Source organism: Adiantum capillus-veneris, chromosome 23, assembly GCF_014529385.1.
Source record: "Adiantum capillus-veneris isolate H3 chromosome 23, ASM1452938v2, whole genome shotgun sequence".
Taxonomy (NCBI): Eukaryota; Viridiplantae; Streptophyta; class Polypodiopsida; order Polypodiales; family Pteridaceae; genus Adiantum; species Adiantum capillus-veneris.
Genome location: NC_140953.1, coordinates 109,408,842 through 109,919,586, shown reverse-complemented (window position 1 = coordinate 109,919,586; position 510,745 = coordinate 109,408,842). Strand labels below are relative to the sequence as shown.

General features: G+C 43.9%; 4 protein-coding genes, 1 non-coding gene and 3 pseudogenes across 10 annotated transcripts in view; 5 read left to right on the top strand and 3 right to left on the bottom strand.

Annotated features, from left to right (window-relative positions):
* Window positions 1-46,094: 46,094 nt before the first annotated feature.
* On the top strand, window positions 46,095-281,725 carry LOC147428350 (cilia- and flagella-associated protein 251-like). Of its 5 annotated transcripts, XM_086496909.1 has the most exons (25): window positions 46,133-46,292; window positions 46,379-46,516; window positions 46,742-46,867; window positions 109,902-109,995; window positions 162,965-163,059; window positions 163,229-163,312; window positions 163,456-163,631; window positions 163,791-164,029; window positions 198,764-198,918; window positions 199,067-199,168; window positions 204,005-204,061; window positions 210,538-210,606; window positions 210,689-210,754; window positions 210,870-210,953; window positions 224,034-224,153; window positions 224,301-224,435; window positions 242,458-242,627; window positions 245,362-245,515; window positions 261,682-261,818; window positions 261,926-262,028; window positions 262,230-262,315; window positions 274,823-274,908; window positions 275,040-275,154; window positions 281,092-281,226; window positions 281,295-281,725. In XM_086496909.1, exons 1-25 carry the CDS (start codon window positions 46,272-46,274, stop codon window positions 281,386-281,388), a joined length of 2,841 nt encoding a protein of 946 aa, XP_086353035.1. In that variant the 5' UTR covers window positions 46,133-46,271; the 3' UTR covers window positions 281,389-281,725. The 5 variants fall into 5 exon arrangements, with proteins under 5 accessions (XP_086353033.1, XP_086353032.1, XP_086353031.1 ...); XM_086496905.1 differs by lacking the exons at window positions 274,823-274,908; window positions 275,040-275,154; window positions 281,092-281,226; window positions 281,295-281,725 and adding exons at window positions 242,089-242,232; window positions 262,861-263,772 and having other exon boundaries at window positions 46,096-46,292; XM_086496907.1 differs by lacking the exons at window positions 46,742-46,867; window positions 274,823-274,908; window positions 275,040-275,154; window positions 281,092-281,226; window positions 281,295-281,725 and adding exons at window positions 242,089-242,232; window positions 262,861-263,774 and having other exon boundaries at window positions 46,095-46,292.
* Window positions 173,809-174,238, bottom strand: LOC147428352 (eukaryotic translation initiation factor 3 subunit K pseudogene; annotated as a pseudogene).
* Window positions 175,144-176,490, top strand: LOC147428351 (large ribosomal subunit protein eL18-like; annotated as a pseudogene).
* Window positions 281,726-310,822: 29,097 nt separating the features above from the next.
* On the top strand, window positions 310,823-312,161 carry LOC147428349 (uncharacterized; annotated as a pseudogene).
* A 39,845-nt stretch (window positions 312,162-352,006) lies between these two features.
* UTR7 (UDP-N-acetylglucosamine (UAA) transporter family) lies at window positions 352,007-388,362 on the top strand. 2 transcript variants are annotated; one of them, XM_086496391.1, is made up of 8 exons: window positions 352,015-352,168; window positions 352,258-352,580; window positions 352,991-353,096; window positions 353,194-353,439; window positions 355,815-355,925; window positions 355,997-356,155; window positions 387,404-387,547; window positions 388,013-388,362. In XM_086496391.1, the coding sequence occupies exons 2-8, from the start codon at window positions 352,471-352,473 to the stop codon at window positions 388,187-388,189; spliced, it is 1,053 nt and encodes a 350-aa protein (XP_086352517.1). In that variant the 5' UTR covers window positions 352,015-352,168; window positions 352,258-352,470; the 3' UTR covers window positions 388,190-388,362. The 2 variants fall into 2 exon arrangements, with proteins under 2 accessions (XP_086352516.1, XP_086352517.1); XM_086496390.1 differs by having other exon boundaries at window positions 352,007-352,580.
* A 2,345-nt stretch (window positions 388,363-390,707) lies between these two features.
* On the top strand, window positions 390,708-390,780 carry TRNAA-AGC (transfer RNA alanine (anticodon AGC)). The gene has a single exon. It is a non-coding gene; the product is annotated as a tRNA-Ala (tRNA).
* Window positions 390,781-431,767: 40,987 nt separating this feature from the next.
* On the bottom strand, window positions 431,768-474,861 carry LOC147428346 (protein PHOTOSYSTEM I ASSEMBLY 2, chloroplastic-like). The gene is made up of 4 exons (XM_086496715.1): window positions 474,681-474,861; window positions 433,270-433,408; window positions 432,111-432,203; window positions 431,768-432,017 (listed from the first exon to the last, which is right to left on the bottom strand). Exons 1-4 carry the CDS (start codon window positions 474,789-474,791, stop codon window positions 431,887-431,889), a joined length of 474 nt encoding a protein of 157 aa, XP_086352841.1. The 5' UTR covers window positions 474,792-474,861; the 3' UTR covers window positions 431,768-431,886.
* Window positions 474,862-508,214: 33,353 nt separating this feature from the next.
* Window positions 508,215-510,745, bottom strand: part of LOC147428345 (uncharacterized) — a 3,234-nt gene continuing 703 nt past the window's right edge. The window contains exons 1-2 of the mRNA XM_086497349.1: window positions 510,722-510,745; window positions 508,215-508,511 (exon numbers count right to left, since the gene is read on the bottom strand). The exon at window positions 510,722-510,745 is cut by the window's right edge and continues 703 nt beyond it. Coding sequence (XP_086353475.1) covers window positions 508,215-508,511; window positions 510,722-510,745 — 321 coding nt within the window. The remainder of the gene's footprint in view (window positions 508,512-510,721) is intronic.

Below are 510,745 nucleotides of genomic sequence, written 5' to 3'. Positions count from 1 at the left end.
AGTGTAATATGTTGCACAAAAAAGAGAATTCAATTAGCCACTTATGCAAGTGTTAAAGAAAATTAGAAGAATCATAATCCATAATTATTACCATGTAGTGTGTGAAGTGCTCCAAGCATTTTTCATAGCTTTCTTGAATCCTTTTAGCACTTTTTGAAGTTAAAGAGGTCATTCCTTCCCCAATGACTTTTATCATAGTAAGAGAAGACTCCATCCAAGGCTTTCCACACTTTTGTCTTCTGGTTTCTTGCTCTGTCATCAACTCCATGGTCATTTCAACATTTTGTAGAGACTTCCATTGGTTTTACTAGACTCGAGATGTACCCCTACCCAGTTTTCCATGGAATCCTAAGGAGGTCCTGGCCTTCACCCGACTATAGAATTTCTCCTGGAAACATTATTTCCACCAGATGACCTCTTCTATTAGTAGGGTGAAGCTTTCACCCCACTAATAGAATCCATCCTAGGAACATTATTTCCACTAGTAACCTCTTGGGGTCTAACTCAATTAGCACATTCCCCCCATGAAGTTCAATACCTTTTATGGCAGTTTCTTTGGCTAATAAGGTTGTAGTTTCCATGCAAACCCTATGTAAAGGTGCACAATCTTCTCAATGATTCTACACAATGCATGCAATGTGCACATAGTGAAATTTGAAAGGAAAACATCTAAAATAGCTCAAAAGCCTTGGGTCTTTAGAGTTTCTATATTCTTTAGAGTTTTGATTAGCCGGATTCATCTCCCTTGTTGCACCCATGTAATAGATAACAGGGATTTAGGCGTTGGCATTCTTTGACACATTATACATACACTTTAGTGTATTTAGGTCTTCCCCATGTGTTATTCCACCTTGTACATGTGAAGACCCTCAACATCTAACTCCTCCTTGGCTTGTTGGGCTTTCATTATTGCAAGGATACTAATGTGATAGAATGCCCAATTTAACACATTAAAATTCTCACTATCAACCTCAAAGGCACTCAGCCACCAAATTTTCTTCTCTGAATGCACACTAAAATTTTTAGGGTTGTTTTGACCCGATGTGGTGTCAAGAGCTCTATTCTTGAGGGTTATTTATACCCTTCAAGTTTTCTATCCTTCACAATTTCACTTTCATCTAAGTTAATCACAAGAATGGCTTGCCCATTCACCTCAATATGTTAAAGATCATATATTCTTATCATTGCCTAGTGCAAAGTTCTCAAGTCAAAGAAACGATTGTTGAAAGAGTTAAACTTGAGATCTTTCTTTCTACCAAGATATATTTCATCGATGGAGAAAGGCTCTCCAGGGTTTCTTTATGAACAATTTGGCTAAACTAAGGACCTAAGGTAAACACAAAATTAGTATGGCTAAACTAAGAACCTAAGGTAAACACAAACTTACAAAGACTATAGCACCCAAAGATACTCACTTACAATTTGAAATATAAATCATTTTTAAACCATTGCTTTGATTGTTCTATTGTAGCATCCACCTCCTTGTTTAAGACTCTCAATATTATTCAACTTTCTTTGTCTTTGTCTAATACCAAGTATTCCGCAATGACTCTTGGGTAGTGCACTATTCAATACCCCCATATATAATGTGTATTTGTTGGGTAATTAAACCCCCCCTTTTTAACATGTTTGAATGAAATAATTTTTTCAAAAATGAATATAAAAGCCCCTTATTTTAATGTATCTCTATTAAATTGCCTAAAATTTTTGCATTTTAAAACCCTCCTACTTGTGGATTGTACAATTGTTTGATTTGCTCACTTGGTGGATTTGGAATTCAAATGTTAAGAAATATATGTTCAAGACAAGACACGATTAAAAATGAGTAGGATAAAAGGGCAGGATAATTCAAATTTTAACTTAATGATCAAGTAGTGGATCTTGGATGCACCCACCTTTAAGGGCGTTTTAGAATGGCTACGTGGTGGATCTAGGATGCATCATCCAATACATTTTGTTTAGATTGGCCAACTAGTGGATTTGTGATGCTTTTGTCTTTCTTTAACTTGCTTGTATAGTCCAAATGGTGGATGTAGATTGCACAGCTCTTAAGAAACTTATTTAGAATGGCCACCAAGTGGTGGATCTTAGATTCATTAGATTCATCCACACTCACAAGATGCTTAAACTGGCAAAATGGGTCATCAAGGATGCACCCATCTTCAAAAAAATGCTTTAAATGGCAAATGATAGCTTGAATCACCATCAACCCAGAACTTGCTAAGATTCGCTAAGTGGTGGATTTGGGATACACCAGTCCATACAAAGCTTGGATAAGTGGTGATTTTGGGATGCACCAATCCATACAAAACTAGTTTAGATTTTCCAAATGGTGAATCTTGAATGTAACTGCCATTCAATAACCTTTTTAGAATGGCCAAGTGGTGGATCTACAAACTACGATGCACCTATTCATCAAACCTTATTTTGTATGGCCATGCGGTAGACCTAGGATGCACCCATCCTTCTTCTACTTATATAGAGGGCCAGTCTAAAATGACTCCACTATTCCAAAACTTATGTAACATTTAATGCATCAGTAACTTGTGTCTAGCTGAAAATGATAACATAGTGAGCATTTCATTAAGAACAAGTTCCAAATGAGCTTACATAGAGTACTTGATTGGAGAAAGAAACATAGCAATTACACCTAGCTAGTTTGTCATAGAAAATACTTGAAAAGAGAGAGTAATATGACAATTGACAATAGTTGAGGACCGGATTTACATGGAGCCGGTCCCCCCTCCAAAAAGGCTTTGTATTATAGCTTCTCCCATCAAAGGAGACTTTTGTACAATACAATCTCTATGTTGACAAAACTCGTTGGGGCCATAAAGATGGAAGCTTCATGCACCAAATTATCCTTGAAAAGCATACCTATTAGGCTTAGTCTCAATCCCAAGATCTCACACACCTTCAAAGATGGTGAGAGCTAGCAGGGAATGAGGAAAGATTGAGAGGAAGAAGATGTATCTTACGAGGTATAAGTATTCTTCTCGCATAATCTCTAATAGCATAGCTTAGCTTAATAATTAGCATGGTGGAGGAGATGAGCATGCCATTGAAGCTTGGCTCTTGGTTGGATTTGCATTCCATAGCCAAGAGTTGTTGGTGTAGGCCTCTACTTCTCAATGCTTGGAGAAGGAGATGGAGTTCTTGCTCAACACATGAGTTGTCTGTGTGTAGCAAAGTTGGTTAGTCTAAATGCCAACCTCTCTCTCTTCTTGGTCGACCCCTCTCCCCAAATTCTCTTCCTGGCTTCCCATTGGTTCCTACAAATCTTAGCCCCAATAGCAATTAAGAAGCATAGTTGGTAGCCTTGTGACAAGTGTCCCCCTTTCCCCTTTTGTGAGAGCTTTAGGTACTTAAAATAATTTTATTTAAACACTCATTGGACCTTTTAGTCTTCTGGCCAATAGGAAGCAAGCAATCCATTGGGCTACTAAATGCTCATTGGACCCCCTGGTAGACTGTCCAATAGTCCACTAGGGAGCTTAAATTCTATTGGTTCTTTTATCAAGCATTTGTAGATTGATTAGACTAATTTTACTCTAGCCTAATTCTCATTGGTCCACCTCTATGGCCATCCAATAGGATTTAAGGGGAGATTGGGGGCATCTGTGCTAGGAGCCTGCCATGTGTCCATTATTCCCTTTGTGTAAAGGGGGAGCTTGGGAGTGTGTGTGTGTGTGTGTGTGTGTGTGTGTGTGTGTGTGTGTGTGTGTGTGTGTTTCTCTCTCTTCCCCTACCATTAGGCTCGCCCCCTCCTTCCTAGGGATGTGGGAAGACTTTTTAGTCTTCCCATAACCATCCAATTTTCCTCACTTTTGGTCATTGGACTTTTTAATTAAATTTAGGAACTTTAGCCTATGGACGTCTTAATGGAGTTGAACCTTAGGTCTTTTAAGCTCCATTGATGCACATTGCTCTTTTGCGTAGTGTCCCCCTTTGGATCCCTATTTTCCCTCCATTGGATCCTTGTTGAGACTAATTTGGCAGCCTTACCAATATTCTAGCTTTTACTCCCCTGGTACCTCCCCATATTAAATGATTAGTTCAACATGAGAAAATCATTTGGGAGAATTAGATATTAGTTTTTATGATAACTTATCTACCAAAACTTGCCCAAAATGGCCTAGTGGTGGATCTAGAACACATATTGACCTTCCATTCTACTCAGCTCGTTAGAATATCCATGTCATGGATCTAGGATTCATCCATCCTCCACAACTTGTTCAAAATGGTAGTATTGGATCTGGGATGCATCCGCCATTGACAACTTGTTTAGTCCAGGTGGGTCTAGAATGCCCATGCCATTTCAAAATTTGTCTAGAGATGGTCATGGTAGATTTAGATTGCAACATTTGTTGCTAAAATCTCCTAGAACGGCCAAGTGATGACTAAACGGACTCAGATCGTCACAAAACTTTAAGGGAGGCTTTATTAAGATTAAGGGGACACGTCTACCAAGTCTCATTGCATTCTAACAAGGTACATGAATCGCAATCCATCATGATCCAAGTCATAGAAACTACAACATAACAGCCCAAACAGGTCTTCCTAAGGTCTAATAACAATCTCCTATGGTCAAAACATCAAAAATAGTGTTTTAAGCACTCAAAGCTGCAGATTAGGCTTGTAGACACGAACCACAATGGAATTTTCAATGCTTACACTTGATTGAAAGATAAAGGAAAGAGGAACACAATGCAAGTTTCAAAATCAAATTGGATTACCCAATCACAAGATATATTGATTACAAGTTGAAGTAGCGGAGCCACTTGATCATACGTACCGCTGCATTCTTTCTTCTTAGAAAGATAAGCCCCCTTTCACATTAAAGTTATTGACTTTATACCTAGGGATTTCTAAATGGCCGTGGCCGGCTCACATGGGCCTTTACACATATTATGACAGATTCACAATTTAGGGAATTGACCTGCTACTCTGGGACCAGATTTACACACTATGTAGCTACACTAGCTCAAAAAAATAATAGAGTACAACTCATCAAAAATTTGGTGTCCGACTAGGTGGACACCCATGTACTGAATCCAACTATCACCATACCTTTTTTGTATGGTCATCAATGAATCTCACATAGTATCTGCATCCACCAGTATAGATGCAGTCTTTATTGGACCCCATACATTTGTACGCACTAAATCCAATGCACTTATGCTTACATGCTTGTCAAGAGGAAACGATGCTTCTGCCTGCTTTCCAAATTAGCACGCCTCACAATTTTTTTGCATTTCAACAACTTTAAAGGTTGAAAAACCTATAACTATCTCTTTAGTTTTCATCGATTTTAGCCTTTGCATGTCTACATGACCAATGCGTTTATGCCAGATCTCAATATCTGCAACAACTCATGCACCTTGCACAAACATGGAAACGTTCACCTTGGGCACATCTACATTCAAAGTAAACATCTACCCACTTCCTTTCCTTTTGCAATTAACTTTCCATTCTCTTTATTCTCTTCAACAAAGACCATCAAAGTTTAACCTAGCCTAGAAACCATACTCAATCATCTGTCCAACCAAATTCTTTGTGATATTAGGTACATGCAGTACATCAGTCACGTATTTTACTTTACCATCTATCGTAGACAATGATACATTCACTGTATAATGGGATGTGTAGTATCATCCCCAGGCATACATAGCCAGAACTTTGCAAAGTCTGCATTTCCCTGAACCATTCACCCATGACTAGTCATGTGATTCGACGCACCCAAATCCACATACCAAACATTATCACCAAATTTTTCCACATTTGCAGGGATAGTATTTAACATGTGCTACACCACAAATAGCCTCTTAGGATCATTTACATTCCTACTAGTAGTTGTATAATTATTCGATGGCCCCAACATACATACAACATTCCCATGTTGGCTTGTATTGTTATGCTACACATTATCATGACCTATTGGACTCTTCATAACTCACAAATTTCCTCGACCTCCTGTGTTCTATCTCTGGATATTATTTTGCTGGTGTTTCTAGTGGTTGCCTCTTCCTTGACCACATCCATGATGTGTACCTCATGCTCTCTCTCTTGGTCTATTGTTAAAGAGGACCTCTTTAGAATTATTTATGCCCTGCATAGAGAAGTCTTTCTCAAGTTCCTTTTCTTCTACATTTAGTCAGGCCACCAAATCTGTTAAAGAAAACCTATTCATAATTATTAATTCCCTACGTAGAGGAGTCTTCCTCAAGTTCCTTTTCTTCCACAATTAGTAGGGACACCAAATCTATTAGAGAGGACCTGTTCAAAATCAATTCTTCCCCACATACAGAAGTCTTCCTCAAGTTCCTTTTCTTCCACAATTAGGAAGGACGCCAAATCTATAAACATAGAAATGTTTTCTTGAAGTTGGATACCAGTCTTAGCTATTTGTATTCTTGACCCAATCCTCGCAAACACACTTCCACCTTATCATCATCATCATCAACAATAACACCAACTAATGCAAGGGACACACATATGTTCTTTATTTTCAATGAGTAATCATTGATAAGACAGTTTTATTTGATGCACTATATTCAGCTTAGTCTTCAACTATAGCTTCCTTGCTTTTGTGTTAGTCACATCCACAACAACAGCAAAGTGTCCCAAGCCTCCTTAGGGGTGTGAGCATCTTGTATGTGCCCAAGCATGGTGTTTGCACTCTCATCAAAAGCCAATACATGACCTTCCAAGCTCTTTGGATCCAATCTTTAAACACCTTCATCGTGAAACAATTTCACCTTCCTCTGGTAACATTGGTGCTATCTCATGCTCTCCATTAATGTATTTCCAATAACATTTACCCATGAGCAAAGTGGTCATTCTAAACTTCCAAGCATGGAAGTTGTCTTATCCACCTTCTTGCTAACAATTTGGTTAATCCCATCATTGTAGGACAACATCTTTCCAACACTTCACCAAGTCTCTGAGCAGCTTGCTAAAAATAGCCACCAATTATCGCCTGTAACCATAGTATTCGTAAATATACCTATTTCACAGTACTAAATAGTATATGTGAACAATGTAGGCACCACCCACATGTAGATATGCAAAAACATGAACCTTAACATTTATCCATGCGAACGCACTTTAACTCCAAAACGGGGACCGAAATGCACCCAGAATGGAAATTAGGCTGCATAGTCATAGTCCAAGGGACTGAAACACAACCCCAAGATGCACAATCTCCAAAAGAAAGCACCTCAATCATAGATCATTTGACAACAACATGGCTTCTTTTGATGCACCTGCTTGTTGCTCCAAGCTCCTCAGACACAACCAGGCTTTGATGCCATGTTAAGAGATAGAGAAAGAGAGAGCTTGTGCTCTTGTAAGCGCACGCGCATGTGCATGCACACACAGATGGAGGCAAACCTTATACTTCTTCTTGTTCTCACTAACTCAATTTAAGAGGTCTACAAAGCTTAAAAGGGAAAGATACAACATAAGGGAAACTAGTACAATGGCTCTACAACGGTCTAATGTGAACAGCTGGTGAGTGAGTTATATGGATAAGTGTGCCATTACTCTAGTAGGAAAACCAAGTTGATGTAGTCATGTTGTAGTATAAATGGCGAAGATATGTGTATCTACCAAATTGCACCAATGATGATGAATGTCGGTGATAGTCATCAAAGAGTAGTACATGTTGAGTTTGACATCTCAACATGCAATTATCATTGTGTTCATCCTTTTTATAACTGGCTTCACTAGAAATAGTTAGGTATCATTGTAATAGATTTTGAATGCATGGATTTTAGTCTAGCGTGAGGGGAGTTCTTTATTAATGGAGAGCACCTTAGTTTAAGGGGACTCCTTTTTTTTGTATTTCTACTTTGGAGTATGATAAATATTAAATGTTACTTTGTATAAATGGGACTCAACAAAGAAATTTTTTTTTCCTTCAAGACACAAATATTAATTGCACATGACTATTGTCATCTTGGAATGGGGATTCATATGCATACATGCACATATAAAGTTGTTACTCAAAAATGTTGAACAAGTACTCTTTTTCTATTATAAAATTTAGAGCTCATTCTAGTGGATCTTGACAAGGAGTGCACCCTATTTTAAGGGGATTTTTTTTATGAATGGAGTGTATCCTGCTCTAAGGAGACTTCTTTTGCTGGGTATTTTAGTTATTGGGTGGTAGGCATTGTATTTTACTTTGTATAAGCGGTATCAATAAAAAAGTCTCCTTTCTATTCTCAAGAAAAAAGTTTCATTGAAGAACATTGTCGTCGCATTGGCACGGGGAGTCATATGCGCGTATGCACACATACAAACAAACAAACAAATATATATATATATATATATATATATATATATATATATATATATATATATATATATATATATTGTTTTAGACAGATAGTTTTTTAAGATGTGTGATGTGTCAAAATCACACGAGTGCTACATTTAAAATTGTTTATAACATGACAACTCTTTATCATAACATCCATTATTGACATGAGTTGAAGTCCTCTAACTTAAGCTTCGTACTCTCCAAAACATGTTTAGTGATAAGCACAATGTCAAAATCACAAGAGCGTTGTGTTTATTATAGTTGCAAATAGGATGATTTTGATTAAAAAATTGCTTTTTCCTCATTTATACATGCATAATAACAAAGACTGTAGCTAATTGGAAGTCTACATTGACACAAGTTACCTGAAATTGGTCAAAGAGTTTAGAATGGCCAAGTGGTGGATTTGAAAATCCCTTTGTTATTGAAATGTATTAAACTATATGACCTAAAACACGCACAATTGAATACCTAAAAAGTAGTATCCTCACAAATATGCTCATAAAATACATCTATATACACAAGGTGTTGTTTCACATGGTGTTCTAAAATGCAAAATATGAAATTTTTTTTTTTGTTTCAATCGCACAACGTCGTGTGAATCAAAGCAGTGTGAATCAAAGCAAACAATTCGTGAGCGCTACTACTAGTTTCTAGGATAGCTAAGTGAAGGATCTTTGTTATAATTAAAAGTCAAATTTTCTTTGTCATTAATGTTTATGATGGCCATACATATAAAAATTAAAAGTGATCAATGAAGCTGGGGAATGTGGTTTCCCACTTTCTCTATTATAGCGTTCACTCTTTGGCATTGTTAGGGTTAGCACTGAACCCACTAAATGGTTGAAGGGACTTCCAAAGATTCCAAGTTTTACTAAACGCTTTACTAAGCATCATAAATTAATATGCTTATGCATAAGGTGCAAGAGCTAATCACATTAATGTTGTGTCATTCATGCTCTTATAGGTGACAATAATAATTGAAGTTTCTTAGCTAAGTGAATGGAGTGTACTAAAGTCCTACACTCGTGCACTATGTGCATTGAAATGAGAACGGAAAAGCTCAACAAGGAAAGTCTTGTAGAGGCTAGCCATACACTATAATTGTGCCCCCCCCCCACCCACCAAAACCCCAAAATACAAAAACAAGCACACCACCAAAAACCCCTTCCCCATTTATTTTTGAAGAGCCCATCAACTATCTCGTTTTCACAACATTTTGTGTTACATGCTTGTATGTATGTAACTAGGATGTCTCACCATCATAAATGTACATATTCAAGACCATGGGCAACCTAGGGGGTCACAAACCTAAGCCAAGGGCCAGGAAGGCTTGGATGTGGACTTGGGATCCAATTAGGTTAGGCCTTAGAGCCACAATGTCTATATATGGGGTGTTAGGGAGGTGGATCTCCTAAGCTAGTCCCCTAGGTTCTTACAATGGTATCAATAGCAGGTTATATTATGGGGGAAAGGGCGTGGCCACTCTGTCAATTTTTTGCATGCTCATGCAATTGAGGGAGAAGACGAAGCAATCGAAGGAAATTCGTGTGCAACGGTTCTTAGCAAGCGGGTAGGCTCTCTGCAATGTGCAAGAACCCTTAGGCGAGGTGGGAGCCAAGGCTCGACCTCCACCAACTCACGAGTAGGCCAGCTCGTTGGGAGCGCAAGGCAGTGGGGGTGAGAACCCGTTGAAGATGCATGCTAGGCATAGAAACACACTACTCTCTCTCTCTCTCTCTCTCTCTCTCTCTCTCTCTCTCTCTCTCTCTCTCTCTCTCACACACACACACACACACACACACACACACACAATCTCTATCTTCCTTCGACCACGCTGCAACAGAGCTCTCCATTGCTTAGGGCACCCAATTTCCTCATTTGGCCACCCACCAAGGACAAATTTTTGGGGCCAATTATTCTATGGAGGGTGTCCCCCCCTCCCATCTTCTTCTGCTAATCATCTTGGCCAAGAGAAGCCGGGCACAAGAAGTGCAAGAAACCAAGGCCATTCATTGAGGGCGAACAATATTTCAAAAAATTCTCAAAAATTACAGTGACCTCAAATCAATTGCAAAACACACCAAGAAGTCCTAATTATCAATTTTCAACATAATCGACAAGTGGGGGGATTTACTCTGATGTGTTTAATCGGACAGTAACACGTGGACTACAAGCACTAAAGTGGTGCAATTTGCGGTTTGGTGAGCGGATTGGGCATGCCACTGTCTTCTTCAACCAGGGTAGCAAATTGGTATGGCATCAAGGTGCTTTGATGAAGGCTCCGACTTTTTGTTCGACCTCGATATCATCTACTGGTGGTTACTACTTGGCACTCCCTGTGAAGAATGGGGACCGAACCATGCAACTCTCCACCCAACCGTACCCTATATAGGCCCTGCTTGCTAATTATAGGGATCCCCTTGACCGCATGTCCGTCCTGGCCCCTGGCCCAACCCTTGGCCTGACATTACTCCCCCCTTGGAGAAGTGTTTTTGTCCTCGAAAACACAAGTGGTAGTATCTTCGTAAGAAGACAGGTATTTTCCTTTCTGGCATCCCATACGCGGGCCAATTGTCCATATGAACGATACCTAGTGCAGTGAGGAGGTTCAATGAAACCAAGAGCAACATCTTGATTTTCAACATTGTTGTCCTTTTGCAACCACTTGAATCTAAATGGTAACTCATGATAACTCATGTGAGTATCTTGAAAAGCTCATAGCTACTGAAGGATAGAATAGGGAGTGTCCTCATGTCAGACTTTTGAACATTTTGGAACACACAGAACAACATGTTCACCCCTAATGAAGGTTACATGCCAACATACTTTGTCAGCACACCTACTAAGTCCTTGACTTATGAAACTATTGAATCGGTATCCAATCCCACCACAAAAGGTGTTCAAAGTTGAAAACCTAACCTAAGCAAATTTTAGAATAGAGAGAGAATCGCACATTCAGAATGCATTGTATTAACCTATGCTCTTAGCAGATCCTTTAGCAAAAATACTTGTAAGCTGCCCATCCAACGCGGGATGAATAACAGCAGTAAGAGTGAGGTACTTTCCCCCAACCACTAGTCTTGCACAACTGACGATAAACTATGACTCGACTATTGAGGATCCAGCCATATACTCAATATGGAATGGAGACAACCAACTAGGTTGAAAGCGGGCTAGAGTGGAGTAAGCTCATAGAGTTAAGACCATCCAACCCTAGGCATAAAAATAGCTCATAGCCATATCTTCCTATTCTAGAATTTGTTTTGTTTAGGTTTTCAACTTTGAACACCTGTTGTGGTGGGGTTGATACCATTTCAATAGTTTCATAAGTCAAGGACTTAGTAGGGGTGAACATGTAGCCTACATTAGGGGTGAACATGTAGTTCCGTGTGTTCCAAAATGTTCAGAAGTCTGACATGAGGACTCTCCCTATTCTATCCCGTAGTACCTATGAGCTTTTAAAGATACTCACACAAGTTGGAAATCTAGCTCACAACTTCATGGAAAGTTGCACCAAGGTTACCTTCAGAAAGTCTGCAAACTCGTTATGTCTCTTTGTTGTGGTTACTCCTTTACAGTACTCACGTGAGTTATACATAGATTTACCATTAAGATACACGTGGTTGCAAACAGACAACAATGTTAAAAATCAAGATGTTGCTCTTGGTTTCATTGAACCTCCTCACTGCACAATGTATCAGTCATATGGACAATTGGCTCAAGGTCTAGTCACCCAAGATCTTACACTGGTATGGGGAGCCAAGTACTTTCTTGGGAAGACAGGCGTGGTGCTTCTTTTCTACACCTCTTGCATGTTGCATGCTATGGAGCTTCTTGCTTGACAGGCAGGGAAGACGTCGTGGAGCTCCTCTCTTGATAGGTGGGTAAGAAGCCAAGGGGAATAACCGGGTGTGCACGGCCTCTTGAGGCAAAGGGAGGAGAGGGGACAACCTGCTCAAAACCTAGAGCTATGGAGCTTGACGGAAGCGGGAGGCCCAGCCACACGAATCCCGTCACGAAAGCGGGCCCATTCGAGCAGCACATGCACCGCGTGCTCCTGTTCTCTCTCCCGGTCCGGCGGCTCTGTGCAACAGCATGGCCAGGCAACACTTCAAAGTTACTTTTTATTTTTCCTTTTTTTGGAATCCAGGGTTGGGCGCCCTATTTCGGGCACCCACTCTTGCTAAGGGCTACAGCCCATGCTATGCATGCGCAGCTACATCCCATGGATTAGCGGAACCTGTGCTCCAGCATGTTGCATGTCATCATGCGCCAAAGGCCACCATCATGGGATGGGCAAGGCATCCAAGGTGGAGGGTTTTGCCATGGTGGGCCCGAACACACGCGCCTTGCAGCGCTGGTTCCCTTTGGTTTCTGGCGCGGTGGCCTTCGAGCATATTAGGAGCCGCCATGAGCACAGTCTTCCTAGTCGGTCTACTATGAAAATTGTACACGTCTTTACCACTTGATCAAACACAACGGGACTCTCAAATTTCAACGAATGATGTCGGGACCAAGGCGGATAAAAGTCATGCTACCATTCGCAATTGGGAAGCCAATGGCAAGGCCATGTCTTCCAGCATGTAGCAATCCCAACAAAGAGCTCACAATAAGGATGATGTTACTGATTGATTCAAGACGCATTGATTGAGGCAAATTAAGAGTGTTGTTCTCAAAATTTCATGTGAGCAAGGCTTCTTACAGATATACAACACCAAGCAACGCTGTAATCGGCAAGGATACAACCTACGGCAGGTCGAGGCATGTGATTAATCAAGTGTGCATAGTTTTTTTTTTCTGTTTGTTTGGAGAAATGCTATAAACCATGCTGTATATTTCTATCAAGCAACAAATGTGAGTGCAATTTTGTTGGAATTAGGGTTGCAGAGAAACGCACACAGCTTGGAGAAGACGAAGGAAGCTCAAGGCACACAATAGAGAGTGTGTTACTTAGTGTGCAATGGAAAGATAGATAACCCTAGAGTGATGGGCATATATACAATGCACGGGGGAAAAAACCTCCTAAAGAGGGAAAAAATGCCCCGGCGGTCCTAGTGTGTTCACACACATCACTACCACATGTATACGGTAACAAATCCCTGTGGAGTGATGCGGTGAACAAGAGCTGGCACATGAGTAAAGGGAAGTGCCATGCCCTGAGGACAGGATCGGTCCACAAAGGGGAGTAAGCCCAAAGCTTTGCAGAAAGCTTCAAGCTTCTCACTAGACAATGCCTTTGTGAAAAGATCTGCAAGGTTGTCCTGTGTTGGCACATAATCCAAGCTGATCTCTCCTGCTGAGAGCCTCTCCCTGACATAGTGGTAATGCACCTCAATGTGCTTTGTGCGAGCATGAAAAACTGGGTTCCTCACAACTGCCAATGCGCTCTGACTGTCAGTGTAGATAGTGTTGGTAGTGTCCTGTCCAACACCCAAATCAGCCATAAGGCGTCTGAGCCATACACACTCAACCGTAGCTGTGAAGACTGCCCTGTACTCAGCCTCACAACTCGAAGTGGCCACAGTCGGTTGCTTCTTGCTCAACCATGATATACATGAACTGTCAAGCATGAAACAAAAACCACTTGTGGACACTCGCGTGTCAAAACAACCAGCCCAATCTGAGTCCGAAAAAGCATGTAAGTCTGGCGACAATGATCCCCACTTGGGATAAAACAAGCCAAGATGTAAAGTGCCACTAAGGTAGCGGAAAATCCTCTTGACAGCCTGCCAATGCTTAGACCCTGGGCTATGCATAAATCAGCTGACCTGTGAGACTGCAAGCTGAATATCCGGCCTCGTGTTGCATACATAAATGAGGCAGCCAACAGCAGTTTGGTAAAGAGTGACATCAGCAGGATCACTAGCATCATGTAGACTCAACTTCAAACCTGTTTCCATGGGAGTGGCAATAGGTTTGCAATCCTCAAGTCCAAACTTACATAGCAATGTCTCTATGTAACTTTTCTGACACAAGGCAATACCACCATCACACTGCTTAAACTGTATACCCAAATAATGATGCAACAGCCCCAAATCTTTCATCTTGAAAGTAGCATTCAGATCAGCCTTAAATTCAGCAATATGTCTCTCATTTGGTCCAGTGATCAGCAAATCATCAACATAAAGAACCACGATGAGAAATACATCACCCTCACGCTTTACATACAATGTGCTTTCTGTTGGACTGTTACGAAAGCCTTGTTTGACCAAATGAGTGTCAGCTTTCTCATACCAAGCACGAGGAGATTGCTTCAACCCATACAAAGCCTTGTTACATTTGCACACTTTGTCCTCTTGTCCTTTTATGACAAAACCCCGAGGCTGCGTTACATAAACTTCCTCAAATATGTCACCATTCAAGAAAGCAATAACAATGTCTGATTGATGTACATCCCAACCAAAATGAGCTGCCAATGCACATAGAAAACACACAGTAGTCATACGACAAGTGGGAGCAAAAGTCTCTTCATAATCTATGCCTTTTTGCTGTGCATAACCCTTTGCAACAAGTCGAGCCTTATGGCGATCGATCTCACCATCCGGCTTGCGTTTCAACTTGTAAACCCACTTCATACCAATGGCCTTTTTGCCAAGAGGCAAATCACATAAAGTCCATGTGTCATTTTCTATAAGTGCATCATATTCTGATTGCATGGCATTCATCCAATTTTCTGAATTTTGTGCTTCATCAAAAGTCAGAGGCTCCTCAACATCATGTAAGCTAGACACAGCCAAAGCATAATAATCTAATGCATAAGATGCATGGCGAGAACCTGAACGAGTACGACTAGACAAAGGTGCATCCAATTTACTGTCACGCAAAGTGTGCACTAGCCATTTTGGCATACCTCTAGCCTGCTCATTTTCAGCCCTTTCCTCATCAAGTACATCATGTACATCTGCATCAGTAATAGGCTGATCTAAAACATTTTCAAAAACCCCCATAGGCTATACATTTGCCTCATTGGAACTTACATTCGTATTTCCACCACTAAAAAGAGGCAACAAAGTGTCATAAATGTCCTGTGAGCTTACATTACTGTCTCTAGTACATGACAGCAAGGGCTGAACAGAATCTTCCACAAACAGTACATCCCGAGAAACCAGATACGTTTTGTTTGCGGATGATACAACCTGTAACCTTTGCTTTCAGCACTATAACCAAAAAAAATACATTTGACAGCCTTATCATCCAATTTTTTGCGCTGCACTTGTGGCACCAAAGCATATGCCAAACAGCCAAAAACACGCATGTGCTCAATAGAAGGCTTTCTATCATGCCATGCTTCATATGGAGTAATAGACTGCAAAGCTTTCGTAGGACACCTGTTAAGTACATAAGTTGCACACATGATGGCCTCAAGCCAAAAAGAATGCGGTAAAGCTTGACTTTTGACCATACATCGTGCCATTTCCGTCAGTGACCTGTTTTTCCTCTCAGCAACACCATTTTGCTGAGGTGTATAAGGCACTGTACATTGGTGTTTTATCCCACGACTAGCCAGAAATGCATTAAATTCATGAGACATATACTCCCCCCCTCGATATGAACGGAGGGTGCCCATAGTACATTTCGAGACATTTTCAACCATAGCCAGAAATTGTTTGAAGCACATAAAAACTTCGGACTTCGCTTTTAGCGGAAATACCCATGCATGCCTGGAGTAATCATCAATGAAAGTCACTAAGTACAGGTAATTGCCCAAGGACGGAGTTTGCATGGGCCCACAAACATCACTATGCACAAGATGCAACCAGCATGTGGCTCGAACTGAACCATCCTTTGGAAATTTAGAATGCTGCATCTTACCCAAAATACAGCCTTCACAAAAATGTTTGACAGGTGCTTCAAGAGGCGGCAAAGAAGCAACCATATCAGATTTCTGCAAACGCAACAAACTGGCAAAATTCAGATGACCAAAACGTGCATGCCAAAGTTTTGCATCTGAAATAGCCCTTGAATCTGCAACATCATTTGCAAAGTTTTGTCCACACTTGTCATACAAAGTGAGCTTATATAGCCCACGGCACAAAAGGCCATATGCAACAATTTCATCACCAAAACTGAGATCATGAACTGTACATCTGTCATCCACAAATTTGACTACAAGTCCAAGTCTAGCAAGTGCAGATACAGACAAGAGATTCTTCTTGATCCCAGGTACATAAAGTGCATCAACAAGTGTGAAAGAACTGCCATTAGCAGCAGTAAGCACAATCTTTCCAACTCCCTGAACTGGATAAGAGGCGTTGTTGGCACAAGTGACTGAATTCCCATGAGGGACAGACTCGAGAGAGGTAAACAATTCACGATGTGAGGTAATGTGCTTTGTAGCACCACTGTCGAAATACCACACATGTGAATCTGCAGCAACTGACAAGCATGCATCATGGACAGCAGGATTGTAAGTGCACTCTGTACTAAAGGCCCATTCTGCATCAACATCAGCAACACAGTCTCCTTTCACAGAAGACTCAACAATGGCTGCATTTGTAGTGGAACCAGCATTTGCAGTGGAACCACCCTCTTTCTTCTTAGCCTCTTTGGCCTTCAACTTAGGACACGACTTGATCAAGTGATCATTGGCTTTACAATAATGGCAACGCATCTTCTTTTTTCCCTAATCACCAGAATTTCCAGAAGAATTGCTGCCAGCAGAAGCATTAGGAACATAATTTTTGCTACTCGCAGTAGAACCATAAGAAGTGGCTGCATTACTGTTACCACCCTTTCTTTGAGAAGCAATAAAAGCCTGTTCAACTCCACGCTGCCTAGTCCTGTTTTTTCTAGAAAGTGACTCTTTCAACAGCAATGTGCATAATGCATCAAACTTGACAACTTCACGATTTCCTTGGGTCATCTGTCTCCAAGTACTAGCAAAAGTCTGGTAGGAGTCTGGTAAGGCATCAAGAACAGTCTGCACAAGGGAACTGTCTGAAATGACTTCACCTGCAGAAATAAGCTGCTCATTGATATCCTTGACACTAGCAAAGAAAGTGTCCATATCATCTTCCTCATGCATAATCTTCGACTCCAGCTCTTTACGCAGCAAAGCAATTTTAGCCTCATTGCGGCTTGCATAAAGACCTACTAGAATATCCCAAGCCTGTTTTGCAGATTTTGCTGAACGGATGTGAGGAACAATGGTACGCTTCATAGACAACGCAATCAATGCATGAGCCTGCGCATCCTTAACATCCCAACGAGCTTGTTCTGTCGTAGGCAAAACAACTCTAACAGCTGCAATCCTTGCAGCAAGACCTGCAACATCCTCAACATCGCCTACATCCTCAGAACCAAGACGTACATCAATGCCCTGCACAATGTTCCAGACACCCTTTGACACAAGAACATGTTGCATCATATAAGCCCACATAGGGTAGTTGTCCCCATCCAACCTATCCTCAGCAGTAAACATCTTGAACACATCTGTGTTGTTGTTGTCAGCCATGGTAAATGCTGCACCTGATGTGAAAACTGCCCGAAAATAGGAGTAATGGAGCGGGAACAACCTGTGCTATATAGCACAGCTATATAGCACAAACCGAGAAGACTATAAGGCACCTGTTATGCAGAAAATGGCACTGACTGAAATTCTGCACAAAATGACGAAATAGCCTGTGCAGTACTGCCTGTAGTGGAAACGGAGGCCGAAATGAGCCCAAATCAAAATTCTGAGCAGACCGAACTCTTCGAGCTTGCCCAAAATTTTTGTCGACCTGCGAACGCTCGCCAAAGCTCATTGAAATTGGAGAAAGTGAGCAGGCGTGTGCTGGAGCAGCTGGTGACTAAGCCTGGGAGGACGTGACCTGCTCTGATACCAATTGTTGGAATTAGGGTTGCAGAGAAACGCACACAGCTTGGAGAAGACGAAGGAAACTCAAGGCACACAATAGAGAGTGTGTTACTTAGTGTGCAATGGAAAGATAGATAACCCTAGAGTGATGGGCGTATATACAATGCACGGGGGAAAAAACCTCCTAAAGAGGGAAAAAATGCCCCGGCGGTCCTAGTGTGTTCACACACATCACTACCACATGTATATGGTAACAAATTTAAGCACTCCGAGCACAAGCATGGCTTGTGAGAGTTCTCATAAGCACTCAAATTTTGTTGCATACTTTGATGGCAAGGGCCAATTCTTTAGTATCTCAAGGAGACAGGCATGGCCTATTACTGGATTTGTTGAAGGCAGCAAGTTGCTCGGCCTAGCCGACTCCTTGTCACTGTTTCTACACGCTGACAAAGGATGCTTACCACACAGTACTGATTCATTTCAATTGAAATTGCTCGACACGATCAATTTTTTTTGTCATGATATCTGCCGCCGCATCCGTTGGCTCTCAGCACAAACATATTCATGTGAAGCACAGCTTCAATTTATGAATCTTGCATTGAGATTTTTCTTGTTTGGGGTATGCTATGAGCACATGCCTTTGGGGAATTTCTCCATATGCCTGCAGGATATTTCAAGCCAACTTTCTCTCGCGCAACAGAGATGGTTATGATCTACATTTGAGCAAGATTTTCCTTTGACATCTCAAGACAACTGGCTACAACAAGATGACCAGGTTAGACCATGTTCAATTTTGTTTAATTTTCCATTGGAACCTACTGCTTTTGTGCAAAGCAAAGTGCTTTGACAATTTTATAGGAAGCAAGGCTTCTCCCTTGTGCCAAGGTACTGCCCAATGACTTGGCATCATGGGCATTGGCCCACACATTCGGGAAACTGACAAAATAGAGAATCTCAGCTCACAGAATCCCTCCAGTCTAAACTGTGCAAGGAGGATTTTTGTTTTGGCTCTCATGTTTGAGGCCATCACTTTTGCCAAGGGCTTAAGATTTTGTATGCATAACATGCCAATTAGGTGGATTCAATTCTATTGCCTCTTGAAACACGCTTCCGCTATAACACCAAACACTTTGTCAAGGGCAAGATAAGTTTTAGATTATTTCACATAATTTTGGTTGCTGTCAAAGCACAACCACACTAAAAAGAACCTAAATCAAGGACTTTCTGATTTGGCAAAGTGCTATCATTAAGTCACACTGGTCTCGTCACAACCACATACACAGTAGAGGTGGGTCAGTCTATGACTTGTTTGTGTTTTTTTGTTACCTCTTTCAATGAGAGAGTCATAGCAGAAGACCGTTGCATGTTTATAAGATAAGCTACACACTAGGCATCATATGCACACGAGCAAGGGCACATACTATACACGTAATAAATGCTTAAGGAAATTTCCTCAGCCCTGAATGCTCTCTTTCTCTCTCTTTCAAAGAATTATGAAAACTTTCTAAGAAGCTTTTGAACATGTTTGTTTGGGAGTCAGCCTGACCCAAGGTGCTGTAAAATCTCAGCTACAAATAGGGCAAAATGCCGTCTACATTATTCCTCATCGGTTTGTTGATTTAACACTAATTTCCATAAGGGCTATGAGCCACACACGCTAGCTAAAGGTCATTTTCAGATCTCGGTTAAGACCCAACTGTTGGCATTCCTTGGGTGATTGTTCTTAAGATTGAATAGATCTACCCAATGGAGTACACATCAAACACATCGACGTTAATGGACAAGCAAGACTCTTGTCACTAAGGATGTTTAGGGTGTCATTGTTGCACTACATGTTTTTAGTGCGACGCCCAAGTTGTGTTTTTGATCATCTTAAACTCACATCAGTTGATCTATACCACGGCATCTAGAGGCACCAAAGAGTTGAGACACCATGGTTGTTCTTACGAGCTAGGAATCTCACTTGTGTGGATTTCTTGCTCAAGTGAGATTTCTTGCTCTCTCTCTAACATTATGAGTGTCTATGGAATCACAGTTTTGGGGTACGACCGAGCAAGTGTTTACTAAATCACCCCATAGGCATTGAGGATCACAGTTTGATCTATCCCAGTTGTACTTTCAAGGAAAGAAGTCCGCAATCTACCACGGGATAGTGGACAAATTCAACTTCTCAAGTTGATTCCAATCATTTTTATACACGGTCGACTATGTTGGTTACCGTTACCTGCTAGTTGGGTAGATTCTATAAAGGGTCTTACCAAGGGGTTTGACAATGTAGATTATAACCAACGGGTTTGGATTGCGAAGGCAACAACCACGGTTTCCAGAGCAATGTTGCTTGGTTTTTTCACAGGTGGGCGACGTGCTCCTTTGCATTTGAATACGGGTAAGTGAACATTAAGTTCGACTCTCCAAGTACACATCTATTGATTTGATGTTATAGCATTTTTTAGTATGTTTTGCTTGGGTTTTTTAAGTCGTATAAATACGCTTGAATGTTTCACAGACATGCCAAGGGCATGTCAAAACAAAGCATTTTGGGCCGTCATGTCCCATATATTTTTTTGCATTATGCTGTTATGAATCCACGTGTAGGGTTTGATTTGGTGCATGTTGTCACATGGGCTACAACATGGTCTAGGAACTCAAGGAGTTCACTTTAGCCAGTGTGGAGCAATGATAATGAGGGTCCCTCTCACTCGCATCGCAGAGTGTTTGCAGTTACCTCCACACACAAGTACATCTTGTACTTGATGAATGTCACTTTTGCTGACATCATTTTCTGAGACATATTCCACATGTGGAGAATATGAGTCTCTGGGACCGACACTAGTGCCTATTTCCTAATGATGTGTTGCAACGAAGTCCCTACTTGCTGGTCGCATCCGTTTATTAAACCATTTGGAGCACACCGTATCATGAACAATTTTAGTGGCCAGAAATTGTCGGGTACTCAGTACAAACTTGTTGCGATGACAAGTGTTGTGAAACCACCTTAATGAAGGGTCGTTTCTACATATAGCCAAGTATGCTAAGTTACTGAGAATGTCTCATGGTTGGTACGTAGGTGTGACTGAGCTTTCACATCCTGTTATGGTCCAACTCTTGTTGAAAGGCTTTCACGTACGTACTGTGGAAAGTCTTGTCATGGAATTGCGGTTTGGATAATTTTGTGTTAAATGCATGCACACGAGGTGTTATGGCCCTAGTGTTTAACACTGATTTATTTGAGTGGCATGCAAATTCATGGACTTCATTCATTCTGCACCTTTTTTTGGCACTACAAGTGCAGTCTCTACTGCAGATTTATTATGAGTTTACACCCTGCCATACAAGGTACTGGCTTAGGATGGGTGTATGTGGTTGGAAGGTTTAAAATATATGAGCTTACTCCAATCCAACCCACTTTCAACCTAGTTGGCTATATCCACTCCATATTAATATATAGCTGGATACTCAATGGTTGCGTCATAGTTTATCGTCAGTCATGAAAGATTGTCTGTAAGTGGTTTTGGGGGAAAGCACCTCACTCTTACTGTGCTATTCATCCCGTGTTGGATGGGTAGTTTACAAGTATTTTTTGCTAAAGGATCTGCTAAGACATATGTTAACACAATGCATTCTGAATAAGCGATTCTCTCCCGATTCTTGAATTTTCTTAGGTGAGGTTTTCAACTTTGAACACCTATTGTGGTGGGATTGGATACCGACTCAATAGCTTCATAAGTCAAGGACTTAGTAGGTGTGCTGACAAAGTATGTTGGCATGTAACCTTCATTAGGGGTGAACATGTAGTTCTGTGTGTTCCAAAATGTTCGAAAGTCTGACACGAGAACACTCCCTATTCTATCCCTTAGTAGCTATGAGCTTTTCAAGATACTCACATGAGTTATCATGAGTTACTATTTAGATATGCGTGGTTGCAAAAGGACAACAATGTTGAAAATCAAGATGTTGCTCTTTGTTTCATTGAACCTCCTCACTGCATCAAGTATCATATGAACAATTGGCTCGCATATGGGATGCCAATAATGAAAACATCAGTGTTCTTATGAAGATACTACCACTTGTGTTTTCGAGGACGAAAACACTTTTCCAAGGGGGGGGTAATGTCAGGACAAGGGCAAGGCTAGCGAGTCACAGATTGGGCCAGGGGCAAGGCTAGACAGTGGGGACAAGGGGATCCATCTAGGGTAAGAGCCTAGGAGCCTGCCTATATATTTGGAGGTTGGACAGAGGATCCTAGGTCTAGTCACCCAAGATCTTACACTGGTGCTGGGAAGTGCCATGTCCGAATCTCCGCCCAACCTCCCTTTTATAGCCTCCTGGCCCTAGGATCCCTTCTCCACTGGGCAGTTGGCCCTTGGCCAGGTCCTTGACCTTCAAGGTGGCCCTTGGCCTGACATTACTCCCCCCTTGGAGAAGCGTTTTCATCCTCGAAAACACAAGTGGTAGTATCTTCGTAAGAACACTGATGTTTTCCTTATTGGCATCCCATACGTGAGCCAATTTTCCATATGATACTTGGTGCAATGAGGAGGTTCAATGAAACCAAGAGCAACATCTTGATTTTCAACATAGTTGTCCTTTTGCAACCACTTGTATCTAAATGGTAACACAATTTATAACTCATTTGAGTACTTTAAAGGAGTAACCACAAGTAAGAGTTGTCTAAAGACATAACTAATTTTCATACATTTTGAAGTACAAGAAACGCTTGGTGCAACTTTCCATGAAGTTGTGAGCCAGATTTCCAACTCGTGTGAGTATCTAGAAAAACTCATAGCTATTGAGGGACAGAATAGGGAGTGTCCTCATGTTAGACTTCTGAACATTTTGGAACACACATAACTACCTACTCACCCTTAATGAAGGTTACATGCCAACATGCTTTGTCAGCACACCTACTAAGTCCTTTACATATGAAACTATTGAATCGGTATCCAACCCCACCACAACAGATGTTCAAAGTTGAAAACCTAAGCAAATTCTAGAATAGGGAGAGAATCGCCCATTCAGAATGCTTTGTGCTAACCTATGCTCTTAGCAGATCCTTTACCACTAGAAAAATACTTGTAAGCTGCCCATCTAACACAAAATGAATAGCAGCAATAAGAGTGAGGTACTTTCCCCCAACCACTTATAGACAGTCTTTCATGACTAACGATAAACTATGACTCAACCATTGAGTATCCAGCCATATATTCGATATGGAATGGAGACAACCAACTAGGTTGGAAGCTCATAGAGTTTAGACCATCCAACCACAAACACCCATCCTAAGCCAGTACCTTGTATGGCAGGGTGTAAACTCATAATAAATCTGCAGTAGAGATTGCACTTGCAGTGCAAAAAGGTGCAAAAAGAATAAAGTCTATGAATTTGCATGCCGCTCCAAATAAATCAGTGTTAAACACTAGGGCCCATAACACCTAGTGTGCATGCATTTAACACAAACTTATCCAAACCGCAATTCCATGACGAGACTTTCTACGGTACATACGAGAAAGCCTGGCAACAAAAGTTGGACCATAACAGAAAGTGACAACCCAGTCGCACCTAGGTACCAACCATGAGACATTCTCGTAGCATACTTGGCTATATGTAGAAACAACCCTCCTCTTAAGGTTGTTTCACAATACTTGTAATTGGAACAAGTCTGTACTTAGTACCCGACAATTTCTGGCCACTGAAATTATTCCTGATACGGTGTGCTCCAAATGGTCTCATAAACGGATGTGATCAGTACGTAGGGACATCGTCGCGACACATCATTAGGAATTAGGCGCCAGTGCCAGTCCCAGAGACTCGTATTCTCCACATGTGGAATATGTCTCAAATAAGGATGGCCAAAAAAGTGAGATCCATCAAGTACAAGATGTACTTGTGTGTGGAGGTAACTGCAAAACACTCTGGGACAAGAGTGAGAGGGACCCTCATTATCACTGCTCCACATTGGCTAAACCGAACTCCTTGAGTTCCTAGACCATGTTGTATCCCATGTGACAACATGTGCCAAATCGAACCCGACAAGTGGGTTCATAATAGCATATTGTATATTGGACACTACGGCCCAAAATACTTTGTTCCGACATGTCCCCGGCATGGCTCAAAAATATTCAAGCATATTTATATGACCTGAGCAAGCAAAGCATACTAAAAAATGGAATAAAACCAAATCAATAGATGCGTACCTGGAGATTGAACTGAATGTTCACTTACCCGTATTCAAATAGACAGGAGCACCTCGCCCACCTATGAACAAAAAAAGCAACGTTGCACTAAAAACCTTTGGTGTTGCCTTCGCAATCCAAACCCTTTGGTTAGAATCTACGTAGGCAAACCCCTTGGTAAGACTCTTTGTAGGAACTGCTCAATTAGCAGGTAACGATAACCAACATAGTCAACCGTATACATAATGATTGGAATCAACTTGAAAAGTTGAATGTGTCCACTACTGCGTGGTAGATTGCGGACGTCTTTCGTTGAAAGTATAACGGGAATAGATCAAACTGTGATCCTCAATGCTAGGTCTTATCCCAAAACTGTGTTGCCATAGACACTCGTAGTGCTATAGAGAAAACGGGAGGTCCATGCAGAGGGGAACCCCTAGCTCTTAGGGACAACCATGCTATTTGAAATGTTTGCTGCATCTATACGTCGTGCTATAGATCAGCTTATGCGAGTGTAAGTTTAAAAAACTCAGCTCAATCATTGCACCAAAACATGTAGTGCTTACAAAATACCCATATGTAATGGCAAGACTCTTGCTTGACCATTAACACCGATGGCAAGTCCAATGGGTGGAGTTGTTCAACAATCATCCAAGGATTTCCAACGGGTGGGTCTTCCCTGAGTTCTAACAATGACTCTTAGCCAACGTGTGTGGCTCATAGCCCTTATGGCAATTAGTGGTCAATCGACAAACCGATGAAGACTCTTGCCACTTCTAGCGGAGAGTTAGCAGGCTGACTCACGAGAAAAACATGTATCAAAAGATTCTTAAAAAGTTTTCTTTATTCTTCAAGAGAAATAAGAGAGAGAGAGAGAGAGAGAGAGAGAGAGAGAGAGAGAGAGAGAGAGAGAGAGAGAGAAAGAGAGTATGCTGGGTTGAGGAACTTTCCTTAAGTTACTAGAGTGTGTACCCAATCTGTGTGCTTGTACGCATCTTATGCCTTACTTGCAGCTTATCCTATAAGCATTCCACAGTTTGCTAGTATGACTTGCTCATCGAGAGAGGGAACAGAAAAATATAAAACACATGCCGACCCACCAATCGTGTGGGGGCGGTGATTGTATGAAAATGACGTACAACAACCAAAAGGAGAATGATGGAAAACCATTCATAACTAATAGTGTCCTTGACTGAGTGACTTTGTGAGAGCAAAAGTACGCTCTAGGTAGCATGCCTGGCCTACAAAAGTGGAAGCCCTTGGCTACCATGACAACCGTGAAAGTCAAGACCATAAGTGCCTTGCACCGACTAGACTGGTAGGGATTCGGTGAGAGGATACCCCAATTAATGTAGGTGCACCAAACGTGGTTGCCACTACTCTTGATGCCAAGTCAATCGTAGCATGAATTAGAAGGCTTGCATCACGTGAAAGTGGCCAACATTTGGCGTTGCACAACAAACAATATTGTCCAAAATAAATGCAAAACGTAAAATTGTGGGACACGTGTATCATATACACCCTAATGGAGTGATCTTGTACGCACTGCATAATGTGTTCGACTGATTGTATAAGCCGAGATGATGTGACTGGTCTTACCAAAAATAACTATACCATAAAAGAAATTGGGACATAACACTAGCCAATTCAAAAAACGTACAATACGCTGAAAATCCATATTCAAGTATGAGAAAATGGCTAAGCATAACACGTTCAAAAGACATATAACTACTGTGTCGTGCACCAAACCTGGAGTTTATGTCGAATCACAAACTCATGCATCATGCTTAAGTTGTCATACATGTGGACACTGCTTTTTTTTATGCGTTCCTAAGCAATAAAAGCATAATTTTTGACGCTTTTCCCGTTGAAAGTTGGATTGTGATAGTCGCTTCCTGACCACGTTGTTCATGACCAGATTTGTATCAAAAACCGATTTCTCTTGTACCTGCTGGACCTCTTTGGTCATAATTGTTGGGCAGACAACCCCTTGGGTTGGCGGCAAGTGAGAAGCTGATTCTGGTAACATATGTAAATTAATTGTGAGAGATTTTCCACTTGTGTAGCCAATATTTGGACCCGTACGGCTAGCTTTCGAAAGAGGGCATCAAAAGTTTGCAATTCATGTCGAGTGACAAACTCCCTGGCATCTGGAAAATTACTATCATCCTCCAAAATATCAAACAATCTTTGAGGAGGAGGTGTAGATTTTTTGCAAAGAGAGAGATAGATCGCCTGGGTTTGCATCATCCATCCCTAGTGCCACGTGGGTACCCTCAGTGAGAGTATCCGACCACGCGGCATCCACAAGTGGAGCAGGCTCCAAGTATTCAAAGTCAAACATGTGTTGTTCATCAAGTTCCGTATTCATGGCAAAAACGTGTTGTGCGAACAAAAGAGAAAACAATACCTTGGAGTGCAGAAAGGCATGTAGCCATACCGAACTCAAAAACTTGTAGCAGAGACCGGTGATTAGCCGTGCTAATTCCGCCTTTGGTTGGTAATTCAAATATTCTTTGTCAATCCTTCTTGAAAACAAGATTGATGTATAGTTTGAAAAAGTACCGTCAAAAATCCAGCAACATGTTGGTGTGGTGGAATCTTGCAAATCTTCCACTCGCCTCACTTATGGTGACAAAGACAAATTATGATGATGGCCTTGTGTATGATCCCGTATATTTTCCAATAGCCACTTTTTCCAATCTAAAAAAATGTGAAAGTTGTTACTGCACCATCTTCCTCGGGACCCGCTACAACACCACCGAGTAATTGGAGCAAAGGGGATGTGTGGAGGAAAAAACCATGGGCACTTGCAGTAAAAATTCCGTAAGGCCAAAGGCCTTGGGTGCGTCGCATGTGAACAAAAGCATGCATCAATGGCGTCTGTCTCCAAAACGATGCCGCAAGAGAGAAGGAGGAGTGTAAGTCAACCGTGGGGTGCTTGCCGGCCTAGGCGCTTGTGGCGGGAATTTCTCAGTGGTCCTCTGTGACCATATCAAGCCCAACTCCCCGCAGGTTCACCAAGATCGACTGCACCCTGGTGCTTCTTTTCTACACCTCTTGCATGTTGCATGTTGTGGATCTCCTCTCTTGACAGGCGGGGAAAAAGCCACGGGGAATAACCGGGTGTGCACGGCCTCTTGAGGCAAAGGGAGAAGAGGGGACGACCTGCTAAGAACCCGGAGCTATGGAGCTCGACGAGAGTGCGAGGCCCAACCACACGAATCCCGTCACGTAAGAGGGTGCGTTCGAGCAGCACACGTGCTGCATGTTTTTGTTCTCTCTCCCCGTTGACGGCTCTATGCAACGCCATGGCCAGGCAACACTTCAAAGTTACTTTTTATTTTTCCTTCTTTTGGAATCCAGGGTTGCACGCCCTATTTCGGGCACCCACTCTTGCTAAGGGTTGCAGCCCACGCTATGCATGTGCGGCTACATGCCATGGATGAGCGGCAACAACTGTGCTCTAGCATGTTGCATGTCATCATGCGCCAAAGGCCACCATCATTGGCTGGGCAAGGCATCCAAGGTGCAGGGTTTTTCCATGGTGGGCCCGAACACACGCGCCTTGCGGCGCTGGTTCCCTTTGGTTTCTGGCGCGGTAGTCTTCTAGCATATCTGGGGCCGCCATGAACACCGTCTTCCTAGTCGGTCTACAGTGAAATTCTACACGTCTTTACCACTCGATCAAAGACAACGGGACTCTTGGATTTCAATGAATGATGTCGGGACCAAGGCGGATATAAGTCACGCTAGCATTCGCAATTGGAAAGCCAATGGCAAGGCCATGTCTTCTAGTATGGAGCAATCCCAACAAAGAGCTCACGACAAGGATGATGTTACTGATTGATTCTAGATGCGTTGATTGAGGTAAATTAAGAGTGTTGTTATCAAAATTTTGTGTGAGCAAGTCTTATTACAGATATACAACACCAAGCAAGGCTGCAATCAGCAAGGATACAACCTACAGCAGGTCGAGGCATGTGATTAATCAGGTGTGCATAGTTTTTTTTTCAGTTTGTTTGGCAAAATGTTACAAACCATGCTGTGTATTTCTATCAAGAAACAAAGGTGAGTGCACTTTAAGCACGCCAAGCACAAGCACGGTTTGTGAATGTTCTCATAAGCACTCAAATTTTGTTGCATACTTTGATGGCAAGGGCCAATTATTTAGTATCTCAAGGAGACAGGCATGGCCTATTACTGGACTTGTTGAAGGCAGCAAGTTGCTCGGCCCAGCCGACTCCTTGTGACTGTTTCTACACGTTGACAGAGGATGCTTACCACACAGTACTGGTCCAATTCAATTGAAATTGCTCGACACGGTCGATTCTTTCTGTCATGATATGTGCAGTCGCATCCGTTGGCTCTAAGCACAAACATATTTATGTGAAGCACGGCTTCAATTTATGAATCTTGCATTGAGATTTTTCTCGTTTGGGGTATGCTATGAGCACACGCCTTTGGGGAATTTCTCCATATGCTTGCAGGATATTTCCAGCCAACTTTCTCTCGCGCAACAGAGATGGTTATGATCTACATTTGAGCAAGCTTTTCCTTCAACGTCTCAAGACAACTGGTTACAACAAGATGACCAGGTTATACCATGTTCAATATTGTTTATTTTTCCGTTGGAACCTTACTGCTTTTGTGCAAAGCAAATTGCTTTGACAATTTTACAGGAAGCAAGGCTTCTCCCTTGTGCCAAGGTACTGCCCAATGACTTGGCATCACGTGCATTGGCCCACAGGTTTGGGAAACTGACAAAATAGAGAATCTGAGCTCACAGAATCCCTCCAAGTCTAAACTGTGCAAGGCACTTATGGTTTTGGCTCTCACGTTTGAGGCCATCACTTTTGCCAAGGGCTTAAGATTCTGTATGCATGGCATGCCAGCTAGGTGGATTCAATTCTACCACCTGTTGAAACACGCTTTCGCTATAACACCAGACATTTTGTCAAGGGCAAGATAAGTTCTGGATTGTTTCACATAATTTTGGTTGCTGTCAACGTACAACCACACTAAAAAGAACCTAAATCAAGGACTCTTTGGCAAAGTGCTATCATTAAGTCACACTCGTGTTGTCACAACCACATACACAGTAGGTGGGTCAGTCTATGACTTGTTTGTGTTTTTATGTTACCTCTCTCGATGAGAGAGTCATAGAAAAAGACTGTTGCATGTTTATAGGATAAGCTGCACTCTAGGCATTATCTGCACACGAGCAGGGGCACATACTATACACGTCATAAAAAATCAAGGAAAGTTCATCAGCCCCGCATGCTCTACTTCTCTCTCTTTCTTATTTCTTTCAAAGAATTATGAAAACTTTCTAGGAAGCTTTTGAACATGTTTGTTTGGGAGTCAACCTGAGCCTAGGTGTTGTAACTCCCAGCTAGAAATAGGGCAAGACGCCGTCTACATTAGTCTTCATCGGTTTGTTGATTGAACACTAATTGCCATAAGAGCTATGAGCCACACACAATGGCTAAAGGTCAGGGCTATGAGCCACACACACTTGCTAAAGGTCATTTTTAGATATTGGTTAAGACCCAACTATTGGCATTCCTTGCGTGATTGTTTTAAGATCGAATAGATCTGCCCAGTGGAGTACACATCGAATACATCGATGTTAATGGACAAGCAAGAGTCTTGTCATTACGGATGTTTAGGTTGTCATTTTTGCACTACATGTTTTTAGTGCGATGCCCAAGTTGCGTTTTTGATAATCTTAAAGTCACATCAGCTGATCTATACCATGGCATCTAGAGGCAGCAAACAGTTGAGACAGCATGGTTGTTCATACGAGCTAGGCATCTCACTTGTGTGGATTTCTTGCTCAAGTGAGATTTCTTGCTCTCTCTCTAACACTATGAGTGTCTATAGAATCACAGTTTTGGGGTACGACCGAGCAAGTGTTTACCAAATCACCCCATAGGCATTGAGGATCACAGTTTGATCTATCCCAGTTGTACTTTCAAGGAAAGAAGTCCGCAATCTACCGAGAGGTAGTGGACAAATTCAACTTTTCAAGCTGATTCCAGTCATTTTTATACACGGTCGACTATGTTGGTTACTGTTACCTGCTAGTTGGGCAGATTCTATAAAGGGTCTTACCAAGGGGTTTGACAACGTAGATTATAACCAATGGGTTTGGATTGCGAAGGCAACAACCACGGTTTCCAGTGCAATGTTGCTTGGTTTTTTCACAGGTGGGCGATGTGCTCCTCTGCATTTGAATATGGGTAAGTGAACATTAAGTTCAACTCTCTAGGTACGCATCTATTGATTTGGTGTTATTCCATTTTTTAGTATGTTTTGCTTGGGTTTTTTAAGTTGTGTAAATATGCTTGAATGTTTCAGAGACATGCCAAGGGCATGCATGTCGAAACAAAGTATTTTGGACCGTCGTGTCCCATATGTTTTTTTGCATTATGTTGTTATGAATCCACGTGTAGGGTTCGATTTGGCGCATGTATTCACATGGGATACAACATGGTCTAGGAACTCAAGGAGTTCACTTTAGCCAGTGTGGAGCAATGATAATGAGGGTCCCTCTCACTCGCATCGCAAAGTGTTTGCAATTACCTCCACACACAAGTACATCTTGTACTTGATGGATGTCACTTTTGCTGCCATCATTTTTTGAGACATATTCCACATGTGGAGAATATGAGTCTCTAGGACTGACATTGTCACCTATTTCCTAATGATGTGTTGTGATAAAGTCCCTACATGCTGGTCGCATCCATTTATTAGACCATTTGGAGCACACTCTATCAGGAACAATTTCAGTGGCCAGAAATTGTCGGGTACTCAGTACAGACTTGTTGCAATGACAAGTGTTGTGAAACCACCTTAATGAAGGGTCGTTTCTACATATAGCCAAGTATGCTAAGTTACTGAGAATGTCTCATGGTTGGTACTTAGGTGTGACTGAGCTTTCACATTCTATTATGGTCCAACTCTTGTTGAAAGGCTTTCACGTACGTACTGTGGAAATTCTCGTCATGGAATTGCGGTTTGGATAATTTTGTGTTAAATGTATGCACATTAGGTGTTATGGGCCCTAGTGTTTAACACTGATTTATTTTGAGTGGCATGCAAATTCATGGACTTTATTCATTGTGCACCTTTTTTTGGCACTACAAGTGCAGTCTCTACTGTAGCTTTATTATGAGTTTACACCCTGCCATACAAGGTATTGGGGTTTAGAATCTATGAGCTTACTCCAGTCCAACCCACTTTCAACCTAGTTGGCTATATCCACTCCATATTAAATATATGGCTGGATACTCAATGGTTGCGTCATAGTTTATCGTCAATCGTGGAAGACTGTCTGTAAAGTTGTTGGCGGAAAGCACCTCACTCTTAGTGTTTCTATTCATCTCGTGTTGGATAAGTAGTTTACAAGTATTTTTTGCTAAAGAATCTGCTAAAACATACATTAGCACAAAGCATTTTGAATGGGCGATTCTCTCCCTATTCTTGATATTTCTTAGGTTAGGTTTTCAACTTTGAACACCTGTTGTGGTGGGGTTGGATACCGACTCAATAGTTTCATAAGTCAAGGACTTAGTAGGAATATTCCTAAAAAGATTCTGTCTTCCTCCTTGTCGACTCTTTCGCCTTTTTCATATCTCTATCTGTGTGTGTGTGTGTGTGTGTGTGTGTGTGTGTGTGTGTGTGTGTGAGAGAGAGAGAGAGAGAGAGAGAGAGAGAGAGAGAGAGAGAGAGGTATTAGGAAGGTTGAGACATAGACAAAGATTTAGGGTTTAGGGTACTGAAAACAATAACATCCATTAATAATAGAAAGTTACATTTTATTGCACTTGCATTACATAGGCAAGAAGCGTTCATCTTCTGGAAGGACCGGTTTAGGAGTAGATGTGCTACCTTCGAGTGGAAAAAGAAGATCACCATGTTCCCTAGCTGCTGCGTCATTTCCTCCTCATCTTCCTCTGTGATGAGCCCAATTTTCTTCCAGCAAGAGAAAGCGAATTGTCCCTTCTCGAACAAGCTGAGTAAGCTCCACATATTGAGTTCCTTGCAGTGATAGAGGCGATACACATTGATTGTTGCCTTTAGAGCCTCCCTAAACCAGTCGGCTCCATACAACGCCTCTCCATTGGGAATGGCTTCCATGGCATCCCACGCAAACTTGATTTTATTCTCAAGATAGTCGGTCATCGTGAAAAGTAATAGAGGTGTGCAACGGAAGCTACTGGAAGCTTTCACAAAAATAGATTCAAGCAATGGTAATTTATAGCCATTGTGCAAATATTATATTACTTTATTCACGATTTGACAAATAAACAACCATTTTCCAAATTTGAAAAAAACTGCAAATCAATGTACCAAAATGTGGCCATCATAAGATAAAATTAGAAACTAGTACAGTTGTCCATTTTGTGAAGCATACTAACAAAAAGTGAGAATTGACAAATGCTATGCACCCTTGCCTGGATAGGTCCCGCCTTCGGCTCAGTGCCCTGAAGATATCAGCATCTCCAAAATTGGTTGATGGATAAACATGTTCTCATTTTGGCTTAACCCTAGCACACACAGATAAATAAGATACAAATGTTTACATGCAAGATATGGTTTTTGCTTTGACACCCGTTCCATGAAGTCTGGACATGTGCACAATGTCTTGTTGCAAATACAAACTTTGTACATCTCGACATGACCATCTTCACTTTTGGTCTCTACTTTGAAGACCTCATTAACACCATCTGCTGCACATATCTCTTCTACGACCTTCACTCTCAAGGCTAGTGCTAAACTGATCTTGCGAGCAGCATCCTTGGAAATGGAAGTCCGATACCCTAACGCACACCATCTCGCACTGTGGCTCTTGCACTGCCTTCAGGAGTGGATGTATCTTTTGACTTGAAAGGAGAGTTGGTCATATTTTGTGCATGAGCAACCATCATTACATTAGATATTCCTTCTTTGCTGAGCTCCACTTGATACCCCCCTTCATGCAATATTTGCACCTCATCCTCCGATAGGTTGGTGCCCACATGCAAGGGCCAAGTGTGTGGTGGATGCTGAGGCTATGGCTCAATGTTCTGGTCTACTATATGGCAATGCAAGACATGATCCGGACAAAACCAAAACCATTGACGCACCACACCATTCGGATGCTTTCGATATCCTTCAAAAGATACGGCTCAATGTTTTGGTCTACTATATGGCAATGCAAGACATGATCCGGACAAAACCAAAACCATTGACGCACCACACCATTTAGATGCTTTCGATATCCTTCAAAAGATGGGGCCGATATACCAAGGCTAGAACCTGCAATACTGTATCCACACCTTTGTCCTCCTCTTGGCGTGCCCCTACATGTGACCCTACTACCTTGTGGAGTTCGGCGTATGGCCCACATTGCCTCATTGACCTTGCGCTCAACTACATACTGCCCACCAGAACCTATACTTTGTTTTGGGGTTTGTGATATCCCTTCTTCTGCAAAGTTGATCTTACATGGTCTTCCACACTTCTTGCGATCTTTGGTGACCGAGTTGTACTCAGGCCTATGCGATGCATCATCTTCCACGTTGATAACCTCATTTGGCTTGCGTTTTTGCCTTGATGTCTCCTTATCTCCTGTCAATGGATTTGGTTGTTTCTACATTGGAGTGCCCTGAGTAGCCACATTCGCTGCTCTTATCAGTTGTCATTATTCTTTGAGAGAAGTAAGAAAGAGATAGAAGGAGAGCATGTTGGGTTGAGGAAGTTTCCTTAAGTTTCTAGAGTGTGTATTCAATCTGTGTGCTCTTACGCATCTGATGCCTGAATTGCAGCTTATCCTATAAGCATGCCACAGATTGCTGGTATGACTCTCTCATCAAGAGAGATAATAGAAAAACACAAAACACATCCTGCCCCTCCGACCTTGCAGGGATCGTGATTTGTACGAAAAGCGATGAAATATGGCACTTTGCCGGTGAATTAAATCCGAAATTTAGTTGCCTTTGAGTGTTGATATGCGATGATAGCAACCAAAAAGAAAATTATGGAAACAATGCATAATGAATAATGTCCTTGACAGAGTGACTGTGTGAGAGTAGAAGCGTACTTTATACCATTTGGGTAGCATGCCTTGCATACAAAAGTGCCTTGCACTGGCTGGACTCGTAGGGATTTGCTGAGATGATATTGTGAATAATATAGGTGCTCCAAACTTGATTGCCATTGCTCGTGACGCTAAATCAATCGGAGTACGAATTAGAAGCCGCACGCCACGTGAAATTGACCAAGCATTTAGCGTGGCACGACAAACAATACTGTACAAAGTAAATGAGGAATGTAAAATTGTGTGACGTGTATCGTATACACCCTAATTCGGTGATCATGTATGCACCTCATAATGTGTTCGGATGATCGTATTAGTCGAGAGTATGTAACTGGTCTTACCAAAAATTACTATACCAGAAAATAAATTGGGCATAACACTACTCAATTCAAAAAACGTACAATACTCTGAAAAGCCACATTCAAGTATGAGACAGTGTCTGAACATAACATGTTCAAAAGACATATAACTATTGTGCCTTGCACCAAAACTTGAGTTTATGTTGGATCACGAACTCATGCATCATACTTATGTTGGCGTACATGTGGACACTGCTTTTTTTTTATGCGTTCCTAAGCAATAAAAGCATAATTTTTGACGCTTTGCCCGTTGAAAGTTGGATTGTGATAGTTGCTTCCTGAGCACGTTGGTCAGGACCGGATTTGTATCGGCAATTGATTTCTCTTGTACTACCTGCTGGACCTCTTTGGTCATAACTGTTGGGCAGACAACCCCTTGGGTTGCTGGCAAGTGAGAAGTTGATTCTGGTAGCATATTGTAAATTAATCGTGTGAGACTTTCCACTTGCGTAGCCAATATTTGGACCCGTACAGCTAGCTTGCAAAATCGGGCATCAAGAGTTTGCCAGTCTTGTCGAGTGACAAACTCCCTGGCATCCAACAAGTTACTATCATCTTCCAGAATATCAAACACACTCTGAGGAGGAGGTGTAGATTCTTGTGGGGAGAGAGATAGACTATCGGGATTTGCATCATCTGTCCATGTTGCCACGTGGGTACCCTCCGTGAGAGTATCCAGCCACGTGACATCCACTGGTGAAGCAGACTCCAGGTATTCGAAGTCAAACATATGTTGATCATCAATTTATGTACTCATGGCTGGTGTTGTGTGAACAAAAGAGAAAACATTACCTTGGAGTACAGAAAAACTTGTAGCCGTATCAAACACCGAAACTCGTAGCTGAGGCCAGTGATTAGCCGTGCTAATTCTGCCTGCGATCATAAAGAAGGTGAATGCAAAACCGCGTCAGAATTTGGGAAGAATTGAAACCACCGGGTAACTTCAAATTGTCGATGACATCAAAGCACTGATGAATTCGACTCCACCAGAGAACGTACCATGCATCGTATGCAATCCTTGAAGGTGCTAGTCACCGATTATATACTTTGACGAACCGACGGTCATTCAAACTATTGCCGCCAATTCTCCGATCGAGAATTTTTTGTTTTCAGAAATGGCAGAGCTTCTAAAAAATACCCAAAACTGTAGGGTTGCGCGTCTTTCCCCGTTGGAGTGAGGGTACGAGAAGATGAAGCCCTGGCTTGGCAATACTACGGGACCAACACCCTATGTGGTCCAAAGGGGGTGGCCTAGTGTGTATGGCCAATCTCTTAGGGAACTGTTTTAAAAAAAAAAACTAATTTCTCTGCTACAGACTTCGGACGCCTACGCGAGCAAGGAAGAAGAATTAGCGCGTGATGAGGTCCGCCCTTAGGGGTGCTGCAGAGACGTAAAATGCTTGGCTTGCTGGCGCACTCCCTTCAAGCTCCACCTTGCATGGTTTAGCCGTTGTCAAAAACTTGCCCCTTCCCGACTTTGGGTTGCTACCCACGGTGCCTGGCCCCTGGCCCGGTCCTTAGCTTGACATTACTCCCTCCTTGGAGAAGTGTTTTTGTCCTCAAAAACACAAGTGGTAGTATCTTCGTAAGAAGAGTGGTATTTTCCTTTTTGGCATCCCATATGCGGACCAATTGTCCATATGACTGATACCTGGTGCAGTGAGGAGGTTCAATGAAACCAAGAGCAACATCTTGATTTTCAACATTGTTGTCCTTTTGCAACCACTTGTATCTGAACAGTAACTCATGATAACTCATGTGAGTATCTTGAAAAGCTCATAGCTACTGAAGGATAGAATAGGGAGTGTCCTCATGTCAGACTTTTGAACATTTTGGAACACACAGAACTACATGTTCACCCCTAATGAAGGTTACATGCCAACGTACTTTGTCAGCACACCTACTAAGTCCTTGAATTATGAAACTATTGAATCGGTATCCAATCCCACCACAAAAGGTGTTCAAAGTTGAAAACCTAACCTAAGCAAATTCTAGAATAGGGAGAGAATCGCCCATTCAGAATGCGTTGTGATAACGTATGCTCTTAGTAGATCTTTTAGCAAAAAATACTTGTAAACTGTCCATCCAACGCGGGATGAATAGCAGCAGTAAGAGTGAGGTACTTTCCCCCAACCACTTACAGACAGTCTTCCACGACTGAGGATAAACTATGACTCAACCATTCAAAATCCAGCCATATACTCAATATGGAATGGAGACAACCAACTAGGTTGAGAGCGGGTTGGAGTGGAGTAAGCTCATAGAGTTTAGACCATCCAACCCCAGGCACCCATAGTGAGCCATTTCCTTGTATGGAAGGGGGTAAACTCATACTAAATCTGCAAGAGAGATGGCACGGGCAGTGAAAAAGGGCAAAGAAGAATAAAGTCCATGAATTTTCACGTCGCTCCGAATAAATTTGTGTTAAACACTAGGGCCCATAACACCTAGTGTGCATGCAATTAACACAAACATATCCGTACCGCAATTCCATGACGAGAATTTCCACGATACGTACGTGAAAGTCTTGCAGGAAAGTTGGACCATAACAGAATGTGACAACCCAGTCACACCTAGGTACCAACCATGAGACATTCTCATGAATGTAGCATTCTTTGCTATATGTAGAAACGACCCTCCGTTTAGGTGGGTTCATAGCACTTGTTATCGTAACAAGTATGTACTTAGTACCCGACAATTTCTGGCCACTAAAATTGTGCCTGATACTGTGTGCTTCAAATGGTCAAATGAACGGATATGAGCAGTACCTAGGGACTTTGTCGCGATAGATCATTAGGAATCGGGCGCCAGTGTCAGTCCCAGAGACTCATATCTGCACATGTGGAATATGTCTCAAAGAAGGATGTCAGGAAAAGTGACATCGATCAAGTACGAGATGTACTTGTGTGTAGAGATAACTACAACACTTCGCGACAAGAGTGAGAGGGACCCTCATTATCATGCTCCACACTGGCTAAATTGAACTCCTTGAGTTCCTAGACCATGTTGTATCCCATGTGACAATGTGTGCCAAATCGAACCCTACAAGTCATAACACCATAATGTATAGTGGACATTATGGCCCAAAATACTTTATTCCGACATGCCCTTGGTATGGTTCTAAAACCTTCAAGCGTATTTATATGACTTGAAAAAAAAAACCAAGCAAAGCATACTAAAAAATGGAATAACACCAAATCAATAGATGTGTACCTGGAGATTTGAACTGAATGTTCACTAACCCGTATTCAAATGCACAGGAGCGCCCACTTGTGGAAAAACAAGCAACATTGCATTGGAAACCGTGGGTGTTGCCTTCGCAATCCAAACTTGTTGGTTAGAATCTAAGTAGTCAAACCCTTGGGTAAGACCTTTTGTAGGAACTGCTCAACTAGCAGGTAACGGTAACCAACATAGTCAACGGTGTACAAAATGATTGGAATCAACTTAAAAAGTTGAATTTTTCCGCTACCCCATGGTAGATTATGGGCTTCTTTCCTTGAAAGTAGAACTGGGATAGATCAAACTATGATCCTCAATGCCTATGGGGAGAGTTAGCAATCACCCGCCGGGTCTTACCCGTAGTGCTATAGAGGGAGCCAAAGATCCACACAAGTGAAATGCCTAGCTCTTATGGACAGCCATGATGTCTCAACTGATTGTTGCATCTATACTCCATGGTAGAGATCAGATGATGGGAGTTTAAAGCTATCAAAAACTCAACTCGAGCGTCACACTGAAAACATTTAGTGCAAAATGACACTCTAAACATCCAGAATGACAATCCTCTTGCTTGTCCATTAACGTCGATGTGCACTCCACTGGGTAGAGTTGTTCGATCTTGAGAACAATCACCCAAGGAATACTAACAAATGGGTCTTACCCTATATTTAACAATGGCTCTTAGCCAGCATGTGTGGCTCATAGCCCTCATGGCAATTAGTGTTCAATCGGTTGAATCGATGAAGACTAATTTGGATGGCATCTTGCCCAATTTCTAGCTGAGAGTTAGAGCACCTTGGATCAGGCTTGCTCACCAGTGAAACATATATCAAAAGCTGCTTAGAAAGTTTTCATTATTCTTCAAGAGAGAGTACAAGAAAAACACAAACACATCTTGACCTACCTACCTTGCAGGGGTCGTGATTGTATGATAATGAGTTAGCATTGGCACTTTGCTTGTAAATGAAGTCCAAATTTTAGGTTCCTTTTGGTGATTTTGTGTGTTGACAGCAACCAACAAGCATGTTAAACAATCCAGAACTTATCTTGTCCTTGACAAAGTGTCTGGTGTTATAGCGGAAGCGTGTTTCATGAGGCGGTAGAATGGAATCCACCTAGCTAGCATGCTGTGCATACAAAATTTTAAGCCCTTGACAAAAGTGATGGTGAGAACCAAAACCATCAGTGCCTTGCACAATCTAATCTGGTAGGCATTCTATGAGGTGATATTCCCTATTTTGCCAGTTTTTTCAAACTTGTGTGCCACTCTCCTTGATGCCAAGTCATTGGGTGGTACCTTGGCACAAGAGAGAAGCTTTGCTTCGTGTAAAATTGTCAAAGAACTTTGCTTTGCACAAAAGCAATAGTTTCCAATCAAAGATGTAAACATGGAAAAATAAGAAGAACGTAATATTGGCTAACCTGGTCGTTGCTGTGACCAGTTGGTCCGAGAATCCGTGGAAGAAAACTCGCTTAAAAATGGCTCATAGCCATATCTGTTGCACAAGTGAGAACTGTCGTGCGTACATATACGTCCCTTGTATCATATACGCCCGTCTGTCACGTAATGAAATAACCTGCAAAAGCATATTGCCAAGTCCATTTGTATGCTCATAGCATAGGCGGAACATGGGGAGTGTTAATGCAAGATGCATGAATAGAAGCCTTGCTTCACATAAGTTCATCAAATAGATGAGACAAGAATGTAACCTGAGTGCTCATAGCTAACAGATGCTCTTGGTGACACACATATGTCTGAGCAGAAAAAGATTGACCTTGTCACAATTTCATAGGGAAACGGCCTTGCCAAATTTTGCTACTGATTGAGAATCATAACATTTCCCGATAGTGAGAAAGATATCATCTACCACTGAGCTATCAAGTGTTAGCGATTGTCCAAGGTTGCTTGTTCAAATCAACGTTTGCTTGACAAGTTGGCATTGTGAAAATTCATGTGGTGGTCAACATTGCATTCAGTTCCTAGCTGTGGATGTCAATGTTTTTTCAACGATGCTTCATGTACCTATATTGCCTCCTCCCTAGCAAGCTGCAATGGCTTGGAAATGAGTATGCATCCAATGCATGGAGCCGTGCTCCCAAAAATCTTGCTTTCCTCCACCTCGAGATAGCACAACAAGGAGAGATCAAAAATTAACAACCGATGTAAGACACAAATCGGTTTATTGGAGTGTCGCTATAGGGAGCCTTGCTCCTGAAATGTTTCTGATGGTAAACAGTTACTTAAAATTATACTTACCGGTCGACCTTGCCGAATATCGTAATCGAATATGTCACATGCCCTGCCTCAGTTGCCTTTGTATCAACCTTCAACCTCTGATGAACGTGTGTTGTTAAAGTATTGTGTACTCAAGCCGTGCTTGATGTTGATCCCTCAACCAAACAGTGGTTATTTGCAAACAAACCAGTCAACAAAAGTAGAATGCATACGGAACTGTCACAAGTCGTGCTTGTGCCTGCATGCAAGAGCTACATAGCATGTGAAAGCGTGATCAAACCAAAACAAAAGCTACTGCATACCTGGTTAATCATGCGATTCGACCTGTCAATCAATGTCTCCATGATCCTCAAATCACGAGTAACATTATCTTGGCGATGATCTCTGTTGACTCTCGAGTCGTGTTGGAGGAGGTAAGATTTGGTTGTAACCGTAATCATGGTCCTTACCATGGTAGGGTATATCCTTGCGGATTGCAGCCTTGCTTAGTTTTGAATCAGCAACAACGTCATCCTTGTCGTGGCTTCCCAATTGCAATTGCTAGCATGACCTTGCACGCTCGTGGCTTAGTCACTTTTTCCCAACCGAAAATTCAAATACTGCAAAACGAGACTGTGCTATCCCCCCGGGTGGAACATGTGCCTTGGAAAGTGACGGCCGAAGTCAAGGCGAGTACCTTGGCTTCCCCATGCTGGGAGGGGCCACTAACCTATTGCCTTTGGGCAAGGACGACCAAAAACGGGAAAAAAAAACATAAATAAATTTTAAAAATGAACCAGAGAGCGATGGCGGCTCTGTTGTGCCGAGCAACAGGGAGATGTCCTGGCTGCTGCATGCCGAATTCGGCATGGCTGGTGTGACGTAATCTCCTTAAGGGCCTAGGGCGCATCCAACAAGCCCCATCTTGGCGGGTTTCAAGCAGGTCGACCTGCGTCCTTTTGCATGCTAGCGGCCGATCCCGCGGCGGCTTGTCGCATCCTATTGGCCTCAAGCAAGCCCGCCATGGCTACAGCTTGAAGGGATCGAGATTGGGAGAAACATGCATCCGCCATGCAAAGCATGCAAAACGGCCTGATCCATCTTGGCCGCAGGCCCTTCCAAACTCGCCATGAGAGAGAGTTTCATGCTTCACGAGAGAGAGAGAGAGAGAGAGAGAGAGAGAGAGAGAGAGAGAGAGAGAGAGAGAGAGAGAGAGAGAGAGAGAGAGAGAGAGAGAGAGAACGGGAGAGAAGGCCATGCTTCTTCCCCTCCTCCATGGCTGCTCCCTCCCCTGAGCTCTGATACCAATGTGAAGACTGGGGACCGGACCATGCAACTCTCCACCCAACCGTACCCTATATAGGCCTTGCCTACTAATTATAGGGATCCCCTTGACCACATGTCGGTCTTGGCCCCTGGCTCGGCCCTTGGCCTGACACAGCCAACCAAGATAGTTTTGCATTGTTCTCATTCAACCACGTTGGAGATAAGGTAGATTCTATTATCTTGCTAGCACAACCTACACCGCCATGGATGTGGACATTAACATGACTCATGCATTTGATTTTGAGAACTCTATGACAAATCCACCTAATGTTGCTCCACAGTCGGATACTCTCATGGAGGGTACCTGCCCAACACCATGGCAAGATGATAGCTATGAGCTACTTGATATACAAGAGTTTCATGCACTACAAACACGTATGTCTATGATAGAGAAAAATTTTGCATGTTTGAATGAAAATGTTACTAAATTATGATATGCAACAGTAGACCAAGGGTTCTGCTGGCACACATATGTAGGAGCAAGGCTCCAATCAGGGGGGATTCACAATTTGCGATGCACTCCAAATGCAATGAAGGCACTGTAAACAAGTCTGACATTAGAGGGCAAGGCCTACAAATGGTGGATGTGTCTCAAGGAAAAGGGAATCATACGATAGACTTGGGCAGTCTTTGAGTCTTTATTTAGAAAGGAATTTCTGCCCACAAATGAAGCGGATAGCAATTAATCTGTTGAGGGTAAGTGTTCCATGCAGCATGATAAAACACTATTGGAATATATCTCACACTACCATGATGTCATTCTCAAGTTGGAGGGGTTACATACCTTTCAGCAGGTGTGTGGATTTATTTGCCGTCTGACACTAGAGGTTAAGAAGCATGTCAAGACTCTGGATTCCAAGACGCTTGAGGAGGCAATAGAGCAAGCTCATATATCACGACGATCCTAATGAGAGACCACTGTATAAAATCACGTGCCTGTCACTACACATGAAAATGTACGCACACAACATGGGCACAATAAAAGAAAGTTTATAGCAGCTGCATCGGAGGCCTCTAAAAAACCCAAGGGGTCTAGGGTCCTCTCTCCATTGAAGAGTTTGCAAAGGCTAAAAAAGAAAAACTCTGTTTCACATGTTTAGAGTGTGGGCACGGAAAAAATGATTGTCCCAAAGAGAAATCTATGGCCCAAGGAAAAGAGAGAGCAATGCACATGATGCAAATGTTGCCTCTTGAGTCCTCCTCTTGTTTCTCCAATGTGGAGGTAACACACATCGAGGTGGTGCATGAATGCTGTATCATGGCTTCCATGTGGCCGTCAACCTTCGGTCCACATGAGCTGGTGCGTATACATGGGTCCATCTAAGGGCACAAGATGTAGATCTTGGTGGATGATGGTGCTTCACACAATTTCGTCAACTATAAGTTACTGAAACGGCTCAAGTTACTCAGACTCCGAGTTCCCACCGTTACAAGGTAGAGATGATGAACGGCCATGATGCCGAGGTGTGTGACACTCAAGTGAAAGATGTGCCACTGGAAATTCAAGGGTATCATACGACCTTGAATGTTTAGGTTATGAATATGGAGCAGCAGATGTGGTACTAGGTAGAGAGTGGTTACATAGTCTAGGATCATAACTTAAGCGTAGCTATGAGCACAACATCTTAATGTTTGAATCCAATGGTGTGCATGTGCTATTGTTGGGAGAGAAGGATGTGCCTTCTTCACCACTCATTTGTACAACAGAGGTTATGAAGCTCACTTCTAAATAGAAGAATAATTTCTGTGTTACTCCATGTGTCCTTTTCTTTCAAATGTTGATCATGTTTTACTTGACAATTCCTCAATGCCGCATGCTTCTCTCTCTTCTGTATCATTTATGGCTACTTTTCTCTCTCTCTTGAACAAGCAAATGTTGCTAATAGTTTAAAGAAACTATTAATGGAATACAAGGATGTATTTCCAGATGATCAACCACCAGGATTACCGCCGACATGGGCTATGCAACATGGCATATGTGTGGTTGCAGGTAGTAAAGTAGTAAGTAAACCACCCTACAGAATGAGCCATTCTGAGGCTGATAAGGTGTCAGCTTGCTGACTATCTCAGTAGAGGTTTTATACAACCTAGTTCCTCACCATGGGCTTCTCCCATCTTATTGAGCATGCGCATGTGCCTAAACTATTGGGGATTGAATGCGGTTATTGTTAAGAACAAGTACCCTTTACCAAGAGTGGATTAGCTATTTGATAAGCTCACCCACGCTCATATCTTTACAAGATAGACCTACGGTCAGGGTATCATCCAATACGCATAAGGCTTGCGGATATACCCAAGATTGCATTTTAAACACGGTCTGGACATTATGAATTTTTGGTTATGCCCTTCGGGTTGACCAATGTGCCAGCTACTTTCATGACGCTTATGGACAACGTCTTGAGATCATGTCTGGGCAAGTTTGTTATTTTTTTTTCTCAACGACATTCTCGTATATAGTGCTTTGGAAGAAGAGCATCTACAACATCTAAAGCAGATGTTTGACTTGCTACGGGAGCATAAGCTACATGCCACAGAATCAAAGTGTGATTTTCTCAAGGAGGAGATTCACTATTTAGGGCATGTTATTTTGCTGACGGGTTACCCATGGATGGATCCAAAGTGGATGCCATTCGGAGGTGGCCCTCTCCCATAAATCTAGAAGAGCTTCATATTTTCTTGAGATTTGCAGGTTTTTATCGAAGGTTTATTAAAAACTATGCTCACATTGATATTCCGATGATAAAAGGCCAACTGAAGGCCAAGGGCAAAACTTTTCAGTGGGGTCCATCTCAACAACAAAGTTGTGATGCTTTGAAGGACGTACTAGCTACATCTCCTATTTTACCTATTGTGGATCCTTTGAAGCCATTCGTTTTAGAAACAAATGCCAATAACCATGCTATTGGAGCAACCCTGCAACAAGAGGGAAGGCCAATTGCATTTGAAAGAAAAAAGCTTGATTCAACCTAGCAAAATTATTCTGCTTATGATAGAGAACTCTATGCTATAGTGTCATCTTTGAACTTAGCGGCATTATCTCTATGGGGCACGGTTTGAGATTGTGTTTGACCATGAAAGCATAAAATGGCTAGGTCACTAGTTACGGTGGGGTTGGCAGCTGAAAAGTTCCAACAGGTCAAGGATTTCCTCCAAGACCATATGGAAATGCTGAGACTGGCTTGTCAAAATGTTTGACAAACAGAAGATCGGTATAAGAAGTATGCTGATGAGAAACGTTGGCAAGTTACCTTCACAAAAGGAAAGAGGTATTTTTGTGTGTGCCAGGGCATTCATAAAGTTTGAAGATTGGGACAACACCTAAATTATCTATGAGATATTGTGGGCCTTTCAAGATTCTTAAGCGAGCTGGTTATCGAGCCTACAAACTCTCATTACCTGTGCACTCTCGTATTCATCCGGTGTTTCATGTAAGTCGTTTACACAAACACTTGCATGGGGACGACAATGCCCAACAAATTTTGGTTGATTTCATTGAACCTCTAGTCCAACTGCATGAACGTGAATGCATCTTAGACTATCATGATTTACGTACTTGTTGTCATGTACGTCGACAAGTTTAGTCAAGGAAAGCCCGACTTGAAGAAGGTGCCACTTGGAAAAACATTACTGTTCTCAAGGAGAAGTTTTCCACTTTTGTTTTCGAGGACGAAAACACTTCTCCAAGGGGGAGTAATGTAAGGCCAAGAGCAACCTAGGGTAAGGGCCTAGACAGCTTAGATGTAAAATGGGGATCCAATTAAGCTAGGGCTAAGAGCCGCAATGTCTATATATAGGGTGGTAAGGAGGTGGATCTCCTAAGCTAGTCCATTGGGTTCTTACACATATGATACCCTTTTTTGCTTCTACTTGTGCACCTATTATTGACTACCAACCAACATCTTATGTGCCACTCTTGATACAATCGAGTCTTCTATCACATATTGTTCCATGATTTCACAAGAAATAATGTAATTATTGTATATTTCATATGCTTCTATTCTACACACCATCATCGAGTGTCATCAAGATTTATCACTTTGATTAGCTAGGTATGTAATACTATAGCATAGCTTTACTTCCTTACTGCTACCTTAATCTAGTGCGTACTCAACAATAGTAGATATTGAGCACAATACTAGCCACAACACCACAACAATGGCATGCTTTTCATCAAAGTAGCTCAACAAATTAGACCCTCTAAAAGTTCTACAATCACAAGAGCCACTAAGATCTCAAGCTCACGACGTCAAAGACAAAGCATAGCCTCTCAACATTGCTCTAGTCTTCCATGAACACTTTTCAACAGCGCTTTGCCAAACTTACTTGGAAGGCCAGTTTGTTGGGCCTTCCTTAAGTTCACTAGTATAGCCGGTGGCTTCGCTCTCTCTCTCTCTCTCTCTCTCTCTCTCTCTCTCTCTCTCTCTCTCTCTGCGTCACTGTGATTCCCAGACGCTGCAAGCGACATTGCCGGATTAATATGCTGTCGACGCCTGTGGGGGGTGGGGGGGGGGGATTTCCTCCCCCTTTATCTATTAGTATAGATTTCCAACTTCCAAGTCTGGATTGATGTGACAACCCCTTTTCCAAGTTTCTCTGCAAGAAATAATAATTATCACCTCTCTTTTTGCCCGCAAAGTGTCCCGGCAGCAGGACATGCCAACTGCAATGGCGAACATTTGAATTGGAGGCGCACAAACGCCTCACGCGCGTGCCAACCCTACCGCTGGCAAGGTGCCCTCTCTTGTGAGCGAGCAACAGAGGATGGATTCTCCTCTGCCTCTGGCAAGTGGCCCTCTCTTGTTACACTCTCGCTCTACGATAACCTCAGCAGCATTGTAATTACCCATTGTATTTCTCTCCCGCTGCAGGAACTTCAATGGGTGTTTGGAATCTCAAGCGATGTACGGGGCGGTGTTGTAGATCTTCGTACTGGCACAAACAAGAGTACCATTGCCTATGCAGCTGGTCATACTCTAGTCACTTACAACCGCTCTCAGCATCGGCAGGTTGGCGTCTATGGACTCTTTGCTAGAGATGGCTTGCTTACTAGGAAAGCTAACTATGCTTGCATACACATATTGAAATGGCTCGTCACTTGTTAAACAGAACAGTTTAGACATGCATGCACTTTCATGTGAATGGAACGTAATGAGAGTGAATCTTCTTACGCACAACAATCAACATGATCTCTCTGATGCCATCTGTGGGTAGTTTTTTTTTCTTGGGTGCAGAGTTTTCTGCAAGGGCACATTCACCGCATAAATTGCCTCTCTGCTTGTCCAAAGAAGAAATATATTGTCTCTGCTGACTGTGGCCCTGATGCTATCCTCATCATCTGGAATTGCGAAACTGAACAGGTTCTTATGCCACAATAAAAACAAAGAATCAATTCAGTCTTTCCAGCACTTCAAAATATGTTCATTACTCAGTATGACTGTAGTTTCCAGGGAACATCTTAATGTGGACCACATCACGTCGAAAGATGGGAGACCTTGGAAGTGTCCTCATTTTAGAAAGGCCTTGCACTTAGAAAACATGAGCTTCTATATGGACCACAGAGTTGTTGGATTTACTAGATCTAGAGGCTCTTTCTTTGAATGGGAATGCTCTTTCTTTTGAATGCTCTTTTCATCCTCACAAAATAACCGTTCACCTACCACAGAGTTGTTGGAGTTACTAGATCTAGGGGCTGTTAGGAGGGTGAATTTTAGTGGGCTTATCTATGAGCTATACGAAAAGAGCATTAGTGGGTACTGGAGCTTGTGCGAATGCTACGAACTATTGCTAAACTAAAGGCAAAAACTGTTCCCACTTAGACTGTTGAATGATGAAAATGCCAATTGATTGAATTTCAGTTTGCTCATCAGAGAGTGGATGAAATGATCATGAGGAATTCATATATGTGCCAAAATTTTCAAAAGATGCACACCAAAAGTGTGATGTGAACTTAGTATTATGATCAGAAGTTGCTGACTTGGGTAGACCACATATATCCTATGCAGTCACATTGGCCGTGCAAAGGATAACATGCAAAGTTTATGAAAGTGATCACCTAGAGACAAACATTGTGTGTTCTGTGCAGAAGAAAAAGGTGGAAAATTAGTCACAAAATCCGTAGTTATGTCCTCAAAAGGTCTCTCAAGATAGGCAAAGACATAATAAGACCGGATACGCAAAGACATAAGAAGGTCTTATTGCTTACCATGGGGACTTTAACTTTTTGACATACAATACATTTTGTTACGTAACTATACACATCCTTATGCATCTTTGGCCAATAAAAGAATCGCTCAATCTTTTCTAATGTAGCATTTATACACCTACGGCCACCTGTTAATGCATTATGTGCGTCATGGAAAATTGGTGCTTTGTGAGAAGTTAAGACACATAAATGGTTCTTAAAGAAAATCCACCTGTCCCTAATCACATAATTGCACGAACCTTGTATGTTTAGTGCTTACAACCAATGCTTTTCAAATTACGAACCCATGTGGTTATTTTTCAGATCATCAAAATCAACGCTTTTAATAGAGAGAAAAGGATGACGCTCAAGAGAGAGAATCTAGCCTTTCCTACTCAGTGCATCTACAAATAGGTTAGCTTTGCTAGTCACATACTCTTATCAAAGCGCCAAATTGTTCAAAAATTGAGACCAATGTGCTTGCCTAGCACTCCAATGCACACTAGGCATAGACTGAAGCTATTTAAGTGCTTGGTGATCTGTGCAAACCACAACTCATACCCATAAATGAAGTGCTTCGAACGCTCAATGCATAAAGTATAGAGAGAAGTTTCTTATGATAGACATAATAAGGATCTCATTTTCCAGACTCAAGGCATGGCATCACTGTAACTCTTTTCCCGACTCTACTCCTAGATTCCTCTTCTCGCAGATGATCTTAGCATCAACTTTGCGTTCCTGGCCGCGAATCCTTCCTTGGGAATCTCAGCTCCTTGATTTCATCTCGAGAGTTTACTGCTCTCAGATCCATGGATCTACTTCCAAACTTAGGATATGAAAGCCTTGGGCTGATCTGGCTCTCGTTCCTCAAAGAGCTTTTCTCCTGTAGAGGCTCATGCCTTCCTGTGCTCCTACTCCCTCGTGAAGAGAACGTGCAAGTGCAAACACACTTAGAGACCGAACCATGAAACCATTACCTGTGAAGTCTCGAAACTCGAAACGCAACTCGGTTCTCAAAAAGCAACTTCCTGAAAGAGATCTCTTCGCAGAGAACCCCCTCTTCTAATCCTACACATATAAGAGGTGTGTTCTCGGGTTCCTTCTCGTAAATCAGCCCCGTCTACGACATCTGTAGGCTGAAAACAGAGAAAAACAGCAACTTTTCACAATGGAAACAATCTCCTTAGGCAATTCTTAGCGCTGGAACTCGCCTTCTTGGTCTTGGTGACATCCGGTGTACTTGGGGTAACCATGGGAGTCACTGGAGGCATCATCTTGGCGGCCGAAATCTGCAGCAGCATCTCCTTGCCTTGAGCGCTAGCTTTTTTTGGTCTCAATACGTGAGAGGGCACTTAGAGAGTGTAACAAACTTGGACACCCCAAGTCAAGATTCTACCGTGACACAGCAGAGATTCACTTCAAAACAGTTCACAAAGACGACACGGCCCGGCGTAGTTCCGTGCCAAGAGGTATTGGCCCCATAGACTGGCGCCCCTTTCGGTATTTCTTTTTGTATTAATCTGTGTGCAAAGTACAAGAGAGTCCGCGGGAACTCACACTAAGATTCTACGTCCAGATGCCTTTAGTAATGAGGCCCTTGGACTTATTTATTCTTACAAGGAATGCCCAAAAGCAGAGCCCCAAAAGTTTAAACTCAAAAGCTTCTTAAACTCAAAAGCAAATGTAACCCAAAAGTTGTCAAATTCAGCCAGCGTAATTTCTGGAAATCCATACGCACTGCCACATCAGCAAGTCATTGGAGAATCTGCCACGTCAGCAATCGGTGAAATTTGCGACGTTCGTACAGTTTGCCACGTTAGCCTGTCGGCGCATTTTACGGCGCGTTTTTCGGGGCCTGCTACCACGTCATCAGTGTGTGTGTGTGTTTGTTCGGCAAACACACACACACTTTTTTTTTGTAAATCTGCTTTGATTAATTTACAAGTGGGAAACCTCAAAGCGAGGAAAACCCACGAAAAGAAAGGGATACAAAAGACGGAGCACTATAAGGCTCCGAAGGCTAGAAACAGTCAAAGTAAATCCTATAGGCATCAAGAGTGACGTCTCCAGCTTCATAGGCAAAATGCAGCGCTTGACCAAGAGATAATTTGAAATAGGGAAAGGGGTCAACAAAAGTGCCCTGGAACATTAAGGAGTTTCTATGATGCCAGATGGCCACATACTCCAAAATCTGACCTAGGTGAAGAAGACCGCAATCTGAGATTGTGATGACCGAAGCACCCCAAAAAGCCAAAATCGTCTATGAAAAGAGCCGGAAGGAAAACGTAGTCGAAGAGCAGCTGACACTTGCCGAATGAAGGCTCTGGAGTGACGACAACACCACAGCAAGTGTGGCACGGTCTCCTCAGCTTCAAGGCATCTGGGGCAGCGGGAAGGCGCAATATGCCGAGCATGCAACACACTGCCAACAGGTAAAGCTCCCACCAAGCACCGCCACAAGAAAACACGTTCCTTCAAAGGCAGACGACTTTGCCAAATGCGAGACAATGCGTGTTGCCACCACAAGGATGACTTGGAAAGCGACCACAGCTGATTACCCCGATGCACAATCCATACATCAGACTGAAGAATGGCATAGACACTGGCAGCTGAGATGCAGTCCAATCTAGTAGTAGCCAGATTCCAATTAGAGAAGCGAGAGTCTTCATCCAACGGAGGAATGGGCGAATGAGCAGCAAGCATGTTTTGAATCTCCCGCCAGAGAGGAGAATAGTGAAGACCCAACCGAAAGCGGGAGACGGCATCAGCAAAAGAAAGAACATAACCCGAGTCATCAACCACCTGATGCACCTGACAGATTCCTTTTCGGGAAAGAAAATACGCTTGGTGAGGAGACCGTTGAACCAAAGTCGAAGCAAAAACACTGCTCCAGTGCAGACTCTCCAAGCGAAGAGAGTTACCCCCAGAGGATTGTCGACCATCCCAAGCCAAATGTGAAGTGACAACCTTCCAATCAACAATTAGAGAAGAAGTGAATGGACATCCAGGAATGTGTCCTTCAAGCTTCCTAAAAACAACATCCCAATAAGTCAGTTGCCAATGACCAAAAGAAGGGGTGACAATGTGCGCACATAAATGTGTGACCATGAGAGCCCAGGGTTGCTGCTGCTCCACCAAAACTGGCAACAACATAGCTTTTGGAGCCAGAAGATGACGTCTCAAGTCCAAAATATTCAACCCTCCAAGCCGCTTGGGAGAACATAGCTTGTCCATAGATAAAAGCCGGATGCCCCTCTTGGTAGACGAGGTCCGCCAAAAATGTTCTAAAATATTGGACATGAGAGACTGCAAGCGCAACCGAGGCTAGGATAACAAAGGTAAGTAAAACTGCACATAAGCCACAAGGATGCATTGGACAATCTTGAGACGCACATGAAGTGGCCACGTGGACAGTTTCCAATAATTCAACTTGGAATGTAGACGTTGGAGCACCCAATCCGTTTTCTTCATAGTCGATACATTCCAACCCAGCAGATAACCCAAATGGCGAACCAGAACATGGGGAGGAACAATCTCCCCAGGCCACAATATCCTATGCCAGTCACACTCTTTCAAAGGCAATAGCTTGGATTTGCAAAAGTTAAGTTTGAGACCTGCTGCCAATCCAAACAAGTGAAGAGTATGCATAATGTGTTGTAGATCATCATAGTTATTACGAGGCATGAACAAAGAGTCATCCGCATAAGCCTGACCAACAAACTGTCGTCCAGAAGGTAAAGTAAGGCCATGTAGCCTACCAGTGGAGGTCAAGGAATCCAAGTACATAAACAAGGGATGAGTAGCGATCGCATAAAGCAAAGCACTCAGAGGGCAGCCCTGTCGGTACAGCCCTGCCGTACCGACTGTCCCAAAGGCCAAGATTCTGTGAGAGAACCATCCAGCATGTAACAGACTTGGACACTCCAAGTCAAGAATCAACCGCGACAGCACCAAATAACCACTTCAAAACAATTCAAAGATCACAATAGATTTGCACTGGCCCGGCAGAGTTCCGTGCGTAGAGATATTGGCCCCAAAGACTGGCGCCCCTTTCGGTATTTCTTTTTATATTAATCAATCATCAAAGTACAAGAGAGCGGTTAGGGTTTCACTCTCAGACTCTGCGTCCAGATGCCCTGAGAAGTGAGGCCCTCACCACTAATTTAAAGGTTACAAGGGATGCCCAAAAGCAGAGCCCCAAAAGCTTTTAAAATCAAAAGCATCAGTTCTCTCTCTCTCTTAGAGAGTCTTTTCTCTTTTTTTCATTAAAAAAAAGCAAAAGCAAAATTCGCGTCGCTCATCATTTTCCATTGTTTTTTTAATAATAATCCGCCTCTGCGATTTCCAAAATTTAGGGTTTTTGGCAAAAATTAGGGTTTGCAGGAATTTTAGGGTTTCTGGCAGAAATTAGGGTTTCTGCTGTCCGCCACGTCATCACTTTGTGACATACCCCCCTCTTGAAAGCATTGTAATTGACCGCGATTACGCCTGCAAAACCGACAAAAGCCATAAACCGTCTTAGCAGACACTGACTGTTAGTACCTACGTACTAGGAACGCACATCTAGCACATGTACAAAATCGACAGTCACATCACACGACATCACAGGACATCACCAGACATCACAGGACATCACATGACATTCAACATTCATTCGGATCTTAGACCATGATTTATCGGCAACGTAGGTAGCAATCACATCTAGGTCCAATCGGGACCTCAACGATGTCCGATTGACTAACCCCTATTGCAACCATGTCTATACGAGATCAATCAGACCAAAATGCTGCAGTCATTTCGGCTATCAGTTCCGTCACTCACAAGAAGTCAAGAAGAAATCAGTATCATAATTAGGAATTCCATTTCATAAAGTCATCCAGCAGAATACTGTCAGCTCTCAGTATCCCTAAAGCTCAAAGAGACATCAGTGACTTTAGTATCAAAATCGAGGCATCTGTTGACAAGGGAGCGGAGTGACTCCCCTCTTGTGCATCCCATTGCACCAGATCTCCGGCCAAGCTGAATTCTGGGTTCCGTTTGGAGTAGACTATGCTAAACCAAAACATCGAGGTAAAGTTTCACAATCCGAGGAGTATCTGCTAGGTCCTCCTCCTCCATCCACTTCGCATCAAATGCAGGAAAGTTCTTGAACTTAACCAAGAACCGCCTTCGGACTTTACCTTTCTTCGTATCATTATGTGCCAAAATCTGTTCAGGAACAAGGATCTCCTCGTTTTCTTCCACTTTGGGTTGCTCATCAGGCTCCCCATCATCAGGCACATCACCCTTAACAGGTTTCAAGAGACTCACATGCAATGCATTGTGAATCCTCCAAGTATCTGGCAGTTTCAATCGGAAGGAGACATCATTTATCTTGTTAGTAATCTGGAAAGGTCCGTAGTATCACATACTAAGCTTTGGAAAAAGCCTTTCCTTTCCCTTTTTCTTTCTTAGCGTGCCTTCTCAAAAGTAAGAGCACCCAATCATCCTCCTTCAGTTTCCAGTCGCGACGATGGCGATCCGCTGCCTTTTTCTGTCGTTCTTGAGACTTCTGCAAAGTCTCGCGAACCTTGGCAAAAGCCGTATCCAAATCTCGCAAATATTCATCCGCTTCAAATTTCTAATCTTTCGTGCTCAGGAAGGATGGAACCTTTGCAGCACTTTCAACAATCTCACATGGCGTCTTCCCCGTCGAAGAGTGTATCGTGTTATTGTAGGCAAATTCCACCAAAGGTAAGTTCTTTTCCCATTGAGTCTTCTGATGCGAGATACAAGACTTCAATAAATCTAAAATCACTGAATTGGCAATCTCAGATTGCCCGTCAGTCTGCAAGTGGAATGATGACGAGAACTGCAACCGCGTGCCAATGTTCTCCCAAATTTCCTTCCAAAACAAACTCATAAATCTGGGGTCTCTGTCGGAGACAATCGTCTCAGGCGTGCCATGTAATCGGAAAATCATCGTGATCATTCTGTATTCTCGGGAGATAAAAAAAACTGAAATCCATTTCAATATTTTCCTAGGGGCGGGTGGGTATGGGTAAAGGCTGTAACAATCCCTGTGCCTTATGCCTGTCAAACTTGACCTTCTGGCATACCAAGCAACTGCGCACAAACTCTTCCACATCCTTCTTCAGTCTCTGCCAAAAGAAATCTCTCTCTACCCCTTTCATGGTGGTAGCAATGCCGCGGTGACCCGTAAAAGGTGGACAGTGGCAATCAGTTATAACCTTTTCCCTCAACGGCTGTGTAACGCACAACATAGTCTTTGTCATCAAGTAGCCTTCCCGAAGGGAGTATCTAGCTACTGTCTCCCCATCCCGTATCCGTGTGAAAATATCTGCAAAATCTATATCTGTGGCACACTGATCGACCATATCCTCGAAGCTCCTATGATGTATCGCGGAAATAGCCAAAACCAACGGTTTTCGGGACAAAGCATCTGCCACCACATTCTTCTGTCCGTGCACATGGACGATCTGGAAGTGGAACTATGACAAGATGTTCGTCCACCGCATCTGCTTTTCCGAAAGCTGCTTCTATGACAAGAAGTAGTAGCGCCAACGCTGATGGTCTGTAAAGACAGTGAAGTCCGCTCCGAGTAGGTAATGCCGCCACTGAGCAAGAGCGTGGATAACAGCCAAAAGCTCTTTCCCATAGATCTGTGCTGTCATCTCCGGCCTAGAGAACAAACGGCTCTCGTAAGCTATGACATGGCCTTCTTGCATCAAGACCGCACCCAGACTGCGACCACAAGCATCACAATATACTTCAAATGACTTCTGCAAGTCCGGCAAAGTCAAAATAGGTCCCGTAGTCAATTTCTCTTTCAATGTCCGAAAGGCAGTCACCTCTGTGGGTCCCCACGAAAAAGGTACTCCTTTCTGTGTCAAGGTATGCAAAGGGGAAGCAACCTCTGCAAACTTTCGTATGAACCGCCTGTAGTACGAACACAGTCCCAAGAAGCTTCCAACTTTATGGACATTCCTCAAATCGGGCCAATCACGGATAGTCTCTATCTTGGCCGGGTCCATTTGCACTCCTGCTGCTGACACAATGTGTCCCAAAAAGTGTATCTCTGGTAGGAAAAAATTCACTTTTTTTTTTGCATTAATCACTAGCGTGTGATCTCGTAATGCCTGAAAGACTTGAAGCAGATGATCTCTGTGTTCTGCCTCATTCTTCGAGAAAACAATGATGTCGTCAAAGAAAGTGCCAACAAATAGCCTGTACTCTCGAAAAATCCTATCCATCATCCGGTTAAATGTCGCAGGAGCATTGGTTAAGCCAAAAGGCATCACCAAAAACTCAAATAACCCAAAAGTCGTCCGAAAAGCTGTCTTGTAGACATCTCCTGGCGCTATCCTGATCTGATGATATCCACTCTTCAAGTCAATCCTGCTAAAGCACGAGGATCCCTGTAACCTGTCGAGTATATCATCGATCCTAGGAATCGGAAATCTGTTCTTGATGGTGATTTCGTTGAGAGTGCTATAATCGATGCACATTCTCCAAGATCCGTCTTTCTTCAAAACCAACACTGGAGAGCAATACGGTGAAGTACTAGGCTGGGCAAGACCCTTTTCCAAGAGGTCTTTCACTGGGTTCATAATCTTTTCATTCTGTACTCGGCTCACACAATAAGGTGGCCGATTCGGTGGCGTGATTCCAGATATCAGATCAATGGTATGATCTTCAGGCCCTCTCAAAAGCAATCGGCATGAGCGTGGAGAAAAAAATCTTGGCGTTCTTTTCTTCAGGTCAAAACATATTCAACCTTTATCCATCGTTCAGTTCTCCCAAAAGAATGAGTAAGAAAACTGAAGTTCATCAAGTACAATCTCTAAGCCCTTCATTTATCAAAGTCGCTTTCTCGGCCCGGTAGTCAACCACGGCGTAGTTCTTGTGGTACCAAGGGATCCCGAGTAGAACGTCACTCGCGTGCCTTGAACACCCCTGTCATTGCAAACGAAGTTTGCCAATGCTCGGTGTAATGGCAACATCCCATCCGGGTGCCGGTTGAACTACTTCCGCCTGTGGCGTCAGTCTGTCGGGCGTAGTTCCAAATCGAGCCGCCAATTCCAAGTGAAAAGAAGTTGGCCTTGGCTCCTTCAAAAGAGTTTCCTGATCCTTCACTTTGCCCCGAAAGCGGCAAAGTTTGTACTTTCATTCATTAGATTCGGTGCAGGTCCCACGCCATGTGGTACCAGTTCTGCTTTTCTATCTGCCTTTTCTGCCACATTCCTCAGCTGCTCTCGAACTCTCAGACCTGTCGTCGTCTTTATCATTCTGTTCTTTCTGTGCCTTATCAGGGCACTTCGCGGAAATATGTCCATGTTCCCCGCATCCAAAGCACTTCCCCTCTCTGATGAAGCGAGCTCTCTCCTCAGGAGTAAGCTTGGGTCGTGCATCCTTTTTTTTCTCTGGGTTGCTCTTTTTCATTCTACTTTCATTCCCAGAAGTCTGTTCGGCTCGTTGTGTCATGGCCTCATTTGTGGGGTAGGTCAGACTGCCAGAGTGAATGGCAAAGCCCCGCTTCGCACGACTCATCAACTCCTGAACACAAGTTGACTTCTGTTCCAAGCAGTGATTTCGGATCTCTGTAGGTAAACCCAAGGTAAACCGCTCAATCTGTTCTCTGAACGAGATCTTCTTGAATGAAGAGGCGGGGTAGAAAAGAGCTCCAGAATCTTTCACAATAAGAATTAACTGTATCGCTCTTGGTCATCATCTCGCTCAAGCTCTTGAGTCAACCAAGAAGAAATAAAAAGCCTCTTGAATTTCAGCCATGTAATTGGCACAGTCTTGCTTAATAGAAGCATGGACCACCAAGTACGAGCATTCCCCTTAGAGTAAGAGGCAGCTCTCCGAATCTTGGAGTGCTCTGAATAGCGTCCTCCCGCGAAAGCGATGTCAAACTGCTGTATAAAAGACAAAGCCTTCGAAGCATCTGAGTATCCTGAAAAGTATCAAACTTGATCGAGTGGCCACCTTCCTTAAACTCTCAGACTTTCTTGCTTTTATCTTCGAGAAAGTCATACTGGTTGGCCTTGTAAAAAATTCTTCTTGTTCGCATAAAACTTTCCGTCATCGGAATCTGAGCTGTCTGTAGACGAGTCCTCAGTAGAACTGTCAGTCTATGGGCGAGATGTAGCCTTCTTTGCCTTTTTCTTGTCCTTTCCGAAGCTTTGTATCTTGCTTCGCTTTTTGCTTTTTTTGTCTTCTTCGCTCTAATCCGAGGAGCTAGAAGAACTGTCAGAAGAAGAAGAAGAAGAACTGGGTACTCCTTCAAATCGAACACGCTTCTTCCGTTTCTTTGCCTTGTCAAATGTCAACCGACGACCCAAATATCCCGGGAAGTCAGTGCCTTTCTGCTGCTTTTTGCCGTGCTTTTTGTCTTTCTTTTGCACGTCGAAAAGCTGAGCAATCCGTGCATCAACCACGTTCTCCAGTTCCTGCTCCGTATATTTTCTTGGAGGCAGAAGGTTTCTTGAGAGCGGGTTTCGGGAGTGGTGTTGTGGTTCTCTGCCACTCCATCTGTACCTCTTTCAAAGAGGTCTGGTTCATATATTTTGCCATCTTCGGGTCCTTGGCAAAATTGAGCATCATCTTTGTTGCATCGCCAATCAATTGACGACGCTCCATCTCTCTTTGCTCCGCCTGAGTAGGCCGAGGCGGGCCATCTCTCTGTCTGAATCTTCGTTGTGATCCCAGCCCGCATCTCCAGATGCAGAGGGAGTCGACTGATCATTGCCTGAAGCCATAGGTGCCGCAGAAAAAAAATTCGGGGATCGGATTTCCCGTAGAAGAGAAATCGGCCGTGCTCTGATACCACTGTAACAGACTTGGACACTCCAAGTCAAGAATCAACCGCGACAGCACCAAATAACCACTTCAAAACAATTCACAGATCACAATAGATTTGCACTGGCCCGGCGGAGTTCCGTGCCTAGAGATATTGGCCCCAAAGACTAGCGCCCCTTTCGGTATTTCTTTTTATATTAATCAATCATCAAAGTACAAGAGAGCGGTTAGGGTTTCACTCTCAGACTCTGCGTCCAGATGCCCTGAGAAGTGAGGCCCTCACCACTAATTTAAAGGTTACAAGGGATTCCCAAAAGCAAAGCCCCAAAAGCTTTTAAAATCAAAAGCATCAGTTCTCTCTCTCTCTTAGAGAGTCTTTTCTCTTTTTTTTTTAAAAAAAAAAGCAAAAGCAAAATTCGCGTCGCTCATCATTTTCCTTTTTTTTATTTTTTTATTTTATAATAATCCGCCTACGATTTCCAGAATTTAGGGTTTCTGGCAAAAATTAGGGTTTGCAGGAATTTTAGGGTTTTTGGCAGAAATTAGGGTTTCTGCTGTCCGCCACGTCATCACTTTGTGACACAGCAAGCCTCCAGAAGTACTGTTTTGCATACAAGAAAAGCACGACATGGGATAGCCTAGGCCCAAAGCCCAAATGTCGCATGGTATTCGCAATGTAATCCCAAAGAACAGTATTGAATGCCTTTTCAATGTCAACCTGCATGACTAATACATCCTGTGCATTATATTTTGCATATTCCATACCAACAATGACATTTGCGAGGTTATCAGTAATTTGACGTCTCGGAATGAAGCCGTATTGAGATTGATGCAAGCCTTCATGCAGAAAGCATTTGAGTCGGTTAGCAAGCATTTTTGCCATTAATTTATATACCACAGGTATAAGTGTAATAGGCCGCCAATGTGAAAATTCTTCACACAATGCATGGTTAGGGATCAGCTTGAGCAAACCTTCTTTCCAAGAGGAGGGTAATTCGTGTTGTTCCCAAGCTGTATTTATCATGAATAATAGAGGCAACTTAAAATAATCCCAAAAAGACAAGAAGAATTCCACAGAGAGACCATCCCAACCAGGAGCTCTCCATCGACCTAAATCAAGCAAGCTGGCATACAATTCCGACTCAGTGAAAACAGCTTCCAAGTCTTGAGCCTGCCGCAACGAGAGAATGGAAGGAACATGCGATAGAAACATGTGACGCGCTTGGCGAGCTTCTCTTGTGGGAGAAGAAGGGGCCTCAAAAATCTTGCCATAATGAGAGCGTAGGGCTAGTGCTAGCTCTCGAAGAGTGGAGGTCCACTTCCCTGACGGTAATTTAACTCTCTGTATAGCTTGAGACTGCCTCGAGTGATGCAAATGCTTAAAGAATTGTTTAGAAGCACATCCTTTATTTGCAAAAGCCTGTTGACGAGCTCGAGTCTGCCATTTGGCCAATTTCCTCTCATCATTGTGCCTTAAGATTGCACGAGCAGAGAACAACTCAGTCATTTGAGCATCAGCAAGAGAAGAATGATTAGCCAAGTGCTTTAAGCGGCTACAAGCATCCTTTGCCTTGTTAACCTGTTCCCTTAATTGTGACAAATAATCCCTGCCATAATCCTGTATAACTGATTGAACACGCATAACAAAACGAAACCATGCTATGTCCAAGTCAACAAACATTTGGGATAGCAAAGGCGGGATGATATTCACAATCATAGTGCGAAAAGGCTCATGCTTGAGATGAGCATTATTGACATGTAGAAGTCTTTTCTTGGGTAGGCGATCATTGACATCAAAAGAGCCAAAACGAAGTTTCAAGCGTACAGGAAAATGATCTGAGAGACACATAGCATAATCAATCGTCATCTCGCATACAAAGTCATCATATTGTTGCATGTGAAAAAGATACCAGCGATCCAGTCGAGCGCGATACATGGATTGAACATTGTGCTGAAAAGTAAAGCCTGGATCAGGCGCATGCAAAAAGGGCCACAAATCAAGCCCATTACAGGTCGACATGAATTGGTCCCAAGATTGCCGCTCCATATGAAGCATGTGAGAATGGCTAGTAGTATTATCCGCAAGGTTTGGTGCATTATTAAAATCCCCGCAGAGAAAGGCATTGGAACGCCAACAATAAGAAGAGATAGCACTCCACAACCGTGCTCTATCTACAAAAGCTGTGTATGCATATAATCCTCCAAATTCGAAAACTTCTCCATTAACAATACATTGGATGACCATCCATCGCCCAGCTGGGTCATTAAAGACCAAGGTCGGGAAGAGTTCATGTCGAACAAGCATAAGCACTCTAGAATGGCCAGCTGATCCTGCATAAGCTATCCAGTAGCCCGCAAAGTAAGAAGTCTGTCCTGCAAATTGATGCTGATTATGCTCTTGAAGAACCACAATGTCTGCTTTACATGTATGTACATAGTGCCAGGTAAGCCGACACTTGTCGTGATTGCATAACCCACGCACATTATAGGAGATGCAATTCAAAGAACTATGCATTCTATATGGTATATACAATGGACGAGAAAACATGGAAAGAAAGGGGAGAATAAAACTCAAGTACTAGTGCCCATCGACACATCCTCCCCAACTGAAGGTGCCTGAGAAGGTGGGTCAATACCTGGACCTGGATAATTGAAAGGAAATGCACCTTGCGATGAAGAAGCTTCTCCAGTAACAACCTCCTCGTAAGAACGAACAACCTTGTCCCAAGCTTCAGCCAAAGAAGTGTTGTCATTACAAGGGAGTTTTTTCTGAGCAACATTCTTCAAGGGAGGCACATAATTACGAGAAGATGCCGGAACACAAGGTGTAGCAGCTTTGATTGGTTTCTTGGGCACTATCCAAGTTTGAGAGGTCGAAACCTGTTCTTTTCCCTTGTCTTTAATATTTGGAGAAGCAATAAGTGCAGACAATTGTACTTGTTTCCCCTTTCCTTTAATGGCCCCAGTTGAGGGGGAGGAGGTTGAAACTCCTTTAGTTTGAATCTCAGTAGAAGGTTCCGAAGGCGAGCGAGGTTGAGGAGCAGGGACGGCTGAAGGAGGTGGTTGTAGATTTGGTTCCGGACATTCGGACTGCATATGACCAAATTTGCCACATCGGAAGCAAGAATTGGCAAACTTGCCCCATTTAAGCTTAAAAGGGGGCTTTCCAACCATTGTATCCCTAGAATCGATCGAAATACTCACTGGTGTGGGGATATCCGTGTCCCGCAAAATACAAAAACGGTTTGTGTTTGCCTCCAGCTTAGGAGGGCAAATGACTTTGCCAAACTGAGCAGCCAACAAAGGAAGAAAATGACGCCAAGTGCGAGGAAAGTCGACCACCTTAACCCAGACGGGACACTTGTGACGAATGAGACTCTGATAGTCCTTGTGTAAGAGCCCAGGGCAGCACATGAGTCATCTGCGTATTGAAGAAAAGAGGAGACATTTCAAGCAGAGCATCCCGAGCATCCATGTCAGCCAGCAAGACTTCGTAGAACCCTCGTGCACCAAAGTAAACCCCTCGGATTGCTTGCCGTTTGAGCAGGAAATCAACCCATTGGCCTACATCTTGAGCAATAGGCATTCGACCGGGGAAAAAAAGAATCACAGCGTTAAGTGCATATTGAGCAGCAGGATCCATGAGCTCCTGTATAGGGATGCGCACTTCTATAACAGGAGCAGATCCTTCCCAGGCTTGACGTGCATCCTCGAAGTCCTCATGCAAACATTCTTTGATAAGACTCAAAGCATCCATCTCCGAAGTTTCCATGGCTTTCCGACGCTTATATATACACTGATCAGTGGAATCCATGCACTGATCAGTGGAATCCATGCGAAGCTCTCACACACACACTCTCTTCTTTTTTTGGGAGTTTTTGATATATGACTGCTATATACACAAGCAGACACACACACCAGCTAGCTGTACAAAAACACACCCCTCTCTCGCACACAAGACGACGGAAGGACCGCGTGCACGCGAAATCAAACTTCCACCCCCGACGCGCTTCGAAGGGTCTGCACAGGGTAGATGTTGTGCAGAACAGAGTCGCGCGACAGACGAGGCCGAAGGATTCACCACACACCCAAATCCCCCACAAGCGTACACACACACGCACTCGACATAGACACACACACACATGCAAGGCGGCTGTGATGCCACACACCACACACACTGCACGCGCGTGCACACACACACACACTCCTGACGTGGTAGCAGGCCCTTCATTCCGCGACGTCAAATTACTGATAATCCGAATGTCATCATTGGTATGGAGTATGCAAAATATACTCGACAGGATTTTTTAATCATGTAGGTCGACATTGAAAAGGCATTTGATACTGTTCTTTGGGATTACATTGCGGATACCATGAGACGGTTGGGCTTTGGGCCTAGGCTATCCCGTGTCGTGTTTTTCTTGTATGCATACAGTACTTCTGCAGGCTTGCAGGATGGTTTTCTCACAGAATCTTGGATTTTGGGACGGTCGGTAAGGTAGGGCTGCCCTCTGAGTGCTTTGGTTTATGCGATCGCTTCTCATCCCTTGTTTATGTATTTGGATTCCTTGACCTCCACTAGTGGGCTACATGGCCTCACTTTACTTTCTGGTCGACAGTTTGCTAGTCAGGCTTATGCGGATGACCCTTTGTTCATGCCTCGTAATAACTATGATGATGTGCAACAGATTATGCATACTCTTCACTTATTTGGATTGGCAGCAGGTCTCAAAAGTTAACTTTTGCAAATCCAAGCTATTGCCTTTGAAAGAGTGTGACTGGCATAAGATATTGTGGCGTGAGGAGATTGTTCCTCCACATGTTCTGGTTCGCCATTTGGGTTATCCACTGGGTTGGAATGTATCGGCTATGTAGAAACTGGATTGGGTGATCCAACGTCTGCATTTCAAGTTGAATTATTGGAAATTGTCCACGTGGCCACTTCATGTGCGTCTCAGGATTGTCCAATACATCCTTGTGGCTTATGTGCAGTTTTACTTGCCTTTGTTATCCTGGCCTCGGTTGCGCTTGCAATCCCTCATGTCCAATATTTTAGAGCATTTTTGGCGGATTTCGTCTAGCAAGAGGGGCCTTTGGCTTCTATCTATGGACAAGCTGTGTTCTCCCAAGCGACTAGGAGGGTTGAATATTTTGGACTTGAGACGTCATCTTCTGGCTCGGAAAGCTATGTTGTTGCCAGTTTTGGTGGAGCAGCAGCAACCCTGGGCTCTCATGGTCACACATTTGTGTGTGCACATTGTCACCCCTTCTTTTGGTCGTTGGAAACCGACTTATTGGGATGTTGTTTTTGGGAAGCTTGAAGGACACATTCCTGGATGTCCATTACTTCTCCTCTAATTGTTGATTGGAAGGTTGTCACTTCGCATTTGGCTTGGGATGGTCGACAATCCTCTGGGGGTAACTCTCTTCGCCTGGAGAGTCTGCATTGGAGTAGGTTTTGCTTCGACTTTGGTTCAACGGTCTCCTCGCCAAGCGTATTTTCTTTCCCAAAAAGGAATCTTCCGGGTGCATCAGGTGGTTGATGAGTCGGGTTATATTCTTTCTTTTGCTGATGCCGTCTCCCGCTTTCGGTTGGGCCTTCACTATTCTTCTCTGGCGGGAGATTCAAAGGATGCTTGCTGCTCATTCACCTATTCCTCCTCTGGATGTGGACTCTCGCTTCTCTGATTGGAATCTGGCTACTACCAGATTGGACTGCATCTCAGCTGCCAGTGTCTATGCCATCCTTCAGTCTGATGTATGGATTGTGCATCGGGGTAATCAGCTGTAATCGCTTTCCGAGTCATCCTTGTGGTGGCAACACGCATTGTCTCGCATTTGGCAGAGTCATCTGCCTTTGAAGGAACGTGTTTTCTTGTGGCGGTGCTTGGTGGGAGCTCTACCTGTTGGCAATGTGTTGCATGCTCGGTATATTGCGCCTTCCCGCTGCCCCAGATGCCTTGAAGCTGAGGAGACCGTGCCACACTTGCTGTGGTGTTGTCGTCACTCCAGAGCCTTCATTCGGCAAGTGTTGACTGCTCTTCGACTAGGTTTTCCTTCCGGCTCTTTTCACAGACGATTTTGGCTTTTTGGGGTGCTTTGGTCACCACAATCTCAGTTTGCGGTCTTCTTCACCTGGGTCAGATTTTGGACTATGTGGGCCATCTGGCATCATAGGAACTCCTTAATGTTCCAGGGCACTTTTGTTGATCCCTTTCCCTATTTCAAATTATCTCTTGGTCAAGCGCTGCATTTTGCCTATGAAGCTGGAGACATCACTCTTGATGCCTACAAGATTTACTTTGACTGTTTCTAGCCTTCGGAGCCTCATAGTGCTCCGTCTTTTGTATCCCTTTCTTTTCATGGGTTTTCCTCGCTTTGAGGTTTCCCACTTGTAAATTAATCAAAGCAGATTTACAAAAAAGAAAAAAGTGTGTGTGTGTTCGGGGGCGTGCAACGTCACCAGTTTGTGACATATCCCCCTCTTGAAAGAATTGTAATCACCCTCGATTACTCCTGCAAAACAGACAGAGGCCATAAACAGTCTTAGTAGACAATGACTGTTAGTATCGACGCACTAGACACGACACATCTAGCACTTGTACAAGACAACAGTCACATTACCGGACATCACATGACATTACTTGACATCACATGACAAATCACATACAAATCCATTCCAAATCTCAGACCATGATCAATCGGCAACGTATTTAGTAATCGTCTAGATCCATTCCGGACCTCACGTATGCCCGATTAACTAATCCTTATTGCAATCATTTCTATAGAGATTTATGAGACCGAAATGCTGCAGTCATTTCGTCTTTTAGTTCCTGCACTCAAACAAGTCTAAGTAAAAATCAATCATTTTCCTTTTTGGAAATTCCAGTTATAAAGTCATACAGCAGAATACTACTCAACCCATTAGTATTCTTGAAACCCAAAGGGGACATCAGCGACTCTATTCAAAATCGGGGTAATCCATTGACAAAGGAGCGGAGTGACTCCCCTCTTGTGCAGACCCGCTGCACTAGATGCACCCTTGCTGAAGTCGGAGTTCTATTGGAGTAGACTATGCTAAACCAAAAGCTTCAAGGTAAAGTTTCAAAATCTGAGGAGGATCTGCTAGGTCCTCCTCCTCCATCCACTTTGCATCCACTATAGGATAGTTCTTGAACTTAACTAAGAACCGCCTAATCACTTTACCTTTTATCTTTCTGTCTTGTGTGCCAATATCTATTCTGGAACGAATATCTCCTCGCTTTCCTCCGCTTCGGGTTGCTAACTGGCTCCCCATCATCGGGCACATTGCCTTTAAAAGGCTTCAATAGACTCACATGAAATGCATTGTGAATCTTCCAAGTAACGGGCAGCTTCAGTCTAAAGGAGACATCATTTATCTTTTCTTTTATCTGGAAAGGGCCATAGTACCTCATGCTAAGCTTTGGAAAAAGCCGCTCCTTTCCTTTTTCTTTCTTAGGTGTGCATTCTCAAAACGTAAGAGCACCCAATCGTCTTCTTTTGATTTCAAATCACGATGGTGTGCTGGCTTCTTGTGTCGTTCCTGAGATTTTGCTAAGGCCTCCCGGACCTTGGCAAATACAGTGTCCAAGTCCCTGTTGTATTGGTCGGCTTCAAAAATTTTATCTTTCGTGCTAAGGAAGGGTGGAACCTTCGGAGCACCTTCAAATGGCGCATTCCCCGCCGAAGAGTGGATCGTGTTGTTGTAGGCAAATTCTATTAAGGGAAATTTTTTTTCCCATTGAGTCTTTTGATCAGAAATGTAAGACTTCAATAAATTTAATACGACTGAATTTGCAATCTCAGATTGCCCATGTGTCTGCGGGTGGAAAGATGATAAGAACTGCAACCGTGTGCCAATGTTCTCCCAAATAGCCCTTCAAAACAAACTTGTGAATCGGGGATCTCTGTTGGAGACTATTGTCTCAGGCATGCCATGTAGTTTGAAAATGTGTGCAATGAACAGTCTCGCTAAATGATCTGGCTTGTCTGTTTTCTTCACTAGAATGAAGTAAGCTTGCTTGCTAAATCTGTCGATGACAGTCCAAATGCCACCATGCCCACTTTGTGTCTTCGGGAGATCAAAAATGAAATCCATAGCAATACTTTCCCAGGGGCGGGTGAGAATGGGTAAAGGCTGTAACAATCCCTGTGCCTTACGCCTGTCAAACTTGACCTTCTGGCATACTAAACAACTGCGTACAAAGTCGTCCACATCCTTCTTGAGTTGGCCAACAAAAGTAACGCTCCACACCTTTCAAGGTGGTGTCGATTCCGCAGGGACCCCTAAAAGGTGGACAATGGCACTCAATCAGAACCTTTTCCCTCAACGGTTGTGTAACGCACAACATCGTTTTCTTCATCAAGTAGCCATCCCGAATAGAATATCCCGCTACTACCTCTCCATTTTGTATTTGAGTGAATACATCAAAAAAATCCGGATTTGTGGTGTACTGATCAACCATGTCCTCGAAGCTTCTATGATGAATCGTGGAAATAGCCGAGACTAGCGGCTTCCGAGACAAAGCATCTGCCACCAAGTTCTTCTGTCCCTGAACATGGACAATCTGGAAGTGAAACTGTGACAAGATGTTAGTCCACCGTATCTGCTTTTCCGAAAGCTGCTTCTGTGACAAGAAGTAGTGTAAACTCTGATGATCAATGAAGACTGTGAAGTCGACTCCAAGTATGTAATGTCGCCACTGAGTAAGAGCATGGATAACTGGCAAAATCTCTTTCTCATAAATCTGTGCAGTCAATTCTAGCCTTGAAAACAATCGGCTTTCATAGGCAATCACATGGCCTTCTTGCATTAAGACCGCTCCCAGACTACGACCACAAGCATCACAATATACTTCAAATGACTTTTGCAAATCCGACAAAGTCAATACTGTCAATTTCTCTTTGTGTGTGAAAGGCAGTCACCTTTGTGGGTCCCCACGAGAAAGGGACTCGTTTTTGTGTCAGAATGTGCAAAGGGGAAGCTACATCTGCAAACTTTCGAATGAACCGCCGGTAGTAAGAACACAAGCCCAAGAAGCTTCTAACTTCATGAACATTCTTCAAATCGGGCCAATCACTTATAGTCTCAATCTTGGCGGGGTCCATCTGTACTCCTGCTGCTGAGACGATGTGTCCCAAAAAGTGTATCTTTGGCAAGAAAAATCACTCTTTTTGGCATTGATAACTAACTTGTGATCTCGCAATGCCTCAAAGACCTGTAGCAGATGGTGTCTATGTTCTGCTTATCCTTGGAGAAGACTATAATGTCATCAAAGAAAGTGCCGACAAATGATCTATACTCTGTGAAAATCCTATCCATCATCGGTTGAAAGTCGTTGGAGCATTGGCCAAAAAGGCATCACCAAAAATTCATACAAACCGAAGCTCGTGTGAAAGGCTGTCTTGTAGACATCTCCCGACGCGATTCGGATCTGATGATATCCATTTTTCAAATCAACCCTGTTGAAACAAGGGGATCCCTGAAGTCGGTCAAGAATATCATCGATCCTTGGAATCGGAAATGTGTTCTTGATGGTGATTTTATTGAGAGCTCTGTAATCAATGCACATTCTCCAAGATCCGTCTTTCTTTAAAACCAACAACAGCGGAGAGCAGTAGGGTGAAGTATTCGGCTGGATAAGACCCTTTTCCAGAAGGTCTTTCACTTAATTCATAATCTCTTCATTCTGGGCTCGGCTAACACGGTAAGGTGGCCGGTTTGGCGGTGTGCTTCCAGGAATCAGATCAATGGTGTGATCCTCAGGTCGAGATGGGGGAAAGTCGCCTGGCAGGCCCTCAGAGAAACAATCGATATGAGTGTGGAGAAAATCTTGGCGTTCTCTATAAAGTTCTAACATGTTCGTTCTGTGTTCATTATTTAACTCTTTCAAATAGATCGAGTAAACAAAGAGACTGGATTTCATTACTTTGAAAATGGCCAAAGCCGATACAATAGGGATGGACTTGCCCTTCAGTTTTACATCAAGTTCAATTTTTCGGCCCTTTTCATTCGTCAAAGTTGCTTTCTTTGTCTGATTATCGACCACGGCGTTGTTCTTATGGTACCAAGGGACTCCTAGGAGGACGTCACAACCTTCCAAGGGCATTATGTAAAAGTCCTTGTGCCCTAAATACACCTGACAATGCAACTGAAGTTTTCCAATGATAGGTGTAATGGCTATGTCCCGTACGGCTGCTGCTAGAACTACCTCTGCTGGTGGTCCCATTTTGTCGGGTGTAATCTCGAGCCGCACCGCCAATTTAGGTGAAATGAAGTTGGCCTTGGCTCCTCCATTGAAGAAAAATCAGGGCTTCTTGATCTTTCACTTTGCCCCAAGCTCGACAAAGTTCCGTACTTTCATCAATCAGGCTTGGGTCAGTACCCATGCAATCTGATACCAGTCTTGCTTTCATCTTGCCTTTTCTGCCACGTTCCTCTGCTGCTCTCAAACTCTCTGGCCTGTCTTCACTTTGTTCTTGCGATGCCTTTTTGGGCACTTTGCGGAGATATGCCCATGTTCCCCGCAACCAAAACACTTCCCTTCTTTGATGTAATTGGCTCTTTCTCGAAGAGTCAGTCGTGGTCGTGTATCCTTATCCTTCTTGTCTTGGGAACTCTTTCGCTTTCTACTTTCATTGTTGGAGGTCTGTCGGGTTCTCCGTGTCAAGATCTCATCGGTGGGGTAAGTCAAATTTCCCGAATGTATCGAGAAACCCTGTTTTGTATCACCCATTAATTCTTGAATAGAATTTGACTTTTGTTCAAGGCAGTAAACTCGGATCTCTGTAGGGAGTCCTCATCAAAACCGCTCGATCTGTTCCTTAAAAAGACCTTAAATGAAGAGGTTGGTAGAAAAGAGTCCCAAAATCTCTCGCAATAAGTGTCCAAAGAATCTTCCTTGGTCATCCGAAGATGGTTCCAAGCGGTTCGTATATCCCGCTCGTACTCCCGAGTCAGCCAAGAAGATATAAAGAGCCTTTTGAATTTCAACCACTTGATTGGAGCTTCCTTCCTCAGAAGAAGAGCGGACCACCATGTTCGAGCATTGCCTTTAAGAAAAGATGCAACCCTCCTTATCTTGGAGTGCTTTGAGTAGTGCCCTCCAGAGAAGGCTATGTCAAAGTGCTGAATGAAGGCCAAAGCCCTCGGAGCATCTCGGAACCCAGAAAAGGATTCAAATTTAATCGATTGTCCATCTTCTTTGAATTCTTTTTCTTTCTTGCTTTTTCTTCGAGGAAGTCATATTGGTTGGCTCTATAAAAATGCTTCTTCTTTGCATAAAACATATGGTCATCGGAGTCCGAACTGTCAGAGGATAACTTCTCTTTAGAATTGTTAGAAACTCGGCAAAATCTAGGTTTCTTTTCCCTTTTCTCGCCCTTTCCAAAGCTTTTCTTTTTGCTTATCTTTTTGCCTTTTCTGTCCTTCTCGCTCGAGTCAGAACTTAGAAGAGCTAGAAGAATTGTCAGAAGAAGAGGAAGAAGAAGAACTGGGTAGTCCTTCAAAACGTACTCGCTTCTTCTGCTTTCTTGCAGATGCAAAAGAAGATTGACGACCCAAATAACCAGGGGTAATCAGTCCCCTTCTTGCGCTTTTTCACTTGCTTTTTGGATTGATTGTTCGCGTCCAAAAGCCGACTGATCTGTGTCCGAATCACTTGTTGTAATTCTTGTTCTGTAAACATCCTCGGAGAAGGAGGTTTCTTGATTGCCGGTTTGATGGGTGGTTCTGTGGCTTTCTGCCACCACTGAGGATCCTTCGCAAATTCAATCAGCTGCTTTGTGCACTCGTCAACCTGCTGTCAATGTTCCATCTCTTGAAGTTCGTACTGAGTAGGCTGAGGTGATCCGTACTCTTCCTCTATTGATTCGATCGAATCTTCTTCGTGATCTCCTCCCGCATCAGCAAATGCAGAAGAAGTCGACTAATTCTTCTTGGAATGCATAAATGTCGCGAGAAAAGGATTGGATTTCCCGGTAGAAGAGAAATCAGCCGCCCTCTAATACCACTATAATGAATTTGGATACCCCAAGTCAAGATTCTACCGCGACACAACAGAGATTCACTTCAAAACAGTTCACAAAAGACGACACGGCCCGATGTAGTTCCGTGCCAAGAGGTATTGGCCCCAAAGACCGGCACCCCTTTCGATATGTCTTTTTATATTAATCTGTGTGCAAAGTACAACAGAGTCTGCGGGAACTCACACTTAGACTCTGCGTCTAGATGCCCTGAGTAATGAGGTCCTTGGACTTATTTATTCTTACGAGGGATGCCCAAAAGCTGAGCCCCAAAAGCTTCTTAAACTCAAAAGCAATTGTAACCCAAAAGCTGCCAAATTCAGCCAACATAATTTCTGGAACTCAGTACGCACTGCCACGTCAGCAAGTCAGCACGTTTTGCGGAGAATCTGCCACGTTAGCAATCAGTGGAATTTTCCACGTCAGCCAGTCGGTGCATTTTACGGAGTGTTTTTCGGGGCCTGCTGCCACGTTAGCAGGGTGTGTGTGTGTGTTTTCGGGGGCTTGCCACATCACTAGTTTGTGACAAAGAGAGAAGAAGAAGAGAGATAGATAGATAGTTCTATTATCGTCCTCAAAGGTCAAATATCACTAGTTTGTGACAAAGAGAGAAGAAGAAGAGAGATAGATAGATAGTTCTATTATCGTCCTCGGAGGTCAAATATGACCTATGGGACCAAATGAACATGTCACGTGGTGTGAGTGGAGGTCATAAGTGACTCTCGATGCTCAAAAATGGCTGAAATGAGCGTCGCAATAGAGAGTCCACATCGTGGTTGGGAGAGGAAGGTATGTAGGGAGAGCTCATGGCTAAATATATGGGGAAAAGAGGACCTAATGTGGTCAAAAGCTGAGCACTCAAGTAGTGTGTGGTACTCACTTTCTCGCACTTGACGAGGGCATAAGGTGCAAAGTCTCCTCGCAAGTGCCCCAATGTCCTGTCTCGCAGCGTAGAGAATGGGAGCTAAGACGAATGGAGGCAATGGTGCGGATCGCACTCAACGGGATGGGCTCAAGGATGTAGGGATGGGTTCGGTTACCTCGTTCGGAGAAGAAGAGAGATTTGTAGTTTGGGGCAACATGTGTGGTGTAATGGTTGAAGCGAGAACCTCCGGATTTCTCCCAAGCCGTGATACATTGGCGTTGTAAGAAGGCCTCATTAACTTGGGAGTCGATCGACGCATCCTTGACCAAGTGACATGCATCCCATCTTCCAAACCATTTCTTGATGTCAAGCATCCACCCCGAACTTAGTATTTTGCTCTTGCAGGTTGAACCTTTTGACTTGCTTCATATGCGATTCTAGGAAGTCGATGCAAAGGGCTACGTTGTGTCTTACGCATGTACTCCACAACCCTTTGCATGCCCAAGACCTCAATGGGAAGCGATCCGGACTCAAGAAGTAAGAGCATGTAGGGTGTTTGTGTGTTGACTTGGAGAAAGTTGGTGAGAAAACGCTTTTGGACATTCTCAAACTCTTTCCAAGTAGACTTCCCGATGCTTCCACCCCACACCTCCACTCCATAAAGAAGCACCGGTGTCACCAATGTGTCAAAGAGGTACTTTTTGAGAGCCTGATCTCTCCAGCATTGCACATGTTCTCAAATGCATAATAAGCATAGTCACATGGGGACGAGGACGGGTCTCGGGGACGTGGCGGGTCCCGAGGACAGGGACGTGGCAAAACAGGGGACGGGGGACGCGGCAGGGGACGTGCTTTAAAAAACACTATTCTTTGCAAATTTAATACTGAGACAATAGTGAACACTTAGAGCACAAGATTGCAAAAAAAAAGTGGTTTGTGCATTCATATTACATAACACCAAAATATAACAAAGGGCGTGCGGCGTGCGCGACACAGTACACCATTGGTGTGGTGATCAAGCATCAATTATCCTCGCCAAGGGGCAAAACATAATGATGTACAAGTGAAGAGTAGAAGTCGGCGGAGGAAGGGGGTTGAGAAGAGGCGGCGGGGCCGGAGGAAGGAGAAGGAGGAGGGCTTAGAGAAGCTTGGGATCCATCTTGAGATACCATTGATGATAGATATTAGAGAAGGGTTGAAGAGAAGGAGAAAGCTTGATGAGAGAGAGAGAGAGAGAGAGAGAGAGAGAGAGAGAGAGAGAGAGAGAGAGAGAGAGAGAGAGAGAGACTTCAATGGGAACTTCAAGTCTTCAAGGAAGTGGCCTTGAGCCTTGAGGCTTGGGTATGATAGTAGATACTATGAGGCTATGAGCCTTGAGGCTTGGAAGTGGGTACTCTTAAGTAGAAAGAGCTCCCCCCAAAATGGGGGTTTGAACCATAGTAACAGGGAATGGCCGTTTTCAGGTCTCCGTTCCCTGTTCCCATTTCAAGTTCCCGTTCCGAATCCCCGTTCCGTGTTTCAAACATGAGTACTCATAACAGGGAATGGCATTTTGTTTCGCGTTCCCGTTCCGCGTTCCCGTTCCGGTTTCCCGTTCCTTGACAATGGAAACATCTTTCAAACCCTTTTTGGTCATACATGCTACGCCTCCTTGGCCTCTTCGTTGCTTTGCATTTTTGGCCCACATCAAAGAATGCACATCGTATTTGTTAAATCCAAGAATTCGTTGCGCATCATGCTCCCATGTTTCGACAAGAAGTATCACATCGGAGTCATTGTAAGCTCATCAATGCCAATTCGTGCATTCCATGGATACCCATTACAATTCCAAAAGCTTATTCGCAAGCGTGAGTTGGTCTCATAGATCATGTGTCCCTATTTGTTGGGTGGACTTGCATCCTCCTCAAGTGGCTTTTCTTCTTGAGATGATTAACCTTCTTGCTTCTTTCCTCATATGCTTTGCGACGTACATTTTGTTGCATAAGAGTGCGATCCTCATATACATTACAACCCGTTCCTTTGAGGTAGATCCAACCATCGTCAAGGATGATCTTTCTCTTTACCTCATCAGCCATGGTACATACAATAGGTCTTTCTCCCGAGCGAGGGACTCCTTGTTTTCCAACTCGATGTGCATCATAAGCCATGATTCCTGACATGCCAAAGTGTGTAGCAAAAAACTCTTCAATAGCAACCGCAAGAGATTGGGGTGTTTCCATGCTTTCCTCCTTGATTCCACGAATGACGATGTTCTTTGAGCGTTTTTGTCGTTCTTGCAATTCTTGAGTGTCCACATTCTCTACATTCTTTGCTTGGACAACGGCTTGTGTGATAGGAGATGTAGAAACCACATTATCCTTACATATATCAGCCCATGATTTGGATGTATTTCTCATCTCACATACATCATGTCGTATTGTATCTATCGTTTCCTCTTTCAATACATGATCACTCTCAACTTTGCTCGACCGCTCTTTCAATACAATCATGTCAACAAGAGAGCGTTTACATTCTTGAACTTCATTCTCAAGATGCATCAAGCGTGTTGTTTGCATTTCAAGAACCTTCTTGAGGTACTCATTCTCCACAACGAGAACTCTTAAAGTGCCATTCTCCATTGCAAGTGCGCGCAACTCTTCACCTTGCTTGTTGACGGTTTCTTGTAACGAGATCAAGTAAGCCATGGTCATTGCTTCCGTTGTTGTAGACGATGTGGTTGGATTAGCATCCAAATTCCTTGGAGATTTTGCATCATTCTCCATGGCGAGTGTGGCTTTTCCACCCTTGCGAGTTTTGTCTGACATTGCCTTCAAGTCGGCAAACAAAAACGAAAAGTTTTGACACTTTTTTCAGTTCTGAGATGCTGTTACAGCAAAGTCTTCCATTACAGAGAAAAATTCTGTCTTTACATCAATGCATAGAGGGCTTCGTACTCTTCGATTGAGAGAGAGAGAGAGAGAGAGAGAGAGAGAGAGAGAGAGAGAGAGAGAGAGAGAGAGAGAGAGAGAGAGAGAGAGAGAGAGAGAGAGAGAGAGAGCTGTCCACACCAGAAAGAGAAATGAAATGAAATGTAATATTAACGTCTTCAATCCTCTGAACTCATCTTCATTCAAGTGCTTGCTCAATTCAATTCTTGTGCTCAATTCTAACTCAGTTCAGAATTTGCTCTTGACTATGGAATAGTCCCTTTTCGATGCTTTATCACCCACCTTGTGATGCATTAGGAATACCCCTTTCTCACCGAACTTAGGTACAATCTCTTTCGTGATGCTCTATGTTACCCATCCCATGACGCATCAGAGATGTCCATTTTGGATGGTTGAATACTTCTTTTTGATAATACTTCTTCCCGAATCTCCTTGTCACCCATCCGATGTGACGCATCAGAAGTACCCGTTCTTGGTGGCCCTACATATATTCCGGTTCATAGTGCTCTTGTTATTACTCAGAATGACGCACTAGAAATGTCTGTATTCGGATGTCTCAAGTAAGAAAAACCCTCTCACTTATAATTCCAATAATTCATTTAGAATTAATTTTCTTGGCGTCTCAAGTGAGAAAACCCTCTCATTTATAAATCCAATAATTCATTTAGAATTATTTTTCCTTCATATTAAGCTACTTTAGCAACATTTCTCTCACTTATAAACAATTGTCCTCAACCTAGTGGTCCAACTGAACTTCATGGGGAGAAATTGGGAAAATTTCAAATCTTGCTCAATGGTGAGTTGAGCTGATCCTTTCTCAAGAGAGAACTTTAAAAATTCCATTAAACAAAAATTCAATAATCTAATTCTTATCTTATCGGCGGTTCGAAAGTGTATGGGTACTCACCCTCCATTATGAGAAATTCATGTCTTTCCTTAAATTTCTTGAGAATATCATTCATTGGATTGTATGAAAGTCCCATGAAACTCACTAGTTTTAGAGTCACATGGGCAACTCGTCCTTCATGTATTTCCAACAGATCGAAGGTTCCTTATCTGAAAATCTACTAACTCAATTCCGCCTTCTCAACCTCCAAAAGGATAATTTTCCTAGAAATCAATCTAGTTATCTGTGCTTACGGGCAATCTGGCGCTGATAGTCTTGAGGATATTAAACCTTTGATGTAGCGCAAATTGCAGGTGTCCGTACAGCTGCCATGTCGCAAGAGATTGAGTGTGAGTGCGTGTGGTCCTGCTTTATTTTAATGCCTTTAGGTCCCTTGGGCCTCATCGAACGGGGTCCCATAAGTTGGTGGGAACTCTTCTTTAAAATAGGCCACTCGGCGAGACTTTGCAAATTGGTAAAAACTCCTTCTACTGTTGCTTCTTCTTCTTCTGTTGGTGCTTCCTAGAGTTTAGGCTCCTTGGTCGAGATCTACAAGTTGGCTCCGTTCTTCAGTGGCTTGACACGTCAGCAGGTTGTGTCACTCGTCCAAAAGCACTTGCAACGTAAAACAATTTCCCTCAAAAGCCCACGTGAAAACTGGTCAAAATTTGCTAGCGCTTTTTGCGGATCCGTACAGCCTGCCATATCAGCATGTCAGCGCGAATCATGGAATTTCGCCACGTCAGCATGTCAGCGCGATTTACTGGGTTTGTAGCCAAACGTCTAACTTTTGGTATTCGGGTTTTAGGTCCCTCGACCGGTGCTCCATAAGTTGGGTAGGGTTAGGTTTATATAGAAACCCTAGCCCCCTTCATTTTAGGCCCCTCGGCCATACTTTCTGGGTTCAGTTCTTCAGGTTCCAGTTCCTCTTGTCCACTTGGCTATTCCTCTTCTGGTTGGGCACGCCACGTCATCACTTTGTGACATTCCCCCTCTTGAAAGAATTGTAATTGCTCTTGATTACGCCTGCAAAACAACCAAAGGACAGAAACTTTCTTCAATAGACATTGACTCTATGTACCCATGCACCAGACTCCACCAATCCAACACTTCTACAAAGACATCAGTGTTAGACTTACACCAACCTGCTGCTTCACTCAGGTCTAGGGCATACATGTACGGCTAGTGCCTCGGGCTGTCCACCCATAGCATAGGTTGTACCTTGTCCCGACTGCCCGAGTTTGGGGCTGGCCGCCCACCTTGGGCACTCATATATATGGGGCCAAGGGGGTACACATTTCATATAGTTTGACATACGATTGTATTGGATCTTTTTCTCTGGAGCTACAGAGATACAGACGACCGCGACTGAGGAGAGGAGCTACACAGCATCGACGGAGACTACAACAGAAGATTCGAGCCATACTCTCTCGACATCCAGAGTGCAGATGAGGATGGATCCTCACCATTTCTTCCATCTTTGTTTCACACACTGTTACATCCAGTTTACCGGGTACCTATTGTATCGGCTGCTACACCCACGTAGTTTTAGATTGTAGTAGTAGTAGTAGTATTTTGTTCCACTTCTAGTTCTTTTCTAGTTCTTTTGTACCCAGACATGGTATTAGATTCACTATTTTGTAACTGATTGGTCTCATAGGTCATTTTGGCCTTTTGAAGACGTTAATATAACATTTCATTTCATTTCATTTCTCTCTCTCTCTCTCTCTCTCTCTCTCTCTCTCTCTCTCTCACCTCCGCACTCGCGCACTCTCACATGGTATCAGAGCTTCAGGTTCTTCATGCCCAAGGCGTATCTCCGCATCAGGTTTTTCTCCCAAGATCAGATCTGCCAGCGTTTTTTGCATCAGCCAGGCAAGCGACAGGATATTGAGTATTCTGTCGCGGAGGACCCCTCTCCACCTGCGTTTTTTGCAGATCCACATAGCGATCACCTTCTGGCTGCAAGCGCTAGCCTTCTCAGGCTGTTTCCTCGCTAGAACACCCCTCCCTCTACCTGCGTTTTCAGCCAGCAGATCTGCATTTTTTTGGACAGCAGCACCTGTGTTTTTGGGGCTGAATTGCCATCTTTTTCTGGACAGCAGGTCAGCGTTTTCTGGGCAGCGCTGGGCCTTGCCCATTGGATCTTGCTATTCCTACACGACTCGGCATCCGGTGCCTTGCCAGCGAGATTCCTCTTCATCTGCTACAGATCTCAGCCATACATAACCTGCTGTTTTCTCTGTTTTCAGCCCACCTGGAGTTGTGACATCGATTCCCCACCCTCCCCACCCGGGTGTACGATCCTTGGGAGATCCATTCATTCCAACCATCATTCAGTGGTTGCGCGCTGTAACAGACTTGGACACTCCAAGTCGAGAATCTACCGCGACAACACAAATAACCACTTCAAAACAGTTCACAGTTCACAATTGATTCGACACTGGCCCGGCGGAGTTCCGTGCCTAGAGATATTGGCCCCAAAGACTGGTGCCCCTTTCGGTATTTCTTTTTATATTAATCTAGGTTCAAAGTACAAGAGTGCGGGCAGGCGCTCACGCTCAGACTCTACGTCCAGATGCTCTGAGTTGTGAGTGGCCTACCCACATGTATAAAGAGTACAATGGATGCCAAAAGCAGAGCCCCAAAAGCCGAAATCAAAAGCTTGGTAAAATTAAAGCAGGTTCAATATTTTATCTCTCAAGCCATTCTTGGTAAATAAGCGAAAGCTTTTTAAATAGAAGCTTTCTCTCTCTCTAATTCCTTGCGTAGGAAATAAAGCAAGAGTCTCTCTCTCTCTCTCTCTCTCTCTCTCATGCTGTTTTGCGTAGCAAAAAGCAAGGCCCAAAACTGCCGCTGAACAGCCCACAAAACGCACTATAAATCGTGGACGTCCGTACTGCTGCCACGTGGCATCCCTGCCGTACACAGCCAGCCACGTCAGCTACTCCAGCAGCCCGGTCATCATTTTAGCCCTGCCAGAGAGAGAGTGTGTGTTAGGATTTGCCACGTCACCAGTTTGTGACATACCTCCCTCTTGAAAGCATTGTAATCGCCCTCGATTACACCTGCAAAAGAGACAGAAGCCATAAACTGCCTTAGCAGACACTGACTGTTAGTACCTACATACTAGGAACACACATCTAGCACACGTACCAATCGACAATCACATCACACGACATCACAGGACATCACTAGACATCAGAGGACATCACATGACAAATCACAATCATTCGGATCTTAGACCATGATTTATCAGCAATGTAGCTAGCAATCGCATCTAGATCCACTCAGGACCTCACTGATGCCCGATTGACTAACCCCTATTGCGACCATGTCCATTCGAGATCATTTAGACCAAAATGATGCAGTCATTTCGTCTTTTAGTTCTTGCACTTAAAAACAAGTCAAGAACAAATCAGTTTCATATTCCGGAATTTCATTTCATAAAGTCATACAGTAGAATACTGTCAGCTCTCAGTATCCATGAAGCTCAAGGAGACATCAATGACTCTAGTATTCAAAAATCAAGGCATATGTTGACAAAGGAGTGGAGTAACTCCCCTCTTGTGCATCTCACTGCACCAGATCTGCGACCAAGCTGAATTCTGGGTTCCATTTGGAATAGACTATGCTAAACCAAAAGCTTCAAGGTAAAGGTTCACAATCTGAGGAGTATCTGCTAGGTCCTCCTCTCCATCCACTTCACATCCAATGCAGGTTAGTTCTTGAATTTAACCAAGAACCGCCTTCTTACTTTACCCTTATTCTTTGTGTCCTTATGTGCCAAAATCTGTTCAGGAACAAGGATCTCCTCGTTTTCCTCCACTTCGGGTTGCTCATCGGGCTCCCCATCTTCGGGCACATCACCTTTAAAAGGTTTCAAGAGACTCACATGAAATGCATTGTGAATCCTCCAAGTGTCAGGCAGTTTCAGTCGGAAGGAGACATCATTGATCTTTTTGGAGATATGGAAAGGTCCATAGTATCTCATACTAAGCTTTGGAAAAAGCATCTCCTTTCCCTTTTTCTTTCTCAGGCGTGTCTTCTCAAAACGTAAGAGCACCCAATCATCCTCCTTCAATTTCAAATCGCGACAATGGCGATCCGCTGCCTTTTTCTGTCGTTCTTGAGATTTTTGCAAAGCCTCGCGGACCTTGGCAAAAGCCGTGTCTAAGTCGCGCGTGTACTCATGAGCTTCAAAAATCTTATCTTTCGTGCTTAGGAAGGGTGGAACCTTCACATCACCTTCAACAATCTCAAATGGCGCCTTCCCCGTCAAAGAGTGTATCGTGTTATTGTAGGCAAATTCCACCAAAGGCCCATTGAGTCTTCTGATCCGAGATATAAGACTTCAATAAATCTAGAACCATTGAATTGGCAATCTCAGATTGCCCGTCAGTCTGCGGGTGGAAAGATGACGAGAATTGCAACTGCGTGCCAATGTTCTCCCAAATTGCCTTCCAAAACAAACTCGTAAATCTGGGTCCCTGTCGGAGACGATCGTCTCAGGCATGCCATGTAATCTGAAAATTTGGGCCACAATCTCAGATTGCCCGTCAGTCTGCGGGTGGAAAGATGACGAGAATTGCAACTGCGTGCCAATGTTCTCCCAAATTGCCTTCCAAAACAAACTCGTAAATCTGGGTCCCTGTCGGAGACGATCGTCTCAGGCATGCCATGTAATCTGAAAATTTGGGCCACAAACAGTCTCGCTAAGTGATCCGGCTTGACTGTTTTCTTCACTGGAATGAAATGAGCGTGTTTGCTAAATCTGTCAATCATAGTCCAGATACCATTGTGGCCACTCCGTGTTCTTGGGAGATCAAAAATGAAATCCATTGCAATACTTTCCCAGGGGGGGTGGGTATGGGCAAAGGCTGTAACAATCCCTGTGCTTTATGCCTGTCAAACTTGACCTTCTGCCATACCAAGCAACTGCGCACAAACTCTTCCACATCCTTCTCGAGTCTCGGCCAAAAGAAGTATCTCTCTATCCCTTTCATGGTGGTAGCAATGTCGCAGTGACCCGTAAAAGGTGGACAGTGGCATTCAATCATAACCTTTTCCCTCGGTGAGAATGGCGATGGAGAGAGAGAGAAAGTGCCAACGCTGGGATAGAGAGAGAGTCGGTAACGGGTTCCCAATGGAACCTCTCTACTATCGTAAGTGTACAAAGATGATAAATACACGTTGGGGGGCCTAGCATATATACTAGGCCCCAAGGCCCCCACGACCTCATGAGATAAAGGGCCCCACGACCCTCATGGGAAAAATACCCTAAGGTATAAAACCATCCAATGTGGGTGTGGTGAATGGAAAAAAGGAATGACCATGTGCAATGTGCACATGTGACCCTAGGCTAAGTGCATGACATGGGTGGCCAACCCGGACCATACTAGCCGTACAACATGAAGTGTGAAGCAGCCGGAGATGTAACTCTAACACCCCCTCTTAGCACCGGATGCTGAGCAAACAAAAAGAATGCGGTGAATAGAAGCCAAAGTCTGCTGGGAAACAGCCTTGGTGAAGATGTCTGCAGCATTGTCCGCCGTACGGACGTACTCCAATCGCAAATCTCCAGCCAGAATCCTCTCGCCTACATAGTGATACTGCACCTCAATGTGCTTGGTCCTCGCATGGAAGACCGGATTCTTGGCGATGGCGATGCAACTCTGGTTGTCGTAGGAAAGAAGTGTCACTGCAGTCTGTGGGAACCCCAGCTCCCCCAGAAGTCTCCGTAGCCAAACGCCCTCGCACGCAGTGTAGCAAGCTGCGCGGTACTCCGCCTCTGTAGATGAGAGCGCAACGGTAGGTTGCCTCTTGCTGCTCCATGAGATAGATCCTGAGCCAAGTGTGAAAACGACTCCTGTAGTCGAGCGCCGAGTGTCGGGATTGCCAGCCCAATCCGAATCGCACCATCCACGAAGTGTGGAACCGCCTGAGCGACGATAGAAGATCCCCATATCAACCGTGCCAGAAATGTACCTCATCGTACGAAGAGCACACTTCCAGTGTTGGTCAAGTATATCTGTAGCATACATCCGCTGAGAAGAAGATGCCGTGAGGTGTCTGGTAAATCTCAAAACCCAGGAAGAAGTGTAGCAAGCCCAGATCCGTCATCTCAAATGTCTTTTCCAAAGACTGCATGATGGAGCGGATCCTGACTGTCCAAGAACCTGAAAAGATTAAGTCATCAACATATACAATAACAATAGCAACCAAACTGCCCTCGGATGCTACATAGCAGTTCGTGTCACCATGTGTACGCTTCAGCCCGAGACTAATGAAAAACTCATCAATCCTCTGATACCAGGCCCTGGAAGCCTGCTTCAGGCCGTATAGCGCTTTGTACAGTCGACAAACGTAGTCCTCGAAGCCAGGCTTTGCAAAACCCGGCGGCTGCTCAACATAAATCTCCCCTGTAAGAGTACCGTTGAGGAAGGCACTCTTGACGTCCATCTGATAGATAGGCCAGCCGTAGTGGGCTGCTAAGGAGAGTAACATCCGTATAGTAGTCATCCGAGCGGTCGGAGCGAAAGTCTCGTCGAAGTCAATGCCAGGGCGCTGTGCATAGCCCTTGGCCACAAGTCTCGCCTTGTGCTTCTCGATGGAACCGTCGGCTTTGAACTTCGTCTTGAAGAACCAGCGCGTCCCAACAATCTTCCGCTTCTTAGGTCGAGGAACAAGCTTCCAAGTACCATTCCGCTCAATAGCGTCGAGCTCCATAAGCATCGCACGCTTCCAAGAGTTAGACTCAAGGGCCTCTTTCGCTGAAGAGGGCTCTGGGGCCGCAGAAGAAATCCGCGTCATGAGAGCAAAGTTCACGAACTCATTGCCCTCGTATACCTGCCTTCACTGCTGAAGGCGTGCTGAGCGTCTAGGTTGCCCAGGCTCCTGCGGCTGTGGTAACTCCGTCAATCCAGAAGAAGAAACTGTCGAATAAAGCCAACCAGGTACAAGTCGCTCCAGAGGTGCTGCGGCTGCGTCCTCTGGAGGGTCCTCAGCATCATCTGCAGACTGGAAAGAGTCGGTGTCAGAATCAGCATGATCCAAGGTAGGTACTGGTTGCTGTGGTAGAGGTCTAGGTAGTGGTGGAGGTGGAGGTGGAGGTGGAGGCCTGACTGGTGCGGGAAGGGGGAGAGGTGTCGATGTAGAAGGCTCCGAAGTAGACGCCCCCTCTGAAGGGCCGATGAACTGCTCATCAAAGACAACATCATGACTCACTGTAGTGGCCCTGGTGACTGGATCATGAAGGCAAAATCCACTGGACTCCTGACTGTATCCAACGAAGATCATCTTCTTGGACTTAGGATCCAGCTTCGTCCGCTTCTCCTTCGGCACATGCACGAAGGCCGGACACCCAAACACGCGTAGGTGTGCCACAGAGGGCTTGCGTCCATAGTAAGCCTGATAAGGAGTCATAGATGCTACTGCTGATGTAGGCGACCTGTTTTGAAGGTAGACCGCCGTGGAACAAGCTTCTGCCCAGAAAACCCGAGCCAGAGAAGCATGCTCGAGCATCGTCCGAGCCATCTCAACAATAGTTCGATTCTTCCGCTCGACCACTCCATTCTGAGATGGAGTGTAAGGAGTAGTCAGCTGGCGCTGTATGCCCTCCGACTTGCAGAACTGCACGAACTCCTTGGAAGTGAACTCACCTCCGTTGTCTGAGCGAAGAGAGACAATCTTTAAGTCCTTCTCCTTCTCCACCATAGTCTTCCAATCCTTGAAGTAGGATAGGCACTCCGACTTTAGTTTCAAGAAGTAAACCCAAGTGTACCTCGTAAAATCATCCACTAGCACCAACATGTAGAGGGCTCTGCTGAAGGAAGGAGTGGCTTGAGGGCCACAAATGTCGGTGTGGATCAAGGCTAGTGGTCTCGAAGCTCTGGTTTCAGCCTGCTTCGGAAAGGCGTCACGATGTTGCTTGCCCATCTGGCAAGCTGTGCAAACACCCGTAGGAGATCGAATGCTAGGAAGCCCATCAACCAAGGACTCCCTGGATGCCTGCTGCATGTAGGAATAGTTCAAGTGGCCATATCTGGCATGCCACAATGAAGAAGATACTGAGCCATGTGATAGCAGTGCTGTGAGCTTGAAGAGGGCGCCATCTCGCTCACCATGGGCTAGCACTGTGCCAGTAGCAGAGTCGGAGATAACAACCTTACCTCCTCCAAATAGTACTTGTGCCCCCTGTGAATCAAGTGAAGCCTATGAAGGCGCTGAAATGAGAGAAAAACAGCAAGGAAACTGGTCCAGAAACTGCACCGGAAGAGGGGTAAAAACACCCGAAGTAGAGGGTACCGGGGAACCAACAAGATCGCCGAACCTCACCTCGTGTGTGCGAAAAAACGCATTAAACCTGTAAAAAATAGCAAGCTGAAAATCGCTGTCCGCTGAGGTTAATGCCCGGCCGATGAGGGGCAATGAGGGGTAAAGATAGGGAATGAAGGGGAACTCTGAAGCCAACTGCAACAGACAAGGGACCCTTCAACTGTGTTGATGAGATAACACAAGCGCAATGAGGGAAAAGTCAGACCAATAGAGAAAAAAAACGCTGGAGTTTATCTCTCTGCCACAAAGCGATGATGAGGAAAAAACACAAAAGTTAATCCCAAGATAAAATGCAAGGGGTAGGTGCTGAAAACGCAGCAAGTAGAAAACGCAGCTGCCTTTGGGAAAAAACGCAAGCACTCCTGTTACTGATCCTTGGCGATGAAACACAAGGGGGGGATGAGTGCTCGCTACTGATGCCTCAAACGCTAATGTAGAGATGCTCCCAGCCTAGGCGATGATACCATGTGAGAATGGCGATGGAGAGAGAGAGAAAGTGCCAACGCTAGGATAGAGAGAGAGTGGGTAAACGGGTTCCCAATGGAACCTCTCTACTATCGTAAGTGTACAAAGATGATAAATACATGTGGGGTGGGCCTAGCATATATACTAGGCCCCAAGGCCCCCACGACCTCATGAGATAAAAGGCCCCACGACCCTCATGGGAAAAATACCCTAAGGTATAAAACCATCCAATGTGGGTGTGGTGAATGGAAAGAAGGAATGACCATGTGCAATGTGCACATGTGACCCTAGGCTAAGTGCATGACATGGGTGGCCAACCCGGACCATACTAGCCGTACAACATGAAGTGTGAAGCAGCCGGAGATGTAACTCTAACACCCTCAACGGCATGGTTTTCCTCATCAAGTAGCCATTGCGAATGGAATATCCCGCTACTGTCTCCCCATCCCATCCGTGTGAAAACGTCTGCAAAATTTGTATCGGTGGCATACTGGTCGATCATATCCTCGAAGCTCCTATGATGTATCGCGGGAATAGCGAGAACCAACGACTTCCGAGACAAAGCATCTGCCACCACATTCTTCTGGAATCTGTCCCCAAACATAGACAATCTGGAAGTGAAACTGTGACAAGATGTTCGCCCACCGCATTTTCTTTTCCGATAGCTGCTTCTGTGACAAGATGTAGCGTAAACTCTGATGGTCTGTAAAGACGGTAAAATCCGCTCCGAGTAGGTAATGCCGCCACTGAGTAAGAGCATGGATAACCGCCAAAAGCTCTTTCTCATAAATTTGTGCTGTCATTCCGGCCTTGAGAACAATCGGCTCTCGTAAGCAATGACATGGCCTTCTTGCATTAAGACCGCACCTAGACTACGACCACAAGCATCACAATATACTTCAAACGACTTCTGCAAGTCCGGCAAAGTCAAAACTGGTCCCACAGTCAATTTCTCTTTCAATGTCTGAAAGGCAGTCACCTCTGTGGGTCCCCACAAGAAAGGGACTCCTTTCTGTGTCAAGATATGCAAAGGGGAAGCAACCTCTGCAAACTTTCGAATCAACTGCCTGTAGTACGAACACAGTCCCAAGAAGCTTCTAACTTCGTGGACATTCTTCAAATCGGGCCAATCTCGGATAGTCTATATCTTGGATGGATCCATTTGCACTCCTGTTGCTGCTGAGACAATGTATCCCAAAAAGTCTCTGGTAGAAAAAATTCACTTTTCTTTGCATTAATCACTAACTTGTGATCTCGTAATGCCTGAAAGACCTGAAGCAGATGATCTCTATGTTCTGCCTCGTTCTTGGAGAAAATAATGATATCGTCGAAGAAAGTGTCAACAAATAGCCTGTACTCTCGAAAAATCCTGTCCATCATCCGGTTAAATGTTGTAGGAGCATTGGTAAAGCCAAAAGGCATCACCAAAAACTCAAATAACCCAAAAGTCGTCCGAAAAGCTGTCTTGTAGATGTCTCCCGGCGCGATTTTGATCTGATGATATTTACTCTTCAAATCAATCCTGCTAAAACACGAGGATCCTTGTAATTTGTCGAGTATATCATCAATCCTAGGAATCGGAAATCTGTTCTTGATGGTGATTTTGTTGAGAGCTCTATAATCGATGCACATTCTCCAAGATTCGTCTTTCTTCAAAACCAACAACACTGGAGAGCAATACGGTGAAGTACTAGGCTGGACAAAACCCTTTTCCAAGTGATCTTTCACTTGGTTCATAATCTCTTCGTTCTGTGCTCGGCTCACTCGGTAAGGTGGCCGGTTCGGTGGTGTGCTTCCAGGAATCAGATCAATGGTATGATCTTCAGTAGAGCGAGTGGTAACTCGTTTGGTAGGCCCTCTGAGAAGCAATCGGCATGAGAGTGGCGTTCTTTATCAAGTTTAGACATATTTGTCCTATCCTCATCACTCAACTCTTTCAAAAAGATCGAGTAAACAAACAGGCTGGATTTCATTAACTTTGAAATGGTCGAAGCGGATACAATAGGGACAGACTTGCCCTTAAGTTTAATGTCAAGTACAATGGTTCTGCCCTTCTCTGTGGTCAATGTCGCTTTCCTCGCCCGATAGTCGACCACGGCGTTGTTCTTGTGGTACAAGGGAATTCCCAAGAGGACATCACAACCTTACAAAGGCATTATGTAAAAGTCCTCATGCCCCAAATACCCCTGACAATGCAACCGAAGTTTGCCAATGACAGGTGTAATGGCTACGTCCCTGCCGGGTGCCGCTAGAACTACCTCCGCAAGTGGTCCCATCCAATCGGGAGTGATCTCGAGCCGCGCCGCCAATTCCGGTGAAATGAAGTTGGCCTTGGCTCCTCCATCAAAGAAGATCAAGGCTTCTTGGTCTTTCACTTTGCCCCAAGCTCGGCAAAGTTCTGTACTCTCGTCCATCGTGCTGGGGGTACCCACGCAATCTGGAACCAGTCCTGTTTTCATCTTGCCTTTCTTCCACGTTCCTCAGCTGCTCTCGAACTCTCAGGCCTTTCGTCGTCCTTGTCGTTCTGTTCATTCTATGCCTTTTTTGGGCACTTCGTGGAGATATGTCCAGTTTCTCCGCATCCAAAGCACTTCCCTTCCCTGATGAAGCAAGCCCGCTCTTGAAGAGTAAGCTTGGGTCGTGCATCTTTCTTTTCTGGATTGCTCTTCCTCTTTCTACTTTCATTTGTGGAAGTCTGTTAAGCTCTTTGTGTCATGATCTCATTGGTGGGGTAGGTCAAACTGCCAGAGTGAATGGCAAAACCCCGTTTCGCGTGACTCATCAACTCCTGAATAGAAGCTGACTTCTGTTCCAAGCAGTGAGCCAAGGTAAACCGCTCAATCTGTTCCTTGAATGAGATCTTCTTAAATGAAGAGGCGGGTAGAAAAGAGCTCGAGAATCTCTTGCAATAAGCGTCCACTGTATCCTTCTTGGTCATCCGAAGATGGTTCCAAGCAGTTCGTATATTGCGTTCATACCCTCGAGTCAGCCACAAAGAAATAAAAAGCCTCTTGAATTTCAGCCATTTATTGGCGCAGTCTTGCTTAATAGAAGCGTGGACCACCAAGTTCGAGCATTCCCCTTAGAGTAAGAGGTAGCTCTCTGAATCTTAGAGTGCTCTGAGTAACGCCCTCCTGTGAAAGCGATGTCAAACTGCTGTACAAAAGACAAAGCCTTTGAAGCATCTCTATAACCAGAAAACGTGTCAAATTTAATTGACTGTCCACCTTCCTTAAACTCTCGGACTTTCTTGCTTTTGTCTTCCAAAAAGTCATACTGGTTGGCTTTATAAAAATTCTTCTTCTTTGCATAAAAGTTGTTGTCATCAGAGTCTGAACTGTCTGTAGACGAGTCCTTTGTAGAACTGTCAATCACGGGGCGAGATTTAGGTTGCTTTGCCTTTTTCTTGCCCTTTCCGAAGCGTTGCTTTTTGCCTTTTTGGTCTTCTTTGCTCGAGTCAGATGAGCTACAAGGACTGTCAAAAGAAGAAGAAGAAGAAGAAGAATTGGGTATTCCTTCAAATCGAACACGTTTCTTCTGTTTCTTTGCCTTTTCAAATGTCGCATGACGACCCAAATAGCCTCGGAAGTCAATGCCTTTCTTCTGCTTTTTGCTGTGCTTTTTAGCTTTGTTCTGCGCGGCAAAAAGCTGAGCAATTCGTGCATCAACCACCTCTTCTAATTCATTCTTTGTATATTTCTTGTGAGCAGAAGGTTTCTTGAGAGTGGGTTTTGAGGGTGGTGGTTTGGTTTTCTGCCACTGTGCATGCACTTCTTGGAAAGAAGTCTCGCTCATATATTTTGCAAACTTTGGGTCCTTTGCAAAATTGAGCATCATCTTGGTTGGAGCGGGTTTTGGGGGTGGTGTTGTGGTTTTCTGCCACTGCGCATGCACTTCCTGGAAAGAAGTCTTGCTCATATATTTTGCAAACTTTGGGTCCTTCGCAAAATTGAGCATCATCTTTGTTGCATCGCCGATCAATTGACGACGCTCCATCTCTTGACGCTCCGCCTGAGTAGGCCGAGGCGGGGCATATTCCTTGCCGGAATCTTCGTTGTGATCCCTTCCTGCATCTCCGGATGCAGAGGGAGTCGACTGATCCTTGCTTGAAGCCATAGGTGCCGCGGAAAAATTTTTGGGTCGGATTTCCCGTAGCAGAGAAATCGGCCGTGCTCTGATACCACTGTAACAGACTTGGACACTCCAAGTCGAGAATCTACCGCGACAGCACAAATAACCACTTTAAAACAGTTCGCAGTTCACAATTGATTCGACACTGGCCCGACGGAGTTCCGTGCCTAGAGATATTGGCCCCAAAGATTGGCGCCCCTTTTGGTATTTCTTTTTGTATTAATCTGGGTTCAAAGTACAAGAGTGCGGGCAGGCGCTCACACTCAGACTCTGCGTCTAGATGCTCTGAGTTGTGAGTGGCCTACCCACATATTTAAAGAGTACAAGGGATGCCAAAAGCAGAGCCCCAAAAGCTTGGTAAAAATAAAGCAGGTTCAATATTTTATCTCTCGAGCCATTCTTGGTAAATAAGCAAAAGCTTTTTAAATAAAAGCTTTCTCTCTCTCTCTAATTCCTTGCGTAGGAAATAAAGCAAGAGTCTCTCTCTCTCTCTCTCTCTCTCTCTCTCTCTCTCTCTCTCTCTCTCTCTCTCTCTCTCTCTCTCATGCTGTTTTGCGTAGCAAAAAGCAAGGCCCAAAACTGCCGTTGAACAGCCCACAAAACGCGCCGTAAATCGCGGACGTCCGTACTGCTGCCACGTGGCATCCCTGTCGTACACAGCCAGCCACGTCAGCTACTCCAGCAGCCCGGTCATCATTTCAGCCCTGCCAGAGAGTATGTGTGTGTGTGTTATGGTTTGCCACGTCACCAGTTTGTGACACGCGCTCCAGAGGGGGTGGTCATCAGAGGAGTTCACACGAGATATGGCCATGCTCATGGCATATGGGATCCCGACATTCCCAGAGAAGACAGCACCATCTTGGGTGGACAGACACTTACGACTTGACCTCGACACGTCAGATCACTTGCTTACATAGGAGCATTTACATGGACTTAGGGAGAGGATCTTGCATCTCTTCTTGGACAGGTTCATTGCTTGGATCCACAAATTGGAGTGGGACTTCAGTTCTTTGGACTCTCTTGGAGAGTTTACGCGCGAGATGCGGGAGATCAAGCATCATTCCGCAACTACATCCGGAGTGACCCGGAGCTTGGCTTGGATGGTAGTGCAGTTTCTCTTCTACACTCCTGATCATTTGGATTGCTACCTTCAGAGTTGCTTACACTCACCCTCGATAACCTTACAACAGACTTATCCCCTGACCTAGGCACTGACCTGGGCAGTAGGACACTCCCAGCTCATCCACATTGAGAGCCACACCAAGATGAGGTTTGGTGGCGTTGTTGGTGCGGATTGTGTTTTGGTTGACACCGAAGGACTGGAGGCAGGAGACACAGGCAAGATGGCGTAGACAGATTGGTCTGGCCTTTCCTCTTCTCAGAGGTTCTTCACAGCGTAGACTGCTTAGTTTGGCTTCCCTACTTCTACAGGATGATTACGGTGCAGACAGCTTGGTTTGACCACACCTGTTCTTAGAGGCCCTTCACAACGCAGACTGTTTAGTTTGGCTTTTCTCTCATCTTGGATTACCCTACCTATTGGCAAGACACCATCCGGTGGTGGTTCGTGTCACAAACGGGAGCGCATAACAATATAAAATACATTCGGATAAATAGGATTTATCACTTATTACTGAAGCCAGAGGATATAGAGAGAAATAAATAGAGAGAGAGAGATAGAGAGTGAGAAGGTCGACATAGTAATGGGGACCAGAAGATGGGCTGGTCCCCCCCCGTAATAGTATCTTTATTACTGAGGAGAAGTCTATACAAGCACTTGAACCGAACGTATTACCACGTTCGTTCTAGAATAAGACTTGATGGTTCCTGGAAGCCTCAGCTTCCGATTCCTAGGGCAAAACCCTATTCCAAGGAACTTCCGTTCCTTATTCCAATTCCTCGAGAATCAAGGTTCTCGCCTCTGGATCTCACCTTCCAGACTCAGGGCATGGCATCCGTGCAACTCTTTTCCAACTCTCTTTCCAAAGTCCTCTTCCCGCAGAACAACTCTGCTTTCCCGGACACGAAGTCCTTACTTGGGAATCCCAACTTCCGGATCACAACTTGAGAGACTACCTCTCTCTGATCCGTGGATCTACTTCCCAAACTCGGGTACGAAACCCTTGGGCTGATCTGGCTCTAGTTCCTCAGAGCGCTTTTCTCCTGCAGAGGCTCATGCCTTCCTCTGCTCCTACTCCCTCACGAAGAGGAAGTACACGTGCAATCAAATACTCAAAGATCAGAACATGAAAATCGTTACCTTCAAAGTCTCGACGCTCGAAACGCAACTTGATTCTCGAAAAGCAATTCCTCGGAAGAGATCTCTCCATAGAAAATCCTCTCTTCCAATCCTACACACAAAAGAGGTGTGCGCTCGGGTTCCTTCTCGTAAATCAGCCCCGTCTATGACGTTTATGGGCTGAAAACAGAGAAAAACAGCAACTTGTCGCGATGGAAACACGCTTCGTAGGCACTTCTTCGCGAGGGAACTCGCGCACTCGGTCTTGGCGACATCTGGTACACTTGGGGCAGCCATGGGCATCACTGGCAACGTCTTCTTTACGGCTGAAATCTGCAGTAGCATCTCCTCCTTGCAAAGATTGGTCCTCCTCTCTGAGTGAGGGCATGTGATGCTTTTATAGCTCCTAGCCACGGGCACGAATAGCTGCTCGCGTAGAGATCGCGGCCTTCTTAAAAAAATAAAATAAAAATTTTTATAATTTTTTTTTCATTTTTTTTCATTTTTCTTCATTTTTTTTTCCCGTTCTGCCAGAAAAAGAGAGAGAAAAAGTTGGCTGATCTGTTGCCTTATTTATCATATGGCTGCCCACTTATTAAGTGGGCGGCCGGCGTATTTTAAAAATAGTATGAACCTGCCCAAAAACTCAATAAAACCTTATAAGTTAAAAACAATGCTTTCACAGCACTTCCCAGGCGTTCCTGGATGCAATCACATGCACAGTTGCAATGGAGACATAGACTTCCTCGCGGGAAAGCATCTGCTTTCCCGAAAAGCAATCCCGCTTTCTCAGAAAGCATCTGTTTTTCCTCAAAGTTTCCTCTGAACCCATCTTCATTCAAGTGCTTGCTTTTCCTTGTGCACAATTCTAACACAGTTCGGAATTTCCTCCCGACTATGGATATTCCCTTTCCGATGCACCCGTCACCCACCTTGTGGCGCATCAGGAATACCCATCACCGAGTCCTTTCCTACCGAACTTACGGTACAATCTCCTTCACGATGCTCTATGTCACCCATCCTATGACGCATCAGAGATGTCCGTTCCCGGATGGTCGGATACTTCTTTCCGATGCTCCCTGTCACCCATCCGATGTGACGCATCAGAAGTACCTGTTCTTGGTGGCCTTACAGATATTCCCGTTCTCAGATATTCCCGTTCTCAGTGTTCCCGTCATTACTTTAAATGACGCACTAGGAATACTCTGTACTCGGATGTCTCCAGTGAGAAAAACCTTCTCACTTAAAATTCCAATAATTCATTTAGAATTATTTTTGCCTTGGTGTTCCAAGCGAGAAAACCCTCTCACTTATAAATCCAATAATTCATTTAAAATTATTTTTCTGTAAGATAAAGCCAATTTAGCAACATCCCTCTCACTTATAAACAGTTGTCCTCAACTGTAGAGGTCCAACTGAACTGCCGGGGAGAAACCGGAAAGATTCCAAATCTTGCTCAATGGTGAGTTGAGCTGGTCCTTTCTCATTAGAGAACTTAAAAGTAAATTAAAGAAAAAAAAATCATAATTCAATACTTACCTTACCGGTTCATGTCCTTCCTCTAGTACCTCGAGGATATCCTTCACCAATCATCAAACTTACGAGCCGTGGAAGAACTCGTCATTCGCGTCTTTCCAACAGATCGAACGTTTCCTCATTCGAGAGTGTTAACTCAATTCCACCTTCTCAATCCGAGAAGAATAATCCTCCTAGAATCAATCTAGGTATCTGTCCTTGCGTAGAATCCTGCGCTGTTAGTCCAGAGGGTATTAAACCTCTTGTGTCCTCTCACATAGGGAATGCTCAAGTCGTAGAGCATTAAGCTCGATGTCTTTCTTTCACAAACAAAGTTTGCGATCACCTTAAAGAAGGTTCTTGTTTCGGGCCGTCGCTCAACGTAGGCGGACGGTTCCAATCCGAAGATTCCTTGTGCACGGCGGCACCTCCTTCCAATCTTATTCTCCTGCGAGTTATTACCACTACCAGTGTTTTCCCGACGCCCATTAGCGTCTCTTTCTTACAAAATCATAAAAAATGATTCACTTTGCAAGCATCAATGACAACTTGCAAATCTCAGACAGATAGGATTCTAGCCATAACATTTTCTGAACGTACGTTCAAACCCGGTTCACAATAGAGCGAACCTTCTTTGATTCTCAGGGATGTTCTCCCATATGTAATTCTTACCATTTTGAAACGGTTGGCGAGCTATATTCTTACGAACATAATAGTTCGAATTTATTCCAGCAGCGTGTAAATGCTACTTGACCTTCTCATGGAGAAACATATACCGCAACCAAAAGTTGCTACTGTAATGGTAAAGGCACATAGCGTACTCAATGATCAACGACCATCGGAAAACCTCTTCTCCGTAGAGAAACTCAAATTCCTTCTACCAAACACATCTCAAATAGAGATTCTCGTGTCGGAATATTCGTGCGCGCAAAAAGGCGCTCAAGAGAGTATAACAAACTCTCGTCTAGCTCCTTGGCATAGGTCTGCATCTTCGTGTGTTATCCATGTACTCAAAAGTGTACATAATTCTTAAGCTGTGTTAGAGTTTCGGTGAACCTGGGAAATTACCTTTCCTTCGTAAAATCCTTAGAGCGAAGACGCTCAACTTGACGATCACTTGGCTCGATCTTAGAGCAAAACCCGCTCATCAAATAATCTAGGATTTTAATCCTTGGATTCCTCAAGCACAGGCCGTAGTCGTCGCTTGTTCCTTCCCTCGTAAAGAGAGTGTTCATTCACTTGTGCAAAAAGCACTACCATATCTTCCCTTACCGGGTAGGGGGTGTGGGCTTAAAGAGTACTCAAGCTTCATGAAAGCTTTTCTTTGCTTGAAAACTCAGAATGGTTCCTTCATAATTTCCTACCCGCAATAGCAGGTAATTTGTTGGAGAACTACCGGATACCAGATCAATCATGGACCTTCCGGATGGTTAAGCAAAGCAGTTCATCGTATAAACAATGTTCTGACTCAACCTTACTCTCATAAACACTCGAGAGTGATTGTCCTGGTTAGACACAACCATACCTCGTGCAAAAGAGCAAACAAGCATAATGCACTTTATGATTTCCTCAAAGATGTAACTTTGATTAAAAACCTGCCCTCTCACTTAAAGTTCAAGGGTCTGCTATTCAAGAACTCAGGAGTTAGATTTGATTCCCTTACTCCAAACTTTCTGTGTTCAATGTTTCCCGTCCCACCACGGGGATTGGATTCTATGTACACTAATGTGTACACTTTCAGCTTTGTATTGCTGACTCCACCATCTGCTGCAAAGTATCTTGCAGATGGGTTTACAAATTCGGGCAAAAGTCCTTCGTTAAATTTGTTCATCTTTCCTTCCTCAGAGAGGATCAAGAATGGAGCTACCTTGGCAAGAGTGAACCACTACTTTCTTTGACTCACTCGTGTTCCTATTGGGCAAACCGATCCCAATCTTCTTGGATGCCTTCTTCAAAGCATAGAGGAAAAAAATTTGTCAAAAAATTCAGCCTTGAATTGAATCCAAGTCTTGTTGTAAGTTCCTTGTAGAGCTTTGGTATACCACCAAGTACTTGCAATCCCCTTGAGGTGTTTAATCACATGCCTCATCTTCGACGCTTTTTCAGAAATTGCCGTTTGCAAAGGCAACTTCAAACTTGTCGAATCAATGCGGTAGCTTTCGGGGCATCTTCCCTTCCGTCAAAAGTATCAAACTTGACTGAAAGTGTTCCTAGGTCTAGAGACCTTCTTCATATCCTTCCCGGAATGACGAGATTTCATGGCTATAGTTCTGGATTGACGTTCATGGATATTTTCTGGATTCTGAAGAATCTCGAGCATTCCGCTCCTTGGATTCTCTAGGTTCTTGAGCATCATGCTCTTGTCGCCTTCTCAGAGAATCCCAAGCCTTGTGTCGACTTCTTGCAGAGAGAAAAAAAATTCCAACTCTGCGAGCTTTTCCTTACAGGACTTAGGGTTCCGCCTGCTTACTTCTCTCTTGGCTTGTCATGGCTTCTTCCCGTATCTTCCTAGAGTCGTCCTCCTTTACAGAGAAAGAGAGGAGACCATGCTCTGATACCACTGTCACAAACGGGAGCGCATAACAATATAAAATACATTCGGATAAATAGGATTTATCACTTATTACTGAAGCCAGAGGATATAGAGAGAAATAAATAGAGAGTGAGAAGATCGACAATAGTACTCGGGACCAGAAGATGGGTTGGTCCCCCCTCGTAATAGTATCTTTATTACTGAGTAGAAGTCTATACAAGCACTTGAACCGAACGTATTACCACGTTCGTTCTAGAATAAGACTTGATGGTTCCTGGAAGCCTCAGCTTCTGATTCCCAGGGCAAAACCCTATTCCAAGGAACTTCCGTTCCTTATTCCAATTCCTCGAGAATCAAGGTTCTCGCCTCTGGATCTCACCTTCCAGACTCAGGGCATGGCATCCGTGCAACTCTTTTCCAACTCTCTTTCCAGAGTCCTCTTCCTGCAGAACAACTCTGCTTTTCCAGACACGAAGTCCTTACTTGGGAATCCCAACTTCCGGATCACAACTTGAGAGACTACCTCTCTCCGATCCGTGGATCTACTTCCCAAACTCGGGTACGAAACCCTTAGGCTGATCTGGCTCTAGTTCTTCAGAGCGCTTTTCTCCTACAGAGGCTCATGCCTTCCTTTGCACCTACTCCCTCACGAAGAGGAAATACACATGCAATCAAATACTCAAAGATCAGAACATGAAAATCGTTACCTTCAAAGTCTCGACGCTCGAAACGCAACTCGATTCTCGAAAAGCAATTCCTCGGAAGAGATCTCTCCATAGAAAATCCTCTCTTCCAATCCTACACACAAAAGAGGTGTGTGCTCGGGTTCCTTCTCGTAAATCAGCCCCGTCTACGACGTTTATGGGCTGAAAACAGAGAAAAACAGCAACTTGTCGCGATGGAAACACGCTTCGTAGGCACTTCTTCGCGAGGGAACTCGCGCACTGGGTCTTGGCGACATCTGGTTCACTTGGGGCAGCCATGGGCATCACTGGCAACGTCTTCTTTACGGCTGAAATCTGCAGTAGCATCTCCTCCTTGCAAAGATTGGTCCTCCTCTCTGAGTGAGGGCATGTGATGCTTTTATAGCTCCTAGCCACGGGCACGAATAGCTGCTCGCGTAGAGATCGCGGCCGTTTTTTTTCTTTTTTCCGTTCTGCCAGAAAAAGAGAGAGAGAAAACGCTGGCTGATCTGTTGGCTTATTTATCATATGGCTGCCCACTTATTAAGTGGGCGGCCGGCGTATTTTAAAAATAGTCTGAACCTGCCCAAAAACTCAATAAAACCTTATAAGTTAAAAACAATGCTTTCACAGCACTTCCCAGGCGTCCCTGGATGCAATCACATGCACAGTTGCAATGCAGACATGGACTTCCTCGCGGGAAAGCATCTGCTTTCCCGAAAAGCAATCCTGCTTTCTCAGAAAGCATCTGTTTTTCCTCAAAGTTTCCTCTGAACCCATCTTCATTCAAGTGCTTGCTTTTCCTTGTGCACAATTCTAACACAGTTCGGAATTTCCTCCCGACTATGGATATTCCCTTTCCGATGCACCCGTCACCGACCTTGTGACGCATCAGGAATACCCATCACCTAGTCCTTTCCTACCGAACTTACGGTACAATCTCCTTCACGATGCTCTATGTCACCCATCCTATGACGCATCAGAGATGTCCGCTCCCGGATGGTCGGATACTTCTTTCCGATGCTTCCTGTCACCCATCCGATGTGACGCATCAGAAGTACCTGTTCCTGGTGGCCTTACAGATATTCCCGTTCTCAGTGTTCCCGTCATTACTTTAAATGACGCACTAGGAATACTCTGTACTCGGATGTCTCCAGTGAGAAAAACCCTCTCACTTAAAATTCCAATAATTCATTTAGAATTGTTTTTTCCTTGGTGTTCCAAGCGAGAAAACTCTCTCACTTATAAATCCAATAATTCATTTAAAATTATTTTTCTGTAAGATAAAGCCAATTTAGCAACAGTTCGTGCGGTCTCTCCGTGACTACTGCAGCTTACGGTAGCTTCTACATTGTAGAGTGTTTAGTCTGGCTTTCCTTGTTTCAGAGGACGTTTACGATGCAAATTGCTACATCTGGCCTTCCTGGAGTTTTTCACAGCTTAGCCACCTGGCCACGCTGGGATGCAGGTTCATGCATTGACAGGCTTCCGGTCGTTCTCTTGACGGTTCCTGGGCTTCCCCATTTTCTCCAGATGGTTTGCTACAGACACCACAGATCCTATTGGGTAGGACACTTGCAGGTCTATTGGCACTTCTTTTATGACAAGGAGTTGTTTTTTACACTTAGTTCGGGACGTTCACGGAGTATCTTCACCCTGTATCGGCGGAGTACAACAGTTTGCTACATTGCTTGTGACAACACTTTACCATGGAGATCTCTCGGAGGTTGGGACACTCAGAGTGTTGCTACACTCATGGAGTATCCTTCAGTGGACATTGCAGTAGATATCTTCGTCATTTGCCTCACATCTTTGGCTTCAAGCAGTTTGTTCAATATGAGGTGCTGACAGGGGTGTTAGACTTACACCACTCTGCTCCTTCATTCAATCTAGGGCATACATGTATGGCTAGTGTCTTCGGGCTGGCCACCCATAGCATAGGTTTTACCTTGTTCGGCCGCCCGAGTTTGGAGCTGGCCACGCACTTGAGTTGTGCGCCCACCTTGGGTACTCATATATATGGGGCCAGGGGGGTACATATTTCATATAGTCTGACATACGATTGTATTGGGTCTCTTGCTTTGGTAGTCAGTGGGTGGCTGATCTCCTCCTCTTCCACATCTAGCGTTTGTTGTGTTCTCTCTCTCTCTCTCTCTCTCTCTCTCTCTCTCTCTCTCTCTCTCTCTCTCTCTCTCTCTCTCTCTCTCTCTCTCTGACGCTCCCACACACGTGCACTCTCACTGAGCAATCACATGAGATACAAATCATGGCCATTGTAACCTATTGAGTTCTACCAAACACCGAGCAAGATTTCTTGAGCAAAGAAAAAGTCGAGCATATCTTACCAAAAAAAAAAAAGAGATTGCATTGCGAGGTAACCTTCTCACAAATTGAGGCACTGGGGTAAAAACATGTCATTAGCTGACTAATATGGGCAATGTTGGATCTACGAATAGGCACATCCTCCAAAACAGAGGCCGCCGCAATGGAGCCGCTTCCTGAGCCTCGCCGCACATAGGTTGTAGGAGTAGTAGCCTCCATCTCACGCCCACGGCCACGGCCACGAGCATGGGAAGCTCTTGCACCTCTACCTCTTGTAGCCGAAGGGACTCCACGCACAATGACCCTCTTGCGTGATCGTGTGCGAGAAACTCGTCGGTCAATCTCCTCTAGCTCCAAGTAGAGCTCGCGGAAAATTTGCTCCTCCGTCATATCACGCTCTTTGTTGACACTTTTGAGAGTATCAATTGAGAGCTTGCAATCATCAACATTGACCTATTTGACAAGTTATACAAAAGTTCAAAAGAGTCAAGACTCAAGATAAAGTTAGGCTAGTTAGCACATGTGAATTGGAATGCAAAGCCATAGCCCATATGAGAGAGAGAAGCAAGTGTGTAGAAAGAGGGTTTACTTGTCTAGCCATAGGCATCTCATGCATGGAGCGCAGCAATGGGAGATTGGAGCGACAATAGATGATAGAACACTTGAAAGTTGAGAGATTTAGAGCTTGAAAGTTGAATGCCAATGGAGAGCTATGAGGGAGGAATGGAGAGCTCGAGAGCTATGGAGGAATGCTTCATGGAGGAATGGAGAGCTTGAGGGAGGAATGGAGAGGTTAGAGCTTGGCAGGAATGGAGAGCTTGAGAGCTATGGTAATGGAGGAATGCTTCATGGAGAGCTATGAGGGAGGAATGGAGAGCTATGGAGGAATGCTTCATGGAGGAATGGAGAGCTTGAGAGCTTGAGAATGACTCATGAGCTTGAGCCTTGAGTTGGAACATAATGGAGAAGAAGAGAAAGAGGGCATCCTTATATAGATTTAGAGTGTACACACTTGCCCTTGAGGCTTGAACACAAGAGAGAGTTAGAGAGAGAGAGAGAGAGAGAGAGAGAGAGAGAGAGAGAGAGAGAGAGAGCCTAGGCCCTAATGAAATCCAAGGTAAAGGACCAAAGCAATGAGAGAGAGGGAGAGGGAGAGAGAGGAGCTAATGGAATCCAAAGCAATGTGAGAGGGAGAGGGAGAGAGAGGAGCTAATGGAATCCAAAGCAATGCTCAAGGCATGGGGGAGGTGAGAGGGGGGATCCTAGGAGGGATCCTATGCCAAAAGTCACGTAAATTCCTTGGAGTCAAAAGCGCAGTCAACGTTTTTTAAGCCGGTCAAACGGACTAAAAAAAAAAAAAAGGCCGGACGGAACGGACGGGACGACACCGGACGAGACGGGACGGGACGAGCTGTACGACGGACGAGAACAACCCTGAATATGGGTATACCACTAGCATTGATAGGTGATCGAATTGGTTGTAGCAAAGTCGGTGTGTCTGTTTGTTAGTTAATGCAACCTTTGTGCTAGGGAGAACAAGACATCCATTTAAGCTCACAACATCAAAGGTGTTTTGGCACATTATCTTGCATTTCTACAACTAGCAAGCAAGTCAACTTTTGTTAGTATAGGACTTTTACCCTAGACATTGCAAGTCAGCAAATGATTAACATAGTGTGGTAAAATTTACCATGACATAAGTAGGACCACACAATTTCCACCACTAAGGGCCATAGTGACAAAATAATGTTGATAATATTGAGGTCCATGAGATGCAAGAATGATCATCTCAACAATATTGTGTCCGCATATGAGGTCATAAGGACTCTGATATAAAACCTCGCAACAATGCGCACCAAGGTGAAGAATGATATATAATTATTTATTTATTTATCTATATTGAGAACATCTACAAGACAGTTATAGCTATTTTGAGAATAGCTTTGTTTTGTTTTTGTAAAGGAGGAAAACAATCCCTAGAATTAGATGCATGAGATTTGATGCCAAGATAGCTGCTTATGCAAGACATGAAATGAGTGCTATTGTGATTATTGTACTAAGCTTGCTGGCTCTACTTTTTAAAAAAAAACTTTCGATTTGCGAGAAGATTTCCTTTGAGGGCAGTCTCTCTTGCTCTTAAAAAAAAAAAAAGGAAAAGCACACCAATTAGAATACGCCACCATAGTTGATGTTTCAGTACATATGATGAAGGATATGCCCTCGACATGTTCAGTACATAGAATGAAGGATAAGGGCCAAAGCACGCAGGGAGACATGCACAAATTGCAGAGTACTGGGAGGGAGGGCAAAGGAAATTGCTGGCTGCCACCTAGTCCGGTCATGAGAGAACAATGCACGAAAAGGCGCGAGAAGGAGGTGGCCAACTAGGTAGAGCACATGTAGTTGCAGGCGATGTTGCAGATATAATAGGTGTTGAAGCGATCGTCACAGAAGTAGGCAGTGCAGGGGCAAAGGAAATTGTTGCCACCAAAACAGTGAACGGAAGGCGCGAGGAGGTTGTGGCCGTCATCCCTGCGCTAGGCTTCACATAGGTCTTACTGAGAGCACCTGAGTAGATGTGGTAATGCTGCTCGACGTAGAGGCTTTTGTGCTCAGTACTCGCCTCATGGTCCACATGGAGGATCAGACCACGGAAGCTATCACCTTGCCACTGGAAAGACCTAAAAATCTCCAAAATCAGTCCGCGTCGCCGCGGGCTAATTTGAGGGGTATGGCAGACCCAGAGAGAGAGAGAGAGAGAGAGAGAGAGAGAGAGAGAGAGAGAGGAAAAATTTATTATTGCTGTATTTGAGGTTACGTATCTGCTCACTAGATGCTTTCACTCGGCGCTTATTAGCTGGTCCCTTGTTTCTCGAAAAGTGGCCCCCACCTTACACATGCTCCCTTGGCCTTAACAATCGGTGCCACATTGCCTTGCTAAGTATAGGAAACCAAAAGTGCCAAGTGTTGTGCAACATCCTCGAGCTTTCACAAAGAGAGTGATTTTTCACAAAGAGAGCGAGTTGATGCTTTCTTTCTTACAGACTTATGCCCCATTATCTTGTTGGACGATGGCAACTTGCACAATGGTGGTGTAAATAACATGGTCATTGATATTAATGATCCAAATGAGACTTTGTAAATTGGCACTGCTCTACAATGCCCAGTTTGATCATGAGCGCTAAGTTGGACAAGTGCTGCTTTGAAGGTCTGGTTGTTCCCCTAATGAAATTTCTAGCATTGTGCTTGTGGAGAAAGACAAATCATATACAGAATTAGAAGTTGTGTTGCGGATAGCATACTATCTGTAAATACCTTTTCCTTTGATAGCAGGGATGTTGAACCCCTCAATTCTGTTGCTCTTCAGGGATATACTGTATGATACAGTGTCAAACAATTGCTACAACATTTTTGGGCAAACAAGAAAATGTTGTCAAACAAATACTCGACATACACATAGATTTACTGAGCAATGGACTCTATATATTGTAAATTATGTAATATAGAAAAAATAGGTTTTGTCAGAGAGAGAGAGAGAGAGAGAGAGAGAGAGAGAGAGAGAGAGAGAGAGAGAGAGAGAGAGAGAGAGAGAGGAGGAGGAGGAGGAGGAGGAAGAAGAAGAGAATTTTAATATCGTAGGATACTGTCCCAAGAGAGACCTTGAAGATCTACCCGTCGAGGAGAGGAACTCAAGACCTGTTTTTCAAGAGGGGAATGGTATAACCAATCTACCACACTTGGGTGATAGAAAGGTTATACCATGAGAGAGAGAGAGAGAGAGAGAGAGAGAGAGAGAGAGAGAGAGAGAGAGAGAGAGAGAGAGAGAGAGATTCCTCCTTAGAGGTCAACTATGACATATGGGACCAAAAGAAACATATCAAGGGTGTGTGGAGCTGATCATTACTGATACTCGATTCTTTTATCAGTGTGTGTGTGTGTGTGTGTGAGAGAGAGAGAGAGAGAGAGAGAGAGAGAGAGAGAGAGAGAGAGAGAGAGAGAGAGAGAGAGAGAGAAATGAAATGTTATATTAACGTCTTCAAAAGGCCAAAATGACCTATGAGACCAATCAGTTACAAAATAGTGAATCTAATACCATGTCTGGGTACAAAAGAACTAGAAAAGAACTAGAAGTGGAACAAAATACTACTACTACTACTACAATCTAAAACTACGTGGGTGTAGCAGCTGATACAATAGGTACCTGGTAAACTGGATGTAACAGTGTGTGAAACAAAGATGGAAGAAATGGTGAGGATCCATCCTCATCTGCACTCTGGATGTCGAGAGAGTATGGCTCGAATCTTCTGTTGTAGTCTCCGTCGATGCTGTGTAGCTCCTCTCCTCAGTCGCGGTCGTCTGTATCTCTGTAGCTCCAATGCTCGGTCGATGAGAGTGCCAGTAGTGGTCGAATGAGTGTGGGACGAGCTCTGCAGTGGTGGCTGCTCCTCTGGCTGTCCCATATCTAGTGAAAAGAAATCTGTAATGTGTCTCTGGGACTGCCTCTCTCTAGCTCTCCCCAGTAAAGTGTCTCTATACCTGTGTAACTCAAGTAGATATAGTCCAAGACATCTCTGATCCTCATAACTCATGACCCTAGATAGAGGACCAAAACCCTCTCTGAATAAGCAGTGGAAACGCCCCCGTATCTCATAGAACACTGTGCAATGACATATGTAGTGCAACTTTGTCTCTGGCTCTCTCTGGCATAATCGGCATATCCTGCTGTCTGCTGGTATCCCTCTGAATCTACCAGTCTGAATCTCGAGCTGATGTGAGGATGTGCGTATCTGACCAATGGCACAACGCAAACCATGAGACATATGTGTGTCCATGTAGCTGGGTCGAATCACAAACCCATCTCCTGTGAGGTGGAGAAGATGCTCTCTATAGAAAGCCATCTTCGTGCTCAACTCCTGAGGCGGCTCTATCCATGTCCTCCTGGTGTCGAGAGAGAGAGAGAGAGAGAGAGAGAGAGAGAGAGAGAGAGAGAGAGAGAGAGAGAGAGAGAAATGAAATGTTATATTAACGTCTTCAAAAGGCCAAAGTGACCTATGAGACTAGGAAGTTACAATGCGGTGTATCTCATACAAAGTAAGATTAACAAAATAAATTAAACTAGGATAACAAGATATAAATACTGCGGAATCCTAAACTAAGCTGATAGGTGTGAAAGGTGAAAGGCGTGAAATGTGTGAACTGAGCTATACAATGTGTAGATAATATGGGAGGGAAGTAGAGATCTATCTTCATAGAGATCCATCTTCATCTTCATAGAGATCCATCTCCATCTATTTTTGAAAATGCTTTGTATCTTGTCCTCTTTGTTTGATTGGTTTTGCTCGTTTTCTTCGGTTCACTCCACAAATCTTGCTTGGTCTTTGGAATTCCTCAACCTATTTAGCAACGCATCCAGACCATGTTGATCTTTTCACAAATGTCTTGATCTACTAAATCTTGTTGCTAATAGATTCATATCCTTTCTTTTCACCCACAAGACAATACATCCACATAGCATGCAGTTCACAAAATCACACACTTAATTCACACTGAACACTTTTGTTTCAATCCTTTTATCTAGCGATCTCATTCTGTCTAGAACTCGCGATGCACTTAAATCACTATGCAACCATCTCATCCTTCCGGAACTCTTGATGCGCTCACAACAGTATCCAATCATCTCATCCAGATACTAGAATCTCATTCAATTCACATTCTTTAGCCATCACATCTAGATCTCGTTGATCTCTAACAGATGTCTAGATGCACTAAGCTCAAATCATTCACCAAACAAAATGCTGCAGACATTTCATCTTTCTCTACATGTCTCTAACAATACACACAGGAAAGAGTACATGTCTTTAGTTCAATCAAGGAAATTTCCAATTCAATGTACATATATTCATAAAGTCATTCGACAAAATATTGTCAGTCCGTCAGTATCCCTAAAATCTCAAAGAGAAATTAGTGACTTTATTCAATCTAGGCAGTCTGTGACGAAGGAGTGGAGTGGTTCCCCTCTTGTGCAATCCGCACTGCACTAGATTCAACTTGCTAATTCATCGGTAACTTTTGGCATAGACATTGCTAATAATCCAAAAGCTTCAATGTACAACTCTCTCTGAATAGAATTTGCAATGTTTTCCATCCACTTTTTATCGAGGGCCAAAAGTATCCTTGACCAAATTATCCGATGGACGTAGGTTACCAGTTTGTTCTTTTCTTGGGCCTTGTGACTTGTTGGTAGCCCCGCCGGCGCCCCCTGTCCATTGGCACCTTAATCTGAATGGTTGGAAATCTTTGATGAACCATCAATTGATTCCCTTGCTTTATCGGAACCCTCAGATGAAATATCATCTGATTTCCTTTCTTCTTTGGAATCCTTTGATGAACTTGCATTTGGTTCCCTTGGTTCGTCGGAACCCTCGGATGCACTTCATTTGATTCCCTTACTTCTTTAATATCCTCTGATGAACTATCATCGGGTTCCCCTTGTTCTTTTTCTTCACTGGAAGACTCTTGCCCTGTCGAGGTGGACACTGGCTTGTCCGTGGGATAAGTCAATGAGCCGGCATGCATTTTAAAACCTTGCTTGGCATGTCCCATAAGTCTTTGAATAGAGTCAGACTTCTGTTGTAGACAATACCATCGAATCTGTTTTGACCCTCAAAGTGACCCTCCGAAACGAGGACATTGGCAAATAGGTATCCCAAACCTCTTGCAATAGTCATCCAACATGTCTTTCTTAGTCATTCTCAGATGATGCCAAGCCGTAATTACATCTTCATCTTATTCTTCTGTTATCTAGGCAGAAGTGAAAATTTTCTTGAATTCTACCCGCTTCTTAGGTGCTTCTCTGTGTAACAACAGAGTAGACCACCATGTCTGTGCATTTCCTTTCAAGTAAGATTCCACCCTTCGCACCTTGGAGCGTTCTAAGAACCGATCTCCTGAGAAGGCGACGTCAAACTGCTTTAGGAACTCAAGGGCTTGATGAGTGTCCTTGTAGCCTTAAAACGCGTCAAACTTGAATGCTTGAACCCCATCCTTGAACTCCTTGGTCTTCTTGTCCATTTGTTCATGGTCAGCAGAGGATGAGCTCTCCTCCTCTAAATTCCTAGATGGCCTCTCATGCCTTCTAGGCTTTTTCAAATTTTTTGCTTTTCTGGCCGCGTGTGTGCATAAGTGTTAATTCCCGTTCCCTTTGCAAAGTGCTCTGTGTGTGTGTCTAAAGTAAAGAATTACGTGTGAAAGCCAAAGCCTACCGACCCATGGGCCGGTTTCATGGATGGTGGTCCTTCTTGGACTAGGAGCCAGTTACAATTAGCTCTAGCATACTTCAAAGTGGGGAGAAGCTCTTCTTGATTCTCTCAAATTTGGTGCCGGGTTCCACAGGTATATTTTCTTTTGGATTCACCTACCTTTGGTGATCCATTTACAAAGGTAGAGACTATTGTAGAGTTGTGGGGCAGTTATCCATGGTGAAGGTGTTCTCCCTTCAAAGGGGGATGTGGAGTCAGCTTGGGGAGTCCGTCTCCTTGGACTACTTCCTTCCAGTTCAGTGATTTCATGTGGAACGGATATGATTGCCTGTCTATTTGGTGTTCTTCTCTTGCAGAGCTTGGGTGTGGGGTCCCTTGATCTTGCCGTATTAGACGTAGTCTGAATATTGATGTGTGTTCCTTCCTGTTGGATGTATGCTCCTGATTCACTCTGAGAGTGGGGTGATACTCTCTCGGTATGTGTTCCAGACAAATGAAGGTCAATAGCAGTTTTCACTCTTAGTTTCGATTGATGTAGTTCCTTTAGATACAGTTTGCAATTCATCTTTCTATATGGTGGTTGGTGTAGTTCCTTGGTTCTTCATCATCGGGCAGTTGATTTCTCAGTAGCTTCGGTTGTCCGCATTCTTTGGACATCCCATAGCAGCTTGGAGATTGTGGCATGTGGCATGTGAATGGAGGTGCAAATTTTTGACCCTTTTCTTGAAAGTGGAGCACTTGAGAGTTGGGAAATGATTCGGATACCCGTAGTTTATGCCTTTATCCTTCGTTTTGATGCATTCTCTTGGAGCGGTCAGCAATAGTACCTTTTGTAGATGCTGGTTGTGCGACTTATGAGTAGGGCAAGTTGAGGAGATTCTTGTTAGAGTTGGATTTACTCTCAGCAGACAACATTTTACATTTTGGACGTCTCTTGGGTGTAGCAGTTGGATCGTATACCACAGGATACTTTTATACCATGGAAATTTGTTGGGATATTATCGTCCATGAAATCCTTTCTTTCCAGTTGCAGATTGCTCACTCCAACTTGCTAGGCCGTCTTCCTTTCAAGGAGTTGAGAGGGGGTGTTAAGAGTTATGTCATCTCTTTGGATTCATTAAGTCTGTCCCAGTTTCTCACAGGGACATGTGTTTGGGAGTGGGGGCTGTTTTGTGGCTGTGCCCGGCCAGAGTGAGGTTGTTTTATCATATCAGGATGTGTCTAACCATGTCTGGCTCAAGGTTTTGGCTTGTTTTCCATGGCCAGTAGTCTCCTGCAGGCTGAGAGTATTTTTCCTGGCCTTCCCTGGTTTTTCCCTATAGTCCTCTGGGCTTTTGGTGCTGTTTTTCCCATTTATGAGGTTGTGGGAGCAGCCTCAGATCCGGCCGACCAGCAACGCATGAGTTTCACAACGCATTAATTAATCCACATTCAATTTGGATCAAAACTCGAAACACTTGAAACGTTTCTAAACAAACACGAAACAAGGTGATGAAACGACTATTGAAGGTTGGACACAAAATTCGAGGTCTAGTTTTAGAATGTCATGGTTGGCCATGTTTCCAGGAAAAAGCAAGCATTTCTTCTCCATTCACATGTGAGATCTACAAGACAAAGGTATCGAGCCTCTCTCTCTCTCTCTCTCTCTCTCTCTCTCTCTCTCTCTCTCCACTCTTGATCATATTCTGACACTTAGAGCCATCATTGAGGAGGGCAGGTCACATGGGAGACGGATTTATTGTAGCTTTGTGGATTTCCGCAAAGCATTTGACATGGTACCGAGAGCTCGATTGATGCGCAGACTGCAGGAGATGGGGGTGCCCATAGTGTTGATTTGGGGGATTATGGCTCTATACAGATCAGTGATGGGACATGTACGGACTCCGGAGGGGATATCTGATTTAGTTCACTCCACCATTGGGGTGAAACAAGGTTGCCCATTGTCTCCTACTCTATTTGGTATGTATGTTGATGAGGTGTCTGATTACATTGACAGAGGGTGATAGAGGTGCCCAGCTGGCAGGGACGTGGATCCCATTGTTGTTATATGCTGATGATATTGTGTTGATCCCTGACTCACCAGAGGGTATGCAGCGACAGTTGGATGCATTACACAAATTTGCAGAGGATAGTGGATTGTTTGTAAACCTTGGTAAAATCAAGGTTACGGTGTTTAACACTACACCACAGTGGATCAGGAGATCAGCACCGACTTTCACATATGGTCAAGAGATTGTAGAGTATATAGATGCAAACACTTACCTTGGGATTGTCTTCACTGGGTCGAGGTTTTCTTTGAGGAGAGCAGCAGAGACTAGACTGACTAGAGATTTTGCGGCCTTGGGAGGCTTGGAGAGGATGTGTTTGCAGGTTCAGTTCCAGGAACCTTGGACAAAGTTATGGCTCTTTGATACCTTAGTATCGTGAGCTATGTTGTATGGGGTGCAGACATGGGGACCTTCTGTAGGCCAGGATGGTTGGAGACGTATGGAGAGGCCCTTGGTATCTATGATCTCTTGACTGATCAAAGCCAAGGCCTCCGTACCCCGCGGTATCATTCGAGCAGAGCTAGCTGCCCCTCCTATGGAGATTGAGGCGCTTACCAGATTAGTCTCCTTTGTGCACAGCTTGTGGGATACTACTAGAGACAGATATGCTAGACTGGCCCTTGAGTCTTCCAGACAGTTAGCTCTTCAGGGGGATCCTTCATGCTGGTATGCACAGATGACATCATGGTTTTAGACGCATGGTTTCACCATGGACAGGCTGCCCCCTTTCCAGTACTCTCTTCAGGCACCCTCGATGTCTCTTACACGGGTGGAGATTACTAGACTCATTCGTCAGGACCTGATCCAGCTGGGTACCAGGAGGACATGGATAGAGCCGCCACAGGAGTTGGGCACGAAGATGGCTTTTTCTAGAGAGCATCTTCCCCACCTCACAGGAGATGGGTTTGTGATCCGACCCAGCTACATGGACACACATGTCTCATGGTTTGCGGTGTGCCATTGGTCAGATACGCACATCCTCACATCAGCTGGAGATTGAGACTAGTAGATTTGGAGGGATACCAGCAGAATCAGGATATGCCTCTTATGCCAGTTAGAGCCAGAGATAGAGCTACATTACATATGTCATTGCACAGTGTACTATGAGATACGGGGCCGTTTTCATTGCTTATTGAGAGAGGGTTTCGGTCCTTTCTCTAGGATCATGAGTTATGAGGATCAGAGATGTCTTGGGCTATATCTACTTGAGTTACAAAGATATAGAGACACTTTACTGGGGAGAGATAGAGAGAGACAATCCCAGAGATAGATTACAGATTTCTTTTCACTAGATATGGGACAGCCAAAGGAGCAGTCATCATTGCAGAGCTCGGCCCACACTCATTCGGCCACTATCAGCACTCTCATCGACCGAGCACTGGAGCTACGGAGATCCAGGCGGCCACGATTGAGGAGAGGGGCTGCACAGTATCGGCGGAGACTACAGCAGAGGATTTGAACCATACTCTCTCTATATTCAGAGTGCATATGAGGATGGATTCTAGTAGTAGTATCTAGTTCTTTTGTACCCAGACATGGTATTAGATTCTCCATTTTGTAACAGATTGGTCTCATAGGTCATTTTGGCCTTTTGAAGACGTTAATATAACATTTCATTTCATTTTCTCATAGGTCTCATAGGTCATTTTGGTCTTTTGAAGACATTAATATTACATTTCATTTCATTTCATTTCTCTCTCTCTCTCTCTCTCTCTCTCTCTCTCTCACAGGTCAGAGCATGGTTTGAGGGACACGGTCTTGACATGGAGAGCCTACCACCATTCCAGTACGACCCCCACTCACCATCTGTTCACCTCTCTCGCAGTGAGAGAAACTTGGTATTGAGACAGGATCTGTGGCAGCTATACACTAGGAGAGTCTGGGAGTCACCTGGCTTGGGGACGAGGATGTCAGATTACAGAGACCAGTTTCTCACCATATTGTCTGGGGGGTTCATACAGAGACCACGCTATATGGACACATATATGCCACATAGCTCACGGGTGGCGATTGGTCAGCTGAGAGTGGCTTCACACAGGTTAGAGATTGAGATCGGGAGACATACTGGTGTTCCCAGGGAGGAGCGAGTCTGCAGAGCCTGCACAGAGGAGGTGGAGAGTGAGGAGCACTTTGTATGTAGATGCAGAGCATACACTGAGATCAGAGGCAGATATGAGGCCTTATTCAGAGGACAGCCCACTCTCCGAGAGATCATGGACTCTCGAGATCAGAGACAGCTCGGACGTTTCTTACTAGAGATACAGAGCCATCGGGACACACTACTACAGCCACGCACAGCTACACAGACAGAGGGGAGACAGTCGCAGCTCACAGACTTCTTTCAGAGGATTGCCACCCCTACCTCACCAGATACTCAGAGAGGAGTGACACTCCCACAGGCGGAGGTGAACCGAGCTAGACGACGACCACGAGTCACAGGCTACAGGGGCGTGAGCTCCCACCACCGACAGATCGAGGAGATCCGAGCCCGGGAGCGCCGTGCCACTGAGGAGCGAGTAGCTCAGATGAGGGCCGACCCGACAGCTTTCATCCGGGTAGCCTTGGCACCAGCCCCGCCCATGTACCACATCTTACATCCCCCCATTTGTACAGGATGGAGCTAGAGAGCTTGATGCATTCTCATGATTGTACTACCTTGAGCATATAGACATGCATATACCCCTAGAGATAGAACCCCATCCCTCCTCAGATACTCCATTACCTACATTCAGTTCAGTTTTGTATCAGTTTTGTTTCATTTGTCTTTCCGATAGACGGATGACATACACGCCATGTACATTTGATTTGTCTCATAGGCCGATTTCGGCCTGACATAGACGTTAAAAATCTTTCTTTCTTTCTTTCTTTCTTTCTCTCTCTCTCTCTCTAAATTTTCACACATGCATACACATTTAAAGCTAACAAGGACCTGTGACATGTTCTCACAACTACATGTTACCCAAGGCTTGCTATTGGCCTTCATGGTAGAATTTTGAGAATTTCATAATGCAAATGTATACGGAGCTACTACCGAAAGTGCTCAACTCTAGGTATTCTACAGCCCCACGAAACCAACTTGTTTCTTCTTGGAATCTTTGAAAGAAAACGAAACGAAACACGTCGAAACACGAAACACACACGAAACGTTTAGTCACTATGCCCCAAACACACACATCCCAACGGCCACCACCACCATTGGGGTACTCATAGGCTTCCCACCTATCCAGATGCCCCCCTGACCCAGAAAATGGGATTATGAAGAGTCATAATGCCTAAAATAGGTCATCCATTAGAATTGGCCTACCATACCGGACAAAATGTGGAAAACTCCCGTGAATCCTGGACGCTAGTAGAGCCTCACAAGGCCGGGCACATCCACACAGAAGCCCTCACTTGCTAGATCTAGACATGAAACCCAATGGGTGACCTCCAAAAGTCTAAGAACATCTATTGCTAAGACTAAAAGCACAGCTTCCTTTCTCTGCCAGAAAGAGGCTCCACATCATGACTTGCCAATCACCCCTCTTATCAATATGAGGCCTAGACAATATATAGGCGACATATACCTGCCACATGTGAGGAAAAGGTCTAGATGTTACCATTGGCCAAGGCTTCTTTGGATGAGAACCAATAAGAACGTAATACTAGGAGGGCTTGGTTTTATATTTTTTTTGGTGTGGTTGTTCATAGCGGACCACACATAGAAGTTTTTGGTGCAATTTTTATTGCTAATTAGCAACATGATGGTGCATGAAAGCATGCCTAAGACAAACCTAAGACTTTGGAAAACCTCTCGAGATTATCAAAATACATTACTGTCTGGGCTGATAAAGGTAATCAACAAGGCTCACTTTCCAAGGGACAACCTTGTTTTTTCTTTCTTGTAGATAATTGGTTGTCTCAAATGAGTTTTTCCTTTTTCAAAGGAGTATTTAATGCCCCACAGGCGAGCAAACACTTTTTCAATAACTTGCTCATAATGGTAAAACCCGCTGTTTCTGGGAGCAACGGCTACAGAGCTGATGTTTTCTATGTAGAGACTTCATTTTGTAATCAGATTTTTGTAAATGATTAAATCTGAACATGAAAATTAAAATGAGAATTTTACAGTAAAAGACGAGTCTAATGTCAAGTTTCTCTTTCTTCGCTAGGTGCATAGCTCAATTCCGCAAAAGGAAACAGGAGGGGTAGTAGCTATTGATTTTTTAAAGAAGGGTGATGGCTTTGCAACACTGAGCAATACTGGTGAGTTGTCTTGCTCTCACATTTCCAAACCATCTAAAAGCAAGGACAGCCATGTATTTATAGTAGACTTTTACACTCCATGTCAAATAGAGGTCAAGGAAGTGCACAACCTGCTAACATGTAGCTTATGCTGACTATTCTTGGTATCTGTGGCATGCAAAATTTAGCTGAAAAGATAAACAAATAAGATGCAAACTTCAATTTTGAGGAAGTTCATTTGCCACTAGATCAATTGTTAGTGAGAATTGTGTTATGTTGCCCATCGACTTGCATAAACAAAGTATTTATATAACCCCCTTTCTAGTGAAAATTGTGTTACATTGCCCATCAACACGCATATAGATAAAGAGTTTATTAGAGGAGTAGCTGTTATTAGGAACGGCCACATCACGAATGGATTTTCCATTTCTGTGATTTAAACATGGGCACTCAATTAACACAAGTATGAGCCTCACTAAGTTGGCGTTCTTTGATCACGTCGTAGTACTTGCATTTGACTGAGCAGCAAGAATACTTGTATCTTTATTCTGATGTGCTTTCCTCATCATGGCCATAATTATAGCATTCATAATTATAGCATTCATTTCGATGCACATGATAGAACTTGCATTTGACTCAGAGCTGCAGGAAGGCTTCTATTTCCATTCTCTTGTGCTTTCCTCATCCTGGCCATAATTGTAACATTCACTTCATTGCACTGTATAAAACATGCCCATGCATAATCTATACCATCAGAACTTTGTATAGTAAAAGGAACAATAATACCATACATTGTGGTTTGATCATATAATGCTTAAATAGTGTTGTTCATATGCAGAAATGTAATGGCATTGGTGGGAAATGATTAGATATTGATACCGCTTACTCAGTCGATAGAAATGAAAAAATTTATTGCATCAAGCACTTACTTTTCTTGCGCCAAGCTCCATGACTATAGGTGAAGCCAAGGGTTGATTTTCAAAGATCATTGCATTCAACAATTGTCATAAAAGAAGCCAATGAGTCACGTTGTAGAAATGAAATTAAATGTAATGTTTATTTACGTCTGCAAAAGGCCTAAAAGACCTTTGAGACCAGAAATTACATCATCATCATATGTCTAAATGTCCAGTATAGAGAATACAAAAGGCTAAGGTAACAAAAGCTGAAATGTGAACAAATGAGTGAACCAATAGATCCAGCTGGGGCCCTCTCCGCCATAGCCTAATCTCCTGAGTGGGCTGCTCCTGTATGAACCCTCCCATGAACTCTCTCATGGGCCACTGCATGATGGCATCAATCTCTTCCTTTGTAAAGAGCTTCTCTATGCCTCTCAGTAATGGCTTGGATGGCTGATGGTAGATCGATGACATGATCTTAGTGGGCTGCTCCTCTATGAACCCTCCCATGAACACTCTCATGGGCCACTGCATGATGGCATCAATCTCTTCCTTTGTAAAGAGCTTTGTAGGAGCTTCTCTATTCCTCTCAGTAATGGCTTGGATGGCTGATGGTAGATCGATGACATGATATGCGAGAGAGGTTCGAGAGCGTCGTGACATGTTAATCTTTGTAGCTCTATCTAGGAAAGTCCCATGACCTGAAAATTGATGTGTACTGGGGACCACCTGCTAAGAGCTGCTAGTCCAAAAGAAATTTGTTGCCTCTCTAAATAGGTCCTTTGCTCGGGGGGGTCACTTAATAATTATTACACATATAGAAGGGTACCATAAAACAAAATTGGGAAAAAAATATGCAGATGAATAGAAAAAGGGTGTAATTTAGCTGTCCAAAATTCATAGATAAGGGGTTTTAGAATTAGTCCTTGAAAGCACGTGATGTACAAAATTTATACATAGTGACCCCTCGGAGGTCCTTTGCTTGGACATGTAGAGCTGTGTAATAAAAGCATGTTTGCAATGAAATCGTCTCCGTATTTCATAATATACTAGGTACCGACACATGTAATGCTCCTTTGTCTCCGACTCTAAGTTGCATAGCTGGCATATCTGCTGCTTTTGGGGTACAAAAGTATATCTACACGTTTCTATCTGCAGTTGACGGGAGAATGTTTGAAGTTGTCCTGTGAGATCATAGTTACCCAAAACTCTATTTTTTTATCGTTTGCTCATTTCTGTTTGTATTCGCTGTCCCCGTTTCCACACCCTCACTCCCTATAATTATTTCAAACTATCCGAAACTCAACTTTTGCCATTTTTGTCTAAGTTTCCATTCTTGTTCCCGTTTGCCGGTTTCCCATAACTATGTATGAGACAACGAGGCCCATGTGATGGGTGTGAATCAATGTATCCTCAAAAATGAGAAAAAATCCTTTTTGGAGAATCCATTTTCTTCCCCATCTTAGTCATCCCTGTCCTTTCTCTGTATCAATCTACATGAGATCCTGTTTGATAATCTTGTTGAAGGTGAGTGATGGTGCATCAAGAAGTACTGAAAGGGTGGCAATCCGTCCATAGTAAAGTCATGCAACTGAAACGAGGCTAACACTTTTGCATACCAACATCTAGAGTCTCCACCATAATTGGTGTAGCTTCCAATGCTGCTTTGAGGACCTCATGTGGCACTTTGGCCTTAAATCGGACCATCATAGTGACCAGTTGACTCTCCATATCTCTCTAACCACCAACCAGACCGACTACGGTGGTCTTGACTAGGTCCCCAAAATCTGTACCCCTTACAATAATGTGGATGTCACCATTGTATCAAATAGCCATAGCTTACTGGAGAGCTCTTGAAATTGCACTAGTGAGCACATTCATTCCGATTGTACAAGGGCTTCACATCCTCGTGTCAGTCTCGAAGGCACTGCCTCTCTCATAGAGAAAGAGGGTTTTGTAAACACGACTCGCATTTTTCCCCCCCGAAGAAAAGATCCTTCCATTAGTTAAGAAAACTGCCCAATGGGCTACAACCTGCCCTTGCTAGAGAGGGCTACATCAAAATGTGGGGAGACTCTCCCAATGAAAAGGTAAGATATGTAGAATGGTGGCTAACTCAGGATATGGGAGGAGGAAACAACCACACTGATAGACGGTACTGCCATCTAGGCGTGCCCTGAACCATGGTGAAGAAGGGTCTTGGCTGCCAAAGTCGCAAGAAGGCCTCGCGGCGCCCCGGCATGCGGTCGGAGCTGCCTTGAAGTCTCTCAAACTGGCCCCTGAGTGTATGGACCAGCTTCAACCAAATGTCATGTATAGTCTCTGCCGGTGGGACGGGTGGTTGAGCCTCAAAGATAATGGGCTCTCTAGACGAACCACATTGTTAGGCTGCAGAGGAGCTCCCAACAACACTCTATCTCTGCTCCACTCCCGAGGAACAAGCTTTGTGGAGGGCTGGAGTGTAGGTTGGCCCTACTGTATCACAATCATCCTGCTGACTAAAGCCATCTCAAAGCGAAGTGTCGTGCTCGTGAGTGTGGACCAAGCTGTAGCGCCCCAAGTGTACTGGCTAGCTGTAGAAAGTGCAGGTATCAATCGAAGAATCCAAAGCCAAACTTGCTGTGACATGGGGCAGTCCCACAGACAATGATGCTCGGTCTCAAGTGGATGGTCATAGGCACGACTCACAATTATGTGTAGGAGTCTATATATTCCACCATTTCTTGACTATAAGTAAACATTGGTGTTGATACAATGGCAAAACGAACTATATGTATACAATCAGGGTTGATTGAACAATTCGAAGCCTCACATGCAAAGGACAAGTAGAAAGCTTCCAATAATGGATCTTTAGTTGTATTTGCAACAAAACCCAATCTGTCTGCTTGCAAGAGGAAACAAAGCATGCAATTGGAAATCCTAGATGTCTGACTATATCATTGGGAGGAATCACTTCACCACGCCAAAGAATAGTTGCCAATCTTTCTTGTTAAGAGGAAATAAGCTACATTTGCAAAATTTTTCTCTCAATCCGACTACTAATGCATACAATTCTAATGCATCCATAATTACTTTGACGTCAAAAAGGTCATGTTTAGGCATAACTGCTGAGCCATTAGCATATGCTTAACTCACATGATGTCTCTTAAAGGAAGAATCTGTCACAAAGTGATGATGTGGCATGACCAACTAGAAGAGAAATGGTCGAGTGGACAAGAGAAACTGAGCCGACCAACGTAAAGAACTTATCGAACACCGGGAAGGGTCCAAACCCTAAAAATCCCAAAGCTTGAAGTCTGAGGCTGATTTTCGTAAAACATGCTGACATGTTGATGTGGCAATTTGTTCGGACGATGATGTGGCACACCCATATGGATTTTTCGTAAAATGCGCTAATGCTGCCATGTGGAAGGCTGTATGGATTTTCGCAAATTAGGTTGACTGCTTTTGGCCGATTTTAGTGCTAGCTTCTGATAGCATACGCTTTTGGGGATTAGTGCTTTTGGAGAAGTGCTTTTGGGGCTCTGCTTCTAGGCAACCCTTGTACTGTTTATAAGGAGCCCTTGGGGCCTCACTTTGGAGAGCATTTGGACGCAGAGTCTGAGAGCACAGGACCCTCGGGAGTTGTACTTTGCCGTGAGCAATAACCAGTGGATCTGGGCGCGGAACTTTGCCGTGCCGTGTCGACTCTCTCTCTCTCTCTCTCTCTCTCTCTCTCTCTTAAATTTCAATGATTTCGCAGTTTCTGTTCGTGTGTTGCCATTGATTTCTCACTTGGATACCACTGTACACGCTTGGAGTGTCCAAGCGTGTAACAGTGGTATCAAAGCTCATAAAGATTCTTCTTGTATAGAGGATCCAATCCCTTCTGTAGCACACATAGGTTCTCGAGGAGAATCTGACGGAGAAGTCAAGATTTTGTTTATCAAGCAATCTTCGTGTCCCTGCCCTGAACTTGTTAGCCACTCCCACCCTTAATTCATCGCGCACGGGCGAGCTCCCGTCTTCATTGCTCTGTCTTGAGGGCCATTAAGCCATGCAAGAACCACAGAGTGGGGGCCACCCTAAAATGCCAGCCGCCGTGAACAAATTTCCAGTGGGGGAGTTTGATTGAGTGGAGTGCAAACGTCAGTTGCAGGTTGACATGTGTGTGAAAAGATTAATAAAGTACTTCTAGAACCCGAAATATGTGAAGCCTATGAAGACTTACCCGATGGATGAGATTCATGCGAGCTGGGGACAGGACATTGATTCTCCTCTCAGGTGAGGAAGAAAGCTGAAAGGACTAACGAGTGCAAAAAGCCGAAACTGTACTCGCAAAAAGAGCTGGACAGAGCTCTTGGCAAGAAGATGAACCAAATAATGAAAGGCTTGAAGCGGTCTCGGAAAAAGAGGAAATCAGCGGCGGACAGAAGTCGACTTTCGAGGTGGCAAGCAAATCCAAGAAGCGTGCTTGTTTCGAGGATGACTCTTATTTTTCTTTGTCTTCAGAGAGTTCTGACAGTGCGTCGTCCTCTAGTTCTACTGAGGATGAGAAAAAGCGGAAGAAGCGAAGAAAAAGCAAGAAAAGCAGATTTCTGAAAAAGTCTAGAAGGCATGACATGCCATCTAGCAGTTCAGAGGATGAGAAGCCATCTAGCAGTTCAGAGGAGTTAAAGAAGGGGTTCAGGCCGTTAGGTTTGAGATGTTTTCAAGCTACCAGGACACCCATCGAGCCCTTGAGTTTATACAGTAGTTTGACGTCGCCTTCTTTGGAGGTTGGTTCTCGGAACACTTCGAGGTGCGAAGGGTGGCATCTTACTTGAAAGGAACTGCACATACATGGTGGTCTACTTTGTTGTTACGCAGAGAAGCACTTGCGACGTGGGTAAAATTCAAGAAAATTTTCACGTCAACTTGGATATCAAACAATTATGAAAGAGGTGTCATCACAGCTTGGCATCATTTGAGAATGACTAAGAAAGATACATTGGATGACTATTGCTAGAGGTTTTGGGATACTTATTTGCCAATGTCTCTGTTTCGGAAGATTACTTTGAGGGACCAGATTGAGCGGTTTTTTTGTGGTTTGCCAAAAGAGATTCAAGAGTATTGCCTGGAACAAAAGTTTGACTCTATTCAAGCACTTATGGGACATGCTAAGCAAGGATTTGGAATGCATGCCGGCTCATTGACTTATCCTAAGGATAGGATAGTATCCACCTTATCAAGGCAAGAGTCTTCCACCAGTGAAGAGAATGAATCAGGGAAACTGGTACAACTCATCATAGGATTCCGGAGCAAGAAGAGAATCATATGGTAGCACATCTGAGGGTTCCGACAAACTAAGGGAACCAGATGCAAGTTCATCAAAGGATTCCGGAGAAGAATGAAGATCAAATTATAGTGTCTCAGGGTTCCGACGATTGAGAGTGATACGCGCCAGAGGATAGGGGAGGCTAGCGAGGCTACCACAGGTCCCAGAGCACAAGGAAAGAAAGGAAAAGGAATCAGCTGGTAGATTAGAGAATTCCACAGATTGAGATTGAGGTGTCAAGGACAAGGAGGCCAGTAGGGCTACCAACAGGTCACATGGCACGAGAAAGGAACAGAAAGGTAAGCTAGGCCCACCGCATAATTTGGTCAAGGATACTTTTTGGCCCTCAATGCAAAGTGGATGGAGGAGGACAACCTTGCGAATTCTATTTAGAGAGAGATGTACCATGAAGCTTTTGGGCCCTTAGCAATGTTTATGCCAAAAGTTACCAATGAATGAGCAATTTGAATATGGTGCAGTGCAAACTGCACGAGAGGGGAGCCACTCCACTCCTTTGTTATAGATTGCGTAGATTGAATACAGTCACTAATTTCTCGTTGAGACTTTAGGGTACTGACAGTATTTTGTGGAATGACTTTATGAACAGATGTACACTGAAATTGGAAATTTCCTTATTTAAACTGAAAACACGTGCTCTTTCATGTGCGTATTGTTAGAGACATGTAGAGAAAGATGAAATGTCTGCAGCAATTTGTCTGATGAATGATTTGAACTTAGTGCATCTAGACATCTGTTAGAGATTTGCGAGATCTAGATGTGATGGCTTAAGTGAATGAAATTTGAATGTGAATTGAATGAAATTCTAGTGCATCAAGATGTTTGTCTGGATGAGATGATGTTATATTGTTGTGAGTGCATCAAGAGTTCTGGAAGGATGAGATGGGTGCACAGTGATCTAGGTGCATCAAGAGTTCTGGATGGGATGAGATGGCTAGATTGAATGATTGAAAACACGGTGTTCAATGTGAACTACGTGTCTGATTTTGTGAACTACATGCTATGTGGATATACTGTCTTGTGGGGATGGTCATGGGTATGTTTGCTTGATTGAAATGTGAAAAGTAAAGATATGAATATAATAGTAACAAGATTTAGTAGATCAAGACATCCGTGAAAAGATCAACGCGGTCTGAATGTGATTGCTAAATGGTTACAATGATCACGATTTGTATCTGAGACCCTCGACAGAAATGTGATTGATCAACGATTGATCTCTATGTAGAAGTGCTAGATTGGTGGAGTGTGGTGCATGAGTACATAGAGTCAGTGTCTACTGAAGAAAGTTTCTGTCCTTTGGCTGTTTTGCAGGCATAATCGAGGGCGATTACAATTCTTTCAAGAAAAGGGATCCAATTTGCGATGGCACTCTCGGCAACTCGTAGAGATCCCTCCATAGGTGCGTATGTGGCGGAGTGACGATGGTGTGTAGCGGTTAACTGCTCTGTTCCTAGCTCTATGGTGGCGATAGAATTTCTGGAGTCTTGTAATATCTTCTCAAAAAGCTCAAGCAGAGAAGTAGAGTCGGATACCCTTGAAGATCCAACAGATTTATGTGGTGTTGGACACGCAAGTGGCACAATTGGTGAGCTAGGAGTAGGTACAACAGGTGTAGTGGGTACATTTGAGATGGTTGTTGCAGGTGGAGTGGGAGATATATTCCCTGCAGCATGGGTGAATATGGGAGAAGAAGGGAGAGGATCCTGTGAGGGAGAAGCCGCCGACTTGTCACGAGGAGTGGAAGTAGACACTGGCACAATAAAACAATGGGTGGAAGTAGACAGAGAGCGTCGCGGAAGATGTGTCACCCTAGTGTGCTGGCTCTCTGACATTGGCAATGAGAGTAGAGACTCTACTGTGTCCTTTGCCACCTTTGATTTGATCTTCTTTTTCTTCGTTACTTTAGGATAAGCTTGAATGCTTATAGGTTTTCTTTTCCCGTGCGAATGCAATGGTTGCGAATTCCCATCCACATCTGTCATCGTCAGGGGTAACATGTATATTTATGATCCACGCCAAGAGAGGTGCTGCAAAACATTTGAAGCTCAATTGCACAGATCGCACTTGGGCTCGAAATCGTTTGGCCCTAGACTGTAATGATGTAAAGAGAATCTGGTGGAATCCACAGGGTAAGGTGTGGAACAAACAGTAAAGGCCGTCCCAGTGGGAGAATATACTGGGCAGGTCACATTTTCCCTTATCTTCTTTGGCATCTCTGGCCAGAAAGTAGTACCTAAAGATTGCCAGGAGCTGTTTGTTCCTTTTGTAATTTGGGTGATCCGTACTAAGCATCTTTTGACATGCCTGAATTATTGCATCCTTGGACAACTGAGAAGAGGTTCCTGTAGTTGGCTTCACAGATGGAAAGATGGTCATACCCATGGCGTGGCCAAGCCGTGTAGCAGTGAGTTTGTGGCCCCTTACCAGGAGAAAATTCTGTAAAAGCTTATGTACCATCTCAACAGGAACAGTGGTTGGTAGATCGCCATCAGCCACTGCTGTGAGACCCAGAGTCTGTAGCTGAGCACTGGAAAGGACCTCACTTAGAGATTGTCGAGGCGGCTGTAATTTTTCTCTAGATCTTTGGAAGCGTCCGATTTAGAGTTCGCTTCAGATTCCAACTCTGAGTTTGCTGGTGAGGCTTTGTAACTTTCGTCGCTGGGGTGACTGGAAGTGATGTCGTCCAGGCCATGGCGACTGTTGTCTGAGTCATCCTCCTCAGCCGAACTGAGTGACTTCTCAAGTGGTTGCTTTGGCTTCTTTGTTAACACTCCCTTTTTTGAATGTTTGCTGCTACCCGCCATGTAAAATTGTAAAACCTATGTTACCTGCTACTGATATTTCTGTGAAACCTTGCACACTGAGTTTGTTCACTCAGAGCAATCCACAGAGAAACTTACATACACTCAAAATTTCTTAGAAGAAGATAGTTCTTCAACTGCATACATGTCAATAAAAGACAATTCTGCAATTGCATACATGGTGCTTAGATTTTCTTAGTAAAAGACAATTCAACAATTTCTCTCTGTACGTAGGTAGCTGTGTGATTCTGCGAAGCCGAAGATTCGGATTAATAGGGAGGATGCGAGGTCGTCTGTGTCAAGGGTATAGTACGGTGTAGCCACGATATATGGGAGGGGGATCGAGAGGGTAGGCGAGAGAAGAAGTGGTGGCGACTAGCGAGGGTAGGGGCGAGGGAGCTGATTCAAGACAAGAGAGGGAGGGTAGGTGCTAGGAAAATAGGGGAGGGGCGATTCTGAGAGAGTAGGGGCAAGGCAGGCGGGTAGGGACGAACTGAGGTGTAAGGGCGAATTGGGGAAGAGAGGCCGATGGGCTGGTTAGGGGCGAATTGGGGAGGAGAGGAGCGAGGGGGATTGGGTGGGGGCGAATTGGGGAGGAGAGTGCGAGGGGGTTGGGTAGGGGCGAATCGGGGAGGAGAGGGGCGAGGGGGATTGGGTAGGGGCGAGGGGAATTGGAGAGGGGAAGGGGGTGGATAGGGTTGAAGTAGGGAGGTTCGGGGCGAATTAGATAGGGTAGCCTGTAGGGGCGACTAGGATTGGAGGGGGGCGAGGGGATCGGGAAGGGACGAGTTCAGCAGGGTGGGCAGGAAAAAAGTGCTAGCTTGTAAATTAGTTTGAAAAAGCAAAATCCAGCCCTATCCCAGATCTACCCTGTAACCAGCTAAACACACTTGATGCTGATTAATTCACATCACGCACAACAGGAAGAAGTAGAACAGAGAGGAGTAGAGTATTGTCAGATATTCTATAGCAGAGGGGCATGGAGGAATACCTTGGGGAAAGGTGCGCATGGGGGATGTTGGGTGAGGAACAGATAAGAAGGTGGTGGACATATACTAAATAGAACATTAAGTCCCAAGGGAGTGATGAAATCTCAAGAGGTACATGAGGATTATTTAAAAGATGGAACCAATTGTCGTTAATACACACCGTAAGAAAACCATAATTCAAAATAGCCAAATACAAGAGTTTGTGAAGATAGACACTTAACAGCTGACCTTGGGCAGAGAGGGATTCAATTGAAGGAATTGAAAAAGTTTGAAACACTAGGTGCACTAAATTTGACAGGCGTATACTGGTGAATTTTCTACAAGATTGAAGCAAGGGAGAACTCTGGGGAAGCACGCGGACACACACGAAAGGAATAGGTTGACAGGGCGAAAAGTGGGTTGGAGGGTTGATCAGCTTGAAAGCGCACTTGAAAAGAAAACACTTGCATCTAGTTTACTCAGAGAGACGATAACATTTGATCCTGGAGCCATTGACGAGGGGTAAGGAAAAGCCGTCCAGAGTTGCCAGTTGAACCGCCCCTTGTGGCAAAATCACTTGCACCTAGTATGGTCCCTGCGAGGCTGGGGTCAATTTCTTTGCTTTTCTCTGGTACCTTGCCTGGTAGAGTAGCACTAAGGAGCCCTGCACTATACGAGGCTTACGGAGGGGGCGATCATGCCAGGCTTTGCGACGCAGCTGCTCTGCTTGTAGTGCTAAGGAAGCTAATCTGCGGCTCTCTTTCCAACAAGGAGAGACGAGATAGGTTTGTCGAGGCAGTCCTAGCTGTGACCCGAAGGCTGCCCACCCTAGAGGATCTAGATTTGAATTCAAAAGGAGCAATAGCTTCCAAACCAAAAGCCAGTTGGAAAGGAGTGTAGTACGTTGTTCTTTGCAGGAAGTGCGATATGCCTAGACAGTTCCAAGGATTGCCTGAGCCCACGAAGCGGGATGCAGATGACAAGATTTACAAAGTAGAGCAATGAGAACTTTGTTGGTGCTCTCTGCCTGGTCATTTGCTTTGGGATATTAAGAGCATGACTTGGGATGGAAGATTTTGTAGGTGCCGAGCAATGTGGTGATCAAGTCATTTACAAGATGACTTCCTCTTTTACTGGTGATCTCCAAGGGGCACCCAACCCTGCAAAGTATATTCTCAGACAAGAACTTTGCTACTGTAGAGGTAGTGCAATCTGTTGTTGCGAGTAATTCTGCCCACTTTGTTGCATAATCCGTAGCCACTAGGAGATACTTTCAACTACCTGGTTGAGCCGGCGGAGAAATTGGGCCCACAAAGTCCACACCCCATCCTTCAAATGGCAACCATGCCATGGAGACTTGGAGGGGACGGTTGGATTGCTTACTCGGTTTAGGGGCACATAGCTGACATACATCACACACCTTTACATGAGCAATGGTATCCCGAGACACATAGGGACACCATAAGCCACTCTATAGAATTTTCTGAGCCGTGATGTGACCAGGATAATGGCCACCACTGGGACCACTGTGGGCATCTTCTAAAATATGCTCCACTTCATGGGGAGAGAGACACCTTCTCAGAACACCATTTGGTCGATCCTTATAGAGCTGACTGCCAATCAAAGTGAATGGTCGAGCTTTGGATAGTAACCTTCTCTTCTATATTAGAGAAGCATTCTCTTGGAACATGCGAGTGGATAACAAATACAAAACATCGCCGTACCACTCTGGAGTTGTATTAATCTTAAAGAGACCGCTTCTGGAAAGTCGTCCTCAATACCTGTAGCTTCCTCACCTGTGTGAATGTGAGAGAGATGGTCGGCCATGACGTGACGTTTTCCAGGACGAAGTACCACTTCGGAATCGAACTCTTGGAACAGAAGGAGCCACAGCCAAACCCGGCCTGCAACTTGTGGCTTATTTAGCAGATAACGGAAAGCATGATGATCAATAACAACTATGAAGTGAAACCTTAATAAATAGTGCCGAAATTTTTGAAGAGCATAAACAATGGCCAAACCTTCCCTCTCGGTAGTGTTGTAATTGCGCTCAGCTTTAGTGAGCGGTTCCTGCTTGCATAATGAATGGAACGATCCAGATTGAACTCTTTGCTAGGTTGAGTGAGGACAACACCCACAGATGTTTGACTAGCATCAATATGTACATGGAAAGTTAAAGATCAAACTGGGGCTACCAAAATAGGAGCTTCAGTCAGGTGCTTTTTCAGGTAAGCAATGGCTTGGGCTTCAGCTGTGGACCACTGAAATGGTACAGCAGCACTGATCAAGCAGGTCAGGGGTTTGGGCAACATCGGCATACATCCTAACGAATTGGCGATGATAACCTGTATGGCCTACAAAGCTTTGACCACCTCAAGATGGCGACTATCTTCTCTGGGTCCTGTGCTAAACCTTTAGCAGACACCACATGGCCCAATAGTGTACTTTCAGTGACCAAAAAATGACATTTGTTCTGATTGAGCTTCAAACTTGCTTCCTTGCATTTGAGGAAGATGACAGAGAGTTGAGCAAGGTGCTCCTCTAGATTCTTAATTGGGGTCGAACATTGAGCAGCCGAGAAAGTTGAAAAATCGTCCATGAATATGCGAAGATATCCGTGAGCAAGGGAAAAAAGATGAGATATACTGTGCGAGGGAAAAAAGGCGGAGCATTTTTTAGTCCAAAAGACATCCTGGTGTGAATGAAAATACCCCACGGAGTCACAAAAGCCGTTTTAATCTGATCACTCGGATGGATGCCCAACTGATTATAATCACTAAAGCCATCCATGAAAATGTACAGTACTTGCCTTGCCACACCTTGAAGCACACGCTCGGTGAAGGGTGTGGGAAAACCATATGGGATAAATACCTTGTTCAAAGCACGGTCCCCACAAGCGGATTTTATTGGATTGCTTCTTAGGTGCTATAACCATGGGTGATATCCACTCAGAGTGCTCCACTAGTACAATGATCCCTACCTCTTGCACCTTTTCGAGCTCTTTCTTGACATCTTCTGCATACTTAGGGTTGAGCTTATAAGCTCGGCCTCTGATTGGCTTAGCCCCTTCAACCAGAGGGATAGTATGGACACCCAAATTCTGGTGGGATTCCTTCCAAATCCTTGTAAGACCAAGCAGAAACATCTTTAAAGGAGTGCATAAATGAGACTACTTGATCGAGTAGCGTTGGATGATCCCATAACCAAGTGGCTAAAAGGATGTGCTGAGGGTCGTCAAGGCCACCCCGGTTGACTTCTTTGACTGGGTCAGGAGGTGTAGCTGGTGAGGGTGCATCAGAAGATGAAGATTGAGCCGCCTCTTGGAGCTTAGAGACATCATCTTTTGCATCGTCGGGGAATCCAACGTAGAGGAAGCTAAGGGCAGCGGTGAGACACTGGTAAACTCATGCAAAGAAGATTTCTTTCCCCTTCTATGATGTGTTATAGGTTCACCAAAGCTTCCATCAAGGGGGCAACAGAAGTATGGTTCTCAGTGACTGTTACACTTGCTTCTGAATGATGTGGCTCACTGGTTTCAGCTGGACGAGCAGGAGAAGCGGGTGGAACCTGAGGCAAGGGTGGAATAGAGAATGCATAGCAAGGCATAGACGTGGTAGCCTCCAAGCACTTCAATAGGTTGTCTTCGGACCCGTCAGGTGGCGTAGGTTGCTCCAGCTCGGGGTTGGACTCCACTGACAAAGAGCTTTGGACTCTACTGACAAAGAACTTGTAGCTGGGCTACAGTGTCACTTTCGCACGACACACAGTTAGTACATTGGTTTGGTCTGGTTCACAATGGACGGACTCTCTGGGTTGGACAGTGACACGTGGCAGAGATACGGACGGTGGTCTAGAGGACATCGTGGCTGTTCACCTACCACTCAGTTTGGGGATAGACTTAGATGGTTGACATTTATGAGTCGTTGGTGGCTCTTTATGGTTGTACATATGAATAGGAGCGGTTGGGCCATTTTATTATCTTCTAGATATATGGTCCAACGTCGTCGTTTAGAAATAGAGTCTATACACACAGCACGTCTTCACCATCCGTGCACATCTGAGCCTTGACACCCCATTGTACCTGTGAGTCCTGGGCTAGAGCTAAGTGTGCTGCCACGCCAGAGTCTGTATCAGTTCTTTGAGATAGTCGAGTCATATGTTGTGGTCTGCTGCTGTTGTGTCTCTGTGAGCTCAGTTGTTGTCTATTGTTCCTTTGTTTCCAGTCTATTTTGAGTGAGATTGTTACGCACATTGCACCGAGGAGCATCCACTGTAGACTATAGAGAGCACGACACACTATCCGCGCTACAGGTGCTCTCATTTTGGCGATCACGGTGGACCTCAACTAAAGTCTCACTCTCTGTTGAGGTACAAATCTTGAAGCTAGTTGATTTTTATCTAGCTTCGCCTACTTTGCCTTGCCCTGTGTAGCCTGTTGGTCCAACTGGTTTGGTCCTCTCTAGCCCTGGTCCAATCAGCTCTCGTCCAGGTCTAGTTCTTTCTCGTCCCTGGTCTAGTCCCTCCTCGTCCCTGGTCCAACTGGGTCTAGTAGAGTCTGGACTGTCTTCAGCCAGTTAAAGCTCTTCTTGCCCAAGCTTTGGTTGGATTGGTAATCGCTGCATGACACATACAAGGCGGTCATTCGAGCGTCAAAGCGCACTACTGAGTCCTCTGAAGTACTACAACAGAAGATGACCCTTGGTACCTAGTAGAAGTCCATCAACATCATCACCCATACCTCCACATATGGCATCATCCATTCCTCCATCCGGTTTCGCATCTTCCAGGTCACCTACCCCAGTAAAGCTCTCGTATTTTGTTACAGCAGGCTATTGAGCAAGACTCCTAAGCAAGAGGTCATGGAGGCGTTGGCCAGTGTTTTGGCCAAGGTAAACATCAAGTTTCCTACCTTCAAGGGACTCTCTTCAGAAGATGCAAACGACCATGCAAGAGGGTTTGTATCTCTCTATAGGGGTCGTGGTCTTAATAGAGAAGATGCTTATTTGGTACTCTTCCATCTACCTTGGATGGCTTAACAGACAAATGGTACAGTCAGTTTGCAGAGAACCATTTTGCAACTTGGGCAGCTTTAAGACAACAGTTTTGTGTAGCATTCATGCTAGGTGACTACCAAAAGAAGGTTTTGGATGAGTTGGCCAACATGGTGCTCCAGCCAGAGGAGACTTTTGCAGAGCTTATGACTGAAACCAATTCTCTAGCTTCCCCAACAACCCGGTGAATTTATGGTTAAGAAGTGGGTGGAGAAGGCTCTTCCCAAAACTTCTCAGCAAAAACTCCGAGAGATTCTGCGACCCGACGCCACTCTGGAGGAGTTTGTCGCAGCTGCTACTAGGATAGAGGGGGCTAGGAAGCTGTTCACCAACTCCCCTCACATAGAGACTCCCTCTGTGTTTTCAGAAAGCCCAACTGATCCATTGACTTCTTTGCGTAGAGAACTTGAAGCCCTAAAACTACAATGCGCTCTCCAAGAAGAGAAATCAATCTCTTTTGAGACTTTGGATCAAATCAAGAGAGAGCTAGAAGAGCTTCGCTCTCAGCAGGAGACTAAAGCTATGGTATGGTGCAGCTCGTGTCTCTCTCTAGGACATCCTCCACAGGACTGTCCCCTTCGGGCTTATTGCCACTTCTGCGAAAAGTCTGGGCATGAAGACAAGGATTGCTACTATATCAAGGGATTGCGGCAAATACAACAAAGTCTAGGTCCTTCTCTCCAACAAGGGCTAGCACCTGCATCCAACATGGTCTCACCCTATTGCCACCTCTGCTAACAACACCTCCTATGCAAGGTATGCACAATAACTTAGCATCCCCCAGCTTTTATCAGGCTAGTACTCCTTCAGTTCCCAAAGCTTCTACACGTTAGCATATGGTCCCATGCAGCAAGGGCAGAGACCACCTCGCCCCTCCAATAGGCCAATTTTGTGCTACAGGTGCAGAGAGTATGGACATTATCAGAGCAAACGTCCGTTGCCAGAAGGGTCCCCTCCTTGCCAACACTGCCCTGAAGCTAAGGATCACTATAATAAGGACTGCCCAAAACAACATGCATCCACATCTGCAAGCACAAGCTAGAACCAACAGGAGTTTACATTCCCAAAGGTTAACCTCATCACAATAAGCACCATTCCACAGGCCCCGCCTTCCACTCTTGTAGTTGCCTCTCGAGATGGGTTTGAAGCAGGTGGAAGAGCCGGCTAGTGTGCTCACACGGGCACAGAGAGACGCTCTTGGTCTCAGCCTCCCTGGCGGTCCAATTTTTTCGTCTCCAGTCCCACAAATAAGTCAAACTCCCTTAGTAGCTGACAAACCAGCAGGTAGTGCCAAGTGCCAACCTACCTCTCTTCTATCAGGTATTGATGGTGCTTTCATAGAAGCAGTAGAGGACTTGCAGAAGCTTAAGATACCGGAGCAATATCTGATCAAAAGAGAGAAGCCTACAACAGAGTCTATCTTGAAAAACACCTTTCAGCAAGTGTCACTGTACGACATGCTTCGACTTGATTCAAATTTTCGAAGTGACACCCTTTCCATCATCCAGTCTCTGTATCCTGGTGCAGGGCCTAGTGGCGGGTACCTACTTGTGCAGCCCTTGGAGTCCTACATGATTTTATATCCAGCTGCTCCCTTCATCGACTACAAAAGTCCTCATCTCACTATGTCTATTCTTGGGCATCATTTCTAAGGCGTCATAGTGGATGGTGGATCTGGGATCAATCTGATGCCAGAACTTACTATGTTGGCCTTAGGTCTGCAGCCTACCCGCCCTGCTCCATTCATTGTTACATTGGCGGACCAGAGGACAGTCTACCTTGTGGGCATAGTAGAGAGGGTGCCTCTGAAGGTACAAGACTTCACATTTAACTTGGATTTTGTGGTGGTCAGTCTTCCTCAGGTGGAGGGAGGATTTCCTTTGCTTATTGGTAGACCATGGTTGCGGCATACTAAGGTACTTCATGATTGGGGAAACGACGCCATGTGGATACATACTCCTGGCTCCCCCATGCAACCAATTCGGCTCGAAGGAGGTATGGATCCAGTGGTTCATCACAGCTCATTGTCAGTACAGTGCAACCCCGACCGTGAGCATCCCACCTGACGGGTCTGACGAAGACCTGCTGCAGTGGTTGGAAGCTACCACCTCGATGCCATGCTATGTGGTCTCTATTCAAACCTCACCTGTGCCGGTAACACTCTCTCTCCAAGCTCCTCAGGCAGACACCAGTGTCCCAAGCCCTACAAGAAAAAGTGTGACAGTCGAAGAAGTAAGTGTGGTAGTCCCTGATTCCAATGATTCAAGTGTTCCTCTGATGGAAGCCGTCGGCCTTGGTGAACCTATAACACATCACCGAAGGGGGAAGAAATCTCCTTTGCATGAACTCGCCAATGATTCCCCCCTTCCTCTAACATCTGCCATGTCGGACGTCCCGACCCCTCAAAAGCACTCTGCTATGTCGGTGTCTAAAGATTTACCCTTCGAGGAGCTTCCACCAGGATGGTTACAAGGAGAGTATGCAGAGTTTCCAATCGATCAAACACCAGCCCATGATGTCTCGAAGCTCCAAGAGGCAGCTCACTTATCAACTTTCGAAGTACCTTACACAGTTACACCTCCTGATCCGGTCAAAAAAGTCAACCTAGGCGACCCTGACAACCCTCAGCACGTCCTATTAGCAGCTTGGTTATGGGAGCATCCCGCATTACTTGATCAGGTAGTTTCTTTCATACACTCATTTAAAGATGTTTTTGCTTGGTCCTACAAGGATTTGGAAGGGATCCCACCAGAATTGGATGTCCACACTATTCCTCTGGTTGAAGGGGCTAAGCCTGTCAGGGGCCGAGCTTACAAGCTCAACCAAAAGTATGGAGAGGTTGTTAAGTCAGAGCTCGAAAAAATGCAAGAGGCAGGAATCATTGTACGTGTGGAGCACTCTGAGTGGTTATCACCCATGGTGATAGCGCCTAAGAAGCAGTCCAATAAAATCCGTGTGTGCGTAGATTAGCGTGCTCTGAACAAGGTAACTATCCCATATGGTTTTCCCACACCTTTCACTGAGCGTGTGCTCGAAAATGTAGCAGGGCATGTATTGTACAGTTTCATGGATGGGTTCAGTGGATACAATTAGTTGGGCATCCATCTAGGTGATCAGCTTAAAACGGTCTTTGTGACTCCCTGGGGCATATTTATCTACACTAGGATGTCGTTTGGGTTGAAAAATGCTCCACCTTCCTTCAATCGAGGAGTATATCTTATATTCTGTCCTTTACTTACGGATCAACTTCGCATCTTCATGGACGATTTTTCGACCTTCTCAGGTGCCCAATGTTCAAGCCCAGTGGAAAATCTAGAGGAGCATCTCGCTCAGATGTTCAACCCCAGTGGAAAATCTGGAGGAGCATCTCGGTCAGCTCTCTGTTGTCTTCCTGAGGTGCAGAGAGGCATGCCTAAAGCTCAATCCTAACAAATGTCATTTTTTGGTTATTGAGGGCACACTTCTAGGCCAGTGGTGTATGCCAAAGGTTTAGCGCCTGACCCGGAGAAGATCGTGGCCATCTTGAAGCTACCACCTCCCATCAACCCGAAAGGTGTTCAGAGCTTTGTAGGCCACGAATGTATGCGCAGGTTTATACAACTGTATGCGCAAGTGACTCAACCATTGACCCAACTCACTAGTGCTAATGTACCCTTCAAATGGTCAAAAACTGAGGCGAAAGCATTTGCATACCTCAAAAAACGCCTCACTTAAGCACCTATTTTAGTAGCCCCAGATTGGTCTCTCCCTTTTCATGTGCATACTGATGCCAGTCGACTGGCTGTGGGTGTTGTGTTGACTCAGCCTAGTAAGGAGTACAACTTGGATCGCCCTGTTCACTATGCAAGTCGCCTGCTTACCAAAGCAGAGCGCAACTACAACACCACAGAAAGGGAAGGTTTGGCTATGGTGTATTCTTTACAAAAGTTTCGTCATTACTTGTTAGGGGTTCACTTCACTATCATCATGGATCATCATGCGCTACGCTATCTTCTGAATAAACCCCAAGTTGCAGGAAGAGTCTGGAGGTGGCTAGTGATATTCCAGGATTTCGACTTCGAAGTAGTTCTTAGTCCAAGCAAGCGGCACGTCATGGCCGACCATCTCTCTGGCATACATATAGGTGAGCCCGATACTCAGGTTGATGATGACTTCCCAGATAGTCATCTCTTTAAGGTCGACACTACCCCAGAATGGTATGGAGATGTGTTACATCTTCTCTCTACTGGCCTATATCCCGAGAATGCTTCTCCCTTGCAAAAAAGAAGACTTGCCGAAGTCTAGACCCTTCTCTTTGCTTGGGGGACAACTCTACAAATCTGGGCCAAATGGTGTGCTGCGCAGGTGTCTCCTCATGAAGTAGACCACATTCTGGAAGATGCACACAGTGGTCCTACAGGTGGCCATTACCTTGGTCACATCACGACGCAAAAAATCTTACAAACAAGCTTATGGTGGCCCTAATTATTCAGAGATGCTATTGCTCATGTCAAAAGTTGTGATGTTTGTCAGCGATGTGCGCCCAAGCCTAGCAAGCAATCAATCGCCCTCTGCAAGTATCTATGGTGTGGTTGCCCTTTGAGCGATGGGGCTTGGACTTTGTTGGTCCAATCACTCCACCTGCTCAACCCGGCAATCGTAAGTATCTCTTGGTAGCAACGGATTATGCAACAAAGTGGTCCTACAGGTGGCCATTACCTTGGTCACATCACGGCGCAAAAAATCTTACAAACAAGCTTATGGTGGCCCTAATTATTCAGAGATGCTATTGCTCATGTCAAAAGTTGTGATGTTTGTCAGCGATGTGCGCCCAAGCCTAGCAAGCAATCAATCGCCCTCTGCAAGTATCTATGGTGTGGCTGCCCTTTGAGCGATGGGGCTTGGACTTTGTTGGTCCAATCACTCCACCTGCTCAACCCGGCAATCGTAAGTATCTCTTGGTAGCAACGGATTATGCAACAAAGTGGTCCTACAGGTGGCCATTACCTTGGTCACATCACGGCGCAAAAAATCTTACAAACAAGCTTATGGTGGCCCTAATTATTCAGAGATGCTATTGCTCATGTCAAAAGTTGTGATGTTTGTCAGCGATGTGCGCCCAAGCCTAGCAAGCAATCAATCGCCCTCTGCAAGTATCTATGGTGTGGCTGCCCTTTGAGCGATGGGGCTTGGAATTTGTTGGTCCAATCACTCCACCTGCTCAACCCGGCAATCGTAAGTATCTCTTGGTAGCAACGGATTATGCAACAAAGTGGTCCTACAGGTGGCCTAACAAGCAATCAATCGCCCTTTGCAAGTATCTATGGTGTGGCTGCCCTTTGAGCGATGGGGCTTGGACTTTGTTGGTCCAATCACTCCACCTGCTCAACCCGGCAATCGTAAGTATCTCTTGGTAGCAACGGATTATGCAACAAAGTGGGCCGAGGCGGTGGCTACCATGGACTGTACAGCCGCCACTGTCGCAAAATTTTTGTATGAAAATATTTTTTGCAGGTTTGGGTGCCCTCTGGAAATCACCAATGATCGAAGTAGTCATTTCGTCAACGACCTAATCTCCATACTCCTCACGAACTACAAGATTTTTCATTGCAAATCTTGCTCTTACTATCCTAGAGCAAATAGGCAAGTTGAGAGCACTAACAAAGTGCTAATCGCGCTTCTTAAGAAAGCTTGTCACCTGCATCCAGCTTCTTGGGCTCAGGCTATCCTTGGCATAGTATGGGCTTATCGCACCTCCTCCAAGGCAACCACTACTACTCCCCATTCCAGCTAGCTTTTGGTCTTGAAGCAATTGCACCATATGAGTTCAACTGAGGTTCAGCAAGAGTGGAAAGTGTTCGCGTCACAACGGGGATTGCTTCCGCAAACCTCTCTCGTCTCTCACAGCTAGCAGAAAGCAGGATGTTAGCTTCACATGCTCTCCAAGCCGAGCAACTTCGTCGCAAAGCGTGGCATGATCGCCATCTCAGGAAGCCGAAAATAACGCAGGAAACGGGAACACTGGTGCTACTCTATCAAGCTTAATATCTGAAAAAAGCTAAAAAGTTGGTCCCAACTTGGCAAGGGCCATTCAGGGTACAGGAAATTTTGCCACAAGGAGCAATCCAGTTTTAGTAACTTTGGATGGTGTTCCATTGCCGCTGGTAAATGGCTCTAGAATCAAGTGCTATTACTCCTTTGAGTAAACAGTTTGCAACTATTTCTCCATCTGTAATTGTTATAACTTATGGCTAATAGGTTCTAATCTCCCATCTCTCACCTCCCCACTACCTTCCCACCAGAACGGGTGCTCTGCAATACTTTCAGTTTCTGCAATACTCTCAGTCTCTGCTATGCCTGTAGAAGTTTCCACCTTTCCTCCTAAGGTATCCTTTCTCCACTTAGTAAACTCAATAATTGGGTATTGTCTCGAACTTCTTACAATCCAATCACTCTTTCCTCTAACTGTTTCTATCATCAGTGTTATTTGACGTTATTACCAAGGTCTTTCAAGTTAAACTCCTAGTCTGTTTTGTGATAGTTTCTTTAAGTTCACACGCTTCTCTCTGTAGCACGGAGTTGTCTATCTCTATTGTACGCCCTTGCCATCTCTACTCTCTAAAGCCCCAATCGGGTGCCTTGGCCTCGGTGTTTTCAAAGCACATCCTCGGCTGTCTTTAAGACAAACTTCACCTCTACTTACTTCAAGGCGCTATAGTTGCCGTCTCATCCCAACCGACTAACATGCTTCTATCCTCCAGAAGAACAACCACAACTGCAAGTGTATCACCCAGTCTACCTCTACTCTCATACGTACAACAACATATCCATTGTCATGCCCATCAACATGTTGCTTTTAGCTCTCACAATGATGGCCAAGCTCTCACAATTATGGCCATCGCAAATTCGTGGTTACAACTAGTATTTTGAGCAAGAAGATGCTACCTTGCACTCTTGCACTAGGGAGAGACGCAGATTTATGTTTCAACTTGAGGACTTCGTGATGATGATGTGATGTTATTTACTTTGTCGAAGGTCACTGGTCATGCATGAAGCCTACTCTGTTTATTCAAGGTTGCTTAAGCAGGTTACATCGTTGGTCATTATAACATCACACGAGACCCAATTGAAAGCAACACAACTGTTAAGAACTATCAACAAGGCCTATTCTAATCAGCTTAGTGCCAAAGAGAAAGTTCCATTGGGTCTTCCTCCTACTTATTATGCAAGCAAAGGTTTGAGCTTTCATTATATGCCACTCTAGGCCACCAATGGAAGAGGCTGAACCAAACAATAGAAACATCACAATGGCTTGGCTTGCCGCTGTTGGAGCGAGTTACTGAAATTTTTTCAAAAGAAGTGACAGGTACTTCACCAAGTATCTGATCGGCCTCTACACTCTTCATATAAGTTTTAATCCCAATCCCTCTCTATCTCCCAATTCGCCCCCGCCCACCTCCAAACTCGTCATTTCCCCAATTCGCCCCCCCCCCCCCCCCCCCCCCCCCCCCCCCCCCCCCCCCCCCAAAAATAAAAATAAAAATAAAAATCCAGATTTGGTTTTTTTTAACCCTTTTCCCCAATTCGCCCTTCCTCCCAATTCGTCCTCCTCTTCCCTCTCCAAATTCGCCCTACTCCCCCCCTCTCCCAATTCGGCCCTTCCTCCCAATTCATCCCCTCTTCCCTCTCGTAATTCGTCCTACTCCCCCCTCTCCCAATTCGGCTGTTCCTCCAAATCCGCCCTACTCCCCCCTCTCCCTATTCGGCCCTTCCTCCCAATTCGTCCCCGTCGTCCCTCTCCAAATTCGGCCCTTCCTCCCAATTCATCCCCTCTTCCCTCTCCAAATTCGCCCTACTCCCCCCTCTCCCAATTCGGCCCTTCCTCCAAATTCGCCGTACTCCCCCCTCTCCCTATTGGGCCCTTCCTCTCTTCCCCAATTCGTCCCCTCTCCCCAACTCGTTTTTTACTCTGCCCAATTCGTCCCCTCCCCCTATTCCCTAATTCGTCTACTTCTTTTTCTCCCAATTCGCCTCTCTAGCCTCTTCCAATTCGTCGCCCTCCCGCTCTTCCCTAATTCGTCCACCCTTTACCCCAATTCGCCTCCCTCTCCCTCTCTCCCAATTCACCCTATCCAAATTGGTTCACCTCCCAATCCAGCTAGCCCTTTTCCCCCTGCCGAACTGTCCCCCTCACCAATTCGCCCCACCCCTTCCCTTGATAAAATAGACCGTCCGGGTTGTCAAACGCTACTCGACCTCTATTATTTAAGCGGCTTTATTAGTGAGCCTTCCCTTCAGAGTAACCCTAATCCCGCACATCTCTCGCCGTTCTTCCCAATTCGACCGCTTGCCTCTTCGACTTCTTTCAGCAGTTCGGCATTTTCGCCTCCATTGCTTCAAAAGCAGTATACAGTAATTGAAAAGTTATCACATGTATGCAAGTGTGGATATGTATGCAATTGTGGATCAGTTTCTGAGTCTGTTCCGGGTTTGACGTTCTTCTGGCTCTGCATTGGAACAACTTCAGTCACTCCCAAGTGTGCAGATCAGTTAGTGTCAGAATGTTTGCATTTATCATGGCAGGTAGCGGCAAACCCTCCAAAAAAGTAGTCAAGAAGCCACCACCTATGCAACTGAGTTCTGCTGAAGAGGAGGAAGACTCAGAAACTAGTGGCCAGGATCTGGATGACTTCACTTCCAGTGATGCCAGTGATGAAAGTTACAAAGCATCCCCAACTTCGGAGGCGGATTCAGAAGCTGCCTCTGAATCGGATGCGTCAAAAGAAACAAACGTGAAAACAGCAAGTAAAAATAAACGCAATCAGGAAATCATCCATCAGGAGATCAGTAGGCCGGCTACATCTAAAAGTCGCACACTATTCTCCTTGGATGTTAATCTACAGCCGCCTCGGCCGTCTCTCAGCCAAATCCTCTGCAAGGACCAGCTACAGACTATGGGTCTCAGCACTGGCCGAAGATCTCCGAACCACTGTTTCTATAGAGATGATTCATGATCTTCTGAAGAACTTTCCCAAGGCTAGGGGTCATAAACTCACCGCTACAAGGTTAGGCCATGCTTTCCATCTGTGAAGCCTGCTACCCGAACCTTCTCTCAGCTTTCTAAGGAGGCCACCATTCAGTCATGTGAAGAAATGCTCAGTACGGATCACCTGATTTATGAAAGAAACAAACAACTCTTGGCAATCTTTAGATACTACTTTCTAGCTAGAGATGCCAAAGAAGATAAAGGGAAATGTGAACTGCCCACTACATTATCTCATTGGGACGGCCTTTACTATTTGCTCCATGCCCAACTTGTGGATTTCACCAGATCCTTTTTTCATCTTTACAGTCTCGGGCCAAAAGATTTCGGACCCAAGTGAGATCTATGCAGCTCAGTTTCAAATGTTTCGCAGCCCCTCTCTTGACGTGGGTCATAAATATACATGTTACACCAAACGAAAGTAGATGATGATACACAAAGTGTGCAAGGGAAAAGGAATTTTTTAAACAGTCATGCTGATCCTAAAATTAACAAGAAAAAGAAGATCAAAGCAAAGGTGGCGAAAGATATAGCAGAGTCTCTACTCTCTTTGCCAATATCGGAGAGCCAACAGACTAAAGTAACACATCTTCCGCGGCGCTCTCTATCTTCCAACCCCCCTCTCTGTACTGGGCCAGTGTCGACTCCCGAATTTCATGACAAATCGGCGGCTTCTCCCTCAGAGATTCCCCAATATTCACCCATACAGAGCTGACACCACTTGCAACTACCGTCTCAGCTCCTATATCAGCTCCTACTCCACCAGTAGTACCTACTCCTAGTGAGCCACCTATGCCACTTGAGAGTCCTCCAGTATCATCTTCACGGGTGGCCGACTCTACTTCTCTGTTACACCTTTCGGAGAAAGTATTACAAGACTCTAGGAATGCTATCGCCAGCATAGAGCTTGGAGCGGAACAGGCACCAGCGCCACTCTGCCATATACGCAGCTATGGAGGGATCTCTGAAGGTGGCCGAAAGTGCCATCTCGGATCGGGATGCTACGATTTTTGCGCTACAACAAGCTTTGAAAATAAAGTCAGACATCATTGAAGACCTTAAAGCACAAGTACAAATGTTTCAGGAAATGCTTCTACATGGAGATAGGTCTTGGCTTAGGCTCAGGCTCAGGCTCAGGCTCAGGCTCAGGTTGGCGTGGGGTTTGGATGGACTGATCCGGGCCACCGTTGCATACTGCAGGTCCTTCTCAACGCTTTATGGGACTCTACACACAGCCTTAGTCTCCAATTCAGTACTACAGTCCACAGTACCCTCAGGGGTTTCAATCATTGCCATCGTCCCACATGCATAGCGTTCCTTGCTGTGACGGTGTTGCTAGTGCACACCGCCATGGCTGTGTCACTCGTCGTCCTCAGTACACTTCCGCACAGGTGTTACCCTTTGCCCTATAGCAGTTGGCGGCTCCTTTCACAGGCGGCCAGGTTATGGACAACAGAGCCTAGCAGCCTCTACAACGAAGCTCCACCATTGATTTGATGGCTCCACCTCCGGAGACTGATCCTTCGAGTGCAGTTATAGCGACTACTCTTTCTCTGGGATGATGATTGACAGTCTTTTCACCATGCCAGTACAGTAGTCATTTATTATTGCAGTTCAATCTTTTAGCAGTTTCAGTGGTTCTCTCACTGAGACGGTGAGTGGTTTCGTGGCGGGCAACGTGTAGCTGGGGCTACAGTGTCACTTTCACAGGACACATAGCTAGTACAATTAGTCTGGTCTGGTTCACACTGGACGGACACTCTGGGCTGGACAGTGACACGTGGTAGAGATACGGACGGTGGTCTAGAGGACATCGTGGCTGTTCACCTACCACTCAGTTTGGGGATAGACTTAGATGGCTGACATTTATGAGCTGTTGGTGGCTCTTTATGGTTGTACATCTGAGTAGGAGCGGTTGGGTCATTTTATTATCTTCTAGATATATGGTCCAGCGTCGTCGTTTAGAGATAGAGTCTATACACACAACACGTCTTCACCATCCCTCCACATCTGAGCCTCGACACCCCATTGTACCTGTGAGTCCTGGGCTGGAGTTGAGTGTGCTGCCACGCCAGATTCTGTATCAGTTCTTTGAGATAATCGAGTCATATGTTGTGGTCTGCTGCTGTTGTGTCTCTGTGAGCTCCGCTGTTGTCTATTGTTCCTTTGTTTCCGGCCTCTTTTGAGTGAGATTGTCATGCACATTGCATTGAGGAGCACCCACTGTACAGAGCACGACACACTATCCGCGCTACAGAACTATGATGAACTACTGGATCCATACCACCTTCAAGGCGAATGGGTTTCATTGGGGCACTTGGAGTATTTATCCACATAGCATCATTTCCCTAGTCATGAAGTGCTTTAGTATGGCGTAGCCTACCGATGAGCAAAGGAAATCTGCCCTCAACCTAGGGAAGATGAACCACAACAAAGTCCAAGTCAAAGGTGAAGTCTTGTACCTGCAGAGGCACCTTGTCCACTATGCCCATTGTGTAGATTGTCCTCTGGTCGGCCAATGTAAGTGTGAAGGGAGCTGGCCGGGTCGGCTACATGCCTAAATCCATCATAGTGAATTCAGGCATAAGATTGATGCCAGATCCCCCATCAACTATAACACCTGAAAATTTTTGCCCCCGAATAGACACAATCAGATGAGAACTCTTGTAATCAGTGAGAGGGGCGGAGGGATATAAAATCATATAAGACTCAGAAGATTGCACTGGTAGATGCTCGCCAGAGGACCCTACACCGGGGTACAGAGATTGACTGACTGTGAGAGTGTCACTTTGAAGATTTGCGTCTAGCTTGAGCATGTCGTACAGGGAGACTTGTTCAAAGGTGTTCTTCAATATAGTTTCTGTTGTATGCTTCTCACGTTTGGGCATTATTTTTATCTTGAATCGACGGATCCATTCCCGAGCTGCTGTTGCTCCCAATTGCTTTCATATGCAAATTCCTTGCCATGTCATCCTCGATTTTATCTACAAAACAACCAAAATTTCAAGCAAATGGTTCACCTCGTTGCATAAGAGTCAATGTCTGGCTCTATGTTTCCAAATGCTTTCATATGCATGTTCCTCGCTTCTACTAGTTATTTGCACATAGATAACAAGAGCTTTCAAAAACATTCATTTCACACATACTAAAATTTTCTACAAAAACCCTAATTTTCCAAAGTTGTTGGATATAAGATCTGTTCGTGTCAATGCGTAGAGCTTGTTGAGAGGATCAACTTTGCCTTCTGTCGCATATCCAATTCTCTACCGTTGAAGAGTTTTTAAAAGGTCTTCCAGCAAACTTCCCTCCTGGAAATGTGTCGTATTCTTCATTCTTTTCTTCAGTTTCTGTGCCGGATTTCAACTTTTCTTTGCCTTCCCATTGAGAGATGTTATCTCTCTCAGATTCTCCAGGAGAACCCATGTGTAATTTGGGATTCTTTATGGCTTATGCCTTGTAAGATAGAGCAATGAAGACGGTGCACGCCCGATGTGTGATGAAGTAAGGGTGAGAGTGCCTAATAAGTTTGGAGTCGGGGCACGAAGATTCTTTAATAACAATTTCCAAAGTGCCCAATTGCTTTCTGCTCTTTGGTAGGACCGGTATGCTTTGAGAAAAGCACACGCTTGAAGCTTTGATGCCATTGTTACAGGCTTGGGCATCCCAAGTCAGGAATCTGATACAATACATGAGAGAATCACTTAAAAATACTTCACAACTTTATCACAATTCACTTGAGTCGGCACGGCCCGGCGTAGTTCTGTGCCCAGAGGTATTGGCCCCAAAACTTGGCGCCCCTTTTGGTATTTATTTTATATCAATGCTTGAACAAAGTACAACACCCGCATGACCTCTACTCTCAGAGTCTGCGTCGAGATGCTCTGCAGAGTGAGGCCCCAAGGGTCTATTTATTCTTACAAGGGATGCCCCAAAAGTAGAGCTCCAAAATCTCTTAGTTCAAAAGCAATTAAATCCCAAAAGCATCTGGTCCAAAAACTACCAAAAAAACAGCCAACACAATTGGCGGAAATCCATACAGTTGTCCACGTGGCATGTCAGCGCAAAATGCGGAGATCCGTACTGTTGCCACGTTAGCTTCCACATTAGCATGTCAGTGCAATGCACGGGATTCCGTACAATTTTGCCACGTCATATGGTCCGGGCAGTCTTGCCACGTCATCATTTTGTGACACAAACCCTAAAAATCCCAAAGCGAGAAGCCTGAGGCTGGTTTCCTTAAAACGCGGACATGTTGACGTGGCAGTCCGTACGAACGATGACATGGCAAAACTGTATGGATTTTCTGCGAAATGTGTTGGTGCTGCCATGTGGTAGGCTGTATAGATTTTTGCAAATTACGATGGCTGCTTTTGGCTGATTTTAGCGCCACCTTTTGAGAGCAGATGCTTTTGGGGCTCTGCTTCTAGGCAACCCTTGTTGTGTATAAGGAGCCCCTGGGGCCTCACTCTGGAGAGCATCTGGACGCAGAGTCTAAGAGCAGAGGACCCTCGGAAGTTGTACTTTGTCGACAGCAATAATAAAGAAATACTGAAAGGGGAGCTAATCTTTGGGGCCAGTGCATCTAGGCACGGAACTCTGCTATGCCGTGGCGACTCTCTCTCTCTCTCTCTCTCAAAGTTGAGTGATTTTGCAGTTTCTGTATGTGTGTTGCTATTGATTTCTCGCTTGGAGTGTCCAAGCCTGTAATAAAATCAATCCATGTAATTAGTCTGCTTCAGTTAAGTGATCCATGTACTTCAAGAGAGCGTGTGTTCCAATTGCACACAATAATGCACTCAACGGACAACCTTAGCAAACTGATCGACTTAGAGTTCACACATTTGTAAGTTCACCATCAATAATACTTGAGGACTGACTTTGGTCATTAACCAGTAAACAACATTCCTCATTTTATTGCCATAGCCCAAGTGGGCCATAGGCATAGCAATGAAATCCCAATGTATCGTATTAAATGATGTTTCAATATCCACTTGAGTAAGTAAGACATCTTGCTCCACACAAATTAAGTTGAACAGACCTATCGACGAACCTGCTGGCTCCCTGCTGCTGCCGCATCCCCCCCTCTCGCCATCTCTGCCCTCCCCCCCCCCGCGGCCTCCTTTGTTTTGTTTTTTCGCCCGCCTTCCTTCCCGAAGATTTCCTTCAGCTGGCATTGGCAGTACTCCTTCTGGGACAGTGCTCGTCAAGGTTGTTGACAACGTTATCTCTCTTTTCTCCTTTCCGACACAGTAGTAGACACAGATGGAGGCTCCAGCTCCGCCACAGAGGGACTCGCCCGAAGCCCCCTCGCCCGACCCCGCTGAGCCCACCATTCGACTTGCTCTTTCACCGGAAGAGCAAGCGAGCCTAGCCGCAGAGGTGGAGCGCTTGCAGGCGATGTCGGTCATCTGCAAGATTCTCGGCACCCGACCTAGCAGAGGAGAGCTGCGAGACCTTCTCCAAGCCCGCCTTCTTGCAGAGGTGGGCAAGATCTTGGATGTCCAGATTCTCGGACGGGGTTACTATCAGATCGAGTTTGAGACCTCCGAGATGGCGGCCAAGGTCATAGCTATGAGTCCATTGGCCATCCGAGCATCACGTGCCCACTTTCGACAGTGGCGACATGGTTTTGACCCGACTTCGGATGTTCTAGTAGAGGAGGCAGACATCCCCATCTCAGTTTGCTTTCCGGGTTTACGGAGGGAGTACCTACCACTTCTTTCGAGGATCGGCTCCGCCATCGGGACTGTCCTGGAGACACCTCGTACGGCAGCATCAGTAGCTGCCAAGGCGGCTGGCATCCCCTCAGTTCGAGTTTTGGTCAGAGATACCCACACGCTCCCGAAGGTCATCGTTTTGCCTCGGGTGAGTGGGGGTTGGTTTAGACAGAGTGTTGAGTACTCAGGCCTCCCGAACCAGTGCTTCATTTGCCGACAGATGGGCCACCTAGCGAAGGCCTGTCCACCGAGGAGGCCGCGACCTGCACCACAACCTCAGCCCCAGCCTGCCAGGGCTGGGCCGCAGCCACAGTCAGCGCCACAGCGCACAGATTCAGAGCCACCCTCCGAGCTTGGGGCTCCAGGGGAGGAGGGGTGGCAGCAGACCTGTGGCCGTCGACGCCAGGGGCCGCAGCGAGAGAGCCTGGCAGTCACAGTGGCCCCCAGGTGCCTACTCAACAACAGTGGGTTCCCACGGGGAACCGCTTTGGTCCTCTTGAGCAGGAGTCCTCCCCTACGCCAGCCTCCACCTCCGCTTCACCCTCGACAGCCGCTTCCCCCTCAGAGTTTCCTTCCTCCTCCTCATCTTCCCCCCCCCCCCCCCCCGCCTGCTCCCGTCGCCTCTCCACCTTGCCCCTCTTCCTCTGTTGCCCCATCCCGCCCCTCTTCTTCTCCGCTCCCCCCCCCAGCTCCTTCTCCCCCCCCTCTTGCTCCAATTCCACAGTCGACTCAGGAGACTGGTCCCTCTCCGGCGGCTAGGAGATCTCTTGGCAGTGCTTTTGCCTTGAGTCGCCTAGCGAGAGAGGGTCAGCCCTTCTTGCGGCCCCCTCTGCAGATTCAGACATCTTCCCTTGCAGCTATCCCTCGTGGTCTGACGAGCATTGACCTCCGACGCCGCTGGGACTTCTTCGACTACGGGTTCACTCGCTTTCTCGGCGATTTCGCAGAAGACCACGAGGCAGCCTGCTTCAGGGTCCATGCTTTGTTCCTCGCCGCTAGGGGGACAGAGGCCTTGGACTCAGCAGTTGGTTTCTCCTTCCCCCTCTGTGGTAGGGCCGAGACAAAGTGGTCCCTCGACTCAGTCTTGGGATGGTTGCATACACAGGTTCTCGAGTTCTCTCATCACATGTAAGAACTTGGAGTTACAGATTTGCTGTAGACTTTGTGGCCATTGGCCAAGTTTGCGGTGACACCCCCAGACACAGCAGGATGTAGGCACATTGTGGTGTACTTCTTTGCGGATACACAGTGTTTGCCTTGCTATGTATACATTCACGAGGACTCCTGGACAGAGGAGGTTGCTTTACGCACGGCTCGCTCTGCTTGGGCTTGGGCTAGGCACTCACTGCAGTCTCGTCTATCTAGAGGACGCTCGGATGCGGATTACTCCCCATCCAAGCCAGCCTCGAAGATAGCACGTCTTGTTGCTGCGGCAGCATCTGTTCTCTCTCGCTCACCATGAGGATCATCTCATGGAACGTGCAGGGACTAGGTGGCATAGTTACCCGGAACGCGGAACGGGAACGGCGACGGGATCCCCCGCGGAACGGGGGAACGGTGAGGGGTCCGGAACGGGAACGGCGCGGAACGGGAGGCATAAAAACACCCAAATAATGCAATTTTAAGCTCTGTGTGATTCAAATATAGTAGTGTCAGAGTCCTTTGACTCTAATACTCACAGAAAACTTGATTTGAAGACCATTCAACCTTACTATGGCCAACGTATGTCGTATAGGCTTGAGAGCTTGAGGGGGGAGGGACGCACAGAGAGAGAGAGAGAGAGAGAGAGAGAGAGAGAGAGAGAGAGAGAGAGAGAGAGAGAGAGAGAGAGAGAGAGAGAGAGAGAGAGAGAGAGAGAGAGAGAGAGAGAGAGAGCGAGCTTAAAAGTGGGAGACTCGACTCTCGAGAGCTTGAGAGAGAGGGGGAGAGGGAGAGAGCCTTGCCGACTAACAAGGCTAGAGCTTGAGGGTCAAGACTCGAGACTCGAGAGGGTAGAGCTTGAGCTTTCACCCTTGAGAGCTTGTGTGCACTGTGAAGGTAAGGGGTGGGGGGAAGGGCATTTAAGAAGGGGGAGCCTCACAAGATAAAGCTCAAAAATCTGAAAATCTGCCATTCCCAGCCGTTCCGGGCCGTTCCGGGCCGTTCCGGGCTGGCCGTTCCGGTACCAAAAACCCCTGCGGAACGTCTGGCCGTTCCGGGCCATGAAGACCCTCCGGAACGCCGTTCCGGCGTTCCCAACCCATAGGGAGGCGTTCCCTGGTAACACTACTAGGTGGGCCCCAGTTTCAGCGACAGCGGGGCCGATTGCGTTAGGAGCTTCAGCGTTGCCTTGTGGAAGGAGAGATTGATCTCCTTATGCTTCAGGACACCATCTGTGTGAGAGCCGCATTCGGCGATGTGGTCAGATTTTGCGTGGTTGATATGATACCTTTTGGTCAACTGCTTTTGGACCTGGAGGCATCCAGGGTGGGGTATGTATGACTATTGCGGACTCATTGCAGCAGACCATTGTGGGCAGAGGGATTATTGTGCCAGGCAGGGCTCAGTGGATTACTATGCAGGTTCAGGGTGGCCTTGTGGGCTTCCTGAACATCTATGCGCCCAATGTGGCGAGTGCTCGTGTAGAGTTTTGGTCACAGATTGTTGAGTCTTTTCCGCAGGCCGACCATTGGTGTGTAGGAGGGGACTTCAACATGTTGGAGGACCCTTCTGACAGGATTGGAGGCAGCCATGCTACTGTGCATGGAGTCGAGTTAGCAGCTTGGGAGAGGTTGTGTATGACTTTGAGGGTCTCGGATACATGGCAGCACTCTGGCTTTGTGAGGCCTCCAGACAGTCTTGCCTTCTCTAGATCGGACTGCAGAGTGGGAGGAGTGAATCTATCGCGGATAGATCGCTTCTACACTAGTGACCACTTCAGTGACTTGGGGGGATCAGTAAGCATCTTGGCAGGGACATCCTTCTTGGACCATGCCAGTGATCCTCACAGTGGCAGACAGGCAGAGGAGTGGGAGCACGATGCTTCGCATCCGAGAGCGGGTCTTGTTGGACTCAGCACTCAGAGAGAGGGTAGAGGCTCTCTGGACAGAGGGCATGGATAGCCAGGTTCCACTTGCAGACAGAGTGGCCTTAGGCCTAGCTCAGCTGAACCATTTTTTTCTTCAGGAGTCTCTGGCTCGCCGGGCTGCAGCGAGAGAGGAGGAGCAGCGTCTCAGACGAGGCATTGCTTCACTACAGAGGATGCAGGAGCAACATCCAGACAGTCCATGGAGGCTATGCGGAGGCGATGAGCAGATTTTTGGTGTCACAGCAGGTTGGTCTGCGGGGCTTAGCACTCCCTATTCGGGGAGATGAGCAACTGGACGCTGAGTTTGCCGATGACTCAGCCATGTACTTAGAGGGCCAGGAGGCCAATCAGCACAGATGTGAGCAGGCTTTGGAGACCTTCTGTTGTGCATCGGGCGCACTGATCAACTGGAGAAAGACAATGGCTTTCTCGGTTTGTAGTTCTCCTCTGCCAGATTGGATGCCAGACGAGGGTTTCAGGTGGATTCCCCCAGGGACTGCAGTTCGGTACTTGGGTTGTCAGGTTGGTTTGGACTTGTCCCCCGAGCAGCAGATTGCTCCTCTTCTCCTGTCCATCAGGAGAAAGCTGTTACATTGGAGCTCAGCACGACTCTCGCTGGGTGGTAGAGTAGTAGTTACCAACCAGGTGTTGTTGGCGACTATGTGGTACATCACTTCTTGCTGGATCTTCTCGAGTTCTTGTATCAATCAGGTAGAGAGGCTGATCAGGAACTTTTGTTGGTCAGGTCGTGACACTCAGATTGCCCGAGCCAAGGTGGCTTGGTCGGTCATCACACTTCCTTGTTCTCAGGGAGGGCTTGGGATCATTGATCCAGCACAGTAGAGCAGAGCCCTTCTTGGGAAGTTCGTAGTCAGAGGACTTCTTCCAGGAGAGGAGCCCTGGAAGGAGTTCTTGCTGCAGAGGCTTCGTGCCAGGGTGCCTCAGTCAGGAGGCCCTTGGCAACCTTCGACCAGATGGATCTTTACAGAGTTGCGTCGAGTTGGTTTGAGCAGGAGACTGGAGGACCGCTTCGCTGTGAGTTTGCGTCGATCTTGGGAGCTCTTACGGCGTGGCCTGGAGCAGAGACAACCGCCGACGTGCACGGAGGAGCGCCTACGGCAGCCCCTCGTCTGGAACCCCGTGGTTAGCACTCAGAGAGGCCACTTGGTTGGTAGTCGGCCTCATGTTTCTTGGGGTCCCATGGGAGCATGTCCAACGCGCTCTCTAGGTGACTGGCTAGAGTTCACAGGTTTGTCAGAGGAGGTGCAGGGTTTCCAGCTATACATGGCATGAGAGGGGTGCAGAGCATGTGTCAGGACATCACAGAGTCAGTTCCAGCTGAGTGGCTCACGCCTCTCGAGCCTGTAGCACCCCGGTGGATAGTAGCCTTCACACGACTGGAGGTTCTCATTTCAATCAGGGCCTGCTCTGAGTCGTCTCAGTCCTGTTCTTCGAGCTTCAGGGTGGGGGACGACTAGAGCGAGTTGTAGTAGAGGCCCCGCAGGTAGGAGAGTGCTGTTTTCAGAGGATCCGAGTAGTGGGCATCTGTGGGAGGACCTGCGTCATAGACCCTGACCCAGCAGTTCTTGAGACAGGAGACTGGAGGCTATGGGCTTGGGAGTGTTGTCCGCTGGCACGAGTACAGTGGGATCCTGGTGAGTGGCTATGGAGGGACCCCTTCTCTTCTGCAGACCACCCAGGAGTCCCTTTCTTTCAGTACAGTGTTCGACTGGGACGTCATATACTAGCAGCACAGAGAGAGGCCCTCCCCGTTGCAGCACGTCATTGGTAGGAGGAGGGTCTCACAGTCGAGTTCTTGGCAGACTTTTGGGAGAGGTTGTGGGACTCCAGACAACCGAGGGGAGTCACCTTGTTTCAGTGGCTGGTCGCACATAGAGCCACAGCAGTAGGGAGCTGGCTAGTGCATAGTGGTCTCTCGGCCACATGTGCAGCTTGTGACCATTTGGTGGAGAGTCAGCGTCACTGTCTTTGGGACTGTCTCTCGGCCCAGCAGGTGTGGCTACGAGTTCTTTGGCTGATGCCTGCTCTCTCCACGGCTCGACAGTACACTTGGGGGGCAGCGGCTTGGTCCACCCTCACGGGCCCGGCACTTCAGTTTGAGCTATCTTCCACCAGCAGGATGATAGTGATATAGGGAGGCGTCCTACACTCCAGCCTGCTACAGAGCTTACTCCACAGGAGTGGTGCAGTGAGAGAGAGGAGTGTTGGGAGCTCATCAGTAGCCTGGCACTTTGGTTCATCTGGCGGACCCGTTGTTTCCGCATCTTTGAGGCTCGCCCTGTGCCACCAGCAGAGACTGTTCGTGACTTTTGGCTAGAGCTGATCCATACTCTCAGAGGACAGCTTGAGGGACTACAGGGCAGCTCCGACCGCATCCGGGAGCGCCGCGAGGCTTTCCTTCGACTCTGGCGCCCTGGGCCTTTCTACACCATAGTCAAGGGGGTGGTCAGATGGCACTACTGTCCACCTGTGTGGCTCTTCCCTCCTCCCATCTCTTGATTTAGCCTCATTGTATCTATGCTGTTTTTTCAATGGGAGAGTCTCCCCATCATGCTTGTTATAGCCCTCTCTTGCAGAGGTGGTTGTAGCCCTTTGGGCAGTTTTCATTAACTAATAGAAGGATCTTTTTCTCGGAAAAAAAAAAGTAAGACATCTTGCTTTGTGAATTTGGCATATTCAATGTTCCGATATGTACTAACTATATCATTTGTTATTTATCTTTGGATACAAAACCATATTGAGCGATATGTAACCTAGAATAGAGACACATCTTCAAGTGATTAACTACAGTTTTTCCATGAGTTTATAGATGATTGGCATCAAGGTTAAGAGTCTCCATTGACCAAAAGATTCAGATAAATATTGTTTCCATAAGAGTTTGACTAATCCCTCCTTCCATGATGTAGGCATACATTGAGTTTCCATGCATGGTTAACAAGTCCCAAATTGTACAAAAAATTCCACCATTAAAGCATCCCATCTAGGAGATTTCCGACGCCCCTGATCTAATTCTTATGATGTTAAAGGGGCCTTTTGTAATCACTTCCAACGAGGGATCCGATGGAAATACAGAGACAACTACAATCTGCAAAACTCTAGAACACTTTATCACTTGAACTCTAACAGAGAGGTAAGGCATACCCTTTTACACAGTTGGGGGCCCTGAACTACCACTGTCAGCACCCTCGTTCAGGTATTTCTTTATTAGTTGAACTCTTCTCTTACAAGGGGTTGAAGGGTTGAAATCCAAGAGTTGGTGCTCACACAATCACGAGGCGTCAATCTACAAGCTCTGTGTGTATAAGTGATGCCCCAGACTGTTGCTTTTATAGGCCCAAAGGACCTGCAACAATCGCATGTCCCCAAAAGGCAAGGGCTCTCCAAAAACAGCTCTCCCCTCTGCTTTTTCTTCCCTAAAAAGAGAGAAGAAAAGTGCCTTTTTAAATGCTATAATAGATTTAACTCTTTTTAGAAAGAGAAATGAGTGGATTTTAGAGAGAAAATTGCTGGTTTTAGAGAGAAAATCTTCAGTAGAGAGTTAACATCAGATTTCAAGCCTAGAGAGAGAACCAATTCGCGTAGAGGATTCCGGCTCTGACAAAGAGATTGGCATGGACCACCTTTCTAGAGAAAGAGAGTCTGTGATTGGCTAAACAAATGCAATGATCAGTTGTGTCTATGACCTTAACCCTAGATTCTGTCTTCATTTGAGAGAATAGGTTGAGCATGAGCTATGAATGTTTGCCTTGCATGTAAAACATACTGGTCTGGACTGAAGGAGCCTCAAATGACGCTTTATAGGGGTGCTAATAATGCTTCAGAGAGCTGTCTCTTATTTTACGTCCACTCTCTAGATTCTAGCTTGGCCCTCTTAATTGATTCATTTTGTCTGGATTGATGTAAACTTTTGAAGAAACATCTTTTATCCATGAATGTAGCTTGTCTCGCTCTAATCTGCCATTTCCTTAGCTTGCAACGAGCATTATTTATTAAACAGGAAATTGCATGACACAAGTGTTGTAATTCTACCTTATTTAGTGGTCTCATATCTTCTATTCATTCAATTGCTAACATAAATTCTTTGTTGCTCATGCGTGAGCCACTTTCCATAAGCTTTTTCTTGAAATCCTTGAACATGAGCGTTCACCTTCAAGGCTTGGTGCAAAGCAAAAATTGCACAATCACGGTCTGCTGTTGTGCTCTCAGCGATACGCAAACATTCCTCCATGGCCGCATAGGTGGCTGAGTGGCGTTGGTGAGTAGCAGCTAACCTCTTTGCTCCAGCTCAATGGGAGCCATAATGCTCTTTGAATCCCTGAAGATTCCTCAATAGCTTGAACAACGAAACTGAGTCTGCCACAATCGGCGCCGAAGATCCAACAATAGTGCCAGCTGGTCTAGGGCTCTGAAGGTGCATTGCAGGTGAGCTAGGAACATGCTCAGTGGGTGAACATGAGGGGGGGAGAGGTGACGAGGCAACTGCAAGTGGTGTGTGGGAAGTAGTAGTTGTGGTAGGAGTGAAGACAGGAGTGGTAGGTAGAGGTGCGTGTGAGCAGAGGTAATCATAAGAGCAGAGTCTCCTAGAGACACAATACCTGGGGGAGGCGAGCCGGGAATGGCAAAATTGACCACCGATAGAGTATAACCAAGGGTGGATATAGAATGAGGGCATTGTGGAACGTGTGTCACTCTCATCTAGCTCTTTGAGTACGGCAAGGGAAGAAGAGACTTTGTTGTGTCCTTCTCTACTTTGGCCCTTTTCTTTTCTTTGATTGATCTGCCACACTCCCAAGAGACTTTCTTTGTGTCTTTGAAGTGGGCCGTTGGGATTTCTCATCTGCCTCTACAGGGCTGACATGGACATTGATGAACCAAGACAACATGGGGCTTGCAGAGCATTGGAAGCTCGCTTGAGTGGATTGCACTTGTGCTCTAAATGTCTTTGCCTTCCACTACAATTATGTGTACAATATCTGATGAAACCCTCAACACGCCTATCTCCGAATTGTGGTGGTGGTGAAGTGTCCTCTAGACCACCACTCCCTCTGTCTGCCACGTGTCACTACCCATGCGAGTCTACCCAGTGTGAACCCAAAGCTAACCATAACCACTATCCAAAGCCAACTGTAACTGCTATCCATGTCTTGTGACACTGTAGCTTGCTACAACGATGGGGCCACACCTCAATGAGGTGCGAGATGGGTGTTGGTCAATGCTCAATAATTCTCCAATCTGTTCATAGAGTTTCAATGAGGCAGGTTGTGTTGTGCATTTGGGTATTGACTCTCAGTTATATGTTGCTATGTATTACAAACTGCTGACGTGTCAAGCCACTGAAGAACGGATCCAACCTGCAGATCCCGGTTGAGGGGCCTACGAAGTAGCAAAAGAAGTTCTACCAACTTGCAAGTGCCAAGTGGCCTATTTTTAAAGAAGTGTTTCCACTATCTTATGGGACCCCGTCTGATGGGGCCCAAGTGACACAAAGACAATAAATAAAGCTGGATCCACGCGCGCGCGCGCACACACACACACATCGTAAAAACTGATGACATGGTAGTTGTACGAACAACCCAGAATTCACGCTGACTGCTGACGTGGCAATCTGTGCGGATTTTTGCAATTCGCGTTGCAGCATGCTGATGTGGCCCGTGTACAGATTTCCGTGATTTACGTTGGGCAGCTTTTCAACGCCAGCTTTTGAGGCCAGATCATTCTCTGACACGCTTCCAGGTGAAGGTGCAGAGCGTGGAGTACCGGCTTGTAATGAGTTGAAGCAATATAAAGAAATACCGAAAGGGGCGCCAAGTTTTGGGGCTAGTGCTCTCTTGGGGTGGAAGATGGAACTCTGCCACTCCCCGTCTCGTGTGCCCTATGTAGCGTAGATAGTGTGTCGTGCTCTGTACAGTGGGTGCTCCTCAGTGCAATGTGCGTGACAATCTCACTCAAAACAGGCTGAAAACAGGAAACTCACTGAACTCACAGAGACACAACAGCAACAATAGACCACAACAAATGACTCGACTATCTCAGAGAACTGATACAGACTCTGGCGTGGCAGCACACTAAGCTCCAGCCCAGGACTCTCAGGTACAATGGGGTGTCGAGGCTCAGATGTGCAGGGATGGTGAATAAGTGCTCTATGTATATACTCTATGCTCCAGACCACAACGCTGGACAAGATGTGAAGAAGATGATGATCCTGACCCAACCACTACTACTCACATGTACCACCATAAAAAGCCACCAACAGCTCATAAATGTCAGCCATGTGGTGACCTGGCCACGATGTCCACTAGACCAATCCGTATCTCTGCTGCCACGTGTCATTGGCCAGCCGAGAGAGTCCGCCCAGTGTGAACCAGCCTAGACTAACTGTACTAACTGTGTTTCCTGTGAAAGTGACACTGTAGCCTGCTACAGGTTGCCCGCCACAAGACCGCTCACCGTCTCGATGAGAGGAATACTGAAAAAACTGTGAAGGAAAACCACTAGCAACTGCATCCGTACATCTTTCCTGAAGCAAGTGCTAGGCCCATGACCTTACATACCTCAAAAGTGGAGTTAAAAACACTGCACTGCTTGCAATCGCCTTAAGCCTCTAACTAGGGAGGAACCCAATATGTATGATTGTATAGCCTAAGAATCCCAATTGGCAAAAGAATGAGGCTCTACAGCAAAGAGATAAGCTCAGTTTGATTCCAGCGCATCTTTATCTTCCCTAACCATAGTGATAGGAAAATGACCTGGTCCATGCTGCAGTTGCAGATGAACCTTGCCACACTTTTTGCAACAACACTCATCTCGAAAAGAGGGATGACCATAAGCCCGAGGAGCACCGCAAATAGGGTTAAGCTCCATCATGATGGCATAACGGAAAAGCCTTCACAACAACAGGATGGCAACCACAGATAATGCTTGAGAACCAGCTGATCATGCGGGGTGGGGGAAAAACTTGCTGAGGCTGAGAGAGGTGGGGAGGGCTAGATAGGGGTGAGGGGAACTAGATAGGGGTGAGTGGTGGAAGGGGGTGGGTAGGGGCGAGGGGGGGCTGGTTAGGGGCGAGGGGAAGGGAGGGGGTGGGTAGGGGCGAGGGTGGGCTGGTTAGGGGCGAGGGCAAGGGAGGGGGTGGGTAGGGGCGAGGGGTGGCTGGGTAGGGGCGAGGGGAAGGGAGAGGGTGGGTAGGGGCAAGGGGGGGCTGGTTAGGGGCGAGGGCAAAGGAGGGGGTGGGTAGGGGGTGTGAGGGGCGAGGGTGAGTGGGCATGGGGACTAGGGGCGAGGGAAAAAGGTAGGGGGACGAGGGGGTGTGAGGGGAAGCGTAGGGTGTAGGGGATAGGGGGTAGATGGGGGCGAGAGAGTGTGAGGGGGTGGCAGATAGCAATTATCAATCTCCAATGCAAAATATGACCGGAAGAGTTCGTGTTCCATTGCAGACGAATTCCTTGATCCACTGGCTGAAAGTTGAGATGCTACAGAGCGCGGCAGTTGTTGGAGAGCATGAGGAGGTACCATGAGCAAGACAACTATCATGAGCAGGGAATTCATCCAGCAGGATGGGCTCTGTGAAGGGAGTTTGCTAGACAGAGGAGAGCTTTGTTCTGGTCGGAGAAACAAACACCAAAGGGGTTGATGTTTGAGGGGGGGTGAACTCCTGTAGAGGAGATTTCTTACTGCTTCTATGCTTCTTCATAGGCTCAGGTGGCTCATTAGGTTTAGTTACCGTGGAAACATTTGAAGAGGGTGTACCTTCAGGCAAAGAGTGAATAGAGACTCCATAACAAGGCATAGATTTGGTAGCCTCCACCCACTCCAGCAGATCTTCGTCTGACCCTTCAGGTGTACTAGGTTGTTCTTGTTCAGGGTTGGTTTCCATTGACAAAGAAACTTGCTGCACCACTGGATCCATACCCTCCTTCTAAGAGAATGGGTTGCATCGGGGAGCCAGAAGTATGTATCCACATTGCGTCGTTTCCCCAATCATGAAGTGCTTTAGTGTGTCGCAGCCATGGTCTTCCAATGAGCAAAGGAAATCCGCCCTCAACCTGGGGAAGACAAACCACAACAAAATCTAAGTTAAAAATAAAGTCTTGTACCTGCAGAGGCACATTGTCCACTATGCCCACTAGGTAGACTGTCCGCTGGTCAGCTAATGTAACTGTAAAGGGAGCAGGGCGAGTAGGCTGTAGACCTAGAGCTATCATAGTGAACTCGGGCATCAGGTTGATGCCAGATCCACCATCCACTATCACTCCTGAGAATTTCCGACCCAACACGGACACTGTCAGGCGAGGGCTTATATAATCAGTGAGTGGAGCAAGGGGATTGGATATCATATAGGACTCTGATGGTCGCACTGGAAGGTGTCCGCCACTAGGACTTACTCCGGGGTAAAGTGACTGAATAACAGCAAGGGTGTCACTTCTAAAATTCGCATTTAGTCGTAGCATGTCATAGAGGGACACTTGTTGGAAAGTGTTCTCCAAGACTGTCTCTGCTATAAGCTTTTCTTGTTCTACTAGTGGTTTCTCTGGTACCTTGATCTTTTGTAGATCTGAAACTGCTTCCAAAAAAGCTTCATCAATATCAGAGAGCAAAGATTTGGATTCCTTCATGGCACTGGGGGATGGCTTGTTAACAGCTGCTGCAGGCAGGGTATGCACTGGTGTGAGAATGTGTGGGGGAGTTGAACTTGCTGGAATGCTAAGACCGAGAGCGGCTGTCTGGGCCCGGGTGAGGACGCCCGATGGCTCCTCTTCCAACTCGGCGGCTTATTTTGAGGGGTAACTACGTGGGTAGAAGGGGGCGGCTGAGAAATGGTGCTAACTGCGATCAAATTGAGCTTGGGAAAGGCAAACTCATTCTGGCTTTGACTTGGGTTTGAAGCCGTGGATGCACGAATTTTAGGGCAATCCTTACTGTAGTGATCCTTAGCTTCAGGGCAATGTCAGCAAGGAGGGGACCCTTCTGACAAGGAGCATTTGCTTTGGTAATGCCCGTATTCCCCGCATTTGTAGAACAAAATGGGCCGATTCAAAGGGCGAGTTGAAGGGCGAGGTGGTCCTTGCTCCTGGTGCATTGAGTTGGAGGTGGAGGCATAGAAGCTTTGAGGTGATGAGGGAGCATGGGTATGACAAAAGCTCTGAGAGGGAAAAGTGCTCTGCATACCTTGCATAGGAGGTGTTGTCAACAGAGGTGGCATCGGGTTCTGATGGCTATATGGTGACGCCATGTTTGATGCAGGTGCTAGCCCTTGTTGGAGAGAAGGACCTAGACTTTGTTGTATCTGCCGTAATCCCTTGATATAGTAGCAATCCTTGTCTTCATGCACAGATTTCTCGCAGAAGTGGCAATAAGCCCGAAGGGGACAGTCTTGTGGAGGATGTCCTGGAGAGCGACACGAGCTGCACCATACCTTAGCCTTAGTCTCCTGTTGAGACCGAAGCTCTTCTAGCTCTTTCTTGATTTGATCCAAAGCCTCAAGATGTGGGGGTTTCTCTTGGCGAAGAGAGATATTTTTCTCCTCTTGAAGAGCGTGTTGTAGTTTTAGGGCTTCAAGTTCTCTATGTAAAGAAGTCAATGGATCAGCAGGACTTTCCGAAAACACAGAGGGGGTCTCTATGTGAGGGGAGTTGTTGAACAGCTTCCTAGCCCTCTCTATCCTAGTAGCAGCTGCGATGAACTCCTCCAAAGTGGCGTCGGGTCGGAGACTCTCTCGGAGTTTTTGCTGAGAAGTTTTGGGAAGCGTTTTCTCCACCCACTTCTTAACCATGAATTCACCGGGTTGTTGGGGAAGCTTGGCAACCAGAGACTTGGTCTTAGTCATAAGCTTTGCAAAAGTCTCCTCTGGCTGGAGCACCATGTTGGCCAACTCATCCAACACCTTCTCCTGGTAGTCACCTGGCCTGAAAGCTGCACAGAACTGTTGTCTTAAGGCTGCCCAATTTGCAAAATGGTTTTCTGCAAACTAGCTGTACCATTTGTCTGCTAAGCCAACTAAGGTAGATGGAAAGAGTATCAAATAAGCATCCTCTCTATTAAGACCACAACCCCTACAGAGAGATACAAACCTCCTTGCATGGTCGTCAGCATCTTCTGAAGGGAGTCCTTTGAAGGTGGGGAACTTGATGTTCACCTTGGCCAAAACACTTGCCATAGCCTCCATGGCCCCTTGCTGAGCCTGTTGCTCAATTGCCTGCTGTAGCAAAATAGGAGAGAGCTTTACTTGAGAAGGTGATCTGGAAGATGTGGAACCTGATGAAGGAATGGGTGATGTATGTGGAGGTATGGGTGATGAGGTTGATGGACTTCTACTAGGTACCAAAGGTCGTCTTCTGCTATAGTGCTTTAGAGGGCTCAGTAGTGCGCTTTGACGCTGGATTGACCGCCTTGTATGTGTCATGTAGTGACCACCAATCCAACCAAGCTTTGGGCAAGCAAACCTTGAACTGGTTGAAGACTGGTCTAGACTCTACTAGACCAGGCAAGTGACTAGACCAGGCTGGACTAGGGACGAGACCAGGGACGAGGAGGACTAGACCAGGGTCGAGGAGACTAGGCCAGGGACGAGGACTAGTTTGACTAGGGCGAGGGAGGACAGTGCAAGGCAAGGTAGGCAAAGCTAGGCAAGGTACGCGAAGCTAGATCGACCCAACTAGCTTCAAGATTTGTACCTCACAGAGTGAGATTTCAGTTGAGGTCCCACCGTGATCGCCAAAATGAGAGCACCTGTAGTGCAGATAAGTGTGTCGTTCTCTCTACAGTGGGTGCTCCTCAGTGCAATGTGCGTGACAATCTCACTCAAAACAGACTGAAAACAGGAAACAATAGACAACCACGGAACTCACAGAGACACAACAGCAATAGTAGACCACAACAAATGACTCGACTATCTCAAAGAACTGATACAAACTCTGGCGTGGCGGCATACTCAGCTCCAGCCCAGGACTCTCAGGTACAATGGGGTGTCGAGGCTCAGATGTGCAGGGATGGTGAATAAGTGCTCTATGTATATACTCTATGCTCCAAACAGCAACACTGGACCATATGTGAAGAAGATGATGATCCTGACCCAACAGCTACTACTCACATGTACCACCATAAAGAGCCACCAACGGCTCATAAATGTCAGCCATGTGGTGACCTGGCCACGATGTCCACTAGACCAGTCCGTATCTCTGCTGCCATGTGTCACTGGCCAGCCCAGAGAGTCCGTCCAGTGTGAACGAGCCTAGACCAACTGTACTAACTGTGTGTCATGTGAAAGTGACACTGTAGCCTGCTACACCCTACCAAAGAGTAGACGCAGCAAGATGGTGCTTCCAAGATTTCCAAGAAAATATCATGAAAGAATCTTTGTGTCCCGACCCCGGACTTATCAGCCACTCCACCCTTACTCCATCGCGCATCGGGTGCGTTCCCGTTTCATCACAGTGTCTTACAGGGCATAAGCCATAAGGAATTCAAGATCACTTGCACAAGAAGGATCAAATTTTTTTTTTTCGAGCCACTATTTTTCTTAGAGGGAATGCCATGCAGTTGTGGAAGTCTATTGCTACCAAGTCGCCCACTCGAAGGACTTGGTAAGCTTTCAAGAAAATTTTTGCCCAAAGCTACATGCCTTCAGACATCTTCCTTCGGATTGTAGCTTCAGGCAGTGTGGGGTATTCTAAAAGACTTGCCACTGCCACGAACTGGTGACGTGGTAGGCCCTCGGACACACACACACACACACACACACACACACACACACACACACACACACACACACACACACACACACACACACACACACACTGCTGACCGTATGGATCTCCAGAAAATGCGCCGACAGACTGACGTGGGAACAACGTACAGACGCTTCGTAAAAAGTGCAGACAGGCTGTACGGATTTTTTTGTAAATTACGCTAGCTGTTTTTAGTAGCTTTTGGAAGACCAGTTGCTTTTGAAGTTTAACTGATTTTGGGGCTCTGCTTTTGGGCATCCCTTGTAAGGAAAAATAAACCCAAGGGCCTCACTTCTCAGGGCATCTGGACGCAAAGACTGAGAGTGAGCACACGCAGGCTCTTTGTGCCACAAACTGCTGACGTGTCAAGCCACTAAACACCCAAGCCAACTTGCAGATCCCGGCCGAGGAGCCTAAACCCTAAGTGAAGAAGCGAAAGCAGTAGATTGTACGCATTGATATGCTGACTTGGTAGTTGTACAGAATTCCGGATTTTTCGCTGACTGCTGATGTGGCAGAACTGTACGGATTTCCGTATTTTTTGCTGACTATTGACGTGGCAGAATTGTACGGATTTCTGTGATTTATGCTGGCTGATTTTCAGCGGCAGCTTTTGGGCCAGTTGGTTTTGAGTTTGAATCACTGTAACTGCTTTTCAGGCCAAGGGCCTTTAAATATGAGGCTAGGGCTCATTCTTTGGCATGCTTTTGGACGAAGATGCAGAGGATGGAGTACCGGCTTGTACTCTGATGATGCAATATAAAGAAATACCGAAAGAGGCGCCAAGGTTTGGGGCCAATACTCTCAGGGATGGAATCCGCCTCTCCGGGTCGCGTGTCGTCTCTCTCTCTCTCTCTTTCACTTCAGTTGTTATTGAAGTGCTAAAAGTCTGTTCAGTCTGCTCTTTTCTATTGGCACGTGGTGCCAAGTCTTGTGACAGTGGTATCAGAGCATCAGACGTGTGCTTTTCTGAAAGCATGCCGGTCCTACAAAAGAGCAGACAGAGCTACTGGAATTTTATTTGAAGTATCTTTGGGTCCTGACCCCGGACTTATTAGCCACTTCCACCCTTACTTCATCGCGCATGGGGCGCGCTCCCGTCTTCACTGCTCATGTATTACAAGGCATAAGACACAAGGTTGCATCCGTACGTATGTACGGATTGTATCCGTATAGTACGTCCGTACAATATGGATCCATACACTTTTTTTTTTCTCTTCCCCCCCCCCCCCGCCCTTTCCTTCCTTCTTGGGGCTGCTCTATTTCATCCGATTAGGTCTCTCTTTTCGAAAATTGCCTTGCTGCGGCTGAGAGTGATTGATTTTAGCAGAGATACAAGTATAGTGCAGTGTGTCCTCCTCTCTTGCAAGTGGCAAGTGCTTTGAGTGCAGTGTGCGGTTTGTAGTACTTACTAATTAGAGTCAGGACATCATACTTCAGTCTTGGATTATCATGATTCATTATGTATTTATTTTGATGCTCTTAGTTTTTTGTGACCATGACAACAGACATTTGCCACTATTTGGTTAGCTAAGCTCAGCATTTTGTTTTCATTGTTCGGTTAAGAGTCGTGGACTCTAGTTTTTGGCATTTGCAATGGTCTATTGTTGATTTGCTAGTCTTTATTAGAAGTCTTGGTGAATGCATATATAAATGTCTCAAGTACTCGGCCGTGTGAAAAAAAGTACAAATTTTTATGTACCTAAAAACTCACTCCATTCAGTACTACGTACCTTACAAACCGAATTTGTACCGAACACTACGTACCTAACTACCTTGATAAGCCATAAAGATCACTTGCAATAGAAGGATCAAGATTTTTTTCGAGCTGCTGTTTTTTCTTAGATGCAGTAGTGGATTTCTATAGCTACCAAGCTGCTCACTCCAAGGACTTGGCAAGCTTTCAAGAAATTTTTGCCTGAAGTTATATGGTTTCTGGCAGCTTGTGGCAGCGTGGGGTATCCTAAAATGCTTGCCATGGAAATTCTAGCAAATTATACCTTGAAATTTCTTGACATCTCTCAGTAGATGTCTCTTCTCGAGCTGATAACCTTGGAGGTCCAGTGTGATTGCTGCTTTGGGACTACCATCGCCACCAGAGAGACACTGTCTGTCCAAGAGCTGGTGGACCATGCTACGGTTGGTTACGACTTTATGGAAGGAACCTAACCCTAATTGTTGGTGCAGGTTTCAGGATGGAAAGTCAGTCGACTTTTCGAGCTCGACTAATGTTGAGATTGCTTTTTAAGTTTGAGTTCTGTTTGAGAACTTGTTTGGTGATCCTGTTTGAAATTTGTTTGAAATGGATGGTATCTGTTTTGAACCTGTTTTGGTGCCGATTTGAAATGTTTGACTGTAGTGGGCATGATGGCATTTGGACTGTCATCGACAGATTAAGTAAGCAAGCTCACTTCATTCGAATGAAGAAAACAATCAAGCCGGATTTATATGCTAGACTGTTCATTGCATAGATTTTCAGACTACATGGCATGCCTGAGACAATAGTCTTCGACAGAGATCCCACATTTACGAGTTTGTTTTGGAGGGCTATTTGGGAGAACATTGGCACACGGTTGCAGTTCTCATCATTCAGGGTAGTCTCATACGGTCATGTACGTTTTGTCCACGTACGAAGACGTACCGTACTCATTGAACTAGAAAATTTTATGTTGTACGACATGGTTACGTACGTTCAAAAATAAAATCACGCAATTCTTAACCCTAGATTTTACGCTTAGGACAAATAGACAATTGATTATCACATTGGACAAGAATGCAACTTGCAAGTGCCAAGTGCCGACACTCAAGAGTTGAGAATCAAGACAATGAGATACAATGGGTATGAACTGCGATTCGCATTACATATGTCATAAATCAAAAAGCTAAGTTGAGATTTGATAATCGAGATGATACAAAAAGTAGGCCTTTTAAGCCTCAATCGTGCAAAAAGTGGAAGTAGGGTCAGAAAAGATATGAGAGACACTAAAGTCTAAGAGCTTTCTCCGCTCTCATCATCATCATCATCTTCCTCTTGTGAGCTATGCTCATCGATGTCATCTTCATCCTCACATGAATCGGATTGTGGTGTGTCATAATCTCCCTCACTAAGGAGATTTCCCTCCTCGTCATACTCCGGCTCTCTAGGGTCCATAGTGTTGGATCTACGAATAGGCACATCCTCCAAAACAGCCGTCGCAATGGAGCCTCTTCCCGAGCCTCGCCGCACATAGGTTGTAGGAGTAGTAGCCTCCATCTCACGCCCATGGCCACGAGCATGGAAAGCTCTTGCACCTCTACCTCTTGTAGCCGAAGGGACTCCACGCACAATGACCCTCTTGCGTGATCGTGTGCGAGAAACCGGTCGGTCAATCTCATCTAGCTCCAAGTAGAGCTCGCGGAAAATTTGCTCCTCCGTCATATCACGCTCTTTGTTGACACTTTTGAGAGTATCAATTGAGAGCTTGCAATCATCAACATTGACCTATTTGACAAGTTATACAAAAGTTCAAAAGAGTCAAGACTCAAGATAAAGTTAGCACATGTGAATTGGAATGCAAAGCCATAGCCCATATGAGTCAAGAAGCAAGTATGTAGAAAGAGGGTTTACTTGTCTAGCCATGGGCATCTCATGCATGGAGCGCAACATTCGGAGATTGGAGCGACAATAGATGAGCCGCTCCAATTGTTTTGTTGACAGTTTGTTGCGAATTTTGGTGTGGATAAGCGAGGATGCGGACCAATTTCGCTTGCATGCACCGGATGAGCAATGCTATATTATATTCAAAAGATAGTGAGTATCATGTATGTAATATAATTCATGAGCATGAGAGAGAGAGAGAGAGAGAGAGAGAGAGAGAGAGAGAGAGAGAGAGAGAGAGAAATGTTAAATGAAATGAAATGTTATATTAACGTCTTCAAAAGGCCAAAGTGACCTATGAGACCAGAAAGTTACAATGTGGTGGATCTGATACAAAGTCAGAGTCAGAGTAACAAGATGACAACATGACAACAATGACAAAAATGAAATGACAAATGTCACAATAAAATACTATGGAATCCTAAACTACTAGGTGTGAACTAAGCAGCTAGCTGGGATAGCTAGATCACAAGAGACGGTCGCTGGCGGATCTCATGAATCTCCTCGATGGTCAGTAGTCTGACCATGCGTCGCGCATGTCGAGCCAAAGTGATCCGAATCCTCTGATGCAACCTCCACCGATGCTGTGTAGTCCTCCGCAGTCGTGGGCGTCTGGATCTTCCCAGCTCAGTCTCGCTGAGAGAGCGCCAAGGCCCCGAGGCTTAAGAGGGTTTACTTGTCCAAGAATCCTTAATGCAACTCTTTGAAGGTGAGGTAATTGGTACCCGAAGGTCTCCCACCAAAAAAGAGGCTTCACCAAGGACTCCCTCTTTCAACATATGGTGGAAGTAAAAGCCGTGCCTCTTTGGTCTCCATAGTTGATTAGCTCTTGAAGGAATGCGCCATGATGATCTTCCGAGAGGGCCTTGGGAAGGAAGTTGCGGCTCTCTTCTTGTAGCATTTGGTTTGTGAAAAGATCCGGCTTCTTGTAGGCCGGATGTAAGAGAGCAGCAAAGTGGTGAATGGGCCTCTTCATAAAATCCCATCTCTTTTGGAAAAGAAAGAGGATATCATCTTTCTTGGGGGAATCTTTCAAAGACATCACTACAAAAAGAGAGAGAGAGAGAGGTGAGGCATAGTGCAAATTAGCAAAAAACATATTGTCGACTTGAGAATGGAGAGCAAAGGAGATACATCATACCGTGTCCCATCGGGTGGACCATCAAGAATGGTTGATGCCTCTATTTCCTTGTATGCCTCATCCATGTAGTGATGAAGAAGGCCTATGGTAGATCCCTCCATGTCGGTCATTCGGAGCACTCTGTAGATGGGCAAGATGGCTACCACAAGACCCTTCACCTCTTCCGAAAATTCTTCTTTGAGGGAAAGCCGTTGGATGGCCTTTGCCTCTTGTGAGGTTGCCGAGTTCTCTCCTTCACACCATTGTTGAACTGATCGGAGACCATGGTTTTTTGCACTTTGTTTTGGACATCGTAGAGACGCTGAAGCAGAAGCCACATAGAGGCAAATCGTGTTGCCGAGGGTTTCTTCAACTCCTTGTCGGAGTACGTGCAAAAAATTGCAAGTACTCTCACCTTAGCATTGATGAAGTTGGCGATAGTGAGGGCTTGGGTGAGAATGGCCTTCACCCATTCTAGTTCTCCTATGTCTTCCATGAGAAGATCGAGGCAATGGGAGGCACAAGGGGTCCATACAATGTTCTTGTATTCGGCCTCAAGTAGTCGGCTCATGCTAGCTTGAACACAAGAGAGAGTTAGATAAGAGAGAGAGAGAGAGAGAGAGAGAGAGAGAGAGAGAGAGAGAGAGAGAGCCTAGGCCCTAATGGAATCCAAGGTAAAGGACCAAAGCAATGAGAGAGAGGGAGAGGGAGAGAGAGGAGCTAATGGAATCCAAAGCAATGCTCAAGGCATGTGGGAGGTGAGGGGGGGGATCCTAGGAGGGATCCTATGCCAAAAAGTCACGTAAAATTTTCACAAACAAAAGCGCAGTCAACGGTTTTAGAACCGGTCAAACGGACTAAAAAGGGGCCGGACGGAACGGACACCACTGTTGGACGGGACGAAACCGGACGGGACGGGACGGGACGTTACGTCTGACGGACGAGAACAACACTGTCATCATTATTCCACCCGTAGACAGATGGGCAATCTGAGATTGCAAATTCAGTTGTTCTGGATTTATTGAAGTCTTACATTTCTGATCAGAAGACTCAATGGGAATTTTCTTTGCCCTTGGTGGAATTTGCCTAGAATAACACGATCCACTCTTCGACAGGGAAGGCGCCATTTGAGATAATTGAAGGTGCTCCAAAGGTTCCACTCTCAGATAAGATTTTTGAAGCCGACCAGTACATGAGGGACTTGGACACTGCATGTGCCAAGGTTCAAGAGGCTTTAACAAAATCTCAAGAATGACATAAGAAGGCAGCAGATTGACATCGACGAGATTTGAAATTAAAGGAGGACGATTGGTGCTCTTACGTTTTGAGAAGGCACGCCTAAGAAAACGAAAAGGAAAGGAGCGGCTTTTTCCAAAGCTTAGAATGCGATATTATGGCCCTTTACAGATAAAGAGAAAAGATAAATGAGGTCTCCTTTAGACTCGAGCTGCCCGATACTTGGAAGATTCACAATGCATTTCATGTGAGTCTATTGAAGCCTTTTAAAGGCGATGTGCTCGATGACAGGGAGCCTGATGAGCAACTTGAAGTGAAGGAAAGCGAGGAGATGCTCGTTCCAGAACAGATTTTGGCACACAAGGGCAGAAAGATAAAAGGTAAAGCGACTAGGCGGTTCTTGGTTAAATTCAAGAGCTATCCTGCATTTGATGCGAAGTGGATGGAGGAGGAGGACCTAGCAGATACTCCTCAGATTATGGAACTTTACCATGAAGCATTTGGTTTAGCATAGTCTACTCCGATAGAACCCCGAATTCAGTGAGGGTGAATCTAGTGCAGGGGTTTGCACAAGAGGGGAGTCACTCCGCTCATTTGTCAACGGATTACTCTGATTTTGAATAGAGTCGCTGATGTCCCCTTTGGGTTTCAGGGATACTAATGGGCTGAGTAGTATTCTGCTATATGAATTTATTTATTCCCGAAAATGAATGTGATTGATTTGTACTTGACTAGTTTGAGTGCAGGAACTGAAAAACTAAATGACTGCAACATTTCGGTCTCATAAATCTCTATAGTCATGATTGCAATAAGGATTAGTTAATTGGGCATCCGTGAAGTCCGAAATGGATCTAGATGCGATTACTAAATACGTTGCCGATGGTCATGGTCTGGGATTGTTTTGTACAAGTGCTAGATGTGTCGAGTCTAGTCCGTGAGTACTAGCAGTTAGTGTCTACTAAGACAGTTTATGGCCTCTGTCTGTTTTGCAGACGTAATCAAGGGCGATTACAATTCTTTCAAGAGGGGGGTATGTCACAAACTGGTACTAGCAGTCAGTGTCTACTAAGATAGTTTATGGCGTCTATTTGTTTTGTAGGCGTAATCAAGGACGATTACAATTCTTTCAAGAGGGGAGGTATGTCACAAACTGGTGACGTGGCAAGCCCTCGGACACACACACACACACTGCTGACCGTACAGATCTCTAGAAAATGCGTCCGACAAGCTACATGGTAGTAGTGTACGGACGCCCGCAAAACGCGCTGACATGTTGATGTGGCAGCAACGTACGGACGCTCCGTAAAAAGCGCTGACAGGCCGTACTGATTTTTTTGTAAATTACGCTGGCTGTTTTTAGCCGCTTTTGGAAGACCAATTGCTTTTGGAACTTTTCGTTTGAAGTGTAACTGATTTTGGGGCTCTGCTTTTGGGCATCCCTTCTAAGAATAAATAAGCCCAAGGGCCTCACTTCTCAGGGCATCTGGACGCAGAGACTGAGAGTGAGCACCCGTTGGCTCTTTGTACTTTGCACACAGATTAATATAAAAATAAAAACCGAAAGGGGCCCCAATCTTTGGGGCCAATACCTCTTGGCACGGAACTACGCCGGGCCGTGTCGTCTTTTGTAAATTGTTTTGAAGTGAATCTCTACTATGTCGCGGTAGAATCTTGACTTGGGGTGTTACAGCCACAAAAACCCTAGCAGATTACAACTTGAAAATTTTCAAAATCTTTCAGTAGGTGTCTCTTTTTGAGATGATAACCTTGGGGGCCCAATGTGATTGCTATATCTTGGGACTACCATCACCACCACATGAACGTTGCTTGTCGAGGCCTGTTTCGACTATTCAAGAGCTTATGGACCATGCTGTTGTCGGCTACAACGTTATGGAAGGTGTCTCTTCTCGAGACGATAACCTTGGGGGCCCAATGTGATTGCTATATCTTGGGACTATCATCACCACCACATGAACGTTGCTTGTCGAGGCTTGTTTCGACTATTCAAGAGCTTATGGACCATGCTGTCGTGGGCTACAACCTTATCTTGGGACTACCATCACCACCACATGGACGTTGCTTGTCGAGGCTTGTTTCGACTATTCAAGAGCTTATGGACCATGTTGTCGTCGGCTACAACCTTTTGGAGATATAAAAAAATAGCCACAATTATATGCTGACTTTGAAGCTCTATACAAAACTCTGGAATTCTGTATACAAAACTGTAGCGAAAGCACTGCACTAGCTCTACACCTGGGCGTGCATGCACACATACACAAAGTGGCACACATTGCTTGCTTGCAAAGAAAAATGTACAAAATTTTTAAGGAGCAGATTCCCTCTAGTCATAAGGCTTTGTATCTTGAGCTAGGCTTCAGTGTTTAACTTTGTTGGAAACTGCACATGTTCCTCAGGTAGAAACAGAATGCAAACATTCTGCATTTGGAACATTGAGGCAACGAGCTGTAAGCTAGTGGCTAGTCTTTCGGCATTTTTCACTGATGCTCAGGTAGATTTCTAATGTGACCAAAAGTTCATAACAATCATAACATGCAACATATGCAACCTGACAAGAGGAAAATACAAGGAGCATTTTTTTTCGGAGGCAGAGTAACATTCTCTACAATTTATTGAATTTACAGAAGCCATCATGATTTTTTTGTATGAATTTGTTGCAGCATTGTCTACAAATTAACAAGGACAATCAGGATGAATTTGTGACAAATGGGAAGGCAACTGTATATTTTTGGAGTCTTCTCAAGGTTGAGGCATTCACACATTTATTTCGGCAAATGCCTGCATGCAACCAAATTTTCTTTGTTATATTTATTGTCCTTGTATGGGAGTGTGTAAATGAAGTACAGATATAAAGGACCTTGGTCCAATTTCTTTTGTGTTCTTTCAGGAAGAGAGAGCAAACAATTCAGTGAGCGAAGTCTTAGGACGTCAACAGGCTATGATTAAAACTGCAGAGATGGAAAAGAGCATTCATGAACTCACGCTCTCTTCATTTCTTCCAAGCATTGATGCTGCAATCACAGGCATGACTTCTGGGGAGGTCATATTCTGGCAAGAACCTCGGTATGATGCTGAAACAATTATTACTTTTGCTCGTATAGGTACTTAAGGGGGAAACTTTGTGTGGGCATGCACAAAGTTCAGATGCACTTAAGCATACCAAGTGTACACATACACCTACACCTTTCAATCAATCTAACCTTGTAGTTTCTTAACTTGCAGGTCACCTTTTTATAAAGAACGATCCAAACCGTTTTCTCCTGTAACAGATAAAGAGGAGTGTAAGAAAGAACCTTCTGCAAGGAGAATGTATGCTATTAAAATTGTTCGGCTGCACCATAGTCCTATCACACATCTCTCTGTACAAGATAGCTACCTTGTTACTGGTGGCTCAGACGGCTATATAAGATTCTATGATTGTCGACTTGGACTTGTTGGCTGGTTTGAAGAATTGCAAGCAGGTTTTATGTGCTGCCATTAATTCAATGTTGTTTGATCTTAATTGTGCCTTATTGTAAACGATGTGAAGAGAAAGGGCTAGCAGGCATATCTGGTACGAAGTACACATGTAGGTGAAAGAACATCAGAGTTGTGGCTTGCATGGGCAAGAAATGCATCTGTGACTCTGCAATGTATCAGATATCCTCTTCAGAAACTTTGGATTTACAAGGAGATAGCTGAAGTATGTGCATGGGGGTATCATAAACTCTGATCCTACTATGTTTCCTCTCATATGCTGTAAGATAGGGTAGCAGCACCAGTCTATAACAAACGGGTCATGTGCATATACACAAGCCTCTCACTTGGCTGAGGAGAACAAGTCTTGCATTTTAGTTTTTTACGCAAGTACTGAGGGAATCTTGAGGGATATGTAATTACTTTGTTAATGTGGAGCATTGTACATCATGTAGTACTAACAGTGGGAAGTTAGTTAATGTAGACAGCGGGAATCGGCTCTATGGAAGCGCCAGTATACAGTAGAATTACCACTAGCAGTAGTAATTATCAATAGGTAATTGGACAGTCGCTCAAAACCAAGTATAGGCACCTATAAATAGGACCTGCTACTTTCATTTTGGGTTTGTTTGTCTCCTGTTGGCTAGTCTTGAGTAGAGCTTTATTCTATCCATAAGCCTTTTAGAACTCTTGTACTTCTTTGTAATCCAACACTCAGTGCTAGTTCATTTGTACTTCTGACTCAGCAATCTGAATACATCAGTTCCAGTTGTCGATCCGATTCTATTCTTTCAGTTCAATTCAGTTGTTTGTCTGGTTTTCCGAAAGTTTATCTGAAGTCTGATTCTGTTTATCCTATTTGATATGATCTAATCTGACATCTGACTCTGAAGTTCTAACCTGGAACAGTTGTCAAGTGACGAGCTCATTTCATTTTGGCGATCGGTGGTTAGCTAAGTCTCTTGGTAGGAACCAGTCTCCCATTTAGAATTCAGAATCAATCTGATGTTTTCAATTCTGCCAAGGTGTTCTGCTAGAGGAAGGAGGTCCAGTACAATGCCTACTGAGGACCAGGACCACATCAACACAGTTGTTGAAGAATTGAAGCAAAGCTCTGATGAAGGATCTAAGTCCTCGAATGAGGAAACTAGTGTCAATCCTGGGAGAAGAGGCAGTGAGGGCATAGGGCTTCTTAGCATTCAGTTCAGTCAAGAAGACGTCATTCAGAGAGATCTGAAAGATGCTCACTCTTATTCGCATGGGTCTCAGGATTCAGATGTGAAGGACAAAGCGAACGTGCACACTTGTGTTAGTGATGCCAGTAGGCATAGCAAAAGAACAATATCACATGCAAAAACCGATCAGAGGATGAACTTGATACTGTCACTGAAATGCTTGATAATTATAATGACAGTTGGGATGCTGATACAGATCCACATAGCAAGCACATACACAGGGAGAAGAAATCGGATCACAAGGAGAAACAACCAAGATGCAGAGACAGAAAATCAGATCATCATAGATCCTAGCATGAGGAAAGATCCATTAATTTGAAGTTTGCTTTTTTGACGTTCAAAGGTAGTAGGAAGGACGACCCAGATGTGCATATCCAATCCTTTGAACAATACGTCTGACCTGAAGTATATTGATGAAGATGAGTGGGGAGAATACTTTCTACAAACTTTGAAGGATGCAGCAAGGAAATGGTATTACCACTATCCAACATGCAAGCTTTGAACCTACATCAAGTTGAAAAAGGCATTTGTGCTGGAGAACCGTAGGGATAAAGGTATCTTTTGTTTTTTTTCAACAAAAGATCCTTTCATTAGTCATGAGAAAAAACTGCCCAAAGGGCTACAATGGACATCCTCCTATGTGTAGGAGTCTACAAATAGAGATAGCAAGCAGCAAGGGAGACTCTCCCTTGGTGCAAATGTGAAGCTGAGCGGATACAAGAAGGGCTACATCATACAATAGGAGGGGGGGGGGGAAAGCCATGCAGGTGGCCTATAGTGCTAATGGGGGTGTCCAGCACGTAGAGTGTAGAAGGGGCCCCTGCTCCAGGTAGAATGAAAGGCCTACCGGCACAGAATCGCGCGCTCAAAATCGCCCTGTATGCGATCGTATTGACCGCACAGGGTGTGGATAATCTCCTGCCAAATAGCTTGAATTGTCTCTGCTAGGGGCTCCTGACGTCCCTCGAAAGCTCTGAAGCACCTAGCTCTCCAGATGAACCATGTCCTCTCTCTCCTGTGTCCATGCGACTGTCGTGAAGTCAGGTGGAGGGAACTTGCGAGGCTGTCCCCGCGTGAAATGGATGGCCTGGCTAGTGGGCTCCGTCTCGTAGCTCAGGGCTGGCCCCGTGGTGGTGGACCAAGCTGCTGCTCCCCAGGTGTATACCCCCTCCGGTGAGAGAGAGGACATGATGCGAAATATCCTCAGCCAGACCTGCTGTGCTTGTGGACAGTCCCACAAGCAGTGTCGCTGTGGCTCTAGTCGATGTCAGCAGCCGCTGCCTGCAGGCCTGCGGCAAACCACTGTAGATCAGCCAACTGCCCACTGCAGAGCCCCTGTGTGCAACTAGCCACTGAAATGTAGATATCCTGCGAGCCTGACGACTAACCCAAATGCGGGTCCAAAAATCTGCTAGGAACTCATGCGTCAACCCCTGCAATCGCCAGTGCTCAGCAGCTGCTGGGATAGTTGCACGCCTCGCTGTCAAGATGTGCCGGTCTAATTTGACAGTGTACTGGAAAAAAGAGTGTCCAGGGGTATCCGTCTCATAAGGATCATACCATATCCACTCCCCCGGGTCCCACTGAAGACGGGCTAAGGACCGAGCTCCATAAACCGAGATGCGCCAGTCTGTGTCAATCTCTGCAGGGTCCGGGTCAATGTGCCACTTCCGCGAAGCAGCTGCAACGATCCGAACGCGCTGGAAAATACAATCAACAACCAGAGGGGACTCGTCCATCACCCTATATAGTCTGCCCTCTGTCTGGACTTCAGAGTAGAGGCATCTACCATCCTCTGTGCATGCTCTAACTGCAATCAAGATCTCATGGTGCGTGAATGCTCCCATCCAACGCGATGCCGCTGGTGCAAAAGGCGTAAACCACTCCTCCGTGAGCGCAGCCTGTATATCATCTCTCATAGTCTGTCCTCCTCTAACTAGGCTCAGCTGCTCAAGCTGTAGCTCCTCTGGTAAACTAGTGAAGGCCTGCCACTCACCAAAAGTGCGTGCTGGGCCAGCTGCTAGGCGGCCCCATGCCAGTCGGGGGCGCGTGCCCAGCATATACTCATGCCCTGTGCGAACTGCAGGACTCCATATCAAGGGCTGTCTCGCCCTCTCCTCGTCGCATGAGGGTGGGCGTTGAGATAAGCTAGGGTGGAGGAACTCCCAAGCTCGAAGAATACTCAATGCAAAACTGTTCTCCCAGCCTCTTCTCAAGCCTGTCCTCCTCATCTCTATGAAAATCCACCTGATCTCTGGGGCCCAAGTGCCGCCTGCTAGGGGAGCTCGAGCCTGAAGCCTCTGAAAAAGCAACTCCTTCCACGGCCCGGAGCCCAGAAGGAGTCCTCGTACAATAAGCTTCCCCAGCAGCGCTCTGCTCTGATCCATTGGATCTATGATACCTAACCCTCCCTTGGCCAGGGGAAGGGTAATAACTGTCCAGGCTACCTTCGTCTAAACAGGCTGTCCATCGCGCCTAGACCAAAGAAAGTGCTACCTTCGCCTGGGCGGGCTGTCCATCGCGCCTAGACCAAAGAAAGTTCCTGATCAGCCGTTGGACCTGGCTGATACAAGAACTAGAAAAAATCCAATAAGAAGTGATATACCACATAGTCGCCAGTAGAACCTGGTTTGCCACCACCACCCGCCCTGCTAGAGAGAGCCGAGCGGTGCTCCAATAGAGTAACTTCCTCCGAATGCTCAGAAGAAGAGGGGAAATCTGCTGCTCGGGTGACAAATCCAAGCCGACGTGACATCCCAAATATCGCACCGCAGTGCTAGGGGGGGTCCATCTGAAGTCGGGGTCTGGGCTCCACGATGGAGTGGGGGAGCTACTGATCCAAAAAGCCACTGTCGTGCGCCAATTGATCAGCGCCAACCTGCAATGACTGCTCTGCCCGCTGCAGATTGGCCTCATGGCCATGCAGATATAACCCAGTGTCATCAGCAAACTCAGAATCCAGCAAATCCTCTCCCCCATTTGGGAGCTGAATACCTCGCAACCCAACCTCCTAAGCCCTCAGATACATGCTCAATGCCTGTGCGAAGAATAGGAAGAGGAAAGGAGCAAAAGGGCATTCCTGTCGTACTGAACGAGTCAACTCAAAAATAGGACCATGGCCTCCTGCCATCAAAACCTGACTCCGTGCTGTAGAGTAGAGGGCTGAGATCTCCCGAATCCAACTAGCCTCAAAGCCCATGCGAAGCATAGTCCCCTCCAAGAAACCCCAATCAACCCGATCATATGCCTTCTCAAAATCGAGAAGGAGAACAACCAAGTCCTCTCCCAGCAAACGAGCAAGCGCGGTGGCCCCCCAAAAAGTAAAGATGTTCTCAAGGATGCTGCGCTCCTTGACAAATCCCGTCTGTGTAGCATGAATCAAATCCCCAAGGAAGGGCTGGATCTTCAAACTCAAGGCCTTAGCTAGGACCTTGTATACTGTGTTGAGGATCGTAATAGGCCTCCACTGCCGAATGTCATCTGTCACTCCTTCCCCCTTGGGGATAAGAAAAATCAAGCCCTTTGAAAATCTCTGAGGCATAGTCCCAGTATCCAAAATGTGCTGGAAGCCCCTCCGAAGCCTGGGCCCGAAAATCTCCAAGTACCGCAGAAAGAAAGCAGGAGATAGCCCATCCTTCCCAGGGCAGCTATGCCGAGGGAGGGCCCTCAGGGCATCTGCGAGCTCCAAGTCAGAAAGTGGCTCAGCCAAGGCAGCCCTCATGCGATCTGTGACCCTCCTCTGCACATAAGCCCACACTGTCTGCCTGCAAGTCTCCCGTGCCTCCGTGGGCGGCTCTGCTGAGAGCAACTCCCTGTAATAGTCTGTAGCAATAGCTCGGATCTCATTAGACTTTGTCGTGACTGAACCATCCTGGCGTCTAAGCTGGCGCACCCCTGCTCTGGCATGTCTAGGGCCTGTGATAGCAAAAAACTCTCCTGTCACTCTATCTCCTAACCGAGTCAACTGAGAGGCCTGTCTGTGAAAATAGAACTCATGCCGAACCTCCTCAATCTCGATGACCTCCCGTTGGGCCTGACTCAACTGTGTCTCACCCACTCACAGGAGGGCTGCTGCTCCTGAAGCCTCTGTAATGAGGCCAGGCTGCGTCTGAGCCGGCGCTCGCGCTCTCGCGTCTCCTCAAGCCCTGCCAAAGCAATCTCATGCATAAAAGAGCTGAGTGCAGTAATCCCATGGGCGCACTGCTCAGCTGCATCCAAATCCATACTCTGGCTCTCCTGCCATATACGCTCAATGACCTCAGTAAGGCTAGCATCAGAGACAATCCTGTCCGGGATCCTCAGTTGGAGACTGGGCTCCTGAGGCTGCTCCTCTAAGGCCAGATTGACTGGCGCGTGATGTGAGAAAGACGTACCGGCCAAGATCCCAACTGCTCCCCCCCGAGCCCCAAAGTGATCAGATACATAGAACCGATCAATGCGTGAAAGATTAGTTCCTCCCTGTCGGCGATCCAACCGAGAGAAACTCAAGCTGCCTTGAGAGCGCAAAAAAGCCTCATGCTGCCATACATCCGTGATCCTCAGAGTCATGCATAACTACTCCCAAGCTGCCAGCTCTGCCCCCTGTACTGCCACATGACTCCCTCCCACCCTGTCCGGAGGGGTCCTCAAGCATGTTGAAGTCACCTCCAACATACCAATGATCAACATCAGGCAATGCATGCGTGATTTGAGTCCAAAACTCAGCCTTGGCACTAGCATGGTTCGGCGCATAAACATTTAGCACCCCTACGTGCTCACCGTGTACCCTCAAAGTGACATACTGCGCCCGACCAGGCACTATAATCGTCCTATCCACAATAGCCTGCTGCCAAGACTCTCCATTAGATATACATACACCACCTTGCCCTCCCATGGGGCCAAAGCCTGCTGATCAAAAAGTATCCCACTTGCCCGATAAAATCGAGCCAAATCTGCGAACCTTGCTCTCACTCAGATGGTGCTCTTGTAGCATCAAGATGTCAATACTGCCTTCTACCAAGCATCTCTGTAGCTCTTGACGAAGCCGACCTCTGTAACGCATAAACTGCGAGCCGCCAAGACCCTGCACATTCCATGAGATAACCCTCATGGATGACTGCTGGAAGTAGATGCTGACTCGGCCATACGGCGAGCTTTTGCCTCCGGCTTGGACGGGGAGTAATCCCCGTCCGACCGATTGCGAATCTGCCCGCCCTGTGCTCCACAAGCATTGCGAATAACCACCCAGTGTCTTTGGCCCATGGCCACTGCCTCTGTCTCGGGGAGCATATCCTCATAAATACATACATACCTAGGATCTCGTGCGAGGTTTGCCACTATACGAACAAATAAGTGACGAACCCCTACAGAGTCCACACTCCTTGTGACAAAGAACTGTGCTAAATCCCACAAATGATCGAGCATAGTAGTGACCTCCAAATCACCAACATGCTGAGAAAACTCCACTGCCTGGCTGTGCAGAGTCTCTGTGGCACTATCTAGAGTCGACTCCCTATCACTGGATCCACATAGTGGGAAAGAGAAGGCCATTGATGAGTGAAGAGCCTCCTCTCCCCGTGCCTGCACAATCACCACATGAACTCTGATTGGTGCTGGCTCGTGCGGGCCCTCGACTCCAAATAGACTGGCTGCTGAGTCTGTCTGGGGGCAGGCTGCTAGGCTGCCTCCCTCTGCGATGGCCTTGCCCAGGCTGCCACTCAGAACCTGCGGCGGAATCTCCAGCAGCCGGCAGCTGTGCTGGCTGAGGGTCTGCTGAGGTACCAGCAGCCTGCTGTGGCTGAGGTGCTGTTGATGGCCCAGCTGACGTCTACTGCTGCGGCTGAGGTTGAGGTCTCTTGCGAGGGCAAACTTTGGCCAAATGGCCAACTTGCCGACATATAAAGCACTGATTCGGGAGCCCCGAATACTCAACCCTCTGATCAATCCATCCCCCGCCTACCAAAGGCAACTGTACAGCCTTTGGCAGAGAGGCAATGTCTAGGACCAATACCCTGACTGAGGGAAGCCCCGCAGCTCTAGCCACCACTGAAGCTGCCGTCGGACCACTCTCGAGAACCGATCCCACCAGTGAACCAATCCTAGACAGAAGAGGAAGATACTCTCGTCTGAGGCCAGGGAAACACACAGTGAGGTGAAAGAGACGGACGCCTCTCTCTGCGGCAGCTGCTGGGTCAAAACCATGCTCCCAACGACTGAAGAAAGCCCGAGCCCCCTTGATATCCAGAGGGCTCATAGCTAGAACCTGGGCGACGCTCTGCGGAGACTCGAACTCTATCTGATAATGTCCGCGGCCCAGGAGCTGCACATCCAAAATCTTGCCCACATCAGCAAGAAGGCGGGCCTGCAAAAGATCTCAAATCTCCCCACGATTGGGGCGGGTGCCAACAATCCGGCAGATGGTGGAGTGGGCCTGAAGCGGCTCCACCTCTGCTGCGAGGCTCGCTTCCTCTTCTGGCGAAAGAGAAAGCCTGACGGGGGTCTCCTCGAGGGCATCCGAGTCCCTCTTAGGCGGGGCGGGAGGAGAATCCATCAGAGTCTGAAGCTGGGGCGAAGTCGGTGGCGAGGCGAGGAGGCCGAAGGGGATAAGCGAGTAAAATTCCTTTGAGGCGGGGAAAAAACGAGTAAAATTCCTTTGATGCCGACAAAAACACCCTCGGAACATAAGGCTTGAGGGAAAAAAACCTTTCAGCCAAAAGCTCAAGCGCAACAAAGGGCTACCCAAAGCTAAAATAAAATCCGAAATGGCGAGGCGAGAACGAGGGGAGGTGGAGGACGGGCGAGAAGAGCAAATCGACGGGCGAGGGCGAGGGCGAGGGCGAAATGGCAGGTGAGGGGGGCGAGTGGCGAGGGTGAGGGTGAGGGTGAGGGGCGAGTGAAGGCTGAGGGCTGAGGGCGAGGACAAGGGGGGGAGCAGGTGGCGAGGGAGATACGCAGGAACATAGGGAGCAGGGGGGGGGGGGCGCGGGCTTCAACGAGCACATATTAGGGATAAAGGTATCTTGTGTGAGCTGGATAAGATTAAGGAGGGAAAGCTGTCGGTTAGAACCTATGTGGAGAAGATCAAGGAGCTAACCAAACAACTAAATGAACCTCCTTCAGAGAAAAGGGTAGTGCATGGTTTTTGAGCGGACTCAGAAGTAAGAAACTAAGGGAGCAAGAGGTATCAACACCAACTATGAAATTTAATGACCTAGTACAGAGAGCTCTGAAGTTGGAGCAACAAGCAAAGAAGGAGGACCACAAGGGAAGAGGGAATTCAAGCGACAACGAATCATCTACTGAGGGGTCTGGTTCTAGTTTGAGTTCTTCTAATAGTAAATGAGGAATCTCAAAGCTCGAGCGAGATTTTCCGAGCAATCCCTAAAACGAGCGAGATAGGGCAAGACACATATACAAAACAAAAACCAAACATGATTTCTTCGGTGACTTTAAGCACAACAAAAAATTAATTCAAGACTGCACCTATTTTTAATGGTAAATCAACCACAAATTTTTGACCGACAAAACCCTTTGAATAAGGTTTGGGTAGAGTGTTTCCTTCGATGGGCTAGAACACTTGGAACCATTATAATGGCATGTTGATATTCCTTTCCTTGGAAATCGTTGCCCTCAAAATATTAGAAGCTCATTGAAATTTGCTACCACCATTGATCCTTGTTGGATATAAATCTCATATTCCTACCTCCTTACACGCAGGACCTCATAGATCTTGTTAACAATTTGGGTGTTTATTATCATTAAGCATCACATATGACACACTGGTGTGTGTATACTATCGTTGCAATATGTCATAGTTCCATTGCTTCCATAAAAAGGGTGATGAAAAACTATTCCCCAATTTCATCCCCCCAATCAAAGGGTTCAACCACGTGCTTTACACTAAAAAGGTAAGGTTGTTGCCACTGAAACAAATCTCATGAATAAGAAGAGTTTGGGAGCTCTTCACTTCTTCTTCTTCTCCTCTCTCTCACTCTACCTCAAGTTGTAATGGGTTGATGTACGATACCATATTATGCGTTACTCTAGAGAAAATTGTGGGAACTTGAAAATAAATCTATTATTGAAATGAGGTCATTCTTTTGAGAACTCAACATCATGGTATATATTAAAGTATGGGTCAAACCATCGTATGAAGTCTACCATCGAGGGGGTGGGAAGGTTAGTGTTGTTGCCAAAGATGGTGGTGACAAAGGTGTCAAAGGAGGTGGTAATGGTGGGGGATTATAAGGAGTGCTTCAATAAAAGAGTATGCGGTGGATAAAGTTATGAACACTTTTCTTAGGACAAATTCTCCCCATGCAACGGCGGCACTGTCTCTCGGGAGGGGAGGAGTTGTAGCAACATACCTTGCCGTCTCTGCTTGAGGCTCTTCGCACTATTGCTGTTGTCGACAAATTAATTATCTTTTATCTGCTTGAGGCTCTTCGTGCTGTTGCTGTTGTCGACAATTAATTATCTTTTATCTTGCAACTGCTATTTTTATTACAAGCGTGGCTCCAAAGGAACGCTGAAAAGCAACATCTTATAATGGCTTCAAAAAGCCTAAAAGTTGTGTACAGCATTTCATAGGCACCATGCCTATATCACTCCTTGCAAGCAGGCAGTGCCAACAAACTACCTTCAATTGTTTTGAAATGAGGCTGGAAACATTGAGTATGGCAATATAATTAGGAGCACAATGCAACCCAGTGACAAGAATAGCATTTCTCCATGTGATGCTTTTAGCAGAAACCACAGTGCAGCCTTACTTTCGAGCTCTTTAAAAATGCCTTAAGTCAGGATGGGAAAGAGCTTGGATACATGTTCTAATGGAATGCTCTCCACAACGCTCTTCTTCAACTCTGGATAGTTATCCTCATTGGGAGGGAGGACAACAAGTTGTCCTCCACCAAAAAGCTTTTCTACAGACCAACCATTACTAGCAATCTGATGCTCCAAAAACTTGTCTAGCGATAAACCTTCCATGTTTATGGGCTCTAGTAAGAAAGAGAGAGAACATGCAAAGCAGATCCTTGTATTGCTTGCTCGAACCCTGGAACACCCTCCAAAATATGGCGATTTCTAGCAGCCTCATCCCATTAAAATTCCCTGAATCTGGCTGTCTCCAAATGGTTGTCAGGAAGGGATCCTCCATTTGAAGCTTTTCAGGTATCATAAACATGCAAAGATTGAAGTCTGGTGCAGGAAGCGCCATCAATGCCTTCTTGCCACAATTTGGATATTCATTCGAGACGGTTCAGACTGATAAAGCCGCAATAGGCATAGGTTTTCATCCAAACTGTAAGTCTGCGTGTTAACCTGCTCCAGCAAATACGCCTCAAGGTCCGGAAGGATGTCTCAATTGTAGGGATTGACTGCCAAAAGTTGTTCCATAGTGTACTGAGGAGTAACCTCCTTCTCAGGTGTCGCTGCTACCCGATCCCACTACACTGTGAAGAGTGCTTCTCTCTCTCTCTCTCTCTCTCTCTCTCTCTCTCTCTCTCTCTCTCTCTCTCTCTCTCTCTCTCTCTCTCTCTCTCTCTCTCTCTCTCTCTCTCTCTCTCTCTCTCTCTCTCTCTCTCTCTCTCTCTCTCTCTCTCTCTCTCTCTCTCTCTGTGTCACACTGAGTTTTAAAAAAGCGCCGCTACCCGACCCCACTGCACTAAGAGCTTCTCTCTCGCAGCATCGGAGCCTCTCTCTCTCTCTCTCTCTCTCTCTCTCTCTCTCTCTCTCTCTCTCTCTCACACAGAGTTTTAAAAAAACACTGTTTGAAAGAGCGTGTGCCGGCGTGCGCTCTTTCAGACAGTTTTTTTTTAAAACTCTGAGAGAGAGAGAGAGAAAATACCGTTGGAGGAAGGATTCTGAGAGGGGTTGCGGTAGACGGAGCACCTCGTCCTTGGCAGCGGTTGCAGCAGCAGTAGAAGCAGCCATGGGTATCGACTTGCCTGCTGGGGGACACAATAATAAGACAAAGCGCACTGCTCCTAAGAGTGACAATGTCTATCTGAAGCTTATTGTCAAGCTCTACAGGTTTCTCGTTGAAAGGACCCTCTGCTTATTGTCAAGCTCTACTGGTCCCTCTGCATAGCCTAGCTCTCTCAGTCGGACGCAGACTCAACAAAGACTCTCTTCTCCAGGTCGCCGCCTTGATCTCTGGAGTCTGGGCAGTGCCGTTAGTACATGTGTGACGTAGACATACAAACACAAAGCTCATTCAGTTGCTCTCACACACTGCAAGGTCCCGGCGCACTGGACGAAATTCTGCGAAACTCCAATTCATATCTCTCTCTCTCATCTCAAGACTCTCACACACACACACACACACACGCGCGCGCGCACATGCACGCAGACAAAACCCAGGGTCCCAGACCCACCTTCTTTCCCAGCTCCAGCTGCCCTCCCTCTCACACAATACCCACCTTTCCTTTTTGAAAACTCTGTCGCTCTCTCTCTCTCTCTCTCTCTCTCTCTCTCTCTCTCTCTCTCTCTCTCTCTCTCTCTCTCTCTCTCTCACTCACACACACACACACACACACAATATAGACACAAAACTCCACCCACCTCTTTCCCTTGCTTTTGAGGAGTCTCAACCCAAAGTGCTCCTTTTCCACGACGCTTTAGAGCAGCCAATACTCTTGTTAACGCTCAGAATTAGCTCCATAACCGTCTTCCATAGCCAATTACACACAAACACCCACCCACTCACATTACAGACCTACCAGGAAAGGACATGCAGCCCGTTTAATGCTGTGTTTTTGAAGCGGTTGTTTATGAGCACAACTTATAACATGCCGCCTCTATCTTTATCTCGTCTCATACGTTACATGAAGGGGAAGGAGGACGAGGTGTAATTGTGGGAACTGTGACGGACGATGTTAGGGTGTATTGAGTTCCAGCATTGAAAGCTGCCACACTGCGCTATACAGAGACTACCCCAGCCCGGATCTTGAAAGGTGGTGGAGAATGTTTCACATTTGACCAACTTGCTTTGAAGGTCCCAACTGGCTCAAATACTATACTTCTGAGAGGTCCAAAGAACGCCCACGAAGCTGTGAAGCACTTTGGGAGAGCTTGAGGTGTACCGCATAGTCACACAAAGCCTTATGTTTGGTCCAAGGGTCACAAGTTTGAGAGAGCTCGTGGTCGACGTAACAGCAGAGGATACAGAGTTTAGTTTTGTAGCTTTTGGTTACTTTTGCGCAGTATTGTATCAAACACTGTGCTTGTAGTTGGCTTGTTACTGAAACTTATCTCTGAGGTCTGCTAGCCCTCGTCATAATTGTGTTGATCGGGTACTTTGTGAGGTGTCTTTGTGAGAGCCATGGTGAGGTTTCAGTATGTGGCCCTTTGGAACTGACAAGCTGCTGCTGACAAAAAAAAAATCTGGTTTAACAAATAAGTAATGCATGTAATCATCATGTATCATGATTCTATCAAAGCCGCCGCAACATCGACCATGGTCGGTGATTCGAGAGGAAGATGTAAGATAGCATGCATGTATGCTATGGGTTTCTTGTTTGGAGGACCACCATTTATCAAGGTTGAACTACTTTTTGTCTTCTGTGTAAGCAAAGATTGGTATCTAGTCTATTAATACTGAATACCCATCAAGACATGAGACGTCTTATTTTGTGACGTTTGTTTTGAATTAGAGTGATGGACTAATTTTTCCTTTTTCTAAAAGTGTGTGTGTGTGTGTGTGTGTGTGTGTGAGAGAGAGAGAGAGAGAGAGAGAAATATCTAAGACAATCTCCATCGTTCTTTTTTGGACAGAGAAATTACATTTTGCGAGGTAGTGTTCACCAAGAACGTTTGTAGGGACCACTTTTCAAGAAAAATCATTTTTCCAAACATACATATTCCTTTCCTTGAATTTGCGAGGAGAAAGTTTAAGAAAATTAAGCTTATTTTTTGGGGCTTTACACTATTTTTCTCTATATTGGGGTGTAATTTCTCCTTTTCCCCTTAGCCTCAACTGGCCTACTACTCAGTTCAACATAATGATAGGTTCATTATTATATTTATTGCAATCATGCCGAGATTCCAACAGGTGCAGCATTAGCCCTTTGCAAGTTGTCCAACCAAAAACTTAGCAAGCTGGACTCGAACTCTCATTGCTCCACACACGCATCTTCAAGTCAACTAAGCTAACCACGTAGGAGGCTTCATATGCTGGGCGGCATAGTGCAACGCATTAATAAAAAAAATTAACTAGGCCTCCCCAAAATCTGCCTAGCCACGCTGTCATCAATGACTGTGTGTCATTGACCCCACGCTATTGCTCGTGTTAGAATTTGACTCTTTTGCTCACCTATACCAGCATGAGCGACACAACGTAAATATGCTCAACTCTTCCAGCTTGAGCAGTACCTAGAATAGCTAAGACGCTTAGACCACAAAGAATATTACTTGAAGCTTTGGGACTAACACCTCACTCATTTTGTGGCTTACTACTCGATTCTGACTTTTATGACTTGTCGGTTGCCTATTGCACTGCATTGTGACAAGTTCTTCGGCTGTTGTAGTGGCTACTGAGACATACTTCGTGAAGTTTCATCGTTTCCTTGTACCTTCTTCTCTTTGTAGTGCTCAGGTCTCTCGTCAGTCTGCTATAGTAGACGACTCCACGCTATTCCTTTTGTCAATCCCATCCTTTGTCTTTGCAACATGCATCGTATTTTTTTAAATAAGACTATATCATGCATTGTCTTTCTCCAAATTTACTATATCATGTACAAACACTTGCTCGGGTTTGTCCTTGCTCGGAAAAAACCGCTCGGTGCATGGTAACACTCATAGTAAATCAATGGATCAGTCTAAGAGTAAGAAGAAGGGATCTTGGACCAAGAAGATAGAGGCATCTTGAAGCAGATATTACGTGCAGTTGGAAAGGTAGAGATATGGTGTACAAAGTGCAAGTGAAAGAGCACATGTTTGACGAGTGTTGCCAATGTACCTACTGTAAAGCATTGGGACATTTGTGGAACAACTGCAAAATCAGAATGCACCATTTCAAAGAAGACAAAGATGTGTCCTTGATAGCTCTGGCAAACTCAGAACCAGCAAAGCAAGAGGGAATGTCAAAGAATATGGATAATGGGGCCTGTATCAGCAACATGGCAAGAAGGGAACGTTATCAGAACTTTGCTGGTAGAGGTAAGATGGCACACCCAGTTTCTGTGTGAGTGATCACCAATAGTGTTGGGGTTGTCATCGAGGAGCTGTCAGATAAGCCGGGCAAACAAACAAACCAAACTGAAGTGGGATAAGCAAAGAGCTGTTTGGAAGGTCAAGAAGGTGGGTGAATGGCAAGAGCAAAGGACACTCGTGGCCAAGATCACTCCAGGGTCTAGCGAAGAAGATTCCAGAGAGATCAGAATGCTCGGAGGCCAGAACCATTCAACGGCTTTCACTGAAGGCTTCATAGGCTCTGGAGAAGGAACTCGCAAATAAAGAATCTGGTAAGGAAAATGCTGGAAAAGAAGTTGAAAAACCAGCAAAGGGCTTAGAGGAGCACCTGGGGAAGGATGTCCTGCAAGTCAAGGTGGACTTGGCCGAGGCTGATAAATCGCATCTCAGGATGGAAAATGTTTAGAAGCAACAATCCGATTCCCCACAAAAGGATCCATCAGCTAGAAGACCCAGGAGGCTAGTAGAGGCATGGCACTGTGAGGACAGTTATTGAGAACAAAGATCATCGAGTTTAGATAGTAACTTTGGAACTGAACAGGACTAGATCTATATCAAGATCTGTGAGCGAATCCAACTGGACAATACTAGAAGAATTTTGTCTGAGACTATCAGTTTTATGAGGAAGCAAAGGAAGAAAAAGAGTCAGATGCGATGGCAGTGGACTTTTCTGAGTTCAAAGATGATGAAGTATTGATCATCCAAATCGACTATAGATTAGCAAACAATGAGAACCATTGTCTGGGGTCTAAGGGAGCATGCTAGTCAAAGATTAAGAATTCAAGAAATGAAACCAGCTCCTTTCAGAATCCGAATGGCGGACCAACAGATAGTTTAAGTTAGCGGTTTGATTGAAAATATGTAGAGATCGGGGTAGGCTCTGAGAAGTTCAAAACCAGTTTCTTTGTATTAGATGTGCAAGGGGTATATAGAGTGCTATTGGGAAGGCCATGGCTCAAGAGTGCATGAGCCATACATGACTATACATGCCAATCAGTGGCATTCAATGGCAGGCGGCTTTCAACATTCAATGACTTACTTTCGGATGGACTTGTCTACACATGGGCGGCCATGAGAGGGGGCAACCCTTAGAGGCTCCTTTGCATCTATAAAAGGAGGCCTCTTCTACACCTGAAAATAGAGTAAAGCAAGGAGAAGCAAGAAGTGCAAGATAGAGAGAGAATCACGCGAGACGACCATTAAGGGTTTTTAAACCCTTTGTAAATTACTTTAAGTTTCAAGTGTAAAGCCAATGAGTGGTTGCTTCCCCATGGAAGTAGCCCACACTTAGGTGAACCATGTACATCTTGTGCTCTCCCGCCCCCCGCCCCCCCTCTCGTATGATTTTTCTCTTTCCATTAATTACATCACGCTACTCGCTACTTAGTACTCAATAATCACAAAAGGACGAGGAGGAGGAGGAGAGAAGAAACGTATTAATGTTGTAGTGACACTCACAATAGATCTTTGAGGTCTCCTTGAGGTTGTGGAGATATTGCAATAGCTTTACAGAAGAACAGACTAGTTGGTCATCGATTCATCAAAAACATTGGTAGTGCCTTACAATGTTTAGTGGTCAGATACCAAACGGAAAGAACAGATGCTGATATCATCACTGATGGTTGTGTTGCCACTATCCAAACTGGTTGGAACACAATTGTGAATACTCTTGGCTAGATGATATAAGCTCAGAGTTTCATCAAACAAGCTGATGTAACCAAGATAGAATGCGGATTCGAGAGAGAAATTGTCAAATGAGAAGATAGAAGCTCAGAGTTTCATCAAACAAGCTGATGTAACCAAGTTAGAATGCGGATTCGAGAGAGAAATTGTCAAATGAGAAAGTCAAAAAAAGGAGATACTCCAGCTTAAAGAGTATCTCATTGAAGAAGAATGTTAGAGGGAGCAGGATGCAAAAACCATCAAAGAGCTCCAACATCTAGCAGAGCAATTGAAGGTCCAAAATCCCAGTTTAAATGCTGAAAAATGGAGGTTCACAAAGGATATGGTTGCACAAAAGGTCTTATTGGATCAAAAGACTGTAGCTCTAAGCAATTCAAAAGAGGTCCATGGTTTACCTCAACAATCAATTCTTGACAAGTACATCGATCGATCATTAGTGGACATATCTGACTCGGATAGAAATTTAATCTTGATTCTCGAAGATCTACAAATCTTGTAATTGTAGCGCAGATAGTGTGTCGTGCTCTCTACAGTGGGTTCTCCTCAGTGCAATGTGCGTGACAATCTCACTCAAATAGACTGAAAACAAAGGAACAAACAGACAACAACTGAGCTCACAGAGACACAACTGCAGACCAGAACATATGACTCGACTCTCAAAGAACTGATACAGACTCTGGCGTCGTAGCACACCCAGCTGCAGCCCAGGACTCACAGGTACAATGTGGTGTCGAGGCTCAGATGTGCAGGGATGGTGAAGCAGTGTTGTATGTATAGGCTCACTCTAGACGACTACGTAAAAGATAAAATCATGACCCAACCACTACTACTCATATATACAACCATAAAGAGCCACCAATGGCTCATCAATGTCAGCATCTAAGTCTATCTCCACTGAGAGGTGGTGGTGACATGGCCACGATGTCCACTCGACCACCGTATCCCTGCCACGTGTCACTGCCAGCGAGTCCGTCCAGTGTGAACCAGACCAGACCAAAGACCAACTCTAAAGTCCAAACGGTACTAACTGTCCAGTGAAAGTGACACTGTAGCGTGCTACAGGTTGCCCGTCACAAGACCGCTTTCCGTCCCGGAGAGCAAAAACTGAAGAACTGAAAGATCTGCAACCAGGCTAAAAACTCCAAAAGGTGATATCTACTAGTGGTCGGATGATGGAGGAGGGGGAGGGGGAGGCTGGTAGAAAAGTGGATAAGGAGATGGAGGCCATTTGTATGGTGGGGGATAGTGGCCATGAGGAGGGTACATTGGATATTGAGTGGCCACCCCATGAGCAGCAGTACACTGAGTAGGGACAGGTGGAAATTTAGGAAAAGACTGAGTAGGCTGAGAAGGTGGGACATGTGCAAACCCAGGAAAAGATTGAGTAGGCTGAGAAGGTGGGACAGTTGGTAGGAATCCAGGGAAGCTGTAGAAGGACGGAGGGAAAGAGGTGGATTGGGAGGGGGAGGCTAGAGAGGGTCCATGAAACTGTGAGGAAGCCGATCCTGCTGGCTTAGACTCCCTAGTAGTAGGATTTGTTTTCTCAGCTGCTTGAGAATCCCTTGAATGAGCTTTGGAAACGTCCGTCTGTATGTGTGGTGCCATAGTTGGAACTGGCGTAGAACTCGGAGTTGTAGCTGTAGCTGTAGCTGTTTGTGAAATGGCTATAGATTGGTATTTGGCACATGAGGGACACATTGCATGTACCACACGAGAAAGGTCCTCAACTGTGGCCATATCATTTGCCTCTTTTAACTGTATTTGTTGAGTGCGGACAATATGTTTGAGGTCCTGTACCTGTTGAGTGAGAATCTATATGCGATCTTGGGTCTGAGCAATTAACATGTCCCTATCCATCGATCGTTGAAGGTGGCTGTGCACTTCCCTTTGCATACTGTCATAGACAGCACGATGCAGACCGTTGGTACCTTGCAATGAGATGGCTGCATCCATAATCGTTAAAATTGCTCTTCTGTCTGCATCGAAAAGTCTGTCGGCTTGAGGCGCAAAATTGGCAAAACATGTCAGGTTGCCCAGAGCTAGGTGTGCCAGAGCTAGATGCCCCTGCAGTACCCCTATGTGTCCCTGCACTAGGAGTAGTAGTAGTAAGTGGTACTGCCGACACCAGTGGAGAGTGTGTTTCGGTGCCTGCAACACTACTCACAAGAGGTGGTGTAAAAGTAGAGGTGGCCACAGAAGTAGTCGTGCTCACTCTTGGGTTTGCGGTATTGACGTCAGAGATTTTAACCTTTGATTCAGAGAAGGGTAGTGTTGCTAGCTCCTCTGTCGAATCCTTTTGTACTTTTGCCCTCTTGCGTAAAGTGCCTTTCCCTTTGGCCATTTTGGAATGTCCTTGTTCTTTGGCATCATCTTGCAGAGTGAGAACAGCGGTTGCATCTGCCTTTTGCTGCATAATTTGCACTACCCAATACATCATAGGGGCTACATAGCAATTGAACCTCTCCGCTTTTCCTTTACGTTGAGTCCGAAATCTTTTTTCCTTGTCCTGTAGCGCCTTAAATAGCAGATGGTGAAACGGATACGGCAGGCAGCAGTGGCAGAGACAAAAAAATGCATCGCATATTCCTGGAGAAGCTGGAGAAGATGAAACTACTCTTTCCGGTGCGCGCAGTAAAAAATAATATTGTAAAATTGAGTACAGTTGCTGATTCCTGTGATAGTCTCCATGGGAGTGCAGCAACAATTCTTGGCACGCATTTGCAGTATCTTCCGGGGAGAGATTCGAGAAGGTTTTTGTGGCAAGCAAAGGTGCCAGCATATTCAATATCTCCATAGCATGTCCGATATCCTCCACTGTAAGGGTAATTCCATTTAGTTTTGGAAAAGTAAGCAAGAGGGCACTCAGCTTGGCACTGGAAATTGTGCAGGACAAATCGGCCCGAGCCAAATTTTGGAGACCCAGGTGTGGTATTTGCTGCTGAGAGAACACATCTTTGAGTGCTAGGTTGGGCACCTGTAAATGATAGATCATTAGTAAGGGTACCTTCGAGATGGCACCAGAAAGGCGGGGCACCTGGAGGGTGGTGACCTTGCCAGCAGTGACTGATTGGGGTGAATCTTCCTCGGGCATAATCTGATTTACTGTCACTGTTATCCCCCGAGGAGGCAGAGGATTCTTCCTTCGACTGGAGGTGCTGCTCCCGATTTCGAGTACGAACCATCTTGAAAAATGATGACAGCACCTGATACTGATATAACTATCTTCGCAATTGAGGGGAGCTCTCTAAGCCACAACTAGATAAACCACAACCAGATACATTTACCCAGCCACACCCAAAATACATGTAAGTCACTGTAGCCAGGTCAAGCTTGAAATTGTTTTTTTTCCTCCTGTTCTGAACGTAACTGTGTTCAGCTGCTAACCCAAGTACAATAATTTAGCGCTGAACTTCACTGTGCTCAGCTGCTATTCCAAGTACTGTGCAACGCCGGGAGAGAGGAACCACCAGATGGCGAGGTGCTATTCCAAGTACTATGCAGCGCTCGGAGAGATGGACCACCAGATGGCGAGGAAGGGAGAGAGACCAGCAGATAGTGCTGCAAGCTAGCCTTCGGCATGGGCTGAAAACGATGGGCAGAGCTGCTGGATTTTTATTTACTTGTTTTTTATGATCGTGATTTAAAACGTTGCGGCTGTTTATAGGTGAGTGCAAATTATTCCAGGTCAGCCTTTCAATTAATTGGAATAATGCTCACGTGGAGACATTCAGCCCAGCTGGTAGGTTCGAAGACGAGAGGGCGAGGGCGAGGCCGAGGCCGGTGGGGGCGAGGCCGGTAGGCAGGAGGCGAGGGCGAGGGCGAGGGCCGCAGCTAGCAGGCGAGGGCTAGAGCGAGGGCGAGGGCCAGGCCAGCAGCCAGCAGGCGAGGGCGAGACCAAGGGTCAGCAAGGGCGAGGCCAGCCAGGGCGAGGGCTTGGTGGCGAGGGCGAGGCTGGGGAGGTAGCAGTTGGTGAACCAATCAGATGCAAGGTGAGGGTAGCATGTGAGAGTACATCAGAAGCACCAAGCAAACAGGCAAAGGGACTAGCAAGAGCAAGGAAGATTAACAGTAATGCGGAAATCAGGTAATCTAACCTCTGAAAGAATCCGTGGTAGACAAAAATGTGAAGTAACATTGCTAATGAACATGGCACACTCATAGATACTCAATTGAAGAGCACTAAGAATTATGCATAGCAAAAAGAACTTAGTGCCACATGAGACGCTAGAGATCAACAGAAGTTTTTATTTGTAAAAAAAGGCATTAGTCGGGTTGAGGTAGTGGGTAGGTTATGCCCAAGACTAAAATCATACTCATCAGAGCAGGGAAGGAGAGGGGTTACATAAGATACAAACCGAGAGTGAAGGAGAGAGTTTCCCAAATTCTAGAATCATGCCCATGAACGTGAACGCAAGAGATCAGCAGGAGAGGTGTATAAGGAGAGGGTGTATGAGATAGTGATTAAAAAGAAGCAGCAGAAAGAGAGGATGTCTAAGATAGTGATGACAAGAAGATCCATTTAAGGGTTCAGGAGTCGGCGAGGATCAACACTTGATTTTAGACCGTTGATCGTCAGCTTACAGCATGATAGCATTTGATCCTAGATCCATTGATCAAAGGCAACTGAACTCCTTTAAGGGTGGATAATTGTACGGCCCCTTGGGATAGAATCTCCTGCACCTTGAATGGTCCCTGCCAGGATGGAACCGACTTCTTTGCTTTTTTAAGATATTTCGCTTGATAGAGTAACACCAGGGAACCTTGCGTTATTTTCGGCTTTCTAAGATGTCGATCATGCCACGCTTTGCGACGAAGTTGCTCGGCTTGGAGAGCATGTGAAGCTAACATCCTGCTTTCTTCTACCATTGAGAGACGAGAGAGGTTTGCAGAAGCAATCCCCGCTGTGACACGAACACTTCCCACTATTGTTGAACCTGAGTTGAACTCATATGGTGCGATTGCTTCTAAACCGAAAGCTAGCTGGAATGGGGTGTAGTTGGTGGTGGCCTTGAAGGAGGTGCGATAAGCCCAAACTGTGCCGAGGATAGCCTGAGCCCAAGTCGTTGGATGCAGGTGACAAGCTTTCCTGAGAAGCGCGATCAGCACTTTGTTAGTGCTCTCAGCTTGCCCATTTGCTCTAGGATAGTACGAGCAAGATTTGTGATGAAAAATCTTGTAGTTTGTGAGGAGTGTGGAGATCATGTCGTTAACCAAATGACTACCTCGATCACTGGTGATTTCCAGAGGACACCCAAACCTGCAAAAAATATTTTCATACAAACATTTTGCGACAGTGGCGGCTGTACAGTCGATGGTAGCCACCAGTTCGGCCCACTTTGTTGCATAATCCGTTGCTACCAGGACATACTTACGATTGCCGGGTTGAGCAGGTGGAGTAACTGGACCAACAAAGTCCAAGCCCTATCGCTCAAAGGGCAACCACGCCATAGATACCTGCAGAGGGCGATTGGATTGCTTGCTAGGCTTGGGCGGACATCACTGACAGATATCACAAATCTTGACATGAGCAATAGCATCGCTAAATATATAGGGCCACCACAAGGCCGTCTGTAAGATTTTTTGTGCCGTGATGTGACCAAGGTAGTGGCCACTTGTAGGACCACTGTGTGCATCCTCCAGAATGTGGTCTACCTCATGAGGGGAGATGCACCTGCGTAGCACACCATCTGGCCCAGATTTGTAGAGCTGTCCGCCAATCAAAGAGAAGGGTCTGGACTTCAGCAATAGTCTTCTTTTTTGCAAGGGAGAAGCATTCTCAGGATATAGGCCAGTAGAGAGCAAATGTAACAATCTCCATACCATTCTGGAGTCGTGTGGACCTTAAAGAGATGACTATCCGGAAAGTCATCATCCACCCCAATATCAGGCTCACCTGTATGTATGCGGGAGAGATGGTCGGCCATGACATGCCGCTTGCCTCGACTCAGCACTACTTCGAAATCGAATTCTTGGAATATGAGTAGCCACCTCCAGACTCTTCCTACAACTTGGGGTTTATTCAGAAGATAGCGTAGCGCATGATGATCCGTGATGATAGTGAATTGAATCCCTAACAAGTAATGACGAAAATTTTGTAAAGAATACACCATAGCCAAACCTTCCCTTTCTGTGGTGCTGTAGTTGCGCTCCGCTTTGTTGAGCAGGCGACTTGCATAGTGGACAGGGCGATCCAGGTTGTACTCCTTACTAGGCTGAGTCAGCACAGCCCCCACAGCCAGTTGACAGGCATCAGTATGCACATGAAAAGGGAGAGACCAATCTGGAGCCACTAAAATAGATGCTTCAGTGAGACGCTTTTTGAGGTATTCAAATGCTTCAACCTCAGGTTTTAACCATTTAAAGGGTACTGTAACACTAGTGAGTCGGGTCAATGGTTGAGCCACCTGTGCATACAGTCGTGTGAACCTGCGATGATAGCGTGTGTGGCCTACAAAGCTCTGAACACCTTTCGGGTTGATGGGAGGTGGTAACTTCAAGATTGCCACGATCTTCTCTGGGTCAGGTGCTAAACCTTTGGCAGACACCACATGGCCTAGAAGTGTGCCCTCAGTGACCAAAAAGTGACATTTGTTAGGATTGAGCTTTAGCAGTGCCTCTTTGCACTTGAGGAAGATAGCAGAGAGCTGAGCGAGGTGCTCCTCTAGATTTTCCACTGGAATTGAACATAGGGCACCTAAGAAGGTTGAAAAATCGTCCATGAAGATGCGAAGATGATCCGTAAATAGAGGACAAAATATAAGATATACTACTCGATTGAAGGAAGGTGGAGCGTTTTTCAACCCAAACGACATCCTGGTGTAGATAAAAATACCCTAGGGAGTCACAAAGGCCGTCTTAAACTGATCACCCGGATGGATGCCCAACTGATTGTATCCACTGAACCCATCCATGAAACTGTATAATACATGCCCTGCTACATCTTCGAGCACACGCTCAGTGAAAGGTGTGGGGAAACCATCTGGGATAGTTACCTTGTTCAGAGCGCAGTAATCTACGCACACACGGATTTTCTTGAACTGCTTCTTAGGCACTATCACCATGGGTGATAACCACTCAGAGTGCTCCACAGGTACAATGATCCTTGCCTCTTGTATTTTTTCGAGCTTTGACTTAACAGCCTCTCCATACTATGGGTTGAGCTTGTAAGCTCGGCCTCTGACAGGCTTAGCCCCTTCAACCAGAGGGATAGTGTGGAGACCCAATTCTGGTGGGATCCCTTCCAAATCCTTGAAGGACCAAGCAAAAATATCCTTAAAAGAGTGTATAAAAGAAACTACCTGAGTAAGTAATGCGGATGCTGCCATAACCAAGCTGCTAACAGGAAATGTGAGGGTTGTCAGGGTCGCCCACATTGATTTTTTTGATCGGGTCAGGAAGTGGAACTGTGGAGAGTACTTCAGAAGTTGAGAAGTGAGCTGCCTCTTTGGAGTTTCGAGACATCATGTGCTGGTGTTTGATCGATTGGAAACTCTGCATACTCTTCTTGTAACTATCCTGGGTGGAAGCTCCTCGAAGTGTAAATCTGCAGACACAGACATAGCGGAGTGCTTTTGATCAAGGGGGCGGGACGTCCGACCTAGGAGATGTTACAGTAAGGGGGAAATCATTGGCGAGTTCATGCAGAGGAGATTTCTTCCGCCTTCGGTGATGTGTTATAGGTTCACCAAGGCCGACGGCTTCCATCAGAGGAACATTTGAATCATGGGAATCAGGGACTAACATACTTACTTCTTCGACTGGCACACTTTCTGCTGTAGGGCTTGGGACATTGGTGTCCGCCTGAGGAGCTAGGGGAGAGAGTGTTACCGACACAGGTGGGTTTTGAATAGAGACCACATAGCATGGCATCGAGGTGGTAGCTTCCAACCACTGTAGCAGGTCTTCGTCAGACCCGTCAGGTGGGATGGGCTGCTCAGGGTCGGGGTTGGACTGTACTGACAATGAGTTGTAATGAACCACTGGATCCATACCTCCTTCGAGCCGAATTGGTTGCATGGGGGAGCCAGCAGTATGTATCCACATGGCGTCGTTTCCCCAATCATGAAGTGCCTTAGTATGCCGCAACCATGGTCTACCAATGAGCAAAGGAAATCCTCCGTCCACCCGAGGAAGAGTGACCACCACAAAATCCAAGCTAAATGTGAGGTCTTGTACCATCAGAGGCACCTTCTATACTATGCCCACCGGGTAAACTATTCTCTGGTGTGCAAATGTAACAGTGAATGGAGCAGGGCGGGTAGGCTGCAGACCTAAGGCCATCATAGTAAATTCTGGCATCAGATTGATCCCAAATCCACCATCCACTATGACGCTTGAGAATTGATGCCCAAGAATAGACCCAATGAGACGAGGACTTTTGTGGTCGGTGAGGGAAGTAACTGGATATGAAATCATGTAGGACTCCAACGGCTGCACAGGTAGGTGCCCGCCACTAGGCCCTGCACCAGGGTCCAGAGGCTGGATGATGGAAAGGGTATCACTTCTAAGATTTGCATCAAGTCGAAGCATGTCGTACAGTGACACTTGCTGAAAGGTGTGTTTCAAGATAGACTCTGCTGTAGGCTTCTCTCCTTTGATCAGATCTTGCTCTGGTATCTTAAGCTTCTTCAAGTCTTCTAGTGCTTCCATGAAAGCACCATCGATATCTGAAAGAAGAGAGGTATGTTGGCTCTTGGCACTACGTGCTAGTTTGTCAGCTACTAAGGGAGTTTGACTCATTTGTGTGACTGGAGATGAAAAATTGGACCGCCAGGGAGGCTCAGACCAAGAGCAGCTCTCTGTGCCCGTGTGAGCACACCAGCCGGCTCTTCCACTTGCTTCAACCCATCTCGAGAGGCAACTACAAGAGTGGAAGGCGGGGCTTGTGGAATGGTGCTTACTGTGATGAGGTTAAGCTTTGGGAATGTAAACTCCTGCTGGTTTTGGCTTGTGCTTGCAAATGTGGATGCACGTTGTTTTGGGCAGTCCTTACTATAGTGATCCTTAGCTTTTGGACAGTGCCGGCAAGGAGGGGACCCTTCTAGCAATGGACATTTGCTGTGATAATGTCCATACTCTCCGCACCTATAGCACAAAGATGGCTTATTGGAGGGACGAGGTGGTCTCGGCCCTTGCTCCATGGGGTTGGATGCTGAAGTGTAGAAGCTTTGGGGAACTGAAGGAGTACTAGCATGATAAAAGGTTGGGGATGTAAAGCTGTTGTGCATACCTTGCATAGGAGCTGAAACCATGTTGGATGCAGGTGCTATCCCTTGTTGGAGAGAAGGACCTAGACTTTGTTGTATTTGCCGCAATCCCTTGATATAGTAGCAATCCTTGTCTTCATGCCCTGACTTTTCGTAGAAGTGGCAATAAGCCCGAAGAGGACAATCCTGTGGAGGATGTCCTGGAGAGCGACACGAGCTGCACCATACCATAGCCTTAGTCTCCTGCTAAGACCGGAGCTCTTCTAGCTCTCTCTTGATTTGATCCAAAGCCTCAAGATGTGGTGGTTTCTCCTGGCAGAGAGATTGATTTCTCCTCTTGAAGAGCGCGTTGTAGTTTTAGGGCTTCAAGTTCTCTACGTAAAGAAGTCAATGGATTGGCAGGACTTTCCGAAGACACACAGGAGGTCTCTATGCGAGGAGAGTTGTTGAACAGCTTCCTTGCTCTCTCTACCTAGTAGAAGCTGCGATGAACTCCTCCAGAATGGCGTCGGGTCTGAGACTCTCTCAGAGTTTTTGCTGAGAAGTTTTGGGAAGCGCCTTCTCCACCCACTTCCTTAACCATAAATTCACCGGGTTGCTGGGGAAGCTTGGCAACCAGAGACTTGGTTTTAGTTATAAGCTCTACAAAAGTCTCCTCTGGTTGGAGCACCATGTTGGCCAACTCATTCAAAACCTTCTCCTAGTAGTCACTTGGCCTGAATGCTGCACATAACTGTTGTCTTAAGGCTGCCCAAGTTGCAAAATGGTTCTCTGCAAACTGGCTGTACCATTTATCTGCTAAGCCATCCAAGGTAGATGGAAAGAGTACGAAATAAGCATCTTCTCTGTTAAGACCACGACCCCTACAGAGAGATACAAACCTCTTTGCATGGTCGTTAGCATCTTCTGAAGAGTGTCCTTTGAAGGTAGGGAACTTGATGTTTACCTTGGCCAAAACACTAGCCAACGCCTCCATGGCCCCTTGCTTAAGAGCCCGTTGCTCAATAGCCTGTTGTAACAGAATAGGAGAGGGTTTTAGTGGGGAAGGTGATCGGGAAGATGTGGAACCGGATGGAGGAATGGGTGATGTCGTATGTTGAGGTCTGGGTGACTAGGTTGGTGGACTTCTACTAGGTACCAAAGGTTGTCTTCTGTTGTAGTACTTCAGAGGACTCAGTAGTGTGCTTTGACACTCGATTGACCGCCTTGTATGTGTCATGCAGTGACCACCAATCCAACTAAGCTCTGGGCACGAAAATCGTTAACAGGCTGAAGACTGGTCTAGACTCTACTAGACCAGGCAAGTACTAGACCCAGGCTGGACCAGGGACGAGGAGGACTAGACCAGGGACAAGGAGGACTAGACCAAGGAGGACTAGACCAGGGACGAGGGCTGGTTGGACTAGGGCGAGAGGAGACTAGGGCGAGAGAGGACTAGACCAGTTGGACCAAGGCGAGAGGAGACCAATGCAAGGCAAGGTAGGCGAAGCTAGATAGACCCAACTAGCTTCAAGATCTGTACCTCACAAAGAGTGAGACTTCAGTTGAGATCCCACCGTGGTCGCCAAAATGAGAGCACCTGTAGCCATGAGCACCTGTAGCCATAGTAACAGGGGACGCCCTTTTTCGGGCTTCCCGTCCCCACTTTTCCGTCCCCACTTGCCGTCCCGCTCTCTTTTTTACACTAAAAATCCATTTCAGCCCCGTCCCCAGTCCCCCGTCCCGGAATGCATCCCTTGTGACTATGCCTGTAGCGCGGATAGTGTGTCGTGCTCTCTACAGTGGGTGCTCCTAAGTGCAATGTGCGTGACAATCTCACTCAAACAGACTGAAAACAAAGGAACAAATAGACAACAATTGAGCTCACAGAGACACAACTACAGACCACAACATATGACTCGACTATCTCAAAGAACTGATACAGACTCTGGCGTGGCAGCACACCCAGCTCCAGCCCAGGACTCACAGTTACAATGGGGTGTCGAGGCTCAGATGTGCAGGGATGGTGAAGCAGTGTTGTGTGTATAGACTCACTCTAGACGACTACGTAAAAGATAAAATCGTGACCCAACCACTACTACTCATAGATACAACCATAAAGAGCCACCAACGGCTCATAAATGTCAACATCTAAGTCTTATCTCCACTGAGTGGTGGTGGTGACCTGGCCATGATGTCCACTCGACCATCGTATCCGTGCCACGTTTCACTGCCAGCGAGTCCGTCCAATGTGAACCAGACCTGACCAAAGACCAACTGTAAAGTCCAAACTGTACTAATTGTCCTATGAAAGTGACATTGTAGCCTGCTACAGTAATCATTATAAAAGATGATCTAGAAGAGAAAAGCTACACCTATACTAGTGCTTTAGCAAACCAAGCGCTCATAGAGCATTTGACTACAAATGTAGAAGATTATGAGAATGAAGATGAAGAAGAAGAACAAGATGCAGAAGATGAGAGACCATCACAGAAGAAGGATGATGATGACCCCTTTAATGCTCCTGGATCTACTCAAGAGGGAAATCAAACTAGTCAGAACCTGGGAAGTTCTCAAGGTCCATCGGAACAGATACCTGACAAACCTACTGATCAGACCAAAGGAGAACATGAACAGACACCTCCAGAGCAACAACCTGGCACCCAACATTTGAGGATGTTTACAAGTAATGACAAAGGAAAAGGTTTGCTGATAGAGCCAGACTCAGACCATAGCTCTGAATTCTCTAACCAATGTCTTAGTCTGAGTAAGAGAAAAAGCATTTCAGATCCAAACCTTTCTATAGGATGATGGTGTCCACTTGGCTCTGGGGCAATACCAAATGTTGTATGTCGGGAATGATCAAGCAGTGAACAATCACCAGCTACCATGAGCAGAAAACTTGCAATCTGCCAGCACATCCAAATGCCATTCAAGTGTTGAATAGGATAACAGAGTTTGTGTTGACACAAGATGACTTTCTGGTTAATCCTCAAATAAGTAGCTCACTACAATGAGCATCCACAACTTGGGATTTCAATTGGAAATGCTATCGGAAAAAAAGCCAATATACAAATGTATACAGGACATTAGAACTGAGATCAAGACACTATTAGTGAAGATGTAGATAGCCAGTGGATTACAAGGTCACAACTCTATTAGAGAACAACTTGTCCAACATTCGAGGCCCAAGGACTCAGATGACCCTCTGAGAGCAGAAGAATGCTCTAAAAAGTCTTTTTCATTTGGTGAGGGTTCTAAGGAAGATGATGCAACAAGAGAATCAGGCCGTCCTCAACTACATCGAGGCAGTACCAGACTCACTAGTATTGATGTATGCGATCCCTATGAAGGATGAAGAGCTACCAAGATTCTATCCAACTCTCCATCTCAGTTATAATGAACTGGCTGATTAGTTGAGATACGTCATAATAGTAGATCAGATCCCAGATGGTATGAGCAGAGCAAAGTGTTGTCGATGGCTTGGAAATTTGTGCTCAATGAAACATAACAAAAAAGCACAGTGTCTAAATTGAAAGATGATTCGGGCAATTTGAGGGGTATGATAAATCAATGGCGGGGCTAAATTAGTCTGCTGATCAAGTATACAAATAAATTGTTGCAGTTGTCAATAGAAGCCTCGAAGATTCCTGAAAAGTGATTGGCCAAAAAAGCTAGCTCTGAATCCCAGTTCAGAGAGATGGCTGAAGTTCTCTTCGAAGCCCATATCAAAGCAAATCAACCAGATCCAACAGGGTGGATACACACAGCTTCCATATGTCATAAGCTAGCATAGGCGAGGCTCACTAAAGGCAAGAAGACCCTCTACGACCTCGACTAGAATGGGCTGGTCACTTTTGACAGCTATTCCAAGTTGGATAGTTGGAATTATTTATCAGACCAAATATAGGGCCATGTTCAAACTTCAGACAACATAGAAATCAAATAGAAACTGAAATGGAAGTACACAGACATGAATTGAACAAGAGAACTGCCTCTAGCCCTCCTATGACTTGAAATCTTCGGTTGACCCTTTCGATTCTTTTGGAGTCCTTCCATCCAGAGTCACCGGTCTTTCCCCTAAGGTTGGACTCAATGAAGTTTTCTAGGTAATAAGGTATTGTTGCCTCCGATCCAATAGCACCGCGCTTAAGTCTGCAATAGGAAATATATTCATTGATGCGAGCATCCGCTGGATCTTCTTCATACCATACTTCCTACACAGTTTTTCTAGATGCATTGATTTCTTCCAGCTTCTGGTGTTGTTTGTCTTTACCTGGAGCGTCTATTGGGTCCTTGAATTGTCAATGTTTGGCCTGCATAGTCAGGAATGGCTTCAGCGCTCCAGAGCCAAGACCGACCCAATATCATGCTATATGCTCCTTGAACATCCAGTTCCAGAAAGTTGGTTTTGAACCTCTCTTTTGGGACTCTGATTTGTAGGTTTGCTACCAATGCATTGGCCTGGACAACTCTCTGGTCATCCATCCTTATTGTGAATGGTGTTGGTTTCATGTCTTGAATGCCGAGCTTCTGTCGGGGCATGTTCTCCCAATATGATTACCCCTGCCTTGCCATCCAGTATGACACCTGATAATGGTTCCCATTGTTTTCTTATCTCTTAGTCTATCTAGATGATTGACACTTCATCATGCCTTGCCATCCAATATGACACCTGATAATGGTTCCCATTGTTTTCTTATCTTTTAGTCTATCTGGATGATTGACACTTCATCATGCTTTATGTCTGACGCTTTCTTTCTTTGCATTCTGATAAACTTTGTAGCCTCTAGCAAGGTCCGCCTAATGTAATCTAACTCTATGGTTAGCTTCTAAATCCTCTCACAAACCTTAACATAGATTTCATCTTGCCATAGCAAGAGTTTCTTTCTGAGTTGGAGGACCTTCCCTTTGAATGGCTGTCTTCGCAGTGCCATGCCTCTGCTGGCCTTCTACTGGCTGATTGATCTTTTGGTGAGGAATCAGATTTCTTCTAAGCATTTTTCGTCCTCAGATCTGTTTTGTCAGCCTCGGTCAAGTCTGCTTTGGCTTGCTGTACCTCTTCTTCCAGGCACTCCGTTGAGGCCTTGACTGACTCTTGAACTTCCTTCTCAGCTTCATCCCTACGAGATCCACTTTCTATAAACTTGCTCTCTTTAGCTTTTGAAAGTTGTGGCAACAGTCTTTGGATGGTTTTGCCAACTGAACACTCGGGTCACTCCGGCATCTTCTTAGCGAAATCCTTTGTGATCTTGGTTGCTAGAGTCCTCTGCTCGTGCCATCTATCAACCTCCTTAGCCTTTCCGTTAGCCTTCTAGATAGCTCTATGCTTTTCCCATCTCCGAGCCTCTTCGGTTTGTTTCATTTTCTGAACTGGCTCATTGGTTAAGTCTTCTAGCACTCTTGGCGATCACTTTCACCGGAATTGGGTCGGTTGCTTGGATTCACATTGCTTGGATACTAGGCTGCCAAGTGTCATTACTTCCGCAAGTGTAGCAGCTAAAATTTCTCCTTCCAAAATCAGCCATACCTCGGCCCCTGCGAGCTGTACCCTGATACCTTCCTCTCCCAGGCCCATTACTGATACTGGCCTCTCCTCTCTTGCACCTGATATTCCATCCTGTTTTGATACTTCCGGGTTTGTTAGTGAGATCACTGAGAAATCTTTTCCTTGCTTTGAATGATTCGGATCTTGCAATTGTTCCATAAATGACCGAATGCTTTGTAGTACATGCATTTTCAGCACTCGGCGACCTGTGATCTTTTGACTCGCATCTTGTACACCGGGTCTCTACCTTGCCCACTGAAGGTGTGATTTTTGACATCCTAGCGATTTGTTTGGACATTGCCTCAATTTTCTTCGTCCACTACCCTTTATTCCTGTTCTTTGCTTCATCATCTGACTCAATCTCAGTTGAGCTTGAACTGGATTTGGACTCCGACTCCTCCGTTGATGACTCGCTGTCACTCAAGTCCCTTCTTCCCTTATGGCCCTTCTCCTTCTTGGCCTGTTTCTCTAGCTTCAACGCCCTTCGCACTAGATCGTTGAAATTCTTTGTTGGTGTTGTTCCCTGCGCTGTTTACTTATGAACCCACTCAAAAACCAAGCTTGCATTTTTTTTTTTTGAAGGAGGTTCATTCAGCTGCTTGGTAAGCTCCTTTATCTTCTTGACATAACTTCTGACTGATAGCTTACCTTGTTTGATCTTATCCCGTTCACACAATATGTCTTCATCTCCTCTATTATCAATGTACTCCAGACAAAATGCCTTGATTAACTTGCTGCATGTCTTCAACTTGCAAGCTGGGTAGTGGTAATACCACTTCCTTGCTTCATCCTTCAAGGTTTGTGGAAATGATTCTCCCCATTCATTCTCATCGATGTCCTTCAATTCTGCATATTGCTCGAAGGCCTGTATATGGATATTGGGTCATCTTTCTTCCCATCCTTGAAGATTCGAAAAGCAGTTTTTAGGTCATTTGATTGCTCACCATGTCTGGATCTTTGTTAATGTGATTCATGATCCATGTGTCTTGATTTTTCCTTCTAACCTGACTTCCTTTCTCTAGGTTCTATGTTTATTGTAATGATCTATGTAAAAACGCATCCTACCTATCATTGTACTGGTCACTTGTCTGAGTCGCTGTGTCCGCACCCTTTCTATCCGACTTCCAATGTGTTATTTTCCAGTTTCATCTGCTATCATCACTACCATCCGTCCGATCCTTCCCTTTGTCCTTCTTATCGGCCTTATGAGACCTTTGTGAGCAAGAGCGTCTTTCAACACTCTAAATGTCTTCTCAGTGATTGAACAGTGTGATAAGAGCCCTTAAGCCCATCAACATCCCTTTGGCCATGATTGACGTCCGTCTCCTCATTCTTGAGATCAAGCCCACCATCAGAACCCTCCTCCGACTCTTCAACCATGGTGCTGATACGGTCTTGTCTTCCGCGAATATTGTATTAGGTCTCCTCCCCTTCCTGAGCAATTGGTCAATAATTACAAGGACTCGCTCTAGTCTACGGAATGACAGCCCCGTACAATGAAGTAGTGGGTCCTATTTATAGGTACCCGGACTGGACTCTAAGTGACTGTGTATTGCATAGTTACTACGATAATTACAACTGGTAACTGCTAGATTTGACTAGGTAACCTGACTATGAAGCAATGCCCGATGAAGGCCTGTTCTTACTGTCTACACTGACACAAAAACCTTGAATGCTCTCATGCCATATGACGTGGAGATGCGGACAGAGCGAAGGGAGGAACTGGAGCAAGAAGCCTTTTATAGACTGATTCAGAAAGAGAACGCTGCTTCTAGTGCTTCTTCAGGTTAAGCTCAACCAGGAGTTCTTCAGATGCCACCCCAAGATGTACCAAAGGGCATGTTGAAGAAGGCTGCAAATAAAGGGAAACCCAAGCACAAATGATGATATTAGAGCAGTTGTCACAAAGTGATGACGTGGCATGTCCAATTGGAAGAGAAATGGTTGAGTGGACAAGAGAAACTGAACCTAGAAGAAGTTGGAAGAAGTTGTGGCTGGGTGGGCTATAAAAGGGTTAGGATTTTAAAATTTTAACCCACCAACTTTAAAAGCTTGTGAAGCACCCCTCGCCATAAAACCCTAAAAATCGAAAGCTTGAACTCTGAGGCTGATTTCTGTAAATCGCGTTGGTTGTGCCACGTGGCAGGTTGTATGGATTCTGTGATTTGCGCTGTTGATGCTGACATGGCAAGCTACACGGATTTCTGCGTTTTGCATTGCAAGCAAATTTTTTTTCTCTTTCTCGTCAAGTTCAGTGATTTTGCAGTTTCTATTCGTGTATTGCTATTGATTTCTTGCTTGGAGTGTCCAAACCTGTAACAAGAGCATATGGAATTTTGAAAATATGATAAAATTCAAGAAAGGGGAGGAGGATGTAGATAGCAGGAATCGGCTCTACGAAAGCGCCAACATACAGTAGAATTACCAGTAGCGGCAGTAATTACCAGTAGGTAATTATACAAACGGTTAGGATCAGTACGGGCACCTATAAATAGGACCAACTACTTTCATTTTGGGTCCATCTATTGGCTAGTCTTGAGCAGAGCTCTGTTGTTTGGGAATTCTTGTACTTCCTTGTAAAGCAACACTCAGTGCTAGTTCATTTGTACTTCTGACTTAGCAATCATATCAGTTCTGGTTGTCTTGTTGTCCAACATCTGATTCTATTCTCTAGTTTTCTGATTGTTCATCTGAAGTCTGATTCTGTTCATCCTATCTGAACTGATCTGATTTGACATCTACTCTGAAGTTCTAACTTGGAATAGCTGTCAAATGACTAGCTCATTCGAGTTGACCTAGATGGAGATGTTAGGGACTATGCAAGGAATTATCATCTTTTGGAAAAGTGACTCATGTTAGTGGATATGCTTCTCAAACAGAAGATTTTACGAGCATTGGCACACATTACATATCAGGTTGATAGTAGACGTGCCCATCTACCCAGAGTGAAACTTGTGTATTGGGAGAGGAAAGATTATGTAAACATTCAGGAGAACCCAACCTGGCGAATGCGACAATAGAGAATGTACAATGATTTCTGTATCTGCATATTGTGGAATAGGAAAGAACGTGTTTGTAAGTTTGCAGTGCCCGCAGGAGGGCTAATAATGTCAACATTGTGTAAGCCTTTGCCCATGCATCTTAGCTTCAATGCTATAGGTATCCCCAAATGCTGTTTGCTATTAATATATATGCCCAACGTAGAGCGATAGGAGGGTGTGGGATAAAGTACATGGGTGATGGCAAGAAGGCCTCCCTCAAAGTTTTTGCCGAGGAGATACTCCGGCAGTTTGCCTCAACTGTCTATCAGTAAGGGATTAACAACTTCTTTGTCCTGGGCAATGGCTCAACCCATGAAGTCTCAGCCACTAGTCCGGTCTAGCTTTTAGCCCCATATGGACGCTGTCATGCTGTTGGCATCTATCTCTCCGCAGGTCTCAGGCTCTTTGGCTTTTACAAATTGCTTGGTTAGGGAGTAAGACTAAAAGCTGGAATCACAATTTGTTTGCACCATTTATGTTGCTTGGTGCCTTTGGCATGCCAGACCATACAAACAAGAGCCCACTAAGTTTCCAGCACAATCAGAGTGAGTGGTCTCTGATTTGGTCTCTGAATTTTTTGGGGAGAATGAGCCATTTAATGTCGCTCTCTTTGGAAGAAAAGAACAGTGGAAACAGCACTTTACTGAGACTTGGTTAGTGCATTCCAATGTAAGTGAGATGAAGAAGGGACAGCATATGCGGGTATGCATTTTCATGTTGACTCCACTCAACCATTTCTACTCCCTTCCAATATGCTTCACTTTTCTTCAGTGTTACATTATTTTGTATTTTCCTTATAAAAGTATGTAGTTTGTTCCTTTCTATAGAAAAAGGCTGAGATATATTAATGCAGTACTCATTGGAAGTCACATGTATGCAGGAGAAATCACCTCCTTATCATTCTCTGCTATGGAGCAAGAGACCACAGGAGTAACTCTTCTGGTTCCACCTTTTGTTGTTGGGACAAAGAAGGGCCATGTGGTTCTCTTGGATGCTGCCATTTTTGAGGAGCCGCCAGGTTCTTTGCACCATAAGGTACACATTTTTTTTTCCTGGTTCTAGATATGGTTGCATACTTCCTTGCTTCATAATCAATGAGTTACTAAATGGTTGCAGATGTTTTGTGAGGACTTGACTAGTCGCAGTAACTGATCACCGGCTCTCTTTGGTTTCCTGGTTACAGGGAGAGTCGTTGTTGGACTTTGTACCAAAGACAATAAAATGTGTTTCTGCACATCCTCAGCTGCCACACTTTGGGATCATCAATGCAGATGGTCTTCTTCAGGTCAGTAATTTTGTGTTAATTGTGTTTAGCAACACACTACAACCTTTTCATCTTTATGTGCAGTCATTTCAATGCAAGAATATTGGAATTGAGGATTCAACTTTTTCTTCCATATCAGATAATGAAGAGCAGTATATGTGAAAACAAAAGCGCATCCTTGTTGACATAGTATCCGCTGAAAAACAGTACCAGAATGCACGTGTGAATTGACACTCAGAATTCGTGATGAGATGAAATGCTATATTAAACATCTTCAAAAGGCCAAAATGATTTAGTAGACCAAATTGATGCAATCTTGGTGGATCTTATACAATGTCTGGGTACAAAATAAAATGAAGTAAAATAAAAGCTTAAATGAACATCAGTGTCTAAGGATGCCTGGCATCAAGTGCTGTTCGAGGATGTACTGCATCGGTTGCTGAAGAGCATCGTCAATGTCCGCCTCCGTAAATAGTCGTACTGGATGTCTTCCATGGTGTGCTAGAATAGTCCTGATCCATCAGGAGCCTCCGTCGATGTCATGGTGGCCCTCGTAGACTTCGGCATCTAACTCTCCCAAGCTCAATGGCTCTATCAGTCAATATACCTTTGGTATAGGTGGACTCTGAAGTCTGCTATGAAGCTTGCTCATCTGACTTCCGAGTCTCTATTCTAAACAAGTCAATGATCTCCCTTTGTGAATGTCTCCCACTATCTAATCTCCTCAAGAGACTCTCCCTATGTCTGTGCAGCTCTACCAAAAACAAACCCGAGGTATCTCTAATAGTGATATCTCATGACTCTAGCTAGTGGTCCAAAGCACTCTGAATAGACAGTGAAAGCGGACTCATATTTTTTAGTATACTGGACAATGACATGTGATGTAACTATGTCTCTGGCTCAAATCCTGGCCTTTGCTGGTACTCTCCTGAATCTGCCAGTCTCAATCTCTAGCTGATCTGATGATGTGCACATCTGACCAATAGCACATAGTATCCTATGGGGAAAATAAGTGTCCATAGAGGTAGGTCTAATCAAATATCTATCCTCTGTGAGGTGAAGACGATTCTCTTTGTAGAAAGCTGTCTTCGTGGATGCCAAAAGTGTGCAATGAATCCAAGTGTCACTGCATCCCCACTGGTGAATCTGAGATCAACACAATATCAATTGCATGCAGTAGTAATGAGATCCAGGTCCCTGCTAGCTGTGGGCTGTTGTGCTCATAGTTACCCGGAACGCGGAACGGGAACAGCGATGGGATCCCCGCGGAACGGGGGAACGGCTAGGGGTTCGGAACGGGAACGGCGTGGAACGGGAGGTATAAAAAACACCCAAATAGTGCATTTTTTAGCTTCTTGTGTTTAAATACAAGGAGTATTAGAGTGCTTTGACTCTAATACTCACAAAAAACTCGTTTTGAAGACCATTCAACCTTGCTATGACTAGATGATGTGAGAGAGAGAGAGAGAGAGAGAGAGAGAGAGAGAGAGAGAGAGAGAGAGAGAAAATGAAATGAAATGAAATGTTATATTAACGTCTTCAAAAGGCCAAAATGACCTATGAGACCAATCAGTTACAAAATAGTGAATCTAATACCATGTCTGGGTACAAAAGAACTAGAAAAGAACTAGAAGTGGAACAAAATACTACTACTACTACTACAATCTAAAACTACGTGGGTGTAGCAGCTGATACAATAGGTACCCAGTAAACTCGAGAGAGGGAGAGACTCGAGAGAGAGAGAGGGAGAGGGAGAGATTTGAGAGAGTGGGAGGGAGAGGAAGAGAGCTTGAAGGCTTAAAGCCTTGAGCCTTGAGAGAGTGAGTCTTGAGAGGGAGAGATCTTGAGAGTGTGAGAGGGAGAGAGCTTGAGCCTTGAGGATTAGCTTGTGGAGAGAAAGGGGGAGGGGGGTGCATTTTATGAGTCCTTGAGGCCTTGCACGCTTCAAAAAGAAGCCCAAACATTTACTTCAATTTTTTCAATTTTTGCCAAATTTGTTTGTAGCCGTTGGCCGTTCCAGGGGCATTCCGGAACGTTTTGGGGGCGTTCAGGACGTTCCGGAACGGCCGTTCCGGTTTGCACTGGCCACCCGGAACGTCAAACGTTTCGGGACGTTTCGGAACGTTCGGGAAGGGAACTACCTCCCCGGAACGTCAAACGTTTCGGAACGTTCGGGAAGGGAACTGCCCCCCCGGAACGCCGGAACGCCAGAACGGGGGCTAGGGGGCGTTCCCCGGTAACTATGGAACTTGTGCTCCTCTGTCGCCTCCCCTCTCAATGTAATCTGAGACCTCATCTACATACAAACCAAATAATGTAGGGGAGAGTGTCCATCTCTGTTTCACTCAAACAGTGGAGTGAATATGCTCAGATAACCCCTTGGAAGTACGAACCTGCCTCACGACTGTCTTGTATAAAGCCATGACTCCCCTGATCAGCTCTGTGGATACTCCCATCTCCTATAGTCTTTGCATCTGTCTAGCTCTCGATGCTTTGCGAAAATCCATGAAGGTATAATAAATCCTGCTACCATGTGATCTGATTTCCTCAATAACAGCTCTGAGTGTCAATGTATGATAAAGAGTAGAAAACCCCCCGAAACTTGCTTGGTCTAATGCTTGAATGCATGCTCTCTCTATCTATGTACTCAGCTGTTGCTCAAAATGGATACATACAACCTAGCTAGCGTGTGCCCAATCATGATAGTACGGTAATTCCTCGGTATGAAGGGGTATCCTCCTTGAAGATAGGCACAATAGTAGACATGCTTCAAGTATCTGAAAACCCTCACACATGGCTCAATTGAACATTACTGCAAGAAGCTGTGCAAGCATATCTCTAGCATGTATAAAGTGCTTTTCCATCAATCCATCATGATCATATGCTCTCTTTGGTCCTCATCCTGTCAATGGCTTTCTTTACCATCTCAGCGGTAAAGAAAGTGCATGTCTGCAAGAAGCTCTGTGGATACTCCCATCTCCTATAGTCTTTGCATCAGTCCAGCTCTCAATGCTTTGCGAAAATCCATAAAGGTATAATAAATCCTGCTACCATGTGATCTGATTTCCTCAATAACAGCTCTGAGTGTCAATGTATGATAAAGAGTAGAAAAACCCCTCCTAAAACTTGCTTGGCCTAATGCTCGAATGCATGCTCTCTCTGTCCATCTACTCAGCCGTTGCTCAAAAATGGATATATACAACCTAGCTAGCGTGTGCCCAATCATGATAGTACGGTAATTCCCCAGTATGAAGGGGTATCCTGCCTTGAAGATAGGCACAATAGTAGACATGCACCAAGTATCTGGAAACCCTCACATATGACTCGATTGAACATCTGTGCAAGAGCTGTGATTTTCCATCAATCCATCATGATCATATGCTCTCTTGGTCCTCATCCTTTGTTCCTCATCCTGTCAATCGCTTTCTTTACCGGCTCAGCGGTAAAGAAAGGGCATGTCTATGGGCATGGCTGTAGAGGGTCGGGTAGAGATTGCTGCCGTGGAATAGTGTAAAGAGATGTTGCATATATGCTCCAAATCTCGGTTGATGTGATAGCCGATGGGGGAGAATGCTCCTGAAAAAATCTCCATGCCTTGCCCGAGTCCTGGCTCATGAATAGCTTGTACAATTCCTCCTCTAACCAAGCAAGATAAGTCCTCTTCTTCCATCGCACTAGGCGCCGGAAGGCTATCTGTGACTGTCTGTGAGTTATCGCTCCCAGGAGCACCTCGCTTTGGAGTGCGGCTCTCGTCTTTATACACTCCTCATCATACCAGCTATTTTGGGGCATACTCGCAGAACGTCGTCTTCGCCTGGGTTGGGTGTGTGGGTATGTCTGCTGTTGCATCATGTAAAGTCTGTCAATATCTGAGTAAGTTACTTTATTGGGTGTCCCGGTTCCTTTGTGGCTAGGCATCTGAAACTACTATCCATCTAGAATGATTCAGTCTCCGATGTAAAAAAGTATCTAGTATGTGTAAATGCCTGGACCAACGGAGCTGTGCTAAACTGGAATGAAACTCTAAATGTGAGGAGGGCGTGATCTATTGCTACCCCAACAGGCCTGGGGCCAATTGTAAAATCCTGAATAGATGGTATAAAAATGGGTTGAGCCATAACATAGTCCACAGTGCTAGCCCCATGTCTGTGAGGAAAACAAGTGAACCCATTCACTGTTGGAAATCTTTGTAGGCCATTCACGATGGCCATTCCATGTGCAGTCCCCATGTCTGTCAAATAACTCGCATACTCATTATGCACCACATCCTGTGAGCACTTGGCTAATTCTAGATCACTAACATCCAGCTCTCTTAGCATCTCCTCTCAGGTATCATAGAAGGCTTACCATCCAAAAAAATATGGCACATGACCCAGCTTCAAGCATTTAAGTCAATAGCTATGCAGGAAGCATGAAGACCTTTTTCTTTTGGTCTGTTAGAAGGTAGGAGACAATCAGGAGGCAGAGGTGTAGAAGGTGGGATGGGCCTGCTAATTATAGATAAAGCACTTGATGAAGGCAAACAAAATTTCTAGCATTTTTCTCCCTTTCTAGTCAACAATGTAATAATCTAAACCTCTATATCCGATGATTCTTTTTTCATAAGATTTCTTTGCTTAAAATTATTGTGTCCTCTTTTTTTTTTTTAATCTCTTTTCTTAGTCCAGAAGTTCACATTCATGCCCTCAGATTCTGTCATGTAGAGAAGTCTAGAGAAAGTAGAGATGTTTTTGTCACTAAAAATAAGTAACTAAAAGTTTATGAAAACAACTGGCTTTTTTTGACCCATTTTTGTTCATCATGAGTTTGTTTGCTGAAAGATAGTTCTTGCCAGCTACTTAGTGGATGTGGTGGCAGGTGCATGACTACAACACACGAAGATTATGCTCACAAAGGGAATTCTCAAAAATTCCAGTAAGCTATCTTCTAGCCACCAATGCAATCTTCCCAATTCTTGTTTAAGGGCATAATTCATTGCCTTAAATGAATATGTGGGTAATGGTCATGCGCTAATAGAAAGGCAGCTGTTTGCACTTATTAGAAGCAAGCGGGGGGTAGCTTGAGCACCAAACCCCACTTGAATGTTTGAATGTATGTATAATGGTCCATGGGAACAAAGTCTATACACTTTCATATGGGAATCTAAGTACCTTCGAAATGCTATTGGCCTTTCAGTTCAAATGCAAACCCTCGTGGAGCAAAAGTTAGATGCATGGAAAAAGGAGATGCAAATGAGAGGGGATGATGTGTAGGGGGAGAAGAATTCTGAAATTAAGTTAATGATGCAAGAAAAAACGGGACATTATTCAACCAAGGTGGGAAAGCCTGAGGTTGAGTGTGCAACTTTGAGCCTAAAATTGGGAAGAATTCGATCAATTCAAGAACATTTTAAGATAGTATGCTTGGTAAAGATTACATTATGACGAGCAGCGCTGAAGAAGTCGGCGGTTGTGCCGTGCCAAGAAGGGCTTGGCTGGTGAAGTCTCTGGAGCTCCAAGAGAAAGCAACTCATCCTTAAATTGCATGCGAAAGAAACCATGGTTATCTCTCTTTGGATGTCATACTACGTCGTACATCTGCAAATGTAATATTCCTCCGTCATTGGCTCCCTCTCACATGGTTGGCATATCTGATCCCGTGTCTCTATACCCTTCCATCTGTCTGTCTCCAGAGTCTATCCTCAGGTGATGTCATGAGGTGCATACCTAGCCAATAGCTTTGCGAAATCCATGCGATAGCTGGGTATCCATGCAGCTGAGTCAGATGATGAAGCCATCTGTAGAGAGCGGTAGAAAGTGACTGGTAATGTGCCATCCTCGTGCCATGAAGGAAAGAGGTCTAATCCAGGTCATCTCTTTCCCTCTCACATGGTTGGCATATCTGATCCTGTGTCTCTATACCCTCCCCTCTGTTTGTCACCAGAGTCTATCCTCAACTGATGTCATGAGGTACATACCTAGCCAATAGCTTTGCAAACTCCATGCGATAGTCAGATGATGAAGCCATCTGTAGAGAGCTGTAGAGAGTGACTGGTAATGTTCCATCCTCGTGCCATAAAGGAAAGGGGTCTAATCGAGGTCCTCTCTATCTCCCTTTCCATTATGTCTGCTCGAATTACTCTGATCAATTGAGCTTTCAATTGTACTCAAAGGGGGAAAAATCTATCAATCTGCATATTATGTAGGTTCATCCAAGTGCTAATCTGTGCATACCAGCTGTGTTTGTTGCCCTTAGCTACTAACTCTATGGAAGATGTCTATGCTATTCAGGATATGTATTCAAAGGAGCTACCATAACTTGTGGAACAAAGTCAATGCTTGGAATAAGACCTTGAACACCTTAGTTGCTGTCCTCATCATACATAATATCATTATGACCAATGGTCTCTCCATGTGCTCCCAGCCATCCTACTGCTCCCTCTCTGGTCCATCATGCTGCGCTAGTAGCCGTGTCTTCTTGTATGGTGAAGGCCTTGTCCCAAGATAATTGCCGCACACAAGAGTGTGGGTGTATCTTTAGTATAAAAAAGACACAGTTTGGTATGCTGCTCATGGAATTGTAAATGTGCACACTACCTCTTTATGGCACCAAGTGTTGTACATGCATGCAAGTGCGAGCAGGGTGGTCTCGTACGGTCACGTACGTTTTTTCCACGTACGAAGACGTACGATACTCATTGAACTAGAAAATTTTATGTCGTATGACATGATTACGTACGTTCAAAAATAAAAACACGCAATTCTTAACCCTAGATTTTACACTTAGGACAAATAGACAATTGATTATCACATTGGACAAGAATGCAACTTGCAAGTGCCAAGTGCCAACACTCAAGAGTTGAGAATCAAGACAATGAGACACCATGGGTATGAACTGCGATTCACATTACATATGTCATAAATCAAAAAGCTAAGTTGAGATTTGATAATCGAGATGATACAAAAAAGTAAACCTTTTAAGCCTCAATCGTGCAAAAAGTGGAAGTAGGGTCAAAAAAGATATGAGAGACTAAAGTCTAAGAGCTTTCTCCGCTCTCATCATCATCATCATCTTCCTCTTGTGAGCTATGCTCATTGATTTCATCTTCATCCTCTCATGAATCGGATTGTGGTGTGTCATAATCTCCCTCACTAAGGAGATTTCCCTCCTCGTCATACTCAGGCTCTCTAGGGTCCATAGTGTTGGATCTATGAATAGGCACATCCTCCTAAACAGAGGCCGCCGCAATGGAGCTGCTTCCCGAGCCTCGCCGCACATAGGTTGTAGGAGTGGTAGCCTCCATCTCACGCCCACGGTCACGGCCACCTCTTCCCAAAATTCTTCTTTGAGGGAAAGCCGTTGGATGGCCTTTGTCTCTTGTGAGGTTGCCGAGTTCTCTCCATCACACCATTGCTTGAACTCATCGGACACCATGGTTTTTTGCACTTTGTTTTGGACATCGTAGAGGCACTCAAGAAGAAGCCACATAGAGGCAAATCGTGTTGCCGAGGGTTTCTTCAACTCCTTGTCGGAGTACGTGCGAAAAATTGCAAGTACTCTCACCTTAGCATTGATGAAGTTGACAATAGTGAGGGCTTGGGTGAGAATGGCCTTCACCCATTCTAGTTCTCCTATGTCTTCCATGAGAAGATCGAGGCAATGGGAGGCACAAGGGGTCCATACAATGTTCTTGTATTCGGCCTCAAGTAGTCGGCTCATGCTAGTGCAATTGGATGCATTATCGGTGATCACTTGCACCACATTTTCGGGCCCAACCTACAGTAAAGAGAGAAAATTTAGAACACTGATCAAGAGGGCAAAAAGTAGTAAGTACATACTACACATTGCACAATGCACATTGCACAAGAAGAGGGGACAACTTAAACTCTCACCTCTTCTATTGCCGCCTTGATGTGCTTGTAGATGAATTTTCCCCTGACCTTCTTGCCTCTTGCTCCCGCATCAACCGCTCTCAAGAAGTAGGTTCCAAGAGGGCATGACACGAATATGTTAATGATGCCCCTCTTCTTACGATCGCTCCACCCATCGAAGAGAATGGAGCACCCATATTTTGCCCATCCGGCTCGCACGGGCTCAAGGGATTTGTCGATTCTTGCCCGCTCTTCGTCGAGCTTCTTGGTGCGCATGTCCGCATAGGATGGACCCGTCCACCCCTCACATGGAACGACGGCCGCAATAGCTTTCACCATCCTCTTCCACCGCTCTAGTCGAAGGATGTTGAAAGCAAGATTACACTCAATGATGGTGCGTGCAATCTCAATGTCCGCAAGCCTTTGTCTCTCTTTGAGGAAAGACAATGGGCCGGAGCTCAAACCCACCGATTGCGAGAGAGAGGCTTGCCTTGCTTGCTTTGGAGGACGGCCACTAGCACTTGCCGATGCCTTCTTCTTATTGGTAGCCATTGAGCTTGCCGTCACGTCACCGCTTGCAATGGAGGTAGAGGGAGAAGGGCCGCTTGTATCCTCCTCCGAGTCGGTAACATCAATGTCGGGCGCCACTATCTCCTCTTGGGGTCTCTTCATCCCCGCCTTGCGCCTTTTCAAAGGAAGATACTTCTTCTTGCACTCTTCCAAAATGTCGTCGGGTATATTGGGACATGGACCGGCTTCACCTCCCATCTTCCTCAAGTGGATGATGAGTCGAGTGGAGGAGGAGGTCATGATCTTGGGACAATACTTGCATGTCCACCTACAAACGTGTCGTTTGTCCCTCACTCTCTCATAGGAACGGCAATGCTTTTCAAAAGCTTCATGAAGAGGGGGAGGTATGATAGAACACTTGAAAGTTGAGAGATTTAGAGCTTGAAAGTTGAATGCCAATGGAGAGCTATGAGGGAGGAATGGAGAGCTCGAGAGTTATGGAGGAATGCTTCATGGAGGAATGGAGAGCTTGAGGGAGGAATGGAGAGGTTAGAGCTTGGGAGGAATGGAGAGCTTGAGAGCTATGGTAATGGAGGAATGCTTCATAGAGAGCTATGAGGGAGGAATGGAGAGCTTGAGAGCTATGGAGGATTGCTTCATGGAGGAATGGAGAGCTTGAGAGCTTGAGAATGACTCATGAGCTTGAGCCTTGAGTTGGAACATAATGGAGAAGAAGAGAAAGAGGGCATCCTTATATAGATTTAGAGTGTACACACTTGCCCTTGAGGCTTGAACACAAGAGAGAGTTAGATAAGAGTGAGAGAGAGAGAGAGAGAGAGAGAGAGAGAGAGAGGAGCCTAGGCCCTAATGGAATCCAAGGTAAAGGACCAAAGCAATGAGAGAGAGGGAGAGGGAGAGAGAGGAGCTAATGGAATCCAAAGCAATGTGAGAGGGAGAGGCAGAGAGAGGAGCTAATGGAATCCAAAGCAATGCTCAAGGCATGTGGGAGGTGAGAGGGGGGATCCTATGCCAAAAAGTCACGTAAATTCCTTGCAATCAAAAGTGCAGTCAACGTTTTTTAAGCCGGTCAAACGGACTTTTTTTTTTTTTAAAAGCCGGACGGAACGGACGGGACGGGACGGAACGGACGGGACGTCCGGACGGGACGACACCAGACAGGACGAACCGTACGACGGACGAGAACAACCCCGAGTGCGAGCAAGAGACATCCACGAGAATTGTGGCCCTTTGGGGGGTATCCCGCAAAATATACATATTATCTCACAGATTACACTTGCTCCCACCAAACGTCATCTAATACGCAAATGTTTCACCCAAGCAGCTGAGGTGTTGAAAAACGTACCTTTGGTCTTTTGAAGATTTACCGTTAAATCTCAATCTGTGCAACAGGCGTGCAATGCATTCAATGGTCTTGGCAATTCCTTGGGTAAGTTTGATATAAGTACAACATCAGCAGCATACGGAACTTATCTAGCTCCTGCCCCTGCTCTTTCGAACATGTGCTGGGACCTTATGTATGTAGAGCCCAGAAATTGTAGGTGAAAGTGGGCATCTCTTTTGACACCAATGGTTCTGCCAAGTGCATCTGCTAGGGGCTTGCAATCTTCCCGTTACTATCTGTTATAGGGCATAAATGCTCCATCCTATCTCCTCAGGAACCCCATTATCCTGTAGTCTCCTTATTAGTCTCGCATTTGGTACAGTATCATATGCTTTCCGGAGATCTACTCTTCCTCCAGGATTGCTCTCAATATGATCTAGGGTAGTGTATCCTTGTCTGAACCCATAACCCACTGATCTCATGCCATGCTTCTTTGCCCAACTGCTTGAGGCCTACTCTACAATAGATCAATATATTTTTGCTAGTAGATGTCCAGTAATAATGTACCTGTTGTTGCTTGGAACTAGTGGGTCTCTGCATTTATTGTGAGCCAATGCTGGTGCAAGCATTTCACAAGCATGTGCAAAACGCTCCACTACCAGACCGTCACGATGGTGGGATCTCCCATTTTTTAATTTCCCTGTAGCATGTTTCCCTTTCTTCTCTGTAATTGCAATGTATTTGGCCTAGAGATTGATGGAGGGGACATAGGCTTCTGATTTGGAGCACCATATAGCATTCCAGTAAACTCATTCCACATATTGGGTGCATAATCCGTATTGATGTTTGGCTCTCGTGAAACCTTCTCCATTGCCTCATATTGTCCGTCCCAAGAACAATTGATGCATCTCTACCTCCACTCTTGCCAAGTATTCTTGCCTCTTTTTTTGCATAAGCTGGTGAGAATGGGTACGAGCCTACATGTATGTACAGACAGTGGACACCTAGTATCATCTCACATTGTAGGCATGCTCGTGTTGCGCTACATTCCTCATCATACCAACCATTGTGAGGGGCGGTACATTGTGAAGGTTTAGTAGATGGCATACTATGTGGAAAAGCATAATAATTTGAAGTTTGCAAGACCTCTGCCGGGTGTTTTGTGAAGTCATTCTACGGAGTGTGCAAATCCAACTGTGTCAACCCATCTCGGACTGGTCACCGCATCACTGTATACTTGCGAAGTAGCATCTGTTTCGCTCATACCGTGGACACTGAGGTAGACAAGATTGTGTGTCTTAACAATTAGACTTTCTTGCTCTAGAGGGATTTTGGACCAATGACATTATTTAGGCACTTGCTAACCTGTCTCTTTAGTTTTGTGGCTCCTTTAGACAGCTTCAAAGGTGCATGCTTTTATGAGTCTTATGGTCCTCCTCACTTCCAGCCTAAGAGAATTGCTATCTTGCTTGTAGCCCATATTGACATATTGTTGTAGTGTTCCATGTGATTTGGTGAAATTTACCCGAGTAATGCCACTAGAATGTTCTCGTTTGTTTTCTGATTCAGTTCTTAGAGATAGCACGTGGGATATTCTTGGTTAAGTCAACGTAATTCCATTATAAAATTTTCTGCAGTTGACTCTAAGCACCTCATCATCGTCGATAATAATGTCCTTGTTTTGTTAGGCAGAGACTATTGCTTACTCTCCCACTGGATTGGTCTTTGCGTGCGGATTTTTCAACGGATTCTTGAAGGTGGTAAAGGAGATTTCAAGTTTGATTGAGTAGCTATGATATGCTGGAATTTTGATATTCAAATTACCTGTCTATCTGACAGATTATAGATGCAAACTTGTTACAAGATATAGAAAATATTGCAATCTCCAGATCAGGTATCACAAAGGTATTCTTTTACAATCTCCACAAAAACTGAAATATTTCTTCAAAAAAAATGGATTTGGCGATATTTGCACATCACTGTTGTTCTTTTTAAGTCTTGTTGTGCTGTTTTCTTGCAGTTAGAATTTGCCAGTGATGAGTCATTGTTGGCAGTAGCAGATGCAAGCTTCGCAGTGTCATTGGTCAGCTGCTTCGTATCTGAGGTACAAGAGAAGAGCGTAAAATCCCTTTCTTTTACTTTCTGCAGTCGTGTTTTCTTTTTTCTATGGCCTTTTTCACTCCATTTCCAGTCAGCCTCGTCCTGCACAGGCCATCGAGTTACTCAAAAGTGCCCGCATCTCACCCATGGCAACACGATTACCTGCATTCGTGATGCATCGTACATGTATGCACACATACATATATAAAAACACTCATTCGCACGATGTTTGAATGAAAATTTAGTCATAATAGGAGTCTGTGAATGAGAACTCCAAGATGCGGTCATCCATAGAAACAGTGCATCTCTGGTAGATTGTTATTGGAAGGGAAGTCCTATTATCAGCATGTCCTATTTGAGATTTCGAGAGAGATCATTATGCTAGGGCAGTCATTCTACCTTTTGACCGTTCTTCAAGGGCAGGACAACTTTGTCATTGTTCTTTCCCAGATGAAATGAGTGGTTGCATTTGGTAGCCTTAGATGGGAGCAGACTCCTTGATCGTGATTACTATCACATGTATCTCTACCATCTGGAGAACCTTCATATGTTTTGTTTGCACCTTGCTGTTATTAGTATAACATAATCAAACCTGTCCTCTCTGGAAAAAGAACTGGGGCAAAAGATTCATGTGTGTGCTAGCTCACTTAGGGTTAATTGTAGGCACTTGGGCAATGTGCACAGGACATGAACCCTAATTGTATCTGCTGCCATAATATATGTATTGGTTGTGGTCTTGCCCTTAGCTCACACTATATGGAGAGCTTTCTACCTTCTCATTTCCAGGAGGTCTTCTTTCTGGATGTGTTACCTGGGATGCCCTGTGTTATGCAATATGTAGCCCTTCACCGTGTTTAGAGGGGCAAGGTTGAGGACACAGTCATAATGTTTTCAAAAGGTGGCTACTTGGATATAATTCACTCGCTGAATTCTGGCCTTTGTACAAGGTCCAGCAATCAGATGTTCTTCACAATCTTATGGAAGGCTGCCTGTTGCTTGAGTGCTTTTAGTAATGAAACTTCCTCTGCAACTTACACCCTAGCAAGTATCTGGACTGAGGTGTGGCATTCCTTGCTCAGTCTTTTAGATGCTTCTGGTGGATTCTCCACTGGCGCTCATTGATGCAAATGCAAAGCGCAGTTTCTGAGGATTTGGACACATTTTTCTAGAATTTGGGCAACCCTATAAGCCTTGAATTGTCTCTTCATTTTTTTGAGAGTACCTTTGGGATTGCCTTGCCACACTAACACACTTTCTTTCGAAAATGGTTACGTGAGCTATTTTCTGAGGCGGTAGCTGTATATCTCTGCAACTAACCTTGTATTCACACGCGAGCTGGATTTCTGAATGGTAGTGCCGGCTACTTAAGCACAGGACCTGCTTGTACAAGGGGCTGCCTGCTTACAAAAGTAATCATGCTGCTTGCTTCAAAGAAGTAGTGTTGCTACTTGCTTTAAAGGTTGATTCTCTATAGTGAAACATATGTCTCATTGGACATGAACACGAAACTAATTTTCATAAGCATCAAAGAAATATTGTTGGAGGTAGGGGACTATGACCTGGGTGCTCAATGACTTTGGAAGTTTGCCCAAAGAGATGAAGTCCATTACAAAGACATACAGATGTATATAATGATAAGAGAGGCGTAGCGTGCAAAAGAGCTCAAAAAGGAATGGATTGAGAGGATCTATGCCCAAAAAGGTGGAATCCATGAAATATTGAGGGATGAAATGCATGCCAAGTTGAAAAGGGTGATGCAAGCCCAAGTACGAGCTGAATTGGATGTTGCTAAGACTCTGATGCATGCCGAGATGGTTAAAAAACACAATTATAACTGAGCAAGCATATGGTTGAGGAAGACAAGGTGAATCATGACCTGCACAAAGTATTGCAACATGCAAAGAGAAAATGGAGGCACATACTGAGTGGCAAGGAAGGTCCTGACATCCTAATTAAGGATTGCTACTACCTAAAGGGATTGCGGCAACTACAACATAGCCTTGCTTTTACTCCTCAACAAGGGTTGACACCTGCATACAACGTGGTTTCCCCCTATGGCCCTCCAAACTACATGCCACCTTTGCTGACTACGCCCCCCATGCAAGGTATGCAGAGCACAGAGCTTTTATCATGCTAATGCTCCCTCAGCTACTCAGAGCTTCTACACCTCAGCATCCACCTTTATGCAGTAGGAGCCAAGACCACCTCTTCCACTGACCGTCCATCCAATCAGCCCATTTTGTGCTACAGATGTGGGGAATATGGGCATTGTCAAAGCAAACGTCCTCTGCCAAAAGGGTCTCCTCCTTGCCGACATTGCCTTGAGGCTTAGGATCACTACAATAAGGACTTTCCAAAACAACGCACATCTACATCTTTGAGCCCAAGTGAGAGCCAACCTGCATTCACCTTTCCCAAGATCAATCTGATAGTAGTTAGCACCATTCCCCAGCTGCCACATTCTGCCCATGTGGTTGCCCCTGAAGACAAGTTGCAGCTGGTAGAGGAGCCCGCTCGTGTCCTCACCCGGGCATAGAGGGCAACCCTCAGCCTCAATCTTCCAGCAGGTCCAACTCTTCCCTCCCCAATGAATACACCTCTTCCAGCAGCTGACACGCTATCTCCTATTGTGTCACAAATTGATGATGCGCTGCAGTATTGCCCGGACAGGTGTTGACGTGGCAGCAGGCTGTATGGAAGCCTGTAATTTGCGCTAAGGGCTGATGTGGCTAACAGTACGGCCTTCCGCAATTTGCGTTACCAGGTTGCCGACGTGGCCAGCTATACAGATTTTCGTACATTGCGTTGAATGCTTTTCCTGGCAGATTTTAGACCAGATGCTTTTGAGAACCAATTGCTTTCGAGGATTGGCAGCTTTTTATGGTTTTGATTTTCACATGGCCAAGGGCCTTTAAATAAGTCCCTTGGGCTCTCTCTGGCGTACTTTGTGCTGACGAGCCGATGAGCAAAGGCAATCCAAGGGCAATTGTACTTTGCTCAATTATTAATACAAAAAAAATACCGGAAGGGGCGACAGTCTTTGGGGCCAATCTCTCTCGGCATAGAACTACGTCGGGCCGTGTCGACTCAATTGAGCTATGATTTAAGAGTGAAGTGTTTAAGGTGATTCTTTCTCGTGCCTCGTGCCAGATTCCAGATTTAGGGTTGTCCAAGTTTGTTACAGTGGTATCAAAGCTCGGTCGATTTCTCTTCTACCGGGAAATCCGATTTCTTTTCTCGCGACACACATGGATTCTGGCAAGAATCAGACGACTCCTACCACTTCGGGAACGGGAGGCAACACAAAAAATTCGAATGGATTAGTAGCCACCTCGGCGTATGTAGTATCAGCTAATGGAGATGCAACGTCAACAACAGGTAGCTGAGTGCGCAAAGCAGATGCTCTAGTTTGCAAAGGATCCAGAGTATGCCAAATTTTTGGCCCAACATTCGTTTGACGAAGTGCATACGCATTGACAGAAAGCTATTGACTCACCACTAAAACCAGCCCTCAAGAAACCTCCTACCCAAGGATGTTTACTGAAGAATAACTTGATGGCATTGTCGAAAGACGAGTCAACCAACTTTTGGGGGCGAAGAAACAATCAAAGAAACGCAACAAGGGGACTGACTACCCTAGTTATTTGGGCCATCAATCTTCTTTTGCAAGTGCACCTGAGCTTTGGTCCTCGCCCATGTCGCCTCATTCGAGTATTGGGTGCTGGCAGCGAGTCAGAACTTATGTTTAATGATAGAATTGTGGGCTTGTTCGAGGTAAAAAGGTCTATTAAGCAGGGATGCCCCCCGGTCCTTTTACTTTTTGCCATCTGGTCACATCCTATTATCGGGATGCTCAAAGCCAGTGCTGCACGAGGGGAGATACAAGGCTTGACTTTACCCGGTAATGACCAGCTCTTGGCAAAAATGTTCGCAGATGACTCACTTCTCTTCTTGAAGGCGTGCCCCCAAGTTGTCAGGAAAGCTCTGGATATTGTGCAAACGTTCGTTGTGGCCTTGGGGTCCAAATGTAATATAGAGAAGTCGAGGCTAATCTCCCTTTCAAAAAGTGACTCTTTGCAAGGTGCCCCAAAAAGGCACAACGAGGACAATCAGAAGACAGGCGAGAGAGTTCCAGAGCCGTTGAAGAACGTGGTAGCAAAGGAAAGATGAAACCAGGATTGATACCAGATTGTATGGGAACCGACCTGAATCAATGGACGAAAGCACAGAACTTTGCCGCGCATGGGGCAAAGTAAGAGATGTAGCAGGCTACAGTGTCACTTTCACAGGACACAGTTAGTACAGTTGGTCTAGGCTGTTTCACACTAGGCAGTGGCAGGGTACCGACGGTGGTCTAGTGGACATCGTGGCCAGGTCACCACATGGCTGACACTTATGAGCCGTTGGTGGCCCTTTATGGTGTTACATATGAGTAGTAGCAGTTGGTCATCAGGATTATCTTCTTCACCTTTGGTCCAGCATTGTCCTCGAGAGCAGTGAGTCTATACACAGCGCACGTCTTCACCATCCCTGCACATCTGAGCCTCGACACCCCATTGTACCTGTGAGTCCTGGGCTGGAGCTGAGTGTGTTGCCACGCCAGAGTCTGTATCGGTGCTTTGAGATAGTCGAGTCACTTGTTGTGGTCTACTCTACTGCTGCTGTTGTGTCTATGTGAGCTGGTGTGTCTATTGTTTCCTGTTTTTAGTCTGTTTGAGTGAGATTGTCACGCACATTGCATTGAGGACCACCCACTGTAGAGAGCATGACACATTATCCGCGCTACAAGAGATCAGAAAGCCCTCATCTTCTTTGATGGAGAAGCCAAGGCAAACTTCATTTCACCTGAATTGGCATCTGGACTTGGAATTACACCTGACAAGATGGGGCCACAAGCGGAGGCAATTCTAGCAGCACCCAGACGGGATGTTGCCATTACACCTGTCTAGTCCTCGTCCTTGGTCTAGTTCTCCTCGACCCTAGTCTAGACCTCGTCCCTGGTCCACCCCGGTCTAGACCTCGTCCCTGGTCCAGCCTGGTCTCGTCCCTTGCCTGGTCTAGTAGAGTCTAGACCAGTCTTCAGCCAGTTCAAGGTCTTCTTGCCCAAAGCTTGGTTGGGTTGGTGGTCAGTGCATGACACATACAAGGCGGTCAGTCGAGCGTCAAAGCGCACTACTGAGCCCTCTGAAGCACTACAAGAGAAGACGACCCTTGGAACCTGTTAGAAGTCCATCAACCTCATCACCCATACCTCCACATACGACTTCAACCATTCCTCCCTCTGGTTCCACATCTTCGAGATCACCTTCGCCACTAAAGCTCTCTCCTATTCTGCTACAGCAGGCTACTGAGCAACAGGCTGAGTAAGGGGCCATGGAGCCGTTGGCTAGCGTTTTGGCTAAGCTAAACATCAAGTTCCCTACATTCAGAGGACTCTCTTCAGAAGATACTGACGACCATGCAAGGAGGTTTGTATCTCTCTGTAGGGTCGTGGTCTTAACAGGGAAGATGCTTATTTGGTACTCTTTCCATCCACCTTGGATGGCTTAGCAGACAAATGGTACAGCCAATTTGCACAGAACCATTTTGCAACTTGGGCAACCTTAAGACAACAGTTCTGTGCAGCTTTCAGGCCAGGTGACTACCAGGAGAAGGTGTTGGATGAGTTGGCCAACATGGTGCTCCAGCCAGAGGAGACTTTTGCAGAACTTATGACCAAAACCAAGTCTCTGGTTGCCAAGCTTCCCCAGCAACCAGATGAATTTATGGTTAAGAAGTGGGTAGAGAAAGCGCTTCCCAAAAGTTCTCAGCAAAAACTACGAGAGAGTCTCCGACCCGACGCCACTCTAGAGGAGTTCATCGCAGCTGCTACGCGGATAGAGGGGGCTAGGAAGCTGTTCACCAACCCCCCTCACATAGAGACCCCCTCTGTGTTTTTGGACAATCCTTATGATCCTTTATCTTCTTTATGCAGGAAACTGGAAGCCCTAAAGTTACAGCGAGCTCTTCAAGAGGAGAGGTCCTTCTCTCTTAGACAAGAGAAGCCTCCACATCACGAGGCATTGGAACAGATTAAGCGTGAGCTAGAAGAGCTCAAGTGTCAGCAATAGACTAAGGCTACGGTTTGGTGTAGCTCATGCCGCTCTCCAGGGCACCCTCCACAGGAATGCCCCCTTCGGGTTTACTGCCACTTCTGTGAAAAGTCTGGACATGAGGACAAGGATTGTTACTACCTCAAGGGATTGCGACAAATACAACAAAGTCTTGGTCCTTCTCTTCAGCAAGGGCCAGCACCTGCATCCAACATGGTTTCTCCCTGTGGCCATCCACACCATATGCCACCCTTGCTGACAGCCCCTCGTATGAGGGGTATGCAGAGCACTTTTCCCTCTCAGAGCTTTTATAATACCCATGCTCCCTCATCTCCTCAAAGCTTCTATGCCTCCACGTCCAGCTCAATGCACCAGGAGCAAGGACCACCTCGTACTTCGACTCGCCCTTTGAATCGGCCCATTTTGTGCTACAGATGCAGGGAATATGGGCATTATCAAAGCAAATGCCCCCTGCCAGAAGGGTCGCCTCCCTGCCGTCATTGCCCCAAAACGAAGGATCACTACAGTAAGGATTGCCATAAAATTCGTGCATCCACGGCTTCGAACCCAAGTCAAAGCCAGAATGAGTTTGCCTTTCCCAAGCTCAACTTGATAGCAGTGAGCACCGTTTCTCAACCGCCCCCTTCTACCCACGTGGTTACCCCTCAAAATAAGCCGCCGCAGTTGGCAGAGGAGCCATCGAGCGTCCTCACTCGAGCCCACAGTGCCACTCTCGGTCTTAGCATTCCATCAAGTTCAACTCCCCCACACATTCTCACACCAGTGGATACCCTGCCTGCAGCTGTTAACAAGCCATCCCTTAGTGCCATGAAAGAATCCAAATCTTTTCTCTCCAATATTGATAAAGCTTTCTTGGAAGCAGTTTCCGATCTGCAAAAGATCAAGATACCAGAAGAACAACAGGTAGAAAAAGAGAAGCTTACAGCAGAGACAGTCTTGAAGAACTCTTTCCAACAAGTGTCCCTTTATGACATGTTGCGGCTAGATGCAAATTTTAGAAGTGACACCCTTGCTGTTATTCAATCACTTTATCCTGGAGCAGGTCCTAGTGGCGGGCACCTCCCAATGCGACCATCAGAGTCCTATATGATATCCAATCCCGTTGCTCCACTCACTGATTATAGAAGCCCTCGCCTGACAGTGTCCGTTTTGGGTCGGAAATTCTCAAGAGTGATAGTGGATGGTGGATCTGGCATCAACCTGATGCCCGAGTTCACTATGTTGGCTCTAGGTCTACAGCCTACTCGCCCTGCTCCCTTCACAGTTACGTTGGCCGACCAGCGGACAGTCTACCCAGTGGGCATAGTGGACAATGTGCCTCTGCAGGTACAAGACTTTACTTTTAACTTGGATTTTGTTGTGGTTCGTCTTCCCCGGGTTGAGGGCGTATTTCCTTTGCTCATTGGAAGACCATGGCTGCGACACACTAAAGCACTTCATGATTGGGAAACGACGCAATGTGGATCCAAACTTCTGGCTCCCCGATGCAACCCCATCCTCTTAGAAGGAGGTATGGATCCAGTGGTGCAGCAAGTTTCTTTGTCAATGGAAACCAACCCTAAACAGGAACAACCTACTACACCTGAAGGGTCAGACGAAGATCTACTGGAGTGGTTGGAGGCTACCAAATCTATGCCTTGTTATGGAGTCTCTATTCACTCTTTGCCTGAAGGAACACCCTCTTCAAATGATTCCACAGTAGCTAAATCTAATGTGCCACCTGAGCCCATGAAGAAGCATAGAAGTAGTAAGAAATCTCCTCTACAGGAGTTCACTCCTTCTCAAACATCAACCCTTTTGGTGTCTGCTTCTCCGACCAGAACAAAGCTCTCCTCTGTGTCTAGCAAACTCCCTTTACAGAGCCAGTCCTACAAGATGAATTACAAGATCATGATAGCTGTGTGCTCCTTATTTGCACCTATCTACCTCTATCCCCTCAATCCTATACACAATCAGAATGCCCACATCCTTAGGGTTCACAGTTGTGGCAAAGAGATCATCAAGAGCGTCAAAGATTGTTGTTCCCATAATCTACAAGAGAGTCACCAAAACAAAAGAGAGCAGGCACTAATGTTGTCCCCTGCTGTTGTAGGCTCCTGGCAGCAGGGCCTCCTTTGGGTTCACAGTTGTGGTGTAGAGCTATCAAGAGCGTCAATCCCCGATTGTTGTTCCCATAATCTACAAGAGAGTCACCAAAACAAAAGAGAGCAGGCACTAATGTTGTCCCCTGCTGTTGTAGGCTCCTGGCAGCAGGGCCTCCTCCATTGGTGCTGGCTCCTACATTCAATTGTTCAGCGGGCTGGTGTAGGTGGAGCTAGTCCCGAAGCACTGCAGGTGAGCTCCATCATCCCCGCCACTCCCCCCCTACCCAGCTCTCGACACTCCCCCCCTAGCCCCTGCCTACTCCCTACCCTCCCCCTCACCCCTCGCTCTAGTCCCTCCCTCCCCCTCGCCCCCTACCCCTAGCCCTACCCTCCCCCTCGCGCTCGCCCTCGCCTCGCCCTCGCCCTACCCTCCCCCTCACCCCCTCGCCCTAGTCCCTCGCCCTCGCCTCGCCCTACCCTCCCCCTCGCCCTCGCCCTCGCTCTCTCCCCTCCCCCCTCCCCCCTCGCCCTAGTCCCTCCGTCTCCCTCTCCCTTGCCCTAGCCCTAGTCCCTTGCCCTCGCCCTTGTCCCTCCACCTCTCCCCTCGCCCTTGCCCTACCCTCCCCCTCACCCTCTCGCCTTTACCCTCCCCTCACCTTGCCCTCGCCCCTACCCACCCCCTCTCGCCCCTAACCAGTCCCTCCCCACCCTCGTCCCTACCCTCTCTCAACCTCGCCCCTGCCCACCCTCACCCCTCGCCCCTACCCTCCCCCTGCCCACCCCGCCCCCCCACCCTCTCGCCCCTACCCTCCCCCTCACCTTGCCATCGTCCTCCGCACGCCCTCACCCCTCGCCCCTACCCACCCCACCCCCTCTCGCCCCTACCCTCCCCTCCCCCTTGTCCCTACCCACCCTCTCCTTCCCCTCGTCCCTACCCACCCTCATCCCTCGCCCCTACTCACCCCACCCTCTCGCCCCTACCCTCCCTCCCCCCTCGACCCTACCCACCCTCTCCTTCCCCTCGTCCCTAGCCAACCCCCTCGCCCCACCCCTACCCACCCTCTTCCTTCCCCTCGCCCCTACCTACCCTCTCCCTTCCCCTCGTCCCTAGCCAACCCCCCTCGTCCCTACCCCACCCCTTCCACCACTCGCCCCTATCTAGCCCTCCCTACCCCCTCGGGCTCAGTAATTTTTCCGGGCTTATGGTCATCCCCCGTTCGAGAAGAGTGTTGTTGCAAAAAGTGCGGCAAGGTTATCTGCAAGCATGGACCATGTTATTTTCTTACACTATGGTTATCAATAATAAAGATGCGTTGGTTCCAAACCGAGCATATCTCTCTGATGTGGAGCTTTATTCTGTTTAGCCAATTGGGATTCTTGGATTATGCAATCATATTGAGTCCCACCTATCCAAAGGCTTAAAACGTTTGCAAGCAGTGCAGTGTGTCTAAACTCTACTCTTGGGCCTAGAACCTGCTTCAAGAAAGATGTGCAGATGCAGTACCTAATGGTTTTCTATCACAAGTTTTTCAGTATTTCCTCTCACCGAGACGGTGAGCGGTCTTGTGGCAGGCAACCTGTAGTGCAGGCTACAGTGTCACTTTCACAGGACACAGTTAGTACAATTGGTCTAGGCTGTTTCACATTGGACGGACCCTCTGGGCTGAGAGTGACACGTGGCAGTGGGGCAGGGGGACGGTGGTTAGTGGGGGTGGCAGGTTTCATGGTAAGACACTTATGAGGTTTATGGCCGTTAATTTATATATTATGGTTAGGGGTTATTTATGGGGTTATCTTCTTTACCTTTTACCATCGTATGAGTAGTAGTCTATTTCTTCACCTTTGGTCCACCATCGTCCTCGAGAGTAGTGAGTCTATACACAGCGCACGTCTTCACCATCCCTGCACATCTGAACCTCGACACCCCATTGTACCTGTGAGTCCTGGGCTCGAGCTGAGTGTGCTGCCACGCCAAAGTCTGTATCGGTGCTTTGAGATAGTCGAGTCACTTGTTGTGGTCTACTCTACTGCTGCTGTTGTGTCTATGTGAGCTAGGGTGTGTCTATTGTTTCCTGTTTTCAGTCTGTTTGAGTGAGATTGTCACGCACATTGCACTGAGGACCACCCACTGTAGAGAGCACGACACATTATCCGCGCTACAAGAGATCAGAAATCCCTCATCTTCTTTGATGGAGAAGCCAAGGCAAACTTCATTTCACCTGAATTGGCATCTCGACTTGGAATTACGCCCGACAGGATGGGGCCACAGGCGGAGGCAACGCTAGCAGCACCCGGACGGGATGTTGCCATTACACCTGTCATTGGCAAAGTTCGTTTGCATTGTCAGGGGTATTTAGGGCACAAGAACTTTTACATCATGCCTTTGGAAGGGTGTGACATCCTCCTAGGAATCCCTTGGTACCATAAGAACAATACCGTGGTTGACTATTGGGCACCCTGGCACGAAGCCTCTGTAGCAAGAACTCCTTCCAGGACTCCTCTCCTGGAAGAAGTCCTCTGACTACGAACTTCCCAAGAAGGGCTTTGCTCTGCTGTGCTGGATCAATGATCCCAAGCCCTCCCTGAGAACAAGGAAGTGTGATGACCGACCAAGCCACCTTGGCTCGGGCAATCTGAGTGTCACGACCTGACCAAAGAAAGTTCCTGATCAGCCTCTCTACCTGGCTGATACAAGAACTCGAGAAGATCTAGCAAGAAGTGATGTACCACATAGTCGCCAACAACACCTGGTTGGTAACTACTACTCTACCAGCCAGCGAAAGTCGTGTTGAGCTCCAATGTAACAGCTTTCTCCTGATGGACAGGAGAAGAGGAGCAATCTGCTGCTCGGGGAACAAGTCCCAGCAAGGCTTGCAACTATTGCCACCTCAGCATCTTACGCAATTTTAGGGGAAATTCTTGAGTTTTAAGGGTTTTAGGCCTCTCAGCCGGTGCTCCATAAGTTGGTCAAGGTTAGAGTCCAAAACCTCTAATCCCCTTTTAGGTCCCTCGTCTTTATTGGGCATGCCACGTCACAAACTTGTGACAGTTTGTATCCTTAACTTGTCTTGTGTACAGGCCCAGGGAGGATAATTACCCATGTTTGGATAGCCATTGTATTTTGGTCGATTCAAGTGTACGGGAGTTGTGTCTTTGTGATAGCCCAAATCCCAAGGCGAGAGTTGTTGGGGATGGGCTGTGGCTTATGCCTCTTGTGTGAACTCTCTCTCATGGTTAAACTCATCCATGATGTATCCATGTATGACCGTTGTCCTTGAGTCATGTATGTAAAGGTCAAGTGGCATTTAGTGTATCTCCCCAAGGCCAAGCGTCACTGTTAGACAGAGGGGTCAAAATTCCCTATGCTAGCATGATGCAAAGTGTGATTCAGCCCTGAAGCAAGCCCTACTTTGTTTTCTGTTTGAACATATTGAGCAATGGTGCTCTTTTCATTATGAATGACTCTCTTATTAATCCCCTTCAACCCAACATTGATCATGCACTAGACCTCAGCGCTCGGCTCTAAGAGGTTACAAATAGCATGAGAAGGGTGCTACATAATTTGATAGCAGAAGCTTTTCCATGCACTATAGCTACCTCCAAGCTGTGGAGGATGTGCCCCAAAGCTGGTACGATGATGAGTGTTAGGCTTAGTCACAAGAAACTTTTTTCGACGTGTTTTGTTTCGTTTGCCAAGAAGAAACAAATTGGTTTTGTTAAGTTGTAGGGTACATGATGCCTAGAGCTGAGCAGTGTGATACTAGTTACATACATTAATAAAATCATCATTAAGGGTTAATGTATTATACAATCTGCTAGACTTTGAACCATACAGGTCATTAGCAAGCCATAGGTAATAGGGGTGTTTGTGCAATGAGCAAAGGCGTAATATGCACGAGTACACTTAAACTTCAAATATGTGTGTGTCTCTATGCTAAAAAGGTTACTCTAGCTTTAAGAGAAAGATAAAAGAGTTCTCGCTAGTCTTGTTGCTTTCGTGTTATGGTTCTCACATGCGGAGAGGGAAGGAAACACAATGTTACTTGCCTTTTTCGAAAACAAGTTGAGATTATAACATCCTAAATTTAAACCCCAAAGTTTTGATAAAACGCTGTACAATTCTTTCGTCATGTGTAGACTTTATTTAGAAGCATTTCAGATGTTTCATGTTTTTGCTTTGTTTGGAGGGGACAAAATGGATTTTCAGGTGACTAGGGTGTCAACAGACTCGTGCTAAGCTGCAAAGAAGTCAGTCTTGGAATAAGGACACAAACATGCAAGGTCACTCTTCCGATCTCTAGTGCTAGAGAGAAAGCACAGTTACCTAGCGAAGCTTGAGGCAAAGATCTATGAGATCTTCTTGAGTCAGGATGGTGCTTGGAAAAGGCTACATGAGGATTGATACTTTGGATGAGGATCTCCAGGCTCATTTTGGCCCCCAACATCATCTTGGTGGCATTGTACAAGTTTTTTGCTCAAAGGTGGTGCTTAATGTAAATTTCAGCTACACACTGGGAGGACCCACACAAAAGCACTAGTCTATCAGGGAGGTGGTGCAGACAGGTAGATGCTAGATGGTGCAAATTAAAGTGGGCTACTTTCTCAATCAGTGTTCTTAGTTGGTAATGTTTGATAAATTGCAGAGAGTCTGGAATTTCTTCTAAATTGTAGGTAAGGAAGGGCTTGTGTAAGAAATTCCTTTCAAGATCTAATTTTCTAAAAACTATAAACATAAGTCTATACAGTACATGCACACCAAAATTCTGTATTTAAAAAGGTGGTGTGGCTGCTTGTGGGGGCATGGCGTGCTTCTTCTAATTTAGAATTTTAAGGTGTCTTCCAGAGATAAAAGCACTTTGACTGGATGATTTTTGGTTTCCTTGTTAGGGCCACCTTGAAGACAAGTGGGAGTATGTTGGAAAATTTCGATCTCATGCAAGAACAATAATAGGACTGCACTTTACTAAAGAAGACGATGGAAACAACAGATTGTTCAGTGTTGGACATGTACGCACATGCATGCTAAGATATCAATGCTAAGATTCTGGGCCCAAATAAACTAAAAAATCTTTAAATGTTGGTTTGTAAACAATTACAGGTTTGTATTTAGATACCAGGTCTAACTTGAGAATTGATTTGACTGAACTGTTTCAGGATTCCATGATTGTTGAATACGACTTGATTGAATCAGTGAAGGAGAAAAGGCTAAAGTTGACAGGCACTTGGCCTCTCAATGGAATGGGCCTGCCAGAAGCTCTACATTCAACAACAGCCTTTGAAAAAGGAGAGGTGAATTTTTTCTGGAATCTTCTGACATGAGCAAATTTTCTTTTTGAGAAATTTTAGTAGGCGAGGCAGAGTTTTCCTGTGAGAAGCATCGGCCCGGTAGGCTTCCTTGGCTGTATTTGTTCTTTATTACTCCTGCAGCTGCAAGATAGTACAACTCTTCACTACTTGGAGAGAGACCCTGCAATGTGTCTATGTTACAACTTGCACGTTACATTGGCCAACCAGAGGACAGTCTACCTAGTGGGCATAGTGGACAAGGTGCCTCTACAGGTATAAGACTTCACCTTTAGCTTGGATTTTGTTGTGGTTCGTCTTCCCCAGGTTGAGGGCGGATTTCCTTTGCTCATCGGTAGACCATGGTTGCACCACACTAAAGCGCTTCATGATTGGGGAAATGACGCCATGTGGATATATACTCCTGGCTCCCCAAAGCAACCAATTCGACTCAAAGGAGGCATGGATCCAGTAGTTCATCATAGTTCTTTGTCAGTGGAGTCCAAACCCGACCTGGAGCAACGTACCCAGCCTACCCCACCTGACGGGTCCGACGGAGATTTGCTACCACATCGTTGCCGTGCTATGTGGTCTCTATTCAATCCTTGCCTGAGGATCCACCCTCTTCCCCTGCTCCTTTAGCTGAGACTAGTGAGCCACATCATCCAGAAGCAAGTGCGACAATCACTGAGGACCATACTTCTCTTGCCCCCTTGATGGAAGCCATCAGCCTCGGTGAACCTATAACACATCATAGAAGGGGGAAGAAATCTCCTTTGCATGAGTTCAACAACGTCTCATCTCTCCCCTTAGCCTCCTCTGTCCCTGACTCCCCAACCACGCCAAAGCACTCTGCTGTGTCTGAAGACTTACCTTCGAGGAGCTTCCACCAGGATGGTTACAAGAAGAGTATGCTGATTTTCATATCGATCAGACACTAGTCCATGATGTTTCAAAGCTCCAAGAGGCAGCTTGATCTTCCTCTTTTGATGCACCCTCACCAGCTACACCTCTTGATCCGGTTAGAGAAGTCAACCTAGGCGACCCTGACGACCCTCAACACATCCTCTTAGTCTCTTTTCTGGACTCCTTTAAAGATGTTTTTGCTTGGTCTTATGAAGATTTGGAAGGTACCCCACTAGAATTGGGTGTCCATACTATCCCATCTGGTTGAAGGGGCTAAGCCAGTTAGAGGCAGAGCTTACAAGCTCAACCCTAAGTATGCAGAAGTTGTCAAGAAAGAGCTAGAAAAAATTCAAGAAGCAGGGATCATTGTACTAGTGGAGCACTCTGAGTGGCTATCACCCATGGTCATAGCGCTTAAGAAGCAATCCAATAAAATCCGCATGTGTGTGGGACTACCGCGCTCTAAACAAGGTAACTATCCCAAATGGTTTTCCTACACCTTTCACTGAGCGTGTGCTCGAAGATGTGGCAAGGCACATACTTTACAGTTTCATGGATGGCTCAGTGACTATAATCATTTTAGCATCCATCCAGGTGATCAGATCAAGATGGCTTTTGTGACTCCATGGGGTATTTTCATTTAAACCAGAATGTCTTTTGGGTTGAAAAATGCTCCGCCTTCTTTCAATCGTACAGTATATCTCATCTTTTGTCCTTTGCTCACGGATCATCTTTGCATCTTCATGGACGATTTTTCAACCTTCTCGAGTTCTAGAGGAGCGTCTCGCTCAACTCTTTGTCGTCTTCCTCGGGTGCAGGGAGGCACGTTTGAAGCTCAATCCGAACAAATGTCATTTTTTGGTCAGTGAAGGTACACTGTTAGGCCATGTGGTGTGTCTACGAAAGGTTTAGCACCTGACCCAAAGAAGATAGTTTCCATCTTGAAGTTGCCTCCTCTCATCAATCCTAAAGGTGTTCAGAGTTTTATAGGCCACACAGGCTATCATCGGAGGTTCATCCATATATATACACATGTGGCTCAACCATTGACACGTCTCACCAATGCTACTGTACCCTTTCAATGGTCAAAGCCCTAGGCTAAAACACCTACTCTAGTTGCTCCCGGTTGGTCTCTTCCTTTTCATGTGCATACAAATGCCAGTCAGCTGGATGTGGGTGTTGTGCTGATTCAGCTTAGCAAATAGTTCAGCCTATTCACTATGCAAATCGAGTGCTCACTAAAGTAGAGCACAACTATAGCACGACAGAAAGGGAAGGCTTGGCTATTGTGTATGTTCTGCAAAAAATTTTGTCACTATTTATTAGGGGTTCACTTCAAAGTTATTACTGATCACCATGCCCTGTGCTATCTGCTTAATAAGCCACAAGTTGCAGGTCGAGTGTAGCGGTGGTTACTTCTATTTCATAAGTTTGATTTCGTGGTGGTCCTTCATCCCGGTAAAGCATCACGTCGTGGGTGACCACCTCTCTGAAGGGATTGAAAATTCACGTAATCACTCAAAATGACATTAGAGTGAACATCAAGTTGGCAAGGTGAATCTTTTGTTAACATTGACAAAGTCATGCATTTAAACTATTAGATGAAGGGGGGAGAAACCAATTTTGAAAAAATCCAATTAATATGGTTGTTAACGTTAATTAACGTTTTGTGATCACGTAAAATTCTGAGTGATCACGTAAATATTAAATCCTTGCTCGGGCTCTCTCGTATTGAAATAGGAGAAGAAGCTGCAGGAATTGTGGACGACTTTCCAGATAGCAGTCTCTTTAAGGTGGATACAACTCCAAAATGGTACGGCGATGTCTTGCGTTTGCTCTCCACTGGCCTGTACCTAGAGAATGCATCTCCACTACAAAAGAGAAGATTGTTGTTGAAGTTTAGACCATTCACTCTAATTGGAGGCCAGCTCTACAAGTTGGAATCTGATGGTGTTCTGAGGCGGTGTCTTCCCCCATAAAGTTGACCATATTCTTGAGGATGCCCACAATGGTCCTACCACCGCCCAGAAAATTCTACAGAGTGGTTTATGGTGGCCCTTTATTTTTAGGGATGCAATAGCACATGTTAAAGTTTGTGATGTTTGTCAGTATTGTGGATCAAAACCAAGTAAGCAGTCCAACTGTCCTCTGCAGGTCTCCATGGCATGGTTGCCTTTTGAAAGATGGGGCTTAGATTTTGTGGGTCCAAAATCCCCCCCAGCCCAGCCTAGTAATCGGAAGTATCTGCTGGTGGCTAGCCGCATACTATGCAACCAAGTGGGCAGAGGTACTGGCGACAACTAATTGCACTGGCAATGTTGTAGCCAAGTTTTTATATGAAAATATATTGTGCAGGTTTGGATGTCCCCCAGAGATCACCAGTGATCGGGGCAGTCCTTTGTTAATGAGATGATTTTCAACCTTGCTGACCAACTACAAGATCCTCATCGCAAATCTTGTTTCTATTACCCTAGAGCCAATGGGCACGCCGAGAGCACAAACAAGATTCTGATCGCCCTCCTACGTAAAGCACGTCATCTCCATCCAACGTCATGGGCTCAAGCTATCCACGACACTCTCTGGGCATATCGCACTTCATTCAAAGCCACCACCAATCACACACCATTCCAACTAGCCTTCGGCTTTGAAGTCATAGCTCCGTTCAAATTCAACTTAGGATCTCCTCGAGTAGGCAGTCTGCGTTCCAATTGGGGTATGGAATTTGTCTCTGTCTCTCGTCTCTCCTTATTGGAAGAAAGCCGCAGATTGGCTTCTCAGGCTCTGCAAGCAGAGCAGCTTTGTCGCAAAGCATGGCATGATCGCCATCTCCGTAAGCCAAAAATATTGTAAGGATTACTAGTGCTATTGTATCAAGCTAGATATCAAAAAAAAGCAAAGAAGTTGGTCCCAGCTTGGCAAGGACCATACATAGTAAAGGAGAGTTTTCCACAGAGCGCGGTCCAGTTAGTGACTTTGGCAGGTGTTCCCTTGCCGCTAGTAAATGGCTCTAGGATCAAATGCTATTACCCTCACCATAAGCCAAAAGCGATTCTTTCCCCATTAGTACTTTAACCTGCAGAGTGCCTTTTTCCTTATTCAGTCTGGCGTTAACCAGTGCCTTGTGCTCCTGACCAACCTGCCACCTATTCAGCTCACTTCTATCATTTGTCTTCATCCCATCGCAGTCCTTGAATCACCTTCATCTTTGACCCACTGTTAAACAATGTTCTTCCTGATGACCATGTCTATCTTTTGTCCTGCAAGTTCTTCAATTGATTCCTGCTCTATATACTCGTGTTCTTTCATTAAACATTCTCCTATTTGGTTCGTTGAATCCGTATCTTGATTCAGTTGCACTGAGGTCTCGATCTGTCCAATTGGATACTCTCTTTTTCACGGAACTTTCTTATGGAGCCTTCTCATCTTCAATGGGATTGTCCACTTCCCTTCCTGTGCCCCTTTTTTCAGAGTATGGCTAGCCGCTGTTTTACTCTTCTTTTCCTAATTGCGGTCTTCATTTCACATGTGGAATTTAAGTTTCTTACTTTGCCAAAGTTTTACAAAACCATCTCTCTCTCCCGAGTAAGTTCTATCCTCACCACAAGTCTGGTATTCATAGCCAATATTGTATTCATCTCCTACACCCTCAACAACAGCTTGGGCGTTCACCATTGCTACTTGCTTCAGACGGATCAAATGCCTCAATTTTCCACGAACCCTCGTCATGCCTTAAAATCATCAAAAAGCGCCATCTCCCTAGTTGTTCAACTCCCACCAGCTACTTAATTCCATCGTCCTGAAGGACTTTACAGCAGTGGAACAAAAAATTGAGCATCAATCTGGAAAAAGGAGCATGCACAAACTCAAATAATGTCCAGGCATCATCTTTGATTTGTGTTCTACCGTTCGCATCTACACCGTCCAGTGCTGTCTCTGAAGACACTACCCTTTCCCTCTCGTCCCTATCCAACCTCCCTCGCCCCTACCCTCCCCAGCTCGTCCCTATCTAAACCCCCTCGCCCCTACCCTCCCCTCTCGTCCCTATCCAACCCCCTCACTTCTAACCGGCTGCCCTCGTCTCTATCTAACCTCCCTCGCCCCTACCTACACCCCCTCACCCCTCTCTACCTCCCCTCGCCCCTACCTGCCAACTCTCACCCTCACCCCTACCTACTAACTCTCGCCGCTACCTACCTACAACTTGCCGTGCGCACACCCTCGTCCTCTCTGTCCTAACTCGTCCTCTCCACTCAATAACCAACTCTCCCCTATCCTCTTCAATCACTACCCTACCCGCACACCCTCATCGCACTTCCCTCGCCTTCTTAGCTATCGCACCAGCAGTTATCCACAATGTTACGACTTTTTGGAAGACATTGCAACGTCAGACGATCTACCTTACGTCCAGTCTGCACACTCACGCAGGGTGATATCTGATGCTCGTCAAGATGTGTAAGGTTATGGATGTATGCTAATGTGGGAACTAAATCTTGTATGTAAGCTATTAAGAATACAGAGCAATATACAATTTGCACAGTGTAACTTTCCTGCTTCGATCACAGAGTGGTTACTGAGATAATATGGCAGGCAGTAGTTGGCAAATGCGGCGGGGAGCTTTGTGCAAAACGCCTACTCAAAGAGAAAGACAAAGTAGTTCTGAAGAGGAGGCAGAATCTGATCATAGCAGCCATGGTGTTACTCAGATGACTTCTAGTGAAGCCAGTGACGAAAGTTACAGAACCCGGTTGATTTGGATTCCAGCTCCGAATCAGAACCTTCAAGCACCAAAGAGGTAGAAAGGGGGGACGTCATGTGTTACGTCATGAAATCAGCAGACCTCCTGATTCCAAGAGTCAAGGAGCGTTCACATTAAATTTTCACTTGCAACTACCCCATCCTTCTCTGAAGGATATCTTTTCTAAGGATCAACTAGGTCTGACTGCATTAGCAACTACGGATTTACCCACTGATGTGCCTGGGGCTATGGTGCACGAGCTTTTGAACCGTTTTTACAAATTGCGGGGCCACAACCTTACCGCTATGCGGATTGGTCATGCATTGGGAATGACCACCTTTAGCCATCCACGCGTACATACTCCCTGTTTTCCAAAGATGCCACAGTTCAGGCCTCTCAAGAATTGCTACATTCTGATCACTCAGACTATGTGCGAAATAAAGAGTCGAGGGTTGTCGATACCAATTCTTCTGAATCTGCATCTAATTCACCTCTATCAACAACTATCTTTTCCACACATTCGTAGCGGCAAATTACATATTCAAGCCAAAAATTAAGTACTACTTTTTACTCAGAGATGCCAGCAAATCAAAGAAAAGTGGCAAGGTGCCCACAATGTTTTCCCACTGTGATTGCCTCTACTGTCTGATCCACACAATACCTTGTGGATTTCACCAGATTTTGGACACATCCTTACAGTCCCGGGCCAAACGATTTCGAGCGCAGGTTCAATCTGTACAATCGAGCTTTCAGGGTTTCGCAGCACCTATGTTGGCTTGGGTAATCAATATCCATGTTAGCCCGGTGAACGTGGATGGAGATATGCAAGGAATGCACTCCAAAGCAAAAGGTAAATTTGTTGTCAGTGCGGTTGATCCAATACTTGAGAAGAAAAAGAAGAAGAAGTCCAACGTGGTAAAGGACATAGTAGAGTCACTACTAGTATTGCCAGAGAGTCATAGGAGTAGGGTGACTCACCCTACACCTGCATGCCGCTCCAAGTCTACTCTTGCTGCTGGTTCTACTGAGCCAGTGACCTGCTCGGGTGTTTCAGATCACACTATGCATATCCCAACTACGACTTCTCCTGTACCATTTTCACGTCTACTACAGTGACTACATGCCATACTCCGCCTGCACCTCGCTCTTCCCCTTTACCTATCTCACGTACATCCACTCCACCTGTCTCGGCTACCCCTGCTCTGCGTGCTACTAGTCCACCAGCTGTGCCACATACTAGCCTTGCCCCGCCAGTCACCGCTACGGGATCTTCAGTATAGACGGACACTACCTTGCTCTTTCGTCTCTCGGAGGAGATACTGCAGGAGTCCAGATATGCTATTGCTACCATTGAGCTTGGAGCAGAGAGGTTGGCTGCTACTCACCAGCACCACTCAACCACTTATGTAGATATGGAAGGGTCTCTGCATGTCGCAGAGAGTGCGATCACAGATAGAGATGGGACTATTTTTTTGAAATTACATGTCCAAGAAGCTTCACTCTTGAACGCGCTTGCTCGTTGCTGCTGTACACTCCCGCTGTGCCATCGCCATTGCCTCCCCCCCCCCCCCCCCCCCCCCTCGCGTGCTGCCTGCTGCCCTCCCTCGCGCTGCCCGCTGCCCCCCGCTCGCCTGTCCCCTCCCGCCTGCCCTCTGCCCCCCCCTCTCACTGCCCTGTTCTAGCCAGTCCGCCCGCCCTCAGCCCCTGCTGCCCCGGCACGCCCTCAGCCTCAGCCCTTGTTGCCGCCGCACGCCCTCAGTCCCAACACGCTTTATCCCCCCCCCCCCCCCCCCCCCCCCCCCCCCCCCCTCCCCCGAATCGGCACGTTCACCCATCAGTTTGGGCCCTCCGCCTTGGTTGCTCCCTGCAGATTCGGTACTTTCGGCATCTATTCCAACTCCTTGGAGCAGTGTTGGCACGCCCTTTTGCAGCACCCTCCCGTCGTCCTCTTCTTACGCCACAGCAGTAGACACAAATGGAGGCTCCAGCTTCGCCACAGAGGGACTCTCCAGAACCCCCCTCGCTCGACCCCGCTGAGCCCACCATTCGACTTGCTCTCTCGCCTACAGAGCAAGCGAGCCTTGCCGCCGAGGTAGAGCGATTGCAGGCGACCTCGATCATCTGCAAGATCCTCGGCACCCGACCTAGCAGAGGAGAGCTGCGAGACCTTCTCCAGGCCCGCCTTCTCACAGAGGTGGGAAAGATTTTGGATGTCCAGATTCTCGGACGGGGTTACTCTCAGATCGAGTTTGAGTCCTCCGAGATGGCGTCCAAGGTCATAACTATGAGTCCACTGGCCATCCGAGCCTCACGTGCCCACTTTCGACAGTGGCGACATGGTTTTGACCCAGCTTCGGATGTTCTAGTAGAGGAGGCAGACATCCCCATCTCAGTCTGCTTTCCGGGTTTACGGAGGGAGTACCTACCAATTCTTTCCAGGATCGGTTCCGCCATTGGGACTGTCCTGGAGACACCTCGCACGGCAGCATCAGTAGCTGCCAAGGCGGCTAGCATTCCCTCAGTTCGAGTTTTGGTCAGAGATACCCACACACTCCCGAAGCTTATCCTTCTACCTCGGGTGAGTGGGAGTTGGTTTCGACAGAGTGTGAAGTACATGGGCCTCCCGAACCAGTGCTTCATTTGCCGCCAGATGGGCCATCTAGAGAAGGCCTGTCCACGGAGGAGGCCGCGACCTGCACCACAGCCTCAGCCCCAGCCTGCCAGGGCTGGCCCGCAGCCACAGCCAGCGGCACAGCGTACAGATGCAGAGCAACCCTCCGAGCCTGGGGCTCCAGCGGAGGAGGGGTGGCAACAGGCCCGTGGCTGCCGACGCCATGGGCCACAGCGTTAGCGTGGCACTCAGAGTGGCCCTCAGGTGCCTACTCAACAGCAGTGGGTTCCCACGGGGAACCGTTTTGGTCCTCTTCAGCAGGAGGAGATCCCTACGCCAGCCTCCACCTCCGCTTCTCCCTCGACAGCCGCTTTCCCGCCAGAGTTCCCTCCCTTTGCCTCATCCTCCCCGCCTTCTGCTCCTGTCGCCTCTCCACCCCGCCCCTCTACCTCTGTCACCCCATCCCGCCCCTCTTCTCCTCCACTCTCCCCAGCTCCCTCTCCTCCTCCTGCTCCAGTTCCTCAGTCGGCTCAGGCGACTGGTCCCTCTCCGGCGGCTAGGAGATCTCTTGGGAGTGCCTTTGCCACGAGTCGCCTAGCGCGAGAGGGTTAGCCCTTCTTGCGGCCCCCTCTACAGATTCCGACATCCTCCCTTGCAGCCATCCCTCGTGGGCTGACGAGCATTGACATCAGACGCCGCTAGGACTTCTTCGACTACAGGTTCACTCGTTTTCTCCGCGACTCCGCAGCAAACCATGAGGCAGCCTGTTTCAGGGTCCATGTTTTGTTCCTCGCCGCTAGGGGGACAGAGGCCTTGGACTCAGCAGTATGTTTCTCCTTCCCCCTCTGTGGTAGGACCGAGGCAGAGTGGCCCCTTGACTCAGTGGTGGGATGGTTGCATACACAGGTCTTAGAGTTCTCTCACCACATGGGAGAACTTGGAGTTACAGATATGCTGCAGACTTTGTGGCCATTGGCCAAGTTTGCGGTGACACCCCCAGACTCAGCAGGATGTAGGCACATTGTGGTGTACTTCTTTGCTAATACGCAGTGTTTGCCTTGCTATGTATACATTCATGAGGACTCCTGGACAGAGGAGTTTACGTTACGTACTGCTCGCTCTGCTTGGGCTTGGACTAGGCACTCACTGCAGTCACGCCTATCTAGAGGACGCTCGGATGCGGATTACTCCCCATCCAAGCCTGCCTCGAAGATATCCCGTCTTGCTGCTGCAGCAACATCTGTTCTCTCTTGCTCCCCATGAGGATCGTCTCATGGAACGTGCAGGGACTAGGTGAGCCCCAGTTTCAGCGACAGCGGAGCCGATTGCATGAGGAGCTTCAGCGTTGCCTTGTGGGAGGAGAGATTGATCTCCTTATGCTTCAGGAGCACCATCTGTGTGAGAGCCGCATTCCGCGTTGTGGTCAGATTTTGCGTGGACGGTATGATACCTTTTGGTCAGCTGCTTTTGGACCTGGAGGCATCCAAGGAGGGGTATGTATGACTATTGTGGACTCATTGCAGAAGGCCATTGTAGGCAGAGGGATTATTCTGCCAGGCAGGGCTGAGTGGATTACTATGCAGGTTCAGGGTGGCCTTGTGGGCTTCCTGAACATCTATGCGCCCAATGTGGCGAGTGCTCGTGCACAATTTTGTTCACAGATTGTTGAGTCTTTGCCACATGCCGATCATTGGTGTATAGGACGGGACTTCAACATGTTGGAGGACCCTTCTGACAGGATTGGTGGCAGCCATGCTACTGTGCATGGAGTCGAGTTGGCAGCTTGGGAGAGGTTTTGTATGACTTTGAGGGTCTAGAATACATGGCAGAACTCAGGTTTTGTGAGGCCCCCAGACAATCTTGCCTTCTCTAGATCAGACCGCAGAGTGGGAGGAGTGAATCTATCGCGGATACATCGCTTCTACACTAGTGACCACTTCAGTGACTTGGGAGGTTCAGTGGGCATCCTGGCAGGGACTTCCTTCTCGGACCATGCACCAATGATCCTCACAGTGGCAGAGAGGCAGAGGAGTGGGAGCACGATGTTGCGCATCCCAGAGAGGGTCTTGTTGGACTCAGCACTCACAGAGAGGATAGAGGTTCTCTGGACAGAGGGTATGGACATACAGGATTCACCTGCAGACACAGTGGCCTCAGGCCTAGCTCAGCTTAGCCACTTTTTTCTTCAGGAGTCTCTAGCTCGTCGGGCTGTAGCGAGAGAGGCGGAGCAGCGTCTCAGACAGGGCATTGCTTCACTGCAGAGGATGCAGGAGCAGCATCCAGACAGTCCATGGTTGGAGGAGCAGTTACAGCAGGCTCAACAGGAGCTTGCTAGCACAGAGGAGAGGCGTCATGAGTTTACCTTCCACGGACAGGCATCTCAGTGGACTCAGGTGGGTGACAAAGTGACTGGTGCTTTTTTTGAGACAGTGGGACCTCGGCATTCGCATGCCAAGGTCAGTCAATTGAGGAGGCCCGATAGGTCAGTTGCTTGTGAGCTCGAGGATATCCGTGCAGTCGCTACTGACTTTTACCGTGAGTTACTGTCGGCTGAGCCTCAGTTAGAGCGGCAGGATGCATGCAGGGAGCAGGTTTGGGCACAGATGCCATGTCTTGTGACAGAGGAGATGCACCAGAGGCTAGAGATGCCACTTCAGCTTGAGGAGCTGTACACAGCTCTGAGGGCCCTCCCTCGTGGTAGCTGTCCAGGTGAGGATGGTTGATTCCCAGCTTTTTCTTGGAGTACTGGGACCTGCTTGGCCCAGATCTTTGTAGTGCTTTTCAGTACATTTTGCACACAGGAGTGATGCCTGACAACATTAGTGAGGGCCTGATCTACCTCATTCCCAAGGAGGGTGGCTCCTTGGATGAGATTCGACAGTGGCGCCCCATCACCATCCTCAACTCAGCCTACAAAATTCTTGCCAAGGCTCTAAGTTTGAGGATTCAGCCACTTTTAGAGAGCCTTATACATGGGACTCAGACAAGTTTTGTGAAGGAACGCAGTATCCTTGACAACATCTTTACTTTTTGGGAGGCTTCTGCCCTGGCACGGCTCCGTGGTGAGGACCTTGTGATTCTTCTTCTCGATTTTGAGAAGGCCTACGACCGAGTTGACTGGGACTTTCTAGAGGGCACTATTCACAGGATGGGCTTCTCAAATGCTTGGATCAGAGGGGTGTCAACTTTGTACATGCAGGCTCACAGTCAGGTGCTTTTGCCAAGGGGGAGAGGTGAGTGCTTCATGCTCACACGCTCGGTCAGACAGGGCTGACCTCTTGCCCCCTTTCTCTTTCTGTTCTATGCGGAGGCGATGAGCAGATTTTTGGTGTCACAGCAGGTTGGTCTTCGGGGCTTAGCAGTCCCTATTCGGGGAGAGGAGCTACTGGACGCTAAGTTTGCCGATGACTCAGTCTTGTACTTAGATGGCCAAGAGGCCAATCTTCACAGATGTGAGCAGAGGCCCGAGCCAAGGTGGCTTGGTTGGTCATCACGCTTCCTTGTTCTCAGGGAGGGCTTGGGATCATTGATCCAGCACAGCAGAGCAGAGCCCTTCTAGGGAAGTTCATAGTCAAAGGACTTCTACCAGGTAAGGAGCCTTGGAAGGAGTTCTTGTTGCAGAGGCTTCGTGCCAGGGTGCCTCATTCAGGAGGCCCTTGGCAACCTTCGACCAGATGGATCTTTACAGAGATGCGCCGAGTTGGTTTGAGCAGGAGACTGGAGGACCGTTTCGCAGTGAGTTTGCTTCGTTCTTGGGAGCTCCTACGGCGTGGCCTGGAGCAGCGACAGCCGATGTGCACGGAGGAGTGCCTACGGCAGCCCCTCGTCTGGAACCCCATGGTTAGCACTCAGAGAGGCCACTTGGTTGGTAATCGACCTCATGTTTCCTGGGGTCCCATGGCAGCAGGTCCAGCGCGCTCTATAGATGACTGGCTAGAGTTCAGAGGTTTGTCAGAGGAGGTACAGGGTTTCCAGCTGCTGCAGGGCATGAGAGGGGTGCAGAGCATGTGTCAGGACATCTCAGAGTCAGTTCCAGTTGAGTGGCTCACGCCTCTCGAGCCAGTAGCACCCCGATGGATGGGAGCCTTCACACGATTGGAGGTTCTCATTTCAATCAGGGCCTGCTCAGAGACTGTCCTAGCCTTGTTCTTCGAGCTTCAGGGTGGGGGACGATTACAGCGAGTTGCAGTAGAGGCCCCGCAAGCAGCAGAGTGCTCTTTTCAGAGGATCCGAGTTGTGGGGATCTGTGGGAGGATTTGCGTCATAGACCCTGACCCAGCAGCTCTTGAGATTGTACACTGGAGGCTTTGGGCTTGGGAGTGCTGTCCACTAGCACGAGTACAGTGGGATCCTGGTTAGTGGCTATGGAGGGACCCCTTCTCTTCTGCAGACCACCCAAGAGTCCCCTTCTTTCAGTACACTGTTCGGGTTGGACGGCATATACTAGCAGCACAGAGATAGGCCCTCCCCGCTGCAGCACGTCATTGGCAGGAGGAGGGTCTCACCGTCGAGTTCTTGGCAGAGTTTTGGAAGAGGTTGTGGGACTCCAGACAGTCGAGGCGAGTCACCTTGTTTCAGTGGCTGGTCGCACATAGAGCCACAGCAGTAGGGAGCTGGCTAGTGCATTGTGGTCTCTCGGCCACATGTGCAGCTTGTGACCATTTGGTGGAGAGTCAGCATCACTGTCTTTGGGACTGTCCCTCGGCCCAGCAGGTGTGGCTACGAGTTCTTCGGCTGATGCCTGCTCTCTCCACGGCTCGACAGTACACTTGGGGGGCAGCGGCTTGGTCCACCCTCACGGGCCCGGCACTTCAGTTTAAGCTATCTTCCACCAGCAGGATGATAGTGATGCAGGGGGGACGTCCTACACTCCAGCCTGCTAGAGAGCTTACTCCACAGGAGTGGTGCAGTGAGAGAGAGGAGTGTTGGGAGCTCATCAATGGCCTGACACTTTGGTTCATTTGGCGGGCCCGCTGTTTCCACATCTTTGAGGCTCGCCCTGTGCCACCAGCAGAGACTGTTCGTGACTTTTGGCTAGAGCTGATCCATACTCTCAGAGGACAGCTTGAGGGACTATAGGGCAGCTCCGACCGCATGCAGGAGCGCCGCGAGGCTTTCCTTGGACTCTGGCGCCCTGGGCCTTTCTACACCATAGTCCAGGGGGTGCTCAAATGGCACTACTGTCCACCTGTGTGGCTCTTCCCTCCTCCCATCTCTAGATTTAGCCTCATTGTATCTATGCTGTTTTTTCATTAGGAGAGTCTCCCCATCATGCTTGTTGTAGCCCTCTCTTACAGAGGTGGTTGTAGCCCTTTGGGCAGTTTTCATTAACTAATAGAAGGATCTTTTTCTCGGAAAACAAAAAAGAGATGCGACTATTTTTGCTTTGCGCCATGCATTGCAAGAAAAGTCTAAAATCATTAACGACCTCCGAACTCAAGTGCAGGCTTTCGGAAGATGCTACTCCACAGCAGCATGGGATTTCACGCTCCAGTGGATATGGGATATGGATGGATAGGGCAGGGGTTACAGGTATAGACTCCTGTTGGGCATGCACAACAAGGTACTTCTACACATTTCATGGGACCATCTACAAAGACTCCTGTAGGGTATGCTCAGCCTCAGCAGTTCCCGTTCTACCCTCAAGGGTTTCACCAGCCCGCTCCTGTTGGGCATGCACAGCAAGGTACTTCTACACATTTCTTGGGACCATCTACACAGACTTCTGTAGGGTATGCTCAGCCTCAACAGTTCTCGTTCTACCCTCAGGAGTTTCACGAGCCGGCTCCCATGCCACAAATGCAGCCGACACAGAGAGTTCCTTCCGATGGCTTTATTGGTGCACACCGCCATGGATGTGTTAGTAGACGGTCTAAGTACACTTCAGAACAAGTGCTTCCATCCACTGAGCAATAGGTGGCGGCTTCATTCCCAGGGAGCTAGTTTGTCCAGAGCAGAGTCCAGCAGCAGACTCCCACCATCAATTTGATGGCTCCTCCTCCAGAGGCCGATACTTCTGGTAAAGCAATGGCGACGACTCTCTCCCTAGGGTGATCAGATACTGTTGCTCTACTCAGCTTTCTTTTGTACATAAGTAGTGCGTTCTGGGTTCTTTTTGCAGTTTCAGTGTTCCTCTCACCGAACGGTGAGTGGTCTTGTGGCGGGCAACCTGTAGCAAGGCTACTGTGTCAATAGGCACGGGAGAGGCAGTTAGTTACAGTTGGGCTGGAGTTCACACTGGACGGACTTTCGCTTGGGCAGTGACACGTGGCAAGCATACGGGTGGTAGTCTAGCCGACACAGGGCCAGATCACAACGACCACAGTTTGGAGATAGACTTAGCAGGATTGGATATTTGTGAGCCGTTGGTGGCTCTTAATGGTTGTATATATCCGTAGTTGTTTGGAGTTATTAGGATCATCGTCTACTTTGTATGGTCGTGAATCTTGAGTTTAGCATCTTGAGTTCATACACAGCACGTCTACACCATCCTTGCACATTTTAGCCTCAACACCCCCATTGTACCCGTGAGTTCTGGGCTGGAGCTGAGTGTGTTGCCATGCTAGAGTCTGTATTGGTTCCTTTGAGTTAGTCGAGTCCCATGCTGTTCAGGTCTTTCTATTGAGTCGTTGTGTTGTTTGATCTGTTATTCATTGTCTTCTGTTTTTCATTCTATTGGAGTGAGAGTTCACGCACATTGCACTGAGGAGCACCCACTGTACAGAGCAGGACACATTATCTCTGCGACACTGGCCTCAAACCTTGGCGCCCCTTTCGGTATTTCTTTACATTGCTTCAACAAGGTACAACTCCTATGGCTCTGCTCTGCATCTCATGCGGGTAGACTGCCAAAGTGAGAGCCCATGGGTCTTATTTAAAGGCCCTAGGCCCAGCATTAGCTTGAAAAAGCATTTGGTCTCAAAAGCACTAGCGCCGAAAGCTACCAGCACGTTTCACAGAAATCCATACATATTACAGCTACCACATCATCAGCATAAAACACGGAAATTCGTATAGTATGCCACGTTAGCAGATCATTGGAAATTTTAGGTAGTCCGTACATGGTGCCACGTCAGCAATTCTTTACGCAAGGGGTATTTGTATGAAGGTCTTGCTTTACTTTGTCTTTGGGTCACCTGGGCCCCATTGGATGGGGGTCCCATAAGTTAGTAAAGTGTGTAGTTGGAAACTCTTTAGATGCTTGACCCACTTGGCGAGGAATTGTGAGTTGGTAAGAACTTTTGTTGCTTCTATTGCTTGTAGGGTTTAGGCCCCTCGGTTGGAATCTGTCAGGGCTTCAGTGGCTTGACAAGTCAGTAGTTTGTGACAGAGACACAATTTACACTTTCAAATCTCTTTTAGAATACTTTTTCACCAATGGACTGGATTGTGCAAATTCCATAATTGATTAACATGCTCCGAAAGCCAGGGTGGGAGAATGAGCAAGCGATATGCATTGGAACCAATAAGCACATGAGGAGTAGCTTGGACAATCAAAACTCCAATCTTGCAAGGTCTCCACAATTGCAAGTAGAGGACCCAATTGAAAATGTGTAAGAATAGAATAACAGCCCTGCATGTTTGGCGATGCTGCATCTCAAATGCCATTTTCAAAGAGAAAAAGAACCATCCCATCCACATCAAACACATGGTCAACACAATGTGTACGAGTTGTAGAGATGCTTTTTCATGGATAGGCCAAAGCCAACAGCAGTAAAAAGGCCCTACTCCAATGATTGCTCTAAGGGCGCAAAGAATTGCCCATGCATGATGGTCATTCAGACCAATGGAGATAGTGGCCTGGTATTAAACAATGGCATGTCCATGAATGTGATCCATACAATCCAGTGTCCAATGACCATAAGCACAAACTCATAGTGTTCACACAAGGCTGCTAACATCTTAGTCCAAGAATTTGACAAATTATAACCCTTGCAATCCAATTGAGTTTGCCACAAAAATTCTATGGCCTTGGACATAAAGTGATCAATATGCAAGGAAGTAATGGAATATGAAGCTGTATGTATCCCATAATGATAGATTGGACAAGGCATAGAATTACATGTGATGGCCATGTTGAAAGCTTCGTGACCATGAAGGACAATTTGACCGGGCCATAGATGTAATGCCATCCATAATGAGAAAAGGGCTAAAGATGTAGATTCACAAATTTGATGCGTAAACCAACAGCAATGTTTCTACTTCCTTCATTCAGTTTTGTGGAAAAGATAACGAATCGTCTGCATAAGCCTCAGCGACAAAATATGAGCCATCTCCCATGGAAAGATGTTGTGAACTGCCTTGCCTGGTGAGTTTATCTATATAACAACATAGGATGTGATTGATGGCATAAACCACTGCACTAAGTGGACAATCTTGACAAACTTGCTGTTCTTGGACATGACAAGGCAGCCGAGCTCACGTACAATACCCTGCATTTGTCTAGAAGCATGGAGTCCCTCAAAGAAGGATTTGGGTGAGCAACCCTTATCTAACAAGGACTTGTGACACAATCATGGATTGACCCATTTATTAAGTTTGCGTGAGTCATTAGTGACAATACAAGATTGAGCATCTTTACAAGCTTCATGTTTCTCCTTTGTCGATGATCTAAGATGGTTTAGTGTAAGCTTGCACCAAACATTTGGCAGCCGCCATTGTTTGATGTTGTGAACTATTACGGGTAGGGCTACTCAGTGAAGCAGCTCTATCAGGGATAATTTCATGTTCACTGATTGTTTATCAAAGAGTATCAAAGAGGTTTCTGAAGCTAATGGTTTTCTTTTTTGGCAGCAGTCTAGGGAATAGAAGGGTTGAATCTAATCAGAAGAAAAAAATGCAGATTGGTTTTGATGTTGTGAAGTATAGTGGGTAGGGCTATGCAGTGAGGCAGCTCTATCAGGGATAATTTTGTGTTCAGTGATTGTTTATCTACAGTTTTATCTGTCCTAAGATCTTTGTAGCTTTGTTTTTTTTCTTTTAGATACATAAACATTACTAATTTTAGCAATGTAAACTATATTGAATATCTAATAACTAAAGAGGCTATACATTTTAATTCAGCCGACTTTTGTTGTAACTAAATTTAGCAATGACATCAAGATAACCCACTATCTTTGAATTCAACATTTCAGTTGAATGTTGATATCACAGATTGAAATTCGGAAAGGATTAAATGCATGCTTTGAACTTTTCCTTTGACTACCATCTGATTACGTCCTACTACTCTCGCTCAACAAACACGTTCATTGCCACACAGATCTGAGACTCCCTGCTTTTGTTCTATTAAGATCATTGTTTCAAAATTTAAGTTTTGCTACAGACATTTATCTACTACCAAAGCCATAGTTAACATTCTTTAAACAACGCCAAGATACACCATCCCACTGACGTTATTTTCCTTGCAGCTGCACCTCCTGATCAGTGATTCTAGCTTTAAGATTCGGATATATGATACAAGGAACTTTGTTTGTCATAAAACACTGCTCGGTCCCACATTTGAATCCCCAGTAGATTCTATATTTCGAATCTCCCTGATGCCTTGTATAGAGGTAGCCTCCAACTTTGAATTATATACAAATGAATTCTTTTCAAGTCCTTTCCAAAAGAGACTAACTAAGAATCTCTAGGTTGTGCTGCAGAATAGTTTGTCATCCCAATACCTTATGAATTATAATATATCTTACCATAGGACGTGTGACATAGTTGGGGGTATAAGCAGTAGTTTTTTTCATACAAGAGATGTTCCTTAATACGGTGTTTCCCTCACTTGCCAGGAACACTTGGCATTTGGAACAAAGAACCGAATTCTAGGTGTTATGGTATTACCTTTGAAAAGCAACAAGAATGTGCAGTTCATGGGTGTGGTTGGTCATGCAGGCTCTATTCAACACATGGCGTTATCCCATGATTGTAAAATTTTAATTACGGTAGCTGCTGAAGATGGGTAAGAAAAGAGGTTCCTACAGAAGGCTAATGATTGCTCTCCATAATGAAAATTCTGCCAAAAAGTGTCCAAGCCTATCAGTGATTAAATAGACAAATCATGAACCTATCAACATGTTTTCTGTTAAAATACTTTGTTTCTCCTGAGCTTTGGTGATGTTGGTGTCAATAAAAGTATTATGTTTGGGTGGCTCAAAAGAGGTCCCAGAGCTAGAATTGCAGTAATGAACAACATGTTGTATTGGTTCATAGGCAGGCATAAACTATTTACTTTAACGAGACTTCAAACAATTTTTTGACACATTAATGGTTTCCACAAAGGTAATGTTCATAACTCCTTCGTTTCCGGAAAGATGATAGTGCGTCCACTTAGAATTTTCCTTTTCACCGAAGGTTAGACTTTATGCTTGTTAACCAAGGAAGACATCCCCTCTGGTAATTGTAGGCTCTAGCGTCACGATCAGCATGGATCACGTTGGAGCATATGGGCAGACCAACTTCATCCAAAAGCATTGCATCTCAGAAAATCTTGTGTTTTTTGAGACGTCCTGGCAAAACTTGGCCACTATTTTGTTAGATTTGTAGAAAGGTAACAACATTCCAAGGGTTTTTTTCCGTAGAGGTGCATCAGCTCTGGTATAAGGGCAGTTTCTTTCCAATGCAAAGATTGGTGCATTAGAGTTTTACTTTTGTCCTACGGTTATTCTTGTACTTCCATCTATCTTAAAAGCTACTGCTTGATCTATGGAGGTGCAATTGCACATTTACTCAAAACGAAATTACTCGGACGCTTTGTTTTCACTTTGGATTCAGTGCAATTGGACTTGCCATTACCTTGGTTTGCAGTCTGGCATCAAAATTAGCACCTTAAAGGAGTTTTTCCTATGACTTTCTCTGCTCAGTGGAAACTAGTGTACAAGTTGTCTGTTTAAATAAAGAGAAAAGTGCTGACTAGCGATGCTTCTTGTCATGAAAAAATTGGCTTCCTGTCTCAAAAAGAAATGGGGATGCTGATTGTGTGGTCAATATCATGGGGAGGCATGCATGCTGATTGTGTGTGTTATCATGGGGAGGCATGCATGCTCGCATGCATGGTAGTGCACGACATGTAGGAAATCTGAGGTCTAGAAGCGACTGGTCTACCTGTAAAAAAATGACAACATAGCGCAGAAGTGTGTTCTGTGGGTCCCAATCCTTTGGGAAGGAAACAACCTTGGGTAAGCAATAGCAAGGTATATCTGTTATATAAGTGACCTCCTCAGCATTACCAGGAGACTATGTCTGAAAAAGACATTGCATGGCCCAAGCCGTAACTCTATTTGTTGGAGGCCTGAGTGAGGACTGTGCCAGGAACAGAAGTGGTGTGCACTTGAAAACCAAAGTCTAAAGGATCGTAGAGGGCAGGACAGGCTACTATAGAGGGGGACTGAATCCGAACCTCTGCAGAAAACAACCTCTAGAGAGAATCGCCTATGCTGTGAGGAAGTCCCAATGAGAGGGGATGTAAGAAATAAAGCTTTGTTGGGATGGAATAGGCAGGGATCTGTCCCAAAGAGCAGCAAACACACTTCTGATAATCTGACCTGGTTGGGAGAGGACACTACTTGAGAATAGGTGAGGCTAGAGACAGAGCATAATCTTGTTAGGGAACCTGGTTGAACATCCTTGCATCTGCAGTAGCAGCAAAACAATCAAGAAACCCCCCAGATGAGATGTAACGATGTCTGTCGAAGGAGGAGGGTTCAACCTGACTGGAAACTCTGGGATGTAACGGCGTCTGTCAGAGGAGGGGTCAACCTGGTGAGAAAGATGAAACCTGAATCTGCTGAAAGGGTGATCTCTCCAAGAGGAACCCCTCCGAGTGCCCCTCTGCTCCCAAGAAGGAAAGGATGCTTAATTCGTCCTTCCGGGCCCCATTATGTGCTGTCCAGGAGAGAATCCATCATTGTCCATGAAAGCAGTGTGTTCCTCCTGATGGTCCACTCCAACTGGTAGACTAATGGTAGAGAGGTGGCAATGAGGAGCCTAAACCTGGCACAGAGATCGCCATATGGTCAATTGAAAGAGATGCATCCATCGTTGTAGTCTGGATGAATCTCTTTTTCCAGCAAAGTATGGCCTCATCTGTGATTTTTTTTCTAGAATTTTAGAATGTCTGTTTTTTATGGAGCTTGTAGGAGATTTTTAACACTAGAATTAGAGTGTTCTGTTATAAATCTCTAGAATTCTGGCATCCTGTCACTTTACTTGCAAAAACCTCGTAAAAAATAGCACAAGGGTACTTCCAAAGTTGTTAGCCAAATATAATCACGCATATACTCCAAAACTGGTAGCATTTGCATGTGTCAATATCGAGCTATTTTTATCTCTGGAGTCCATAATACCATCGAGAATCTTCATTCTGACATGCTCAATTTGTTAAATAAATTGCGTTGTTCAGAAACTTGTAAAAGGTCACTATTTTTGCCATGTTTGCTATTTTCACAAGGGGTAGTTTGGGAATTTTGGTAAATTTCAAAGGGCATATCAGGAAGTTGAGTCCAAACTTGAGGGGTATTCTAGGAATTTTTCAAATTACAGGGGTAATTTGGGAATTTCCACAAATTTAAGGGGTATTTTGGTAAATTTCCCTTGATTTTTTAATTTGAGCGATTATTAAAGTAAATTATAAATTGTACATAATTATGCTCATTTGAATAGCCTTGTCTCCATAAACCTGCATTGTCTTTTAACAGGATAATCAACCTTTGGCGGGTTAGTTTGCCATTGACAGAAAAATTCTTTGAATATGAACCAAGGCCATTTCTAGGGCATTTCAAAGGTGGTATTGGTGCTAAGAGCCTCCAGCTAATCAAGGAATACTTTTTCACTTCTCAAATATTTTCACAGGTACTTTGTTGTATTGAAGCTCTCTGTCGAAAGTGATGTGATGGATCTGTTTTGATGATTTTCGCACCTTTCTCAATCGATCTAAATTCACATGACTGCAGTTTATCAAATCTCTCCCTGAAATGTTAACAACAGCCTAAAACCTTGCCAAGGTGCTCTAGAAATGTCACTCTAATCTATTCAAGCTGAACCTATCTCCTTGGATGTTTATAATGTTGTGCACTGATTATTCAATCCGCGTGCAAGTGAAAAATTGCCACCATTGTGTGATGGTTGTTTCAAATAGTATATTCTTAATTTGAAGGCAAAAACTTGAGCAAGGGTTTTCGGAAATTTTGGTCAAAACCACTTTCTGAAGCTTCCGAGAACAAAAATTGTGCGCGTTACTCCCCTAATATTGCAAACAGATACAACAATCTCTTACTTGGGATCATCTCCCGAGGGAGTTAGATGGGTAATTGTGCTTTCAAGAGAGCTAGCTCAAATTAAGTCATTATCATGTTATCATGGCTTTTTGGGATTCAGGTGAGAATGTTTGTACACATTCTTTATGCCAATTTGCATCAGTATAGCTGGTCATATTCACCTTCTCTTTAGGGTTGATTGGATGAACCTATTTGGTGGCACTAAATGGTAGACCACAAGGATGTAGTGAGGTCATGAAAATGAATAATACTGGTGGGCAATGTCAAGGTGATGGAAAACCAAAAAATATCATGTAAAGTATGCCGCACAGGATCTAAACTAGTGCGTTGCTGTAAGAAACTTGGGCACCCCAAGTCTAGATTCTGTCGCGACACAAGAGAGAATTACTTAAAATACTTCACAACTTTAAAATCACAGTTCCATTTGGTCAACACGGCCCGGCGTAGTTCCGTGCCAAGAGAGGTTGGCCCCAAGACTGGCGGCCCTTTCGGTATTTCTTTTATAGTTATCTTTGAGCAAAGTACAACTCCCGCAGGAACCTCTGCTCTCAAACTCATGTCCAGATGCCCTGAAGAGTGAGACCCTTAGGGCTCTTTTATTCTTACAGGGGATGCCCAAAAGCAGAGCCCCAAAAGCAGTTAGTTCCAAAAGCAACTGATCCCAAAAATCTGCCCAGAAAAAGCATCAGCGCCGTTTGTGGAAATCCTTACAACAGCCACGCCAGCAGGTCAGTGTGACATGCGGAGATTCTGTATTGTTGTCCGTACTGCCATGTCAGCAATCAGCGTATGTGTGTGTGTGTGTGTGTGTGTGTGTGTGTGTGTCCGGGGGCCACCACGTCACCAGTTTGTGACATACCCCCCGCTTGATAGAATTGTAATCGCCCTCGATAACTACTGCAAAATAGATAGAAGCCATAAACTATCTTAGTAGACACTGACTGTTAGTACAGACGCACTAGACACGACACAACTAGCACATGTACAAAGAGGACAGTCACATTATTGCACATGACATCACAGGACATCACATGACAAACCACATTCAAAAATCATTCCAAATTTTAGACAATGACTGCCAGCAACGTATTTAGTAACCACATTTAGATCCATTCCGGACCTCATTGATGTCGGGTTAACTAATCCTCTATTGCGATCATGTCTATAGAGATTTTTCGACTCAAGCACTGTCGCGTGCAAGTAGTCATTCGCCTCAAGCACTGTCATATGCGAGAAATCTTTCATCTCAAGCACTATCGTGTGCGAGAAACTGTCGCCTCAAGCACTGTCATGTACGAGAAATCTTTCGCCTCAAGCACTGTCATGTGCGAGAAATCTTTTCCGGGGATCCCAATCCATCACTATGTTCATATTGAACAGAGTGGTCCACTCATTCATTCCATTGAATCAATCTTGATTCATGATTCGTTATCGGGTTCATTCGGGAGCTATCACTGCTCCAAAATCATCATCATCTCATTCATAATCCTGTTATCTGCTCACAAATAGCAAGTCCTATTAGTTCATATTGAACACAATGTTTCAATCATTAAGTCATCTCATCCGTCCAGAAGTCTTGATGCACCTAGATCCCTGTGTAGCCATCTCATCCCGCAGGAACTCTGGATGCGCTTACCACAGCCTCTAATCATCTCATTCATATTGTAGTAGGGCTACAGTCACTTTCATAGGACATACGGTTAGTACAGTTGGTCTGGTCTGGTTCACACTGGACGGACTCTTTGGGTTGGCAATGACATGTGGCAGGGATACGGACGGTGATCTAGTGGACATCGTGGCCAGGTCACCACCACCACTCAGTTTGGAAATAGACTTAGCTGGCTGACATTTATGAGCCGTTGGTGGCTCTTTATGGTGGGACATATGAGTAGTAGCTGTTGGGTCATCATTATCATCTTCTTCATATATGGTCCAACGTCGACGTCTAGAGTAGTGAGTCTTTACACAGCACGTTTGCATCATCCTTGCTTATCTAAGCCTCGACACCCCCATTGTACCTGTGAGTTCTGGGCTGGAGCTAAGTATGCTGCCACGACAGAGTCTGTAATGGTTCCTTTGAGATAGTCGAGTCCATATGTTCTGGTCTGCTTGTGTATCTCTGTGCTTATTTGTTGTTATCTGTTGTTTCCTGTGTTTTCATTCTGTTTTGAGTGAGATGTCACACACATTGCATTGAGGAGCATCCACTGTAGAGAGCACGACACACTATCCGCGCTACAGGTGCTCTCATTTTTGGCACTCTTGGTGGGACCTCAACTGAAGTCTCACTCTCTATTGAGGTACAAATCGAGGAGCTAGCTGGCTTTTACCTAGCCTCGCCTACTTCTCCTTGCACCGTGCAACCTGCTGGTCTGGTCCATTGTCACTCTAGACAGCTTAATCCAGCTGACCTAGTCTCTCGCCCTGTTGGTCTGGTCCTCTCTCGCCCTGGTCCAACCAGCTCTCGTCCTGGTCTAGTCCTTCCTCATCCTTGGTCCAGCCAGGTGGTCTACTCACTCGCCCTAGTCTAGTAGAATCTAGACCGGTGTTCAACCAGTTAAAGATCTTCTTGCGCAAAGCTTGGTTGGATTGTGGTCACTGCATGACACATACAAGGCGATCATTAGAGTGTCAAAGCGCACTATTGAGTCCTTTGAAGTACTACAACAGAAGGCGTCAACCCTTGGTACCTAGTAGAATTCCACCAACCTCATCACCCATACCTCCAGAGACGGCATCATCCATTCCTCCATCCGGATCTACATCTTCCAGGCTACCTTCCCAAGTAAAGCCTCTCCCATTTTGTTACAGCCAGCTATTGAGCAACAGGCTCTTGAGCAAGAGGCCATGGAGGAGTTGACCAGTGTTTTGGCCAAGGTAAACATCAAGTTTCCTACTTTCAAGGGACTCTCCTTAGAAGATGCAGACGACCATGCAAGGAGGTTTGTATCTCTCTGTAGAGATCGTGGTCTTAATAGAGAACATGCATATTTGGTGTTGTTTCCATCAACCTTGGATGGTTTAGCAGACAAGTGGTACAATCGGTTTGTAGAGAATCAATTTCCAACTTGGGCAGCTTTAAGAAAACAGTTTTGTGCAGCATTCAGGCCAAGTGACTTCCAAGAAAAGGTTTTGGATGAGTTGGCCAACATGGTGCTCCAGCCAGAGGAGACTTTTGCAGAACTGATGACTAAAACCAAGTCTCTAGTTGCCAAGCTTCCTCAGCAACCAGGGGAATTTATGGTTAAGAAGTGGGTGGAGAAGGCTCTTCCCAAAACTTCCCAGCAAAAACTCCGAGAGAGGCTCCGACCTGACGCCACTCTGGAGGAGTTTGTCACGGCTGCTACTAGGATAGAGAGAGCTAGAAAGCCGTTCACCAACTCTCCTCAGGTAGGGACCCCCTCAGTGTTTTTGGAAAGTCCTTTTGATCCTTTAACTTCTTTACGCAGGGAAACGGAAGCCCTAAAGTCATAGCGAGCTCTTCAAGAGGAGAGGTCCTTCTCTCTTAGACAGGAGAAGCCTCCACATCACAAGGCATTGGAACAGATCAAGCACGAGGTAGAAGAGCTCAAGTCTAAGCAAGAGACTAAGGCTATGGTTTGGTGTAACTCATGCCGCTCTCTAGGGCACCCTCCACATGAATGCTCCCTTCGGGTTTTACTGCCACTTCTGTGAAAATTCTAGCGCATGAGGACAGGGGCTGCTACTACCTCAAAGGATTGCGACAAATACAACAAAGTCTTGGTTCTACTCTTTAACAGGGCCAGCACCTGCATCCAACATGGTTTCTCCCTATGGCCATGATTTTCAAGAATCTTTTCCCCTGTTGTAAAGCTTACAACGTTACGTGTCCTTTTTGCTCTCGTTGCGGTGCTTGATTTGGAATTGAATCAAATGGATGTAAATACAGCGTTTTTGCATGGTGACATTGAAGAGGACATGCACATGAAACAACCTGAGTGTTTTGTAGTTCCTAGGCACGAGGAGCTAGTATGCAAACTGAAAAGGGCTTTGTATGGTTTGAGACAATCATCACGACAGTGGTATAAGAAGTTCGACACTTTTATGCTTTCTCAAGGCTTTAAACACAGCCATGCAGACCATTGTTTGTATACGAAAAGGGATGAAGATGGTAGCCCCATCATACTTGTTCTCTATGTTGATGACATGCTGCTTGCCGGGAAACATAAGACTAGTCTCGATGCTCTGAAGCTTGAATCGGCCCATTTTGTGCTACAGATGCGGGGAATATGGTCATTACCAAAGCAAATTCCCTCTGTCAAAAGGGTCCCCTCCCTGCCGTCATTGCCTTGAAATGAAGGATCACTACAGTAAGGATTGCCCTAAACTTCTTGCATCCATGGCTTTGATCCCAAGTCAAAGCCAGAATGAGTTCACCTTTCCCAAGCTCAATCTGATAGTAGTTAGCACCATTCCTCAGCCGCCCATTCTACCCACGTGGTTACCCCTCAAAATAAGCCGCTACAATTGGTAGAGGAGCCATCGGTGTGTCCTCACTCGGGCCCAGAGAGCCGCTCTCAGTCTTAGCATTCCAGCAAGTTCAACTCCCCCACACATTCTCACAACAGTGGATACCGTGCCTTCAGTTGTTGAGAGAAAGAATCCAAATCTTTGCTCTCCGATATTGATGAAGCTTTCTTGGAACCAGTTTCCGATCTACAGAAGATAAAGGGACCAGAGAAACCACTGGTAGAACAAGAAAAGCTTACAGCAGAGACAGTCTTGAAGAACACCTTCCAGCAAGTGTCCCTCTATGACATGCTACGGCTGGATGCGAGTTTTCAAGTGACACCCTTGCTGTTATTCAGTCACTTTACCCCATAGCAAGTCCTAGTGGCGGGCACCTCCCAATGCGACCGTCCGAGTCCTATATGATATCCCATCCCACTGCTCCCCTCACTGATTATAGAAGCCCTCGCCGGACAGTGTCCGTCTTGGGTCGGCAATTCTCAGGAGTGATAGTGGATGGTGGATCCGGCATCAACCTGATGCCCGAATTCACTATGTTAGCTCTAGGTCTACAGCCTACTCGCCCTGCTCCCTTCACAGTTACATTGGCTGACCAACGGACAGTCTACCCAGTGGGCATAGTGGACAATGTGCCTCTATAGGTACAAGACTTTACTTTTAACTTGGATTTTCTTGTGATTCGTCTTCCCCAGGTTGAGGGCGGATTTCCCTTGCTCGTCGGTAGACAATGGTTGCGACACACTAAAGCACTTCATGATTGGGGAAACGATGCCATGTGGATACATACTCGTGGCTCCTCGATGTAACCCATTTGCCTAGGAGGCATGGATCCTATCGTGCAACATAGTTCTTTGCTAGCAACCAGCCTAGAATCGGAGCAGCCTACTCCACCTGACGGGTCAGACGAGGATCTATTGGAGTGGTTGGATGCTACCAAATCTATGCCTTGTTATGGAGTCTCTATTCACTCTTTGCCTAAAGCTACACCCTCTTCCAATGTTTCCACAGTAACTAAACCTAATGAGCCACTTGAGCCAGCTCAAAGGTTGAAGGTCACAAAAGCTACTCCTGATGCGCCCTTGCTGGAAGCCTTTGAATTTGGTGAGCCTATGAAGAATCGTAGAAGCAGGAAGAAATCTCCTCTACAGGAGTTTACCCCCCCTCAAACTTCAGTCCCCAATGGTGTTTGCTTCTCAGACCAAGAATAAGCTCTCCTCTGTGTTTAGCGAACTTCCCTTCACAGAACTTCAGCTTGATGAGTTCCCTGCTCATGATGTCTCTCTGACCCTTGATGCAGCAACCTCTTCACCTACAGGGCATTCTTTAGCAGTACCATCTCGAGACCGAGTAAAAGGAAGACACTTCTACGACTCTTGTACCTACCCCGTGCTGTTAACCAAGATGCAGAGCAAATTGCTATGTTCTCACAAGATAAGGTTAGCCTCATTCAAGGTTACAGAGGCATCAAGCAATACAGATTTAGGACAAGGCTGGTTTGAAAAACTAGTGGGAAGACCAGATAGTATACTGCTCTATGGACCTTTTGTCAGGAATCAGACCACCACAAAATCCAGCTTTGAATGGGAAGACTATCTGTGCATGTGCACCCACCCCTTCATTGACCCCCCTAGACCCTACCCCCTACTCAACCTTACCACTTCCTACCCACCGCCTCCCCTCGCCCCTACCCTCGCCCCTACCCTCCCCCTCACACTCACTCGCCCTAGCCACTCACCCTCGTCCCCCTACCCTCGCCTCGCCCCCTACCCACCCCTCGCCCCCCCTCTCTCTCCCTCGGCCCCCCTACCCACTTGGCCTTGGCCCCCCCTACCCACCCACCCCTCGCCTCCTACCCACCCCCTCTCTCTCCCTTGCCCCCCTACCCACCCCTCGCCCCCAACTTTCACCTATCCTCGCCCCTGCCCACCCCTCCCTCCCCTTCCCCCCACCCTACCACCCGGCGCGCCATGAGGCCGCAAGCTGCTTCATGTCTCTGCTGCACAGCTGACTCGTCACTCTCGTTACTGGCTCGGATATCGCTCTCCACTTCCACCAGAAATCCTTGCAATCCAAGCAATGGCAGCAGCTACTGCAAGCGCCCAACACTCCCTCCCAAGACACCGTTGTCGAGTTCAACGTAGCCTACTTCCCTGTCGACCTCCTGCATTATGCGCTCTTCATCCCAGAGGATGCCCTCTTCATTCTCCACCATGTTGCCAGTGCCAGCTACATGCTCTCTTGCCGCTACTATACAAATCACGGTGCACTTTCCATCATGCTCCTCTTGAGTCTAGCTGAGTGCGCCCGTTTCATGCAGAATTTATGGACCCTTGCTTCCCTTGCGGGCACCACACGAACTTTCAACTACCTCAATGTGGTTTTCCTTCCCTTCTTTACTTTTGTTAGAGGCTTCCTTGGGCCTCTTCTAACATGGTACATCTCTGTGTATTACTTCTCGGGGCAAGCAGATTCGGTTATCCCTAGGTGGCTTTCCTTCTATTGGATGCTTGTTGTAAGTCTAGCTATTGTTGGGAGCATCTTTTGGGCCGGATTGTAGGCAAGGCTTTTTGCTGCAAAGAGGTTAGATTGATTTTAAATCTGCATTACATTGATCATGTACACGTTGAGCTCTTCTGGATCAGTAGAATCTCGGGCATATCCCCTCTTCCCTCCCCTACCTACTCCTTCCCGTCTAGCCAACTGCAACTAACTGCAAATTTCTTCCTTCGGGTGCTTTGTGGGCTTTGTTAATCTTGGCAGTCTTTAGTCTTCTGTTTCTACTTTTTGGTCAGCTTACCTCATTGCGCTGGGGTCATTACTTCTTCAGTATATCTTGCAAATATCGACATTTCTTCATTGGTACTTCTTCCTGGGAACTCAAATATTCTTCAAACATCACCTTCTTCAGTCAGAGTATACTACGTTTTTTTCCGTTTTTCCTGGTGTTTCAAATGTTCTCTCTAGTCTCATTGTTTTGTCTCACCGAGACGGTGAGTGGTTTTGTGGCGGGCAACCCGTAGCAAGGCTACAGTCACTTTCATAGAACACGGTTAGTATAGTTGGTCTGGTCTGGTTCACACTGGATGGACTCTCTGGGCTGGCAGTGACATGTGGTAGGGATACGGACAGTGGTCTAGTGGACATCGTGGCCAGGTCACGACCACCACTCAGTTTGGAGATAGACTTAGATGGCTGACATTTATGAGCCGTTGGTGGCTCTTTATGGTGGGACATGTGAGTAGTAGTTGTTGGGTCATCATTATCATCTTCTTCATCTATGGTCCAGCGTCGTCGTCTAGAGTAGTGAGTCTTTACACACAGCACGTTTGCACCATTCTTGCTCATCTCAGCCTCGACACCCCCATTGTACCCGTGAGTTCTGGGTTGGAGCTGAGTGTGCTGCCACACCAGAGTCTATACTGGTTCCTTTGAGATAGTCGAGTTTAAATGTTCTAGTCTGCTGCTGTGTCTCTGTGTTGTGTCTCTGTGTTGATTTGCTATTATCTATTGTTTCCTGTGTTTTCATTCTGTTTTGAGTGAGATGTCACGCACATTGCATTGAGGAGCACCCACTATCGAGAGCACGACACACTATCCGCGCTACACATATGGGAATCGTGATGCACTAGAATCATTCAACATGCGTCATCATTCATTCATTCAAATTCATCATTCTTATCTCGAATTGAAAGGATATCCAATTTGTTTCTAAGTTGTCGCGCTCTCGATCTCACCATCTCAGCTACTCAACTCGTTGCAAAAGAGTGGATGTCCAACTCCATGCTTCCGAATCCATACAAATGCGAATTCCTCACTCCTATTTCTAGTTATCTGTCACAAACAACCAGATTGTCACTACATTAGTATCTCTTTTAGTGTTGTTTTCTAGTATCGGGTTCATCTTTTGGTCAACAGTTCTGTTCCAGCTCTTCCTGCGAGTAAAGCTTCCGCTTTTGTGCACTCGTCTGTCCTATTAGCTTTCGTCTCGTCCTAAAAGGGGAATCAATGGCCTCTTTCAATCTGGAGTAAATCTTATCAATCGGCTAATTCTTCATGTGTTCCGCAAATCTCAGGTCTCTCGGATACTTGATCCATCTTTTCATACCCATGTCAACCTGCAGTGGACGCTTGTATTCTACTCTGGAAAACTTTATAAAAAATAAATAAATTTGTCCGAATCTTCATTCTTTTCTTCAGTTCCCGTGCCGGATTTTCAACTTTTCTTTGCCTTCCCACTGAGAGGTGTCATCTCCATCAGATTCTTCACGAGAATCCATGTGTAATTTGGGATTCTTAATGGCTTTATGCCCTGTAAGACATAGCGATGAAGACGAGAGCACGCCCGATGCGCGATGTATGAAGGGTGGGAGTGGCTAATAAGTCAGATTCTTCCAAGAACAATTCCAAAGTGCCCAAGTGATCTGTCTGCTCTTTGATAGGACCGGTATGCTTTGAGAAAAGCACACACTTGATGCTCTGATACCACTGTAACAAACTTGGGCACCCCAAGTCTAGATTTTGTCGCGACACAAGAGAGAATTACTTAAAATACTTCACAACTTTAAAACCACATTTCAATCTGCCCAAAAAAAGCATCAGTGCGATTTGCGAAAAACCGTACAACAGCCATGTCAGCATGTCAGCGCGTGTGTGTGTGTGTGTGTTTGTTTTTCCGAGGGCCTGCCACGTCACCAATTTGTGACAGATGTTGCTCGCGCTTACCAAGGCCTTCGAAGGTTCCCCCCCCTCCGCACTTTCCCCTCCCTCGCTAGGTGCCGGTGTGCTGCTTTCAGCTTTTCGGTGGCCTTCGTCTTCGCCTTCCTATTTCCAGCAACAGACGTAGAATGGTGGCCCCTACTCCACCTCAAAGGGACTTTACTGAAGCCCCCTTGTCCGACACCCCAAAGCCGACCCTTCGACTTGCTCTCTCACAAGAAGAGCTAGCGAGATTGATGGCCGAGGTGGAATGTCTTCATACCACCTCGATTATTTGCAAAATTGTTGGCACACAGCCCAACAGAGGAGAGGTTCGGGTGCCCGCTAAGCATTCGGGCGGCTCGGGCTTACTTTAGACAGTGGCACCATGGCGTCGATCCGACTACAATTGTGCTTGAGGAGGCAGATCTCCCTGTCTCATTCTGTTTTCCAAGGCTGAGGTCGAAGTATCTTCCCTAACTTTACAGGATTGGCTCCATGACTGGGACGGTCTTGGAGACCCTGTGCACTTCAATTTCAGTTGTGGCCAAGGCCGTCGGGTTTAGTATGCATCTTGGCAGGGACTACTTTTTCCAATCATGCACCAATGATTTTTATTGTGTCAGATAGACAAAGGAGTGGCAATGTCATGTTACGCATCCCAGAGAGGATTTTAATGGATATTGAGCTCAAGGAGCAAGTTGTGGCATTGTGGACACGAAAGGGGGACCTTGCTGTTTGAGCGGCCACTGGCCGTAGGGAGCTTAGTCGGTTTTTCCTCCAAGAGTCTACAGCTCGCTTTGTTGCGACCAAGGAGGAGGAGAAGCGACTCCGACAGGGCATTGCCTCCTTACAACGGATGCAAAAGTGCCATTTAGGTAGCCTTGGATGGAGGATCAAATGCAACAGGCCCGGTAGGAGTTGGCCACCATCGAGGAGCGATGCCACGAGTTTCCCTTTCACCGACAGACATCGCAGTGTATTCAGGTGGGCGACAGAGTTACTGGTTAGTTTTTTGAGATTGTCGGTCTTCGCGATGCGCACACCACTATTAAGCAGTTGAGGAGGCCCGATGGGTCCGTTGCTACAGAGCCGGAGGATATGCGCAGTTGCTACCAACTTCTACCGTGAGTTACTTTTGGCCGAGTCACAGTCAAAGCATCGAGATGCATGGAGAGAGCAGGTGTGGGCAGAGATGCCTTGTTTTGTCATTGAGGAATGCGCGAAAGGCTCGAGCGCCCGCTCCAGCCTGAGTAGCTTCAGTAGGCCCTAAGGGCACTCCCCAAGGGTAGTTGCCTAGGGGAGGAATCATGATGGCTGGACTCCCGGCTTCTTCTTGGAGTGCTGGGAGGTGCTTGGTTAAGACCTCTATAGTGCTTACAACACAATCCCATACATGAGTGAGGGATTGATCTACCTTATCCCCAAGGAGGGAGGCTCCTTGGATGAGATTCGAGAGTGGCAACCCATTACCATTCTCAACTGAGGCTACAAGATCTTAGCACAAGGCTCTAAGTTTGAGAATTCAGCTGTTACTTGAGAGCATTATACATGAGACATAGACGGGTTTTGTCTAGGAGTGCAGCATCCTTGACAACATTTTCACCTTCTGGGAGGCAACTACCCTCGCACATCTGTGAGGAGAGGATCTTGTGATACTCCTCCTCAATTTTGAGAAGGCGTACGACAAAGTAGATTGGGCTTCCTCGAGGGTACTATGCGTCGGAGGGGGTTTTCAGATGCATGGATTAGGGGTGTCAGCTCTATATAGGCGTGGTGCACAGTCAGGTGTCGTTGCCAGGGGGAAGAGGGGAACGCTTCATGCTTATACGCTCGGTTCGACAAGGCTACCCGCTTGCACCCTTCTTGTTCCTCTTCTATGCTGAGGCAATGAGCAGGTTTTTGACCTCACAGGAGGTTGTCTTGCGTGGACTGCAGCTGCCTATTCAAAGAGAGGAGCTCCTAGACGCTGGAGTGTGTTGATGACTTTGTTGCCAGGGGGAAGAGGGGAACACTTCATGATTACACGCTTGGTTCGACAAGGCTACCCGCTTTCCCCCTTCCTATTCCTCTTCTATGTTGTGGCGATGAGCAGGTTTTTTGACGTCACAGGAGGTTGGTTTGCGTGGACTGCAACTGCCTATTCAAAGAGAGGAGCTCCTAGATGCTGAGTTTGTTGATGATTTTGTTGCCAGGGGGAAGAGGGGAACGCTTCATACTTACACGCTCGGTTCGACAAGGCTACCCGCTTGCCCCTTTCCTATTCCTCTTCTATGCTGAGGCGATGAGCAGGTTTTTGACCTCACATGTTGTTGGTTTGTGTGGACTGCAACTACCTATTCAGAGAGAGGAGCTCCTGGACGCTGAGTTTGTTGATGACTCAGACTTGTTCTTGGAGGGCCATGAGGCCAACTTGCATAGGTGTGAGCAGTCTCTTGAGGTGTTCTGTTGTGCATCAGAAGCATTGATCAATTGGTGGAAGATAGTGGCTTTCTGGGTTGATAGTGCTCCCTTGCCCAATTGGTCTCCTGGAGAGGGCTTTAAGTGTATTCCTCCAAGGATGCCAGTACGTTACTTGGGCTGTCAAGTTGGTTTGGATTGATCACCAGAGCAACAAATTCCTCCTCTGCTCCTTTCTATCCAGAGGCAACTGCTTCATTGGAGCTTAACACGGCTTTCTCTTGCCCGCAAGGTTGTGGTGGCCAAACAGGTGGTGTTGGCTACTATGTGGTACATCATGTCTTGCTGGATTTTCTCGAGCTCTTGTATGAGCCAGTTGGAGCAGCTGATCATGAACTTCTTGTGGTCAGGATGAGACACTTAGTCGTCTCGGGCCAAGGTTTCTTGGTAGGTCATCACTTTACCTTGCTCTCAAGGAGGGTTGGGGATCATTGACCCAACACGACAGAGTAGAGCCCTCCTTGGGAAGCTTGTGGTTAGAGGACTTCTTCCGAGGGAGGAGCCTTGGAAGGAGCTATTGCTTCACAGGATTCAGGCCAAGGTCCCACAGATAGGTGGCCCTTGGAGCCCTTCCACTCGATTGATCTTCACAGAGATGTGCAGAGTTGGCCTGAGTAGGAGGTGGGAGGATCTCTTGGCTGCGAGCTTGCTTGAGTCTTGGAAGCAGTTGCGGGGTGGCCTTAAGCAGCATCGATCCACGTGCATTGAGGAGCGTTTGAGGCAGCCACTTGTTTTGAACCCTTTGGTCAGCACATAGCGAGGCCACATGGTTGGTAACAGGCCTCATGTCTCTTGGGATCCCATGGGAGAGAGTCCAGCCGGCTCATTTGGGGACTGGCTGTAGTTTACAATTCTTTCTGAGGAGATCTAGGGCATCCAACGACGAGACATGAGGGTGGTGCAGAGCATGTGTTAGGACATAGTAGAGACAATACCTACAGAGTGGCACACCCCTATGAAGCCGACAGCTCCCTGTTGGATGTGTGCTTTCACGCGATTGGAGGTCCTCATCTCAGTTAGAGCTTGCTCAGACACAGGTTCTTGCATCTTCTTTGAGGTTCTAAGGGAGGATCGTCTCCACAAAGTCACTGCCAAGGCACTTGAGGTGGCCGAGTGCTGCTTTCAGTAGACCAGAGTTGTGGGCATTAGTGGGAGAACTTGTGTCATAGACCCTTTTAGTCCCTCACCGGATCCATCCTGCACACATGACATGACACAAGCCAAATTCACCTAGACCCACGTAGTGAGCAGACATCAGGCTCACCTCCCAGCCATAGAGCCAATATAGGCTCACCCCCGAGCTTGGGAGCTTGCAACCAGGCGGGCAAGCCTCTTATCTCAAGAGTCGGTGTTCCATACCCCCAAGCCCACACCAGTATGGGTGTGCAGACAGAGCTGCCAAGGGCCAAGAGTCCAAGTATGGTGATCACACAAGATGATCTCACAAATGAGGCTCAAGTCCTATTTACAGGACTTTATAACTAAAGGGCCAGGTTCACACTGGCCGGACATACTACAAGTGCCCATCCTGGGACGTAACACTTCCCCCCTTATTTTTAATTGTTGTCCACAGCAATGTCCCTCGGTTATGAAACGGGGAAAGCGATTCCTTAACGATCTAACTAATTCCCATGTGGCTTGGGATTAGGACGATGCTTCCACTTGATCAAATATTCGAGGTATGAGTCTTGCAAGACTTTGGACCCTTTGATCAAGAACCGATTCGGGCTCAAGTGGAACGTAACAGGTGGTGTCTTCCATGTTCGAGCACTGGCCGGACATACTACAAGCGCCCATCCTGATGTCCGGGGACGTAACAAACCCTGAGTAGTAAGATCTTGAGTCAGGACACTGGCGGCTCTGGGCTTGGGAAAGTCGTCCATTTGTGCGAGTGCTGTGAGACCCGGGGGAGTGGTTTTGGTGGGATCCCTTTACTCAAGCTGACCACCCGGAGGCCCTCTTCTTTCAGTACAGAGTTTGGTTGGGTCACCACATACCAACAGTATGGAGGGAGGCTCGTCCTGCTGCAGTGATTCACTGGTAAAAGGAGGGTCTCAGGTCCGAGTTCTTGGCAGGTTTTTGGGAGCATTTGTGAGACAACAGGCAGCGAGGTGGGTCACCTTGTTCAAGTGGCTAGTTGTACATCGAGCTGTTGCAGTCGGGAGTTGGCTGGTGCACAGCGGCCTCCCGGCAATATGTGACCACCCACTTGAGACTCAGCGTCACTCTCTGTGGGATTGCCGCATGGCACAGCAGGTTTGGTGCGGGTTTTTCGACTGATGCCTGCACTCTCTACAGCCAGCCAAGCCAGTACACTTTGGGTGTTGCAGCTTGGTCCACACTCACAGGCCCAGCACCTCGTTTTGAGATGGCTTCAGTCAGCAGGATGATTGTGATACAAGAGGGCCGGCCATTCAGCCAGCCACAGAGTTAGTCCCTCACGAGTGGAGCAAAGATAGAGAGTGGTGTTGGGAGCTCATCTGCAGCGTGACACTGTGGTTCATATGGCGAGCCCGTTGCTTCTGCATTTTTGATGCTAGCTGATTCACAATTTTTTTTTAGTAAGTGCATTTGATTAATTTTCAAGTGGGAAACCTTCAAAGAAGGAAAACCCACAACAAGAAATCGATACATCAGGGTGAACACCAATGTGTTCAAGTATGAAAAGGTTCTAGAAACAAACATAAGAAAGCTGATAAAGGTCAGGGGATATGTCCCCAGCAGCGAGGGCAAGGCGCAAGGATTGCCGAAGAGACATCTTGAAGTAGGGGAAAGGGTCCAGATCAATGTGGTCAAACATGCGGGAGTTGCGTTGGCGCCAAATACTCCAGAAGGCCCAATATCTGACCCATACGAAGAAAGTAGTGAAAGGCTTTACCGCCAGCGGCACGAATCCAAAAGGCCCAATATCTGACCCAGCCAAATACTCCAGAAGGCCCAATATCTGACCCATACGAAGAAAGTAGTGAAAGGCTTTACCGCCAGCGGCACGAATCCAAAAAGCCAGAATCTCTTACCAAAGACCGCTGCAGGAAAACAAAGATGCATGAGTGTAGAAACCCAAGCAATAAAGACTCGAGTACAGCGACAATCTCATAGCAAGTGCTGAACAGATTCTTCGGAAGCAGAGCAACGAACACAACATGAGGGGCCAGTTTCAGAGACTCCAAGGCAGCTCCGACCGCATGCGGGAGCACCGTGAGGCCTTCTTGCAAATTTGGCACCCAGGGGCCAGTTTCAGAGACTCCAAGGCAGCTCCGACCGCATGCGGGAGCACCGTGAGGCCTTCTTGCAACTTTGGCACCCAGGTCCCTTCTTCCCCATGGTCCTTGGTGCGCCTAGATGTCGGCACCGTCCACTAGTGTGGCTTTTTCCTCCTCCCATCTCTTGCTTTAGCCTTATTGTACATATGTTGTTTTTTCATTGGGAGAGTCTCCCCACTTGCTGATGTAGTCCTCTCTAGCAGGGGCAATTTGTAGCCCATTGGGCAGTTATATTAACTAATGGAAGGATCTTTTTCTTGGGGGAAAAAAAAGTATGCCGCACAGTTCTATAATAAATACCAAGATCAACTGAAGTAGTCGCAGAAAAAAAGAAAGAAGTTTCCATAGCCTTTGGCTGCTGGATATTTAGTGCATTCGGTGTGCTACATGCACACTTTATATTCTTGGTATGACGGGGTCAAGTGGTGATTGGACTAATTAATGACTCTCCCTTTCCAACGTGCCAAGGAAATCATACCCCGCATTTGCTGTCCTTCCTACGGTTTATGTTAATGTCACTTTATGACAATACTTGCTCCCATAGCTTGGCCTTTGTGAGGACAAGGGTCGTGGGCAATGAGCCCATATGGCACTGGTAAGGAGCCCTTTTAGCTGAAGGCTACAAAGGGGTTGGTTGGGAGGTGAAACAGATGCCATAACCCACATCCTCATAGCCTTGCTCATCCTAACTAGAGTCTCATGAAGGTCAATTATTTCTTAGCTTTTCTGTCTAGGAAACCTTTATAATTGAAGAATAGCATTAATGTTTGATATCAATCATCTGCTTCTTTACATATGTTGAAGCTGAAAGTTTAGTTTCACTCATTTGCAGGGAGAAAGTTTTGCCAATGAAAGGGTTCTCGATGATACCGTGGATATTGACCAGCTGCATAACCTTCTATGTGCACTTGGTGTTTTTCCCTCCTTCCATGAATTACAAGAGATTCTGACTGAGATCAAGGAGACCATGTAAGCGTCGTCTTAAAGCTCAGAAAGCTTCTCATTTTAAGGAAGCAAATTTTGGACAATCTTGAAGTGAAAATCTCTTGAGTTTTTTATTCTCTTTATATATCCAGCCCTATGCAAAAGAGTATTAGTTTCAACGACTTCCTGCCGATTTTCTTGAATCATAAGCCTACGATGGATCTTGATGCATCAACCTTTCAACATGCTTTCAGTGTAAGTTTTGTCGCTTCTTGATAGCCATGTGCCACACTAGAGATATTCCTTCTATCAATCACTTCATCACCAAGGTAGACCCCTAGACCTTTAGAAGTAACTTGAGAGATGGAAAGAGGTTTGTTGAAACCTTTGGGACATGTAGCACATCAAGCTTGATTTATATAATTGTTGAGAAATTTTCATACTTTGTACCTGCAGGCTCTTGGAGCAGATTCTGGTAGTGGACGATTGAATATGGACCTCTTCCTAACAATGCTGCAAGGTGAAGGAGAAAAAATGACAAGGTGTGTAATGAATATGCTAATGTCGATTTCTTAGCGAGAAATTTCTCTCATTTACTTAGACAATAAACAGAAATTGTTCAAAATTTTAAGATGGGCTGCCAATGAGAGGGAGTTCAAAGTGTATGAATATCCTTGGTGGGGATATGTCAAAGTAAAAACTTTAAGATCTTCAAGATACTTATTGAGAGAGCAAGCTGTCAAAAGTTTAAAAGAAACTATAAAAGGACATTCCCTTTAAAGCACCATCATCACTCTTATATGAGATACCTTGATTCAAGATTTCATGATCAACACTTACTTGGGGAAAGAAGTAAAACCAGGATAACCCACATACCACTTGAAATCATTATGACCTTATCTCTAAAGCTAAAAACCCAAACAAATGCTAAGGCCTTTGCCAGTAGCAAGCCAAAAAGGTAGTACTAACAGCAATTTCTTAACCTGAAAGCTTCTCCCATCGACTAGACAAAAGGCTAGATTGTTTGTCGTTAATTAGCTTCTAGTGTTGTAGAGCTGGTGGCCAAAGTTTCTTTTCTTACATGTAGGGAAGAGATACAACATTGCTTTGAAAAGATCCTTCACAAACATGTCAATTTGGATGCTCTAACGAGAGATATAAATGCCTCATGGTTTTGCAATAAAGTTTTGAAGTCGTGAATGGTCCTCAAAGATGGTTGCCTGAGGGGCTTCATGATTGTTTCAAGTTACAATTCAAGATTTTTTTTTACAATGAATAAATCCTTTGGCCAAATGAAGGTGCTTCATTGCATAAAATCAAACTCAAGCGTTCAAGAATGGAAACTTTAATTGCATGGAGATTTTCCTCAATGGTGTTTAGAATATGGAAAAGTGTAACTTTGAGTAGGTACAAAGTGCTAGATCAATTTTTAATGCAGCAAATGTTCTCCAAAAAACATTACATAAAAATTAAATGCATGGACTAATTGATTGCCATATGTAGGCATATGTAAGCATGATGGATAATGGGGGTAATCTCTATGTGAAAACTATTATAAACCTTAAACTGTGTCTTACTCGATACGTAGTCTATTTAAACATATGCATGGAAATCTAGAGTAAGCAAACAAGTATGAAATTATAATCAACTCAATGTTTTGACTTTTTGAGTGTGTACTACGTTATCCATTTTTATGTTACTACAATTTGATCCTAAGTGCATATGACGAGCTTACAATGTGGATTAGAAGAAGTTTATTGAATAAACCTTGTTGAATATGTCATTAGGGAAATTTTAGACTTTTAAAGGGGCCCTATAAGCATGTTGGCTTTCTTTCTCTTGTCTTGTCCAAAATGGACACCTAAAATTTTCACAAATGAAATCAAAACTTGTCGGACCTTTTGAGACTTTAAGATTTTTCTATTGATATATAGCATGCTATTAAATTCCTCATATTTTAGAAGATTTATTTCTTGATGTAACAACTTTGTCTGAAAATGGAATATTCTCACATTTCAGCTTTAACGAGGAGACCATAACTTCTACAAATCAATTGCAAATGTTTTGAAATTTGTGGATTTAGAACCTATTTTAAGATCTTCTCAATGATATGTCACTTGATGGGCTTTTCATGAAGCCTTTATTTACATCATTGGGTTGCTACTTTGAAGAGAGAAAAGGTTAGCATCCTTATAGAGGTCTTTTTCCAATGATATGTCACTTGATGGGGTTTTCACGAAGCCTTCATTGACATCATTGGGGTGCCCACTTTGAACAAGAGAGAAAAAGTTAACATCCTTACAAGGCCCCTTTGAGGGCTCCAAAAGTTAACCGCATGTTTGTTCATACATTGCTTAGTCTCAATTTTTCTCCAAGCAAGGGACTGTGGTTGTTGTAGACAGGGGGCGTTCATTTCTTCTAAGCCATCTTGTGCAAGGGCAATGCCTTAGAGGATCCAATAAAAGGATGGGTCCCAAAACTAGGACAGTGGTAGAATAAATCCACCATATCTTTTTTGTTACTAGAATACTTAAGGAGGTAGACACTTTGTACTAAAGAGTTTCACATGAGTTATCTTTTGACAATATTTTTTATTTAATATCATGGAATATCATGGAATATCATGGGAGATTAATTAGGGAAGATTCGAATTTCTTTAAATTGGCTCATACAATTTGAGTGTCTCTAAAGTGGTTTCTCTGCTATAGGATATGTGATAGGGGAGCACCATGAGGAATCGATAGCATCTGAGCAAACCTCAAGGTAGGAATGGGTTCATAAACCTTAAATTACATGGGGCAAGTGTGTTGATTGCCATTTGAATTTAGACTCAAACTCTATCCTTGGAGCTATGACATTAATGAGCTAGTCAACTTGCTCGCACAAGATCATTGAATTGAGTGTCGAGCTCTTATTTATAAGCAATTTTTGTGTGTGGCTTGCCATTTCATCCTACAGTGAGCCGCATGGTGCCCTATTATCACTTATAACCAAGAGGCTCATAAGGTTATCACACTAAAATTTCAAAGCTAAAGTGGCATACATCCTACAAGATCATTGAACCACGTGTTATACTTACGTAATTCCTCAAGGAGCTAGATGATGTCTACACTTCTAGGATCTTTTTGATGCTCGTAAAGGGGGATCCCTATGCACCTCTGACACAACTTACACACCCTCTTATAGATGCTTTTCATGTGGCTCTAGTTACAATATTCTCCCATTCATGTAGTGTGTGAAGACATGGTAGTAGCAATATACCTTGGAATAGCGTAAGTGGAAGCTATACCGATTTGAGACAAAAGAAGAGAGCGTGTTTTACCCAACGTAAGGACGAGCTATATCATCTTGAGTCTGGATTGAGGTATGGAGTCTCTTCCAAGGGAGAAACAAGCACATAAGCTTATTACTTTTGTAACCACATGGAGGCAATATATGACTACTCTCTATACATTGCTAGCTCAATCTCCCCTACCTATGAATGTCTTGATAGACTTATACCTTTCTCACTGTCAGTGTGATAAGTAGTGGTATTGATAAACTATATATAGACAGATCAACCACCATGCATTTAATGACATACCCATGATACATTCAAATTTTTGTTTGAGATGGAGAACTAACTTTTGGGCGATATTAGCCCAAGATCCTATGCTCCCTTGTATCTAGTGTACAATCATGATAGGCCACACATTGGCCAAGATTTAAATTTCTACTCTTGAGCATGACCTTAGTCATTGTTCAAAGAGAGGCTATCCAAGCATGGAGACAAGCTAGCTTTAAAAGTGGAATCCTCTCTACTTGATAATATTTTTTCACTTTAAATTATCATTGGAGTGTTGATCACATGGATTTCATATCTACTATTTCTTTGTGGATTTTTTCAAAGCCTCCTTTATGGTACCTAGACATAGTTCAATGTATAAACCGTTTCATTTTGGTGTTTCTAGTGAGTGTACTTGGGGTATCTTGGCACTGTATGAGGCGGTAACAAGCAAAGTGTCTATGTCAAAGGGCTTATATGAGATAATTCACTCCACTGTTGGAGTGGAGTAGGGATGTCATGTCACCCATTCGGCCCATAGTTGTGGACAATATTGAATATCCGCAAGTATTGAGCGCATTTGATATGCTTGTTGAAATTTTGATCACTTGACAAGTTTCATGAGATTATGTTTCTTGTGAATCTCTATGTATGCCCAACCTATGAGGCGCCCAATAGAAGGGAAACTAGCAAAGCACTGCGGACGATCCATAGGGTGGCAAAAGAAAAGGGTAAGGCTAATGGAACCTAGTGACTAGTACAGCATGCAAGGGAAATGGACACTTGGAAAGCCCGTGCATGGTACATGCAAGTGAGGTGAATACTTGGAGGGCCCATCATGGCACATGCAAGCCAAATGGAGTCCATGCTTGGTAGGTGGAAATCCATGCAAAGCAATTGGAGTCCTTGCATGGGAGGTTGTAGTTCAAGCATGACAAGTACCATGTGACCCAATGAGGTGCAGTTCAAGCATGGGAAGTACAATGTGACCTTAGTGAGGGGCAATTCAAGGGTGGTAGGTACCAAGCATGACAAGTAGTGAGGGGTAGTTCAATCATGGGAAGTACGAGGTGACCTTAATGAGGGACAATTGAAGCATGGAAGGTACCAGACAAACCTAGTGACGAGTATTGCTTGCATGGTAGGTACATGGGAGCCCCAAACTACCAATTTCAGGCAAAGCGACCACACACACACACACATAGGAGGAACTTTCCACTTTCCAAAATGGTACATTAGAGGCTCAGTTAGAAGAAGAAAAGTGCAAAGACTTGACACTTGGGCTATGAGTACACACACACGCACACACTTCTATCTAAAGAGTTTAACCAGCCAATTGAAAGGTCTTATGGCACACACTCTTTTGGAAAGGGTGTTTATTCAAGGGTGAGCACCCTGTAGGAAGGAACTTTGTCTCTCCATTTCTCCTGAGCTGATCTCTATCTATTAGTCTCTCTATCTCCATTATCTAAGTATCGAATTTATGGTTTTACAACCTGGAAATTACTATTTATGTTGTCATGCATCGCCTTGGTAGTATGATAGTTGGTTAAAGTGGTATCAAAGCACAATTGCTTGCTTGTCTACGGGACAATCCCTCTATCGATGTATCTAGCTTATGGAAGTAACATATGAGAGGCATTTTGTGATGTTGCAAGCATGCCCTAGAAATGGGTTTTGTAGATCTCATTAAATATGTCCTTCCTTTTTATGGAATATCCTTGGTTTGTAATGATGTTCCCGCATCACTTTTTCATCCAATTGGTTTCTTTAATATTTTATTAGCAACTTGGAAGTGTTCTAGTCCATGTCAAATTAGGAGTTTCAAAATTTGACATCCTTGTAGATCTTTGAGATACCTTTTAATTGATTTTCGATTACGAAGAGATTTTTTCAAGAGAGCACTTTGTAGAGACATAATAACTAATGAGGTTATTTTTAAACCAGCATTTTATATCTTTAAATACTTTTAGATTATCAAATTGTAATGATATCTCAAAGTGTGTAGTTGGCCAAAAGATGCTAACCAAAAAGTAACAACTTCCATAGGTGAATTCTTTGTGTTCCTTTGCACCCCAAATAGTTTATTAATCATCGAATTTATGCTTCAAGAAGTTGATAACATCCTTAGCACACTACATGTGCCATGCATCATGCTTCTATTGCTAGGTAAGCAAAAGCTGCTAGGTGAGCGAAAGTGTGACATAGCTTGACACAAGGAAAGAGAGCGTAGATGCTTTGAACTAAATAACACATTCATCCAACCACACTTAATGTCACTTCAAGAAGTTGAATCCTTGCGTGTGTAGCCAATCACCATGGGTAGACAATGTTGTACAAATCATGTGTCATGATCTTGGTCATCATAAATATAAAAACTATAAAGGTCAACACATTTTTTATCTTGTCCCAAACATATGTGATGTGAATCAAGATGGTGACTTGTCAAGAATATCAATGCATTTCTTTGGATTTCAGTCTCTCCTTGAAAGGTTAACTTTCATCAAAATTTATTAAAGAGACAACCACATCTATAGTCTCAAAACAAGAGTGCATCTTTATATATGTGGTTGTATGTGTGACATATGTGTGGATAAATGCATGAGAAGGAGCCCACCAATATAACTAGTTAGTGGAATCCTTCAAAAAGTTGGGCATCTGGTAAGAGTCTTTTAAAAACATTCGAAATTTTTGCAAAGGCTAGCTTTCTAGATCCAATTTAAAGGTTTCTCTAATGGTATATACCATGATGGGATGTACAATGTGGTAAATACTATAGTAGAAGCTAGTAAGGATCTTACTAGCAATGTACCAGACAATTTTTTTTGTACCATCTTATCATTTTACCATGTTAGAAGAGGTTGCAAGAAAGTACATTGCTACTAGGTACTCACTAGTATCAACACAATAACTGAATAGGTGTGATGTGCAAAACCATGCCTACCTTTGAAGTGCTTACTGTGAAAGCATTTCGATGTCATCATTCTAGCTTCTACTAAAGTTACAAGAAATTTTGACCCTTCTACCTAACTTAAAGGTATCTATCAATACATATTGGTGATTTGAGTACTTTGGGGTGTAAGGGTAAATATTTACAAGGTAGCATCAAAATAGTTTTGTAGTAGCCAATTCACGGTTGAATAGGATAGGATGAGGAGGGAGCATTTCCAGTGCAACTATGTGAGCTTTAAGGTCGTAGCATCACAAGGGAGATAAAAGAGGTTTTTTCCTTGTGGTAGATGGAGATAAGTGTTTTTTGAAACAAAATGATGTGTGGAAAAATTAATTGGGTATAAAATCTTACAGAAAGAGTACACTACACTTGCTTGCTCAATTGTAGAAAAGCTCCTAAAATTCAAAAGTTTTATTGCTCTCTTGCATGCCATAGTCGAGCTACTATGGTGTTGTTATAGACATTTGTAAAACCTCCATCCTTGGGACAAGGTATGATTAAAAACTATTTAAGTTTTAGTACTAGTGAAGGTTCTTAAGACTATTGCCACGCCAATCCAAGTACTCTACATTCAACAATCTCCATGTGCATAGTACAAGGCATATTTAAAACTACTTTGACAATGAGAAAGTGCTTCAACCTACCAAATTTGCACCTACATGTTTTTTGTAAGTAGGAAAAAGAGTGAAGGTTAATCTAAGTGACTATATAGAAATATTAGTAAATCTATCGTGGTATTTTCCTTGTACCTCTAAAACTACCATTCTACTTCGAAATATACTCTATTGGTATTTCTAAGTGAAGAGTGCATAGGCTAGATATTTTTAAAGTAGCTATTTTACACCTAATAAATACTTTGAAAGAGCAAAAGCCTCAAAATTATCCGAAGTAACCGTATATAAGTAGTAGTACTAAACATATACAATAACCATATATAGGTGGTAGTTAACTACAATGAAAAAAATGTGGAGCTCCAAAGCTACTAGTAGACCTTCTTGTTTGGCAACATCATGGGGGAAGTCTTTTAAGATCTAAAAGCCCCGTTCGCCAGCACTTGTGGGGGTTAGAGAGGTGTGTGTCAGTCATGCGTTGCAAGTTTTGATTGCGATCACACTAAGTTTGCATTTTTGAAGGAATCTTTGTCCAATGCACTATTAACGGGTTGCAACAAGTATGTATGTTATTATTTTCATCCTAAATCAACGTGCAAGTCACGACGAGGTATAAAACCTGCAATTGCCTGTTGGTGAGGCAAAGAGTTGTTAATTCTCATTTTGAGTCGAAATCGTGCAGAGGCTGCAGTGCATCGGTCGAGCCCTCTAATCGTTGCAAGCATTGTGTGAGTCCACAACGCTTAGTGGTTGCAGAGCAACGAGCCCCCCCAAGCACTGAGCGGACCGGGGCTCTAACTCCTCTCTAGAGAGGGATGCTTTGACTTAAGGTGCACTAAATATAGGACATTATTGACTAGTTCAGTCGATGATGCAAATATTGAAGAAGTCACTAGTGAGTTCTTTTAGCATCCCTTCTTATGAATTTTGTAGCTTCTTGCTATCTCTTCAACTTTTTTGTGCAAATCAAATTCTTATCATCAACAACAGACATGATGCATCACTTCTATTTTTCTTTTAAAACTCTCTCATCCCTTCAAGGACCAATATTGTCACATCATGTTTGTAGCCTTTTGGGAAAGTGTAATTGAGTATGCGGAGACTATTCTTAGTGCATAATGTCATCTTTCAAGTAGCTGATAACCATTACCAAGGACAAGCAGTTAGATAATTATAGGGCCCATAACGAGGGCTTGAGCAAGCTAGTTTGGCTTGCCAAGAAAGACTGAAGAAGTGTGAAGGAACAATTCCATGACAACCTTGACAAATGGTAGCAATAGAGAGAGGCGGTGAGGGAATGTGTGAAAGCAAGGTCTTCACATTTTGGAAGTGATGGTTGATTTGGTGAGCCATTGAATGGATATCCTTATTTTAAAATAACCATGTACTGAATATAAATGAAGGTTTTTATATCAATACATTTCCAAAAATATGCATGGGTATATATCCACTTTTATACATGCACTTATGTCTTGTAGACTACTGCCACAAAAATTGCCATGACTATGTTTTTCTTAATAACTTTATCAATAGTCCGCATTTTTTTGAACGGACTTCTTGTGGTAAAATTTCGCTATTTAACATGATGCAATTTGGTTTTTTTTTCAATATGTTGGTGCTCGTCTTCCTCTTTATTGAACAACTTTTCTAGTGTTTGTAACTATTTTCTAGTGTGACATTTGAGAATGATACTATAGTCTTTTGCTAGAATTGGATAAGTGTCAGTTGATCACTCTCCTCACAACAAATAGCTTCTTCATAAAAAATCAAAGTTGGTGCCCATTTGGATGGTTTGTTTGGTGGGCCATCGAATGGGTATCCTTAATTATTTTAAACAATTGTGTAGCATATAACAATGAAAATATTGCTATGGAAACATTTGCATCATTATATATCCACATTTATAGATGCCCTTATAGCTTGTGGACTATAGCCTCAAAAAAGGCCATGGCTATAACCATGGGGATTGCGAGGTTTGTTCTTTCTTTAACCCCTTATCTACAATTTGTACTACTGTGAACTTGTTGCGTACAGTGAAATCTAGCTATTTACCAAGGTACTATTGTTTTTTCTTTAATTTGATGTGCTTATCTTCCTTGTTAATTGAACAACCTTACTCGTGTCGTTAACATTTTCCTAATGTGACATTTGTGAATGATACTATAGTCTTTTGCTAGAATTGGATGACAAACGATGATTCCCCTTAACGACAATTAGCTTCTCCATAATAAAAAACCACAGCTAACTAAATGGGGGCTAAACCTCCAAAAGCTAAGCAAAATAAAGACTATATTAGAGTCAGTATTTGATAAACACGGTTTCTTAAGTAGAGTTGTGTGTGCTTGTCCTTGTATGTTGGTGGGTGTAGTGTAAAGAAATTTTAGAAATTAACCCGGGAACCTGATATCTTCTTAGGGTTTCTTATGAAGCTTTAACAAAGAAATATTTTTACAAACAAGGTGAAACCTAATGTGGGCCTTCTAAAACAAGAGAAGCTTTCATAGTAGATAGATATAGGGGCCCTTTGATAGGCTAAGAAAGCAAAAAATAAGTTTTGTATGCCTATGTCCCTTCTTCTTTGGGACCTATCTTAGTGGGCCAAGAAAGGGTAGAGAGGAAAAGGGTATTGGGAGGTAGATGTCATTTCTTCTCTAGTGTGGCAGAAGGAAACCAAACAATGTCAAAAATGCATTCGATATATAGTCGATAAGAAAGCAAACTTATTTTTAAGGCTTTGGTTGTGTTTACCCTCTCAACTCCCACATGCCATGGAAAGAAATATCCAACTTTAGCCACTTTTGGTCTTGACACAACAACTCCCTCACACTTTTTATGAGGGAGGGACAATAGGAGTGGTGTCTTGGTTGAATGCATATGTGGATATATTAGTCTTAGCAAAAAAAATACCTTTTGGCGTTGACACACTAACTTACACACTTTTATGGGGGTTGAACAAGGGGATTAATCACTTGGGTGAATGGCTCTTTATATGTACTAATGTCAACTGAACAATTGATTGATTGAAATTACAATGGGAGAGTTTTAACACATGGTGGGAGAACTGAAGATAAAAGAATCATTGCAAGGAAGAGGTTTTTGTAGCACCATGCTTGTGTTGGGGAGAGAGCATTTTGTGTGTATATTGGAATGTTAAGTAGAATTAAGAGTGACCTCTTTGTGTGGATAGAGAACATTTTTCTATGTATAGGTATGTTTTGTACAATTGAAATGGTCTCTTTCTCTTATACCCCACAGGACATTTAGGCTAACTAAGTAACTTTTAAGGCTCCTTAAACCATGGTACTAACTAAACTAGAAAGTTCAATGTGTAGGTTTAAACTCTCTTTTCACACATACCCTTGAACTACTCCATGTGCAAAGATGTGGTGTGCCTATTGTATAATCATGTTCATTAAATGTTGTGAGATCAAACCCTTCAACCCGAGGAATTCTAGTCTCAATCAGGTTAGTTATCTTACATTTTGATGCAGAGGGTCAATAAGGATCCATGAAACCATGGATTGACCCCTTGTCCGGTGTACAAAAATGGTTTGTCTCCGGTTAGCCAAGAGCTGGTTGAAAATCGCTTTTAGTCAATTTCAAGCCAAGTTAAAGGGAAGAGAAATACAAGAAAATGGTTCAAAGGTCCTGTAAATTTAAAAAATTTTGGTAGAACTTGCAATTTGCATCTTTACAAGGAGGAAACCCGGCCACTCAGAGAAAAGGACTTTCTCGGATACTGCCTCTCTCCGTTTGTCTGTGTCTATGCTTGAAAAAGAACCTTTGCCCTCTTGTGGAGGATATGTACATGGTATATCTTGAGGGATGCACTATGGGAAAAATATGAAGTAGAGCTCTATTTGTGTATGCATGTGCCATAAGGGGAAATACTTTTGGTGTCATCTCCTCTCTAAATGCTCTAATCTCTTGGTTTGTTGTGACTTATATAGAGGCTCTAGCCTTTTGTACCTTGCAATAATCTTCTTATTTAGATGTACATCTTGAATATGCATAGATTTACATTGATGGACCTCTTCTGTCAAGTCGAATCATGCATTGATTGGTGTATGCATGTGCCATAAGGGGAAATGCTTTTGGTGTCATCTCCTCTCTAAATGCCAGCTCTTGGTTTGTTGTGACTTATATTGGGGCTCTATCTTTTTGTACCTTGCAACAATCTTTCTATTTTCATTGAGATGTACGTTTTGAATAGGCATAGATTTATATTTGCTTGGGCCTCTTCTTTTCAATTAGACTCATGCATTGATTTGTGCATGCATGTGCCATAAGGGGAAATGCTTTTGGTGTCATCTCCTCTTCAAATGCCCTAATCTCTCTTGGTTTGTTGTGACTTATCATTCAGGCTTGTCTTGTTGTACCTTGCAATGATCTTTCTATTTCTATTGAGATGTACATTTGTTGGGCCTCTTCTCTCAAGTATAGATTCACCAATCTACACCATTACAACTTTGAACCCTTTTTATGGTAGTACATAGCTTCTGTAGTACATAAGTTATGTCCTTTCTGTTCATAGTGGTCTATCTATAAAAAGTTGCCTTTTTTGCTTTTTTTACCTCCCTAGATTGATTGGCCTTGTCCATGCTAAGTTGGGCTCTGTCCGTTTTTCGCTTTTACTTCCTTTAAGGTTGAAAGCCTTATCCATGTGCACAGCTCTCTCTCTCTCTCTATATATATATATATATATATATATATATATATATATATTTATTTATTTATTTATTTATTTATTTATTTATTTATTTATTTATTTATTTATTTATTTATTTTTATTTATTTATTTATTTATTTATTTATTTATTTTTATATTTATATTTATTTATTTATACGCTAAAATTTTCTCAAAGATAGAAAAAGTACAAGATCTCAAGACATCTAAAGCAAACAAAAATATCTAAGAATCACTAAGTGGCCCCATGCAAGATTGTTTGAGCTTATTGGTTTGGGACTTGTGTGCGACATTCTGTAACGTTCCATTCACTACCTGTCTCCAATTCACTGTCTATCTTTAGTGTTTTGGGAATGATGATATCTTTCAGCTCAATACCTATCTCCATTTGTTTAACAAGGGAAAAACAAACGAGGGGTTGCACTAGAGAAAAAGAAAACACAAAAAAGGAAATGGGATTAGAAAGGAAACTTTACAAAAAGGGTGGGTATCGTGTGTATGTTGGCTTAGAAGGGGTTGACTTGAGAGAGAAAGACATAGGAAGATAGGGGGAGAGAGAAACCGTTGTAACTTACGAGTGTGGAAAGCGTTGTTGGGCTACAAGGAAGGTAGTTAAAGAAGGGGATACGGAGGGGTGTCTGTGTGTGTACGAGAGAGAGAGAGAGAGAGAGTGGGAGGAGGGCCATATGTTGAAAGTGGGGTGATCTTTATGAGCCATTGTCTCCACTTTTGCTCCTAGTGCCTTCTTGCCTGTCTCATCTAAGCCCTATTAAACAATCCTCCCAAAACGTGCCCGACACACGCCCACCTTCCCACGTCAGCCCTAACCCCTCCCTTCCCTTATAAACCCGCACTAGCTTTTGCCTTAATCTACCCTCAAATCAAATCAAATTACCCCCCCCCCCTCCTCTTCTTCAACATGCCTAGCTCTGTGTTGTCTACCTCCTCAGCCCCCTCCCATGACCCCCACATCGAGCAGCATTTCAACTCCAGCGAAGTCGTCCGCGACATCATCATCGGCATGTCCGATGGCCTCACTGTCCCATTTGCACTCGCCGCCGGTCTCTCCGGCACGTCGGCAGCGTCTGCCATTGTCGTCACGGCCGGCCTTGCAGAAGTGGCGGCTGGGGCCATTGCCATGGGTCTAGGAGGGTATGTACCGTCTACATATCTACATTTGCCATGAGCTCTGAGTTTTGCAGTAAGGTTTGGCTAAAATGAATAAGAGGCGGTTACAATTGCGTTGATGTGCAGGTATTTAGCAGCGAAGAGCGACACGGACCATTACAACAGGGAAGAGAAGAGGGAGATGGAAGAGATTGTGTGTGTACCAGAGAAAGGTAGCAAGCAGAGAGAGAGAGAGAGAGAGAGAGAGCTCTTACACCCACTTTGCGCCTCTATTGCCGGGAGAGAGAGAGAGAGAGACAGAGAGAGACGTTCAGTGCTAAAGAGTATGTGTGTTTGCATGCAGAGGCGGAGGAGGTGGCAGAAATCCTGGCAAAGTTCGGGCTTCAGCCTTCGGAATACAAGCCCGTCGTAGAGGCCCTCAGAAAACGGCCCGCTGATTGGCTGGAATTTATGATGAGGTGGCTAAATTTAGTAAAATTTACAAATTTATATCCACACACCTTCATTTTTCTCCTTGAGCGATAGGCGTTTTTCTTTTACTTTTCTAGGCACGTTTCCCACCCGTGTCTAGTGCCAATATCATACTTTGTTTTTTTGTTTGGGGGAGAGGATTACATACTGGTGGCTTCTCATTTATATTACATAGAATCTTTACAAATTCCTTCGCTTTCCTTTCTCTCAGCATGGCACAGAACGGCAAAACTCCTATTCGCCTAAAAGATTTGAACTCTAACGCTCACACATTTCGGACCACATCTGGTAACCAACCGCACTAGCTCGTTACAGTGTCAGTGAAGGAGCCTCTTTGATATATATAAACAACATCATCCGGTCTTTACCCCCTCATCCAGCTGCATGGCGGCGTGGCTTCCCTCTGTAGATACGGACACTGTTCCCTCAATCCTTGTTTGCTGCAATGCGCCACCGACATCCGTGCTCCTTATGCCGCTCATTATTGACTCCCCGCCAGATGCTGTGCTCCTTCCGCCGCTAATATCAGAGAGCACATCTGCTGAGATTCGTGTAATGAAATGATTTTTTTAGGATCGTATGCACATACTCGTAAATACATAATAAACATAGAAAATGACTTTAGACAAAAGGGATTACTTATCCCTATTTTTACTTGGTAAGCCTAATGCCCTTTTTGGCACTTAGCTTCTAGAAATGGTTGCTTGGGATGATCTAAGCTGTTGCTCTCATGCCAAATCCACGGCACGAGCCTCTGGCTTGCTTCGAACATGCTACACGCATTCTTTTAATGTGTTTACCGATCAAAGGGGACAGATTGAACTAGAAAATGGTGTGTTATATTCGTGAGAATCTACATATATGGGGTTTTATGTTAGGCCTTGAATGCATGGGATGTGGAAGGTTTACATATAATCATGATCAAGGTTGAGAATGTGATTAACCTTCATTGTCTACTCAAGGAGGAATAACTGTCTAAAATCAGCTCAACAGCAACAATCACTGCCATGCCAACACACCAAGTTAGCTTCACATGCATTTGGCACATGTGTCAATCTACCCACATTGGGTGGCTTTAAAAGCTTAGTCCCTTTTTCTTGGGTGTCATTCATTTCAATCGCAACAAAAGAGATGGCTTAAGAGCCACTTAGGGGACATCCACACATGACTAGGTAACTATTCAGAGTTATTCACCCTAAAATCTCACCCATTTGTGTGTCAAAGAGAGAGATAGAGGGATAGAATTTGAAGCCATCACAATCTCTCCCAGTCTTGCGGCGGTAGCTTAGAAGCCAAATCTGATCATTGGCTAAGCTGGTTATATAAAGGATATTTTGAATTGGATATAAATGGAATGGGCTACAATCTTAATTTTTGCATGCTTTTAAAGCAAGGCTCAATAAGAAGAGGTGTTCATTATTGAACACACAATCGTGGGTAGCTTCATGTCGATTAGGGTGTCTCAGACCCATTGGCTCAATGCTTAGGTTTTCTTTTGAGAATCTTCATGAACGTCTGCAAGGCCACTCTAAGCATTGTCTTTAGGACAGAAGAAGAGAGAGTAGAATTGTGAAAAGGAATAGGAACAACCCCAGTCCCAAAAGGCTTGATTATACTTTTCGATGAATTTTGAACATGGTTGCATAGCGAGTCCAATGTACTTGGACTCTCTATGCTTATTTCCAATGTAGTTGGAATTAGGCTATAAAGTAGAATCTTTTCCTATCATACTACCTCGTTTTCACAGGGTGATCGGCCTACACATCTTCGTATCTAAAGATGAAAATGTTAATCACTTCGCTACAATGTATCTTTTATAGCAAATACTTAACGTACTAGATCAAGCATAACAGATCAAGTATGTGTGCATTCATGACACAGCAAGGAAAAATGTCAAATTCGCTCAACATGCTCCCATGATCCATCCATTAATTAACACTAGATTGGTAACATGACACTTTTATGTCGTGTTAACTAAGCAATTTTCTAGAATTTTTGGGAGAGATGCAAATTGATTTATAAAGTGTTTTATGTCTATAAAATTGTGTTATGAGCTTGAAAAAAATTGGAATTTTTGGAGCGAATGGATTCCATCATTAACTTTGTGCTTGCAATTGATCTTTTAACTTAAACCGTGCTATTAAAAAAACGTGTGCTATTTTTGGAGTTTTCTCATTAGGATTGAATTTACTTTACTACTGTGTCGTTAGGATTGAATTTACTTTACTATTGTGTCGTTTTTGCTGAAACGCTCCATTACATCCACTTTGGAGGCTTGCCATGACCAAATGGTAAGAAAAATTACACATTACTTATTTTTTCATCTAGATTTTTATTTCAACTTCAAGTTCAAGTAAGCATGAAAACAAATGACATGTTGAGCAAGAGTATCAAATTTCTTTCCAAGACTTTGAAAGGACACTTTTATGTTCTCTTCTGTTACTAGACTAGTGTTAATTCACATAATTTGTATATTTGCCGTTATTATGCACAAAAGAAACTTCGTGGATATGCCTACTTAATTATGTATATTTGCCGTTATTATGCACAAAAGAAACTTCGTGGATATGCCTACTTAATTATGTATATTTGCCGTTATTATGCACAAAAGAAACTTCGTGGATATGCCTACTTGGTTTGAGTCTACAAAGCATATTCTCAAATAGACAAGCTACAAATGCCTAGAATGGTCATGATGCTTCTCTATAAGGTGTAGGGAATGGTCTCCTGGAGACCATTCCTTGTAATAACAGTGACCACGTGGCGATCGGCGGAGGCCGGGAGCCACTGTGGGAACTGTTATTACAGAGGAATGGTCTCCAGGAGACCATTCCCGGCCGTCACACGTCCAAGGGAGGGGGGCAAGAGACAGCGACCTGCGTGAGCATTACAGGCAAAGAAAGCGACCGCAGGCAGATTACACGATGTTGACAGCAACTGCAGGCAGATTACGGGAATTGACAGCGACGTTTAAAATTACGAGAGCTGATGTGGGTGCCAATGATTGGTAAAAAGCAAATTGCATTCAGGCTGCTGATGTGTAACTCATCCAACGGCTGTAGGCAAACATTACGGATTTTAATTGCCACTAAACGGACGGCCGCGATCTGCAACCCCCCTCCCCTGGACTGTGACGGTAAGGAAGAAGAGAATGAAGAGAGATAGGGCTAAGTATCAAAGATGCATCTTTCAAAATAGAATAGCCCTAGATGTAATGATGTCTAAGAGAAACTCAAGCTCCAATGAAATGAAATCTTTTATACTAGCTAAAAGGTGCATATGGGCTCAACAAAGGGTATGCAAGGTAGGTAAAGGACCCTTAACCTTAGAGGTCTACCTACGAAAGTTGCATCACATTGATGAGGTTTTGTTAGATGTATAAAGCATCCCTTTGAAGCTTGAAGGGCCTTCAAAACTAGTAGGGGAAGGATGAGGCCTAGGAGGGCTAGTTTCCGTATCTATATAAGGAATCAAACCCTTTTATTAGAAACATAATCCAAGGTTTAAAATCAAGGAAGCAAAACCACTAGGTAGCTTCAATTCAAGCTCTCAGGCACAAATGGAACCTTAAGCCTAACAACAAACGCTAGTGACTAGATCATATAACATGTATTTTCATGAAACCAAAGTAGGCAGTCTTTGGTATTATGAAAGGAAAGTTGTGGTGGGCTTTAATTCACAAGAACACGCACCTCTTTGAGGTGCAATATCATAAGGTACCGATAATATGTTACCAATGTAACTGCCAAAATCAGTAAAGTTACAATGATACTTGTGTAGCTACATATAAATAATAGTTTCATGTGTGACCCTACATGCTACACAAGTATTACAAAAAGCATCTGATAAGTGTGCATCATGTGAGCATTGCCTAATAGGTGTGTTTTTAAAACTTTAATTGCCAGCTCTGTATTCTCGTAGAACAAAAGGGACCTGACTTTTCTTTAACATTAGTTTTGTACCAAAAAGGACTCTTTATTCTTAAATTTAAATAAAATGGTACATGATATTTGAAAAACATCTCAAGAAATGCTTTTGCAAACTTATAAAATGTTAGCCATAGTACTCATAAAAAGTATAATTGCTCACTTTTGTACAAAGCATCAATAGTAACTATACTCATTAAAAGCACCTATGCAAAACAGCAGTTGATGTTTCTCTAAAACTCGTATCCTACTGTAAGAAAAACTTTAGCAAGGTGCATGCAATAATCTTCGTAGAACAAAAGGACTCCTTACTCGTACCTCGTACCTTTCCTTTTGGTACCAAAGAGGACACTTTATTCATAATTTTAAATAAAATGGTACATGAAATCTAGAAAACATCTCAAGAAATGCTTTTGCAAACTTACAAATTGTTAGCCAAGGTACTCTTAAAATCCATAATCCCTCACTTTTGTACACAACTTCAATAGTAGCTACAATCATAAAAAGCACCTTTGCAAAACAAAAGTTGATAAATTTGCATGGTCTTATGCTTCATATGTGTACAAATGCCTCTTATGGACATAATGGGAATCTATAGCATTCTCCCAGATTTTACACAAAAGCCTCTCCACGATGTGGGCGTCCTATATGGCACACCTTCATTGGTGTTTCATAGCACGCTTGGTATTTTTCAAGAAATTACACATTACACACTATTATAAATTTTCTTAAATGAGCTTAAAATACAAAATGCCTGTGAGTTTTGAACGTTGAAAAATGCTTAATAGATGGGTGTTGGCCTATAGATACATTACAGACCTTAAGCTTTTCCCCATAGCCTAATCATGTTAATGAAAGAGAGGTTTTAGAAGACCAAAATTTTTCTCTCTGTCATCGTTTTCAAGATTTGGATTTTTCTCTAATAACAAAAATTCAGTCTAAGAACTAAGTTATGAAGCTTGAATTGTTGTTATAATAACTTCTTTCCTATCCATAAATCTATGCAAAACCTTATTTTGATGAGAAATTATATTCAAGTTCTGGAAATTTTGTTGAAATTGCAATCAATTTTTATGATTTTTCCATTTTAAATCATATCCTCATAATTTTAATATGGCATTAATTTTGGTAAATTTGAAAATTTGGTTATGTTCTTCACCGCATAACTAGCCTAAGGCATGAACATGGCTTACAAATCTTGTTTCTATCTTCACCAAATAATTATCACAAGTTGCTAGAAAAATGGGACACTTTAGTGTCTCAAGTGTCCAACTGCTGAACTAGTGTTAATTAGCTTGGATATTGAAACCCCTAAAGTTAAAGGCCATCACATGCATGGTGAAGCAGCCAATGTAGAATCCTTAATTTACAATAGATGACCAATGGATTTGATCCTCTTTAAGAATAATCAAGGTCTCATTGAATCTCACAAATTGGACCAATGGCAATCAAGCTTCAGAAACAACATGTGACCTTTGTTTGTGTGTGTGTGTGTGTGTGTGTGTGTGTGTGTGTGTGTGTGTGTGTGTGTGTGTGTGTGTGTGTGTGTGTGTGTGTGTGTGTGTGTGTGTAGTTGTTTGTTTGTCTTTCTTTTTTTTGGGGGGGCGGGGGGGGGGGGATTTGGCCAAAGTCTAGCTAAGACCTTCAAGGCTTAGTACTCCTCATCTTGAGACATGTACTTCAATATGCCAGTAAAGCTTACTTATTAAAGCAGAAGAAAAGAATACTTCTTAAGGCTTACAACACATATATGTGCATGCTACAAGGTAAATATGCTGTCTAGGATTTCAAAGAGAAATGTTTTGAATTTGTATGGTGATATATTTGAGCTAATTTTAGAGAAACTGAAAAATGAAGAGAAAGTATTGCTATTTTCAACAAGAAATTTTGAATATGGCCATAGCAAATGTGATTATGTGTGCTTCAATGAAAATATGTTGTTTGGAAATTTAGATCTACAAAAAATGTAACAAAGGGTTTGTGTTTGTATGATAACAGGTTTGAGCTAGGGCTAGAGAAACCGGACCCAACAAGGGCAGTGAAGAGTGCAGCTACAATAGCAATGTCATATGTAGTAGGAGGAATTTTTCCATTGACACCCTACATGGCAATCTCACATGTGCAACAAGCGTTGTATGTATCAGTTGGCATCACTTTGTGTGCACTCTTCATATTTGGCTACCTAAAGGGCTATTTTACAGGCATGAACCCCTTCAAAAGTGCCCTACAGACTGTCATTGTGGGAGCCCTTGCCTCGGCTGCCGCATTTGGCCTTGCACGTGCCATTCAAGCTAGTGACCGTCATCATTTTGCACCCTCTCAAAAGTTTTCTTTCGATAGAAAGACTTTGCACCGCTAAAATCTTGAACCTTCAACTATATCCGGCACTTTGATCCCCCAGGGGATGGGTTCCCTACTTGTGGAGTATTTGCTTTGGTAGCCCTAACCTTCCCAACAAATGGGATTTGTTGCAAGGAAACATATGGCAGCAAAGCATGTCACATATTTGTAGAGAAGCAGAGCCTTACAAAATCTACTCTTTTTCCCTAAAACATATGGAATAAAACAAACCATGAAAGCACCTTAGCTTGAAACCTTTGATTTTCTCAATGTTATCCAACTTGAAAGAGCTTTCAAAAGGTTCCTCATCTAACTTTACATCATTTATGGCTTGTGTTTGACGGTACATGCACCACATCAAGGTTGCTTTACTTAGGGGGTTTTACCCATTTTTGAATACTTTTCTCTTTTTTCAGGTGAAAATGTGAGCTACCTTGCAAAAAATACGCTAAAATACAACAAGTTTCATAAAATCTTGGAATTTTGAAAAGCAAGGTTGCCTGTCAAAAATCAACCATAAGTGATCTTATTACTTTTGTAGAGGAATATTTTTAATCCAAAATTTGAGGGAAGCTAACAAAGTATAGTAAAGGGAGTGATTTTCACTTCAACTTTGGTAATAAATGTTTGAAAAACAAATGATAACCACATGTAGCAATAGTCTATCTATCTATATCTATATCTATATCTTTATAAAAAGGGAAGGGGTGGCCCTCCACATGGCTGCAAATCCCTGCAGCAAGGGACTTCCCCTCCCTTTGGCGCTCCCATTACTCCCAATCTTTTGGCCTTCGTGGCACAGCTAGCATCCCACGTGGCATCCCCCATTCTCATCCTTGCCCAACACGGCCTCGGGTTGCCGATAGATTGAGTGCAAATTGAGAGCATGTCTCAGGTTGTGGGTGAGTGGACCGTGAGACTCGCATTCAGTGGATTACAAACCCTTGAAATGTGGGATACTATAGCGGGTTTGGAAAATGTGAGATATTGCAGCAAGGCAACACTTCTTATTAATAAGCAAAGCCAGATGGGAGGAGTGTTTGGACGACGTTGCAACATGTTTGCAGGAAAACTCATTTGAAAAACTACTCGACTGCATACTTGCAAGTACAACAGATGCCCTCATGAAAGCAATTAAAGGGTAACACTATCCTTTGGAAATGAGGAGGCCACCAGTTGATGGGGAAAGAAGACCGTAAGCAGCCTTGTTGCGCTATAGAGGAGGTTCTACAAGGGAGTTGTTAGGGCTATTTTCAAGTCTCCCTCCCTCGCTCCTATGATGATGACCTGGGGGGATTTTAGCTTCTCTCTCTCTCTCTCTCTCTCTCTCTCTCTCTCTCTCTCTCTCTCTCTCTCTCTCTCTCTCTCTCTCTCTCTCTCTCTCTCTCTCTCTCTCTCTCTCTCTCTCTCTCTCTCTCTCTCTCTCTCTCTCTCTCTCTCTCTCTCTCAATCTCAAATCTCCCTCCCTCGCTCCTACGATGATGACCTGGGGGGGATCTTAGCTTCTTGCCTGGATGTCCTGCAACATTTCGGAGGCCTTCAACTGAGTATCCAAGGCTGCTGTGTTCCGTCAACTGAACATCCAAGGCGTGAGGGAAGCCATCTATCATGTCCCTCCATCCGCATCTGTTGGCTTGCCTGCACCTCCCACATAGATGTCTGCTCATGGCAGCCCTCACCGGCCTCTGCCCATGGTCTCCTCCATCTTCACCACCGTGAGCTCTGTTGTTCATCATGCCCCCTCCATTGGCATCTTTGGTATGCATGCGCCTCCCACACTACTGGCTCGTGGCAACCCTCAACTTTGAGAGGCCCTATGTGCAACCCTCCTACCCCTCTCACCTCTGAGTTGAGGTTAGTCATAATGTCCAGTTTGAGATGTGGGCAGCCAATTTGAGCTTTGATATGGGGTTGTTGGAGCCCTTCCACCCTTGCAGGTAGTTGTAGTCGCCTCTCAACAGAGGGATGAGCCACTCCAGTTACAGAATTCATCTTGCAATGCAACGTCGTGGTGGTGCAGGTTTCTCTCTCTCTCTCTCTCTCTCTCTCTCTCTCTCTCTCTCTCTCTCTCTCTCTCTCTCTCTCTCTCTCTCTCTCTCTCTCTCTCTCTCTCTCTCGACATGGGAGGCATCCAGTACGACTATTTATTGAGGCGGACATTGACGATGCTCTTTGGCGACCGATGCAATTGCTTGTGCTTAATGGATGGTTTCTAGTGGCAGATGGATGTGTCTACACATGGGAGGCTTCCTCTCATGTGAGAGAGCACAGCATAGAGGCTCCTTGGCATCTATTAGAGGAGGCCTCTTCTACACATTGCTCCTTGTACATACTAGTAGTTTAGCTAGTAGGATCCAATTATTGGCACATTTTCCTTTAAGTGTGAGGTTGTTGGGGTAAAAGTGAAGTGCCTTTGCCCAAGTCTAGATGTCCGATGTCAAGCCGCCCATTGTCTACATCATCCTTATTCTTGTACATATAAAAGTATAAGGAGCCGCTCATTCTTGAGTGTTGATCCACCCACACAGTGCACTTCTCCTCTTCTCTTTCCTCTCCTGCATCGCACCACTGCTGGCAGATACACCGCGATCAAACATTGCAGCTTAGTGAGAACTCAAACCAACATAATATGTCAATCTAAGGACGTAGCTGACCCGACTAGTGCATGGAAACGTTGAATGCAATGCCCTAAGAGGAAATGCATGAAGGAGAAAGGTGTCACACTCTCTGTACAAGGTAGATCTAGCAAATAGCGAGAAACCTGCACGCGAGCTAACCAAGATTGTAGAGGAATCAAACAGACTCCAAACTTGATGAAACTTGATATCCTAGTTAATAAGACCAAGGGAAACCCAAATATGTGATCAAAACTCAATTATGAAAATCTTGCTGGGATGAGCAACCGCGACCGTCGCCACTGCCCACCTACACCAAGAGTGATGAATGAGGGGTTCTATGGATCCTCTCTAGTCCTAGGTACCTCTCTTTAAGCTTAGAAACAAGTTTAAACCTCTAATTACCTCTTAAAGTCAAGATTAGTACACGGAGCAACCCTTGTACATGAAGCTAAGAGCATGTAGAAGCAACACATGAAGTTTCATTGCAATTCCATACCCGTACAAGGAGATGTGAGTGCACAAGCTTAGGCCGATCTCGCTCAATACTCCTTAGTTCACATTAATTGATTCTTAATCATTACAACCTTTGGCTTATATACCTAGGGCTCTAAATTAGGTATTTGGGTAAAAAGAGACAATTATTACAACAGTGGGTGCACCAAGCTCTCCTTCTTTTTCATTACTACACATCTTTCTCAAGATTATGAGTTATAAAGCCGACTTTAGGCAAAAAGTGAAAGAATAATCAATGCGCCTTCGTTGACAAGTCGGATTTGACGTGTGTTGGTCGATCGCTTCAACACTCCCCCCTCCCATGTTCTTGTCATCCCTGACAAGACTTCATTGTCTTTAGTAGGGGCTGCCCTTTGCTTTGTTGCAAGGTCATGTCATTTGTTGGAGCTAATCATGTTTTTAAATCATCTTTTGTTGGCGAAGCATGTATGTATCTATTTGTAGTTTTTGCTTTGTCTCTTTTGCAGGTGAAAATGATGACGGTTTTGGGTACTTTGCTTCTCGTGATACTTTTGTTGAAGCTTGTAATTTGCTTGTTTTGATCTTGATTTATATGCTTTGTCTTGAAGTTGGTCTCCTTTACCGTTTTGTTATGAGAGCTTTGTTGATATCTTTGAAAACTGTTCTTGGTAACACATTTGTACAATCAGATTGGCCTTGCTTTGTCTACTTTGAACATTGGGTAGCACGTTCTTTATTGTGTTGCTGATTCTGCTTGTAGAAGAAGTATGTAGAAGATGTTAATGATGTGCGTTTCTAGATTAGGGTCTGAAACCTAAATGATCAAAGGGAAAAACCCTGTGGAAAGAAATACCTTTGGTGTATGCTCTTATTGGATTTGAGCTGTTGGAAGTTGAGTACATGTTCATGCAAGGTGAGTGCCTTGGGGAAACAAAGAAAGAGTGCCAAATGCATGTGTCAATTATGGGACACTCTATATGCACATGAGAGATTTGTTCAAGAAAAGCATGCCGTGTGAGAAATGGAGTTGATAGGTACCTCAAGGAAAGAACATACCACATGTGATAGACAATGACATCTCAATAGCCTCCACTTTTCCTAGAAGGGTTTTTTATGGAAGAACTTTCTCCACTCTCATTGTTCTCAGTGCGTGAGTGTCTTCTGGACTTCTTCCTTCTCTTCTCCCGACAACTTAAATAGATATAGACTTCGACTCCTAGCGTGAGTGTCTTTTGGACTTCTTCCTTCTCTTCTCCCGACTTAAATAGATATAGAATTTGACTATTATGCCCACCTATACTCGCATGAGCGACACGATGTAAATATGCTCAACTCCTCCAGCTTGAGTAGTACCTATGATAGTTAAGACTCTTAGACCATAGAAAGTATTACTTAAAGGTTTGGGACTAATACCTTGCTCATTTAGTGGCTCAACTACTTGACTCTGACTTTTTATGCCATGTAACTTTAATGGCGACTTGGACTTACTTGTTATAAGGCAAAAATCCCATTGAGGCTCTAGAGATTTAGGCCTTTTCCATTGAGTTGGTCTTTAGATGCCACCATTTTGTCTAATAATTTGGCATACTTTAGATTTTTTTTATTCTTTAACATTGAGGTCTACTCTTTAAAGCTCTTCTTGTTCTTGTTGATGTCCTCATCTGCATAGCTTTGTGGCTTGGTTATTTTGGATATTATTATGGTCCTTTTAGGGTTCCGTTGGACTGTCTCGGGTCAACTCCTAACTTTTTACACTTTTCTCTTTATTTGACTCCATATTTGCTTTCTACTTTCCAAGAGCTTTCTGTAGATTGTCCACTTGCTAGAGTGTTTTTGCCATCTCGGTTGTGCTGGATAAAATGCGGTCGTCGCAACAGAAGCAGTTGCTGGCTTTTTTGGCTTCTTCCAAATCTATTGATACCATCTTGTTCCTTATGCTTTCATTGTCATATTTATGCTATGCATGTCCAATTTGGATCATTCAATCTCAAGTTATGACCATTTTTTTGTTTTGATGGGTCACTTATGGTCAACTCGTGACTCTTTGCACTTTTTTCTCGGTGTCTCTTCATTTTTGGACTCTACTCTTCAAGAGATTTCTCTAGAGTTCCCACTTGCTAGGTTGATTTTGTCATTTGAGCTCTTGGGTAAAGTGCTTGTGGTAGGTGGCAGCAAAAGTGGTTGGTGGCTTTTTTGCCAGTTTGACTCGAGAGTGTTATCTATAGCTTCCCCTTTATTAGTACATCACTCCTAGGCTATGCACCAGCATTTTCATTCTTGTCTTGGTTTTCCTTTGTAATTGTATATGTCCACAAAAAGGCATTCGGCCAAGTTATGGTCATCTAGGGTTTTTTTATCAACTTGAAACTACTCTAGTAGGTCTATCTGGTCTATCTTTAGCTTTCTCTCGGAAAATTCCAAGTCCCAGACCTAAGATTTATCTATTCGTGACTTGTTTGGTAAAAAAGGCACAAAAAATGCATATTTTAACCTTTCTTGAAATCCGGTCAACTTTCTGCTTAACTTTCTATTACACTAGGTTCTACTAAGTGTGTTTGAGCTTTAGATGTGAATTCCCGACTTTGCACTGCTTTTTGCAATTTTGGGGTCAATTTTCATCTTTTAGATTAAAGTGGACAAGATCTTTCCCTATGTGAACATTTTTTAAACCAAATTTGTCATGGTTGGTACCTCGGGACTTGTTATTGCTTGGGGAACCTGCTAAGATCAGTTTTTGTCGGTTTGGGTGAAGTAACAACAAAAGCGATAGCTAGCTTTTTCACCTGTTTCTGATGAAACTTCATGGACTTGTGCCCCATAACCTGGTAATGCATTTGGGACTATGGATCTGCAATTTTAACTTGGTTTTCTGAGATTTGATTAAAATTTTGGAGTTCTGCGCGTGGTTCCCTGTTTGGCTAGGTTTTTGGTACCCATTTTGGACATGGGTGGTATGGTTGGGTTCCTTGAGGTGTGCAGCACCTGTATATTGAATTTGGGGCCAATTTAACCACGGTTGCTACCACTTGGCACCTGTGCTAGATCTGAGCATACCTTTGTGTTCATGCGCTCTTCTGGATTATTTTGGTGCTATGCACCCTCATCTTGCCTACCTATTTGCTTGATATCGGCTTCATTATGCCATATGTCTCCCCCCTCCCATGTTTGAGTCCTCCTGGATGATTTAAAGTTACGGCTTTGAGGTGGATTGAGCATCTTATATCAGTTTATATTACTTATTTTTCCATAATTTGATGCAACCTTTCATAGGCATTTGGAAAAATTATATCTGATCTTATTGTTGGGTATGCACCTTTGGTCTTGACTTCTACGGCCTTTGTAGACACTTCCCAAGCGATTGTCACTGGGATCCATTTTTTATCTTTGCTCCTTTGTGCTTGACATAACCTCTGAGGTACCCAAATCTGTTTAACAAAATTTTTTGGTTTCCTGGATGCTTTACTGAGCTTTTTATTTTTCTTTTGTACCTGAAGGAGTTGTGGAATTTGTCACTTTGGAATCCAAATATACTACTGTCGGAATTGAGCTTGAACTATCTTTTTTAGTACCCATACCTTAGTGATATTCTGATGAGGTAGTCGTCTGGGTTGTCCATATGCTTTTTTACATGGTACTTGGGTCTATTTTTGTTGGATTGTGGCTAAGTCAGTTTTCTTTATCCATACCTTCTTTGTAGGAGAGCGGCTCTTCCTTGGTTGTTTCTTCTCATTTGTTTGACCTACCATTGGGGATTTCGAAGATGTAGATGGTAATTTTTGTCTGCTCTGAGATTCCTCTAACTGTCTTGGTGAAGGAAATTTGGAACATAGTGCTGGTTGTGACTTGTTTGGGATCCATTTCTTGCTCTTGCATCAATGGTTTTTTTCCCTTTTCGATCTGCTTTACCTTCTCCAATGAATTTTCATTTTCTTGAGCAAAGGGAACCTCTTGACTTTCATTTCCATGTTGAATTTTCACTTTATCGGAGCTCCAATCAATCTGGACATTGTACTTTCTTTGCCATTGTTGACCAAGTAATATCCAGTGTTGGGTCTTATGGTCTTCTACCACATAAAACCTATGTGGATAGACAAACTGATTCACCTGTATAAACAAGATTATCCATCCCATTGCTTTGATTTGGTGCTCGGTATAGCTTTTAATATTCTAGCTTGTTTGTTGAAGCTTTTCTTCAAGTGCAAGCTACAGGAAATGGCATTTCCTTGAGTTATGAGTCGAGTAGAGCATTTGCTTCCACATGATTATTGCCTAGCTTGACTTTGATGATGACTGGATCCACCTTGTGTTCGTCAAATTCTGTCATTGAGATCGCGTTAATCTTTAATGGTGGTCCATACTCTGGCTTTTGCCATTTTGTTTCCTGTTTTCCTTGGTGAATCTTCTTGATCTTGCACTAATGAGTAATCTCATCATCTTTTGTTAGCACACTCAATTTAGGAGACTAGACAGTAGGAGACACTCACAGAGGGAAATCATTGATTTTTTCATGTTGTATGCGCGACATTCAGATGAGCATGCATCATAGCTGACTTCAGAGTCCACCTGTACCAGAGGTACACTGACTGACAGGGCCATTAAGCTAGAGAAATCCAGACTCCCACGATTGGGAGGGTCATTGAGCCATTGATGGAAGCTACACCTGATGGTCGAGACTATTCTGGCATGACATGTGAGATACCCAGTGAGAGTACTCACATCGAGGAGGACATTGATGAGCTCCTCCAAAGACCGATAGTATAGGAGCTTGATTCCAGCATCTCAGCCTTTCATTTCATTTCAATTAATCCCATTTCATTTTGATTCCATATCATTTTCGCTCAATTCAGTTTCAGTTTTTTAGTTTTTAGTTTTTAGTCTTTTACACAGACATTATCTCAAATTCACCATTTGTAAACTCTTTTGTCTCATAGGTCATTTTGGCCTTTTGAAGAAGTTAATATATCATTTCATTTCTCTCTCTCTCTCTCTCTCTCTCTCTCTCTCTCTCTCTCTCTCTCTCTCTCTCTCTCTCTCTCTCTCTCTCTCTCTCTCTCTCTCTCTCTAAACCCTAAACATGTTCACTCTTTTGATCATAACTTCTTCATCCGAACTCCAATTTGGGTGATCTATAGCCTCAATCAAAGTGCACGATGCCATCTACACATTGATGTTAAGACAAAAAAATTCAAATTTATGCAAGGTGTTTATATAGCAGCATTTCTGAAGTGGACAGGTTCATGTAAGCTGACTCTCATCTCTTATTTTACGTATAATGTCTTCCGGTACTCACAAGGGTTGTTCTTCTTCAACAATGTCCACAACCATATGCAAGGTTGTCTTGTGTTGGTATATAACACAAGCTGATCCCTCTAAACTCTGAGAGTCTCTCTTGACTTAGTTATAATGTTCCTCAATGTGCTTTGTGCAAGCATGAAAGACTAAGTTCCTTGCAACTACTACTGCATTTTGACAATCAGTGTAGATGAGAGTCCTAGAACTCCCAAAACAGTCATAAGGCACCCGAGCCACACACACTCAATCATAGGTGTGAAAACTACCATGTACTCAGTCTCACAACTAGAGGTGGTCACAATAGGTTGCTTCTTGCTCAACCAGATATTGTTACCATATACATGTGGTAGTGATGTGTGTGAATACACTTAGGACCGTCGGGGCATTTTTTCCCTCACTAGGAGGTTTTTCCCCCGTGCATTGTATATACGTCCATCACTCTAGGGCTATGTTATCTTTCCATTGCACACTAATTAATACACTCTCTATTGTGTGCTTTGAGCTTCCTTCATCTTCTCCAAGTTGTGTGTGTTTTCCTGCAACCCTAATTCCAACAATTGATATCAAAGAAGATTGTGTCCTCTCAGGCATAGTCCCCAGTAGCTCCAGCACATGTCTGTGCAAATTTCTAATCAGGGCTCATTTCAACCTTCGTTTCCACTACCAGCATCGTTGCACATACAATTTCGTCATTTTGTGTAAAATTTTTGTCAACGTTGTTTTTTTGCATAATAGGTCCCTTACAATCTTCTACGATTTGTGCTATATAGCATGTGTTTTTTTTGCTTCGATTCTCCTCTTTTTTGGGCAATTTTTACATCAAGTACAACATTCACCATGGCTGACGGAAATGTGTTCAAGATGTTTGTTGTTGAGGATGGGGATAATTTTTCTATGCGGGCTTACATGATGCAACATGTCCTTGTGTCAAAGGGTGTATGGAATATTGTGTAGGGCATTGATGTGCGTCCAGGTTCTGAGGATGTAGGCGATGTTGAGGATGTTGTAGGTTTTGGTGGCAGGATTGTTGTTGCTACGAGAGCTGTTTGCCTACGATTGAGCAAGCTCGTTAGGATGTAAAAGATGCGTAGGCTCATACATTGATTGCGTTGTCTGTGAAGCGCACTATTACTCCTCACATTTGTTTAGCAAAATCTGCAAAATAGGCTTGGGATATTTTGACTGGTCTTTATGCAAGTCGCAAAATGAGGCCAAAATTGCATTGTTGCTTAAAGATATGGAGTCAAAGATTATGCATGAGGAAGATGATATGGACACTTTCCTTGCTAATGTTAAGGATATCAATGAGCAACTTATTTTTGCAGGTGAAGTCATTTCTAACAATTCCCTTGTGCAGACTGTTCTTGACATATTCTTACCAAACTTTTGATAGTACTTGAAAACTTATGACCCAAGGAAATTCAAAAGTTGTCAAGTTTCATGCATTATGCACATTGACATTGCAAAAGTCACTTTCAAAAAAAAACAAGACTAGAAAATGTGCAATTGAACAGGCATGTATTGCTGCTCAAAGAAAAGGTGGTAACCGTAATGTAGCCACTGCTCATGGTTCTTCTTCGATTGGTAAATCATATGTTTATAATTCTTCTATTGGTAGCAATTCGTCTAGGAATTTTGGTGATAAGGGCAAAAAGAATATGTGTTGCCATTATTGTAAAGCTAATAATCACTTGATCAAGAAGTGTCATAAGTTGAAGGCAAAAGAGGCTAAGAAAAAAGAGGTTGGTTCCACTACAAATGTAGCTATTGTTGAGTCTTTTGTGAAAGGATATTGTGATGCTAATGTGGATGGAGAATGGGCTTTTAGTGCAGAGTGCACTTATGATCATGTTGTCCATGATAACAGTTGTTGCAATTTCGCATGTGGTGTATTTTGACAGTGGTGCTGCAAAGCACATTACCTCACATCATGATTTGTTTATCTCTCTTGAGTCTGTCCCTCATGGGAATTCATTTACTTGTTCCAACAATGCCTCTACGTCAAATTTTATCAATTTGCTGTGTTTGTAGAAATCTGATATGGTTGCTTCTTTGCCGCCTCTTGAAGCACCTATCAAACATGTTTGTGAAGGCTGTATTTTGGGTAAAATGCAATGTCAAATTTTCAAAGGATGGTTCAATTAGGGCCACATGCAGGTTGGAGCTTATGCATAGTGATGTTTGTGGACCCATGCAAACTCTGTCATTGGGCAATTACCTTTACTTCGTTACTTTTATTGATGATTACTCCAGGCATGCATGGATGTATCCACTTAAAGCAAAGTCCAAAGTGTTTATGTGCTTCAAAAATATTCTTGCTATGGCTGAAAATGTCTCAAAATGTACTATGGGCAGTCTCTACTTAGACGAAGGGGGGGAGTATATGTCTCATGAATTTAATGCATTTATGGCTAGTCGTGGGATAAAACACCAATGTACAGTTCAATATACACCTCAATAAAATGGTGTTGCTGAGAGAAAAAACAGGTCTCTTACGAAAATGGCAAGATGTATGGTCAAAAGACAAGCTTTGCCACATTTTGTTTTGGCTTGAGGCTATCATGTGTGCCACTTATTTTACTTAACAGGTGTCCTACAAAATCTTTGCAATCTATGTCCTTATGAAGCAAGGCATGATAGAAAGACTTCTATTGAGCACATGCGTGTTTTTGACTATTTGGCATATGCTTTGGTGCTATAGACGCAATGCTGAAAATTGGATGATAAGACTGTCAAATGTAATTTTTTTTGTTATAGTGCTGAAAGAACAAGTTATAGGTTTGTTAACCCTTACGGACACCCTATCACTTTTGACGGACGCCTTATTATTATTTGATTGATTCATGAACCAGCGGGCTTGTCGGTCCAATAGGTGTGTAGGTGGTCGCCGATGAGAGACGCACCACTTATCTTATTTTTACAGTATTTTTGCAACAATCGGCCACTGTGGGCACCCATGTGGTGTTAATGGATCAAACTCTTATAAAATGTCTATTTTGACCTAAAATCCTCATTCTTTGAAATGCAAGCTAAGAAGTGTTGTTGCTCTACCTCTGTCTTCTCCTCCTTTGTGTGCTCACGTGTATATGTGTGTGTGTGTGTGTGTGTGTGTGTGTGTGAGAGAGAGAGAGAGAGAGAGAGTGATCGAGCATTACGGCTGCATCGGCGGCAGCAAGGCGGTTGAGCACGGCGACGGTGGCGGCTCCTTCTTCTTCGCGGCACAGGATCCTTCACGACAGAAGCATTGAGTGGTGAGTGACACAACATTACCCCTTTGTTGCTAAGACTGTCTAGTTGTATGCTTGCAACCATTTGTGGCTTGCACACGGTGTTTTGGCAAGTTCCCAGTCTCTGGCACGTGCGGCAAAGCGCACATTTTTGGCACCACTATTGGGGAGTGCCTTGCACTAATCTTGAGGAGCACTCAATGCTACCTTAAAATCTATTCACTTCTACCATTTTTGGTTTTTTGCTGAGTTGTGTTAGATTTGTTAAGTGGCTCCAATAAATCTAGCAAGATTTGTTAGAATCTGTTAGTGTCGAAATGTGCAGGTTTTTGTTAGGTCTACTAAGTTCTGTAATGTGCAGGTGTTACAAGGTCTATTAGTTTGTGTTTAGTTCTGTAATGTGTTGTAGACAGTGAGCAGTACAGTAGACAGTGAGAAAGTTGACTGTGTATAGTTTATTGTGATAGGCAGTGTGTGAGCAAAGATAAGTAGTGTTAATTAGCTCTATTAGTTGTAAGCATATTAGACAGAGCTGCCAGAGGCAGCTGTGTGCGTGTGTGAGCTCGACACTCACGTGCAGTATTATCCACAAAAAGGTTTTTTTCAAAAAAGTTTTGTATTATTTTTTAAAAAATGCTCCAAAATTTGAGACCAAAAAGAAAATTCAAAAACAAGAAGAAAATTAAAATATATTTTTTTTTAAAGGAAGAATCCGGATCATTCCGCATGCTTGAGCCCGAGCTCAGGTCCCGGCCTCAGTCTTATCATATAGTATACACACTACTATATATATACAAACTAGGACCTCAAGTGAAGGAGGGCATATGGGACAAGTTCCTCAAGTCCCCCACCACCCCCTTCACTCACCCTTTGGACTTACTAATTCTAGCCTTCTTCCCGACGAGGAAAAGACTGTTTTAGAATTTTGAGGGCTTTAGTAACCGAATCGGAGGCTCTAAAGCATGGCATGTCCCTCTAGCCAAGATGCTCATTTTGAGCTATCACATGCCATATTCCGTGGCTTGGTTAGAGAAAAGGACCTTAAAAACAAAAAATTTGAGGGTAAATTTGGGTTGCAAATGCCCAAAAAACTAGGTCAGCAGCCTTCACGGGCACTCACCAACACTTCTAAAGTGTTGAGGTCACATGCACCTACGCTCTTATCGTGTGCTAGAGGAAGATCACATAGAGAGCGTCTCTGTTTACGCGGGCACTCATTATTCCTCCACCTTAGGCTCTAGGCCTTCAGCGGGAAGCCAAGGTAGTACTACTCAGGACCCACATATTGTGTCTAGTGACTCTTCCTCTGACTACGATGTCATAGAGGGTTACCCGATGCCCAATACCGATAGTTCAAGACAAGACATGCATGCCATAACCCACTACACAGCGGGAAGGTTTAGCTATGATTTACGCAGTGAAGAAATTTTGCTACTACCTTCTTGTCAACAAGTTTGTTTTCTATGTTGATCATCGCAAGCATTGTTGTATCTAGTAAATAAACCTTTTTCCACGGGAAGAATTACATGATGGTTGTTAATTCTTCTTGAGTTTGATTTTATCGTTGTGGTGAGACCTGCTAAAAGACATATCATGGCGGATCATTTGTCTTGCATACCCAATGGTGAAGCCCCTACTAGAATCGATGATGAATTGCCTGATACTTCCCTATTCCTAGTCAAGACCATGCCTGTATGGAGTGAGAAGATTGTGAACTTTTTAGTTACCAGTTTTTCACCTAAAGAGCTTCGTAAGGATATAGCTCAAAAACTATTAAAAGAATGTGAACCTTATTCTCTAATTACAGGAACTCTCTACAAGCTAGGGAAGGACGATATTCTTAGACGTTATGCTCATGAGGATGCATATTTATACATACTGCAAGAAGCCCACATGGGTATAGCCGGAGGACATTTCTCAAGGGAGCTAACTGCTAGAAAGATGTTGCAATCAGGCTATTGATGGCCTACCTTATTCAAAGATGCATCACTTTTGGCAAAAGGGTGTGATGAATGCCAAAGTTACAAGATCACACGACGAAAGGATAAGGTGCCCTTACATCCTATTAAAGTGACTCAACCATTTGAAAATTGGGGTTTAGACTTTGTAGGCCTAGTTAGTTTGGTAGCTCGTAACACTCAATCTTGATATATAATTGTTGCCACTGACTATGTGACAAAGTGGGCAAAGCCAAGGCGACATGCAAGACTGATGCAAGGTCGACCGCCCGCCAAGTTTCTCTTTGAGAACATTATTACAAGATTTGGTTGTCCCTTTGAAATTGTGAGTGACAATGGTACTCATTTTATAAATGAAGTGATAAAGAAGCTCACGACAAACTTCATGATAGCACACCATAAGTCTACACCTTATTATCCACAAGCAAATGGCGAAGCTGAAAGCACTTACAAGACCTTAATTTCTATCTTAAACCAAACAGTGGAAGCTCATTGCACAGATTGGGATTTGAAGCTCACATCAGCTCTATGGGCTTATCGTACTTCTTACAAAGTGGCTATTAATTGTACACCATTCAAAATGGTATATGGCCAAGAAGTAGTTATGCCATGGGAGTTTATAATTCCTAATCTATGGGTAGCTTCACAAAAAGGTTGGGATGGTAGGCCTTTTGTTGAGCGTTTATATATCCTTGAGAGGTTAGACGAAGAAAGACAATTGGCTGTGCAAAATGCACTTGTGGAGAAAGATAGGAGAAAAAATGGTTTGATCGTCATCTAAAGAACAAAGATATCAAGGTTGGGGATAAAGTCCTTATGCATGGAGTGCGTAACGAGAATAAAAAGTTGAAATATGCCAGAAAAGGACCATATAGAGTATGCGAAATCACCCCACAAGGTACCATTCATGTGAAAACTCTTGATGGAGTTGAAACCATTGGATTTCTCAATGGGAGTAAATTTAAAAGATATTATGATCCTTTAAGCCAAGAGGAGCTTTGTGCCATCCATCAAAAAAAAGTAGCCAAGGCACAAGCAGAATTGAAAAAGATACAATCTCAAGTTAAGGCTAAGGAGTGACAATAACGTATAAGACGCCAATGAGAGGCCAACTTTGGAGCCCAGGGATTCGCCATGGAAAACTTACCACACCACGTAAGTGCAGGGGAGGGGGGGTTTTTTACAAGTTACATAAGCATATAAGTTAGGGGGAGGCCCTCAATAATTTATCTCCCAAGCTGAAAAATAAGGGAGGGGGGTATCATATTTATGAGGGGGAGACCTGACCCGGGTTGATTACTTGTAATGTAATGATTGGTCACCGACGTGCACTAGAACTCACATGAATTTAGAAAAAAAAAATATCAGGTCACACATCAAATTTTGCATCAAGCCGATCATAGATAAGGGCTGATTTTGAGCAGGTCAAGGGTTGATTTACACCAACTTTGGATGGGTTAGAATTGGAGAGTAGCTAGAGTGCAGGCTAATTGGACACATAGTTTGAAAGTCAAACTAAGAACATTGAGGGTGCATCTAGTTATTATTCAATAGAAGTGGCTCCTTAGTACATTGCCGGTCACTATGCTACATACTCTTTGACTAGTTTTACTCCATTAGATCATGTGAGACCTAAATTTTATATGTAAATGATAGTTTTCTTCATTGATTTTTGTATAAGCGTAGAAAGGGGGGTCATACTCCCTAATATGGGTCGTATATAGGGGTTTTATCAAAGTTGTCCGCTCGCAGGTGGCGTTCTCTTTTGTATATAGAGTGAATCCCCCGGGCCTTGGAGTTACACGTGCATTTCACGTTGACCTAGAGCATGATTGGTTAGACTCTAACACACCTCTACGATACCCTATTGAGCTAAATAGCACCTATGGAAAAGTGTTATATAACACGCTTTATTGGACACGAGTGCTAAATATAATCTGTTGTCATATGGAGTGTGGTGTCAATTAGGAAAGCCATCTCTAGCTGAGAGTATTATCCAAGTCAAGGGTATCAACAAGAAAAAAACTACGGTTTTTGGAATCTAGCACACTTCTGTCAATTTTATGACAACGGGGTTGTAGCTCAAAACTTTTTGGTCATGCCTGCTGGAACTATGAAAGGTAATATAAACCTAGGACGCACGTGGATGATAGCAACCAAATGCACTATTGATTGAGAGACTGAGAATGTGACAACGTAGAAACCAACTCTTAGCCCTGCCACTCAAGTAATAGTCCCTGAGATATTACCTCTTGCAGAAATAAAACCCAAAAACCTTGCATTTTTAAGAAGTTGAACCATCTGTACCTATAGCCCAACCCTCTAGAGCTTCAACTTTTGTTGTTGAAACAAAACATGAGACACACAAGACTTAGTGTAACATAACAAAGAAAACATACAAATGGGTCCCTAAATCTTCTTTAGCAACCATTTCTGATGCAAAAAAATAGGAGCCTTGTAAGAGACGCCCCACTCGCTCCAAGAAATGTAAGATAACATTGTGCTGGATTCTTAAACAACTATTGGAAGGCCAAGGCTACTATGAAGGGAATGATCAAATCTGGGTGCCAAAAGGTAAATTGTGTTCTTACCTATCACCTATAGACCCATGTGAATCAAATCCTATAGCGATAAAGCCGATTGAAGATCGTGGGAAGGGAAAGATCACAGAACACTACACACCTCATCGAAAGCTAGTTTGGGTATCTAGCAAGAATGACTTGTTTTGCTTAGCTCAATTATATAGTACATAAAAATGAAGCTTGTAGAAGGCGAAGACGGCTCTAGTAGGCAGAAACTATCTCCTGGAAGTCAGACAGTGGATTGGTCACACAGCAGTAATTACCACGGCAGTCACTACAATAACTTCTAGAGGGTATAAATAGGGCCCATTACTTTGTAATCGGGCGGGCTGCTTGTCTTTTGACTTCTTTCTTCTTAGTTATCTTGGTTTTAGCCTCCTAAGCAGTTCCTGAGCTACAATATCTTCGCCTGTAACTCTACTTTGTAATCATTACTACTGTAGTCAATTGAGATTTAGTCTGTTATACCTTGTACTGGTTTTAGCCTCCTAAGCAGTTCTTGAGCTACAATATCTTCGCCTGTAACTCTACTTTGTAATCATTACTACTGTAGTCAATTGAGCTTTAGTCTGTTATACCTTGTACTGGTTATTCATAAACTATGAATCTAAATCTGAAACTGTAAACACTTTTCCAGCCATCCAGTCTATTTCTCATTTCAGTATACTATTTCAGTTCAATTAACTATTTCAGTCCAGTTTCCACCTTCTATTCCAGTTTCTCTGACTAAATTGATGACTTGCCATTAGCTATAAGTTCTAACACTAGAATCAGCTATCTGAAGAGATCAGCTCCAATTCCATTTTGGCGATCACGATGGTTAGAGTTGTTTGCTCGTTGACCAGAAAACTCTTCTCCCATTTAGAATTTTCAGTTGAAGTGATGGCTCCCAAAACCAATCGTGGTTGTAAACCATCCTACCGCGTTGACCCTATCCCTAAGGAATCAGAAAGAGATTTTGATCCTAAGAATGAACCGATGACTGATACTTAGGCTCAGGAGGAGCACAGTCATGCTGACAAGGCCAAGGATTCTCAGCACTCCAGTCAGTCCAGAAGAATAAGGGCTGAGAGGGAAGAACGCAAGGCCAGGAGTTCTTGGACCACACAGAGGGATGAAGGAGTCAAAGGTAGTAAAGGTCGTCGCCACAGTTCCAGTAGAAAAGCCAGGGAGGAAATAGAAATTGAGACTAATGAAGAAATTGATTGGGATGCCGATACAGACCATTACAAGAAATCTTCAAGAAAGAGTCAAGTTCCTAAGGTTGGAAGAGGCAGAAACGATGTTGATCGACATGATTACACCTCTTTATTGAAATTTATTTTCTAGTACTCAAAGGTGGAAAGAAAGATGATCCAGATGTTCATATCCAAGCCTTTGAACAGTATGCTGAGTTGAAAAATATTGATGAAGATGAATGGGGGGGAATACTTTCCTCAGACACTAAAGGATGTAGCAAGGAAATGGTACTAAAATATTGATGAAGATGACTGGGGGGAATACTTTTCTCACACACTAAAGGATGCAGCAAGGAAATGGTACTACCATTACCCAGCTTGCCAACTCAGATCATACAACAAACTGCTCAAAGCTTTCCGACTGGAATATTCAGACAACAGAGGAGATGAGGATATCCTCTGTGAACTGTATAAGATAAATCAAGGAAAATTATCAGTTAGAAGTTATGTTGAGAAAATCAAGGAGCTCAACTGCAGGAACCACCATCAGAGAAGAGATCGCGAGCATGGTTTTTAAATGGTTTTCGCAATAGAAAGCTTAGGGAACAGGAGGTGCCGCACCAACAAAGAAATCCAATGATTTGGTGCAGCATGCTCTGAAGTTTGAACAACATGCAAAGAAGGAAAAGAGTCACAAGAAGAGGAGGTTCAGTAGTAGAAGTACTTCTACTAAGAATTCTGATTCCAGTAAGACCTCCAGTAGCTCGGAAAGTAGCTCAGATGAAAAGAGAAAAGACAAGGCCAAGAAGGGGTCTTGGTCCAGAAAGATTGATGAGATATCCCGGCAGATTGTTAAAATCAGCCAGACCAAACAACCAGTAGGAAAAATGGAAACCTGGTGTTCAAAGTGTGAATCCAAAGATCATGTTTCCAATGAGTGTCCACAGTGTACTTACTACAAAGCCTATGGCCATTTATGGAACAAATGTGGCACCTACTACTGCGGCTACTGAGGCGAAGGCACCAGAGCCAGTTCTTGTAAGAGCAGTTACACGCAGCAAAGGGGTGGTCATTGAGGAAATTTCAGATAAGCCGGCGAAACCACTCAGTCCTAAAAGTAGCAAATGGGCTCATCAGAGAGAGGTGTGGAAGGCCAAGGGTAAAGAAAAGGTTGTTGATGAATGGCATGAGCAGAGAGAATAATCGACGAAAATCATAGAGGATTTAGCCAAGAAGCTGTCAAAGCAGCCATAGAGTAATGTAAATGGATCCTTAATGGTTTGAGCGTTCAGCTTCCTATAGTCCACACATACTCTAAGCTTTCCATTCTTCTTGGGCACCACCACAATAGGAAATAACCAATCACTACTGGCTACTCTAGTAATGAATCCAGCCTTTAGAAGATTATCAATCTCTTCCTTGACCTTCGAAGCATAATTTGGATTCATTCGGTATCGTTGCAGCCGCACTAGTATGGCATCTGGTTTCAATGGTATTCTATGTTGACATACCTCTAAATCTACTCCGTTGAGGTCAATATGCTCCCATGCGAACACATCTTTGTACTGCTGGAACATATGTCGGGCCTTCTCTTTCATCTCAGGGTTTAGATATTTGTTAACTTTAATCAATCTAGGATTTTCTTCAGAACCTAGATTCCAGTCCTCTATTTCTTGATCATATGGAAGCAACCAGTTAGGCCCACCATCCTTTCTCTTGGTTGACTCCTCACCATAATCCCAAGATTTTCCCCTGAGCTCTGAACTGTTAATCTGATTTTCAGTAGCTTCTTTAGAGTATGCTTGTTTAGAAACCACTGGTGTACTGGAATCAACTAGTTCTTTTGGTCTTTTAGTCAGCTGAATTAAGCGTTCTCTAGAGTTCAGTTTAATGAACTGGTCTGGAAATTGCTTCTTTTGCTTTTCAGCATGATCCTTGTCCAATAAAATTGCGTTGAGATCTATTTCGGTTAATGGAAAAATATTCATTGCCGCCAGCATCCTCTTAATTTTCTTTACCTTATACCTCTGGCAAAACTCTTCTGGTTGCAGCTCCTTTCGCCAGCTCCTAGTGTTGTTTGCTTGAATCTGAATTCTGTTGGCACCTTGTATTGTCAGAGTCTGATTAGCATAGTCATGAACAACCTGTGCCGTTCGCAACCATGGGCACCCTAGTAGCATCCCATATGCGCCTTGCGTATCTAATACTAGGAAGCTATTTTTGAACTTTTCTTTGCCCAATCTTATCTGCATATTCTCTATCATACCAGTTGCCTGGACCACTCGAGGATCCACCATTCGAACTTTGAAAGGTGCTGGTTTCAAGTTTGTGATACCCATCCTTTGTTGAAGATGTGCCCCCAGGATATTTACTCCTGCTCCTCCATCCAGTATGACACCAAATAGTGGCTCCCACTGCTTTCTAACTTTGTAATCGACCTGGATCACCAGTACTTCATCGTCTCTAATAGCAGCCAAGTCAACTGCTTTGGCTTCAGCCTCAGCCTTCCTTCGCTGTCTGATGAACTTCACTGCGTCATGCAAAGTTTTTCTAATGTCATCTAGCTCAACTGTGAGTTTTTGAATTCTGTCACAAATCTTGACATGAATTCCTCCTTCTCATGATCAGAGTTGTTATCAGAAGTTGAAGAATCAAAAGTTTATGCACAGTACCATTCGTTTGTTCTGGTGCCTTCAGCTCCTGTATTGGTCCCTAATTCTTCCATCAGTCCCTGAACTGCATCCAACATGGTCTAGGAATCCCAGATCCTGACTGATCTAGTTGTGCTTTCTTAGAAGACTGGGCTAGTATCTTTTGAATGACCCGAGCATCTAAACTCTCTAGCTCCTCTACAGCTTCTTGGCTAAATCCTCTGTAATTTTCGTCGCCAATACTCTGTGTTCCTGCCATTCATCAACAACCTTTTCTTTACCCTTGGGCTTCCACACCTCTCTTTGTTGATCCCATTTGCTACTTTCACGACTGACTGGTTTCGTCGGCTTATGTGAAATTTCCTCAATGACCACCCCTTTGCTGCGTGTAACTGCTCTTCCACGAATTGGCACTGGTGCCCAGGTGCGGCGGCTCATACCACCTTGTCCAGATAGATAGCATTGATCATCCAGAGTGTGGCCATTCTGTGGGACCCCCCTTTCAGAGCATTCAAGAGATACCTGAAAGGTTCTTTAGTAGTCAGGGTGTAGTGGACCAAGGCAGGGCTAGGCTGTCCAGTGGCCAACTAGACGACTAGTGGCCCGACTCACCATGGGTTTACGAGGCCACCACTAACGGATACTTGTAGTTGTCAGGGGTCACCTTGGCTAGATATTTCCAATTGGATCAGATATGTGTGGTGGACGAACAACGCCCCTAGCTTGTGGATATATACAGAGCATTTGGACAGCATATAGAGAGAGTTCTTGGGAATCTAGCCATAGTTCCAGCTAGACTCCACTGTGTGTCACTTTGGAGCACTTCACCTTGGTTGTCAGTAGTTGGGCATGTGAGTCCTGTAGCTTGTAGCCAGTTTCTTTGTGATTTTTAGTCATGTTGCACCACTGCACACTCCATTGCACTTCAGCCACTACACCCCATTGTACCGTGTTGATAGTCGTGGACTGGGCAAAGTTGGTCACAACCAGACTAGTCTTTGTATGATCTTTTTGTTTATGTACAGGGTGTTGCCTTAGAGGGCTTGTTGTTGTCTTGTCTATTATTGAGTTGTCGTCTCTGTTGTCTATCTTTTCATTTGGTTGTTCTTTCATTTTGTTGTGAGGCCGCATGCACACTGCATCCAGAGCACCCCTACCACTAGAAAGCATAGTGCACCATTTCCATCTACAAGTGCTCTCATTTTTTGCACGCCTAGTGGGATAGCTCTATCAGGTCTTGCAAGCTAGCCCACTCACATGGGAAGTTAGAGTGAGGCAATCCAATAGTGTGGCCACATTCAAGGGTGCCATAGGCATCTGTACTCGCTCCGACCACCTACCCTAACTTTTAGCCTAAAATTTAGTAAACTCAATTTTTGCATCTATACATGTATGTTACTCGCTCTAAGTCAAGTGAGCACGTCTAAGAAGTCCTGTGAAGATTCAGCACTGTCATCACTTATACTCGCCTTCCACCATCGCATCTGCACCGTTGCCTCTACCTTCATCTGAGCCTTGTCTTGAGCCACTAAGGCCACCTTCATCGTCTCCACCATCATCTCCCTCTCCAACTTCTTCTCTAAAACCACCTCCCACCCCTCTCATCAAGCCTGCCATGGTGGAGGAACTGACAAAACTTCTCTCGAGGGTCAGCATCAAGTTTCCTACTTTTAAGGGACTATCTCTTGAGGATGTTGTTGACCATGTAAGGCGGTGGTTCTTGTCATTGTATGGAAGCCGTGGCCTAAAATGGGAATATGTCTATATGGTGCTTTTCCCTTCCACCCTGGAGGGAATGGCTTACAAATGGTATAGTTAGTTTACAGAGGGCCACTTCACTACCTGGAATGCCCTCAAGGCGGCTTTCAGAGCTGCATTTCAACCAGTGGGCAATTATAGGGAGAAGGCCTTGGACCAATTGGAAAGCTTGGAGTTGGGTCCTAGGGAGACTTTTGCAGAGTTGATGAACCGAGCTAGATCCCTGGTAGCTAGGTTACCCCAACAATCATGAGATTTCATGATCACGAAGTGGGTGGAGAAGGCCTTGCCTGCTTTGGCTCAACACAAGGATCTTTTGCAAAAACTTGTGGGCTAAAGCTACCATGGATGATTTTGTTGCGACTGCCACCAAAATTGAAAATGCTAGACTACAATTTACCAACTCACCGGGTAACTCTTTGCCTGTTGTTCTTATGAATGACCCTACTGCTGACACCCTGGTGACTCTCAAAATAAAGTTAGAAACCCTTAAGCTATAGAAAGCACTACATGATGAAAATACGTCATTAGAAACATCGGCTCGATCTTCTCAGCCACCAGATGTGGTGGCACAACTCAAAAGGGAGCTAGAGGCACTGAAAGCACAACAAGAGGCCAGGGCCCAAGTATGCTGCAAAAACTGCAACAACCCTTTCCACCCGCCTCAGGAATGTCCATGATGGTCCACTGTCAGTTCTGTGGTAAAGGTGTTCATGAAGCTAAGAATTGCTACCATCTAAAGGGTGTCCATCATCTGCACCAAAACTTGGCCTCAGCCATGCACGTGAACACTACCCCGATGGGCCCTTTTATTAGCTCACCTAGGGCTACTCACTTTGGCCCTAGTACATCTCCACCATTGCTACCAGCTCCCACTATACCTAGTATGTACCCTTATGGTGGCCCTATGATCCAAAGTTTCTATACTACCCTTAGCCAGACCAAGTCTCCACCCCAACGGCACCGCACCCTCCACACCCTACCTACCCTAGAGTGGCCAGCCACCCAGTGATGTGCTATAGGTGTGGTGGATATGGTCACTACCAAACTAGATGCTCTCTACCAAAAGGAGCTCCACCATGCAGACATTGTCCACATGCTAAAGATCACTATTTGAGAGACATCCCCAAGCAACTTCCATCTTCTTCTCTCAACGTGAACTCAATAAATTATATGCTTACTTGACAAGAGCCCACTATGTACACTTTGCCCTCACCCTCCACTCATGTCCTCACTCCTCAACCTTCACCTTCACCTGCTACTTTGGCTCAAGAAATCTCAGGCACAACTAGAGTACTCACAAGAGCTCAAAGAATGGCCCAAAACCTATCCTTGCCCATAGAAAACCCTTTGCCTACAAAACAATCTAAGGAGTCAATTAAGATGTGACCGATAGTGGAAGAAGAAGAGAGGAGCCATGGTGTACAATTATGCCATCGTCATTGGAGCAAGCATACACAGAAGCCCTACAAGACATGGGGGCCCAAGCCTTGCCACAAGGAAGGCTACACATGTTAACATCATTGCCAGCTGAGGAGATTTTGAAGACCACCTACAAAAGCGTCTCATTGTACAAAATTCTCCAAATAGACCCTACCTTTAGGGGTGACCTTCTCACGGCAATCCAAGCTCTCTACCCCTCATGCCCAAATAGTGGTGGGCACCTACCCACTCTTTCCTCTGAAGAGTCGTACATGAGAGTCACTGACTATAAAATTCATTGCCTCACAATGTCTATTTATGGCAATCAGTTTATTGGTGTCATAGTGGATGGTGGCTCAGGGATTAAGCTCAGGCCAGAGTTCACCATGCGATAGCTTGGATTGGTTCCCACCAAGAGTGCTACTTTTACTTTCACCTTAGCCGACCAGCGCAAAGTCTGCCTGGTCTGAGTGGTGGAACAAGTCCAATGGTAGTAGAAGACTTCACTTTTTGGCTCGACTTTGTGGTAGTCCAACTACCAAAAGTGGATGGGGTTTCCCTCTGCTAGTTGGTAGGCCTTGGCTATGACATACTCATGCACTTCATGAATGGGGCAATGATACAATGTGGATCACTACACCAAGTACATAGCATAGACAGATCCAACTGGAAAGTGGAACTGACCCATCCAATAGTAAGTCTTCCCTCAGCATTGTACAACATGATGAATAGCAGGCAAAAGCTAAAGCGATCGAGGAGAACCCACCAGAGGAAGAGGTCTTACCCAACGTCCCTGGTGAAGACAATGAGCTCCTAGAATGGCTAGAAGTAGAACCCGACCCTCACTAGTTTGTAGTCCTCACCGGGATGGAGGAAGACACAGGTATCAAAGAAGTGGAGTCTCTTGGTCTCGAAGATCCCATCACTCACCACAGGCGGGGTAAGGAGTCTCCCTTACAAGGGAAACAAGAAGAAGATTCAAAGCATGAAACTACACATATGATTCTTCCTTGTCCAAGGGCAAGGCTAGGACCGACCCCACCCCACCACAGAGTCAGCAGACCAGCTCCAAGAAAAGTAGAGATGACTTGCCTCCGAATGAGCTTCTGAAAGGATGGTTATAGGAGCAGGCACAAGACTTTCCCATTGATCAAACTCCTGTTGTCCAAAGCTGGCTAGGATGTAGCTGAAGAGTGAAACCCAGATAACTATCAAGATCCAGTCAAAGAAATCAACTTAGGTACTATAGAAGAGCCCAACCCGGTGTTGCTGGCTGCATGGCTATGGGATCATCCACAATTCCGAAGCTATCATGGATGCCGTAACGAAACTCCGGGTTATAAGCTTGGATTTGAATTTGAATGTCAAAAAGTGGATTTTTGGGCTGATTTAAGCTTTAGGTCACAATTTGGGTAGATTGTCTATCATGGGTAGCAATTGATGTCCAAATGGGTTGAAACTTGGTGTATGGGCTCAATGCATCATGGTATTGGCTCCTATGATTTCATTTCTTGCACAGAAGGCTAAATTCCAGCCTAAGACATCCTACACGTAGGATGTCTATTTCATCAGAATTGCATGAAACTTGTTCTGTGGGTTGTCCTTGGCCTATGGAACATGGCCATGTTCTTGGATTTGCATTTGGATAAGATTTGATGCTTGTAGGGCTCTGTGAGGTGTTTTTGGGCTTAAAAAGTGTTTCTTGAAGGTGTTGGGGGTCATAAGTGATTAGAATGGCTTCAAACTTGCCATATGGGCTCTTGCTGATGAGGTTATCAAATCTGGAATGAAAAAAAATTTCTTCCATGCCAAAAAGGTCCATTAGACATCCTACGTGTAGGATGTCTTATTCCTCATTTTTACTCCCTTACCACACAGAAAGTTAGCTGATGTGTATGTGAATGTGTTGTGCAGGTTTCATGAGATTTGGACAAGATTTGGTAGGTCAATGGCCCATTAGTGCCTTTATGCCCTAACTTTGCGTTTTTCCATGCATATGAGGTCAAATCTGATCCAAATGTGATGAAACTTGGTGTAGGGATTGTAACTGTCATTCAGAACATGTGCATGACAAGAATTGTTGGGTTTTGTGCCAAAAAATGCCCTTGAGACATCCTACGCGTAGGATGTCTCCTGATGATTTTTCCAGTGTTAGTGCTCCCAGTGCTTGCCCTTTGCCCCCTTAGGTCCCTTTTTAGCCTAATTTCAATAAAAAAGTCAAATGGATAGAGTATAACTCCCTGTGTGGACTTCAGAGCCTCCGAGCCGTTTTCTGACTTTTGGAGTGCTTTTTGGCGATGAAATTCCTCGATGTTGGTCTCCATAGCTTCCCAATCCCTTGGGGATCCTTACCGTATGGTTTTTGTTGACTTTGGCTTCACCAGAGCTCCATTTGGCAATTTGTCACTCTAGAAGCACCCGTGGTGGCGTTTACATACCTTTGATGATTTGTGGTGGTCTACCACCATAGGACTTGGTTGTTGATGGTCTAGGAAAGCCGCTCGTGAAGTTTGGTGGCAAACGGACTTGCGGTTGGCCACAAGTGCATTTTGACGCTTTGTGTGTTTGATACCGTTTCTGAGGTTTAGTGCCGCTTCGGGTCACTTTTTGGTCATGCGGGTCATATAGACTTGTCGAGATGCTCCTACCCATAAATTTTGGTAGCATTTGGTCGCCATTTCGCTGATTTCCCATTTGGTGGCCTCTTGTGGGTTTCTGGGAATTAGGGTTTTTTTCGATGGTTTCCCACTGTCTTTGGCTATCCAGGACTGGTCTCCTAGGCTAATGTAAGCTGCCGATGAAGTCTTGTTGCTTTCGGGTTAGCCGTTAGGCCGCCGTTTCTACTTGCAGGTCTCTACCGCTCGCTTTGTATGTGACCTCTACGCTAGTTTTCGCGACAGAATGACAAACATGCGCGAAAAGCTCAAGGTGGTGAGCCTACCTCTCATGTCTGCAAAGAAAGAGTGAATTTTTCCTACCAGAGATGCACTTTTTGGTACACATCATCTCAGCAGGAGTGCAGATGGACCCGGCCAAGATTGAGACTATATGTGATTGGCCCGATTTGAAATGTCCATGAAGTTCGAATCTTCTTGGGCTTATGTTATTACTACCGGTGGTTCATTACAAAGTTTTCAAAGGTTGCTTCCCCGTTGCATATTTTGACACAGGAAATAGTCCCTTTCTCATGGGAACCCACAGAAGTGATTGCCTTTCAGACATTGAAAGAGAAACTGACACAACCATTTTTTACTTTGCCAGATTTGCAAAAGTCATTCAAAGTATATTGTGATGCTTGTGGTCGTAGTCTGGGTGCAGTCTTAATGCAAGAAGTCCATGTCATTGTGTATGAGAGCCGATTGTTTTCAAGGCCGGAATTGACAACACAGATATATGAAAAAGAGCTTTTGGCAGTTATCCATGCTCTTACTCAGTGGCGACATTACCTACTTGGAGCCGATTTTACGGTCTTCACATATCATCATAGTTTACACTACTTCTTGTCACAGAAGTAGTTATCAAAAAAGCAGATGTGGTGGGCAAACATCTTGTCACAGTTTCACTTCCAGATTGTCCATGTGCATGGACAGAAGAACTTGGTGGCAGAAGCCTTGTCCCGAAAGCCGTTGGTCTTGGCTATTTTCATGATACATCATAGAATCTTTGAGTATATGGTCGATCAGTACGCCACAGATCCAAATTTTTCAGATGTATTTAGTCAAATACAGAATGGGGATGTAGTAGCAAGATATTCCATTCGGGATGGCTACTTGATGAAGAAAACGATGTTGTGCGTTACACAGCCGTTGAGGGAAAAGGTTCTAACCGAATGCCAATGTGCACCATTTACGGGTCACCATGGCATTGATACCACCTTGAAGGTGTGGAGTGATACTTCGTTTGGCCGAGACTGAAGAAGGACGTGGACAATTTTGTATGCGGTTGCTTGGTATGCCAGAAGGTCACGTTTGACAGGCATAAAGCACAGGGATTGTTACAACCTTTACCCATTCCCACTTGCCCCTGGGAAAGTATTGCTATGGATTTAATTTTTGATCTCCCGAAGACACAAAGTGGGCACAATGGTATCTAGACTGTTATTGACAGATTTAGCAAGCAAGATCATTTCATTCTAGTGAAGAAAACAGTCAAGTCGGATCACTTAGCGAGACTGTTCATTGCCCAGATATTCAGATTACATGGCATGCTTGAGACAATAGTCTCTGACAGATATCCCCAATTCACAAATTTGTTTTGGAAGGCTATTTGGGAGAACATTGGCACGCGGTTGCAGTTCTCATCATCTTTCCACCCGCAGACATATGGGCAATCTGAGATTGCAAATTCAGTCGTACTGGATTTATTGAAGTCTTACATTTCTGATCAAAAGACTCAATGGGAAAAGTATTTGCCCTTGGTGGAATTTGCCTACAATAACACGATTCATTCTTCGACGGGGAAGGCACCATTTGAGATTATTGAAGGTGCTCTGAAGGTTCCACCCTTCTTAAGCAGGAAAGATAAGATTTTTGAAGCCGACCAGTACACAAGGGACTTGGACACTACTTTTGCCAAGGTCTCGGAGGCTTTAGAGAAATCTCAAGAAAGACACAAAAAGGCAGCAGATCGACATCATCATGATTTGAAATTAAAGGAGAACGATTGGGTGCTCTTACATTTTGAGAAGGCAAGCCTAAGAAACAAAATGGGAAAGAAGCGGATTTTTCCAAAGCTTAGCATGAGATACTATGGACCTTTCTGGATAACCAAAAAGATAAATGATGTCTCCTTTAGATTGAAGCTACCCGATAGTTGAAGAATTCACAATGCTTTTTATGTGAGTCTCTTGAAGCCTTTTAAATTCAATGTGCCTGATGATGGGGAGCCAGATGAGCAACCTGAAGTGGAGGAAAGTGAGGAGATACTCGTTCAAGAACAGATATTGGCACATAAATATAGAAAGATAAAAGGTAAAGCGATAAGGCGGTTCTAGGTTAAATTCAAGAACTATCCCGCATTGGATGCAAAGTGGATGGAGGAGGAGGACCTGGCGGATACTCCTCAGATTGTGAACCTTTACCTTGAAGCATTCAGTTTAGCATAGTCTACTTTGATAGAACCCCGATTTTAGCATGGGCGGAATTTGGTGGTGCAGCAGGCTTGCACAAGAGGGGAGTCACTCCACTCCTTTTCCAACAGATTGCCCCGATTTTTTATAATAGAGTCACTGATGTCCCTATTGGGTTTCAAGGATACTGTGAGTTGACAGTATTCTATTGTAATGACTTTATGAACTGGAATTCCAATAGTATGATACTGATTTGTACTTGACTTGTTTAAGTGCAGAAACTGATAGACAAAATGACTGCAACATTTCGGTGTGATAATCTCTATAGACATGATTGCAATAAGGATTAGATAATCGGGCATATGAGAGGTCCTGATTGGATCTAGATGCGATTGCTAAATACGTTGCCGATTAATCATTGTCTGCGGTTGGAATGATTTTTTAATGTTATTTTTCATGTGATGTCCTATGATGTCAAGTGATGTCCTGTGATGTCAAGTGATGTCCTATGATGTGATTGTTGATTGGTACATGTGCTAGATGTGTTGTTCCTAGTGCGTCAGTACCAATCAGTGTCTGCTAAGAAATTTTATGGCTTCTGTCTGTTTTGCAAGCGTAATCAAGGGTGGTTACAATGCTTTCAAGAGGGGGTATGTCAACAAACCAGTGATGTGGCATGCCCGGATACACCCACAGTGGCCCCCGAACAGTGACACGTGGCATACTGTAAGGAACCCCCGCCATATGCGTTGTTGGTACAGATTTTTGGAAATTGCGGCAGGATTTGTGGTGCAAAAAAAGCTGAGCTGATGGCGTGGCACAGCGTACAAAATCCCAGATTTATGTTGGCTGATTTTTGGGGCAGCTTTTGGACTTAGTTGCTTTATTTTAGAGAAGCTTTTGACTATTGCTTTTGGGGCTCTGCTTTTGGGCATCCCTTGTAACCTATAAATTAGTGGGCAAGGCCCTCACTTCTTAGAGCATCTGGACGCAAAGTTTGAGAGTGAGAACCATCCCACTCTCTTGTACTTTGAACACAAATTAATACAAAAAGAAATACCGAAAGGGGCACCAGTCTTTGGGGCCAATATCTCTAGGCATCGAACTACGCCGGGCCGTGTCAACTCAAGTGTGAATTTTGAACAGTTTTGAAGTGAATCTATGTTGTGCCATGGTAGAACAGTGCGCCTTCATATCCCAAAGGATGACGCTTTTCAGGGACTACCAAAAGAAGAAGATGAAGCTCATACAACATCCACAGAAGAGGAGTCAAGTGCAGAAGAGGAGTCCGACGTGGAGATGGATGATGACTCTCTCACATCTCAGGCTTCAGCCTCCATCACCAACGCTGAGCTTTCGACTAACCGTGCCACCCAGCCGGACCCGTTGCTTATCTTCGACACCACTCTCCCTTCCCACTCCCTCAACACCATTTTTAGTGCGGCTGATCTTTCCACCCTCGGCATCTTTACGTTAGCGGCGGCTACTCTTGGAGGTACACATTTCCAACTTAAAAATGCACCAAATTTTTCACCACTTTGTCTAGCCACACTATCACTTTAGAAATGATTCGGGATACCATCAGGAAGGTCACTGCATCTGCACCATTCCCCAATCCTATTCGCGCAACTTTGCAGAGAAAAAAAAAAGTCTTCAACATCCTCTCTTACTATTTTTTGTTTAGAGCACAATTAGAGCCCAATAGCAACCCCAAACCTCAACGAGCACACAGGATTTGTGATGCATTTTGTTGCCTAGTCACAAGCACTACTTTTCCCTTTCACAAACTCATTTTAAATCACCTGCACGATCGAGAAAAGCGCTATAGGCATTAAATAAATAATCATTGGTGCTTTTGTTGCTACTCCACTCCCTTACTTCTCTGGTACATAGAAAAGCTTGAGTCTGCATCTAGGTCTACACGCATTGCACATGCATTTCCCCTTTCGGCTACAACCTTGCTAGCAACTTCCGCACCTTCATCATCAACATCAGCCATTCCTGTTGTCCTTGACAAAGGCAAATGGAAAGCCGCTTCTCCTCCACATAGCACAACGACTATGCGCCTCAAGGCAAAGGTTCTTCAAGATTCACCATCTTCTCTTGGAGTCCTTCCCTTCTCGGAGTCACAGCACATCGCCTCACTTTCACGTGCACAAGCCACCACTCACACTGCCCAGCCATCTTTCACCGCACCGGCACCTTCATCACCCACTCACATAAACCTTTGTCACAAAACCTCACCTCTTTTGCACCACTTTTCAGTGCTCCGTCAAACACCTCTGCACATGACATTTCATGCTATTTTTCTCACATTCCACGATCACTGGCCCCCATCTTCACCACTACAGATCGTCATCCTACACTACCTATAGAGCTGGCTCATGATGCACCACTCCAGACACCTTCCACTACTACACCATTCACAATTGCATTCTCCATCTCAACCTCTCAGTCACCTGGCCTACCAGTCCGCCTTGATCGAAATTGGGTGCTCTAGGACTCTCATAGCATCACCATGCATGTTCATGAGCACACTGGTATGCTCTTGTCCCTCCATTCCCAGATACACCAAATCTACACTACTCAGACTTTAGAGCTTGAGAGATTGGGGATAGAAAACCTCGACCTTTGTCGGGTTCTCAATTGCCAGACAGCTACCATTACCACACAAGACACTCACATTGCTTCTCTACAAGAGGATATACATCGACTAGCGGAGCACTATAGCAATATGTTTCGTCAAGTGACACATTGGAGCGCGCACTGACCACCTTCATGATGTTAGCCTTGACGACATCATTGGAGCCAACAGTTTCTTTGTCTCTAGCAGTCACCTCATGTATGCCTTCTTTTACCATACAGCCACCTTGACCATCTTACTCGCCCCCAGCTTCCCCACCTGCACCATGGTACTGCAACACCACCACACTTTCCACCCCCATCACACACCTACTCCCCACTTTTGGCACCACTTTCACACCACTTGCATTTTCTCCCACAACATTCACTTCTTCTACCACTATTTCCCATGCACACTCATCCTCTTTATCACCTACACCATCTTATATACACACTCCCATGATACCACCGATCGCTTCAGACAGCTTGCAGGAGCTTCACCAAATCATCTCGCTTACTTCTATCGGCTCCTCCTTATTGGCGACACCAGCAGCAGCACATGGTAGCCTAGTAGAGTCTACGATAGGCAGTTTCACTTACCCTTTGTCATCGACTCTAGTACCTTCGCTTCCACAGCTCGCTTCTTCACTCATCTCTACACTAGCACCCATACTACCTACAGCTCCAGTACCTCCATCTCTACCACCCACTCCGCCTACACATAATGTGGCCTCCACAGGTCCTCCTTTATAGTTCCACCCTTTCCAGGCCCACTATCCACATTACCCATTTCCTTACATGGACCTCTCCACACCTCAGGTCTACCCTCCCCATGGCTCTCCCACTCCATCCTCCATACCTTCCTATTACCCACCACTGCCAGACTACCCTCTGTAGTACCCACCATACCCTCTGCACTTCCCTCCTCCACCCTACTCTCTTCTGCAATACCCCATGTCACCACTAGCCTCTTCCTCCTAATCATCAAAGCAACAGCATCCTTAGTGCATCCCACCTTTTTTATGCCATTGTACTTACCCGGTTGGAGTTTCTTTCACGAGAGTTTCTTTCATTGTTTGGTTCAATTTTCAGTTTTCAGTACACTTTCACTCCTTGGTGCACCACTCTCGGGACAATGAGTGGAATAGTGGCGAGCATCTATAGCATGGCTACAAGGCTACACAGATCTCACCTTGCATGGCCACCTTGGTGGACGTTCTCCAGAGGACATCATCTTTAAGTTGGACCATCCTTGTTCTGGGCGCCCGGGCACTCTTGGATCGCCCACCGCTGACTGGTGCCCAATGTGGACACATCGGGTGGGGCTCACTCAAACCACCTTGTCCAAAGAGGTAATATTGATCATCTAGAGTGTGGCCAGTCTGTGCCCCCCCCCCCCCCCCCCATCAGACAGCACTTCTTTAGTAGATGGGGCGATTATGGACCAGGATCGGCGGGCTAGGTCGTCAAGTGGCCAGCTAGGCGACTGGTGCTTTACGAGGCCACCACTAGCGGATAATTTTAGTTTCCAGGGGTCAGCTTGGCTAGATATTTCCAATTGGATCAGATATGTGTGGTGGTCGGACGATGCCCCTAACTTGTGGATATATATAGAGCATGTAGGTAGCATATAGAGAGAGTTCTTAAGAGTCTATCCATAGTTCCAGTTAGAGTCCACTTGTGTCACGTTGGAACACTTGCCTGGAGCACTTCACCTTGGCTTTCAGCAGTTCGACATGTGAGTCATGTGTTCCTCTACATCCCCATTGTACCTTGTTGATAGTCGTGGATTGGACAAAGTTGGCCACAGACAAACTAGTCTTTGTATGATCTTTTTGGTTATGTATTGGGTGCTGCCTTGTAGGGCTTGTGAGTGTCTTGTCTATTATTGAGTCATTGTCTCTGTTGTCTATCTTTTCATTTGGTTGTTCTTTCATTTTGTTGAGTTGGGCTAGCTTGTGAGTCCACATGCACACTGCATCCAGAGCACCCCACCGCCACTAGAGAGCATAGTGCACCATTTCCATCTATAGAGGTGGGAGGTAACTCTCTCTCTCTCTCTCTATCTCTCAAGCACATGTGGAGGTGGAGATTAACGCCGATCCCCACATGTGATAGAGAGAGAGAGAGAGAGAGACACACACACACACAAATAAATAAATATATCCCCCTCAAGCACATGTGGAGGTGGCACCTAGCTCCCACCTCCACATGTGCTTGAGAGAAATATGTGTGTGTGTGTGTGTGTGTGTGTGTGTGTTCCTCAGGCACACGTGGAGGTGGGCGCTTAGCTCCCACCTTCACATCTCTCTCTCTCTCTCTCTCTCTCTCTCTCTCTCTCTCTCTCTCTCTCTCCTTCAAGCACATGTGAAGGTGGGAGCTAAACGCTCATCTTCACATGTGCTTAAGGGGGATATGTGTGTGTGTGTGTGTGTGTGTGTGTGTGTGTGTGTGTGTGTGTGTGTGTCCCTCTCTCTCTCCCTCTCGCTCCCTCAAGCACATGTGGAGGTGGGAGCTAAGCTCCAATTTTTACGTGTGCTTGAGGGAGACTCTCTCTCTCTCTCTCTCTCTCCCTCTCTCTCTCTCTCTCTCTCTCTCTCTCTCTCTCTCTCTCTCTCTCTCTCTCTCTCTCTCTCAGGTCGGAGCTAAGGGCCCACTTCCACATGTGCTTCAGGGGGAGAGTGGTAGAGAGACACATACAATTAGCCCTTGGATATGTGTGTGTGTGTGTAGGTGTTTAATCATAAATAATAAGACATAGTTGAACTTTTACATTCAAAAGACAGCTGGCTTTAGAAAAACGAAAAGATAAGTACAAAAACAACTCAGTCTTAGAATTATTTTTGTACAATGGTTGTAAGAATCAGGTCCCATTCCAGTAAGCAGATAGTAGATGAACTTCCCGAATAGTAAGTGAGTGTGTAATCCAGAGGACAGCTTGCCAAAGTCAAAAAAACCTTCCAAGATAAGATAGAGTCCTTACCTGCATCCATCCAAACAAGACAACAATTCAGTTAGCCTTGGATGTGTTTTACATGTATCAATGGACTATACCATTTGTTATCCATGTCCATCTTACAAACTTTTTTTAACTTTACAAGCTTAATCCATAGTTTTTTTTTTAAAGTATTTTCTCTCATTTTCTTAAAAAAGAATCCCAAAGTTTCTAGTAAAAGAGTATCATTTTGATTAGAAGGCCATCACCCCTTCTAATCCAAGTGTCTGAATCCGCCCCTTTTTTTATTTTTTCAACAGTTTTATCAGTGATGAAAGCTCCACCAAAATAAGTTTACAAAAAGTTTCATTTACGGTCTTTATAAAGTATCAAGCTCGTTTAAACTTGCTTTTAGGTTAGATACCCATCATTGTGAATGGACTCCAAATCATCCCTCAATTTGTACATTATTTACCATATACTTCTCTTAGGCAATCCAAGTAGCAAGGAGTGCATCTAAAAGCCAGGCCTTACTCCGAACTATGAAGTTTTTTAAGGGAAAAGATATACCATGTTTAAAGTGCTAGTACCATAACAATATCCAAAGCTATAACAGGAGCAACATCTGCCCGAGTGAATGCAAAAACAATAATGTATATCCTAACCTTACTAAAGTAAAGACCAAGAACTGTTATAGTGTGCAACCGAGTACAAGACCCTAATGTTAAAAACAATGCGCAGTAGGACACAAAAACTTAACCACCCAATTTGTTTTTAGGCCCAAAATTCCCAAGTATCATAAAGCATAAAGTAACCTAATTATCAACTTGAGATATGTACCAATTCCAGAACATCCTTTGCCAATTTTGTCAGGCTCCGATAACACTATCTTACTTAATTACCATGAAGCCATAAAGTGTTTCTTAAAACCAACTCTGGATAACTTCAAAAAAACTTTTTAGCTTTTGTCAAGCCTTCTTAACAATCACATATTCATTTTTTACTATCAACTTGTCAGAGTTTTTATCATTAAAAACCCCACTAAAAGAGCCCAAGTTAAGAGGATTAGTAATAAGGAGAAAAAACCCATATATGTTACCAGTCTTGTCAACTTCATGCTATAAAACTTACTATGGAGCATCCTTTGTAACTGTAGCCCAAGGAGCAAAAACCCATATATGTTACCAGTATTGTCAACTTTATGCGGTATAACTTACTACACCCTTTACACAACGTAGTAGTATGCAAAAATTTCCATGTATCTGATGCAAAGTCTCAACAACCCTAACTTCATGCCCAAAAAAACTACAATATCAAGTAGAAAATCCCCCATTTTTCATTGTCCGAGTACTACCACATTGAAGCACCACTATACTATTTGTGCATTGGTTACCATATCATCTAAGATGAGTTACAGGTGTTGTTCAAGCTAAAAACACACCAACCTTTTGCTCAAAATAAACCAAACCCCTTCGCACTACCCAGTAGAATGTAGAACTTACCATGTACCTAATACAAAGTCTTTACTAGCCTCGACTCTAGGCCAAAAAAATGACAGTTTCAAGTATAAGGTCCCCCATTTTTTACTCCCCGAGTACTGCAACATTAAAGCACCAATATAGTGGTATTGCATTGATTACCATATCATCTAAAAAGAGTTACTAGTGTTTGATTAAGCAGAAAAAACCAACTTTTTGCGCAAAAGGAACCAAGCCCTTTCTCGCTGCACAATAATATTGCAAAAATTTCAATAAATATGATAAAGTGACAAATAGCCTCGATACTGAGAGTATCATATAAGATACCCCATTTCCTTATCCAAAAATTTCCATATCAAGCTAGATTTATATGGTTTAAATAAATACCCTTAACAAAAAAATGATTTACATGCGCTTATACAAAGATAGAAACTAATTCCCCTTCCATGGTCAAGAACCCAAACAATACACAGTATGATCATCACGTATTTCAGGCCATCTTTTAATTACCTAGAAAGGTGATTGCAGAAAAAGTCAAAAAAATGAAGTGCCGTTTAGTTGGTAACTGCCTGTTTTAGCAAAAAAAAACATTCATGTATCTCATCAAGGTATCAAGGCGAGTACCAACCTGAGATGGTAGCTCAACAATGTCCATATCTGCTCAATAAAAAAACACCCTCACACCTCTTCTTGAAAAACACAGACAAAGGAGAATAAACCCATAGACTAAGTGAGGGGCCAAAGCACCCTCACCTTATATAGAACCTTCGGGCAAGTTTAAGTTGAAGAAACCCACGATCATGTACTCATTAGCTATTGCTTCCCAAGCCACCTATGTGGCCACTCCTACTTATATTTGGGGAGTTGAGAGGGAGAGAGGGACCCAGTGTAGGGGGTATCATATGCATTGCAGTGTAGTTAAGTGAGACAGATAGAGCCAGCGGGCGTGAGGTTTAAGGCAATGAAAGTCATTATCTCAAAATAGCCCCCAAGGGGTGTTAGGGAGGAAGAAGGTTAACCCCCCATTTTTCAAAAAAGTATTACCATAAGGAAACGAATACCTGCTTTTTTTTGTTTCTATATAATCAAACTATTGTATAGATAAATGTGTGTGTGTGTGTGTGTGTGTGTGTGTGTGTGTGTGTGTGTGTGTGTGTGTGTGTGTGTGTGTGTGTGTGTGTGTGTGTGTGTGTGTGTGTGTGTGTGTGTGCCCGCCCTATCCTAGGAGCCATACACAATGGGTCGATAGTAGGCCCATTGTGAAACTACCTAATCAGAGAAATGAGTTTTAGTCGGTTGAAATGTAAGCCAGGCCAATTGTTATGATTTGTTAATTATGTCCTTTCTTTTGAAACCATTAAGGAAAAATTTATGAATAAGAACTTTAATATCTTCCCAAGCAAATAAGCAGTTGGAAGAGGAGTAGACTCAAAGGTATAGGAGGCTTATACACGTACCAAGAGTAGCTTTATGTGGACTCTTACTATTCCTTTTTAAGAATTCAATAGGTGGGATATCTAACAGGTCTCTTTTCCAAGAGAACCTTTGGTCATAGACTCCTACACAAGGGCTATGTAGTTTAATAGAAAAGTTAAGTAATTGGAAAGTAGTGGCAAAAAAGCAAGATGGATAAGAGGGTTAATCTCATCCGAGAATAATTTGTTGTTGAGGCTTAATAAGTCATCCATGTATCTGTAAGTATAATTAAAAATTGGAGGCATGTGATATTTTCTTTTGTCACTCATGGTTTTAAGAAACCATTTGTATTCAAGAAAGGCTAAGTATAGATTACACATTACAGGGAGGTGAGCAGGAAAATCCCATAGGAATTCCCTGGATTTGATTAAAATTGTCCTCCAAAGAGAATGGTGCAGCTATCAAGTAACCAAGATATGTTATTGAATAATCTAATATCGTTCAATTGAACTGGATAAGGAGATTGTGTCTTTTTAATCCATCTAGGTTGTCTGAAAAGTGAAATGTAAGAGTAACCATTTTCCCTAGCATTTTTGAAGGCTAGTTTAATCATTTGAAATAGTACATCCTTCAATCCTAAATCCCCTTCTAAAAGAATGTTCTCATATCATTGAGTAATATTAGCTGTGAAGAGATGAAAGGTTTCTTTGGGTAGGTTAAGAGCAACCTCCGCGGCATTTTTTACTAACAAAAAAGGGTTGTAGTGAATTTGAAGAAATGTAGAGCATATTTTTTATTTAGAAGCACATATATTTTCATTCATAAAGAATCAGATCAAGGAAAAGGGTAATGTCTTTAGTAATATTAGAAAAAATAGTATTCGAGGCATCTGATATCCATCTAAACTTATGTTTGTGTATCTTATAGGTGGAAAATAGTACAGGAAGTTTGGTATTTAGATCAACATATCCTATACTTTCAAGATGTTTCGAGATATCACAAGTGACTTTATAGGGGGAAGCTTTAAGTGGTGTGAATTCCTTCCCAGAAATCCTAGAGTGTGCTACATCCCAGGCCAAGTTTTTGCATATAAGAGTGGGACAAATTGATCATTTAACCAGTCCAACAATAAACTAGTTATGTGAAAGTTTTTTAAAATCCATAGCTAGTTGTGGTGCGATCCAAGTGTTGTTAGTAGAAAGTCATTGAAAAGTTATATGTGAGATCTTTTGGAAGAAACATTTTTCGACCAGTTTTATTAAGTCCAGTAGGATTGTCTTCTCCAGTTGGAGAGTACTCACAAGGTAAATAAAATTGCTAATTTAAGCTATTAGAGCAAGATATGGGTTTTTGGGAAAAGTGGGTATGTGATTAAGTCTTTTAGCAAGGACTGACAGGTAAGCCATAAGTGTCAAAATCTTTGCTGTATGAGATAGATTTAGCACAATAGTGGTGTGTCTTAAGAAATCATTATTGTAGACCACATTCTTAATAGTTTTTTGATACTTCCAACCAATAAGAACATTATGAAGTAACTCGTGGTTTCCAAATAATAAGTCAAAACATTCACAAAAAAGTGTTTTAGGGTGTACCCATTCAGAAGTACATTTTGAAAAAGACAATGTTCGTAGATAAACTTTTTGTCGGGCGCCTTTTTTGTGACAGATAACCTTCCACAAGGGCGACAGCAACCTACACAATCATAAGTGATCATAAGTCAAGAAGGTGTCTGATGGGGGTATTCCTTCCTCTTCCCCTAGTAAAGCTATGAGATTATCCTCTAGTAAAATTAGAGGAAGAGCTGGAAGTCATGAGTGAAATCAAAGAATTGGAAGTGGCAAGAGAGTTGGGTCTTTTCAATGAGGGGGAATCAGCATCATCAATACAAGGTTTAAGAAGACTGGTGATAATCCTAACACCCTTGTAATTTGCATAGGTAGTTAGATAGGTTCCACGTTTACCAGCCTTCAATTCCTTGAGGATATCAAACATAAGCCCACAAAAAATGTTGAAAGCAATTTGAGCAATAACCAATTGTTTGTCTTGGCCACCATGCCAAGAGCAGATGAGAGACTAATGAAAATCCACCGGTTTTTCAGGAAAGAGCTGGTCCAAATGATTGAGGATAAACCAGATAGCATGGTCAAACCACATAATGCTGGATTCACATAGGGCATTAGGATCTAGAAATTTACAAGCACATTTAATATAAGGTTGAAAGACATTCCAAATGGATTCTGTGTAAAAATCATGATTACTTTTAGCAAACTCCATGTTCCTTTTTGTCCCATGTAAAGGCCCGTATTAGAAGAGCACTTAGAGTGGTCTATCAGGTTGAGGTTGAAGGGGCTTTTATGAGTTCTCCTTTAAGTACTGGCCAACTTTCAAAATTTTGAGTCTATGATCCTCAATGGTGGCAGCTAGAAGGTCAGCCAGATAAACCCAAGTCTCGCTAAGAATAGGTGCTAGAAAAGCTTTGTTATGAAGAACCCAAAGCTGATGATCCACACCAAAGGATTCAATTTCAATATGTCTGACAAGGAGGAAAGCAAGAACCTTGGAAACCTTATAAACCATCTCTAAAAGGTTAGAGTCACTTAGGGGACAAAGGTTGTTCTTGAATTCCTTGATTGCCTCAAGAGCTTTGTTATCTCTGCAAAATATTCCACCAGTTTGAGGAATAGAAGGGGCACCGGGGGAACTAATAAAAGATGGATTGAGCCCACATAATTTTTTCAAAAAGTAAGATCGATCAGGTCCATAAGACAAAAATAAGGCAAGCTCTTGTTGATATTGTAAAGAAAGAGTAGGCAATTGGGCTATGTACTAAGCAATCATATTCACCCCATCTCTAGAGTCTTTCTCCAAGATAGCTAGAATTTTGACACAATCATTAAAGGATAGCATGTGTAAGATAGACAATTGTTTGTCAAAAGATAGAGCCAAGTCATATATTAATTGAGAAGCATCCAAGCTGCCAATACATCTGAGGACAAGAGAGGTGGCCATAGAAAGGGGTGCAAAAGAAAGTTCTAAGCCTTAAGAGAGAGAAAGGGTCTGCAATAGACAAAATTAGTTAGTAAGTCATGGATTACTTGTTGTAGTACCTAATACAATGTTTGGCCCGTCTAGCCAAAAAAGGTCTAGTTCTAATAGCTAGGGAATTTTTAGGAGTCTGGTCCTTTAGGTAAAATCTAATATAAAATCCTTGTAGTTTCTTCGGGTCGTGGTTTATCCTCATGCGAGCTATCAGCTTAAGTGTTTGTGATCCTGAAAGAAAGTATATATATTATTAGTCCAGTCTTTTTGGGCCTGTAATCCTTAAACTGGCAAGGTCAGAGACCATAAAAGCCGTGAACAGGAAACCAAATTCTTAGCTTATGTAGGACCACCTAACACCAGCCAACCAATCAAGGAATTGATGGCAGTGGGTTCAAGCATAGAACCAAGATTCAAGATAGTCTCTAAAGCAGCGCCCCAGTTTTTGAAAAAAAAAACCTTATGTATAGGACGTATGTGTAGCTATTTTAACTTATATAATAAGACATAATTGAACTTTTACACTCAAAAGACAGTTGGCTTTAGAGAAAAGTAAAAAATTAGTACAAAAATAACTCAGTCTTAGAATTATCTTTGTACATGGCATATGAGAATGAAGCCTCATTCTAGTATACAATAATAGTGATCCTATCTAGAATTACTTCCCAAATGGTAAGAGCGGGTGTATTATCTTGACTGACAATAGCTTTAAGCCAAAAAAAAGTTCCAAGAAAGATTCGTTAGCCTTGGATGTGTATTACAGGTGTCAATGGACTATATCAGTTATTATCCATGTCCAACTTACAACCCTTTTTAACCTAAAACCACTGTCAAAAAATCTTATTGTTTTTTTAGTTCTTTTCAGACAAAAAATCAGTAAGTGTATGTCCTCTTTATATCCCAATGTTTCATAAAAGATCCCATAAGTTAGTTTGTTTTTAGAAAATTGTTGTGCCAACTTGTTTTAAGGCCTAATTTGTTTTTAGACCCATAAGTTAGTTTGTTTTTAGAAATTGCTATGCCAATTTGTATCATAAAGCATAAAGTAAACTAATTATCAACTTGAGATATTTACCAATTCCAAAACATCCTTTGCTAATTTTGCCAGGCTCCGATTACACTATCTTAACTAATTACCATGAAGCCATAAAGCATTTCTTAAAACCAACTCTGGTTTCAAAAAATCTTTTTAGCTTTTGTCAAGCCTTCTTAACAATCACATATTTAATTTCAATTGTCAACCTACCAGAGTTTTTATCATAAAAACCCCCACTAAAAGAGCCCAAGATAAGAGGACTAGTAAGGAGAAAAATCCCAAATATGTTACCAGTATTGTCAAGTTCATGCTATATAACTTACTATGCACGATCCTTTGTAACTGTAGCCCAAGGAGAAAAAGCCCATATATGTTACCAGTATTGTCAACTTTATGCGATATAACTTACTACGCAGGATCCTTTGTAAGTGTAGCAGACCCAAACGTGGCCTGAGGGAAAAAACTCCTTTGCACAACATAGTAGTATGCCAAAACTTCCATGTATCTAATATAGAGTCTCAAGAGCCCTAACTTCTGACCCAAAAAAATGATAGTATCAAGTAGAAGATCCCCCATTTTTCATTGTTCGAGTACTACCACATTGAAGCACCACTATACTATTTGTGCATTGGTTACCATATCATCTAAGATGAGTTACAGGTGTTGTTCAAGCTGAAAAAACACCAACCTTTTGCTCAAAATAAACCAAACCCCTTTGCACTACCTAGTAAAATGCAGAACTTACCATGTATCTGATAGAGAGTCTTTACTAGCCCCTACTCTAGGCCAAAAAAAGATGGTTTCAAGTATAAGGTCCCCCATTTTTTACTGCCCGAGTACTGCCACATTAAAGCACTACTATACTGGTACTGCCTTGTTACCATACCATCTAAAAAGAGTTATTGGTGTTTGATGAAGCAAAAAATAACCAAATTTTTGCTCAAAAGGAACCAAGCCCTTTCTCACTGCATAGTAATATTGCAAAAATTTCCATAAATTCGATAAAGTGACAAATAGCCTCGATACTGACAGTATCTAGTATAAGATACCCCATTTCCTTAGCAAAAATTTCCATATCGAGCACCATTTATATGGTTTAAATAAATACCTTATCAAAAAAATGATTTACAGGCGCTTATACAAAGGCAGAAACTAATTCCCCTTCCATGTCAAGAACCAAAACAATACACAGTATGATCATCATGTATTTCAGTTATCTTTTAATTACCTAGTTATGTAATCGAAAAAAAATTAAAAAAACTAGGTGTCGTTTAGTTGGTAACTACCTATTTTAGCAGAAAAACATTAACGTATCTCATCAAGGTATCAAGGCGAGTATCGACCTGAGATGGTAGCTCAACAAATTTTATATCTGCTTAATAAAAAAACACCCTCACACCTCTTCTTGAAAAACACACACAGAGGAGAATAAACCCATAGACTAAGTGAGGGGCCAGAGCACCCTCACCTTATATAGCTCCTTCAGGCAAGTTTAAGGTGAAGATGCCCACGATCATGTACTCAGTAGCTATTGCTTCCCAAGCCACCTATGTGGCCACTCCTGCGTATATTTGGGGAGCTGAGAGGGAGAGAGAGACCCCGTGTAGGGGGTATCATATCCATTTGCAGTGTAGTTAAGTGAGACAGACAGAGCCAGCAGGCGTGAGGTTTAAGGTACTAAAAGTCTCTAACTCAAAATATCGCCCAAGGGGTGGGTTCCCATGTTGTGTTAGGGAGGAAGAAGGTTAACCCCCCATTTTTTTAGAAAGTATTACCATAAGGGAAAGAATACCTGCTTTTTTTTGTTTCCATATAATCAAACTATTGTATAGGTAAACATGTGTGTGTGTGTGTGTGTGTGTGTGTGTGTGTGTGTGTGTGTGTGTGTGTGTGTGTGTGTGTGTGTGTGTGTGTGTGTGCGCGCGCGTGCACCTTCCCTGTCCCAGGCACCATACACTATGGGTCGATAGTAGGCCCATTGTGAATGGGCCTACTACCTAATCAAAGAAATGAGTTTTAGTTGGTTGAAATGTAAGCCACGCCAGACGTTATGCGAAAGAGATTCTGTGATTTTGTTAATAATGTCCTTTCTTTGAAACCATTAAGGCAAAATTTATGAATAAGAACTTCAATATCTTCCCAAGCAAAGAAGAAGTTGGAAGAGGAGTATACTATAAGGTATAGGAGGCTTATACACGTACCAAGAGCAGCGTTATGTGGGCGGTTACTATTCTTTTTTAAGAATTCAATAGGTGGGATATCTAACAGGTGTCTTTTCCAAGAGAACCTTTGGTCATAGACTCCTACACAAGGGCTATGTAGTTTGACAGAAAAGTTAAGGAATTGGACAGTAGTGGCCAAAAAGCTATATGGTGAAGAAAACCCATGTTAAAAGGTTGGTTCAATCTTTAAGCAGTTTGGATAAACAAGATTAATCTCATCCGAGAATAACTTGTTGTTGAGGCTTAATAAGTCATCCATGTATCTGTAAGTATGATAAAAAAGTTGAAGTATGTGATATTTTCTTTTGTCACTCATTGTTTTAAGAAACTATCTGTATTCGAAGAAGGCTAAGTATAGATTACACATTACAGGTGAGCAAGAAAATCCTATAGGAAGTCCCTGGCTTTCATTAAAACATTGTCCCTCTGAAGAGAGAATGGTACAATTATCAAGTAACCAATATATGTTATTGAATAATTTAATATAATCGAAGTGAAGTGGATGAGAAGATTGTGTCTGTTTAATCCATCTAGGTTGTCTAAAAAGTGAAATGTAAGAGTAACCATTTTGGAAGGCTAGTTTAATCATTTAGGATAGTCCATCTTTCAATCCGAAATCCCATTTGAAAGGAATGTTCTCAATATCAGCTGTGAAGAGATGAAAGGTTTGTTTGGGAAGGTTAAGAGTAACCTTAGTGGCATTTTTTACTAACAAAACAGGGTTGTAGTTACTTTGAAGAAAGCTAGAGCAGATTTTCTGTTTAGAGGAACATAAATTTTCAAATTCATAAAGAATCAGATCAAGAAAAAGGGTAATATCTTTAGTAATATTAGAAAAAATACTATTGGAGGCATCTCATATCCATCTAAACTTATGTTTGTGTATCTTATAGGTGGGAAATAGTACAGGAAGTTTGGTATTTAGATCAACATATCCTATACTTTCAAGATGTCTTGAGAGATCACAAGTGGCTTTATAGGGGGAAGCTTTAAGTGGTGTAAATTCCTTCCCAGAAATCCTAGAGTGTGCTGCATTCCATGCCAAGTTTTTGCATATAAGAGTGGGACAATTGGAGCTCTTATCCAGTCCAACAATAAACCAATTATGTGAAAGTTTTTTAAAATCCATAGCTAGTTATGGTGTGATCCAAGTGTTGTTAGTAGAAAGTCATTGAAAAGGTATATGTAAGATCTTTTGAAAGAAGCATGTTTCGACCAGTTTTATTAAGTCCAGTAGGACTGTTTTCTCGAGTCGGAGAGTAGTGACAAGGTCAGTTAAACAGCTAAGTAAACCTGTTAGAGCAAGTTATGGGTTTTATGGAAAAGTGAGTATGTGATTTAGTCCTTTAGCAAGGACTTTCTTGATTGTGGTATTTTCAATGAGATCGAGATTACAAGTGCAAACATGTAAGCCATAAGTGTCAAAATCTTTGCCGCATGAGATATATTTAGCACAATAGTGTTGTGTCTTAAGAAATCATTATTGTAGACCACATTCTTAATAGGTTGTTGATACTTCCAACCAATAAGAACATTATCAAGGAACTCATGCTTTCCAAATAAATAGTCAAAGAATTCACAAAAAAGTGTTTTAGGGTGTACCCAATCTAGAAGTACATTTTGAAAAAGACAATGTTCATAGATAAACTTTTTGTCGGGCGCCTTTTTTGTGAGGGATAACCTTCCACAAGGGCGACAGCAACGTGCACAATCATAAGTGATCATAAGTCAAGAAGGTGTCTGATGGGGGTATTCCTTCCTCTTCCCCTAGTAAAGCTACGAGATTTTCCTCTAGTAAAATTAGTGGAAGAGCTGGAAGTCACGAGTGAAATCAAATAATTGGGAGTGGCAAGAGAGTTGGGTCTTTTCAGTGAGGGGGAATCATCATCATCAATACAAGGTTTAAGAAGACTGGTGATAATCTTAACACCCTTGTAATTTGCATAGGTAGTTAGATAGGTTCCAGGTTCCCCATTCTTCAATCCCTTGAGGATATCAAGCATAAGCCCACAAAAAAATGTTGAAAGCAATTTGAGCAATAACCAATATTGCTATATCAAGCACCATTTATATGGTTTAAATAAATACCCTTATCAAAAAAACGATTTACAGGCGCTTATACAAAGGCAGAAACTAATTCCCCTTCCATGGTCAAGAATCCAAACAATACATAGTATGATCATCATGTATTTCAGTTATCTTTTAACTACCTAGTTATGTAATAAAAAATATTAAAAAAAAACAGGTGTCGTTTAGTTGGTAAGTACATGTTTTAGCAGAAAAACATTAACGTATCTCATCAAGGTATCAAGGCTAGTAGCAACCTGAGATGGTAGCTCAACAACTTCTATATCTGCTTAGTAAAAAAACACCTTCACACCTCTTCTTGAAAAACACACACAGAGGAGAATAAACCCATAGACTAAGTGAGGGGCTAGAGCACCCTCATCTTATATAGCGCCTTCAGGCAAGTTCAAGGCGAAGATGCCCACGATCATGTACTCAGAAGCTATTGCTTCCCAAGCCACCTATGTGGCCACTCCTGCTTATATTCGGGGAGCTGAGAGAGAGAGAGAGAGAGAGAGAGAGAGAGAGAGAGACCCCGTGTAGGGAGTATCATATCCATTGCAGTGTAGTTAAGTGAGAGAGACAGAGCCAGCAGGCATGAGGTTTAAGGTACTAAAAGTCTCTAACTCAAAATATCGCCCAAGGGGTGGGTGGGTTCCCATGTTGTTTTAGGGAGGAAGAAGATTAACCCCCCATTTTTTTAGAAAGTATTACCATAAGGGAAAGAATACCTGCTTTTTTTGTTTCTATATAATCAAACTATTGTATAGGTAAATGTGTGTGTGTGTGTGTGTGTGTGTCGGCCCTGTCCCAGGCACCATAAACAATGGGTCAATAGTATGCCCATTGTGAATGGGCCTACTACCTAATCAGAGAAATGAGTTTTAGTTGGTTGAAATGTAAGCCAGGCTAGTCGTTTTATGAGAAAGGGATTCTGTGATTTTGTTAATTATGTCCTTTCTTTTGAAACCATTAAGGAAAAATTTATGAATAAGAACTTTAATATCTTCCCAAGCAAAGAAGCAATTAGAAGAGGAGTAGACTATAAGGTATAGGAGGCTTATACATGTACCAAGAGCAACTTTATGTGGGCAATTACTATTCTTTTTTAAGAATTCAATAGGTGGGATATCTAACAGGTCTCTTTTCCAAGAGAACCTAGGTCATAGACTCCTACACAAGGGCTATGTAGTTTAATAGAGAAGTTAAGGAATTGGGAATTTGTGGCAAAAAAGCTAGATGGTGAAGAAAACCCATGTTTAAAGGTTGGTTCAATCTTTAAGCAGTTTGGATAAACAAAATTAATCTCATCCAAGAATAATTTGTTGTTGAGCCTTAATAAGTCATCCATGTATCTGTAAGTGTGATAAAAAAGTGGAAGCATGTGATATTTTCTTTTGTCAGTCATGGTTTTAAGAAACCATTTGTATTCAAAGAAGGCTAAGTATAAATTACACATTACAGATGAGCAGGAAAATCCCATGGGAATTCCCTGGCTTTGATTAAGACATTGTCCTCCAAAGAGAACGGTACAGTTATCAAGTGACCAAGATATGTTATTGAATAATCTAATATCATTGAAGTGAAGTGGATGAGAAGATTGTGTCTTTTTAATCCATCTAGGTTGTCTGGAAAGTGAAATGTAAGAGTAACCATTTTCCCTAGCATTTTTGAAGGCTAGTTTAATCATTTGAAATAGCACATCTTTCAATCCCAAATCCCCTTCTAAAAGAATGTTCTCATAGCATTGACTAATATCAACTATGAAGAGATGAAAGGTTTGTTTGGGTAGGTTAAGAGTAGCCTCGGTTGCATTTTTTACTAACAAAAAAGGGTTGTAGTGAATTTGAAGAAAGCTAGAGCATATTTTCTGTTAAGAGGCACATATGTTTTCAAATTCATAAAGAATCAGATCAAGAAAAAGGGTAATATCTTTAGTAATATTAGAAAAAATACTACTCGAAGCATCTGATATCCATCTAAACTTATGTTTGTGTATCTTATAAGTGGGAAATAGTACAGGAAGTTTGGTATTTAGATCAACATATCCTATACTTTCAAGATGTTTTGAGATATCACAAGTGACTTTATAGGGCCAGATGTAGTATAGATTTAGTAAATCTCCACCCTATCCTAACTTGGCTTAGTAGATCCAAATCACCAAAGGTAGAGATAAAGCATTTGTTAAATATAAACGAGGTGATGGCGAAGACGCGATGAACAAAAAATCCATGCACACTTTCCTCACAAGATATAAGATGCATTCTGTCAACCCCATTATACTGTATCTGCATTTACAAATCCAACAAGTGTTCGACAGGATAGCCTCTACCTCTCCATCTAGTCATGCTTCTCGCATTCCCTCTCCCTCCATAAGACTCAGTGGAAGAGGCGGCTGGAGTTTAAAAAAAAAGAGTGTACGAAGAAGTGGGGGATATTAGAGAGTTGGGTCTTTTAAGAGTAGGGGAATCCTCATCATTCGTATTAGGTTTTAGCAAGCCAAGGAGAGTTTTAATACCAAGATAGTTACCATAAGTAGTCAAAAGAAGCGCGGATTTTTCTGCAACCAGCTCTTTGAGAAGAGAGTGCATAAGGGAGCAAACTGAATAAAATCCATCTGAGCTAACACAAGTTCCTTGGCCTGGCCTCCAAGCCAAGAGCAAAAAAGGGACACGTAGTGAGCTAAAGGATTGTCGAGAAACATGAGATCCAAGTTATTGAGGGCATACCATATAGCATAATTAAAGCAGATAATGCTTGATTCACAAGAGGCCTTAGTGTCAAGAAATCAACAAGCGCATTTGACATAAGGCCTATAAATGTTCCAAATAGACTCAGTGTAGTACTCAGAGTTACTTTTGGAGAACTCCATCAAGCCCTTGGTACGCACATACAAACCAGTGTTTGAGCCGCATTTCTTTGTTTCAAGAAAGTGCATAGTGAAAGGGGCTTTAATAAGGTCACCTTTATCAAGAGACTTGACACCTCTTAATATTTTGAGTCGTGCTTCTCCAATTGAAGATGCCGAAGGATTGGCTAGAGAAACCCAACTTTTGATAAAGATAGGAGCTAAAAAGCCTTTGTTGGGAAGGGCCCAAAGGTGATGGTCCACACTAAGGGGTCTGATTTTAACTTGTTTGGATGGAAAGAAGGGAAAAACCAGAGAAACTTTAGGTACCATTTCCATAGGCGAGGTCTCACTGAGAGAACACATCTCTTTCTGAAAGGCTTTGACAGCATCTAGGACCAAGGAGTCCCTGCAAAATAAATTTTTGGATACTGTTTGTATCGGAATGGTAGGAGCTGAAACAAACCCAGGGGTGAGACCACATAATTTGTGTAAGTTATGAGTCAGTTCAGCACCTTCAGAAGAGAATTTGCCTAACTCTCCTTTGTGAGCAAGTGTCAGGTGGGAATGTTCTCTATAAAATTAAATAGATCTGCTACCCCTTCCTTAGAGTTGTTGACAAGTTGGGCGAGGGTATGGACACACTTATCAAATGACATGGTTTGAACCAAGAAGTTGGCTCGATAATCAGAAGCTCCTGCTATTAATTCGGATGTCAGAGGGTCATGAATGCATCTAAGTGCTTGAAGTGAGGCTTTAGAAAGAGGCTCAGTAGGAAGATCTAACCCTTGAGATAGTGCTAAGCTCTGCAAAGTTAAAAAAGTGTTTAATTAGATAAGTATACGACTAATGGTTAGAATTGGTAGCCTCTTCAGCCTTCAACCGACGAGGAGAACCTATAAGGACTGTGTGAAGAAAGCTCCATCCCACAGGGATCAGTCCAAGGTAAATTTATCTAGGATAGAAACCGAGGGATAAAGTATAGTAACTAGGTCTTTGAATAGTATCAATACTACTCTTGGTGTTAGGTGTGTGTGTGTTCTAGTAACAATATAACATAAACACCAAAGAATCCTTTCAAATTACAAAAGACACTAGAAACTATGTCAATGCAAAGGTGGTATAATTCCCATTCATAGTATAGAACAGTCTTTATACACAAGTACAAGAGAATCAAGAGCCTGAAGATATATAAATCCTCCATCTTCATTCCATGGAACTTTGAAAACCATAATTGAGAAGGTAACCCTCACCTGCATCCATGGAAACAACACAACTTTTAGTTAGCATTGGCATCGTATGCAGGTGATGCATGGGTATCCCACATGCTATAGATGTCACCCAACTAGATTGCTTTCAAAGATAAATAATAAGAAAGGTAGCGTTAATCCTATATTCAAATATGGTTTCATTTACAAGGGGGAAAACCATTTGGAGCCCCATGTGCTTTGCAAGCTCTCATGAGATAAGGTCAAAGACGAGTTTTATGGGGTAGTTTAGCCTCCAAGTAGGCCACATATACTTGTTTTTTTTACTTTATAGAGTTTGGCATTAATTATTGCTTCTTTTTTTTGGGGTCAATGACAGTGCTCATACGTACACTCAATCTATACTTTGGAGTCAGTTGTAACATAAACAGATGTCAGTAAGTAAGTCCTACACTTCCTTAGACGGAGTCAAAAACCACATGTAAGGTAATAAGTATGAGTGTTAATCCCCTAAATCATAATACATATAGATGGGATATTCCATAGTTCCTCATTAGTTCAAAAAGCCAGGGGAGGGTGCCACAAGGCCCCTAACATCGATGCAATAAGCAACCATTTACGGCCTCATGAGCAGCCCATTTACAACCATATCTACCATATTCCACAATCCTTCATAACCAAATTCATAAGCATATTCGGCCACAATCAATCTTAACCATGTTCACAGCCAACCATTCATGGCCAATTTGAGCAATTTTTCCAAAGCTCTATATCCACAACAATAAAACGACATAGACCGTATCTGAGCAAGAATGGTAAACTCGATAACAAACCCAGAGGCACATCATCAGTATCATAATCGCCGCAGCATGTCTTACATCCCACAAATAGGTCAATGCTATCATATAGGGTAATTCACCAAGTATCAAGAAGAACTTCTATCATTACATTTTAGCTAAAAAGAAATTCAAAGCAACAATTATCCAGTATTTGAAAGAGGATACCACCTTTTAATGTTGTTTTTAAACATGCCTATGAAAAGACCATAGATATGCATTGACAGATATCCCTAAACTCAAAAGGGAATTACAAAACCAAAGCCGCAGACAAAAGGTTGTTCATATACATGCTTATGATAAGTCATTCATAGATTGAAAGCATTTCCTAAACTCGTAAGGTGAGTAAAAAAAACCCAGTGGCATAGCTATAAAAGGTTCAGTAGAAGTTGTAACCTGCCTATCCTTTCCTTGTGCCATAAAGCCGACAACTTAATGCTACACCCTTTGCGGGTAAAACCCTCACATTCCCAATGTACAGAGAACTACTCACAAGTACACACACACACACACACACACACACACCACAGAAGCACATAGTACCAATGCTAAGTGAGCATGGAATCTCACCTTTTATAGGGTTTGGAGCTAGTGGCCACATTCCTCCAGAGCAGTATGGCGGGCCCAGCATCAAGAGGTAGAAGATATAGCAACGCCGCCTTGTACATAGAGAGTTGAGAGAGAGAGAGAGAGAGAGAGAGAGAGAGAGAGAGAGAGCTTAGAGAGCACTGTAGTGTAGACTCGTCCGAGGGGAGCCACCGTGATATTAAGAAAAAGTGGACGGGGTTTACAGAGCCATGAAACCCGCCAAATGTTCATAACCCCATTGAACTACTAAGGGTTGGGTACCATTAAGGTACCACTCACTAATATCCTTTTAGAAATTTTTAGTGAATTCAAGCCATTATTCACCAAAAGTTCCTTAGTCCCAGTCCCTAGCTAATTATACCAAGGAAATAGCAACATGCCACTCCTATAAACTGGAAGGAATTTTTACTTCATATAACTAGCCATGTGTGTGTGTGTGTGTGTGTGTGTGTGTGTGTGTGTGTGTGTGTTTCTCTCTCTGTCTCCCTCTCTCCCTCAAGCACATGTGGAGAGAGAGAGAGAGAGAGAGAGAGAGAGAGAGAGAGGCATATTCTCTCAAGCACATGTGGAGGTGGGAGTTAAGCTCCCACTTCCACACGTGCTTGAGGAACACACACACACATCACTCTCTCTCTCTCTCTCTCTCTCTCTCTCTCTCTCTCTCTCTCTCTCTCTCTCTCTCTCTCTCAAGCATGCATAGAGGTGGGTGTCCACCTCCAAATGTGCTTCAGTGAGAGAGAGAAGGAGAGAGGGAGAGGGAAATGTATAAAAAGGGGGAGGGGATAGAGAGAGAGAGGGGGAATTGACAGAGAGAGAGAGAGAGGCAAAGGGAAGGAGGGAAGGGAGAGGGAGAGAAAAAAAAAGCTCACTTCGAAAATTATCGTTGAAGCAAGTTTTTTGGAGTGAGATTTTTGGAGCGAGTTTTTTTTTCTAAAGTTGGTGAATTGAGCAATATCTGACAAAAGGTCACTCCAAAGCTCGCTCTAAACCTCAACTCCATCAAATAGAGTGGTCTCATCAACTGAGTAGTGTGTCCTTGAGACAAGTGTCCTTGAATACCCATTAACTTCATAAAGGCTATGCAACCCATGAAAAACACCATAATGAAAGTCTTTGTTCAAAGGCTGCCTAGTGAAAAGGTAGTCCTAGTTTACACACACTTCACTAAAAAAACCAATCATTACAACTTTCACACTAAGTTCAAGTAGAGATCACAAAAAGCAAGGAGTATAATGAATTACATTAAGTGCAAACAATGATCACAATGGTTCACACTAAGTTTATACCAAGTTCATATGAAGAACACAAAAACCCAGGAATTACAAAGTTTACAATGAGTTCACAAAATGGCACTCGATAAATAAACGTACCTGGTCCCTAGGTTGGAGCTCACAAGAAATGGCGTCTATGGTGACTCCTCCAAGTTGAATTTGAATGGGAAACTGAGGAAGAGGGAAAAGGAAAGGAGGTTCCTCTTCTATTCTCAATGCCCCCCTTAATAAATGACACAAAAGTTGAGCACCAAGAGGTACACTTTTTCATTGATGCTATCAAGAAGTGCGCAATGCAGCTAGGAAAGCGTTGGGCCTCTAAATGTGAGGATTCGTAGCAAAGTCAAGCAAGGCGTAGATGATTTGAAGCTAAAAACACACTCAAAAACAACAAAACTCCATCCATGAAAGCTCCACTTTGAAAAAGAACCAAGATTAAGTCAAAACTCTTATGTGTGTGAAGATTAGGTGTAGCCTCGCTCTCAATCGCACATATGCAGTTTTCTTTCAACCTGTTAAAACCCCTAAATTGAAGCTTCGATTCTTCGTCGTGACCATTTCATGGAAGCTTTAGAAATTCATTGGAGAATCAAAAGTAGTTATTTGAGGAGGGAAAACCCTAATTGGAGGCCTCACAGCCTCAAACATGTAGTGGAAGCAGCACGGGGCTGCACTAGCACCCTCGATTGTAATGGATGTATCACCTTGCTTATATGCCCAAATGAGCTCATTCTTGGATCTATAAGTTCCTTCTCAACTGCAAAAACGATGGCACCATCGTTGACATGGAATTTTGAGCCATTTTGTGCTATTTTTTGATTATTTTTAACCATTTTATGGTCATTTTAGCCCAAAATGCCTCTTTTTGTTCATAAAATGCTCAAACAAGCTGGGAAAAATCCCAACTTTGGTGGAAAATTATTTCTTAGCTCAAATTTAATGTTGAACCTCATTCTCCCACTTGCTAAGCACTTTGGACACGTCTTTTATGCCCGTTCACTAAACGTGCTATTTTTGGCCAAGATCACCCCCATTGAATCTTCTAAGCAAAACGAGTGTGCCACTTTGAAAACGAGTGTGCCACTTTGAAACACTTGAAATTTGTACATTCCTAAAGCAAATTAGGCATGCTTTAATGTGGTAAAACATGCAACGGTGCCACGTCCCCGGCCTCACCTGTCTGGCAAGGTATGTACGCGCCTGCAACCATGGGGACGTAATTTTTTAGTGAGCGCTTTTTGAAATCCGGCGAGCAAATTCCAAAAAGATTCTCTCCCTTCTCAACTTTGTTCTCTCTCGCTACCACCCAAGCTTCTTCTTCTCCATCGTCATCTTCCTCTCTCTCTCTCTCTCTCTCTCTCTCTCTCTCTCTCTCTCAAATATGTGTGTGCTTTGACGATGGTTGTATGTGTGTAAAAAAACAATGGCAAATGTTTCTATCACTATACCACCCAAGCTTCTTCTTCTTCTCTCTCTCTCTCTCTCTCTCTCTCTCAGATATGTGTGTGCTTTGACTATGGTTGTATGTGTGTTTAAAAAAAAGTGATAAATGGTTCTATCACTATACCACCCAAGCTTCTTCTTCTCCATTGTCATCTTCCTCTCTCTCTCTCTCTCTCTCTCTCTCTCTCTCTCTCTCTCACACACACACACACACACACACATATGTGTGTGCTTTGACGATGTTTGTATGTGTGTTTTCAGAAAAAATTCTATCACTATACCACCCAAGCTTCTTCTTCTTCTTCTTCTCTCTCTCTCTCTCTCTCTCTCTCTCTCTCTCTCTCTCTCTCTCTCCCTCTCTCTCTCTCTCTCTCTCTCGCATTCGATCAAACATTCATAATTTATAATTCTCTCTTTGTCAATATCCTCTCACTCAAACATGAGACTTGTCTTCTCAATTGTTGTGACATATGTTGGGCAACAAGATAAACCACCAACATGACAAGTGTCTTTCTATCTTGTCACACTTGTGATCACTTGTACACATGAAACAAATTAATTTCAACGGTTTACACTTCATAATAATGGAAATTGATTTTGAACAACATGTAAAGATTGCAATAGAAACACCACACATTGTTATTAAAAGGGTACACAACTTAAAACAACAACTATAGCAAGGAAAGGTGAGATCTAGTTGTTGTTGTTGTTGTTGTTGTTATTGTTGACTCCATTTGCTATTCCATGCCCGGCAATGTACGACATCCACACTTTTACCCAAGCCCCCACGTGTCATTCGAAGAATGCACGCTCCTGTGGGGTGCAAAAACCATGTTCCCCCCAAACCATGTTGCGCTACTGGAGCGTTCGCAGGTGGGGTACCATGGGCAGTGTGGGAAATAGAGGGTGATAGACTAGTTACCATAGCTTGGCCAACCAAGAACTATGGCTGGAGGCCTACTTGGAAGAGGAGCAGATGGCCCAACCGACTCTTGGCGAAATCATAAAGGAGACGGGGGTGGATGTGATGTGCTCTATGTGGATGTGATGTGATGTGATGTGATGTACATGAAGGTAACCGTTGTTGCGATTGAATACGTGTCAAGAACAAATTTTTATCCCGATCAAGGCTGATAAAATGTCGTTGTAGATGCTCGCACTCCATTGCGAAGCCAACACAACCTTCTAGACTATCTAAACTGCATCCCCAACCTTTGTGAAGGTACCCAAGAACCACCTGTTTACAAAAGCACAAACATTAGCAGACATTTCATGGCACATTAGCGGAGTAGTATGGCTCTACTTAACATTTCAATGGCTAGAACCGATCATAAAAGTGCCCTACTTGACTTACCGAGAAAAGAACTCGCTCTTCTCCACTCTAGGCCAAAATGGTGCGTAAAGGGCATCTAGCGTCCATGGCTCATCCTGTAATGGCTCTTGGATCATGTCACAATCAAACTCAAACCTATCGTTGTCAGCTGCCACATCTCCTGCTTGATGATCATACCATGGAATCACTGGAAGGCCTTCAATTTTACATGTGAACATGACTAGCAATAACGTCACAGCCTACAAAATGAGTACTGTTTCAAACAAAAAACACACCAATATCTATCAACCATGAAATTTATTGGAGAAATTGTTGAGAACTTACTGGATCTGTGAAGTCATCTATCACAGTGTACGTGCATGACACGATACGAAGAAAGATAGTGCAAAGATGGAAAAAATCGTGCAAGCAAACCTCCTCAATAATGAGTGCCAAGTGGTCTACCCAACATGCCATGACTACTACGACATCCAATAGTAAAAACTATGCAGCCAAGGTGAACACACTGGAAACGAGCTCGACAGAGAATGCATTCCATCGGGGTATGCCACCAATGCCGGAATCAAGTTTACAATGTGTGGGAAGGTCTGCCCACACAAGTCGCACCCCTCCAAGCCACTGGTCAGGCTCCATTTTGTCGGAGTATGAGAGAGATCCAATCAAACGCTGGATCACTCGAAGGCTCTTGCAACACATAAATACCATGCAAAAGAATATTGAGAGAGTGCTTTTCAAATTCAAAGTGGAAGCTAGTCATAAACTCACTCAAAAGAAATCTTTGGATCCATGATAGTCTTCCGTAGATGGCATACATCAGCAAGTACTGTGAGATATACTGGGATGACCCCAACACTTAAGATTTCTGCCATTTGTGCGTCAGAGTGAGTCAAAACTATGTCAAACACAAAATTTAATGAAATGTTAGGTATCACAATTTTGTTGTTGTTAGAACAGATATTTATTTGTGGTGGCATTTCTTACCTGGTGGAAAGGATTCAAGTGGTTCGGATGGCTGAATAGACACTCGGTGACTGCCCTTGCTTTGAATAGTACCAATGGATATGGTTTGCTTGGGACCTCAGGATATCGAGGCTTGGGAAGGACTAAATCTCCGTGACTCCAAGTTACGTTCAGAATCACCTTGTCCATAATCTGACTCGCCACCCTCGTGCTCACTCCTTTCGCTTTGAAACTCTGAAAAATCATTGATGACTGGTCATTCTCTCTTCTTGCCTTGTTTAGGTCTTTCCTGAACAATTTTTGGGCTTTGACATCCCTCGGTTGTGCCAGGAGAAATGGCATCGATGGAAGGTTGATTGCTAGTGACACTTCCGTTTTTTCCCTTACCCTTTACCTTCTTGTGCAATGTGGCAAGTCCACAACGTGAGGACAATATAACAAATTAAACACGTTACTTAAACAAGAAAAACATTACTTACCGTTGTATGCTTCAGCTTCGTCTTCAAGAAATTTGTCATCAACATAGTCCAAAAACCATGGACAGTCTCTCCACGTTTCGTTACCATGGATCTTCTCTATCCAATCATCAGGATAGAGACCGCTCTCCTCTTTCTCAGACTCCACCCACGCATTGCTAGGACACTCGGGGTGGACTGCGAAGGCCTATTCTAAGGGCGCCCAACTACCATCTACAAAAAACAAGAAGAATCACTCCAACTTTCATAACACACAATTGGTATATTGTATAGTTCAATACCTGTATAGCATTCGTCAGACAGTACAAGCAAAATGTGGTTGCTCTTCTGCGTTGTGGGTAGCTCGTAGGGTTTGCTTCCATTGCACAAAAGCCTTCCCAAAGTGCTTTTGTCAAAAAGCCTGCAGTGCATCGCTAAGGGACATTCCACAATCACGTTCAACACGTGCATGTAGCTTCTTTAACATGGAGTTCTCGGCCTCCATCTTTTTTCCCACACTCAATACACTCCTACACATTAAGTAGTATAATGTGGCAATACCTGAAAAGACCCAAACTCTAGTGTTAGTATGCTCACCTTTCAACTCTGCCACCAATATACCTGCATTCTCAACCACTGTGAGAACGGCTTCTCCTGCGTCGGAATAGATGCTTCCACTAACGACACATCGCCCTTCGCCAATATATCGATCAGGCGACATTTTCTACAATGTATCATTGGATAACATTTTTAATGAATTTAGGAGAACAAACATTACTTTCATAAGCAAATAATACTTACTCCGAAGGACTAATCCGCACCCGTGAAACCTCGGAGACTCTAAAGGGTGTTATTTTGCAACCCTTCTCTCCCCAACCCACAAAAGAGATGCATTTTTGAAAATATATGTTCCATTTTTGAGATTGGCTATGACTCCTATCTCTAGTCCCTCTCGCACAAAAAATTTATCGGTCTCTTTCACTACCAAATCATAGCTTGCCTTGTAGTCATCTTTGTGCATGTGGTACTCTCTACTCCCCTTCACTGGTAAATTTTGTGTTTTCAGCCGATACATTGCATTTCTTGCAATACAAATCGTCAAAATAAACTCATTTCCAAAACAAAACCCTATGTGTTTACCTAATGCATGTGTATTATAAATTTACAAATACCTTCCATAGTAGTTGTGCTAGCAAAGACATAGGTAGTCTAAGCCATTTTGAACGGTTCATTGCCATCCCACGAAGTGCCCTATAAGAATTTGTCCTATCTTCTTCATTGAATTTGTCCACTAAGCATTGTGGGTCTGCAAACGCTAATTTTTTGCATCATGAATATGTTGTGTGCAGTGGTGTGAGGCACATGGACTCGCGTCACCCTAATTTTAAGTGAAACATTATATTAGCAATTGATAACATCAAGTGCACCAATAGAAGTGTGAAGAAATTTACTTGTTGATCATACCGAGCACCAAAACAAATTCTGTCATATCCGCAAGGTCGCACTTCACGATCGTGCACTCAACCTTTGGTGTAGAGAATTCATCCAACCGCTCCTGCAATGCCCAATCTTTCCACGCATGGAGCTGGTGGTTGCCAGGTCTTGCTGTCCACGTGTCAATCCATGTGGAGTGCGGGCGACCCCCAAATCACGTGGACTGCGGGTCGCCCGCAGTCCACATGGACTGTCAGGTGGACGTCAGGGGTGCCCCTGCCCCCCACACCCGCCCACCCTCGCGCCCCGCCCCTCCTTGCCCCTGTGCCGCGCCTTGCCCCCACCCCCCATCACTGCCCTACCCTCCTCGCGCTCCCTGCCCTCGCCTTGCCCCCTCGCTGTCACACACACACACACACACCCGCATTTTCTCCCTGTGCCGCCTGGCCGTCGAGAGAGAGAGAGAGAGAGAGAGAGAGAGAGAGAGAGAGAGAGAGAGAGAGAGAGAGAGAGAGAGAGAGAGAGAGAGAGAGAGAGAGAGAGAGAGAGAGAGAGAGAGAGAGAGAGAGGGGGGGGGGGGGGGGGGGGCATGGGGGCAGTCCACATGGGGAGAGAGGGGCGGAGATGGGGGGTGGTTCGCGAGAGAGAGAGAGAGAGAGAGAGAGAGAGAGAGAGAGAGAGAGAGAGAGAGAGAGAGAGAGAGAGAGAGAGAGAGGGGGGGGGGGGGGGCATGGGGGCAGTCCACATGGGGAGAGAGGGGCGGAGATGGGGGGTGGTTCGCGAGAGAGAGAGAGAGAGAGAGAGAGAGAGAGAGAGAGAGAGAGAGAGAGAGAGAGAGAGAGAGAGAGAGAGGGACAATAGGGAGGGGGGGATTTGGGTTTAGGGTGATTCACACGGGGGGAGAGGGAGAGAGAGAGAGAGGGGGGTGCAGGGCTTCACTCACACGGAGAGAGAGAGAGAGAGAGGCACGGGGGGATTTCAAAAATTATAAAATACTATTAATAGCTACTAAGGCCAATATAAAATGCTCTTAAATCCTACCAATGGAAAATTATCTTTGGGGTTAAATATCTACAAGAGCATGTTTCTCCACAATTTTTTTTTGCTTTGCATGCAATTGTCATGGTTGGAAGAGTTGACAGTGCCAATGGAGAGAACAAGCAATCACTTGTGAGAGGAGTTTTATGTTGTGGACGAATCAATTGTACGAAGTTCGTGGTGCTAGTCGAAGATGACACGGTCTCAAATTCTACTGGCATGGATGCTCCATTAGTGGATGTTTCCTACATAGACCTTACTAGTCCAATAAAGGAACGACTCTTTGGAGAACAAGCATTGCAAAACTCTATCGAGATAAGGAGTACAAATAGTATTTTTGTCATTTTTTAATGCAATGACGAAGCCCAACACTTTGACGAAGCTTCTTTCAAAGATAGTGGAAATCAAACAAGTGTCGAAAATACCAAAGGTGTACAATGGTAACATGGTGTTTGAGTTCCACCGACCTTAGGAAAGGTTCATCCAATGGATGCTATGGAACATAAGTATGATCCACACGATTGGACCAAACAACAAACCTCAAATATTGCATTTCTAGAGTGTGTCGCAAAAGGCAGTGTTGTGCAGGTGCTCTAAAAATGTCTCAATGAAACTTGTCCCAAATTGGTTAATTTTGGGAAGTCAAACACAACACATTTCAATGGAAACATGCTAAAATTACCTATAGGCAAGTTTTGTGACAGACTTGGTGGCAAGCTTAATTACCACTATTGCGGTCAACCGCCCATTTGTTTGCGTACATGTGATTGCTTTGTATATTATGCCATGCCAAGGGATGAGAGTATGAGCAGATTAATGGTACATCAAGGAACTCACCAACATGACATGTGGGATGGGTCATCAAAAGGACTGGATGCACGAGTTCTCAGTATGGATAGACACGCAGGCGCAAGAAAGGTGCAGATGTATGTGGCAAAGGAAATTGTGACGACAACTTTGATGCAAGAGGGGAGCTCTGGCCATATACTTGGTGAGCAAGAATTTCTAAATGTTGTTGAGGCAATGGGCCCCTTGAAGGAGGACAATTGGTGAGGAATCTTTCATTATCTCTTGTTTGGACATAATTTTTCAAAGTAATTCAACTCTAAAGTACAAGTCTTGAAGGTGTGTGGCTGCAACTGGGAATGGGCCAACAAAGGAGAGCTTTGGTGTGGACTCCTTGCTACGGCTAAAAAGAGATTGCACATATGATTTTTTTCACAAAGGAAAGTTTCTCGGGCAAGGAGCGGAAGGGGAGCGTTGTTTTGTGTTCAAGATGTCCACAGTAGGTCCTGCATCTGGATTGAATTTGGTTAGCCGAATGTAATGAAGTGGACCTGGAGATCTTCGGTACGCTTGTGCAATTTGATCACACTCACCGAGTGGCGGATTGGGTGACCATGGCATGCCACGTTTACGATCCAGAGTTTGTTGTCTTAAGAACATATCTCAAAAGTTTAGCTTATCTTAAGAAACAACCACAGTGTGTTTACTAATGTGCTTGTCTCCTATTGTTGCAGCATGCAAGATCTCATCACTATTGCAACATGTGAGATGAAAGAGGAAGATATGGAAGCACAAATTATTTACTCGCAATGCATAAATAAAGTTATGGAGGGACATGGATGTGAGAGAGCGGATTTCCATGGATTCATGGCGGACAAAGCTCAAGCCAACTGGAATGCAATTCGCACAGTGTTCAATGGTGATAAAGACAATGTTCTACAACATCGAGAGCAATCTTGCCTTTTTCATCGAAAACAAAGCATGGTGGCACAGACCACAAAGTACGTCGTCTCTTCATATCAACAAACACACAAATACATGTACAAAAAGTGGCTCTAGCCCCCTCTAAAGAGGCAGCTGCACACAGTCTTGTCTACTTAGACAATGGTAGCAAAATGAAAATTGCATGGATAAAAACATCCCTACAATGTACTCTTGGTTGAGTTGGTGGGAGGTTTGTATTGCACATTGGAGAAGCATCATGTCAGCAATAGAGAGAAGTGTTGATGGGGCAAACACTCCAAGAACCAACTTGGCCAAGAGCAAGCATGGTAGCTAGAAAAGAAAAATCTCATTGTATGATGCATGTACTTCAGATATGGCAAATGCAATACTACAAAGCACAAAGGCAGTTTCTTATTCTCAAGGTAAGCATATTGGAAAGGGTCCTTCACTAGAGAGGCTAAAGGAAAGAGTTTCCTCTAGTCCAGCACAAGTGATAAGATTAGTAAATGAGGCTACATTTGGAACACCCATGTATAAGGCTTGTACCCCACTTGAAGGAGACAAAGAAACCGTTCGGCAAAAGCGAAGGCTGACGATTGTGATTGATGTTGAGGATGAATCTTCATATAGACGAGAATACAATGCAAAAACATGAGACCGCACAACACACGGAAGGCGAAGGAAGATTATTTTCACGAAAGATTCAGGGGTAGTAGATGGGAGAGAGAATTCCAAAGGGAAGATGAAGTTTTGTGTTTTGGAATGAAAGGTCAATGAAGCTATGTGGGCAATCAAAAGAACTCGCTCAGTAGTCATGTGACATGCAATGGAACCCCAGTGGTGGAAAAAGATGTGGACAAAATATTGTGGCATGTAGTAAAGGGAGTCCTCCCGAGGGATTCACCATGGAAAACTTACCGCACCGCGTAAGTGCAGGGGAGGGGTTTTTTTCTACAAGTTACATAAGCGTATAAGTTAGGGGTAGGCCTCCAATAATTTATCTCCTAAGCTCAAAAATAAGGGAGGGGGTATCATATTTAGGGGGGCGGAGGGGAAGGGAGAAAAGGAGAAAATGAAAGGAATTCTTTGTGTTTGAAAATCATGGCTTCTGATTCAATAGCTACCAAGATACATGCAAGAACCAACACTGCTTTGTATCAATTGCTTGTTTTGTTATTATAGTTCATTTGTTGAGGGATGAAAGCTATAAAGAGTTTGTATAGATGCAAATTTACACGAAGAACCTAACACAACTTTATAACCATGTTTTTTGAGTAATTTAGATGTGTCAAAATTGGACGAGTAGCTAGAGTACATGCTGAACTGGTACATAGTTTGAAAGTCAAACTAAGACACATTGAGGGTACACATCTAGTTATGAACAAAAGTGGTTCCTTAGTACATTGTCAGTCACTATGCTACACACTCTTTGACTAGTTTTACTCAGTTAGATAATGTGAGACCTAAATTTTATATGTAAGATAGGGGTATGATAGTTTTTTGCATTGACTTTCGTATAAGTGTAGAAAGGGAGGTCATATTCCCTAATATCGTATATAGGGGTTTTATCAAAGGGGTCATATTCCCTAATATAAGTCGTATATAGGGGTTTTATCAAAGTTGTCCGCTCGCAAGTGGCGTCCCGTTTCGTATATAGAGTGAATCCCCCAGGGGACTCCTGCACCATCCTTTGAGGGGTATAGAAAACATCCAAATGAGCTACTCATACAACGGTTTTGGTTTTGTCCAGGACATGTTATTCATTACTATGTGGTGGATTATAATATAGAACCAAGGCCAGCTCCTCCTCCAACAACTTGGCCGGTTGATCTAGGAACAATTATGACAGATGAAAAAGTTGAGGTACTACTTGAAGGAGGATTTCAAGTGGAGACAGTTGGAAGAGATCGAGAGAGTGCAACAACCATGCAAACTCCTCCTAGGGGTGGAGGTGATTCCTCTTTCGCTTCAACAAAAGCAAGTAGCAGTGGTTCAATACTAAGAAATGGCATCAGAGTCAAATTTTGGACTTCCATTTCAGAGGAGGCAGCTAAGAAAATTGGGCTCGCTCTTTGTTTAAAGGCTAATGTGATTGAGGATAAATGCATTGTAGACAAAGCACATGAAGTCTTCAAGGTTGAGTATCACACAGTAGATGGACATGTGGGGGTGTATGAGGTGCACATCAAGGATGAACCCTATTGCACATGCCCTGATTTCATCGACAGGGAGGCCAAGAAAAAATCTTATTTGGCTTGCAAACACTTGTACTTCATTTTCTTAAGAGTTCTTGGATTGAGCCAAAATGAAAACACGTTCATACATCAACCCGTGCTAAGCAAAGTACATGTCTACAATGCTCTTAGCCGTGAACGCACATATCCAAACATAGAGTGAAGCCGATGATTGTACAATTTTGTGACTCATTTTTCGCCATGTATTGCAGCTGGCGAACTTGATATAGATTGGGTAGCAATTGGACCTTTGGCAAAGATGTTTTGGATTTTCTTGGGTTATGCAACTTTTAATGTCTCTTTTTGTTGGCAATAATCTTGATGTAAATTTTAGGTGTATACTTCTCCGAGAGAGAGAGAGAGAGAGAGAGAGAGAGAGAGAGAGAGAGAGAGAGAGAGAGAGAGAGAGAGGGGGGGGGGGGGGGGGGGGGGGGTTCAAGGGAGAGAAAAAATGAACAAAAGCGATGGTGACAACAATGTGGGATCGAGGTGTGTTTACCAAGGAAAAAAATCAGAGAGAGAGAGAGAGAGAGAGAGAGAGAGTCAAAGGAGAGAAAAAAGGAGCAAAAGCGACGGTGACAACAATGTGGGATCGAGGTGTGTTTGCCAAGGAAAAAAATGAGAGAGAGAGAGAGAGAGAGAGAGAGAGAGAGAGAGAGAGAGAGAGAGAACAAAGTTGAGAAAAGAAAGGAGAAAGAATCTTTTTGGAATCTGTTCAATGGATTCCAAAAAAGCGCTCGCCAAAAAATATCCCCCTAACCATGGCATCCGGTTTCGCATATATCACACTATGTACATTGTAGCATTTGGTCCCACACATCAAAAACATTAAGAATGAGGTAGACATTTTTGTTTTCACATTACACACATGCCAAAACACGACATCCACCCCCTCTAAACCTACACATCCTCGATATGTGCCACGCGTATCTTTTTGTAGCTGGTTCAATTTTCGTTTAAGTCAACATACATGTTGGTTTCATCATCACTTCGAACAAAATCTAACGCATTGTCTTGTGGTTCTTCATCCACATCCATAACATTTTCATCAGAGCCTTCATTATGACTTTCTTGTGAATCAAAGGGATCTGTATCACCTCTTCTTTTGAATAACTTGATTCTTTTCCCTGTCATGGGACTCTTCATTTCTATCCCGTCCAACTCATGCAAGTTATAAGTTGCATTCCCATGTACATGCTGAACCACATAAGGACCAAACCATCTCTTTGAAAGCTTTCTTATTGTTGAATGTTGGTTGTCAAGACTATTGTCATACACCAAGACCCAATCACCTTCCTCAATAACTTTAGGTCTAAGCCTATGCCTCTTATCAAATCTGACCTTATTCTTTAACCTTGCATCTTTTAATCATGCTACTACAATCTCAATATCTTGAGGCCTTCTTTCTAACTGATGTATGCGCAAAGAAAGAAGGCCTTCCCTACTCATTCTATCTTCCCAAGGTAATACATTCCATGTGGGAATTACATCCTCAATTGGCATTATAGGTTTCTGACCATACATCGACTCAAAAAGTATATAGCAGTAACTGAGCTATGAGTTGTACAATCGTCCCATAAAGCATAAGGCAATAACCTAGGCCACTCTCCCATTTTACCTTTGCAGGCCTTAGCCAAAGCTTTAATGATAAGAGGATGTCCATGCTTTGATTTACCATTTCCCTCAGGATTAGATGCAGTAGTGAGAGCAAGTTTAATGCCCAACTTAGAGAAAAATTCCCTAGCTTTGTTGGCATCCAACTCATGCCTGTCTATTATTATTTTCCCACCACAGCCATAACGGCTAATTACAACATCCAAGAGGAACTTACATACCCCTTCTGTGCTTTTTGTTCTTAGAGCACGACCTTCAACTTGGTTGGTTAAATCTTCCCATGCAAGCACTATGTATCTCATTTGCCATAAGCCTAATGGTATTGTGACCAGATCTACTACCCACTTATAGTGTATGGCCAATGGGTAAGTAAGGTGCAACCCATCATGACGATGTACATTTGAATACATTTGACAGGTTTCACAAGACTCCACAAAGTGAGATACATCTTTATACATACCTTTCCACCAATACCTCTCTTTCATTTTAGTAAAGGTGTCCCATACACCTCTATTCCAACATAAAGACTCTCATGAAACTTTTTCATAATCCCATTATAAGCGTCCTCATCATTCAAGACTCTCAACGGCATTCCATTTCTTTGTTTTGGACGCTTCCATAAGTACCCGTCTTTCAAAAAGTATCTATATGCCTTCTTCATATTCTTTTGAACTCTTGATCACTCCACCCTCCAAAGTGCTCCGATAGTGTCCAACGAGCAACCAATCACCTTGATATAGGTCCTCTATAAATGACTCAAGTGCATTTGACAAGCAAACATGATCGCCCTTGGCATGAGAGATATTATAGAACCTCGTGCCTACATCATCGCCCTCGACAACCACGTCTCCTTCATTTTCATACTTGCTCTTGAAAGCATATCCGAAACTCGATTAGCTTTCCTGTAATATGCTCAAATTCTGGATTTAAGGACTCTATGTAGGCAATTCATCTCAACATAGCAATGTCGAAAGTTGAGAAGCTTGTGATCATTCCAAGAAGGGGTAGACAATCAGTCTCCATTATTACATTTGCTCCTATTAAATAAATTTTGTCACATTTCAAAGATGTGACTACTCCCCATAACTCTCTTTTTACCTGTGGCCATGTATCCACATTTTTTATTGTCACCTTATTTATAGGTTGCATATCTTGAATAAAGCGTAAAAAACCAATTTTCTTCGGAATCGTGAACCACCTGTTTGAATATGGAGCACAAGAAGGCTCCAAAATACCCATCTTGATCTTTTTATTAAGCAACTCAATGAGTTTTAGAAAATGGGCCTTTGTAACTGGAATAGGCCTCAAGTTCCAAGGTACATGAGGGATAGTGAAGATCACCATAGGAGCAACAACGGATGGATCAACACACCCAATCTCATACCGCTCGAATGCAAAAGCCTTTCCAAATTTGGCAAGCATTTCTTCAAAGCATGTTATTTCAACCTCTGCCAAATTGTCCTTGCAACCGATCTTTAACTCCTTCAAAGTATCATGTGTAAACTTATGCCCAATCTTGCTTGGGTCACGAAGACTAGGTTGCAAGGCAGATTGATCCATCTTATCCGTGCACTCATTTGGTAGAGGTAATGCCACTGGTTTCACTTTCTTTGCAACAGAAGGGGCCACAGACTTATACTTGGTCTCCACTCGTACATCAACACCTTCAGCATTTTTTAAATCCTCAATGACCTTGTACATTTCTATTGAGCATACTTGAACCTCACTTCCCATACACAAATTGCAATCCACTAAAGACTCTAAGTCTTGCATACACTCATTAAACACACCTGCAATGCATTCATCGTCTTCTAGTAAACCATTCATCTTCAAACCTTTTTGTACACTATTTACATGTTGTCGTTCACCTCGCTTTAAGCCTACACACTTTGTAAAAGCAATAGATACATAGTTTGTTAATCCTACAAAACCTATAGAAAACGTTTCCTTTGCATATACATCATGCGATAACTTTTCTCTTCTTGTACCACTACAATCCCGCTCTACAATGGTACATGGCCAAAACCCCTCATATCCCTCTATTCCTTGAATTCTTTGTTTGTCTTTGGCAAGGGTTGCTCTCTAAGACTTTCACGGTTCCTTTCATGGTCCACACAAATAGTAAGGAACTGTACTGCATGCTTCCCATCCTAGCATAAGCTGACTCATCGTCCATCACCTTCATTTCCATGCGAGTAGCAGTGATGTATGGCTGCCCAAGGATAAGAGGGTATGTAGACATCACTTGTACAAAGAAATTTTGGTCATCTTTCACATCCCCTATAGTCACCTTTACATTTGGACAAGCTCCGTACAGCTCCTTTGATGAGTTGTTTGCTGCACGAATCATCCATCCATGATTTATATCAGTTGGCCATTTTCCTTTTTGATAAAGACTCTTTGACACATGAGGTTAATTTCAAACCCATGATCTATCAATGCAATGTATGGCTCTTCAAAGTATCCCACTTTTACCAGGGTCTCAGTAGTTGCTCTTGCCCAGTGACTCTTCAAGTAGTAACTCTTGTGAGTGGTCTCGTCTTCATCTTCATCATCCAAGAAGCGAACATGTTTTACTCCTCCCCTACACTTGTAGCATCCAACAATAGTTTCTTCACCTTGCTCGCCATACACTTGTACACCCTGTGCATTTAATGTCTCTCCTTCACCCTGTACATGGATAGATTCAGTAAGAGAATGTCGCTTTCTCTTTATAATATCAATTATTTCTTCGTGGAACTCCCGCTTTGCTATGCCAAGGACCTCACCCAAGGTAAATTCCACCTTATTGTTCAAAATCCTCTCTTCCAATTTCTTTTTGAGATCCGTTGCTGCCTCTATATCGGATTAAAGTTTGTAGGCCAGACCCTTTGCTTTGGATTTCGTTACTTCCTTCTTCTTCTCTTTAGAGGCTTCCTGCATAGGCACCTCAGGGGTAGGCATTTGTTGTGGAGAACTCGATATAAGAGGCACTATGTCGTTTCTACCTCCACTCAATGTGGCCCTTTTTAAAGACCCTTCATCCCCATTCTCACACCTACGTTTCTCCTCAACAATGGCCTCATTGGCACTGACAAAGAATCTGTAGGGTCATTCCAACCTGCTTCTAGCCGAATGCAGTCTCCAACTTCATGTAAACCTTTGTAGTCATTTTACCTTTCATAGCAGATTCTATAGCGCATGACCATAGCTCTCCAATACCATTAGATTCCTCTTTCTTAATAGGCTCCCCCTTCAACCCATAGGCGGTTGCCTCGACCATTGAGATGGCATGGCTAGTAGCCATGTCCTCAACCAACTTCTTCATCCCACCCTTTCCAAAGTTTGTCTCCAAGAGCTTACCTGTTTTAGCTAACTGAATCTTTCCATCTTTAAAGAAAACAAGCTCCTTCATCAAGTCATCTTTGAAACTTTCACAATCCCTCCTTGCATGGTCAATACTATCACACCATATGCATCTATTTACAAAGCGTTCTTTGTTTTGAGCTCTTTGCCCTGGTGATTTAACTGACGGTTGTCCCTTTTCTTCTAGCCTTTAGCTCTTGCATTCCATTGACAATATCATCTAGAACGGACTTGTCACTCTTTGGAACCACAATAACAAGCTTTATGGGACTCTCAAGAACGATTGGGGCTTGAGTAGGCTTACCTATCATCTTGTCTCTCCGTCATTGTCACTTGGCTAGCAGTGAAATTGCATTTTTGACCTCATTCCAGTCTGTCTTCAAGCCATGTTCCGCATCCTTAACCTCAAGAAGCAACTCTAACTTCTCTTGAATCTCTTTACTTACATCATGCAAAAAGCTTTGTCTTCTCTAAGTTCAAAATAGCCATTTCAGTCCTTGACAATTGATCATACCTTGAATCTCTTTGCTTTTTGCAACATGCAAAAAAGCTCTGTCTTCTCTAAGTTCAGGGTAGCCTTTTCAGTCCTTGACAATTGATCATATCGGTTTCAAATTCCCTTAGCAGTTCGGTAGGCGAAGGACCCTCTTTTGGCCTAAGTACCCAATCTAAAAAATTCCTCTTTGTCACCCTGTCGGAGTCTTCCATGAAATACTCTTCTTTTAAGGCTAGTTTGAATGCTTCCCAAGTTGCCCCATGCTCATTTCTAATTCCCCTTACATGCTCTCTGATCTCGGGAACCACATCTAGCTCAAAACTTTGTACCATCTCTGCTTCGGGCACTCGATGCAGCTCCATCTCCTTTACATACCCACAAAGATACTTTACTTCGTTTTTACCATTGAATTGGTCCATTTTCTTTACCACTGATTGGAGCGCTTTGGTTGAGGAAATTTCCCTCCTTTCAGCAACTTGCTGCTATTCCATAAACACCGCAAAGGCTTGAAACATTTGCATTGTGACAGGATCAAACCGCACTCCCTGTTGCTCTTGTGCTCCATAGATTTAAAGCATTGATTTGAGACTTTTAATGAAGCTTTTGAACCCTCACACTAGCCTACTTTGCGTCGGGCTCACCAAAAATGTGTTAAGAAGTGCGCAATGCGGCTAGGAAAGCGCCGAGCCTCTAACTGTGAGGATTCATAGCAAAATCAAGCAAGGCGTAAATGATTTGAAGCTAAAAACACATTCGAAAAGAGAAAAACTCCAACCATGAAAAATCCACTTTGAAAAAGAACCAATATTAACTGAGATTAGGTGTAGCCTCGCTCCCAATTGCACAGATGCAGTGCTCTTTCAACTTGTTAAAAACCCTAAATTGACGCTTTGATTCTTCTTCGTGACCATCATGGAAGCCGCAAAACTTCAAGGGAGAATCCCAAGTAGTTATTTGAGGAGGGGAAACCCTACTTGGAGGCCTAACAACTTCGAACATGTTGTGAAAGCAGCACGGGACTGCGCTAGCACCCTGTTGTAATGGCTATATCTCCTTGCTTATATGCCCAAATGAGCTCATTCTTGGCTCTATAAGTTCCTTCTCAACTTGAGAAACGACAACAACATCGTCGATGTGGCATTTTGAGCCATTTTGTGCCCATTTTTACCATTTAATGGTCATTTTAGCCAAAAAATGCCCCCTTTTTGTCCGTAAAATGTCCAAACAAGCTGGGAAAATCCCTATTTTGGTGGAAAATTCCCTTCTAGCTCAAATTTAATGCTGAGCCTCATTTCCCACTTCGTAATCACTTTTGACACGTCTTTTATGCTCGCGCACTAAACTTGCTATTTTTGGCCAAGATCGCCTGCTTGGAACTTTCTAGGCAAATGAGTGTGCCACTTCGAAACACTTGAAATTTGTACATTCCTAAAGCAAATTAGGCATGCTTTAATGTGGTAAAACATGCAACGGTGCCACGTCCTCAACCTCGCTTGCCCGGCAAGGTATGTACATGCCTGCAACCATGGCATCCGGTTTCGCATATATCACACTTTGTACATTGTAGCATTTGGTCCACACATAAAAAACATTAAGAATGAGGTAGAAATTTTTATTTTCACATTACACACGTGCCACATCACGACAACGCAAGTTTACACCAAGTTCACAAACATGTTACCCCTAGTTCACGCATAGTTCGTGTTACGTTTACAACCTAAGCCAATGGTCTACATTACATCTGCTCACAACACCGCTTTCTATTTGTTGATCCCCTGTAAAAATGAGGTGTCAGTTAGGGCAAGTACGAGCCTAGAGAAAAACTCATCGCTTCATGACTGTCTCCGCTTATTTGTTCACACAAGACAGTGGCACATGTTAAAGTGTAAATAGCGGGAAGAATTTGGAGGCAACAATTCTCTGTAGCGGAGGTGTGATTGGCACGGAGACCGATGAGCAAAACTCAAGGTGTGCTCCTTGTATTTTGTGCCGAAAAGCACCTACTAGCACATATCTTTCTAGGGGGGGCCTTGGCCAAAAAAGTAATGGCGGCCAATAGATGCGCGCCATGCAAGATGCACACACGTTCGTCCTCGTCACTAATTGACACCTCCCTAGGGAGCTGGGATCAATGGTCCACATTAGACGTCACGAGGCGGGTGCAATCCGGGCCGTCCGATTGCCGTTTGAACTAGGTGTGAACTCGGGAGGTATGTGCACCACACCGATTTGGTGTGAACTTGACGTGAACAAAGTGTGAGCTTGGTGTGAACTTGAGAGGGTGTGCACACCACACCAAATTTGGTGTGAACTCAATGTGAACTCGGTGAGGAACTAGATGTAAACTTGTTCGTGCCGCCATGCTCTATAAACTTACCACACACATAATTTTTAAAGGACACGCGACAACTTAGCGGTTAGAATCTATTTCAAGGAGGAGAGGGTATTGGGTTAAGCCCCGAACATGGAAAAGTGAGAATCTTTTGCATTCCTCAAGCAATCCAACGATCGCAATCATCCAGTGATCGTGAGCCATTGATCCCACCTCCCGAAAGGAGGTGTCAATTAGTGACGAGACCCGTTCCCCTCACTTTTCCGCGGGCCCGTCTGAACCCAGCCTTTTTGTACTCACTCACGTGGGGCTATGACAATATGTCTGTCTACAAACTACCTAGTAAAGAGTAAACGTCAATCATAGAGCTATTGTGGTAAGTAGTAAAAATGGAGCAATCGCAGCAGGCTGCAGCAGTGCATCAGTAGCGGCGATGGTGATGCAGCATGTAGTCTGTGGGCTGCTGCTGCGTTCGACGCCTTGATCCTACTCTTAATGGATCGGCTCTTTCCGTTGAAGTAACAAGGTAATCTACCTTTCCTCGCCGCCACCTCAACGTGCTTTGTATCAATAACGGGTGTAAAGCGAGCACCCACTTTGTAACTTCCTGGGCAGCTCGAGCTCGTGCCCACCCACCGCGCGCGCACACACACACACCCACACCCACACCCACACCCACACCCACACACCCACACACAGCTCTTCCACACCCATTCACTCTTTCCTAGCAGTTTACTGCACGCATGCTATTTCGCCAGCTTGGGTACTGGCGACAGCATGTAGATGAGGTAAAATCTGGAGCAGATCCAATACAGTGGCAGGCTCAAAATGGATTTCAAAGGGGCCCGGGATCCGGAAGCAGGGAAGCTGCTTCTGCCTTCGGATTCGCATTCCATTAAGACACATGGATCCCAAGGCGACCTGACCTCTAAACACAGGTATAAACTCCATCCCCTTACGTAGATGCACCTCTGCAGAGAAACAGTCACAAGACACACACACACACACACACACACACACACAAACGTATACACGGAGGCATGCTCACAGACATATAGTATGTGGGGGTTAAATAACCTTCAAGAAACAGCATTCCTTGTAGAGAAGTCTGCACACACATAATCTCAAATTTAGGAAAAGAACAGCCTTCACAAATTCGAACATTAGCTTTTTGTGTTGCATGGACATTTCTATCATTGCTGTAAATACCCACATGCAGGGATAAGTTTTGTGAGAAAGCACAGTTTAATCCACTTTAAGCTTGCAATGTGCTTTAGCAACTTTCATGGGTCTGTGTGGATGCTTTCCTACAACTTTCTCCACTCATTTTATTTAATGTGTAAAACAGTCTCATTGCAGCATTTGCATATGGGCTAGCTTCTATGGCCATGGTTTTCATCAACAAGGCAGTGCTTTTGCAGTATCCCCATTCTATGACTCTACTAGTTCTGCAGGTGAAAAACTTTGTCAAACTTTTGATGTGAGTGTCAAATCTGTTATCATTCGACGTTGGATATTCTGGGGCTCTCATTTAGTTGTTTGTTCTCACAGCAAGTTAGCACTGCTGTATTGATCTATTTTGGAAGAGCATTACAACTGACAAACACACGCAACATGGATTGGAAGACATCAAAGAAGTTACTTCCACTCTCTTTGTTTTACAATGCAAATGTTGCATTTGCGTTGGCTAGTTTAAAGGGAGTCAATATACCAATGTATATTGCTCTTAAGAGGTTGACACCATTAGCCGTACTTATCACTGGCTTCTTTTTTGGCAAGGCAAAACCTTCCACTCAGGTATAACTTTCTAAAAGTTTTCGCCTTACATACTATTCTTGAACTTCACATGTTTCCTTTGGTAGACTGCCACGGTATTCATTTGTGTTACCGTAAGCCCAAACAAAAAGGCTTATGAGCACGGCTTCTATTCTATTGTGCACGTTCTTAAGATTTGGCACCATTACCTTAATGGTGTTCATTTTAAAGTGCATGCAAATTGCCTATCTTATGTGCTTTTATACATCCTCAGATATACCAAGTTATTTAGCTAGATGGGATAGATTTGTGTGTCACATGCCTACTGGCCTGTTTGCCATGTGGACATACTATTGAAACCTAGAGCCAGCTGATAGACTATAGGAAAGCCTAGGGTATTTTGGCCGAACACTTTTGTGAGCCCGTTTATAGGATCGGCATCGTTGGACAAACCAGTAGTTACTTACGACCCTTGCATAAGCCTCTGTACAAAAATGATTGTATTGTGAGAGAGAGAGAGAGAGAGAGAGAGAGAGAGAGAGAGAGAGAGAGAGAGAGAGAGAGAGAGAGAGAGAGAGAGAGAGAGAGAGAGAGAAATGAAATGAAATGTTATATTAACGTCTTCAAAAGGCCAAAGTGACCTATGAGACCAGAAAGTTACAATGTGGTGGATCTGATACAAAGTCAGAGTAACAAGATGACAAAATGACAAAATAAAATACTATGGAATCCTAAACTGCTAGGTGTGGACTAAGCAGCTAAACAACTAGCTGGGAAAGCTAGATCATAGGAGATCCATCATGGGTCGCTGGCGGATCTCATCAATCTCCTCCATGGTCAGTAGTTTGACCGGGCGTCGTGCATGTCGAGCCAAAGTGACCCGAATCCTCTGATGCAGCCTCTGTCGATGCTGTGTAGTCCTCCGCAATCGTGGGCGTCTGGATCTCCCTAGCTCAGTGGCTCGGTCGATCAGTATGCCTCTGGTGTAAAGCGACGGGCTCTGTTGTGGTAGTAACTCCTCCCGGTGTCCAGTAGAGAGAGAGAGAGAGAGAGAGAGAGAGAGAGAGAGAGAGAGAGAGAGAGAGAGAGAGAGAGAGAGAGAGAGAGAGAGAGAGAGAGAGAGAGAGAGAGAGAGAGAGAGAGAGAGATGTGAGCAAACTCTGCAACTCAAAACAATGATGAATGACTTCCCACCCTAGGCCTTTATATAGGAAAGTAGGGGTGGGTAGGGCAAACACCCAACAATACAGATATTGGGTAAAACCTAAAAGCCCCATAAAATTGGTAAAAATGGGAAAACCCAAATCTGGTTCAAAAATGACCGACCGGACCAAACTAGAAATGTCCGGCCATGCATCCGACATGCAATGCAGTGGGTGGCCATCCTGGAAAAAACACTAGCGGTGCAAAAGTGCCCAAACCTGGATCCCTTAACATCCCCTCTTACCTGTGATGCCAAAGTCTGTTGAGGAACAGCCTTTGTGAAAATGCCTGCTGCATTGTTCGTTGTAGGAGAATACTCCAATGAAAGATCTCGAGCCAAAACCTTCTCACAAATTTTATCCAACAGTTTCACATAGCCTAAGAGATTGGAATGAACCACCTTACTAGAGAGAGAGAGTTTGTGACTGGCCAAATGGATGCAATGAGCAGTTACATCCATGACCTCAACGCAGAAACATTAACCCTAAAACCCGTCACAATTTGTTTTGAAACAATTGAGGTATCAGTGATTTATTTTTTCTCTTTTTTTATTCCTTGTGTCTCTTGATCTTTTGTTTTGTGCAAGGCTATAGGGTCTCTTATCATCATAAGTGCAGACATTACTGACCTTATTAAGTTTTATGAGAGGAACCACCATAGTCTCTGTAGCCTCTCTCTCCTTTGACGGCAGGTTTTCTCTCTCTTCTCTCTCTCCATGAGCCTCACCTCTATTTTTGCTTTATTCTACAGTGGCATCCTCTCAATACTGATTTTGTGCCCACAGGCAGCCATGCTGGCCTCGTATTGCTGCGTTCTTGCAGATTCCTAGGTGGCTATGTCTTTTACATGATTTGTTTAGCACATACTAAAATCTCACCAAAAAACAAGTATGCGTGAATGTGTGGAAGGGGAGGCATGAGGGCATGCACTGCAATGGAAGAGATTAGGTGGTGGATGGTGCTGCAAGCAAAGGGCCTTGGACATGGCACTAGAATAGAAGCAAGAAGCACATATTGTGAGGGATAGAAGCTTAAATACAAGTGTTTCATGTTCGAAATATGGCATTTTTAACAGCAACGTGTTAGTAGAGTGTTTGTTTTGGTATCTCTTTTCCAGTTTGTTGAGATCTAGTACTGTTTTACCACTGTCTGCATTTGTCTCAGTCATGTGTGTTGCTGTCTTAACAACGTCTTATCATTTGGCAATTGGTGCAGGTTTCTCTTGCTGTGCTGTTAACAGGTCTTGGGGTTATAATTGCTGCTTTAGGAGATTTTTCGTTTGATCCAATGGGTTACACACTTGCCTTGACATCAGTTGCTTTTCAGGTTTATAAACTGAAATGTAAATAGTGCCTCTTGCTCTCTGGTAAAGTTCTAACAATTTTCATCGATGGCAGACTGCATATTTAGTTTTGGTGGAGAGATCCGCAGCTGAGGATGGCCTTTCATCAATTGAGCTGATGCTATACAACTCCGTTTTGTCCCTCCCGTTTCTTCTGCTGCTTATATTTGCTACTAAGGAACTGCCATTTTCTGGGGTGCTGCTTCTACAAAAGGTCAATGCAAACCTTGGTTGTCTTGAAGATTGTTATATATATAATTTTCTTATTCACACATTTGCACACGCACATGTGTGCGCATGCGCGTGAAACATACACACACACACACAAACAAAACATACGCAAACAGGATATACATACATAGATGTGTATCATTTGACTTGAAGCATTATAAACTGAAAAGGTTGTGGACAAAAGAACTATATTTTTCTTGGACAAGAATATGAGCGTTGTGGGTTTTGACATACAATACGTTTTTGTGGGTCTATATGACTTTAAAAGGTGAAATGCAAAGAATACCTAAAAAATGTCAAAACCTCAACATGCATAAGGAGTGTGTCACTACCTCTTAATGACTTATCATAATTAAAGTAGGTTTTGTACCTAACGCTTTGGATCACAAAAGATATATACTGCACATGATAGTGTTATTCTAGATGTTTTTAAGTTTGACATGGATAACAACGGATATGTTCAATGATACGTATTAAACGTATTCAAAACTATTGTTTTGTTTACATAGATGGAGGTGAGAGTTCTATCCTTTATTAAACATGCTTAGGGTAACTGCTACTCGACATTGAAGATGAAGACCAATGACAATCTACTTTTGTAGGAAAACTGGAATGCACCTACCATTCTTACTTTAAGTACAAAATTTTGAAATATAATTTTTTTTTGTACTCACTATCTTGGGGTCGGGAGTCATGTGTCTTTTGAACACGTAAAAGTGTTCTTTTGTGGATAAATAATGTAATTATATCAAGGATAAACACAAAGACACAAGGGTAACTTAAGTTGCATGATTTAGCTTGAGTAATGACTCGAGTACACTTATCACAAAAGGAATGTCTATGTTTATTGATAGTAAATCCTATGAGGAGATAGGTAGGTGTTAGATGGTGCGGAATATGAGATGGGATTCCTTCACACAATCATATTGTCTTTTGACACGACTGATTTTAGGATGTAGGAGTGACCAATTTGACTTTCACTCAAGAAGGATTTTTTCTAATTAAAAACGTGCGACAAGACATGTACTAAAGTACTGGCTCATAAATGGTTAAAAATACTATCCGAAGGTTGTTATCACGTGTTAAACGTAGTCACATTTAATCGCTTGATTGTTTTGTTTACATGGATGTAGATTAGAGTTCTATCCTTTTTTAAATGCGCTAACTTCTCTTCGACCTTGAAGATAAAGACCAAGGACATCTATTTTTGTGATTTTAAGTTCTTGATATATAAGAAAATTGTAATGCACCTGCCATTCTTACTTTGAAGTATAAAAATTTGAAGTAAAAAAGAAATTTTGTACTCACTGTCTTGAGTGATAGGAAATACGACGTAGCTAAGTAGATAATTGAGTAGATTACTTAATGGAGAGAGATAATTTTCACGCACAAGAGACTAGAGAGAGAGAGAGAGAGAGAGAGAGAGAGAGAGAGAGAGAGAGAGAGAGAGAGAGAGAGTACACACGATATAAGTGGTTCACCCAATGTGGGCTACATCCACAGGAAAGCAGCCACTTAATGGCTTTAGTACTTCAAACAAGAAGTAGGTTACAAAGGGATTATACCCTTAATAGAGCTCCCCCCTTGCTTCACTCTCACCACCTCACACCCACCTTGTTGCATCAACTTCACACTATGAAATGTGTGTAGAAATGGCCTTCTTTTATACGCCAAAAGAGCTGTCCTCTCTCATGAGAGGTAGCCATGTGTAGCCGCCTTTATGTAGATAAGTCCAAATCGGACCCTCCAATCCGTCCATGTATGGCCGGCCTTGAGAAGACAAATCCGCTTTTGAATTCGGCCACCGGCCATTGAATTCGACCACCAGAGCCATTGACTTCCGACCACCGGCCACCGATCATTGACTACCGGCCACCGACCAACCGACCGGTCGTTTTCCGATCACTTTTCGTGTTGCTAATTGGACTATTTTCTTATTTTTAATGACTAATTTCTTTTTCTAGGATATTTTATTGTGTACACTAAGAACTGTTAAAAGATTGTAGCTAGAGGAAGTGCCATCAAGAACGGACAACTCTGATGTGTCATTTGATGGGTGACGGTAAACATCGCGAAGGAGTTTTCGTAAGTTCGGTGGAAAGGGCCGGGTTACGAGTGCCCCTGATGCGTCACATGATGGGTGATAGGTGCATCAGAAAGGGGGCATTCTGTAGGTTGAGGAGGAAATCCGAACTGAGTAAGAAAATACGCGTAAGAACGCAAGCACAAGAATAAAGATGGGTTCAAAGAAGCTTTTTACGAAAAGCAGGAACTTTCGCGGGAGGGCAGATGCTTTCCCGCGAGGAAGCTATGTCTGCATTGCATTTGTGCCGTGTTCTGCACCCGGGGACGCTGGAATGTGTTCGTGTAGCATTGTTTTCACTAACTGAGTGAGTTTTAAAGTTTAAACAAGTTTACACTTTATTTTATAAAGTGGCCGGCCACTTTTAAGTGACCGGTGCCTTTTATTAATAAAATAAAGCATCCCCAAAATCTTACGTAAAAAACCTACGCAAGCTGACGGATGGGCTGAAAACAGCTCTCTCTCTCTCTCTCTCTCTCTCTCTCTCTCTCTCTCTCTCAGCGCCAGAGCTTCTGCTTTTGTGCCCTACTTTCGCCGGGTGCACGGGCCTATAAAAAGGCAGCAAGTGTTACAGTCTTGCAGAGAACGCAAGGAGCAGCAGAAGTCCCAGCGCTGAGGATTCTGGAGCAAGTGCTGACGACGGAAATCTGCAAGTGTTCGTGTGATGACTGAGTACGGAGGTCGCTTTTCCGAGCAAGGAGCGACAGGTATAATTTGTCGATACGCATTGCGAGTTGTTGCTTTGTGTGGTTTGTTTTGCAGGAATCTCCCTTCTTACGGGAAAGTCCCTCACGTGAAGTACGGCTTCACGCCTAAGTCTCTTACGGGAAAGTACGGCTTCACGTCTAAGTCCCTTACGGGAAAGTACGGCTTCGCGTCTAAGTCCCTTACGAGAAAGTACGGCCTTGTGCCTAAGCCCTTTACGGGAAAGAACGACCTTCGGGTATAAGATTACAGAACGGAGAGGTTTCCTCGGGTTCTTGTGCTTGTATACGAATTCTCCCTGAATAAAGAATACTCTTGATGGGGGGGGGGACCAATCCATCTTCTGGTCCCCAATACTGTGTCGATCTTCTCCCTTCTCTCACATTTGCAAAGTATTTTATTTTTCAAATTTCTAAGTGCTCGTGTACGCTCCCGTTTTGTGACAGTGGTATCAGAGCTCGGACTCCTCTCTTTCTCTGCAAAGAAGGACGATTCCAGGAAGTACGGGAAGAACCATGTCGAGCCAAGGGAGAAGCGTTGAAGAGGAGCTTCAACAAGTGCGAGCTCAGCTTGCGGATTTGCAACAAGTCTTATTATTGCCAGATGTCCAAAAGCTCTTGGGCGGAATGAAGAGAACAAATGGAACTGATGCAGCCGGACATCCAGACCACACTGTTGGCGTGAGACCACAGGAAGAAAGAGAAGAAGAACGTGCCGAGGTGCACAAAGGATCTTCGGATCGGAATGAACGGCCTACTCCAAGGAAAGGCCAGGAAAAAGCGCTCTCTTTGCTAGATGAGAGCAAGGACATCTCTATCCCATCTCCATCTTACTCTCCTGATTATACTTCTACTTCTCAATCTTCTCGCCAGAAGAAGGAAGCCGCTACTACTACTACCCTACATCAACCTAAAGATAAGCCTCGATTCAAGAAGCATGGTCGCAAGTCTCAACATCGCATGAGAGTCTTCAAATCGGGCGACAAGGACATCAAGTTCGAAACCTACAATGGACGGAGAGATATCTTTAAAGCACTGCCCTTCATCAGACAGTTTGAAGTCGCCTTTACGAATGGGCACTTCGCAGAAAGATCCAAATTGCGCCATGTGGGGATGAACCTCAAGGAAACGGCAAGTAATTGGTGGCTAGCCAAGATTCTGGAAGGTTCTCAGGCCAGAACTTGGGAGAGATTCAAATCTGAATTTTATGAACAGTTTCTTCCGCCTGACTTTGAGCAGGACATACGGAAGGAATGGGACTGGCTCGCCCAGAAGGAACATGAGAGAGTCACGGCCTATGTGGACAAGTATTGGTCGGTTCTTCCGAAGGTCACTTCCTTCATGAAGATTGCCGACGAGGAAAAGAAACGAAAGTTCAAAGCGGGTCTCCAACCGCAACTTCGAGAGAGTATGAAAGTGTATCCGCATGACACTCTTCAAAGGATGATGGAGTCAGCAATCATTGCTGAGGATTTGCACTCAACTGGGACGCCCAGAAAAATGGAGCATAGCACTTATCGTGTGAGACAAAGAGGGGTCTACGATGACCGAGGGGGCCAAGGAAGAAAACGTCCTCCATCTAGGACCATGATCATTCTAAGAAGCCAGAGGGCAATGGCAAGCGAACTAAGTATCTCTCTCCTACTCAACTCCAAACCTTCAGAGAGGAAGGAAGATGCTTCTACTGTGGAGAGAAAGGACATGAAGCCGGACTGCCCTCTAAAGCAGCAACGGCAAGAACAAGCCTCTACGAGGCAAGATAAAGTAAGGAAGGAACCCGCTCCACCAAGCTCGAACTCAATTCCAGATGTTCAAGGAAACACAGAAACGGAGAAAGGGAAGCGTCAGCTTCTGAAGGGTTGGGGGTCTTTGAACAACCAGCGAGTACTGATTCTTTATGATCCAGGATCCACGGATAACTTCATCTCCCTGGATACTGCAGAACGTTTGTGCCTCACACCGGCTCAGCTTGGCACACCAGTTACATCCGGATCGGCATTCGAGGGGTTGACAACCAATGCAACTCCCGTGCAAGGACAACTCAATCTTCGGATTGGCGAGTACAAGGATCGTGAATCATTTCTGATGGCACCCATCGAGGGATGTGATATCATCTTGGGTATGCCATGGCACTTCCACATGACACCTGTTCCCGATTATGTGGAAAAGACCCTCACTTTTGATCATGGGGGTAAGAAAATAAAGATTCATGCTGATGTAGGAGATTGGCAGTTCCCAATTGTAAGTCATATCTCCATTAAGAAAGAAATGAAGAAGTGTGTTTTTGCTTACTTGATTTTTGCACGTGAGAAGGATAAAACCAGTGGGGATTCACTCTCTAGTCTGGAAATTAAGCGTTTTCAATTTATTGAAAAGTACAAAGATTGTTTCACAGAAACACTCTCTGATGAACTACCTCAGGTACGCCCGGAAGATCACCGCATAGATCTCATACCGGGTAGCTCGCCTCCCAATCAACCCCCTTATCGGGCGAGTCTTGCTCAGCAAGAGGAAATTTTGAAGCAAGTCAACAAGCTTCTAGAGAAAGGGTTAGTACGGCGAAGTGCTTTACCCTATTGCTCTCCAGTTCTGCTGGTGCAGAAGAAAGATGGCACGTTTCGAATGTGCATAGACTATAGGTCTTTAAACAAGATCACGGTCAAGAATCACTTTCCGATCCCTCGGATTGATGATATACTTGATAAGTTGCAGGGTGCAAGTGTCTTTAGTCACATAGACTTAAAGAGTGGGTATCATCAGATACGGATCGCCCCTGAGGATGTCCATAAGAATGCTTTCCGCACAACCTTTGGACTATATGAATTTCTGGTAATGCCTTGACCAATGCTCCTGCGACGTTCAATCACATGATGGACCGCATTTTCAGCCCGTATCGAGCTTTTACGGGAGTATTCTTTGACGACATACTCATCTTCTCTAAGTCAGAAGAGGAACATCGGAAGCACTTGGACCTAGTGTTTCAAGAATTGCTAAAGTATGAGTTGCATGTGAATGCAAAGAAGAGAGAGTTCTTTCTCTCAGAGATACACTATCTCGGTCATATAGTCTCTCACAATCAAGTGAGTATGGATCCTGCCAAGATCCGAGTGGTAGAAGATTGGCCTATTCCCACTACGGTACATGATGTACGTAGCTTCCTGGGATTATGTTCGTATTATCGAAGGTTTGTCTGAGGATTTGCCCATGTAGCAGGACCACTTCATGATTTGACAAAGAAGAAGATTCCTTTCAGATGGGGATCGAGACAACAAGGAGCTTTTGATCGGCTCAAGTACTTGCTAAGCCATGGACCTATTTTGATAGTGCCTGACTTAAGGAAACCATTTGAGGTTCACTGCGACGCTTCAGGCGATTGCATCGGAGCAGTGTTAAACCAAGAAGGCCATGCAGTGGCCTACGAAAGCAGACAGCTTAAGGATGCAGAGTTGCATGCATCAATCTACGAAAAGGAACTTACGGCTGTGATTCACGCCTTATCCAACTGGAAGCACTATCTTCTAGGAGCGGATTTTGTGATCAAGACTGATCACCAGAGTTTGCGGTATTTTCTTACGCAAAGGAAACTATCTGAGAAGCAGATGAGACGGGCAAACTTTTTGTCTATGTTTCACTTCCAGATCCTTCACACGGCTGGGAGTAAGAATGTGGTCGCGGACGCATTGTCTAGGCGGCCAAGGGTGAACGCTATCACTTCGGTGTATCACCAAGAATTAGAAGCACTATTGGATTTGTATCCGAATGATCCAGACTTCTCCACCGTTTGGGGAAAGCTACATCGTGGAGAGAATGAGTTTTCCTATTCCATTCGGGACGGTTATCTCTACCACCATCAAGCCCTATGTGTGGCGGAACCATTAAGAAAGAAGATCATGGATGAAGCACACGCTTCGCCTTATGCGGGTCATCGGGGTATTCTCCCTACGACCTTAGCAATGGAAAGATATTTCTTTTGGCCTAGCCTTAAAGCAGACATTGATAAGTATGTCAGGGAATGCTTGGTTTGCCAAAAAGTGAAGTATGATCGGCATAAGACGCCTGGGTTGCTACAACCATTGCCTGTGCCTAATGAACCTTGGAAAAGTATTGCCATGGACTTTATCATGGACCTCCCTAGAACTCAGACTGGAAATGATGCGATCTGGACCATTGTGGACAGGTTTAGCAAGCAAACACACTTTATACCAGTCAAGAAAACGATCAAAGCAGATCATATGGCTAGGGTCTTTCTGGCACAGATCTTTAAACATCATGGAATGCCTAAGTCTATTGTGAGTGATCGAGATCCTCGCATGACCGGAAATTTTTGGCGTGCCTTGATGAATAATCTTGGTACAAAGTTGAATTTTTCATCTGCCTACCATTCTCAAACGGACGGGCAAAGTGAGATAGCCAATTCCACAGTATTGGATATGTTAAAAGCTTATGTGTCAGACCGGCAATCTGACTGGGAGAATTATTTGCCTCTTGTCGAGTATGCGTATAACAATATCATACACTCATCGACGGGGAAAGCACCTTTTGAGATTCTTTATGGTAAGCTTTTGCTTCCACCGATCCTTTTAACTAAGGATAAGATCTTTGCAGCAGATGAATTTGTCCGGGATTTGGACACAGCCTATGGGCAAGTTAGGAGAGCTATTCTACACTCTCAGGAAAAGCATAAGAAAGCTGCAGACAAGCACAGGAGGAATCTAGACTTAATAGTTGGACAGTTAGTCTTACTCAAGTTTGAGAAGACAAGACTTAAGAAACAAGCGTCTCATAAGGGGAAGGTGGTAAAACTTTCTACCCGTTATTATTGGCCGTTTAAGATCACTAAGCAAGTGAATGATGTCACATTGCGATTAGAGCTACCGCCTAATTGGAGGATCCATAATGCTTTCCATGTCAGTTTACTCCGGCCGTATGTGGGACCGCCTCCGAGTCAGCCTAGTGCTCAGGAACCTCCTGAGGTTGAGGAAACAGAAGAAATACTCCAACCGGAGCAGATAGTAAGTCATCAGGAGCGGCCCCTCAAGTCCGAAAAAATAACACGAAAGTATTTGGTTAAGTTTAAGAACCATTCGAATCTAGATGCTCAGTGGATGACGCAAGAGGAATTAGCAGCTTATCTCGAGATACTGGAGGTATATATCCAAGCACTACAGTCGAGGTCAACTGTTTAGAAGCCAGAGGGATGTTGCTAATTGGACTATTTTCTTATTTTTAATGACTAATTTCTTTTTCTAGGATATTTTATTGTGTACACTAAGAACTGTTAAAAGTTGTAGCTACAAGAAGTGCCATCAAGAACGGACAACTCTGATGTGTCATTTGATGGGTGACGGTAAACATCGCGAAGGAGTTTCCGTAAGTTCGGTGGAAAGGGCCGGGTTACGAGTGTCCCTGATGCGTCACATGATGGGTGATGGGTGCATCAGAAAGGGGGCATTCCGTAGGCTGAGGAGGAAATCCGAACTGAGTAAGAAAATACGCGTAAGAACGCAAGCACAAGAATAAAGATGGGTTCAAAGAAGCTTTTTACGAAAAGCAGGAACTTTCGCGGGAGGGCAGATGCTTTCCCGCGAGGAAGCTATGTCTGCATTGCATCTGTGCCGTGTTCTGCACCCAGGGACGCCTGGAATGTGTTCGTGTAGCATTGTTTTCACTAACTGAGTGAGTTTTAAAGTTTAAACAAGTTTACACTTTATTTTATAAAGTGGCCGGCCACTTTTAAGTGACCGGTGCCTTTTATTAATAAAATAAAGCATCCCCAAAATCTTACGTAAAAAACCTACGCAAGTTGTACGGATGGGCTGAAAACAGCGAGCTCTCTCTCTCCTCTCTCTAGAAGCGCCAGAGCTTCTGCTTTTGTGCCCTATTTCCGCCGGGTGCACGGGCCTATAAAAAGGCAGCAAGCGTTACAGTTTTGCAGAGAACGCAAGGAGCAGCAGAAGTCCCAGCACTGAGGATTCTGGAGTAAGTGCTGACGACGGAAATTTGCAAGTGTTCGTGTGACGACTGAGTACGGAGGTCGCTTTTCCGAGCAAGGAGCGACAGGTATAATTTGTCGATACGCATTGCGAGTTGTTGCTTTGTGTGGTTTGTTTTGCAGGAATCTCCCTTCTTATGGGAAAGTCTCTCATGGGAAGTACGGCTTCACGCCTAAGTCCCTTACGGGAAAGTACGGCTTCACGCCTAAGTCCCTTACGGGAAAGTACGGCTTCGTGCCTAAGTCCCTTACGGGAAAGTACGGCCTTGTGCCTAAGTCCCTTACGGACTTTCCCTTCTTACGGGAAAGTCCCTCATGGGAAGTACGGCTTCACGCCTAAGTCCCTTACGGGAAAGTACGGCTTTACGCCTAAGTCCCTTACGGGAAAGTACGGCTTCGTGCCTGAGTCCCTTACGGGAAAGTACGGCCTTGTGCCTAAGCCCTTTACGGGAAAGAATGACCTTCGGGTATAAGATTACAGAACGGAGGGGTTTCCTCGGGTTCTTGTGCTTGTATACGAATTCTCCCTGAATAAAGAATACTCTTGACCGGGGGGGGGGGGGGGGGGAACCAACCCATCTTCTGGTCCCCAATACTGTGTCGATCTTCTCCCTTCTCTCACATTTGCAAAGTATTTTAATTTTCAGATTTCTAAGTGCTCGTGTACGCTCCCGTTTTGTGACATTTCGGCTGCCATCCGGCCATAATATTTCGGCGAAGCCAGTCTCGAGCTTGAGCTCGAGACTGGCCATGAAAATTTTGGTTCCAGCGAGTGATTTAGGTTTCCGGCGATCTGATTTTTTTTCACACACGATGGCTTCTCCTCATAATGGGGGCCTTACAAATGTACATTTTTACCACAGAAAATTACAAGAGGTAAATCAGGCTCCATACTTAACAATCTTCCACTTGGAGATTGACCTCCAAACCAAACTTGTGATTGCTTTCATCCTGGCTTCTTATCCTTGAATGAAAGGCATAGTTCTTCGCAAGATGCCTGCAGGATTTTCACTTGTATGCACCTTTCCTAGCTTTAGCTGTCCCTCTTCTAAAAGAGTGCGTATGAAGCGATATCTCACCTCAATGTGCTTTGTCCTTGAATGAAAGGCTTAGTTCTTCGCAAGATGGATAGCGCTTTAGTTATCACTGTACAAGACACAATTGTCTTGTTTGAATCCAAGCTCTTCTAAGAATCTGTGAAGCCACATAATTTCTTTGCTTGCCTCTGTCATTGCTACATACTCTGCTTCCGTGGTAGAAAGTGAGACCACTTTCTGTAGTTTTGAAGCCCAGCTTATTGCTGTGCCTCCAACCGTGAAGACATACCCAATAGTGCTCCTTTGTCACGTGCCATATCTGCATCAACATACCCTTCTAGAAAAATATAAGTTCCTCCAAAATACAAAGCATTTGTTGTTGTCCCTTTTAGATACCTAAGTACCCACTTCACAGCTTGCCAGTGCTCTTTACCTGGGTTGTCCATGAACCTACTTACAACTCCCACTGGATGTGCAATGAGAACCTACCGCTGCAGCATATGGAACTTTAGACATATAGGCTATCTTCTCTTGTGTCTTTGGACACATATCCTTGGCTAGTTTAAAGTGACCACCCAAAGGTGTAGAAACCGTTTTTGTATTTTGCATCGCAAACCTTTCTAGTACCTTCTTGATGTAATCCTCTTGAGATAGCTTTATTGTCTTCTTCGTCCTTTCCCTTGATATCTTCATACCAAGTATTCTCTTTGCAGCACTTAAATCTTTCATTGAAAAAGATTTAGACAGCTCCTCTTTTAGGTCTTTGATGTCGTGTATGTTAGCACTTGCAATCGGCATGTCATCAACATACAACATTAGGATGATGAACTTTCCATCTCCCAAATTCTTAGTGTAGACGCAGTGATCCAAGTTGCATCTTGTGAATCCATGATTCAACATCCATCGATCGAACTTCAAGTACCATTGTCTTGATGCTTGCTTTAAACTATACAAGCTCTTCTTTAATTTGCAAACCATTTTCTCCGTACCTTTTACTTCATACCCCTTTGGTTGAAGCATGTAAATTTCCTTCTCTAAGTCACCGTGAGGGAATGCCGCATTTACATCCATTTGCTCAAGATTTAGATCATGAGCAGTCACAAAGCTTAAGCAAGCTTACTTTAGTTCATTTTTACAACAGAAGAAAATATTTCATTGAAGTCAATACCTTTCTTTTTAGAAAACCCTTTTATCACAAGCGTAAACTCGTACCTTTTCTTCCCACCTTCTTCTTCCTTCAGCTTGTACACCTATTTGTTTTGAAGTACCCGCTTACCTTTAGGCAACTCAACCAACTCCCATGTTTGGTTGCGATGTAGTGAGTCCATCTCCACTTGCATGCTCTTCATCCATTCTTCTTTGGATTCGTGATGCATAGCTTCCTCGAATGATTCTGGCTCTTCAGAATCTGAGATCAAGGGATGGTTGAAGGAAGGAACAAACCTTTGTGGAGGTCTACTTGCTCATGTGGATCTTCGGGGAATAGGTTGAGGCTCCTCATTTGGTTGACGTTGTTACACGTTGTTACCGTTTGCATTCCTTGAGTATTCACCGTTCTCAAGCTCCATGTACTCATCACCTGTTTCTTTTGTTTGTTTTCTTTCCAAGTAATCTTTGTGTAAGGTGCAGCGGAATGAATTTTGTATTTTCTCAAGATGAGTGATCCATATTTGCTCAAGATTCCTTTGAGTTCTTATGGAAGGGAGAGCCTTTCGTTCTTAATGGAGAGTGCTATGATCACGAACAAAGTGAGTGGATATTGTGCGTGCAAGTGTATGAGACTGAGAGAAAGAGAGAAGAGAGATACGACACCAGAGACGTAAAACCCTCCTCCGAAGGTCCCACTCTTGTCGGTGAGAGTGGTCTATTATTGATTGCACAAAGTGGTACAATGATGATGCATGGAAACTGATGCAACTTGGGACTATGTCGGTGACGAACGATGATGACCTAAGAGCTGAAATCTGCAACCTTCTAACTGCTGTCCACAAACACGCTATTGCTGAAAATCTGGGGCTGATTCGGGGCTGCTGAAAACGCTGATCTGGCTGCGTTTTTTGGGAGGTTGAAAATGGTCGTATCTGCATGTGTTTATGGCTGAATTTGCTGCTGTGCTTGAGGCTGAAAACGCTGCTTTGTCTGCTGCGACTGAAGGCTGAAATCGCTGCTTATCTGCAGCCTTGAGAACGCTAGAAGCTTGGTGCTGTTGCGGTCCAACCAAAGCTGAAAACGCAAGCTGATTGCAGCTTTGAGGGCGATCTTGAAAACGCTAGGTGTAGGGGATACTGGCGATGAGATGCTTGTTGAAAACGCCAAGGTGTAGGAGATGTTGGCGATAAGCAAAAACGCTAGGCTGTAGGAGATGATGGGATCGCCAAGGGAAGCTTGGAGATGTCTTGCTGAGAGAGGGGAGTACTTGTTGCCTGGGGCCTGTTGCCCTCCTTGCTCATCTGCCGAAGAGTGCTAGCTTTCGTTTGCTTATATATTTTCTTACCCAAATTGTCCTACCTACTTTTGTTGGAAAGTCACTTAAATTAATAAGTGAAAAATGTCAAAAATAGGCTAAATGCACTGGAAAATTCCCTAACTGATTCTAATGGATTTTGATGGAAATACTGATGATCATGCTGTGCGCAACTAGAGGATATGCATCTATGCTAAGTGACTGGGCATGCACGGTCTACGAATAGACTCACAAAAGTGCCAGATCTTCTAATCTAGACTGACTGGACTTGACGGAAACCCTGTTATGGTGTAGCTTGTCCACAAACACATAGGGTTGGATGTGTCACGTGACACTTTGTACATATTTTGTCCGTTAAAAATTACATCCCTACTCTTAAAGATTTTACCATCTTCAGGATTCCATAGGCGATACCCAAAGTCACCTTCTCCATAGCCAATGAAGAAACACTTTTGGACTTTCCATCTAGCTTGATCTTAGGCTTCTATCTTTGTGCATGAAAGCCTCACACCCAAACACTTTGAGAAATGCATAATTCACCGGTTTACTTGTCCATGCCTCTTCTGGAACTCCCTCATCTAATGCCGTTGAGGGTGACCGGTTGATTAAGTACACAGACGTACTTACAGCTTCCGTCCAAAGCTCAAGCGGTAGGCCAGCATGTAGCCGCATCCTTCTTGCTCGCTCCATGATTGTCCTATTCATCTTTTCTCAAATCCCATTTTGTTGAGGTGTCTTTGGGATTGTCTTTTGCCTCCAAATGCCATTGTTAGCACAAAAGCTTTCAAAAGCTTAGCTGCAATATTCACCTCCATTGTCGGATCTGAGGCATTTAACCTTGGTACCTATTTCATTCTCAACAAAGGCTTTCCATCTTTGAAATATAGAAAATACATCCGATTTATTCTTCATGACATAAACCCATGTTTTCCTAGTCGCATCGTCTATGAATGTTACATAATACAATGAGCCACCAAGTTATGGTGTACTTGCAGGACCCCAAACATCAGAATGAACCAACTCAAGTTTTTAATTTTTTCTTTCATTTCCTGATTTTTGAAATTTTTACTTTCTTTTGTTTACCATAAACACAATCTTCACGGAACTCTAAGTACACTTCTTTTAAACCTGGTAGAAGCTTCTTTGTTTGAAGGATTTGCATTCCTTTGGCATTCATATGCCCAAGCCGATAGTGCCATATCGCACTGTCTACTTCTGTAGTTGCTGCACAAGCTGAAGGTTTCGTGCTAACAGTACACAAGTAAAGTGTATGAATCTTTTCTTCTTTGGCAACCACCAAAGATCCCTTTGAGATTTTCCACCTTTTGTTTCCGAATGCAATGTTGTGACCTTCATCGTCCAATTGTCCTGTAGAGATCAAATTTTTGCGAAGAGAAGGAACATGCCTAACATCTTTAAGCTTCCATTTATTTCTGTTAGCAGTTTTGACACAAACTGTACCTTTGTCGACAATTTCACAAGCTTCATCATCTCCCAAGTATACATACCCAAAATTACCTTCGGTGTAATCTTGGAAATGTTGCTTGTGCAGTGTCGCATGGAATGAAGCCCCGGAATCTACTATCCAGGAATTAGACACATTGTCTATTGAGAATTAGAGCATCTTGCTCTACTTCACCTGCCACATTGGCCTCCGATGTTGGCTTGTTTTCTTGAGACTCTGACTCCTTCTTTTTTTTTGGACGAGCAATCCTTCTTGACATGGCCCTTCTTGCCGCAGTTCCAACATTTAAGAACTGACTTTGTGCGTAACTTGCTCCGTCTTGAGCGATCACGACCCTTTTGGTTTTTGAACCTCTCCTTAGGCCTTTCTCTTGTTTCCACTGACAGTGCAACACTTGATGATTCTCCTGTGCTTCTCCTTCGCATTTCCTCGCTTAGGAGAACACCCACAACTTCATCAAACTTAAGAGTATTTGTGCCAGAAATAAATTACTTATAGCCATCACAAAGCTGTCCCAACTATTCGATAGCGACGATAGAATAAGGAGAGCTCGCACTTCGTCATCAAAATTTATTTTCACCGATCGAAGTTGACTTATGTTGGTCTTAAAGTCATTTAGGTGTTCAGCAACTGAACCATTCTCTGCTATCTTTAGATTGAACAAGCGCTTCATGAGAAATACCTTATTGGATGTCGATGGTTTCTCGTAGAAGTCGTCAAGTGACTTCATCAGGTCCTCCGTGGTCTTCATCTCCGAAACGTTGAAGGCCACCGTTGACGCCAAGCTTAACCGGATTGTTCCTAGTGCCTTTCGATCAAGGACAATCCATGCTTCATCTGTCATCGTTGCGGGCTTTTTTGCAAGACCGCCTAGTGGCAAATAGAGGTCCTTCTGGTAGAGATAGTTTTCAATCTGCATCTTCCAATGTTGGTAGTTTTTGCCGTTGAACTTCTCGATCTTGAGCTTCCCTTCCTCCGTCATTACTCCCACTCAATTCAAGGAATCCTTTCCTTGAGATAATTTAGCTACGAGCAAACCTTGCTCTGATACCAGTTGTTAGGAAATATGACGTAGCTAAGTAGATAATTGAGTAGAGTACTTAATGAAGAGAGATAATTTTCACAGACAAGAGATTATAGAGTAAAGAAAGAGAGAGAGAGAGAGAGAGAGAGAGAGAGAGAGAGAGAGAGAGAGAGAGAGAGAGAGAGTACACACGATATACGTGGTTCACCCAATGTGGGTTACATCCACGGGAAAGCAGCCACTTAATGGCTTTAGTACTTCAAACAAGTAGGTTACAAAGGGATTATACCCTTAATAGTGTCACAAGACGGGCACCCCGTGCCAATAGAAAAGAACAGATTGAACGGACTTTTAGCACTTCAATAACAATTAAACTGAAATAGAGAGAGATGACACACGACGCGGAGTGGCGGAATTCCACCCCAGAGAGTATTGGCCCCAAACCTTGGCGCCCCTTTCGGTATTTCTTTATATTGCATCAACCTAGTACAAGCCGGTACTCCAGACTCTGCACCTTCTCCAGGAAGCATGCCAAAGAATGAGTCCTAACCTCATATTTAAAGGCCCTTGGCCTAAAAAGCATTTACAGTGAAAAACTTTTAAAACTCAGAAGCTTCTGGTCCAAAAAGCAATGCCAAAAGCTGCCAACATAAATCACGGAAATCCATACAGCATGCCAAGTCATCAGTCAACGTAAAATCAAGGAAATCCGTACAGCCTGTCACGTCATCATGTCGGCGCAATTTTTGAAAATCTGTCTGTTGTCCTTAGGGCTAGGGTTAGGGTTTTTGCAATTTTAGGGTTAGGGTTTCTAGAATTAGGGTTTGCAGGTTTTAGGGTTAGGGTTTCCAGAATTAAGGTTTTAGCAGTTAGGATTTTTGGCAGAAATTAGGGTTAGGGTTTCTGCTGTCGGATAATCACGTCATCACTTTGTGACAATTTAGGCCCCTTGGCCACATCTGTAAGTTGGCTCCATTCTTTAGGCTTTGACACGTCAGCAGTTTGTTACACCTATTGTATCGGCTTCGATCATTTCAAAATTAATGAAATCCAGTTTGTTTGTTTACTCGATCTTTTTGAAAGAGTTGAGTGATGAGGATAGGACAAATATGTATGAACTTGATAAAGAATGCCAAGATTTTCTCCACTCATGCCGATTGCTTCTCAGAGGGCTTGCCAGGCGAGTTACCACATGCTCGTCGTGAAGATCATACCATTGATCTGATTCCTGGAAGCACACCACCGAACCGACCTCCTTACCTTGTGAGCCGAGCACATAACGAAGAGATTGTGAACCAAGTGAAAGACCTCTTGGAAAAGGGTCTTGTCCAGCCTAGTACTTCACCGTATTGCTCTCCAGTGTTGTTGGTTTTGAAGAAAGACGAATCTTGGAGAATGTGCATCGATTATAGAGCTCTCAACAAAATCACCATCAAGAACAGATTTCCGATTCCTAGGATCGATGATATACTCGATAGATTACAGGGATCCTCGTGCTTTAGCAGGATTGATTTGAAGAGCGGATATCATCAGATCAGAATCGCACTGGGAGACGTCTACAAGACAGCCTTCCAGACAACTTTTGGGTTATTTGAGTTTTTGGTGATGCCTTTTGGCTTAACTAATGCTCCTGCGACATTTAACCGGATGATGGATAGGATTTTTCGAGAGTACAGGCTATTTGTTGGCACTTTCTTTGACGATATCATTGTTTTCTCCAAGAATGAGGCAGATCATCTCCTTCAGGTCTTTCAGGAATTACGAGATCACAAGTTAGTGATAAATGCAAAGAAAAGTGAATTTTTCCTACCAGAGATACACTTTTTGGGACACATTGTCTCAGCAGCAGGAGTGCAGATGGATCCGGCCAAGATAGAGACTATCCGTGATTGGCCCGATTTGAAAAATGTCCATGAAGTTAGAAGCTTCTTGGGACTGTGTTCGTACTACAGCCGGTTCATTTGAAAGTTTGCAGAGGTTGCTTCCCCTTTGCATATCTTGACACAGAAAGGAGTTCCTTTCTCGTGGGCACCCATAGAGGTGATTGCCTTTCAGACTTTGAAAGAGAAATTGACTACGGGACCAGTTTTGACTTTAGTGATCTCGAGGCGCGCCGCCAATTCCGGTGAAATGAAGTTGGCCTTGGCTCCTCTATCAAAGAAGATCACGGCTTCTTGATCTTTCACTTTGCCCCAAGCTTGACAAAGTTGTGAATTCTCGTCCACCGTGCTGGGATCGATACCCACGCAATCTGGAACCAGTCCTGTTTTCATCTTGCCTTTTCTTTCACGTTCCTCAACTGCTCTCAAATTGTAAGGCCTTTCGTCGTCCTTGTCATTTTGTTATTTCTGTGCCTTTTTACGGCACTTCACGGAGATATATCCAGTTTCCCTGCATCCAAAGCACTTCCCTTCCCTGATGTAGCGAGCCTGCTCCTGAGGAGTAAGCTTGGGTTGTGCATCTTTCTTTTCTGGGTTGCTCTTTCTTTTTCTACTTTCATTTGTGGAAGTCTGTTCCTCTCTTTGTGTCATGGTCTCATCCGTGGGATAGGTCAAACTGCCAGAGTGAATGGCAAAACCCCGCTTCGCATGACTCATCAACTCCTGAATGGAAGCTAACTTTTGTTCCAAACAGTGATCTTAGATCTCTGTAGGTAGACCCAAGGTAAACCGCTCAATCTGTTCCTTGAACGAGATCTTCTTAATGAAGAGGCGGGTAGAAAAGAGCTCCAGAATCTCGCGCAATAAGCATCCGCTGTATCCTTCTTGGTCATCCGAAGATGGTTCCAAGTAGTTCGTATATCACATTCATACTCTCGAGTCAGACAAGAAGAAATAAAAAGCCTCTTGAATTTCAGCCATTTAACTGGCGCAATCTTGCTTACTAGAAGCATGGACCACCAAGTTCAATCATTCCCCTTAAAGTAAGAGGCAGCTCTTCGTATCTTAGAGTGCTCTGAGTAACGTCCTCCCGCGAAAGCGATGTCAAACTGCTGTACAAAAGACAAAGCTTTCGAAGCATCTCTATATCCCGAAAACGTGTCAAAATTACTTGACTGTCCACCTTCCTTAAACTCTCGGACTTTCGTGCTTTTGTCTTCCAGAAAGTCATACTGGTTGACTTTATAAAATTTTTTCTTCTTTGCATAAAAATTGTTGTCGTCAGAGTCTGAACTGTCTGTAGACGAGTCCTTTGTAGAACTGTCACTCACGGGGCGAGATTTAGACTTCTCTTGCCCTTTCCAAAGCGGTGCTTTTTGCTTCGCTTTTTGCCTTTTCGATCTTCTTCGCTCGAGTCAAATGAGCTAGAAGAACTGTCAGAAGAAGAAGAAGAAGAAGAACTGCGTACTTCTTCAAATCGAACACACTTCTTCTGTTTCTTTGCCTTTTCAAATGTTGACTGACAACCCAAATAGCTCGGGAAGTTAGTGCCTTTCTTTTGCTTTTTGCCATGCTTTTTAGCTTTGTTTTGCGCGTCAAAAAGCTGAGCAATTCGTGCATCAACCACCTCTTCTAATTCCTTCTCTGAATACTTCTTGAGAGCAGGAGGTTTCTTGAGAATGGGTTTTGGGGGTGTTGTGGTTTTCTGCCATTGCGTGTGCACCTCCTCCAAAGAGGTCTTGCTCATATATTTTGCCATTTTCGGGTCCTTGGCAAAATCAAGCATTATCTTTGTTGCGTCTCCAATCAATCGTTGACGCTCCATCTCTCGACGCTCCGCCTGAGTAGGCCGAGGCGGGCCATACTCTTTACCTGAATCTTCGTTGTGATCCCTTTCCGCATCTCCGATATAGAGGGAGTCGACTAATCTTTGCCTGAAGCCATAGGTGCCGCGGAAAATTTTTTGGGATCGGATTTTCCGTAGAAGAGAAATCGGCCGTGCTGTGATACCACTGTAACAGACTTGGACACTCCAAGTCAAGAATCTACCGCGACAACACCAAATAACCACTTCAAAACAGTTTACAGTTCACAATTTATTCGACACTGCTCGGCAGAGTTCCGTGCCTAGAGATATTTCTTTTTGTATTAATCTGAGTTCAAAGTACAAGAGTGCAGCCTCACACTCAGACTTTTGCAAACAGATGCTCTGAGTTGTGAGAGGCGTGCTCACGTATTTATAGATTACAAGGGATGCCAAAAGCAGAGCCCAAAAGCTGAAAATCAAAAACTCCAAAAGCTTCTAAGTTTAAAAGCTTTCAAAATAAAGCAAAGGCTCTTTTTCTCTCTTTCTCTGGTGCTTTAGTAAAATAAAGCAAAAGAATTCCCTCTCTTTCTCATCTTGCATAGCAAATAAAGCACAAAAGCAATGCCAAAAATCTACCGTTGGTTCTGCCCTGCTGTTGGAAATCACGCCGCAATTCGCAGGGGTCCGTACAGCTGCCACGTCAGCAAATTAGGGTTTCTTGCCAGTTAGGGTTTCCTGCAGCCCTGGACAGCCACGTCAAAGTTTGTTACAGTTGTAGCTTTTCATGTAGTGCTCTTGGGCCAAGGGCCTTTATAAGAATTACCAGGGCCTTTCTCCCGTGGATTAGCTTGGGAGCATTGCTGGGAGAAGAGGACCCTCGGACATTGTACTTTGTGAAGCATAATACTAAAGAAATACCGAGAAGGTGCACCAGTCTTTGGGGCCTGTCTTTCTGGGCGTGGAACTTCATTGTTACGTGTTGTCTCTCTCTTAGTTTTGTATAGTTCTTTCATTTTTCTCACTATGCTGCATTAGATCTTCGTCTTGGAGTGTCCAAGGCTATTACACTCGACCTAATCTAAATTCCCTATAAAAGAAGCAGTAGAGCCAACGTTTTGCATCAAACGAGCCAGCACAAGCACTTGAGCCTAGCTTTTTTGCAGATTAACCCCATCATTTTGCAATTGCAGCTTTTGGTGTTTTGGCTCATCCTCGCAAGCTCATTCGTGCTGGATCAGCCAATCAGCCCAGCGTTCTCAATTTTCAGCCCATCTCCTCGCTGGGATCATGATGGATGCTTACCCAAACATCCTTGGCTGCAGTCCGATACTTCGGTAGCCAGTTGAACCTCTTCCCGCCCATTCCCTCGCCGCATTGAGTGCGCCCATTGCTGTCCATTATCGGCTCCATCATCATGTGCGTTTTCAACCTTGCTTTGTGCATCGGATCGGCTGCGTTTCTGCAGCCAGCCTTTAGCCCTTTGTTCCTCTCACATTGGGAGCGCAAATCAGCCCCAGATCTACCCCTTGGTGGTGTCACAAAGTGATCACGTGATGTGCCCAACTGGAAGGGAAGTGGCTGAGAGGACAAGGAGAAACTGATCCCAAAAGAACTTGGAGAAGTTTTGGGCGTAGGGCCTAAAATGTTAGGTGCAGTGGAATGAATGTTTGCGCTTTGCTCAAGATGAGTGCTCCGAACTGTGCTCAAGGTTCCTTTTAGTTCTTATGGAAGGGAGAGCCTTCCGTTCTTAGTGGAAAGTGCTATGATCACAAACAAAGTGAATGGACAATGTGCGTGCAAGTGTATGAGACTGAGAGATAGAGAGAAGAGCGATACGACACCAGAGACGTTGTAAAACCCTCCTCCGAAGGCCCCACTCTCGTCGGCGAGAGTGGTCTACTTTTGATTGCACAAAGTGGTACAATGCGTATGCAAGGGATTGATGCAATCTGGGACTATGCCGGTGACGACGACTGTCACAAAGTGATGACGTGGCGGACAGCAGAAACCCTAATTTCTGCCAGAAACCCTAAAATTCCTGCAAACCCTAATTTTTGCCAAAAACCCTAAATTCCGGAAATCGCGGAGGCGGATTATTATAAATTTTTTTTTTTTTGGAAAATGATGATTGATGCGAATTTTGCTTTTGCTTTTTTTTTTATATAAAAAAAGAAAAGACTCTCTAAGAGAGAGAGAGAACTGATGCTTTTGATTTTAAAAGCTTTTGGGGCTCTGCTTTTGGGCATCCCTTGTAACCTTTAAATTAGTGGTGAGGGCCTCACTTCTCAGAGCATCTGGACGCAGAGTCTGAGAGTGAAACCCTAACCGCTCTCTTGTATTTTGATGATTGATTAATACAAAAAGAAATACCGAAAGAGGCGCCAGTCTTTGGGGCCAATATCTCTAGGCACGGAACTCCGCCGGGCCAGTGCAAATCTATTGTGATCTGTGAATTGTTTTGAAGTGGTTATTTGGTGCTGTCGCGGTTGATTCTTGACTTGGAGTGTCCAAGTTTGTTACAGTGGTATCAGAGCACGGCCGATTTCTCTTCTACGGGAAATCCGATCCCCGAATTTTTTTCCGCGGCACCTATGGCTTCAGGCAATGATCAGTCGACTCCCTCTGCATCTGGAGATGCGGGCTGGGATCACAACGAAGATTCAGACAGAGAGTATGGCCCGCCTCGGCCTACTCAGGCGGAGCAAAGAGAGATGGAGCGTCGTCAATTGATTGGCGATGCAACAAAGATGATGCTCAATTTTGCCAAGGACCCGAAGATGGCAAAATATATGAACCAGACCTCTTTGAAAGAGGTACAGATGGAGTGGCAGAGAACCACAACACCACTCCCGAAACCCGCTCTCAAAAAACCTTCTGCCTCCAAGAAATATACGGAGAAGGAACTAGAGAATGTACTATGTAGTTGATGCACGGATTGCTCAGCTTTTTGACACGCAAAAGAAAGCCAAAAAGCACGGCAAAAAGCAGAAGAAAGGCACTGACTTCCCGGGATATTTAGGTCGTCGGTCGACATTTGACAAGGCAAAGAAATTGAAGAAGCGCGTCAAGTTTGAAGACCTACCCAGTTCTTCTTCTTCTTCTTCTGACAGTTCTTCTAGCTCCTCGGATTCGAGCGAAGAAGACAGAAAAAGCAAAAAGCGAAGCAAGGAACAAAGCTTCGGAAAGGGCAAGAAAAAGGCAAAGAAGGCTACATCTCGCCCAGAGACTGACAGTTCTACTGAGGACTCGTCTACAGACAGCTTAGATTCCGATGACGGAAAGTTTTATGCGAACAAGAAGAATTTTTACAAAGCCAACCAGTATGACTTTCTCGAAGATAAAAGCAAGAAAGTCCGAGAGTTTAAGGAAGGTGGCCACTCAATCAAGTTTGATACTTTTCAGGATACTCAGATGCTTCGAAGGCTTTGTCTTTTATACAGCAGTTTGACATCGCTTTCGCGGGAGGACGCTATTCAGAGCACTCCAAGATTCGGAGAGCTGCCTCTTACTTTAAGGGGAATGCTCGTACTTGGTGGTCCACGCTTCTATTAAGCAAGACTGTGCCAGTTACATGGCTGAAATTCAAGAGGCTTTTTATTTCTTCTTGGTTGACTCAAGAGTTTGAGCGAGATATACGAGCTGCTTGGAACCATCTCCGGATGACCAAGAGCGATACAGTGAATTCTTATTGTGAAAGATTCTGGAGCTCTTTTCTACCCACCTCTTCATTCAAGAAGATCTCGTTCAGAGAACAGATTGAGCAGTTTACCTTGGGTCTACCTACAGAGATCCGAGATCACTGCTTGGAATAGAAGTCAGCTTCTATTTAGGAGTTGATGAGTCATGCGAAGCGGGGCTTTGCCATTCACTCTGGCAGTTTGACCTACCCCACAGATGAGGCCATGACACAACGAGCCGAACAGACTTCTGGGAATGAAAGTTGAATGAAAAAGAGCAACCCAGAGAAAAAAAAAGGATGCACGACCCAAGCTTACTCCTGAGGAGAGAGCTCGCTTCATCAGAGAGGGGAAGTGCTTTGGATGCGGGGAACATGGAAATATTTCCGCAAAGTGCCCTGATAAGGCACAGAAAGAGCAGAATGATTAAGACGATGACAGGTCTGAGAGTTCAAGAGCAGCTGAGGAATGTGGCAGAAAAGGCAGATAGAAAAGCAGAACTGGTACCACATGGCGTGGGACCTGCACCGAATCTAATGAATGAAAGTACAAACTTTGCCGCTTTCGGGGCAAAGCGAAGGATCAGGAAGCTCTTTTGAAGGAGCCAAGGCCAACTTCTTTTCACTTGGAATTGGCGGCTCGATTTGGAACTACGCCCGACAGACTGACGCCACAGGCGGAGGTAGTTCGACTGGCATCCGTATGGGATGTTGCCATTACACCGAGCATTGGCAAACTTCGTTTGCAATGACAGGGGTGTTCGGGGCACGTGAGTGACGTTCTACTCGGGATCCCTTGGTACCACAAGAACTACGCCGTGGTTGACTACCGGGCCGACAAAGCGACTTTGATAAATGAAGGGCTTAGAGATTGTACTTGATGAACTTCAGTTTTCTTACTCATTCTTTTGGGAGAACTGAACGATGGATAAAGGTTGAATATGTTTTGACCTGAAGAAAAGAACGCCAAGAATTTTTTTTCTCCACGCTCATGCCGATTGCTTTTGAGAGGGCCTGAAGATCATACCATTGATCTGATATCTGGAAGCACGCCACCGAATCGGCCACCTTATTGTGTGAGCCGAGTACAGGATGAAAAGATTATGAACCCAGTGAAAGACCTCTTGGAAAAGGGTCTTGTCCAGCCTAGTACTTCACCGTATTGCTCTCCAGTGTTGTTGGTTTTTGAAGAAAGACGGATCTTGGAGAATGTGCATCGATTATAGCACTCTCAACGAAATCACCATCAAGAACAGATTTCCAATTCCTAGGATCGATGATATACTCGACAAGTTACAGGGATCCTCGTGCTTTAGCAGGATTGACTTGAAGAGTGGATATCATCAGATCAGGATAGCACCAGGAGATGTCTACAAGACAGCTTTTCGGACGACTTTTGGGTTATTTGAGTTTTTGGTGATGCCTTTTGGCTTAACCAATGCTCCTGCGACATTTAACCGGATGATGGACAGGATTTTTCGAGAGTACAGACTATTTGTTGGCACTTTCTTTGACGACATCATTGTTTTCTCCAAGAATGAGGCAGAACACAGAGATCATCTGCTTCAAGTCTTTCAGGCATTACGAGATCACACGTTAGTGATTAATGCAAAGAAAAGTGAATTTTTCCTACTAGAGATACACTTTTTGGGACACATTGTGTCAGCAGCAGGAGTGCGAATGGACCCGGCCAAGATAGAGACTATCCGTGATTGGCCCGATTTGAGGAATGTCCATGAAGTTAGAAGCTTCTTGGGACTGTGTTCGTACTACAGGCGGTTCATACGAAAGTTTGCAGAGGTTGCTTCCCCTTTGCATACCTTGACACAGAAAGGAGTACCTTTTTCGTGGGGACCCACAAAGGTGACTACCTTTCGGACATTGAAAGAAAAATTGACTACGAGACCTATTTTGACTTTGCCGGAATTGCAGAAGTCATTTGAAGTATATTGTGATGCTTGTGGTCGTAGTCTGGGTGCGGTCTTGCTACAAGAAGGCCATGTCATAGCTTACGAGAGCCGTTTGTTCTCTAGGCCAGAGATGACAGCACAGATCTATGGGAAAGAGCTTTTGGCGGTTATCCATGCTCTTACTTAGTGGCGGCATTACCTACTCGGAGCGGATTTTACTGTCTTTACAAACCATCAGAGTTTGCGCTACTTCTTGTCATAGAAGCAGCTTTCGGAAAAGCAGATGCGGTGGGTGAACATCTTGTCACAGTTCCACTTCCAGATTGTCCATGTGCAGGGTCAGAAGAATGTGGTGGCAGATGCTTTGTCTCGGAAACCGTTGGTTCTGGCTATTTCCGCGATACATCATAGGAGCTTCGAGGATATGGTCGATCAGTGTGCCACAGATACAGATTTTGCAGATATTTTCACACGGATACGGGATGGGGAGACAGTAGCTGGATACTCCCTTCGGGAAGGCTACTTGATGAAAAAGACTATGTTGTGAGTTACATAGCCGTTGAGGGAAAAGGTTATGACTGATTGCCACTGTCCACCTTTTACGGGTCACCGCGGCATTGCTACCACCATGAAAGGGGTAGAGAGAGATTTCTTTTGGCGGAGGCTGAAGAAGGATGTGGAAGAGTTTGTGCGCAGTTGCTTGGTATGCCAGAAGGTCAAGTTTGACAGGCATAAGGTACAGGGATTGTTACAGCCTTTACCCATACCCACCCGCCCCTGGGAAAATATTGAAATGGATTTCATTTTTTTTAATCTCCCGAGAATACAGAATGATCACGATGATTTTCCGATTACATGGCACGCCTGAGACGATTGTCTCCGACAGAGACCCCAGATTTATGAGTTTGTTTTGGAAGGCAATTTGGGAGAACATTGGCACGCGGTTGCAGTTCTCGTCATCGTTCCACTTGCAGACTGACGGGCAATCTGAGATTGCCAATTCAGTGATTTTAGATTTATTGAAGTCTTGTATCTCGCATCAGAAGACTCAATGGGAAAAGAACTTACCTTTGGTGGAATTTGCCTACAATAACACGATACACTCTTCGACGGGGAAGACGCCATGAGAGATTGTTGAAACTGCTGCGAAGGTTCCATCCTTCCTAAGCACGAAAGATTAGAAATTTGAAGCGGATGAATATTCGCGAGATTTGGATACGGCTTTTGCCAAGGTTCGCGAGACTTTACAGAAGTCTCAAGAACGACAGAAAAAGGCAGCGGATCGCCATCGTCGCAACTGGAAACTGAAGGAGGATGATTGGGTGCTCTTACTTTTGAGAAGGCACGCCTAAGAAAGAAAAAGGGAAAGGAGAGGCTTTTTCCAAAGCTTAGTATGTGATACTACGGACCTTTCCAGATTACTGACAAGATAAATGATGTCTCCTTCCGATTGGAACTGCCAGATACTTGGAGGATTCATAATGCATTGCATGTGAGTCTCTTGAACCCTGTTAAGGGTGATGTGCCTGATGATGGGGAGCCTGATGAGCAACCCAAAGTGGAAGAAAACGAGGAGATCCTTGTTCCTGAACAGATTTTGCCACATAATGATACGAAGAAAGGTAAAGTCCGAAGGCGGGTTCTTGGTTAAGTTCAAGAACTTTCCTGCATTTGACGCGAAGTGGATGGAGGAGGAGGACGTAGCAGATACTCCTCGGATTGTGAAACTTTACCTCGATGTTTTGGTTTAGCATAGTCTACTCCAAACGGAACCCAGAAACTCAGCTTGGCCGAAGATCTGGTGCAGTGGGATGCACAAGAGGGGAGTTAATCCGCTCCTTTGTCAACAGATGCCTCGATTTTGATACTAAAGTCACTGATGTCTCTTTGAGCTTCAGGGATACTGAGAGCTGACAGTATTCTGCTGGATGACTTTATGAAATGGAATTCCTGATTATGATACTGATTTGTTCTTGACTTCTTGTGAGTGCAGGAACTGATAGCCGAAATGACTGCAGCATTTTGGTCTGATTGATCTCGAATAGACATGGTTGCAATAGGGGTTAGTCAATCGGACATCGATGAGGTCCCGATTGGACCTAGATGTGATTGCTAGCTACATTGCCGATAAATCATGGTCTAAGATCCGAATGAATGTTGAATGTCTGGTGATGTCCTGTGATGTCGTGTGATGTGACTGTCGATATTGTACATGTGCTAGATGTGCGTTCCTAGTACGTAGGTACTAACAGTCAGTGTCTGCTAAGACGGTTTATGGCTTTTGTCGGTTTTGCAGGCGTAATCGTGGTCGATTACAATGCTTTCAAGAGGGGGGTATGTCACAAAGTGATGACGTGGCGGACAGTAGAAACCCTAATTTCTGCCAGAAACCCTAAAATTCCTGCAAACCCTAATTTTTGCCAAAAACCCTAAATTCCGGAAATTGCGGAGGCGGATTATTATAATTTTTTTTTTTTTTTTTGGAAAATGATGAGCGACGCGAATTTTGCTTTTGCCTTTTTTTTATAAAAAAAAAGAAAAGACTCTCTAAGAGAGAGAGAGAACTGATGCTTTTGATTTTAAAAGCTTTTGGGGCTCTGCTTTTGGGCATCCCTTGTAACCTTTAAATTAGTGGTGAGGGCCTCACTTCTCAGAGCATCTGGACGCAGAGTCTGAGAGTGAAACCCTAACCGCTCTCTTGTACTTTGATGATTGATTAATACAAAAAGAAATACCGAAAGGGGCGCCAGTCTTTGGGGCCAATATCTCTAGGCACGGAACTCCGCCGGGCCAGTGCAAATCTATTGTGATCTGTGAATTGTTTTGAAGTGGTTATTTGGTGCTGTCGCGGTTGATTCTTGACTTGGAGTGTCCAAGTCTGTTACAACGACGGTGATGACGACGACGACTTTAGGGCTGAAATCTGTGGTCTTCTAACTGTTGATTTTCGGGACTGTTTTGGTGGCTGAAAATGACTGTTTTGCTGCGTTTTTATGGGCTGGAAATCGGGGATCTTCTGCAACCAATGGGGCTGAATCTGCTACTGTACCATAGGGCTGAAAACGCTGTGGTTCTGATGCGGCAGGGGCTGAAAAACACTAACGTTGGGGCTGCCTGTGTCCTTTGCCAAAAACGCTGGCTTGTTGGAGACCAAAAACGCTAATAGGCTGAAATGGAAAAAACGCTAGCAAACTGGAACTTGATGGCGATGATAGGGATCTGTAGTCGCTAGGAAATGCTGGTGAGGATGGTGATCCTACAGTGGATGGGAACGCCAGAGATCTAGAAAGGCTCGGCGAAGATGGGGGTCCAAAAACGCTAGGGGTGCTGAGGGGGTACTGCTGAGAAGTTGCCTGTTGAGCGGGAAGCTCCTGTTGCCTCTTCTGCCAGAAAGTGCTAACTTGGGTTTGCTTATATATTAACTTAGAAAAATTGCCCTACCTACTTTTGTTGGAAAGTCACTTAAAAATAATAAGTGAAAATACCAAAAATAGGGAAAATAGGCTAAATGCACTTGAAAAATCCCCTGACTTAATCTGATGCATTCTGAAGGAAATATTGATGATCATGTTGTGTGCAACCAGAGGATATGCATCTATACCAAGTGACTGGGCATGCACGGTCTACGAATAGACTCACAAAAGTGCCAGATCACTTCTTAATCTAGACTGATTGGACTGAATTGAACCCTGATCATGCTGTAGCTTGTCCACGGACACATAGGGTTGGATGTGTCACATGACATAAAAGGAGGGTTAATCCTAACCCAGACAACTTAAAGAACTTATGGAGCATCGGTCGAGGGGCCTAAAACCCTAAGATCAAAAGCTTGACCTCTAGGAGTAATTTTCGTAAATTGCACTGGCATGCTTGCGTTTTCCGCTGTTGATATTGACGTGGCAGGCTATACGGATTTTGGCGTTTTGCGTTGCTGGCTGCTGGTCAGTTTTACGAGGTGCTCTTGAGAGCAGTTGCTTTTAGGTGAAATGCTTTTAAAACGAACCTTTTCGTGGCTCTGCTTTTGGGCAACCGTTGTATTGGGGCCTCACTTTGGAGAGCATCTAGATGCAAAGTCAGAGAGCAGAGGACCCTCAAGAGTTGTGTTGTTGCGGCGAGCAAAAATAAAGAAAAATCGAAAGGGGCACCAGTCTTTGGAACCAGTGCATCTGGGCGCGGAACTTCGCCGTGCCATCTCTCTCTCTCTCTCTCTCTCTCTCTCTCTCTCTCTCTCTCTCTCTCGTCAAGTTCAATGATTTTGTAGTTTCTGCTCGTGTGTTGCTATCGATTTCTCGTTTGAAGTGTCCAAGCATGTAATAGTGGTATCAGAGCTCGGAAAGATTCTTCTTCTATGGAGGATCCGATCCCCTCTGTAGCACATGTGGGTTCTCGCGGAGAATTTGACAAAGACAACACCTCATTACTAGGAGGTGAAGAGAAGTTAAACCTTGATGTGGGAACGAGAGAAAACAACGAAGATTAAATATTTATGCAAATTTTTGGTGGGGAACTTTGTGAGAGCGGAGTACAAACGTCAACTGCTGCAGGTTGACGAGTGTGTAAAATGATTGATGAAGTACTCCTAGAACCCGAAATATGTGAAGCATCTGAAGACCTACCTAATGGATGAAATTCACTCGAGATGGCGAGGGGCCATTGATTCTCCTCTCAAGTCGGGAAGGAAGCTGAGAGACAAGCCGAGTGCAAAAGTGTGGAAACTATATTGGCAGAAAGAGCTGAACAAAGCTCTTGAAAAGAAGATGAAATAGATAATGAAAGGCTTGAAGCACTCTTGGAAGAAGAGGAAATTAGTGGCTTTCCCCGGTTATTTGGGCCAGCGGAAGTCCACTTTTGAGGTGACAAGTGGATCCAAGAAACGTGTTTGTTTCGAGGATGGCCCATATTTTTCTTCGTCTTGAGAAAGTTTTGAGAGTTTGTCGTCCTCTAGTTCCAGTGAGCCGTATTTCAAGGCAAAAAGCAAGAGAGTGATATGGAGCTTATAAATGGGTTGTACATTATCTTGAACTGCCCTCACCTCGACAAAAACCGCCGGCGCAAGGTTAGGGATCAGCTCTCTCTCTCTCTCTCCCTCTATATATATATATATATATATATATATATATATATATATACACACACACACACATACACACACAACAAAAGAAGGGCTCCTAAGGTTCTCTAGATGCATAGTTGGATCACACCAAGATTGGGGCGGCACTATGGTGGGAGGATTGTGGATCAGATGGGTCTGATTTGCAGCAATTTGTCGTTCGTGTTCTTGGCCAGGCCGTGAGCTCTAGTTGCTTGGAATAGCTTTGGAGAGTGTACAACCACATTGCCATTAGGAAGAGGAATTGTCTTGGGGTCAAGAGGACCAATGATCTAGTGTTTGTGAGCGCTAACTTGCACATCCTTTGCAAGGGACGGACAAAGAAGGTAGATCCCTTCATTGAGTGAGAGATGGCACAGGATGAGTCCACTTCGGCCAATGAGCATTCAGAGGATGAGGTAGAGGCGGATCGTGATCTTAGCTTAGCCTTGATGACTTTGACTTTAAGGATGTGGAGATTCATATTCCGCCTTTTCATGAGGCAAGCACTTTTAGGGCTTGATGTGCCATTATGGGCTCAGGCGCCACACCCTCCCTAGTTAGGCTTTAGCCTCTTTTTGCCTCTTTATCATTTGTCATTTGGTGCCCTTGAGGCATGTACTTATGTACTTGTATTCAACTTCATGCTATTGATATTGCATTGGCGTATTTTTTAGCTATTATGAGTTATGTTTCTTGTCTATTTTGGTGCAATTCAATGCTCAAAAGTGTTCTTAGCTGTATCGGACATACATGTAGCTCAAAAATATCGAGAAAAAATGACTTCTAGTTTTTTCGTTTCGGGCAGGGATCTTGTTCCCTAACTTTTACCGTCCTGACCCGGACCTGTTCTCCGTTGTTCCCCATAGCATGTTTCTATGGTATCAGGAGAATATGCCTCTGATCTCAGATGAGCCATGCACTGTGCAGTCTCTTGGTGGAAAGCTCTTATCTCTGTCATTTCTTGCTAGTAGAGACCTCAGAGGGGGCATCTGAAAACCTGGCTCCCTTTGTCTCCTGTCTCTGAGTGCCTCTTCTCTTTGGAGGGTAACTCCCTGTTGCGTTGTGGGGTGTGTGTGTGTGTGTGTGTGTGTGTGTGAGAGAGAGAGAGAGAGAGAGAGAGAGAGAGAGAGAGAGAGAGAGAGAGAGAGAGAGATATGAAATGGAATGTTATATTAAACGTCTTCAAAAGGCCAAAATGACATATGAGACCAAACCTATACAATCTTGGTGGATCTAATACAATGTCTGGGTACAAAATAACAATGAAGTAAAGTGAAAAATTAAAATCATCATCAATCCCCAAGGATCCCCGGCATGGGGCGTTGTCCAAGAAAGTATTGCATCGGTTGTTTAAGAGCATTGTCAATGTTCGCCTCTGTAAATAGTCGTATGGGACACCTCCCATGTCGTGCTAGAATAGTCCGGAGCCTTCGTGGATGTCGTGGTCGGCCTTGTAGATGTGGATGTCTAGCTCTCCCGAGCTCAATGGCTCTGTCAACTAATATACCTCTGGTATAGGTGGGCTCTGAGGTCTGCTGTGAACCTTGCTCCTTTGATTGCCGAGTCCCTGCTCTAAAGAAATCAGTGATGTCTCTCTGTGAATGTCTCCCACTGCCTGATCTCCTCAAGCGACTCTCCCTGTGTCTGTGCAGCTCTAGCAAAAATAACCCGAGGCATCTCTGATCTTGATATCTCATGGCTCTAGCCAACGGTCCAAATCCTGGCCTCTGCTGGTACTCCTAAACTGCCAGTCTCAAAGAGCCCAAGAGACCTCAAAGATTTATCCGACAGGTTTTGAACTCAAGACCTATTACTCAAGAGTGAACTGAGAGAGAGAGAGAGAGAGAGAGAGAGAGAGAGAGAGAGAGAGAGAGAGAGAGAGAGAGCTTCATTGCTCCGACTTCTACTAATGTCTGGTATTTAGGTTGCCTGGGTGTTCCTAGCATTTTAGTAAAACTCTCTTTGTCGTTCTATTAACCTGGGCATTCTTAGGATTGAGTCTTTTTTCCTGGGGCATTTGTTGATTGTGCAAATTGCTTATTGTTTTGTGTTAAAGCCCATCCTTACATATAAACACTCTGCTGTTTTATGTCACAGATCAAAAGTTTTGGCTTCCTGATGCTCTTCCTTGTTTCTTTGATCATGGGAATAGTGTTGAACTACACAATGTTCCTGTGTACAGCAGTCAACTCTGCTTTGACAACAACCATTGTTGGTGTTTTGAAAGGAGTGGGCACGACGGTGAGGAAGTCTTCCCTACAAAGATTCATAAACTTATGAATGCTTTCATAGGTGATGGTCGTGTGCATGCACATAAAGATTGGCATGTGTGTAATGAGAGGATGGTATGCGTGTGTGCACGTGCATGTGCACACTCATGAGCTTATTTGTGGGCATGTGCACATGTGGTGTGCGTATGTTTCATGAGTTGATCGGAAACTCTTTTTGATGTTTAGCCCATTGTTGCTACTTCCTTATGAACTCTGGATGTCACTTTCTTCCTTTGTATTAAAGTCTCAAAACGATGAAGAAAGCATGTGTGTGTGTGTGTGTGTGTGTGTGTGTGTGCCCCCGTGCACGTGTGTTGTTGGTGGGCAATCATGTTTTAATAACTTGCTCAATGGAAAATTATATATGGGTGCAGATAAACGTCCTTATCTATAGTTTTGATCGATATTCACTTGTTCCTTCTGTGTTTGTAATCAGACTCTAGGATTTCTTGTGCTGGGGGGAGTGAAGGTCCATGCTTTGAATGTGACTGGATTGGCTATCAATACAGCTGGAGGCATTTGGTATTCTTTTGCAAAATTTAATCAAAAGCAGAAAAAAAGCATGGTCAAGCAAGAAGATGAGCAGCAACCGGCGTCAAAATGGAACTCCTGATTCTTTTAACTTCGATTATTTTTGATCGGGTCAAGTGTGTAATGTCTTGACTTGTGCAATATTGTATTTAGTTATATGGTTATAGAGGGAAGTTTTTGACATCTCCAGCCTCCATATGGAAGAACTCAGTGAAATTTATTCCTTATTGTTTTCCAAGCACCTTTTTTGTGATCTATTCTTACTGCTGGCCATTACCCCCCCACCCTTCCCCAAACACCAGGCAGTCCTTCCTTGTTACCCCCTTCAATTTTGCCGTCTCCTACACCAGGACGCTTTATGGTGCAGTGTGGACAGCATGTGCTCATGCAGACTCCAGAGTCTGGACTGCGCTGTTAAAATTAGCCTTATTACCCTTACCTTCCAATTATACCTTTTCTAGTTCTTTAGAAGTTTTAGGACATTTTGAACAAAAATCAGTTTGGGGCACACAGTTGCTACGAAGCAGGGATCAGGGTGTGGAAGGTGTAGGGAATGGTCGTTTAGTGACCATTACCTGTTTTAATTAGGGCGACCAGCGGAGGCCGGGAGCCTGACTTAAACAGGGAATGGTCACTAAACGACCATTCCCGGCCGTTGCAAGCCAGGGGAGGGGGGCCAGAGACGGGGACGTGCATGGAGCATTATGGGCAGGAAAGTGACCCCAAGCAGATCACGGGACGTTGACGACGACTGCAGGCAGTTTACGGGAGGTTGACAGTGACCTTCCATGTTACAGGCATTGATGTGTGTGCCAATGATTGGCTTTAAAAAAACCATGTTCCATCTGTTGATGTGTCACTCATCGAGCGGCTTTAGGCAGGAATTTACGGCTTTTAACCGCCTGTAGATGGATGGCCACAATCCCCTGCCCCCCGACCCTGGACTGTGACGGATGTACACATCCGTCACACAAAGAAGGAAGATGGCTCACCAAAGAGGAGCTTCATCTTCAGTTTCAGATTTCAGAGGATTGTGCAGATTTCTTACTTGCAAAGACGGAAGATATGAAACCCACCGTACAGACGTGTTTTAATAGATTCATTAATAAGCTTGATTCCTGGCTCTACTCTTAACAGTTTCATTTATAAGCTAGATGCTTGAAGACTTGAGGTTTGAGGAATCTTTAGAAAAGTTTGTAGGGAGGATGAACTTTTGATAACGAATGTAAGAACTTTTGACCTTCCAATTCTCTCTCTCTTTCATCGTCCATCTTCGAAAATTCTTTCATCCTTCAATTCTTGATTGGGATCGATTTTTCCATTTTAGATGATCTGGGTCTTCCCACTAATAATTCCTTATTTCAAATCATAGGAATCAGATTCCTTTACTCCTCAAGAGCTCATGAAAGAGCTTAACTCAAAGCTTATCTAAAAGGGACCTCAGACTTAGAACGCAGACCGATTTAAACTGCTCGGGCGCTCCTCGTGTTGCATCCGAGGTTCTCATGTTAATATAAAAGATATAACATATACCGCTCCATTGTCATTGCCATCATGGAGCGCTTGGTCCACGTATACTATGGAGCTTTGCCTGCCTCCTCAACATCTTCCCATGCGGCTAGCTTGCCCCAACAATCCTGACTGCAATCTCATTACCCTTGATTGTCTAAGATTGATTTGGAGAAATGAGCAAGGAGAGAAGTGCCACTTGTCACAATATGATTGGGTTGTCAAAGTGATCTGAAGCTTGAATGCTAAAAGAAGGTACAAAAGTGTCCCCAAAAGGCACCGTGTCTTTATGAATTCTCTCGCCAATAGCGTGTGCTACTAGACTGGCAATCTCATGGATAATTCTCTGGCTTTGTGAGGCATCCCACCAAGATTTTGGCTTTCCATGAATTTTCAAAATTGGGTATCCCTATTTGCATGAGGTTAATGTTTTTGCTCTTGAACCATGTTTGCTTTTTTTGTGAAGCCAGCCATTTGGTGTTAAAAAGATGCCAAAGTACGCAAATGTCTCTCATAGTTCCACCGGTGCAGCCAATTTTGGGCCCTTTTTTTCCCCCTTTTGCATGTTGAGGGGGCTGTCTACGGATGACCGATCCAGATACGAGTCATGCATCATGCTCGGTGGGCAAGGCCTAACATCATTCAGTGCTAGACTCATGCTTATGCATCTCCCATGATGACAACGATGCAAGTTATCATGGAGCTTTAAAGCATGATATTATTGGATCCTTCTTGAGCACAAAAAAAGACCTCTAGTGTCCTTCAGGACATTGCTAAAAAAACAATAGTTCATTTTCTTGGCCATGTTTTGTTAAAGGGCAAACTAGTTAAAGAGGGTATCTGTGCCAGGATTTACAACTAAAATGCCCAAATTTTGACCTTGAAGATCAAGAGTCCACCGATTTACAACCAGGATTTTCCATTTCGTTTTGCTACACACACACACACATGCTTCACCAATGGAGCTTGGGCTTTCCGATAGCTTCAAGAAAAGGTTGTCGCTAGCCACGGCTATATAGGCCGTGTTGCAACGGTTCAAGTTCTTAACAAAAATAAATATTTGTTGTTTTGCCAGTGAAGATTTCAAAGCTGGGGATGTAGCTCAGATGGTAGAGCGCTCGCTTAGCATGCGAGAGGTACGGGGATCGATACCCCGCATCTCCACGGTGGGGCAGTTTACTTATTAAGCCTCCCAAAAGGAGGTAGATTTTGTGCAATATCGCACAATTTTTTTTCCCACAACACAATATTCCTAAAGAGGAGGCTCAGTTTCGTCCAGTCCCATGTACACCACATTATAAGACTTCTGCGCGTGCCCCACAGAGGACATAGGAAGCGTAGTCTCGTGGCGAGTAGAAAGCCAGACTTTTAGAGCACAGCTACAAAAATTCGTTTTCCTCCCTAGATTTGTAGCACTCAGATTATAGGTAAATTTCCCTTTTTTTAATATAAGATAGGAGGTTATAGTAGGGACCCCCATTTCAAAATTTAAGTTTGTTTTATACACACAAACTCTTAGGTTGGTCTTGCCCCCTATCAAGTTATGTGGCTAGAGCTTGTCAATTCAAGAGTGGGTGTGGGTTAGTTCAATTCATATGTGGATTAGTACAACCTCGGAAACCTTCTTTTATAGGTAGGAGGGAGTCAGCTCGAATCTCGATTGGGAGCCGGCTCCAATCTCGATTGGATAGGAGGTGTAAACCAATTTCTTTTTCTTTTATGTGTGCATTTTCTGGTGAAAAGAAAATAAGGTGAAGGAAGAGGCACGAAGGTCTGCTAAGTTAAGGGAGGAATGAGATTTTTGAAAAGTAAGTTTAAATAAGTGTCTACAATCACTTAAATTTTTTTATTGTGTTTTAATATAAAATGATACTTCGGCGGCGGCATGGCCCCTCTTACCTTTAAACCCCTTGCTCTTACTTAGCATCCCCCCATCTCTCTCTCTCTCTCTCTCTCTCTCTCTCTCTCTCTCTCGCACTGTTCCTCAATCAGCCCCTCAGTTGCACGAAGCCTACGGCTTTGCTTGGTTGCCAAAGGCTGCTCATCAGTATTCGAGAAAAATGTGTCTTAAAATTGCGTTGCTTTGAAATTTGAAAATGCTTTCTAAAAGGAAGAGGAAAAGGAAAAACCCCGCTTACATTTTGAGAAAAATATTGTAAAAATAGTAAAATTTCGCTCATGTTTGGTTGTGAAAATGATTTTTTCCCAAACACTGCTACTCACTCGTACACCTTTACTTTTGCCTCCTCCCGGTTCAAATCCCCTTTCTATGCTACGTAGTTGCCCAATGCCCAACCTTGTGCTTGTTTATATTACTCCATGATTGAGGCTTTGAACCCCTATACCCTTGTGTATCCACGTACTTGCCATACTTATTGCCTCTCTCTCTCTCTCTCTCTCTCTCTCTCTCTCTCTCTCACACACACACACACACACACACACACACACACACACACATGTTGAGCCCTTGGGAGAAAGACCCTATAACTGTTTCTTTCTCTCCCTTTTCTCCATCCCCTTGCCCTTTTCTAAGCATGGCAACCCTTGCAACAACTCCTTTTTGCAGCTCCACGTGAGTCGAGTCTGCATCCCTTCTTGTAACCTCTACACTACCCCTATCTCTATTTGGTGCTAGCCTACTGTAGTAGGTGAGTGTTGTTGCTAGCGCTAATTCTCTCTTGACATCACCATCTACATAAATACTTTGTCTCTCTCATCCCCCCCCCCCCCCCTTCTCTCTCTCTCTCTCTCTCTCTCTCAATAGCGCATAAAATCACACAATCATCAAATCTTTCTCTCCCTCTCGATATTCAGCTATGCACTTTGTCTCTCTCATCCCCCCCCCCCCCCCCCCCCTCTCTCTCTCTCTCAATAGCGCATAAAATCACACAATCATCAAATCTTTCTCTCCCTCTCGATATTCAGCTATGCACAAACCTTCAAGCTACTCCTAAATTTTTATCCTTTGCTATAACTCTCTCTCTCTCTCTCTCTCTCTCTCTCTCTCTCTCTCTCTCTCTCTTTTGAGCTGGGGACAAACCTTCAAGCTACTCTTTAAATTTTCTTCTTTGCTAGGTCAATAAACTTTCTTCAATAATCTACTCTCTCTCTCTCTCTCTCTCTCTAGTTGTGCACAAACCTTCAAGCTACTCCTGAAATTTTCTTATTTGCTAAAGAGAGCTAGAGAGAGAGAGAGAGGGCTTTTAGAGTGCTAATCCTCATGAGGAACCACTTCAGATGTCGACCCCAATGTGTGCGATTGAGGCGACAAAAACAGTTTGGCTAAATGGTGTGTCCATTGCATTGCAATCACACCCGACATCAACCTATTACACATCCCCATCATGCTACGAATGTTCCAAAAAAGAAGTATGCAAAGATATAATGTTTGCATCAAGCTTGAGACCATTCCATGCAATTCTAAGGTCTTACCAAATAGAATTGCTTGTTAATACAATGTACATATTTTGTGTTGTATATATTCTACTTTGTGTGGTAATGAAGGCGTTCAAATAGCATTTTTAAGGTCCTGTTTGACTCTTGGATTTGATTACTATGTATTGTGTGTGATAATAACATCTGATCACGCCCAGCTTTCTCCCTCTCTATACTGAAGGTGCCGCCAATGTGTACCCTCACCTAGGAAGCTCTCCCTTTGCTGCTTCTGAGGTCTCCCAATCTCTCTGTGAATAACCATCAGCCTCCGGCCCGTCGACTGTCAAGCACGGCACATCATTTGCTAAAACTTTCATCGTGGATCGACTGTCAAGCACAGCACATCATCATCTAAAACTTTCATCGTGGATTGAGCTACCCTTTTTCTCTCATGATTTTATCTACCCAATATGCCCAAAGATTTTTTGCCTTTGCAAATCCTAGACGCCTTTCCTTAGGCCTTGCTATCTAGCTCGGCCCTTCCTCCAGAGTCCACATGCAAGAGCTCCCTGGGGTCCCCTTCGAATTGGATGCCCTCGGCTCATATCTCTACTTCTTAGCTCCGCCCAGGCTGGCTGAATTTCAGATCATGGCCTTGTCGACCTGATGATACACCCCTCTCTAACACCCTCTGAGTCCCCCCCTGGCTCCGAAATTGGCCGCTTGATCTGAGCTCCGCTCCCCTTCCCCTGCAGCGCTCGCTTGAGTTGGCTGCCTCTTGAGTCCCACCTTGTTGACGAAGCCCTGTGCCTTCCCATGCCAGTCTCGCTCTATAGCTTGGCTCCTTTATGTACTAAGCATTGCTCTCCTCTTCAACTGGCGACGTCCCTCCCCCAGCTTCCTTCGCATGGCAACCTCTCCCTCTAAAGAGCTCCCTTTATTAGCTCTATCTAAGCATTGTCCAGCTGCCCATCAGCCATGTGGCTCGCTCTTGAGTCCTTGCTTATTGACCACCTTATGGGCCGCCCTCCTCTCTGGCTAAAGGTGGCCCCTTGGTTTGTTCCATAATTACCTGCTCACGCCCTGCTCCTCACCTTTGATTAATGCAGCCTGAGATCACCATGTTGGGTACATCTCCCCCTGCCTGGTGATCTGGTTCAGCGCCCCCCTTGCCCTTTTCCACGTGAGCCTCAGACAACGTCGTCCATGTCCTAGCTTGGACACCCCCTTCAGCTCGTAGACTCTCCCTCTCTCCTTTTGCAGGTTCTGCAACAGCTGGCTCCTCCTTCCTCTTTTATGGCGAGCTGGTTGCTTCCAGAGATTCCTCCACTTGGTAGCCCATGCTCCCCCCCTCTGGCGCTCCTTTCAGCCTCGGCGGGGGCCGTGGCTTGAAAATAAAATCTTTTCATATGCCCTTGGCTTAACCTTTTTCCAAAGGGATCAACCCTCCCCCTGTTCTCATCATGGCGAGTTCAACTCCGTTGCGAGCTCCACTCCTGCAACCACCTGGTTGAGAGAGAGAGAGAGAGAGAGAGAGAGAGAGAGAGAAAAGAGACCCTCCGCATGTGTGGTGGGATATGGCGATGCACTCTTCGAAGCTGGAGCCAACCGCTACTTGAAACCACGGCGACTCCCTCAGCTTCTTCTGCACCTGCCTCGACACAGAGTCTCTCTCTCTCTCTCTCTCTCTCTCTCTCTCTATATATATATATATATATATATATATATATATATATATATATATATATAACGGCTAGCCTTGGGAGTCTATATTTTATGACCTACGGTTCTGAAGGTCACGGACTCCGGAGCCAGCAGGCGGAAGCGGCGTTAGGAGTCGCTGTCGGTCTCTCATGATCTGCATACGCCTCCCTCAGAGTGGGATGCATCTCACGATGGGCAAATCCCTTTAGCAGATTTCGGTGCAGCAGGAAACTCCTCAAACTGGGGCATGACATCCTGCAACATGTGTGGTGGTACATGGTCATGCACTCTTCGAAGCTGGAGGTAACTGCTGCTTGAAACCATGGCGACTCCCTCAGCTTCTTCTGCACAGTGCACCTTCCTCCACACAGAATCTCTCTCTCTCTCTCTCTCTCTCTCTCTAACGGCTAGCCTTGGGAGTGGTTACAAACTGGCCCGCGCACGTTAGTCAAGTTATGGAGGGGGCTCTTGCACATAAAAAACAAAGCCATGGTACTATGGTAGGGACTCTGCATACTGAGCTCACTCGCTAGCAGCTCCTCAGCACTAAAGGGCACGGGCATTAAATGAAAGCTCAAGAGGTGGGATCGACGGTTGAGAAGCCCGGGCACGAATCTCAAGGAGATTTGAGGGCTAAAAAAATGAGGCATGGGGTGTTGCATGACTTGTCCAACCCCCCTATGCGCATACATTGACCACAGTGGGCAACAAATGCATGATAAATAAACGTCAACAGGGTGTGCCCATGTCCAAGTTTACTTTTCGGCGTCTTAGTTTACTTCTGTGCATCTTACGGCCCTACGCGCCTCTGCTTTTGTGCCCGAGCTTCTCAGCCGTAGATCCCACCTCTTGAGCTTCCTTTAATGCCCCGTGCCCTTTAGTGCTGAGGCTAGCAGCTCTACAGGCATCATAATTCAAATCTCTCTCTATAGTACGACTGCCTCCGTGACTTGAATAGCAATGAGAGTAGGCCTTTATGAGTCGTCCATCTCTCTCTCTCTCTCTCTCTCTCTCTCTCTCTTCACAGTCCGAAGGCGTCGAACGCAGCAGCTTCAACCACGTGGCAGGGGGAATCGGAATTCCCTCCCCCATTATCTATTAATATATATATATATATATATATATATATATATATATATATATATATATATAAAATCACAAATGGGCCCAATTTAAATAATGAGGTGAAAGATGTACATTGCACATTATTTTAAAAACAAAATAAAATGAAAATAAAAATAAAAATAAAAATATATATTATATTATTCATTATTATACATACACAAGCTAAATTTACAATAGTTGGCGGTAAAAACCTCGTACTCTTTCTTCCACCTCTCTTCATTCACAAAGGATGGAGGTAAGTAGCTCTATAAAATTTATTACGTACAATTTTGACGTCCAATGAGCTATAGTGTAGTGGTAGTGCTGTTGTTGCTGGATTCAATTTAATCCCACCGCTCCACATTCCGTATTGAAAAGTGGACGATAGAACTGCTCTTCCGAGGGAGGGAAGACTTGCTAATTTTTTTGTGGGTCCAAAGAAGTATAATTTTCTTTTGTGCCAATGGGCAGACTCCATGGCGAAAGCACAATTCCTTTTGGAATGTCTTTCATCGACTCTCGTGAACCCAACCATAATCTCGAATGATTTATATATTAGAAAAAGCTCCACTTAATTAATAAGGTGAAAGGTGCACATTACACATTATTATTTGAATACAAAATACAATGAAAAAATTAAAATAAAAGTAATTAAATAAAAACACACATTAAAAACTAAAACAAAAGAATATATTAATGTTGTCATTAAAAAAATAGATTTAATAAGCATAAAAAATAATAAAACAATTTCATAATTTAATAAAATGAATCTTGGTAAAGTCTTTAAAAGAAAGGACTCTTTACAAGTGAGAGTATATATAAAATAATTTGAATCAATACTTCACATCATATATGGATCCAACTCCTATGCACACTCTTTAATCCTTTGTTCTTTAGTCCTTTTCAGCATGCCAAAAAAATAAAATGAAACCATCTTTGAAAATATCATTTAAAAGGAAATGCTTTCTTTCTCTTCAATTTTTTTGAAAATATCATTTAAAAGGAAATGCTTTCTTTCTCTTCAATTTTTAAAGGGACACGTGTCAAGCAACAAATTTGAACGACCTTCACCCTTATGAATACTAAGGTCTTTAGCAGGCCGAAAATACAAATAATTATTATGTATATATTGTGATGTTTACAAGTGTAGAGGAGAATGAGACGGAATTGACTTGCGTGCCTTAAATTTGATGCCTATCATTGGGCTTCAATTTTTGTTGGTTTTTTTGTGTAAAACTCACAATGGTGATTGATTAACAAAACCAAGAAACTGCAAATTCAAGTCATGCTTCCCCATCAACCTTGGATACATCGGTTGACACGGGAGCCACCCCGCAACGATTAACATGACTCTCAGCTAAACATGTAAGTACTAAGCATCCAAAATGAGAAGGGGGTAAAGGGAAGAAAAATTGGTGAAATATGTGAGAAATTAGTTCAAAATTCTTGCAAATTCAAAAATTCGACTATTATTTTCAGTTTTCTTCTTTGCAAGGAGGAAATTCAGTCCCTTAATAGAAAAGATCTTTTTGAACAATGTTTTACCTTATATAATTCTAGTTAAACTCAGCCTAATGATTTTATCATATTCTTATTGTTTTGGAAAACCATTGTGACCCTTTTACTTTTTGAACAATGTTTTACCTTATATAATTCTAGTTAAACTCAGCCTAATGATTTTATCATATTCTTATTGTTTTAGAAAACCATTGTGACCCTTTTACTTGTTCTCTTACAATAGGAATGCTCCTTTCTTCTTTGTCCATTCCCAAGCCATTCCTTTAGGCATGCATACCTAAATAAATGTGTATCCCTATGTGGTATGGGGTTTGCTATATCAAATAGACCATAATTGTGTGTAAGGAGCTTCTCTTTGTCTTATCAATAGTGTATTGAAGGCATCCATGGTGGTAAATCATGTTTTTGTTTGAATGTAAGTTGGCACTGAATGTGCAATCTTCAATGTTACATTTTAGTTGAAAAGAGAGAGAGAGAGAGAGAGAGAGAGAGAGAGAGGAACCAAAAGATAAAGAGGAACCAAAAGATAAAGAGAGAGAGAGGTAGATAAAGAATCTTTTGAAAATCCGCTCGCCCGATTCTTAAAAAGCACTTGCCAAAAATTGCTCGTCCAAAAATTGCACCTGTTTTTTGGTTTGGCAGGCCATTGGCTTGGCCTTTTTGTGCTAACCAAAGTTCCAAAACAAGTCATTTAGTAATTTGTTTTCATCAAGCAAAAACCTATTTATATGGATAGAAAATGTCTTTTGACTTTCCACCTTGATCTGTCTTTTCATTTCCTAAACTCATCCTTCACTTATGCACTTAATATGTTTTGAAAGAATTTTTAGTTTTCTGAAATTGAGGAGACCTAATGGTTGGTTGTAAAAATCCTTACAAGCTCATGGAATAGCCTTGCAATCGGAGCAGCATTCTTCTGACATAAATATAATGTCTCTAATTTTTGCAAAAAATGATATGCACATGCACTCTCGCTTTGCAAAATAAGAAGAAAGAGTTGCAAGCGATTTATCATTTTAGTCGAATACAAAAAATTGAGGCAAGCTTAGTCATTTCAAATTAGGCTGAAAAATCAACTCTTTTAGGGAGTGTTTAGAGCAGAACCTATTTGCTTGGTTATTAAACACATGACATAATTCTAGAGCTTGTGTGCATACATATTGTGGTGTGTATGCATGTATCAATGTACTTGGCATGAATACCAATGTAAGAGCGCATTTGCATATAGAGAAGGGTTGCGGTAATTCTACGATCAACTATTTTGTAAGGGTTCTTTCAATGAAGCCTTCACAAGTATAAATCTACCAAAATGGCAGAGTTAGCCCAAGCATTCTTCGTTTCCGAGCTACACGACACCACATCAGGTTTTTTGCAGACGATAGGGTACAAATGAGGTGATGCGCACTCTACCCATGCCCACTCATGGAGAAATACTAAATTTTGGTCTTAAATTTGAATCCCATTTTGGGCATCATTTTGGAGTAATCTTTCAATGTGAAATCCAATATCTAGTGGCAAGGTGTCATTAGAAGCCTAAATATGGGTGCTAAGGTGTCATGGGTGTGCGCAGACGTGCATGCATGCACCATACACACACATATTTTGTATGTATATGACATATGTATGTATGTGTGTATATATAATGTGTGTTCCATTGCATCAAAAGTAAATACATATGGGGAGGGGGGGGGGGATACATCATGGGTGAGGTGGATGAAAGAAGGATGGTGGGGGGGCATATGCTCCGGGAGGAAACAAAGGTTGTGCCGACGGGGGCAGTGCACCAAATGGTGGGGGAACTCCTCTAAATGGCAGAGGGTACGAACCATATGTGGGGAGGCCTGTAGGTAGTGAAAGAGGCAACGGATCAACTCCGGGCGGGGCCTCAGATGTGGAGGCACTGAATGCACTAGTGGAAGGTCCAATTGCACACCATGCCAACACTGGGGCCGTGAAAGTAGTATGTGGAGCTGCTATTGTCCCCCTCTGACTGTTGAGTGGTGTCGGCAAAGGTGGCTCCAACAGATGAATCTGCTCTATCACATGCTTCGGATGCTTAGTTACATGAAATCTGTCACTCCTATGAAACATCAATGTCGAGCCTAAATCGGAAGGTAGACGCTGAGCCGGCCCTAGACAAGCACTACTATGCCATTCTCTTTCAAGGTTGCATCACTACCTTGAAGCAAGTCAATTAAGCGACACTTCCTAGCAAAGGAAAGGGGAGTCTTCTTTTTCATTGGACATAATCAAAAGAGAAAGATATCAAAAGACTTAAATGACATTTACTTACTCTTTTGGGCTAATGCGTGCACCGGCAACCTCTACCACTTTAGAGGGTGTCATTTTGGTGGTCTTCTCGCCCCAGCCTGTAAATGATATACATTTTTGAAAAAAGTCGTTTCCATTTTTTGGATTTGCAATGGTTGCTATCTCAAGCCCTTTGCGCGTGAAATACTGCTCTGTTTAAGATAGCGCAAAAATGATACTTTGCTTGTATGCGTCAGGTGCCAAGTCGTAGTCGAAACTCCCTTTTGATGGCAGCCCTTCAGTTTTATTATTGTACATAGCATCGAACTCTTCCTATCATTTGCCAAGGATACAATAAAACATATATAATAAGAATTCATAATAGATATTCTCATTTAGCATTGCTTTCAAGCATACCTTCCAAATGAGTTGAGCAAGGACAGCCATTGGCAATTTTAGCCACTTTGATTTGTGTAGACCCGTAAAATTCAAAGGCCTTTCTGCTGCCAGACACACTCTTTCCGAAAATTTTTGCAGGGGTGAAGCTGGGTCCACCAACCCTAGGTTTCTCATCATGAATATATCATGCGCAGTGGTGTGAAGGACTGAGACCCTTGTGGCCCTGTTTAACACTTGGATGTAATACACATTGTCAAAAACAATAAGATGCATTTACATTCACAAAAAATAGTTGGATTTACCGGTTTATCATTCCCAAAAGCAATAGAAACTCCTCTATTTCATGGGGTTGAAAATCGACAAGCACGCACTCCACCCTTGGTGCCTTCTCAATTGGGATTTCGTTCTCGTTCATCCATTGGATCCATGCCTCCAATCTATGATTTCCATCCCAAACCACAAAGTACCTCTCGACCATATGAGTAAGCTCGTGGATTAGACGAAGCTCCTCATCCAAGTCATATGACATTGCAAGGTCTCTCAAAGTGTGACCACGACGAGAGAATTGCTTATGATCATCCCCAAGAATCTACTCACTTACACTAAATCTTGCCATGGTTGGTTGGTAGCTTTTATTTGCAATTGAGAGTTGCAAATCCACCACATGATCATCATACATGCGGATGGCGGGGCTCGAAAGAAGTCGACATAAAGGTAAGCGCAGAAGTTTGCCGTCATAGGGATCTCGATGAAAATCCACCCAAACCAAAGAAATATGCTTGTCAACCACATTTCCAAATGCTTCATTTCCTATGTCTTCTGTTGTGGTAGCGGTTTCCACACGATGGCTAAATTCTTTTAGGTTTAATAACCATGTGGCTGACCGCTCATCACTGACTGCTACTAACCCTAAGTGTACAGCTATACACTTGTGTCCACTAACACTAAGTACAATGTGTATTGTGCCTTAGTGCATAAGATAGAGAAGAAATAAAGGGGGCACATAGTACGTGTTGACTCCCCATTCAACCTAGGTGTGTGTGGCTATGGTGGTGAGTGTGCAAGTGTGTGTGTGTGTGTGTGCGTATTCCTCTTCCGTTGTGCTCCTGGCTCCTCCCCTTCATCTGGTATTAGAGCGGTTTCATTCCCAAAATTGTTTCCACGTACGCGTGCACTTTTAAGAGTGCAAACAGGGTTTCGATTTTGGCATCGGCAAATTCAGGTTTCCGAGAGCGTTTCCCCCTAGAGATTTACCCCCTTTCAGAGCCATTTGAGACATCAAAAACCCCATTCAAGCTACGATTGAGGAGTTGCGTTTTTCAGCCCTCTTTTGGTAGTTTGTGCTATAGAGATTCTATAGCCAGTTACAGGTACCATTGTTGTAGTCTCTTCCATCTATGAGATACCACGGCTCATTCGAAAGTGTATAGCCTCTTTTGCAGTGGCCTCATAGACACACATAGAGTGGGAGTTTGAAGGCATTGTCTTCTTCGATTACAGATATAGATACAGGTACAGATACATACAGAGGCTTGGTTAACTTTCTCTGAGCTTCTCGGCCTCGATATCGACTTCGGCTACAACATCGGGATCAACTCACATGCTACAGGTTTCAATGCTTGCGATACTTTGATTCTAGTGGGAGCATTTGTTTTTTTTTGGAAAATGAAGAGCGACACGAATTTTGCTTTTTTATAAAAAAAAAGAGAAAAAGACTCTCTAAGAGAGAGAGAGAATTGATGCTTTTGATTTTAAAAGCTTTTGGGGCTCTGCTTTTGGGCATCCCTTGTAACCTTTAAATTAGTGGTGAGGGCCTCACTTCTCAGAGCATCTGGACGCAGAGTCTGAGAGTGAAACCCTAACCGCTCTCTTGTACTTTGATGATTGATTAATACAAAAAGAAATACCGAAAGGGGCGCCAGTCTTTGGGGCCAATATTTCTAGGCACGGAACTCCGCCGGGCCAATGCAAATCTATTGTGATCTCTGAATTGTTTTGAAGTGGTTATTTGGTGCTGTCGCGAGTGGCTGCTTTCCCGTGGACGTAGCCCACATTGGGTGAACCACGTATATCGTGTGTACTCTCTCTCTCTCTCTCTCTCTCTCTCTCTCTCTCTCTCTCTTACTCTATAATCTCGTGTATGTAAATCTGTCTCTCTTCATTAAGTAATCTACTCAATTATCTATTTAGCTACGTCTTATTTCCTACCAACTGGTATCAAAGCAAGGTTTGCTCGTAGCTAAATTATCTCAAGGAAAGGATTCCTTGAATTGAGTGGGAGTTATGGCGGAGGAAGGGAAGCTCAAGATTGAGAAGTTCAACGGCAAAAACTACCAACATTGGAAGATGCAGATTGAAAACTATCTCTACCAGAAGGACCTCTATTTGCCACTAGGCGGTCTTGCAAAAAAGCCCGCAACGATGACAGATGAAGCATGGATTGTCCTTGATCGAAAGGCACTGGGAACAATCCGGTTAAGCTTGGTGTCAACGATGGCCTTCAACGTTTTGGAGATGAAGACCACGGAGGACCTGATGAAGTCACTTGACGACTTCTACGAGAAACCATCGACATCCAATAAGGTATTTCTCATGAAGCGCTTGTTCAATCTAAAGATAGCAGAGAATGGTTCAGTTGTTGAACACCTAAATGACTTTAAGACCAACATAAGTCAACTTCGATCGGTGAAAATAAATTTTGATGACGAAGTGCGAGCTCTCCTTATTCTATCGTCGCTATCGAATAGTTGGGACAGCTTTGTGATGGCTGTAAGTAATTCTATTTCTGGCACAAACACTCTTAAGTTTGATGATGTTGTGGGTGTTCTCCTAAGCGAGGAAATACGAAGGAGAAGCACAAGAGAATCATCAAGTGCTGCATTGTCAGTGGAAACAAGAGGAAGGCCCAAGGAGAGGTTCAAAAACCAAAAGGGTCGTGATCGCTCAAGGCGGAGCAAGTCACGCACAAAGTCAGTTCTTGAATGGTTGAACTGTGGCAAGAAGGGCCGCGTCAAGAAGGATTGCTGGTCCAAGAAGAAGAAGGAGACAGAGTCTCAAGACAACAAGCCAACATCGGAGGCCAATGTGGCAGGTAAAGTAGAGCAAGATGCTCTAATTCTCTCATTAGACAATGTGTCTAATTCCTGGATAGTAGATTCTGGGGCTTCATTCCATGCGACACCACACAAGCAACATTTCCAAGACTACACCAAAGGTAATTTTGGGTATGTATACTTGGGAGATGATGAAGCTTGTGAGATTGTCGGCAAAGGTACAGTTTCTGTCAAAACTGCTAACGGTAATGAATGGAAGCTTAAAGATGTTAGGCATGTTCCTTCTCTTCGCAAAAATTTAATCTCTACAGGACAATTGGACGATGAAGGTCACAACATTGCATTCGGAAACAAACGGTGGAAGATCTCAAAGGGATCTTTGGTGGTTGCCAAGGGAGAAAAGGTCGGTACACTTTACTTGTGTACTATGAGCACGCAACCTTTAGCTTGTGCAGCGACTACAGAAGTTGATAGTGCGGTGTGGCACTATCGACTTGGGCATATGAGTGCCAAAGGAATGCAAATCCTTCAAACAAAGAAGCTTCTACCAGGTTTGAAAGAAGTGGACTTAGAGTTCTGTGAAGATTGTGTTTATGGTAAACAAAAGAGGGTAAAATTTCAAAAATCAGGAAATGAAAGAAAAATAAAAAACTTGAGTCGGTTCATTCTGATGTTTGGGGTCCTGCAAGTACACCATCACTTGGTGGCTCATTGTACTATGTAACATTCATAGACGATGCGACTAGAAAAACATGGGTTTATGTCATAAAGAATAAATCCGATGTATTTTCCATATTTCAAAGGTGGAGAGCCTTTGTGGAGAATGAAACAGGTACCAAGGTTAAATGCCTTAGATCCGACAATGGAGGTGAATATTGCAGCCAAGCTTTTGAAAGCTTTTGTGCTAGCAATGGCATTCGGAGGCAAAGGACAACCCCAAGGACACCTCAACAAAATGGGATTTCGGAAAGGATGAACAGGACAATCATGGAGCGAGCACGAAGCATGCGGCTACATGCAGGCCTACCGCTTGAGCTTTGGGCGGAAGCTGTAAGTACGTCTGTGTACTTAATCAACCGGTCATCCTCAACGGCATTGGATGGGGGAGTTCCAGAAGAGGCATGGACAGGTAAACCGGTGAATTATGCATTTCTCAAAGTGTTTGGGTGTGAGGCTTTCATGCACATAGATAGAAGCCTAAGATCAAAGCTAGATGCAAAGTCCAAAAAGTGTTTCTTCATTTGCTATGGAGAAGGTGACTTTGGGTATCGCTTATGAAATCTTGAAGATGGTAAAATCTTAAGGAGTAGGGATGTAATTTTTAACGAACAAAATATGTACAAAGATTACTTGGAAAGAAAACAAACAAAAGAAACAGATGATGAGTACATGGAGCTTGAGGACGGTGAAGACTCAAGGACTGCAAACGGTGACAATGTGCAACAACGTCAACCAAATGAGGAGGCTCAACCTATTCCCCGAAGAGCTACAAGAGCAAGTAGACCTCCAGAAAGGTTTGTTCCTTCCTTCAACCATCTCTTGATCTCAGAATCTGGAGAGCCGGAATCATACGAAGAAGCTATGCAACATGAATCCAAAGAAGAATGGACGAAGAGCATGCAAGTGGAGATGGACTCACTATATCGCAACCAAACATGGGAATTGGTTGAGTTGCCTAAAGGTAAGTGGGCACTTCAAAACAAATGGGTGTACAAGGTGAAGGAAGAAGAAGGTGGGAAGAAAAGGTACAAGTCTAGGCTTGTGGTAAAAGATTTTTCTCAAAAGAAAGGTATTGACTTCAATGAAATATTTTCTCCTGTTGTAAAAATGAACTCAATTAAGCTTGTCTTAAGCATTGTGGCTGCTCATGATCTAAATCTCGAGCAAATGGATGTAAATACGGCATTCCCTCATGGTGACTTAGAGGAGGAAATCTATATGCTTCAACCAAAGGGGTATGAAGTAAAAGGTAAGGAGAAAATGGTTTGCAGATTAAAGAAGAGCTTGTATGGTTTAAAGCAAGCATCAAGACAATGGTACTTGAAGTTTGATCGATGGATGTTGGATCATGGATTCACAAGATGCAACTCGGATCACTGCGTCTACACGAAGAATTTGGGAGATGGGAAATTTATCATCCTAATGTTGTATGTTGATGACATGTTGATTGCAAGTGCTAACATGCAGGACATCAATCTTTTTCAATGAAAGACTTAGGTGCTACAAAGAGGATACTTGGTATGAAAATATCAAGGGACAGGACCAAGAAGACAATAAAGCTATCTCAAGCAGATTACATCAAGAAGGTACTAGAAAGGTTTGCAATGCAAAATGCAAAACCAGTTTCTACACCTTTGGCTGGTCAATTTAAACTAACGAAGGATATGTGTCCAAAGACACAAGAGGAGATAGCCTATATGTCTAAAGTTCCATATGCTGTAGCGGTAGGTTTTCTAATGTATGCTATGGTCTGGACAAGGCCAGACATTGCACATGCACTGGGAGTTGTGAGTAGGTTCATGGACAACCCAGGTAAAGAGCATTGGCAAGCTGTGAAGTGGATACTTAGGTATCTAAAAGGGACAACAACAAATGCTTTGTGTTTTGGAGGAACTGATATTTTTCTAGAAGGGTATGCTGATGCAGATATGGCAGGTGACAAAGATACTCGAAGGAGCACTACTCGCTATGTGTTCACGGTTGGAGGCACAATAGTAAGCTGGGATTCAAAGCTGCAGAAAGTGGTTTCACTTTCTACCACGGAAGCAGAGTATGTAGCAATGACGGAGGTAAGCAAAGAAATTTTGTGGCTTCACAGATTCTTAGAAGAGCTTGGATTCAAACAAGACAATTGTGTCTTGTACAGTGATAGCCAAAGCGCTATCCATCTTGCGAAGAACTCAGCCTTTCATTCAAGGACAAAGCACATTGAGGTGAGATATCACTTCATACGCACTCTTTTGGAAGAGGGACAACTAAAGCTAGGAAAGGTGCATACAAGTGAATATCCTGCAGACATGTTTACAAAGGTGGTCAACAAGGAGAAGTTGAGCTTTTGCTCATCTTCAATCGGCATTCAAAGATAAGAAGCTAGAATGGAAAGCAATCACAGGTTTGGTTTGGAGATCAGTCTCCAAGTGGGAGATTGTTAAGTATGGAGCTTTATTTACCCTTGTATTTTTTTGTGGTAAAAGCGCACATTTGTAAGGCCCCCATTATGAGGAGAAGCCATCGTGCGTGAAGGAAAATCACTCATCGGAAACCAAAATTTTCACGGCCAAGAATCAGGGACAACTTTAGGGGTTCCGTCCCCGAGACTTTTTTTTTCCCTCGCCGGAATATTCCTTTTCGCCGAAATATTATGGCAGGACAACGTTCGAAAAGTGGTCGGAAAACAACCGATCGCAAGTCAATGGCCGGTGGACGAATTCAATGGCAGTTAGCCGAATTCAAAAGCGGACTTGTCTTCTCAAGGGCGGCCACACATGGGCGGATTGGAGGGTTCGATTTGGACTTATTCGCACAAGGGAGGCTACACATGGCTGCCTCTCATAAGAGAGGGCAGCCCTTTTAGCCTATAAAAGGAGGCCATTTCTACACACATTTCATAGTGTGAAGTTGATGCAATAAGGTGAGTGTGAGGTGGTGAGAGTGAAGCAAGGCGGGAGCTCTATTAAGGGTTTAATCCCTTTGTAAACTACTTCTTGTTTTGAAGTACTAAAGCCATTGAGTGGCTGCTTTCCCGTGGACGTAGCCCACATTCGGTGAACCACGTATATCGTGTGTACTCTCTCTCTCTCTCTCTCTCTCTCTCTCTCTCTTTTTACTCTATAATCTCGTGTATGTAAATCTGTCTCTCTCCATTAAGTAATCTACTCAATTATCTATTTAGCTACGTCTTATTTCTTAACACCCAGTTGGCGGTCTATGGTCAGTTTGACAGTTTATGCGCCTCAGTTGGTCTCTATACAATGTGATTTTGAGAGGCATTGTCCTCTTTTATGCTTTGTGAGTGACATAGTTGGTTATTTTGTCTTGTATTTTGGTTGACATAGTCCCAAATACAAAGGAGACTCTGCCAAAATTTTTCGAGAATCTTTTGGTAGTTTTAGCAAAAACTGTGACATTTATGACATAAAGAACTTTAATGGTACTAATTTTCAGCTTTGGAAGAACCAAATGCATGATGTGCTGGTCCAAAAGAAGCAAAAGTTGCCTATGTGGCTAGAACTGAAGATATGCACATGACTCAGTTTCAGTGGGAGGAGCTTGATGAGCTATGCAGGTCTACGATTAGACTGCACCTTGGTGAGTCGGTGTACTTTTCGGTACTAGAATGTGAAACTGCTCATGCTTTATGGCAGAAATTATGCGACACTTACGAAAAGGATACAGCTAGCGATAAGGTTTTCTTGATGCGAAAACTTTTCAACCTTCGTATGAAGGAGTCAGCTAGCGTTGCTAGTCATGTCAATAATTTTGATTCTCTTTTTGCCCATATTCGTGCACAACACATGACCATTGATGATGAGATGAAAGCAATCTTTTTGCTTTGTTCGTTGCCACCCTCTTGGGATATCTTTTGCACAGCTGTTAGTAACTCTGCTCCTAATGGTACGCTAAAGTATGATGATGTTACTAGTGCACTTTTGTGACAGGATATGCATCAAAAGACCATGACTAGCTTGCATTATGGCAAAGCTCATTATGTGTAAATGGATGATAAGCAACGTAAGGTCCGTTCTTTGAAATGTGAGTCCAAGAAAGAGGGCAATAGAGATGCATCAAAGGGTAGATCCACGTCTCGTGGTCCCCGCAAAGTTCATGCCATTATTGTGATAAATTTGGTCACATAAAGAAGGATTGTTATACTTTGGAAGTACGACAAAGATAAGGGCAAAGGCAAAGGCAAAGATCATGATGATAAAGAGGAGAAACCAAAGAGTTCGGTTAAGATTGAAGAACTGAACATAGTTCAGGATGATAGTGATGTGCAAGACATTAATATATTGGCTGAAAGTAATGATGTCTTCTATGATGCACAAGAAACTCAATCTTTGCAGAGTTCTATGCCAATTGAAGTATCCCATACATGGTTTCTTGATTCGGGTGCTTTGTTGCATGTCACACCTCATAGGCATTGGTTTACTACATACGAGGAAACCATTGGCTTTGTTACACTTGGTGACATTTACTTTTGTGACATTGTTGGCGTGGGTGATATTGCCATGGTTATGGAAAATGGGTTGAAGTTTATCATCCTTAATGCGTGTCATGTTCCAGCCTTGACATGCAATCTAATTTCAGTTGGATGTCTTGATGACTTGGGTTACAAAGTGACTTTTCATCAACAATCTTGATGTGTTGTGAAGGGTCATCTTATTATAGCCCATGGTTCTAAAGTTGGTTCACTTTATCCTCTTTATGTATCTGATAAAAAAAATGTTCTTTCTGTAACCGAGCTGCCAACCATTGCTTTGTGGCATAGCCGGTTAGGACATATGTCAAAGAAGGGAATGGGGACACTCTCTTGTTTGGGCTACGTACCGTCTTTGTCATTTTTTGATTTTCCCTTTTGTGAGCACTGTCAATATGGAAATCAAACACAAACACGTCGTACACATTCTTTTGACAAAGAAAGAAAACCCTTAGAGCTTGTGCACAATGATTTAAGTGGGCCTATGCCTTCTAAATCCCATGGTGGTGTGTCCTATTATGTTACATTCATTGACGATGCAGCATGGCATGTTTGGGTCTACACCATGAAGTCTAAAGATGAGACCTTTTCTTGCTTCAAGTAGTTCTTATCTAGTGTTGAAACTCAATTTGAACATAAGCTGAAAGCTTTGCGCTCAGACAATGGTGGAGAATATGTCTCCAAAGAGTTTATAGTGTTCTGTTCAAGTAGGGAAATTAAGCGCAAGTTTACAGCTCCTTTTACCCGTGCACAAAATGGTGTTGCAGAACGAATGAAGAGGACCATCCAAGCAAGGATTATGTCTATGCTATCACATGCTAATTTACCGCAAGCATTTTGGGCTGAAGCATTATACACAGTCGTGTACTTGATCAATAGATTACCACATGATTCATTACAGTTTTGTGTACCTTTGGAGTTATGATCAGGACATAAATTGTCGTATGAAAAACTCCGCACATTTGGTTGTGAAGCTTATGTACATGTACCCAAGGAGTTACGTGCTAAGCTAGATCCTAAATCTAGGAAATGCATCTTCATTGGCTATGGTGTAGATGGTCAATTTGGCTATCGTTTATGGGATCCGAAAAGTCGATCAATGATCCGCAGCAGTGATGTTGCCTTTAATGCGACTAAGATGCATAGACAGATAGTGAAAGATGTTGAATTCTGGAAAATGAATTTTTTCGATGTATCACCTCCTATCCAGACAGCTCTCGAGCCAATTACTACATAGGCTAGTATGAGTTCTAATCAGCCGCGGAGATCTCAAATAGTCTCACATCCGCCAGAACGTTTTGTTCCAGGCGTGGATTTTGTTTTGCTGACAGATAGTGGTGAGCCTTCTTGTTACAAAGAGGCTATGCTAGCCAATGATAAGGTTGAGTGGAAACATGCTATGAAGAGGGAGATGTCCATTATTGCAAAGAATAAAACATGGGAACTTGTTCCATTGCCAAAAGGTAGGAAAGCATGGCCTTGTAAATGGGTTTACAAGAAGAAGATTGACAATTACGAAGCTCGTTTAGTGGCCAAAGAGTTTCAAGCAAGAATATGGTGTCAATTTCCAGGAAATCTTTTCTCCAGTGGTCAAGATGACCACACTAAGAATGTTGCTTGCTTTGATTGCCACTGAAGATATGGAGCTTGATCAAATGGATGTCATTACAAAATTCTTACATGGTGATCTCAAGGAAGAGATTTATATGCAGCAACTTGAAGGGTTTGTGCTAAATGGCAAGGAACATTTGGTCTGTAAGCTTCTGAAAAGTCTCTATGGCTTGAAGCAATCATCTAGACAATCTGTAAGCTTCTGAAAAGTCTCTATGGCTTGAAGCAATCATCCAGACAATGGTATCAAAAGTTTGATACATTTATGTGTTCCCTAGGCTATAAGCGCAGTAATGAGGATCCATGTCTTTACGTGAAAAGACTACCCAATGGACAATTTATTATGTTGATCCTTTATGTAGATGACATTATTATTGCTGGTCATTCCAAGAAGGACATTGCTGACTTAAAAACCAAGCTGAAAAGTCAATTTGACATGAAAGATTTGGGTGAAGCCAATTACATTTTGGGTATGTGCATTGCTCGTGACCGTAAGAAGAGGTTGTTATATCTTTCTCAAAAAGAGTATGTGCACAAGATTCTTCATCGTTTCAACATGCAGAAGGGGAAGGCTTTGAGTACTTCATTTCCTGCATATTTGAAACTTAGCAAGAACGATTGTCCCAAATCTGCTGAGGAAAAAGCTGCGATGGTTAAGGTTCCTTATGCTTCAGCTTGTGGTAGTCTCATGTATGCCATGGTGGCTACAAGACCTGACATTGCACATGCAGTGGGAGTTGTCAGCAGATTTATGTCTAACCCTGATAAATAGCATTGGGATGTTGTCAAGTCGATTCTCAGATACTTGAGTGGCACTGCAGATAGACATTTATGCTATGGTCGTGGAGAATTATCCATTTAGATATTTGTAGACGATGATTATGCAGACTGTGTTGACAACCGTAAATCAACAACAGGAGTGTTTCATTCCAGAATGAAACACATTGATGTGTGTTATCACTTCAGTCGTGAATGCTTGGCAAACAAGAGCCTTGATTTAGTGAAGATTCCTACGTTAGAGAACACAATGGATGCACTTACTAAAAGTCTCTCCAGTCATCAGTTTCAGCACTGTCGTGAGTTGATGGTGGGCAATTGGGTGAAGAGTGGTTCTCTTCCATTCTTGTAGTCTCCCACATTGGCCATCAAGTGGGAGAATGTTAGGTTTAATGGCCATGTGGTCGACCGCCCATCACTGACTGCTACTAACCCTAAGTGTACAGCTATACACTTGTGTGAGGCACTAACACTAAGTACAATGTGTATTGTGTCTTAGTGCATAAGATAGAGAAGAAAGAAAGGGGGCACACAATACGCGTCAGCTCTCCCCCTTCAACACTTGTGTGTGGCTATGGTGGTGAGTGTATGTGTGTGTGTATTCATTCCTCTTTCGTTGTGCTCCCGGATCCTCCCCTTTAAATTATCCACTTGATTACGTTGTTCCACGCACACCGGTTACGACGAACACAATCCGATCTAGAGAGCTTAAGGCTTGAGATTGTTCGCTCTCTTGAGTGCATCGCGGAGGGACTCCTTGCGACATAGTAGCATAAACTTTATCCACGGCATCATTGTTTTTGGATTGATTTCTTGTTCTCATGGTTTAGCTAAAGAATTAGAGAAAATACATAAAGGTATGGCTTATAAGAAAATGAAGTTAAGAGCTTGAGAGAAAGAAAGTGGGATCAAAGAAAAGCTTCACAGAGAAATTAGTGTAAGATAGGAAAGTAGAGATGAGGAGAAATATGAAGAGCTAAGAGTTGAGAATGATATCAAAAAGAGCTTCTAAATCTCTTTAGAAAGTTTTCAAATTAAGAAATAATTACTTTCTTTATTTTTTAATTAATATTTGAGATGTGTGTGTGTGTGTGTGGTGGATGTGTGTGTGTGTGTGTGTGTGTGTATGGTGGATGCGCGTCCACACACACACATTCGCATGTGCATGTGTGTGTGTGACACAACACACACACACACACACACACACACACCCATGGGGTGGGTGTGATTCAACACATACACACATACCTCGCGTTGGCATGTGTGTGTGTGACACAACACACACACCCCGTGTTGGCGTGTGTGTGACAACACACACACACCTTGTGCTGGTGTATGTGTGTGTGCATGGGGTGGGCGAGGGCCACATGCCGCCACACGGTAGTGTGTGTTCCCGCGTGGCCCCAGGGCTCTTGGTGCATCGGGACATGCTCCCCATGTGCCAAGGGTCGCTAGGCGGTGCGTAGCCCAAGGACCACGCATCGCCCACTAACAGACCACGTGGCCAAGGAGCGGTCACGTATGCCGCTTTGTGGCCAACGTGGCATGCCACGTGTATCATCAGCAGTCGACGGTACACGTGGCATGCCACGTTGGCCACATCGTCTGCCACGTTGGTAGTGTTGTGGCCAAGTGGCATGCCACGTGTACTGTCGTTGGGCCATGCCATTGGGCGATAGTACACGTGGCATGCGGGGCTGGGAGATGCATGGCTAGGCGATAGTACACGTGGCATTGGGTGACGCATGGCTGGGCGATAGTACATGTGGCATGCCACATTGGCCACATCATCTGCCACGTCGGCAGTGTCGTGGCCAGGTGGCATGCCACGTGTACTATCACTGGACCTCAGAATTGACAGCTCGATTTGTTGATTCTAGCAGATTAAATTCATATGTCATCATGGCGAAAGGACATGAGTGGAGTTACGTCCACGAGCTGCGTGTCAAAAAGGATACATCTCGATTGAAATGCAAGACTTGCGGCCAGGAGTTCGTGGTAATGCAACCAGGATCAAAGAGCATTTGTTTAAAGTCCCCGGTAATGTGTCCGAGCGTATGGCTCCACCAAGAGATATTCATGCTAGACTGCCAAAGTATGCTCGCATAGCAGAGCAAATTCTTATAGATAAAAAGAAAAGTGCTACTACCAAACAAGTTGCAACGGATGTTGAAATGTCTGTTGTCAATGAGAGGACAAAGCATATGCCTACAGAAGCAAATGATTACACTCTCCAGTAAACTCCTCTTCATGGACATGCTTCAACGTCAGCAACAACAAATCCTAGCTCAACAAAAGTTAGTAAAGCATCATCCAATAGACAAATGTTGTATGAAGTGCTAGATAAGGAATGGTTGCTTGAGTTGCACTTGAAATGGACGCAAGCTTTTGTGGAATTTGGTATACCATTCAATGCTATGTACAATACCATATTTCAAGATGCTTTAATGAGCACAGCCAGAAAAGGGTTTGTGCTTTTTGATTATAATAAGAGACACACAGAGTATCTAGATAAAGTGAAAGATAGTACTCAAGCCATCCTCAAACGCACGGTGGTAGACTTTGATCATGTATATGGTTGCACCATAGCATTGGATGGATGGACCAACTGCCAGAAGAAGCCACTTATTAATGTGATGCTTATCAACCCTAGAGGGTCCATGTTTGTCAAAGCCATTGACACCTCTTTAAAAGAGAAAACCAACGATTATCTAGCAAGGATATATAAGCGTTCCATAGCAAAGATAGGTGGGCCAAAGAATGTGACTGTAATTATCACAAAGAATGCATCCAATTACAAGGATGCAGAGAGGGCTATCCAAGTTAAGCACCCAGAGATTACTTGGATGCCATGTGCCGCCCTCGTGCATACTCTTAATTTTCTATTAAAAGACATTGGTAAGATGGTCATCATAAAACAAATGCTATTGTATGCAAACCATGTGGTTAAATTTATTAGAAAGCATCAATTTTTGTATGCTCTTTTTTGAATAAAATCACCCAATAAAACTTTACAGATATTTTGTGCGACAAGGTTTACAACCGCATACTATATATGTTCTTGCCACCTTGCTAGAAGTGAAGCTTGCTTTGATTGAAAGGATAGCCGATAGACGATGGGATGCTTGGCTCAGCAAGTATCCTAGCTACCAAGAGGCAACTCCAAGATGTGCATAACTTGAGAACTCACAATTTTTTTGTGCAATGTAGAGAGAATTGTCACCCTAACCAAACCATTTGTAGATCTTTTACAAGAATAGTCTACAAAGAATCTTTTTTGTCTTTGGTCAAGTTTATTGGTATATGTTAGAGACATTATGAAAAGTAAGAGAGCATGTTGTCTTTGGTGCAAAGGACAAAGCTACCATAATCACAGCCGCCAAAAAGCATTGGATGCAATTGCATACGCCGTTGCATGGTGCCGCATTTGTATTGGATCCCAAATTTCAAATGTACCAAAAATTGGCTAATAAAGAAGTCATGACCGACTTTAAAACTGTGTGCTCTCAACTATTGGGACAGGAGGATGGGAAAACTGCTTTTCATTAGTGACTTGATTATGCTAATAGAATTGGCATGTTTCAGGATCCATGGCATATAGATGCCATTGCACACACAAGTGCACCTCTATCGTGGAAGGAGTATGGTGGGGAGAAAGTGGAGCTGCAACACATTGCAGTTAGGGTTCTATATGTTGCAGTATCAAGTGGAAACTGTGAGAGAAATTGGTCGGCATCTGACTTTATGCATACCAAGAAACGAAACTGGCCTCACCCTAAATGGGCTTCTAATTTGGTCTATGTTTTATGTAACATGAGACTTATCCATAAGCCAGTGAACATTGCATCAAGAGTAGGACAAAAGCTCTACGGTGTCTTTCAAACCCATGAAGCTATAGCTGCGAAAGTAGATGATGGCAATGATATGGAATGGGAGATAGCTTCAGAATGCTATAATATGGATGAAGTAGATGATATGATTGGTGTGTTTGATGGAGATGAAGATGAAGATGCATGACTAAAGGTTTATAAGTTTTACGTGGTGTGACTACGTGAAAAATATGAAAGATCGCCATGCTACACTACTTGGTATTCATCTCTCTCTCTCTCTCTCTCTCTCTGTCTCAAGTCTCAAGTTACTTTTACAATAAGAGTCATAATTACGGTTAGATACAATACAATTTGTTTGATCGAGAATACAAAAATGGACAGCTGAGGGATAAATCACGAGCTGTGATTACAAAAACTGTAGCACTTTGCATTTTCCCTTCAAATCAAAACAGGTGGGGGTAAAGTGAGCGAAGTGCTCTAGCCAAAGATTGAGTCAGCTCATTCAGTAATTCATCTATGTTGAAATCAGTACTTTCAGGCGAGGGAGATGGGTTTGCAAGTCCTTGTTGCAAAGGACCATCCTATTCTAGCAATGGTATGTACAGTGATGTTTACTGTTACAACTTGACTTGGGCCTTTGATAGCTCTATCTCAAGCTCAAGGATTTTGCCACACAAAATGTCAGGTGTCTGTCCTTGGTTTGCAAGATCTTGCCCTTGGCTTGCTAATGCAATGAGTGTCTCTAATTCTCTGGGAAGCAGAACTATGGGACGTTTGCGTGCAGGTCACCTTTGCCTTTAGAGACAAAGCCAAAACAATCTTCCGTGTTGCTTCTGTAGAAACCAAACTGAAATACATGGATCTCACTCCATGTTTTGAGTGCTAGAATGTGCACTCCCCTTTGGTGTATGTAAGCGTTCTGCTAGATTTTTGTTGGCCATTGGTGTATGAACTATTGCGGGGGAAGAATCTATTGCCATAGTCTCTACTTGAACCCCTTTGAGAAATTTGTGGACCTCCTCTTGCATCAATTTTGGGCCAACTTGCACAGGCTAAATTACCAGTGATACATTGGGGTGGGTGTCAATGTTACTATCCACCACATGGCAATGCAAGACGTGATCTGAATAAAAGTAGAACTGTTGTTTGACCAAACCTTTTGGTTTCTTGAAATATCTTTCAAACAAGGGAGTTGGTATGCAATGCTAAACCCCACAATAAATTTGTCTAAATCTCCTTTCACTGTTTGGGTGCCACTACATCTCATGTTGCTGTCAATGTGCATTCAATGAATTTCCCACATTTCTTCATTTATCCTTCGCTCCTCCACCAATTGTCCATCTAATTTGTTACTCCTATTTAGTGTGCTTGAACAGTGCTCATTTGTAAAATTTTATCTTTCTTGGTTGTTCACTCTAGTGATGATCTTTAGGAATCAAGGTCTATTCTTAGCAATGTGTAGTCATCCTATACAATGATTACCTCCACTAGCTACCTCTTTTGTCAAAAAATTTCCTTGTTGATCAGCAATTAGGTGGGAACCCTATAGCATTCAATTCCCTCCATAGCCTCATTGATTGTCATGATGATGACTTGAATTGGTTGGTTGCTCATATGCTCAACAAAGCTCTGCAGCAATGGTCATTTCTTACAGGTTTGGTCCTTGTGAGTAAAAAATTGCTTTAGTGCTATGCAAAATAGCACTCTCTAGATTTGTGGCACATTTCTTATATATGTTGGCCTTTTCAAGTAAAAAACTGCTTTACTGCTCTGCAAAATAGGACTTTCTAGATCTGTGGTACATGCATTGTCAGGGGAAGTGAAATGTGGGCATCTCTATAGCTTGGCCTCCTTGGTGTTTGGAAATTACACATCAGTTTTTCATATGCTGAAAAACAGAGGTGCCTCCCTATGGAAGGTTCATTACAACATCATACGGAGATTTTATTACTACCCACCATGTCTAGATTTTAAGATAGTGGCATAAGAGAGATTTTTGGTTCAGCCAATGGGCTCTCTCTTTTTTATTAAAGGGCTGCATGCTTTCAGGATGCATGCAACGGCAAGAGGGACAAGTCAAAAAAAAAAAGCTAGCCCCATTGTTGATCCATCTAAAAGCTATTTTATAAGATTTATAGATAGCCATTAGATATGAGAGTTGTAATGCATATGAAATGCAAAATCTTTCACACATGTAGAATATATTTTCTATAAGATTTCCTTTTGGGCGTCTAAATGAGGTACAACATTAGGTTCCATCAATATCAATCTTGCTTGTTCTATTATCTTGAATTTGTAAACAAGAATGTTGTTAGGAGATTTGTCGAAGAATGTGATGTAAATATCCTTCTTGAGTCTATCCATCATTTTCTAGGGTCTGCAAAATTTTGATTAAATTAGGAATGTTAGCATGTATTCTTCCCAAAATAGACCCTTAACATCTTGTAAAGGGAGTGGTTAATGTAATTAGACTATCAATGATTAATGCGTAAACTATTGCCCATAGTTCCTCATATGATGTGTGTAGACATAAGGTGCGAGTGGGTATGTGATTTGAGTTCTTTATGTGGGACTCTCTTAGAATGTTAAACCTCTAGGAAAATCCCATATTGCATGCATATACATAAGTTGTGATTCATGACAAAAAGCAGATTTTGCATTGCATAATTTTAAATTAATAGACTTGGTAAAAGTTCATTCAAAATAGGCATCATCCAATTGATTTACATTGTTCCCCTCTAGACCATAGGAAAAAAGAACAAAGAAGCATCTTAAGGAGCTGATATCCAAGAAGGAATTGTGATATTTGAAGTGATACATATGGGAGAATGTGGTTGATTGAATGGGGGTGATTATTGTTCTTTCTAATTTATCTCTGGCTAACATTTCTTGCTTTAAAAAATACATAAGGTTCTTAGAATTTTGTGCACACCCTAGGATATAGGCAATTCTGGTTCTAGATGTAGGGATATGGGAGGGGTAGCATGCATTGTAGAGGCTGATGGAGGGGGTTCTCTTGAGTGCTAATGAGTTTTTTCACAATGGAGTAGCTTAAGAAATATTTTGATGGTGAGGCAATAGGATTCCATGAGGGGATGTATCATGGTGGTGGTTGTGTAAGGTATCTAGGGTTTTAGGCTTTGGGTTTTCCCCTACTCTTGCCGTGTATTTCCACCCTTGCTCTCTTGACTTTTTGTGGTCGTGTCTAGCAGGTAGTAATTCCTTTTCTAAGAACAATTCCGACTCCCTACCAAGTTAATGGTGGCTAGTGAAAGAGGGTAGCTTGCTTGATATAGTCTTTGAGCCTCTCCTTGCGGTCATGTCTAGTAAGTAGTAATGCCTTTGCTAAGAAAAATTCCAACTCCCTACGAGGTTAGTCATCGGCTAGTGAAAAAGGGGAAGCACGCTTGACATAGCACATATTAGTAGGGACTTGATTGCTTCTTGCCCTTTAGTAGAGACCCACTTCACAAATTTCAGTGTTGAATTCTTGAGAGAATCAACAGGGAAGAAAGATTCCACCATTTGGATCATGAGCCACAATGCATGATCAAACCATAATACATTTCCATTGGTGCAAGCTTCCCCCATAAAGTAACACCCACAATTGATAAGAGGCCTATGGATATTCCATAGCTAAGTGGTGAACTATTGGTCTCTCCAAGTGAGGGAGATAATCCCTTTGGCACCAAGGACACATCCCAAATCTTGGAAACACATTCATGTCTCAAATTAGGACATAGTGAAAGGTCATCCCATTAGAAAAGTTTCTAGAATCTTAGATGAATTGTTCATTAGTATCTAGTTCAAGTCCATTCTTGCTGCTATTTTTTCTTTTTCATTTAGCCAGGTAAGAAGAAACCCTTCATTCATTGGCACTAGCAAGGCAAAGTTTCCAAAAGCCCATAGCTTTTATTGGGTGTCTTGCAGCACCACTTCTAGAAGCCTATTTGGGATGAAGGGGTCAATGTAGGTTTCCTTGGTGGTGTTTCTTTTCCCATAATGGTGCCATTGATTGAAAAGTCCTACCTGATAACTTCAATAAAAAAGAATCCATCTCCTTAGGGGTTAGGTTACTTGTGGTATTCAATGGAGGAAATAAGGGATGTTTGAGAGCTTTTGTAGCGTGCTTCATCTCCTTTGCTTCATCAATTCTTGAGTTTCCTCCCATGAAACTCCATAAATCTCCTCATGATTGAAGGATAATGTTTGTGCCACTCCTTTAGCTCCTTTGTAGGTTAGCACTCAAATCATGCAGCCTAGCAATTTCCATAGTGTTCAAGTTAGCACTCAAATCATATAGCCTAGCAATTGGCATAGTTGGATAGTTGTTAGCGGCTAACACATGCTACATCGATTATGCATCAAGCAGGAGATATGCTATGGATGTGCACATAATTTTCTACCCACATTTGTATAAGGTTTTGGGCTCATTGTGAGTTCCAAGTTGTATATGCTAGCTAAGAGGCTCAAACTTAAACCCATAGTAGAAGGGATTGTGGTGCAAGCCTTTATAAAGAAGACTTTATGCAAGAAGGCTTCATTCTTGAGTATCCACTCTTGAGGATCCACTTTTGAGAGCTCTCTCTCTCTCTCTCTTGAGTGTTCACTCTATGGATGGCCTAGCCTTGAGCTTAATGCCCATGCTTAAGAGGCCATTGCTAATCCATTGTAATTAGAGAAGCTTCTTAATCTAATCTCTACTTTCTTCATTAGTTTACTTCTTCTATATTCCATTATGTCATGAAGGAGTTTCACCTTTCTCATTATTCTAGATTTGAGTGTGTGTGATGACTTCTTGCTTATTAACCACTCCTATCCTTCTATGAGCATTCGATTTGTGATGTTTAACATCTCTAATTAGGTTGATTAAGTTGGTTATTAATCTTGTAATTAGTGTATGTGCCCTATTGTTTGCTTGTGTGTGGATGTGTTTTATGAAACTCTAGCACCATTAACCTTGTATGTGTAGCTTTTGATGAAGTGCTTTGATTGGCATGTGGTGATTGGAGAGGCCAACACCAATGCAATTAGTGTGTGCTTATCAAGAGCGTGTTTAGAGATTCTAGTCTATGGTAAGTCAAAATTTGGTGGGCTTAATATGTGTAGGTGATGCTTGATTGATGATGTGATTAGAGTTAGTGATTCATGGCTAATCTCTATTGCATTGGATGAGCATACTCTTGAATCCTCTCATTTGATACATCCGATGCTCGTGCTTCCATGCCCTAGTTGGGTTGCCGATCCTAGGATTGATAATTTTGTTGGTCTTGGGTTGATTCGCCTATGCTACGATTGCCCCCAACATTTGGCTCTGCTGACGGGGATCAATAACCTAAGCTAGTGAGTATAGGATATAATAGAGTAATTTCATTACTAATTTCATCGGTTTTTGAGTGTGCATAACTCAATTTTGGTTTAATTTGATGATGTTGTGCAAGTAATTGAAGCTAATTTTTGAGTTATGAATACCCCAAACCCCCAATTTCATCCCTAATTTTTCTAATTTCATACTAACCCTTACTAATTTCGCTTTATTTCCATGCTAATTGTACTAATTTCATGCTAATTTTAACTAATTTTTTATTAACTTTGTTAACCTAACCACTAATATTTGATGTGTAAAGTATGATCAATCCCCTTATAAGAGGTGAAATCATCACTCTAATCAAGTTAATTGTGCTAATTTATGCATAATTTGATGATTTGAGTGTTTGATGTTTGGCCTACAATGGTCGATTTTGGAGCCGATTTGATGGTGCACACACTTGTGTGTGGAATGATGCATCTTTGCATGGAGCAAAGGAATAGTTTGGAGTGTGATTACTATGTAAGTACACTCACTTGCTCATGTCAATTCTTGATTGATTAATGTGGTTCAATGTTTGCTAATTATTTGCTAAAATAGGTGTGTAAATCAATTGACCTACACTTTGCACCTAATTTCATTCACTTGGAATGAAATCAATGGTCAAATTTTGACTAATGAACTTTGTGTGTGCCAACATAATGCTTAAGTCCCATCAAGAATTCATGTGTGTGCATAAAATTCATTGTGTGTGTAATGCACCAAAGAGGAAAAAAACTGCCAAAAAATTCAAGTGTGTGTGCACCTAATCTTGAGTGTGTACATGTATAGAAATTGATGGAATTGATGATTATGAGTATGCAATCATGTAATTGATGTGTATGTTAGGCTAATTCAATCATTGGATAAGCCTAAATGCCAAACAATTGGGCAAAATTTGAGTGTGTGTGCGCATCCAAGGACACTTGATTTTCAATGATTGATAGTCAATTGGGGCACCAAAATTCTTTTTGATTGTGAAATGTGCATGAAAAGTGTGTGCAATCATTAGGTGTAAGCCTAAATGCATTGCCAATTTAGCCAAGTTTGATCTTTTGTACTTAATTTTTGAGTGTGTGCATTGCTTGATTGGGTCAAAAATAGTGTTAACTTTTTTTAGAAATGAGCATGCATGCATTTATTTATGCTTGATTGAGTTTGCAATTTGAGCATTACAATGTGAAATTGATGGATTAGTTGCATAAAATTTTGGTCTAAATTTGGGTGTGTGCCAATCAATGGCATGTACAATCCAATTTGTGAATGAATAATCGGTATTTTTTACCAATTATGATGATGATTTGGCCAAATATTTTGATATGGGTATCACAAATCGGGTCAAATGTTGAGATAGATTGCTCAAATAATGCCCAATTGTGAAGAATTTTGTGTGTTTCCATGCTAATGATTGATCTAAATGATGAACATGGCAATGTTGCATTCATTTATGTGCTTAATTGTACCCAAAAATCACTCATGAGTAGCCATGCAAACCAAAGATGACAAATCAAAACGGTTTGAATGATTAGAGAAATCGTATATGAGAACTTCAAAATTGCAATGATTGGAAATTGGATACACATTTGCATTTGAGAGAAGTCTCGCGCTACATTGTGGATGCAATGCTTGATCCATAAGCAACAAATCCATGTTTTGAGCTTTCATGATGATTCAATTCAGGAATGTGTCTCCTAATTGAATTGTTTGTGCACTATGCATTGAAAGGCAATTGAGATCAAAATGTAGATGATTTTGCATCTTTGATTGAGGATTGAACATTAATTTGGTGTATGTGGAGATGAATTTCACAGTGCATTGGAATCCGATTGATTGTGAATGAGGTATGGTATTATAAAAGCTTTGTGCTCAATTTCTCATGTGGTGATTCAAGCAAGCTCATTGCTTTTTATTGACCTTGGAAATGAAAATGAACAATCATATTATCGAGATGGATATTTCCAATAAAAACTTCACATTCTCTTCGTGGGAACAAACATTTATCAAATTTTTCAAAAAAAAAGAGAGGGGGAATTTAAAACCGCTTATTGCCCACCCTTTGGTGGCCTGCATATTGCACAAAATCACCACACATACACACATGTGTTCACTGGCCAGTTTTGGTGCATCCTACTTCGGCCCACACACACAATCGTTTTGACCCAGCTTGTGCTCGACATTATTGGTGCTGACTGCTTTTTGTCCAATTTATGATAGAGGGAAGCAACCTGGATTACTCCAGCCATTGCCTACCCAAATTCACCATGGGAGAGTATATACATGGATTTCATCTTTGGATTACCCAAGTCTATCCATGGGAATACGGGAATATGGACAATAGTTGACAGGTTTACCAAACAAGCACACTTTATTTCTGTCAAAAAGAGTATAAAGGCACACCAAATGGCAACTCTCTTCATATTCAAATTTTCAAACACTATGGATTACCCACATCCATTGTGTCAGATAGAGATCCTAGAATGACCAGTAATTTTTGGAAAGGTCTCTTTGAAAATCTAGGAACAATATTGAACTTCTCTTCGGCCTATCACCCACAAATGGATGGCCAAAGTGAGATAGCCAATCTTACGATACTCGATCTACTAAAGACATATGTTACAGAAGTAGATCAACACTCACAATGTAAAAAGTACTTACCACTTGTAGAGTATGCTTACAATAATACTGTGCATACTTCTACGGGAAAGGCACCTTTTGAGATCATTGAGGGAAGACCTAAAAGTCCCTTGCTACTCAAAGTACATGGGAAGATCTTTGCCGCCGATGATATAGCCGTCCCGTGACCTAAAAGAATCTTTTCAAAAGATTTAGGAGGCTATATCCATCTCTCAACAAAGGCAAAAAGCGGATGTTGATAAGCATAGAAGGGCCTTAACGTTCAAAGAAAATGATTGGGTCTTAGTCAAGTTTCCTAAGGATAAATTATTGAAAACAACGGGCAAAAATCCTACGGGCCATCAAAAGTATTATGCTAAACTAGCAAAAAGATACTATGGTCCTTTCCAAATCTTGAAGCCCATCAATGAGACCGCTTATCAACTCAAGTTGCCCAACCATTGGCTCATACACAATGCCTTTCATATATGCCTACTTAAGCCCTACAAAGGCGAGCCACCAAGTGAACCAATTATTGAAGACCCTCTCGAAGTTGAAGACCAAGAAGAGGTACTGCAACCCAAAGCTATCCTTTGGCATGAAGACAAGGTACTAAGACATGGTAAGATTATCCGACGGTATCTTATTAAGTTCAAAAATTATCCTTTTAAAGATGCTAGATGGATGCAAGGAATACAGCTTAAGGATAGTATGAACCTTGAAAATGCTTACAATGCTACATTAGAGTAAACAAATGTACAAATTTCTTTTAAATGACTCATGTTTTGTCTTATAAGACTAATTCTCTTTTTATTGTGCACAAATTTGAATAGTATGCATGCTTAGAATCATGTTTGTGACGACGATGTCTCTCAAACACCAAGTAGAAATTGTCACTCTACTTTGGGAGAATGAAATGGACTAAAGAGTAGACATGCTTGCGGAAGCTATGTCTCCCAAGCACCAAATGGATTAGTCATCCATCTTGGAAAGATGTCGTAGGGTAAAAAGGGGTCCTCTACCCGCTAAGTAAAATTGACTAATGACTACACCTTTTTCTCTTCTACCTCATAGTCGAGGACAACTATGATTTCAAGAGACGGGTAATGTCATAAAATCTAATATCTAACCTTTCTCTTTGATAGACCTTTTCTCATTTGGATCCCTTTACCATTGGCCTCGTGCTGAAATAGATCTATAAGCACATCTATATCTTAATTCTTGTTTGCATAAAGTAGAGAACCCAAAGATCATGCCCTTTTGAGGCAGGTTCTCTTCATACAAGAATATGATGTCAAGCACATATGGATGTCTTGCAAGACCTAAGAGGAATTGAGCAACACATGCATCCCGCAATCCAGTGGTTGCCTTTCCAAAGTCTTGTCCAAGAGGTTTGTGAGAGCGGGAGAGGATAGGCATGTGCTAAACCTTATTCGCATTGCTCGTCTATATCTCACACGGACATGGGAGATGGGATCAATGGCCCCCATCAATCTAGGGCCCCAACGTTAAAAGCAAGTGTCATAGATCTTGTAAATGAAGTAAACTTAGATACGCAAGGGGAGGTGTGGATTGTTTGCATAAAGTAAAGAGCCCAAAGATCATGCCCTCTTGAGGCAGGCTCTCTTCATACAAGAATATGATATCAAGCACATATGGATGTCTTGCAAGACCTAAGAGGAATTGAGCGACACATGTGCAACATTAAATGGCCTAGTAACTTGTTTGTAGCGGAAAATAGCATGAACATAGTGAGCATTTCATTAGAATAGATTCCTAATGAGAATAACAAGAGTGCTTGGGTGGAGAGAGCAACAAAAAGTATAACACCTAGTTAGATATCATGAACAATACTTCAAAAGAGAGAGAAATTAAGCTATTGACAATACTTGAGGACCGGATTTACATGGAGTGGTCCCCCCTCCAAAAGCCTTTGTATTATGGTTTCCCCCATCAAGAGAGACATTTTACAATACAATTCTTTGTGTTCCTTCAATACTAGCTAGTGCAATGAAGATGGAACCTTCATGCACTAAACAAAACACTTATCAAACACAACATCAATTCCCTCACGGTCTTAGACCCTAGACCTCACACACCTTCAAAGATGGTGAGAGCTAGCGGGGTATGAGAGTAGATTGAGAGGAAGAAGGAGTATTCTTACGAGAAAGAAGTACATCTCCTCACATAATCACTCATATTAGCATATCTTAGCTTAGTAATTAGCATGGTAGAGGAGATGAGCATGCATTGAAGCTTGGCTCTTGGTTGGATTTGCATCACAAAGCCAAGAGTTGTTGGTGTAGGCCTCCCTTCTCACAAGCTTGGAGTAGGTGATAAGCTTTCCATTAAAGCTTGAGAAGGAGAGAGAGAGAGAGAGTCTTCTTTCTTCACACATGAGTTTGTGTCAGTGTGTGTGGATAATGCCTTGAGAAAATTAGACCCCTCTTTCTCTTGGTCGACCCCTCTTGCTATTTGCGCATGCTGCAACACTATTGGACCTCCCCATGCCTAGCCAATGGAATTTCAAGAGCATAAGTGATAGCCTTTTGACATGTGTCCCCATTTCCCCCTTTTGTGAGAGCTTTAGGTAATTAATTAATGCAACTAAACTCTCATTGGACCCTTTTGTCTCCTAGCCAATAGGAATCAGGCAAGCCATTGGGCTATTGAATGCTCATTGGACCCCTTGGGAGACTGTCCAATAGTCTTCTAGAGAGCTTAATTCTTATTGGTTCTTTTATTAAGTGTTTTTAAATTAATTAAACTAGATTTAGTCTATCCTAATTCTCATTGGTCCACCTCCAAGGCCATCCAATAGGATTTGAGTACACCTTGTGGGCATCTGGGCTAGGGAGCTGACATGTGTCCCTCATTCCCTTTGTGTAAAGGTAGCTTGTGTGTGTGTGTGTGTGTGTGTGTGTGTGTGTGTGTGTGTGTGTGTGTGTGAGAGTTTCTCTCTCATCCCCTACTTCTTGGGCTCGCCCCCTCCTATGTAGGACTTGAGAAGAATTTTTGGGACACACACAAAGCATCCAGTTTCCCTAGAGTTTGACCTTTGGACACAACCTTTCAATTTTGGACCTTAGCATTTTGGAAGTCTTAATGGGTTGAACCTTAGGGTCTTTTAAGCCCATTGTTGCACATTGCTCTTTTGCTTATGGCCCCCCCTTTGGATCCCTATTGTGGCCGGTCTGCTAGCTTAACCAATATTCTAGATTTTTCTCCCCTGGCACTTCCGCATATTAAATGATCAGTTTAACATGACAAAATCATTTAGGAGAATTAGATATTAGTTATTATGACATTACCTCTCTCTTGAAATCATAGTCCTCCTCGACTATGGGGTAGAAAAGATAAAGCAAATTCATTATTCCTTTTCCTAGCGGGTAGAGGATCCCTGTGTTACCCTACAACATCATTCCAGAATGGATGACTAGTCCATTTGGCGCTTGAAAGCCTAAGCTGCCGGAAGCATTTCTGCACATTAGTCCTATCAATCTTCCATAGTAGAGTGGCAAGCTCTACTTGGTGTTTGGGAGACGTCGTCTCTACAAACTTGATCTAAGTATGCATACTACTTCATTTTTGTGCACAATAAAGAAAAGAGAGTCTTATAAGACAAAAACTTTGTTCATTTTTAACATTTGTACATTTTCTTACTCTAGGGAAGCATTGTAAGCATTGACAAGATTTAGGTTATCCTTTAATTGTATGCCTTGCATCCATCTAGCGTCTTCAAAAGGATAATTATTAAACTTAATAAGATATCGTCGGATAGTCTTAACACCTCTTAATACCTTGTCTTCAGGTCGGAGAATGGACTCGGGCTGCAGCACCGACCATCACACACTTCTCCACACCATAATTCAAAGAGGGACGACAAAAAGCAAGAGAAGAAAAAGGCGAGAAATAAGACACCCTCTTCTCCATGTTCTTCATCCTCTTCCTCTTATGAAAGTGATGGTGACGACAAAGAGGATCAAGGCATGAAAAAGGCGAGAAAGAGGTCACCCTCTTCTCCATCTTCCTCAAATTCTTCATCTTTTGAAGAAAGTGATGGTGCAACCTTTGAAGCATAAAAAAGAAGAGGCCATAGGAAATCCTATGCCACGTGGAAGAGGTCGTCCAAGCTCAAGAAATTCAAAGAGGGAGGGAAGAGCATCTCTTTCCTTACCTATGATGACACCTTTGGTGCTGCGGACAAAGTCTTGGCCTTTATCCAACAATTCGATGCGGCGTTTGGAGATGAGGGCTTCACGGAGTCCTCTAAGCTATGCCATGTAGCTATGCACTTTCAAAATTCCACCAGGCAATGGTGGTCTAGCCTACAGGCCAACGGTGAAGCTCCACAAACATGGAAAGCTTTAAGAGCTTCCATTATGAAGCAGTTTTTGGCCACCGATGCCAAAGACAAAGTACTCACCGAATGGTGAAGCTTGAAGCTCTCTCCTTACGAATCCATTCACAAATATGTAGAACAAGTTTTGGGACCTACAACTCAAAGCCACTGTCTTCAAAAAGTTGGATTTTGGAGAGAAAAAGCAACAATTTTGTGTGGGCTTAACTGAAGAAATGGTGGAGTATGTCAACTCTCAAAGGCCACGCACTATATCGGCGGTTATACACCATACTATGGTGGCTCTCGAATCAATTTCCAAGCAGGGGCTAAAGGAAATTCTAAGCCCATGGAAAACAAGGATTCCAATGAGCCTAAGGGGAAGGACAATGTCCAAAAGTCTCCTAAGGGCAATTCCAACAAAGCTAAAGAGAAGGGAGTTTACAAAGGCAAAAATAAACTCTCTCCTGAAGAGCTTGAGTGTTATCGCAAGGATAACCATTGTTTCAAGTGCGGCGAGCAAGGGCATGCGTACTGCGCTTGTCCCCAAAATAACAACCGCCATGAATCTCCTATAGCTACCTTGGTCGAAATCCAGGAGGAGGGAACTCACCACAAAGGATCTCCTCTATGCCATGCTTGGGGAAAGGTAAGAGAACATGATGCTTTTATTCTCTTTGACCCTAGTTCTACTCACAATTTCATATCCGGCCACCAAGCTAGTCATACAAGCCTATGAGATAGGAGATGTCCTACCCACAACAGACGACGCTTTCAAGGGGCAAGAAGCTTCAACCACTCCCTTAATCGGGAAATTGAGGCTCCATTTCCAAAGCTACGTGGACAAAGAGGACTTCTTTATCTCTCCTCTCAAGCATGAGGATGTAATCCTAGGGGCACCATGGTTTGATCGCATGGCTGCCAATGTTAAATTCCCTGAAAGGAGAATCTACTTTAGGTTCAAGGAAAAAGATATGTACATAGATGCTAAGGAAATGGGTAACACCATACCCATTGTACATACACAAGCTTTCATATAAGTCAATAAAGATCTATATTTCCGTGTACATGATTTTTGTTAAAGATTCTCAAAAGAACCTAATATTTTAGCAAAAGAAAATATTCACAATCAAAAGGAATTAGAGTTATCCAATTTTCTCAAGGGGTTTCAAGATGTCTTTATTGACGACATCCCTTGTGAGCTACCTCCTAAACAAGGCAATGATGACCATGCAATTGAGCTTCTTCCAGGAATTTCACCGCCTAATAAATCTCCTTATAGAGTTTATCAAGCTCAACAAGAGGAGATTATGCGGCAAGTGCATGAGTTAGGCCTAGCTCATCTCCATTTTTCTCACCTGTGCTATTAGTGCAAAAGAAAGACGACACATATCGTATGTGTGTCGACTATAGAGCACTATAAATAGGATCACTATCAAGAATAGGTTTCCCGTTCCACGGGTAAAAGACCTATTTGATAAGCTACAAGGATCGACCTACTTCAGTAGGATTGACCTAAAAAGTGGCTATCATCAAGTAAGGATAGTTGACCGAGACATTGTAAAGACCGCATTTTGCACTACATTTGGTATTTACGAATATATCGTCATGCCTTTTGGCTTGACCAATGTACCAGCCACATTCAACCGCTTGATGGAGAAGCTATTCAGGCCTCACCGAACCTTTACTGGAGTGTTCTTTGATGAAATCATCATCTACTCTAATTCATTAGACGAACACAAGCAACACCTCCAGGTAATATTTCAAGTTCTAAGAGAGAATAAAATCTATGTTAATCGAAAGAAAAGTGAATTTTTCTTGCAAGAGATTCAATATTTAGGTCACATTATCTCTCAAGATGGCATCCAAATGGATCCATCAAAGTTAGAGGTAATAAAAGGATGGCCTAAACCAAGGAATCTTCATGAACTAAGAAGCTTTATAGGTATGTGTGCATACTATAGACGCTTCATAGAAAAGTTCTCACCAATAATAGGACCGTTACATGACCTAACAAAGAAAAATGTTAGGTATACATGGTCTGCCAAGGAGAAAAATGCTTTTGAAAAGCTTAAAGAAAAGCTTATTTCTCAACCTGTGTTTACACTACCGGATGTCTCAAAGCCATTTGAGGTCCAATGTGATGCTTGTGGTGATTGCCTTGGAGCTTTTTTGCTTTAAGAAGGGTACGTCATAGCCTATGAAAGTTGAAGGCTTGATTCTATTGAGAAAGCTCTAGGCATATATGAAAAGGAACTCCTCGCAGTTCTACATGCCTTAGACTTATGGAAGCACTATTTATTGGGGGCTCCTTTCATTCTGCGAACGGATCACCAAAGTCTTAAGTACTTTATGATGCAGACCAAGCTCTCCGACAAACAAATGAGGTAGGCAAATTTCCTTTCGCAATTTCATTTTCATATTGCTCACATTGCTAGCAAGCATAATCAAGTAGCTGATGCACTCTCAAGACGGCCGAGCGTGAATGCGATTTCCATAGCAACTCACAATGATCTATCTTCTATGATAGATGAGTATGCTATTGATCCCAATTTTAGAGATGTGATTTTAGCCCTTGCATTAGGGAAGAAAGAGGAACCATTTACTTTACAAGATGGTCATCTTCTCTATGGCAATAGACTATGCGTTACTAACTCATACGTGAGAAAGTAATGTATGATCTCATGCTCCTCCTTATGCGGGGCATAGAGGGATTCAGTCTACCTTAAAGGGGATTGAAACATATTTCTATTGGCCTACCATGAAAGCAAACATACAAGAGTATGTTCTAAATGTGTGGTATGCCAAAAGACGAAGTTTGATAGAGGGAAGCAACCTGGGTTTCTTCAACCTTTGCCTATCCCTAATTCACCATGGGAGAGCATATCCATGGATTTCATCTTTGGATTGCCTAAGTCTATCCATGGGAATACAGGAATATGGACGATAGTAAATAGGTTCAGTAAACAAGCTCATTTTATACCTATCAAAAAGACTATCAAAGCCCATCAGATGGCAACCCTCTTCATATCACAAATATTCAAGTACCATGGCTTGCCAATGTCCATAGTGTGGGATAGAGATCCTAGAATGACCAGTAACTTATGGAAGGGTCTCTTTGAGAATTTAGGGACAAGGCTAAATTTCTCTTTGGCCTATCACCCATAAACGGATGGCCAAAGTGAAATAGCTAACCTAAAAATTCTTGATCTACTAAAAGACTATGTAACGGAAGTAGATCAAAGATCCCAATGGGAGAAGTACTTATCCTTAGTGGAGTATGCCTACAATAACACTATACATACGTCCACGAGAAAAGCACCTTTTGAGGGAATTGAGGGAAGATCAAAAAGTCCCCTGCTACTTAAGGTACACGGGAAGATCTTCGCTGCTGCAGATGAGTATAGCCGAGACCTACAAGAATCTTTCCAAAAGATTAAGGATGTTATCTCTATCTCACAACAAAGGCAAAAGACTGCTGCTGACAAGCACAGAAGAGCCAAGCCTTTAAAGAAAATTATTGGGTCTTACTTAGATTTCCCAAGGCTCAATTAAGGCACACGACGAGCAAGAATCCTACGGGACACCAAAAGTACTATGCTAAGTTAGAAAAAAGGTACTATGGTCCCTTAAAAATTCTTAGGCCAATCAATGAGATGGCCTATCAACTCAAGTTGCCCAACCATTGGCTCATACACAATGCTTCCCATGTGAGCCTACTAAAGCCTTACAAAGGAGATCCACCTCAAGAACCTACTATCTAAGACCCACCGGAGATCGAGGACCAGCATTTTGGAGGTGATGGAGAGCGTTTAGCCTGCCATCTTCGTGGAGCCATCTCTGCCGAGGTGGCAGGAGACTCACTTCTTTCTCATTCCTTCAGTGGAGGCTCTTGAGTTTTCCTTTGAGAAGGAGATGCGTCATCAAGAAGCAAATTTTTTAGCCCTTCGTATGGATCCTCTTCTTCTTTCCGAATCGGAGAGAGGCCTCTTTTGGTAGTCTCGCAAGGAGGCTTCCTAGGTGCTCTCTCGTCATGGTGGGGAGCTTGGAGAATCCCATGAGCATGAAGCTGCCGTTGCACTTCACTTTGGAGGGATGGATTGCCCATGGCTTGTTGAAGCCTAGAAACAAGGTAGTTAACAAGCATAGGGGCATCATTAGTAGCGTGCTCATTAAAGTTATCAACATTAATTTCACTCTCTTTACTATTGTTAGCCATTCAACTTTTAGGTGTAAACTTTTTAGCTGTACTTTGGCACTTTCAAGCCCTAGTTGCTACTCCTCTTTACCCCTTTAGAAAAAATACTCAAGCTACTGTACCCTTGGCTCAAATACCAGGAATAGAAGAGAGGGTCGTTCAACACCAAAAGAGCACCGGCTCCTATCAAGCTTCTAATAGCTCAATAGTGGTTAAGCCATAGGCAAGCCCCGTAGGACTCCACTATTAAAACCATAGCTCTTGATGGTGATGCCCCGTTATCTGCACGAAGGCGGACGCATTGCAAGGCTGAAAAATCCCTATTCTACTTACTCACATGTAATTAATAATACCAACCATTTATAGGTAGCTTGAGGACCTCCCTTTCTGCAATGCTCATTGGCTTCACTCCATACCAACATAGCAAAACAAAAGCATACCTAGTATCAGTATCAGGCATTGGTGGTGAGTGGCTTAAAGAATAAAAAGCACATGAAGAGGATGCTAGAAATCGTTCTGCTGCTATCCGAGACTTCCTCGATGTACCAAACAAGTGGTACATACAAAGCCAAGAGCAGACCATTTGAAGTAATGCTATGCAGAATTTTACAAGCCACACCTCTTGTAAAACATGGTTGTGACGATAGAGTGGTACTTCATCTTGATTTTTGATAGCTTGTTCAGCTAAACTTCCTCAAATTGGCCAGAAAGTAACTTTGGACCTTAGCCTCTCATTAAATTAATTTGAGGGGAAACATTGTAGCTGCCAAATTCTTCTTCTTCTTCTTGGCATAGACTACGTCAATGAGCTAATGCATGAATAAGCTGATAAAGAATAGAGAAATGAACTTAACTCTTGACTTCTGAGTAGCGGTTACAGCTTCCAAAAATGTACGGCATGGTCAGATGCCCAAAATAATATACACGTTAATCATGCTCTACAGGAAACAACCCATCACATGTTGGGTAACAATCTTCCATTGTACATCTTGTCCAAGAGGGGTCTTGACTCTGGCCTTCGCAAAAGACCCTTGTTGTTTGCTACCCCAGTGCCAAAACAAACAGGGCAAACCAGCTTGCCACGCCCTGCATGCCAAGCGTTAAGAAGATGCTAGTTCTTTTTTAACATACTTCGGACATGCAGAAAAAAAAACTGGTGCATTTAGACTCATTACTCACCATAACAATTTGGGCATTCAGTAAACTCGTAAACATCTTTTGCTCTCTTCCTATTCAGTGCTTTCCACTTTCCAGTCCCGCCACACATATCACCTAAACAAATGTAAAGTCAGATCAGTGGAACTAACCAGAACAAAGATACAATTGGTACAACACGAACAAAATAAATGACGCTGATTGTTTTTTATTATATGAGCATCAAATATCAAAACAGAGATACACAGATTCACAAAAGTAAGCATTCAAATCCCTTTTTGCAATGAATGCTAGTATGTCTACATATGCCCAAAAACATTCAAAAGATGAACACATCATTCTGCAGCCAATGCATTTTGGTGTGCACCAGTCTGAAGTATAAACACACACACACAAAGGCCTCTGAAAGAATTGAACAGGTAAGCTTGCAAAAGCTGTTCCTGCTGGCAAGTTGGCTGTCTCCCTGAAGCATTGGTCTGAGAAAAGGATAGATTGAATACCCGCCTGCACAACTCTAGCACAATGCCGGCACAGCAATGTCCCGACATGAGAACCGAGCAAACACCTCAAGATACCATCCATACAGGCAATGTGAAACTCTTCTAGGTGGGAACCAAACCTTCCGATTACCTTAAACCAACTTCTCCTCTTGAACCATACCATGTTTGTAATGCTATGCTTAGAAAACAAAGTGGAAAAAAGCTTGCAGGAGTCAATCATGGTTTCCTTCTAAAATGATCAACCTTAACCATTAAAACCATTCATGCTCGAAAACCATGTCACAAAAAACCTTCACGGCGGTTAAAACCTTTACGTGCTCGAAAACAATGTAGCAAAAAACACCTGAGAGGAAAAGATGCTCTGAAACAGCATGCAGGTAGGACTCAATGAAAATATTCTCTTTGCCCTTCATTAACCTGTGATTAGAAACGAATTAACGAAGAACGCCTCTAAATAAAATTATGAAAGATGTGCACACTACACAACGGCCAAGTTATAACCTGAATAAGGGATAATCAGCATAGCAGCATGACCAAAAAAACACAAAAACTGTAACTGTGTGATCAATACCGGCCCATTTAAGGCAACGTACTTCATGAACAACTGTGCTTCTTGCTAAAACTAATGCAAAACCTCAGGTTCCAGGATGCTATTTATGGGATAAAGAGCAGCAAATACTCACAAAGAACAGCTCCAGAGCCAGCACAATTTTTACATACGTCCTTCAGAGGCATATCTTCTGCATCTGCATGCTGTATTACTCCTGTTCCAGCACCCAAGCATATGGAGCAGAGAAACCCCCGACGTGTAAAAATAGGCACCTGAGGTTTTGGACCGAAAACGTTAAAATACAGTGGTGGCACATGCACATGATCAAACTCAAAAAGGAAACATCACCAAAACCTGACCTAACAAAAACGCATTTCTTTACACACAACTCTAGGAAAGAATCAGTGCATTTACCTATGGGACCATGCTAAAATTTGCAGTATGAGACTGGATAGATGACGCCAATTGGATATAGCAACTTTTAGCCCTTGCATTAGGGTTGCTCGGAGGTTCCACGTTTGGAGGTTGCTGTTGTCTCCCATCGGTTATGAGAGGTTGTGCACATTTTACCGCTGTTTCAGCCATATCCGCCCATCCTCCGCTATGACTCCCGATTAGGTGCTCGGAGGTTCCACATTCGGAGGTTGCTGTTGTCTCTCATCGGTTATGAGAGACAACCTCTCATCAGTTATGAGAGGTTGTGCACATTTTATCGCTGTTTCAGCCATATCAGCCCATCCTCCACTGTGATTCCCAACAACATGCTGCATTGGAAACCAAAAAGAAGTCCTGGAGCTGTTGTTACAAGGTCATTTGTCTCAAGATTGTAAATATGAAAGCAAAGACAAAAGCTCGCAAAAGGACAAAGGCAAAGTGAAGCTTGATGAGGTGTCACGTGCACATCTAACCCTATGTGTACGTGGACAAGCTACTTCATGGCAAGGATTTAGTTCAGTTCAGTCAGTCTAGAATAGGAAGTGATCTGGCACTTTTGTGAGTCTGTTCGCACACCGTGCATGTCCAGACACTTAGATTAGATGCATATCCTCTGGTTGCAAACAGCATGATCATCAGATTTCCATCAAAACCCATCTGGAGCATTTTTACAGTGCATAGACCTATTTTCCCTATTTTTGACAACTTTCACTTATTATTTTTCAGTGACTTCTGTTGGGAACTGGGTAGGGCGAAATGAGCAAGCAAGTATATAAGCAAACCTAGCGCTAGCACTTTCTGGCAGAAGAGGCAGCAGGGACCTGACATCCACATTGCACCTTATCAAGCAAGACCCCCCTCAACAAAAGACCTAGCGTGTTTGCAGATGCATGCCTAGCGTTTTTCAGCAAGACAGCAACCTGGCGTTTTTGCGTAGAACATCAGCCCCGGCAGCAGCAAGACAGCAGATCAGCCCTAGCGTTAGCAGATTCCACCGCAAGACAGTTTTCAGCCCTAGCGTTTTTGCATCAGCATAGCGTTTTGCAGATTCACCGCGACGGAGCACCAAGAAGCACCGGCGTTTTCAGTTTTCAGCAGTCAGACATCGCAGTAGAAGTCCCAAACCTCACAGATCTCACCTTCCCGCAGCAGATCCTGGCCGCACGGTCAGATCCAGCGCAGTTTGCAGTTTCAGCCCGGAAAACGCAGATTTCAGCATCTGCGATTTCAGCGCGTCATCGTCGCATCAAAGCATCCACATTGTCATCGACACAAGAGTCAGAATTCAGCAGATAAAGTTTTGCAGATTTCAGCCATTAGCATTTTTAGATTTCAGCCTGTCTCATCGTCGGCAAGTCCAAGCATTGAATAGTAGACCGCTCTCGCCATTAAGAGTGGGGCATTGGGAGGAGGGTTTGACAACATTCTGGTGTCGTATTCTTCTCTCTCTATCTCTTAGTCTCAGCACCTTCATTCACAGTGTTTATCCTTTGTTTGTGATCACTTGGACTCTCTCATTAAAGGAACGGAAGGCTCTTCCTTTCATAGGTAAAAGGAACCTTGAGCACAGTTCGGAGCACTCATCTTGAGCAAAGTTCAACATTCACTTCCGCTGCACCTTACATGAGGACAGAAGCGATAGCGATTCAGCCAAGGACTCAACGGAGTCTGCCGGTGTGGCACAAACTACACTGACAAAAGTTCCAGCCTTCTAGTTCACTAGTGGGTGCCACAACATGCTTCAACCATAGATCGGCACGTGAGCGGTAGACGGGGGCGAGTTGTGCTCTTGCTACTTGATTTGGACTCTTGTGTCAAAGTTCCAAGGCATCGGTGTTTGGACTCCTGTGTCGGGAGCTCAGAGCACATTTCATTTGGCAAGGAACCAACATGAGGTCTTCAAGACAATACAAGTGGGGTCCTTCCACTCTTACAGTTTGATTGTGTCAAAGACGTGCACTTTTTTTGGGAGGACCACATTCAGAGATGATGGAATCAATGTAGATGATTTTGGGGCCACAACACAAGGGTTTTCTAGTCCCTTGGTTTCTATGAGCTGCTATTGTTACGGGCTTGGACACTCCAAAGAGAGAAATCAATAGCATAATACAGAAACCGCAAGTAATAGAACTGAACTCAAAGAGAGAGAGAGAGAGAGAGAGAGAGAGAGAGAGAGAGAGAGAGAGAGAGAGAGAGAGAGAGAGAGAGAGAGAGAGAGAGAGAGAGAGATCAATTTCAGAAGATGTACCATTTTTCAGCAATTTAGCCTCATTGAACACTACATCTCGGCTGCGTACTACCCTCTTAAACTGAGGCAACCATATCCTGTAGCCCATTTCACCCTCTTCCCCATAACCTAGGAAGAGTCCTTGGATGGACTTGGCATCTAGCTTTGTCCTCAAGTCATTACAAACATGGACAAAAGCCTCGCAGCCAAACACTCTCAAATGATCATAAGACGCAGGTTTGCCAGACCAAACCTCCTCTGGAATGTCATTTTTTAGCGTACTGTTAGGAGAGCGATTGCATACATGAACTGCAGTTTTCAAAGCCTCTCCCCAAAACCCATGAGGGAGATTAGCCGTGGACAACATGCAATGCACTCTCTTACATAAAGTACGGTCATACCTCTCCGCCACACCATTAGAAGATGGATTATAAGGGGCTATCAACTCCCTTTTAATCCCATATTCTTCGCAATAACGCTGAAATTCAGCAGACGTGTACTCCCCCCCATTGTCAGATCTCAGACATTTAAGCTTACTATCCTTTTGCATGGTCACAAAAGCATGAAACCTCTTAAGTGCATTAAATGTCTCACTCTTATTCTTTAACAAATATGCCCAGCCTTTCCTAGTGCAATCATCAATGAATGTAACAAAGTATGATGCACCACCAAAAGACTTAACAGGCATTGAACATACATCGGAGTGAATTAAATCAAGAGCATTAGCTTTGCGCGAGACACCAGAATAATAAGAAGACTTCTTTTGTTTACCATACAAACAGTCATTACAAAAATCTAACTTGGTGCCCTTTATGCCCTTTACATCAACCCTCTTCAAAGAGGAGAGCACATCAAGTACCTTCTGGCTCATATGGCCAAGTCTTTTGTGCCACAACTCCAAATGAGAAGCAACTTCGGCCACCGCAAGAAACTTGCCAGGCAAAGCTTTGCCATGTAAATAGTACAATGTACCACTCTTGCATCCCTTGACAATGAGCATTGATCCCTTAAGCAACTTCCATGAACCCCCAACAAAAATGGTTGTATAACCCTGTGCATCCATCTAGCCAACAGACAATAGACTCTTCTTGATGCTTGGTACATACCTTACATCTTTAAGCATAAACTCTTGGCCATTGTTTAACGCCAAGCACACAGTGCTCATTCCTTCAATGTCACAAGCATTGTTATCCCCAAGGTAAACCTTGCCATACTTGCCTGCATGATAAGAAGCAAAACACTCCACAGATGGAGTCACATGAAATGAGGCACCCGAGTCTACTATCCAAGACTGTGTAAGGCCATCATTTGCACTTAGCAATGCATCAATGACATCTCTACGTGAGATAAGCATGTCTTCTGCATTTGCTACAACAAAATCTGAGGGGCATGAAGCTGCAACCAAGATCTCCTCACTGTCGGATAACTCTGTGATAGCCACACTAGAGGATACATTGACAGTCTCCGAATCCGTGGAGGAGGTACCTGCTGATTTTTCCCGTTTCTTATCCTCTGTCTTCTTCTTCTCCTGTGATTCCTTCTTTCTTTCCTGCTCTTTCTTGAAATACCTGCAATTTGGCTTCTTATGGCCTTTTCTGCCACACTGGTAACAAGTCACATCCTTATCCTTAGACTTGCTTTTGCTCCTGTTTTGAGTCTTGGTACCTGTATTTTGCTTTTGATTTCTGCCTCTCGCATTGTAAGCAGAATTGTCACCTTCCCCACCACTAGACTTGCGTCTAATTTCCTCATTTAAGATGGAGCCTCGCACTCCATCATATGTGAGGTTGGGGCTATTACTCAAAGAAACCACAAGCGTTTCCCAAGAGTCTGGCAAAGTCATCAACAAAAATATGGCTTTCAACTTGTCATCAAAAGGTTGAAGCCCAGTATCCTGTAGCTGACTCATAACACTGGTGAAAGCACTTAAGTGCTCAGAAGCCGACTTGGCTTCGTCAAGCATCATGTTCACCATTTTGCGCATCAAATGCACCTGATTCACAGGGGTGGCATTCTCATAAGTGGCCTTCAACTTATGCCAAATTGCATGTGCAGTGTCCAAGCCCTTTATGTCCACCAGAATGTCATCAGTCACAGCCATTTTGATATAGGCCTTTGCCCTCTTGTTGAGCTTGGCCCAATCCTCATCCGGCATATCCTCAGGCTTTACAGCCAAAAGGGCGTCCTCACAATCCTTGAGGAACAAAATCCCCTGCATCCTGTCCTACCATAGGTCGAAACCTGTACCGTCAAATCGCTTGATTTCCATCAAGCTCTTGGCATCAGACGACGAGGAAGTAGAGGCCATTTGCACGGATAAAAAATGCAGCAGAAAGTGTCTACACAAAATCTGAAAATTTCCAGTGATCACAATGTACCGCACGTTGCATACATTGTGCTGAAAATTTCAGCAATTAACAAGTATCCCCAATGCGTACTTGCATAAACCCACAAAAGGCGTACATAAACCTCAATTTCTGTACATAAAAACAGTCCAATTCTGAATTTTCTGTAAATTTACTGTTTTGGCACATCAATTTGCATCAAATGGACCTGTTTTGAGTGGGAAAAGCAAGGGGCATTCACGGGAATCAATTTAGAACACCTGCGTTTTGCTGTTTTGACCTGTAATTTTCTGGTTTTTACACGTTTTGACCTAATTTCAACCTGTTTTAGGCTGTTTTGGGAACCCTAATCACCCTAGGTGACACCAGAACTAAGGGGCTTCGCGATGAAAGCGGAAATTTGACGCGAGAGAAGCCTTTTGCCTGCTGTCCAGCCACCTGCGCAAAGCTTCTGAAACCCTAATCTGGCTCTGATACCAGTTGTTGAGCGCGCGGAGGTGTGTGCAAGTGAAAGAGCACGCGAGGAAGTGCAGTGTGTGTGCAGAGAGGGGTGGCGAAAGCCAGCAGGAGAGGAAGCGCTAGCAAAACGATGAGGGAGAGAGAGAGGGCTCACGTTTTTGGGGAAAACTCAATAAGTGAGTTTTGGGTTTTTCCACTAAAAAATGTGTCCAGGTTCATATTGAACCTGGACAAAAGTATAAAAATGTACACAAAGGGGTTATTTAGGCCTTTAACCCAGCACCTTTCACGTACATACTAACATGGCTAAGCTTGAATCTTTCCTTAAAGTTCCCTTCTACAAATGCAACTTCAAATTGGCGGATGAAAGCCAAAGCTTTGTCATTATCCCGTCGTCCGTTGTAAGTGTCAAATTTTACATCTTTGTGACCTGACTTGGATGTTTTCTGCTTGTGATGCTTCTTCTTATGATGCTCCTTGTTTCTATGCTTAAGACTCCTTGTGGACAGGAGTCCTTTACCTCGACTACACTTCCTGCTACAGCGGATCGTCAATGAACGTGTCCTCTGGAGCGACTATGTCATCCACATCCTTCATGAAAGAAAACTGAGGAGAATCAGGAGGATCCTGCTCTTGAACCTTTGGATTAAACAACACATGACGTTCTGGAGGTTTCTTCCGTCTCTCATACATGCGGGAGGTTCCAATTAAAGGATCTTTCTTTGGTTCTTGCATCTTTGGGTTCTACAAGATTTCTCCCGATCCCATTGGCACTTTCTTCTTCCCTTTCTCAAGAGCATGAAGAATCTTCTGAACTTCAGGATGGGAGAGCTTTTTGCAGCTCTGCCACCTGCTGTTGAAGCATAGTGAACTCTATCTCATGTCCTTTCATTTATGCAGTTTGCCAAGTGTCGTCAATCCTTTAAGAAAGAGAGAGATGACCTTGCTCTGATACCACTGTCACAAAAATACGGAAGCATAAACTGACTTTTTAATTGCACTTCAAATACTCAAGAGAATTGGACACACACACACACACACAGAGCTTGACACTTCATTGGGGACCACAAGATAGGTTGGTCCCCCCCCCATAAAGAGATTATCTTTATAACTAAGGGAGAATCTTTACAAGCATAGGAACGGGGCAAACGCCTGTCCTCTATTTCTTTCTTTGTTCCGTTCTGACTACTGACTGAGAAAGCGTTTTCACTCTCTTTCTGCTAAGAGGACTTCCCCTCTTCTGCAAGCTTTGTTGGAAGTTCTCACCAAGAGAGTATCTTCCAAAAAGCTTGTTAGAAGCTCTCACAATGGAGGTTCTATCTTCCGCTATGTGTGGCCCTTCATGCGCAATCATTCATGCATCGAACTCAAGCAAAATGCACACAAACATGCTTGCTGTAATTTTCTACACATAACCTGAAATTCTTACCTCTGCTCACTCCTACGCCAAAACGGAGGCCTTCTTCGCGATGGAATCGCACCAAAACTTGCATAGGCGTAAGATAAGAAGAGTGGAGTGAAATTCTATGAGTGCTCCGCTGAAAACAGCCCTAATCAAGGTGATTAGGGGCTGAAAACAGAGAATTTGCAGCAGCCAAGCGCGCAAGGAAGAGAGTTTTCTACTGCTATTCGCGATGAATCTTCCCCCATAGCAACCTATGATCAAGAGAAACCTTGTTCTAGGTGATGGGAGCTCCAAGACTCCACATACACCACAAGGGCTGATTCTCAAGCTTCAATGGAGAGCTCCGGTACGTAGAGCACGCTCACTTTAGGAGGGGTAGATACACTGCCAACCTATGAAGAGGGGGAGAGGGTGCTCTTATAAAGCCAGCCAAGAGGGGGGCGCTAGGAGATGAGGGAGGGTAAAAACCTTTCAACTTTTGACTTTAAAAGTTCTTAGGCTATTAATTCACAACTGCACACATTGAATGCTACTTATGAAAATGTTAGCTGCTCCCCGGCACAATGCCGTACCGGCATTGCTCCGACATTACTTGTTCGCACTTGTCGGGATATTTTCTCGTAAATAAATTAATTATTTACAAAGTCTGATATTGTTACAAAAGGAGAAGTCCACACTCCATCAGAAAACCCCTTCAACTATTGGCATTGTTGACTAAGGGTCTGGCACTACATGCTCCGCCTCTAAATCTCATCGAAGGAGTTGGATGATCAAACAAGAAGTGGTTCTGGATATAGAAGTATCCCCCTCTGCTTGTCAAAGCCAACTCCAACACATGCACTGGAACATGCACCTGAACTATTGCATTCCGGATGAACAAGGGTCAACTAAAGCCGGAACTTGTACTTCCATCCTTAGATGGACAATGGAAAATCAAAGAACATCCTCTGCTTCAAGAAGAAAAGAGATCCACCTTTGCCATCCATAATCCACAATCTGGTACAAAAGTGCAACCAAATCATCAACTTGCTACCCATCGGATAGGTAGCTTTATCGACAAGACAATTCCAAGAAAGAAAGTGCATTTGCAAGAGGCACAACAAATTTTCCAATCCATCTCCTCGAAGAAAACACAGCCAGAGAAACCTCCTCCAGAAGTAATGAAGAAGATCCTACTACTGTCCAAACACTTCTCTTTGAAGATGAAGCTGGAAATGAATAGCTCCCCCTCTGTATCCAACAACCACATGCTTGCTCCCCTTGCGGGAAGGCACGGTAACATGACTCCAACTGGGAAGAAACCAAAGCAATCCGGCACTGCTACACATCCTGAAGCTTCCATTGGGTTCTCTGTAACAAACTTGGACACTCCAAGTCAAGAATCAATTGCGACAGCACCAAATAACCACTTCAAAACAATTCACACATCACAATAGATTTGCACTGGCCCGACGGAGTTTCGTGCCTAGAGATTCTTCTACTGTCCAAACACTTCTCTTTGAAGATGAAGTTGGAAATGAATAGCTCCCCCTCTGTATCCAACAACCGCATGCTTGCTCCCCTTGCGGGACGGCACGGTAACATGACTCCAACTGGGAAGAAACCAAAGCAATCCGGCACTGCTACACATCCTGAAGCTTCCATTGTATTCTCTGTAACAGACTTGGACACTCCAAGTCAAGAATCAATCGCGACAGCACCAAATAACCACTTCAAAACAATTCACAGATCACAATAGATTTGCACTGGCCCGGCGGAGTTCTGTGCCTAGAGATATTGGCCCCAAAGACTGACACCCCTTTTAGTATCTCTTTATGTATTAATCAATCATCAAAGTACAAGAGCGGTTAGGGTTTCACTCTCAGACTCTGCGTCCAGATGCTCTGAGAAGTGAGGCCCTCACCGTGTATATAAAGATTACAAGGGATGCCCAAAAGCAGAGCCCCAAAAGCTTCAAAACAAAAGCAAAAATCCTCTCTCTCTCTCTCTCTCTCTCTCTCTCTCTCTCAAGAGAGCAAAATAAAGCAAACCATCTCTCCTTGGCCATTTGCGTAGAGAAAAAGCAGCAATAGCGTCGCCCATGCTAATGCTTTTCTCCTTCGCAAATCCCGGAAATCCGTACCTGCTGCCATGTGGCATTTCCGCCTGATTAGGGTTTCCAGCCAGCAGTTAGCGTTAGGGTTTCCAGAAATTAGGGTTTTTGGCAGAAATTAGGGTTTGCAGGATTTTTAGGGTTTCTGGCAGAAATTAGGGTTTTTGTTGTCGGTAGCCACGTCATCACTTTTGACATACCCCCCTCTTGAAAGCATTGTAATCGACCGCGCTTACGCCTGCAAAACCGACAGAAGCCATAAACTGTCTTCGCAGACACTAACTGTTAGTACCTACGTACTAGGAACACACATCTAGCACATGTACCAAATCAACAGTCACATCTCACGACATCACTAGACATCACAGGACATCACATGACATTCAACATTCATTCGGATCTTAGACCATGATTTATCGGCAATGTAGCTAGCAATCGCATCTAGATCCAATCGGGACCTCATCGATGTCCCAATTAACTAACCCCTATTACAACCATGTCTATTCGAGATCAATCAGACCAAAATGCTGCAGTCATTTCGTCTATTAGTTCCTGCACTCAAAATAAGTCAAGAACAAATTAGTATCATTATCAGGAATTCCATTTCATTAAAGTCATACAGCAGAATACTGTCAGCTTTCAGTATCCCTGAAGCTCAAAGAGACATCAGTGACTCTACTATCTAAATCAAGGCATCTGTTGACAAAGGAGCGGAGAGACTCCCCTCTTGTGCATCCCACTGCACCAGATCTTCGGCCAAGCTGAATTCTGGGTGCCGTTTGGAATAGACTATGCTAAACCAAAAGCATCGAGGTAAAGTTTCACAATCTGAGGAGTATCTGCTAGGTCCTCTTCCTCCATCCACTTCGCATCCAATGCCGGATAGTTCTTGAACTTAACCAAGAACCGCCTTCGAACTTAACCTTTAGCCTTCGTATCCTTATGTGCCAAATCTGTTCGGGAACAAGGATCTCCTCGTTTTCTTCCACTTCGGGTTGCTCATCAGGCTACCCATCATCATGCACATCACCCTTAAAAGGTTTCAAGAGACTCCCATGCAATGCATTGTGAATCCTCCAAGTATCTGGCAATTTCAATCGGAAGGAGACATCATTTATCTTTTCAGTGGTCTGGAAAGTTCCGTAGTATCGCATACTAAGCTTTGGAAAAAGCCTCTCCTTTCCCTTTTTCTTTCTTAGGCGTGCCTTCTCAAAACGTAAGAGCACCCAATCATCCTCCTCCAATTTCAAGTCGCGACGATGGCGATCCGCTGCCTTTTTCTGTCGTTCTTGAGACTTCTGCAAAGTCTCGCGAACCTTGGCAAAAGCCGTATTCAAGTCTCGCGTATATTCATCCGCTTCAAAAATCTAATCTTTCGTGCCCAGAAAGGATGAAACCTTCGCAGCACTTTCAACAATCTCAAATGGCGTCTTTCCCGTCGAAGAGTGTATCGTGTTATTGTAGGCAAATTCCACCAAAGGTAAGTTCTTTTCCCATTGAGTCTTCTGATCCGAGATACAAGACTTCAATAAATCTAAAACCACTGAATTTGCAATCTCAAATTGCCCGTCAGTCTGCAAGTGGAACGATGACGAGAACTACAACTGCGTGCCAATGTTCTCCCAAATTGCGTTCCAAAACAAACTCATAAATTTGGGGTCTCTGTCAGAGACAATCGTCTTAGACATGCCATGTAATCAGAAAATCATCGTGATCATTCTGTGTTCTCGGGAGATCAAAAATGAAATCCATTGCAATACTTTCCCAGGGTTGGGTGGGTATGGGTAAAGGCTGTAACAATCCCTGTGCCTTATGCCTGTCAAACTTGACCTTCTGGCATACTAAGCAACTGCGCACAAACTCTTCCACATCCTTTTGAGTCTCGGCCCAAAGAAGTATCTCTCTACCCCCTTCATGGTGGTAGCAATGCCGCGGTGACCCGTAAAAGGTGGACAGTGGCATTCAGTCGTAACCTTTTCCCTCAACGGCTGTGTAACGCACAACATAGTCTTTCTCATCAAGTAGCCTTCCCGAAGGGAGAATCCAGCTATTGTCTCCCCATCCCGTATCCGTGTGAAAATATCTGCAAAATCTGTATCTGTGGCATACTGATCGACCACATCCTCGAAGCTCCTATGCTGTATCGCGGAAATAGCTAGAACCAACAGCTTCCAAGACAAAGCATCTGCCACCACATTCTTCTGTCCCTGCACATGGACAATCTGGAAGTGAAACTGTGAAGATATTTGCCCACCGCATCAGCTTTTCCGAAAGCTGCTTCTATGACAAGAAGTAGCGGAAACTCTGATGGTCTGTAAAGACAGTAAAATCAGCTCCGAGTAGGTAATGCCGCCACAGTAAGAGCATGGATAACCGCCAAAAGCTCTTTCTCATAAATCTGCGCTGTCATCTCTGGCCTAGAGAACAATTGGCTCTCGTAAGCAATGACATGGCCTTCTTGCATCAAGACCACACCCAGACTACAACCACAAGCATCACAATATACTTCAAATGACTTCTGCAAGTCCGGCAAAGTCAAACTGGTCCTGTAGTCAATTTCTCTTTCAAAGTCTGAAAGGCAGTCACCTTTGTGGATCCCCACGAGAAAGGGACTCCTTTCTGTATCAAGATATGCAAAGGGAAGCAACCTCTGCAAACTTTCGAATGAACCGCCTGTAGTACGAACACAGTCCCAAGAAGCTTCCAACTTCATGGACATTCTTCAAATCGGGCCAATCACGTATAGTCTCTATCTTGGCCGAATCCATTTGCACTCCTGCTGCTGAGACAGTGTCCCAACAAGTGTATCTCTGAAGCAGATGATCTCTGTGTTCTGCCTCATTCTTGGAGAAAACAATGATATCATCAAAGAAAGTGCCAACAAATAGCCTGTACTCTCGAAAAATCCCGTCCATCATCCGGTTAAATGTCGCAAGAGCATTGGTTAAGCCAAAAGGCATCACCACAAACTCAAAATAACCCAAAAGCAGTCCGAAAGGCTGTCTTGTAGACGTCTCTCGGCGCGATTCGGATCTAATGATATCCACTCTTCAGATCAATCCTGCTAAAGCACGAGGATCCCTGTAACCTGTCGAGTATATCATCGATCCTAGGAATCGGAAATCTGGTCTTGATGGTGATTTTGTTGAGAGCTCTATAATCGATGCACATTCTCCAAGATCCGTCTTTCTTCAAATCCAACAACAATGGAGAGCAATACGGTGAAGTATTATGCTGAACAAGACCCTTTTCCAAGAGGTCTTTCACTGGGTTCATAATCTTTTCATTTTGTACTTGGCTCACACGGTAAGGTGGCCGGTTCGGTGACGTGCTTCCAGGTATCAGGTCAATGGTCTGATCTTCAGGCCCTCTAAAAAGCAATCGGCATGAGTGTGGAGAAAAATCTTGGCGTTCTTTTGTTCAGGTCAAAACATATTCAACCTTTATCCATCGTTCAGTTCTCTCCCAAAAGAATGAGTAAAGAAATTGAAGTTCATCAAGTACAATCTTTGAGCCCTTCATTTGTCAAAGTCGCTTTCTCGGCCCGGTAGTCAACCACGGCATAGTTCTTGTGGTACCAAGGGATTCCGAGTAGCGTGCCCTAAACACCCCTGTCATTGCAAATGAAGTTTGCCAATGCTCGGTGTAATGGCAACATCCCGTCCGGGTGCCACTCGAACTACCTCCGCCTGTGGCGTCAGTTTGTCGGGCGTAATTCCAAAATGAGCCGCCAATTCCAAGTGAAAAGAAGTTTGCCTTGGCTCCTTCAAAAGAGCTTCCTGATCCTTCACTTTGCCCCAAAAGCCGCAAAGTTTGTACTTTCATTCATTAGATTCGGTGCAGGTCCCACGCCATGTGGTACCAGTTCTGCTTTTCTATCTGCCTTTTCTGCCATGTTCCTCAACTGCTCTCGAACTCTCAAGCCTGTCGTCGTCTTTATCATTCTGTTCTTTCTGTGCCTTGTTAGGGCACTTCGCGCATGTTCCCCGCATCCAAAGCACTTCCCCTCTCTGATGAAGCGAGCTCTCTCCTCAGGAGTAAGCTTGGGTCGTGCATCCTTTTTCTCTGGGTTGCTCTTTTTCTTTCTACTTTCATTCTCAGAAGTCTGTTCGGCTCGTTGTGTCATGACCTCATCGGTGGGGTAGGTAAGACTGCCAGAGTGAATGGCAAAGCCCCGTTGCGCATGACTCATCAACTCCTAAATAGAAGCTGACTTCTCTTCCAAGCAGTGATCTCGGATCTCTGTAGGTAGACCCAAGGTAAACCAGTCAATCTGTTCTCTGAACAGAGATCTTCTTGAATGAAGAGGCGGGTAGAAAAGAGCTCCAGAATCTTTCATAGTAAACATTGATTGTATCTTTCTTGGTCATCCGGATTCTGAAGATGGTTCCAAGCAGCTCGTATATCTCATTCATACTCTTGCGTCAACCAAGAAGAAATAAAAAGCTTCTTAAATTTCAACCATTTAATTGGCGCACTCTTGTTTAAAAGAAGCGTGGACCACCAAGTACGAGCATTCCCCTTAAAATAAGAGGTAGCTCTCCAAATCTTGGAGTGCTCTGAATAGCGTCCTCCCGCGAAAGCGATGTCAAATTGCTGTATACAAGACAAGGCCTTCGAAGCATCTGAGTATCCTGAAAAAGTATCAAACTTGATCGAGTGGCCACCTTCCTTAAACTCTCGGACTTTCTTGCTTTTACTTCGAGAAAGTCATACTGGTTGGCTTTGTAAAAATTCTTCTTGTTCGCATAAAGTTTCCGTCATCTGAATCTGAGCTGTCTGTAGACGAGTCCTCAGTAGAACTGTCAGTCTCTGGGTGAGATTTAGCCTTCTTTGCCTTTTTCTTGCCCTTTCCGAAGCTTTGTTTCTTGCTTCACTTTTTACCTTTTCTGTCTTCTTCGCTTGAATTTGAAGAGCTAGAAGAACTGTTAGAAGAAGAAGAAGAAGAAGAAATGGGTACTCCTTCAAATCGAACACGCTTCTTCTATTTCTTTGCCTTGTCAAAAGTCGACTGACGACCCAAATATCCCGGGAAGTCGGTGTCTTTCTTCTGCTTTTTGCCGTGCTTTTTGGCTTTCTTTTGCGCATCAAAAAGCTGAGCAATCCGTGCATCATGTTTGTGATCAAAAGGTTTCTTGAGAGCGGGTTTCAGGGGTAGTGTAGTGGTTTTTTGCCACTTCGTATGCACTTCCTGAAAAGAAGTCTCGCTCATATATTTTGCCAACTTTGGATCCTTCGCAAAACTGAGCATCATCTTTGTTGCATCGCCGATCAATTGACGACGTTTTATCTCTCTTTGCTCTGCCTGAGTAGGCCGAGGCGGGCCATACTCTCTGCCGGAATCTTCGTTGTGATCCCTTCCTGCATCTCCAGATGCAGAGGGAGTCGACTGATCCTTGCGTGAAGCCATAGGTGCCGCGGAAAAAAAATTGGGGATCAGATTTCCCGTAGAAGAGAAATCAGCCGTGCTCTGATATCACTGTAACAGACTTGGACACTCCAAGTCAAGAATCAATCGCGACAGCACCAAATAACCACTTCAAAACAATTCACAGATCACAATAGATTTGCACTGGCCCGGCGGAGTTCCGTGCCTAGAGATATTGGCCCCAAAGACTGGCGCCCCTTTCGGTAGTTCTTTATGTATTAATCAATCATCAAAGTACAAGAGCGGTTAGGGTTTCAATCTCAGACTCTGCGTCTAGATGCTCTGAGAAGTGAGGCCCTCACCGCGTATATAAAGATTACAAGGGATGCCCAAAAGCAGAGCCCCAAAAGCTTCAGAACAAAAGCAAAAATTCTCTCTCTCTCAAGAGAGCAAAATAAAGCAGATCATCTTTTCTCTCTCTCCTTGGCCATTTGTGTTGAGAAAAAGCAGCAATAGCGTCGCCTATGATGATGCTTTTCTCCTCTGTAAATCCCGAAAATCCGTACCTGCTACCACGTGGCATTTCTGCCTAATTAGGGTTTCCAGCCAGCAGTTAGGGTTAGGGTTTCCAGAAATCAGGGTTTCTGAAAATTAGGGTTTCTGGCAGAAATTACGGTTTGCAGGATTTTTAGGGTTTCTTGCAGAAATTAGGGTTTTTGCTGTCAGTAGCCACGTCATCACTTTGTGACATTCTCCTCGGTAAAAAGAGGTTAGGGTAATCAAAAGTAAAGACGGAGAAGTCGTAAACGAGGATCCAAGGCCTCTACATACCCAAATCTGCCCCAGAGAAGAAAACCAGGAAAAAAACTGCTAGCTTCTTCTCTCTCAATCATGTCCAAAATGGTACAGGATTAGCCAAATCTGAGCATCCAAGGTGGTCGTGATACCTAGGACTCCGATACCATGTCAAAGGTGGCACCGGAAGATGCAATGAAAACAAGAACTGGCTCGTGATCAAGTGGGCACCTCGACTCCGATCTAGAACATCTGCAATGCCAAACACATGAACAAGGCACACCTGTGGAGAAAAGAGATCACTGAGGTAGAAAGAGACGAGACATCTAAGAATGAAAAAGAAAGTGAGAGAGAGAGAGAGAGAGAGAGAGAGAGAGATCTAGGAAAGGCTCTCCATGCTCATAACAATCTGCTCATACAAGTGACCAAGGGTGGTCCGGCATAGAACTGACATGCCAACTAGATAGACCCGAAATGCACACAACTGTGACTGCTACTAACACTACCAATTGATCCTGCACATGAGACCACTAACACGGTCTCCACATGGGCTGCCCCAGCCTCCTGAGGAAGCAAGGCTCTGGCGGGATCTTTTCCTAGCAAGAGAACTGATCAGGAGAGAAGAGGGAAACATGTCTCGTGTAGAGAGCATGGAACCTCCTCTCTAATGCGTGCACCTCTGTTGTGGTGCTCTGCATCATGGCGATCACATCGTCTCCGTATAGATGCTCTGAGAGGAAAAACGCTAGGGGAATGCCCCTGCTGTCCATGATCTGCCTGGCAGTGCTGCCTCTCACCTAAGGATGAAAAACACTAGGGATGGGAGCAGCCAGCAAAAACGCTAGGTATGCTACCCCCTCCCTGCCTTCCATGTACTCTCCCGGGCTATCCAATGGGGGGCGCCCTGTAGTAGAGGACTCTATGCACACACCACCTCCTCTGCCTCTGCCCACACCTATATACCCTCTAGTGCCCAGGTCGGCCAGCTGTCCACTAGCCCCCACGGAAGAGGAAAAATAGGGAAAAGAGAGCATGAGAGGTCATACAGGCAATGGGAAAGATACTGGCAAGGCTGGGAAAAATACCCCCAGCTTGCACGAGCCTAATGGCCATGGAACTGAGTCAATACCCAAGCGAAACATGGCTAGACACAACTCGACATGAGAAAACAACCTCACACTAGCCGGGCACAGCCAAAAAACACCCCTCACTCCCTAACACCTATCCCTCGGAGAAACTCAGACCAGGTGATGGTACGGATCCGGATCTAGAGTGTCGCGTCATTCTTGACGTGCCAAGGCATGCCCAAGAGAACGTTGCCATTGTCCAACTTCATGATATGAAAATCTGCTTTTCCATGGTATCCTTGGATAATCACTGGAAGAGCACCAATGAGCAGTACCACTTTCTGAGTTTTCCTTGTGGCTAGCTCGGCTTCAAGTTCTCCACCCTCTGTATCATAATCAAAGTCCATCTCCTTCAGGAAGTCTGGATGGATAATTTTCGGTAGCTCCTGGGTCGAAGAAAATCGGGGCTTTCAAGCCGTTTACTTGCCCATATGCTCGACATAATTCATTTGTACTTTCAAGGTTTATGCCATAAATGTTAGGTACAAGGCCAATGGCAGGTTTAGCTCGTTTGGCTGAAGGTGGTCCTCGGGTTCTATCGACTGTTGGTGCGGGCGTCGGTTCTGTCGGTCTGTCAATTGCCAATAGCTCTTTCTCATAAATCTGTCCTGTCAATTCAGACCTTGAAAACAATTGGCTTTCATAGGCAGTCACATGGCCTTCTTGTATTAAGACCGCTCCCAGACTACGACCACAAGCATCACAATATACTTTGAATGGATTTTGCAAGTCTTGCAAAGCCAACACTGGTCCAATAGTCAGTTTTTTTGTTTAAGTGTCTGAAAGGCAATCACCGCTGTGGATCCCCAAGAGAAAGGGACTCCTTTTTGTGTCAAAATGTGCAAAGGGGAAGCTACCTTTGCAAGCTTTTGAATGAACCACCGGTAGTAAGAACAGAAGCCCAAGAAGCTTCTAGTTTCATGAACATTCTTCAAGTTAGGCCAATCGCGGATAGTGTCACTTTTGGCCAGATCCATCTGTACCCTTTCCTGTTGAGACGATGTTTCTCAAGAAATGTATCTCAGGCAAGAAAAACTCGCTCTTTTTCACATTTATAAGCAATTTATGCTTCCTCGGTGTCTAGAAAACCCACAAATGATCGGCATTCTCTGAAAATCCAAAAAGGCGTCCTAAAAGCTGTCTTGTAGACGTCTCCAGGAGCAATACAGATCTAATGATAATCACTCTTCATATCAATTCCGCAAGTAGAATTTTGAATTTTGTCGAGTATATCATCGATCCTCGTAAAGTGGAAATCTGTTCTGATTCATTGTTTCTTTATCTTTGCCTTGGCTAACGCTGTAAGGTGGCCGGTTCGGTGGTGTACTACCACGAATCAATCATGTGATATTCACGACGTAAAGGAGGTAACTCGCTTTGTATGCCTTCAGAGAAACAGTCAGCCTCTATTGCAGAAAAATCTTGTCGTTTCTTTTCAAGGTCAAACATATTCGACCTTCAATCATCATTCAATTCTCTCAAGAAAAATCGAGTAAAGAAACTGAATTTCATCAAGTACAATCTCTTTGCCCTTCATTTGTCAAAGTCGCTTTCTCAGTCCGATAGTCAACCACGACGTTGTTCTTGTGGTACCAAGGAATTTCAAGGAGGACGTCACAACCTTTCTAAGGGCATTATGCAGAAGTCCTCGTGCCCTAAATACCCCTGACATTGCAAACGAAGTTTGCCAATGATCGGTGTAATGGCAACATCCCGTCCGGGAGCCGCTAGAACTGCCTCCGCCTGTGGCCTCAGCCTGTCGGACGTAATTCCAACTTGAGCCGCCAATTCAAGAAGTTGTCCTTGGCTCCTCCATCAATAGAAAAAAATGAGGGCTTCTTGATCTTTCACTTTGCCCCAAGGGCGATAAAGTTTTGTACTTTTTGTTCATCTGATTTGGTTCGGGCCCCACTCAATGTGGTACCAGTTCTGCTATCGTCTTTTCTTTTCTTTCGCACTCAGCTGCTACTCTGTAGCTCTCAAGTTTATCTTTTGGTGGTCCTTTAAGTTCTAGTCCATCTCTTTCTGTGTGTACAGGTTCTGCTTTTGTGCACTCGTGTGTCCTTTTGGCTTTCCTCCCTACCTGAGAGGAGAAACAATGGCTACATGCCATCTCGAGTAAATCTTATCAATCGGGTAATTCTTCAGGTGTCTCGCCAATCTCGGGTCCTTGGAGTACTTAATCAATCTGTTCACACATATGCCAATCTGCAGTTGACGTTTGTATCCGTTCTGGCAAACTTGTCCGAAAAAAAGAATTGCCCAAATCTTCATTCTTTTCTTCAGTTCTTGCACCGGGTCTTCAACTTTTCTTTGCCTTCCCACTGAGAGGTGTCATCTCTGTCAGATTCTTCACGAGAACCCATGTGTAATCTGGGATTCTTTATGGCTTTATGCCCTAAAAGATAGAACGATGAAGACGGGAGCACGCCTATTGCGCGATGTTTGAAGGATGGGCTAATCGGGACACGAAGATTCTTTCCCAAAAACTGTGCGCGCTACAAAACGGATCGGATCCTCCGTAGAAGAATCTATATGTGCTCTGATACCACTGTAACAAACTTGGACACCCCAAGTAAAGATTCTACCGCAACACAACAGAAATTCACTTCAAACTTATTCACAATTCACAATAAAGTCGACACGGCCCGGCGTAGTTCCGTGCCAAGAGGTATTGACCCCAAAGACTGGCACCCCTTTTGGTATTTATTTTTATATTAATCTTTGAGCAAAGTACAATGAGCCCGCGGGTGCTCACTGTCAGACTCTGCGTCCAGATGCCCTGAGAAGTAAGGCCCTTGGGCGTATTTATTCTTACAAGGGATGCCCAAAAGCAGAGCCCCAAAAGATTTCAAACTCAAAAGCAATTCATCTCCAAAAGCTTTAAACTTAAAAGCAAAAGTTCCAAAGCAACTAGTTCCCCAAATCTGCCAAAAGCAGTCAACGCAAATTACAAAAATTCCATACAGCTGCCACGTCAGCATGTTAGCACGAATTGCGGAAATCTGCCACGTCAACAACCCAGCGCGTTTTTCGAAAATCTGCCTATCGACGCGTTTTCCAGGCCTGCCAGCAGTGTAAATGTGTATGGGGCCCAACCACGTCATTAGTTTGTGACATCGACCTTCTTGTAATAAGGTATTTCGTTGTTGAGGCGCCAAACGAGGCCTTGAGGTTGACTATCACGAGAATCTCAAGGAGTTCTTCGTTGTAATCGAGGACTCTGGTTTGTTGTTGGAGCTGGTTCTCTGGTAAATTCTAACTTTCCTTTCATCAGTTTGTAGCCGACTGCGGCATGGTCCATAAGCTCTTGCATGGTTGATACTTGCTTGGAGAAACGATACTCCTGTAATGGTGATGGCAGTCCAATGGTGTATTGCTCGCATTGGTCCTTCAAGGGAATAAACTGACGTCGAGAAATCATTGGTTATAGTCGTCCATGGTCTCCGTGGCAAGCATTTTCAAGTTGCCCCATTCTGACAAGATCTGAACTTCAAAAAGAGAAGTCATATAACTATGTGCAAAAATTGTCTTGAAAGCTTACCATGTCCTTGGAGCATGCAGCTGTGTCGCGATTGAACTCCACCACTGCATAGCATTATCTTTAAGAAATCCCGTTCCTCGAGAAATCTTGGATTCTTCTGTATAATTCCCCAAAGCATAGATATTGTCGAATTGCTGTAAGAATTGCATTGCTTTCTTATGATCTTTCACCCTAGAAAAGGTGAAAAATTTTATTGTCGTGCCTCATCTTTGAAATCCTTTGGTTGGTTAGGCGCGTACCCCGGGTACGGATAATAAGGGTATTCAAATTTCATACGGGCTCCGACCATTTTATCCTGGTGGTAGTGATGGTCGGGGAGGTGGCAGCAACGCCGGTGGCAAAGGTGGTTGCATTGGATCAGGGTCGGATGACTCCATCATATTCTTGAAGACTCCCCCAATCGGAACAAACGGCTGGGAAGGTTGCCGGTTGGAAGCTCTCACACCTTCTGGTGCCAAAGGAGGAGGTATCACCTGGGACATCAAAGGGGGTAGCATGTAGTCAGAAACTGTAGGAGACCATGTAGCATCGGTACATTCTGTTGCGGATGCCGTGAAAGAATGTCGCGAAGCTCATTGAGGAAAAACTACAGGTACTTTGCCGAATCCATGAACACCATAGAGCTTTGACAGTTCTGGGAAGGACCGGTATGCTTTCAGAAAAGCACACGACTGGAACTCTGATACCATGGTAGCGGGAGGGCACCACGTGCCAACGGAAAAGAACATACTGAACAACTTTTAGCACTTCAAATAACATTGAACTAAAAGAGATGCACGACACATGAGACAGGGAGTGGCGGAGTTCCACCCCAAGAGAGCACTGGCCCAAAACTTTGGCGCCCCTTTCAGTATTTCTTTATATTGCTTGAACTCAGTACAACTCTACAAGACTCTGGCACTCTGCTCTCCTGCACCTTCCAGGTTGAATGCCAGAGGAAGAGCCAAGCCCCTTCGCCTCTTTAAAAACAATACATGAAAAGCATTAACTCTAAAAGCATCTGACTTCCAAAAAATCCCATGCAGAAACAGCCAAAATCTCCCCATGCGAGATGCGAGATTCCGTACAGGTGCCACGTCAGCACTGTCAACACAATTTGTGCGCTCTATCAATACAGCAACAGCCACTTCATCATGAGGCTACGCAAGTGTGTGATGGTGGGTCCTGCTTTATCTAAATGTTTAGGCCCCATTATACAAGACATATAAGTTGAGAGGGTTAAGATTTTAATCCTAACCCCTTTTGAAGTTTAGGCCACTCAGCAAAACTCTGTAAGTTGGTAAGAATTCTTCTGTTGCTGCTACTTCTTCTGTTGCTTCTACTCTAAGGGTTTAGGCCCCTCGGCCGGGATCTGCAAGTCGGCTAGGCGTGGGTCTAGGAACCCCAACCCGTCGGGTCTTCAGTGGCTTGACATGTCAGCAGTTTGTGACGAACAGAGTACACCACCATGTCTATGCATTTCCTTTCAAGTAAGATGCCACCCTTCGCACCTTGGAGCGTTCCGAGAACCGGCATTTCGAGAACATAACATCAAACTGTTGTATAAATTCAAGGGCTCCATGGGGGTCCTAGTAGCATGAAAACGTGTCAAACCTAACTGCTTCACCCCATCCTTGAACTCCTTGGTCTTCTTGTTCATTTATTCATTGTCAGAAGAGGATGAGCTCTCCTCCTCTGAACTGTTAGATGGCCTCCCATGCCCTCTAGACTTTTTCAAAAGTCTTATTTTATTGCTTTTTCTTCGCTTCTTCCGCCTTTCCTCATTCTCTTTGGAGATAGAGGATCACGAACTGTCGGAACTCTTTGAAGACAAAAAAATCTGAGTCATCCTCGAAACAAACACGCTTTTTGGATATGCTTGCCACCTCAAAAGTGGACTTCTGGCCCATATAACTGAGGAAATCCACCAATTTCCTCTTCTTCTGAGAGTGCTTCAAACCTTTTCGTAACTCGTTCATCTTCTTTTCAAGAGCTTTGTCAAACTCTTTGTCACAAGACGCGCACCATGTGCCAATAGAAAAGAGCAGACTGAACAGACTTTTAACACTTCAATAACAACTGAACTGAAAGAGAGAGACGACACGCGGCACAGAGTGGCCGAATTCCACCCCAGAGAGTATTGGCCCCAAACCTTGGCACCCCTTTCGGTATTTCTTTATATTGCATCAACACAGTACAAGCCGGTACTCCAGACTCTGCACCTTCTCCGGGGAGCATGCCAGAGAATGAGCCCTAACCTCATATTTAAAGGCCCTTGGCCTAAAAAGCAATTACAGTGAAAAGCCTTCAAACTCAAAAAGCATTTGGTCCAAAAGCAAAGCCAAAAAGCTGCCAGCATAAATCACGAAAATCCGTACAGCCTACCACGTCATCATGCCAGCGCAATTTTCGAAAATCTGCCACGTCAACAGTTTTTGCGTGTGTGCGGATCTTGCTTTATTTTAATCCTTAATGTCACTTGGGGCCTCATCGGGCGGGGTCCCCATAGGTTGGGAGGACTTCTTCTGTTACTTGTTCTTCTTAGGGTTTAGGCCCCTCGGCCAACATCTGCAAGTTGGCTCCATTCTTTAGGCTTTGACACGTCAGCAATTTGTTACATCTCCCCTTCTTGAAAGAGAGTAATCGTCCGCGATTACAGCATATCTGCAAAACAACTCAAGCTAGCTCAAAAATTTCCGAGGGTCATTCCGAGGGACGATCAATTTGCTCTTTTTATTAAGGAGTTAGCTTCTCCTTTCTGCTCTTTTGATTAAGGAGTTAGCTTCTCCTTTCGGCTGTTTTGATCAAGGAGTTAGCTTCTCCTTTTTGCTCTTTTGATCAAGAAGTTAGCTTCTCCTCTCGTCCAGATCGGAACTCTTGATATTCCGGCGTAGTAAAATTAGCCATCACACCCAGACCATACTGATATTCCACGAGTGTCTTGATGCACTAAAAAATTACATACCCAGGCAATCTCATCCAATTAGGAATATTCAATAATTGGCACATCACAATGCAACACAAATGCTCACATATGCATGTTACAAGACATAGAAACATAAAGTCGCCGATGAACACTCCTCCCGCATAACCTAACAAGGTCCGGGCCGGGAGATATTCAACGACTCCCTCATCACTCCTCCCACATAATCTAAAAAAGTGTCACGATTGTGACTTGTTACACTCTTCTTGATTCATTACAGATGCAGATGCGAAGTGTGACTAACCCATGAGGACTCCTATTCTCGAATGGTCACACCACTTTGCCCAAAATACATACCTCTTCGCCAAAAGCCACACTCCTTCGACGACTGGTCACACCCCTTCACCGTACGGATATGACTCTTCACCCAATGGTTGCAGCTCTTTGCCGAAAGGATGTGTCTTTTCGCCTAAAGTCATGTCTCTTCACAAAGAGACATGCCTATTCACTGATGACTATTCAATTCCTATAAAAGGAATCCTTGTATCACACTTTCAATCAATATAAAAACACAGAGTCTTCTAAGTCTTGTTTTAAGTTTAGTTTCAGTTTCTTAAGTCTTAATCATGAGTTTAAGTACTTAATTAAGGATTAGCGACTAGAATCCTTACAGTGGTATCAGAGCAAATTTTTCCCGGGACCCGAAGGTTGTGAGCCTCTCACCCTCGCCGCTACTCTCCCCCTTCCCGGAGTTGTATGGAAGCAGAAGAAAGATGGCCAGGACCCATGTCAGCATGAGGTAATTTTTTCTCAAGCACATACATAAAGATAAGCAGAAGATGGCAGACAGAGAAAGTGTTGCGGCGTACCGGTTGCAATACCAAACTCTTCGCGAGGACAGGATGAGCTGCACTTTTTCCTTCTTGCGCTATTGACGCAAGCCTGTGCTTCCAGGCCATCCCTTCACAAGGCAGTGCTTCCAGGCCTTCCCTTCACCCGGCACCTCACTCACGGCAGCCCAAACATGGCAGCGCTGGCTGTTTTTCCAAGAGGCAGCAGCGTTCGATTTAAAAAGACAGCAGCAGCGTTTGGGATTACATTAAAAAAATCCAGTGCTGGATTTTCAAACAAGGCCACCCTTTTACTTAAAAGGATTTTTGGCCGGCTGCCCAACCTAATTTTAAGTGGGCACCCCTTTGTGGAATAATTAAACAAAAAAAAATACCAAGAGGCCAGCGGCAGCCAGCGCAATGACAAAACAGCGCCATCGTGAGAGAAATTCAGCGCACCCTCTTCTGCTAATTCCCAACGCCACCACTTCTGGCCATCGACAGACGCGCACGCGGGCTTGTTCAGAGTCATGGACGACGATGCCTTCGACGTTCCCGTCAATTTTCTCTCGTACATAGGCGAGGTACCCGAAGAAATATTACCAGAAAATCCTCCTCCGGCTCCCGAAGTGATAATTATACCAGATACCCCCGAAGCAGAACCCGTACCCGAACCGGAACCCGCATTCGAACCGGAAGTCATTCTCATTTCGGATTCCCCGTCTCCAGTTCCAGAGGAAAGACAGGTTCCCGACTTCATTCCGGCACTCAAGCCTGCTCCTGTACTTGCATTAAAGCCAGCAGTGTTGCCCCAAAATTACCTGGTTTATGTCACTCATCGGCATGCCTCGCGCTCACAAGGCTGGGTTGTCACAAAGTGATGACGTGGCGGACAGCAGAAACCCTAATTTCTGCCAAAAACCCTAAAATTCCTGCAAACCCTAATTTTTGCCAAAAACCCTAATTTCCGAAAATCGCGGAGGCGGATTTTTTTTTTTTTTTTTTAAATGGGGAAATTTTGAGCGACGCAAATCTCAGCTTTTCGCTTTGATTTGGGAGAAAGAAAGAGAAAAAGAGAACTTGCTTTTTACTGACTCTCATTGAGAGAGAGAGAGAGAGAGAATCTGCTTTTGCTTTCAAGCTTTTGGGGCTCTGCTTTTGGGCATCCCTTGTAACCTTTAAATTAGTGGTGAGGGTCTCACTTTTCAGAGCATCTGGACGCAGAGTCTGAGAGTGAAACCCTAACCGCTCTCTTGTACTTTGATGATTGATTAATACAAAAAGAAATATCGAAAGGGGCGTCAATCTTTGGGGCCAATATCTCTAGGCACGGAACTCCGCCGGGCCAGTGCAAATCTATTGTGATCTGTGAATTGTTTTGAAGTGGTTATTTGGTGCTGTCGCGGTTGATTCTTGACTTGGGAGTGTCCAAGTCAGTTACAATGGTATCAGAGCACGGCCAATTTCTCTTCTTCGGAAAATCCGATCCCCGAATTTTTTTTTCCGCGGCACTTATGGCTTTAGGCAATGATTAGTCGACTCCCTCTGCATCTGGAGATGCGGGCTGGGATCACAACGAAGATTCAGACAGAGAGTATGGCCCGCCTCGGGCTACTCAGGAGGAGCAGCAAGAGATGGAGCGTCGTCAATTGATCGACGATGCAACAAAAATGATGCTCAATTTGCCAAGGACCCGAAGATGGCAAAATATATGAACCAGACCTCTTTGGAAGAGGTACAGATGGAGTGGCAAAGAACCACAACACCACTCCCGAAACCCGCTCTCAAGAAACCTTCTGCCTCCAAGAAAATATACGGAGAAGGAACTGGAGAACGTGGTTGATGCACGGATTGCTCAGCTTTTTGACGCGCAAAAGAAAGCCAAAATGCACGGCAAAAAAGCACTGACTTTCCAGGTTATTTGGGTCGTCGGTTGACTTTTGACGAGGCAAAGAAACAGAAGAAGCGTGTTCGATTTGAAGGAGTACCCAGTTCTTCTTCTTCTTCTTCTGATAGTTCTTCTAGCTCCTCGGATTCGAGCGAAGAAGACAAAAAAGGTAAAAAGCGAAGAAAGAAACAAAGCTTCGGAAAGGGCAAGAAAAAGGCAAAGAAGGCTACATCTCGCCCAGAGACTGACAGTTCTACTGAGGACTCGTCTACAGACAGCTCAGATTCCGATGACGGAAAGTTTTATGCGAACAAGAAGAATTTTTACAAAGCCAACCAGTATGACTTTCTCGAAGATAAAAGCAAGAAAGTCCAAGAGTTTAAGGAAGGTGGCCACTCGATCAAGTTTGATACTTTTTCAAGATACTCAGATGCTTCGAAGGCTTTGTCTTTTATACAGCAGTTTGACATCGCTTTCGCGGGAGGACGCTATTCAGAGCACTCCAAGATTCGGAGAGCTACCTCTTACCTTAAGGGGAATGCTCGTACTTGGTGGTCCACGCTTCTTTTAACAAGAGTGCGCCAGTTAAATGGCTGAAATTTGAAAAGCTTTTTATTTCTTCTTGGTTGACGCAAGAATATGAACGAGATATACGAGCTGCTTGGAACCATCTTCGGATGACCAAGAAAGACACAATCAATGCTTATTGTGAAAGATTTTGGAACTCTTTTCTACACGCCTCTTCATTCAAGAAGATCTCGTTCAGAGAACAGATTGGGCGATTTACCTTGGGTCTACCTACAGAGATCCGAGATCACTGCTTGGAACAGAAGTCAGCTTCTATTCAAGAGTTGATGAGTCATGCAAAGCGGGGCTTTGCCATTCACTCTGGCAGTCTGACCTACCCCACAGATGAGACCATGACACAACGAGCCGAACAGACTTTTGGGAATGAAGTAGAAAGAAAAAGAGCAACCCAGAGAAAAATGATGCACGACCCAAGCTTACTCCTGAGGAGAGAGCTCGCTTCATCACAGAGGGGAAGTGCTTTGGATGCGGGGGACATGGACATATCTCCGCGAAGTGCTCTAAAAAGGCACAGAAAGAACAGAATGATAAGAACGACGACAGGCCCGAGAGTTTGAGAGCAGCTGAGGAATGTGGCAGAAAAAGGCAGATAGAAAAGCAGAACTGATACCACATGGCAAGGACCTGCACCGAATCTAATGAATGAAAGTACAAACTTTGCCGCTTTTGGGGCAAAGTGAAGGATCAGGAAGCTCTTTTGAAGGAGCCAAGGCAAACTTCTTTTCACTTGGAATTGGCGGCTCGATTTGGAATTACGCCCGACAGACTGACGCCACAGGCAGAGGTAGTTCGACTGGCACCCGGATGGGATGTTGCCATTACACCAAGCATTGGCAAACTTCGTTTGCAATGACAGGGGTGTTCAGGGCACGCGAGTGACGTTCTACTCAGGATCCCTTGGTACCACAAGAACTACGCCGTGGTTGACTACCGGGCCGAGAAAGCGACTTTGATAAATGAAGGGCTTAGAGATTGTACTTGATGAACTTCAGTTTCTTACTCATTCTTTTGGGAGAGAACTGAACGATGGATAAAGGTTGAACATGTTTTGACCTGATCAAAAGAACGCCAAGATTTTTCTCCACACTCATGCCGATTGCTTTCTAGAGGGCCCGAAGGTCAGACCATTGATATGATACCTAGAAGCACGCCACCGAATCAGCCACCTTACCGTGTGAGCCGAGTACAGAATGAAAAGATTATGAACCCAGTGAAAGACCTCTTGGAAAAGGGTCTTGTCCAGCCTAGTACTTCACCATATTGCTCTCCAGTGTTGTTGGTTTTTGAAGAAAGACGGATCTTGGAGAATGTGCATCGATTATAGCACTCTCAAAGAAATCACCATCAAGAACAGATTTCCGATTCCTAGGATCGATGATATACTCGACAAGTTACAGGGATCCTCGTGCTTTAGCAGGATTGACTTGAAGAGTGCATATCATCAGATCAGGATAGCGCCAGGAGATGTCTACAAGACAGCTTTTCGGACAACTTTTGGGTTATTTGAGTTTTTGGTGATGCCCTTTGGCTTAACCAATGCTCCTGCGACTTTTAACCGGATGATGGACTAGATTTTTCGAGAGTACAGGCTATTTGTTGGCACTTTCTTTGACGACATCATTGTTTTCTCCAAGAATGAGGCAGAACACAGAGATCATCTGCTTCAAGTCTTTCAGGCATTACGAGATCACACGTTAGTGATTAATGCAAAGAAAAGTGAATTTTTCCTACCAGAGATACACTTTTTGGGACACATTGTGTCAACAGCAGGAGTGCAAATGGACCCGGCCAAGATAGAGACTATCCGTGATTGGCCCGATTTGAGGAATGTCCATGAAGTTAGAAGCTTCTTGGGACTGTGTTCGTACTACAGGCGGTGCATACGAAAGTTTGCAGAGGTTGCTGCCCCTTTGCATACCTTGACACAAAAAGGAGTACCTTTTTCGTGGGCACCCACAGAGGTGACTGCCTTTCGGACATTGAAAGAGAAATTGACTACAGGACCTGTTTTGACTTTGCCGGACTTGCAGAAGTCATTTGAAGTATTATTGTGATGCTTGTGGTCGTAGTCTGGGTACGGTCTTGATGCAAGAAGGCCATGTCATAGCTTACGAGAGCCGTTTGTTCTCTAAGCCGGAGATGACAGCACAGATTTATGAGAAAGAGCTATTGGCGGTTTTCCATGCTCTTACTCAGTGGCGGCATTACCTACTCGGAGTGGATTTTACTGTCTTTACAGACCATCAGAGTTTGCGCTACTTCTTGTCACAGAAGCAACTTTCGGAAAAGCAGATGCGGTGGGCGAACATCTTGTCACAGTTCCACTTCTAGATTGTCCATATGCAGGGACAGAAGAATGTGGTGGCAGATGCTTTGTCTCGGAAACCGTTGGTTTTGGCTGTTTCCGCGATACATCATAGGAACTTCGAGGATATGGTCGATCAGTATGCCACAAATACAGATTTTGCAGATATTTTCACACGGATACGGGATGGGGAGACAGTAGCTGGATACTCCCTTCGGGAAGGCTACTTGATGAAAAAGACTATGTTGTGCGTTACACAGCCGTTGAGGGAAAGGGTTATGACTGAATGCCACTGTCCACCTCTTACGGGTCACCGAGGCATTGCTACCACCATGAAGGGGGTAGAGAGATACTTCTTTGGGCCGAGACTCAAAAAGGATGTGGAAGAGTTTGTGCGCAGTTGCTTGGTATGCCAAAAGGTCAAGTTTGACAGGCATCAGGCACAGGGATTGTTACAGCCTTTACCCATACCCACCCACCCTTGGGAAAGTATTGCAATGGATTTCATTTTTGATCTCCCAAGAACACAGAATGATCACGATGATTTTCCGATTACATGGCACGTATGAGACGATTGTCTCCGACAGATTCCAGATTTATGAGTTGTTTTGGAAGGCAATTTGGGAGAACATTGGCACGCGGTTGCACTTCTCGTCATCGTTCCACTTGCAGACTGACGGGCAATTTGAGATTGCCAATTCAGTGGTTTTAGGTTTATTGAAGTCTTGTATCTCGGATCAGAAGACTCAATGGGAAAAGAACTTACCTTTGGTGGAATTTGCCTACAATAACACGATACACTCTTCGATGGGGAAGATGCCATGTGAGATTGTTGAAAGTGCTACGAAGGTTCCATCCTTCCTGAGCACGAAAGATTAGATATTTGAAGCGGATGAATATTCACGAGATTTGGATACGGCTTTTGCCAAGGTTCGCGAGACTTTGCAGGAGTCTCAAGAACGACAAAAAAAGGCAGCGGATCGCCATCGTCGCGACTTGAAATTGAAGGAGGATGATTGGGTGCTCTTACTTTTGAGAAGGCACGCCTACGAAAGAAAAAGGGAAAGGAGAGGCTTTTTCCAAAGCTTAGTATGCGATACTACGGACCTTTCCAGATCACTGACAAGATAATTGATGTCTCCTTCCGATTGAAACTGCCAGATACTTGGAGGATTCACAATGCATTGCATGTGAGTCTCTTGAAACCTGTTAAGGGTGATGTGCCTGATGATGGGGAGCCTGATGAGCAACCCGAAGTGGAAGAAAACGAGGAGATCCTTGTTCCTGAACAGATTTTGGCACATAACGATACGAAGAAAGGTAAAGTCCGAAGGCGGTTCTTGGTTAAATTCAAGTAGCTACATTGCCGATAAATCATGGTCTAAGATCCGAATGAATGTTGAATGTCATGTGATGTCCTGTGATGTCGTGTGATGTGACTGTCGATTTTGTACATGTGCTAGATGTGTGTTCCTAGTACGTAGGTACTAACAGTCAGTGTCTGCTAAGACGGTTTATGGCTTTAGTCGGTTTTGCAGGCATAATCGCGGTCGATTACAATGCTTTCAAGAGGGGGGTATGTCACAAAGTGATGACGTGGCGGACAGCAATAACCCTAATTTTTGCCAGAAACCCTAAAATTTGTACAAACCCTAATTTCTGCCAGAAACCCTAATTTCCGGAAATCGTGGAGGCGGATTATTAAAAAAAAAAAAAAAAAAGATTTGGGAGAAAGAAAGAGAAAAAGAGAACTTGCTTTTTACCGACTCTCATTGAGAGAGAGAGAGAGAGAGAATCTGCTTTTGCTTTCAAGCTTTTGGGGCTCTGCTTTTGGGCATCCCTTGTAACCTTTAAATTAGTGGTGAGGGCCTCACTTTTCAGAGCATCTGGACGCAGAGTCTGAGAGTGAAACCCTAACCGCTCTCTTGTACTTTGATGATTGATTAATACAAAAAGAAATACCAAAAGGGGCGCCAGTCTTTGGGGCCAATATCTCTAGGCACGGAACTCCGCCGGGCCAGTGCAAATCTATTGTGATCTGTGAATTGTTTTGAAGTGGTTATTTGGTGCTGTCGCGGTTGATTCTTGACTTGGAGTGTCCAAGTCAGTTACATGGGTGGTGTGGCATATCATCGTTACGTGCGAGCCTCTTCATTTGCCACACTACGAGCACATACTGAGCCGGTACCCCCACTTGGCCTATTCTCTGACGGAGTGTCGCGTGGATTCAGTAAACGACATCATTTCCCAGCAGCCTTTAGTTCGGGTTCACAGCGAGTTACAGCTTCCGGACTACACGCCTTTGACGCCAGATGACACACCTCCTATCGACGAGGTGGAAGATGTCGAGGATTCGGATCTTGGACCAGATTTCTTAGAGGAGTGGGACGCAGCATCAACAACAGCTTCACCTTTTTACGGCAACCACACACCTCCAGCTTCTCCGAGATATTCCCTCTGAGCCGTCAGAATGTCAAGAGACAAGCAGCGCTGCACCAGACGATCCGATAGCCATCCTCAGAGATCAGATGTCCGTCCTCCAGGAGGCCCTCTCCACCGGTCTTGCATCGATGACCGCACGTTTGGATGTCCTGCAGGCCTTTTCTTCTTCGAGGACACAGCCAGCTACCCATTCAGTTTCTTCGGTAGCAGATTCAGTTCCTGAGCAAGTCGACGCTCCAGAACCAGAGGTAGACAATCCTGAATTGAAATATCTTTTTAAGATAATAAACACAGCACAAAAAAAGAAGATAGATGCAAAGTTACCCGAGCCATACAATGGTCGCCGCGATAAGCGCGTGCTGGACCATTGGCTTTTCAAAATGGAGGTTTACTTTTCAAATACTGATCTCATTGAAAGCAAGAAAGTTGCTTTGGCTAGCTCTCTACTAAAGGATACTGCATTCCTTTGGTGGCGTCGCCGCATCAAAGATGGAAAAATCACTGCTACTTGGGACAAATTCCGGCGCGTTCTTTGCAAGGCTTTTGAGCCTGCAAATGCCGATTTCCACGCCAGGTCTTCTCTCCGCCGCCTGAGCCAAACTGGCTCCTTGGCCGCGTACATCTCAGAGTTTCAGAAATTAACTCTTGAGATAGAGACACTCAGTCCTTCCGACAAACTCCACACTTTTGTTGACGGACTTGAGCCTTCCCTGCGAGATGATGTCCATAAATTTAACCCTGCCACACTGGATGCTGCAATGGCTTATGTTGAGCATCTTGGTGACAATCGGCGCCCACTCAGAAGTTTCCTTCCTAGTGATCGAGTTTCCAATTCTACAAGCTCTTCACAACGTAATTACCAAAGACAAGGTGGTCAGAATCAGCGTTCTTTCTCAGGAGTTCACTCTTCGAGACAATACTCTGCTGGACAAACTTCTTTCCGACCCCAATCTTCTGGACAAGCAGCCACTTCCAGAGCCTCCTCTTCGGCAAATAATCAGAATCGACGAAACAATCGTCCCAATCATAGAAGGAATAGTCGTGATTTTCGGTCGAATACGTCCTCTGGACAGCAATCCTCTTCATCGGCTCCTTCAACCTCCAACTCCAACCGTACAGGATTATGTACAATTTGTCATGGAGATCACAGATGGTATGAATGCCCCAAGAAGCCAAATCCTTCAAATCCTCGCCAGAATTCTCACATGGAGACCACAATTCCAGAACCTATCCACAGCCAACCCCTTGTCCTAGACAAAGGCAAACAAGCAGCACGTTGTGTTCGAGTTTCCAAGATTGTAAGTGCCTTAATGATGAATGCTCGGAATCACGTTACTGCTCCAGTGGATCTTTCGAATCAGGTTCTCAGCCTCCTTGGCTTTGTTGGCAAGGAGCCAATCAACGTTCTTTTGGACAATAGGTGTTCTACTAATTTCGTCAGCACATCTTTGATTACTAAACTGCGCCTTCAAACTCAACCTAGTGAGGCAGCTTATCAAGTAGAACTTGCTGATGGTTCCTTCCTTGAGTGCAACAAAAGGATTGAAAAGCTGGATTTTCAGATACACGATTACCAAGATCAGCTTGGTTTTTCAGTTATGCCCTTGTCACATTACGACTTGATCCTTGGCCAACCTTGGTTATTTCAGTATGATCCAATAGTCAGTTTCAGAGATCACTCAATTCGGCTCTTTCACAAGCAACAGGAAATAGAGCTTCGTGGTCTTTTCAGTGCCAAACCCATTATATTGGTTTCTGCTTTACAAGTCAAACGGCTGGTTCGAAAACGTGATTGTGCTACTGCTTTAATCATGTTAAGAGATGTTAAACCCGGGGCAGAAGAAGCAGAAGTTAAATCCTCCTCAAATATTGCCTATTTGCAGCAACCCTTCTTTCAACCACATTTGGACTTGTTTCCCGACGAGCTACCAACAACTTTGCCTCCTCGGCGTCCCGTGGATCATCCCATTGATTTGATCCCCGGCCAACCTCCACCAATTCGAGCCCCTTATCGAGTTTCTTACTCAGAGTCTCAAGAGATACAGCGGCAGCTAGAAGATTTGTTGGATAAGGGTCATATTCGCCCAAGCAAAAGTCCCTTTGGAGCTCCTGTTCTGTTGGTCAAAAAGAAAGATGGATCTATGCGTCTTTGCATCGACTATTGTGCTTTGAATAAGTTAATGATCAAAAACAAGTTTCCCCTGCCTCGCATTGACGAGTTATTCGATCAATTACTGGGAGCAAAGATCTACTCCAAAATTGATCTAAAATCAAGGTATCACCAAATTCGCATTCGCATTGGTGATGAGTACAAGACAGCTTTTCGCACAAAGTATGGTCACTATGAATTTCTGGTATTACCATTCGGGTTAACCAATGCCCCGGCCTCTTTCATGACGCTGATGAACGAAATATTCGGACCATACTTGGACAAGTTCGTGATCGTGTATTTGGATGACATTTTAGTTTTCAATCGAACGATGGCTGATCACAAGGAACATTTGAAGCTTGTCTTCCAAGTTTTGCGAACCAATGTGCTATACATCAATAAGAAGAAAAGTGATTTCTTCAAGAATCAGGTGGAATACCTTGGTCACATTATTTCTGCCAGTGGCGTTGCAGTCGATCCCAAGAAAATACAGGTCATAGTGGATTGGCCTTTACCGCTCACCATCTCAAATGTGCGCTCCTTTTTGGGACTTGCAAACTTTTATCATACCAAGGTCCACAAATTCTCCGACATTGCAGCTCCTTTGACTGAGCTTACCAAGCAGGATAAACTTCAATGGATTGAAGAAGCAGAGCAGTCGTTCAAAGCCCTTAAACATGCCTTGACGACAACTCCAGTTTTGGCTATTGCAGATCCTACTCAACCTTTTTAGGTCATGACCGATGCGTCAGATCGTGCTTCTGGAGGTGTTCTTATGCAGAATGAGCGTGTCATTGCTTTTGACAGCCGCAAATTTTCAGCCATACAAATGAGATACCCAGTTTATGACAAGGAATTTTTAGCCATTGTTCATGCTTACCGCACTTGGAAACATTATCTTCTTGGCACAGATTCCGTGGTGCAGACAGATCATCAGTCATTGACATACATTTTTACTCAACCTGTGATGAATCCTTGTCAAGGACGATGGGTTGAGTTCTTGGCAAATTTTCATATGATTATTCAATACGTGCCAGGCCTTGCAAATGCAGTTGCAGATGCCTTAAGCCGTCTTCCTCGAGCCATCAACTTTGCCATTTCCGGTGTGCTTGTTTCAAGCATGAGTATTTGACAGATCGAGATTTTGGGGATGCATTTCAAGCCCTTGAATCCTCTACTCCGACTCCTACAGAGATGAATATGTTCGCAGCTTACACCATTGTCAATGACTTGCTGTATTACATTGATCGCATTTGTGTTCCACACAATACACCATTGCGGAAAATTTTGATCCAAGAACATCACGAAGTCCCTTTTGCTGCTCATCCAGGCATCAACAAGACATACAGATTGTTATCTGCAACATATTTTTGGCCACAAATGCAGCAAGATGTTATCAAGTTTGTCAAAGCTTGTCATTCCTGTCAAACAATGAAGGTCTCTCGACAACTTCCTCAAGGGTTACTTCATCCTTTGCCCGTACCTCAAGAAAGATGGGAAAGTATCAGCATGGATTTCATCACTACATTGCCTCGTTCTCAAAAAGGCAATGCACAGATTCTCGTAGTGGTGGATCGGTTTTCAAAGATGGCACACTTTATTCCTTGCAAGAAAGCTGCCTCGGCACCAGACGTTGCGCAATTATTTGTGCAACACATTTTCAGATTACATGGATTACCAAAGTCTATTGTTTTCAGACAGAGATCCAAAATTCACAGGGCATTTTTGGACATCCCTTTTCAAATCCCTTGGTACAAATTTGTTATTCAGCTCAGCATACCATCCTCAAACTGATGGGCAGACAGAAAGAGTGAATCAAATTTTGAAAGAAATGCTTCGACATTACATACAAATTCGATTGGGATCATGGGAAGAGTATTTGCCACTTGTAGAGTTCGCATACAATAACTCTATCCATTCAGTAAAACTGGCATGACTCCATTCCAAGCAGCTTATGGGCATACTCCTCTTATACCGACAAACTTTGTTCTTCAACACAAAGTGGCTCTAGCAGATCAGTTGGTTCAAGAAATGCAAGATGTACTTATTCAAGTACGTGACAAGTTGGTTCATGTCCAACAAAAGTACCAGAAGCAAGCCAATAAACATCGACAACATGCAAATTTCCAAGAGGGAGATTTGGTTTTATTATATGTAGCACCTCATCGCTACAAAACTGTGAAATCAGTCTTTCCAAAGTTGTGCCCTCGCTTCTATGGACCTTTCAAAATAATCAAGAAGTACTCAGTTGTCAGTTACAAGTTGGAACTTCCACTATCATGGGGAAAACTTCATCCAACTTTCCACATTCCTTGGCTCAAACAATACATACAAGGAGATTCGCCAATTCCAGACTTATCTTCTTATGTGCCAGAAATTGAAGATGAACACATAATTCTTGTTCCAGAAAAGATTCTTGATGTTAGACAAAAAGAAACAAGACGAAAGATCACAACAGAATTTCTTGTCAAGTGGATGGATCTTGATGAGTCAGACTCAACTTGGTAGACGGATGAAGATATGCAGCAGTACCCAAACCTCCTTCAAGAATTTTTTGAAAAGCGGAAGACTTTCATTGGAACACGGGGTTTTAATGTAAATGGGAGAGAATGTCACGATTGTGACTTGTTACACTCTTCTTGATTCATTACAGATGCAGATGCGAAGTGTGACTAACCCATGAGGACTCCTTGTAACAAACTTGGACACTCCAAGTCAAGAATCAACCGCGACAGCACCAAATAACCACTTCCAAACAATTCACAGATCACAATAGATTTGCACTGGCCCGGCAGAGTTCCGTGCCTAGAGATATTGGCCCCAAAGACTGGCGCCCCTTTCGGTATTTCTTTTTATATTAATCAATCATCAAAGTACAAGAGAGCGGTTAGGGTTTCACTCTCAGACTCTGCGTCCAGATGCTCTGAGAAGCGAGGCCCTCACCACTAATTTAAAGGTTACAAGGGATGCCCAAAAGCAGAGCCCCAAAAGCTTTCAAAATCAAAAGCATCAGTTCTCTCTCTTAGAGAGAGTCTCTTTTTTTTTTAATTTAAAAAAAAGCAAGTTCTCTCTCTTTCATGCAAAAAGCAACGCCCAAAAGCTGCCAACGCAAATTGCGGTGCAATTTCCGGAAAAACCGTATAACCCTACCACGTGGCACTGGCGCCAGAAATTAGGGTTTCAGCCAGCAGTTAGGGTTTCCAGAAATTAGGGTTTGCTGCGAATTAGGGTTTCTGGCAGTTTTTAGGGTTTGCATGAATTTTAGGGTTTCGGGCAGAAATTAGGGTTTCTGCTGTCCGCCACGTCATCACTTTGTGACACTCCTGTTCTCGAATGGTCACACCACTTCGCCCAAAAGACATACCTCTTCGCCAAAAGCCACACTCCTTCGACGACTGGTCACACCCCTTCACCATACGGATACGCCTCTTCACCCAATGGTTGCAGCTCTTCGCCGAAAGGATGTGTCTTTTCGCCTAAAGTCATGTCTCTTCACAAAGAGACATGCCTATTCACTGATGACTATTCAATTCCTATAAAAGGAACCCTTGTATCACACTTTCAATCAATATAAAAACACAGAGTCTTCTAAGTCTTGTTTTAAGTTCAGTTTCAGTTTCTTAAGTCTTAATCATGAGTTTAAGTACTTAATTAAGGATTAGTGACTAGAATCCTTACAAAAGGTCCGGGCCGGGAGATATAGGGGCCTTTTACAACCAAACGCCCCCCAGATCGCAGCCTACGTCGTTTGGAGGTGCTGAGAGTAACCACTACTCAGACTACTTAATACTCCTCCCGCATAACCATCCATGTCCGGGCCGGAAGTCACAACAACAATACTCCCCCCGTAAATAACCACAAGGGTCTGGGCCACGAGTATAAAATAAAACAGCACTTTTCAATCATTCAATACCCCCCCCCCCCTGCAAATAACCACAAGGGTCCGAGCTATAAGTATGAACAAGCATTCTCAAACATAATTTCTCACTACTCCACCCGATAGTAAAATCACCAATCATTGAAACCAGTATCAAACCAGAGTCGAACAATTCAAATCGGCACCAAGACACGTTTAAAACAGATAGCATCCATTTCAAACAAATTCCAAACAGGATCACCAAACAAGTTCTCAAACAGACTTGAAACTTAAAAAGCAATCTCGACATCAGTCGAGCTCGAAAAGTCGACTGACTTTCCATCCTGGTTCCTTCCATAAGGTCGTAGACAACCACAGCATGGTCCATCAGCTCTTGGACAGACAGTGTTCGTCTGGCGGCGATGGTAGTCCCAAGACATAACAATCGCACCGGACCTCCAAGGTCATCTGCCCGTGAAGAGACATCTACTGGGAGATGTCGAAAAACTTCAAGTTATAATCTGCTAGGGTTTCCATGGCAAGCATTTCAGGATACCCAACTCTGCTAGAAGTTGCACTCCGAAGAAAGATGTCAGAAACCATATAACTTTGGGCAAAAAAAAATTTTTCTTGAAAGCTTGCCAAGTACTTGGAGTATGCTACTTGGTAGCTGTAGACATCAACATCTGCATGGCACTGCTTCTAAGAAAAACAGTGACTTGAAACAAATCTGGATCCTTCTCTTGCAAGTGATCTTAATTGGCTTATGCCTTGTAAAACATGAGCGGTGAAGACGAGAGCGCGCCCGATGCACGATGAAGTAAGGGTGGGAGTGGCTAATAAGTCCGGGCGAAGATACCTCGAATAAATTCCAGATGTTGTTGGTTTGCTCTGTCTGCTCTTTTATAAATTCCAGATGTCGCTGGTTTGCCCTGTCTGCTCTTTTGTGGGACCGGTATGCTTTCAGAAAAGCACACGCCTAATGCTCTGATACCACTGTCACAAGATGGGCACCACGTGCCAATAGAAAAGAGCAAACTGAACAGACTTTTAACACTTCAATACAACTGAATTGAAAGAGAGAGACGACACGCGACACGGAGTGGCTGAATTCCACCCCCAAGAGTATTGGCCCCAAACCTTGGTGCCCCTTTCGGTATTTCTTTATATTGCATCAACACAATACAAGTTGGTACTCCAAACTCTGCACCTTCTCCAGGGAGCATGCCAGAGAATGAGCCCTAACCTCATATTTAAAGGCCCTTTGCCTAAAAAGCAATTACAGTGAAAAGCCTTCAAACTCAAAAAGCATCTGGTCCAAAAGCAAAGCCAAAAAGCTGCCAGCGTAAATCACGAAAATCCGTACAGCCTGCCACGTCATCATGCCAACGCAATTTTCAAAAATCTGCCACATCATCAGTTTTTGCGTGTGTGCGGGTCCTGCTTTATTTTAATCTTTTATGTCACTTGGGGCCCCATCGGATGGGATCCCCATAAGTTGGGAGGACTTCTTCTGTTACTTGATCTTCTTAGGGTTTAGGCCCCTCGGCCAGCATCTGCAAGTTGTGTCATGTGATACATCCCAACCCTATGTGTCCGTGGACAAGCTACACCACAGCAGGGTTCAGTCAGTCCGATCAAGTTAGATTAGCAGTGATCTGGCACTATTGTGAGTCTATTCGTAGACCGTGCATGCCCAGTCACTTAGCATAGATGCATATCCTCCGGTTGCACACAGCATGATCATCGGAATTCCCATCAGAATCCATTAGCATCAGTTAGGGGAATTTTCCAGTGCATTTAGCCTATTTTCCTATTTATTGGTATTTTCACTTATTATTTTTAAGTGACTTTCCAACAAAAGTAGGTAGGGCAATTTTGCTAAGTTAATATATAAGCAAACCCAAGTTAGCACTTTCTGGCAGAAGAGGCAGCAGGAGCTTCCCGCTCAACAGGCAACTTCTCAGCAGTACCCCCCTTATGACCCATCGCCATACCTTCCATCACCGGCATCTCCCCCTTCTTTGGGCGTTTCCCCCACAGCAAGCATCGCCATCAACCATCAGTTCCTGGCGTTTTTCCCCCCTACAGACACATCAGCCATGCAACGTTTTTAACTCTGTAACCTCAGAGTTTTTTCCAGCAATTACTAACGCTAGGATCTGCTGGCATTTCAGCGTTTTCTCAGCATGGAAAGGCACTGCAGAGACAGCGTTTTTCAGCCTTCATTAAGAGCAGCAAAACGCAGCAATAAGGAGACTTAGCATCAGCGTTTTGATCATCAAGTCAGCCCCGACTAAAGACCATCATTTTCAGCCATAAGCACAACAGTAGAACAGTCAATTCAGCCTTGAAACAGTCCAAGAAATTCAGCATCTAGAAGATCTCAGATTTCAGCCCAAGTCGTCATCGTCATTGTCATCGTCGTCGTCGTCGTCACCATCGTCGTCATCAGCATAGACCAAGTAGCATAGTCCATTGCATACGCATTGTACACCTTTGTGCAATCAAAGAATAGACCACTCTCGCCGACAAGAGTGGAGCCTTCGGAGGAGGGTTTTACAACGTCTCCGGTGTCGTATCTCTTCTCTCTCCTCTCAGTCTCATTCACTTGCACGCACAATATCCACCCACTTTGTTCGTGACCACAACACTCTACAAGACGGAAAGCTCTGTCTTTCCCTAAAGAACTAAAAGGAACCTTGAGCAATAAAGATCACTAATCTTGAAGAAAATACAACATTCATTCCGCTGCACCTAACAAGTTGGCTCCATTCTTTAGGCTTTGACACGTCAGCAGTTCGTTACACTCTTTCTGCGAGTACACTTTCCGCTTTTCTGCACTCGGCTTTTCTTTCAGCTTCTTTCCCGCTTTGAGAGGAGAATCGACGGCCTCTTGCCATCTCGATTGAATCTCACCAATCGGGTAATTCTTCAAATGCTTCACATATTTCAGGTTCTTAAGAGTACTTCATCAATCTTTTCACACATGTGTCAACTTGCAGTTGACGTTTGTACTTCACTATGGCAAAGTTCCCCGCCGGAAATTTGCCCAAATCTCCGTTGATTTCTTCAGTTCTGGCACTGGGTTTCAACTTTTCATCATCTCCCCGGCAACCAATAATCATAGGGGTGTTGTCTTTGTCAGATTCTCCGTGAGAACCCATGTGTGCTACAGAAGGCATCAGATCCTCGGCAGAAGAAGAATCGTTCTAAGCTCTATTAACACTGTTACACACTTGGACACTCCAAGCAAGAATTCAATAGCAACACACAAACAAAAACTGCAAAATCATTGAACTTGACTAGAGAGAGAGAAAAGAAGATTTGACATGGCACAACCGAGTTTCGAGCCAAGACACACTGCCCCAAAGACTAACGCCCCTTCCGGTATTTCTTTATTATTATGCTCGCAAAGTATAGCTCCCAAGGGTCCAACTCTATCCGAGGGCACGACTAAACTGTACAAGGGATGCCCAAAAGAAGACCCTCAAAAGCTGCCAACAGCCAGCAACCTGAAACGTGGAAATCTATACAGCCTGCCACATCATCACAGCAGCGCAAAACAAGGAATTCCTTAAAGCTTGTCATATCAGTATGTTAGTGCAATTTACTGAATCAGTAGCTAGAGGTCAAGCTTTGGATAAAATGGGTCTAGGTCCCTTGGATGGTGCTCCATAAGTTCTTTAGGTTGCAGGGGTGTAGGTTTTGAAACTCTAACCCTTAGGCCCCATTTGCCATCTTCTGGGTTCAAATTCTCTTGTCCTCTCGGCCATTCCTTTCCAGTTGTATATACCACGTCATCACTTTGTGACAATATATATATGTATATATGTTTTGTGACACTATATATATGTATCTATATATATGTAAAATTAAACTGACAAAATAAATAAATATGATCCCACTAGGCATTCACTTGAGATGCATAAATGTTAACATACTTCCACTAGTTTCTTGAAATAGCCCAATGAACTACATCTTCCCTACCAAGAGGAAAAAGGGAACTCTCCCAGGCTGAAAAGGTAAATATACAAAGCTACATCACAAAATGGGAGGGGGGAAAGAGCCACACAAGTGGCTGATAATGCCACCAGATACCCCAGCCCACTATGAAGAAAGGCCCTTGCCGCCACAGCCGTATGAATACTTGGCACTGTCTCTCTATTTTCAGGGCTAGATTGCTCATAAATTGAAGCAGTGCTAGGGAAAGATGTATCTATGAGAAAGCTATCTTTATTCTACAAAATCTCGTGGCCAATTATCATGCTCTGGCATTGTTTTCTCGTTGGAAAAAACCAAGGGACTTGAATGTGCCAAGGCTTGACTTGTTAACTTGAGTTGAGCAAGTAAGTAAAAATACATTAGACTGAGGATAGTGGCAGCATGAAACTACAAGCTGGATGTGATTTAGCTCACATCTGAATTAATCAACAATCAAGAACAATGCAATAAAGTGGACAGCCATTCCTATAAAACAAGAAAAACAAGTAATGAACCACTCACGTACCCTCTTGGAAGAGAGAGGCCAATAAGTTAAAAGTCCTTAAATTAAGCTACAAGACCTTATCTAATTAATGATAGACTAATCAAGGGGGTAGAGGTTCATTGCTTTCTCCTTGAAGGAAACCAGGAGACTCATTCATAGCTTATCTTCCTGCCATGGCTAATTAATGATATCATACATAATTGACAAAGGTAACTTCTGGGAAAACCCACTTGCATTACACTCGGTTGAGCGAGGAAGAAAACTCCAGGACTAGGGAGGCAAAATGAGAGCTAGATACCTTGACAGTAGAGTCTTCACTGTTCTGCCCTGCTATAGCATCAAGCTCTTTAGAAGGTCTGTCTCTGCACGTAGAAATTGACGGGCTGGAGGCTGCTGCTGGCAGCGCCATTGAACGCGTGATAAGAAAAATGCAAGGTGAAATGATGAGAAATATCGACAAGACGGGCGGGTTAAGAGTCCAGACTATCCACGGGAGTGTGTGTGTGAGAGAGAGAGAGATTTTTACCAAGAAAAACAAGTGAAAGGGTAGTGACGGCTTTCAAAAACAATAAGAAAGTGAAACAATAGGTCGAATTAAACTGGTATCAAACTCGTATCAGTGTTTGGGAAAGGATTGCCTCAGCTTAGTTTTGAACCGATTGAAAATTGAGACGAGCTAGCTGCAAACCATGGTGAACGAAAAAAAAACCGATAAAATATGTAAGAAAGTCGTCCAAAAATTCTGCAAATCTCAAAATTTCTGCTAGTATTTTCGGTTTTCTTCTTTGTAAGGAGGAAACTCGACAAGCAACCATTTAATAGGAGACTTTCTCGAATGTTAACACTGACTGGAATCAAGCTATTAAATGCAAGAAATGTAAAGCCATGTGAAGTTGTGAAATGAAAGGTGAAATAAAAAGAACTAATTAATATATGTGTGTGTGTGTGTGTGTGTAGAATTTATTAGGGTGAAGCTTCACTTTAGCATTCTAAAACAATAGAATGCAAAAAAAAAAACATGTGTGTGTGTGTGTGTGTGTGTGTGTAATTTACTAAAATTATGCAAGGTGAAGCTTCACTTTAGCATTCTAAAACAGTAGAATGCAAGAAAAGTAAAGACATGTAGGATGTGAAATGAAAGATAAGTCTCCATCATACACAGGAAACGATGAAAGTCTCCCTAACCCAAGACAACACTAAGGGTTTCTTTTAGAAAGCCAAAAAAGTGTGTGTGTGTGTGTGTGTGTGTGTGTGTGTGTGTGTGTGTGTGTGTGTGTAATGAGAGGTGTGGAGTGGTGAACCCCTCTGGCCTGCTCGACTGTCTGTCCGCGCGACTTGTAGCCTTGTGCGAGCCTCTGCTCGTCTGCAAGCCTCTGCGCGACCAACTGCCCTTGCAAGTTTGACTGCCTCTGTGCGTCCCTCTTTTGCAGCAGCAGGCAATCAGCTGTTCTTCACAGCTTGCACGAGTGTGTGTGTGTGTGTGTGTGTGTGTGTGTGTGTGTAAGGTAGTGACGGTTGGTTTCAGGTGTAGTGAATCCTTCTGCCACTTGTTTGTCGTGTGACTCTGCCCTGTGCAACTCCTACACTGTGCAGGCCCTTCTCGCCGGTGGTTGAAGATAGTTTTTACCTGCACGCGGCCCTTCTGTTAGATACTGGTGTGAGTGAACATGGGTGTGTCTTTGTATTTACTTTCAGCAGGAGGTTATTTCTGTCAGTGTGTTCAGCAGAGTCTTTCCTAGAAAGCTTGAAAAAAAAAACATAAAGTGGATGCTAGTCCAGTGTGTGCTCTAGACGTGCAGTTTTGATTGGTTATGGCAGAAGAAGCTGCATACAAGCGTAGGAAACAAGTGGATCTTTCCTCGATGGATGCTGCAAACATCATCAAAGAGTGTTTTGTCGGAGGATTTTGTTGATGCTGGGAATGCTTGGGAAGGTCAGCAACCAGCTTCTGAAGTGGTTATTTTGGTTCAGCAGCTTATGGATCCGGTTACACAGTAAGCGTTGATTGAGTGCGGTCATTTTGTTCTTCCCTAGCAAGATGCCCTCGACACAAGATGTAGGTCAATGGGTTGATTTTCTGTTGAAAAGACAAGCTATTCGAGGAGTGTATTTTGGTGCCTGTGGTTTTTATGAGGTGTTACTAGCAGACATGAAAGCTCACTCGCAATTATTAGAAATGTCGCCCTTGTTTTTCAATATGCAAATGACACATGTATTGCCATGGGGGGCTTACTAAAGACATCAGAGCTTGATAGGACATAGGTGCCCAGTTTGGGTGGAAATAGTTGGATTTCCACGAACTTGGAAGCATTTCTTGCCTCTCCTAGCTGCTCAGTTGGGCAAAGTGATATGCCCCCCAAACTTGGATATTAATTCCAATAGATTTTGTGTGTTGTGGGAGACGGATAAGCCGACGCCGTCAAGAATAACGGTTGACTCTGGTGATCCAATGGTAGGCAAAAGTCCGTTTAAACTCAATGGGGAAAATTTGCAGGTGTATGTTTTAGTTGTGGAAATTTTGGCTATATGCAGTCTGAATGCCAAGAATCTTTGTTGAAACTACCACCCTCTATTGTTCCTGCATTCGGAACCCATGTTGCCTCTCCCTCCTCTTCATTTGTGAGACCAAAGTGGGGGATGCTAATGGAAGCATGCAAGCCAAACAGGGAAAAGATCAAAATAAAAGCATGCCTAATGTGCATCCTGCTGCAAAGGCAAATACCAAAGGTAAAGCTAAAATGATAGATTCTATTGATGGTTGGCAAACTCCAAAGGAGCCAATTAAGCCTCGTAGTTCGCATGTTTCAAGAAATTATGTGCCTACTTTGGATGCAAGAAGTGGTGGACCTTCTACATCTATATCTCATGATCACAAGTCGCTCGTTGAAGCGTGGGGCAAAGTGGTACACTCATATAAAGATTCTCTACTTGGATCGACATCTATGTCGTTGCCGCTGCATCAGAATCCCCACCAAGGAACGCATATGGAGTCCGCTTTATTGAGTGTTAGTATGGAAGAGGATGTGCCCATGGCAGTACCACTTGATGATAGTGCCTCATGCTTCTCTTGTAAATACTATACAGATGCATTCTCCTCCTGGATGCTTTACATATAATGTGTGCGGATTGTGCAACCACGAGAAGTGGAAGTTAATTTGCCATTATGTACATACAAATAAAGCAATATAGTGGTGTTACAGGAGCATAATCAGCTCATGATTTTGTAGGTCAATCTTCATATTATGCAAGATTCTAGACTGCTTACGTTGGTACTGGTTCTTTCTCGGGTGTTTTGATGATGGTGTGTCATGAACTGCAATGATCCGGCGGGGCGTTGGATAGTAGTTCAATGTCTTGTCCAAGGGATTATTTTGGAATTTGCTGGTATTTATGCTTATACTGGCTCGGCACAAAAAAGTCATCTTTGGCAAGAATTGGTCAAATACCCCTAGCGTTCACATGCTTTTTGGTGCGGGGATTTTAATAATGCACCTGCAACAAACACGGACAACACAATTGGTCATTCGCATGTGTTGAGCTATGAATGCTCTTCTTGGGATGCCATGGTAAGTAATACGGGTGTCTTGAATCTATGGGCAGCACGCACTCTTCAAAGTAGGGTTATACATCTACTCATAATGCTCACTCTAGATATATAGCACGATTGGATCGTTGGTATGTATTGGGCACTCTGCAATATGATATGTTTGCATGTGATATGAGGATTGATCGTTCTTTCACCTTATCTGATCATTTTCCCCTTTGGCTCTGGGTCTATTTTGAGGCATTAGATGTAGATTTCCCGCTCCTTCGTAAGTGGTTGTTTCATATTAATAATGCATATCTTTCACATAAAGAATTTCAAACTCTGATTGAAGCGATAATTCCTCCACTTGTCTCTCATATGTTTATTGATGTGGATGTGGCCTGATATCGTTTTGTCATGCGCATCCAGGCAGTCATAAAGGATTTTGGTTCGTGGTACATGTACCAAATAAGAAATAAAGTGCAGGAAGATAAGGCGACTTGTCAAGCCTTAGGAAGTCTTGCAAATACTAGAAGGTTTACTGATTCAGAACAAGAGGAATTATGTGCAGCTAAAACCTCGTTGATGCATAATGATAAGAAAATCCACCTACTTGCGCCTTCACACCGGAGGGGAGAAGAAGCCTCTTTTGGAAGTTGAGGTTTGACCACAAGCAACCTGTAGACCTCATGCGGGCCTCCATTACCATGGCTAGTGTCAGCACTCATGTGCATTGTTAAGGGTGCATAAATTTTTTTCACATAAAGCCAGGTCGTGAGTGAGAGGGTTAAGGATCCCCAACCCTCCTTAAGCTTTAGGTTTTGCAATACTTGCCCACTTACCCCATTGCCACGGTTTTCTAGTAGTCAATTTATTTCTCCACAAAAAATCCTTAACTGGTACGGTACCAGAAAGGAGAACTCCAATTTTTTTGAAATAGTTGTAGAAGAGGTGAGGTGTTGACCGCGGGGTCAACAACACAACATAACTCAAGTTTCGTACCAAAGTCTTATCTTTTGCGAGTTATGAAATGCTGCGGATTATGGATATAAACGTCATTTATAATGAGTAGTTATTCTAGTTTCAGAAGCCGGTCAACAACACAACATAACTCAAGTTTCGTACCAAAGTCTTATCTTTTGCGAGTTATGAAATGCTGCGTAGTTATTCTAGTTTCAGAAGCTGGGGTGCAAATGGCAATTCCATATAAATACAAAGCCATTTGACCCTTTCAACCCCATTTTTGGTAGGTACCTAGGTCATTTTGTAAAAAAAGACTTTTATCGTAATCAAAACTTTAGCGTTGCCGTCTACTGTGTGTGAGAGAGAAAGAGAGTGAGCGTGAGCTTCATCCTCTCGCTACGCCCGGCTCGCTCAACACATTGGAGATCCGACTACACCATTGCTGTAGGTTCGAGGTGAGCTACACGACGACGCCAAGCATTCCACGCGAGACGAAGCGCACATGCCGACGCATCTACGAGCTATTTGTAGCCGTAAGTGTATCAAACGATGCCTGTTTTTTGCATGCTAGTAGTCTATAGAATCGTGGCGACATAAGCTACGCATAGGTACTCATAAATTTCAGTTTTGGGCACTTTCAAAATTCTGTTCTGTCATCCTACGCGTTTTCCGCAGATGGGTTTAGAGTGAGGGTTTTGAGTGTAGAAGCTTAGGGACAGGTGTATCCTAGTGAGGGGATGGTGTTCCTTAAGTTTCGTATGAATCTGGCATGACTAGGTGAGTTACCTTCCGCATGTGTGTATGTGGCTAGGTGGTGTAGTTGAGAGCAGTGAGGTTCTTGATTGTGGTTTAGTTGGCCTTCCAGAGTGTTGTATGTGTAGGATGGTCTCAGCCTGACAAGCTAAAGAGATTTCCTCCGTGTGCCTATCGTGTCATCTGTGTCCTCGATTGACATTATGTTGATCTAGGTAGTGTTTGCATGCACTTCATGGGTGTGTGAGTCTCTCCCGTCCAACATGAGGTGAAGCTTATATACGGGATGAAGAAGGTATTAATTATCGTATCTCTAAAGTGGAATGGAATTAGGATGAATTTCCATCGCGTTATTTTCTTTTTAACTTTCCTTGGACCCAGTCAAAAGCAGTCTTGTGAGTAATATCTTCCCCAAGCACCCCCAAGTGACAGAAAATGTTTCTTCTTCACAACCTCACCAATCCACCCTGCAGAATCAAAGTTATCATCTTCTGACAAAGAGATAAGTCTTGATTTTTCTATGCTACATTAAAGAAGAAGTTGGAAATGAATAGCTCTTTCTCTAGATCCAACAACCGCATGCTTGCTCCCCTTGCAAGAAGGCACAACAAAATTGACTCTGGGAAAATCAAAGCAATCGAGCACTCCTACACGTATTGAAAGATCCATCGGGTTCCCCTCCATGAAGAGAGGTTGGGATAAATAAGCGTAATGACATGGAAGTCATAGAAAGAGGATCCAAGGCCTTCATATACCCAAATCAGCCCCAAATTGGAGAAAAAATGGAAAAAAACAACAAGCTTCTTCTCTCTCAATCAAGTCCAAAATGGGACCGGATCATCCAAATCCGAGCATCCAAGATAGTCGTGTCATCAAGGGCTTTGATACCATGTCAAAGTAGGTAGTGAAAGATGCAATGATGACAAGAACTGGCTCATGGTCTGGTGGACACCTCGACTCCAGTCTAGAACACCTGCAATGCCACATAGATGAACAAGGCACCTTTGGAGAAGAGAAATCATTGAGGTAGAAATAAACAAGTCTTTGAGAATCAGAGAGAGAGAGAGAGAGAGAGAGAGAGAGAGAGAGAGAGAGAGAGAGAGAGAGAGAGAGAGAGAGAGAGAGAGAGATTGAGACATGAGAAAGGCTCTCCATGTTGATAACAAACTGCTCATACAAGTGACCAAGGATGGTCCGTCGGCATAGATCTGGCATACCCAATGGATAGACCCGAGGTACACACAACAACAATTTCTACTGACACTGCCAATTGCTCCTGCACATGAGACCATTGATAGGGTCTCCACATGGGCTACCCTAGCCTATTGAGAAAGCAAGGCTCTAGCGGGATCTCTCTTGGAAAGAAGGTTGATTTGAAGGAGGAAGAAATAGGATCAAGGCTTCCCTATGGTGTGGCTCCCCCTTGGAGAACATGGATCTCTTCCTCTTGTATGCCTGCACCAAGATGAAAGTGCTCTACATCTGCTAGGTCATGTCACATCCTCACCTCCTAGAATATGCCTTGTGAGAGTACCCGAGAGAGTAAAATGCAAGGGTGAACCATCACATCTTCCGGTGTTCTACCCTAATGTTGGTGACTGCAATTGATAGGATGCAAAAAATGTTAGGAGGGGCTGCTAAAAAAAGGTAGCATAACTGCCCCCCTAATGCCCATCTCATCACCCTAGGGTTTCCCCCAAGGCACCCCTGCATCCCAGGCTTGTGCACATTATATCCTCCCCTAGTGCCATGCCCTCTCATATATACATGGGTCGGGCAGCTGTACACTAGGCATGACCTCACAACAACAAAGGGGGAAGAGCGGAGAGAAAAGTGGTCGGTAGGGCCACATGAAAAAAATATGGAAAGGTTGGGGAAGTTAGGGGTGTCTAAAAGCGACAATTTGCGAGAATTGTGACGAAACGTTTGCGGTTTTGGACATAGTTTCGACTTTTCCCTAACCAAAGAACTTGAACACAGTGGACTAAGTCTACTTGAACCAAGCAAAAGCTCTTAAGCCCAGAAATCATGTCTACCCTAGATTCAAACGCAGCTTACACTAGCTTGGAGATCCCGACGATAGAGGAATATCCTCCCACAATGGATCTTCCAAACTTGCAATTGATAAAGACCCATCTTGTTGAGAGAGTTTGGATGATTGGTCATGAGAGTGAAGGACTATATAGATACATTGACGACAATGAGGTCAATCTTTATAGGTGCTCAGATCCATACCTAGAAGAGATAACGGATTACAAGCTCTTATATGTCTACACATACGGAGTCGATTGTCAATGGAGATCTATAGTTGTTGACAAGTATGGACGAGAATACAGAGTTGTAGAAAGCACAAATCCACAGACTGTACTAGAAAGAGGTGGATATTTGGTCAATGAAGGACCAAAAATGCCTCCACCAAACACGAGAATTCCTATAGGAATTCCAAGAAGAGAGCCACCAGGATTCCCTTCAAGAGTGATAACGAGAGAAGGATTGGGAGAGTCTCTGGTTAGACTTGTAGACAATCGACAAGTTAGACCATCCCAAGTCCAGAAATGGGTAAACAGAAAATACTCCGGAGATAAAGATCCGAGAGATCACGTAGCGGCTTTTAGAATAGTGATTAGAGCAGAGGAAGTTTCAGATTTTGCGACACAGTTTGCGGGATTTGGATTGACTCTAGAAGATGATGCAGCTACATGGTTCGACTCGGTGGAAAAATGGGATTTTGAGACCCAAGATGAACTGTTTGAGGAGTTTATTGAAGAATTCTCGCCAAAAGGCATTGCTCACAACACGGTCTTGCAAATCCATAGATTCAAACAGAAAGAGAATGAATCAGTACGCAAAGCATCATTACAGCTCAAGAGATATGTTAAGCTTTGTCCGAGAGCGGAATTACCTACGCAAGCATGACTGATGCTGATCTTTATCCAGGGAATGAGACATGCGGGCCTTCACAAGGTTCTGCATATGATAAGGAGGATGACGCTAAACGAGTTGATCAAAGAAGCTCTTTATCTAGTAGATAACTGTGAGGCATACAAAGAAAAGGACTTAAAGAGTCAAGGAGATGACACATCCTCTCAGCACAGTGTTTCACAGATAAGTGATTCCATTGCCAAGCCAACGGCACCTATTGATCAAGAAAAGCTTATCGATGACTTGGTCAAGAGGTTGATTCCTCTTGTAAGGTCTGATTCGGGAGAGCCGAAATGGTGTGAAATTGAGAGAAAATGGACGAACCATACGGGGGAAGAGTGCTATTATAGCATGGAAAATGCTAGGGAGAGGTATGTACAACCTGTTCCAGAAGCACCTACTCCACCTAGATACATTACGGGGAATGCGCCAAGACTAGTAGGAGTTTTAAGGCCACAACTTGTCTTAGGAAAACAACCTCCGCTGCCAGGTGCTAGAATGCCGGTAGACATGAGATACATTCCAATGATGGAAGCATCAAATAAACCAACGCCAGTACCAGCTATAATGTGGTATAGCAACCAAAGTGAGTACTACCCTTCGGAGCAACAAAATGTGAGAGAAACACATGGAGTGGTGAGGCCGGTACAACCTCCACCTCCTAGGTTTCAGTCGAAAGAAAGAAGGTATGAAATGGACGAAAGGACATTGCGATTCATTGCAAATAGTGGCTTATCTAGGTCAAAGCTTGCTTATAGCCAAGAGGAAATGCTAAAAGAATCTCCTCAACCAGAGACAGATTGTCACAAAAGTCGTGACAACCACTTGGTCAAACAATGTCCTCATACACAGATCACTAAAGTAAATGCCTATTGTCTTGAGTGTGGCATCACTCACTTGATCCCCGATTGCCCGAAAAAACCAAACCAAATCAAGAAAATCACGACAAATGTATCAGGGATTGTTCAGCTCCCTAGTAGCTCAGAAAATGAAAATATCGTACCAGTTCAAGTGGTTACGAGAGCACAAGCTCAAAAGAAAGCTGATGAGAATCCAGAGACAAAGAACACGGAAAGTGACATGAGTCCAAAGACAGATGATGGACCAAAGACAGACGCACCTAGTCAGAAAACCAAGAGCAAACAAAATAGTTGGAAAGCTAGAAAGACTAGGATGAAAGCATGCAGGGAACGAGAGCAAAAATCCCTAGCTGAGAAGCTTACCGAAGCTGAGGAGAAGATAAAACAACATGAGGAAAAGGAGGCACCTTCTCTTACACAGATGGTTAAACCTCTAGAAGAACCATCCACGGATGAGAAACCGAGAAGTGCAAGTTCAGGAGGATCTGTGTTGGCAGAGAAGTTTAATGAGACATTAGATGCCCTCTTGAAAGCCTATGATGTAAGGCTCAAAAACAACCAAACCCAAGAACACAGGTGGATGACATATCCCTATGCGGAACTAGAAAATCAATGGTTTGAAATGTGCTAGAAAATGATTCAAATAGCCCAAGCTTTACTAGAACCACCAGTTGCAAAACCTGAGGATGTGATTCGTGTCATCCCTACACAAGTAATCCCACCAAACCAGGAACTAAAAGAGCCAGATTCTAGTCATGAGCACAGACCAAACCTCAAAGACCCAGCATTAGAACCAAGGATAATACTGAATACCACGGATAACTCTTCTGAGGGATTTCACCAAGCTATACCTGAGGATTGTAAAGAGATAGATGGTCTTGACGAATTGTGGAAACAAGTCAGAGAGGCCAATGAAGCAGATGACCTAAGAAGACGAGTAGACAAGATTGGTGATGAACGAGGAGTGTTTCTACCACCAATAGAGGAATTTGAGACTGGATCTCAAATGAATCTAGACGTGCAATCGTGTTGGGGCGACAAAGGATCTGTACAATCTATGGATAGTCAACCCCATTCGCTAAGAACACTACCGTCCTACATGGGAGAGTACGAGACCAAGTCAGATGTGGTTGCACTCCCATCATAGATATTGTCTCCCAACAAGGCCATAGATTCAAAGGGGCTAGTAGATATTCTATCTACCCCAGTCACCTGTACAATAATGTTAGCCGAGTTGCTCAGAATAAGACCAAACATGTGGGCTAATGTGGGTAAATGTCTAGAGAAATTTGGTGTAAAAACCCCAATGACTCAAATCAAGGAAGGCATCAAAGAGCTTGAAATGCCTCAACTAAATACTAGGCCAATGCCATTAAACAAGGTAGGTGAGTATTACGAGGGAGAAGATGGAAATACCACCCTTCCTATGGAATTCAATGGTGTAAAAACCATGGCAATCCTTGACAATGGAGCTGGTGTGTTCATTGCAACCAAAGAGGTTTGGAAAAAATGGGGAAAACCTGCCTTGATATCCACACGAATGACCCTGCAGCTTGCAGACGGACACAAGGAAAAGCCCCTAGGACTGCTAGAAAAAGTACTTGTTACTTCTTGTGGCATTGAATATGAACACACTTTTGCTGTTGTTGACTTTCGCAAGAAGAACAACTATGACATCATTCTGGGAGACCATTCATGCGACAATTGAAAATGGTCCAAGATTGGGGTTATGACCATATATACCTGAGACATATGGAAACCATAACAAAGATAAACTTGAGGGACCATAGCTATAGGGATGTGATGAGAACACCGGTAGAGGAGTTTGATTCCGCCACAGTAGCAGGATCAGAACTTCCAGCTTGGTTGGGTAAGCCTAAAGAACTCTGGATGTGTGGAGCTTCACAATGTGGTAGCTTGAAACGTGAGGAATGTATCCTAGAGCGGGTTATAGAGGATATGGACTATATCCCAGAACCATTTTCTGAAGAAGAGTTAGAGCCTTTTGGATGGTAACACATCTTGGCTACTCTGGATGTGTGCACCGTGGAGGATGCTCCCACAACAAAGTTTTGTGATGAAAATGGCTATGATGTCGTTCCTTATTTTGCAGTAAGTGTAATCCAGGAAAACGAAGAGAACCAGACATCAACAAGCTCTCGAAATAAGGAGCAAACAAAAAAATGTGGAGAATCAAAAGATGAAGAAGATGACGAGTTCTATGACTCTGTAGAACACTTCGAGCTTCAAGAAGATCAACGACCCGGGAATCAATGTCATCACTACACGAATAAAGTGCATCAAAAGTGGATTCCAAAGTCCTCGGTGAAGACACAGCCACCACAAGCATCCTCATACATGGATCCTAATAAGGATGCAAAGACTCAGCTAGGAGGAATACGACCAGAGCAACGAGCTAACAATGCTCTAATCAATGGGCGAGAAAAGTACTCCAAGAAACTACCACCCACGAGCAAACAGACAGTAACTTTCCACTACCAGCCAAAAAATCAAGGGAAAGTACAAGAAGTCAACCTTGCTGAGGATAGTAGTGATACTGATGAATCTTATGACATCCCCTATCATCAACTCAGGCCATCACTATCACCAACCCCTTCAGCAACAACAATGATAGGTCAAAAGAACATGACAACAAGTCAAAGCCAAAAAGCTCGACAAATCTGGATACCAAAAAGCCAGATCGGCCAAAAATAGATATGGATCAAGAAGACAAAGATCTCTAATGACAAATCACAAGATCCAACACCAAAACAAAAACAAGGAAAGCGTGCACGAACGGGTAAGAATATCACAAAGTCGCAAGCTTTCACAACTCAGGTTTGGGCTCCAAAGAAGTTGATTCAAGCACGAAAAAGTCAGAAATTCATTTGGATTCCAAAACAACCACAGTATCAACTTTCAAAGCCTAAATCCCGTCCCCAACCAAGCGTACAAGGGCTGAAGCAAAGACCACTGTTGACTCACACAACAAAAAGGTGGATTTCAAAGAAGTCTCTTCAAACACAAACGAAGCACGAGCAAGTATGGGTTCCCAAACGAGAGTCAGCAACAAAACATCCAATAATCGCAAAGAAATGGGTCCCAAAGAAGAACGACAAAACTGTTGTCAGTGCATCGCCGCTTGAATTATTACAATTCTTCCTACGATTATAGTACAGTTAGAAGAGAGCAAGTCGCTTCAATCAAGCAACGATAGAGGAGCTTCAAAGACCATTACATTGCTTAGAATAGGAAGCCTCGCCAACAAATGCCAATAAGCAAATTGCTTATACCCACATCTTGCACAACATAAATCTTTTCCATGCATTGACTGTGTATGCATAATAGGGCTACATTACAAGGCCTGCATAGGCACAATTTTTAATTGCCCAAGCACAACACATACCCTTTGCGATACCCTGTCGTAAAGGATGACTCCAAATAGGAAGGGGGGAGGCATTCTGAATGCGGACCTAACATTATGACTATTAGAGGGCAATGTTTTGTGAGATGCATTGAATTTTTGCATTTTATTGTGATAATTTTTTGACGAAATTTAGAGTATATGCCCTCATAGTAGTGTTACAGAGAAGTATGGGGACAAAATCCATATATGAGCCCCTAGGGACATGTGTATAGTGTACATAGCATTTAGATTTCTATTTGAATGATTTTTCTTTTGTTGAGTTGTTTTAAGATTTTCTTTGTTTACTGTTAAGAAAAAAATAAAAAAATCCATAATCCACATGAAGAAAAGACTGACGAGAGGCCCGAGCACTACAAAGAGAAGAAGGTACAGGAAAACGATGAAACTTCACGAAGTATGTCTCAGCAGCCACTACAACAGCCCAAGAACTTGTCACAAAGCAGTGTCAACATGCAATCGACAAGTCATACAAGTCAGAGTCGAGCTAAGCCACAAAATGAGTGAGGTGCTAGTCCCAAAGCTTCAAGTAATATTCTCTGTGGTCTAAGCGTCTTAGCTATTCTAGGTATTGCTCAAGCTGGAAGAGTTGAGCATATTTACGTTGTGTCGCTCATGCTGGTATAGGTGAGCAAAGAGTCGAAGTCTAAGTACTTAAGTTTGGTGAAGTGAAGGAGAAGGTCCAAAAGACACTCACGTACTGAGCACAGTGAGATACGAGTGGAGAAACTTCTACATTGATAACCCTTCTTGGAAAGGTGGAAGCTGTTGAGACATCTTTTGATGTCACATGTGCTACATTTATTCCTCGAAACACCCATCATCTCCTTCTTTCACATTGCATGCTTTTCTTGACAAATTTCTCATATGCATATAAAGGGTCCCATGATTGGCACTTGCATCAGGCACTCTTTCCGTGTTTCACCCAAGCACTCACCTTTCATGAATATGTACTTCACATTCAACTGCTCAACTCCAATAAGAGCATATACCAAAGGCATTTTTTTCCCACCGGTTTTTTCCCTTTGGTCATCCAGGTTTCAGACCCTAATCTAAAGACACCTATCACCACCCTCTTGTACATATTCCTTCTACATCAACAATAAGGAAATGCTACTCAAATCAATTGACAAATGAATTCGAGCACCAATTTCAGATCATAGCATACTTCTCCTCAATGGCGAGTCGAAGAATGGCCTACAATGACAAAGCTGCAGACAACACTAACAACATGATTGCACAGGAACAAAGAAGTTACCAATGAAGAAGAGCAGATACAAAAGTAATCAGAGGATCTCAAAAGATGAATGGTTACGATGATAGACGTCCGCTCTAATGGATCATAGTTCTTGCTCTGGTTCGACAAAGTTACAAGTAGTACAACAGATGAAGCCAAAACGAAAGCAAAGACCACATCGCCATCAACAATCAGGTCATGTCGGGGACGACATGAACGCGGAAGGGGGGAATGTTGACAGCGGGGTCAACAACACAACATAACTCAAGTTTCGTACCAAAGTCTTATCTTTTGCGAGTTATGAAATGCTGCGGATTATGGATATAGACATCATTTGTAATAAGTAGTTATTCTAGTTTCAGAAGCCGGGGTGCAATGGCACTTCCAGATTGTAAATACAAAGCCATTTGACCCTTTCAACCCCATTTTTGGTTAAACCTAAGGTAGCCTTAGTATATAAGGTACCTAGGTCATTTTGTAAAAAAAGACTTTTATCGTAATCAAAACTTTAGCGTTGCCGTCTACTGTGTGTGAGAGAGAAAGAGAGTGAGCGTGAGCTTCATCCTCTCGCTACGCCCGGCTCGCTCAACACATTGGAGATCCGACTGCACCATTGTTGTAGGCTCGAGGTGAGCTACGCGACGACGCCAAGCATTCCACGCGAGACGAAGCGCACAGGCCGACGCATCTACGAGCTATTTGTAGCCGTAAGTGTATCAAACGATGCCTGTTTTTTGCATGCTAGTAGTCTATAGAATCATGGCGACATAAGCTACGCATAGGTACTCATAAATTTCAGTTTCGGGCACTTTCAAAATTCTGTTCTGTCATCCTACGCGTTTTCCGCAGATGGGTTTAGAGTGAGGGTTTTGAGTGTAGAAGCTTAGGGACAGGTGTATCCTAGTGAAAGTTTCGTATGAATCTGGCATGACTAGGTGAGTTACCTTCCGCATGTGTGTATGTGGCTAGGTGGTGTAGTTGAGAGCAGTGAGGTTCTTGATTGTGGTTTAGTTGGCCTTCCAGAGTGTTGTATGTGTAGGATGGTCTCAGCCTGACAAGCTAAAGAGATTTCCTCCGTGTGCCTATCGTGTCATCTATGTCCTCGATTGACATTATGTTGATCTAGGTAGTGTTTGCATGCACTTCATGGGTGTGTGAGTCTCTCTCGTCCAACATGAGGTGAAGCTTATATACGGGATGAAGAAGGTATTAATTATCGTATCTCTAAAGTGGAATGGAATTAGGATGAATTTCCATCGCGTTATTTTCTTTTTAACTTTCCTTGGACCCAGTCAAAAGCAGTCTTGTGAGTAATATCTTCCCCAAGCACCCCCAAGTGACAGAAAATGTTTCTTCTTCACAACCTCACCAATCCACCCTGCAGAATCAAAGTTATCATCTTCTGACAAAGAGATAAGTCTTGATTTTTCTATGCTACATTAAAGAAGAAGTTGGAAATGAATAGCTCTTTCTCTAGATCCAACAACCGCATGCTTGCTCCCCTTGCAAGAAGGCACAACAAAATTGACTCTGGGAAAATCAAAGCAATCGAGCACTCCTACACGTATTGAAAGATCCATCGGGTTCCCCTCCATGAAGAGAGGTTGGGATAAATAAGCGTAATGACATGGAAGTCATAGAAAGAGGACCCAAGGCCTTCATATACCCAAATCAGCCCCAAATTGGAGAAAAAATGGAAAAAAACAACAAGCTTCTTCTCTCTCAATCAAGTCCAAAATGGGACCGGATCATCCAAATCCGAGCATCCAAGATAGTCGTGTCATCAAGGGCTTTGATACCATGTCAAAGTAGGTAGTGAAAGATGCAATGATGACAAGAACTGGCTCATGGTCTAGTGGACACCTCGACTCCAGTCTAGAACACCTGCAATGCCACATAGATGAACAAGGCACCTTTGGAGAAGAGAAATCATTGAGGTAGAAATAGACAAGTCTTTGAGAATCAGAGAGAGAGAGAGAGAGAGAGAGAGAGAGAGAGAGAGAGAGAGAGAGAGAGAGAGAGAGAGAGAGAGATTGAGACATGAGAAAGGCTCTCCATGTTGATAACAAACTGCTCATACAAGTGACCAAGGATGGTCCGTCGGCATAGATTTGGCATACCCAATGGATAGACCCGAGGTACACACAACAACGATTTCTACTGACACTGCCAATTGCTCCTGCACATGAGACCATTGATAGGGTCTCCACATGGGCTACCCTAGCCTATTGAGAAAGCAAGGCTCTAGTGGGATCTCTCTTGGAAAGAAGGTTGATTTGAAGGAGGAAGAAATAGGATCAAGGCTTCCCTATAGTGTGGCTCCCCCTTGGAGAACATGGATCTCTTCCTCTTGTATGCCTGCACCAAGATGAAAGTGCTCTACATCTGCTAGGTCATGTCACATCCTCACCTCCTAGAATATGCCTTGTGAGAGTACCCGAGAGAGTAAAATGCAAGGGTGAACCATCACATCTTCCCGTGTTCTACCCTAATGTTGGTGACTGCTAATAGGATGCAAAAAATGCTAGGAGGGGCTGCTAAAAAAAGGTAGCATAACTGCCTCCCTAATGCCCATCTCATCACCCTAGGGTTTCCCCCAAGGCACCCTTGCATCCCAGGCTTGTGCACATTATATCCTCCCCTAGTGCCCTGCCCTCTCATATATACATGGGTCGGGCAGCTGTACACTAGGCACGACCTCACAACAACAAAGGGGGAAGAGCGGAGAGAAAAGTGGCCGGTAGGGCCACATGAAAAAATATGGAAAGGTTGGGAAACATACTCCTAGCCTGCAGAAGCCAAATGGCTATGGAACAAAGCCAAAACCCAAGCTAAACATGGCACAGCCAACAAAACAATTCTCACTCCCTAGGACCTGTCCTTGGTAGAAATTCAGACTGACTAGACACATCAAGAGAGATGCCTGAACTCTAAACGTACTCTTGAAACAACTTCGTGAGTACCAATGCAATTAACGGAGTACTGGTCAATTCACTTTTCATCTTCCTTGAGTATTGAAATATTGTGTATATTAGTAATTGGCATAACCTTTCTATTACTAAAACTAGATTCAATAGATTATTAAGATCTCTTGGTTGGAAATTAAAAGTATCCAAAAGCCTGCAAATAGCTTCACATAAGCAGATTTTCCAAGTGGTTGTGTATGGAATAAGAATGAAAAATCATGGTCTCTATGACAAACATGGTATTTCTATTTGAAGATTGTATAATATTATCTTGAGTGCTGATGAACTTTATTACCTATGAATGCTACTAAATAATTGCAAGGGATGTAAAGGTTTTGAAGATTTGCCCATGTATGATGGTCACATTTATGATACATATAAGGAGGCATGCATAGCTAGAGGATTATTGCAAGATGATGAAGCATGATTACTTTGTGTGCAAGAGTCCTCTTTTTTTGTTACCATATATGTGATAGTGATGTGTATAAACACCCTTAGGACCGCCGGGGCACTTTTTTCCCTCACTAGGAGGTCCCCCCCCCCCCCCCCCCCCCCCGGGTGCATTGCATATACGCCCATCATTCTAGGATTAACTCATCTTTGTATTTTTGCACTAAGAAATACACTCTCTATTGTGTGCCTTGAGCTCCTTTATCTTCTCCGAGTTGTGTGTGTATCCCTACAACCCTAGTTTCAACAATTGGTATTAGAGCCAGTTGCGTCCTCTCGGGCATAGTCACCATCCTCGCAAACATCCCCTGCTCACTTGAACAACACACCTCGAGTTTAAGCCCTATCAAATAGATTCAAAAAGCTCTATTGTGATTATTCCTACAATGTTCAAACCCTCTTCCTTTCTATTGTACGTCAGAGCTTTTTAGAGGATCATGTATAGGTGAGGACTCATTGAGGAGATCTAACTAGGGTCAAAACAATCAAGCCTATTTTAGGTTTGTTTGATTGTTCCAAGTGGCACAACCTATAGAACACTCGAGTGTAGTAGATTGTACTCATGTAAACTATAAAAGTGTGGTAGCTTGGATATCCAGATTTCCTCTCGAATAAAAGGTTTTGAATTCAAGCCTCATAAGATAGATGTGCAAGGGATTGCTTCTTTCTATGTGTGGAGTGTTGATCTATGTGAAATTCCTCAGGCATAGTAGGTTGATTATCACAATGCCCTCTTGAGTACCATGACTTGTCATCAAAAGATCTATAAGGTCTACTGGAATTCTCGAGGCATTTGCATCAAGCCTGATACATCCTTGTTCTCCTCCCCATAGAATAGATCCTAAGGCCTCTGACTGTGTTAAAAGCAACTCTCCCCGGGTTTTTGTGTATGTGTGAACATGAAACTTGAAGTGACCTTTCTATCACTCAATCGTAGTAGATTGGTTAAATCCCTCTCTAAGCTTTTTGAGATGTTTGTTCTCAACCCCATCAAATAGATCTTTGAGGTCTCTTGAGCTTGTGTACAAACACCCCATGTGAAGCTGGGAATTACACACATCGCATTGCACTCCCTTTGGAGTAAACGTTGTATCATCCAAGAGTAGCAGAGCGTATATCCATATTTCCCATGGTCCTCTAGGTATGTGGATTAGAGACCAAAAATCGTCAAATAAATATTCAAGGTCTCTTGGGAATTGTGTTTGTGAGTATGAGAAGTACTTAAAATATACTTAATGCAATCTACCCAAGCGTGATAGGTTGAATGTTTTTTTTAATCTAAATGGAAAAAATTGGAAAATTTACACTGCAAACAGGGATATGTGAGGATTGGTCCTTGATCCTTAAGGTTTAAATGAAGTTTTCATTTTTTCTATCATCTCCCCAATCTCTATTTTTATCTCCTCTGTTTGAGTACATCTCTCTCATGAATTTTTCGTTTCTTCAACTTTATTTTCTCCTTTTTTAAAAAAAAATTGTCATTCAATTTGAAAATGTGTGTGTGTGTGTGTGTGTGTGTGTGTTTTGTGTGCCTTTTGATTTTTTTTTCAAAAGGAAGTATCTCTCTCTCTCTCTCTCTCTCTCTCTCTCTCTCTCTCCCTCCCTATTTTTCATTTTTTCTCATTAATTTTTTCCTTCTCGCTCCATCTCTCATCTTGGAATTAAACTCTCTCAACCTTTTTGAAGCCTTTGGTTTCTCTCTCTCTCTCTCTCTCTCTCTCTCTCTCACACACACACACACACACACACACACACACACACACACACACACACACAGACGCACACACACACACAACACACACACTTTTTCTTTTTGTAATGTCAGATTGAATTACAAATGGGAAACCTCAAGGCGAGGAAAACCCATAGAAAGTATAAAAGTTGTAACTCAAAAACATTCAAAATAGAGTTGGTAATGGCTAACAGGGAGCTCGTCCCAGTCATAGGCAACTTGAAGAGACTGTTTAAGAGATATTTTAAAGAAAGAAACATATTCCACTTGAATCTACTGAAACATGAGGGAATTCCGTGCTCCCCACACTGTTCATAGTACCCAGAATCTAACCCAACCGAAAAAGTACGCATACAACCGAAGCAAAGGCAGAAGCACTCCAAAGATCCAAAAAATTTACCAAATTGTAAGCCAAGAAAACGCGAGCAAAGAGCTGAAGAGATGCTATCCACAAACTATCGCATACAAGAACAAGACCATAGTAGATGCGGAATATTCTCAATGCCTGCACCACAGCGAACACATCGCGAAGAGGCCAATTTCCTAGAGCGCAATAATTTGCAAGTGGGGAAAACCCCAACAATACATCTCCACATAAACAATTGCTCCTTGAGAGGGAGCTTAGGATGCCACACTTTCACAACTTTACTCCGCCACCAAGTAACACTCTTATTCATATTCCATACCTTGTTACAATGTTCTTGGATCTAGGAAGATGACTGCAAATGATAGTACACTTTCTTTGTATATATCGAACCAATCGCCGAAGAACCAACGTAGAGCCAATCGCAAATTTGATTGTCTTCACCAGCGGCGGGATGGGAGATATAGAGTCGACCAACTCTTTAATGGTGTCCCACATGCACCTGTAGTGTAACCCAAGTCCAAAGGTAAGAGCAGCCTCTTTGAACGAGAGCGCCTATCCTTTAGCGTCTATCACATGCATAAAACCTAATATCTAACCAACCCAAATGATTTTCTCATATTAAACTAATCATTTAATGTGGGAGAATAAACGGGAACAAGGGTTAGGATATAGACATTAGCTTACAGATCTATCTCAATACGAGGCCAATGGTAAAGGGGTCCAAATGACAGATGGTCTGTCAAAGAGCAAGGCTAACCAATGGAGCTTAAAGACCTTAAGGTTAGCTTCATTGAAGACCTCCAATAGTTAGTGTTAAAAGTCCTTTGACCTTAGGTAATCTAGGGTTGTGCTTGAGGTGGGAACCCAGCCCAAGCTTGAGGTGCTTGTCGTGCCTGATGACTGAGATGCTTGAGATGCTTGAAGTGCTTGATGATTGAGATGCTTGATGTGCTTGTCTTTCTTGAGATGCTAGGGTTGTACTTGAGGTGCGAACCCAGCCCAAGCTTGAGGGGCTTAAGGGCAAAGCTTGTGGTGAGAATTGGGCCCAAGGTTGAGGGGCTTGAGGTGTCACAAAAGTCAATGCAAATCCCTACAAGGAGGGGGAGAGCCATGCAAGTAGGGGGGGTGGTTGCTTGACCACTCTCTCTCCCAAAGGGCACCCCTTGCTCAAGAGGCAAGTAGGACACGTGTCAAGCCCCTAGCTAGGTTAACCTCAGGGAGTATTCAAAGCCTATTGGTTGGTCTCCCAAGGGGTCCAATGATAATTAAGTTGATTTAATTAATTGTTTTTGCATTTATCAAGTACTCTCTCTCAAAGGGGAAAGGGGAACACTTGTCCCAAAACTACCCTTGTTGCTTGTAATGCATCTTGCATGTGATTGGCCAGGCTTGCAGGGGTCCAATGAGCTTCAAGCAGGAGCTACAAGGGGGGTTCGACCAAAGCAAGAAGGGGGATAGCTAGGGGGGGTATACTCTCCCACACACACTTACACACACTCTCATTCTGTGAAGTGCAAAGTGCAAGAGCTCCATCTCCTTCTCCAAGCAAGTAGAGAGGTTGAGAGCCTACACCAACACTCTTGGCTATGGAATGAAAATCCAACCAAGAGCCGTGCTTCAATGCTTAAGCTTGCCATCTTCTCCATCTTCATTAATATGCTATTATGTATGCTAGCAAGAAGAATGATGATAAGTGAGGAACTACTTCTTTCTCCTATGGAATGTTTCTTCTTCCTCTTCCCTACCCTCATTCCCCGCTAGCTCTCTCCGCCTTCGAAGGTGTTTGAGGCCTTGGGATAGTTGATGCTTTTTGCAAATTTAATGTTATGCTCGTGATGCATGAAGCTTTCCATCTTCATTGCATCACCTAGGTCACAAGGACCACAAAGATTGTATTGTACCGAGTCTCTCTTGATGGGAGAACCTATAATACAAATACCTATCAGAGGGGGGACTAGCTCCACATAAATCCGGTCCTCAACTGTTGTCATGTCCTCTAACCTCTCTCTCTTGCAAAAGTATTGTTCATGCCAAGTTAACTAAATACTATGTTTATGTTGCTACCATCAATTAAGTTCACCCTCTATGCTCACATAGTAATTTCAAAAAAGTACTTTCTCTAATTTTTGCTACTCTCAAAGTTAATAGGCCATTTCCATTAGATTACATCTATTATCATGTCAATACCTTTGTGGGAGAGAAAGTAAACCTGTCTAGGAGAGAGTTGAACTAGAGTCTGAGCAAAAACTCTACTCCAATGCAAACTCTCCAATCGAAGTGAATTTCCATAGGCGTCATCTCTACCATTCCACAACAATTCCCTCGTGATCAACTTCCAATATGCCACTAGACTAAATGCAAAGGGACATCCCAAAATTGTAGCTTCAACTTTACCAAAAACCACATTCCAATACAACGGTTGTCAATGGCCGGAGGCTGGCGTAAATACCGCATGAGAGCACAAAAACGCAAGCATCTACGTCTAGGGTTGTTTTGCCTCAACCAACACCAACAACAAAGTAGCCTTCTTTTCTATAACATGAGAACACAAATGAAGGATATTCAGACCACCACAATGTTTTGGAGTATAGAGCTTATCCATCGCAAGCAATCGCAAGCCTTTTTTGTGAGAGGAAGTGGACCAAAAGTGCTCCAGAAGCCGAGACATGAAATCTTGAAGATGACAGGGTGGCCAATGCAACAATGGCAAGAAAAATTGCATGTATATTGTAATGGAGTTGGCTTATTAACTTGAGAGTAGCGGAAATTAGAGAGAGTACTTTTGTGAAATTACTTTGTGAGCATAGTGGGTGAACATAATTGATGGTAGCAACATAACATAGCATTTAGTTAACTTGGCATTAACAATACTTTTGCAAGAGAGAATTTAGAGAACATGAAAACGGTTGAGGACCAGATTTATGCAGAGCCAGTCCCCCCTCCAATAGGCATTTGTATTATGATTTCTCCCATCAAGAGAGACTTGTTACAATACAATCTTTGTGTTCCTTGTGACCTAGGTGATGCAATGAAGATGGAACGCTTCATGCATCATGAGCATAACAGAAACTTTGATGAAAGCATTAACTATCCCAAGCCTCAGTCCCAAGACCTCAAACACCTTCGAAGGTGGAGAGATCTAGAAGGGCATGAGGGTAGGGAAGAGGAAGAAGAAACATTTCATAGGAGAAAGAATTCGTTCCTCACTTATCATCACTCTTCTTGCTAGCATACATAATAGCATAGTAATGAAGATGGAGAAGATGGAAAGCTTAAGCATTGAAGCATGGCTCTTGGTTGGATTTGCACTCCATAGCCAAGAGTGTTGGTGTAGGCTCTCAACCTCTCTACTTGCTTGGAGAAGAAGAGGGAGCTCTTGCAATTTGCACGCTCATGCTTGAAACTCATTGGACCCCTCCAGGCCTAGCCAATCACAAGTAGGAGGCAAATCAAGTAACAAGGGTAGTCTTGAGACAAGTGTCACCCTTTCCCCTTTGAGAGAGAGGACTTAATAAATGCAAAAAAAATTAAATAAATCTTCTAATTTATCATTGGATCCCTTGGGTGGCCAACCAATAGGCTTCAGGCACACTATGAGGGCAACATGAGGAGGAACTTGACAAGTGTCCCTTTTGCTTTCTTTGTACCAAGCATGCCTTATGTGAGTGTGTGGGTGTTCTCTCTCATCCCCCCTCTTGTAGGGCTCGCCCCCTCCTTGTAGGGATTGATGATTGACTTTTTGACACCTCAAGCCCCTCAAGCTTAGGCCCAGTTCCCACCACAAGCTTGGCTCTTAATCTCCTCAAGCTTGGGTTGGGTGCTCACCTCAAGTACAACGCTAGCATCTCAAGGACCTCAAGCATCTCAAGCATCTCAATCATCAGGCACCTCAAGCACCTTAGTCATCAAGCACGACAAGCACCTCAAGAACCTTAAGCTTGGGCCGAACTCAAGCTCGCCCTAGCTTACCTAAGGTCAAATGAATTTTACATTAAATATTGGAGGTCTTCAATGAAGCTAACCCTAAGGTCTTATGCTCCATTGGTTAGCCTTGCTCTTTGATGGACCATCTCTCATTTGGGCCCCTTTACCATTGGCCCCGTGTTGAGATAGATCTATAAGCACATGTCTATATCATAACCCTTGGTCCCGTTTATTCTCCCACATTAAGTGATCAGTTTAATATGAGAAACTCATTTGGGTTGGTTAGATATTAGATTTTATGACATTACCTCTCACTCTTGAAATCATAGTCGTCATCGACTATGAGGTAGAAGAGATAAAGCCTTAGCAATTAGTTAATCTTACTTAGTGGGTAGAGGATCCCTTTTTACCCTGCGACATCTTTCCAAGATGGATGACTAATCCATTTGGTGCTTGGGAGACATAGCTGCCGCAAGCATGTCTGCTCTTTAGTCCATTTCATTCTCCCAAAGTAGAGTGACACATTCTACTTGGAGTTTGAGAGACGTAGTCATCACAAACATGATTCTAAGCATGCATACTATTTAAATTTGTGCACAATTAAAAAGAGAGCTAGTCTTATAAGACAAAAACATGGGTCATTAACAGAAATTTGTACATTTGCTTGCTCTAATATAGCAATGTAAGCATTGACAAGGTTCATACTATCCTTAAGTTGTATTCCTTGCTTCCATCTAGCATCTTCAAAAGGATAATTTTTGAACTTAATAAGATACCTTCGCGGATAATCTTACCATGTCATAGTACCTTGTCTTCATGCCAAAGAATAGCTTCAGGTTGTAGCACCTCTTCTCGGTCTTCAACTTCGGGAGGGTCTTCAATAATTGGTTCACTTGGTGGCTCTCCTTTGTAGGGCTTGAGTTGCCTCACATGAAAAGCATTGTGTATGAGCCAATGGTTGGGCAACTTGAGTTGGTAGGCTGTCTCATTGATAGGCTTCAAAATTTGGAAAGGACCATAGTAGCTTTTTGCTAGCTTAGCATATTACTTTTGATGGCCTGTAGGAATTTTGCCCGTGGTTTTTGCCTCAATCGAGCCTTACGAAACTTAAGCAAGACCCAATCATTTTCTTTGAACGTTAAGACCCTTCTGTGCTTGTCAGCAAGCAGCTTTTTGCCTTTGTTGAGAGATGGGTACAACCTCCTTAATCTTTTGAAAAGATTCTTGTAGGTCACAGCTATGCTCATCGGCTACGAAGATCTTCCCATGTACTTTGAGTAGCAAGGGACTTTTAGGTCTTCCCTCAATGATCTCAAAAGTTGATATTCCCATAGAAGTATGTACAGTATTATTGTAGGTATACTCTATAAGAGGTAAGTATTTTTCCCATTGTGAGCATTGATCTACTTCTGTAACATAAGTCTTTAATAGATCGAGTATCGTAAGATTGGCTATTTCAATTTGGCCATCCGTTTGTGGGTGATAGGCCAAAGAGAAATTCAATATTGTTCCTAGATTTTCAAAGAGACCTTTCCAAAAATTACTGGTCATTCTAAGATCTCTATCTGACACGATGGATGTTGGTAATCCATGGTGTTTGAAAATCTGAGATATGAAGAGAGTTGCCATTTGGTGTGCCTTAATAGTCTTTTTGATAGGAATAAAGTGTGCTTGCTTGCTAAACCTGTCGACTATTGTCCATATTCCCATATTCCCATGGATAGACTTGAGCAATCCAAAGATGAAATCCATGGATATACTCTCCCATGGTGAATATGGGTTAGGCAATGGCTGGAGTAATCCAGGTTGCTTTCCTCTATCATACTTAGTCTTTTGGCATACTACACATTTTGAAACATAATCTTGTATGTCCACTTTCATGGTAGGCCAATAGAAGTATGTTTCTACTCCTTGGAGAGTAGTTTGAATGCCTCTATTCCCTGCATAGGGAGGAGCATGGGATTCATACATAACTTTCTCAAGAAGGGAATGGGTACACATAGCCTATTTCCGTGGAGAAGATAACCATCCTGCAAGGTGAATGGTTCCTCTTTCTTCCCCAAAGCAAGAGCTGACATTATGTCTCTAAAGTCCGATAGCATACTCACCTATCATAAGGGATAGATCATGGGTAACACATAGCCTATTTCCGTGGAGAAGATAACCATCCTGCAAGGTGAATGGTTCCTCTTTCTTCCCCAAAGCAAGAGCTGACATTATGTCTCTAAAGTCCGATAGCATACTCACCTATCATAGGGGATAGATCATTGTGAGTAGTTATAGACACCTCATTAACTTTTGGTCGTAGTGAAAGTGCATCAGCCACTTGATTGTGCTTACCAGCAATGTGAGCAATATGAAAATTAAATGGCCAAAAAAAATTTGCCCACCTCATTTGTTTGTCGGAAAGCTTGGTTTGCGTCATGAAATAACTGAGACTTTGGTGGTCGGTTCATAGAATAAATGGAGTCCCCAATAAGTAGTACTTCCAGGTGTCTAGGGCATGTAGAACATCTAAAAGCTCTTTCTCATAAATGCCCAAGACTCATTCATCGCTATTGAGCCTTCAGCTCTCATATGCTATGGCATGCCCTTCTTGAAGCAATACTGCTCCAAGGCAATCACGACAAGCATCACATGGACCTCAAATGGCTATGAGATATCTAGAAGCATGAGGATCGGTTGGGAGGTAAGCGTTTCTTTAAGCTTATCAAAAGCATTTTGCTCCTTAGCAATCCATACATACTTAACATTTTTCTTAGTTAAGTCACGTAGTGGTCCTGCTATTTGAGAGAATTTTGCTATGAAGCGTCTATAGTATGCGCACATACCAATAAAGCTTCTTAGCTCATGTAGATTCCTTGGATTAGGCCATGCTTTTATTACCTCTAACTTTGATAGATCCATACGGATACCATCTTGAGAGATAATATGACCTAGGTATTAAATCTCTTGAAGGAAAAATTCGCTTTTCTTTGAAAAGCTTGTTCTCCCTCAATGCTTGAAAAATCACTTGGAGAAGTTGCTTACGTTTCTCCAAAGACTTGGAGTAGATGATGATATCATCAAAGAACACTTCAGTGAATTTGCGATAAGGTATAAAAAATTTATCCATTAGACGATTGAACATAGCTGGCGCATTAGTCAAGCCAAAAGGTATGACTAGATATTCATAAAGACCAAATGTTGTGCGAAACACGGTCTTTAGGATATCTTCATCCACTATCCTTATTTGATGATAGCCACTTTTAAGATCAATCCTAATGTGGTTTAGTGCTCGATAATCTATACATTGACGGTATGTACCATCTTTCTTTTGCACTAAAAGGACTGGAGAACAAAAGGGAGAGGAGCTAGCCCTCACCATCTCTTTGTCTACCAATTCCTGTACTTGCCTCATGATCTCCTCTTGTTGAGCTTGAGAGACTCGATAAGGAGGCTTGTTAGGCGGCGAGCTTCCTGAAAGGAGCTCAATCCGATGGTAATCATCCCCTCATTTTGGAGGTAAGTCCATAGGGATATCATCGATAAACACATCTTGGAATCCTTTTAGAAAATTAGACAAGTCTAACTCTTCTTGATTCCTACCATTTACATTTGATGAAACATTAGGATCTTTTAGAGACTCTTTCACAAAAATCATGTACTCAAAAACTGAGCTCTTCATTGATTTATCAAAAGAGGATTTACAAGCGGAATAGTGCGACCACGCTCACTAGCATCTATATACATGTTCTTTCCCCTGTAGGTGAAGTAGATTCTCCTTTTAGGGAACTTCATATTAGCAACCATGCGATCAAACCATGATGCCCCTAGTATAGCATGCTCATGTTGGAGAGGAGAGATGAAAAAGTCTTCTTTGTCGACATAGCTTTGGATATGAAGCCTCAACTTCCCGAATCAAGGGAGTAACAGAGGCTTGCTGTCCCTTGAAAGCTGTGTCAGCCATTACCATATCTCCCATCTCGAAAGCTTGAATACCCAACTTGGTGGCCAATCCGTTGATATGAAGTTGTGAGTAGAGCCAGGGTCAAATAAGGGAGCAATGGAGGCTTGCTGTCCCTTGAAAGCTGTGTCAGCCATTACCATATCTCCCATCTCAAAAGCTTGAATACCCAACTTGGTGGCCAACTCCGTTGATATGAAGTTGTAAGTAGAGCTTGAGTCAAACAAGATGAAGGCATCATGCTCTCTTACCTTTTTCCAAGCATAGGAAAGTGACGATCCTTTGCAATGAACATCCTCTTTTGGAGCTTCGATGGTGGAAGCTCTTCAAGAGAGAGTTTGTTTTTGCCTTTGTAAACTCCCTTCTCCTTGGACTGATTGTTGTTGTTGTTGTTGGAAGTTCCTTGGGAAGAATTTTGTGCATTGGTTTTCCCCTTTGCATCATTTTTGTCTTTGTTTTCCATGGGCTTGACATTCCGCCTAGCCCCTTGTTGGAAATTGATGCGTGAAGCAACCATGGTGTGATGGATTACTTCACTGATAGAACCACGCCGTTGAGAGTTGATGTATTCGGCCATCTCTTCAGGTAATCCCGCACAGAGTCGATGCTTTTGCTTGGCAAAGTCTATCTTTTGAAAGACAGTAGCCTTGAGGTGTAAATCCCAAAACTTGTCTACGTACTTGTGGATACACTCATGAGAGAGAAGCTTCAAGCTGCACCATATTCGGTAAGCACTTTGTCCTTTGCATCGCTTGCAAGGAATTTCTTGATGATGGAAACTCGTAGAGTTTTCATGTCTTTGGGGCTTCACCGTTGCTACGAAGGCTAGCCCACCATTGACTAGTTGAGTTTTAGAAGTGCATAGCTACATGGTGTAGCTTGGAGGACTTTGTGAAGCCCTCGTCTCCAAAGGCCGCATCAAATTGTTGGATGAAGGCCGACACTTTGTCAATAGCACCAAAGGTGCCATCATAGGTGAGAAAAGAGATACTCTTTCCTCTCTCCTTGAACTTCTTTAGCTTTTGTGACCTTCGCCATGCAGGGTATGATTTACGACATCCTCCTTCTTCCTTTGTTTCCTCTCTTCCCTGATGAGGAGAAGGACTGTGTGTTGATCTTTTCCTCTTGGGAGGAGTGGGTGATCGTCTAGACCACCGTCTTCATGGGGCCACATCTTCAAAGTAGCTTAAAGTTTCATTGCTTTCTTGCTCTTTGGATTCCTCCTCCCGTATGGGAGAGAGTCTTCTTTTGGGGGTCCTTTTAAGAGTCTTCTAAAGCTCTCTCCCCTCTTGGAGAGGAAGGGAAATTCCACGAGCGCGAAGTTGTTGAGTAACTTCGTCTTGTAAAGCAAGGTTGCCCATAGCTTGCTCTAACCTAGTTACGAGATAATTCACAAACATGGGGACATCATTAGCACCTTCATGTGCAAAATCAAAGCTATCAATGTTCATTCTACTCTCTTGGTTATTGTCAGCCATGTTAACAAAATTTGTGTACGTACTTAGAGTATCATTTGGCAATTCAAAACCTTAGTTACCACTCCTCTTAGCCTTTGAAAATTGGCTCTTAAGTATCTACATCCACGGATCGAAGTGGTTAATTATAGAGAGTAGTGGAGTAGGTCTAACATAGCAGAGTTGCTGAGGACTAGCTCCTTTCGGACTTCTTATGGCTCAATAATGGTAAAGCCGTAGGCAGGTCTAAAATGACTCCATGATTAAGTCCAAAGCTCCCGAGGTGTGCACCATATCCCACATAATGGGCTCAACAAAACCGATAATAGATCCCAGTTCCACTTACCCTGATATTATTAACAACATCAACCATTTATAGGCTACTTAAGGACCTCTCTTCTTAAGCAAGAAAAGAGAAACCAAATGCTCTGATACCATATTCTCAACCCATTGCAACAACTTTGTATTGTTACCACCAAGCCAACAGATAACCAAGATGCCTCACAATTTTATCAGGCTTCACTATCTCACCTGGCCATAACATAGCATGCCAATCCATTTGATGCAACAACAATAATTTAGATTTTTGGAAATTCACTTTGTAGACGTGCAGCCAATCCATAAACGTGTAGAGGCTTCCATAACACAACGAACATCCTCAGGTTGATTTCTAGGAGAAAACATGGAGTCACCCGCATACGCTTGTGCCACAAAATGATCATGAGCTGACAGCAGAGAATGTGTAGCAATAGCTTACAACATGTCACTCAAAGGGAATCCTTGCTTGACCAATCAACCAAGATCTCATAACCGAGTCAGCTCACCGTCAATAATTCCGGCAAATTGATTGTTTTCATAAAGAAAATAGTCTACTAGACGGCTCCTGGGCCCAAAGCCCAAAGCCATCATGATTTGAGCAATGAAGTCTCAATGAACAATGTAAAATGCTTTCTCTAGATCAATTTTCATGATAAGAACACCTTGTCCAGTATATTTTGCATACTCAATTCCAATAAAAGTGTTAGCAATATTATCCATAATTTGCCAGCAAGGAATAAATCCATACTGAGCCGGATATATGCCAAAAAACAAACGGTCAGCAACACATGTAGCTATCATTTTCAACAACAATTTGTAAACAACCGGCATAAGCGTTATTGGACGCGAATGTGATAAGTATTCATACAATGATTGCTTAGGCAACAATTTCACCTGTCCTTCTTTCCACGATTGTGGCAAAGATTGCGTGGTCCATGCATGATTTATCATGAAAAGGAGAGGCTGCTTAAGGGGTTCCCAAAAGCGAAGGAAAAATTCAACCGTAAGCCCATCCCATCTAGGCGATTTCCAATGATCAAGATGCAACAAATTGTTGTGCAACTCATTCTCAGTAAAACTAGCCTCAAGGGTAGCTACATCATTCATTGTCAATATAGGATGTACATAAGACAATATAACTGTCTAGCTTGGAAAACCTCACTCGAGGAAGCCTCAGGCTTGGCAAAAACACGTTGAAAATGATCCACCATTGACCTTTCTTGGTCGTCCATTTCTTAACCTCGTCTTCAACCCTTTTGATAGAGGCAGATGTCCTCGAATGATGCAAATGCTTAAAGAATTGTTTTAATGAACAACCTTTATCCATTAAAGCGTATTGTCTAGATCTAATTTTCCATTTTTCTTCTCCCCTCCGGTGTGAAGGCGCAAGTAGGTGGATTTATTGGGAACTTTATTGAAAAATGCAATAAAGCCATTGAGGTCTCAAGTGGAAGGAAGAGATTAGGTCCTTGAAAGGCATGGCAAGTCATTGGTCTCCTTGGGGCCCCATAGTGGAAGGTGTGGGCCTTAATGATCATTGGATTGAAATAGCTAGGAATTTGACACCTTAAATTCTCTTTGGAATTATCAAAGAGGTGATTGGAATCCCTTGGAGCACCTCAGACTATGCAGCAATCTCCCACGGGCCAAGAGGAGATCCTCATTGGAAGGCTCCATGAAAAAATATATACCCTGATCTTTCCCCTTTTTTCCACTCCGCTTGATTGGAAAGCTTGTAAGTGGCCTAGTGAAAGGCCTTTCTACTCGCCGAAGACAAAAGCCATCTATGAAGAGCTCTACTATCTGGAGTGGATCAAGCACCTCAATAGGGAGAATTATTTTTTGTCTCATCCCAACCGATGAAAAAGCCAAAGCTAGAGGTCTTTCCGATGATGCTTGTGTTAGATGAAATCACCCAGTTGAGTCCCTCACGCTCATGTTCTAGGGATGTTCGAAAATCAAAGTTTTCACGGGCACAATCTGCAGAAGGGTCTTCACTCATCTGGGAACTCCATTCTTTAGACGTGACCTTGCTATGGGCTCAAGACACATTGACAATCTTGGCCTTCTAAATGACATATGCATAGTAAAAGCTATTGTTTTAAGAGATATGTGGCATTCTAGGAACACGTTACTTTTTCAAAGAAAGAACCTCTTGATTCATGTGATTCCGGATATGTGTGGGTGGAAACTCCAACGTAATAGGAACAAAAAAATCAAGCTTTGTACGTAAGGTGAGTCAAGAGTGTCTGCCCTCCCTCATTCTATTCTTTTTCTTGTTGACCCTGTGCAAAGGATATGCCAAGGCTCTGTGCATCATGTTGTGATTAATGCAAGCTCTACTCATCATTTTTTTGTAAAGAAGTTATTTAATTAAGCAAATTTAACATAATTACATTTACAAAAAATGAGATTTTTATTTCATTTTGAAGAAAAAAACCGTTTCTTAAGAAAAAGAGATTGTTTTATTACCTTAGAGCATGTAAGTATATATATATTTTTATTACTTTTTGAAAACACGTGATAATTTGCCTTTTTGAGAGAGAGAGAGAGAGAGAGAGAGGTGGATGAAACTCAAAGTGGAGGGCATCATGAAAGTATATTTTTGAATGAAAGTTGATTGTGCCAAGAATCATGTGTTATAATAGATCACTCAAAAGAACATGTGTTATAATGTGAGTTTCGCAAAAAAAAAAAGGAAGAAGAAGGAACAATATGCAAAAATCATCAAAGTAAACATAAACATATTGTTGTAACGCAACTCTTTTTTTTCCTTTTGCACATAGAAAATCTTGGAGGTAATTTGGATATGTTTGAAAATTTTTACACTAAATTTCTCTGAATTTGTAGATTCCTCACCTCCAATCTCAAATTTAAAGGTTTTTTATAAAAAAAAATGCTCATTTGAGCTAGATTCCAATATCTAGTCGCTTCATCCCAGATGAGTGTGGGGGCGGCTTTGCAACATTTGCCTATGAATTTACGAGTGAAGCTCCCCGTATATAATTGCACTCCTTTGGGGGGCAAAAGTCTATTTTTCAAATCCAGATTCGACCACTTGCCCCTTTAGATCTCAGATTTGCATTCATCACCATTTCCCTAGCCATACAGGCCCAACTCTTGTCAGATTCAGCCAAAGTCCAAAACAATTTCGTACAAAAGGTCCTCACTATAAATGGAAGGGTCTAGGATTCCCAAAATTCCCTAATTCTTTGGCTTGGCCATGGCTTCCCATTTACCCCATTGCCACAACCTACTTCCAGTTACTATGTTTCTCCAAAGGAACTCTTTGATGGGCTTGAGGAATGCCTTCCAATTCCTCTGAGATAGTTGGAGGAAAGGAGAGGCAAAGGAAATGTATTGTATCAGGAAGGTGTTCATGAGTCTTGCTCGGCAATGAAACAGAAGTAGGATAAATTCCCATCTTTTCATCTTGTGCTTAAGCCTATCCTGGAACCAATCAAAAGCTTGTTTGAAGTTCGTCCCCCCCCCCCCCTCAAGGAACTCCCAAATTACTGAAAATATTGCCCCTGTTAACAATCTTTCCAGTCCACCCATCATAGTCAAAATTCTTCTCTTCAGAGAGAGAGAGAGAGAGATTAATCTCGACTTCTCAATACTACATTGGGAACTAGATGCTATTGCAAAAATCTGCACCAGCTCCTGACATTGGTTGGTATAGCTTGCAAACATAGTAAAGAATTATCAACAAACATCTTAATGAGTAGCTTCTTTTTGGATTTAAAATCCTTGGATTTGTCCCCTTGCTACCGCTTGCTCCAACAAAGAAATAAGAGGATGGGTGCATGCAACAACCAAGGGGAAGCCTTGATGAATGGAATTCTTGATATCAAATGAGCCGACCAATCTTGAGTTGAAGAGAAGCTCGGACGAGCTGCCTTTGCCAAGGGTGAGAACTATTGGAAAAATTCGTGGTTCAAACCCCAAGTGGCTCAACGTTTTTTGCACAAAGGACCATGTTATACTGTCATAAGCCTTATCCATGTTTAGTTGAATCAATATAGATTCTTGTTTTGAGAACCTCGCATATTCCATTCCAACCATGGTGGTCAGTATGCTGTCATAGAATTATCTTCCTTTAATAAATCCATGTTGATAGGGGGAAAGATAGGAGACCTAGGTGGGATGATAGTAAGACCCACACTGTCTTGGGGGGATCACCCATAGGTATGTTAATATAACATGTGAGTTCAATATAGAAGTTATTTATTGAGAAAAATCAACATAATTACGTTTACAAACATGAGTTTTTTATTTCATTTTGAAGAAAAAACCGTTTCTTAAGAAAAAGGGATTGTTTATTAGCTTAGAGCATATATTTCTTTTAAACCTTTTGAAAACACATGATACAGAGGATTTCTTGTAAATAACCAAGCAACCAACCAACCACCCCACCCACCCCGCCCACCCCCCCCACCCCCCACCTCCTTGCTTTTTTTGGCCTTTGTGTGTGTGTGTGTGTGTGTGTGTGTGAGAGAGAGAGAGAGAGAGAGAGAGAGAGAGAGATGAACCTCAAAGCGGAGGGCACCATGAGAAGATATTCTCGAATGCAAGTTGATTGTGCCAAGAATCATGTGTTATAATAGATCACTCACATCTTAAAGCTTAAGGACAATTTTCAACTTACCTATGGTGAACTTTTCCTTTTTATTTTGCATATTTGAAGGTTTTTACACTAAATTTCTCTGAATTTGTATATTTCCTCACCTCCAATCTCAAATTTAAAGGTAAATTTTAAGTTTGTAGGTGGGATGACACTAAGACCTAGGTTTTCTTGCTAGTGCTGGCAATAGCCTAAAAATTAGTCTAAAATGTTAGTAAGCACCCATCCACGTACACTTCACCAACACATTGGCAATTTTAATTATAGCAACCTCCTTCTTTGCTCAATAAACAAGATTCCAACCTTCTTCTTTGCTCAATAACCATTGAGACTCCTTGTTGGCATTCAAATTATTATTTGGCTCTATCAATGCTTGTGCTTTTGAGCCCAAATCCTAACCGTCTTATCCTTTTCCAAAGCACCAGATGCTATCTTGTTTTCACTCGGATGGCATGAAACTGATAGAGCTACATCTTTGTGACCCTTAAGCTTTTGCACTATCTTTGTTGATTGAAGGTCCCATATATAAACACGACGATCTTCCGAACCACTGACAACATACCTCCCGTTCGTATGAGAGAAGGTTGAATGTATAAAATACTTCTTGTTTTTATGCCCTTGATAGACCTTCATGCATTCTCTCGTGCTATGATTCCACAACCGCTAACAAGAAAATAAATCAAATATTAGAATAATGAAAACACACGTAAGCAAGATGGTAAGCAACAGATTAAGATCTAAACAGGAGCTTAATCACATGATCTTTGAGCTACTAACCTATATGAAGGAAACCAATGTGCAAAGATACTAGAAGAAAGGAAACTCTAGCAATGGCATAACTTCATGACTGCTAGATAATGCTTTATAGTGTTGTTCATGTAATGCAATATAAATGGGGCTTTGGGGACAAGAGCCACCATCTTTGGCTTTCCTCATTTGGTTGGGTGTGTTGATAGGGGGTGCAAGAGGTCTCATGCCGATTTAATAAGTGTCACATAAGATGCGCACTACCGTGCCGCAAATAATTTGCATTTGCAAGCACCTTTTTAAAAGAGAACTTAAATATCAAATGACCTATATGCTAAACTTTAGGCACTTAGGGAGTATATAACAATGAGTTGTGCCCCCACTTCACCAACTTGAAAAAAGGCACATAAGTTGTAGCACGCTATGCAAATAGACCTAGGGACTACTGAATATTTTGGATGTCACTCATGTACACCAAATTTTCCCGTATTTACCCATTTGTGTGGAGCCATGCTTTCTAAAATGAAACTCCCTCCCTTCAACTCGTGTTTACCATACGATGATCCTTAGTGAATCCCTAGGGATCATAGCCAAGGAAGGGTGCCATTAAGCCAACCAATCTCACTCAACCCTCCCAAAAGACGCACCCCACTTCTCGCATTTCAGCATCATCTTTTAGCCCTCCCAAAAGATACTTATTCTTTGCCTATTTAGGTTGTCTACAATATTAACCATTAAAGCCTAACTCTCCAACATCTTCAATGCATTGAGAATGCATTGTAAGCACTCACTTTGCATAGAACGTACTTGCATTTTTGTAGCTACCCATCTAGTGTCATCTCCAAATGGTGGCATTCAGGATCAGTCTCTATTCTTATCTCGACTTGTAGGCCTTCTACATGCCGTTTTGCTTTTATTGAGTTTTTCACATATTTATTAGTTGAAAATTTTCCTAGTGTGATATTGTGGGGATAAGCTCAAACTTGGGACAAGGCTTGCATGAATTGGCTAGATCGAGGATCCGCATATGTGCAAGAGTAGTGCTAAAATAGATGACCTCCCTAAAAGTTGTTGCCCCCTAAGCCTTCAACTATTATTAGAGCCATGGTTGGGAGTAAATTAAAAAACTCCAAATGTAGTTGCTACAAATTCTTAGTTGCTACGTTGACCTCTATCCTATGTGTTGAGGGGAGACTCTTTGTGGTAGCACTAGGTTATGGGTACACCTAAAACCCTTGGTCCTAGAGTAAACCTAGAAACCCACAGTTGATGAGCATACCAAAAAACCTAAGAGTAAACCTAAAACTTTAGTTGTAAAAAAGAGGCCAAAAGCATCCCAAGTTTGGCTTAAGGGGACGATTGTTGGAGCAAACCCAAACTTGTGACTTATAAGTGATGCTTCACTACAAGGCTTGCATAAATTGGCTAGATTGGAGCTCCCTAACACCTTAAGCGTCTAGGGGTCTATATGGTTACAATTAAGACGTATGCATTGTTCTTTGGCTACAACAAATTTTGGACTAACTTGCTTTGCAATCATCTCCAACAATCCCATGGAGACAGAATAAGCATATCAATGTTCATTACCGCTTTGTTCTGGATTATGTGCGTTTATATTGAGGATGGTCATAACAAAAGTATTATCCACCTAAGGATAGCATTGCTAATCTTTTCGCCAAGCCTCTTCCAAGACAGGTACAACGCAAAGCCCAAATTTAACAAAGTATTGTCCCCACTGATATGTTTCTTTTGGTTCCACAGGTCATGAAATCTCTCTCTCTCTCTCTCTCTCTCTCTCTCTCTCTCTCTCTCAATATCAGTCTCCTTCGAAAGTGCACCAATGTCTAGAGTCATGGAAGGAACATTTTTGACATAGACCCTCCAAGCTCACATTCCATGCCTCTAAATGGCTGTAGTGATTGCCATCTTCTGCAGTGTCGAGTTCTTGCCGTCGCTGCTCAAGCCTGCACGATTTTGAAACAACCCGCATGACCAAATTTAGGCTAAACTTCCCTGAAATTAAGCCAGCTGTTCTTCCATAAATGCAAAGTTTTAACAATAGCCTTCAAGACACAAGAATGATCTGCATAAAGAGCTGAAGTGCCAACCATCAAGAAAGAGCTTACAAGTGTGTCATCAAGAGTAGCAGC

Excerpts from the sequence above, each read along its gene's own strand:
- UTR7 (XM_086496390.1), top strand. The coding sequence starts at position 352,471 with ATGGATTTCAAAGGGGCCCGGGATCCGGAAGCAGGGAAGCTGCTTCTG. Across the intron at positions 352,581-352,990 it reads GACCTGACCTCTAAACACAG|TCTCATTGCAGCATTTGCAT; the intron begins GTATAAACTCCA and ends TGTGTAAAACAG. Across the intron at positions 356,156-387,403 it reads GGGTGCTGCTTCTACAAAAG|ATCAAAAGTTTTGGCTTCCT; the intron begins GTCAATGCAAAC and ends TTTATGTCACAG.
- LOC147428350 (XM_086496909.1), top strand. The coding sequence starts at position 46,272 with ATGGATTCTCCTCTGCCTCTG. Across the intron at positions 261,819-261,925 it reads ACTGAGATCAAGGAGACCAT|CCCTATGCAAAAGAGTATTA; the intron begins GTAAGCGTCGTC and ends TTATATATCCAG. Across the intron at positions 262,029-262,229 it reads CCTTTCAACATGCTTTCAGT|GCTCTTGGAGCAGATTCTGG; the intron begins GTAAGTTTTGTC and ends TTGTACCTGCAG.
- LOC147428346 (XM_086496715.1), bottom strand. The coding sequence starts at position 474,791 with ATGGCGCTGCCAGCAGCAGCCTCCAGCCCGTCAATTTCTACGTGCAGA. Across the intron at positions 433,409-474,680 it reads GTGAAGACTCTACTGTCAAG|GTGCCTATTTTTACACGTCG; the intron begins GTATCTAGCTCT and ends CCAAAACCTCAG. Across the intron at positions 432,018-432,110 it reads TGAATGCCCAAATTGTTATG|GGCGTGGCAAGCTGGTTTGC; the intron begins GTGAGTAATGAG and ends CTTGGCATGCAG.